General features: G+C 49.6%; 6 protein-coding genes and 3 long non-coding RNA genes across 23 annotated transcripts; 5 read left to right on the top strand and 4 right to left on the bottom strand.

The window, feature by feature from the left end:
* Window positions 1-10,895: 10,895 nt before the first annotated feature.
* On the bottom strand, window positions 10,896-36,321 carry ABRAXAS2 (abraxas 2, BRISC complex subunit). The gene is made up of 9 exons (XM_017647936.3): window positions 36,186-36,321; window positions 32,108-32,198; window positions 28,311-28,347; window positions 25,822-25,888; window positions 19,928-20,118; window positions 18,960-19,079; window positions 17,896-17,980; window positions 15,711-15,825; window positions 10,896-13,076 (listed from the first exon to the last, which is right to left on the bottom strand). The coding sequence occupies exons 1-9, from the start codon at window positions 36,255-36,257 to the stop codon at window positions 12,607-12,609; spliced, it is 1,248 nt and encodes a 415-aa protein (XP_017503425.2). The 5' UTR covers window positions 36,258-36,321; the 3' UTR covers window positions 10,896-12,606.
* Window positions 36,322-42,647: 6,326 nt separating this feature from the next.
* Window positions 42,648-116,150, top strand: EEF1AKMT2 (EEF1A lysine methyltransferase 2). Of its 4 annotated transcripts, none has more exons than XM_037011198.2 (6): window positions 42,648-43,025; window positions 44,094-44,159; window positions 45,134-45,248; window positions 59,592-59,699; window positions 62,041-62,257; window positions 68,003-68,161. In XM_037011198.2, the coding sequence occupies exons 1-6, from the start codon at window positions 42,910-42,912 to the stop codon at window positions 68,029-68,031; spliced, it is 651 nt and encodes a 216-aa protein (XP_036867093.1). In that variant the 5' UTR covers window positions 42,648-42,909; the 3' UTR covers window positions 68,032-68,161. The 4 variants fall into 4 exon arrangements, with proteins under 4 accessions (XP_036867093.1, XP_017503407.1, XP_017503400.1 ...); XM_017647918.3 differs by lacking the exon at window positions 68,003-68,161 and adding an exon at window positions 115,929-116,150 and having other exon boundaries at window positions 42,649-43,025; XM_017647911.3 differs by lacking the exon at window positions 68,003-68,161 and adding an exon at window positions 69,102-69,501 and having other exon boundaries at window positions 42,658-43,025.
* On the top strand, window positions 115,969-225,314 carry FAM53B (family with sequence similarity 53 member B). 4 transcript variants are annotated; one of them, XM_037011195.2, is made up of 5 exons: window positions 115,969-116,194; window positions 124,539-124,593; window positions 138,334-139,112; window positions 198,391-198,476; window positions 225,093-225,314. In XM_037011195.2, exons 1-5 carry the CDS (start codon window positions 116,117-116,119, stop codon window positions 225,133-225,135), a joined length of 1,041 nt encoding a protein of 346 aa, XP_036867090.1. In that variant the 5' UTR covers window positions 115,969-116,116; the 3' UTR covers window positions 225,136-225,314. The 4 variants fall into 4 exon arrangements, with proteins under 4 accessions (XP_036867090.1, XP_017503386.2, XP_017503353.1 ...); XM_017647897.3 differs by lacking the exon at window positions 225,093-225,314 and adding an exon at window positions 201,167-201,508; XM_017647864.3 differs by lacking the exons at window positions 198,391-198,476; window positions 225,093-225,314 and adding exons at window positions 174,463-174,666; window positions 187,963-191,361.
* LOC140850328 (uncharacterized) lies at window positions 121,987-130,001 on the bottom strand. Its single transcript, XR_012132972.1, has 2 exons — window positions 128,142-130,001; window positions 121,987-122,967 (listed from the first exon to the last, which is right to left on the bottom strand). It is a non-coding gene; the product is annotated as an uncharacterized lncRNA (long non-coding RNA).
* LHPP (phospholysine phosphohistidine inorganic pyrophosphate phosphatase) lies at window positions 196,258-313,573 on the bottom strand. The gene is made up of 7 exons (XM_017647901.3): window positions 313,225-313,573; window positions 296,810-296,997; window positions 293,885-294,038; window positions 287,728-287,791; window positions 287,041-287,133; window positions 273,371-273,462; window positions 196,258-197,147 (listed from the first exon to the last, which is right to left on the bottom strand). Exons 1-7 carry the CDS (start codon window positions 313,554-313,556, stop codon window positions 197,051-197,053), a joined length of 1,020 nt encoding a protein of 339 aa, XP_017503390.2. The 5' UTR covers window positions 313,557-313,573; the 3' UTR covers window positions 196,258-197,050.
* A 12,191-nt stretch (window positions 313,574-325,764) lies between these two features.
* Window positions 325,765-328,382, top strand: NKX1-2 (NK1 homeobox 2). The gene is made up of 2 exons (XM_037010959.2): window positions 325,765-325,978; window positions 327,667-328,382. Exons 1-2 carry the CDS (start codon window positions 325,765-325,767, stop codon window positions 328,380-328,382), a joined length of 930 nt encoding a protein of 309 aa, XP_036866854.1.
* Window positions 328,383-344,364: 15,982 nt separating this feature from the next.
* OAT (ornithine aminotransferase) lies at window positions 344,365-360,668 on the top strand. 5 transcript variants are annotated; one of them, XM_017669906.3, is made up of 11 exons: window positions 344,365-344,492; window positions 349,090-349,175; window positions 350,853-351,080; window positions 352,909-353,133; window positions 353,228-353,323; window positions 355,405-355,532; window positions 356,071-356,193; window positions 356,889-357,017; window positions 357,779-357,892; window positions 358,623-358,767; window positions 359,857-360,668. In XM_017669906.3, the coding sequence occupies exons 3-11, from the start codon at window positions 350,882-350,884 to the stop codon at window positions 360,015-360,017; spliced, it is 1,320 nt and encodes a 439-aa protein (XP_017525395.1). In that variant the 5' UTR covers window positions 344,365-344,492; window positions 349,090-349,175; window positions 350,853-350,881; the 3' UTR covers window positions 360,018-360,668. The 5 variants fall into 5 exon arrangements, with proteins under 5 accessions (XP_017525395.1, XP_017525393.1, XP_017525396.1 ...); XM_017669904.3 differs by having other exon boundaries at window positions 344,366-344,492; window positions 349,090-349,168; XM_017669905.3 differs by having other exon boundaries at window positions 344,462-344,523; window positions 349,090-349,168.
* A 39,849-nt stretch (window positions 360,669-400,517) lies between these two features.
* LOC118971063 (uncharacterized) lies at window positions 400,518-485,038 on the top strand. Of its 5 annotated transcripts, XR_012132973.1 has the most exons (5): window positions 407,758-408,083; window positions 411,514-411,862; window positions 482,181-482,432; window positions 484,418-484,594; window positions 484,682-485,038. It is a non-coding gene; the product is annotated as an uncharacterized lncRNA (long non-coding RNA). The 5 variants fall into 5 exon arrangements; XR_012132975.1 differs by lacking the exons at window positions 407,758-408,083; window positions 411,514-411,862 and adding an exon at window positions 400,518-400,655; XR_012132974.1 differs by lacking the exon at window positions 411,514-411,862 and having other exon boundaries at window positions 407,763-408,083.
* Window positions 485,039-495,114: 10,076 nt separating this feature from the next.
* LOC108407099 (uncharacterized) lies at window positions 495,115-528,337 on the bottom strand. Its single transcript, XR_005059317.2, has 5 exons — window positions 528,183-528,337; window positions 506,576-506,802; window positions 505,347-505,506; window positions 501,258-501,390; window positions 495,115-495,381 (listed from the first exon to the last, which is right to left on the bottom strand). It is a non-coding gene; the product is annotated as an uncharacterized lncRNA (long non-coding RNA).
* Window positions 528,338-571,305: the final 42,968 nt, after the last annotated feature.

Consider the following 571,305-nt stretch of genomic DNA (forward strand, 5'->3'; position numbering starts at 1 on the left):
TGAGGGCTTTCCAGGATGTGGGAATTTCAGTGCTGAATCCAGTAAGTCACTGGCAAACCAGGACGAGGTGCCCCCCGCCCCACCTAACTAGCAGCTGCTTCCAAGAAACTCACCTTCACATTCTAAACACCGCTGGTCCCTCGGGACTTGCGCACCTGCGGGCACTTGGAGAGGCATCCAGCTTCAGCTTGGCGGGCAGGCCGCAGTCGCAAATGCCCAGGCCGCCAGTGCCCGCGGAAATGCCCAAGCATGTGGCCAAACCTCTCAGTCAGTAGTGAGCAGCTGCTGACAGGGGAGGAACAGGGTAGATTGCCAGCCACCTTGCTGCCCGCCAATGGAACCCTTACTGCGCTTTCACTCTGAGAGGCTTCAGGAACGGCCTTCGTCCTCGGGTCGGAAAGGGATGAGGAGAAAGCCCTCAGGTGGGCCGTGTCCCCCGTGGAGAGGAAGACGTTCCACCTCTGTCTCCTTGGAGGGGACTCTGCTCTGGGCTTTGACCGGAAGAAACATAAGCTGGCATAGCATTCGTCTAAATAACCAGGGGAGAGCGGAGTTTGCAAAGGGGGAGAATTGTTTCTGGGCACTGTACTGAACAGTTCACAAAGCCCTTTCTTGGCAAACCTATAATGTAGGCAGGGGTTGGGTACTAGCATCAGCCCATTTTAAGGTTGAATCAACTGACATTCAGAAGGTTGCTTTGCGAAGTGATGAGAGCCCACCCTGTAACTTGGTCCGTGTGTGTGGTCTTAGGCCTCCCCTCCTCACACATCAGTCCCCAAGCCGACCAGCCAGACAAGGACCGGCTCCCGTGCACGATGGGAAAGGCCTCCTGTTCTACAGTGGGCCTCGCCCACCACAATATTCTCCCTTGCATGAAACAAGGTCACATTGGATAAATAAACCGTGGCACACACAGACAATGGAATATCACTCAGCGCTAAAAAGAAATGAACTGTCAAGACCATGAAAGACACGGAGAAACCTTAAATGCATGTTACCAAATGGAAGAAACCAATCTGAAATAGCTATGTGCTGTGTGACTCCAAGCACATGACAGTCAGGGAAAGGCAGACTAGAGATGGCAAACAGATCTGTGGTTGCCAGAGCTTGGGGCAAGGGGGAGAGGACTGGTGGAGTACTGAGGATTTTTTAGGGCAGTGGAACTATTCTGTGAGAGACATGTGGTGGGTATGTGTCATTATACCTTTGTCAAAACCCACAGAATGTACACCACCAAGAGTGACCCCTAAGAGAAACTACGGACACCGGGTGCCCATGACGTGTCAATGCAGGTTCATCAATTGTAGGAAATGTATGTACCACCTGGTGGGGCTGTTCACAGCCGGGGAGGGAGGGGGTATATGGGAACTCTGTTTTCCTCAGTTTTGCCATGAGCCTGAAACTGCTCTAAAAAATAAAGTTCATTAGTGAAAGAGCGAAGACTGGTTCCCCGCGGAGCATCCACCCTCTTGCCGCCCTGGCAGTCTCCTCTCCGGTCTGCCATCCTTGCCTGGAGCCCACTTCCTCCCGACAGCCTTCCCTGGCCCTGCTCTGTGCTGTTCCTATTTTTGAAGATGGGTTTTATTACTCCACTCACAGCATCGTATTCTGACTGATTTCCTGGCTATTGTCTCCTCGGTGCTCGCCCTCGGGGCCCACACGCCGGACTCTTCTGAGCCGCGCCACGGCTCCCCAGACTCATGGAAGACCTGAAGCCCCTCTCGGCACGCCACCCCCGCCCCCATCCCCAATTATTCCTGGGTTTTGCCTTTACACCCCTACCAGTAATTACCAAGGGATGGCATTTACTTACCGCTGGGGCTCTGGGGGCCTGTGCAGGAGCTCTCTGGAATCCCAGATTGGAAACTCCTTGAGGGTAGTGTATCAGCAAGGGTTTTACAGCTGCAAGGAACGAAAGTTAACCCTTTCTAGCCTCGGCAAGAAATCACGATTTACCAGGAGGATTCTGAGTGGCACCCACTATCAGAGGACAAGTTGAAGAGCCAGGGCCAGCTGGGCAGGGACGGTGGCATCTCCAGGGACCTCGGGAGGAGTCACACCTGGGCCCTCCCTCCAGGCTATGGCCACCAGCTGGTTCAGCCCCAGCACCTTCCAGCTCCGCACATCTCTGCTCAAGATTCACATTTCTAGAGAGTCTGATTGGCCTTCCTTTGCTCAGGTGCCCGGGGGCTCAGGGTTCCCTGGGAGTCCTTCTAGAACCACAGGGAGGCTGAGGGGCAGGAATCCATGTTCACTGAGGTAGGGGCTATGTCTTATACACTTGGCACTGCCCGACACAGCTGATGCTCAAGTCTGTAGAATGAATGAATGTGCACATGTGTGAACCTGCCTCCAAGGACTCACACCATCTTCCTGATACTTGCCAGGCTTGGCCTAGGACTTGATCCTTTCAAAGATTGTTCAAGACCTCTCTTAGGGCATGGGAATGGCACTGAGAAAGGCATGGGCATAGAACCTGCTGGATTAGCAGGGTCACAGGGCCTGGAGGGACAAGTCAGACACAGACCCCTGATTCTGGCAACAACCAGGATACAAAAGCCAATCTTTAGACACAAGATTAACCCAGAGGAGGAATAAGATCTGTACTGCATCAGATTCTGTGTGTGATGAGATTCCACTCAGTAGTGGGTTCCCCAGGTACAAGCAGATTCATTAACGTTGACTTTGCCTGCAACCTTCCAGGAAGATGGATTCCTTTCAGCTTGGAGGTCATGGGACCTCAGAAATCACCTACTGAATCTCTTACTTTTTCAGAGCAGGAAACTGAGATCCAGGGAGCTGTGGTGTTTTGCTCAAGGTCATAGCATATTCGTGACGGTCTTCCTGTTGTGCAGTGGTGGCCCTCTGCTGGTAACGGGATGCTGGGAACCCTGGCCTTGGGCCTTTCCTTGGTGATCTGGATGTCGACTGGCTTATTCCATTTGGGGACCACTTTATTCCTCCCTACCTGCCTTTTTGATCCACGGATCCAGGATGGTGGCTGTTCTTCTTCAGTGCTAACAGTGTGAGCTGCACCAAGCATCACGCAATTTCTTCATCTTTAATAGATGTTCAACATTAGCACCCAGGCTTGTTCCCACCTGTGTCAGCTAGTTGTCACTGCCTAACAAATCATTCCCAAAGGGTAGTAGCTTATAGCAGTAACCTTTCTTTAGGTCACAGTTCTGTGGATTGGCAGTGTGGGCTGGGCCCAGCTCCCTTGTGTATCTGCAGTCAGCTGTGGGACGGATTGGCTGATTTGCTATCTTGGCTGGGTTCTGTCTCATATTTGGGTGTCATTTGGCTGTAGACCTTGTTTAGGTTGGCTTTGGCTGCGACAACTGTCTTCCCTAGTGTCTCTCCTGGCCCAGGAGACCATCCTGGGTCTGTTCTCATGGTGAAGAAAGGGCTGAAGAGGGGCAGCAGAAGCACTCAGGCCCCTGTTATTTTCTATTGGCCAAAACAATCATAAGGCCAGCTCAGATTCAAGGAGCAGGGAAATAGACTCCACATCTTATGTATTATTGCAAAACTCATTGCAAAGCATTATTAATAACTGCGAAAAAGTGGAAGCAACCCAATGTCAACCGATAAATGGATAAACAAAATATGATATACCAATGTCATATTATTGGCCATAAAAATGAATGAAATATGTATATATGCTACAACATGTATGAATCTTGAAAGCATTGTAAATGAAAGAAGCCAGACACAAAAGATGATGTATTATACAACTCCATTTATATGAAATGTCCAGGACAGGCAAACTCATAGGATCAGAAAGCAGATTAGTGGTTCCCAGAGGCTGGGGTGAAAGGCAGATGAGGCTTCTCTTGAGGGATGATGAAAACGCTCCAAAATTAAATGGTGGTGATGGGTGCATAACTCTGTGAATATACTGTAACCACTGAATTGCACAACTTAAAGGGGTGCATTTTATGGTGGATAAATTATATCTCAATAAAGCTGTTATTTAAAAAGTAAACAAGTGGAAAACTTACTGCAAATCAAATCTATCAAAGTAAGAAAACATCGTTTTGGAAAATGTGTATAAATCAAGGCAATAAAATTTTAATCATTTCTGATGAACTGTTATTTCTTACACAAAGAAAAATCTTGATAATTTACCTACAAGTGAAATTTAAGATTTTTAAAGCTATTTAATGGTTTTGTTGTCCTCATGGAACAGAATTTGAAGTAGCATATTGTGCTTTATTGTTGGGACTCAAGAAATATTATTCCACTGAGAAGATCTTACAAGTAAACATTATGGATTTTGTGCAGATAATATCTGTGTAACACTAGGGAGAAAGTCTACAATTCTGGCCAAAGGTTAGAAGATTTTTTCTGGATGTTTTAATTTGATATTTAGTGGGTATATTCAGTTATCTGTGAATGATGTAATGAAATATGTAAATAAATTAAATCACTTTAATTCTCTTCTTTAAATGGTATTATATTTACTATCAGATCAAGTAAATGTTAGAGAGAATTAAACAATGCATCTTATAAGCTGTGAACCTAAAATTTGAAAAAAAGAGTATTTGGACCTCAGTGAGTCTGAGTAAAGCTACAGACACAGTTTGAAACTGAATTGAGTCTTCAGTACATCTTTAATAGAAAGTATAAAATAGGAATAGCTAACATTTAGAAAATGAAAACAAAGAGATGTGGTTTTAATAAATGATATTCTAATAGAGATGCTGGTATTTTCTTTAATTCTACAAGAAAGAAATATTTTGGTTATTGAAGCTGATAAAATAATAGAAGTGATTGAACATATAAACTGATAAAGGAAACCATGAAAAAGGAGGATATTAGAAAAACAAACAAATATGATATGCTCTTTGAAACAGCCAAGTGGCAAATCCTACAAAAAATGATTTAACTGTAATAAATTACATGAGAACATATTTACTGTTTTATGATAAAAATAATACATCTTGATGTCTTTCAATTTATTTAATCCTGAAATTTGGCTAATTGATGTTTGCAAAGCTCTGTGGACTCTAAGTACATAAAAATTAATAAAACTTAGCAATTTACATGATATTCTCATAGTATTTTCAAGATAGTTGATTCAAGACAGAGGTTGGCTATATAAAAGCCTTACTATGATAAAGGCTAGAAAAACTCCAAATGTAGTTGCTTAGGGTTTAGTAGAAGCTAAGAGAGATGCCAGCATCCAGAGCGAGTTTGCTGATGATAAAAGTATTCTCTGCTTACTGAGACTGAGCGTTGCTCAATGCTATCAGTGTGATGAGAAAACCATTGGAAAAGTTTGATGCAATTCTTAAGACCATGGCCCAGAGAGGGGCGCCATTTAGCTGGTGAGAACAGTAGTAAACAAAAAAATCACATACCAAAAATTATTTGGAAATTATTAGAATAATGTGATGAATAACTTATGTTACAATATATGCCACTTTGTTTTATCTAGCTATATGAATAATTATCTTTATATATTGCAGGTTATTTCAAGAATAAAAGAAAATGCATTAATTTCATTCTCTCTGTATTAGATGATATTCCACATCAGTCACTGAATATTTTTGGTATCATCCTGCCTGTGGAATGGAGAAGTAGGAGTTACCATCAGCCTTGCTTTATTTTTATTTTTCCCCAACTTTTCATTATGTAAGTTTTCAAAGCATACAGAAGAAGAGAAATAATACAATGAATCTCATATACCCAAGACCTAGATTCCCCAATGGTTGCCCTTCACCATGTTGTCTCTCTGCATATGTGGTTGGTAAGCCACTTGAATGTGGGCTGCAGATATCATGAATCTTCACCCCTAACCATTCGGCGTATATTTCCTAAAAATCAGGAATTCTCTCTCATTACCATCATATCGTTGTGCTTAAGAAAATTCCCAATAATTTCCTGATGTCATCCAACCCTGCTGTCCCTATTCAGATTTCCCCAAATGTATGGGTTTTTTCAAAGTTGAAACCAGCGGAGGTTGTTGTGTTCCTATAATTGCTTTTAGTCAGAATGGTCCCCCCAACTTTTTTACCCCATGATGCTGATCTTTTTAAGAAATTGGGCCAGTTTTCTCATTAAATGTCCCATGTTCTGCATTTGTCTGCTTGTTTCCTTGTGAGATGGTTTAACATGTTCCTGTGTATTTCTTATAAATTGGAAGTTAGGCCTAAAGACTTGTTGAGGTTTGGGTCAGAAAGCAGGGGGAAGACCTCATGGGTGAACACACTCATCGCCACGGCAGGAGGCCTGTGATGCCATTTCTGTGTCTCTGCTGATGAAGCTGGAGCTCCACTTGATTAAGGCGGTGACAGTGAGATCTCCACCCTAAACAGATTTTTGAGACAACCAAGGACATTGGAACATGCACATAGTGCTAGGTAATATTAAGGAATAACTTATTTTATAAGGAGGGACAATGGTGTCATGACTGTGTAAGAAAATGTCATTTTTTAGACCTACACACAGAAGTGTCTAAGAGTTGGCAGACAGATGGAATGTTGAGGATACGTCTTAAGAAAACAGAGTAATAACTTTTAAAGGAAAAGCAATACATTAAGCTAGGATGTCAAATAGTTGATAATTTTTGAAACTGTGTGAGGAAACAGTGGTTCTTCATACTATTCTTTCTACTTTTACATATAGTTTTAAAACTTCCATATTTTAAAAAAAGGGGGAAAAAAGGATGGATGAGATGGTGAAGTCAGACGTAGCCAAGCCCTGACTATGTGTTGGTACCTGGCTCAAGCCCAAATCCCAGGGATTACGGACTGGGACCTTGGTCACTGTCGAAAAATTTTCCTGCTCTTGCAGTATAGCAACAAGTGCCAACACAGCCGGCTTCGTAAAACAGATCAGAGTATTCACACAATGTCCTTAAAGGGTGAAATACCTTCCGTCAATCTTAACTTTCTGGGATTCACTCACACTTGTGTGCCTTAGTAAAAGGTCACAGATTCTTTTCTAAAATGTCCAAGGGATGAAGTTTAACACAACAGCTGTTTCTAAAAGATAAATTTTGTTCTCTGTGAGATGGGGCCCTTCTTTTGGCACATTTCCAGTCCTGCCACAGTAGATGGTTCTGGGAGCCACACCAGTCTTTGTGTTGAAATGTGGTTGGTAGAACCCTATCCTGGCGTTGGAGGAAAACTCAATGAAAGAAACGGCACCCATGGGCTGCTTTCCAGGGCCTTCCAGGTTTCTCTAGGGAGACTATATACAACCCTCTTCAGAGCTGGTCTTGGGTAGCTTTAGGCCTTAGGGCACTTTACTTAGGAAAATTAAATGAGGTCTGGACAGCTCAGGTCATTGCTTCTGTGGCATTTTAGTTTACCAGGCATTTTATTTATCTATTTTGGTATCATTAATCTACAATTACATGAGGAACATTATGTTTACTAGATTCCCGCCATCACCAAGTCCCCCCCACCAACCACACTACAATCACTGTCCATCAGTGTAGTAAGATGCTGTAGAATCACTACTTGTCTTCTCTGTGTTGCACAGCCCTCCCCATGCCCCCCCCCACATTATACATGCTAATCATACTGCCCCCTTTCTTTTTCTACCCCCTTATCCCTCCCTTCCCACCCATCCTCCCCAGTCCCTTTCCCTTTGGTAACTGTTCGTCCATTCTTTTACAAGGCATTTTTATGTGTTTCTCAGCAATTCCCTCAGCCACCCTGCAGGACAAGCATCACTCTCAAGCCCATTTTACAGATAATATGATGGAGACCCTGAGAGGCTGAGACCTCTCAAGACCACACAGGAGTGGGTCCTGAAATCTTCTGACTCTCCATCATCTCTCTCACCTCGACCCCATGCTGAATTCGTGCCTACCCTTGCATACTTCATAATGGACCTAACAAGCCTAGGTAGGAAACTGTTCATCAAGAAGGTTTTCAGTACAGGAACAATTTAAAGAAGTCAAAATTTTTACTAGTAGGCTTTCCAGATGATCATCTTTGATTGATTACCCAGATGGTCATTCTTCAGGGACAAGTATATCTACAGGGCAGTTTTATTTGGGTCCCTCTACTTACACTCAACATTTAAACAACAGATATTTATTGACACCACTCTAAGCCAAGCCTGTGCTGGGAATTCTGAGATACCTCAGTCCTTTTCCCCTCGAGGGCTTCACATTCTACTGTGACTCCATATAATGTGCTGAGTGATCTGTCAAGATCTGTGGAAGCTGGACAGAGGTTTGAGCCAAGTACCCAGGTTACACAATCCTCCCAGTGAGTGAGAAAGGTTTCCTAAAGGAGGTGACATTTGAGCCGGGCCTTAAATGAGTAGTTTGTGACAGATTGAAAAGATTGAGTATTCTTTAAGGATTCAAGTTGAATAAACTCTTTCTCTTGACTTTCCATCTCACATATGTCAAGGATCTTCCTCAGACTTATTATTTCTAGAGAGTGGCTACTTACTGTACCCAAATTCCTCCCACATACCCAGCCCCCAACTGTCTGAAAGGTCTTATGGATGATCCGCGTTTAGTACAGCTAAAACAGATCTGTTTCTAATCAGTTAAGATTAATGACTAATGGCCCCGGACCCTATCAAGCAGTGCCCACAATTGGTTGGCCACAGCAAATGTCCCAAGCAAGCATATAATTGCTTTGGAATCAAACACCTCCCAGACTTGTTTGCATGTGGATCAGACTATCAAGGGTCTACACCTCCTACTACTTAACACAATCTAAGGTTCCCTGAGCAGAAAGGGTACCCTCCGAAAGAGCAACAGCAAACAGGACTCATGCATCTTGCAGAGAACTATCTGCTAGGTCAGGAAATCATTTTTACATTTAAATATTCAAAAAATCCACTTTGTAGTAAACCTTCTAGCCTTTGAGAAAGATCATAAATAATTGCCCCAGACTTGAGTCACTTTTCTAACTTAGAAGGCATTTCTCAAGTTCTTCTTGGAAATTTAGGAAATGGATTCCAAACTAAAAAAAGTGGAATTAACTCTAGATTTATCAGGAAAAAAATCTGTGTAAAGGCAAAATAAAAAGTAAGTGCATGCATGATTTCATCTGGAAATGAGATAAAAATTGAATACAGGGAAGTTAGCATCAACAAGGCTGGTCTTAATCTTGGCCACAAATCTGAAAGATTGAAGTGTGGTGGTAGAGCCCCCGAGAATCAAGAATGTTTCCAGAATCACCTCTAGAGTAGTCTGCGTGAAATAATTCATGTAGTCAGTGACCCATCATTTAAGGAGTCTTATATTACACAAACACTTACTGCAGAAATATTAGGAAATGCAAATAAGCGAAGGATGGGGAAAAAACCATCCATAATGCTGTGACCTAGCAGTAACACTATTAACACTTTGGTGAATATCCTTGCAGATTGTCTTCTATCAACAGCAATATTATATAAATTTATTCCACCACAAAAATCACATCATACCTCAGATACTATTTGGAAACCTGGCTCTCTTCATTTGATATCTAGAAGCTATCTTTCCATGTCAAGAAACCTTTTTGACTTATACCTCAACATTCCTAATGGCTGCTGACTTCTGTAGGTGTACCAAAATTCACCCATTCAACTATCATTAGCATTAATTTCCAGTTTTTTGCTATTAGAAAAATGCTGCAATGAACTCCCCTTTTGGCTAAATCTTTGTACCAACAGGCCGCTTCTACGGACTCTATTTTGGACCATGCATAGCATCTGGCCTTCAAAGAGGCCTCACTGCTAGAGGGGCCCCTCCTGCAACCACCAGGGATCAGAGTAACCGCAGTATAACCCCATTTGGAAGTATCCTATGTCCTGACTGTACTGTCTTATTTAGGACATCACAAAAATTGTTGTAAAAAGGAAGACAGTTTAGGTAAATCCTAGAACTCTTCCCAAATCTGTTTGTCATAAAGCTGAAAAGTAAACATTTTCCATTATTCATTAGCACCAAATTTGCAGAACCCACTGCCTTCAGGCTCCCTGTCTGGCAGAAGGAAGGTTTACTGTGGGAAAGGAAGCAGCGGACCTTGTAAAATAGAGGCTCTTTCAGTAATTGACACAAAACCTACAGCCAAGGCAAAGCAGACCCAGAGCAGTTAACAAATAACGTTCACTTCTTCCTATTTTATTTTTATTTTACATTCCCCCAGACTTTTTTCTTGTAACCTCCTTAAAATTTGGATTCACAGGACAGTCAATTTCAATCTTTTCATTAACGCAGTTATTGCCACTGCCCCACTGTGTATGGAACTGTGTGTCCTTAGGGTCTGAATATTTGGGAATGAGATTTCCATTTTCATGTTTTGATCCTTCTCCAGAGAAGCTGATTACAACATGTAATTAAGCATTTCCAGACTTCTAGGTAAGTTACAAGAATTCAGTCTTCTTTTCTCTAAATAGTTGTAGGAGATACTAGAGTGGAATCCTAAAAGGAGAATCCACATTCAAAAATCCTGCTTTAAAAGGACTATTACTTTGGATTTTGGAAGAGACCATCACTCAACTGGAATGGCTCCCATGGAATCCAGAGGTCCTCATTCTAAGGCGATTCTGTAATTCCTGAGACACTCTGAGCACCAAGTCCTATAAAACATCTCGATTGCTAGGTGATTGCGGCTGCAGAGTGCCTTCAAACAAGATCAGTTCTTAATGTGAAAGGCGCCTTTTGGAGACTTTCTAAGATTCAGGTTTACACTCAATTGATACTCAGTTCTGTTGGTGACTCAACACTTAACACATTCTCCTTGAAATCAACAGAAACATCTTAGTAAATTGTGTTCTTGGATTTCCCCTGAAGCCAGTCTGACAAAAATCTGTGTGGAGATTAGTTCTCATGCCCTTTAAAAAATTGTATTAAGTCTACTAAGAACTGTCAGAATGAGTCAACTGAGGTAAGACCTTGTTGGGTGCTGAGACAGACATTAAAACAGTGGTACCATGATTAAATAAGTCTTTATTGTCACATTTAACTGCTTTGTCAGATATACATTGTAGGCTTCAGTATGGCATAAAAATAAAAGTATTTTCCTGAACGTCAGAATCTGAACAGAGGAGGTGGCAATGGCACTTAAAAGAACAAACAAACAAATTCACACTGGTGCTGAAGCTGCTAGAGGGTAACTGATAGGAACTGGAAAACATTTGCAGATAAAGTGGTCTGCAACATTTCAAATCAAATGGCAGTGGTGTAAGGCCAACAAAATCAGGAGAATATTAAAATACAGAGCCCATGGAGTAGATATCTGAAGAATGGCAGTTTCAGCATTTCATTTTTCAGTCCACATTGTTGTTTAATTTAGAGTGCATCTGGAGCTCAGTGAGTTAACTTCTCGCCTACACAATGAATCTACTTTTCAGAACCTGGGTTTTAAGTCTCTTTAACAACTTGCTTATTCTTACAGATATTAACTAGTCCAAAGGAAAGGCAGTTATATTCCAAAGCATTATCATCATGGGCTGACCTCATCACAAATGCTGGGTCTTGTCGTTTTCACACCAGGAACCTAACATGCTAGCAACATCTTCAGTGGTTTCAAATTCTGGGCAAAACTAGAAAACAAGCAGTAATTAAATAACAATGTAAGTGCATCTCAACAGACAGTCTACACACATCCCACAACTATTCTCCAGATGGCAACTTAAAAAAAAAAAGTATGGTTATTGAGATTCAAAATGAAACTTTATTCACCATGATACCTGAACAGCTTATTAAATGTCTTTCCTCCACAAATAAAACTAACACTAGGATTTGTCAGAAGATCTAAATGAGTTTTATCCTTTACGTACGCAATTAGCTAAATCCACTGTGTCTGGAATCTGTTCATTATTAAACTCATGTCTGGAACAGAATTCCTTTCGGCTGTGTGTCCTTCACTTAAGACTCCAGAACAGAGACCATACATGTGGCCACTGCAACAGAGAAGTCACTGTAATTCCCGGGAAGAAAAATCAGTACTTTATTTTATGATATACTTATTTGGATGATTATTTACTGGTAATTAGTATTTCTACATTTTTTTTTAAAGGCAACCATTTTAAGTGACAATACATATCAGGCTAGTAGAAAAAAGTTGAAAGAAAGCCCTCTCTTTTGATCTCACAAAGTCATGCAGACAAGAGAAGGTACATCCAATTTGTTCCAATCAGGCTTCTTGAAATTATCAAAATTTCTTTTCTGGCAAAGATGAATTTGGCTCACCATAGAAAGAAGGTTCTTTGAAAGCTGCTGCTAAACTCATTTCCCTTTGAAAAAGTAAATTTCAAGGCATGATAGTGCAAGAGGTAAGGTTTTGATTTACAGAACATTTATAGACTAATTGTGCTTAGTCTCTAATTTTCAATTTATTTTAAATAACAGAAACTATAATAAGTTTCACTTTGCCTAAATTTACCAGTACATCCATGAATCGCACCAGAATTAGGACAATTTGATTATCTTAATGATTCTGTCCTGAAACCTGCACGCTGGGTCCACAGGTGAGGACCTGCGGATTTGAGGCTCCTATAAGTTCTGGGCCCAAGGACTCCCCTCTTGGGAGTCCATGGGTCTGAGAAAGCAGTTCTTCCCCCAGATTAAGTCCTCAAAAAACTCTCTCAATAAGCGATTAAGAAAAACAGTGCTAAGTGGAGAGTTTCTTTGTTTAGCTAAATCTGGGAGGTCTGAGTGTTCCTGGAGCCCCCGTCAGGATGTGGCATGAGTCGAGAATTCCTTGAATGTGAGTACTGGCTATTAGAGGGCTCTGTAGGGTCAATCAAGTTTTCATAATCACTGTCGTCTGATTCCTCAACACTGTCTCCAGCTGCTCTTTGGGAAGGAGGAAGGTCTGTTCCACTTCCAGGATACTTCAGTCCGGCACTGGTGGAAGCAAAACTGGAAGAACCCACGGCTTGAGGTCGAGGCATAAAGACGCTCGTGTCCATGCGAGAATGGCTCAAGGCACTCTCTTGATTGTTTGGGTGAAAATCAGAATAAGGGGGAGGAGGATCAGAGGCCTCTACATCTCCAAGTGTACTTCTACCTTCCACTGCAAACTCAGAGCAGGGCCCCCGAGGGGTGCATACTGGTTCCACACTTTCAGAGGGCGTCTGTCTGCTTATCAACGCCTGCTGCAACCCTGGGTGAAAATAGGAAGAAAACCAGTTACACATTCTGTATTTTCATTTTCTATCTTTGCATCTCAATGCATAAAACAGTCAAGCTGAATGTCTGGAAAATAGCAACAAAGCAGTGAAATTGATTATTACTATAAATTGCATTAGCATAGTACTTTATAATCTATAAAATATTTTGTTATTCATTAAGTTCATATAAGTCTCAGAACAACCTTCGAAAGTATTATTGTCATCATTATCTGTATTACTCTTTCCACTATATAGGCAAAGAAACCAGAGTTCAGAAAGATTAAGTAAACTAATCAGGAAAATGCAAACCAAGACAATGCGGTATTACCTCACACCAGTCAGAATGGCTAGTAGCAACAAGACAAGAAATACCAAGTGTTGGTGAGGATGTGGAGAAAATGGAACCCTACAGCACTGCTGGTGAGGTTGCAAATGGGTGCAGCTATGGTGGAAAGCAGTATAGAGGTTTCTATTTCTCAAAAAACTAAAAATATAAATACCATATGACCCAGAAATTCCACTCCTGGGAATCTACCAAAGAAAACAAAATCATTAATTCAGAAAGATATATGCAACCCTATGTTTACTGCAACATTATTTACAGTAGCCAAGATACGGAAGCAACCAAATGTCTCTTGATAGAAGAACGGATGAAGAAGATGTGGTACATATATACAATAATTCAGCCATAAAAAAGAAAGAAATCTTGTCATTTGCAACAACATGGATGGACCTAGGGGGTATTATGCTAAATAAAGTAAGTTAGAGAAAGATGAATACCATATGGTTTCACTTCTATGCGGGATCTGAGAAACAAAAACAAATGAACAGACAAAACAGAAACGGAATCATAAACAGAGAGAATGGATGGCTGGTTACCATGGCAGGGGAAACAGTGAAATGGGTGGAGGAGATAGAGGTGCAAATTTCAAATTATAAAATAATGTATCACAGAGATGGAAATACAGCATAGGGAATATAGCTCATAATACTCTATGGTGACAGATGGTAACTACACTAATCATGGTAAGCCTTTAGAACTGATAAATCCTAAGTTGTTCACCTGAATCCAATATAATATTGTATATAAACAATATTCCAATTTTAGAAAAAGGAAAAAAGAAAAAGAAAGGCCAAATGGCTTTACTAAAGGAACAGCAAGAAGTGAGGGCCCCGTTTCTCAAAAACCTGGGCCTGAACCCTCTGCTATTTCCCTCATCTACTGCTCACTGCGCTCCAAGACTAGAGTGAGAGCAGAAGCTAACGTTCTTTGTCACTGTGTGCAGTGATCTGAATTCGAGTTTTTTCTTCGACAGGCTTCACGTATCAAAAAGCATTTTTCTTCACATGTCTGGTCAAAATACACTTACACACCTCTTTCCTCTTAAAAGTTTAAATGCCCTATGTTAGGTGGCCAGTTTGTCAGGTACTGGCCATAAATCACCACATCTGTATGAATGCTCGGGAACAGCCCCGTATTTATGAGCCTACAACCTTTATAACACTTTAAGTACTTCATTTATATTATAAAAATGACACATATGGATATGAAACTTAGAAAACTAAGGAAATGAAAATCACATGCAATTCTGTCACGCAGATAACACTTAGAACATTAGTGAAAAGAGCACAAGATTTGGGGTTAAAGATGCAAATTTTAGGGGTCAGGCCCCCTACTTTTCTGAACTCCGGTTTTATTACCGAGTTTTGTGTATGTGTGGTATGTATCTTAAATAAAGCTGAGATCATATGTTTACATTTTATATCCTAGTGTTTTCACTTAAGATATGTATTGGGCACAATCCTATGTCATCAAAAATTCACTTCAGTGGCTGTACACTTCTGTGCATGCATCTCTGTCTGCATTTCTGATTATTTCTAATAAAACATGACAGTAGAAATGAGTCAAACATAGACATCATTTACCTGGAAATATAAATTACCTTTTAATTGGTTTGCAGGTATTCTTATTAAATTAGAAAAGGTTAGCCATACTGTTTTATACTTGATATTGTTTGTCATATATTTTATTCACAAATGTTAAATCTGGTGACATTATAGCAAACCTGTATGTTACGATGCTGGCATTAGTAATTATTAGGCCTAATTCTCTTTCAACCAGCTGGTTCCTTAGCTCAATGGTATCCATTCATCCACAACTACTAAAAAATAGACATTTAAAGCCTTTGTTGTGACCCTGGCTATGAATCAAACATAAAGTTAAAAGGATTTTAGGTAACTCTTTTACTTGCTACAATGAACACAGGACAGAGTCTCTACTTGCTAGGCATGCTAGGGTTAACTTACTAACAAACATCACATCCCCTGTAAACATATCCCATTAGTCAATATATACACAAGTGTCAATGACTTGCTGGGATTTATTCTAACTTGCTTCAGCCTTTCTGCCTTTGTCTTCTTTCTTCTCCAGTTTTGGAGATGTGAGAAAGATACCATGAAATACAGTCCCTCTCTTCTGGAAAGCTTGAAGACAAGGTGACTGCCCCCTCCCAGGAGCCTGACTTGGAGCTCAATGAGTGTAATTTATTGTATAATCTGATGTTGGGAACCAGGCATCTCCCTGTTAGTGAATGGGTAGTGAATTACAAAATTAATAGGAAACTCACTTCTTTCTTGTTCCTTTTCATTTTTCCTCTGAGTGATCTGTCTTCTTAATTTGTTCACTTCTGCCTGACAGGATTCAACAACTCGCTCACTCTTTTCTACATCTGCACACACTGCCTGAGGGAAAAATGACAACAAGAACAATTAGTTTCAAACTAAGCACCAGGTATTCCATAAAGTCAGCACTGATTACAACCTTAGGAAGAGCCCAGATGCATTATCAAGTTAAAAACTGGGCACCTCAGGTAGAATAAAATCATGAAGGTCAAAGAGAACAGCATTTGTTGTTATTCACTGACTTGCTTTCTTCATTTAGAGTTATGCTATTGAGCTCATAAATTCCTGAGATATAACGGTAGGATGGGATGAGTAAGAAGAAAGAACTGAAAACAGAACTTCTGATAACAGCCTAGCATACAAAGGATGAACAAAAGACAAGAATGAGATACTTTTAACTTTTATTTATAACCAACAATCAAAAATTAGAAAACACAGACTTATTTAATAGAAAATATTTATAATTAGGAAGGGTTGAAAAGAAACTAGGCTTCAATGTGAGGCTTTAATAAAAGAAATGACCATTTGTGAGACTACATCTCTGCAGCTGCACCAGTCGTGTCAGAGTGGCACGTGACACTGGGGTTTGCAGCAGGCCATATTCAGTCAGCAATGAAATGCAGAACAGTCCCTTTGAAGTCTGCGGGACAGTGCGGCTGGTCTTGAAAGAGCACGATCATGAATTCAGGACAAAAAGCTGTTTTTTCCCTGCACGTTCCTTCCATAGCAGACATACCAGAAACCTCCGAAAAGTGGGCCAGTCCCCAGTGCGCCTGTCTAAGGTCCCTGCACTGCTAGGTGCACTGTGACCCCAATTCGGAATACTAACGCTGGAAATTGCCCGTTGCATGCTCTCCTCTTTTGCGGCAGGCGGAACTCAGTCTGTCCTTTGTTTCGGTAGCTGCCTTCATTCCTTTCTCTCTTCCTTGGAGTCTTCTTCCTCAAAGCGAGGCTTTCTCCAGGCCTGCAAGAGCCTCTTCAGCTATACCACTTTCCTTTTTGTGCTCAAAGCCTCTTTTGTTCTGAGGATTTTAGAGCAAATTGCTCCTAAGAACACATGGGGCATGATGAAAAGGACGTGGGAAAGTACTGTTAGCACCTAGCTCAGTATCTGGCTTGCAGGACATGTTTCCACAAACATTTGTTGCATGAATGACTAGCAATGAACAGGCTCCACTGCAAATCTCCCACTCAATGCGGGCAGCTGGGGGCAAAGGGGGTGAACTACAAGGAAGGAAGCAGAGCTGAACTGTGTTACAGGTGCCTTTAGATGCAGTCTCTACTTAGAGTGACTAAGAGAGACAGCTGCGTTCTTATCATCCTTTAAACTAAGACCTTTCCCTAGGAAAAACATTGTTACAAATGGGATCACAAGTACTTAAAATAGTAACGTAATAGTGTAGTTCACAGTCTCTACTGCAGGCACAAAATGCGAGGCTTCTTAGGCTGGCATGCCACATCTGGTATTATTTTGGGAAAGCACATTCTGACTTTTGGACCACAATTATTTGTCAGTTGGGAGATTGTTAAAAATTAAAGTGGAATTTGAAAAGATACATGTACTCCTATGTTTATCGCTGCATTATTTACAACAGCTGAGTTATGAAGCAACCAAAGTGCCTATCAGTAGATGAATGGATAAAGAAGATGTGGTACAGATACACAATGGGATTATTATTCAGCCATAAAAAAACCATCTGTGACAACATGGATGGACCTACAGGGTATTATGCTAAGTGAAATAAGCTAGGCGAAGAAAGACAAAAAAATCCGTATTTCATTTATATGCAGAATCTAAAAATACATTAACAAATGAACAAAATAGATACAGACTCACAGACACCGAGAAGGGACTGATGGTTGCCATGGAGAAGGGTGGGAATGGGCAGGTAAAACAGGTGAAGGTGATAAAGAGGCACAAAAATCTCAGTCATAATATAAATTAGTCATGAGAATGAAAGTACAGCATGGAGAATATAGTCAATAATTCTATAACATCATTCTATATTGATAGACAGTAATTTCATTAGTTGGGGGTGAACATTTAATAATGCAGTTAACTGTCAAATGACTATAAAAAGAAGCACGTGAGCAATATAAGTAAGATGAAAACTAGTAAGTAAATGTTACCTGTACTTTCTCCTGAAGTGCATTATAAACCTGATAAATTGCCCTGATGTCTTTCATTACTCCATCCTTGTCAAAAAAGTCAGTACTAGAAGAAAGACAGACAAAAGATTCACAAAGTTATTATAACTGCTATGAACCTAAAAGGCATTTTCCTATCTATCACTTCTACCTAAATCTACTACTTAAATGCTGCAACTCTAGGGTGACAATGTCTCAGGATTATGCCCACACCAGAAGAACTAACACAAGAGAAACCCATGTTACTAAGACATTTTAAAAAATAATAAAAAGCTATTACCTTTTTCAGTGACCACAGTTAGCTTTTACAACCTCAGAAATACACATATTCTATCCCAACTTTTATAACAATAGCAAAAACAAAAAAACCAACAAAACCCCGTGGCAAGTGTTTAAAAAAATAAGCATTAGTAAAAGCAAACTATCTTTTTTTTTAATGTTCTACATTCTTTTAATTTGTAATACATATAGCAATGGCACCCTGCTGATAAACAGAATGCTCAAAGTCATGTCCTCCAGAAATTTGGTTTACCCCTAGATTTAAGTTAAGTGAAACTGTTCAGTTTCTATATCCCCTTAGAATTAAAAATCATAATGGCAGGGCGCCTTGATTCCTTTTATCAGGATAGTGTAACTATATTGTACAAAATAAGTATGTCAAGGTTGGCATACAATGTTGTCATGTTCAGTATTATTTATTTATTTATTTATTTATTATTTTTATTTTGGTATCATTAATCTACAGTTACATGAAGAACATTATGTTTACTAGGCTCCCCCCTTCACCAAGTCCCCCCTACGTACCCCTTCACAGTCACTGTCCATCTGCATAGTAAGATGCTGTAAAATCACTACTTGTCTTCTCTGTGGCAAACTATCTTTTCCCTAAGCATGACGCTTTGATGTACAGCAGTAGTGGTCTGGGGAATTACCTGACTGCATTTTTCAATTTCAGTGATATTAAACTTGATTTCACATTTCTCCATAAACCTTTAAATACTGTTAACAAAAGAAAGGAAAAAGTGTTCATTTTAGTTGCAACTTACCCATGTTCTTTAATAACTTTGGCATAACTCTGAGAAGTATTTGGCACTGAAGACACTTTATACTCTTGCTGGCTAGTATTGCCTAGATTGGGAATAGCAAGGGATATCCTCTGATTGTACCTGTGGGGAGGATTGGGAGAGATCATGTTAAAAGCACTGCTCTACTTGGAGAATAGGTCTTGCCAGTAGGAATCTGTGTCTGTACTGGTGAACTAATAAGAGGCCTCCTAGAACACCTACTCCCACAAACAACCTACTTCACAGATGCATGAATTAGCAATTTTTCCCCTTCCCTTAAAGTAGAAACTCAACTGTAAACTACTTAAGGGCAGAGGTCATGCCATACATCTTTTGCATCCCCAAAGAAACTGACTGAGTGCTGAGGAGGTTGCCAGCAAAAAATACCTGATTAATTAATGAAATCTTACACATGGCTCTTTAACAATTAATAATAATTTTCATTGATGTTGATCTAATTTATTCTACAAGTGAATTTCCAGAGAGAAACTTTCTGTTTACAAAAAGACACCAGGATCATGTGATCTTTTTTTTTTTCTCGCTTCAACAAGTTCACAATGCAAAACCCTCATTACCCAGTAGGTGGATCAATTTTTTAATTTTGTTTTTGAAATCTGTTTTAAAATTATAATCAGATTTTCAGAGCAATTAAAACTATATTTCTACAGAAGAGATTACAGAGAAGCAAATGATGAATTCCAGCTGTTTATTCCTGTAAGAATTTATGCATAATTAACATGTCTTGCTAATGCTTCTTGGTTCAATAATAATTTTAATTTATACAGCTAACTGATGGGAAAACACCTCTAACTACAAAGAAAACTAGTTAAAATTATAAAAGCTTTTCTTTAAAGATGCTATAAAATGCACATTTTCAAAATCATAAATCTCAATTCCTTGTACCAACGTCTTTCCTGTTTTTGTGAGGCTGGTGGGAATGCTTTCTTTACCTTCGGTTTGGTCTAAAGAGGACGTATTCTAGAGCATGAGTGGAACTGTTGGCAGTGGAGATGAAGCTGAAGAGAAGGAAGACAAGGTCGGGCACTCCAAGGATGCGGGTGAGCTGCTTGTGGATGACCTGCTCCCTGTACGACATTTGCTGCTGCGTGTTTCGCCGGAATCTGTACCACCCAATAACTTTCTGTAACAAGAACGGAGGAAAAAAATATTGAAAGTTGCATGAAATCTTATAAACTTAATTCTGAATTTATCCACACAAATACTTCTACACAAAAGTTCATAGTAGTTTTATGTGCAATCACTCAAAACTGAAAACAATCCAATTGTCCATCAACAGGTGAATGGGTAAACAAACTGTGGTCTATCCACACACAGAAATCCTACTCAATAAAGAAAAAAGGAACAGACTACTTATATATACAACACCACAGCTTAATTCCAAATTAATTATGCTAAGTGAAAGAAGCCAGCCAGAAAAAAAAAAGAGTGTATGTGAGAGGATTCTATTCATATAAAATTCCAGAAAATGAAAACTAATCTATAGTGGCATAAAGTAGATCACTGGTTGACTAGGGAGAGGGGTGAGAAGAAGAGATTAGAAAAGGGCACGAGGAGCCCTTTGCCGTGATCGCTGTTTGCTGTCTTACTGTGATGATGGTTTTGTGTTTGTATACATACATCAAAACTTTGATCAAAGTGTGCACTCCAAGTATGTGCAGTTCACTGTATGTCAACTATACCTCAATACAACAATTTAAAAAGTTTAGCTCTGTCAGCTCTAACTACAGGATAACTAAACTGGCTAAGTGAATAAACTGAATGCTCTCTGGAAGAATATTTCTCATAAGGGGACCTGCTGGACATCTGGGAGCTGGATGACCTAAGGGACATCTGGGAGCTTGCTAAAATACTCCTGGGCCCATCCAAACCCACAGAATCAGAACCTCTAAGGGTAGAGCCAGGAATCTGAATTTAGGATAAATTGAGTTTTTTCTTGTGCATGCTAGAGTTTGAAAACTTCTGTTGAGATTATTTATTTAGAAGAATAATCTTCATATAAATAGCCTCTTTTTTGAAACAAACTCTTTGAGTGAAAATCCTGTTTGAAGAAACAAAGGTCATTAAAAATTGTTAGTGTGATATTAAAATTAACAGTAAATTTAGATTATGTTTTGGCGCTTTCACATAGGAAGGAAGTGAACCAACCTTCGCTGATGCCCTGTGGTGGGTGCCCAATGAGCTATGTTACAAATATTTTCAACCCTGAGAGGTGAGTAATACTTTCTCCATTGAGTTCATATCACATGCAGGCACTACAGGGACAAAGAAATAGTTCTTGCCCTCAAGGAGTACTACTGAACATAACGCATAACTTCCAATTACATTAATTAACTCTGATAGTCTTTAAGTAAAAAGAAAACCCAAACACTTCTTAGAGTTTAAATCTTATGAAAGAAATGTTTTTGTCCAAAGTCACAGAACTAATGAGTAACGGCCAAGACCCAGAACCTACTGGTCCATCTTTTTCCACTGTGCAACATTAACTTTAAAATTCCACATTAGTTATACTATGGTTTTCATAAAAATGTGAAAATAGTTTTCCTTTAAAAAAAAAATAGTGGGTAAGAAAAACTATCAAATGGCTATAGGTATCAATGTCTAAGAACAGGGATATTTCACTATAAATCTCAGTACTGTGTAGACCTGGGGTGCATCTCATGCTCCCTTTGTATCCCTGGCAAAGATCTGAGCAGCCCTCAGCATGTTGGCAGGTCTCATGAAATACTCACTGATTAACAGAATCTTGCAAGTGGCTACTAGATAAGTAATAATACTTTTTCATTTGTGCAGATTCCAGTTGTTTTACTCTATTTGTATTTTCTGAGAAGCAGGGAGCCTTATAAATTTATTTTGGGTATTAATTGGTAGTAATCAACTTTTCACTGGATATTTGCTAAAAAGATGCCCCCATCATGCTGACCAATGAAATATGAGGTGACAAATTAATTCACACTGTTGACCTCTACGATTCTACCTTTCAGAGCTAGCAAGCTAGTTGCAAAGCTACTGAGAAATTAGGTCACTGTTGCTGAAAAGCACACTTCTGATAGCTATGTTTTGGCCATGATGAAAAATTATGGATATCTTTCCCTAAAACCTTATCTCTGCTGAAGTTTCACAATTTTTCATGAAGACTTTCCTATCTCTATGCTCAACATTCACTTGCATTTTCTGGCACCAAAGCAATTATCCCCAACAATGGGCACGTTTGTCATCTTTAGGTTGTGTTCTTTTCCGTCTTATTATGATATTAAGATGGCAGTTGTGTTTATCATTATCTATTTCAGAGCAGATGCTTCCAGAAGGCAGAAATCCTCCTCTCACTTGCTTTTTTGGCCTTAACCCAAAACCTGAGGCTGTGGAAACTTTGTAAGCACAATATGGATTCTGCCGGAGCAGTAATTCAGCATGTGACCACATTCCACATACTGGGGAATTTTCATATCAAAAACATTAGCCTCTATCTTAAGCCTAACTTTTTTTAAAAAAATGTTTTAGCAATGTTATAGAGTTTCTATATTTTGAGAACCACACATTTTTTTAGTAAGCAAATTTCTAATATATTTGTTGCTATTGTGACAAAAATCTTGATTAGTTTGTTTTCAAATGGGTAATTCTAGGACTCAGAAAACTTTAAAAATCACTGTGTGTCAGAGAAGACAAGTAGTGATTCTATAGCATCTTACTATGTTGATGGACAGTGACTGTAATGGGGTATGTGGTGGGGATCTGATAATGGAGGAAGTCTAGTAACCATAATGTTGCTCATGTAATTGTACATTAATGATACCAAAAAAAATCACTGTATATTATTTTTTATGAGTTGGACTTACTAACTTTTGTTCAATTCTTAGAACTTTTCAACAAAATATTAGATTTGAAGCCAAGCAAAGAGTCAATTTTTAAGAAGTTTCCATCAGCACTTTATCTTAAAGAGTTGACATTAATTAAAATTATTTTCTATATTAGGTACTGTTTAAAGTACGTATGTATTTTTAAGTCTCACATTTTAAATGTACCTTTGCTACTAGTATAAAAACCATTTGAGGTGAAGATACAAATTTTGTACCTTTCGTAGGGAAAAAAACTCAAACTTGAATGAACTACAAACCTTTTAAGTAGTCTAGATTTTATATGTCATCTTTGTTTTTGTGCTGAAAATTCGGATTTTTCAAAGAATCCTTAAAAGAGTTTATATTATGTATAAGGTGCCAAAGGACATACAATAAAATATAAAATATAGTTTTTGTCCTTAACAAATACAATGATGAATACAACATAATTTCCAAGTAAACTGAAGCAACAAACATCTTTAATTATAAAGGGAAACATATTTTGATCTAGCAATAAGTTCTGTAATACCCAAACTGCAGATCAACTTTTGACTTTTTCGAGAATCTTGGTTCCAGGAAAAGCAAAGTTAACTCCAGAATAGCAAACTATGATTTGTCGGCTGCAGCTCAGAACAGCAAATTCAACCTTAAAATCCCCAAATTAATTTGGAAATGTGTCCCTATCAACTATTGAGAAAACTACATAGTAGAATCCTTTTCTTTTTTTCAATTGATTTGCAATTATAAAATACAGGTTAGAAAAAAAAAAAAACCTATCACACCGCCTCTCCAGCAGCAGCATTCTCCCGCTGCCTTTCCCAGAGGAAACAATGTTAAGTTTGGTTGGTCTCCTTCCAGATCTTTTTCTGTACATTTAAACAGTCAGATTTGTATTTTTACATAAGAGAGGCTCAAATTATGAACCCACTGTCTTCGCTTAACATGACCTTGAGCTCTTCCATTTCCTTACCTGAACTTTTCCCTCATTCTTTCTAACAGCTGCTTTACACCCACCACACAGATCCCCAACAAAATACCTTCACCATCCCCGGCTGCTGGACATGCAGATTGCCTTCCCAATTCTCACTGCTAAGCAAAGATACAACAAACGTCTCTGTGACTGGACTGAGGGGTCAGACTGCTGTGTCTTAGCTCCACTATTAGTCACTGGCGACCTTAAGCAAGTTTCTTATTATCAGTTACCTCAACTGTAAAATGGAGGTAACCCAACAGTAATTTACTTCCCAGGGCTGTTGCAAGGATGAAATGTGTGAAATACCTGGAAAGTGCTTAGAACACATCCTGGCACATTCAATAATGCTGGCTTTTCATATCTTTGTATCTAGATGCAATTATTTACTTGGGACAGATTGCTAAAGGTGGAACCACATACTTAAAAGTTCTGGTATTGCAAAACTCTCCTCCTAAATGTCTGTATCACCCACCAACTAGCTCCCCAATTTCCTGCAGTCTTGCCAACATTGTTATTAGCAATCCTACTACGCTTTTGTCAATCTGATGGGCAAAAGAATAGTACCACGCTGTTACGGTTTGCATTTCCTGATTGAAGATAAACATCTTCTCACTTACTTCTTGGTCATTTGTGGATTTCTTTTGTGAATTTTTTGTTTATATTCATTACTCATTTTTCTCGCCTTAAAATTCTTCTTCTCATGTATTTTTAAGAAATACTTCCTGGTGCTTTTAATATGTAGTTAGAGTGCTAGAAAACTGCTTCAGTAAGAATTTTCATGGAACGAATTTTAGTTTTAGAAAGTATAATAAAAGCTCATTATCTAAAACATGAAAATAAATGAAATGAGGAGTTCAGGTGGTGGCTGGGAGAGGAAGGATGGACTCCTAGGATCGCAGAATGTGCATTCTGGAGCAAGTCACTGAAAATGAGGGAGCTGGGCCACAGCGCCTGGGGCTGCTCTCCCTCCCTTTCCCAGACGGGCAAGCAAGCAACTGGGCTAGATTCTGCCGATACTCAGCACCCTGAACTTGCTGTCATCCACAAAGTCATGTGTCCTTTCTTCCACCTTACCTCCACACTTCCCATTCTTCTTTTTATCTTACTGCTTTTCTTTCTGCCTTACACCTGACATTGGTACTGAGGCACCCATACATGGGAAAGGCCGTACATCTACCCTAACTGCACTCTACTGATGGCCATCTTCAGACAAGGTGCGCACTGCCATGATTACTGTTAGCCAAAGGTAATCTTTTAGAAGCTTTTTTATAATACATGCTTCGAAATGAAGGCATTTTGTGGTCTCTTTGACAAGTCAAAAACTTGTGCTGGTCCTTTTTTCCTCAAGTGATGGTTTAATAACAATTTATTTTTCTGGAATTAATCATTGAAGGTAAAAAGTAAAACCCACACATGGTACGACAAAGAAAGTTATAAATGAGACCATCGGACAATACCGCAGGTAAAAACCTTGGTTCATTTCAATTCTATTCAGACTTGCTTACCATACATATTCAGAACATCACATGCATACACTGACAGAAATAATAAACACATGATCTTTTGGGAAAGCATCCATGTTCAATGTTAACTGAATTTGAAAGAGTAACATATCAAAAGGTATTTTATTGTAATTTACTTTTAGAAATATTTTTCTTGATTATAAAATTAATGCATGTATATAAAATATTTGCAGAATAATTTTTTAAATTACAAAACTGAAAGACAGAACCACCCCAAATCAACTCAACTATTGTTAACTTCCTGAATTTTAGTTCATTTTTTTCTTCTGATTTTTACATAATGGAATCATACTATATCTAAATTTTTTTCTATTGATATTTTGTGAACATTGTCTCACAGCTGCAATTTAGCTTAAAATCTACTTGAGTAAACAGAAGTGTCATACATTAACATCAAATCACATTGTTTCATTTTACATTCTTTTCTGGTTTTAAGTTTGGGTGAAAGATGAGGAGCAATTTCCAAATCAAACTTGGCAGCAATTAGAACATACCTTTCTCCGATCTTTAAGAATCCTGTCCAAACTCTCTTCGTTAACTTTGCTTGCATAGTCATAAAAACTGTTTTTTGTTTTAAAGAGAAATAAATTTTATTAAAATTACATGGTATTGTGACATGAATTTGCTTAGCTACATATGTCTATGGGTCATCTAATCCTAAAAGATATAATTGCTTGCCTTCAATAGGATTATATAAGGAAAAATCAATCTAAATGCTTTATTGATGGAAGGTATCCTTTGTATCAGAGAATACTCAAGAGACTGCTACATTCAAACGATATTATTTCCACATGCGGGAGGTGCTGATAGCAAGTAATTACAAAACGTGTGGTGTCAAATGGCTGTGACATCTTTTCCTTGTTTCTAAGTATCAATTACTTATCAAAAAAAGAACACAGGAGCTCATTTTCTAAGAAATGAAGATTTGTTGAATGCTTAAAAGATACTCAGCTGCATGCACTCTCATGTTATGTCACCCCATTCTTGCCTTAATGCTAGAAGGTAAGTAGTAATTCAACCCAACAAGTCAATAAGTTTTATTCCCATTTTTGTAGATAAAGATACTGAGGTTAAGTGACGTGCCCCATATCAAATGCACTCACCACTAAAACAGACCAATGTGATGAGGATCCTGCAGCGAACAGGCCAGGCATAATACTGTGTGGGCTTTTCTACCACTGGTCATGATTTTATGAATGCCACCCTTTCCCCCCTCCTCCTAAGACCATAAGCCCAGGCCTTAAAAAGGTAGGAAGGAGTTCAAGATAGAGAAAAAAACATGGAATCGGGAGTCAGGAGATAGCAGCTCCAGCTGTTTTGCTTCTCACTGTGTGACCTAAGGCAAGTTCTTTAGCCTACATGGTCTCCAATTTCTCTTTTTTTGCAAAATATAGTTTGGAGTAGACAGATGATTTCTAAGGTTTCTTTCAGCTCTAAGAATTCCAAGTCTATGATTAAAACTTTAGCTAAATTCTTGTAAGGAATTCCTCAAAAGGGCAAGGCCGGGCACCTAGCAAAACTTTGGACAGTCAGAGCCAAACTGGACATTTCCATGGACCAGACAGAAGCACTGTGTGGCCCCGGGCATGCATCATTTCATTTGTTCTAAGATCCCTCTCAAATGAACTGCTGGTTATTCACCTTGCTTCCCACTCCTCTTTCAGTTTTGTGTAAATCTAAATGAGAGAAGGTTCTCAGCTGCTGTGAGGCTTCGTTCAGAGGTAGCCATCTTGCATGACAATCCTTTGAAACAATCAAAGGGTAGGTGGGGGGCGCCAGAACCCAGAGATGCAGAAGGGACTCCAACAAGTTTTACCCCATCAAGATGCAGACTGCCTGCCCCCTCCACATGGGTTTGGGTTTGGGCACTGAGCATGATACAAGTTCCCAGGAGTTCTTGGATGCCAGGGGGTTGGGTGTTTGGGCGAGCCAAGAATGGAGAGGGGTCAGGGTGAAAGCTGCAGAGAACACACAGCAGGAGCAGCCAGGCACAGAGGGTTGGCAGGTGTTACAGGAAGAAGTGAAGACCAGTGAATTGTACTAGTACAGGCAGCCCTGGAAGGAAAGTATTGGCTTGGCTTCTGGGAAAGTAGAAGAATAGGGCCTCAGGGAGTTTTAAGAAACAGAGTTGAAATCATCGTAACAGCCATCAGAGAGAAGAGTTTGGGGCTGAGAAAGAAGACAAAGGCTTGGGTGGTACTTAGGGAGCAGAAATTTGGTGTGTGGGAGATCCTGGCCTTTTTCTCCCTCACCCTTCTGCCTCCACATGTCTCTTTGTCATTTCCTTTCTCCCTCCCTTTTTTGTTGTTGAAGTATAGCTGATATGCAATACTATATTGGTTTTGGGTGTTCAACATAGTGATTTGGGAATTACATACATTACAAAATGCTTACCACAATAAGTATAGTTACCATCTGTCACCATACAAAGATACTAGAAAATTATTGACTATATCCCCTGTACATTTCATGACTTCCTCATGACTTAATTTATTTTATAATTGGAAGTTTGCTTTTTCTCTTTGAAGTCTCTCTTTCCATTTCTTTTATTGGTCATAACAAGCAATTGGTGTATATTAACTTAGATACAAAAAGAAAGTCTTACATTCCTTTTCTTTATATCTTAAAGTTGAACACTGAACATTTTTTATTTTTCTTAAAAACACCCATTAAATTATTTTATCTAGATGTGATCTTTAATTAACTTCCTTCTCGAAAGCTGAAAGGAAGGCTAGGGAGGCTGGCAGGGAAGCCTTCCATTCTAAACCACCGAAGCCAAGATTCACGCTGACTCCCTGCCCTTCTCCTAACCTAACACAGCGCCACACACACATTTGGCACTCAGCAAAACACGTTCATTTGGATGCCCTCAGTGATGTTCATGACTTCACAGCCACAATCAGCTACAGGCCTAAATTCACTAGTTTTTAATCAATTTATCTTTTAATAAGGACTAAAAGCTACACAGAAGGAAGTGGCTTACCTAAAAAGTTTTGAACAAGGCTGATGGTTATGGATTTCTGTAATCAGAAGGAGGAAATACATTTTAGTTAATCATGGAAGATACAAGCAACCATAAAATAGCCCAGCATCTTTTTTTTTTTTTTAATTGAAGTCTGAGACAATAAAAACCTGGTTTTCCGCCCCTAAATAAATGCTGTGTGTACACTACTGAAGGCAGTACATATTCTTAATGTTTAACCTCAGGGACACGTTCTCAGAACAAAGTAAACTGGAAAGTGAAAGTTCTGTTTCTATTTGTCCAAATTTGATGAGCACACATCTGAAAGCTTTTATTCAGGAACACATGGCTATTGTGTAGCCTTATTCAATCTTACCTATTTAAACAAAGCATAAGAAGAAAAAGTAACTGACTGGAAGCATTTAATCACAGTGGATAAAAGCTGTGAGGACAGCTTCGGGATCGGAGGGCCTTAACCATCCTACCATCAATGACCTACTAAGAACTAACTCATGACAGCTTGAGCCAGGTGTTTTGAAGGGGAAGAGAGGAAACTGCAAGTCTATTAATTAACCCTTTCAACGATCATGAGCACTAACATAAGGCGGATCCTAAGAGTTCCTGAAAAGATTGCTGTGATTGACCACAGTAAACAGTTTCTTCAGGTTCATCATGGGGCTTAGGGTCTGGTTTGCTTTATAAGCCCACGAGACTAAGTAACCATTAAATTCTATTAACATTCTCCTGGACAGCAACTCATCACTCATCACCTGTTGTTTAAGAAGCCATGGCCACAGAGTTCCAGGCTGCAATTTTAACTCAATTAAAATGAAAGCATGGCTCTAAAGAACCTGGGGCTGTGCCCATTAGCTTCTGTAAATGTCAATGCTACCAAAGCACAAGCATAAATGCAAAACTTCCACAGGAAAAAAAATCCCATTTGCCTAGATACAGGGCTGTTGACATAGTGATGCAAATTAGAAAATCTCACATAGAAAAATTTTGTTTTTTTAATCACCAAAATTGATAGTTACACCAGCCCAATGAACTTCAGAGACACTATTAGTAAAATGATTAGAATGTGGAGTATTTGTATTGTAGCAAAGACATTACTGAGAATTCTGGGAAAAGAAAAATTCATCTTTTACTTTAAAGGAAAGAGTATTTTGCTTAAGCAAATCCCTAGAGTAAATTCTTAACTCTGAACACACACTCCTGTCATCAACCCACCCCAGCAGACTTCTTTCTCATTTACAATCGGGATTAGAAGCACACAAAGATATGCTCTAGACATGCGGCATTTTCAGAAGGAAGTTGCAGCTTTCCGTCGTAAGACGTTCTGCAATACCTAAGCACTCCACAGAGAAAGCAGGGTGATGGTCTCAAACGGGATAAAGCTCCAGTTCGGAACGGAGCCGGCAGGCGCACTGGCTGACCGGCAGCGTGGGGAAGCAGGTAGAAGCACGGCAGCCTGGCCTGGGGGTCTAGGGTTTCCCGGGCCTCAGGAACTCATCCAAACAGTGGACCACCCCCCACCCTTACTGTAAGGCGTCTCTGCGCTCACAGTTCCCCGCTGGGGCTTACTGCTCCTCCTCGCAGTGGGGAGCTGAACGGCTCCTCTCCGTCCCCCTCCGTTCTTCCCAATGGCTGCGACTGAGTCATCGCATCAACCAAGGAAGCTATAGCTCTTTTGCTGTCTCCTCCCTACCACACCCAGAACTAAGGGTGGACAGCTCTGCTGAAGGGAGCTAGCACAGCATGTAAATTAATATGTATTCCAAACAAGACACAGATACTTCATGTTCAAGTGTGATGATCTATATGAGATCTCCATATTATATTGAGTAAGGTGAAGTGTCTGTGCATGGATTCAGACATTCCGACAAACAGTAAGTGTGGTAAATTTCTTTTATTCAAAACATCTTAATTCTAGAGGTTAAGCTATGCCAGAAAATTTCCCCATGATACCACTCATGGCACTTTACCTAATGTTTGGCCTTGCAGTCAATCCAGGTTTTCCACAATCCCTGGTTTACATTTTCTAATATGTATATATTTTTAAAAGACAGCTAGTACAGTGATAAAAAAGCACTTCGGTTAACACCAGCAAACACTTTGTCCATGAGATCCATAATCATTTCAGACAATGAATTGAATATAGCTAATAAATTAAACATTGTACAGCAAAAGATGGCTGTCATGGCACTGTACTAATGGGACTCTCTATTGACTGGCACTTCCCCAGATCTACAATACCATGGAAACTGGTATTTACTGCAAGAAACAGAAAGTTTATGAATCAAAGATACAGTACATTATACTGTAGAATTTTAATTACTTACCATGCTATTTCTTTACAAATGAATAAAAGCCAGTATAGCCATCAGAAATACTATTTCTGTGATTATGCCAAGTTAAGAGAGCTCTTTCTTGCATGGCTTGCATGGTCAGTTAATTATATCTGGCATTTTAACCTGCACATACCAAATTAGTTCTGAAAACTCAAGTGCAAACAATAAATTGCAGAGATGTCCAATGAAACCAAATTCTCTACTTCAGGATTTTAAAAAGTTGAGCAAAACAAAAACCAAAAACAAAACCCCAGAATAGCTTTATCCAGTCTAAGTCTTTATTTAATAAGGCACTATTGCGGGGAGTGGATTTTGTAGTTTGGGTCCTTTATGAAACAGTTCAGTTTCTTGGGTTCCCCCAGTCCTAACTCCACCTCACTCCTCACCCTAGCCTTCCAGCCTGTGCACTAGAAGGCTCTCAGAACAGGCCTGAAATCGATTTGGGCCCCACATAACTTAACCTTCCAGCAGTATTTCAAACCACAAATCACCCACCTTCCCACAGTCTGTAGTTTAGTCACATCGAAACAGGCCAGGTTCTTTATGTGTTTTAGGCACTCCTTGCTCTGTATTTCCTTGAATGTACTGCCCACTGGCCCTAAGTTCACCCCCTTCATGACATCTGTACTGATCTGAAGCACTAGCGGTTTTTTCTTCAACTTATGCGACGTCCTTTGCTCCTTTCTTACAGCACTGGCCCCCGACTGCCTGGTGGTCCCGTGCACTTGTCTCATCCTTCCCACACTCCTGGGAAGCACAGCTCCGTCTGGAAAGTCCTCTCACTACCCAGCAATGCCTCACACATGGAAATTCTTCATTAAATATTAGTTGCATAAATGAAGAAATGTCCCTTACTTTGTTCTGAGTATCAGGATATGCTGTTTGGTGAATATGCCTGAGGTGCAGCTGAGAGGACTATGGCCCCTATCTAGCAAGAGGAGACTGATCCAAAGAGAGTGGGTGCACCTACATACTCCATCTTTCTCAGCAACCTTCCCCATATTGACTGTTTGGCTTATTCCTCAGTAGGCCGTGTAGGTTTAGCAACTATCTCATGTAAATGAGCATGAACATTTTTGCCAGATCCCTCCAGCATGGACCAGCACACCCATGCTTTCACTGTAGTTGGAGGTGATGCTGACAATGGGGACAGCCCAAAATGCAAACTTGAGGTGCATTGTGGTTGTGAAGAAACCACCAGGCACGGCAGCACACAGCAGTCCAATGGAAGTCGGACCACTTAGTAGGTGAACGGTGGCTTTATCGAATACCTAAACTTATAGCTATGTGCTGTAAGGTTACACTGACTCATAAAAACCTTCAGTACAAATAATTTGCTTTGTGATTTTACTGGTTTTTCATGTATTCTTTTAATCTCTTAAGATTAAAATCAATTAAGGATCAAAGAACAAAACAAACAGCATAGATACAAAAAGCATTTCTAAGCTCAGGGATAAACTCACTTACCAATTACTTGCAGAAATTCTGTGTTGCTGATTTGTGAGTCACTGATGCTAAAGGTTTCCTCTTGTCTTACCTCTCCCAGCAAAAATCCTTCCTAAAAGTAATAAAAGAAAATCGTTGCAGACTAAAAACAAGAAAGAGCTTTGCTGGAATTAAGTTGGATTGATGATACTAAAGTTTTATAATAACTTTAGTAATAATCCCAATAAGCTTGTCATGTAAATTATTCTATAAATCAACAAGCCATCTGCGATGTATCTATTAGATGGATTGTTCAAAAAAAGGATTCCATAACAAAATGAAATATTTTCATCTCTCCCCCTGAAAAAATATGTATTTTTGAAGTAAAAACGAATAGAATGAATTCACCACCTAAATCCTACTAGGTGTAATAAGCAACATCAAAACAGCTCAGGAAGCATAAATAGTCCAAGGTTGTTTTCCTGAAACAGCATACAATTTATTTCATTGTTTTTAAAGAACTGTTTATGATAAAAGGATAAAGAAGTTAACATTGCACAAGTAATTGCTCTTGTATAGGCTGGCATGGGAAATAAGGATTTCAGCAAATAAATTTATCACTTTAACTTTTTCTTTAATAAAATGTTGATGGAATTTACACCTTTAGAGAACATATACCACCATCATCATTTCTGGATTTCTCAGCATATAACCTACTGTTTAAGTACTTGTGGCCATGCTCAGCAAGAGCACAGGTGGAGAATATATACTCCAAATGTCAACATAATTTCCCTGCAGAGAGTGAATGACAGGCTGTCCTGGAATCTCCCTCCCCACATACTCACGTGGTTTACTCCTTCCCTCTATTCTACTCGTTTACTCAAATGGCACCTTATCAGAGAGGGCTTCTCAGGCCAGGATATCAGAAACCGGGTCTGCGAGACACTGGCCTTTTACCCCGCATTCTCTTTCTTCGTATTCTTCTCACTATCCACCATATTCATATTTATATAAATAAATAAATGCCTACTCCTACACGAAAATGTAAGCTTTACGAGAGCAGGAACTCTGTGCTTGTTTCATTGCTCCATCTTACCACCTAACACAGTGCCCAACAGAGGAGGTACTCAATAAATACTGGTTGTACAAATTTATTGAATTTGTGCAATATATAGTCCAAGGGCAATTTGTACAATAATCCAAATAAGCTTGCCATGTAAATTAAAAAAGGGGGGGGTGTTGTGGTTGCCAGTACATTGTGGTGAATTCATTCTACTTATTTTTACTTCAAAAAAACATGTTTTTGGAGGGGGAAGAGACGAAAATATTTCATTTTGTTATGGAATCCTTTTTTTGAACAATCCAGCTAATAGAAACATCTCAGATGGCTTGGTGATTTATAGAATAGTAGTTTACATGGCAAGCTTATCTGGATTATTGCACAAATTGCCCTTGTACTATATACCTTTCTACTTTAGGTTGAACCTACAAATCAATTAAAGAAGTTTCCTAGTTTAAAAACATTCCCAGTTGGAATCTGTGGGGAAGAGGAGGGCAAGAAAGATGCTTTACAGCATAGCTTCGGTATTGGATTAAAGGAGTGGAGTGCCCTAAAATCTCAATCACAACATACAGGGCATTTTACAAACTTAATATATAGACCCCATCTAAAAAATTTTTTTCTTTCAGAACTGAAGGACTGTCCATGACTACTAGATTGAGAAACATTGACTGAAGAAGCCTGTTTTATCCTTTGGATGTCTTTCTGTTATGAGTTCTCAGTACAAAAGAGAAGCTGTGTCTTTGTAACAGGTTAAAAAAACATTTGTTTTAATAAAAGTGAAAAAAATATTTTAATTCCTACAAAACTTTAGACCTTAACAATATATCTATAGATGCGTGGTATCCCATAATCCAGGGTTGCCAGATTTAGCAAATAAAGATACAGGATACTCAGTTAAAACTAAATCAGGTAAGAAATAATTTTTATGCAATATTTGGAATATACTTACACTAAAATATCAGTTACTATTTTTTGAAATACAGGTGCCTTTTATTTTATCTGGCAATCTTACTGCAGTCCTCAGTTTGAAAAAGTCAACAGTGACATCAAGACATTCTGAAACCAAGTACAAAATGAATGCTTATTTATCTACTGGTCTGGATTATCTGAGCCACTGTTACTTTTAGGAGTAGCCAACCTATAGTGCATGGGCTAAACCCAGCCTAAGGCCCGTTACTTATGACCCATAAGCTAAGAATAGTTTCTATACTTTTAAATGGTAGAAAAAATATTAAAAATAGGAATAAGACTTCATGACATGTGAAAATTCTATGAAATTCATATTTCAGTATCCATGAAGTTTTCTTGGAAACAGTCCCCCAGATTTATGTATCGTCTTTGGGGGCTTTCTCCCTACAGCAGCAGAGAGGCTGCTACAGAGACCACATGGATCACAAAGCCTAAAATGCTTACTATCCGGCCCTTTACAGCAAAAAATTTGCTAACCCTAGTTCTACAGAATAATGAGTGGCTTTAAACTAATTCTTTGCCCGGACAAAACAAGATGTACTGCAAAAGCAAACTGTTGGTTCTTCAACTTTAAAATATATAAAACTGAAATTGAAGTATTCCACATATATAATTGTGACAAGGTTAATATAAACAGGTATGGACAAAGTAGACTGCAAACTGTTGCCATTGGTGAAAATTTCCATGAAGTCTATCACCATGCCTGGCACAGCATGGATATTAAAGAGTCATCTCTTGAACTAAATTAATAACAATCTAAGTAACATAGTCATCTCACTGAAGTTTGTAGAAAAATGATTCAGTTTTCAACAGGTAGCTGCTTATTCTTACAATGATCTTGCCTTATACATATACTGTGGTATTACCACGTGCTCCAGGAACTAGAGAGGTTTAACAAGCATTATTTAAATACTCCCATGGACAGTAGCAGTATCACAAACCACCTATATATGGAACTGCATTCCACTATTAAAAAGTTGGCTGCAGTATCAGCCTTAGGTCCAGAGGCATAAGCTGCCTCTGGAAGAACACATGTATATTTATATCATTAATGTCTCTACGATCAAGTTTGTGACGATATGAAAGGTAAAATAATTTAGTGCCATCCAATTTACTAATGGAATCTATGAAATCAGTTTTTATTAATGGAAGCTAAGATTAGACATCAAACCAAATCCATGTTTGTTCTGCTGTGTATCATTTTGCTTTGTAACAACAACACCCCCCCCCCCACACACACTTATTTAATGAATTTGAATAATTTACTGTTACATCATTTAAAATTACCCCCTCAATTTGGTGGGCAAATTGAATATGTGCCTAAAGATTAAATTATCTAGTTTCACGGAGAATTTCCATCCAGACGCCAGTGCCGTTAAAAAACAATTGGTAAAATAAAGACATTGAAGCAGACAAGCTCTGCTCCCTCTCTGGGCTCCAATGCCCATGCATTTCCAGTCACTCATACCTACGCGTGTCGCTTCCCTATTTCACTGCGACTAAGTTCCGTGGTTAGAATATTTGCCTAAGAACTAAACATGCAACTTAAGGCAAGTCGATCCTACATCTAACACTACTGTTTACACTCCCCATTTTCCACCGAGGCGAAGAAAACACACGATCACATCTAACAGTATGATAGTGACAGCCAAGCTTTCCCTCGTCGCATCCCACGACAACCTGTCAGCGCGCCAGGCGGGACCGGGTGCCTCGGCTCCTTTCCGACCCCGGGCGCCCCTCACAAGTCTAAAAGCCTTTCGGTTGGGGGGTGGGGGCAGGCGCTCAGTTTCCACTAAGCGACTCCGGCCACGGCCGGTGGCTGACCGTGACAGCTTTGTTAACGTTAGACGGCTGTCCTGGGACGGTCAGGCGGCGGAGGGCACCGAGGGAGGGGGCCCATCCCGGGGCAAAGGAACTCCGGGCAGCAGCAGCTCTCCGGGGGCGGGAGCCGCCCGGGTCCACTAGCTCCTCCAGCCAGCCCGGGAGCCCGGGGTGCGAGCCGCGAATGGGCCCGGTATGGCCGCAGGCGCCGGCCCGAGACGCAGGCTTGGAGGCCCCAGAGGCCGCGGCTTGGGGCCCGGCACCTACGTGGTCTGCGTTGCTGTTGGCGCTGTGGAAACACACAGCGCTGAAGGTGTAGCCCGAGATGGAAGCCGCCATGATGGATATCTCCTACTCTCCCATCATATCCTGCGAGGGCACACAGCCTTCCGGCCCGCCCCGCCCCTTGGCATCCTGGGAAGTGAAGTCCTCTGCGAGTGAAGCCACGGGACCTGGGCGCCGCCGAGCGCCGGCTAAGGGGTGCGGGTGACGCGATCGAGACGCGCCGCGAGTGGATTCTCCGTTCGGGCCTTGCGCCTGGCACACCCCGACGCTACTGCTTCTAAGTGGCCTTTGGTAATTTCTCAAACCGTTTTTTCTTTTGTAAATTAAAATATTAGTAGTAAAAGCCAAACTTTGCAGTGCTCGGGGATGAAGAGGGAGATGATTCAGGCAATTGTAGGGCTTCGGGTTTCACCAGTGAGTAACCTGATGTGATTTCAGTTTTCACACCACCACTCTGGCTGCAATGTCGACAATAGTGCTGGGGGAGGGACAGGGAGAAAGAGTACGGTATTACAGTAATCCAGACGCGGGGTGAGAGTGCTTGGGGGTGGTTAGAAGTGAAATAATGGTGGGGACAGTGAAAGTGGTAGGAGTGGTAAGAAGTGATTGAATTCTGGGTACAAAAGAACGCAAATTTAATGAAAAAGCATAGAAGGAAAATAAAAACAACGTCATGAAAATATCAGTGAAAATAAACCATAACAAAACAAGGGAAAAAAACTCAGGGAAGGAGATAATCTCTTAAATTAATCATTATTCTCCACTTTGTTCAGTTTGTCAGGTTCAAAACTCGGCTCCTGATCTCCCACAGAGCGCCTCTACCACGCTTCCCAAGCTCAGCAAATAACTGTTTTCTGACAGATGCGCGGGCCAAAACTTTGAAATTTTTCTTGACACTCTTTTTTAATCAGTCAACAGTCTTCAAAATATATCCAGAGTCCTACAACTCACCACAAATCACAGTGGTTGAAGCCATCATTCTCTCCTGGATCACCCTAACAGCCTCTAACTCAAGGGGCCTGAATGGGGGCATTTGTCCCCCTTAGGGGACACTTGGCGATGTCTGGAGACATTTTGCCGGGGCAGGGAGGTGGTACTGGTGCTCAGTGGTTAGAGTCCAAGGATGCTGCCCGACATCCTACAAGGCATAGGACAGCCCCCGCAATATAGAATTATCCCAAATGTCAGTGGGGTGAGGTTGAAGAACTGCGTTCCACTTGCCTTCAACTCCTTCCTTGCCAAATCTGTTCTCAACATAGCAGCCAAACTAAATTAAATTTAAAATTTAAATCATGTTGCTTCTTGGCCAAACCCCAAACCTTATAATGACTTGGCTCTTGCTTCTGGCCTGACTTCATTTCCTGCAACTGCCCCCTTTGTTCATTCTGCTTTAATTATGTTCGTCTTTCTGCTTTCTGGGAATCCCTATCTCATTTACCTCAGGGCCTTTGCACTTGCAGTTCCCTTTGCCTAGAGTGCTCTTCTCCAAGATAGCTGCAAGGTTTACTCCTCTATCTCTCCTCCAGATGCTGTGATGTGTGACCTAGAGACCCCCTCCCAGGACTGACTGACTTATTAACCCAGCTGTTGGAGGGGTTGTTTGATGTCTGCTCTCAGCTGTCGGCTCTCTCCTGGAATTAGCCCCACTGGAAGAGAGTCCCATAAGGTCAATCCTCCTTTTCTGGGCAACAAGCATTCAGTGCCTGGTTAATGTAGATGAATAAAGGTCTACCTCTTTCATTCCAACTTGGGGCAATCCAAGTGTCATCCTAGCTTCAGAGTGCCGTGTGGGGGAAGGGTGTTAGCTGAGGTGCTGTCATAATGGTTCCCCAGGCCAACTACTTCCTTCATCCAATCCTGTTTCCTTCCCCTCCCTAAAAGGTAGAGATCCTGTGAGCATTCCCTAATAAACTTCCTCCATTTCATCTCAGTCTTAGACTCTGCTTCCCTTGGTATACAACCTGTGACAACTTCGTTTAGGTTTTCACTCAGTATGACTCTCTCAGAGAATCCTTCCTATACTACCCTAACCAGATTTCAACCTTCACCTGATATTTGCAGTTTTCCTTCCCTGTTTTCATTTTCCTTTTATCACTCATCACCATCTAACCTCATCCCTATTTTACTCTTTTTTTCCAGTATATTGTTTTTCTCCTTCTACCAGCATGTTCTGAGCTGCATGAAGACAGGGATTCATCTTTGATTAGCTTCTTGTTTTATCTCCTTCATCTGGAACAATGCCTGGCATGTAGAGGTTGCCCAATACATGTTTGTTGAGTAAATGTTGCATGAGAAAGTGGGAGAGTCCCACAGAAAGTGGTTGTTTTTAATCAGTAGGGTGCCAGAGCGGTTAGAGACAGAAGAAGCTAATAAATGGAGTAGGCTCATTAATAAGAGATACCTTGGGTTGCCCCCTTAAGAAATACTTTGAGATGCAGGAGGAGAGAGGGAAGAGCCAGATGAACCCACAGAATTTGTGGGGAGAAAGAAGGGGAGATGAGTGGCTGCAGTGAGATTCTGGACTTTGGGAAGAGAGAGAGAAATGAAACTAAGGAATTTTTAGGATCTAGTATTGTGTATTGTGTGATGTACTTCCTATTGGGTGCTGTCTTCATGAAAATCTTCAGCAAAACATTTTTAGTGACGGAGCACAGCCATGTAGTAGTTAAGCCTGCAGGCTTTCGAGTATATTGCGTAGGTTCCAGTCTCAGCTCTAGCACTCACTGTGTGACCTTGAGCAGCTTCTCTGTGTCCTGGTTTGTTCATCTGTAAAATGAGGATACTAGTATCTGCTTCACGTGGCTTTCTTCAGGAGTAAAACAGATAATATACAGGATGTACCTAACACAGCCCCTGGCACACAATGACAGACTGGTGAAGTGATAGCCATCATTTCTATTATCATGAAGTAGTTTGAAAGATCTTTAAGTGTTGACGACAAGAGACCTTCAAGTACATTACTACAATATTGTTAAGAGAAAATGCAAGTTGCAAACGATACAAATCATAAGATTCCATTTATATTTATTTATCAAAGCAAACCAGTGTATTTCTGCAGGTTCACATACATATGCAAATGCCACATGCTGCTATGATGAGTCTGAAAGTGGAAACAAGAAAGCCCAGTTTCATTTGGATTATGCCCGTTTTATAATTGTGGAAACTGAAGAGGTGTAGCTTGAGGAGGGGATTAAAAGGTACCAACTTCCAGTTTTAAAATATGTAAGTCATGAGATACAACATACAACAGAGGGAGTAGAGTTAATACTATGGTAACAATTTTATATGGTGACAGATGGTAGCTAGCTGCATCTCAGTAATCACTTCTACCACTTCATAATGTATGTAAATGTTGAATCACTCTGTTGTACATGTGAAACTAATATAGTATTGTATATCAACCGCACTTCAATTTAAAAAAAGAGCTTTAAATTAAGTGATTTGCCCAAGGTGATACTTGGTATGGACTAAGTTATGATTGAAGTTCAAGTCAGCTTGACCCCATAGTCCATGATCAGGCAAGAAAATGAAAAGTAAAGGGGCAGGTGGTAACAGGATCTGAAGGAGAGAAAGCCTGGCTGAGTCTTGGAGGCCTCTCTGGAGGAAGAGAGGGGAGCAGGGAATATCTGGGATGTGAGAAGGGGCCTAGGGCTGAATGGCTCGTGGGAGGTGTATTTGGAAGCTTCTGCTTCCAGTGAGCTGTTAACTTGAGTGGCCCAAAGGAAGGCCAAACAGTGGTGACAGGCAGGAAGAATACTCCAGAGACCAAGAGGAGGCAGGAGGAGCTGTGCAGGGGGTAAGGGACGGACGAGGTTTTGGGTGACAGGAGAATGATCAGGGGCCAACTGAATGGAGAACACAGGGAAGGTAGAGTTTGAGTTCATGGGGCCTGGGGAAGAAGGCACTGCAAGAAAGTTCAGTCTTAAACAGCTTAATATAACAAGGGACATCTGGGCAACTGCATACAATCTGGAACTGGGGGTCACTAGTAGTAAGAACAATAGCAAACATTTACTGAACACTAACTGTTTGTCAGGCTCTGTTCTAAGCTTTTTACATGTACATTCTATTAACTTACTGCATCTTTCTAACAACACTTTTAAGTAGACCCATTTTAAACTCCATTTTATAATCAAACTGAGTGAGCATTTGCCACGTGTCAAGCATATAGCATTTTACAGGGCTTATATAATTTAATCTCTACAGCTGCCCTGTGCCATGGGTGCTGTTATTATCCTTGCAGAAGGTTGGGCAGACCGAGACTTGAGAAGCTCAGGAACTTGCCCACAGTCACACAGGAGAAGGCCAGGGCTCAAAACCTAGCAGTCAAACTCAGAGCTGGGTGCCTTGCTCCCCTATTTAATGTCTCACTTAAGAGCAGGTGGTATCGGGCAAACAAGGGGGTTTTCAAGAAGGGTGCACTAAGCCATGTTCACTAGTACAGAGGATCAAGGACAGTAAGGCTCCTGGCTTGCCGACTGGGAAATGTTTGAGAACTCTTGAAAGCACAGCTTCAGAGAAGTTGCAGATGATCAAGGTTCCAGGCTGCAGGAATTGGCAGAATGACAAGGAGACAGGCAACCCAGAGGACTCACAGACTCTCCCTCCTACCTCCCTCATGTAACTGGCACCCAGTGTGAGGGACTGTTCCTTGGCACACTCCACCTTCTCCTTGGTGACAGGCAGCTCTGCTGGGATGGAGCTTCTCCACCCCCCACCAAGGATCCTGTTGCCCTGGGTGATCAGAGGTGGTGCCCCACACAGCCTTCAGGACTAAACAGCCAGAATGAGTCTGGAGCCAGAGAAGGAACTCTATATAAACCCTGGGTTTTTCCAGGGCTCCATACCAACAACTGTTTATAGCATTCATCATACACAGCAAAAACATCTTAAGTGTTGGCAAGACACCAGATTGAAGGTGGCCTTATCTTTCATGGGTGCTTCTTAATTAGAACCTAATGCTTTTTAAGACCCATTCAGTCACATTCAAGTTTGCTTTCTGAAGCATCTAGTCTAGAAAAGATCAAAACCATTTGCGCAGGGCAGAACTGATTGGCTGTGGCATTTGGTGGTTTTAATACTCTGTAATGAGGTTACTTAGGCTCTTGGGTTTTTGAATCACTCTGCACATGGATTCCCATCTGTCTTTTACCATATACAATCACCAGTGGTTGCTTAAAGATCTTGGAACATCTTGTATAGGAGGAGATGCACATTCAGTCCTAATCGGGATTTATGTGAGCTGGAGAGGCAACTGTTGATGCTGTTTACCTCTAGGGACTTGTTACTGGGCTTCTGCCTGCTGAGTCAACAGAAACGTGGCCTAGAAAACATTCCTTTTGGTTGGAAGGTGACCTTGCTAGGGGCCTTTGAGATCCTTGCCTAGAACACGGGACTACCAGTATTTCATTGCGGCTATAACACCCCTTCCCTGCCCAGACCTTTGGCCCATAAAATCTCTCCCATTATCCTGCAGAATTACCAACAGCAGTCAGACCCAGAGGCAGATGAATCTTCAGGTTCACCAGTTGGGAGCAATCTCCTAGAACAAGTCACCATCTACTTAGGACTTGGTACAGGTGAGAAAACTGGAGCACAGAGAGGTTAGATGTCTTGGACAGGCCCGGTGCTGGTTAGGGGCAGAGCTAGCTTGATTCCAGGTGGCTTGACTTAGTACTCTTCCACAACAGTCTGATCCCATGATTGTCATATTTTGGGAGTGTGATAGGGCATTCATATCTCTGGGTAAAAATTCCCATGTCCACCCATGACATCAAGTCCAAAGAAGCTATTTTCAAGACAAGCCTAGCCATACATGGAATTAGCCTTCTGATTGGGAAGCTAAATAATGTGACAGGCTGTCCTACCCACTTCCCAGATCTGCCCGTGACATGGAGAGATGGAGTGATTTGTGTATTTGCAATGAGCCGTGTCAGCTTTCGGTGTCTAGTTTGGTTTCCCTTCCACCAGCCTTTTTCCAAAGTGCAGTACCTTGAATAGCTTTGTCGGGAAACAGAATCAACTGAGTAAATTTAAAGATAACTGGCTTTATTCATGGATTCACGAAGTGGGCAGCATCCCATGAAGCAAATAGAAGGAGCTCCAAGGAACTGTACGAAACGGAAGACTTTTATTGGCAAAAGGAGGGTGAGAGGAAAAAGTTAAAAGGGTGAGTTATTTCAAGCAAGGTGGCCTTACTTTAAGGGGAAGGCAGGTGGTCTTATCAGTCACATGACCTGACGAGCATTGATCAGCACATTCCAGACTGATTGGTTTAATTATTCCGCTCATGGGAAAGGCCGAAACTGCAATTAGGTTAGGGATTAAGTGTCTATGAGGCTTGGGAAAAGTAATGCCCTTTGGGGTTTGTTGTTACTATTTAACAGCCCTTAAAGAGCAGTCCCCAAATGTACTGGCACTTAGGTGGGCATCACGTGGAAGAGGATGCGACTGACCCGGGCTGGAGGAGCAGGAAGGACGCAAGGCCCCGCGGGCCCACACCTGGGCTTGGGCCTGAGGACCCAAGAAGGCCCAGCCTGGAGAAGCGGTCCCACCCCGACCTCGGGACCGACGGACGGCAGGGTTGGGGGAGGCGGGAGCAGTAGAAGTGGCCGCCTCCGCTGGCTAGAGGCGCCAGCCCGGAGTCCGCTCTGGCCGTGTTACGTCTCTATGGTGGCCGCGACGGCCTACCCCGGCGCGGAGCAGCATGAGTGCGGGAGCCGAGGGCGCGGAGGGTAGTTGTGCTGTGCCTGCCGCGCGGTCCCCAGGGGGCAGTCCCGGAGGGGATGGCTTCTCCCCGTCGGTGCTGGGGACCCGAGAACAGTGAGTATGAGGTAGTGCCGGGAAGTGTGAGCATCGCTGTCCGGACTGGGCCCCCGGGAGAGGATGGAGGGATGGGCCCTGGAAGATGAGGGGAAGCTTGGTGGGCGTGCCGGCAGGAGCCAGAAGGGCAGCCTTGGGCCCGGGTAGGGGGATTGAATGGATGGAATCTCGGGGGGCCACCCTGGGGGCGGTGAAGAGGCCCCTTAGCGGCTGACGTATGAGGGGCTCGTGGTGTGCGCGGGACGGGCTCTGAAGCCCTTGGGGAGGCCTTTAGGGGCAGGCTTGGCGGAAGGGACAGAGGGCGGGACTGACGCACGGGGGTGGTAGGCGCTGGAAAGAGGCCTGGGAGAGCCGCTCTTACGTGGCGGAGCTGGGAGCGGGGGATGGAAGGTGGCCTGAGCAGGGAGCGAGGAGAGAGCGCATCTTGGAGCAGGAGGAAGCGATCTGACCCAGAACAGAAGCTCAGCAATTATTTAATGACTTAGGAGATGAATGAATGAATGACTGCGGGGAAAAGTAAGGACGAGAGGTAACCTGGAGGGATGAGAAGGCACTGGGAGTCTAAAGAGATGAAGTAAAGATAAGTGATGGGGGAGGAGGAACTAATAACGAATAAAAGTAAATCTCAAAACTTTACCTTGAGGCAGTGCTTATCTTTGGTGAGTTCTCTTGTGAGTAACCACTGTATTAGAAAATTTTGCGTCTGCACATTTTAGACTGAAGTGTACTGTAATGACACTGTGCCTGCACGGTCAAGTTTTGGACTTGTGCTTGGGGTTTAGGGACCCCCTGGACAAATGCTTTGTCTTTTTTTAACGCTATTAACATTAACATTTTTAATGTGTCAGATACTGTTCTAAGTGCATTGCATGTGTAAACTTATAATGCTTGTCTATGTCTTACATTCTTTTAGCTCAGGATTTGATGAGATTGAGCTATGTGCACTTACTGATAACACTAATCATGTTTTAAAGTTCTGTTCTAAGTATTTCTGGAATGTATTAGAAACATTAATTCATAATACAGTTTGATTCAAGAATCTTGCTTTGCATTTGATTATCTATATAGCTGGGATGCTGTCTATGAGAGAGAACTGCAAACTTTCCAACAATATGGAGATACAGGAGAAATCTGGTGAGTTAGGAAAAATAATGGAATATGATCCAAAGATTGTGTGTGTGTTTGTATGTATGTGTGTATCCTTTAAGTCCTTACTCCAAAGAAAGCCTGAAAATCTTGGAAACCCTGGATTGATTTTGGCTTTACTGGGTAGATATAAAGAATCTTTCTCTCCTCTTTATTAATGGCCCAGGTGTAAATTTGATTAGAGTACAGTATCCCCGTGTTTAAAGTGTGCATTCTTCCACTTAACTTTTACAAAAGACCTACCGGTGTTTGCTCACCAAAAGAGATCCAAAGAGGATTTTGCTTTTATGGAACAAGGGAAAATAGTGTTCTGCCAGCCATTAGAGAGGCAGCATGCAGCCAGAGCCGTGAGCGTGGCCCTGCCAGGCTCCTTCCCCAGGAACTAACTGCACTCAGCATCTCAGCATTAAGCTGCCGTAGCTTTGAAATGTATCTGTGAGCATCTGTGCTTTACCTTGATTTATTTTGTTTATCTTTGAGCAAGATATGTCCTAAGACATCAGAAAAGTCTTAGGTTATTTTTTGGGATCTGGTAACACCAAGACATTTTCTCGTGTAAATTAGTCATAATTGCTTCTTTGCTTTATGCTATTTTGGTTTAGAAAAGATTTCATGGGAATGTTCTGCTTTTCCATAGCAGGGGACACCTGTATTAGGAAACTATTCGCATCCTAAAATTGTCCTTTTTCAATAAATAAAAAACTTTAGAGCCCCCAACATGTACTCCTGTTACTACTGATGTAGAGTAACATTAGTAAGTAAATTACCAATTTTATTCTATTCTATTCTTGAGGATATTTTGTCCTAAATAATGGTAGAGGTAAGCCTTAAGCAGTCACACATACTACTTTCAAAAAAGACTTAACTGAGCATGTTGAACAAGCTGTTTAAATGAGATATAATTGTGACCTTTTCTCTGTATCCCTCTATTACTTGATTAACTGAATATCTGTTTCTAATAGGTTTGGAGAAGAGAGTATGAATCGACTAATAAGGTGGATGCAAAAGCACAAGATTCCATTGGATGCTTCAGTGCTTGATATTGGAACTGGAAATGGTGTTTTCTTGGTTGAACTTGTTGGTACTTTTAGTATTCATGTATTAGAGCCAAATTTTAAAATGAAATTTAAAAAAAGTCTTGCAATTGAGGGTACTACCAATCTAAATCTAAAGTAGTAAAACAACTATACTATTTACTTTGAGAAGTTATGCGGTACAGATGGGAGGCTGCATGGATTGTGAGAAAGCACTCAAGGAGAAGCCAGGGAAGCTGATTCCCAGTCTTTGCCCTTCCATAACCTTGACCTTGAGCAAGCCACTTAATTTTTCTAGGCTTCAGTTCTTTCCTAAAGATTTTGACCAGGTTATCTCAGTTTCTAGCTCAAAACTCTGAATATCTGTCTGTATAAAAGGAAGATGCCATTTTGCATTTCCAATAGGACATATATACCTTATCTTAGGCGAGCATATGGTTTGAAAAGAGCATTTTGTCCATGGAACTGAGTTTTGGTACAGATTCTATGTCTAGTACCACCATCACAGTTGTGTACCTATAGTGTGTTCATTTCTGTGCCACGTCCTGTGGAGGAAGTACAAGAGTTAGGCTTCATCCTTGATGGTTTTACTGTCTTAATTTGTGAGGATTTATCCATAATTATTGAGTGAACTGCCATGTTCCAAGCCTTGTGCTTGAGAAGGTAGACCTTGTGCTTGAGGTGTTCACAGGATAATAGAGAATGGACTGACATGTAGATAAAAAGTTAACACTGTAGCTTAATGTGTGCTCTAATAGATATACTCTGCAAAGAAAAGGGGTGATTAACTTTGACCAAGAGGGATAGAAAGGGTCTTGGAGGAGCTAATATCCAAGTTGGGTAGTAATTGCAAGGGCAGGATGTGGGGAATGTGGGTAGCTTGCAAAGAGGGGGAGAATTTCAAGCAGTGGAAACAGTATTTTAAGACATGAAGGTCTGAAGCAGAGTAGCATGTCCTGGGCCTATAAATAATTCAGTAAATTAGAATAAAGTGTATGTATGAGATGGACTGAGATGAGGATTAAGTTGAAGGTAGGAGCTGTATCATATGCCATACCTAAGACCTTAGATTTTCCTTCAGCAGTATTGTTCATTTTTGTATCAATGAAATATGATTAGAAAAATTTGTAGTGAACTTTTCTGAAATATTGAGGTATAGTATATGTACATAAAAGTGCACAAATCAGGAGTATGGCTCAATGAATTATCACAAAGTGAACACACCTATGTAACTATCACCCTGGTGAAGTAGAATATTACAGACTCCAGAAACTGCCCTTGACTCCCTACCAATCCTCTCTAAGTTACTCCCTCTTTCCTCTTGAAAGGTAACCACTGCCCACTAATCACTAAACAGAAATTTTATCTCAGATGAATTTGCCTAATTTTGAATCTATAAGTGGAAGTCTTCAGTATGTGTTTATTTCTAGTGTCTTTCACTCAGCCTGTGAGATTCACTCAGTTATTGCCCGTAGTTGTTCCTTTTCAGTGCTGTATAAGATTCCTTTGTGTGATTGTACCACAGATTTATTTATTCATTCTATTTACCTGTAGATTCTTTTGGACTTTAATAGTTTACTTGTAGAGGCTAATGATTTATCTTTTGAGACTAATAGTTAACTATAGGTTCTTTTAGATTTTCTACATACGTATTATACAAACTGTGAATAATGACAGTCTTGTTTATTTCTTTTTGACCAGTCCTTTATAACTTTTCCTCCCTTATACTGTCTAGGATCTCCAGTTGAATGCTGAAAAAAAATCATGGCAGAAAGCATCCTTGTCTTTTTTCCCTTTTTCATATTTCACTCTTAGGTATGATGTCAGATTGTAAGTTTGTGTTTGTTTTATAGATAACTCTGTATCAGATTAAGGAAGTTTCTTCCTGTTCCTCCTCAGCTTTGTGTGTGTGTGTGTGTGTGTGTGTGTGTCTTACAAATCTTGTTTATCCTGTATCTTTTGAGATAATCATATGAATTTTCTCCTTTAGTCTATTCATGTTGTTGAATTTATAATTTTCAAGTGTTAAGTGCATTCCTGGAATGAACCCAGCTTAACATTTCTTGGAATCAGTTTGTTAATATTTCATTTAGGATTTTTGCAACTTTGTCCATGAGAAAGATTGTTCTATAATTTTTCTTATAGTATCCTTGTCAAGTTTTGGTATTAGGTTCTGCTGACATTAAATGAGAATGTATTTTTTGAAAGAGTTTGTTGATGATTGGTGTTTTTTTTCTTCCTTGAATGTTTGGTAAAATTCACTGGTGAAGCCACCTAGATATGTCTCTCTTGGAAAGCTATTTGCTCTTTTAATGTGAACTTATTAAATGAAGTAGAAATACACATGTAGAAAAGTGAGTAGGTCATAAGTTTACAGCTTTTACAAAATAACACCTTTGTGTAACTCACTAACCTGATCAAGGAAGAAAACATTGTTAGTTCCATAGAGGAAGCCCCCTTGTGCCCCCTTCTACTCATCCCTTTCTAAAGGTAATTACTATTTTGACATCTATTGTATATGTTAGGCTGTTTTTGATATTAGCTGTACTGATTTCTCATGGTTTTAATTAGCATTTCCCTAATGACTATTGATGTTGCACACCTTTTCGTGTGCTTGTTTGCTGTGTTTGTCTTTGGTGAAATGTGTGTTCAATTTTTTTGTTTTAAATTAATTGTGTTGTTTGTTTACTTATTGGTACGATTTGAGGATTCTGTTCTGGATATAATTTGTCAGGTATGTGATGTACAAATGTTTTCCCCATTCATTGGCTTGTTTTTTTCATTCTCTTACCAGTATCTTCCAAAGAGCAGAAGTTCCTGATTTTGATGAAGTCCAGTTAAATTAATTTTTTCTCATATACATTGTTCTTTTGCTACAGTAATGAAGAACTGTGCTTAACACGTAGTCATATAGGTTTTTTCCTAAAAGTTTAGAGTTTTGCCCTTTACATGTGGATGTATGATTGATTTTGAGTTAGTTTGTGTATAAGGGTTGAGATACTTTTCTTTTTTGCATATGAATATTGAGTTGTTCCATCCAACATTTGTTGAAAAGATTATCGTTCCTCCATTACACTGAGTTTGGTTTGTTTTTGGCTCAGTATAAATTGTATTATGGTCTTATTAGGTATGCACTTAATTTTTTTGATTTGGCTTGTTTTGCTGAATATGAATTTGTGAGGTTATCCATGTTCACTCATGTTGCGTGTAGCACTAGATTCCTTGTTTTGTTTCATTGCAGGATAGTATTCTACTATATGAGAATGACACTATTTAGTCATTCATTATGCATTCATTCTCCTGTTGAACATTTGGACTGTTTCCAGTGCTGCATTATTATGAATACTGCCAAACAGTTCTCCAAAATGGTTGTACTAGTTTACCCTCCTTCAGACAGTGAGTGAGAATTCCATTTGCTCTACATCCTTGCCAACTCCTGATCTTGTCAGTTTATAGAATTTTAGTGATTCAAATAGGTGTGTAGTGATATCTCATGGTTTTATATTCGTGAAGACTGAAAATGTTGAGAATGTTTCCATATGCTTTTTGGCTATTTGGGTATTCTTTTTTGTGAAATGCCTGTTCAGGGTTTTTTTGCCCTTTTCAAAGTGGGTTGTCTGTCTTTTTCTTAGTGATTTGTAGTTCTTTACATATTCTGTGTATGTGAGCTTTCTGTTTCAAACACCTTCATCTAGTCTGTGGCTTGCCTTTTACTTTTTAATAGGATTTTTTGATCAACAGAAGTTATTGAATTTTACTGAAATTTATTTAACATATCATTAAAAAAAATGATTAGTGCTTTTGAATAGGGATATTAAATCTTTGCCTACCCTGTTATAAAGATATTTTTCTGTGTGTTCTTTTAGAGAAGCACTATTGTTTTTCTTTTTACATTCACTTCCCAGTGAACTGTTTTATATGTTTGAGGTAGAAGTCGAGCAACTTGTGACTATCTAACTTACTCAGCACCATTTATTGAAATGCCCATCCTTCCCCCCATTGTACAGGATGGCACCTCAGTCATAAGCCAGGTAATGGTAGATAAGGGTGTGTTTCTGGACACACTTTCCTTTGGGTCTGTTTGTTCTTACGCCAGTTCTATACTGTCCTAATGGCTGCAACTTTATATGTCTTCCTCTTTGGTTAATATAAAGCGGGAAAAAAAAGTGATCAGGAATTTTGATTAATATTACATTGAATTTAAAGATCAGTTTGGGAAGGATTTACATCTTTGTGGCATTATGTCTCTAAGTCTGTGAACATGGTCTGTTCCTCCATTATTTAGTTAACTTCTTTCAATAATATTTTATATTTTTCTCTGTAAAGATCTTACAGGTTTTCTTTGATTGTTTTCTGTTTATTGTTGCAGATGTTGTGCTTAAGAAATTGCATTTTTAATAGTTTGTTGCTAGTACATAGAAGTACAACAGATTTTTGTATTTAGCTTATATCCAGTATTTCACATGTTAATTCTAGTAGTTTATAGATTCTTTTGGATTTTATATATATATATATATATATATATATATATATATATATACACACAGTAATATATGTGTAAATAATAATTTTATTTCAATTCCAATCTTAATATTTTGTTTATTAAAATGCTATGTCCTCTCTAGTGTAATATTAAATAGAAATCATGAAGGTAAAATAGTCTTGAAACACTGCCTGTTGTAAGAGGGATGCTTCTAATATTTCACCATTAAATGTAATATCAGCTCTAGGGGTTCTTAGAGTCTTTATCAGATTGAGGTTACTTTATATTTCTAGCTTGTTAAGTTTTCATCATGAATGGGTGTTGAATTTGAACAGTTGCCCTCTTTGATAGCTGTTGAAATGATCAGATGATTTTTCTTCTTTATTCTCTTAATGTTGAATTGATTGATTTTTGGTGGGTCCTCAATTTTTTTTAAATTGATATTTTTATTTAGATAATTTTAGTGATTGTTCAGTGTTAAAATATTTAGATAATTTTAGTGATTGTTCAGTGTTAAAACAAATTTCCATTCCTTAAGTAAACCAAGTTTGACTATGGTGTATTATCCTTTTCATATATATATACTGTTGAATTTGATGTGGTAGTGTTTATTTTGCGTAGGATTTATATAGCTTCATGAGAGAGATTAGCCAGTAATCAGTAATTTTCCTTACTTGCAATTCTCATGTAAGGTTTTTGTACCAAGGTTATGCTGGCCTCTTAAAATGAGATAGAAATGTCTCTCTTTATTCTTTGAGAGAATTTGTGTAAGACTGGCTTTGTTTCTGTCTTAAATGTTTGGAAAAATTCATGGTGGTATCTTCTGGATATGGAGGGTTTTTTTGTAGGTTTTGAGTCAGTTTTGTGATTTTCAAGAAATTTATCCATTTACCTAATTTAAAATTTTTTATTGGCTTGATTTAAAAATCATCCTGTTGTAAAATGGGCTTTTGTGCATTACAGTTCTATGAATTTTAGCACATGTAGAGATTCATGTAATCTCCATCACAGTCAGGATGCAGAAAAGTTCTGTCCAAAAAACTCTCTCATGCTATCCTATATAAGCCATACCCTTTACCCCTGGTAGCCATTAATGTATTTTCCATTACTAGGTTTATGTTTTTAAGAGTGGCTTATAAAATGGAAATGTAGTATTAATAACCTTTTGAGACTACCTTTATCTACTCAATAATGTTTTGAGATGCATCCACATTTTTGTGAATAGTCATTACCTTTTATTGCTGAGAAGCATTCTGATTTATGGATATATCACAGCTTGTGTATCCATTTATCTGTTGAAGGACATTTGAGTTGCTAGCTTTTGGAAGTCACGAAAAAAGCTATAAAGATTTGTGTACAGAATTTTTTTTTGTGTGAACATGTTTAATTTCTTTAGTGTAAATATATAATTAACTTTATTTAGAAACTGCCAAGCCATTTTCTGAGGTGTTGTATCATGTTGCATTTGCATTTTACATACATGAGCCATGTGTGATAGTTCCAGTTGGTCTGTATCCTTGCTAGCATTTGGAATTGTCAGTATATTTCTATTTTAGCCATTCTAATATGTATGTAGTGACATCATTATTTTAGTTTGTATTTTCCTGATGGTTAATGATACCAAGCATGTTTTCATGTACTTACTTGCTATCTGTATATCTTATTTGGTGAGGTTTCTATTCAAGTCTTTTGCTCATTTTTAGATTGAATTGTTTGGATTGAATTTTTTCTTACTGTTGAATTTTGTGAGTTCTTTGTATATTTGGATAGAAGCCTTTCCTCTGATATGTGATTACAAATATTTTCTCCCAGTCAGAAAGTTGCTCTTTTCATCCTCTTAAACAGATTTTTCAAAAAGCAGAATTTAGAGTAAAAATTTATAATTTTGAATAAGTCCAGTTCATTGAGTTTTTCTTTGATGTATTGTACTTTTGGTGTCATGTCAAGTAACTCTTTACCTAATACCTTTTCTCCTTTTTTTCCCCTAAAAGTTTTATTTTTTTACATTTGGATTTAGGATCCTTTCTGAATTAATGTTTGTATAAGATATGAGGCTTAAGTTGAGATTCTTTTTTGGTTGAGAAAAATTCTTAAGTTGAGATTCCGTTGGTTCTAATAGCATTTGTTGAAAAGACTATCCTTTCTTCATTGAATTGCCTTTTCACCTTTGTCAAAAATCAGTTGGCCATGTTTATGTGGGTCTATTTCTGGGCTCTGTTTTGTCTCATTAATATGTGTCTGTCCCTTTGTTAACACCATACTGTCTTGATTAATGTAGTTTTTTTTAATAACTCTTAAAGTTGGGTAGTGTGATTCTTCCAACTTTATTCTTTTCCAAACTTTCAAACTTTTTTTTTGGCTTTTCCAGTTCCTTTGCCTTTCCAAATAAATTATAGAGTCAATTTATTTATTTATCTACAAAAGAATCTATGCTGAAAATTTTATTGGAATTGAGCTAAATCTGTAATTTGAGGACAGTTGACATCTTTACAATTCTGAGTCTTCCATTCCATGACATATCTCTTCATTTACTTAGGTCTTCCTTCATTTCTTTCATCAACATTTTTTAGTTTTCAGATACAGATTCTGTACATGTTTTATAGACTAATACTTATACATTTCTCTCTTTTTGGAGTATTTTAAAGGGTATTGCTTTTTAGAATTCAGTTTCCAATTGTTTACTGCTATAAATTTGGTGTTTGTATGTTGGTCTAGTATTCTATAACCTTGCATTTATTAGTTCTAGAAGTTTTTTGGTGGATTTCCTGGGATTGTCTATGTAGACAATCATATTATTTGTGAATAGGCGCAGTTTTATTTCTTCCTTTCCAATTTGCATGCCTTTTATTTCTTTTTCTTGCCTAATTACACTAGGTAGGGCTTCCAATACAATGCTGACTAGGAGTAGTGACGATGGAACATTCCTTCCTGTTCCTGCGTTAGGAAAGCGTTCAGTTTTTCACCACTAAGTATGATGTTAGCTATAGGAAGCTTTTAGATGCCCTTTATCAGGTTGAGGAAGTTCCTTTCAATTTCTAGAATGGGTGTTGAATTTTGTAGAAAAAAAATTTTTTTGCACCACTGAGTATGATCGTGAGGTTTTTCTTCTTTAGACTGTTAATGTGATGCATTTTATGATTTTTAGATAATGAATCAGCATTGTATTCCCAGAATAAAGCCCCATTTGGTCATAGAGTTTAATTTTGTTTATATGTTGCTGAATTCATTTTGTTAATATTATGTTGAGAATTTTTATGTCAGCGTTTTGAGAGATACTGGTCTGCAGTTTTCCTTTCTTGAACTATGTTTGGCTTTGGCCTCCAGGCATTGCTGACCTCAAAATAAATTGGGAAAAATTCCCTTTATTTTTTGAAGATTTTATTTTTGAGTATTTGGTAGAATTTACAATGAAACTATTTAACCTGGAGATTTTTGAAATTTTAAGATGTGAATTTAATAGTTACAGTCTTTTTTAGGTTATTTCATTTGAGTGAGTTTGCATGGTTTGTGGTTTTTGAGGAATCTGTTTGATTTTGAAACGGTGTGAGTAGAGTTATGCAAAGTTTTCTCTTAGTATCCTTTTAATGTCTGTGGGGTCTGCAGTGATAATCTCGTCTTTTATTCCTAATATTGGTAACTTGTATCTTTTCTCTTTTTTCTCTTGGACATTGATACTAGAGATTTAAAAAAAAATCTTTCTAAAAATCAGCTCGTTTTCATCGAATTTCTCAACTGTTTTTGTTTTCATTTTCATAGAATTATGCTCTGTTTTCATCATCTTGTTTTTAATTTATTTTTGCTCTTTTTTCCTAGCTTCTTAAGGTAGAAGCCTAGATTATTGATTTGAGGCTTTTCTTCTTTTCTAATATAAACATTTAATGCTATAAATACTATGAATTTTCCCATTAGGAAAATTTCACAGTGGCTGCTGCACCCCAAGATTTTGGTATGTTGTATTTTTATTTTCATTCATCATAAAATATTTTTTAGCTTTTTCTCTTTGATCCATGAATTATTTAGAATTCTGTTATTTAATTTCCAATTGCTGAGGTTATTTCTCTTACCTTTCTGTTTCTGACTTATAGGCTAATTTACTTATGGTCAGAAAACATACTTGGATTTCAATTCTTTCAAATTTGTTTAAGTTTGTTTTATGACCCAGGATATAGTCCATCTTGGTAAATGTTTTATGTACACTTAAAAAATGTATCTGCTATAATTGGGTGAAGTGTTCTAAGAATCTTTCTTGGTCCATTTTTGTGCTGGTGGTGTTTAATTCTCTATATTTGCTGAATTCCTATTAATTCTATTAATTGTGGAGATAGTGTTGAAGTATCTGACTGTAATTGTGTATTTGTCTATTCCTTTCATTTCTGTCAGTTTTTGCTATATGTATTTTGAAGCTCTGTTGTGAGGAGCATACACATTAAGGATTTTGTGTGTGTGTGTGTAAGAGTGTGTATGTATTGACAAATTCGACCCCTTTGTTATTATATAATGTTCCTCTTTAACATTGGTAGTTTTCTTTGAGTTTTACTTTGACTGGTGCTCATATGTAAGCCACTTCAGCTTTCTTTTTTAATTGAGATATAATTCGCATACTGTGAAATTCACCCTTTTAAAGTGATATGTTCACAAATTCATACAACCATCACCACTATCTTAATTCTGGAAAATTTCATCACCCCAAGAAGAAACCCTGTACCTGTTATCATTCAGTCACCATTCCTTCCTCCTGTCAGCTCCTGGCAACCTCTGTACTACCTTCTATCTCCAGATTTGTCTACTTGGGACATTTCATGTAACTGGAATCATAGACTGTATGTAGTATTTTGTGTCTGGCTTCTTTCATTTAACATAATGTTTTCAAACTTCATATATCAATACTTCATTCCCTTTTTTTTGCTAAATAATATTCCATTGTGTGGATATACCACATTTTTTTAATCCATTCATTGACTGAAAGATATTTAGGTAATTTATTTTGGCTATTATGAAAAATGCTGGTGTGAATATTTTATGTAAAGGTTCTAGGTGGACGTATGTTTTCATTTCTCTTGGGTATATACCTAGGGTCATATGATTATCCCAGATGATCTTTGAGGAATTGCTAGACTGTTTTTCATAGTAGCTGCACTCTTGCACATTTCCACCAGCAATATATGAGAGTTCTAATTTCTCTGTTTCCTCACTAGCACTTTTTACTGTCTTTTGATTATAGCTATCCTAGTGAGTGTGAAGTTCAACTTTTTTAAGTTAGTTTTTGCACGGTACATCTTTTTCCATTCTTTCACTTTAACCCTGCCTGTATCATTATGTTTGAAATGGATTTCTTATAGCCAGCGTGTGGTTGGATTATGTTTTTTATCCATTCTAACAATCTCTATCCTTTATTTGGTGTATTTATATTTAGAACATTGACATTTAAGGCAATTATTGATATATTTGGATTTAGGTTACCTATTATTTGTTTTCTCTGTTAAGTTTTTCTTCCTTCTCCTCTTCCACTTGTTTTGGTTTATTTGAGCATTTCTTAGTATTCTATTTTAATTAAAATAAATGTGTTTGTGTATATATCTTTGCATAGCATTTCCAGTGGTTGCTATAAGGATTTGACTCTATCTCTTTGTGTGGTTTTCTTTATTGGTTGGTGTACTGACTATAATATACATACTTTTCACAGTTTACTTAGAATCAGTGTTTTAAGGGGAATGTGGAAATGTGAAAAACTTTACTACATATTATTTTTTTACTTTTCCTCTTTATATTGTAATTGTCTTAAATATTACCTTTATGCACATTGAAAATCCTATCACAAAATGCTGTAATTTTTCCTTTCAAACATTAAATATATTTTAAAGCACTCGATAGAATAACAGCTAATTTTGTTTACTCAGATATTTACTTTTGCTGCTCTTCCTTCATTCCTGGTCTTCCAAGGTGTTTTGTTTTGTTTTGTTTGGTGGTGGGATGCGTTTGGGGGAAGGTTTTCTGGCAACACATTTTCTTAGTGTTCCTTCAACTGAGAATGTCGTATTTCATCTTCATTCCTGAGGGATATTTTTGCTGAATATAGAATTATTTTCATACAGAACTTTAAAAATATCGTATCACTTCTTTCTGACCTCCATGGTTTCTGATAAGAAATCTGCAGTTACTTGAATTGTTGTGTTCCTGAAAGTAGTGCATCATTTTTCACTGTTTTTAGTCAGTAATTTTTAGTTGTTTGTTCATGTTGTGCTGCTGCTTGGACTTCTGTGTGCTTATTTGGGGTTTGCTGAGCTCTTTCAATCCAAGGGCTTAAGTGTTTTGCCAGAGTTGGGAACTTTTCAGCTTTTATTTCTTCAGATGTTTTTTTTTTCTGTGTCACACTCTTCTGTTCGACTGTAAATATCAGTGTTAGACCTTTTTATATCATCCGTCCCACAGATCCTTAAGGCTCTGTTCATTTTTTTACAATTATTTTCCTCTTGATGAATTTGGTAATTTTTGTTGATGTGTCTTCAGATTCACTGACTTTCCTTCCTTCATTTCTATTCTGCTTTTGAGTCCACATATTGCAGTTGATGGATAATTTCTTAAGGCTCTTTCAGGTTCTCCCTACACCTTTTCTTTATTTAACTTTTTGATTTGTTGCAGAAGATAGTAGATTAATTCCAAATGTTTTTCCACTGTGTGGCTTTTCTAACTGCATCTCTGTTGTAACATTTAACTTGTTATTGGTCCCCTATATTTTCTGTAGGTTGGAAGTCAGATCTAGAATAAGTGTCCGTAAACTACAGTTTGAGGATTAAATCTGGGCTTCCCCTGTTTTTATAAATAAAGTTGAACAATGTAAGGGTTGGAGTGCCGACCCCCAACACAGTTGAAAATTCATGTATAAATTCTGACTCCCCAAAAGCTTAACCACTAATAGCCTACTGTTGATCAGAAGCCTTACTAATAGCATAGTCAATTAACCCATATTTTGTATGTTATATTTATTATATACTATATTCTTACAATAAGTAGAGAGAAGAAAATGTTTTCTCAGATTGTCACAAGTTTCCCCCAAATTTCCAGTACATTTATTTTAAAAAATCCATGTATAAGTGGACCTGTGCAGTTCAAACCCATGTTGTTGAAGGGCCAACTGTATTTATTGAACCACAGCCATGCTTATTCATTTACATATTGACCGTGGCTGTCTATGTGCTGCATGGTGGAGCTGAGTGTTTATGACAGAGATTGTATGACTGGCAAAGCCTAAAATATTTATGCTCTGTTCTTTTAAAGAGGAAGTTTCCTGACCTCTGATCCAGAGATTTTTATTAAATTTAGTTTTTTCTTTAACAAGTAAACTTAATAGTTTGTGGCGTATACTTGTCTTTGTGGCACAAAATGTTTTGTTATGTGATGCTAACAGCCATGTTGACATTCACTACTTTTTCGCCTATGAAAAAGATCACCTATGTTTTTGATGGGCTCTTACTATATTTTTGGCTGTGCATATAATTTTAGATTGGCATTTTTCTTCCATTGTCTTTTGTCTTCCATACCTTACTACTCATTGTCAGGCGTCAATCTTATTGTTGGTCTTTGAGGGTAATCTGTTCCCCTGTATTACCCTACCTCCACTCCCTGGATGCTTTTGAGATTTTTCTGTTTTTTGTTTTTATCAGATATATTATACTGTTCTGATTTTCTTTGTTTTTATCATGCCTTGGGTTTATAGAGCTTCTTGAATCTGTGGCTGGGGTCTTTTGTTGGTATTAGAAAATTCTCAGGCATATGCCATTTTCTTTTTTGCTCTGTTACCATTTCCTGTCCAATATTTTGATTATATATATATTTTAGATCATATAATCTGTGCAATACTATGTCTTTTATGTTCTTTCTTGTTTTTAATTTTCCATCCTTTTGTCATTCTGTGCTTAACAGGGGTGTTTTTTCTGACCTTTCTTCCAATTCCCTATTTTTGTGTGTATGTGTTTACTCTGCTGTCAAGTCCTCCTTGAATTTAGTAATTGCTGCATTCTTCTGTTATTTGCTTGGTTATTGTAGTTTTCAATTCTCTGTCAAAATTCTCCAAATCATCATTTATTTCAGTTGTTTTAAAATTTGTTTCTGATCATTATTTTATTTGGGTCTCCTGTGGGTCTTTTTCTTCTGCCAGTTCCCCCACCTTGGTTTTTGGTCATTTATTGTTCCCTTGACTGCTTATTTTTCACTGAGTGCCACAAATTAAGTGTGAAAAATATTGGTGATAGTTTGAGACTTTGGATGATTGTTCTAGAAACCTAAAACATCTACATATGACTTTCATAAATTCTGCTGGAAGAGTAAACAGACATGGGAAAAGAGGGAGCTGGTGAGTCAATTAATAGAATCACCCTGGGTTCTAAGTCTGCTAGAGAAGGAATTGAGGGAAACTGAGAAAAAAGGCAGATCTCAAAGAGCATGGAGTGACTGAGGCACCTAAAAAAATTAGAGGTTGGGGTCAGAGAAGGGATAGCAGAGCTAAAGACTAAAAATAAAAATCAAAGGGAGCAAAATGCTCTGTGGAAAATGATTGGTGTGTTTACTTGAGCATAGATTAGGGGTCTGTCACTTAGGGTCTTGCCAGTGGGTTTCAGCCCCAGGTAAGTTCACTATGGATTCAATGAGACCGAAAAATGACATTGGGACGTTGTTGGGGTGAAAGGTTTATACCCAACTTACTCCCACAGTGGCAGGTCAATCACTAGAATCCCATCCACTCAGCAAGTCTGCGTGCAGCAAGCTTGTCTCTGCCTTTGGGCTCCTCTGCACCCACAGCCGTCTCAGTCTCTGTCCTCAGCACTGCCTCCACTCCAGTCTCTGCTCTCCTGCAGCCCTGTAGCCTTGCAGCCGTGCCACTGTATCTCCCAGAGCACTGGGGGGACCTCTTTATATAGCGTCAGTAAGAATGTATTGCCCACATGTGTGTAGTGAGCTAACCGATCAGGGCCAGGTGAGAATCCTGGCCATAGGAACCTTCACTTTATCCACAGGTTGAAAAGTCTAGGTAATTCTTGGTGGTGTCAGAGTAGGTTGTTTTGAAGGAAATAACCATTCAGTAAATAGTGAAAAGCAGGAAGAGAATTTCAGGCGATGCTGTACTTTGCAACTTCTTTTCTTTTTCAGATTTCCTTTGAAATTACCTTTAGCCTGATTAGTCTAAAAATGTTCAGCATAGTTGGTGGGTAGCGGGTGAGAACCAGAAGCCATCCTGCTCTTTGCTCCGGGCTCACACACCCTAGATGGGTTTGTGTGGCCAGTAAGAACAGCTGGGACCACAGCTCTGTTCTCAAAACTCTTTTAAGTCCAGTGAACTTTCCCTGTCACTTTGGGGATACTAATACCTGCTGAACCTGTTTCACAGGTCTTTTTGAAAAGATCTATTGGAATGTATGAAATATTTCAAAACCAAAAAATGCTATACAGCTGTAAGGTGGTTAATAATCACATGACTAGTAGAAAATTGTATAATTTATTATTAAACTGAAGGAAAATTTTTAAATAAAAAACTTACTATATATGCAATTAATTTATTCTTGTAACTTAATTGTGTCAAGTAAAATTTATGACAGATTTATGTGTGAATTAATAGCATATCAGCACTAGAAGTTAATATACGTTTTTCTGCTTGAGGGCAGAAATATACATGTATTTCTCATTATCTTTGAGAAAATGAAATTCTTTTGAAAGAAATAATATGAAAGTAAATGAATTGTCACAAGTTCTACAATGAAACAAACATTATAGATTATTGGGCAGTATATGTAACTTGATCTGTTAGAGAAAAAAACAGTCACAGTCCTAAAGGAATATTAAAATTCGTAGGCAAAACAGTATGTTAAAACTTTTAAAAACTAAAGTATAAAACTATTTCTCTGTCTTTAGGCAAAATTTGGTTTCTCTAATATTACTGGAATTGATTACTCATCTTCTGCAATACAGCTTTCTGGAAGTGTCATAGAGAAAGAAGGTTTATCTAACATTAAGTTGAAGGTAACTATATATTTCTGTAACCTATTTTTATTTATGATAAAAGCTATGAAGTTTAAATATTTCTAGAATATATTAATTTTCTGAGATATTTGAACACATATGAATTAAAGATCAATCATAAATAATCCAAACAAACATTTTCAAGTAACTGTATTAAAGCTTTTGACCTAGTCAGCTTGGGGAAGTTATTTTCTCTTCCCTGTGTACAAGTTCACTTCCTTCTCCCTTCCCCACCCTTTTTCTTGTGCTTGTAAACCCGAATAATAGTTAACCTTGGATTAGCTAGATCAAAAAGTTGTAAATGTATAAAGTGATATAATGCCACCAAAGATTACTTAGTTTATTTTTGTGTCCTGTGGTCTTGTTAGATGGTGAGTCTTGCATTATATGTCTAGCCCAAGATTCTTTTCTTAGCTCTAGGATTATATAAAAACTGCATATTCTACAGTTCACTAGGAAGGCTAAGTTCTCTTGTGTAGTCTAAAATGAAACTCTTGGTTTCCTCCTGAAGCCTGCTTTTCCCTAGTTGTTCCCATTTCTATTAATGATACTGCACTAACCCCAAACTCAAGGAGTCATCATTGATTCTTCTCTTTCCTGTACATCCTCTACCCAGTACGTTGGTTTTATCTTCAAAGTATATCAGGAATGTGGTCATTCCTTGATATTTCCACTGCTTCCTCCCAAGTCCAAGCCACCTTCTGAGTTCTTGCCTGGACAACCGCAGTAGCTTCTTACTTGGCCTCCCCATTTCCACTCTTGCCACACCACAGTCCATTTCTACAGGTCAGCCAGAGTGATCTTTTAAATGTAAATCAGGTCGTCACTTGCTCACAAGCCTCCAGGGGCTTCCCCATAGTATTCAGCATAGAATCTGGACCCCCATCTAACCCTTACAAAGTCCCTTATTTTTTACCCCTTACTCCTGGATCACCAGTACTCTGGTCACACTGGCTTTCTTTCTGCTCCTGAAACATGTCTAGCCTGTTCTTCTCCAGTCTTTACTCCTGTTACCCTCTGTCTACAATATTCCTGCCCCAGATCTTAGCTTGTTAGGCTCATTTCTTATCATTCAGATCTCTGCTCAAGTATTACCTTCTTAAAAGAGCCTTTCCTGACTACCTTTTCCAAAATACTACTGTTCCCACTCAGTGTCTTCATTATTCTGTTTTTATTTTCTTTATAGCATGTTATCTGAAATTATTTGGTTAGCTTATTTATTGTCTGTCTCTTGCTTGAGAGCATATATGTTCTCATACAGGGACCTTTTCTGTTTTGTTTACTGTTATATATATTCCCAGGGTCTGAAAAGTCCTTGCATGTAATAGGTGTCCATGATATATTTGTTGAATAAATGAGTATTTTTAAACAGGCATTTAGGATCAGAATGTCTCCAAACTTACTGTCCTGTGGTCTTATAGGATGATGAGTCTTGCATTATATGTCTAGCCTGTTACTTTACTTCAGGTATAATGAATACAATGGTGTGAGGAAAAGGAAAAAAAACCATGTTCAAATGTATTAAACATAAAATGCACATTTTTAAGTCAAACAGTAAGAGTTTTAGATAATACACTATGATACTTTATTGAGCTGTATTAATAATCATGAGCTAATTGCTTAATTACTTTTTCAAAGTAGCTTTTCAGAATTAAGTTCATTATTAGCAAATTATTGTGACTAGTTTATGAAATTGCAGCAGATCACTATTTCATATGCTTATAATGTATCAGTAGGTTATTGAAAATGAATGAGATGCTGATGTCTGACTTCCAGATCTAAAGTGCAGAATATTGTAAAGTTAAGTCATCGCATTTTTAACAGTCATTTAATTTGAGCTTTGTACCATTCATTATAGCCTTTATTTGCTTTGTGAGCTGCTGAATCAAGGGAAAAGAACTTTTGATTTGCTTTATTTACTTTAGGTCACACAACTAGTACTATCAGCTAATAATTGTCTTATTTCCAGTGACCTCTTTGAGTTCCAAATAATTGTTGTCATTTTAAAGACTATGTCAGATATTCTGCTTTTTGACAGAAATAAGTTTTTCATAAACCAGGCTTATGAGCTGTATCATGTGCTAGTATTACTAGGCACTACATGTGGCTTTGATTTGTTTCCAAATTTGTAGAGATTTGGACTGTCTAGGTAACACTTATCAGTCTTGCTCACTAATCTTAGCTTTAATGTTCTAGGAATGAATCAGCACATAAATGTTAGCTATACAGTTGAAAATGTTTATTATATGTAAAATGCCATCATAATTAATTGGTCCTTTTTACAGATTGTCACTTAATTCAATAAAGATTGTTTTCATATAGACATTGATTTTTAATATAGGTAGAAGACTTTTTGAATCCTTCTACAAAGCTGTCTGGATTTCACATTTGTATTGACAAAGGGACTTTCGATGCTGTAAGCCTTAATCCTGACAATGCAGTTGAGAAGAGGAAGCAGTATGTGAAATCTCTCTCCAGGGTGTTGAAAGTGAAAGGCTTTTTTCTAATAACCTCATGTAATTGGACCAAGGAAGAGTTGCTAAATGAATTCAGTGAAGGTAAATGGCTATATGTTGTTTAAATGTGTGCTTGCCTTAGGTTTAATGCACTTAAATAGGTTTTTTTATTTCTTGGTGTTACAGGGTTTTACTTTTCATTTGTGGGAATTTTCTGCCTTTATCCATTAATAACCTTGGTAATACTTTTTTTTTCATCATAATTTTTTTTGTGTCATTAATATACAATTACGTGAGCAACACTGTGGTTACTAGATTCCCCCCATTATCAAGTCCCCCCACATACCCCATTACAGTCACTGTCCATCAGCGTAGTAAGATGCTATAGAGTCATTACTTGTCTTCTCTGTGCTGTAGTGCGTTCCCTGTGCCCCCCCCCACACACATTATGTGTGCTAATGGTAATGCCCCTTATTCCCCTTCTCCCTCTCTTCCCTCCCCCCTAATTCCAGTCCCTTTCCCTTTGGCAACTATTAGTCCATTCTTGGGTTCTGTGATTCTGCTGCTGTTTTTTTGTTCCTTCAGTTTTTGCTTTGTTCTTAAGCTCCACATATGAGTGAAATCATTTGGTACTTGTCTCTCTCTTCCTGGCTTATTTCACTGAGCATAATACCCTCCAGCTCCATCCATGTTGTTGCAAATGGTAGGATTTGTTTTCTTCTTATGGCTGATTAATATTTCATTGTGTATATGTACCACATCTTCTTTATCCATTCATCTATTGATGGACTCTTAGGTTGCTTCCATTTCTTAGCTATTGTAAATATTGCTGCAATAAACATGGTGCATATGTCTTTTTGAAACTGGGATCCTGCATTCTTAGGGTAAATTCCTAGGAGTGGAATTCCTGGGTCAAATGGTATTTCTATTTTGAGTTTTTTGAGGAACCTCCATACTGCTTTCCACAATGGTTGAACTAGTTAACAGTCCCATCAGCAGTGTAGGGGGGTTCCCCTTTCTTCGCATCCTTGCCAGCATTTGTTGTTTCTAGTCTTTTCTATGTTGGCCATCCTAACTGGTGTGAGGTGATAATCTCATTGTTGTTTTTATTTGCATTTCCCTGATCATTAGTGATGTGGAGCATCTTTTCATGTGTTTGTTGGCCATCTGAATTTCTTCTTTGGAGAAGTGTCTGTTCATATCTTCTGCCCATTTTTCAATAGGGTTATTTGCTTTTTAGGTGTTGAGGTGTATGGGTTCTTTATATATTTTGGATGTTAACCCCTTGTCGGATATGTCGTTTAAAAACATATTCTCCCATACTGTAGGATGCCTTTTTGTTCTGCTGATGGGGTCCTTTGCTATACAGAAGCTTTTTAGCATGATGTAGTCCCATTTGTTCATTTTTTATTTTGTTTCCCTTGCCCAAGGAGATGCGTTTAGGAAAAAGTTGCTCATGTTTATATTTAAGGGATTTTTGCCTATGTTTTTCGTCTAAGAGTTTTATGGTTTCATGACTTACATTCAGGTCTTCAATTCATTTTGAGTTTACTTTTGTGTATGGGGTTAGACAATAATCCAGTTTCAGTCTTTCGCATGTAGCTGTCTAGTTTTGCCAACACCAGTTGTTGAAGAATCTGTCTTTTCCCCATTGTATATTCATGGCTCCTTTATCATATATTAACTGACCATATATGCTTGGGTTTATATCTGGGCTCTCTAGTCTGTTCCATTGGGTCTGTTCTTGTGCCAGTACCAAATTGTCTTGATTACTGTGGCTTTGTAGTAGAGCTTGAAGTCAGGGAGCATAATGCCCCTAACTTTATTCTTCCTTCTCAGGATTGCTTTGGCTATTCGCAGTCTTTTGTGGTTCCATATGAATTTTAGAACTATTTGCTCTAGTTCGTTGAAGAATGCTGTTGGTATTTTGATAGGGATTGCATTGAATCTGTAGATTGCTTTAGGCAGAATGGCCATTTTGACAATATTCTTCCTATCCATGAGCATAGGATGTGTTTCCATTTATTAGTATCTTCTTTAATTTCTCTCATGAGTGTCTTGTAGTTTTCAGAGTATAGGTCTTTCACCTCCTTGGTTAGGTTTATTTCTAGGTATTTTATTCTTTTTGATGCAATTGTGATAGGAATTGTTTTCCTGATTTCTCTTTCTGCTAGTTCATCATTAGTGTATAGGAATGCAACAAATTTCTGTGTATTAATTTTGTATCTCACAATTTTGCTGAATTAAGATATTAGATCTAGTAGTTTTGGCGTGGATTCTTTAAGGTTTTTTATGTACAATATCATGTCATCTGCATACAGGGACAGTTTGACTTCTTCCTTGCCAATCTGGTTGCCTTTTATTTCTTTGTGTTGTGTGATTGTCCTGGCTAGGACCTCCAGTACTATGTTGAATAAAAGTGGGGAGAGTGGGCATCCTTGTCTTTTCCTGATCTTAAAGGAAAAGCTTTCAGCTTCTCACTGTTAAGTATAAAGTTGGCTGTGGGTTTGTCATATATGGCCTTTATTATGTTGAGGTACTTGCCCTCTATACCCATTTTGTTGAGAGTTTTTATCATGAATGGATGTTGAATTTTGTCAAATGCTTTTTCAGCATCTATGGAGATGATCATGTGGTTTTTGTCCTTTTTGTTGATGTGGATGGTGATGATGATGGATTTTCGAATGTTGTGTCATACTTGCATCCCTGGGATGAACCCCACTTGGTCATGATGGATGATCTTTTTGATGTATTCTTGAGTTCGGTTTGCTAATATTTTGTTAAGTATTTTTGCATCTATGTTCATCAGGGATATTGGTCTGTAATTTTCTTTTTTTGCGGTATCTGCCTGGTTTTGGTGTTAGAGTGATGCTGGCCTCATAGAATGAGTTTGGGAGTATTCCCTCCTCTTTTACTTTTTGGAAAACTTTAAGGAGGATGGGTATTAGGTCTTCACTAAATGTTTGATAAAATTCAGCAGTGAAACTATCTGGTCCAGGAGTTTTGTTCTTAGGTAGTTTTTTGATTACTGATTCCATTTCCTTGCTGGTAATTGGTCTATTCAGATTTTGTTTCTTCCTTGGTCAGCCTTGGAAGGTTGTATTTTTCTAGAAAGTTGTCCATTTCTTCTAGGTTATCCAGTCTGTTAGCATATAATTTTTCATAATATTCTCTAATAATTCTTTGTATTTCTTTGGTGTCCGTAGTGATTTTTCCTTTCTCATTTCTGATTCTGTTTGTGTGTAGACTTCTTTTCTTGATAAGTCTGGCTAGATGTCTATTTTGTTTATTTTCTCGAAGAACCAGCTGATGCTTTCATCGACTCTTTCTCTTGTTTTATTCTTCTTGATTTTATTTATTTCTGCTCTAATATTTATTATGTCCCTCCTTCTGCTGACTTTGGGCCTCATTTGTTCTTCTGTTTTTAGTTTCGTTAATTGTTAGTTTAGACTGTTCATTTGGGATTGTTCTTCTTTCCTGAGGTAGGCCTGTATTTCAATATACTTCCATCTTAGCACAGCCTTTGTGGCATCCCACAGATTTTGTGGTGTTGAATTACTGTTGTCATTTGTCTCTGTATTTTGCTTGATCTCTTTTTATTTGGTCTTTGATCCATTGATTATTTAGGAGCATGTTATTAAGCCTCCATATGTTTGGGCTTTTTCTTGGTAATACTTTTAATTGTATATGCAAAAAATAAAGACATAATATTGGTTGAGATACAGGTTCTTTTTAGTATTTTCCAAGAAATCCTGGCAGTTAAGTACTAAAAATTTGAGCCTATAAAAATTAAGTTCTTTACTTAAGCTCTATAATCTGCTATTTAGAGAATCAAAGAAAACACATATATTATGCTTGTGACTTTAGTGCACGATCTATTGGTGATTGGTAATAATAGTATTGAGTAATAATACAAATGGAATTCTTACATGATGAGAATTTTAATTTTATACATACATTGCATGTCTTGCTAGTGGTCATTTAGTACTTAGGATTTGTTTTGTTTTTTAGCATATGTAGAACAATTATTTTTAACATTGCCCAGAAACAAAATATAGGAACTTTAGTCTGTTGAGGAAATTTTTACCATTTTCTGAGTTTTGATGTAAGGACAGGATCCTCTTTTGCCCTATTAGTAATGTAGTATTAGTGTTGTGTCTACTAAGATCTTGTGCGAATTGAGAATCTGTAGTTTTTTAAAGGAATGGGAGGAATTTTTAAGGATAGAATATTAATAAATGCTATGATACTAAATTTTTGTTAAATTTTGAGCCTCAGTTGTCACAAGCAAATAGGAAATGCATTTGTGACCAAATTGCATGCACATTATCTTAGCATTTGTTTCTTTTTGGTACTAAAGGCATAGACATTAGTAGGGAGAAGACTTATCATGTGTCTTTTTATTGCAGTCAGTGGCTTAGGCAGGTTATGTATTGTAAATCTGAAGTGTTTGAGGCTTGAAATGTGAACCTGAGGCTTCATTACTGTTTTGTCTGGGAAGCAAGAATTGTATGTGATTTTATTGTCTTTTATTTTATGTCATTAATTTTATTATCTTCCATGTTAAATTTGTTTCCTTTAGAAATGTTGTGGGCCTGTATCAGTAGTCTTTCCCTCTTCCTGAAGCTTGACAGTTTTAATAAATGCTCAAAGTTACACTGTGTAGGGCAAGTTCCTTTCCTGGTTTTTAAATACAGGTGTTCTCTTTTACCCCTGGAACCACCAGACAATAACATATTTGTCTGTCCTTGATAATGAGGAACAGACGTTGGGCCTGGTAAAGAGTGCTTAAAAGTGTGTCTGTGTCTGAGAACTACTGAGTTCTCATAAGTTAAAAGTTAAGTTCTTTAACTTATGATCAATTTTAAGCTTAATACAGAATTTAAGTAAAATGTGACAACAGGAAATGTTAAGTAATGACATATCACTGAAGATGTTTTTTAGGCATATGTCTCTTAGGAAGTGGTTTTTGGAGTTAGATACAGGATACTAACAGAATATGCAGCCACACATCACTGCTGAACTGCTGAGGGTGTTGTCACTGGCTTCTCAAGATTGACCTCCATAGTCCCTTTCACATAGAATAAAGGTTCTTTTTATTCTTTTAAGGTTCTTTGCTTCTTTACTTATTTGAAGCATAAATGTTGATAAAACTGTTGAAAGGATTCTTGCAGTTTTCCTATATATTTATATAAACATTTTGTGTTTTTATTTGTTTTGGTGAGGATTACATGGATTACTTGTCAGATATTTGATGTTCTAATTTGATGTCCAGAAAATTTGACTTTTTTACAACTACCAAATTAAAAAAAAACAAAAAAATTTATCTTACTGTAAAAGTAATACAGATTAATTAGAAAAAATCAACCCCAACATCTAAGCATGTAGATTATACTATTCAAAATCATTTATTATCTATCACTGGAATATAATCACTTAATATTTTGAATATTTTCCATTAAAAAATAACTTCAATTCTGTAGGGTTATCCAAGGAGTTAAAAATATTAGTTTTGGAAAATTCACAGAGATTATTTTTCTTGAAAATTTTTATTGTGACGTATTGTAGCCATATGTAAAATTTCAAAAAAAAGATAAGGGCGTGTACCCATGTACCTACCATAGTGGTTCCATTTTCTAGTGTTAAGGTATATCATGTTATTTAAAACGTCTGTCCTCCTTTGGAAAAGTTTTCCTATTATCAGCTTTTAACAAAACTTTAATATTTAGTTATCTAAGATTTGGTGAAGTTTGATTAGGAATAGGAACTAGAATTTATAATGAAACAAAGTATAAAAGGTCAATTGATGCAATAATATATATCCTTTCTAACCTTTCTTTCTGTTAGAGTTATTTGAGCTGAAGCTGAAGGTTTGAAAACAGAAAATACACACCACCTCCCTGCCCAAAAGATAAAAAAAATACCTCCCAAGCAAATAGTCCCATTACTGAGGCAAAACCATGGTCAACTAAAAGTGACGTTGCAGCCTTGTCTTATTTTTTTTTTTAACAAAATAATAAAACATTAAATTTCCATTTTGTTTTATATTTAAGAAAATGCCACGTTATCTTATTTGATCCTCACTAAATCACTAGGACTTAGATAGGGGCATTGGTATCTGTAACCTTCTTGCATAGAAACTAAGGATCTTTGTTAAAGTAACTTGACCAGCGTATCTTTCACCTAGTAAGTGGTAGAGCTGGGATTTGAACCCAAGACTTCTGGATCCATGTTTTGTTTTGAATCACACAATGCTACTTTGAAAGCTACTACTCCCTTGTCTTCCCACACCTTTCATTAATTCAGTTTGGGTCTTGATCTTCGGTTACAAACTTTTTTTTTTTTAATTGCGGTAAAAATATATATAACAAAAGATTTAGCCATTTTTAAGTGTATAGTTCTATGGCATGAAGTACATTCACATTGTTGTACAAGTACCACCATCCATTTCCAGGAGCTTTTCATCTAATACAAATTCATTTTTATTTCCATGTAATTTAACCTTTCTGTATTAACAGCTTTTGTATGTGTTATGTGATTTGAGTTTCTACACATAAGGCATTCAGAACAGTGCCTGATACATGGTAGGACCTCAGTCCATGGTAGCTGCTTCCTACAAACTAGGCGGTGAAGTAGGCTGAAGGAGGTGTGGAGCTGAAGAGGTGATAACAGGAAGTGGAGGAAATGAGAGATGGATGGAAAGCCTCTTTTCTGCAAGTTGTTTTTGGTCTTGTCTGTTCCTTGTTCAGTGCAAAGTATTCTTGCTATATATACACAAATATACTACACATACAGTACAATTGATAAGCCATAAAGTGAAATCCAGTCATAATTCAGAGTTTGGAATCATGGTTTCATAAAGGATTTGCAAGTACTTTGTTAATACAAATTTCCCTTAACTGCAGGATTCAATCCCTAATAATAGTATTTGAATTTTGTCTGGCAGGATTTGAACTTTTCGAAGAGCTGCCTACACCCAAGTTCAACTTTGGAGGCAGATCTGGAAACAGTGTAGCAGCATTGGTTTTCCAAAAACGTGAGACTTCTCATTGGACAAATTCAGTTAGCTTTTAAAGAGGAAGCTCCATATCAAAGTAAACATGACACAGAAAACTCAAGTACAAAAAAATGCTTAGTAAGTCCACAGGATGCACATGTTGGAAAGATTTAATGGGTTGGTAAAAATATGAACATGTAAGTGGTTGGGAATTAGAGATCAACCAAGAATAATTTCAAGTTTTCTTTTGTATTTGAAATGTAAATATTTTTCCTTTTGATTAAAAAACTTCCCTGTACTTGCTGAACACTTAAAAACTTTAAAGCAGTAAATGCATTTACAGAAGGCATGTATTCTTGATTTTTGTGCCTTGATAAAAGTTGAGTTGAATATAGCTACTTATTAAAATTTGTCCAAACCATAGCAAGGCCATAATAGGAAACAAAACAAACTTTCTTAATGTTTTATCAGACTATTTATGAAACATAATAAGTATACTATTTTGGGTTGAATGGTGGTTATTTTTTTAAAATTACTTAATACCTGAGAAATTCCCCTAGTTTTCACTTACAGAACTTAACAAAATCAGATAGATGTATTAGTTGCTCAAGAAATATTTATTGAGCTTGTATTTTGTGGTTGATGGTGTTTTATGTACTGGGAGGGATGAATAGGTAGTAGGAAAGGCCACTAAGAGATTCTGTTATTTGCTAGCACTGTGTTAAGTTTTATTATCTTACTAAGTTATGGAATCCTTCCAGTGTCTTCTTTAGATGGGTATTACTTATTCATATTTTTACATATCGAAGGGCCAATACAGGATGGAGACAGAATTCTTCTCTAGGTCTGACCCTAAAGCCCATTCTTTTTTACAGTTCAACTGGGACACTAGGACTTGTACTAATAAATACTGTTAGAGAAGTTGGAAGTTTATTTTAAAAGCTCTGCAGATCCTGGCTAGTGACGGTGTTGATCTGTGGACCGTGAGAATAGTGAGTCATCCTTCATTACTTTTCACCATTTCCCTACTTGTCTTAAAAGGCTTGCCTAGTCAAGAACTGAATTGTGTCATTATGTGAAAGGGTGGTGTAATGTGTGTGTGTGTAAGCCTGTGGAGACATAGGGACAAAGATGTTCTAATTAGGTCTAATTGGTAAGAGAAACAGTTTGTTGATGTTTTTGAAAAGATGAGGTATATTAATATTGGATGCCATTTTGTATTTGGGCAAATTTAATTTTGGAGTGATAGTACGAGTTTTTAAGAAAGTGATACCATTTTTGATGGTTTTTAGCTTTTTGGGCCTGTTAGGTTATAAAAAAATAGTTTTTGTTAGTTTGGCAAATATTACTCAGGTAATGAGTAAGTCCAGCATTTTGCTGTTTTTGTTTTTTTTTTGTTCTGGAGTTGTGGGTGGAGGTGGAAGGTAGTGGTTTGATTTAGATCAACTTCAGTCAACTGTTATTAGGATTACTACCTGACTTGCACAAGATAGCTCAAGACATTTACATAAAATTTCAGACGCAGAAAATGTTTTTTGAAAAGTTTTGGTTTTTAACATGTAAAAAGTGAGAAATTGCTTCAAAATACATGTGATTTAAACTTGTAAAGAAATTGTGTTGGTTTTTTCAAACTAGACTTGGGGTCTTAAATCATAGAAACATAAGGAGTTCTATAATTTATTGAGGAGATCTGGTCTTTTGTTCTTTCACATTATTATTTCTTGATTTCAAATATGATAATAGTATATAAGTACTTTTTGAAAATTTTGGGTTCTTAAGTACATATAATTTGAAAGCACCAAGCCAGCAAAATTGCCCTTCTGTGGGGTCAGACTTAAACATTTGGTCTGAGTGACTGATAGCATGGAGTGGGCCTTTGTTGAAAAGTTCCTTGAGTCACACTGTCCTGGGGGGTATGTATGTTTCATTTGCAAAGATGAATTCTTTTCACAATCCTGGAGCTGTTGATAAGGCTAGGAGAAGAGTTGCCGCCTCTTCTTACCAGTTTAATCCTGCTGGAAACCAGCTTCTCGGAGGTTGAAATCAGAACAAATAGAAGGTCCAAAAATGCTAGCAACAAATCAGTATTTTCAAGTAATACTGTGCTTTAAAAAGCAAGCTAGTGAATGTCCCCAAGTTACTGAAACAAGTCATAAATACATGATTATTAAATTTAGTTTGTTAAATCATATGAGTATGTGGGTAACTGAAAGAAATTGCACAGTTATGATTATGAAAGGAGGCAGTAAGTTATGTAGTGAAAGCTGTTCTCTCTGGAGAAGTTGGAATTGTAATTTATCTAATCAAAAGACTCTCTTACTTTGAGGAAACTTGTTTGAAATGCAAACACAATTTCTGTATGGAGCCTGCGCAGCACTGTTGCTTCTCATTATGATGTCACTGCCATGTGACAGGCCACTTCAGGGTGTGGGAAGTGTGTGTGCAAGTCCAAAGGCATTTGTGGCCTGAATGGGTGGTTACACCAGTTAAGAAATAGGAAGTTTTCAGAGCATTTTGTTTTAAGCCAGGTGCACAAGTTAAGAGTTGCTTTTGGAACTGGCAGTTATGCATATGAGAATCAGACCTGACACTACTCTTTGCAGCTCGACTACAGCCATTTAAAAATAAGTACAAACTGTCCTTGAATGATTTTTTCCCCATTGTCGTAGTGCTAGTTTGCCTTTCTTCTTTGTCTGTGATACGCATGCAATCTTTCCACTCCTTTTGGGGGAAGAAGGGAGGTAAACATACACAAAAGACTGTAAGAATAATGTTTTTCATTTATTTATTTTTATAATATTATGGTACTGTAGTATGCTATATATTGACCTTAATTCACATTCATCCAGAGTATAATAGAAATCTTAATTTTAAAGGAACCTATAATAGTAATTAAGTTTTATATGGCTTTTAAATAATTTTCCTTAAATTGATATGCAAAGAAAAGGAGTATCCCTGCCTATGTTACTAGACTTTATATTTTCTTAAATAATTTATTTTTATATATTTATGTGTGCCTGTGTGTGTCTGGTAGACTACAATGAGAATATATACCAGTGTGGAAAATTAGTTGCTCTCCAGGCCAGTATTCTAAGGCTGTGGGGAGAACTGGGTTTGATTTCCTGTCTTTGGCACTGTGAGCTAGAGCGTGTGTGCTCCAGAGATAGCCTTCTGCTCTGAGAGCAAGAGACCAAGTGTCTTGTGTTCCACAGTAGTAACTGGGGGGCGGGGTGGGGGAGCATTGATGGACTCTGAACAGAGTCTTGTCTCGGACATGTGCCTGGAAGGAGGCTGCCCATGACCTAGAGCTTGATTGTGGGAGCTGAGGAGCGTGGTAGGTTGGAGGACAATTGCATAGTGGGAAAAATTAGGAAACCCTTGTCATTTCTCTTGGTTAGGCAGGAAACAGAGATGTCCTTAGACAAAGGGAGAGCACATGAGATGTTTTATTAACAGTTAATGGAAGAGAATTAATGCTAATTTATTCTTCATACACACCATGCAATTTGTTAGAAAAGTAAAAGAATAGTTTGAAATTCTTTGGTCAATTGATGGATTCCTATGTTAGGGGCATAGAAATGAAACTCAGCATTAAGCAGACAAATACTCAAGCCCACAGGCCACATAAATGCTGAATAAAACCAGCTCTACAATGGACCTCTGAAAAGCGAGGGGTAAGAAGCCTAATGAATGATTGAATCTGACCTTCGCAAAATCCCTGGAGTGTTGTTGAAAGATCATTCATTTCCAGCTTAGATGTCAAGATGGGCTCCAGTAACCAGGAAAAAAAGAGAGCTTGAGTCAGTACTTACTGAGTTTTAAAAATCTTTACAACACAGTGCATTAGACTAATCATTAAAAGGGCTTCTCTAACTGAATTTTGAGCTGTCACTGAGTGGACCTGTAGTTTTCGCCCAGGGAAACCAAATTTAAAAAATAGGAATAATTCTGAAGACATGAATGTATCAATATCCCGCTTTTATGGAGTAGAACTTCAAAAACTGGGATGTGGAGGCTGGCAGAATATACTTTTGTCATGCTGATACCATTGTAAGAAAGACTTAAAACCAAGAGATCAATCATGTCTTGAAGTATTTGCAAATTACTTGCCTAGTTTATGAAAGGAAGATATAAAGAAACACATCTACTTTTTTCATTTTTAAGTGGCCGTCCTGAATATCTGTTATGTTTCTAAATTCTGTTATGTTTCTAAGTATGTAGTATTACTGCATCAGGAAATTGTCCTTGTATACTGAGTGATCTTTATTATGCATGCTATCCAGAAGCTTTTAAGAAGAGAATCTAGCACATTTATTTCCCCAAATACCTAAAAATTTACACTTGAACCAGCAATTAGCGTATCCTAAATATTATCTGAGGGGCTTAGAAAGAAATATGAAAATACTCTCTTTGAATAAGGGGACCAAGGACTGTATTTTTCACTCTTCGTTAGTGTACTTCCAGTTGAAGCAGTTTATCATTATTCAGTGATTGTAGCAGAAGAGAAGCACGGTTGAGATGGTTGTAGTTTCTCTGCTGTTGACTTCCTTACTACTTCAGAGACAGGGAATAGTCAGAAGGAGTGGGTGCTGCCAGTTCATATTTTCCTCCTAACACATCTTCTGATATGAAAATGGCAGTCCTTTGTTCCCATCTAATTTTAGTACATCCTGGCTTAAAAAAAAAATGTTAGGATGAAAAATGTTAGGATGATTTCCAACCATGGGACTTGAGGGGGAAGAGTACAGGAAGAGCAGTTTACATTCCATATGCGTCTGCCTTTCTGTGACAGCATATAGTTCCTACATTGTTGATTTTGGTAATGAAATAAATTTAGAAGCACTGAAGCAGCAATAATTAGGTTTTCCTTCCATGTCCTCAATAAGGAGCCTTGTTAGAGTCTGAATGGGGAAAATCATAATATGGTATTTTATAATAAAACATGCTGGGCTGAATTAAAGAACTGTATGCAAGTTTTGGAAGAAAGGCCTGAAATTGTGAGTGAAAACTACATGTTGTGTTGTTATAAATAGAGCCTTTGAGGTCCATTTGTGATTCACTGAAACTGCTTTTATACCATTGTTTTGAATGAGAATAATATTTGTTGATTTTTGAGAAGCAGTCAGAAGCAAGGCACACAAGTCACAGCTGTTTATTCCCTCTTGGAAATCCTAACAGGTCTAGATGGAAAGCTCTGATTTCATGAAAGAATCAGTTGGTCACATCATTGATCATATATTTATTAAGAGCTAGGACGGAATTCCATATGGTTTTTAGTTGGAAGTGCCAATTGTGCTTATTGTTTAATTAAAGAGTCAATTAACTGGATTGAACTGTGAGGGGAATTCCTCTGGACCTCACTATGAAATAAGCCTGTCTTTTCCAAAGGTTTGTTCAATTTAGTGAGGTGAAGTTTCCTCTTGGAATCTCTGTATGATAAAGATGTTATATAGCCAGAAGTAAGGGAGATCATTTTGTTATTAAACCCATTTGATTAGTGATTTAACTTGGAACAAATGCAGTATTACTTTCTGAACTTGAAATTTATTTTGTTTCCTCTCATTTTATAGTAACAGAAAATTTGTGTTTAAAATCTGTTAAGTAATAGACTAAATATCAAAGAAAAATGATTCTCTCTTTTCTAATACTAGATTTTGGAAGAAAAAAAATTATTGGAATTTAGGCAAGTTACTTTCCTTTTCTGGGTTTTAGTTTTTCTTCCTGCAAAACAAGGGTGTTCAGCAGTGGTGATATTGAAAGTTCTTCTCTACCCTGTGTTAGTTGCTTGGGCTGCCATAGACTGAGGAGCTTAAATAACATAGGTTGGTTTTTCCCAGTTCTGGAGACTGAGAAGTCCAAGATCAAGGGGCTGGCAAGGTAGGTTTCATTCTGAGGCCTCTTATTTTGGCTTGTAAACAGCCGCCATCTCCTCGTCTGTTCACGTGACCTCTTTTTGCACGCTTGGGGTGAGAAAAGTGAGTGCCCACAGGCAAGCTCTCCGATGTCTCTTCTTATAAGGGCACTAATCCCATCACAGGGGCCCCATCCTCATGATGTCATCTCACCCTAATATACCTCCCCAAACCCCCAAATACCATCACATTGAGGGTGAGGGCTTCAAAGTAGGAATTTGGGAGGATAAGAAACATTCAGTCCATAATTGCTGAAATTGATCTAAGGTTTAGAGAAAGGCCTACAAAATAAGTTTCTACTACATATGGGGAGTTTAAACAGTCCATTAGCTAAATGTTAGTTGTTAGGTCACTATGGTTCTTTTAAGCCAAGGTATTTATTCATGTATATGCAAAAAATGTATTTACATATAATAAAGCATTTGAAATAATCACAGGAGTATTTTTCAATATAAAAATGTCTTCACATTCATTGGTAAACTTTAGATTTGAGTTGTCTGTGATTTATATTTGATAATTCAGTTTATATTCATGTGACCATAGAGATGTTTTATCCAAGAAACGAAAAATTTACATTTAGTTGTTTAGCTCACTTTGATCTGACATATATAGAAAGATTGAGATCCACATTGGACCTAAACAGAATTGTGATCATCTGAAGGATCTCCTTAATTGTTTCTTCCCTACCCCAAATACACACAGACTACACACTCACAGATGACATAAAATCCCAGGGCTTCGAGGCCTCTTCCTCCAGCGTGTAGTACATTGGTCTGCCCTTTTTAGGCCTTGTGCTTCACTGGGGTGTTCTCAGTCTGTCCTAGAGTTGCTTATCCCTTGAATGGAATTGAAGTATGTCAAAAGTGGTAGCAAAGTACCTATAGTAGATGCTTATTTAAAGTTGGTTTCTCTTCAGTACATTTCTCTGAAGCAGTTTGATACAGTGGGGAGAGAGGCAGTTACGTAGACTTTGCGTAATAGAGTTGTGAATATTCAGTGAAAAAATAAATGTAAAGCAGTTTAGCATGATTCCTAGCACGCACCAATGCCAAATAACTGTTTTTTTTCTCTGAGGACGTTTTTTCCCTTTGAAGCTAATATATTGAATTCTCAGGATTTTAACCCTCAGTGCCACCAAGTTAATGTATGCAGTCCCCTGTAAGGCATTTGTATTCCAGGCACGATCAGATGAGTGAAGAGGAGGAGGGATAGTAGATTCGTAGGAGAGAAGGTTTAGAATAGGTGTGCCTTTTGGGACTTCTTTAAAAAGTCGTTACTGTCTAGCTCCTTCTTCCTGGTCTCTGCATGGGGCTGGTGTTGAAGCACCTTTTTATTTAGTTAAGAAGTAAGGAAACAAGATACGATGCCAGATTTTCATGAAATGTCCTTAATGATGTGTTTCACAGACTAATAACACCCCTCAGATTTAAGATGATTTTCTGTTTAAGTGATAATCATTTAGTAATAATTGTAGGTATGATGGGGAAAATGTTAATGTGGATGCATTTGAATTAAAGACAAATGGTCAAGGATAACCTTCCATTAGGTCTGAATGCCAAGGCATCATTTCCAGTGACTTCAAACAAGGGAACCCAGAGAAGGTCCACCAAATGACCATGCATTGGTGTAATGAAAGTTGTTGAGTTGGATTTGGGTCTTTTACTGTGCATTTAGTAAGCAGTTGGCTAAGATTTTATCATTGATTTCCACCTTGAATCATCCAGATTTGATCAGTGGTTCATGTTCCCTTGCTTTATGTTGAATTCACAGCACCATTCACAGTGGCATTTTAATGATATTGGGTAAAACTTTAAGTAGTAGTTTATTTGATTTTACTTTAGTTTATACTGGAACTGACAGTATAGTAGGTAAAGTGCAATGAATCAATTGTTTATGCTAGTCTAGGAAACATTTGATTTTCAGATTTGTTTATTTAACTTTTTTATTGGTGGTTAAGTGACTATCTTATTATCTAAAGTATTTTGTATGACTAGAAATACTGGCCTCAGCAGTGTCACTTTCTCTAGTTAACCTCAAAGAGCTTACATAAGTCTTTGGACCATTTAAAAAACTTATACAAAGATGAGGTCAGTACAATATTATGTACATATGCCATTAGGACAGAACAAAATCAAAGCTTCACTACTTTTAAGTTAGGTAATTTTAACAGTACAATGGTTGAATAAACTACTTTTGATCAAGATTTTTTGTTTTTTTTTGGGGGGTTTCTTTGTGAAAATTAACAAGAGCTGTAAAGTAGTATTTAAAATAGCAAGCCAGCTTCTTCATACCAGTTCTTTTCTGTTTCAGGTCAGGTGTAGGGTATGTGTGTACAAATAGGCTATTCCCTTTTATAAACAGTTATGGATATGATAAAACATCTTTGCTTTTGGTTAAAATAGAAGATTGACAAACTGCTGAGGAGAGTTCAGAAATTCAGAGGCTAATACAATACGTGGGACAAATTTTCTTTTCATACTGCTCCAAGTAATGTTCTTCTATTCATTGGAACCGGAGACTAACTTTTTTTCCTTGATATTTTAAATCCAAGGGATTTGGTCTTTAGCTGAGGTATTTAAATTCTGTGAAATCACAAACTGTATCTAGTTTCACAGTTTCCTCTAATGAAAATGAAATGCACTCAGTTTCATTATTATAAGGGCCAGGCAGGATAGCAGTAGCTTGGAGCGTATCACCAGGGATGAGTTAAAAATAGATTTTTCTTGAGGCAGTGACTTATATGGTAGATAGTTGACAGAAGAGAAAAATTAAGTTAAATTTTGAGCTGGTATCTCAAATACTAAATCTGAATTCTGAAGGATATTTAAAAAAGAAAATTGAAATGGTTTTCATTTGTAAATAAACATTTTAGTCTGGATTTACTGTTGAAATATTTTCTAGATTAAATTCATTGTATAGCAATATGAAAATACTGTAACTTGTTTTTAGTTATGTTTTTGGTGGAGTAACTGAGGCAAACTAGGTTATAGGTGATTTACTTAAGCTAAGATCATAAATAGGTCAGGGAAAGGCCAGGAATTAATTATGCATTTGAATTTTAATATTAAAACGGTAAAATAGATTTGATAAGTTTTACATATGCCGGTAACTTTGAATGTACACAGTGAAAAGCCTTGATTATACTTATTTTTGCTTATTTACCATGCACAAACTTTTCGGTGGCTGGGTTTTTTCATGCGTGTGTTTTCTTAATATAGCACGTAACACCAATAGTCACTGTTACCTTTGGGGAAAAAAAGGATAATACCAAATTGGAGTGAGTTTAACTCTTGCTCTGTTCTTCTTAGCTTACTTTACTCAGAGCTCTTCCATCCAGTGAGTTGCAAGTGTGACATTTGCTATGTTTTTAGCACCTGCCAACTTGGAAACCAGGGTTTGTGCTCAGGATTTAGGCTTACAACCCGCACTTTATGGTGCACAATGCCGTCCCAGCTGGCATGCTTCATACCTCAATGGTGCTAGACGTTTGGTTACAAAGCTGTGCAGATTCACATGTGTTGATTTCAATAGGCATTCCTCTTCAAGCTGCTTTCAACTCTCATTTTATATCAAAGGAGTTAGATTGGTATCATTAAACTCACTGCTGTGGTGGTTTTTCAATGAAAATAAACTTGGTTTATATAGTGCTTGAATCAAAAAGTAACTTTGTCTCCAAGAACCAGAATACCCCTTAAACGGGGAGTGTGCATATAGATGTGGGGGAGATGTACCCACAGACACACATTCATACATAATGAGAGATTCCAGCCCGAGCTGTAACTCACTTTCATCAGTGGAAAGGTTTTAGAACACAAGGTAAAAAGACCAGAAAGGACGTAACAGAAGGAGTAGTGTGTTACAACGTGCAGATATAGGCAGGGCTGTCAGTTGTAGCTGGCTCATATAGATGGTGGAACAACTATAGAACTTACTTTTCTGAATAAGATCCACATAAGAAAATTGCCCCCATAGTTGATGTAGATTTTTGACTTTCATCTGTAACCAAAAACTTTCCATATTTTCCAAAGAATTGTATTTTGCTGACTTGTTTTAGTAGCCAATCTCTTTGAAAGTGCTTCAGGTGGACTCGGTGATGTCTGACTTCCAGTCATCTATTATAAGAAATCTTAAAAGGTTCTGCTTTAAAAGGGTCTTTTCAGATGTAGAAAGGACAGTGTGAAATTTGAGTGACTGGCTTTTAATACAACAGTTGTGACAAAGAGGCAGTGGCTTTTTGAAGCTGAATAAAGGGGTTGTTAATACATACACACATCTGCATACTGCTGTTGGGTCAGATGTGTAACAAGTTTTTTTCACTCACTTCCTTAGTTTAAAAGAATAATATGTTGTTCTTAGAGACAAACTAGTTAGTTCTATAATTTTTTTAGTGAAGAACTCTTTTTACAAATGTAGGTACAGATAAATTCGGGAAAAATTGAGTAACATTGACTGATACTTGCTCATACTTCAAAGATTAGCTCCTTGTTGTTTGAATATGGCATTTATCTGGTTCTAAATGAAAATAAAACACCCACTAACTACCTAGGGCACTCCTTAATGCATATCAAAACCTAACCTTTATTCTCCTGTGCACAAATGTGCTTAGGTGAATACTTTTATTAGCTTGTTGATACAAGTTATAGTTGGATACACCCTTATTGTCTCCTGTTGCTTAAGAGCTTTAAACTTGGAATGGGGGAGCCCTCTAGTCTGGAATGATGCTGTTAAAGTCTCCCCAGCGGTTTTGAGTGGATAGAAGATGCATACACATAAGCATTCCTCCTTTTGGTCGCCCTGCTTTGAGGGAGCCAGAGAGCTGGTGTTACTGTGTTTTATCCCTGAGTTTCATAGATTAGTCTTGGAGTGAGACTACATTTTATATTTTCCCAGAGTTTTCCGTGGCTTCTTAGTGTTGGTCGATTGATAATGGAAAAGTTATAAATGATCATTTTTGGATTATTTATGGATTTATTCCAAAATTGGCCTGTGAATTTGTGTTCAGGCGTCTGGTTGTGCTCTAAATCTGGTTTTGATTTGGTTCTGACCTTTAAGGATTGAACAAAGGTAGACAGCTTAGCTCCCCTTCCCCCAGTTGCAGGTTACCTTGTTTTAAAGCCAGGGTTCAACTAAGTTTATATTACTCTTCTGAATTGAGCAAAATTCTAATATACAATCTTTTAGATAGATTTTTTTATATAATGAAGAATTATGTGGAATAGCTTTAAAAAATGGGGATGTTTTACATCTTATAGGACTTACTATATAATAATGTGGGAAAGGCTATACTATAGAAGGTTGACTGTATCCATACTATAGAAGCCTTAATGTATGTATTTTTAGCCTTTTGGAGATTTAAATTAAGTAAATGTGAAACAGCTATTTACTGGTGAGTAGTACAGCTCCTTAAGTGGGTATTTTAATTCTGTATACTCTCAAGAAGGCCTCAGAACCAGAAAAACAGGCTGCTTTAGGTTGGAAAGGAGGCGTTGCGGCAAAGGAGCTTGCCATAACCACAGTCCTTGGAATTTTGTGAGACTAAAATCATCCTGAGAGCAACAAGAATAATGGTTGCAATAATTGTTTCCAGGCTCAGGACCCCTACATTTTGTTTTTTAAGTTGACCTGATGAACTAGTAATTGCAGAAGTAAGCTGAATGTTTGCCAGCAGGAGTCACTCTTGGCCTCCTAATAAAAAAGGAAATTAAACTATATCCTTAAAGCTCTCTAAGGTGACACGGTGATAAGATGGCGTTAGGAAAGTGTGGCAGGATTCTCAAATTATCCCTTGTGCCTTTCTTCATTCACCCTAGGGATACTTGGTTCTTACTCTTTTCAAAGTTGGCCTTTGATCAATTTTAAGGCAAGTGTTTATGGATATCAGTATTTTAGTATTCTGCATATTAATTCATTTTGGCTTTGTTAGGATTAATTGATTATATCCCACATCATCTGCTTGAATGAATAGGCTCACATCCTCCTGATTGTTGTCCATCCTAATCTTGCAGCAGAAATCACTGGAGTGAGCTGCAGTTAGTGTGAAAGATGTTAGCTCATGGTTTCTGAAAAAGAATTGAGTCCAGTGTGGGGAGAAACTGAAATATTTCAGCAATAGCCATGAAATATAACAGTTTCCCAAGTGCACACAAGCTCAAGAAGTTAATTGTTCATTTATGTTTGATACTGGGATTGAAACATTGGATTAAAACCAATTAAATGTTCCTAGAAGCAACAGAAAAAGTTTCCTGATTTATGAATAGAACCATTCAAATGGCGCAGACACAATCCATGTAAAGTAATGAGGTGTTTTGTTATTTTGGCAAAGGAGAACACAAAACAGCACAGTTCTTTTTAAAAACCTTTTTCTTAAAATTTCTTTTTGGATACAAGGTCAATAAAATAACATACACCAGTAGGAAGGAGTAATGGGAAATCTAGGGCTTTATTTCACAAAACAATCCCCCTCCCCCAGGTGAGCAGCACAATGAAAATACTTTGCTTATACTGTCAGGGTTACATTCCTGAACCTAAGTCAACATCCTAAGTTACAGAACTAAACATGCTCTGCCTCTGCTTAGCAACCACAAATCCTTCCTTCAACAGTTGCATATATTTTGGATGTGGCTTCTGAAGTACATATTCGTTTATTTCGATCGGCGCCGAGTTATGAAACTAGCGCTTTATTTTCCCAAAGCGTGACAACACCTACACGGACCCCCTCCACTATCGCCCAGCACGCCACCGAAATGAGCGTTTCTTTAAACCTCAAAAACCCAACAACCCGGAAGCTGGACGTCTGAATTCCACGCGGCCCGGGGTTTTCGTCCCGGCTTGTACGGGGGTCGAGGGGCGGGGAGAGACGCCTGCCGGGCCTTTGGCCCCGGGCCCGGGCGCCCGCGATGACGGCTGCACGGCTGCCCGGGCCTGGGGCCACTTCCCGCGTCCCGGGGCCTCGCAGGCGCGAGCTCGGCGAGCTGGACGCCCTCTAGCCCCGCCGGCGGCGCGCCGCGAACCCCCCACTCTCCGCCCACCGGCGGTTGCGCGCACTGCACACTCGCCCGCTGCTGCCGCCGCCGCGCCAAGCGCCCGGGCCCGCGACACCGCCCGCACAGCTCCGGACCCAGCGACACGCAGCCGCGGTCGGGCGGCGGCGGCGGGTGCGGCGGGCGCGGGCGGCCTGGCCCGGGCCGGTTAAAGGGACGAGTTGCAAACAGTTCAGGAAGTGACAAGTCGATTTCCTCCTCCCTGGGAGCCGCTCGGTACAAAGCGCTCGGCGCCGGCAGGAGAGCGTGCGCGCGGCGGACGCGCAGCGGGCAGCCCGGACGACTTGGCGAGCGCCGGCGGCGACGGCGAGGGGCCCGTGCCCGGAGCGCCCCGCCGCGCATAGTAAGCGACCCCGGGCCGGGCGGCGGCTGCCGGGGAGCCGGTCCCGAGCGGAGATCCCTTCGTACGCGCCCCAGCCGCCGGCTGGAGGGAGCCCAATCGCGTGCGTGCTGGGCTTGCCCTTTAAATTTAAAAAAAAAAATTTTTTTTTATGTTGCTGGCTTTTTTCCGCGTTTTTTTCGCATTGGGTCGGGTGGCTTCTTGGGGTGCTGAGTGTCGCCCCTGTGGCAGGCATGAGACTTGTCAGAACGCAGCCAGGGGAACGAGCCAGCTGGGCCCCTGCGGAAAAGTCTGCACTTCCCGGGGCGGGCGCGGGGATGGCTGCGCCCGGTGGGTGTGCTGCTCTCCGAGTTTCAACTTGCTGCAACGGCGAAGCAGCCGAACGCCGGGACCCGGGCTCCCCGTTCTCTCCGAAGTTCCCGCATCGTTTGCAGACAACTCTTTTGTTCGCGGAAGTTTGCGTCCGCCACCCCTGGGATGCGGGCGCGCGGCAGACCCCGCGGTCGCTGGTGCTGCCGGGGCGGGCACGTTGTGGGTGAGGGGGCATTCTGTTTCGTGCGGGGGATGCCCGCGTGGTGGCCTTGGTGGGGCTTGCTGGGGGGAGGCCTCCGCGCTGGCATGGGTTTTGCACATGGCGAGAAGGGCCGTCTGGTGCGGGCACGCTGGTCGAGTCACATTTTTGCCAGCCCTTGATTTGCAATCCCGTGGGAGTCGGCTCCCCGCTTGGGGTTTCTCTTAGTGGGGTGGGGACGAGGGAGAAGACACCTAGGGTCTGGGGAGGGACATCGGTTTGCGGTGCCCCAAGTGGCTTCTCGGGCAACCCCCAGCTCCCCACCTCCGTCTGCAGACTTGGGAAACAATGCTCATGGCGCGGGACAGGGCGGCGGAACACGGGAGTCGCGCGAGCTGTCTTGCTGGAATCCCTCGCCCCGGGACGCCCCCTGAAGCCGGACTCCCTCCATCTGACCGCCCGGGTTCATTAACACGTACTGTACTTAGTACGATGGTGAACAAAGAACAGCTCTTTGCAGCATTTGATGAATGGGATTCTGCCTCCTATAGGCCACACTCCGAGTCTTCCATACGTTCCAGTCTCCGGACTCGGTGGTGTTGAGCAAGTGGTCCCTGCGGTTGGCCGCATTCTGGCCGGGAACCTGGGCAGGGCATTCGTGCTGCTGCCGCCGCGGTGCTCGCCTTGCCTGAGCGGGTGCAGATGGAGCCAGGCTGACGGTTGTTCAACAGGAACAAATGTTTGTTGAATTGTTGGCTGGTGGAGACAAGGGACTGTTTTCTATTGACTGCTGCAGGAGTTGGAATGGTACTGTTTATTGGCCTGGGAAGCCAGGCAAGCGACTTGTGCTGCTTGCAACGTATTAGCAGACTTCCAAATGACATACTAGCATATGTGTTCCCAGCAGTTCCCACCGGCTGGAAGGGGATCCCTCTTGCTCCAGATCCTGGACTCTGGGTTAAAAGATACCACCCAGTTGGAGGATTTGGGAAGGAATGAAGTTGGATGAAACTCACTGTTCCTGAATTGGCCAGGTTTTGGTTTCATTCTAATTTACCACTTAACAGTAACTTACTTCAGTTACACTTTTGATTACTGACTTGGAGATCTGTTAGGGTGTTTTTTTCTTCTTCTTCTTTTCCTGTGGACAGCTAAACAGAAAATAGCTACTTGTCCCAGTTGATAGGTCCATGTTAGTGGGAAAAGTCCCGGATTGGGAGCCCTTGCCTCTGTGTCTGCACTTGGCTAGGGTCTCGATGCTGCCAGCCGTCCTGCAGACCCGGAGTGTGTCCCAGGGCACTGTTCTGTCTAGAGGGCAAAGGAGAGGCTTGGGGCCAGTTTGTGTTTTTAGCCCGAATGTCCCTCCAGAGAAGAAGGTGGTTTTAAAACTACTTCATGTAATTTTGCCCAAGGTATTTTCCCCTGAGAACGTGATATTGATGTGTAGTCATTTTAACACTGAGACAAGTTTTAAATAAAAGCTACTGGTATTTTTGCTGCAGGGAGGACTTGAATTTCTAAGGCTTGCAGGACAAGCTGGCATTCCACTGTTTCCACTGATAATGTTTTTAGTCAGTTTCTCTCTTCTGTTTTCAATTTAGGGTATGTCACTCCTAGTAGCATTTTGTAAGTTCATAGTGTTTTGGGGAAGAGCTTTAAGATACCTTATTGCCATGATGGTGATTACACTTAATGACGTTTTTGGGGAAGCCACCTTGTTATTTCTTAGGCTTTTTCTTTCCACACTTTTTAGTCTTAATTCCCCTTTTGATTCCTTCACCCCCAGCCTCTCCATCTCCCCAGTTCTGTAGAAGCCTAGTGGGCTACTTGTCCTTTAAGTGGGTTCAGGGAGCAGGCACCTGACCTGTGATGGAAGCTTAGGAGAGGCCAGCCAGCTTTCCTTCCCTGCAGGAGGCTGGGGATGTCATGGAGCCTTGTGTAAAATCAGGAAGCTGGCAGCAGAGGACGCCTCGGAGCAATTTGGTGTATCTTTGCATACTGTATAAAAGAGCACACCCGTGTCGCCCACTGCTTGATGCAGTGGGCCCTGAAGACTGAGCAGTGGCCCCGCTGTCGGGTTGTTCAGTGTGTTATCTGGGCAGTGTGACTTTTTTGAAATGCAGACTGTATGGAAAACTTTTTGTTCTTGTCCTTAAAAAAAAAAAAAGATTGAAATAAGCAAATACTCAGATCAGCACAACCCCCATCGTTACCACCACCACCACCACCACGCACACCTCTCTGATGTGTAATAAAAGAAACCTGCAGGCATAATTTGTTATGTAATATGCTGATAATACAAGTTTCGGTTTTAGATGGAAACCAGATGTGGAGGGGTTCTCTTTAATTGATCCAGCAAGGGGGACGCTTTACTAGATTGACCAGCCCCTGCAAAGCCCAAAGGTGATTTTTGTTTTGTTTTGTTTTGTTTTTTGACTTCAGGGGAGAATCCCAAACTTGGGGCTTTTTTGAGGTTTCTGCCTCTTGCTTTTTCGCCTCTGGCTTCTTGCTTCGCTGCAGCTGTCCTTTTTGTCAGACTCTTCCTCTCTTGAAAGAACCAGTTTGTTGCCAACACGAAGCACATGGCTGTGTCTGGCAGGGCGCAGTGCAGCTCAACTCTGCTGGGCTCCACACTCCTCGCCTAGTCAGGCTGCTGCCCTGTCTTCCAGCCTGCAGAACAGGGGCCAGCCGAGGGACTTGGGTGCTGTGAGGAATGTTGACTGGTCTCCCTCAACACATTTCTGAAACATCTGATCATCCAGGGAGAGTTGCTGTTTAAACTTGCCCCAGTGAATACACTTCTCTAAAATCATTGACTCTCCTTCTCTGATTAATTTCTGTGTTTGTTTCCTGCCTAACTTTATGAGGGTTCTTTTCTACACGGCTGAGTCACCTTTATTATGGCCCAAGGTCGGGGACTGCACTGTAATAGCTGACCCCATTAACAGCAGTTTCATTCCGTGCAGGGATGTGAACTTTGGAAACAAACCCCAGACGCTTAGATATGCTGATGTGCCCGGAGACTTGCTTAGAAAATTTTTGTTTTAGCGCAGTTTACATTAACATGATTAATGACCACGCCACTGAAAAGTCCATATTCAAAAGCAATTTACTGTTCCCGAGGGTTCTTATGGCGAAGTAATTTTCTGTGCCAAACAACTTTGTTTTAAGGTAACTTCTTTGATGTTTAATCCAAACCTCCTGTGCACACAGTTTTGGATCAAGGTTTGGGCTTCAAGAACTGAGGGCTGTGGGTTTGGTGGTGCCTGTTGTAACCTTCCCTAACTGGGGTCAGAGGGTACCCGGATTCCTGTCTTAAGAAAGTTCCAGGAGATCCTGAGCAGCAGCAGAGTTAGTGTCGTGCTGGTTAGGATGGGAGGAAATCTTCCAGAGGAAACTTGGCTTCAGGCTGTCTTGGAAGAGGGATGCAAGGAGGCTGGAGCTGAGGACAAGTTTTTTTTCTCTTGCAGCAACGGGAGATACTTGAGCTTTTTCAAAAAACAGAGACGTCTTTGCTGCAGCCTCCTCCTCCTCCTCCTTTTTTTTTGTTAAATGTGGGTTGATTGAGAGGGGCAATGCTGATGGGTGGGTCTGAAAGCAGCCTTAGGAACCGGAGAAAATAAAAACACATTTGAAGGACTCTGGAAGATTTTGCATTTCAAAGGGTCTACCTTGTAGAATTTCACATCACGTCAGGGGTTACGGAGAAGTGTGACAGGCACCCCCGCTTCTTCAACGGCTCTCCTGCTCTCCTGCTGTGGGGGGCTGCACGGGAAGCTGCCTTTTGCTGGGGGGTGGGGGCAGCGTGGCCAGCCTGTTAAGGAATATCATGGAAACAGCAGGATCCCTTAGGAGGCATCTGTAGTCCCTAGAGGGGCTCTTTCTGGGGCCACTCTCAGGAGCTAGAAGTCTGTTTGTAAACAGCCCATTTGACCCCAGAATGCTGGGGCAGCCCAACTCCTGACTGCTCTCCTTCTACTTGATCTCCTGTGAAACAAAGAAACAGATTCTCCTATACTGGTATAATGCGGTTCCCAAGTTCCCAAGATGCAGGACCATGAGAAGTTGGGTGCAGCAGGGTTCAGCCCAAATGGGTGCAGATTATTAAAATAATAGATGTCCTCATTGGTGGTTGAAGACCCACCCTGAGCCATGGGATTTGCATACCCTCTCTAATTCTCAGAACAGTCCTGCTGTAATGTGGAAGAAACTAAGGCTCAGAGAGGTCAAGTAACTGGCCCAAGGCCACACAGCTGCAAGGCTGAAAAGCTAGTAGCTCTATCTGGGTCTGTCTGTCTTCAGAGCCTGCTGTTCCCATGCAGCCTGCTCTTGGTCGGTGTGTTCAGAAGATAGAGGCACTGGGTTCTGTTTTATCTCAAGGCATAAATTTTGTTTAGTCTTGTTAACACCACAGGGAAACTCAAAAATTTTAACTGCCTCTTTCCCTTTCCCCTCCCTTTCCTACAGCTTTTACATTTTTTAAAAAGGGTGATTGGATTCTAGATCTGCCATAAGACCAAAGGCAGTGCCTCATTTGGGAAGACTGAAATGTTTTGCCTCTTCTTTAGACAAGACAGATTCTCAAGAAAATATAATTATTCCCTTTGACCTTCTGGGGAAAACGGAATAAATCTGGCAGCTCACTGGAAGCATCACCGTTGATTCAGAGTCCATTCTCCGTTCAAAGGGGTTGTTAAAAGACTTTTTTTTTTTGACATTTGTCATTCAGATGTCTCAAAAGTAAATCATTTTGTGGTGCTTGCCACCCCAGATTTGTACAGTATCACCTTTGTTTGCATATCTAAAATAAATAACTAAGCACAATTGTACGTCCTCCAGCATTTGGGAACTTGGTACTCCCTGGCCAGGGCTGGGCAGAGGCCCTGCATTCTGTTTCAGACAGATGGCTCTTCACAGGTTGATCCCGGTTTGTGTGTGGGGGTGGGCCCTGGGGGTGGGGTAAGGATGCCCATCTCCAGCAGGGACCGCCTGGCTGAGTCAGCTGCCTCTTCTGTTCCTAAAGAGTTTGTGGAAAGGGCGGGGTCCTTTTGCATGGGGTTTCTAGAATTTAGAGCAGTGGTTCTTAACTTTGACTGCACATTAGAATCACCTGGGGAGGTTTTAAAAAATTAATCTGGCTGCCCAGGCTGCATCCAGGACCAATTATACCAGAGTCCTTGAGAGAAGGGGTAGGAGTCAGCACTGGTATTGTTAAAGCTTCTCGGTTGATTCTGTTGTGTGTCCAGGACTGAGGGACGAGGTCTGGAATAGACCTCATGCATACCTTGCTTCCCTCAGCAGGGGATTAGGGACCTTCCTGTTCAGGAGTGGAATAAACCTATCGGAATTTTCCGCTGCTGCCCTGTCTCAGTGAAGGAGAATCTGAAAGGTGCCCGCCCCTGGGCGAAGTGCCTGCTGGAGACATCGTGCAGGTATTTCTGCTGGGCCAGGTCTTGGGTGTGCCTCCCAGCCCAGGACTCGGTACAGCCCCTCTGAGCCACCTTCTTTCCGGAATGAAGGAGGGCAGGCTTCATTCAGCCCTGGCCTCCCTCAAGCAGGCCCTGCATCCCTGCCATCCTCCTGGTCTTTGCAGCTTCTTTCCCCTCGGAGGTTTGTGACACATCCTGTCCCTCTGCGGTTCAAGGGAGGGAAGATGTAGTTTGGGTCCAGGGCTCATCTTGGGGATTCTCAGCAGGCAACTGGTACTTTTCACTCAGTTTGCAGTGACTGTCAGCTACCTGACTGTTCAGACCTGTCCTATGGGCATCCTGGGGATTACATTTTATAGAATTCTGTTTAGAATGACCAGGGGCTGAGGAGAGCATGAGCTTCTGTGGCCTGAGACCCCCAAGAGGTGCTGTGACCTTCCCAAGGTCACATAGCCAGTGTGGAGAGGAGCCAGACTGTCATCTCCTGAGTCCCCTGCTCACATCTGTGTTCTCTGCTGAGACTGAAGCACAGCCCTGCGTGCAAGAGAGTGTGCTTCAGCGCAGACACGTGGGCAGCGTAGCCACTGTTGAGAGTTCTTCGGCCTGGTGAAACATGCCGTCCCATCTGTCACCTCCTCCTGCAATGCCTGCTCAGCAGGGATTTCCAAGGTTGCTGACTGTGTAAGCTCACTAAATCCCCAGCAGGGGAAACTGAGTCCCTTGGAAAGTGCTGAAACCTTGAGCTTGTTGAAAAGGGTTTTGGTTGCTTTGGTAAAGGTTTGTCCACCTGCTCATCTGTGCGTTGTAGTGGTGGTAAGGAAGGGTTCTTTCTCCTCTGCTGGAGTTGGGTTTGGGCCTGATGAGGTGGGGAGGAGGCTTTTCCTTCAGCCCATAATTCCTGCATTCGTTTAGCAGACATTGATTGGGCACCTGCTGAGTGTCCTGAATGGAGCTGGGTCCTTTCCTTCATTAGTTTATTTAATCCTCAGCACAGTCTGGCTGCGGGACTAGCTCCATGGATTGTTGGGAACACTGCCACTCAGAGAAGCTTGCTCATCCCGGGTGAGAGGGACAGTGGCATTTCAGCTCATTCTGGCTGGCTTGTCCTCTATTTTTTCCCCCACACCACGCTTGCTCTCCGTCCAGTGCTTGCCCCAGTAAAAGGAGGTGCAGTTCCTCTGTGAGCAGGGAGTGTCATCTGGAGGCGTCCCTGGTCAGTACCGACTGGTCACCACACTGCTGCTTCCAGGAGGGGCTTGGGCTGTGCAGCAAAGCCTGCTGGGAGGCTCCTGGGCCACTCTCTGTTTGAGCAGTGCATGGAGGAAGTATCTCATGCGGCTGCTAGTGCTGCTGCCTGCCCATCCTCCAACCCCGGGAGGCCACCCTCCGCCCGGCTGCCCTCTGGCTGAAGTGCCCTGACGGACAAGGCCCAGCTGGGAGAGGCCTCTGCCGCGCCTGGAATTCCCCTTGTTCTGGCATTCACATTGGCCAGGGGCCTGGGAGTGGAGGGAGGTTCCATCTGCTGGCTGGGAGCAGCTCCTCTGCATGTTTGGAAGTAGAAAGACGTCCTCTGCAGCCGGCCACCTCCATGCTCTGGGTGAGGAGAGGGAGTCATCTCCTGGGGTTCAGAGGGTATGGGGATGTCTCTGCTTCTGAAACGCCAGAGGATGTGGGAGCCCTCTGTGGCATGGCCTGGGGCCGGGCCCTGCGAGCCACCCTCCTGTAAAGACCCTCTAGCAATCAAATGATTGGATTCCTCAGATGGAAGGTAGTAGGCACACTAATGCCCACTCGCTGGACCTAATTTGCTGCATGGCCCCCTCAGGCTCAGTCTCCCTTTTTGCTGGCCCTGCCTTCTGTTGTTTTAGGGATTAGTTACAGCCTGTCCGAGAAACCCCTTGTGAAGGGCACAGTGCTGTGGGAGGGGCGCAAGGTAGGAAATGTGAATCTGACCCGAGGGCAGGAAGAACTCTGCCCTGGAACATTTCTAACAAGGAAAGAACTGGCAGCGTGTAGGTGAAACCCAGATCTCATCGTTCAGGGAAGGCAGCTCTGCGCTTTGGATTCAGTGCTGGGTTCAGATCCCAGGTCTGCCCTTTGCTGACCGTTCACCCTTGGACTGGTGGCTGTGTCCCAGTCTGGGTTCCCTCATCTGGACAACGCCGTGCTGATAGCATCCAATTCATGGGTTTGGAACAATGAGTGAGACCATGGTGGGGACACGGAACCAGCAAATGTCAGTGAGCATCTCATGCAGCCTGTGGCGGGCACATGCTGTTGGGAGGACAGATGGAGGACTGGGAGGCCAAGGGGAAGGACAAGGGCGATTGTCCTCATGGCCCAGGTGGCAGATAGGATGAAGGACAGAGCTAGGCTAGGCTTCGTGGGTCAGATTGGGGCAGGTAGAGCCTATCATGTCCCAGTATTCTCCGTTCTCAGATGTTATGTGATTTTTTAGGGAGGAAGGTTTGAAAGCATGTGTTATAATTTAGTTTGCAGTGTTTCTCTTAATAAGAGTTAAGACTGGTGAAATCTTTTAAGCTTTCTCTTTAGGAAACAAAATCTCTGTTTACCAAACGTGATTCGATTTGGTTCTAAACATAGAAAATGAAATGCATGTAAGTGTCACGATGCAGCCTCAAAATCTTGGTTCTGTTCTTTGAGTGAATTCTTTGGAACCTTTACAGGCTTACACCTGACTGGACCTACATTGGAGGCCCAAGAACCTAAAAAGGTTCTTTGTAGCCGATGTCCTCATTTAGTTTTGCCCTTTTTCCAAGTTGGAGAACTGCCTTTCACAGCTGCAGTCAGCATCTTCTTGGTACAGGTTGTGTGGTCACAGCTGGGGTTTTTCACCCCCTGCCTGGCCACGTCTCACCGACCCCTAGGGAATGATTCTGGCTGCCTCTGGACCCCTCTGCCATCTGAACATGACTGGCAGTCTCTCCAGGAGCAAGAGCTCCTCTAAGCTCATCAAAGCTTTTGAACCCAGCACTTGACTTGGATAACTAAAGGAAGGACCGTACCTGCGCCAGGGGTTACTAGGTTTCTCTTGGTGCTGGCGGTGACTCCTAATGGTCTCCAGCTACCTCAGCAGCCCCAGCCTGGCATCTAGTGGTGTGAACAGGGCAGATAGTCTTGGCATGTGAGATTTCCTACTGGACTTTGGCCAGCTTTGGGGGAGGCCCATTGGTACAGTGGGTGTGGAGACTCAGGATTGTTTATTGGGCTCTAGATGGGCCCAGACTGCAGACTGCAGACTGCAGCAGACCCCTCTCCTCGGAGGCTGGCACAGGTGGTAAGGACTGGCCCTGGAGTGCCCCTGCAGAGAACCCACCAAGGTGGCTGGGCTTGGATGGCCTTGGCGCACACCCTCTTCTTGGACATCATGGGCTTTGTGGCCAAGGGGCTGAAGGAGGGTGGTAACCCAGGCCTTTGAGCTGCCTCTGGTCTCGGTGGGTGTGACAGATCATCTTTTCCACCCCCTGTGCCTTGCAGGTGTGTCACTGTTCCTGTGGTGACCACAGAACTGCCATCCTGGTGGGGCCCCAGGCGCAATCCAGTTCAGTCAGTGTCTAGTCACCGCCTACTACCTGTGTTGGGCCCTGAAGGATTCCGAGATGAGAACAGTGAAGCCCTGTTTTTGAGGAGCTTGTAGGCATATCATGGACCGTCTGCAGTTGTTCTGAGTCACTGCTGTGCGCCAGGCAATGTGTGAGAAGCATAAGGGAGGTGTGTGTGCACACCATGCTGGTGAGCCCACGGTCCTGCGGGAGCCACAGGAAGGTCATTTAAACCGAGCCAAAGGGAGGAGGGCAGAGAAGGCTTCCTGAGTCTTGAATAATGAGCAGGAGTTTAGACAGAGGAAGGATGGGGAGGGCAGAGATGTCCCAGACAAGCGAGTAGTGTGTGCAGAGGCCCAGCAGCGCACGATTGCCTCTGGGGGCACTGGGGAAGCAGCGTGTGTTTGTGAGTGACCCTCCTGGGTGCCTGGTGAGAAGAGCCCGATGGGCCAGGAGCTAAGCTGGTCTGGGTCAGGTGGGCAGTCAGTGCAAGGTGAGGAGTCTGGACTTGAACTCTGAACAGCGGGGAGTAGGGGGTCCTGTGTGGATGTTTCCATTTCAAAGGCAGACAGCCGGGAGGCCACTGCATAGCCCAGGAGAAAGGGTATGAACCAGGAGGCGGAGGACGGAAGGGGGTCACAGCCGGTTGGTCACCCCCTGGACGCTGGTGAGGAAGCCCGGGAGGTAGCAGGACGACGGCTGTCCTTCCGGGGGCACCTTCCCAGGCCTTTTGACCTTGGAGTGACCTCCTTGGAGGGTGCAAGACTAGCTCCTTACACACGGAATTTTCCTCCAATGCTTCTCCTCCGCAGGTGGGGTGTGGTCTTTGCCGCTGAAGCTCTGTTTTCAGCAGGGCACTTGGGCTTCCCAGAACCTCCTGTCTCTTGCCCATGCCTGCACTGGAAGTAAAGAAATCAGAATGAACAGAACCTTCTGGCGTTGCCTGAGTCGAAAAAATCTGATTCAGTGTAAAACTACCTTTTTTTCCTTAAAGGAGAAAAGAACTGCATTGATGTGACTGAAAAAGGAGGCTGGGTGCCCTTAGGGCGCCGTCATCTGCTCTCTCTCTGGTGTTCTCCAAGGGCGGGGGAGTTGCTGACACAAACACGAGCCTCCACACCCTCAGATGCCAGGCCAGATTCCAGGCCCGCAGACTGGGTGGCATGTGACTCCTGCCCTGAGGAGGAGAGGTAAGGAAAACAATGAGCAGACAAGGATGGCCGGTTCAGCAGCCCCTGCTGGCTTTGGGGTGTCCTCTCTGAGCCTGGTAGGGCCTTGCTCGTAGCGTTAGTCCTGAGGAGAGAAGCACGTCAGCTGCAAATGGCCTTACCTTGGCAGTAGCCCTCCCTGTTCATCTAATTCCCAGAGAGGTTAGCAAGTGCCCTCACCTGTTAGGAAGGAAAGTAACAGAGAGATCGGGCCTGGCTGAGACTAAGCAGGCGGGAAGGTGAGCTGCAGCCCGGAGCAGAGAGGCAGCCACAGCCGTGCGGGCCGGACTCTCGGGCCAGCAGGGCTATGGTCTGAGGGGAGTGGGTTCTGACTTGCCCTAAAAAAAAAAATCAGTTTCTAAAACATTGTGTGAGGTTCAGGCATGTCCTTGAGTGTTACAGCAGAGACTCTAGGGCGACTGCTCTGGGATGCACGGCCCGGAGCTCCACCTGGCTTTACGTCGATAAGCAGGGCCAGCGCAGTACCTGCTCTGGGTGCCTGAGGGGTTCCCCTGGTCTGCTTGGCTTTGAACCTGTGTGAAAATGGCTGGCCCAGCCCTTCTCCTGCGCTTGTGAGAGGACAGCTGAGCAGGCTTTCCGGTGGGTCTGGGAGGCCTGGAGGAGACTCGGCAGTGTACCTTGCGGAAGGCAGTGAGCAGCATGGCACACTTGAGGTTCTCCTGGGGACACAGGACCTGATTTTCAGCCCCTCCTGAGGCAGAAGCTGAGAGCTGGGGTCCAGGGGCTTGATCCCTGTCAGACTGGCTGCCCACCTCTGGTTTAGCCTCAGTTTGGGCCCAAAGGCCTCATTGCTGTGGTCAGCCAGCATATGGGCACAGCGGGTAGTGTCTTAGGGCCCTGGAGGAGAAGGCAGTAATACTGCACCCCGTGCTCTGCTGGGGAGGTATCCTGGCACACTGCACCAGGGCAGTGGGGGAGAGGAGTTGGCGGCGCTTTCTGCCTGTGGGGAACCAGGCCCTCACCCTTGGCGGAGGAGGGGAAAAGCTATTGCTCAGGTCGTATTTGAGCAGGGCCTGGGCATACGAAGATGGTGCCTCGTGTACAGACTGCAGAGGGCATCTCTGTGGCCCCCATCACCAGAGTGGGGGTGGCGCTTTTCAATTTCAGAGGATTTGTGGGGAGGCGGTGTCGTGAAGGATGACAGCTAGAGCTTCACATGGATCTGCAGCTCCCCAAACCTCATTCTGACCCTGCCTGGAAAAGGGGAGCCGTGTCGTGCGGGCATTGCTGTGGCACACTGGGGATTGAGCTGCAGGGGAGGGATCTCTGGTCACCAGTGGTGAGAGAGGGTCCAGAGTGACAGACAGAATGGAACCAGGAGAGCACACCATCTTAAAGCCCTCAAGGAATCATCTACTTTATTTTTCTTAATTTTTTTTTTTTTTTACAGAGGAGCAGGCCTCTTAGAGCAAAAGCTAGTACCTGGAGCCCAGACAGTTAGACAGAATTTTGCATAGGGCCGATGTCAGTTAGAAAAGCCTGAGTGGGTATGGAACCAGGAATTGGGAGCCCTGGGTTCTGGTCCTGCCATTTCAGTGCACTTGACTTTGAACGAGTCACTTCACTTCTCTGTAGACTGGACCAATAGTGCCTGCTTCACAGGCTAGGGAGGAACCAATAGGATGTTGTAGTCAGAGCACCTGGTACGTATACAGTTTCCATTCATCTTGTAAGTATTTTTTGAATGCCCACTCTCTGTGGGCACTGTGCTGTGATCCAGGCCTCTCATTCATTTCCTTTAACCATATTGAGAAGTGGGTACCATGATTTTTACCTTTTTATGGATGAAGAAATTGAGGTTTAGTAAGAAAGATGCCCAAGGTCATGCATCTGGTGTTCCTGACATTTGAACTGTCAGTACTCACTGTCAGGGGTTGGCAAACTAAGCCCACAGGCCAAATCTGGCCCACTGCCTGTTTTTGTAGATAAAGTTTTATTGGCACACAGCCATGCCCATCTGTGTATGTGGTGTCTGTGGCTGCCTTCATGCCACAACAGCAGAGCTGAGTAGTGGCGACAAAGACCATATGGTGTACAGAGTCTAAAATATTCACTACTTGGCCCTTTATAGAAACAAGGTGCTGTATGGATATTTGACATGGATGCTCTGTATTCCAGATCTGAGCTGTCGTACATGGTAGCCACTAGTTAGACATGGCCACTTATATTGCTTTTACAGCTTTAAGGAGGTATAATTGACAGAATTATAAGATTACTTAAATTTAAGTTAATTGAAACTAAATGGAATTAAACTTTCCATTCTTCAGACATAGCTAGTCACCTGCCAGGTGCTCCGTAGTTATGTGCGGCTCTTCACTCTTCCATTGGGTGGTGCACGTATGGAACATTGCTTTCAGCACCGAAGGTTGCATTGGGCACAAGTGCACTAGACTGTCTCCCAGTATGTAGAAAATCCAAATCTAGAGAACCCAAGGTGTAGAGCCATGCCAGTGAGAGAAAGGGCACTCGGCCCTATCCAAAATTCTGTCTAACTGTCTGGGCTCCATGTACTAGCTTTTGCTCTAAGAGGCCTGCTCCTCTGTAAAAAAAAAAAATTAAACACAGAATTGAAAATCATTGACTCAGAGATGATGGAGAAGTGTTTGCTGTGATAGAGGCAGTGTGGGCCTGGAGTGAGGAAGCACCCCCAGACCTTCCGTACAACCATGGACAAGTCACCCGAACTGCCCAAGCCACACCCCCAATTGTAAGTGGCCAGTTGATATCTGGGGACCCCCTCAGTCCTGCCACTCTTCAGCCTCTGACCCCAGTGACCCTTCCCCAAGCTCCTGGTTCACCTGGGCTGGTGACCGCAACAGCTCTGCTGTGCCCAGCAGGCACCACACCCTGTGTGTGTTTGCACCCTGGGCCCTGTGGCTATTCCAGACTTGCCTGTATTCAGATCATTCTCTGTTCTGGACATCTGGACCCAATGGGTTATACCATAGTTCCTACTGTGCTGGGATGGGAGCATTTTTGTTGTGATGAAATGGCCATGTTTTCCCTTGGTGACAGATAAGGAACTACTTTATTCATTTAGAATGTGGCTACTATGTAGCAGAAGGAACGAGGACAAGCTTCAGGGCCCCTCAGCTAGCATCACGTGACTGTGTTCTTACAGAGCTGTCAGCTGCAACACTGAGGCAGTCAGCCCCGAGCTTGGCTGACTATAGCTCTGGTCTTGCTTGGTTCCGACTCCTCTGAATAGGAATCTCTTTAGACACTAATTAGGAAGGGAGTCATTTTGAAGTGTGAAGGCAAACAGGGAGAACATAGGTTTTCAGTTCACTGGGCCCAGCCATAAATGTGTCAGTGCCAGAACCATCTCCCCTCGCTTTGTGCACCCAGACGGACGCTGAGTGTGGGAAAAAGCTGTGTGGTTGTTGACTGCTGGTCTGTTCCTGGTCCAACGCCGGCTGCTCTGGGGTTTCTAATGAAATGCTGTGTTGTCAGGAGTCCGGTCCGCTCCTGCTCTTGGCAGCAGCTGGGCCTGTCTGTTCTGTTTACGTGGGTACAGCCTGTGTGAATCTCCCAGTGCCCTCTCCCTTTATAATCAGGAGGAGAACATTTATAAGAGGCAAGAGTAAGATACCAAGAAGACTTTTAGAACCTTGGGCGCAAGTGAGCAAAGGAAGAAGGCGGACAAGCCTGGTGGGTGCCGCCATGGAGCCGTTCTGTGGGGGAAGCCTTGGCAAGGGGCAGCTGGGGTTAAGAGGTACATACACAGAGAGGCTTTTCTCCCTCTTGCTTTAAAAAGGAAAAGAACAGCCTGGGAAGGCCGGATTTGAATGCACGCCCGGCTCAGACACTCTGCTTGCCTCCAGCCAGCCACTCCCTAAATGGTCTCCTGTGTCTTCCTTCTGTAGCCAGTGTAGGGCTGAGATCACCGCCGACTGGGCCTTGCCCAGCATTGCTCACTGCTGTCCCAACACCCAGAAAGGGGGAGAAATTACATGTGTCCAGAAAGAACTGTGGCACAAATAAGTTTACAGTGGAAAGTGTCCTTCTGAAAGAGTCAGCCTTTCCTGAGCACCTACTATGTTCCAAGTGCTGTGCATAGATTCTCATCTGATTGTCACACAGTCGGCTGTTGGGTCGTTAGCCCCACTTCATAGGGAAGGAACTGAGCTCCAGCCATGGCACGATGGTGTGGGTCCTGACGGCCAGAGCCTGGCTGGGACCCCAGTCGGTCTGTTCCGAAGCCTGTCTTTCTTCAACACCTGGTGTCGCCCCCAGTCATGGACCGTGCTGCTGTTTGAAAGAGAGATCTTGCTTCTCTGGATGGGCTCCCGGGTCACATTTTATCATGGCCTACAGGTAGAGAAGTAGGTTGCTGTGTGGGTTGACATTTAAGAAAACCCGCTTTATCAAGCCTTCCATTTGAATGTGTTGTTATGGTACAAGAAGTCTTCGTTTGTCCTGGGCTATTTTGAAATAAAAGGCAGGAAACCCCCTCATTTTTATATCTTGTGTAGAAGTCATCAAAACAGAATCCTGTGTTCTGTGCAGTTGTGATTGAGGAAGCAGCTGCTCCGTTCACGGTGACCCGACCACAGCCAGCCATCTGTGGGCGTCAGGGACCGAGAATCGTTGCTTCCATCTGCTGGGTTTACTTGCATTTGTTTAAAGAATTTGGCATGGAAACTCTTTGCTTCCCCACCCTGTGTTGTGGGAGAGGCCAGAAGGGAGCTCTCCTGGTAAGGGCAGGGCAGACCCCAGGCCCTGGGCTCCCAGTCATGCCACAGCTCGCCACGTGGAGGGTGCCAGGCACAGAAACGATCCAGGACAGTCGCCTCTCCAAGGACATGCTTGGGAAGGCAGGCCCCACTGGGATTGGGAATGGCATGGCGCTACTTTGTGCTCGGGATTTTAGGCAGTTTGTGCTTTCTGGTCATTTGTAGGGCTTCGGCTAGCTCAGAATGAGCCAGGAGAGATGCCGATCCATCCAAATGGCCGTGGAGCACTGGGGCCAAGTGGGTTCACGGGGCCCTGCAGACCAAGACGAAAACGACGTCGTCCCGGCCACTTCAGAGTTTTGAATAGTCAGCATCTAATAGACCAGAGGTTGCACACTCATGGTCTGGAGGCCAGATGTGGATGCGTCCCTTAACTCTCAGAAGACAGCGTCAGCCCAGTGTCCCTCCCACCTGCGCTCACGCCAAGTTGCCCTCAATGCTCTGACCCGGGGATGCTCTTTGTTTCCACTCCACCGTCCCCACCTCTCCACAACATCACTCAGATGCTTCCTCGTACAAAAGTGCCTCCATGATTTTAACAGAGGCTGCAGGATATTTTTTTAAACAAAGATTTGATCTGTAAATTATCTTGACAGGCAGTCTAGCTGCCATTTATCAAGTAGATAACTTCTGTTGGTAACAAAACTGTCTTAAGGTAAACGACACATGCTTCTCAGGGTCTTCTAGCTTATTCTTTTCAACAGATTCAGTGAAGCAAGTAGAAGTAAAGATTTTACAAGTGGCAATTCTTATTTTTCTAAGAATTGTGTTTTTCTGCTCATATTACCCCACATATTTAATGTCAATCACCCCTTTCATTTGCCTTTTCTGTTCAACCCCAAGTTTGCCTCTTGTGCAGATACCTCTGGAGACATTTTTCTTTCCTTCTGATTTTAACACATTGCACTATATGGTCCACCTTTAGGCGTCTTGGTGTCATTCTGGATTGTTTGCTGAATTTGAGAAATGTGGGCCATAAATCCCATTGCCTGAAAACCCTTTCTCCCTTCCCAGATCTGCACAGAAATGTGGCATCCTCATCTGCTTCCTCCTCCCCTGCCCCTCAGTCCATTCGTGCCTCGGGGGGTTGTCCAGCCCCTGATCCTGCTCGGCCGAGGCTCTTGGGAAGGAGCGTGAAGGCCTTGTCCACGCCAGTGTTCTTGAGTGCATCCTGGGGACTGCTGGCAACTCCTTAAGTACAAGCACTAGGTCATCTTTATCTAATTCCCCAAGTCCTGGCCCAGATGAAGTGCTGGGGGTGGGACCTGCCCCCCCCCCCCACTTAATTGACCTCATGGCCTTTTGCAATAGATTCAACCTTGATGAACCACAGTGTTTTCATCTGCAAAATCGTCTTCCCAGTTACCAGGGTTCTAGGTACGGAATCCACTAAAACATTGGTTTTCAAACTTTCAGGAGCACCAGAACCACTTGGAGGGCTTGTTAAAACAGTGATGCTAGACCCCACTTGGAGAGTTTCTGATTCATTTGGTCTGGGGTGGGAGCTGAAACTTTGCATTTCTAACAGAGTTCCCAGGAGAGGCTGCTTAGCGCTGCTGATTTGGGGACCATACACTGTGCTAAGACCACGTTGCTGAAGCAGGCACCAGACGCTCTTACGTACCCCAACAAGGGCTGAGCCAGCCTGTGCAGGTCCCAGCAAGCAGCCTGAACGTCTGCCCTTGTTGACTGTGAGCCTGGTCTTTTTACTTTCCTACTGTGCAGAAGAGGTACATACTTTTTATCATAATTTCTGGGAAACTTGACCCTAGCTGCCCAAATATGTTTCATTTTCTAGTTGCTATGGACTGACTGTGTTCTCCCCAAACTTTGTGTGTTGAAACCTAATGCCCAAGGTGATGGTATAAGGAGGTGGGGCCTTTGGGAGGTGTTTAGGTCATGAGCAGGAAGCCCTCATGATAGGATTAGGGGCCGAATCAAAGGGCCCCAGAGAGAGCCCTTGCCCCTTCTGCCGTGTGAGGACACCGTGAGAAGGTGGCCGTCAGTGAGGAAGCGGGCTCTCATCTGACGCTGAATCTGCTGGCGCCCTGATCTTGGACTTCCTAGTCTCCAGAACTGTGAGAAGTAAATGTTTGTAAGCCACCCAGTCTGTGATATTTTGTTACAGCATCTGGAGCAGACTAAGATACCGGCCATTTTTAAGGAAGGTGTTTATTTTCAGGCTCTCATTGTAATAGTGGGAGAAACATTTATTTCCTATCTTTAGGTAATTCTTTTACAGCATGTCACACATGGTCCAACCTCCACCTGTCCCCTTATCTGGACTCTGGATACCAAAAGAGGCAACATTATTTTGAGTTTTCAGCTTTGGTTTCTCAAAAAAGGCTTATGTTACCCTTTCTCACCAAAGAAAGGCCCCAGGTAGGTTGAGCTAACAGCTGGCATGAAGGTGCTGGGGAGCCCTGCCTCAGGTGCAGTACCCCCCTCGGGTAGCCCGTATCCCCTCATGATGCGTGTGCTCTCCGGATGCTTCCCGAGACTTCTCAGGAGTCGGTCCTCACGCCAAGGTGCCCCTTGTCTCAGGTTCCCTGAAATTAGTGACTCCGGGTAGTAGTGGTGACTGGAGCACCAAGAACGCCCAGACAATTGCCCTGTCCCTTCTTCTTCTTACCTGGCAACAGATGAGCCCAGCCTGGGCGTCTCGAGTGAAAGAGATCTTGTTACAACGGGGGAAACTGAGGCCCAGAGCCAGAAAGTGATGTGTGTGCATCCGTCCAGAGTCAGCCAGTGCTTGGACCGTTCTGACTTGTCAGTGGGTGCTAACTGCCTGCAAAAATTGCTTTCATCTCATTTTTGGTTTTCAGTGGTCCAGAGTGAATCTGAAGTCACCGCTTATGTCATATATCTTGAGCTGGAGCAGGAATAGCTGGGCGGCGACGGGCAGTCACCAATTTTGCCTAGCTTTGCAGTTTTCCTTGTGGTTTTGTGTTGTAGAGGAGTGTTCCCCCTTCTACTCCCGCTCCTCAAAAACGAGGGGACAATAACACAGTCATGGTTTTGAATGAGGCACTTCTGTGGTGTTTTTCTGGCTCCTTGCTGATTGCTCTGGTCCTCTGCCGCCCCCAGGCCCCCTTCCCTGGCAGCTGAAGCACACTGGCCCTTGTACTTTTGTGCTTTCATGGCCACGCAAACACGTGGGGAGCGCGTGCTCTCACATATTTGCAACTCGGGAGTCCGAGACGATCGTGACATTCTCATATGGGGCTGTATGTGCCACTCCTTCCCGAGAGAGCACAGTTGCTGTATTGTCTGTTGGCATTCTGGGTAGCTGTGTGGGTCAGAGCAGTGGCTGCTGGGATCTTTTGCACCTTTGTACCTTTATATTGACATGATGGAAGGCAGAGGCTTAGGATACCCTGTCAAGATCCCCTGGGTCACCTGACTTTATTCTGCTTTGTAAACCACCATCCTTTGGCCCTCATGGCTCACTTGTTTGCCCTGTGTTCTTGCTGGCAAAAAGGGAGAGCAAGGCCAGGTGTGACAGGGCAGACCCCTGAGAGCCGCAGAGGCCGGGCAGGACTGGAAAGGTGAGCAGCAGCCTGAGGCTGCCTGGGCGGCAGAGTCCCCACCCTCCTGGGCTTTGTGAGGGGCGCCGGCATCAGCTGGACATGTGTCCTTCTGTGCAGCATGGGGCTCCTTCCACCAGGAGCTGGGAAGGGCTCCGTAGCCCCCTGCCTCCTGGCTTTCTTATTGGCCTGCTCTTGGGATTCCCTCACCCTGTCTCTCTCTGTTGAAGCCCTACCCATCTGTTAGAGCCTGATTCTCATGCTGCCTCCTCTGGGACAGCGCCCCGCGTGGGATTGCAGCTCACCGCTCTGTCCTGTGGCAGTCACCATATCCTGTCTCTTGTTCTGCCTGTGCTATACCTATTGGGACCTGAGGGAGTTTGTGTGAACTGAGCTGGGGACATCCGTCCTCCTCTGCCACTCCCTGGCACAGCTAGCCCAGCCCAGGGAGTTTCGGACTTGAGACAGGACTGATACCAGGAGGGAATATGTCAAGAGAGAAGGCACAGGGCACGATGGGATTTGCCTGTTAACCTGAAGTCCCCTGGCAAGTTCCCTTTGTTCAGAAGCACAGCGTTGTATACACAGTCGGCTCCTCTCAGCCGATACCGCCTCTTGACCCTCGTGGCTCACTGCGCAGGCTCCCAGGACCTTGGGCCTCCTTGTTTGTAGGCACCCCTGGCCCAGGCTGCCCTGGAAGTGCTGCCTCCCAGCAGGTCCTGAGTGCGGCCAGGCTCCCTCCAGAAAGCCCTATGTAGAGATTAAGGCCTTAGGAAGGGCGCTCGGCCGAGGTTTCTGAGGGTTGTGTGAGAAGGACCAGCGGCAGCGCTGAGGCTGATGAGTATTCACAGGTTTCCAAGGAGGTGTGAGAGTCATCAGACACGGGGATTCATGCCGGCCACAGATTCTGCTCGCTCTCTGCCTCTGCCTCCGCCGCTGCGGAACCCAGACAGCTTTGAGCCCAGCCCCTCCACGGACTGGGAGGTGCCATGCTTTGAATTAGTGTTAACAACACAATTTTGATAGCTGTGGGAAACCCCACAAGCAAGAGAGGTTTCAAGAGCTTTTGGCACCAAGAAAGTCGAGACTTGACTTAACATGGCAAATGTGTTTTTGGTTCAGCAAACATTTCCTGAGCAGTTCTTTGTGCCAGGTACTAGGGACCAGGGGACTAAGATTGGGTTCATGCCCTCCAAAAGGAAGCTCACAGTCTGTGGGGGAGACAGACATGTGAGGACTCCTTCATGCTCCTGTGATTCAAGCTCAGCAGAGTGGGTGAGGTCTGCCTGGAGGAGGAGACACCTGAGCTGAGTCTAAGAGATGAGGGTCCTTAGCCTGCCTAGAGGCTGAGGAGGCTGAGAGAGGAGCAGGGGGAAGTGGGAAGCAAGTTCTAGCAAGAGGGGCCGTCATGAAGGGGTATTTGGGGAATTACAAGCAGTGTGTGTGTGTTTGTTTAATTTTTTAAGTCTAGGCAGTATATGCATGTGGTACAAACTCAACAGTGAAAAGTAACTCTCCCCCCATCCCTCTCCCCCAGCTACATATCTCCTTCCTCCATGGCTGGACTGCTGGTGCATTTTCTTCTTTATCCTCCCAGAGATATTCCATGCATATGTAAATATATACAGAGAGATATAATCTAGGCTTTTAAAAAATTTATATATTTTTGTGTAGGCTATCCTGCATGTGGTTCAAAACTCAAAGTGTACAAAAAAAATGGTATTCCCTGAGGCTCCATCTTACTGCTGTCCCAGCCACCTATTTTCCCTCCCTGAAGACCCCTGATGTTTCCTTTGTATCCTTCCAGAGATTTCTGTATTATTACCACTATTTATTTAGTTTTACCCAAATGGGAGCTTGTTAGGTCCACTGTTCTGGTCTTTGCTTTTTCACCTAACACTAGACTGGAAGATGGTTTCTGGGGGGTACATGGAGCTTTCTCTTCCTTTTTGAAAGGCGGCATTTTGTTGTCTGCACAATGTCTCGGCATTTATTATCCTGTCCCTACTGTTAGGCAGTTAGGTTGCTTCCCATCTTGGCTGTGCCAAAGGTCCATATTTTTCTGCATACAGGCAGGACTACGTGGAGGGCAGATTAGCTTGCTATTTGAGGCTCCTGCAGTCCAAGGGGAGAGAGGTAGGATGATAGGAGACATCTGCCCAAATTATGTATTGGGTTCCTCTCCCTAGAGGTTGATTTATTCCTCTTTGTAGAAAGCAGGTGACTTTTAAATTGGGTTCTACTGAGAGTTTAGGGGAGGAAACTGCTTTATTCCTTTGCTGCCTCCCATCAGTAACCCCTCTGCAAAAGGGGACCTTCCCTGGGCTCACGAAGTGTGGCTCGCTCGGGGTATGGCCAGCTTTGCTCAGGGGGACTGCTTCATAGGCACCTGTGCCACACTCTAGTCCTCCTGCCACTCACAGTGGCCAGGCCGGGCAGGGGTAGAGAGTGGGCGAGCAGAATGGCTCTGCCAGCCCTGTCTGCTGGGGCTTCGTGGACGTGGACACCACTTCTGGGCACTCACCAGGCACTGTGCTTCGTGAACCTCATGGCTCTGATAAATATTTTGATTTATTAATAACTGAAGTGGGCAAGAGCCTGCCCAGGCAGAGAACACCCCAGTGCTTAAGAGGGAGAGACCCCAGCACGGCTCTGCACTCACCCCATAAAGGCTGTGATGCCAGTTTCTCGTCTGTAGAAGGCCCATTTTATATTCTCATGTTATTTGTTTTCTCAAATGTGCTCTGCCTCTTAGTGCATTTGATTTCGCTTTTTATTTCAATCATGCATCAGTCATTAATAATTTTCACTTCCTTGGGAGGAGGGCCTGTGGCTTACATGTGTTATGTCTTCACCCCTGTGGGATGGAAGCACTCAGGTGAGGCTTGTTGAATGGATGGATACAACTCCGATCCCCCTGGGCTTTTCAGGAATGCCAGCCTGCTGTTAGCTATTCACTCAGAGCACCCAATCCTGCCCCCTTATTTAGTCTGATAACTCTACCTTTTTTTTACTTGATTATTATTATTTTTAACTCTGAGAATGTTCATGCCCACTTTCTAGTCCTGCTGGTTCCATGTGTACCTTCTTGCCCTTGTGTGTTGATAACTCCTCCAGACAAGGCTCCTGTCCCTTCCTTGCCAGGCAGAGGCCAGCCTGTTGCTGGGCAGGATGTGCTCCAAGGCCTGGCTGCAGTTTTGGTGCTGACTCAGTGAGATAAACTTCCTGAGAGCAAGGCAGGCCTGCACCAAGCCCGTCTTGGACAGTGCTAGAGGGACGATGACAGTAACAACCACAGCAGCCGCTGGCACGTTTGGCAGTTTCCCAGGCACTTCGGGGTACATTATGGAGTCACAGTGGAGTGAACCTCTGTTTCCTTTGGGCTGGGCTCTTTCTAATGAGGAATCTGCTCCTCTTTGGAAATCACGTTAACTCTCTCAGGGTCCTTTGAGTCTCATTTAGGGCCAACAAGGTACATACGGAAGGTTCTGGAATAGTTCAGCGGGGCTTCCAAGGTCACTTCCCTTTAAGCAGGTGAATCTGGTTGGCCTTGTCATTTCCTCTCTAACCACCTCCAGCCCCTGCCTCCCCTACACCGAGGTCTCTGCGCTAAGCACTGGGTGGCTGGGTGTCACATCCAGTGTGCTGGGAAGGAAGTGGAGACGGTTTGCAAATGCGGGCCCCTCCCTTCTCCTGCACCCACACCCTGAAAATAAGAAAGGACCTCAAGACTCAGTAAGCTCCTGCAGGCATCCCATGGCCAGTTCTAAGTGGTTCTGAGCAGAAGGCCTGGGCTCTGCTTTGAGTTGGGAACCTCAGGGAGCCAGTCTTACAGGAGCCTCCTTCTCTGGCCAAAGAAGATTGTCAGGTGCAGCTTTGGTCCTTCTGCAGACAGATGCCTGTTATTACACATATGGTGGCCCCCCTGCCACAGTGCTGCAGCTGATGGCCAGAGCAATCTTAGTAGAGTTTGTCCTGCCCTTTGGAAGCCCCTGGGGAGGTACCAGAGGGATGGCTGTGGTGATTTGACCTGAGAGGTGCCATGGGGCTCAGGTGTCCCTGTCACTGTGACAGCCTTGCCAGGCAGCTGAGTCAGAGAGCTCGGTTTGTAGGTGACACTGCTCTTGAACATGTGGTAGTGCTTTCAGTGGGAGGGGGAAGAGGGGAGGTGGAAGCTTAATATAGACTGGTTAGCCTGTCTGATTAATTTCTGCCCCTGACCCTGTAAAATCGGTTGGCAGGTGTGAGTCAGTTGGATCCGGAGGGTGAAATCTAGGTGTGTGAGATGGACAGGCTGTGGCCTCTGAGTCAGGGGCGGATGGAAACCGGTGGTCCTCCTGTCCCGAACAGTTCTAGAGCCCCTCGGGCCTCTCCTGCGTCAGCCCCAGTATTTCAGTGTGATCCTCGCGATCCTGTTTTGGGCCACCAGCCTGCGGGCCCCTGAGATAAAGAGATCGCTGCCCTTCCAGCTGTGTCCCAAGTGCCAGCTGCTGAGAGATTACCTTCCCTCGGGGGGGCCCCGGGCTTCTGGGAGAGCAGCCCTGGTGTGGCAGGGCCTGCAGAGGAATGCCTCTCCCTGCCCTCGGAGCTCCTGGAGCCACACTGGTACAACAGCTGGGCAGGCAGCCTGGGCTGGGGGTGGATCATCTTGCAGAAGAGAGACAGTGTAGTTGTCTGTGGGCCCTGAAAGACGAAACATTTTGAAAAGGAAGAGAATATTTTTGCAGGAGGTGGGAGATGAAGGTATGAAAACTAGTGAATGGGTTACTTGCTGGTCCTCCAAGAAACTCCTCAGTTCAGGATGATGTTAGTGTCACTGAAAGACACTGAGGTGCCCCTTTGTACTTAAGGACTGGGCTTGGAAAATGCACCTGCGCAAATATCCCCATCCTCACATTAGGATATGTAGGAGAAGTGGGCTGGTTCAGCAACCCCACCTCCCCGCACTGAGGCATTTCCCGCCCTGGAAAGATTGCGGGCAGATCAGATTGTCCAGGTGGCTTCCTGCCTGCTGCCGGCTTTGTGGAAGGCTGTCGTTGAGGCTCTTGATGGCAGCAGGTACAGATCTGGCCTTTGCTGTTGTGTCTGGAGACCTTGAATCCTGCAGGCCGGGTTTGAGCAGGACTGGGAGGGCCAGCCTGCACACAGCCCCCCAGAGCAGCTGCTGCAGGGCAGGCTGCATCAACTCTTACCCTTCTTTTTCATGACCCACACACCTCAAACCTGTTTCTGAGTCTCAACACTCATTTGGGGCTTCCATTTGCATGTCACAGGCAAGGAAACTGAGGCTCAACGAGGCAGAATGACCTGCTGGAACCACGCAGCTGGTGTGTGGCTGCATTTGATGCTCACTAGTCAGAAACAGCAGTCGCCTGGCACAGCCCCCCATCTGACAGGTGAGGGAGTTGAGGTCCTGAGGGGTGAAGGACTTGGCCGATGGGACAGAGCTGTTCGGTGGTGGGGGCAGGGCCAGGAGCCATGATTCGGAGTCCTGTTGTCCTTACACAGGCCGTGCTGCCTCTTGTTTGGGCTTTTCCATTTTTATTTTTTTGTTTTTTACCATTTTGTTTCTTTACCCCCTCTCTTTTGTTTTTTAATCATGGTTTGATTAAATTCGCTGGACTTGTAAGTAGGTCTGCCTGAAGATCAGGTCATGGTCGTCTTAGGCTAAGTGGCTTAACATTTCAGTAGATTAAGGGCCCTCGTGTGTCTTGCGTGCTCTGCTGTCAGCCCTTCTCTCCTTCGCCCTGGGTCGGAGGAGGAGGCCGTGTCCGCTCTGTGCTCGCTCAGTGAGTACGGGTTCTCCCATCCTTACCCCCGTCTTTCCTTTCCTCCCCGTCGAGTTTGCTCAGCAAATTCAAATCTGCAGGCAGCGTGCTCCTCTCTTGTAGTGCCTGGTGGGTTAAAATGACAGGAATAGTGGCGAGAATTGCAGGAGTTCTTATAGGCAATTCGTCCGTCAGTTCTTGCTCATTGATCGACGAGCTCTGGACAAGTCATGCGTGCAGTTGGCTCCAGTTCCAAGGAGCGGCACGGGCTGTCTCTTCCCCTTGTTCCAATGTCTTTGGCTCTGGGTCTCAACACTTTCATGTCCCTGAGTGATGTCATTCCTTCCCCTCCTCTCAAAATGTTATTTGCTTAAAAAACCAGAATATCCCCACAACGCTGTAAGAGTCACTGTGTAAAGTCCCAGGGAACAGCCCCAGTTTGATCCAGCAGTTCATTTTACTTTTCTTTTTTCTTTTCCCTTCATTAAGTGTCATGAGGTACCCTGTGCCACTTTGTTCAGTCAAGGGCACAGGCGGGTCCCTTTCTAGCTAGGTCAGGTGACTGCTAGTCCTCCAGATGTGGGTCTTCAGTGGCCTTTAATTACCTGAAGGACTAGGCCAGGGAACGTATGTTCATCCCAGTTACTGAAGAAACCATCTCTGAGGACACACCGTACTCTGGAGTGAGGGATGCGGGGTGGGGTGAACAATGAGGGATGGGGTGCGCATGCCCTCTTTAAGGATAGCAGAGGCTTTATTCCTACAGCAATTAAGTGTTGCTCACCCCCTGAGAGCCTGGGACAGCCACATGCCAGCTGTGTGGTGGTTTTGCCAGGTCCTTCTGCCTCTCTGAGCTTAGGTTCCTCACCTGTCACATGCCAATGGGCACCCCAAGTGAGCATGAGACTCAGTAATGGACTCCAGTGTCCAGCAGCCCCATCTCAGGAGTGAGGGGCTTGGAGGATTCGAAAGTGTGTTACCCTGTTCGCAACAGCTCATGCAGTAGCTGTGATGTTGTCCTTGTTAGCCAAGTGCTTAGTAAGGGCCACTCTTCTCGGACTTGTGCTTGCTAAGGACTTCAGTACCTCTAGCGAGACTCTTTAAGGTGCCCTGCCTTACAGAGCCTCACATCCTTAACCTTCCCCCTGAGTGGGCAGAATAAGTGTTAACTTCTCACGTATTTTGAAGAAAGAAAGTGAGCTCAGCGGAGTTGTGTAGCTTGCCCAGAGTTCCATAGCTCATGGAGCCGGGCCTGGGAGCATGGCGTCTGTACTCAGAGTCCTGTGCACTTCCCAGCTTTGTTGTTGACTCAGCCAGCAGATAGTGATGAGGTTCCTGCTGCGGGAGGCTCTGGGCTGAGACCTGAGGTGACTGAGGCAGGTCACACCCAGACTACACGGGTGGAGGGGAGGGCTCCCCACAAACACCCTGCAATGGGCTTGGGGAGAAGGTTGGGTGTGGTGGTGGGGCAGCAGAAGACAGAAGCCCCGGGAGAAGGGACGGAGGACACACATTCTGGCTGGTGTAGTAGGAGGACTGCACAGCTCCTCCAGACCTGGGGGTGCCCCGGCTCTCCTGGGAGGGACTTCACCTAGTGCATGGCACTGGCTCAGCTGCCCATCCGCATGGTAAAGGATGGAAGGCAGCAACTTCATGTTCTGCCCCACCCTCCCCACTCCTTGCCTGCAGGGGAACCCCCGTGCTGTGTTTCACCATTATGTTCCATTAGTGTTTGGCCTGGGGTACCTCAGGTTGAGCCATACCAAGAAGGGGTGTATTGCAAACCTAGTGTCTCTGCTTCAGTGTTTGGTTGATTTAACTGAGAAGTCAAATACTTGCAGGATAATGATGAATTTTATCATCAGATCCTGGAGTAGAAGGGTCAGTGCTTAAGACGAAGACTTTGGAGTTAAGCAGATGGGGCTCAGGGCCTTGTTTTACCCTTTACAGCCATGTGACTTCGGGCCTGGCCTGAGTCTGTCCCTCTGTAAAGTGTAATAACAGTAGTGTCCACTAGTAGGGATATTCCGAGGCTGCAGTAAGCATAGGGCATGGCACTGTTGCTCTGGCTATTCTGATTTTATTCGTGCTCTGTTAAAAGGTAGACTCTGTGTCACTTGTTATTTCTGCGAATACGGATCAAGAAGATACTAGGAAAGTGACAAAAATGCATTTTTGTCTGGATACTGCCTCTGTTGGGGAGTTTCCTTACATCAGTACTGTTTGGTATTGAGCATGTCCTTGGTGTTAAAGCATTGACTAAAGAGGTTTTATTTGTTTTTCGGTCTGTGTATTGAAGGTGGTAAAGGCATAGCTGTCTTTTGTCAATTATCTTTCAGTAGGACCAGAAAACCTGGGAACCTGCGCTGAGGGAGTTAGTTTAAATGTTTCAATGCCATCTGGGAAGCGTATGTTCTCCAAACACGTCCTCTTATTGAAACTCCAGACTCTCTCCAATATTAGCTTGGGTCTGGGAAAGTATGGGCTCTTGAAGTTCCTAACCAGCTTTTAACTTTTATCCTTTAAAGTTGGATGACTGACTTAAAAAAACAGCAAGCAAAACCCATCCCTACATGAATTAAATCCCCTTGTTACATGAGATACTAACCTTGCTTGTTGACTACAGGATTCAGCTCCCTTCTCGACCCTTCTCTTGACTTTTCAAAGGACCTGGCAGAAGGCAGCATGACCCACTGAAAAATGCACCTCCCCAGATGGGCGTGCATACTATTGCTTCTAATGCCTGTCTACAGATTGCTTTTGTTGCACCAACAACTGAAGTTACGAAAGTTTAAAAATGCATGCAGCCTTCCTGAAGACCTTGTAGAATTGCTGTTTTCCTCCCATTTCCTTTGCTTAGTGGGAGGGGGAATGGAAGCTCTGGGAGGAATGACTTGCTCGAGCCATCGGGAAAAGCACTGTCAGCGGCCAAGGTCATGTTTAAGTTTTGCTCTGAATCTTGTGTATTGGGTGGTGAATTATTCTTCTGCTGCATATGAAACTCACTTGTGCAAATAGTAAACACAGGATAAAGATACTCTTTAAAAAAAGGAAAATGGGTGATTTCCAGTGTGGCCAGTTTCTTTTTAAGGGATCCCTTCAAAATACAGGAGCATTTGGTAAACTCTTTAATCTCCTTAAAAGTTAGGTAGAATTTTAGAGTTTACAAAACTTTTTTGCATATGTAAATTCATTTAGTATGCAGCAGGCAGGGTTCTCATTTACCAAAAGCAGAGAGTCTGACCACAGTGATACCAGACAGCTGGATTCAAGGGTTGCAAAGGAACCAAGGCACATTGAAGACTGTGGAATGAAAGCAAGGAAGTTTCATGTTAGGAAGGAGTGGTGTGAGAGGGCAAAGCTGTCCCGTCACATGTGGTGTCAGAGAGAGTGTCCTTGGGGGGGCAAACCCACACTTATATCTCGCCCTCACCAGCTGTAGGATCTTGGGCAAATGCTTGGTTTAGTTCCTTGGACCCTCAGTTTTCTCATCTGGAAAATGGGACTACAACTAAGAGCATGCCTACTCACAGGTGTGTGAGAGGTTGAATGAGAAGAGCCCGACCATGTCGGGCTCAGGGAGGTGGGAGGTGGAGGCTGGGGTTGTAGCTGTGTGGGGGGCAGTGGGGATGGAGGTTGCCCTTTGGCGGGGTCGTTTGGCTCACATGTGTATGTTCCCTTCCATCCCACAGGCCTGGCTTTGGCCAGGTGCTGGGAACTTAGCACTGTCCTTGGGCAGAGGCACCCTTCGGGGTGGCACATCTTTGTCAGCACATCTGCATGTGGGGAACAGGAAGCTGGGTGCTGACATGGGGTCACGGGTCAGGGGAGAGTCTGACCTTGCCTCTTGCTCTCCAGTGAAAATCCTGGGGGTGAGTCATCAGGTAGAGGCTCCTGGGGTGGGAGCCAGAGTCTGTCCCCTGGGTAGGTGGGGCACCAGCTCCGGGGACCAGGTGTGTGTGCAGGTGGAACGGGAGGCCTCTGTCTGCCAGAGCACTGCACAGAGAGTCCCCGTGGCGAGGCAGGAAGTAAGTATGGGGCAGAAGGGTGACAGTACAGATGTAAACACGGGCCAAGGAGACCACAGAAGCTGTGCTGGGAGGATGCTGACAGCAGTGCCGACCACAGGGGCTGCTCACACGGAGTGTGGGCGCCCATGCCCGGGGCCCTCCCGTGCACACTCTTCTACATGTTCCTTATTTAAACCTGCCAGCAGCTCCCGGAGCAAAAGGATTATCACTTTCATTTTAAAGACGAAGAAACTGAAGTGAAGCGACTTGCTCAAGGGCTGCCAGCATGTGGCCGCACCCTGCCTTGGTCACGGTTTCCTGGGTACAGGCAGTGGCGGTCATGTGCTTCTTTGAAAAAAAATTGTCGTTTGCATACAGTACAATTCGCTCATTTGGTGTTTGGTGCTGTGAGTTTTGATAAATGCATAGATTGAATGGGCTTTTAAAATTTTTATTTGAAAATTTGAGATCATTTAAAATTCACCTGCAACTGTAAGAAAGAGAGAAGTCCTATGTACCATTTAGCCTGTCTCCCCCTCTAGCAACAGCTCACAGAACTGTGATTCAGTGCCACAGGCAGGAGAGTGACACTGGTGACTCAAGAAACAGTCTACTGTGCTTCTCTGCCACCCAAGCCCCCTCCTGTTGGCTTTTCAGTGTCACACCCACTTCCCTCCTACTCAGCACCTGCTCCCAAGCCCCTGGCAGCCCCCAATCTATCCTTCATGTCTGTATTTTGTCATTTCAAGAATGTAATGTGAATGCAATCACGGAATAAATAACCTTTGGGGATTGGGTTTTTCATTCAGCATAATACTCTGGAGAGTCACCGTGTAGGTATCAATAGTTCATTCCTTCATAGTGCCAAGTGGGATCCCACGGCATGCCTGTACTAGTGTGTGAAACCATCCCCCGGAAGGACATCTGGGTTGTTTCCTGGTTGGGTTGTTAGGAACACAGCTATTAGAAAATTCATGTGCAGGTTTTTGTGTGAATGTAAGTTTGCCCTTCTCCAGGATGGATGCCAAGGGGTGCGCTTGCTGGGTGCTGGAGTGAGCTTTTGAAGCGTGCATTTAGGATGGAAAGGCAGGTGTGGGTGGGGAAAACAGTTCAGGTAGACATCAGTGGGAAGTTTATGCCTGGGAGCTGCTCCACTTGGTGTAACACAAGCTCACTCCTTATGCCCTGGATGAGTTGCTTCATCTGTCTGTAAAATGGGGAAAACAACCTGTCATGTAGTCAGTGTGTATAAAGCACCTGGCACGCAGTAGATGCTCAATAGTTAGAAGCTCTTAATGTGGGTTAAAAAAAACAACCAGGCCAGAACATGGTCTGTGCCCCAGAGGTGGCTTCTGGGAGGCCTTCATCTTGCCATTTGTGGGCTCTGGGGCACCCCTTTTTAATCTTGCACAAAGCCATGTACCCAGTTGTCTTATAAAGGCCAAGCCCTTGGCTTCTGCCTGAGAAGTCCCTGGCCCCATTCTCAGACTGGGTTCTGAGTCTCTGGACTGGCACTGACATTCCCCAGTGAACTTGGCCAGGCCCATGTCACAGATCAAAGGAATCCCAGGGAATTCCAGGTTGTGCCAGGCTCTGCTGGTCTGGATTTGCCTCCCAAGGTTTGAGAATGTGCCTGGATCATTCCAAGTGTTGCTGTGATTTAGCCCAACTCCAGAAATGTGCATTAAGCTCTTACTGTATTCAAGGCACTGTGCTAGTGTTGCAGAGGGTTCAGGAAAAATCCCTTTCTTTCAACAGATCAGAGTCGCCAAATTCAGCCCCTCGAGGGCCTTCTGTATCTGTCAGTGTAGAATGAAAAGTGCACATTTGGTGTGGCATTCAGAGCCTTTGGTCTGGTTTGAATCTGCCTCTCCAGCTCCTTGTCCTCCAGCCGCCCCCTCTCTCTGCATACCCTGTGCTCACCGTCCCCTTACCCCATGTGTGGGGACAGGCCAGCATGCTTTGCTCACTCTCCTCCCACTGTCTAGGTTCCTCTTTCCTTCCTGTTAAAATCTAGCCTATTTCCTCTTGAATCAAAAAAGTAGCAGAGGCACTAGATGAAATATTCAAACAGCATATAATGTTGTGCAATCAAAGCATCTTTTCCTCCAGAACCACAGGCCCTTCCTTGAGGCAGCCATGGTCATGGGACCGTGCTGGCCCCCTCTCCTTGCTCTTTTCACTTTGCAGCATATCTTGGAGCATTCTGTGTCTGCGCCATTAGAGTTGCCTTGTTAAAATAGTGCTGAAAGCGCATGGTATTCCTTTTTATAGCTACACCGTGATTGTAAACAGTTCCCTCTGATGGCATCTAGGTGTCCCCACTCCTGAGCTCTTACAGGCAGTGCTATGTGTTGTTGGCCCCTGTGCAGAAGGGTCTGTTTGCAACTCAGCTCCAGCACTCATCCTGTCTGCCTTGGGGAGATGGGCCTGGTTCATAGCCGTCTTTCCTTGACCCCTGAGGACAGAGATTGTGTTGACCTTGTTTCTCCATTCGCACCTGCAGACTTGCTGACCACCAAGTTCCCAGGAGCTTACAGTGCGCCACTCCTACACCAAGTACTGCCTCTGAGCTTGGTCTCCTCTGGGGGTTCCAACCGGGATGGAACCCAGATGCCCGCACCACTGCCTCAGTCTGGGCTGTGCTTGGCACCCATTGGCTGCATCCCGATGGGCTAGCATGGTTCCACTGCAATGGACTTCAGCATCGTTCTCATAGGCCACCTCATGTTTCAACAGAATCCCCTCCTGATGGAATTTCCCTTGAAAAACATTCGAGTACTTGAGGGTCATTGCTGAGAAAGGACCTGGTACACAGGCCCCCCGCCCCCCATGAAAATAGTGGTAGTGGTTGTTGAGCATGTCCCTTTCATGAGGTCGGGCTTCCTGTTGGGCCAAGGGCACAAGCTGTTCTCAGATGAGGCAGTCATCCTCAGAGGCACGCACTGTTGTCCCTATTTCATGAGGAGGGAAATTGAGGCTTAGAGAGTAAGGAACTTAGGCTGAGGTCCATCAGACAATACATTTCAAGAGCTCAGATTCCAACCCACGTGTCTTAGGACCTGAGCATGTAACCACCATACCTTCCTGCCTTGTTAGGGAAAGGACAAGGGGTGAGGGCTGGTCACCCCTGGCCTTTGGCCAGTGGCTGGCTACCCCAGAACTGAACATGGTCATGCCCAGAAAGGAGATGGCTGCCATCACGCCTCGCTCCACCACTGATGCAGCACAAAGGGTCCCTTTGAAGGGAGAGTCCACGAGCACCGCCCCCCCACCCCGACCCGTCCCTGGAGCCACTCCGAGCCCCACTCTGAGCCAAGCATCCAGGGGGCTGGCGGGCATCTCTGGCTCAGCCCTCGGGCCAGAACGCAGAGGAGTGGTCTGAAATTCTTTCCTTGAGCAGTGTTGGTCAGAACGTGCCACTTCTGGATTGATGTGGTATTGCAGCCATGCATCAGGTCTCCCAGTGTGACCTGGGAGCCTGCAGACCCCACCGGCCTCCATTCCACAACAGTCAATCCTTTGAAAATGTATTGATTTCCCTCCTCCCCTTCCCTGCCTTTGCACTTTGGATGAACCTTGTTTTCGAAGAACAGTAGAAGGTAATTTTCCTATGCTTGCCAGCTGGCCCATAATTGAGCAATTTCAATAACACCCACTATAAAGTCTAATCGAAGTAAACAGGAAAATATGATTTACAATCTGGACAGCAAGTAAATGCCAGGGTGCAATTAATTTCTACACAGATTCTAAAACAGAGCAGCAGATTCTAAAACAGTTTCCTGCACTGAGCAGTTGGGTTCTGATTAGGAACTGCCTTTCCATTTTTTTTTTTTATTACTATCCTCATCATTTTTACTTTTGAGGGTGATCTTCAGGTTCCTTGTATCCATGTGACTTTCTTTGAAGGTGTAACCATGGAGGGATGTGATGGAAAAATAGGTTCAGAGAAATTAGTAAGGTGTGACTTGTCAGACCCGGACTAAAAGCTGTACTTTTTCAGCCTTTGCCTGGTGGGAGACGGCTGTGGGCAGGAGGTGCTGCTGGGCTGTGCAGAATACAAGGGAGCCCTGTCACTGCTGGGAGCTTGGAGTGTGTAGGCAGGCCCTTGCTGTGGCTCATTCTGTGGAAGGCGACAAAGCTGCAGAGTCCCCCAGGCTTGCAAGCGTGTTGTTACTGAAACGGGATGCTTCCAAGAATGGGACGTATGTGCCTTTAAATGAAGCCTCCTGATCCTTCCAGTAGCTTCTGTTCATAACTGGGTGGGGGGCAGTAGCCACCTTGGTCATCTTGGGTCCCCTGCTGCCCGTTTGCTGCCCAAGCGACAACCTCTTCAGTTTTCCCTGGCGTGTATCTAACCCTCAGCCTACCTTGGGTATTCAGTGAAGCTGTCTGTAAAGCCTGCTCAGTGTAAAATGTCACGTGACACTTTGAAACAGCAGCTTGTAAGCAACCGAGACCCTGAGATACGGCTTCGAAGTGCCATGTGGCTGAACTGAGATTCATTGTTGTACTCACCAGGGTGTTGATTTTAGGGGTGCCCCAAGGCTGGCATGGGGAGTGGGGGCTTTGAGAAGGTGATTCTGGCCTTTGTGGCCCCTCTAGAATGTCTCTCTTGCAGTAGGGGTTCCATGCAGGGTCCCAGCGTGGGCAGCTCTCAAGGCTTGTCTTCCTTATCCTGAATCCCTTTGCCTTTCTTTTGTCTTCCCAGGGAGTTGAGCACACTTGGCCATTTCCTGGAAGAGCCCAGCCCTGAAGGTGTGGGGGGCCGATGGGGAGCTGTTTCTGCTGACATCATGCACCTGGGAGATACCCAGGAGGCCGCCTCTGCCCTAGTCTGCCCACTGAAGATGGCTCGTGCCCACCCTGGGACAGAGCCTAGCACCTGAGGACCTTACCATGGTGATGATCCTAAGGAAAAGCCTCAACGACCAGGGAGCTGACTCCATAGCAGGCAGGACCTTCAACCCTGAGCTGGTAAGGACTTAGGGGGCCTCATTTCTCTGATGACCATTTTTGAGGCCTGATGTGCAGGTGGGGCTGTGGACTGAGCACACAGGCTTAGCAGACTGAGCCCAAAGTGCCCGGCCAGGGCAGTGGGCCACAGTATCCCAAAGCCTGGCTAAGTGCTTGCAAGAAGTAGCCGGAGGAGCTCCTCTTGTGAGTGAGGAGAGAAGGCCAGCACCCTGGTAAATAATACCAAGCATGGTTCTGCTACCCCTGCCAGGCTGAGACCAACATTCCTTCTGTTCTCCACCCTGTGAGGGGAGGTGGTTTCCGAAAGGGGGTGGTGCCCAATGTGGAGGCCAAGATAAGGCTGTACGTCCAGTGCCTCAGGAATGTCAAGGGTGGGAGATGGTGGAGAAAGAGGGTACAGTTTGGTGGCCAAGGTGGTGGGCTGTTGTGACAGCCGCCCCCAGCTGCCGTTTGCCCGAGTTGTTCTCTGACCAAGTGGCCTGATGGGCTGGGCTAGAGGCTGACAACCCGACCTTCTCAGACTGAAAACAAAACAGCCCCCTAACCCCCCACTTGCAGCCCTAATTCCTCTGTGGTTAGTGGGCCTGCCCCCTGCAGAGGGAGCAGGAAGAAGCCCCTCTCGGGTGGAAGCACTCCCGTGGAGGAGTTCTGCTGGGCGAGTCTCCAGGCCTCTCTGCAGCAGTCTGTGCTCAGGAGGAGGCCCACTGTCGCCCTGGCACCCCCTGGAGCCCCTATGGGACCCACACTAGCACCTTCACGGGTGGTCTTCCCCGGGCCCACCACACCGATAACCAAGCTAAGAGCAGACAGGCGGGGTCTCAGTCCTCGTGGGAGCGTAAAAGCCACCAAGCAGTGGGTGTGCTGGGCCCTGGGCTGAAGGAGTTGCACAGACAGAGGTGAGTCAGGCCTGTGCCCATCGTGCTTCCCCCAAGTCTGCATCAGTACATACTGTGATTAGGTTCCCTGTCACCATGCCCACTGCTGCCACTCTGCTGCCACTCTGCTCCTGCCTGCTGCCCCCTCACACTGGAGTTCTTGTGATAGCTGGTCTCCTGCTCCCGCCTCCTTTGGCCTCTTCTCCATGTGGCAGCCAGAGGGCATACAGTGAGATCTGTCCCTCCTCTGCTCGAACCTTGGACGGGCTGCCCATCTCAGGCCCAGCAAGTGCCAAAGCCCTTGCCAGGAGGGGGAAGCCCCATGGCCTCTGGCTGCCATGATCACTCTGCTCTCTGCAACTCCCCCATTTGCTCTGCTTGGGCCACACCAACCTCCAAGCACCAGCCGGCCTCAGGACCTTTGTACCTCTGTGGCCTGGAACACCGCCCCTTAGCAGGACTTTCTCCCTCCTTCCCTTTCTTCTCTGGTCTCCCAACTGAAATTTAATTACCCCACCATTCCTGTGTGCACCACTGCCCCCCAACTTTCTGCCCCCTTTCCATGTCTCTTTTCCCTCTTAGGTACTTTCTAATCTAATAAAATTTTTCTAGTATTTTAATCTTGTACTTTGAGTGCTCTTGCACTAGAATGGGGGCTTCATGAAGCATGGGGTTTGGCCTGTTTTGCTTGTTGCTGAATACCCAGTACCTGAAGCCAGGGCCTAGAACGTGGCAGGTGCTCAGGGAGCATTTGTAGAGTAAATGAGTGTGGGTGCTTGTAGCCCGGCTGCCGCATTGCTTTAGACGCTCTCTGGCTGCTGCTCAGGCTCAGGGCCGAGGGGACGCAGGCCCGCGCTTGGTGGTGTTTTCCTGCTGAAAGCCGAAGAACAGTCCAGAGCAGCTTCGACCAGAACAGAATAACCTGCCCAGTGAGGGCCATGTGGGGGTCCCAAGGGAGGGGCCAGCTGTGCCCGTAGCCTCAGTAGCCGCCAGTGAACTTGGCCCCATCTCAGGGGGCACTTGGCTGGGCCTGGCTGTGGTGCCTGGTCCTGGGTATGTGGGCCGGAGGTCAGCTGGGCTGCCCTTCCAAGAGACGTAGCCTGAGCAGCCTCCCAGTCCCGGCCAGGGAAGGGTGCGCCTCCTCAGAAGGTGCCAGTCACGGGGATTCAGCGGTCAAGGGCGCGCTCTGCTGCGCCCCTGCCGCCTCACAGTCATGCGCCTCCCTCTCTCCCCGCACTCGCCTCCTGGTCTTGGCACACCGTCGCTTCGCCCAGAGCCCCCAGCACAGTGCTCCTTCCCCCTCGCCCCTCCTGGGTGGGCAGGTCCGCTGTGAGGAGCGGCCCCCTTTGGAGCAAGGGGTTCTCGTATGTCAGCTTGGTGCTGCATCACAGGGTGGGCCACACTTCTGGCCTGTGTGCATGGCGAGAGTGGAGAACGAGAGTGGAGGCCCAGGGCAGGCAAGCAGGAAGGCGGGAGCCCCCGGCCTGGGAGGAGAAACATGGCTGTCACCCTCGCCTCCTGGGGCATCCTCACCCCCGCCCGTTCTGAGGGGCAGGAGTGGTCTGTCTCTACCCTGTTACACAGGAAGCTGACTCAGAGGGCCCAGGGGATGGGGCCCTGGGTCACAGCTGGCCAGCAGGGTGGCAGGACGCAGGCCTCGAGTCCAGGCCCTTGTCTGCACGTCCCACCGAGGCCTTCATGCGGGCCCTACTGGGCTCCTGCAGCTGCGCCCCTCTTGGGACTGTAGGCCTCGGGGAGAGGCACAGACTGAAGAAGCCAAGACCAGCATCATCTGCGTGTGATGACATCCGCCAGGCAGAATGTGAAACAGACTGATGTGAGCCTTTGTTCTGAACAGCCAGCGGGGTGGGGAGGAAGTGCTGGGGGTTCGCCTCAGCTTCCTCGGCTGGTAACATCATCCTATGGGAAATACCATCAAGATAACAACAGGAAAGATGGAAGAGCATTTCTCTTTTGTTTTCTAATCAGACTAAGAAGATAAGAGAAGTGGGGGTTTAAGGTAAAAAAGAAAACAAGAAATCCCCACAGGCCACTCTGGAATTGTGGGAGGAGGCCCCTGAGGCACAGCGTGAGGAGAGAAAGTCTCCAACTGTGGGCGAAGGTCACCTGGGGCCGGGTGGAGGTGGGGGCCTCAGAAACCCCGGCGGCTCCTCCCTGCCCACCCCGGGGTCTGTGTCATGGTCTCTTGTTCTCCGTTTTCCAAAAGCTAACGCTGGTGACAGGTGACTGTCCTGCCTCCCGGAGAGGTGTAGGAAAGCAGCGAAAGGGCCGACCAGCGCTCAGTGATCTGCCTTCCCGGGGAGGGGGCCTCCCCGGCCCAGGGAGAGACGCCTGAGGCCCCGTGCCCTGGCCCTGGCTTGGCGTGCGCGACGGGCAGCCATGCTCCCGGTTCCCCTTTCCCCTCTGCCAAGTGGGCTCTTCCTCCTCCTGTTCTAACATTAGCTGCTGCTGGAAGGCAGCCCAGACGTTTGACCTCCGGGGCAGTGTTCCCCAGCTCCTTCCCGCACGCCCACGCTCACCCGGGCCTCTGCTCGCGCGCCGGAGTAGCCATCTCCCTCCCTGCTCGCCAGCAAGTCCCCCACCCTCTCAAGGGGGCTGGGGGCGCACTGCTCCAGGGTGGAGGGCCGGGTATGGCTCCAAGCTGTATCTTTCCTCGGCCTCAAACCAAGCTGACACTGGTTTTTGGAGCCAGGACTTCCTTCTGCGCCTGTCAGATTAGGATGCCCAGGCTGCGACTTGCCCAGTCAGAAGAGTTAGTAGCCACGGCAGGCCTTGGGCCCGGCTGCCCAGGCCCCGAGGGTCTTCATACTCCCGGTCGCCCCAAGTTGGCATGGGGACCAACAGCCTCAGCCAAGATCCCTGGCAGGCCACAAGCTGGCCTGAAGTAGAATTCAGAAGTGCCCAGCCTGGTGCCTTCCCTCCAGGCAGGCAGAGACACCAAGGGCCGCCTGCACCTTGACTAACCCTGAAGCCTGGGGCGCCAAGGCTGTGCTGGGTCTCCATCAGCATCTTTGGGAGCCTCCACCAAAGGGCCCTTGTCCCTTCTCAGCTTCTCTTTTTCTCCTTGGGCCTGGCTCTCCCTTCTGCTTTCCACCACCGCAGTCTGTGTTCCTTCGCAGAGGCTGGGGCGCCCCCAGCTTGTTCCCCTCCAGTGTGTGGGTGTAAGAGGCCGTGGGGTGTTGTGGCTCCTTTAACACTGTCAGCAGGAGGGTGAAGGTGCGAGTGCCTTCGTCAGGATTCTGCAGGAGAAGATTAGGAACAAGCACCCCCATGGCCAGAGACGAGCTCGGCCCTCTCTGTCTGAGCAGGTTCCCCATTAAATAAAGACCTGAATTGTGTCTTTATTGAAGTCAGGGCTTCATTCCTTCATCAGACAGATGGTCTCTGAAGCCTCAATTTGATTTGCAGCATTTGGAGGGTCTGATTCCAAAACTTTCTCTCATGACCTAAGGAATCTCACAGAGACCAGGCCCTGCCCTGGGGTAGGCTCAGAACAGGCATTACAGTGGGAGAAACACAAGGGGAACCGCTCATTGTCCTGTTTTCCTGCAGACACCGGCCAGGGCCTGGGCGCCCGCTTCTGCCCACACACTGAGTGTCTTGTGAAACCGGAGGGTGAGAGTCTCCCCAGGCCTGTGGGCCTCGTGACAGAGTGATTGACTCATCCTTCCCGCCATGGGCGCAGAGGGTCTGAAGGGTCAGGAAGACTGGCTGCAGATTGGTACAAACCAGCGGTAGTTTTATCACAGATGAGGTATACTGGGAGCAGACTGGCCACCCTGGAGCTCAGTGGGAAACTTGGTGTTGGACCCAGGGAAACCTGCCAGCAGTCAGGGTCCAGGCCTGGGAAGCTGCTGAGCACATGTTCTGGTCTGCCCACCACCAGGCCAGCCACACAGACAGGGCTCAGAAAGCAAGACGGGGACCCTGATCCGATCTTGAAGACTGCCATGAAATTAGCCAGGTTTCCTCAGTTGTAAGCAAGGGAGACCATCTCTGGTAATTTATACCAAAAGAGAATTCACTGGAGCAGTGGGAGAGGGCTGTGGGACTGGAGAGGGGTTAGGGAATGAGAACTCAGGAAAGGCAGGCAGAGAACAGCTGAGAGGATTTGGAAGCAGCTACTTAGGGCAGGCTCAGGGCCCCTCCACGGAGTGAACCAGCCTCACAGCCCTTGGTCCAGGAGTCAGGTCCTTGCCTGCATCTTGTGCCCACCCCATGCCAGGGGAAATTGAGGGACAGTCTCACCAAGACACCATCCAGTGTGGGAGGGGAGAAGTTCCAGTGCAAAACTGGGGTGTTTTTAGCAGAAGAAGGTGGGCTGCACCACCAGGCCATGCATTTCCAGATGCTCAGTGAGGGAGCATTAGTGGGGTGCCCCTAGAATGGGACACAGAGAAGGTGTTCCTTCAAGTTGTAAAATCTTGGTGTTAAGCAATTGCTGGTCCACCTGTGCCCTTACGTGCAGAATCAGAGGCATGTGAGTAGCTGGGGCTGGCCTGGTGTTCGACCCCAACTCTTTTTGGCTAGTGTTGTGCCCCTTCTGAAACTTGGCATGAACCCAGTGATCTTGGGAGGCAGCAGGTTCTGCCCAGGAGAGATCCTTTCCCACTGCTGCATCTGCTGGGCGTGTGGCAGCAGGAGCAGGACAGACTTGGGCTGACAGGTGGCCATAGCAGGCGGTCAGCGGTCACGTGGCGCCTGCCTGTGTTGGGGACATCGTGGACATGACAGCAGCCTCAAGAAGCCTGATTCTCACAGGGAGCAGAGAATAAGCCCAGAGGCAGATACTCTGATGCAGGCTGTGCAAAGGCTCCACTAGGCCCCCGGGAGAGAAGCGCGGTGGGGAGGGCGCCGAGGAGGCCCCAGCCCAGGAATGAGATTCAGAACCCGCCCTGCAAAGGCCACTCTGCAAAGCTTTACTCTGGTTGCTGTGGGAAGTTGCCAGAGGGTGCTGTAAGCAGAGCTCTGGGGGTCCTGGGAGGAGAATGGGGAGTGGGCCCAGGGCTTGGGTGGGGACCAGTCAGCTTGGCCTGGTCTTTCAGGTAGGGCGCCGGTGGCTCGGAGAGGGGCAGTGTGGGAGTGAGGAGCGCTCACATTGCAAGTACACGGATGGCTTCAGCCTGGGAAATGGGTCTGCGGCAAATGCAGATAAATCCTTGCTGAGAGAGTGAGTGGTGAGTGAGAGCCAGGGGCCCCTGTGTGCTGCCCAGGGCTGCCCTCTAGGGGTGTGGCATATCCACATTCCCTGGGTGGGCTGGGGCCCCTCTGTGTGGAGCGTGCCAGCTTAGGAGAAAGAGGCTGTGAGCAGAGCTGCACTGAGAGCCAGGGGTTGGTTCCCTGGTTTGCTTCTGGCTGATGCCTGAACCCCAAGCCCTGCTCAGTGGCACCCACATGCTGGCGCAGCCAACAGGCCGCTCTGGATTCTCCACCTCTTCTGCTTTCCCCAGCCCCGTCCTGGTTTGTGTTTTCTGGGCTCCCAGCCTGGGTAGCTTTGCATCCCTACCCAAGCACGAGGGTGGCATGGGGCTGTGGTCCCCCAGTGGGTGTGTGCTGTATGCCAGGCACTCCTGTGGCATTGGAGCGGTCGTCCTCAGCAGGTGAGGCCCTGGGCATCAGCCAAGCTGACTTCCTTCTCTGGATTCTCCCCCCTGGGAGCGGGTCCTGCCTGGCTTTCACGGCTGCGTGCTTAGCTGCGGGGGCTCTTGAGTGTTTGCCATGCAGTGACTTTGTGGGCTTTCAGTGCGAATCCTGCTGCACTGACTTCGTCATCTGGGAGGGAGGCTGACAGCCATCTTGAACTCTTGGCAGACACTTCCATGGTTGGCTGCAGATTGGATGGTTAAGTCAGTGTGGAATCCAGGAGGGTGGCCTGTCCTGAAAATGAAAGGACTATTCTGAGCTGAGGAAGGGGACGGCCTCGCCCCCTCCATTCCATGTGAGCTCCTTCTGGTCCTCTGGCACCAGCTACAGTGTTTCCCCAGAGAGCCAGCCTGCCCTCCAGCACCCATAGCCTGGCCACCACCCCTGCAGTCCCACCCTTTGTAGCATAAAGGTTTGTCTCAGTCACAGTGTCCTCCATGAAGTGTGAGCTATCTGAGGGCCAAGGTAGGTGTCCTCTGTGTCCCAGGCTGGTCAGATCGGACCCTTAATAATCTGATTGGATGAACACATAGCTGACTGAGTGTAAAGATCCCTGAGTTGAGCAGCTGGGGACAACGGTAGGGGAGCTGGTGCCAGGTGCTTGCCAACCTCTTAACTGGGTGGGCCAGGTGTTCTGGTCTGCCTCACCCTCATCCTTCCAGGCCTTACAGAGCCAGTGCCTGGGTTCCTACCCACTTCTAGAGAACCCTTGTGTGTCTCTGTCATTTGGGGTTCCTCTCAGAAGTTAGAGTTGTCTGTGACAAACTGATTCTTGAGGGGCTGACAGCTTCGTCACCTTGGTGTGATCGGCCCGGGCATAGCCTGCATATGAATAACGACCAGTACTTGTGAGTGGATGAGCAATTGAGTAAATGAACAAGTCTTTGGCATACTTGAAGCAGACCCTTGTTCTTGGGGCCCCAGTGGGCACAGTCCCTTCCTCACCAGAGGTCAGAGCAGGCCTCTTGACCTAGGCCTCAACTAGCACAGGGAAGGCCAGAATGTTCCACGCTCAGGTTACTCTGTCGCTGTGGAGCAGTGCCTGGGCTCAGGAAATTCCAGGCCTCACTGGCCTGCTTCTCCTGCGATGGCCGTGGCATTCCACTGAGGCTGGGTGTGGGGCTGCAAGGGAGATGCGGATGCTTATAGTGGAAAGGGAGACCGTTGTGGAAATATGTGCTGGGGGTTCAAAAGCCATAGCCCTGTGTTGAACCCAAATAGAACATTGAGTTTCTGTTTCAGTTCAGAGAGAGTGCCTTGGGGAGCCTCCTTGTAGCTCAGAGCAGGGGCCCCGCTTAAGCTTTACCTGCTGCTGCTGTGTAGAGAAGGAAGAGCTGCCCTTGTATTTGTAGGGAGGGGAGGACCTGGGATGGTGGTTGGGCCTCTGCTCTTCACTTAGGTCCTTCTTGTTACCTGAGGTCTCCTCCTCTCCCAGCGCAGCCTGTGGGGAAGCCTCTGTTCCGCCCGGCTCAGTGAACTGTTTACATCACACCTCCTGCACCCCTCTCCACACCACTCACACGGAAAAATCCCCTAATATCAGAAGTCCTGGGGCTTCTTGTGTATTTTTGAAGCCCATTAACTTGACAGACTCTTAACTCACTGGAGACGTCGGACAAGGAGTCCAGGTCTCATTATGGGCACATGTTGTCTCTTTTAGTGCTTTCTTATCCTTTCCCTAATCTGACATTGCCAAAAGGCAGTTACCCCTTTAAGTGTGACTTTAGCAAGGGATCAGTGCAGGGTCATGTGCAAACGTGCTTCTTATGACTTGAAGAGTGAATAGCTTTTCTGGTTGTTTTCAGCACACGCCAAAGAAGATGAGTCAAGGACCGACACTTCTCTCTTGTGGAATTATGGGTGAGTAACCGAGGTGGCTGTGAGCAGTCCTCTAGTCCTTCCCCAGGGCCTGAGTCCTCCAGGTGAGACGCTGGAAGCACTTCGTGGACACAGGCACCAAGAGCAGCCGTGGGGACGCTTCTCTGTGTGCTTTAACTGTTTCTGTCCACCGGTGCTGGGGAGATGTGCAGGTGTGTGGTTCACAGATGTCATTTCCAGCCATATCATGGAGGATTTCTGTCTGTAATTAAAGTAATCGTGTTCATTTTTTAAATTTGGAGAATGTATTATAGCATAAAGTGCATAAAAATCTCTCAGAGCCCTAATACCTAGTGATAATACCGTTAATGTTTTGGTGTACTTTTATGTCCTTCGCATTTCTTACGTAGCCAAGTCCATGATGAACATATGATGATATAAAATTATATACAGACTGTTTTTCGCTTTTGTCACTTAGTAGTTACCGTCCTTTCCCCACAGTGTTAAAATCGTCCCTTCCATGTGTTTGAAATGAGTCTTTAGTACTGCGCTGTGTGGATGCGTCAAAATGTATTTAACGGTTCAACTATTGCTTGGTTGTCAGGCAGAAGGGCCGTTTCATTTGCTGTCATGATTGACAGTGACTAAGTGTCCAAGTCCTTGTCTGCCTTTGGTTTATTTGTAGGCTAGTTCTGGAGTAGAACAGAGAGGCTGGAGGGAAGGAACATGTTTAAGGCCCTCGCTTCACGTTGCTGAGATGCTTCCCGGAAAGGTCGCCTTGGCCCCTGTCCCCACGCAAGCGTGCATTACCGTTTTCTGTAAGGGGGCCAAGAAGATGACTGTGGATAACATTGATTTCTCTGTGCTCCAGCTGATCGGGAGCAGTGCCCCTTCCACCGTCTCTCCCTGATGCTGGCCCCCAAACCCTGCCAGAAGAGTTTCGGTAACGTCTGCACTGAGGCAGAAACCGGGCTCCATGGTGGGTGACCCCTGCAGGCTTCCCAGTTTCATGTTTGTCTTCACAGGACTGTACCAAGTCTCCCCTGCCTTTTTCTCAGCTGCTTCCCTCTGTGCACGGGCCTTTCGTTTCCTCCTTTAGACCCCGTTCCTGTGGGCGGGATGATGAGGGTGGAGGGGTGCTGGGTATGTCACAGTGAGCACGGTGTGTGCCAGGCTCCTTCCGTGCAGGATCTGCTTGACTCTGCAGCAGCTTCGGGGACGGGCGGGAGCACCAAAGTCACATAGGGGACACCAAAGCCTGGCGGGGTCACCCCCCATGAGGTCCCCTGGCAAGCAGAGTTGGACCCATGTCAGGGTAGAAGGAAAATGGTTTTCTTCTCAGTCACAAGCCACGGCGCTGTGGGGCCCTGACCCGTGTTCTTCCTGCTGCCCCCAGAGGAAATGGAAGCAGGGAGGTCACCTGGCTTTGGTTTACCCATGTGACACACTTCTGAGCCCTGTCCCCATGTGGGCTTGATTGATTACCTCGCTGGTGGTTAACGGCTTTCAACAAACCCTCATACTGAGCTCCAGCTGGGCTGCCTGCCTTTGTCATGCCTGAGAAGGAGACAGGCTTCAGCTCTAAACTGGGCCAGACCAGGACACTGGTCTGTGGAGATGCTGGTCTTGACCTCAAGGCTGTCTGGGCACCAGGCTCCGGTGGCCTTTGCTCTGAGTGTGTTGGAAAAGGTGGAGCTCTGGTGGGTTTGTGCTGGGCCGTGTTGGGGTTCATATGATCACTCTGAACTACTTATTTTCCTAAGCTTCAGTTTCCACATCTGTAAAATGGCTGTTATGACAGCACCCTCCTCGGGGGCTTGCTGTGAGGACTGTGTGGGGTATGTTTGTGAGGAGGCCGGCACAGCGTGAGCGCTCTGTAGTAAGGGGGAGTCCTGTTCCCTGCAAAGGGACCCCCGTGGCTTCCTTGGGGAGCAGGGGAAGGTGAGCGTCACCTCGTGAGGAAAGATGCTCAGGCCCTGGGGGCCAGGGGCAGAGGCCTGTGGGGAGAGGCTGTCCTTCCTTCTGATTGTCCAGCAGCGTCTCTGCGGCCCCGGAGCCCTGGCAGCCTGCTTTCTACCCGGGAAGCTCCTGTGTGGCCCAGGCTCCCGGCAGGGCCTGCGCCGCTTCTCCAGGCTCTTGCCTGCATGGCGGCTCTTCAGGAAGCACTCTGTCTCTCACGGGCCAGTCTCCCTCCTGCTCTGCGGCCGGTGCCAGGCACTGTGGGCAGTGGAGGAGCAGCCTCGGGGGGCGTCTGTGGGGTCCCCTCGTCCTGCTTGGCTTCTCTGCCTCCCACACGCTCAGCTTTCTGCTGGCAGTACCTCCGTGGTTCAGGAAGACCCTGGCCCATCTGGCAGTGTGCATTAGGAAGGCTTTTTGTTCACCACGGCTCATTTCTGTGGCTCATTGTTGAGTACCTACTGTGTGTCAGGCAGGGATAGAGTGAATTAGCCCCTGCCCTCAAGGGGGCTCCTGTTGTGTGGAGGGGAGAGATAAGGAGCAGTGAATTTCCTGTGGAATGGGTCACCTTCCATGATGAGTGCCAAAAGCGGGCCCTCAGAGCTGTGGGCAAACAGCCCACTTCCTGAGCCTTGCTGGGCTCCTTATCCTGCGGGTGGCAGGTGTTTGTGGGATTTAAAGAGGTAGCAGCCTCAGCACCACCACCCCCTCGCCCCCATCCTTTCCTGCACATGCTGAGGTGGGAATGTCAGCAGTCCAAGGCCTTCCCAAACCTCTGTGCCAGTGGAAGCTTGGCTGACCATTCCTGCCCATTTAACCAGGGAGTCAAGGCGTGGCCTCGCCCTGTGCTGTAAGCTGGGAGAACAGCCCAGGCAGCAAGATGCATCTTCGGTGTTTTTAAAAGCAGGGAAGAGAACACCCCATGGGTCCAGCCGGACTTTTCAGGAGGATTTGGGTTCTTCCTGGGCTGGACAATGTTCAGCAAAGATAAAGTGTCATGTTATTATAACCATTGAACCCCTTGCCTGTCTCCTGGAGGTAAAGAACTAATGTTCTGGCCCCCATCAGTGGAATTGTCCCCCTGATTGCTGGGGAGAGCCTGGCCCGTGACTCAGGGCATTACGCTCCTAAGCCCCCATGCCAGGGTCCTAGCTGGAAGCCAGTAAGAGTTCATGTTTCATAAATGTTCTTAAGAAAATCCAGGTGAGCACCTTAGGTTGAGGGGCACAGCAGCCTGTTTGCTTCCTCTTAAAAAGGCACCCTTTCAAGTAGCTCAGCCTCCTCTGCACCCACTTAGATGAAATAAATGCCTTACTGATAGATCCAAGTGCTCACAACAGGTTTTGAACTACTTCGTGTATTGTTATTGTGAGCTGGATTACAGGCCCCCCCAACCTGTGTCCTCCCCCTGCCCATCCCCCGTTTGGGAAGTTGATAAAAAGAAATGGTTTTATTCTTTTCTGATGTAGGGGCGTGAACAAAGCCAGAGTGAGGTGTGGATGGGGCGAGCAGGGCAGAGTGGAGCCCAGCCTCTGGGTGCCTGGCAGCCCAGTCGCCGAGGGGCTCCTTCTGGCAGAGACGATGCTTTGCCTCTTTGGTTTCCTTTGTCCCCTCCCAGACCATCCCCAGCATACCTTCTGTGCTGATCCAGAACTTCCTCGGCAAGCAGCTTCTCTGGGGAAGAGCTCCACACATGACTGGTTATTGTGTTCTTGACACAGGAAACCTTGGTGAGCTGGCCGCTTCATGGGTGTGGCCCACCCACCGGTCAGCTGGTCTGCTAGGCTAGCCAGCCCTGTTGTGGCCATGATTTCTAGCGGGTGCTGCAGGGGGCTTGGCTGTGCCTGAGAGAGTCATTCTGCGATGGACAGGCGGGGCTGCATGTAAATCCTTGGTATGTGGGCTCCCTCCAAGTCCTCCATCATTTGCTGGGGGAAACACTCTTCATGCCAGCCCAGGGTCACACTGGTGCTAGCTTAGTCTTTTTTGGGGACACAGGGCAAGTGGGGTGAGAGCAGGCTCCATTCACCACCCTTGGCTGATGGCTCCCATTAAATGCATACCATAGCGCAGGGGCAATGGACATTACACATTCCATTTTCCTCGCCACTCAGGTGAGAGAACGTCTAGGAGTCATGTGTGAGAAAGCTAACACAATACCAATTATTGCAAAAAGGCCACTAGGAGAAGTCATAGAAATAAATACAAATAGAAATGGACAGAGAACAAAACAATTCATATGCTAAAAAAAAAAAATGCTTGGAAACCCATAATTACTTTAGGAGTTATGGTAATAAATTATTTATTAATGTAAATTATTTCACAGGCAAAGAGCATAGAGGAAACTTGAGCAGACGGATCATACATTATGTATAAAAAGGAATTGTAAAAATATTATAGCAGCCCTGCTTGTGCCACTTGGTTCAGGTTTGCCAGCATTTTAATTATAAGCCCTTACTTTCTGTGTTTAATTACTTGGCTGTTAAAGTCTACTCTGTACATAAAAGGGTTGTTCCCGAGGGCACTCTCTGTATTAAGTTCTACGGGGTAAACCAGTTGGCTATGTTGAGCCATGCAGGACTGAAAGATTTCGTTTTGAGATTTGGTAGCTTTGAGGCTTTTAACTCCTCCACTATTTGTTGTTGAAAGTGGAACGTGATTGTACCTTGTCTGAAGAAGCTGGTATTCGGAGGTTGGGCATTTTCAATTTCTTAGAACAAACAAATGGCTAAAACAAAATGAACACCAGCAATGACAACAAGAGAGCCTCTCAGGCCCAAGTTCTGGTCTCTGTGCCTTTTTCCACCTCTCAAATAGCCATTTTGAATATGAACACTGGCCTCCTGTGTTGGTTTCCTATAAGAAACTGATTATTAAACGAAGTAGGCTTGAGTGAGACTCATTTTCATTTTAAGAAGTATGCATATGTATGCTTTTTTAAAATATACTTTTCATTTTTTATTTTTTCTTACTTATTATGGCATATGTGTGATTTTTTTAATCTCTAAAATCTCTTAAGGTTTAGCTTAAGGCTTGTCCATACAGAGGGCTTTAAACTTTTCCTGGCACCATTTATTGGTTTCAGACAGTGTTTCTAGAATAAAGTACAGAATAGAATAGGCACATAGTGAGCACATGTTAACTGTTCATGCTGACAAGTGAAGGGATCCCCCTGGGTTGCCTTTTCTCCCAGGATGGCCTGCTTTGGGGCTGGGAGAGGGCCACAGTGGGGCCAGAGGACAGGGAATGACAACTGCCGGAGTGGCATTGGGTGCCGCCTGCCATGATGCATTTTCCAAGTTGCCTTTCATGTGGAAAGATGGTCAAGTTGGGAGACAGCCTGGCCCAACCGCAAGAGCATGGCCTTGCCATTGCTGACTCTGCTGTTTGTGAGCTGTGTGTCTGTAGGTGAGATGGTGACATTCTTCTGAAGCTTGGTTTCCCACCAGGGAGATGGGGAGTGCTGTGACTCCCCACAGGACAAGTCACGTGATTGGGACACAGTGCTCATGCTCTTTGCTAGCTTCCGGAAGGACCCCAATGGGTTTTTAGCTAGTTAACAGTTAATATGCATTTATTGACAGTTTCCTGAATTGCAGTCCCAGCTGCCAGTTTTCTCGTCTGTATAATGGCACCCAGCTTTGCTGTGGGCTTTGGTGTAGGGGGGAATCTCAAGCACCTGCCGATTCCCATGCTTTGTGTGTGTACCCACAGCCGAGGGGAGAGTCGGAAGGAGATGGATAAAACTGCCCTTTCTGACCCCCCAGAGCACTTGTTGCCATTGCAAATGCCAGCTTTTTCTACCTATTTCTCAATGCCCCTGAAGGTTGAGGGATAGAATGCATCTGTGTCAAAGCAGGAAGGGCTATCACAGGCCCCCAGGCTACCCCGACTCATACAGGTAGGGACACAGAGGCCCATGCACCCAGCACCCGATCTGATGTGTTTTCTTCTACCTCCATATTGTGTGGGGATCCCCCAGGCCTCTTTTCCTGAGAGACTTTCCTAAGCAGTGGCAGCTGCGGTGGGCCACCCCGCCCAACCAATGAGGATAAACACCGAGCCCACCAGCCTCTCGGGCTTCTCCCAGCGCCCCCAGAGCACTTCCTGCTTCCCTCCGTGGGGCTCGCTGAGTTTTCTCTCCAGCCGTACTAATTCCTTGTCCTCATGCCATGGCCGAGGAGCTGTGCTGCTGTCCTGGAACCCAAGGTGCAAGCTGACGTCTATCACCCATCATGGAGGAGAGAGCAGGGGCCGGGGCCCAGGCAGGGAATGCAGAGAACCTCGTTTTCCTGACACAGGTGCTCCAGTGGGCCAGGGGCTAGAAGGTTCTTTAAAAATGAATGACCCCAAAATATATAAAGAGCTCATGTACCTCAACCAACAAAAAGCAAATAATCCAATTAAAAAATGGACAGGGGATCTGAACAGACACTTCTCCAAAGAAGAAATTCAGATGGCCAACAGGCACATGAAAATGTGCTCCACATCGCTAATCATCAGAGAAATGCAAATTAAAACCACAGTGAGATATCACTTCACACCAGTCAGGTTGGCCACCATCCAAAAGACAAACAACAACAAATGCTGGTGAGGATGTGGAGAAAGGGGAACCCTCCTACACTGCTGGTGGGAATGTAAATTAGTTTAGCCATTGTGGAAAGCAGTATGGAGGTTCCTCAAAAAGCTCAAAATAGAAATACCATTTGACCCAGGAATTCCACTTCTAGGAATTTACCCTGAGAATGCAGCACTCCAGTTTGAAAAAGACAGATGCACCCCTATGTTTATCGCAGCACTATTTACAATAGCCAAGAAATGGAAGCAACCTAAGTGTCCATCAGTAGATGAATGGATGAAGAGGTGGTACATATACACAATGGAATATTATTCAGCCATAAGAAGAAAACAAATCCTACCATTTGCAACAACATGGATGGAGCTAGAGGGTATTATGCTCAGTGAAATAAGCCAGGTGGAGAAAGACAAATACCAAATGATTTCACTCATCTGTGGAGTATAAGAACAAAGGAAAACTGAAGGAACAAAACAGCAGCAGACTCACAGAACCTAAGGATGGACTGACAGTTACCAAAGGGAAAGGGACTGGGGAGGATGGGTGGAAAGGGACAGATAAGGGGGAAAAAGGGGCATTATGATTAGCACACATAATATAGGGGGGTCACGGGGAAGGAGGTACAACGCAGAGAAGACAAGTAGTGACTCTATAGCATCTTACTATGCTGATGGACAGTGACTGTAATGGGGTATGTCAGGGGGCTTGGTGATGGGGGGAGTCTAGTAACCATAATGTTCATGTAATTGTATATTAATGATACCAAAATAAAAATAATAAAAAATAATAATAAATAAATGAATGACCCCATTGTGGGATAGCTTATGTCCTTGCCCTGCATGTTTCCCTGTTTTCTTTTCATAAGATCAGTTTAGTAAAGCTGCCTTCAGAGAGAAACCTCTTGAGTTTCCACTGAAAGGGTTGGTGAGCTTTTACCCCCAAATCAAGCATAGACTCCTTGCAGCCCCAAAGCCAAGTTAGCAAAAGCCAGCCCACAGGGCAGGGGAGAGAGACTCATCGTCAGCACAAGTAGACAGGTGTGAAATCCAAGAATGAGTCAGCCGGTCTTGCCTTGGCTGGAGGCCCGCTCCCCAGGCCTGGGAGGCTGCAAGAATCTCACATCAAGGGTCTGTGCTTCAGGTGCTTAACCTTTTCTTGAAACCACATTCTGCTGTGGTTATGTCACCATAATGCAGCCTCTGAAACAGCACAGAGATGTCCAGGGCTATAAATCTCTATCTTTCGAGCACAAGCCTGTAGTCCCTGAAGAATCTGGGTCCGTGGGAATTTCCCTTTAAGTTTAAGGGTAGAAATGGAAACAAGAACATTTGAAGTCAAATGCTATTTGTGTTCCTCTGAGTGTAGATCTGTATATCTAGCAGCCTTCTGCCTCCTTGGTCAAGGGGTCACAGGACCTTGTGAGCGTGTCTCGGGGATCTGGGCTCTGGGCTTCTGTGCCCCCATGGGGGCATCAGCCTCTCCTGTGCCTTTCCAGAAGCTTTAAGCTCAGATATCAAACCTCAGCTTTAAAAGATACCTTGGTTCTGTGAGAGGACCAGGTGGTGTATGTGATTTTTCTGTTTGTATGGTTTACCTTCCTATCTGTAGGCAAAGCCCCGTGTGTTTGCCTGAGCACGTGTGCACACACACATACATCCAGTCACATCACACCTGCTTCTATGTATAATCTCAAACTTGTGAAAATAGGTTCTGCATGGAGATGAAGGAACTTCAGATGTTTGGGAAGGTTAAAGCAGTGAGGGCAGCATAGGACTTTCAGGGCTGGTGCTGGTGCTCCAGGGCTGTGTTCCATCGTGCGTGCTGCGCCCACATGTGCCTGAGGCTTGGTGTTCGGAACCTCCCTGAGAAGCTTCAGGCCACAGCATGTCTCAGGGAGAAGGTGGAAGGCCTCAGACTCTTCCCTTCATGGGAGCTGCTGTCATAGCCTTTATAGTGGTTTCCATCTGGAACATGCTACTCACCACAGAGTCCCTGCCCCTTCTGTGCAAAAGGGACTTCTTGGTACTTGAACGGTCAAGTTTTCCTTCTCTAGAGCTCTACTTTCTGTTACTGACCGACAAATAAAACAAACAGCAAGCTCCAACTTCGCAGTGGTGTTCTAAATCTTACTTTGTAGGCTGAAAGCTTCCTGGGTGTGGCTGGATGGTCTGGCTGGGCTGCCCATCTTCAGAGGTGTTTGAGAACCTAGGCCTCTGTGTGGCCTATCACCTGGAGGGTGGTTCTCAACACTTTTGCATTAAAATAACCTGGGGACCTTATTAAAATTCAGAATCCTACCTCTAGAGATTCTGTTCACCCAGTCAGGGACTGAGCCTAGGAATCTGCATTTTAATACCCCAAAAGGTGTTCCTTTCTGGTGGTCCCAAAACCACACTGAGAGATCCTCGGGGAGCACCCAGATTCCCACTCCAGCCAGATCCCACAGAGCTGGGGACCCAGCTGCAGGAGAGCTGAGCCTCAACCACGTTCTCCACTGTTGTCATCAGAACCATGGTGGCTGCCTACAGGACAGCCTGCTTTGTGTCCTTGAGGGACCTACACTAGGCAATTGTTTAGTTGTCATAACTGCAAGTTGAATGCTGTCTATCTTCCTCATTTTATGTATCAGGAGCGATTAAGTAATTTGCAGAGCTGAGGTTCGGACCCAAGTCCACACCCTTCCCACCACACTGAGTGACCCCTGCTCCGGGGACTCCCTGCATCCATGACCATTGTCATTTTTGAAAGAGTTATAGTTGTTTGTGCAGAAGTAATATTGAATGGAGGGGCGGGGTGTCCGTTATCCTCTCTGCCCTACCGAGAGGCCCTTTGTACGGTGTGATGACGTCGATGCCTAAGGCTTAGGGCGGTTTGCCATAAAAAATCAGCTTCTATTCTTGTTTCTTTTGTCTGGTGACCTGACCCAACAAATTGCTCTCTGTTCCCTGAGCAAAGAGGGAAAACGCAAGAGCTAAACATAGCCTCAATTGTTTTTACTTTTCTTATATTGTACGTCTTGAAGCGATAAATATAGTAACAATTAAAATATTATCAGCCCCTCAGACAGAACAGGTGCCCACCTGGCTGATGTTGACACACAGTGGCAGCACTCAGCATTGGGCACTCACTGACTTTGTGTTTCCAAAGTATCTTTAACATTACTCAGCAGCCATTCTCCTGCTGCTTCACATGCAGCCACTCCGTGGCCCCTGGTGTGGGGCGAGGAGTTCAAGGTAGAGCTCATGTTGGACCTGCCCGGCCAAGGTAAGGTTGGCTGTGCCAGGGACAAAAGAGAAGTGAGGCCAGCAGACACCCAGGGCCCACTCTGCTGCTTTGGTCTGCACACCGTCCACTCCTTCCTACACCCACCACTGGCAAGGGTCTGCTGCGTGCCATGCTCTGTGCGGGCCCTGGGGGGCCATCATGGGTCTGTGGCTCCATAGAAGTAGACATGTAAACCGTTCAGTAAGGCGCAGCTAAAGTGAGCCATGTGATTAAGGTCTTGTTAAAGAGCTGTGGGTGCCTGAGGGTCCATTCAGGGAAAGCACACCCACAGAGAGGGTGATGTTTGAGTTGCCTCTAAATGATGAGTAAGAGACTTGGTGGAGGGATAAAGGCAGGAGAAACTTAGTCTAGGCCTTTGCGCAGGTCTGAAGGCATGAGAGAGCTGATGTCTGGGGGAAAGCTGAGTCACTGCAGTCCCACTGTGCTTGTATTTAACCAGTGACCTGAGTTGAGAACTGACTCTTTTTATTTTCCCTACAACAAATATTACGTATTTGTTCTATATATTAAAGTCAGAGAGGCTTACTTTTTAAAACAGAGTAGAGTAGTTCCTTCAGATGAGCAGGAACATGTTAGAATTAGCCATCTGGCCCAGGTCCCCACTGGGGATCTGATAGTTAAAAAACCTAAAAACAAATGGAACATCCGTCTCTCTGCATATAAATATTACCTGGGCTCATTCCTGCCATTGCTTTACTAAACTTCATTTTTATAAAGAATAGCTGGGACATGAGAGTCACTCTTCAGGGTCGTGTACACAAAGCCAGGAAGGGTGTTCTTTGTGGGCTTTGACTCTTACCGATTCTTGTCTGACTTCCGACGTCACAGCAAGTGTGATGTGCCTGGAACAGAGGGTGTACTGGGGAGCCCAGGGCTGGATGGGGGCTGGGATGACAGCTGCTGAGGGCCATAACAGGTGTGGGCCTCAGAAAGTTCTTAGGTAGTGGTGAGAAGTGGGCCGGAGGAGGGAGGCCCAAAGGGTCCAGTCAAGAAGCACAAGATCACGAGGTGGCCCCAGGACAGGAATGGCTGCCAGATGAGAGCGGCAGAACGTTCACATTTAACTGGCTCCTGATTCCCCTCTCTTCTCATTTCCCTGGAGATGGGGAAAATTCCACGGCAGCAAAATAAAAATGGAAAGCGGTGTCCACGGAGGACAGGGTCAGTCCCTTCTAATTTCCTGGGAGAGAGATGTTCTGCAGTGAAGCCACAGGCTCCCTAAATAGGACCCCTGTGATGCCACCGCAGGGCCCTCGTTGCTGGTGGCCGGGCCCATGGGTTCTCCCCTCAGCTGGCCACATCTAGCACCTCAGCGCCTTGTCCTAGGAGAAGCTGATGGCCCGTGCTCCTCTCTGGGAATTCCCTGGAAGCCAAGACGCACCTGGAGGAGGATGAGATTGTAGGCCCTGGCGCTGACGCTGGCACACCACCAGGCATTTGGTGGTCACGTCCCCCACATATTTGGAAATGATAGCTGCCCTTATGGAAAATGTAGAAACTGCAGAAAACAAAAAGGAGAAATTATAAATCAGCCAGCTACCTGCAAACTGACTATGAACATTTTGGGTTATTTTCTTTTCATCTTCACATAGAACATGCATATTTTACTAAATAAGAATCATGCTGTCTGTACAGTTTTATATTCTGTTTCTTTGTGCTTAACATTCCATCATTAACATTTTCCTCACATCATTAATATTCTCTGAAACTCTGCTTTTTTCATGCTCCGTGTCACCCCTTGCTAATTTATGTAACCGGCCCCTGCTGTAGGACGTTCTGTTGTCTTACCAACCATTCTGCTCTGGCTTGGAGTGTGAGGAGCGTCATCATACATAAATATCCCCTTTTTTCTGAGGATGACTTTTCTTCATCTAAATCAGATCACAGACAGTTGTGACTTGGGCAATGTTAGTTTCTTTTCATTCTACTTTATTATTCATGAACTTTCAACTGCTGACAAGTGTCAGATTGAGATTGTTTTAAAACAGTGGTGCATACTTTAGGGGTTGTGGATAGCGAAGACATATTTTGGGCACCATAAATGCTTGCCAAAAGGTAATCTTGGGTAATGAATTATCAAATTCAATTAAGGAACGTGTGTTCAGACTTGCTGTGTGTCATGGTCTGGGAAGATTTTGGGACAAGATGAAGTGGACATTTAGAGACAGTCCTGCATTGTTCCAACGGGCCTAGCTGGGCGTACAGAAATCTCTCCTGCATCTCCAGCTGCTGATTCTCTCTCGTGGGGGCAGCCTCTCCCCTGCCCCCTGCTGTGGTCCCAGCCCCTCAGGCTTTGTCTCATGACTGGGGCAGGGTACCCTAGATGAAGGAGTGCCACATTTAGCCCTGATTTGGCTTCTCTTTGGCTCCTGAAGCTCCTTTTGGGCCTCACTGGTCACGCCCTTTGAGCCTGTCAAGTAGCTGCTGATAGTGACACTCCGCACAGGGTCAGCCCCTCAGGGTGTCTCTCAGTGCCATGGAGAAGTGGTCACCAGTAGAGGAGATAGATGTATGGTCCCTGCTGCCTGGAGCAGTCACAGAGGACACAGCACAGGTTTCTGAGCATGTGGCCCATCTGGCATGACTTGTAAACTCCATGAGGGCGGGGCCACTGCCAGGTTCCCCATGGACCCCTCAGTGCCGTAGTGTAATGAGAAGAGCACGGCTCTGGGTTGGGCCAGTCTGGGTTTGTGTCCTGTCAGTTGTTAGCTGTGTGGCCCTGGGCTACTTAATCAACCTCTAGGTCTCGGCCTCCCCATCTGGCAAGGATGGAGGCCTATCGGGACGCTGAGGGCCTTCACCAGCCATGGTGGATGCCCAGTGGTTGGCCACAGTGCTGTGAGAATCATTGAGCACAAAATACCTCCTGAATATCATTTCAGCCTTTGCTTCTGTCCATCTACTGGCCGACTGACTCAAGTTTTCTCTGTAACCCTGTCTGCACAGCATATAAATGTATGTAGGTTAGAAAGAAATTGAAACGTGCTAACATGTGGATCACTGGCAGCGCAGCTTCCTTCCTAACTTTGCTCTTGGGTCACAAATTTGGTAGAGGAACTATGTCACATTTATCTTTGCTCTCCTAAAATTCTCAGCACAATGCCTGATTTTATAGTAGAAAAACAACAAATAGTTCTTGAATATTCCCTAAAATAAAGGTTCAAGTATCAAGTCAGCATTTCATCGCAAGGGTAGCTTCTTTACTCATGTGTTCAAGAAGAGGCCTGAATATGTACATTTAAATTGTGCCCTTACCACTGTATAGCCCAAGACTTGTTCCTATAGACTTAACTGCTTATGAATAGCCTCAATTTCAGTGAGAAATTGAGTGAGCCTTAGGCACACACTCAGTGATTGGCCACTGTTGATTATGTCGTGGAGCTTTTTGGTGGATGGAATATAAATCAATAAAATACCTGGTTTGTATTATAAGCAAGTGTTTTAAAGATGGAATTCAGGTGAACCAACCTGGCAGCACCCCCAGCCCCATCTGACCCTGACCCTCTGAAGTGCTGAGACTCATCGTGGGCTGTGGTCCTCGGCCAGTGCATCAAGGCCTAGGCCAGGACCGGCAGAGTGCCCTGGCCACCTTGGGCCTAGGTGGGGAGGGGCAAGGCAGTTTCTTACCTATAAAATGAGAAAGCATTTTGAGTGAAAAGTTCTGCTTTGGACTTTCCTGGGAGGCGTACAGTATGTTGGAAAGAAAACTGTATCTCAGTGCCCGGGGATGCATGGATCGATCCTAGGTCTCACTCTGCTTCTAATTCAATTATTTCAAAACCTTGGGACTCATGTCCCCTCTCTGAGCCTCAGTTTTTCTTCTATAAAGTAAGGTTGGAGTGGATGGTTTCTAAGGGCCTTTTGGCTCTAAAATCCTATTTAAAAGAGGCTCTTGGTGAGAAGATAGAGGGCTTGCGTGATAGGCCTTCTCAAATCCTGTTTTCTCTTTGTCATTTATGAACCAGAAAATGACAGATGGCGAGACCTGGACAGGAAATGCCCTCTTCAGATTGACCAGCCGAGTGCCAGCATCTGGGAGTGCCTGCCTGAGAAGTGTCCGGATGGCACTCTGTGGCACCGGGAGGCAGCCGCCGCCTGTGCGGTGACCAACCTGATCAAAGACCTGAGCCTCAGCGACCACAGCGGGAGCCCCTCAGCACCCCCCAGCAAGCGCCAGTGCCGGTCACTGTCCTTCTCCGATGAAATGTCCAGCTGCCGGACGTCGTGGCGGCCCTTGGGGTCCAGAGTCTGGACTCCTGTAGAAAAGAGACGGTGTTACAGTGGGGGCAGTGTCCAGCGCTACTCCAACGGCTTCAGCCCCATGCAGAGAAGCTCCAGCTTCAGCCTCCCTTCCCGGGCCAACGCGCTCTCCTCACACTATGACCAGGCAGCATTTCACCACCAGTTTGGAGGCCAGCCCTACCAGGGGGTGCCAGGCTCGGCCGCCTGTGGACGGGCAGGTGACATCTGGAGCCCTGACCCCACCCCCGTGGGAGGGGGCCGGCTCGACATGCAGCGGTCCCTCTCCTGCTCCCATGAGCAGTTTTCCTTTGTGGAATACTGCCCACCCTCAGCCAGCAGCACACCTGCCTCAACGCCAGAGCTGGCCAGGCGCTCCAGTGGCCTCTCCCGAAGCCGCTCCCAGCCATGTGTCCTTAATGACAAGAAGGTTGGCATTAAACGGCGGCGCCCCGAGGAGGCGCAGGAGCAGAGGCCTTCCCTGGACCTTGCCAAGATGGCTCAGGTAAGACGAGCCCAGCCATGTGGAAGGTGCTGCCCTAGCATCGTGGTGCTTATGGAGCCTCCTCCGGTCCTGCCATCCTGGCAAGTGCAGGGTGCCAGTTCTAGATGCCCAAGAATGGGTTAATTTCCTTGTTTTTAAAATCCTATTCAGAGAAAGATGAAAGCAAGTTTTTTTTTTAATGTCTATTTCTCTTCATTTAAAATCAGAAATGCTCTCTGTGAATACAGTGCTCATGGCACAAGAGCAGATGGTGAGAGGCAGGGTGTCGGCGGGCAGATCAGCATCGCCAAGTGCTGGCCACCCCCTCAGGCACTTCGCTGGAGCCTCTCTCCCAGGGACCCGTCCCTGCAGCCCAGGCCACAGCTCAGTGTCACCCGGATCATGCTGATACCGAAATTAGGGCTGTGGTTATTAGTAGCTTCACAGGGCGAGGGATGGGGGGAGGCACTTACTCTTCTGATCCAGCTGCTGAGAATGTGCGGCCATCAGGAAATCCTGGTCCTTTCCTCTGTGTCCCCCTAGCCATCCCCTCTGTTGCTGACAGATGGGGCTCCGGCCCTGTCACTTGCACTTTGTGCTCTGTGTCTTGGAGCCTTGTGCTGACCCTGATCTTGGGTGCTGATTTGAATGAGGTGACTTGGGGTTGTACACTGTCGCCACAGCAGTCTCTGAGCCTGAGCACGGCCTGCGTCTGGTTCTTACTGGGGAGGCCCGAGGAGAGCATGACAGTGAGGTCCAGGGCGCAGGTTGGCCCTTGGGACACGTCCACTCCAGGACCAGGCGATGTAAGTAGGAAATGGCACCCTGGGCCCTAAGTCCAGGATGCCCTCTGGTGCTTAGTACCAGGATGATGCATCTTGTCTGGTCTTGTTATGTAAGGGTCAGTGGTCACTGGGTGCGAGGGGGATGGAGACCAGCGTGGTGGCGAGGGGTTGGCCTCACTCATGCAGCACGTGGCCACGTTTGGGCACCAGGCGCCTCAGGGCCTTGCCTTCCACAGGCTGGAGTGCCTGCCTTCAGGGCTCACTGCTGCTTTTTGTGCTGGACTTCCCTGCATTTTGCATGGCAGTGCAGTTTCTCTTGAAGGCATCTCCTTCTCTCCCCTCCAGTGCCCCCTTCTAACCTGGGGACCCCAGAAGAAGAGGTTCAGGCATCTCAAGTCCAGAGCGCACACCTGGCCGGAGTCCAGGCCTTCTGGCCACCTTGGCTCACGACAGGCTCCTGATGTGCCCCCTCCAGGCCTGGGTGGGCTTCCCCCTCTGCCTCTGAGCCGTTGTGCCCATCTCCGCTCCAGAACTTTCCTTTTCCCAAGTTGTGAACTGTTTTACTTTGTTCGCTAGAGAAATAGCAAACACTTTCATTTATGTTGGACATGCGAGTGGAATTTTCCTTCTCTGGAGAAATTTAAATAGGTAAAAAGGCTGGAAAGCTGACAGATTTGGGTGACTTCTGAAGGAAACCCAGAGCCCTGAATTCTGGTTGTGATCAGTGGCTTCAGTTAAATTTTTAATGCTGAACTTATTTTATTAGCTAATAAGGTAGATCGGTAATAAAAACAACTCACACGTGTTATTATATTTTTACTAGCCACAAGCTGGAATGACACCATGGCATCATAGGAGACATTGCCCGTCCTCACATCGGTAGAAACCTTTAAAAATGCACTGCTTGGTGGGCTGTGCCCAGATGTATAGATTGCTTCATCGGCTTCAGGCAGGCCTCCAAGATCCTGAGGAGGCTGCCCTGGTTCTGTCTGCCTTCCCTGGGCCAAGGCTAGGGAGGGCAGAGTCCAGGGAAGTAGTGAAGAGGCCCCTGGGAAGTGTGCGTGCCAAACGACTGTGGCCAGAGCAGGGGGAATGGGCCCTGAGCTACCCCCGACGGAGACTGCCGCACCCCAGCCAGCCTTCCCGCCGTGGGGCTTCGCCTGCTTTGGCTTCCCCACTGCGTGATTTATGGCCTCAGGAGGTGGGCCTTGCTTTTCCAGGAGCCCTGGAAGCCAGGCCCAGGACAACCCCAGTGCATTTTTTTTTATTAAGGTATCATTGATATACACTCTTATGAAGGTTTCACAAGAAAAACAATGTGGTTACTACAGTCACCCTTATTATCGAGTCCCTCCCCATACCCCATTGCAGTCACTGTCCATCAGTGTAGTAAGATGCCACAGAGTCCCTGTTTGTCTTCTCTGAACTACACTGTCTTCCCCGTGACCCCATGCACACCATGTGCACCAATCATGATACCCCACAATCCCCTTCTCCCTCCCTCCCCACCTGCCCTCCCCCCCCCTCCCCTTTGGTAACCACTAGTCCCCCAGTGCATTTGAAAATAGCACTGGACTCAGTTTGGAACATGTAGGGCTCTGTGCCCAGGAGCCCTGTGAGCTGGGCGTGTCACTGGTGTAAGGGACCTGCACATGGCCAGACAGCAGCCGAGGTGGGATTTGCTGCCCATAGACCCTAGTTTCTGTGGGCCTTGGCTTCACTCAGCATTGGTAACTACAGGGGAATAAGCTCAGGTCTGCACACCTCTGGAAAGGCAGGCCTGTGGCTGAGGGTTGGCGCTGCTCTGCATTTCCTGCCGGGTTTTGGACTCTTTCGTGGGTCATTGGTTGTGGTTTATATATTTGCTTATTTGGTGGGGGTGAGGGGCAACTGATGATTCTTGCAAAGGAGCCCCTTTGTGCGTGGGTTCTGGGACTAGGGGCACGAGATCTGCAGAGTGAAAGCACGAAGTGTGTTTTCAATTAGATCTTGAGCCATTGGGAGTTCTGACAAACCCCAGCTTCCTACAAGTGCTGATTGGGGCTGGGACCTTAGGGCCCACAGCAGACCTCCCGAGGTATGGGTGAGTGTGCAGGGGCTTTCCACTGGCCGCTAGTCAGGGTGCCCAGAGCAAGGATGGGGGCCAGAGTACCCCCAGATTGCCAGCAGAAAAGGGACCAGGGAGTGAATCCAGGAGAGTCAGACCAGCAGGGAGGACAAAAAGCTCTGAGGTCCAAGGCCCTGTCCTGTGCACAGCCACAGAGTTGGCAGGACAAGTGCTGGGGGTGGGGCGCTGCTCGCAGGCGTGGGCCCTGAGCCAGCAGCGGTGGGCATCAGCAGGATTTGGGCCCTTGACTTGTGCATTCCATCTGGCCACTCCTGAGGAAAGGGAAGCCCTTCTGGAACTGGGGTTCACTTTTGGATCTGCATTGGAGGGTGGGGAGAGTGGACACCAACAATCAGAAGGCCCACCAGACAAGGGACTGAAGGCCAGCAGCCCCGGGCAAATGGCTTAACATCTCTGTGCAGCAAATAATACTTCCACCACCAATAATGATGTACAACTGTGCAGAGGAATAAGGGAAGTGTGTACACATGTGTGTATATAATGTATTCACATATATGTGCATCTGTGTACATGTATTCTGATGTGTGCGCACACACATGTGCATATCTGTGTAGGTATATGTGTGCACTTCTGTTGACATACATGTGTATCTTTCTCTGCACACACACACATCACCTAGTACACTGGCTGGCGTGGTGAGTGCTGACAAATAGTTGCTATCCTTGGAGTTACAGAGCTTGGGGGGTGGAAGGCATGGGCTTGTTCTGGGCAACCCCAGTGACAGAACTGGGACAAGTGGGTGACGTTCCTGGGAGGCACACTCAATCCATTGTAAGGGCTCCCTTTTTTCTTTATTTGCCATCTTTCCTTCTGGTTTTACCGTCCCTTTGCTGTCCTTGCCATTTACTTCTTCGTCCCTCTTTTTGCTTCATCCTTTCCTTTTGAAAACGGGAAGGAGGCCCGCTGTGCAGCTCAGCCCAGGCTGCGGAGAAGGCCACGCTCAGAGCTGAGGGTGATGACGTGGCTACAGACTCAGAATCGCCACTGTCGGGAGGCTGGCCGCGTGTGGGCATTGTCATCTCACGTGTGCTGCCTGTGGAATCAGGTGGAAATGATCCCGGGAGCCCACCAGGTGCCCCTGCAGGTACCCTGCCCCTTCCCAGCCACAGCAACAGTGGCTCCTGTTTGTCATGGCAGTGTGGCTGGGATGCAGTGGGTAGGGTGTTAGAAGTTGCTTTCACACTGTCTTCTTAGACCTTCTTTGCCCAGCCCGTGGGTAGGGGTGCTGAACGAGGTGGCTGGTGTCCCGGCCACCTGGATCCTGAGTGCGGGAGGGTGGCTGTAGAGAAGTTGACTCCAGCTGGCGGAAGTGATGCACGCACCTAGCCAGAAGGCCTGCCTCTCCCTGGGACTGTAATTGCAACCACTGGGTTCACAGCAAGGCAGCCCAGAGGGTCAGTCATGCTCCATCTCTGCCTAGGTCTGATTCTGCTGGCCTCCCCCACAGTTTCCCTCACTTGGTCTCCTGAGGCCCCTTCTGCCTGGTGTGTTCTTTGAAGCCACAGCCTCCCTTTTGCAAAGTGACAGTGTGTGCTATTGAGGGCATGGCCCAGCGCAAAAGCCTATGACGTGATGATTAGCAGGACTTCTGCTGACATAACTAGTTACTGCTTTTTTGAGACGTGGTTTGACCACCAAGCATTGGTAGACTCCCAGTGAGACCTGAGCTATGCGTGGCCATTTAGACACAGATCACATATGTGTGAGCAAAGGTTTCAGAAAAAGCAACAGTTGAAAAGATTGCCCACTGAATGCCTGTGCCCCCCGGGTGTCATAGTTCTTGCTGTATTTTGAACTCCAAGCTGGTCAGCTTGAAAGAGCAACAAATTGTATTTCTCAATAGTGTTTCAAACAGAAGCGAGACATTTGTGAGGAGGGGTCGGGATGCTGAAACAGAGGTCTGATTGATTGCAGCTGCCCACACACTGAGTCCCCAAACCTCCCAGAGCCAGCCCCAGAACAGGCAGCAACTGTTGTGTTAGCAGATGTTTGAGGGGCCCATGAAAGGTGGTCGGGGGCAGCTCGGGGTAGGAAAGAAGCACGAAGTAGAAACCACACCAAGAGCTGTGGTCCAGGATGAGTCCTGGAGATGAGTCCGGAGAGTGGGGTGGGCCACGGCTGCGGGGCCTCCAATGGGTAGGGGTTGCTGCAGGAAGTCATCAGGGGGGTTATCATAGATGCTCAGTAATAACTTGTGGCTCTTTGCTGGTAGGGCGTCCCTGGGGGAGGCTCCCTCTGGCCAGCCTTCCACCCACCCTGGGTGCCAGCGGAGGCTGCCTTTAATGAGGGAGTTGTCCTCTTCAGCAGCCATATGGGGTGGCTCTTCATATCACTGGCTGCACCACCTTCTTGCTCAGGCAGGCCTGGCAGCTGCAGGCCAGCTGTGCTTTTCCTTGGCAAAGTCCCTGAGCTCAGGCCAGGCTTGTGCAAGCCTTGACGGCCTTCTGTGTACTCTGCCAGCAGCTGGCCACTCTGCTGTCTCAGTTTCCGGCTGCCCTGTACCCTTAGCATCCTTCCTGCTGGCATGGGGAGCTGTGCTGATAGCAGGCTGGGGACTTCAGAGCTGGATCACTGTTTGCAACACAGGGTGCAGACAGGTATGAAGATCCTGGGGAGGGGTGAATAGTTACGGAAAGCCTGGAATTCCAACTGGAGTGAAATAAGGCTAAATACAAATTAAGGCAAATACTACTGTAGGCACATGGGAGTAGCTGCTTCTTATGAGGAAACAATCGGGGTAGGCTCGAACAAAAGAAGAGAGCCTTTAAGATCTGGACCGCCAGAGCCTGTGGATGGCAAGGGGTGGCGACCTGGTCCAGCCTTCCTCGCTCTTGACAGACACTGCCAGTCAACTGCGGCAGTCTTTCAGGTTGAACTCAGAGGAAGTCTGAATCTGCCCTGCTCGTGATCTTGGTGGCCACTGCTCATCAGTCTGCCCTCTTTTCTCTTGTCTAGCCCCTCATTTGAGGGTGAGGTGTCCAGAGTCCAGGGAGAGTCAGGGACTTGCCCAGAGCCACACGGTTGCTTAGGAGGCTGGGAGGGCTGGAATTCAGGCCTCTGGACTCTGGTTGGTTGCGCCTCCTGCCAGCTGCCCAGTGGCCATTCCAGGTGGCCGACCCATGCAGGACAGAGGGCGTGGAGGTGAAGCATGATGTCTACAGTCAGATAGGGTTTAGTTTCCCCTTCCACCGCTTTGGAGCTGTGTGCCCTTGGGCAGGTCACCCTCTGTAAGCCTCCGTTTGTCTGGGAATGACAGCTCCTGTTTCTCAGAGGTATGGGCAGGAGTCATGTAGCGCGGACCTGGCCAGGGCTGAACCTTTGATTAACAACAAGCCACATCCCGTGGCCTGTCTCCTGCAGCTCCCGTCTGGGCAGTCAGCTGGGCTTGCCACTCCTGGCACAAGCCGTACCAGCACGAGGCTGCGCTCCTGCCAGCTGTGGAGCAGGTGCGGCTGGAGCTGGGAGACCAGGTCAGCTCTCTTTAGTTTTTCTTTTCTCACAGAAATAGTAACACAGTTACTGTCGGTGACACAGTAGCACCCCTGATGGGGTTCCCATAATGCAAGGAAATCTGTTCAGACACCTGGGTCATGCCTTGCTGTTCCCAGTTGCAGCCACCAGGTTGCATAACAATCTGCTTAGGTCACTGGGCTTGGGGCTGAGTGTTGACACATAGCTTTGATCTCCCAGGTTAAAGGAGAATAGAAGGGGTACAGCTGGGGACATGCCAGGAAGGCTCTTAGTGCCACTTGGTGATTTTCCCTGCTTTCATTGCAAACCTTCCTGTGCTGAAAGGTGTCTGAAAAGATGTGTGGCCATGATGTTTCAGGGTGCCCAGTAGTGGAGTGGGGTCTCTGCTTCAGAAGCAGTTGCCCAGAGGGGACCTCGCCCAGCTCTCCAGACGCGCTTGGAGCACCCTCAGCTCCAGACCCTGCTTTGGGCTGGGCCTGGAGGCCTGGGAGATGCAGCCCCGCCCTCAGGAGGCCACAGCCTGTGGGCGGGAGGGAGGCACACGGGGTGACATGTCTGGTCCTGCTTTGTGGAAGCCAGAGTGGAAAGGGCCTGTGGACCACTGCTCAACTCCAAGGGCCCACAGGGGGGTTTAGAGAACCCCTCCTGTCACTCCCAGCCTGCTGAGGTAAGAAAAGAGTATGAGCCAGGAGGGGACAGACACAGAGCTTCAGGCTGGAGCCCTACCCATGGGGCAGCTCCGTCTTCATCCTGGGCAACTTACGTGACTTCTGTGCACCTCAGTTGCCCCATCCACGAGGCAGGGGAGCAACGCCCTCTCGCGCTGTATGTGTGGCCGGCAGCATTAAATGAGTTCATTAGTATGAAACAATTGAGCTCAGGTCCATGTCTGCCCAGTGAGTGCACAGTTAGGTCAGCTGCCCTCATCGTGTTGGGGGGCCCATTGTAGGAGTAAGGAGAGAAACTTCTCAAAAGGAAGGAACTGCTGTCCCCTGAGTGTGAGCGATCTCACTGTGGCAATTCTTCCTCTCTGTAACTCTGAGGTTCCCAGCCCCGACATCTCTGCCCCTGCTCCTGAGAAGGCAGCCTAGAAGCCCGCAGCTTATGTGGCTTCTCCATGGGCCCGGTTGAGTTGTTGAGTTTTCATGGTTGGCATTTGGATGCAGGGTGCTGTGACTATGGCCAGGGTTTTGCCCTGTTGCCACACGGTGGGCGTGTCTTGTACCTCAAGGGAGATAAAGTGCGACTGTCATTGGCACAGAGCCTACGTTTAGAGTCAGACCTAAGACCTGGGCTGACATCTGGGTCTGCACCCAGCTGTGTGGTGACTGTCAGCCACTTGTCCCACTTCTCTGAGCCCCAAGTTTCTGACTGTGCACCTGGGCCCAGGTGTGGCCGAGACGCAGCTCCCTGGGCCTCTTCCCAGAGAGTCTTGAGTCAGTGGGTCTGGCCAGGGTCTTGGTACGTGTGTGTTTGGGGAGCTCCCCAAGTGAGTGGGGCTTTGGGAGCAGCAGAGGGCACAGGCCCAGCCAGTGGCTCTGCAGAGGCCGGGGACAGGCTTTTCTCACACGGAGGAGGCATCAGGAGTCAGAGATGCTAGGTCAGCCTGGGTTGGGAAAGGCCTGAGCAGGAGAAGGGATTCAAGAGTTCAGTTTTCCAAATTCCAAGTCCCAGGATGGGCATCTGCTGAGCCTCTGTGACCGGCAGAGTAGCGAACCTTCCCGAGCACCGAAGAGGGCTTGGGGCTGACCTATGCCGTGTTAGGGCACAGCAGCTTCAGGACTGTCTTGGAAAACATCTTGAATACTGCTAGACATTTCCCGGGCCAGTCCTCATGCGCCGGTTGTTAAAGGGAAGTTCCGCATCCGTGCTCAATATCCCAAGACTTGTGTTTGGTGGCAGAGTGAAGGATGGAGAGCCCAGAGTGACTGGTCCTGTCCTGTCCAGTCCAGATGTGGTGCGTGCTGGGCATCTCTGGTCCGTGGGAACATTTGAAAGAGGCCAGGTTTCTAGAGTGTTGTCACAGCGCTCTGCAGTCAGTGTGATGAGGGAGGGAAACCATGAGGCAGCCCCAGAAGAGTGCCTGGGAGGGTGGCCTGCAGCAGGAGCGCATGTGCAGGGGTCCCCAGGAAGGGGGGCCCCGGTGCACCTGGAGCAGAGTGGATGAGGTGGGCAGGGACCCAGGCACAGTGAGTCTCCTTAGTAGGTTTCATGAACACGGTTAGCTTTTATTCTGCGTGTGGGGAGGTGGGGGGGAAGTAGGAGCGTTTTAAGCATGGGAGTGGTGGCACCCCCAAAAGTCTCCTTTCAGCTGGGGTGAACAACATGGATGGACGGCTGTGCGGAGGTGGGAGGCTGTTGGCAGACGTGATGTGGGCTAGACTGGGGTGGGGGCAGTGGACACTTGGTTTGTGTTAAGGGCTCAAACGTTCTAAAAGAGGGGCCAACAGGCCTGGCCGACAGTTATCTTGTCATTCACTCCCAAGTCACCCTGTCACGGACCTCACTGGGCTGCAAATCAATGACCTGAAGCCCCAAAGACAGCTTCTGTAGGCTTCGCTGCTCAGCGTTTGCCATCAGTCCCTCCTGTTGCTGTCACTCTGCTAGGGCTTCTTGACCTTCCCTCAGTGGGTGCAGTCTTGTCCATCACTGACATTTATTTTGTTTCCACAAACACCCTTGAAACATCCACCCCAACCCCTTGTGCACCCGTGCTTGGCCAGCCCAGGCTACCGTTCCCACCCTGTGGACTCTCCATTTCTGTCCGTTCCTATCTCCCAGTCTCCAGGCCTTTGGCTCCTGTGCTGAAGCTTCCGCACCCTCGTCCACTTGAAGCTGGTGCCCATTCTGGACTCAGGCTGAAGAGGGCCGCAGGGCGGCTTGGGGCCTCAGCGGGGCTCTCAGGCTGCTGAACACTTGCCGTGCCGCTCTCCCCTCAGCTGCGCTGCATCTGGGCTGAGGACAGCAGCCAAGGCAGCATCTCTGGAAAATGAGGCCCCCCTGGGCTCTATGAATCTAGAAGAGCCAAGCCATCCCAGCTCCACCTGGGTGGGTGCCGGGGCCAGGGAGGCTGGACAGACCCGGAAGGATTCAGCATTTCCTGTCTTGTTCCTGCTTCCTTATCGGGGTGTCGGGATGCCACCTCGTAGAAAGGAGCTCCAAGCCCTTGGGGGGCCTGTGGGGCTGTGCGAGTCCCCAGGAGGGCCGGGGACAGGGAAGCAGAAGTGTCACTGAGATGGACGTTGATTAATTATGAGCCAGGCGCAGAGCCACACACTTGACACCTCTCTGCCTTGTACCCAGGACAGGCTGCTGGCTTTCGTGGGGACCTGCACTGTGTGAAACCTTAGTCAGCCCATTTTGCCTTCTGCAGCACAGCCCTCTGTTGTCCTGAGCGTGGCACCAACACAGACTCTGCCCGTAGGCATGGGCTGTGTATCTCCCATTGTGCTCTCCGCCGTCCTACATCATTGCTCTTTCCTGCAGCTCCAGGCCACAGTTGAGGACCAAACAAAGACTGCGCCACGCAGGAGGGCAGACCCTTTGCTGCAGTCTCCAGGCCGGCAGGGACTCGGTCCGACTGGATGCGGAGTGGGTGTGAATTGCCTATTTATGGCCAAAAGATTAACAATGCCTCCTTTGAAAGTTAGACATACTAGAACTCTTGGATAATTCCTTTTTGGGATGGAAAGGGGTGGCTTTTTTCTCTGTCTTGGGAAACAAAAGAAATGGTTTGTTCCAAAATATAACACAACCACCAAAAGCTTCATTTGTGAGCAGTAGCAGTGAGCTCACATCAGTAATATGTCACCAGAGTCCATGAGGCGCCCAGTCCCTTCCCTGAGATACTATAGGGTCCTATAATGCATTTAATCTTCATGGAGAGGGTGGTAGTAGTGGAGGCGTGGGGGAAAGGGGGTGGACTGCAGCTGTTTGGTTGCTAGAGCTCTGTGTGTGGAGAGTGTGGCAGGCTGCCTGGACCAGCCAGGGCCCTGTCGGGACAGAAACCACTCCAAATGGCCACAGAGGATTCTTCACAGTTATTATCTAGGTTTCTGAAGAACTGGGAAGCCAAGACATGAACACCAGGTATCAGGGGGAAGCAGCTGCAGGAAGCTGCTCCCCCCACCCCTGCACTAGGGCGGCAAAGGGAAGAGGCTGTCATTCTGAAAACTTGGAAGCTTGGAGTCCACAGGCCCTGTGCTGGGACCTGGCCCCTGGAGGAGGGCTGCTGGCCCGCTAGGGCTGAGGGTGGGGAGGGCAGTGGTGCTGGCTGTGTGCATATACTGGTAGCACTGCACACTGGAAGTAACTCTGTGCTCAAGAAGTGTGGCTGGTGACAGTGACAGCCACGGGAAGCAGACAGGAAGATGGCAGGCCTCCTCCCTCTGCAGCCTTGAGGTCCCCTCTGGTGCTCCTGTTGTCAGAGCCTTGAGGGGAGCCGGCGGCAGCCTGGAATGCGTCTGCAGAGCCCCAGCCCCAGCACAGAGTGCAGAGGCTGGTGGGCCTGGAGCTGAGCCCTGGGCGTTTCAGGGAACACCCACCCTTTTCCCTTCACTGAGCAGCTCCTGCCTCCCAGGCACTGGCCAGAGGGCAGATCCTGGCCGAGCCTGCCTTTCTCAATGTGATCTGCGTCCTAGCAGGTGAAGCTAGGGGTCTGTTCTCATATCCGTCTCACCCCTTACCACTTCATCTCATTCAGCACGTACTCACTTGGTGTCTGTTAAGTGCTCAGCACTCAGCTAGGCCCTGAGGATATTTCTGTGAGACACACATGAGTGCCACTCTCATAGAAGCTGCCTGCTAGAAAGGGGGCTAGAAAATAAGCATGCACAGTAATCTCAAGTGGGGATGTATGCTATAGAGAAAATAGAAGAGGCTGGCATGGTTTAGAATGCCAGGTGGGGGCAGAGGAGAAGGAAGAAGCTGGCTTCACATTGGAGGGAAAGCGGGGGGCCTGTCTGAGGAGGTGACCGAAGGATGGGCTGTGTTCAGCCACAGAAAGGCCGTGAGGTCAAGCTCCCTGGGTGGAGGGAAGAGCGAGTATGGACACTGGGAGCCGTGGTGGGATTGGCAGGTTCTGGGCAAAGGAAGCCAGTGTGACTCAGGGTCCCGGGCAAGGGGGTGTGCAGGAGGGGCTGCAAGGAGTGGCAGGGTCAGCTTGGCGGGGCTTGCAGGCTGGGGTGAGGAGTGGGGCTTCCCCTTTCCAAGTGCAGGGCCACCTGGGACTGACGTGACCCACTGGGCCTGGGACCCTCTGAATCAACTGCCTGGGGCACTTGACTTCAGACCACACCAGCAGGTGACCATGGTACAAAGAGGTCCTGGCAAAAGGCATATGAGGGAGAAACCGCACCTGGGGAGGCCGGTCCTCAGCAGTGTGGGGGCCAGGAGGCTGGAGGGAGCAGGTCGGGCACCTGCTGCGTGCCTCTCTTGGCTGGGGAGTGCTCGCTGATTCTGGGGCCCCCTCTCAGGAGTGTGGTGCCCTCAGTGGTCCTGGTGGGGCCCGTCCCCTCCCTCCTCAAGGAAGAGAGCGTGAGTGTCGGCCTCTGCTCACTTGCCGAATGGTGGAGCAGTGACTGGGACCCCGGTCCCTCTTTGTCCCCTGGCCATGTGCCATGACCTCTCTGCAGGGCGTAAGCTCTGCCACCATTTGTGAGCCGTGGTCCCAGGTGAGGCTGCACGTTCCCTGCTAGTAAGGTGGGAGGGTAACATCCTCACCACGGGGCTGCTTGCAGCCCTTGGCCCAAGGCCTGAGGCACAGGACATTCTCAGGAAGTGTGGCTGTTATTTATCGTATCCGCTGGGCCCTCACACTGATGACGTGGCTTCGGAGTTCTGAACTGGAAGGCCCAGACCCCGTTGCCAGGCTTGTCCTCCCAGCCTGTAGGCAGCCTTTGCACTTCTTGAGCTGTGGGTTTTGTTGGTAAACCAAGGCACTGGGGGCTTTGGCCCTATGGTGTGGCACCAGGCCCCCCTGAGAGAGTGTTTCAGCTCTGCTGGAGCAGTGCAGCCCAGCTGTTCTGTTCCAGGTCGTTTCATTGTACAAGGCTGGGAACAGGGGAGACCAGCCCAGCAGTCAGGCTGTCATGCGGGGGGCGTATCTGCAAAGTGCTGGTTATGTGCCTGAGGTGGGCCTAGCCACAGTCTGGATTAATCCTCTTAGTGCCCAAAGCAGAGCTTTTGTTACCCATTTTTGTGACTTGCTAGATCTCTGAGCCCTCAGCCACCTCCCTGCCCCATCCCCAAAGTGGCCTGTCCTGACAGGTTGGGGACGGGTCCCAGCATTATGCACTTGCCCAAGCTCAGGGCCTAGCCAGCCTCCCCTGTGACCCCCAGGCTCCTCTGGACACAGTGCCTGGGCACCCCTCTCCCTTCCCTCCTGGGCCCCGAGAGGTGCCTGTGGAGGGACCAGCATGCAGGGACACAGGGAGAACAAGAGTGAGAAATGGGCTCTGTGTGTCCCTCGAGGACAATTCCTAACACACCCCTTACTGAGCTGACTTGGTGAGCAAAGTAAAAGGTGGCTTGGATGGTCTGCTGTGTGGCAGTTCTGCCAGGCGCAGCTGTGCCCGCAGAGTGGGAGGCCCGAAGCCCTACCTTCCTGCAGGGCCCTCCTCTTGCCCTGTTGCCAGTTTCTCATCTGCCTCTTTCTCATGTGGGTGCCTGGGGGGGACAATGAGACCAGGGGAGGCCTTCTGATCTCATGCCATTCTGTCTTGGAGCATCAGATCCCTGGGTGGACAGGTCCTGCCCAGGACTTAGTGCCATGGTCTGATTGTCCAGACAGTCATAACCATACCCGCTCCGGGCAGCGCATATGCTCCAAAGCCCTTTGATAGTTGGCACCAGCTTTAAATAGGCTGAATCCACCTAGAGAAAATTCCATCTCATTTTAATCTAGAACAGTCTTGGACAATGGGATTTTCCAAGGATTGATAGCAAATAATGGGAACAAGTATGCAGGCCAGGGAGCAGCGGAAGGAAAGCCCCTTTTGTGTGGGGTCCGGGCCTGCTCTGAAATAGCCCAGGCCAGAGAGGCATGGTTCAATCTGTTCGGGGAGTGCATTGTAGCAGATGGGGGCGGGCTGTGGGGCATTGACTATTTGGCAAGAGAAAGGAGATGGCATCTGAGATGGTGTGAAGTTAATTGTCACTCGGCAGAGACACCAGAACTTGGGTGTGGTACACACGGGGAAGAGCAAGTATGTGCCCCAGCATCTGTCTGAAACCTAGGACTGCAGGAAATGAAGGCGGGGTCTGGGCTCCAGGGTTGGATGGGCCTGGCAAAGAGTTTTGGTGGGCCACTCTGCAGGCGGCTGACCCTGGGTAAGTCAGTGTCCCTCTCGGAGCCTCAGTGCCCTCGGAGATGTATGGGTTGGACATCCCAGAGCAGGCCTGGTGCACAGACGCCCTGGGGTCTCACCAGCTTTATTTCTTTGGCCTATCGTTGTGTGTGACCTTGAAGTGGGATTGCTGTTTCTTCAAGTTTTTCCCCTGGAGGCAGCCCAGAGAAGGGAGCAGCCTTCTGGCCACAGCCCTGGGAACTGGCGCTCAGAGGGCAGCCATGTCTGTCCACATGGGTGGAGGGCGAGGCAGCAGGTGGGCCAGCTGACCATCGACAAGGGAGGTGGGAGCCCGTTTGCAGAAGACATGTGCCCACTGCGTCCTCTCCTCAGAACAGCCCTTGAGGTAGATGCATCTTACCCGTATTTCAGAGGTGGTGAGTGAGTCAGAGGCTTGGTATCAGCTCCAGCCAGTGAAAACAGAACGTGAGTCACAGAGATCATCTTATATTTTCTAGTGGACATAGTTAAAAAGAAAGAAGTAATAAGTGAAATTAATTAATATTTTTATCCAAAATACTGTCACTTTGACATATAATCAATAGAAATAAATCATTGATGAGATACTTTATATATTTTTTCTGGTACCAAGTTTCTGAGATTTGGGACATGTATTAACTTACAACACATTGACGTTTGGACTGGCCACACGTGGCGGGTGGCCCCCTAGGTGAACAGGGCAGTGTCAGGTCATTTGTCCGTAGTCATCCTGCATTACGTGGCCGTTGCTTCTGGCATAAGCAGATAGGGAAGCTTTACGGTGTAGACAGCCTTGGCTTAAGCCCTCGGCCCCGCCACTCAGACTCTTCCCTTTGGTGACCCCGTGTGCCGGGTGGTAAAGGAGGGGGCTGGGGAGGGGCTCTGGGGTTTCTGGCTGGGTTCTCTCGGGCTGCCCTCTCTCGACCAGGGGCCAGTGTCAGGAGAGAGCAAGCCCCGGGAGACCTGGGCAGTGGTGCACTCGGGTGCTCGTAGGCTGCTCCATCACAGGACACTGTGGGCTCGCCCCCTCTGCCGCACCTGGGATGGGGCGGGGGGTCCGGGGATGCGGACGGGTTGCCGCTCCTCAGAGACCTGCCCTCATCTCTGGGGTGCTCGTGTCCACTGAGGTCACTAGCCGTGTAGCTGTGCTCGGGCCAGCATTCCTGCCGGGCAGGGCTGGGGAAGCAGGAGGCGGCAGCAGACCTGGTGGGATGGGGCCGCGCTCTTCTCCTGGGGTCTGGGTGGGGGTGCTCAGGCTGAGCAGCATGGCAGCCCTGGGCCACTTCTCTGTGCTGTGGTCTTGCTTTCTGAGGACAGGGCTGTGTGTTATCCCCACACATCCCCTGAACACACCACCTGGGGCAAGCTCTTCACCGCTGACCAGCTGCAGGTTAGGGGCCCACACCCAGCAGCACTCGGGCAGTGAGCATGCCCCAAAGGGCACAGGTGTGGAAAGGGGAGGAGAGGCCACAGATGAGCAGACACGTCCACAGCAGCCCAGGCCATGGGGCGGAATGGCAGGCCTGCAGCTTCAAACACACCCCACCCACCATGGGAACCTACCAGGCCCTTGGACTCCAGGCCGAGACAACCCTGTGAGCTGATTCAAACCAACATGCATTGATTGAGTGCCAGCTGTGTACAAATGCCTGGGCCAGGGCCTCAGGGGAGTTCAGCATGTATAAGAAGACCCTGTCCTTACCTTCAGCAAATTTGCAGGCTAGAGGGGTGGGGATGGAACAGCTGTGTCTGTACAGCCAACTGCAAGCTTATGGGAGCAAGATGACGTAGCGTGTCCTCTGAGGATTGGGATCTGCATTCTGGGCTCATCCCTTCTCTCGGCCACCATTTACCAAGCACTGGCTGTGTGTCAGGCCCCTATAGGCTCCAGGGATGCAGCAATAAACAGACCCATCAGCCCTACCTCCTGGGAGTTGCAGCACAGACACACGGTCACTTAGAACTGTGGAGAGTGTGACCTGCACTCACAGTTCTGCCCTCCAAGCCCCGGTCTCCTCACCTATTAGGCAGGATTCCTAGCAGCCATTGCCGCAGGATTAGATGAGGGGATGAGCGCAGGGCACTCACGGTGCACTTAGTGCCCTTGCAGGAGCGGCCCAGGAACCCAGCAGTAGGGACTGGGGTTTGCGGGGCTCTGCTTCTTTGCAGCAGAGCACAGAGGCTTGCTGGTGGCCCAGGCATGGTGCCCCATCTGCAGTGCAGCCTGGACCTTGGGTTGAGTGAAGGGGAGGGACAGGGTACAGAGCTGCTCCCAAATCAGGAAAGAACCTCCCCAGCTGGAGCTGGTCGTGGGGGGCGTGGAGCCTGTGAGAGCGAGTTGGGTGTGTGTTCTGTGTGTGTTAGGGAACCAAGGGCAGTTTGGGGAAACCATGGACTTGGACCTCGGTCTGGCTGTGGGTAGGTTTGGGGGAGCATCCCAGGGCAAAGAGAAGGCTCTGCCAGTGTACTCAGTGTCCCTCTCTGGAGTCCTGCCCCTGTGGAATGAACTGCATGGGCCCAGGGCCGTTAGGGAATCCCCTGCTTGGTTCCTTCATGCCCGAGGGTCCAGAACCTGCTGCAGACCAGACAGGGTAGTGCATCAAGGAGGCTGACCAGGTTGGTCCTTGGGGAGGCCTCTGAATTAGAAAAGGCCCTTTGCTTTCAGGAGCCGAAAAGCCAGAGCAGTGAGCAAATGGGCGTCTGCCTTGGCTTGGCTCAGCTGCCTGGTCAGCCTGCTGCCCACTCTGTCCCTTCTCCCTGGAATGAGGACAGCACAGGTCCTGTCGGGAACCTTTAGCTGGAGTCCTGTGTGACCTGGACCCCACCCCTTGAACCTTTGGTCAACACGCAGATGATGACGGATGGCTCTTGGCATGTATGGCAGTGTGCTTGCACCGTGCCGTGTGTCCCCGTGCTCCACGGCTTCTGCGAGCCATGACGAGACTGTGTTTGTGTAGTTACATGCTGTCTTCCTTTCGGTCCTGGACGTGGGATCGTTGCCTTCTGGAGACTGAGGTTCAGAGTGCACCAGGCTCCCAGGGCTGAGTGTGGCAGGACCAGGTATGCCTGTGAGGTTTGTGCTCGTTCCACACTCCACCCCAGGGCCAGTGGGGACTGGAGTCATGGAGCTGAGGGTTGGCCGGGAGTGGGTCTTCCCTCCTCCACTGTCCTTGGAGAAGACTGGCCGTGGACACGTGGGGAACTGTGGTTTGCGGACAGTGAAGTGACTGGGCTCGGGTCAGTGCCCGTTCTGGGATGGCAGCTGAGATCTCACATGACATTGTCAGGGGAGCCCAATCTGGCCCCTGCCTCACCAGCTGTCCGAACCGTCTAGACAGTCTGAGGGGACAGTTGTCACCGTTCTGGATGAAGTATGCTAAAATTGGATTATTACCGAAATCTGAAACTCCAGTTTGAAGCAGTGTCACTGAGCAGTGCTCAAACCAGGGGCACTAACAGTGGCTTTGACGAAGCCACGGGACAGCACCAGGGGTCCTGTGTTTCTGAGTCACACCCGAGGCTCAGCATGAGGCGGCAGGGTGGAGAAAAGGAAGGGCTCCCCTCCATGAAGCTTCCCACCTGACCCAGCCCCAGGCCCTAGAGGGACCCTGCACTGCAGCGTAGTGGCTGTGAGGCCGGTCCCAGAACCCAGCCGCTGGGGGAGGAAAGGTGAGGCAGAGTGCAGCCCTGATCCCAGGTCTCTGAACTCACGCTGGGCCTCTTGGGGGGCTGCGCATCCAGGGTGCCAGGGCTTCCATCTGCTGGGGCTTGAGCTGGGACAGAGGGGAGCCATGCGCCCCACGCCCCACTCTGCCTGGACTGCCCCTGGCTCCCAGCCCTCAAGCCTGAGGGGGCTCAGGGGCCATCCTCGTCACAGAGCAGCCCTTCTGAGGACCAAGGCCCAGTGTCTGTTGTGTACAGGATGTCACTTAATAGTTTATAATAACAGATTTGACATTCTAGCTAGAGCTCTGCCAAGCAGACCCCTGTGGCCTCCCCGGTGGGGACTCAATGTTGCTCCACAGTTATGGCCAGTGTCTTCCAGGAGAGGTGACCGTCATCCCCTCAGATCCTCTACATCAGGGATCTGTAAACTACAGCTCAGAGGCTATTGCCTGTTTTGCAAATAAAGTTTTTATTAGCACACAGCCGTGTGTGCTTGGTTGCTATTGCCAATGGCTTCTTTGGTGTTACAGCACAGAGCAGATGGCCCACAAAGCCTAGACTATTTACTGTCTGGCTCTTCAAGAAAATTTTACCAGCCCCTGATCTAGATGGCCCCATGCCTCAGTTTCCCCATTTGGGGAGCAACTGGAGTTTGTTGGGTAATTTCTCACTGAAAGCTAGACCTAAAAAGGGTCTGGCGCTATTACCCTGGTGGTTAAGAATGTGGGGTGATATAGTGCAGCCCACCTGATTGTCTAAGGCTCTGCTGAGCCAAAAGTTGGCCCCAGTGTGGCCTTTTCCTGTGCTCCTCAGGTGGCAAATAAGAACATGGTGCTGGCAAGGGGGGCTGCAGAAATGCAGCAGCTGGAGCCTGTGAGTTTGGCTCCTGTGATACAGGCCCTGGCATCAGAGCAAGTTTTCAGCACGTTTCAGTGCCCAGAGCACAGAAACTTCTCACAGTGGCATCACTCTGGAAGCCTTTGCTGAGTTGCCTGTCCAGTCCCCGTGCTGCCCCCTTTCTAGGCTGCTGTTCTGTGGCTCCGTGCTTCCAGAGCGTGGGCAGAGTGGGGATTGTTCCTCTCCTTTCACCCACTGCCTGTTTTCTCTGGTGCCTCGAAGGACTTTGGTGAGGCTGTTCTGCTCAGTGCGTAGAACAAAACTCAGAGGCAAGCAGCAGGGTGGCCCTGGGGTTCTCGCCATTCAAGACAAACCCCTAGAAAGTTCACCGTGGCTGGGGATCCAGAAATCTCTCTGTAGGCCAGATGTGTTCTGGCCCCCGAAGCAGACACCAGCTCGGAAGTTGCTAGAGGATATTAACTTTGTGGTCATAGAACTTGGCCCAGCGCAGTGGTTTGGCACAGCATTGTGAAAATAAGGGTGGGTTGCTTGGCTCTTACATTTAAAAGCCTCAGATGGCCGTGGTTTTATCCTGCACTCCACCTCAAACTCAGTCAACAGAGGCCAGCCTGTTCCAGGCGCCCTGTGCCTGAGAAATCCGCAGCAGCCAGCCCAGAGCCAGGAGGCAGTGGCCTGGGCCGGAGCCTCTTTGGGGTCCCAGGAATGTTGTTGGAAAGTTCTTAGTACAACCAAGAACCACTTCCACCATTCTCCTTGGTGCAGGCCGTGCTGTGAAGCTGAAGCGGAGATAGGACATGAGGAGGAAAGGCTGATGATGCCTGGGGTGCGTATGGTGCTTTAAGCAGAGCTGCTTCCCTGGGGGTCCTCTTAGTCCCCCCTTGGCAGCTGTGCTGAGGGCAGTTCTGCTTGGACTTTAAGGATGTATACAAGTGGGGAAGCTGGGAGACTTTGGGCTGGGAAGTCACGATCTTCCAAGGGAGGGTTGAGCTTCACAGGCTGAATGCATTCCCCAGTCCTGCCAGCTGGGGCTCAGCTCCTACTGTGTACAGAATGCGGGGTGAGGGTGCGTCAGCTGCAGTCTCTGCCTAGGAGGCACAGACACATGAGCAGGTAGCCGGAGTGACTGCAAATGAGGCATGTGCTTAACTGAGGTCTCAGGAGCATTCTGGGGTCCCTGCCAAAGCCTGGGTGGTGACAGTGAGACTGTAGGCACTTCTCTAATGCTCTCTGTGTGCTGGACATGCTGAAAATGCCATTTGGTACGAGCTGTCTTAATGCTCATATTAACCCCGGGAGCAGACACTGTTATTGTCACACCAGTTATCACTGAAGACACGGAAACAGAAACTTGATGAATAACTGGCCCAAGGCCACAGAGCTCGTCCCAGGTGGGTGTGGGATTCAAACCCCAGGTGGTGTGGCTAGGAATGCACAGCATGGACTCGGGAGACACAGGGAACAGGGTCCGAGGACCAGAAGGCTGGAAAAGATTTCACAGGCAGAGATGGGGAGCCCGGGTGGAGGTGAAGAGTGTGGCCCTGGAGTGCTGCCCCCGGTGGCCCAGGCCCTTCACCTCCCTGTCTCTGGGTCACTGGGTGGAGTGTCGGAGTGCCCGGCCCACTCCTAGGAACTCATGTGCACCTCATGCCTATCTCCTGAGGTGGCTTTGCGGACTCTTGCTCTGCCAGACTGGTACAGAAGGGTCTCAGAGGTCCAGCATCCTTAAACCAGTCTCAGTAAGGTGATGACTCTCTGAGGCAGAACATGCTGCATATCTCCAAGAGAGGGTGGAGAATGCAGAGCCTGTTGCAGCATTTGGGGGACTGCCCCCATGGCAGAACAGCCTTTGAGAAACGCTATTAACGTGTTACAGTGGTAGGGCCATGTGGCAGTGGGTGAGAGAGGACCTGCTTGACATCTGTTCTGGGGCCCCTGCAGAGGTGGCTCCAGGCTCTGGTCCTGAGCCCTCCATGGTGGCACAGTGTAGGGCAGCGCAGAAGGGGGCCAGGCCTCCAGATTTGCCCAGTGGGATCCCCATTCCCAAACAAACCAGTGTTCTTTTCAGTTTAACATCTAGCAAAGCCCACTCCTTGGGCTCCTGCTGGCTTGCCCTTTTCCCCTGCACTTGACCGTCTGCTGGGTGCGGCCGGGAACTGACCTGGCTCTTACTGTGGAAGAGGAGTCTCCAGTCACCACCCGGATGCCTCCGGAGGGTCCACCCGGTACCATGGTCCCTGTGGTTTTTGATTAGTATGACAGCTGCTTTCAGTGGCCAGGTACTGAGGAGGCCACACATCCGCTGAGAGCCTCTGAAGCAGGCTGGCTAAGAGCAGAGCCTTGCAAGCAGACAGAGCTGAGTGCGAATGCAGCTGTGGGACCGTGAGCCTGTTTCCTCAACTGTGAAGTGGCTGTGATACTGAGTTAAGTGAGATGATGTCTCCCTCCCATTGAGGACATCCTAGCACATAATACTTAATTCAAGGTAAACAGTATTACAGTTGGATATGTAAAAGCACACAATGAAATTCCCCCAAAATCTACCCCTAGGGATAATCCTTGTTGAATGTTGGATGTAGATCCCGACAATCCTTTTGCTAAATGGCTGTGACACTGAAAGGAGTCTCCTCTGGCCCCAGGAGTTCAATCTGCAGGTTCAAATATACTGTCAGTGGAGTCATGACAAGAAATAAGAATTTGTTCCTTTAAAAGAGAGAGATGAAAGAAGCGCTGCTTATTGAAACAGAAAATATTTGAGTTTAGCACTGGTTCTCACCCTATCCAATAAGAAAAGCAGGTATAGTTTTAAGAAGTTACCACAAAATAGAATTGAATAGGTTATTAGATGAATATGTCAGTTTTCTCGAATCACAAGTTTGTAATGATGCCGTTTTCCCTTTAACATCACAGAGCACCTCCATCAGCCTGGGTAGCATGCCTTGTGTGATTTAACCAGTCCCGTTGTCCCCGCGGGCCCGCTGGCTGACTGCTCTGAGCAGGTCACCAGATGTTTGCGGCCTGTCCAAACCGAGGAGCCGTTTCCACTACCAGCTTGGCGGCACCTGGCATTGGAGCAGGGGTGCCAACTGGGCGGGGGTCGCTGTTGTTTTGGCTTTGTTCTCATGAATAGTTTGCTTGCAGAGCGGCTTGTGTCATCTCTCTAAGCAGACTCTGCTTTAGGGCCGCGGTGCCAGGGAGCACCCGCACACCCACATGGCAGCACCCCGGAGCCTCAGGCCCTGTGCTCTTACAGCTCGCACATCTCCATGGGGCCTGCTGTGCTCCCACACTGCCCTGTGCAGCAGCAGTGGGCATCTTAGGTGAGAAAATCCACAACACGCCCAAGTAGTATCTGCTTTTCCCCAGATTCTCAGGCCTTGCCCCACCCAGGGGCAGAATCTGGGCGTCCTCCTGAATTCCTCCGTACCCATGCTCAGGTCTCTGTCCCCTTGGCTCTGGGGCCGATGCTGTTCTGGTACGTGCCTGCTGTGTACAGGCACTGCGCTCGGCACTGATGATGCAGTGTGGGCAGGGTAGTTACAGGCCCTGCACTCTGAAAGTGTCCCCCGTGTGCAGACAGACAAGCAGGAGCAATAGGTTATTAGATGAATATGTCAGTTTTCTCGACGGGGGTGACGGGGGGTAGGGGCAGTGAGGATGATGGGCAGAGGGACAGAAGGGCCTTCCCCAGGGAGGGTGGCATGTGCGACCCTGAGGCTGGTGGTGGTGGCAGCAGCTGGCTGGGCCTGGGGCAGGGGTGCACAGGCAGGGGATGGGGTCAGGGACTCATACCTGGCCCAGCCCCACTGCCACCAAACAGTGCCCCCAATGGTGATGGTCCATCCCCTAGAGTGGCAAAGCCCCACCCAAGGAGGGGCCATCTCCCAGAATCCCAGCCCTGAGTGGCACTTCCCATTCCCCTTTCCTCAGCATCTAGTGTTTCCTGCAGTATTGGCCTGAGAAAGTGCACAGGAAGGAATGTCTTGGTGAGAAAAGGCGAGGAAGTGTTGAGGTCACGAAGCCCCTCATTTTCCTGTTGGCATCCAAGAGGGCTCTGGCTTTTGGGCCCCTCACCAGCCCAGTGGGTCTTGACGCAAACTATGAATTCGTGTAGAAACCCAGAGCCTCAGAATGGGTTTCCTGTCATGCAATAGGGGGTATAATAATGGGTGTGGTCCTGGGGCATGGGCAGTAGGTGTCCTTGAACTTCTTAGCAGCCTTGTCATCCAAATGTGGCCACCCTGTCCTGCTCAGAATGTCCAGTGTGGTGGTGAAGTTATGAATGGGGCCTGGGGAGGCAGCCCTGGGCGCTGGAGCTCATGTGCCATGTCACTGTGAGCTAGAACAGGATTTCCCAGAAGCCTGTGATCTGGGTTGCCTTGGGCTCAAGTAAGCACTGTTTTGGGACCTGTGGCTCATGTCAGCCCTAAACATTGGCAAAGAGATCGCTGTGCCCTTCCTGACTGTCTTGCTTTTCCAAGCAGCTGGGGTGACCTGGTGTGCACCTAACCTCTGGGCTCCTGGAGCCACCATGGCTGGGGGGACAGTCTCATGAAGGCTCCTTTTGGAAAGTGGCTAGCTTTGAGACCCAGGCACTCTAGAGCGGGCGAGGGTGAGGTCAGTGGCCTCAGGAACGCTGAGCCCCCTGCAGCCTGACCCGAACACAGCACCTCTGCAGCCCTGGCCATTCCACAAGGGAAGAGAGCAGGTTCCTGCTCCTCCCCTTTGTGGGGCTGGCGAGGAGAGCACCCCTGCCCATGACAGGACTCGGGCTTTCTTCCCCGGCTGCCCTCTGGGGGCCACGCTGCCCTGGCCCTGGGAAGGGAGGGCCGCGGGTGAGATGAATCAGAGGCGGATTCTGCCTTCCAGTAACTCCTTTCTGTTTGTTCTACTCTAAGTGGAAAATAAGCCCTCACCACCCAGCCGCCCCCACCGCCATCCCCACACCTGCAGGCCTCTGGGGGCCACAAGTCCCGCCCCTGGGAGCGCCTCTTCCTTCCCAGCACGGCAGACGGCAGACGGTCAGAAAGCCCCTTTCCCAGAGCCCGTGTTCAGCATGGTCCTGTTTCAGTCCCAGGGTGGAGAAACCAGGGGTGGGGCGGGCCAGCCAGGAGCAGGGCTTTCTAGTACTTTGTTTTAAGATCTTTTTCTGAGCACCTTAGTGTTGAGTGAAGACGACAGTCGTGCTTAGTATGTGCCAGGCACAGCATTTATCTCATGATGTATTTTTCTCTTTTAATGCTTCGTAATTATTTCTTTCAGTAATGATAAGAGCCTTTTTCTTTAGGATTACATCCAAGAGTTTCCAGAGCCACATTCTTTCCTAGCTAGTGGCTAGTGGCCCATGGATTCCTTACTGGTTCTGAGTGTCCACCCTTCCTGCATCCATAGAGTGACCTGCAGGCTTTGGCCTGGGACGGGGGCTGATCGGAACCTGCCAGAAGCCTGCCAGGTGGGACCTGTCCCTGCAGTTTGCCAGCTGAGCCTCTGTCAGGTGCTGGTCACTGAAAACATAAGCCAGAGCATCCAACCAGCACTAGCCCTGAACCGGACAACAGGTGTTCCAGACCTGGCGCGGGTGGGCCCTTCCCATCCGTCCGGTGAGGTAGAGGCGCCTGTTCATGCACCTTGTTTCTTTTCTTCCTCAGGGGATCCGAGATGCACTCTGCTTACCCAACTTACAGATGAGGAAAGTGAGGCTCAGGGGTGGAGGGGTCTCTCCGAGGCCACACTGAGGAGGTGGTGGCAGAGGGCTTTGAGCCCGGGTCAGTCTGGCTCCTGGCCTCATGCTACCATTCTGGTGGCACCCTGTGGCGCCCTAGCAACAGACCTACAATCCATCCTTCCATGGCTACTGGCAGAGCCGCTTGAAGGTAGGGGAGAGTGAGGTCTGGCTGCCCAGGCCTCTGGCGGTGGCTGGCTGTTGCCGGCTTGATGGATGCCTTTGTTGAATTAGCCTGTCCTCGCAAGCCGCGCCCTTCTCGCCAGCTCCTGCCACCCCAGTCTTGTCGTAGAGGAAGCCATTTGCCCCGGTCTCAGGCATAGCTCTTCACAAAATCTGGAAGGCATCACCTCCTAGCTGGCCTTGAGCTTGGGGCTTCATCAGAGAAACTCATTAAAGCTTGCAGGCTGCTTGCCAGGGAGGTGAAATGCGTACTCCACTCCCCAAGACGGGATGGAAACCATCAGTCTAAATAGTGTTGAAGAGCAAGATGCTGCCCATGTGTCTGGGGCACTTGAGATGCAGGCTGGTGGCCCTTGAAGCTCCTTCTGGCAGTTTCCTGGGGGGCCCTAAGGGTTGTCCTGGCCTCACGGGCCACCAGGAAGGTCCTCTGTCCTCGGTCTGGCAGCCACAGGGGAGGTGGGCCTTCCGGAGGGGGCGGTCCCCGTGGAGGGCGTTGGTTGGCCAGGCTCACGCCAGCGCAGGCCTCCCATGCCTGTGCATAGCTGTGGGCAGGAGGGGTCCTGCCAGAGAGTTTCAGGTGGGAAGAGCATGTCTCCTCTCGGGGGCAGAGCACCCCTGGGGCTCCTGCCGCTCTGCACATTGAAGAAATTGGGTCCTGAGCTGGAACTGGCTAGGCAGGGGACACTCCACTGTAGTGCTTCTCTGTGGGCGTGCAGGTGCACGTCCTTCCCACCAGTCGGGGCTCCTGCTGTTGACACTGGAGTGTCAGCTCCCAGAGACACAGAACATCACTCACCTCCTTCAACCCCTTGACTCCACAGGTGAAGCCACAGGCCTGGGGTAGGGAGGGAACTGTGCTGTGGTCACCCAGCCCCTTGTCACTGGTGTGATAGGCTGGAACCAGATCTGAGGGCAGCGTCAGGCCAGGCTCCTCCTCAGAGCTCTCCAAAGCCCGTGGCAGAGAGGCCAGGGTCACAGCCCCTCTGCCACTCAGCAGCGGCCTGCACTGGGCACTTCCTGGTGCTGCCCAGGGTCTGGTTTCCTGCTTGTGCACCGGGTGCGAGTTGCTTGTTCTGCTCACGCCCAGGACTGGACACGGACATGCTCTGTGTGCGCTACCCCAGGGGCCTAAGCGCCGTATGCTTCAGCCCTACTAAGTAGAAACATTTGGGAACAGACGACTCCTCTCTGCTGCTGCCTGGCACACAGTGGCTGCTTCACAGGTGGGGACAAACGCAGGGTCCAGTGGGTGGAGGCTCTCTGGGTTGAGAATGGCCCTATCTCAGGTCATGCTGATGCTGGCTGGGGCTGGGGCTGGTATGAATGTCCTGAACGTGGTCAGCAGGGGCCACATAAGAGACTGTGGCTGTCCCAGATGTGTGTCGGTGCTCAGGAAGCCCGGCTTCTGCCTCACCTGGGGCAGGAGCCAAGCGTGGGCAGGGTTGCCAGCCGGCTCTGTGGCCTTGCCCCTCCAGAGTGGTCAGATCCCAGGGCAGGAAGTCGGCTGGCTTCTGCCTAGCCCTGCCCTGAGGATGAAGCACGGAGGCCCTGGGCTGGGGTGACCTGGCTGCAGCAGGAGAGTGGGGGTCTCAGCTGGGCCCCAGGGGGCCTGCTTGCTGGTTCCTGCTCTTGTCCGGCAGCCTGGCTTCCAGTCCTGGTGCCTGTGAGTCCAGAGCGAGCCTGGACCATAGCCGTGCCCTTGCAGTTCTCCCCCAGAGGCCCTCCTCAGCTCCATCCCTGCCTGTGCCATGCAGCTTGGAGGCCATGCAAGCTCAGGAGGATGCCAGGGCATGCCCTGCACTCAGCTCTGCCTTCCCGGCCTCCTGCTGCCTGACGGAAATAGAACACAGGAGCTGAGCGGGCACTCGGGGCTTCCGTCCTGGTAGCAGGCTGGCAGCAGGGCCATCAGAGCCTCTGAGGGAAGGGTTGAGGGTTGGCCTCGCCCCCTCTCCCCATAATGCAGAGGTAGAACCCAGGGCTGCAGGGACAAACGATTTGTTTTGCCTTTGCTCCAGGGTGCAGCTGGTGTGCTCTGCCGCTCTGACCTTTGCTGCTGCGGCCTCAGTTCCAGGTTTGGGCCGGAAGTGGCCTTTGAAGGGAGGTTGGGAGCCCAGCAGTGACCCTCAGTGTCCTACCAGCACCCATCAGTCCCCACCGTGTGCCTTCCTTGCTGTGGGAAGAGGTTTGCTGTCACTCTTGGTGAGGGTGGGAGGGTCAGTCTGGGGCACACAGGCCCTCGTTCGGACGAGCTCTTTGCTTTCCGAGAAGCTTCTAACTCAAATGCCAGTGGCTGAGGGAGACCAGCTTGATAAGGGGATTGGGGACATCTGTACTGGGGAAAGAGAGCCTGGAAACTGATCGTTATCTGGGGTGGTTTCTCATCTGGCGTGGTTTTCTCATCAGTAGGGGAAACATGAGATAAAGGAGAAACAGTGCCCTCAGAATCCAGGGTACCAGGGTTTGAATCTCAGCCTCACCACTCTAACCAGGTGCCCTGAGCCTCAGTTTCCTCATTTGAAAATGGGGATGATAATAATATACCTCAGGGTTGGTGTACAGCTGACTTACGCAAAGGGTGTGAAGCACCTATCGCATTTAGCCACACTGTTAGTGCTTGGCAAATGGTAGCTGTTACTGTCACAGTCACTACTGTCACCACCACCTTCACATTCATCGCTGCCACCACCACCATCACCTTCCATACCATTGCTGTCACCATCACTGTCATCACCTTGCATGGAGAGGCCAGCCAGAACACTCCGAAGACTGAGCTTCATGCCTGGCTCTTTGAGTCATAGTGGGAGGTAGCTGTCATCTCATGCGTCCTGCAGTGACCTGGGCTTGTGCCACCTGGAGAAGGCTCTTCTACCTTTGGCCTTCTCCAGCTGGTAGGCAGTTCTTCCTTGTAGGGAGGGTTCCCAGTGTTAGCTGCTGTCTCCTTAGTGCTTACTCTGGGAACAAGGCAGAGCCGACAGTATCTTAAAATTATCCTGTACTTAATTATATTACTAAGAATAAAATATCCTAGCTCCGTTAGGGAGAAAAGTCGTCTGGTAGATAATTATGTCGTCTATGCATGTCGCCAAATCATCTTAAGGCTTATAAAAGCCTTAAGGCTATAAATACCACAGTAGGTGGTGGAGAGCTGGGTACACAGGGGATGGGAGCCAGCCTCGGGGGAGAGGCCTTGGGGTCCTTCCCACCTATGCTCACTACCTGTGGGACGCTGGACAAGATATTCTGGGCCTCAGTTTATTTTCTGTTTCTTTGAAACACGTGGCTCATGAGACCTGCCTCGTAGAGGCATCATGAGGACTAAAGATACCCAGCGTGGCTCCTGAGACAGTTGCATGCAGAGGTGTTAGTTGCTTTTGGAGCCTGAAGGAACAGAAAGAATGAAGTGATGCTGCCCAGTGCGTGTCGGGGGACCACGACGCTGTCAGAGCAAGTTCTGGGGAGGGAGCTTTCGGTCAGGGTTCCTGCCGCCTTCCAGTCAGGCTCCGTTCATGGCAGGCGTCCTTCATACAGGTGCATCAGTGAGGACTCAGACTTCATCTGCAAGTTCACCCAGAACTGGGATTGTCCCGGTCCTTGCGGTTGTTGGGATGTTGGCAATACCCTGCCGTGTGCGGTGGAGGAAAACTGTTTTGGGGGAAGCAGCTGCTGACTCACGTGGGGGTGGGGCTGCCAGGACTGTCCTGCTTCCCACCACCGCCTTTGATGCCTGGGCCAACGTGCCAGACAGAACCCTCTCCACCCATGCCCCCATCCTGATCGGTCAGGTGGGTGGTCAGAGGGTGCCAAGCTGGTCCATGAACAATGCAGGGGCCTCTGCCAAGGTTGGCCTGCTGGTGTCTACTGAGACATTATTTTCCTCTAGGAAAACAACATGAAAACTTCCAATAATCAGGGCTGGTTAACAGGCTCCCAGTTTTGAGGACAAAAAGGTACAGAAGGTTCTAGCTGGAAGGGATCTTAGTCCAATCCTGTCATTGTACATCTGGGGAGACTGAGGCCCAGGGAGGCAAGGCCCTCTGGCCAGGATCACACAGCGAGGCAGGGCATTTTGACTAGCCCCGTCCTTCCTTCGCTCCTGCCACCTGCCCTTCCCACCATGGACCCTCTCCGGCAGGCCTGTAGCCGGTCCTGCGAGTGGGCAGGACATGCCTCTCGTCTCCCCTGTCCCACCCTGTCTCCTTGGCCCTTGCCCTGAGCCCCCAGGTGCCTCTCCTGTTGTGGCAAGCGCTTTCCACAGCTTTCTCCAATGACACTGCACATTCCTTAAGGGCGAGGATGGTGCGTTCTCTTCCCAGGGCAGCTTCCCACGGTTGCTAATCCCAGCCAGGCCTCTCTGCGGCAAAGGAGCCCCGGGCAGCTGGGGATGTGGCCGCGTCCCAGTTCTGGTGGCGGGACTTCTGACTGTGGGAGCTTGGGCGAGTCACCTAGCCTCTCTGAGCCTGTTTGCTCAGCTGCAAAGTGACGGGAAGATCACAGCTTGGCCCTTCCTGGCTGCACAGTTGAGGGATCAGCTGTTTCAGCGGCTTCTCCCATCTGAAGTCTCACGATTATTCTTGAGGTCTCTTGGCAGTACTGCAAGGAGGGGTGGCCAGAGACCATTATTGCCTTTTTCCAGACAGGAGGATGGGGGCTTAAGGGGGCTGGAGATGAGTGACACCTTTTCGGCAGGTGGCATGGAGCCAGGCGAGGGCACAGCAGGCTGACGCTCATCCCCCGCTGCCTCGCAGAGACCATGGGCTCATGCGCACCAGGCACGGCCGTCTGGTACGCAACGGGAAGCTGCCCATCCGCCCCTGCATTTTGGAGGTTTCCTGCTCCAGGCTTGGCCCTCTGTGTGTTCTGGCCTGTGGCCTCAAACTTGGGGTTTTTCCATAAACATTCTCAGAGCCTTGGAATCTTTGTTTCCTCCCAAAAGCTTGGGTACCCCCACTGCCCCCAGAAAGAGGGCACTTGAGGAGGAGCATGCTGTTTTCCCTGCAGGGGCAAGCAAATTTCAACCTCTGATGGAGAACCGAGATGCAGAAATCTAGGGTGGCAGCGGGGCCTCCTCGCACTCACAGGCATTCCAGGTGCATTTCCTGTTGACTCTCCCCTTACCCACACCCACTTCCTCTCCCAACCCTCACCCCACCCTGACTGCCCCGCCCTGGCTAAGAACTCAGCGCAGCTACTAACGGCCTCTGTCTTTGCCTCCCTGGCTGTCCTGGGCCTAGGGAACCACAGCCCCAGGACAGTGCCGTCCCAGGAGTCCTGAAGCCCCTGCTGTGTGTCTCTCGGGAAGCTGAGACTTCCTTCCCTCGGCTCATCTTCGGTCTGTCTTCAGCACTTCAGCAAGGTGCTGGCGGGCTACCCCAAGGGACACACGGGCTCTGCCATGGGTCCGTGTGCAAACAACATAGGTCTTCATGCTCTGCGACTCCGCTTGTCCTGGGCGCGCCTCCTGCAGTGGGGAGAACACACCAGCACTCTCCCCCCAGTCCCTGGGCATCCGTCCTGCCTGCTCCCAGCCTCCCAGGAGGTGATCATATGAATCACCCCTGCATCATAGGCTGCACTGAGTTAAGAAGGCAAGTCGGGGCTCACGTGAGCGGGTGCAGGTCCGCCTGCCAGAAGCAGCAGGAGACTGGGGGGAACCCCAGGGAGCAAGCATTGTCACCTGCACTGAGGGCAGGGCCCAGGGTGGCCACAAACCCTTGCATCCCCGGGGGACCTGATCTTGTGTCTCCAGCCCTTGGCCTAGTGTCCCCAAGGCCCAGGGTGGGGCAGAGGGACGAAGGGAGGAAGAGCAGGGTTGGGGGGAGGTACGACAGTGGGAGAGCCCCATTTGAGGGAGCTGTCTAAAGGCGGCTCCGCTTGTTCTAGGGTCCCTTCTGTGCTACGCTGTAGAGTTGTGTGTTTCCCCTCCCCTCTCCTGTCAGGCACTAAAGGCCTGGGAAAGGTGTTGAGCCCACCGGGGGGCTAGAGCAAACTTAGCTGGTCTGCACAAATCATCTAGCAAATGGCTCAGAGGCATAACGCTGCAGCCAGATCCCAGGGAGAAACACCGTCACGACAGGGCCAGAACAGGTCCTCAGCCTCGGCGTCACGTGCCGCCTGGGTAGTTCTTTGTGGAGGTCGGGGAGCTGCCCTGGTTGTAGGGTCCCTGCCCCTCCCCACCATCCCTGTGCCCAGGGGCAACATTGTGTTGTTGAGAAGCACTGGCTGGAGTGAGAGATCCTGACCTCCTGGTGGCTGCAGTCTGTGGGGCTCTGTTACGTGTCTGGCCTCAGACAAGAAATCTGATCCTTGTGAACTGGGTGGTGGCAAAGGAGGGGTACCTTCTCAGTGCCCACTCTGCTCGGGTGCCAGGCAGGGTGGGTGGGGCTGGGCGGCAAAGCGTCCTGTTACCTGAAGACACTGGGCAGGATGGGGCCTGCTGCCCCCCAGATTGGCCCCGTGCTTTCTGTTCTCTCCATCCCTGAGTCCATGTCCCAGGAGCTGCGAAGAATAGTGACACCGTGGGACGATTTCTCAGTGCACTTCTTCTGCCAGTTCCCAGGCAGTGCCAGAGTCTCCCCTGAGCCCCTCCAGAGAGGCGGAGCCGGCAGGCGTTCTGCCAGGCAGCTGCCAGCAGTGTGCGGTGCTACTTTTCTTGAGAAAAGGCGCCTGGGTCCTACTGCCAAAGCAGAGCCATCTTGCCCATTAATCAGGATTTCAGGATTCTTGGATTGATCTTAGCAACTGCCTGGCACAAGCCCTACTCGATTTACCATCACCTGTCTGCCCTCAGAGCTCGCCTCATTGATTGTCCATCCTTGGAGGCCAGAGTTGAGGTGGGGCACTGCCGCCACCGCAGCCCATCCCCAGCCTGGAGCCTGTTTCAGGGGCAAGGACTGAATCTCTCAGCCTGAGGAAGCACTTGGCTAGAATTAGTATCATTTTTATTATGAGTCTCAATTGTGGATTTTAAAAAACCTGAAAGAGAAAAAGGAAGCTGATCCCGGGTCCCAGATCTGCTAAGGAAGAGGTAGGGCAGGAGCAGGTGTGCCCACAGAGGGTGGTGGCACAGTCTGCCCTGCGTGCAGGCCTCCCGGAGCACCTGAGCTGGCCCAGGCTACCCCTTTTTGCATGAAGGGCTTAGCCTGGGTCCCTTCATGCCTGAGCTTAGCCTGGGACCCCCGTGCCTCCAGCACTTAAGGCGAAGCCTGGTGGTTGTGCACTGATAACCCGAGGGAGGTGACCAGTGCTGCTTCGTTGCCATGCGAGCCTGGCTTCTGCTCAGCAGGTAGGCATTCACACCTGTGAGTCCTCTTCCTTTCATTCAGGGGAGAATGTGAGAGGCAGGCCCTGCAGGATTCTGGGTGTGGTGTGGACCACCCATACCCACTCGGGGGCAGATGCCCTGGACAGTGCTGGGTCCCACAGCCGAGGGACTTGATACACCATCCCCTCTGTCTCCTGGCCTTCCAACCAGAGGAGGCTGTGGCTGGAAAACCACCAAGGCTGCCCTCCTCTACCCCTCCCCCATTTCCATTGCTGGCCCTGCCATCACCCACCCCTTGGGTCAAGCTCTCACCTTGGCTGATCTCTCCAGATCCCCTCTCCTGATGCCATCTGGGAAACTGATACCACAAGCCTCTTTGAGCAACCCAGGGAGGTTGTCTGTGGCCTCCCTCTGTGGCAGAAACCCCTGAGCAGTGTGCATTTCTGAGATGTTCCTGGGGGAGGGCCTCACCCAACAGCTCCCCTACCCTGGCAGTTCGGGGGAGGGTTGCCGAGAGTGCACAGGTCAGCTGGAATTAACGCGCGTTTTGCGAAAGAACAGAGCTGCCACCCACATCTGCATACATTGCTGGGCTAGGAACTGTCCTGGAATTCTGAAGGGCACTGGGAAGGGGCAGTGAGGGCCCCTGTCCTTTTCTGGGGTTCCAATTTGCCCTTGTAGAACCAAAGCTCCCTGGTCTGCTTCTGAAGGGGCAGTGGCCACTGGGGAGCGCTATGGTCGGTGGTCACAGCGTTGGCTGTCCCTGGGGGAGATTATGTGTGAGCCATGCACTGTGCTAGTCCAGCAGCTCTGCAAGGGAACTTTCATGATTGCTGCTTTCCAGCTCAGATAGGCCCAGAGGGGTGAGGACTGGGCCTTGGATAAACAATTGGGAAGTGACCTGGGTCCCGTCATCCCCAGCTGTGACTGTCTCAGTAGCCAGTGAACCCCAGCAGGCTGCTTGCTGTCTGCTGGGGATCCTGAGAGCACGGGGTGGTGATCCACCTAGAGGCATGTCAGCCCTGGAGCAGGGCTATGTAAGCTGCAGACCAGCCCATTCCCATCTATACCACATTCACCTGTCTTCCTGAGCAGGTTTGGAGGCCTCTGGCACACGTAGGGAGCACTAGAATGTTCCAGAAACCTGAGGGGCCAGTTTTTCCCAGGGGCAGATGCCCAGGTGGACCCTACTCCTTCCAGAGACCTTGTGCCCCTGAGGATGGGATGACGTCTGAAGGAGATCCATCCTCCCAGTCTGCCCGCCACCCCTGGAAGAGTACAGCCTCTGTAGAGGTCCTTCACATTCTGAGTCTTCTGTCTTCGCTCCTTCCCAAGAGCTGCCTGGGAGGGACCATGGTTTAATTAGCCTAGTGTGGGGATGGCGGCTGTAAAGCCCGGGGGAGTGAATGTGTCTGCCTTGCTTTTGGAAGTGCTGCCAGTGGACACAATGTAGCTGTAGGAATGAAAATGAGGAAGAGAAAGGCCCACAGGCTTGGGTTTTTAATTGGCCCCGTCCTCCCGGCCCTGAGCCCGCCTGCTGGCCCTCCCAGGGCTCTGTTTGGGCGGCCCGGCTCGGGCTGCGAGTGATGGCGCCTTTCACAGCTTCTGACTGATTTGAGCGGACCCGTATAGATTGCTGCAGCCCCTGCTGAAAGAGTGCGGCGCAGTCTCCACGCTGATAAAGCCCGGGAAGTTTTATCAGCCACCTACGAGTGGTGAATAGCGGTAGCTGCTCAGGGCCCCGAAAAGCAGCCTGGCTTCAATGGTCCCAAGGCCCTGCCACAGAGAAAAGATTTTTCTAAAGCTGCAATTAATTTTTCCCCCAATCAATTGGAAGTTGCTTTCTTGTGTTCAGCCGGGTGAGCGGGGTGCTTCATTCTGTGCTTCCCCGTTAACCTGAGCGCTCTGGCAGTTGATGTTTTTCTCAGGAGACAGAGAGAGTGGCTGTATTTCTCATCGGCCATCGAGGAAGGGATGCTTTTGTTTGGGTTTTGTGTGTATCACTCTTTCTCTAAGATCATCTCAAGCTAATAGTGAGAAAAAAAGGCATATGTGAGTGATTCTGCCTCGACAGGTCCCACAATACCTTCAGGAATGCCAATTTTTCTTGCTTTCACAAAAACACTGTGAGGTCTCACTTAGAGGGGACAATGGCGGAGATTAAACAGGGAGGGAGCACAAGCGAAAGCAGAACGCGAAAGGCGGCTTGGCCTGGCCGCCGGAGAGCTTTGTGCGGCAGCTTAAAGGGGAATATTTTGGCCTCGCCCTCACCCTGCTGGAACAATTAGAGGGAAAATTCTTGGCTTATATTAGTTTTGCAGTGAGAACCAATTTCAAGGGCAAGAAAGAGAGAAGGCCACCCTTTCTCTCAGGAGTCGGTCTTGCATTTCTGTGACTGTAAATAGTGAATATACATGTGTCGGGAGGGGGTTCCTGACCCACAGGACTTGGGGTCCCTTGTTTGGGACATTGCTACCACAGGACGTCAGCCTGGCTGCTGCTGTGTGGCTGCTCGGGTCATCTGCAAGCACCTGAATACCCATCTACCTGTCAGGCCACAGGGGGGGCCCAGACCAGACCTCCTGCAGTGGGAGGTGCCAGGCCTGAGGAGGTGGCATCTGGGGCCCTGTGGGCTCTTCTGACACCCCGTCTGTTGTAGCACAGTCACTCTGCCCCTCGATGCTGGCCTGCTTTTTCCATAACTTCCAGGAGAGACGTTGGTGCGAGAGGAGGACCCGTCACTGAGTTGGTGCACGCGTGTGGCTCCAGCTTGCCTCCCTTTTTTTTCTGGAGCCCCAGCCTCATTGGGATCCCGACCTGCTTTGTGGCAGTTGCCAGAAAGCCACAGCAGGGTCCGAGCGGCCCTGAGGAAGAGAGTAATGATGGCTCTGTGCCCTGAGCCTGCCCAGCACTGCCACTGGCTGCAGTTGCAGTGGCCTGCCAGGGAGGGTCCCCATGGCTCATTCTCCCTCGAGGTTTGCAGGGTGGGGAAGGGGGGACATGTAGGGGTGTGTGTGCATATGAGCATGTTGCACATGCATGTCATTTTCAGGTAGAGAATGGCCTTAGGCTCCCACCAATGTTCAGTAACCTTGGCTGGCTCCTCAACTCCCTAGGCCTCAGTTTCCTTGTCTATAAAGTAGAAACACAGACACGTGCCTCCTAGAAGCCCTGGGGGAATGAATGAGGCTGTAGTGCTAATTCCGTAGGGTAGAGGCTGGACTAGTGGGTGCCCAGGTAAGGGTGGGGTCAAGTTACTATTATCAGCTTCTGTTTTCTTAAGACCCACCTACTTGCTTGGAAGACAGGGTAGAGAAGGAGCCCTCTTCTGTGGTCTAGGGGCTTCTGCTAAGGTCATGGCTCCCACAGGGATTTTAGACCCTTATCTCCTGAGGCCCCTGTGGCTCTGGGCTCAGCTTTCTGGTGAACCCGGGCTTCTGCCAACCACATGTGATGCCTGGCAGCTCCTTTCTGTGGCGGCCGCTTACAGATGGAAGGGGGGCACTTCCCCATGGGTTCTGTGCTTTTTCCAAATCAACAGACATTTCTGCAAGAGAGAAGTAGGCCCATTTTCTGACCTGGGCTCAGCCAGTGACAGTCTTAGCCAGAGGCTGGGGCCTAGAAGCAGAGGCCGGTCTTCTGGATGAAGGCGTGTCCTCTGCTCCGCCACACGGCCTCACCCATCTGGACCTGCGTGCCGCTGGGAGCAGGGGCCAGAGTCAGGCTCCCCGAGTCATCATCATCAGGCATTGCAGGGGCTGTGGGGTGGCGGAGCTGTGGGACCCTCAGGAGGCAGTCTGGGGGTCGATGCGTGCTGAGGGTGCTGTCCGTGGCGCTGTGCTGGTCTCTTTTGTCTTGTGGCCTTGCCTTCTCCTCTGGGCTTCCATCCTTTCCCCCAACCCATCATTCATCACCTGGGGGTGGGCCGCAGGGAAGAGTAACGTCCTCATGGCCTTTGCCCCTTTCTCCCACCAGGCTGGGGGCCTGGTCCCACCTGGATCAGCCCGGCACCCCCTCTCCGCCTCCTGCCCGGCTGTGGTCTTGCCGGCGTTCTGCAGGCCTGTCCTTCGCCTCTTTCTCTCCTTTCTGTGCTTGGATACGCACACCCCACAGCAGACCGCCGGGTCCAGATCCTCCCGCCGATGCCATGCATGGCCGTGGCAAGCTTCTGAGCCTCCAGTGAGTACAGCGTCGCCTACCCTGTTGTTGGGAGGGTCCGGGGGGACGATGCCCCCGAGCTCAGGGTAAGTGTTTGGTAGATGTTTGCTCCCCTACCATCAGAGGCCCCACAGCTGCTAGGACACGAGAATGAACCCCTAGAAATGCCCTTTGTTCCCGGGACAGGTGTCCAGGGGGTGACGGGTAGAATTTACGGTAGCTTACTTCGTGGGTCTGTTTTCTGTTCGTGAAGAACTGTCTGCATTTAAGAGTGATTTGGGGCCTCTCCAAGCCCTGCACACCCCTCCGGGCCATCTTGGGGCCCTTGTCCCAAGGGCCTTTGGCTGTTGTTCTGGGATTTTTTTTTTTTTTTACCAAGAAGCATGTGAGGATGGCTGGGAGCTGCGGAGTGGAAACTAGGTCGGGTTTCCATTCTGAATTCTGTTTCCGGCAGCAGCACAGGGTAGTGCAGGGGTTCAGGGCACGGGCTTGACCAGCCGGAGCCGGGGTGGAGCCTGCCCTGCCCCACCCCTCTGTGGGAGCTGGCGGAGGCAACCCCGGGCTGTCTGCAAGTACCCTGGATGCTGGGAGAGCCTGTCTTGGGATCAGATGCTGAGATAATGGAAGCGAGAGGTCCACCCAGTGCAGCCCCGGGGCCTCCACCGCGGGTGCATCAACTTGGACTGTCTGGGCTTCCTGATGCCTTGAGATGCGGTACTGTGCTTGCATGTCTGGCCAAGCATTTAAACAGGCATGAACCAAAGAGAAAAAATGGGAAGGGAAAATATAAGCCTGTCAGGAAATTCACAGGTATGTTGAGGCGCGTCCCTGGGAAAGTCAACGAAGCAGGGGCCCGCCCTGACCAAGCCTTCCTGAACCACGGTCGGGCCTCTGAGTGGGAAGCATGTTCTGCCGGCACACTGAGGCCTTGAACCGAGGCTCCACGCTTTCCCTTGGGAGGTCCATGTCTGGATCCCATTGTGGTGCTAAGTGACTTGTGCAGAGTCACTCAGCTAGAGCGGCAGACCCTTCACTTCTGTCTCTCTGGTTGCAAAGAACATGCCCAGGGCTCCCCACCACCACCACCACTCTGTTGAGGACAGGGTCCCTTTAAGGAAATATCCCCAGGGAGTCTGCTCCTGACCCAGGATCTGTACCTCCTGCCGGGATGGGTTTGGCCTGGTCCTGGTGGAGAACACAGACCCCCCTCCTCCCTGCCTCCCTGGGGGTTCCCTTCCAGGATGCTCCTGGGCAGCAAAGGCTGAGGCGTGCTTTGGGCTGGTGGCCGCGAACATCCAGAAGGCTGGTGAGCACAGTGCAGCCGCCCAGATCTTTATTGCCTCTCTGTTCCCACGGGCACCTCCTGGTGTCCCTCATGGCAGCTCGGAGGAGAGGGGATGGGACATGGTGAGGTGACTCCTGGGGTATTGGGCAGAGCTGGGACTCCCAGCCCTCTGCTTCCCTGCTGCCCCAAGATGCAGGCCCTGTCCTGCCAGTGTTGGATTTGGCCAGAGAGATGGGGCAAGAGAACAGGCCAGCTCAGGAAGGGTGCCTGATGGGCAGGAGTCCGGGGCAAGTCCCCCCACCCTACCCTGCAGCTAAGTGAGTGTCTCCAGGAGAGGCAGTCTTGTAACAGGGCTTCCAGCACTCAGGAGCCCACACACTGTCCCCACCACTCACCCGTGGCTCTGAGGGTGGGGACAGCTGAGCCCACAGAGGCAGATTGTGCCCAGGAATGTCTAGCCACACCCGCTGCCAGCGGGCATGTCCACAGCCACCCTCCCTGCCCGGGCAAGCTGGGACATGCCGGCTGAGCCCGGATGCACGACTGCCTCCCCTCACTCCCGCAGGACTCTGGGGACCGACACAGGCCAGTGCAGCCTCCCTTCCCCAGCATGCCTGGGATTTCTGCTCTCACAGACCACTGCCAGCTGGGGTGCCAACCAGTAAATGCCCCCCCCCCTATGCTGCCTCTACCTGGGGCTGCTCTCGGCAGCATGGGCCCCTCTGCCTCCACCTTGGTGCAGCTGGGCCTGTAAAGCAGTGTTGAAATCCTGTTAAGCCAGGCCCTGTTAATGATCTCATCTCATCCCGTTACTTCCCCATGAAGTCAGTTTTATTTCCCCATTTTACAGATGGGGAAAGAGAAACTCAAGTTGCATAAGGAGCCTAGGGAAACACCAGTCGTAGTGGCAAGAGGTAGGATTCCACCCCAAATGGAGCATCATTTCAACCCTTCATTCAGCACCCAGCCCTGTTCCTCCAGACATCAGGGGTACCGTGAGCAGAAGACTTACTCCCTGGCCAAGCCCCACAGGGCCCTGCCAGCCAGCCTGTGGGTGTGGATGGGGGGCTGCAGGATGGAGGCTCTAGGCAGAGAGGTCCTAGGAGGGTTTTGTGGGGGCTGTGGAGGAGCAGGAGGTGTGTTAAGGGGTGATTCTGGCTGAGGGCGGGCCTCCCAGCAGAGAGCTGAGTGGGCAGGAGGTACAGGCAAACCCGGCGGGCAGACAGACAGGGAGCAGCAGGCCAGGCCCGAGGCCCTGCAGCAAGGCCTTGGTCCTCCTGAAGGGCTTAGGGAAAGAGGTTCCAGGTCAGGTTCAAGCCACACTGAGCTGGAGGTCCTGCAGATGTTGGGCCAGAGCTCAGGACGTGGTCTGTGGGCACTTTGGAGCTTTGGACCACTGGGGCAGAGGTACAGTTCAGATTTGAATTTGGTGCCAGGCCACAAGTCACGTCAAAGCTGGCTGGGCACAGCAGCCTCTCAGGGCAGGGTGGGGACACCCTGGGCTCATGCAGGACGACTCTCATTGTGTAGATGGGCCCGGAGCCGGCAGGACTTTCCCAGGACACGCCCGGTGCATAACAGGCTGGAGCCAGAAGCCAGGTGCCCACGTCCCCGTGAGGCACCTTCTGCAGACTGCTGTGAGACTTGGTGCCAGCGAGGGTGGTACTTGGGGACCACCCCTTCTCAGAACAGAGGTCCGATGGAAGCCCAGAGGGGAGCAGGGTTTACTCCCTGCCAGGACTCACTCCCTCATCCAAAGGGCCTTCCTGGGGGAGCCGTGGCCATTGGACCCCGTTCTTGAGCCAAATCACAGAACAGGGAAGGAGCAGATAGTACGGGCCATTTTAGCCAGTGGGGAGCCCCACCTGACCTGGCAGAAGTGAGGATAGCCAGCCATCTTGTACCGGCCCTCTGGGGCGTCTTCTCAGGGGACTCGGGCAGACCAGGGTACCCCTGGGAGTGGTTGGGGCTGGTCTAGTCTTTGGGTAGAGCCCTTCTTTGAGGCCCCAACACAGCCCTCCTCCCCAAGTTTGCACCCCCACCCCTTTCCACCCCCAGCGACTATGTCCACAGCTGCCAAGTGTGCAGAGCGCCAGGCCCTCCGGGGCCAGCCAGGATGCTGCTCCCAGGAGTCACAGGGGTGCGTGTGTGCGCTGCGGAGCTCTGCCAGCTGAAAGGGACAACCGGTGAGGGGCTTCTGGAGTTTGCTTCTGGAGTTTTCCATGCCAAAGACTGTTTGAGCCCAAGTCAGTCAGTTGTGTTTCCACAATGTCTGCTTGCCTTTCTTTATGATTATATTTTATTGTTGGGTAAGAAAGATCTACCCGACACCCCCCCCACACACACAAACTACTACCACTGAACTGAAAGGAAATCTAGCTGAATCTGACACTTTGAACTTAATCTCTGCTTCTCATCTGTTTACCAGGTGTAGAAATGTGATGACAGGTGGAAATGGGGGTTCCCTGTCCTCATGCACGGGACAGGGGACACCTGGCCCAGTGTCCCATCCTCAGTGTGGGTGGCACTGTTGCCTCAGCACCGAGGCCTTGCAGGCACGAGGAACCATTCCCCCAGGTGGATTCTGACGAACAGCCTCCTTTTCCACTGGTGGGCAGGGCTGGCCTTACGGATGGAGCTGGTGCAGTCCGAGATGGGCCTTGTTTTGGGAAGCTGAGGTTCGGGCACAAAGCAGCCCCCAGCCTCACCCTGGGTTGCCCACAAGGCCTGGCAGTGTTCTGTGGAGCAGGAAGCCCAGTCCAGTCCCACCAGGCAGGCCGAGAGCATGCAAGCCTCTACACAGAGCCATGTTTCCAGGGACTTCTTTGCTGCGCTGTGGAAAGCGCCCAGTAGCCGCGGGGCAGGGCCCGCTCGGCCCACACCCACATGCAGGACTGGGGCACAAGTGGTGTGTCCCCTTTGCCTTTCTGGGTTGGCCTTTCCTGAAGTTTTCACATCCTGTGCTTATAGGAAACTCAGATTTAATTTAGTGATTAAGTGCAGGAACTAGGGGCTGGTAGGGTTTTTTTTGTCTGCACAGTATTTCAAAGTGCCATTTTTCTTTAAAACGCAGAAATCTTGTTCCTGCCAGTAAGGAAAGTCAACAAGAACTTTGGTGGAGAAACATCAAAATGATTTCATATGGAGATGGGGTTGGGGGATTTCTTTTTTAGAAAATATGAGTGACCGTTTAAGTAAAATTTTGGCCTGTAGGTCATCCTTTTCTTCTTTTCTAATTTAGTGTTTCTTCTCCTTGTGAAACACACACACACACATACACACACGCAAGCCATTGACGGTACATTCACATGTTAAAAAACTGAAACAGTGCCCAGTGGGAAGTCAGGCCCCCAGGCCCTCAGGTTAGCTGCTTATTTGTTTTTGTGGTCCTTCCGGAATTGCTTTTTGCACATACAAGCAACTAAAATTTTTTATTCTTATTTTATTCTCCTTTCTTATACAAAAGGTAACATGCTATATTACCTTAAATAATAGACCCTGGAGGTGTTCCCGCTTTGGAACCGAGTGGCCCCCTCCTTCTTTTAGTTGCAGGATGTTCCCTTTTTCTCCCAGGCCCTGGCGGACAGTCTTCTCCGGCTGGGAATTGAGGCACTCAGGCGTCCTTTCAGAGCCGGCAGGTGTATCCTCGGTGGGTGCCTTCCACCAGCAGGGTTGTGGGCTCCCACCTGTGTGCACCTGTCGGCTTAAGGATCCCGCCCAGGCGGCGGATGCTAGAGATGGTCTGTTTCACCCCCGCAGCAGACACGGGTCGCACATGGATTGTGCCAGCCAGACAGGTGAAAATGGTTTCCCTCTGTCAGTTCAGTTTGCATTTTTCTAACTAGTTGAGTATCTTGTGCATTTAAAGACCATTCATATGTCCTTTGCTGTGCTCATTTGTCCTTTAGGAAAACCGAGTTGTTGGTCTTCTTCTTCTCAGTTGTGGATCAGGGAGACTAGATTTTGCCTGTGGTGTGAGTTGCAAATATTTATTTCTCATTGTTCTCTGTCTTTTGACTTTGCTTTCGGCATTCTTTAACAGCTTCACTGAGGTATGATCCCCACACTATACAGCTCACACATTATATCCTTTCAGTAGTGTATTCACAGCTGTGCAACCATCACAATGAACTTTAGAACATTTCATCACCCCAGAAAGAAACCCCATACCCATGAGCAGTCACTGCCCATCGCCCTCAGCCACCCCCAGACCTACATTCTGTCGCTATGAATTTGCCTATTCTGGACATTTCATTTAACTGGCACCATACAGTATGTGGTCTGCTGAGCCTGGCTTCCCTAACTCAGTGTAATGCCTTCAAGTTTCATGCATGTTGTAGCATACGTCAGTACTTCTTACATACTTTTTGTGGCTGAATAATACTCTATCACACAGATATATCCTAGTTGATGGACAATTGAGTTGTTTCCACTTTTTGGATATTACAAATAATTTCGCTATTGAACATTTATGTATATCTTTTTTGTAGTACGGCATGTTCCCATTTCTCTCAGGTATAAACCCAGGGGTGGAATGGCTGGCTCATATGGTATCTCTGTGTTTAACATTTTGAGAAACTGCCAGACTGTTTGCCCAAGTGGCTGCACACCAGGACCCTTTGGTGATTTTTGACATGTCTGTGTTTTCGTCAAATCAGTTAATTATCTTATGGCTCTGGACCTTCAGTGTTAGAAGGCCTTTCTATCCCAAGATTATAAAGGAATTCTCCTGCGTTGGCTTCTAGTACTTTAGTGGTTTATTTTGCAATCTTTGATCTATGTGGAGTTAATTCTGTATGGTATAGATACAGAGCCAACCTTTTTTTTTTTTTTTTAAATACAGCTACCCATTTCCTCAGTACCAGCTCTCGAAAATTCCATCTTTTCTTCCCTGCTTCGAGATTCCACGTTTATCATATACTACTCAGGGTCTGTTTGAGGACATTCTCTTCTATGTCATTAGTCTCCTCATATAGTGGTTTACTCTTCATTCCTAAGGCTTTGCAGTATGTGTTAGTATTTGTAGGGCTGGTGTCTCCTCACTGTTCTTTACAGAGGTTGATTTTTTTTCTGATAAATCTACCTGTTCATTTTTCCATGAAAAACTCAATCAGTTTGTTTTAATGTGGCAGGGGCAGGTGTTGATATTTTAGATCAGGATCGTATTAGACTTACAAATTAACTTGGGGGGAATCTACACCTTTTTGAGTGTGGGTCTTCCTGTTCGTAACACAGGATGTCTTTCTCTATGTTCAAGCTGTTTGTGTTCTTTAAGTGTTTTCTTCATATCACTTTTGCCAGTTCTTGTATCTTTATCCCTACAGATAGTTACCTTTTGTGCAGCTTTGTCTTTTTGCTCCTGCAAGCAAGTTTGGGTTGAAAAAGACAGTTGGGTTTGACCATCGACCATACGGATTCTGTTCCAAAAGCCAAGCCCCTTGACCCCTTTGCTGTGCAGTGCTGTGTCCCCATTGGGGCAGAGGGTGGGAATGGGGGCTCAGGCTTGTCAAGCACCGTCCTTGGCCTCCTAGGTGGTCTCCATGCCATTAATCTTCCAAACAATGCTGGGCCTTTGGAGCTCTTACTAGCCTCATGGTACAGATGAGAAACTGAGGCTCAGAAGTGTAATGACCTGCCAAGGTCCCGCAGAGGTCCCACGGGAGCTGGGAGTCCAGCCCAGGCTTGTCCAGCCTTTTCTAGGCCACCATCCTGCCCCGAGGATGGAGTGTTCTCCCAACCACAGCCCAGAAGTCAAGAGGTCAGTCTGCACGTGAATGGGCTGTGCTGTTCGGGACAGGTGTCTTCCCTCTCTTGGGCTCAGTCTGCTCATCTGTAAAATGAGGTTCTTATGAAAAAAAAAAACTTGTTCATTTTTCCAGAAAGAATCCCCTCTCTCTGGAAGCCAGTATCTGGAACGGGGTGGACCTGGGGGCACGCCAGTGCTCCGCAGTCCTGCCTCCCTGTACCCTGCTGTGGCCTTTGGGGCTCCCAGCTCCAGGTAGCTGTCTCCCCTGGGGCCCTCGCACCCACCTTCCATGTCCCCAGTCCTGCTGCCGTAGAAGCCTCCCTGACACAGCGTATGTCCTGGCAGTGCGTTAGCCCTGGGCCCCTGCCAGATCCCTGTATGCTTTGGAAAGGTCCCTTGACTTTTGTTAGGCAAAGAATTCTCTTCACGCCAAGCTGAGAGCAAGGTGGTTTCACAAGTCCCGTCCTGAGTGTGTGCTGGCCGGAATGTACACCGCAGAAACAAAATGTTTGTTTTCCAATTGTGAGCGTGCTGGGAGGCCCTTTGGCATTGGCTTCCACACCTTCTGTGCCCAGGCAGGCCATCTGCCACCTGGGGGCCTGGTGCAGAAACAGCATCTGCTGCAGTGTGGCCTGTGGGGCATGAGAAAGAGGGGCCTCTGGACCACTGGGTTGGCCACCATTCAGAGGACATTTGGCTCTCTGGGCCACCGAGGCCTGTTCTTGCCCACAGCACCCTTGGGGACCTCAGGGCTGCACAGACACACGAGCCAAGCCGGGTGGCATTGACCGAGTGGGCCTTTCTTCCCACCCGCCCAGGCGGCGCTGAGCACCTGCAGTGAGCTGGCCCCCCAAGCCACGCAGTGGGGTGTCGGATCTGGGCTATGTGGGGCCAGGCAGAGCACACACAAGTTTGGGGCTGGCTCCCAGAGGGTGAGAGCGAGGCCGCCAAGTGACTGGTACTCAGTAAACATCTGTGGCCCCTGCAGAGGTAAGCTAAGGCAGTGGCCCAGGAAGGCAGGGACTCCCGAGTAACTGCCAGGGCCATCCTTGCACCCCACAGATCTGCCCTGGTCCCCTGGGCCATCTGATTCTAGAAACTGACCTAAAGAGCCTTGAGCATCCGGTGCTGATCAGCATAAGCCCTGGGCCACCAAGGCTCCCTCAAGGCAACTTATTTCCTATTTTCAGGCCTCAGCTATCCAACTTCCCTGTCTGGGTTGTGCGGCCAGCAATTCCCTGACTCCTGAGTGTAGGGAAGCAGTTCAGGCTCAGAAGGCTGCCTCTTGTGGGCTCCGAGGGTAAGCATTTCACAGAAATAGGCTGGGCCTCCACACAGGCCTGGGTGAGCAGCGGCCCTGCCCCTCCAGGAAGTGGAGCTGGGCTGTCTAGGAGCGCGATGTCTATTCCCAGAGTGAAGGGCTGGCCTTTGCAGGACCTGTGCAGCCGCCCCAGTGAGGGCCTGGCCTGCACCCACTGCACTTGGCATCTCCAGCAGCTACCTGACACCAGGCCGGCCCACAGCTCTGACCCAGGGCCTCTGTGAGGAAGCAGCCCCACCACCTGACCCCAGGCCCCAGGGCTTCCTGTGAGAGAGTCTGGACCTCATGCAAAGTTCAGATTGACCAAAGATGCATTAAAGATAGGCCCAAAGTATGCTGCTGCTTTTTTTTCTCTTTTCTGTGATAGTTAAAAAAAAAAACCACCCCAGGAAACCCCATGCTCTGCGCCCTGGTTGTTTCCATGCCAGCTTCCAGTATAAACGAGACTTAGAAAATTTCCAGGCCGCCAGCCCTTCTCATGGCCGGGTGTTTTCTCGATACTTGGAGAATTCTGTTCCTGTGAAAGTACGTGTTTGGGGAGGAAATGCCTCTGCTTAGCCAGATCCCTAGTCCCAGCAGCTTCCAACAGAGTAGCTGGAGTCTCTGGGGAAGTCGGGCCAGGCTGGATGCCTGGTGTGGTCATCCTAATTTGCTGGCTGGGCTTATTTATGCCCCTCTTTCTGGAGGGATTTGAGGTGGCTCCCTAAAAATCTGTAACACAAAGAGATCTGTAAAATCGGATTGGGAAGAGGCAGATAGCATTAAAAAGAGGAAAAGGAAAAGTTCCTGCCTTGAAGAGGAGTGCCAGAAAAGGGAAGTATAAGGGTGGAGGGGACTGCGTCACGCTTCTTGTCTGAAAAGGGGAAGCACACACGTGCCTTGGGGAGACGTGTTTTTTCCCAGTATGATGCTGAGAGGAAGTTTCACGTGGGCACTACACTTAGGACACGGACTAACCCAGGAGAGGTGTCCCGGCCACCACCACTCCCCAGCAAACGTGAGGCAGCCTGGTGCTGATAGCGGGGATCCTCACGGGACAGACGGTCAGCCTCTGGCCAGAACCAGCTAACTGCCCTGGAAGGACAGCAGTTGGAGGAGCCAGACGTAGGCCCAATTCCTCCAACTCTGGGATCCACCTCCCTGAGCACCTCCACTGGGCCACATGGCACTCCTGTGGTCTTCTGGGTTCGGGCATGTCAGGGCCCAGGAAGACGGGAGTGAGGGAGACAGCCTGTCCTCCTGTGGGTGAGGGGGCGGGAGGAGGGGATGGCTGCCTGCTCTCCAACAGGGCCCTGCCGCGGCCTGTTCTTGCCCTTGTTCCCAGGATGCCCCCGAGCCCTTCATGTGGGGCCTCCTGCCCCACCAGGCCGCACTCTCTGGGTCATTCCTGATAAAGTGTGTGGTGCAGTTGGGCTGGGGAGATCATTCTGGAGCCCCGCACCCAGGCTGGCATGGGGCACGGTAGCTCTTGGGGAGGAGTGAGCTCGTGGGCCACAGGCTTACAGGGTATGTGGCAGTTGATGCACACAGCAAGATGGGGCTGAGGGTCTGCTGAGTGAATGTGTTTCCCAAGGGGGCCTGGTTTTCAGCTCACAGCTCCTGGCAGAGGTGCCCTCAGCTCTGCCCTCTGGATTCCTCCCAGCATGGGCACGTGGGGCCAGGCGTGGAGATGGGGGCTGGGCCTGGCTCTCAGGATGCTGTTACCGCCCGGGTCTCATGGGTCTCTGTCTGCAAGGAGGGCCATGTGGAGTTCTGCAGGGGTGAGCCCTGGAAGGTGGGGACCTCACCTCGGTCTCCAGGGCTCGGCCAGGGGCCTCCTACCCAGAGTGAGTGAGGGCGTAGAAGCAGATGTCTGCCCAGAAAAGCTGAGCCAGAGAGGGGACATTGCTCCTGGTGGGAAGCCCTGGGGAGACTGGCTGGGGTAGGCTGAGATGTGGCTGCCCAGAGCTGAGGTCTGGCAGGTCTGATGGAAGCAACTTGACTTTGAGGGGCTCCCTTGTCAAGTTGCCCCAGACACCCCTGATTAGGACTAGGTACTGACTGATGTCTCCAGCCACTAGCCTGAGACTATAGGGATGGTCCTTTTGAGCTATGTGTTACTGGGCAGGCCTGTGCCCAAGCAGGCAGTTGATCCCTGGGCCAGGGCTGGGCTCAAGAGAACAGAGTTTGGGGTGGAGACCGTTTGTCCCAGAGCAACTACTCTACCCTGGAATGATGTGTTCACGTGGTGCTTTGAACTTGTTAGCAGCTTTGCAACTTTCCCCAGACATTTTTGAGGGCACACTGCCTCCGGGCCTCCAACAGGCCCATGCAGTGTTCTTGTGGGAGCTGGGTTTCTGCAGAGCATGAGCTGCCAGGAGAAGCTGGGCTGGACCCTGCCCCAGGGCATGGTGGGCACAAGGCAACCACAGGGTCTGGGCGTGGGTGCACCAGTGGATGTTGGCACAGGGTGGGCTCACCTGGGGATGGAGTCTGGGCAGGACACACACTGCCCCATTGTGGCAGACACATTCCTGCCCTGCAGGTAGGGCGTGCCATCAGCTGGGCCATTCATTGGGCGGGGCTTGGGTTTCTCTGTGGCTGAAATGGTGAGTTTTGAGTCAACAAAGTTTTCAAGGTGACACTCGCCTTGCTGCCAATGAGCAGGTGTCTCTGAGGACTATTGGAAGGTGGAGTCAGGGCTTCCAGGGGTGCGCTGGTGATGACATTCACCCCCGAATTGGGCAGTTTCTCGCCCTGCGGCAGAGCAGAGAGGGGGCTGTTGTTCTGACCAGCCGAGCCCGGAGCCCGGCTCCCTAACCTGTCTCAGCCCTGCTGGGGAACACCTGAGGCATCTCTGAAAGGCCCCAGCGAACGGGTTCCCAGCCCCTGCTGCTGGCGAGCCAATGTTTAATGTGGGTAGTACTTAAAACACACATGAACACGTGCCATGAAGTCGAGCACAAGAGTTCCCCACCCACCTGCCCGTGCCCCTCAGGGAGTTTAGCCCACGAGCTCAGGCAGGATAATCGGGGCACAGAAGGACAAATGCAGACTTGGGAAGTGTTTTGCTCAAGTTTGCAGCAACGCTTTCCACCATTTTCATGTTGCAGCTCACTGGAGACAGTGCCACCTGCTCTGGTGTTCAGTATACTAGGCCAAATGGACGTGCTGCTCCCTGGGGGCTTGAGGGCACCAGTGTCTGGGCACAACCTGGACCCGTCTGCAGCGCATCCGGCTTACACCAGCCGCTACTTATGACAGGGGTCCCCTTGCCATCCCAGAGCATTCTTACGTACTGTGACTTCTGTGGCAAAGACTGCTCAGCCAGGACGGGGCAGGATCTGGTGCCCCGGGCTCCTGAGCCCCGCAGTGCTCACTGGCCTCACTCCTGGGCCTGCTCTGCCAGGGACATAGGCTGAGGTGGGTAAGGGAAAGTGCACCATGCAGACTGGGGCCCAGGCAGGGGCCGAGGGGTCCCCAGGCTAATGAGGCTGTGGCCTGCGCATCCGCATGTCAGGTCTCACTGTGGTGGGCCCTTCTCTCCTCAGGCCCAGCGTGCCTTCCCAGAGCCCCCAGCGCTGCAGCCTTCACCTTCCTCGGTTAATCAAAAGATTCCAAGAAAAGCAAACCCATCAGAACAGGTTCCTCTGGGGCTTCAGGAACAATGAGCGTGTGCACGGCAGGCACAGCCACCTCCGTCCAGAGAGAGTGCCTTTTATTTTCCGTTTGCTGAACCTGTTTCAGCAGCTTGTTCATGGTGACAGCCGGTGGTCATGTTTATTTCAAGGTGATATATAAACGCTGTAGCCTGTGAAGGGACCAGGGCCCTCGGGTCAGGCCTGTGATCTTGGCATCAGCCTGCATGTGGTCTTCCCATCCCTGCCTCTGCTCTCCTGACCCCAGTGTGCAGGGAAGAGACCAAAGCCTAAGTCCTCTCCCTGCACATCTCTTCTGTTGTGTCCCCTCTGGAAGGGACTGCTGGGTACTTTTGGGGGTCTTGAGCTGGCATGGGCACCCCAGCTGTCACAGCCCTCTGTCCTGATTCCCTGGGGCTCTACATGAAGCAGGTGTTTTAACTGCATCCTTGGGTCATGTTCACGCTGCACTTGCCACTCGGGCAGGCTCCCCAGAGGCAGCGCTTGGCGGATAGAGAGCTCTTGACAGCCACGCTCTTTAACTGGGAACGCAGGGACCATGGCTCGCCTCTTACAGATGAGACATCTGAGGCCTAGGGGCGCTGAGGGGTCTGCGTGGGGCCTCTGGTGGGTGTGCCTGGCCTTTCCTTCAGCAGAACTGTGGCATCCACCTCCCGAGTGCCTGTTGAGGTCCCGGGGGCCCAGCTCCGTCCCGAGCATCAGCATCTCCAGGCAGGGCTTAGAGCTCTTGTGGAAACCAGCTCTCTGGACGGTTGTGATGTGCACCAGGTTGGGACATCAGCTCAACCCTCCTGGCCCCATCTCCCACTCTGGTGAGTGGGGAGAGGGCATCACGCCCCCTTTGTGCAGCAGTTTCCATCCGCGTCGGTAGGTTCACCCCTGCAGAGGTCTCTTGTAACAGCTGCAGGGGCTTCCCTCCTGAGCAGACATTCTCCCTGGGACCATTATCAGGGGAATAGGTTACTCTCTTCAGCTTAACAGTGTGTTGAGGAATATTCATGTCACTGAATGTTTGCATGCATCCTAAGTTGTTTTCTGAATCCAGAGATCCTAGAAGTGACGTTGCCCGATGAAGGCTGTGCTGAAGGGGTCTGAGCCAACCCTTCTCACTGCAGCCTCCCAGCATTGGGTATTATCAAGTGCGAGCAAACAGCCCCTCTTCCTTGCCCTGATGGGGGAGGAATCCAGGATTTGATGGTCTTCCACCATCTGGGGGACCCGTCGCCAGACACCCTGGGGGCTTCGGCCTCGCTTTGTGGGTGTGCAGTCTTTGGGTTCTGGGAAGGAAGCGTGACCCCTAGTGACCTGTGTGTCCGTCTCCCCACAGAATTGTCAGACCTTCAGCAGTCTCAGCTGCCTGAGCACGGGGATGGAGGACTGCGGCCCCCACAGCCCCTTCGCCCTCCACGTCAGCAGCACCAGGTCCTGGACTGCCTTGCTCTCGGCCTCTGGCACTGGGGGCAGGACCCCTGCCGGAACCCCTGTCCCCGAGCCGCTCCCCCCGTCCTTCGATGACCGCCCGCCCTGCACAGAGGAGCCGTGCTGTGAGGAGTCTGACAGCTGTGCCCCAGAGGAGAGCTGTGGCTGGAGAGGGGAGCCAGCCCCGGCCTGGCGGGACCGCAGGGCTGCCAGGAACAGCCCCTGCTCCCTGGATGGCGAGCTGGACATTGAACAGATAGAGAACAACTGAGGGGCTGTGGGCCCTCGGTCAGGGTGGGGTACATTAGAGTCAGTGGCCTCTGTCTGGGCACCAGGTGGGCCCTTGGAGAGGGAGCCCCACTCCTGGGCCTGATAAAAGCTTCCTGAGGGCACTGAGTCCCAGGGAGCGAGCCCAGCCACCTCCCGGAGAGGCTGTCCAACCTTGGGGGGATCCTGGCCGCACCACCCAGTGGGACGCCTCAGCCTTTCACCAGCACGGCGGCCACAGTCCACAGAACTGCTGGAGCCCATCGAGCAGCTTTTGGTCTGGCTGTCTTCCCCCTTTCCCTCGTGGGGCATCGGCTGCAGGCATCCCAGCCACCCCCGGGCAGCCTCCTGGCACTCCCGGTGGGGTCCGCTCTGCACGCCGACTCCCAGCTGAGGTTTCCGACCCAGCGGGCTTGTCGGGGGCCTGGGCTCGGGTCCGTCTGGTGGTGTCAGGGCCCTTCCCGGCCTCCTGCTCAGGTTCAGTTCTGGAGAGCTGGCCCCCCAGCTTCTGTCCCTCACTTTTATTCCGTGCCTTCTCTCCCAGGTCTCCCTGCTTCAGGCTTGGGAAGGTTCGGGAGATGCTTCCTTCTGTACTAACACCAGAACCATTTGGCCTTAATTCCAAGTGTGGGAGACAGAGGCCCTGGGGTGCTGGGTGGCCCTCCACATCTGAACTTTCGGGGCCCAGGGAACAGCTTGGGGTGCTCGTTAGAGTCTGTCTGCATTGGGTAGACATTTGGTAGCCCTACTGGCCAAAAAGACAGAGCCACTTGCCACTCCTGTGGTGTGGAGGTCTGAGCCCATGGCTCTCTGCCACTCTGGAGGCCACCTCAGCATGGGTGGCATGTGGCAGCCATTCTCCATGGCTAACCTGTCACTGAGTGCTTAGCGTAGTTGATTCAGGTGAGTAGAAAGATGTCAACATGAAAGGGCGCCTTCTGTAAAATGTCCTCAGGAGGCAGGAGCTGTGAGCAGGTGCACAAACCCAGGCCCTGTGCACATTTTGGGGTGGAAGATGTCTGCTGGCCACTCTGGGGGGCCTCCAAGGCCCTCTGCAGTATTCTAAGCATGCTATCTTGGTTACTGGGGGCTGCTGGCTTTAATCAAGGTGCATCGTCCCCCTCGGGTCAAGCCCACCCGCTGGTCAGCTGCAGGAAGCAGAGCATTCTAAGTGCTGTTCCCCTGCTGCAGGCCCCCCCAGGCCCAGAGCTCGCTGCACACATGCGCTCTCCCAGGATCCTCACACCCCAGCAGATCCCCGACACCGAGGAGCGCCTGGCGCCTGAGGTCTTGCCCTCAGGCAGCTCCCGTCTAGCCGGCTTGCAGACACACCACGTGGGCGCGCTCTCGTGGAATCTGGCTTTTAGCAAACTTGCCATCTTCTGCAGACAAGAGCAATTGGGCTGTTTTGAAAGCAAGTGGCTGCTTTTCCCATAAAGCTAAAAGTAACTGGGGTGTTCTGGGTTCGCTGACTCGTGCTAAGAGCACCTGGGTAGTCGCTTTGCTCTTGTGCATCCGCTCTGGATGGAGGTTGAACACAAATGGTTCTCACCTTTCTCCTTAGGAAAGACCCTATTTGGGAAACTTGACTTAAATCTCCGCTTTTTTTACTAGCTCAAAAGTGTGGTGGCTTAAGTTCTGATTTATAGGTTGCTTTTCTTAAAAATCAGCCATCAGATGCTTGCAGAAAATCCAACGTGGTGGCCCTTGGAGGCTGTGTTCACAGCCCAAGCTAGAGTATCATGGTTGTTGTACAGGGCCCTGGGCAGCTCTGGGGTGGGGGCCGGCTAGCCTCAGTGGCTCCCACCAAAGGCACGTCCCCCAGGACCCCAGAGAGCCGAATCAGAGAGCTGGCTGCTCTGGGTAGATGATGACCTCTTCGCCCGATCTCCACTCAGTAGGTTGTGGAGGCCACATTTCCTTAGAGTAGATCTGAGACGGCTGGGGTGGGTATTGCTGACATATGAATTCAGAGAGCACGTGGGTGCCTCACGTCCCCAGCCTGGGATGGAAGGCACGGGCCCCTGTTACCGGTCAAGCTGACCACAGAGGGAGCATGGCCTCCAAAGCAGTCCTTCCTGTGGAAGGCGAGGCAGTGCCCCACCTCCTGGTGTACGTTGCAGGGAGGGATGGAGGGTTGAGTGCTATGGTGCAGGTGACCTGTCCTTGGACCCTGCCTGCTACCTCCCTTCTCAGGCCAGGTGGCAGGGAAGGACAAGCCGTGGAGCTCGCGAGATGGCCTGTCCACCACCCGCACCCAAGCTGGTGCTATCACCAGCAAGCCCACCCCCAGGCCCTTTCCGGCTTCCCCAGAACCCTCCTGGCTGTCCCCACCCCCACCAAAGCGCCTAGCCCAAGCCCACAATAGCAGCAGTGAGGGGAGAGAATGGCCAGTGTCCCTTCTGGTCAGAGAAAGAAGTGGCCTTCGGTTGGCTTCATGTTTGTCTTGTTAATGCAGCGAGCAGACCCCATTTAAAAGGAACTGCCGTTCTGCCCGAAGAGGGCACGCTCCACCATGGCACCAGGACCAACGGTCTTGCTGGGAGATTCGCCCAGGGGGTCCCTCTGACCCTGTGTGGCTGTCCCCCGGGCGGCAGTGCACTGGGAGCTCGCCCTCCAGGAGCCGCCCTTTTGCCCCGGCCCCATTTCTTGCAGCCAGTGCCCATGAACTCCTGCCTCCGAGGGGAGAGTGAGGGAGTTAAGAGCCAGGAGCGAGGGCTGTGCCAGGCCACCCGGGGGCCCCGAGGGGCGAGGGCAGTCACGGCTCCCGGAGGGCCGGGTGGGGAGGGGAGGCCGGCTGTCATGTGCACCCCCACCCGCTCCCGAAGGAGCGCGTGCGAAGCCGCAGGACCAGCAGGGGCGGCTGTGCGCCTGGTGGGCCGCGCGGGGCCATGGCAGCGGCCGCTCCTGCCTCACCCGTGGTGGGGGCCGGGGCCCAGAGGCGGCATGACATCGAGCCCACCGGAGCTGTTCTGGTCATACACGCAGATTTTCATTCTCAGAAAGCCTTACTTTTCAATAAAATCTTTGTAGCAGGAAAGTTTTGTGTATTTCTATGCTGAAAGAAAATTTAAATAAAGGTAAAGTCCACGTTAAAAAGAAAAACTCCAACCTCCAAATGGGTCCCCCAGGACAGGGGCGGGTGTGGCTTCCGGCTCTGGCCGACACTGCCAAGGGGGCGTGCTGGGTGCCGCCCGAGCAGGTTTGCGTGGAGTTTTAGGCACCCGTCTGCTCTGCCACCGGCACGGGCGGGCGTCGGTGTGCGCTGTGCCCGTGTCCGCTGGCAAGGTCAAAGTCATGCGCTCTGTGGCCTTGGGGCCAGTCACCTAAAAGGTATCGCTTTGGGCAGCCGCCTGGGCATGGGCAGAAGCGCCAGGGTGCAGCACGGCTGGAGCAGTGCAGGGGCACTGCAGCCTGTGTGGGCACTGGTACCGCATCTCACCACAGCCGCGGTCGGTCAAACCCCTCCTCTCAGCACCAGAGAAAATCATGCCTCGGAAGAGAAAACGATTAGGGCAGAAACCCCAGAGCACAGCAGAGACCTCATAGCCTAGGTAGGATGTAGTCGGACCTTCTAGCGTAGCCTCCATGGCAAGTAAATGGTGTCTCAAGTGCGCGGGGTGGGGGTGGGGTGTCCTGGGGGCTCGGGGACCGCGCGCAGGCGGCCGTGGGCTGTCATGTGCTTTCCCAAGCCGTCCGTTGTGGCGTGGCGGAGCTTCGGGAAGCGAGGCGGCCAGGGCGCGTGGTGGGGGCCCAGCCCCTGTGGGGAGCACCATGTGCCTGCAAGAGGCTGGGCCCTCCGGCCCCCATCGTGGCCCGGCCCCGTGAAGCCCCCACCGTCTTGCACTAGAACCGCTCTAGTCTCAGGAATTTGCTTGTTACTTTTACTGTGTAAATAAAGCTTCCTGGTTCAACACCCAGCCACTGGGAGCCGCCTGCGTGGTTTCTGTTGGGTCCGGCGCATCAGCAGGCTTCCCGCTCTGCGGCACAGAAGCATTAGCCTGGGCCCTTCCGTCCCCTCCGAGCTTCCAGGTCAGGTCCATAAAACGGGGAAGGCAGACACCTCAGTGTTGTCGAGAGGCTCAAATGCAGGGGGCTGCATGAGCAACTGGGGGGAGGGCTGGCCAGGGCTGTGGTCACAGGGGAGCCCCTCCAGAGGTGCCATCTGGGCAACCCAGCGCCCAGGTCAGTGTGTATGTGCATGTGTGTGCCAGGAGCCAGGGACCCCAGGACAGCAGATCAGAGACACCCCTCGTGCCAGGAAGGAACCCGCCTTTCATGGAGCCCTCGAGCGCATCAGCTCAGGCCTCAGCAACACCAAGAGGCAAGGGCACATGGCAGTTTGCCCCAGGTCATGCCGCTATGGAGTGCCCACCGTGGCCCGGAGACTGGAGCGCCACCTGCCCAGGGTAAGTTAGGGGGCGGTACAGGCTGGGCCTCCATGTGCACAGAGGGTAGCTCAGCTCAGACCTGTGCTGCTTGGGCCATGGGGATGCAGCTCGGCCCCGAGTGGGCTCTGGAGCACACGTCCCCTGTGCTTGGCCCTCCAGATCGGGGACCCCTGGCTAACCAAGGTCAGGGGAGGCAGGACGTTTGCAGCCTGTCTCAGGACAGGCTTGTTTAATTTCTGTGACCCACCATTTGCCCACAAAATCTGACCCCAGAACTTCTGCCTGGAACATCCCCTGGGTCCTGAGGTTGCCCCGGGAATGAGGCCCCAGGACACTTGGTTTGGACTTGTTTTTCTCTTTAGCAGCAGATCCTCTGTCAAATGGTCTGTGAACACCTGATTCATGAGAGGGTGATGCGTGGAACAGGCTGAAGCACATGTCCTCTATGCCTGGCCCTCCAGATCAGGGACCCCTGGCTAACCCCTGGCTAAGCTGTGGGGAGGGGAGCCCGCTTCTCCCCAGGTCGCCTGGCAGCGCCAAGGCCCAGGACCCCGTTCATGACCCCCATGCCTGGAAGGGCAGAGGCCAGGAGAAGCTCTGCCAAGCACAGTGGCCCCCATGTGTCCTCCCCAGAGGAGGGCACAGAGTGGCCCTGGATGGGCCCTCTAGCCCTGGGCAGCCCCTCACCTGCCCCCTCAGACAAGGCCCCTAACGGGGCACCCGCCCCAAGCTGGCTCTGCTGTCAGGGCATCTGCTGTCTGACTCAGCTCACCCAGTGCCGGCCACCTGCTCCCTGCACCACCAGGCCCCATGGCGGGGGATGGACACTCGCCACACCCTCCTGCACCCTGAGATGCACTGAAACAGGACTCTGCCCTTGGCACAGGCTTGTGCCCTGCCACTGGGTCTGCCCCCAGCCAGGCCATCTCCCCCCTGCATCTGCCATGGGCACTGTCTGTGGGACACAGACAACGTGCTAATTCTGAGCAGTTTCCTCATGTGTAGCTAGGTTGTAATGCAAAAAGGCCCTCAGGACCACACTAGACTTGCAGTGTGGCTCAGACTGTTTAAAACAGTCTCATAGAAAGAGGGCAAAAAGGAAATGCCCTCAAGTAGGAACAGGGGTCAGACCTTGTGAGAGGAAAGAGGAGGAAGAGGATGGTCACACCAGCTGACTGCCTGGGGCAGGAGGTGACACCAGGAACACCCAGTGTCCCCGTGCATCCCCACCTCTGTGCCCCTTTCCGGCTGCCTACGGCTGCCCTGCAAGGGGCAGGAATGGCCCAGCTGGAAGACCTGGGCCTGTGGAGGGGCCCAGCTCAGCTCGTAACCAGATTTGAAGGAAGGGCAGGGTGCTGAAGCCACCAGGCCCGGTGGCGGGCACACAGCAGATGTTGAGGACTTGGGCCCGTCGACCCCTCCCCCAGCCTCACATTAGTGAGCTGTGTGGCCATCCCGTGTTCATGTCCACCTGGTGCCACACCCCCTCTGCTCTCCCATGAGAGTGGGGGGGGCGCAGTCATTGTCCTGCTCCCAGGTTGGCCTGGGACCTCGTGGCACCTGGATCCAGCAGGCCTGGGCTTGGGAGTCAGGTGAGATGATGAGCTCTCTCACTGGACTGACCCAGTTTGAGTGGGTTCTCAGTGGGCAGTCACTTGGCACAGGGCTGGTAATGTGTGGATCCTCATGCTGGAAGGTCCGGGTAGGTGAAGCCCCTGCATCCCCAAAGAGGTGACACTGATTGGTCCGTCCTCCCCAGCCACCCCTTCCCCTCCTGAGAGCAGCTCTGCAGGGCAACCCCAGAGCCAGGAATGGTTTGTGGGGCAGCGGGGCTGGGGGCAGGCTGCCACGTCACCTCAGGGCTCCGCTGGAGGGACCATGGAGTCAGCTGGCTTGTCCCCTGGGCTCTGAGGGTCCATTTCTGTAGTGTCTCCCGAGTTCCTACCAGCCACAAACTCCAGCCCCCCCAAGGCCAGTTGGCTCCTTGCATCTCTGGCCTGGAACTGCCCATCCTGCTCGGGGGCTGTGGAAGGAGGGTCTGGGGCAGGCCAAGGCTGGGCCTCCTGAAGGACCCAGGGATGAGGCAGGTCCTTATGGCTTCTGGGCAGAACCATCGCCCTGAGTGGCAGCTGACATGGTCACGCCCAGCCAGGTGACAGGGCGCCCTGGGTCGGCCAGGTCCCGGTAGGGTTCAGTGAATGCCTGGTAAGAAAGGAGGCCGCCCTTTTACAGAGGTAGCTGAGGCTCTGACATGGCGCCCCCAAGGGAGGCGGGAGGGACCTCAGCCCTGAAGAACATTCTGCCTCCAAAGGGAGGATGCCAGTGCGCTGGCTCACCTGGGGGGTCAGGCCACCGCCATGGGAAGGTTGTGGAAGGGACTAGGAAGCATGGGGTGCAGCGTCAGACCTTCATTTGAGTCTCAGCTCTGCCCTCACCATCAGCCCACAGGCAAGTCACTTTCTCCGCACCTGTTTCCTTATCTGTAAAATGGAGAGAGTGACGGCCACTGAGCCCACCGCTCGGGGACTGTGCGCTCTCTGCCCAAAGCAGGGGTCTGCATCCTCAGGAGCTGTCCTCTGACCTCCTCCCCACCCCCACTCCTGGGCAGCAGCTTGCAAGAGGGGGCACTGCTTGTCCATGGAGAGAAGACACCAGCCCCCTTCCTCCAGAGGGATGCTGCAAGCTCCTGCCCAGAAGCCTGAAAAGGAAAGGAAAAGACCTGCAAAACTGAACAGAATGCAGCAGGCCTGCCCCTTGGGGTCTCCCCGTGAGCCCCAGTGAGCTGCAGCCCCCTCGTGCCTGCCCACCAGCCACAGTGCTGTCTCCTGACAAGCTATAAGCAGGGGACCCCGTCGAGGGGCAGGCAATCTGCGTATTTTCCAGCTAATAAGCCAATGCTCCTCCTCCCTTGCATGCCAATGACACCAGTCTGGTGGCCTCTCATCTTCATGAAGACTCAGCCACTGTTTCTTCCTAACCCCGACTTAGTGGTGGCCAGCCTGCTGGGCAAGGCCTGGGGGCTGCACAGCCCCTGCTGCCTGGCTCCTGTGCCGGGAGCTTAGGTCCCAGGGCCCAGCGTTTTATCATCGTCTGCCTCCATTCGGTGGAAATCCTATTTTGGAGGACCCAGGACTTCTTTAATGAGAAGTTGGCTCCAAGATTTATCAGTGGCTTTTGCATTGATTTGAGGAGAGACAGCAATCAAGTTATCTGCTCAGCTGATGATGGACTTTGAAACCTAAAAGAGGCTGTGCGGGAATTCAGGAAACCCTCACCTCCCCATACTCGGCCATGGGGCTACTCCGTGTGGGAAGGCTGACGTTTGCCCTGGTCCATCTTGTCCCTGGTAAGGCCTAGGACAGCTCACTGTCCCCTTGAGGCCTCAGTTTCCCCATCTGTTAAACAAAGGGGTTGGTGCAGGTGAAGTTTCTTGGGGTCCTGGCCCTCTGATATTCAGTGGTTCAAGCACGCAGTGGGACCAGGGATAGTGCCAGGCCCCTGCCCACTGCCTCTCACCCCACGGCCCTCAGTCAAAGCTCCAGTCAACCAGGTCATGGCAGAGTTTATTTAACTATTAGCTTCCTCCTGTATCCACTGGGCAGGGTACATTCAAAGTTATTGAGTTATGGCTCCAGAAAGTACCCTTAGGCCTGCAGCCAGAATTCCGGAGGCTTGACTTCTTGCTCTGCGGGACAGTGGCCCAAGTGCCCCTGGGGCTGCCCTAGCCTCTGGCTCCAGAGGTGACCGGCGGGGATGGGAAAGATGGTGGGCTGGCAGTTTGGTGTGCGGGGAGGGCTAAGTACCACTCTGGCGCCTGGTGGGAACCCGGGGGGGTGGGGGTCAGAGGCCAGTAGTCCTAGGAGGCTGGCTCAGCTCTGGGCTACGTGGGCTGCGCAGGCCCTGCCTTCTCTGGGTTTCTCGCTAAAACAGGAATGTTCAATGAAGAGGCAGAGGGCAAATGCCTCCGAGGCCATTAGGTGGAGCATTTAGAGGACCGGGCGGGAACGCAGAGCAAATGGGTCTTGACCGGGCCCTCCCAGAGCCCCTCCAGCCCCTGCCCGGAGGGCTGTCTGTCCCAACCCCTCACCATCCAGGAAGGGGATGCTCAGCCCATGACTGGGGACAGGGAGGGCGGAAGGGGTTGACAGAGGCAGACAGAGGCCAGGGCTGGCTGGCTCAAGACCAGGGGCAGGGCAGCCCAGAACCACCTGGCACTGCAGAGAGGTGGCGGGAGGCTGGGGGGCAGAACTGCCCATTCAGGGCAGAGGACAGGGCCTTGGGTGGTCCGGGCACTGCAGAGGGGTGGCAGGGGGCTGGGAGTCCCTCCCACAAGGCCCGTCACTTGTCCGAATGCAGCAGCAGCAGGTCCACAGCCTCTGCAAGGTTGTCCACATACCCATCAGCCTTCACTTCCGGGTGGTGCTCGTCGCTGGGCCTGGAGGGCAGGGCCACGGGACAGTTAGTGGACTAGGCAACTGCTCTGAGCCTGCTTTCTCCCAGCCTTGTCCTCAGGAAACCTCCAGACCCTTCTGTGCCTGGTCAGGCAGCCTCGCTGCCCCCCTCTGCCCCATCCCCCCATCCCAGGCACACCTGCTTGGGAAACACACACCCCTCCTGCCTGTTCCCTTCACCTGGACACCTCCCCAAACCCCTTCTGTGGGAAGCGTGCTCAGAGCCCCGCGGTGCGTGCCCACTGGGCCCTGCTGCGTCTGTGCTGCCAGCAGAAGCATCGTGCCCTTGAGAGCAGGGCCATGAGCTCGACCCTGCTCTGGGCGCCTTCCTGCCCACCAGAGAAGGCCTCCTGGGAAAGCCATTCTCTGGCTGGGATTTTGGGGGCTAGAACCTCCCAAAGCCTTCATGCACTCACTGGACATTTTCTGAGGTCCAGCTGGATAGTGAGGAAAGGGCGGGTGAGGCCGTGCGTTAAGCACAGGCACCCACGGGGTCTGTGTGGCACCAAGGGGACCATGTGGGGGCTTCGAGGATGAGGAGCTGGGGGCTGAGTCCTGAAGCAGAGCCGGGCTCAGGGTGGACACGCGGAACTGCAGTGGGCTGGAGCCCCAGCCACAGGACAGGCTCGGGGTGGGCTTCTGGGACGTCCTCAGAGTCTTGACAGTAGAGGGATGAGTTGGGGACCAGGGGCCGCCAGGGGTCTGTGGGCTGGAGTCGGGTCCTGGTGACGGGAAGGCCTCCCCCCACCGCTCATGGCCTGGAGCTTGGAAGGGGTGGGGGCTGTCCCCCTGCGGCCTCACATCAGGGCCTGCTGCTCAGATCACCTGAAGGTCTGACCCAAGCTCCCTGGGAAAGCACAAAGTTGCGCCTTCCTCCCACCTTGGAAGCTCCCACCCCAGAAGCTTCTGCCTTGGTCTGGAAGGAAGTAGTTGAAGTGGGTTCTGACAACACCCTAAAAGCCAAGATGTCCTTTTTGAAGGGTTTGGTTTCTATGAAGCACTTTATCTGAAATGGCTTTTTATCCTAAGCAACCTACCTTTTCTCTTAATGGGCTTTCAGCCCAGTGGCCTGAGACCCTGGACCTGGGTGGGCGCCACAGGGGTAGCCCAGGGAGCAGGGTGGGCAGTGAGGACACCCCTTATCACTGGGTGGGCACACCTATGGCTCTGCCCCATGCCAAGCTCCTGTGCAAGGACCCTGACTTGCTGTCCTGCCCTCTCACACAGGCTGAGGCCACGTTCCCTCCTGCTGGGGTCCCAGGCACAGACCCACACATCTCATATCAATTTCTCCTTACATCCTTGGGAAGGAGGTAGGTACCACATCTTACAGGTAAGGAAGTGGGGACTCAGAGAGGTTCAGAGACTTGCTCAAGGTCACACAGCAGGGAAGACCAGAACTGAGATCTGACCTCATTCTTCTGATTCCTGGCTTTAAACTGGTGCCAGAGCCTCCAACAACATGCATGGCTGCTGGCTGTTCCCATACTCTCCAGAAAGTGCTGGGTTGGCAGTGCCTACTCCAAGCACAGAGGCCACCTACAGATGCCAGGGCCAGCAGGCATCGCTCCTCCGGCCTTCCCGAAGTGGCCACCCTGTGGCTTATGGATCAACATGCTTGTAAGTGCCTGGAGGTCACATGATTCCCTCATAGGTGAGGCCCCAAACCATGAGCCTTGGGGACAAGAAAAGGGGACAAGTGCATAGGGACCCTCATGACCACCCACCAGATCAGCAACTCAAGTGAGAGGAACTCTCGTTTCAGTGTCAGTATTTCAAGGCATTATTTCGTTCTTGCTGTCACAGACACGATCTAGTGCACATGGAAATTTAGGGTTCTCATTCTCCCACATCAGTACTGAACTGCATACTGGTCACTATCAAAGGTCGTCTCTAGCACAGCCACCTTGGAAAACTGTGTGTCGGTACCTACTTGTGACCCACCAATTCCACTCCTAGGCATGCACACAACAAAAATGCACCAACATGCTCACCAAAAGACAATATAGAATGTTCTGAGCAGCTTTACTTGTTCATAGCTAGAAGGCCAAACCCGCACAAACATCCTCAGGGGTGATGGAGAAACGGACCGGCCTGTGCACCTGCTGGACAGCATGTGACACCACTGCCCGCAGTGAGTCCCTGTCCTCGCTGAACAGGCACGAGGCCCACAGACATGCTGCCAGATGGAAGACACCGGGCTCAAGAAACCCAAACCGGACGGCCCATTGATACCAAGTTCAAGAACATACATGACCCATCCCTCCCATGCAGAGGCCAGAGGATGCCAACTTCCTGGGGGAAATGTGACCAGCACGCTGGCAATGTTCCACATAGTGACCTGCGTGGTGGTTACAGGGATGGCACATAGGGGAAATGGGTTATTTTTAGTGCACCTTAAATGCTCATATAACATAGTTGGGAGGCATATGTTACACCTCAAACCAAGGTATCTATTTCCCATCACTGCTACAATTCTCCATCCCTGGGCCAAATCCCTCCTGCAGCCTGTTTCTGCACAGCCCTCAGGCTGAGAATTGTTTTGTATTTTCTAGCACTGTAAAGGCAAAGGAGTAGGGAACAGACGACACGTGCCTGCCAGACCCAGGCCACTAGTCCTTGAGCCCCCACAGCAGAGGCCTGTAGACCCCTGGTTCTGGCCATGCACCAGCCCCTGGGCACCTCTGTTTCGCTCGCCTGTGGATGGCACCCACAGCCCCCAGGGTCTCTGGGGACAGCCCTTCCTGCGGGAGGTTCTTCTTGGGCAGTGCTCCCCACTCAGCCCTCCCAGTGGCCAGAAGCGTCCAGTGAGGGTACCACATGTCCCCCCGTGGCTGCTGATATGTGCCCTCACTCAGGTCCTTCCAGAGCAGGTGGGGGCAGGGAGCCTTCTCTGGGCAGCTCCATTTCTGAGACGGGGTGGGCCTGGCCCAGGGCACAGAAGGGTAGGCAGGAAGAGCCTTCTGAGACAGAGACGTGAACAGGCAATAACTTCACCCCACCCCCCTGCCTCAGTTTCCTCATCTGTGCCCTGAGGATAAGCATGGCTCCATCCTCTACCTGCCAGGTGACCTTGGGCAAGCACCTTACCCTCTGGGCCTTGGGGCCCTTGTCTCTAGGTGAAGATAATATTAGGACACACGTGATGAGGAGGGTTTTTTGTTTGTTTGTTTGTTTGTTTGAAGAATTCTTAACTAGTCTATTGATCGGACCAAAACCCAAGACATTAGGATTAACACAGATCTTCAGAAAAATAAAAAAGACAATTCTAGTTGAGTTATAGGACACAAAGGGTAACAAGAGCCACCACCAAACAGGACTAGGAGGCTTTCCAGAAACAGGCAACTTTCTGAAATGCTGGCCAAAAATTCCTCATTAGACACAGCCAAGATTATCGGATTGATGAGGGACACGTATAATAATGAGATAATAATAATAAGGTGGAAGGACCAGGCACAGGTGTTCGATGCTGCCACTCGACGTGGAAGCTGTTGGGGATGCGCTGTGTGCTAGGCTGGGGCTGGCAGGGAGATGGAGCAGCGGCCCGGCCTTGGGCCCTGCCCTGCGCACACGGGCTGGTGGAAGGCAGATAGACAGATGGGCAGACATCAGTCCAGGAGGTGCAGGGAAGACAAAGAGGGCGAGTGTGTGTGGTGGGGGCACGTGTGTAACATGAGCATCGGAGGACGGGAGAGCAGGCTGGGACCAGGCCCCGGCGGACGGCCCGACAGCCCAGAGCCCACAGTCCCCACACAGTGAGGGCAGGTGCCTGCAGGAGGTGGCCGGCAGGAGGCCAGGCACGGTGCTCCACTGCCACTGGGCCCCTGGTCTCAGCTCTTGGGCAGCCTGTGTGCAGGAGGCCTGAGCCCTGCACGGTCCGGGATGTGCCCATCTGAGCGCCCCTCAGCTCCCCCTGGGGCCCAAGGGCAGCTGAGCCCCTTGCCCACACTGCATGGCCCCTCCCACCAATTCTCAGATTTCCCAATTTTTCTCTCCATAACAGCAAGGTCAGTGTGGCAGCTCAAAGAGCAACAAAAACTCAGCAAACATCCCAGTCCTGATTGGTCGCCCAAGTCCCCGGGCCACTGACCCAGGACCCCCACCCTGGACACCTTCACCAGACCCTCGGGCCAGGTTTATTGTCCAGTCAAGTGAACCAGACTCCAAAAGGGAACAAGAAATCTGCCCATAAAGGAAGACGCTTCGTAATGAGGTTCTAGCCAGGCCCACTCGGCATACAGGACCTGCGTGCCTGGCTAATTATGTTTAATAACATATCATTTAAATTCAAGAATCCATTAAAAGAAAGAATTGCATTAGCAGCCGGTCGGTGTTTGCCAACAAACAGAGGAAATCATGGACTTTAATGTCTTAATTATGCGAGAGCTGCGGTAGAGGGAGGGGACTCAGCCTAGGCCTGCCTGCCCCGAGCTGCTGAAGCCCCGGGGCAGCTGCGCTTGGTCCAGTGGGCCGGGCATGAGGGCGCCCCACCCCAGCTGGCCAGACTCGGGACCTCCAGGGCCTCAGAGGCCTCACGCTACGGAGGCTGAACCACGAAGCCCAGCAAAGACATGCCCCTTGGCAGTGGGAACAGAGCAGAGAAGGTGATGGAAGAAGGAGCAAGACACCCCCCCAACCTTGAGCAGCCTGCCAGGACAGAGCAGGACATGGGTGTGTGTGTCAGGGGGTGCGTGGGGGAAGAGACAGACAGAGACCTCCTCCATCCTGCCCTCTGTCCTACCAGAGCTCCCACGGCAGGGCACGAGGATGTTTCTGGAGGGACGTGAAGGACCAGGGAAGCTTTCAGAAAAGCAGACATTCAGTCTGGACCCCCTCATGCATCACTGTCACTACCCTCAGGAGGCCGATGTGCAAACGTGGGTCACTGAGGACACTGCCCTCACTAGGAGGGAGGGTGTACCCTCAGGTCCTGGCCCAAGGGTGGAAGCAGAGGCAGATTCCCAGCAGGGTCCCCTCTGCTCTCCAGGGCTCCTGGGGTGGCATTTGGTGTCTCCAGCGGTGCCTGTGGGTGGGCCCTCCATGCCCGGTTCAGGAGCTGGGAGGCACAGGCTGGGATTCGAAGCGGCAACGGCAGGAGGTTGGCCTGAAGCCAGCCTCGCTCCCACCCCCACTGCCAAGCCGGGCCCCCATCCTAGGGTAGGGTGGGGTCTTCTGCTCGAGCCTGCCTGTGTCCCACTCCCCTCCCCTTCCACTGGCTCCTCCCTCCCTCTTCCCAGAGTAGTTTCCCTAAATGCCCACCTGCTCCCACCTCCCCTCGTGTAAGTCCTGGTGGCTCCCTATTGCCCATGTCACAGCCCAGCTCCTCAGCAGAGTGACAAGTCCATCCTAACGCAAGTCCACCTAATGTGTGCCCTCCTTCCCCATGCCAGCTGCCCAGCGTCTGGGGCCCCCTGCTCTTTAGGCAGTCGCTGCCCTCCCACACCTTTGTCCATTCTGTGTCCTGGAATGCTCTTCAAAGCTGCTCCCCTGTAAATTCCTACTCACCCTGCAAGACCTCACCCACTTGTTCCCATCGGAAACCCTATGCCCTATCCCCCAGGTGTGACACTGTCTTTTCTGAGCACACAGAACTTGCCCCTCACACTCCCTGTGCAATTCTGTCTAGGCACCTGCAGGTGGCCAGCTGACCTGGGCTATGTGGAGGAGGGGCAGGCTTCCTGCCCTGGTCACCCACACAGCCTGACCCAAAGCAGGCACCCAGGAAGTGTCTGCCATCAAGTGAATGAACAAAGACCCCCATCCAGGCAGGGCACCGCCTGTCATTAGCTATTCCTCCCCCTTGAGCCCTGTGAGCAGAGGAGGAATGACAGAGGCAGAGAACAAGGCCGATCTGTGCCATGGCCTGGACCGCTCACAGGGACGGGCTTTGTACCCGCCAAAAGAACATGGTGTCACCCTTGCCCGCCCCTTCCCCAAGCCCAAAAGGAGCCAGCGGCTCTGCTGACTGAAGGGACACAGGTGCACCTCTTCTGCGGAGTCCTGAGGGGTCAGCCCCCCTGGGAAGGCCTCCCCACTCCCCCACACCAAGGCAGCCTAAGTCAGAGGCTCCCGCACGGGGAGGGGCGCGCACCCTTTTCCCTGATTGTTCTGGAAAGGCCAGCCGCACCCCCGCTGGCTGAGGACAGGCTCTGGGAGCAGGCCAGCCGAGTGAGCACAGGGAAGTGGGCATTGGCACCAGGACCTCCAAGCTGTGCTGACGAAGCTGGAGGGAAAGGACAGAGGGTGTCGGTCCATGAGGCCGGAGGTGACACAGCTGGTCAGAGGGCACCTTTCCATCTAAGCCCTGGGAGTCCAGGACCCAGGTGCCTGAGCAGTCCTTCCTAAGCGGGTTGGGCCAGCGAGTGGGCTCCAGAGAAAGCTAGGAGGAACATGCCAGATCTGCCTCCACCTCGTCCACGCTTTGCCCAAGGCCGATTAGAGGACCCCTGCCACTGGCCCTGGCCCAAGCATGAGGTCTGTCCACCTGCTGGCCCGGGATGCTGGGGCCCATTGGGGCAGCCAGAGACCCGCTGACCCGGGCTGGCTGCTGGCAGGCGCCCTCAGGTCAGTGGCCTTGTAAGTGGGTAGCCGGGAGGATGGAGTTGGCCACAGATCTCAGATGGGTTGCTGCTACCTTTCTGTCCCCTGGGCCAACCCTTCTGTCCCCAGGACCTGGGTTCTGGTGTTGGGATGGGTGGGGCAGGCCCAGAGGTAGGCCCACTCCCAGGTAACCTGCAGGCAAATGCTGGGACCTACTGCTTGAGAAGAACCCACTCAGGACCCCTGCTCATGAGCCCTGCTCCAGGCAAGGTCTGCGAGTGCCTCCTTCACAAGGGGACTCTCCCCTGCCTCCTGCCTGCAAGGAGGTCACCATGAAGTAAGAGCCCAGGCCTGCAAGAGGCTTCCAGGGAAGGGAAGGGGGACACACTCTTCCGCTGGCTGGGACCGTGGGCAGAGTCAGGGCTCCACCAGGGGGGAGCGGCCAAGCCCCCGAGCTCCCACCTGGGCCTCCCCAGTCTGGTCCTCTGCTCATCTGTATGGGGAGGGTGGGGGGGATGTGGGAGGACAAAGACCCCCCATGGAGTCTTTGTCCACAGAGAAAGCAGAGGTGCACCCTGAGTGACATGCCAGCCTGAACCACCGCACATGGCCCTCACACGGTCATCCCTGTGTGTTGGTGGTAAGCCAGGCCCCTCAGGGGAAGAAGCGCGAAGCCAGGGCCTGACATCAAAGTGGGTGGAGGGGGAGGTGTGGCAGGTTGCCTGCCTCCCGATCCCTCCTACCCCTGCCTGTCAGAGGAGCTCAAGGTGTGATAGGGGCCTGTGTCCACCAACCGGAAGACACCCCCACCCTGGGCTGGGGGGCAGCCAGGGAGAGAGGAGGGTCAGATCTGAGGCCTCGGCGGTCCCTATAATCTCCTGGTGGACCCTTATCTGGACATGGGGTGAGCTGGGGTGAGGGGCAGGGCTGGCCTTCAGGGCGTCTCTTTCCTCTAGGCAGGTGGTGCCACAGGACCCAGGACGGCACCCTGGCTGACCTGTCCTCCAGCTGGGAAGGACCAGGAGTCCCTCACTGCAGAAGGAGGGCTTGTTGGATGATTCCCGGGGGCTCTAAGCCCTGGTGGGTAAACTGAGGCAGGGGAAGGGACTCACCAGAGACTAGAGCTTCTGCCCAGCCAGGCAAGGTCTGCGAGTGCCTCCTTCACAAGGGGACTCTCCCCTGCCTCCTGCCTGCAAGGAGGTCACCATGAAGTAAGAGCCCAGGCCTGCAAGAGGCTTCCAGGGAAGGGAAGGGGGACACACTCTTCCGCTGGCTGGGACCGTGGGCAGTCCCCAGCAGGCAGTCCCCAGATGCAGGCAAAGCTCACCTGGCTTGGGGGATGGGAACAATGGACACTGCACAGGACAAGGGACAGCAGGCACCGGCCGCCACCTCTGTTGCATGGGCTTTGAGGAGCATTTTCCATGGATCCTGCACAGCAGCCTCTTGGGGGTGCGCCATGACCCACCCATTCTAAAGGTGACGACACACACACAAGAGGGGAAGGGTCTGTCCAAAGTTGTGAGCAGTAAATGGCAGAGTGGGGGTGTAAATCCACAAATTTAAATCAAGGCTCACTTCAGTGATACATCCCTTGGCTCAGGGGACACAGTAAGAACCACTCATGTGCTGGTCAGCCTCCGGCCAGACTGGAAGGCCTGTGGGGAGGGATGCACTGCACCTCCAGACCTGCTCCAGGCAGAGGCGGCCCTGGAAGTGTCTGCCAGCTTCCACACGTGCAGTGAGGACAGCAGCGATGGTTGAAAACCAATGAGAAAAATGACAGTAAACGCCTGATTCATGCAGGGTCCTGAGAGCTGCACACAGCCCCTCCACAGCTGGGCACGCCCAGAGGTGCTGGACCTTCCTGTCATCTGGTCCTCGCAGCCACCAGCACCCGGGGCCAAGCCGGAGCAAGGGAGCCATCCAGGCGGGCACGAGAGTCAGGACCCGAGCCCAGCCATGGAGGGATCTCACTGTGGACCACGACACCCACCCTCGAGGCCACTCTGTCCACAGAGAGGAAGCAGGCCTATTTACGGCACGTTTCAGCCCGGTGGCACCTTGTCGACCAGAACCGACCCCAAGGCGCCAGCTGTTTCCTGCGGGTTCTCACTGCCCGTCAGCTGCAGGCACCCAGGGTTGCTGAGAACAGAGGTGGCATGTGCTGAGGACGTGTAGGAGAGCTGCATGGCTGCCCACTGGTATGGTGGTGGTCTCAAGAGATGCCCCACATGAACAAATGAGGTCTCTTGAACCCCCAACCCTGGCTGGAGCCCCTGCCCCAGCCTTTGCCAAATTCACATGCAGGGTGAGGCCAGAGCCACAAACTGGTGGCCTCCAGTGGGGCCCACATAACTAAAAACAAAATCTAGCTTCTTTTGAAAATCTGGAAGACCCAGTACCAGTGAGATGGCATTCCACAGACAGAAACGAGCTGTTGCAGTGTGGTAGCTAATCCCTGAATGTGGCAAGTAGCTTCTAGTTTGCCACACTACCCACTATTCTCTATTGCCTCCCTCTCCTTGACTAGGTCTATTTTACTCAGAACCCTGCATGTATCTGAATTTGCTGCCCTGCCTTAAAGCATTGGCTAGCTGGGACTCATTTCCCAAGTCACTAGTCACCTCCTCTGGGAAGCCTTCCCAAAAGCCCCTTCCCCAACCCTCACCTCGGTTAGGTGTCTGGTCTGTGCTCCACGGCACCTGTGTTCACCCCAGCTGAGCACCCATCACTCTACTGAAGTGAGGGAATGAGAGGTCTGAGCAGGCACCCCATTACCCTGCAGTTTCCCCAACCACCAAGACCCAATCCCTAAATAGCCCAGGAGGTGGCCCCAGTGCCCACCGGCCACTCCTCCTCTCTCCCTCTATGACTTCCCGTGTCTGGTGCTCCTGTCACATTCCCCAAACTGTCCAGGCCATGGCCTAGAGCGTCGTCTCACACCCACTCCCCTCATCCTGTGGTCTCCAGGACCTGTCCTACCCCGAATGAATGAACACCTGTAAGGCCTCCGGGACTCAGGCCCAGGGAATCCAGTTGGGACCTTCCAGAACGGGGGCCCAACAATCTCATGGGAAGAGGGGCAGCACTGCCCACGGGGCAGACGCAGCTCCTGGGAGACAGATCACCCCCAGGGAGCCCCAAGTCAGGCCTGAGCAGCCGGCCATCAGACGTCCCTCCAGGACTCCCCCGCATCACCCAAATAGCAGCGGCAGTTTCTCTTTCTTCCCCTGCTTTAGTTTCCAGAAGGTGTTTCAGGCCTGAGCCTAGAGGTCCGTGAGAGACAGGAATGCAAGTCAGGCGGGCAGGGGGCTGCCCGGCAGAGGCGCGCAGCCCGGCCACTCTTCTGGCCCGCTGGACCTGGCAGAGGGGCCTGAGGCGTGGGCTGGGGGCTGGGCTGGACCGGCCCCGGCTGCCCTGTGGCCTCTCATCTCTAAGAGGGGCTGCCCCTTCCAGGGCTGCAGTGGGGAGTCGGTGAGGTGATGCGGGTGGCGCAGGTGGGGCACACGGCAGACGGGTATTCTCGGGGGGTGAAGGGGTGACAGGCCTGGACTGCGGTGGGTGAAGAACCCCTGAGGATCCGCTCTGGCCAGAGGTGAGGGGCAAGGTCCAGGGCTGCTCTGGGGAAGCGCACCTCAGCTGCATGTCTGGGGAGGAGGTGCCACCTCAGAGAAGGTGCGGGTCTTGAGGGCCAAATATCAGGGGGCCTCTCCCCAAGGGACTCTTACCAGCCCAGTGGTCCCAGGGCCGAGGAGGGTCCCTGGGGATGAGCGAGCCGGGCGGGGCCAACAGCAGACCTGCAGGCATGTCTGTGACTGTGTAGGGAGTGGGGGTGGGGCCGCTCTGAGCTCCTCTGAGAGACAGGGATGGCCGCTGGGGGGTCCCGACCTCCCCTATGCCCCAGGCCTCCCCTTGGGACCCACTTCTCCAAGCCAACGGGATGCTCTCTTCACAATATTATTCATAACAGTAACGGTCACTGAGAGCCCTCTCTCCTGGGGCCCGGCAAGAGGGCTTGCGTGCTTCAGCTCCTCTGGCTTCCACAGCAGCTCGGGAGGTGGGCGTCACTGCCGCCACCTTACAGCTGGCAGTTACGGGCTCAGAGCAGGGGGCATGCTTGGGGCCGCAGAGCCGGTGCCAGGAGCCCACCTGCCCTCCGACTTGGCCGGGAGCACCCGCAGCGTGGCCCGGGCCCCAGCGGGAGCCGGGGGCTGGGTGCGCAGGTGGTGGGCAGGGGCTCACCCGGAAGGTTCACTTTGGCAGAGGGACGGGCCTGCCGAGGGCTGGACGTCCGGCCTCCCAGCAGAGGAGCCCCTGACAGCTGTTCATGATATTTTGATGAAAACATGTTGAACACCTGGTGTGTGTTTAGATGGAAACAAGCTGGCCCAGCCCCTGGCAATGTGCTCTCCAACAGCCAAATACCCGAGAGGTCAGCACGGGCCCCCACCCAGGCCCAGGGACAAAGGGTGGACGTTCACTACTGGCCTCCCCAGAAATACCGCCCACCCCCGTTCTCCTTTGCAGCCAGACCACATGAGGTCAGAGCCCGCCCAGCTGACCCAGGAGCTGCACACCCAGGCTCTGGGCTCTCCTGGGGTGGCCCAGCAGAGAGAGGGTGAGGGGGGCGGTGGGGGGCTCCCTCAGCCTCACTTACTGAAGGCCTGATGTTGTCGCCACCACCACGCTCAAAGCTGAGTGGCTGGACTGGGGGATCTTGTCAACAGGGGTGTGCAGGGCACCATGCTGTCACCTCCTCAAGCTGTCCTGGGAGGGGGTGCCAATATTCTCCTGACAGGTTAGGAACCTGAGGTTCAGGACAGGCGAGGAACTTGCCCGGAGCTCCAAGGGCAGAACAGAGCCCATCCCCAGACCTCTGTCCTGGCCTGTGAGCTCGGGAGGAAGGCCTCCTGCATCACAGTGCCTCCCTGCCAGTGAGCCGGCTGCTCCTCCCCGGCCGCTGTCAGGGGTGCAGCCTGTGGGCTCTCACTCCATGACAGGAGCTGCCTGAGCTCAGACACGCAGTTTCATTGACTCTGTGGCCTTCCCGGGACTCACACGGGACGTCTGATGCACCAGCCTCTACCTACTTTGCACATGTTTCACTTAAAAAGGGTTAAAAACTGCACTTCATAAACTAGGAGGTCTAAGTGGCCACTGCACCCGTGGAAAGGTGCTCAGCATCACAAGCCATCAGGGACGTGCAAATTAAGAGCAGTGCACATGGCAGACCCACCAGAGAGGCTGGAGTGAAAGATACCGAGTGTGGGCAGGATGTGAGCGATGGGAATGCTCACACACGGCTGGCAGGAGTGCAAAATGGTGCAGCATTCTGGAGAAACATTTAGCAAGTATCTCCTGACCCAGAGCACATGAATACCGTGTGCCCCAGCAATTCCATCCTGGGTATAATATGCCCTAGAAAAATGAGGCTGTGTTCACCAGGAGGCATGGACAGGAACGTTTTATCAGCTCTGTTCATCATGACCCTGAACTGGAAACAACCTAAGTGTTCATCAACAGCAGAATGAATAAACCGTGGTCTAGTCATATGATAACACAGCATACAACAATGAAAGAACGGGCCCCTGCTCCACGTAACATAGATGAAATAGAGAGTTGTACTTTTTTAAGTGTCCCAGGTAGCCTAGGAATCCTAGGCCCACAGAGATGTGTATGCTAGACTGAGCCAGAGGAGGTTAGACAGATGGTTCAGAAACCACAGTGAGGAAGAGGGGAAATACCTATACCTCAGGCCTAGGAATCTTAGCAAAACAACTAGCCTTGAGTTCCCTGGCAGCCAAAGCAAAAAGGGAAACCTTTTGGATTATACAGAAGCAGATGACTGTTCAGGAGGGTCAACCTTCTTAGCAGCACAGACCAGGAGGGTCTTGTCCCCATCCTGTGTGAGCGCACAGTGAGGCTCCAGTGAGAGTTCTGCAGAAGTTCGTAAGTTGTTATTCCCAAATGAGCAGACCCCTGCTCGTCTCACTCCAAGGATCCTCTTCTGTGGCTCCAAGGGGAATAGCCAGGCTCTGGGCCCAGACTAGCTCAGCTGGCTCCCCTGACTTCCCAACGCCTGGCCCAGCAGGTCACTGGATTGTTCCACCCAAGTTTTTACAAACTATCTTCCCCTTGGTCCTGAGCTCCCACCCTACCACCCCTTGTTCAGAGAAGTCCCTTCTCTTCTCTGGACTTCGGGGTCTCCACTCATAAAACCAGGTGCGCACCAGGTGCTCTACCTGCCCCTCCAGGCTCCTCTGCTCCTCTCTCCCATTTGTGGGTAGGCATCCCACCTCAGAGGCCAACAGGAGACAGGTAGATGCAGTCCCAGGCAGGTGGTTCAGGGATGGTGGGCTTGGGGCAGGCAGGTGCAGTACACGTGGAGCCCCAAGCCTCTGTTTAATGAGCCCTGTGCTGGGATTTTATTGTTCAGCTCTAATCTTTCAGATCAGGTCTCTGAGGATGCCTCTGGGCTGGGGTGACAGGCGCGCCCCACCCTGGCGGCCTGCAGTGTGTCCTCGCTGGTCCAAGCCCGGCCCAGGGCCTGCCCCGAGGAGGGGGCTGAGCACTGGCGCTGGGCCCCAGTGACTCGGGAAGCTCCTCCACCGGCAACAGGATGGGAGGGAGGGGCCGGAGGCCGCCACATGGAGAGGACGCATTCCGCCATGAAGCGGCAGCCTGGCCTCTCAAATGAGACAGTGAATGAGACACTTTAACGTTAGGTGCTGAGCGCTAATACGCTTTGTCGTGAGTTCCCAAGTTACTCGCCTGTCAACACTAACCATAATTAGGAGCCTCCAGCACTAATGAGGGAGGAGAAACAGTTCCCAGCTCACTCCCAGGTCAGCTTCCTCCTCGGAGCAAGGACCTGCCGGGCAGGGAGCAGAGCACGACTGGCTGGCTCCCACCCGCCGCCAAATGCAAGCAGGAGCACCCCGCACCCAGAGGGAGATAACAGAACAGCGCGCTGCCTGGCCTCCCAGGGGCGGGCGGCCTCTGATCTGCCTGAGCAGGTGACTCCCCTCCTGAGGCACATGGACATGAGGACTGACAGGTCGGCAGGCATGAGGCTCCAGGTGAACGCAGGCTGGCGGCCAGCAGCGGTGGGCTGACCAGCAGTAGCCGGCACGAGTTCTCAGGACCTGGTGAGGCAGCGATGCTGAGGCCAGGCAGTGGGGAAAAGACCGAATCTTCCCAAGTGGGCCTCAAGAAGCCCTCCGATGGTCAAAGAGGGGCTGCGCAGTTTGCCCTGGTCCCTCTGCCCAGCTGCTAGCCAGGGGGTGTCAGAGGGGCTCAAACCCACCATCCTGGGGATGGAGAGTCCCAGGGGTCCCCTCAGTATGTCCATGGTGACACGTCATTCACACCCACCTGGGGAAGAGTTCGTATCTCACCTCCAGAGAGCACACAGGAGTGGGGGGTTTGCTTCAGGTCCCATGGCCAGCACAGAGCAGGCCTGGGACTTGGATCCGATCTGACTCTAACACCAGGACTTTCCCTGTTCCCTGCTGGAGGAAACACTACCAGAGGGAACGGCAAATGAGCCCCAAAAGAGCGGGAGAGAATTTAGGGCACAACCTCTCTTTCTTAGCTGAGGAAACCGAGACCCAGAGAGGGGCAGGCACTGGCTCAAGGCAGCCCAGCAAGGCTGCACCTGAGATGGAAAGAGTCTACATCCTTCTCGAGAGCTGAGCCTGGCTCTGGGCACACAGGCTGGCTGCCTGCCACCCACGGGGCAGAGGCCCAAGCAGGAGGGGCGGTCCCTGGGCTCTCCTTCCCAGGATTCTCTCTCCTGCTTGTACTTACAACATGGGGGCTGGGGTTAGGGGATGGGCTCCTCATCGGTTCCTCCATACAGATGGGGAAACTGAGGCACAGAAACGCGGGCCTGGAGTGAACCGGCAGGGAGGCCAGTGCCTCTCCTATATTTACTTAGCCCTTTCCACCCAGGTGCGTTCCCCAAAAACCTGACGGACGCCACCTCATTCATCACAGTCCAGACGGCAGCTCGTAAAATGGCCAGAGCTGCCCCGTGAGCGGGCCATTCATTCCAGCCCTCAGGGCGCCAGCCTGCAGGGGCGGACGCCCCACACTGGGCTGACTGTGTGTGCAGGGCCGCATCCAAGCTGCTGGGGCTCCTGGCAGGCCGCCATGCCCTGGACGGCTCCCAGACAGAATATGGTTTTCTGGTTTCGTCCCTAGCCCAAGCAGGCAAGCTGCTCCTCCAGAGCCCCTGCCCCACACTGCTGCGCATCCCTCGGCCCTCGGTCCCAGGGTTTACTGGGAAGCCATAAACCAGCGCACACAAGCCTGCCCCACAGCCTCTGAGAAGCCCTGGAAGCAGTCCCAGCCGGCCCCCGCCCTGCCCACCGCGGGCTGTGGTGGGGAGAGGGGCAGCCCTCAGCTGCATTTATGCGGTGATCCTCAGGGGACACCGAGGGCTGGGAAGCAGAATGTGGCAGCAGTTTAGGCTCAGGATCTGGGGCTAGGGTTCCCCCAACTTTGGGGAACACCCCAATAACTCACTTTCCTCCAACCCTCTCAGCCTCAGTTCCCTACCAGTGACCTTTGAGGCTGAGCCTTAGGTTCAATGTGCTTTAGATGTTTAGACACACCAGGATTCAAGAACCGGCAGGGCCCATCTGGTAACAGGTTGGACGAGGGTAACAGGACCAGCCTCTTTGGGGCACTATGTGGGTTGAAGACCCAGTGGGAAGCAGAACCCCAGATGCCATTCCTTCCTGGGCACCAGACACCAGGCACAGGGTTGGGCACATGGCAGAATGCCATCCCTCACTGGTCCCTTGGCTCAGGGGCATGCTGGGACCCGACTGCTGCACAATCCTGGCGATCAAGGCTTCACACTGTGCTCAGCATCCTGCAGGGCCTGCCTCCTCCTCATTCCCTGTTGCCCTCTGCCCCAGAGATTTCCTACTCACTTGCTTATCTTCCATATACATTTGAGAATTAATTTGTCCAGTGTGTGTTGTGAGGTGGAAGAAGGGGGGAGCAGGGCAGATAGCCCTGCTGGTGTCTTAAATTCTCCCTAAACAAAATTCTTCAGCAGAATCACCCGGGGAACTTAGAACAGCCACTCAGCCCCAGTGCCAAAGCTGTGAGGTGCAGCTAAAGCAGGGCCCAGAGGGAAATGTGTAGCATTAAATGCTTATGTTATAGAGAGTAAATGTCTTGAATCCAGCATCTTAGCTCCCACCTTAAGAAACTAGAAAAAGAAGAGCAAAATAAGCCCAAGGCAAGCACAGGAAGGAAATAATAAATGATCAGCGCAGGAAACAAGAAACCAAAACAAGAAAAAATAATAGAGAAAATGAGTGACACAAATTGCTGGGTTCTTTGCAGAGATCAATTGGAAGTGCTAATGCTTGAACCCTGCCCCAGAGATTTTTTCCTCATAGTTGCTCTGGCCTGGGGGCTGGGTGGTCTACTCTCGGCAGGTGATTCTACGGGCAGCCTGGGCTGAGAACCACCTCACTCCCACCTGCGCACCTCTTAGGGCTCTCCTGCCAGAAGAGAGCGGCCTACCACAGCCTTGGCCTCGGTGTCCGCTGTAGAATGAGGGAGGCAGCACAGTGCCAGCCCCTGGCTGTGTAGTCTTTGGCAAGTCCCTCCCCTTCTCTGGGCCTCAGTTTCCACACCAGACTTTGTCCTAATCTGGATGGTCTCCACCTGTGCTTCGTGGAGCCTGACTTCCTGGACGAACTTGGGGTGACAGGGGTGGGAGACGGACTGCCAGCCCAGGAGCCCCACCTTCCCCCTCTTCCCCTGGCTGGGGGCATAGACTCCTCCTTCCAGGGGACAGGGTTTTGTCGTTTCTCCTGGTCCTGGTAAGGCCCCACCCACAGCTGGGTGCTCAGGACACACTTGCACGTTAGGACAAAAACAGGATGCTCACTGACACGCAGGGGGTCATCCCCCCTGTCCACCTCCCATTTAATTAATAGGCCTGGACCCTGAAAAGCACTGAACACACAGCACTACCTTCTCCTTGGCTCATGTCCTGCAAACTCCACACCCTCCCTTCACACCCTGGGGGCTGCTCTGTGCTCCCCACACAGAGAGCTGTGGAGATAAGAATGCGTCACGCTTGGGTCTGGTGGAAATGTCACAGAAGAATGATGGGCGAGATCTTTCCTGCTGGGACAGGGACCCTGCTTCCTGCCAGGAGGCAGGCCACCTGTGTGCTGGAAACCACCGCCCGCTCCCTGACGGCACGGGGCACAGCCAGTGGAACCCGTTCTGCCCCTCAGTCTGGGTAGTACTGTGATCTGACCTTTGTTTAATGGATGAGGAAGCAGGCTCAGAAGAGGCTACAGCCCCCTTGGTCCCAGAGCAGGTACGGGACAGTGCTGGGCCTTGGACCAACTCTGTCTTCTGGGCCAGGGCTCCCCTCAGCTAAGCGCCACTGGGTGCCTCTCCTGGGACAGGCCCTCCCCATGGTTGTGGGGTAGCCCCCGGCAGACAGAAAGGATGCCACCCTGGCCTCCTGCAGCCTGGCCTGGGGTGGGGCTGGAGGTGGAGGCAGGGGCAGAGAAGGAAGCTGCTGGTGACGTGACTGGCAGGAAGGACATCTTTGTGTGCGACTCCAGAGAGGCTGGCCAGTGCCGATGCCCACGCCATACCCTGACTCACAATTCTGAGCCAGGAAAAGTTCTCTTGGCTCTGCTGGGGCCTTCAGACCACAAGAAAGACCCCCTGCCTGTGTGCCCTCCATGCCCTTGCCACCAGGAAAAGCAAGGCCCAGTCCAGAGCCTGCACAGCACAACCATGGGGAAGAGGTGGGCGTATGAATACAGAGATGGATTATTAATGAAGCCAGGCCTTTTAAGACATCACTGGCATAAAGAGGACACCCTGCTGCAGCAAACCCCATGCAGAAGGTTCCAGCATTTCCCATGGCCACCCATGGGCACTGCCACTCCTTGGCAGCCCGTGGCACTTTCCTTTGCACAGACCTCCTCCAGGGCTTGTTCTGCATCCCACCCCTGAAACGCTCTCATCCCAGGCCCACTGTTCCATTCTGTGTGTGTTTGAGTTATGTGAACGGACCAATGAGCTGTCCACGCTGCTCTTTGGAAAGAATGATGGATTAAAACCTGCACAGCCTGTCAACTGCACATCTATTTTTCTAAGGGGGCAGTTGAGGGTGGAGAGAACTTTCCTGAAAGGACTTGGCCTTGAAATATTAAGTCAAACAACTGCATTTGGCAGCAGCCAGCTTCCGAGCACCACCGCCTGGCCCAGCAGCTGCGTCAGGGGTGGGAATAATGAACTCATTCAGCACCGTGCCCGGGGCTGGAGAGTTAGCGCATGCCAGGGGCCTGCAGATCAGAGGGGAGCGACACCAGGGGCCCCGTCTGAACTGAGAGCCCAACCTTAGCTCTGCAGCTGTGGCCCAGGCTGCCCAAAGGAAGTCACGGGAGTAGCCACATAAGTGGGAGCGCCACGGGGCCTGTCCATGAAGGATGGGAAAGGGCCTCCCTATCACAGCAAGGAAGTGCCAGCGGGTGGGAATCACGGGCCAGTCCGACGGGTGGCTGCAGTTGCGGAGGTGAGCCCTGCTCTTTGGGGCGCGGTTCCCACATAAACCAGCCATCCAGCTCCGTCCTGCTTGTGGGGCCCTGGATGGAGCGGTCATGCTGAGCTTCCGTAGCTGCAGCCCACGTGCTCATCTGCATCCTGCCATGGGCCCACGGGCTGTGAACCGTGGCTGGGCCACTCTGGAGCTAAGCCCACACCGCCTTTTGGAAGCCAAGTTTTTCATTTTTACTTATTGGCTCTTTTCTTTGGAGGCAGTTTAGAAACCAAAATGGTGGGCTCAGCTCAGGCCAGCTGTTGGAGCTTTTGGGAATAGAACAGATGAAGAATTAGGATCCATGACGCGTGCTCTCAGCATGGCCACCACCGCGGAAGTGCCTGCCTTGAGCTCTGAGCTGCTTTGTTCAGGAAAAGGTACCTGACATGTCCACCCCAAACTCCACTCACCCGTCAGCCTGCGTAGAGGCCCCTCGAGCACCTGGGGACACCACTGCTCCTCAGAGGCTGGCCACGGGGCGTGCAGCGCGGGAGCAGGGCTCTGCCAGTCCTTGCAGGTGCCAGGCCTCGGTTTCCCTCAAATGCAGGGGGCACCATGAGATCATTTCAGCCTCCTCATTAGCTGCACTGCTGGGGGAAAGCCTTGATTTATGGGCGCTCAAGGATGGTTATAAATAACTGCACTTTGCCGGCAGCAGAGCTGCTCCAGAAAACACACGTCTGGTTTTCCTACCCTTTGCTCTTCCAGCACACAGGGCCAGGCCCTGTGGGGGTGGGCTGGTGCCTCCTGTGCCCTCACCGGCTGCCTCCCAGGGTCTCCGGGCCCTCCCTGTGCCCCCAGGTGTCCTCCCCTGCCCCCACCCCCAGTGACAGATGAGACTTGGGCAGCAGAGGGAGGAGACAAAGTGGGCCTTGGGGCATGGTATGTCCCTCCTTCGAAGGCAGACTTGTCCCTTGCAAGCTGCTGTCCCAGCAGACCCCGAGGAGCTTGAACCCACCAATATGGATATTCTTGTACAGCCATTTGTAAAAACGCTTGTAAATTAAAAGGCATAAATGCTGCCCTAGGAAGGAATGCTCCATGTTGGCTGGGTCCCATGGCCACCTTAGAGGGGGGGCGCAGGCTGATACACTTGGGCCCACGGCACCCTCAGGGCTGGGGACATGTGGAGCCCCCAAACCTCAACAAAGTCCTGTTTAGTGGGTCGTGTTTCCTGAGCCTTTTGCATTCTGAACACAGGGCACGGGTGAGCATGAGTTTCTGGGGAGGGGTGGAGGGCAGTGGGACTTTCCCTGGTGGCTGGCAGGCAGGGGGCTGGCACTGCTGGTACGGGCCCTCCTGGACTGAGAGACCGTCACTACAGAGGCCAGCAGCCCTGTTCCCAGCCTGCATCTGTGCTCGGCCGGGGCTTTGCTGCCCTTACTCCGTGGGACCCCTGTGTGAGGTCAGTGCCAGCCCCTGAGGCACCTCAGCAAATGTTTCCTGGCTTTTTTTTAATTTAAACTCAGAGTGGGTTCCCACCACCCTGAGACTAAACAGCTAGAGCAAAGGCCAAGGAGGCAGAGCAGAGAGACAGCAGCGACAGGGGAGGGAGCAGGGCAGAGCGGGCCCAGGGACCGGAGCACGCCTCCCGCGTGGGGCACAGGCCAGGGCCATGGCTGCTATGCTGCCAAGAGCGCCCTGGCCTCAGAGTTGATGGAAGGGATGGAGGAGAAGGGTTGAACCAGGCAGGGAGAGAGAAATATTCCAACTGAGTCAAGGAGCAGAAGGTGAAGTTACAGGGGCCAGTGGGAGAGAGATGGGGACACTGGCCCAAATGACAGGGCAGGGCTGCTCACTGAGCCCCCTGGGCAAAATCTCCCCCTGCCATGACATGTGTGGGGGAGAGGGCCTCACTCTTCCATGGGGGACCCTCCCCTGCCGCCTGGGCCCACGCCCCAGCCCAGGTGCCCTGTGGACCTACCTCCCCACTCTGTCCTGAGTGGCAGGACGAGGGAGGACTGAGGTAAAGGCTTCTGGGAGCCCTCAGAAAGCTGCCAAGGCTCTGACAGGGGGTCGCTCCAGGGCCCCCCATTCCTGGCTCCAGGAATGACAGCCGGAGCGAGCGGGCACTCAGTGTGCCAGCTCTGATGCAGGCTTCTGCTGGGGCTGTGTCTTAGGGGCACCGCTGGCTGGGGCCCAGGTCCAGAGGTCGGCACAAGGGGTGTCTGGCTTAGGGTAAGTCTCCTGAGCCCGGAACACTCAGAAGGCCTTGGGCTGGTCTCCAGACACCTGTGCTGCTGAGGGGAGTGGAGCCCCCTGCTCCCTCTCAGCATCCTGGGAGTATCAGACTTGGGCGATGCTGGGGTCAGAGCTTAGCTTTTCTGCCGGATGGCATTTCTTAGGGGCCTGGGAATTCTTTGCTCCTTCCACCTTCTCCTCGTCCCTTCTCTACAGCCCACCCAGAGACCCCCTGGCTGCATTCCCTGCTGCCTGCAGTGTGCTCTGCGAGGATGAGACACACAGAGCACTCCGAGTGAGTCACGCACACCCATGCCAACACCACACAAAGGAACATGTTTGGGGGTGACACCAGCGGATGGCCATGCTGCCGACGCAGGCCAGGCTCACCCCACAAGTGTGGTGGGACATTTTCCTCTTAGGACACAAAGTGGGTGGCACCCAGCAGAGGACTGGAGCCCGTGTGTACTGACTGCGACCCTCCCAACTCTGCTTTCAATGGCATCATCTTGGGGGGGCTCCAAATCTGCCAGGGGAAGCGGCAAGTGCTGCCACTCAGGGCTTCTCCCCCTCCGGAGAGCCAGTTGCTGCACGTAAGGTGAGCCTCTTGAACCTGATAGTCCTCCAAGTTCCTCTTAGGTGAAAACAATTCTATGAGATGATGATTTATATACTCACGTATAAAGAAGCCTGTGTTCACAGACACATGGCAGGGCAATTTCTAAGATAATGACAATAAAACCTAATTACTATTAATCCAGGGAAGGTTGTTGAAATGAGCAAAGCTTTAATTTATAAAAATTCTGAGTCATTAAAATTAATATTAGCAAGGCAAGAGGACCATAGGTAAGCTGTGGCCTCTTTCTGGCCTGGAGGCCTCCGCGCAGGCAGTCTTCCCTGCGGAAAGCCCTCCCCGGGCTGCCTGCCAGAGAATCTGCCTTTCCTTCAGCACTCAGTTCAAACCTCACCTCCTCCGGGATGCCTCCTTGGACTTTCCTTCACAGACATCACTGGCTCTGCCCTTCATTAGGCAAACCCAGTCCTTGGCGTGCAGCAGGGTCCCCGGGCCAGGCTCACCATTCTGTGTTGGGTTTATGTCTTCCTTCCCCCCACACCTGGGTGATCCTCTGGGCAAGGGCCTGTCTCATGTTTGTAACTGACACAGGCCACACTAGGTCAGGTTTGGAGGGTGGGGGCAATTTCCCCTGATCTTCTGCTCCCCTCCAGGAGGAGGAATACTGGGGGAACATTTCATGCCTTCCCCTCAGTGGCCTCACTTCTGAAGGGGACTGACGAACCTCATTGGTCCTCCCTGTCCCGCTGCCTCCCACCTGGACAGCAGGGAAAGGACACATCTGGAACAGCCATTGGCGAGAAGGAGTAGGGGTGAGGTCCTCAGGACTCACCTGCCTCACTCCCTGGGACCTTCAGCATGTCCGCCTTGGGGTTCAAGAAAAACTTAACTCTAAAATGCTGTTCTAAATACACATCTAACAGGAATAATTCCAACTCCAGTGACATCAAGAAGAATAAAATACTTAGGAGTAAATGTAACAACAGAAATGCAAAACATATACTCTGAAAACTACAAAATCCTGTTGACAGAACTTAAAGAAGATCTAAATACATGGGAAAACATCCCATGTTCATGGCATGAAGTCTGAACCCCAGTAAGATGGCAATGCTCCCCAAATGAAGCAAGAGATTCAACATAATCCCTGTCAGATTCCAGGTGACTTCTGGGTTGAAATTGACAAATTGATGCTAAAGTTTATATGGAATTGCAGAAGACCCAGAACAGCCAAAACAACCTTGAAACAGAACAAAACAGGAGGATTCACACGTCCCTACTTCACAACTTACCACCCAGCAGCAGCCACCAAGGCAGGGGGAGGCCCAAGAACGGGCACGAGGATCAGTGGAACAGAACTGAGAGCCCAGAAATAAAACTATGCACGGGTGTAGGTTAACTGACTTCCAAGGGTGCCAAGACCTTTCAGAGGAGAAAGAACAGTCTTTTTGACAAATGGTGCTAGGACGAGGTAACCACAGGCAAAAGAGTAAAGTTGTGCCCTTACCTCGCACCATACGCAAAAAGAAACTCAAAAAAACTCAAAATGGCTCAAAGAGCTACATGTAAGAGCTCAACATATGAGGTTCTTAGAAGAAAACAGAGGGATAAATCTTCATGATTTACCAAAGGATTTGATAAATTTGTCAAAGGATTTGTCAAAGGATTCTTAGATACGATATCAAAAGCATGAGCATTGAAATAAAAAATAGTTTAGGCTTCATCAAAATGAAAAACATTTGCACTTCAAAGGATACCACCAAGAAAATGCAAAGACAGCTCACAGAATGAGACAAACTATTTGCAGATCATGTCTCTGATAAGGGCCTTATATCCAGAATATAAAAAGAAGTCTTCCAACTCAATGATTAAAAAACCAAATAACCCAATTTAAAAATAGGCAAGAGATCTGAATAGACATTTCTTTAAGGAAGATACACAAATGGCTAATAAGTACATGAGAAGAGAATCACCCAGGTTTTGTGGGGAAGAGGTGGCATCATCGGTCATCAGGGAACCGCGAATCAAAACTGCAGAGGTGCCACTTCATCCCCCGCTAAGAGGGCTGGAATCAAAAAGTCAGATAATAGCTAGTGCAGACAAGGATGTGGGGAAATCAGACCCCTCGTCCACTGCTGGTGGGAATACAATCTGGGGCAGCTGCTTTGGAAAACAGTCTGGCAGGCCCTCAAAGGATTAAAATTAGCGACCATATGACCCAGCCAATCCGTTCCTAGGAATATACCCAAGTGAAAGAAGCCTGCCACAAAAGACCACATATTGGTCCCATCCATATGAAATGTCCAGGGCAGGGAAATCTGTAGAGACAGACAGTGGGTTAGTGGTTACTTAGAGCTGAGGAGCTGGGGGTTAGCCAGATTGGGTGGGTGGGTGGGTCTATGGTTTCTCTTAGAGGTAATCCAAATGTTCTAAGAGTGACTGTGGTGATGTGTGTGAGAAGCCATCAGATTGTGCACTTTAAACGGGTGGACTGTACGGCTGTGGGTTCTCTCAATAAAGCTGTTAAAAAAAAACATGTAAAGGGACTGATAAAAGCAAATATGGAAAGATGACATATAACAAAGGTGGCATTACAAGTTAGTGGGGAAATAGTATTGGGACAACTGCTTATCTATATAGAAAATAAAATCAATTACCTACTCATGCCATGCACAGAAGCCAATTCAAGTAGATTTAGAACCTCAATGTGTAAAGCAAAACTAAAAATTCTGGAGGAGAATGTGGAAGAACATCTTTCAAACTATGGGTAGGTGAGGATGTCACAGACGGGAGACCAAATGCACAAGCCATAACAAAATGATTAATAAATCTGATTACATTAAATTTAAAACTTGTGTTCAGGAAGACACCATAAACAAAGCAAAAAGACAAACGCAGACTGGAAGTAAATACCTGCAACACAAATGACTGATGAAAGAGCAGGAATAGAATGTAAAAAGGATTCTTACAAACAAAGTTTTACAATAACAAGCATCCCATTGCAAAACGTACAGAAGATATGAATAGAGAAGTCAGAAAAAGGAAACCTGAATGGGCGCTAAATATTGGAAAAAGTGCTCAACCACACCGAAAGTGTGGGGAATGCAGATTATATTACAAAATTATTACTACAGTCTTCATATTTGCAAAAGTTTTTTAAAACCTCACAGTACCAAGAACTGGCAAGGATGTGGGAAAATGGGATTCTTTTCCACTGCCAGAGGGGAGAGAAACCGGCACATCTACTTTGGAGTGATCAGCAATACCCAACTAGCAGACTGTGAATGCCCCGTTCACTCGGAGCCAGCTTCCTGCTTCTGACTCGAGGCTGGCTCAACTTCCCTGTTAGCAGAAATGGCTGAGGCACTGCTGAGAGAAAGATTCCTGGGTCCAAAACTCAGACCTGCCAGGGACATACCTGGTAATACATACATTTAACAAGCTCTCCAAGGTGGCACTTATTACCTGGCAAGTGTGGGGAAAATTGTTCTGTAGAAAACCTAGCCTGTTTGCACAAAAGTGTGCCAACATGTTCACCACGGCATGATTTATCATCGTGAAAAAACTGGAAGCCATCTACGTACACATCCGTCAACAGGAGGCAGGAATACAAACTGTGGAACAGCCATACACTGAAATGCTACAAGGTAACTGGCGTCCTTCCTGGCCAACCCCGAACTGCTCACTTCCAGAGGCTGGCCAGACCTCTAAATCAACAGGTCCCATGTGCGATTTTCCCTGCTGGTGCCACGCCCCGTGCACGGTGGAAGGAACTGCAGGGTGTTCACTGCTGGGATTCTTCTACCCCTCTAGTAGCTGACAATTCCCATTAGGAGGCAGGAGCAGTGACTCACACGGGCCAGCTCCCTGGTGGTGGCAGGGCTGCCGAGAGCAGGAGCACCGTTGGCAGAGAGCATGCCAACCCCTGGTGCCAGGAGAAGGGTTCTGCGGTCAAGCTCGGCTGGGAATGTGGGACACCCCCACCCTTCTCAGGCAGTTACAAAGTGAGTTCACTTAGTACAAGCACTGGAAAATCTGTCTTACAGACACTCAGAGACCCCATGACAGCATCGGAACACCTTTCAGGGCTGGGACCACCACTGCATTAGCCAGCTCTCCCCAGACTCCGCCTCAGAACCCCTTTTCCTTGTAATTCCCTTTACTTGAAACCGCTCTGGCTCTTGACGGGACCTCTGTGTAGCCTGACATGGGTGCAGCCACAGATAAATGCTGCAAAGAGCCCTCCTGCCAAAGCCGAAACCAAAGTGGGAGGCCCAGGTGACTGCACGCTGGAGGCCAGGCTGCCCAGGTGGTGGGGGCGCCGCAGCACAGGGCAGGGCACCTGTCCCCCAGGTGCTCACAGGCACCGCTCAGACCGCAGTTGCAGACACACGGCAGTGTGCGCTTCTCACGGCTGGTGGCCATGCCTGGGTGCCCTGGGGTGTGCGCCCCTTGGCACCTGGCGCAAGGCACATGGGTACCAGGACACGGGTCACAGGTAGGACATAGGAGTGTCCTTCCCAAATGCCTTCCCTTCCCACTCCTGCCAACGCAGTGTGCAGCGGTGTCCTGCCAGCTCCCACAGCCCCCTGGGCCCTGAGCCACGCCCGCATGCTGCAGCTCACCCATCGGGTGGGGCTCAGAGCTGCCCAAGGTGGTCAGGGGAGGGCATGGCGAGATGTGGGTGAGGCCCCCAGACCCAGGCTCAGGCCCAGCCAGCAGCCCCTGTGTGGTTATGCCAGGAATCAGGGTTAGGAAGATGAGGAGGGGTCTGTGAAGGGAGGGCCATGGGAACTGGACAGATGGCTGCGGGAGAAAGAGCAACCTGGTGTGTGTGCCGGCTCCTGTCCCCAGGCCTAGGGAGCCAGGCTCTGGGCAGGGCTGCTCTGGCAAGGCCCCCCCTACAGCTGGCCACTGAGGAGGGCTCGGCCCAGCCCGCAGGAGGAACGGCCGGGGCAGAAGACAAGCGGCCTAACCCAGCAAACCCTGAGCCAGCCCAGGGACCTTGGCGATCACAGCACGTGTGGCCTTGCCTCGGGGTGGAGGCGGCTCACCGCGGGGGGCCGTGGGGTGGAGACACCCATGCGGATTGCCACACAGGGGTTAGAGCGGCCAATCACAGTGCGGAAAGGGTTTGAGAGAGGACATGCCATCTGCTGAGAAGGGGATCAGGAGTGAAGGTGTGCGCGGGCGTGTGTGCGCGTGCGCGGAAGCCCGTCACTGCCTCTGTGAGCGGCAGCCACAGTGCGGAGCTGCCCGTGGAGAAGGTGGCAAGGCCACCCGGCGCGGCCTGGAGAGGAAGAGACGAGGGTCAGGCCGAGGCAAGCCCGCCTGCCTCAGAGCCTCGGGCTCCCCTGGGGCCTGGAAACCAGAGGCCGCCCCTCCGGAGAGGGTCAAGAGTGACAGTTTATGAACCTAATTAAGTTTTTCCTTTGGATCAATAAAACCTCAGGGTGGGCTCATTCCAGGGCACATGTTGGGTGGGGAACAAGGCCTCGTGGGTGGGCTGGGGTGGGTGGGCCCTCCTACCCAGGAGGTTGGGGGCGTTCAGTGTGCATGGATCATCTCTGGCCGGCTGCAGGTTGGGAGAACCACCTGGCCTTGGCCCTCAGGGCACAGAACCTGGGGGCCGGGAGCACGTGCTTGGGGGCAGCCAGCCCACCTGGTTCATCTCTCGACCAGACTGGCTGGGCTGACTCTGCTCTGGGCCCCAGTGCCCCAGCTGTAAAGTGGATGAAAATGGCACCTGCTTCCTAGGAGTGAATAAATGAGGCAGCGCCAGGCCTAAGGACAGAAAGGGCTCAAATGGGCATTATTATTATTATTAAATTTCCCTTCCCTTAGAATGCAAATAATAGTACAGGCTTTGTCCTCTTTCGAGGTTGTCAGGTGGGCAGACAGCCTGAGAGCTCAAGACGATAAACAGCCAAGTGGCCGTGACACTGACAGGTGGAGACTCGGCCGTGGTCTGGCCTTCAGGAGCCCACTCCAGGCAAGGGCCAGATGTGGCAGGTGGGGGCAGACCCTGGGGCACTGCGGGTGGTGGGAGGAGACGGGATGGCAGAGACACTAACTGTGGGTGCCCCACCTGGGACTGGCCTTGCACTGGTGCCCCGCCCCTGGAGAAGCTCTCCCGTCCATTGCTCTTGGGGAAGGGGATTTGTGTGTGCATGTGCAGGGGGATCCAGGAGACCCCTGCATCCTACGGTCCTGGCTGGCCTTGGGGCAGGACATGGAGGGAGGCCTGGGGGAGGCTGGGTAAGGGGTCTGGGGGGTCATGGAGGGGGTTTGCGGAAGGCTGTGGAGGGGGTTCTAGGGAAGGCTATGAAGAGGGTTGGGGAAGGCCACGGGGGGTGTCCAGGGAAGGCCATGGAGGGGGTCTGGCCCCACCGCTGTGACCCAAGCACCCCACCCACATCTCCTTGCTGCTTGACACTTCACACTAGCACTTTATGATCTGCTGGTTTTTACAGATTTTTTCTTTAAATATATTTCTGGGAAGCCTGTATTTTTACTCTTTTCCTGCCAGGTTCTTTTTTTTTCTTTTAATATGTGTACACTCCATTAGGCAGTAAAATCTCCACATGAAGTCATCCTCGGCAGCTAATAATCAAAACCCCGGGTGTTTAGAGAACAAAGTGATTAAGAAAAACAGGCACGAGTGCTCGGACAAGGCAGAGGCGGCCCGCGGGGTCAGGGTCCACGTTCTCTTCCAGTGTGGGCCTCAGTTTTATGAACTGCTGACGGCTGAACATCACAGCAGACACCCAGGGGATGTGAGCCCTTGCGCCGCCCCAGCCTTGCCCTCAGACGCTCACCACGGGGCGTACAGCCCCACTGCGCCCATGGCAGGAGCCGCTTACTGCTGGGGGAGCCCGTTCATCCACACACGGCAGCCTCGCAGGCCGGGGTGTGGGAAACAAGCGCCGGCCCCACCCCCAGAGCAGGGCCCGGGGTGGGGGAAGGACAGGACAAGGGGCTGGGGACACAGGCGAAGCACGGAGCTGAGAGCAACCTGTCTTCATCCTTCACCCACAGGCACCGACACTGTGGTCTGGGGAGTCCAGCCTCCCAGCTCTGAGAAGTCAGCATCTGTTGTTCAGGTCGCTCTCTCGGCGGCACTGTCACAGCAACCTGATGGCTCGGGGCAGAGCGGAGGGGCAGCAGATGCTACGTTGTCCTGGGAGAGCAGCGACCATTTCCTAGGAGTCCTTCAATCTGGCTCTTTGCATTTTTAAACAGACTTACTGAGACATAATTCACTTACTATATACTTCACCTATTTAAAGTGTACCAATCAATGGTTTTTGGTATATTACATTGTTACTTTTTATAAACTGTAGTAATATATATAAACATAAAATATGTTATTTTAATCATGTTGAAGTGTATGGTTCAGTGGCATTAATGACATTCACCAGGTTGTACAGCCACCACCCTCTAGTTCAAGACCTTTCCTGCCACCTCAGACAGAAGCCGCCCCCATTACGTGCTGACTCCCCATTCCTCCTCCCCCAGCCCCTGGCAACCTCCCCTCTACTGTTGTCTCTCTGAATTTGCCTGTTCTGGGTATTTCATGTAAGTGGAATACTACAATATTTGCCTTTTTGTGTCTGCTTATTTCACTTAGCATAATGTCCTCAAGAGTCATACTCAAGTGGGCATCAGAACCTCACCCCCTCTCATGGCTGAGTAATATACCATCATATGGCCAGGCCCCGTTTCGCATCTCCATTCACCAGCTGATGGGCGTTGGGGCTGCTTCCACCTTGGGGCCCCTGTGAAGAATGGCGCTGTGACCATTCATGTGCAAGGTTCTGTTCAAGTCCCTGCTTTTGATTCCATTCTCAATACAGCGTGCCTGCAGCTTTCCCACGATTTATACGGAAGGACGCACAGGCTGAGGTGCCTTCTACAGTGAATCATCATGAGAACATGACGTCTTACTGCAGGTCACACCGACGTTGACTGCGTGGCTGAGTCCACCAGGACGCTCTGCTGTGCTTTCCCTACTTTTCTCTTTATAATTGCAAAATATTAGGAGGCGGGCTACTTTAAGGCTATACAAATATTCTGTTTCTGCTTTAACTTCCAAAGGGCTCTGTTTTGAACCTGCCAGGCTGGAGATATCTACTGGTGGGCAAGGGCAGAGGTCACAAGGCTAGTGACGTCAGCATCCGGAACTCGGGGGGGCCAGCTGGAGGCAGAGGCCGGGGAAGCAGCCCATGGCTGGGCAGGCTGCAGGCCTGGGTGAGTCACCCAGGGGACAATGGGGAGCAGAGCAGTAGGCCTAGGTCAAGCAGCCCTGAAGCCTGCAGCATCTGAAGACCAGGAGGCCAGGAGGCCAGCGGGAGGCCAAGAAGAAGCCCCGTGAGAGACCTTATACCGCGAGGCCGTGAGAAGACGCAGAGCCTCAGCAGAAGAAACACTGGGATCCCCCTTAGCCCTCCAAGATGACAGGCCCCATCTCCCACTTGGGCACCTCTGCCCCCGCCTGCCTTCTACTCCGTCCCTGCTGCCATCCCTGGACCTCCTCCCTCTCACTTCATAGGGCCTGCCTCAGCCGCTGCTCCCCTGGGGCCCCTGCCTTGGCCCGGATCCCTTAGACTCTGGTTATGCCCTTCCAGCAGCACAGCTGCTGGACTCCGTCCCCATGGACTGGGAGCAGCACCCCGAGCCTGATTTTCCAGACCCAACACACCCACCACTTCTGCACACGGGACACCTCGTGAAGTTTAAAGCTGCCGCTGAGCCCGCACAGTCCCGAGCCAGGCTCTCTGTGTGAGGTTCTGGGGGTCCAAGGTGACTGTGACGAGGTCCTCCCTCGGACCTGCTCCAGGAGAGCAGACGGATCCCGGGCGCACCCTCCTATGGGCCATGCGCCTGACCCCCCCTTTCCAGCAAGCCGGCAGCCCTCAGCACTGCTCTGCTTGCTTGGTGGGGCTGTGTGCCAAGAGCCACATGTCAGCGTGAGCCGCTATTCTGCGCAACAACAAATAATTCGGCAGGCAGGCCTCCTCCGCTTGTCTTACAGGTTTCACACGTGTGCACGGACAACACACACTGTCCGATGGAAGCTGCAACTCAGAGAGGCATCAGGAGGAGTCAGCCCTGGGGTCCCCTGTCCCCTGCACCATGCCAGGTGTGGCCCCCGACTCAGGGTCCCCCAGCCCTGGGCACTGGGGTCAGGTTGCCCGGCCCGGTGTGACCGTAGCTGTGCTCACCATGAGAACTGCAGGGTCAGTGGGGCTGTGATTGGTGTCCTGGGCTTCTGTGCCTGGAAGCTGTGAGGGTGACTTTTTTCCCAGGTCTCAGACACAAACCTGGACCTGTCCAAGCCTCAGGTACATGAAAGCATAGCTTGGGAAAGCAGAATTTTCCCTGTTTCAGGCGTGGACAGGGGAAGCTCCATCATGCCAATGTGACTAACTGGGAATGGGAACCCTCCCTCTTTGGGCCTCTGTACATTACTTCTGACCCAGTGATTCTACTTTGGGGAATTTATTCTAAAGAAATAATCAAGCTAGTATACAGAAATATGTTTGTGGTGAAATTCAAGTGAAGTCTGGACTTGAGTTAATTAATATATGTACAATGTCAGTTCCTTGTTTGTGCTAAGTGGACTGCGGAGAAGTAAGACACTGTAACGACAGAAGCTGGGTGACGAGCAGACAGAGCTCTCTGCTATCTTGGTAACTTTTCTGTAACTATGAAATTATTCCAAAATCAAAGGTTATTTTAAAAAATACACACACATATGTCTGCATGGGAATTTTCACTGCAACACTGTTTAAAATAGTGAAAACTGGAAACAGCAATGTCTACCAGTCTAAATCGTCTATCGGTCTGGGAACCGTTAACTGCATACTGGGACAAATGTATTATACAAGCTGTGCAGCAGCGAAAAAGGGGAAGGAGCCCCATATACACTGATACGGACACTCGGGTATATTAAGGGGGATAAAAAGACTATTGAACTTTATGGGCTGATCCCATAAATGTAAGAAAGTATGTGTTTATATACACATAAAAGAGTCCACAAGGACCGATGTGAAACGGTAACAGTGATGATTACCCCGGGAATGCAACAACGAGGTGATGACCACTTTCTAGCGCATGTATTCCTGCATTATTAGAACAGAGTATCTTCTGGGCAATGTGCTTATACTACTCCGTGTAAGTGGCCACCACCTCCCCGTGGATTACTGCAGAAGCCCCCTTGCTCTGCCCTCGACCCCTATAATCTTATCTCAACACAGAAGCCAAAGGGACTTCTCTAAAACCTGAAGTCAGATCACATCTGTCCTCTGTGCAAAAGCCCCAAATGGGCCTTCTCAGCAGAATAAAAGTGGCCGAGTAAGAGCAAAAGCCTTCGGAGGGGTGCAAGTCTCCACCCCTCTCCCTCCGGCTCACGTTCCTTCCCTTTGCTCCAGCCGCCAGGCATCTGTGCTGTTTTCTCCTGCAGGCTGTTCCCTGCCCAAGGGAAGGTCCACCCCCAGAAATCTGCGTTTCCTCCTTCCCAACCTGTTCCTCCAAGTCTTGGTTCCGATCTCATAGGAACCCATGTTAACACAGCTCTACACCGACAGTGCCAGCGCCCGGCCCGCTGCTCATTGTCTAGAGCCTCCTTCTCACGTACAGCAGAATCTGCTTATTTTTACCATCTGTGTCATCTGTCTTCCTGTGTGAGCATGTGGTCCACGAGGCAGGACTTCTGTCTCTCTGGAACACTTACGCCTCCCAAACACCCAGCACGGTGCTGGCACCAAGTGGCCAGCCCTGACTGCTGGGAAAGGAGTCAGTGACTCAACAGGAAGACCACAAAAGCACTTCCCCTAATGAGTTCTTTGCTCTCCCTGATGAGCTGGACTATATTACCACAGACAAGTCACTTGACCTTCCCAGGAAGGGCCCCTCTGAAATATGGGGTAATTCTCTCTTCCGTGGTCTTCCTCTGGCACACGGGTACCCGGCTCCCATGTATCCTGGGCACCTCATGAAGGGTGGCATGGCTCAAGGCTCTAAACGTTCACATTCAGCATGTTATTTGCTAAGTTTCTTCAACAGAAGTGAATACGTTTAGTCTTTTCCTTACATATTCCTCTCGTTTTTAAAAAATGGCTGCTTGTTTCTCAAAAAGTTATACACAGAGTATATCACACAACCCAGAAATGCCATAACCAGTGGTTCACCCAAGATAAGTGACAATATATGTCCACCAAAATCCTGTTCACAAATGCTCATAGCGGGGTTATTCACAGTAGCCAGGAAGTGAAAGCAACTCAAGTGCCCGTCAGCTGACTGGCACTAAGTAGGATGCGGTCTGCAGATGTGATGGGACATGCTGTGGCCATAAACAGGAATAAAGTACTGATACGCGGTACAACAGGGATGACCCTTGATGACTATGCTCAGTAACAGACAGACAGACACAAAATGACATACACTGAAAATCCGTTTATAGGAAATGTCCATAGCAGGCAAATCTACAGAGATTGAAAGTAGGTTGGAGGTTCCCAAGGGTTGGAGGTAAGGGGAGTTGGGGATGACTGCTTGTGGGTACAAGGTTTCTTTTTAGAGTAATGAGAAGGTTCTAGAGTTAGACAGTGGTGACAGTTGCATAACTTTAAAGGAAATTTGATGGGAATTTAAAGGACATTGCATTCTTTTTTTTTAAATTTTATTTTGGTATCATTAATCTACAATTACATGAAGGACATTATGTTTACTAGGCTCCCCCCTTCACCAAGTGACACTGCATTCTTTAAAGGGAATTTGACGGCAAGTGAATTATATCCAATTAAAAGTGTTTAAACCTGCTGCTTACATGGTAAAACCTCTGATTCAGACCAATCCCAGGTTGGCTGTCCCCTTCAGCCCCACAGGCCTTGGGCCAGCTCCGTGCCTGACGCACAGTCTATCCTAATGACTGCCGCTTGCATGGAGCTGACTCGCATGGAACCCGATTTGAGCTGTGCCCTGGTGGGGCAGGGGGCACCATCCTCGCAGTGAGGACATGGGACTGCTTTTACCCCAGTCCCGGGGAGCAGGCTGTGGGGGTGGAAGGCACCCCCTGGGGGAAGAAGCAATGGCTAACCTGACATTTGTAAGGCACATGTGGTCGGCTCAGGGCAGGTTGTGCTGGAATTCAGAAAATCTGGAGAGTAACCCTGGGAGTCCCTACAGATATTTAAGCCAGGGGACTTGGCCAGGTTTGACTGTTCGAAATAAATCTTACAGCTCAGCTAATAGAGTCAAGTCAAAGGCCTCCCTCTCCCACTGTGAGGAATAGATAAGAGTGTATAGTGAGCCTATAGGCTGGAGATCAGAACAGTGGTTACCAGTGGGGAACACTGACCGGAAGGCGGCACATGAGAACCTCTGGGCTGGAATGTTCCATATATTGATCTGGGTGGTGGTTTACAGAGGTACACATATGTGAAAACTCACCAAGCTGTACATTTCTGAATAATGCACATTACCATATGTTATAACCATATATACCGTATGTTTGAAAGAATGAACAAATCAAATTTAAGGCAATAGTCGTTCACCTGCCAGTATCTAGCTCCTGGTCCTTCCCTTCACGGCCCTTGTGGCATCTGAGGCTGCTGTGGGAGCCTGTCTCCCCTTCCAGACTGTGCTCTGTGGGGGCAGTGATACCTGGTGGTGCTTGCCAGCGGATGAGTCACGTGTGACACTGTGTTTTTGAGCTACGTTGCCCTCCACATTCCTGTTTCCCTTGGGAACCCCGGCTCTGTCGCAGCTCTGCCTTCAGACAGGACATGAGGGTGCTCAGTGCTGGCCTGGCTAGCACAGCAGAGCAGGTGGTCTGGCTGCAGAGAAGCAGTGTGCCAGCTGCCCCTGGGGGCCTCGGTGCAATGTGGCCGGCAAAGACAGACTGGGCAGAGAGGCCACATACCCACCCCTGGATGCCCTCAAACACTCCATGCAAAACTAGCAAGAGGAAAAATATCCCGGTCTTCACGAGGGCCTGGGCCTCCCCGCTGCCCAGCCCCCACCGCCTCACCGCCAAAGCCCGCGGAGAGTCGGTGGGTGACAGTGGTAAGAGGCAGACCCACACTGCTGGCTGGGGCCCCGAGTGGGGCTGAAATGAGCCTGGCCAGGCGGTATGTGTGGCAGGGGGACTCAGAGCCCCAGAACAGACTGGGAGCCCCCATAACCACTGACCCACCCTGGGCCTGTTTCTCACGAAGCAGAGATGAGACCCCCATTCTAACCTCAGGTTACAGGAGGGTGCCGGGAGGTGGGTAACGCATGGTGGTTCCCAACACAAGCTCATTACAGAAAACCAGGTGTGCATCCACTGTCCCCAGATGCTTGCTGTCACTTCATTTTTCTGTGCCTCAGTCTCTCCCTCTGCAAAATATGGAAAAGTCACCACCAGCAGGACTACTGTGAAAATTTAAGTGAGCCGATGGCCTACAGCAAAGAACACCAGGCCCAGGACTCCCACTGCCAGGCACACACCACAGGTTGTGGGAATGTTCTGGTGCAAATGGCCCCAAAGGCCTGCATCAGTATCCCAGAGAAATGACAGAAATGCACAGCAAGGGGAGCGGCCAATCCACGCAAGCCTACACAAAGCACATGGGAGAATCTCCAAAGCCAGTGTTGAGCAAAAGACACCAGACACAAAAGAGAGCTCACTGCATGGTGGGCACAAAGTAGAGAAACAGACAAGCCTGACCCACAGAGTGGTCACCCCGGGGATGGGGGTGTGACAGGAAGGGGCCCCTGTGGTAGGGGTGGTCCCAAGGGGCTAAACACAGCATTTCCTGATCTGGGACTGATGACAGGAGTGTATTTCACCTGTGAAAATATATCAAGCTGTATACTTCTGATATGTGCACTTATGTTATTCTTTAATAAAATTAATTTACAGAAATTTTAAAAAGAACCATGAAGCATTATACAGCCACTAAAATCATGCATTAGAGCAGATTGCAGGGAGCAGCCGCATACAGGTGCATGAGCTTGCAGGTACCTGTGCAAGAGAGTGTATGCATGCTGCACACACGTGTGCACTGACATGTGTGAGTGTGCACATGTGGGCCTACATGCATGCTTGTACATGGTGGGCAAGTACAAGGAGAATAATGCTCCATCTACCACAGGGAATCCCACGTCACAGCTGGCAAGGCAAGTGGCCACCTGAGGCCAACTCGGGGTGTTAACTGTGTTGTCCCCTATGGTCATCTGGGGATGCTAAAGACTCAGACTACAAAGGAGAAAACAGAGGACATTTCCATTCATAACAGTAACACTTGTTACTACTTACTGAGCATTGCACTGTGCCCAACGGAGGGCCAAGAGCTTTACTGGTATTTCCTGCTTAAGCCCATTTACAAGTGCAGACAGGGGCTAAGGGGCAGCAAAAGATACACCAAGAACAGTAAGTGGCTCAGCTGGGACTGGAACCCACCCACGCTCACTGGCAGGACTAACTCCCGGGCTCCTGCCCCCGCTCTTATTTGACAAACATTTACCACACCCTGCTCTGCCTAGGCTGGGGGCCCAGAGCTGACCAGGACAGGACTTGGCCTACAGGGAGCCTGCAGTCCACTGTGGGCACAAATCCAAACACACGTTGAATCAACAGAGGTTGGGGAAAGGGGCTGGGGCGCCTAGAGGATAGCAGTGCATGTTCCACACTCTCTGGTGTCTGAGCCCCATCTCTGAGCTCCAGGAGTCCCAGGCACCCCCTCCCCTTCACTCCTCCTGGGAGCCCCTTCTCACTAAACTGGGAGCCTTGCAGGGCACCCAAGGGTGTGTAGCCCGGGGAATGGGGCCTGACCTGGGAAGTAGGACACCTCTCCTGGGCAAAGTGTGGTTGCCCAGGGAAGTCCAATGGAAAGGTCTGGGGGGCGGAGGTGAACCTGCAGCCTCAGAGCCTTAGCCCTCCGTGGTCTAGGTGAACAGCTTGGCTGCCCACCCCCTTCTCAGACCAACAGCCTCATGGTGACCTGGCCAAGTTTCTGTTGGGCTTCCATTAACTCTGCACAAAAGACCCCCCAAAATAAAGGTGCACTGGTAAACTGGCTTCCTGAGGGGGTGGGAGTAAACTCTGGTTTGCAAACATCTGCTGGTTGCCATGGCGTAAATACTTCCACCATGGCTGACTGCAAGCTACCAGTGTGGTATGTCTGCACGGATTTGGAAAGAAATGTGGACACCTGACTCTTGCAAGCTGATCTAGCTGGCTCCAGCACACCAAAGACCCACATACCTGTGACACACATCACCTTGGCTTAGTGTCAACACTGAGAAAACCAGAGGAAGGTGGACAGAGCCTGCAGTGCTGGCCAGCATCCGCAAACTCCTAGCTTAGTAGTACGCCCCAGGGGTGCCAGGATAAGCCCTTCAGAGAGCACGTGTTCCTGGGGACCCAGTGATGCTGACCAGACTCCTGGTACCAGGAGGTTGCCCAAGGGGGTATGAAACCATGCCCAGGCTCCAGATCTGCCCCTAAGAGTAACTGGAGAAGGTGCTTCCCCCCAGGCCAGGCTGGGAATGGCTGGGCTCTGCGCACCAGTCCCTGGGCCTCTCCTGCTGAAATGCCTGAGTGTGGCATGGCAACTGCCCACAATAAACATTGCCCAGCAGCCACCCGTCCAGGGGCCGCATCGAGCCCACCTCCCTGGAGGCCCTCTGAGGATAGCAGGGGCACTCTCTGCCGGGCACCTTTATTTTGTTGGGTTTCTGAAGGTGTAAAGTCCAATTTTCTCAACACCCTCTCTCAGAGCAGCAGTGGTGCCCCACCCCAGCTCAACCCGCTGTGACCTGACCCTGCGCTGGCGCAGGGAGCCGGCGGCATATTCAGACTCTGTTTGCCAACCTCTTCAGCTGCTTCCCGGTGACCTTGAGCAAGGCCAAACGTTCTCAGGTCTCTGGCACATGCTGGGACCAGGGGAGCTGTGCTTCCTCCCACCTGACAGAAGGGGGTGTGCTGAGAACAGACACCTGAAAAGACCTTGAAATGCTGGGGTGAAGGTGGCCACCCAGGAAGCGCAGCCCAGGGCTGCTACTTCCTCCAGGCTTCCAGCACTGGGCCCCTTCCCGACACTGGCTCCAAAGGACACAGGCTCAGACTCAGGCTCTGGGCTGGTGGCGATCAGTTTATAAATAGTACCCTTTCTAAACATAGGTGTGAAATCTGGGCACCCAGCTCCACAGGTCCAGCTCCCCTCAAACCAAACCATAACCCTAAATACAAGGGCATGTCGGCAGAGAAAGGCCAGTGAGTGGTTCTCAGGGACTCTGGTCTGCACAGGGAGCCAGCAGGCAAGTGTGTTCTTTATCAACTTCCAGTAAGGGCTCCAGGGGACCAGTCCTGACTTCTACAAGTGGCTGAAGAGCAAGCTAGCTGGCAAACAAGGCCCTTTACCTCAACCAAAAACTACTCCCAAGGGAGGAAGCAGGCTCTTCTCACACTGCTGCTTGGCTTGCCACAGGTGCTGTGGGAGGGAGGGTGGCCCAGCAAGGGCCCTCGAGTGTCTGAGTGGGCCCCCCTTGCTGCCTGGTGTTACATTTGCAAACATCCAAGCGGAGTGTGTGTTAAAAATGCAAGGAGCTTCCCATGTGTCTTTTCAACACCACCAAGCAATTCTCCCGACACAAGTGGAGCGTCTGTGGTCCAACTCCATTCTGACACTACTTGGAGACAGCATATCCCACGGTTATGACGGCCCCCGAACACGAGTTCAGATGCCAGTCAAAGTCCAGGTTGTTCCTGTGCTTCTGACCTACCCAGCTATAAATCAGAGGTTCCCACGAGCCCCTCTCGTGGGGTCCACTTCGTCTGCTAGAGCAGCTCACAGAACTCAGAGAAACTTCACTTATGGTTACCAGTGCATCATAAAGGATATTAGAAAGGACACAGGGCAAGGGATAGGGAAGGGGGCAGCGCTTCCACGCCCTCTCAGAGCACGCTGCTCTCTCAGCACCGCACGTGTTCACCAACTCACTCACCCACTTGGAGGCGCCCGGAAGCCTGTTCTTCTGGGTTTCTCTGGAGTTCTCATTATGTAGCACAATTGATTACATCACTGGCCACTGGTGACTGATCTCATTTTCCAGCCCCTTCCCCTGCCCAGGGAACCGGGGAGGCAGGGAGCTGAAAATACCAACCCTCTAATCACATGCTTGGTCCCCCTGGCAACCAGCCACCACCCTCAGGCGCCTTCTGAAAGTCACCTCATTAATACAAACTCAGGTGTGGCTGGAAGGGGTTTGTTATGTGTATGAGACCCCTTTCTCGAGCTTACTACTTACAAAATCCCAAAGGTTTAGCCCTATGCCAGAAACAAAGATGGAGACCAAATATATATTGCTTATTATAAGTCACAGTCATCACGGAGCCTAACACAGGACGTATACAGGTGAGGGCAGCACCGAACAGAGAGAACAGAGATGTGGGCTCCTGCCTGGAGTTGCCTTCTGCTTTATTGCCTGGGGGGAGAACAGGTTGGAACAGGTGTGTCTGGCTCAGGTGAGGCCGAGCAGCCACCCCGTCCTACGATGCATTTGTCAGGAAGTGCAGAGCAAAGCCCCAGCAGCAAAGGGGTCAGAGCAAATCACCCCTAGACCCGCAGCCCTGCAAGTCCCTAGAGCCCAGAGCTGTTGTCAGATGACTGTCTAGAAACTTCCTGCACTCTCTGAGTTCCCTGAGAATGGCTAGCAGAAGAGCTTCCCTTTGCTCATGTGGTTTCCTTTTTTAATATATAACTTCTTCCATCATAAACCGAAATAACATAATCGTATCACATTTGGAACTTAGAGATAAGAAGAAAATGTTACCCACAATTCCACAGCACAGTGCACTCCCTGACCCCAAACTCAGCTCCCTACGCTGCTGCCACCCCTTCCTCCTCTGCCTCCCCCTAGGAACCAGGTTGGCAGGAGATGGACCTTCAGACAGAGGACAGGTGGATTCCCGTCTTCTAAGTCACCTGCCTGAGCAACTGCAGTGCTGCCCCTACAAGCCCATTCCCCTACCAACCTGTTTCCAGTTCGTCACCACTCTTCACCAAGAAATCTGGTTATCAGTTCCTGTCACTTCTGGTTACATCATGGGCATTTTTCTGGATTGCTACATATGAAGGGCTTTTTTTGACCCTTTTCCTTGCCGACTTTTTATTTTGAGATAATTGTAGACTCACACATAGCTGTAATAAATCTACTAACTGTGGATTTACTGTTTCCGCAAAGGTATCATCCTACAAAACTACAGAATAATATCTGAACCAAAATACCGATATTCTGAGTCAAAATAGGTAAGCTTTTAACCACCAGGATCCCTCATGTCGTGCTTTCCAGCTACACCCACCTCCCTCCCGCCCTGACACCCTCCTTAATCCCTGCCAACCACAACTGGTTTTCCCGTCACTATAATTTCATCATTTTGGAACTGTTACATACATGGGATTGGATAGAACATAACCTTTTGGGATAGGCTTTTTCCACTGGCGATTTATCCTGTGAATCAAGTTTGTTTCTTTTCCTTGCTGAGTATTATTCTGTGGAATGGACATAGAGTTAAACTATTCACCCACTGAACATCTGAACTGCTTCCACTTTGGGGCTCGGAGAAAAACTGCTATCAACATGTACAGGTTTTCATGTGAATCATAAATTTTCATTTCTCTGTGATATATACCAGAAGTACCACTGCTGAGTCATACCACAGTTGCATGTTTTTATTTTTAAGGCACGGCCAAACTACTTTCCCGATGGGTCATACCATTTTACATTCTCACCAGCAATGCCTGAGGGACCCAGATTCCCAGCATCCCTACCAGCACTTGCGGCTGTGACTGTTTTTTTATTTTAGCCATTTTACTAGGTGTGTAGTGCTATCTCAGTATGATTTTGAATTACATTTCCCTAATGACTAATGATGTTGAATGTCTTTTTATGTGCTTATTTGCTAACTGTGTATCATCTTTGGTGAAATGTCTGTCTGTTTATATTTTCAGTCTGTTTTTTCTCTTCTGAGTAACTTGTATTTTTCTATCTTCAGATTCACAGAGGGTTTCCTCTGTCCCCTCAATTCTGCTATTGAGCCCATCCATTGAGCTCTTTACTTTGGCTATTATATTTTTCAGTTCTAAAATTTTCATTTGCTTTTTTTTTCTTATCTTTGCTGAGATCTACTTTGGTGTTGAGATTTTCTTTTGTCATTCGTTTCAAGCATATTTGCAATTGTTCGCTGAAGCATCTTTATAATAGCTGCTTTAAAATTTTTGTCCTAACATCTGTGTCATCTCAGTGCTGGTATCTATTGCTTTTTCTCATTTAAGTTGAGATGTTCTTAGTTCTTGGTGTGGCAAGTGATTATGTATTGAAACCTGGACATTTTGGGTATTATGTTATGAGGCTCTGGATTTTACTTAAACCTGCTCTTTTAGTTGACTTTTTTAGACACAACTCCAGCAGGGGAAGGGCAGGTGGTAGATCTGCCAAGCCCAAGTTCTCCACTTGGACTCTGTTGACACTGGGGTGGAAAAAGCGATCTTACTACTGCTGGTTGGGGACAGAGCAGAGACTCTCCATGTGGGCTCCACTGACACCCCAGTTGAGGGGCCCTCATCACTGCCCAGTTCCTGGGTGGTGGGGGGTTCATTACAGCCTCAGGAGGGTGGGAGCCTAGGCTCTCCACTTGGCCCTTGCTGGCATTGATGGGGATGCATCACAGTTTTCAGTGGTATTTGGCTGGCATCAAGTGGTTATTGTCTGCAAGTTTTCTGTCTTAGCTCCTGTTTCTGGTCCTTTGCCTGGGAAGAGCAGGCATCTGTGGGGCTTTCTGCCTGTGCCTGTTGGTGTTTTGGGGCTGCTGGCTTCTTCAGGCACAAGTCTGGGGTCTCTAAGGTAACAAGAAACGCAGGGAACTCACCACTGTGTCATTGCTTGGGTCCCAAGGGCCCTAGCTGGCCTGCCTCCCTCTAACCGCCTTTTAGATGCTTCTTATGTTTGCTTTATAAATAATGTTCAAGGTTTTTAGTTGCACTGAGTGGGAGGCACAGGGTAAGGTACTTCTGCTCCATCGTATGGAAGGAGAAGTCTCAACAAACGCTCTTCCTGGGTTAGATCTCTCTCTTTTGCAATCAGGGTGGATCTTGGGTGAAGACGCCGCGGGTGTCTGACAGAAGACCCCACCAACCCTCTGTACAGTGTTTGCTTTGCAGAAGGCCCTGGAGAGCTCTTCAGAGGCTCCTTAGGAAGGAGCTGAGCTCCAGGCCCCCTCCACAGCTGGCCAGGCCTTGCTCCAGTGCCCCTTCCTGCAACAGCCCCTTCCCTGTCTCAGGGCTTGAGAGAGAGCGTGGACACCAGGCACCCATCACAAGGTTCACGCTCAGCAATCTTGGCTAATTCTGCCTTTATTTTACTGGGAGGAAAACGTGAGGCCACAGTGTTCCTCATGCAAGGCCAGTGAGAAGGATATTTTTAGATTTCCTTCTCTCACAGCTAAGCCTCAGCAAGTGGGCCTTCTCACTGCAGCCCATAAAGAAAAGGCAGAGGAGTCTAGTTCAAAGCTGACAATACACGCTGTAAGACTACATAAAACACAATCTCAATTATGTCTAAAAAGTGCTAAACAAAAGTGGAGGGGGGACTGGAAGAAAATATGCCAAAATTTTAATTGATGTTATGACCAAAGGATTTCTTTTAGCTGCTTCTTTCAGATTGTTTATAATTTCCAAACTTTTATGTATATAAAATTAAAAGCAACATTTTAAGCCAAAAAGCAATTCTTTCCCCACCCAAAACAAACCGGTGCCTGTGCGGTGCCATCACAGGCTGCTGTCTCGGCTGGACCTGGGCTTATCCCTTTGGACTACGAGCTGTGGTCCGGACAGGACGCTGATGACGTTGCGCATGATGCAAACCAGATCCTGGGAAGCAGAAGTTCAACCTCTTGCCCTGAGTACCTGAAGTTGCCATCTTGCCCAGCCCCAAGGCTTTCTAGTTTCAGGGGCACCTGAGGGGGCAACACCACTACAGGGAGGTGTTTTGCAGCTCTGACTGAAGATGGACCCCACGGAGCCTCCTCTCTGAGGGCTTTGGAGCCAGTGGCACGCATGCACCTGGGGCAAGTGTCCTCAGGCCCTGAAACAGTCAGAGCCACCAAAGGACCAAAGGGCAGTAAAATCCAGCACTTCCAAGAATCAGCCTCCCTGCACCACGGCCTACTGCAGAAAGCCCTCCAGGACTGCTCATTACCTTGCATGAAATAACTCCACAGCAAGGTGGCCTTCTGCCCAGGAAGACCAGGGCCCACGTGTGGCATCATCTGCAGCAGGAACATCCTTGGCTCCACCAACACACCCGTTGTGGCCTTGCTGGGTGGCCTGTTTCGGCAGGTAACTTGGGTTGTGGCCTCTCTGGCAGGGTGTGGGCCCTGGGGAAGCCAGCCAGGCCCCTGACTGGAAGCCTGGGACCCACAGCCGGGTGAGTGCAGGAAAGTGAATGCAGCTAAGAGCCAGCTGGTGTGCACCACGGGCAGGTGCCCTCAGCCCCACCCAGTTCCTCCAGCACACAGTCAGCGCTGCCAGGGAGCTGAGGGGTGGGAAAGAACCGACACTTCCAAAACCCAGGACAGACTCAGCAGATACTCTCAGAGGTCACACATCTTCGGAGTCCCCGCTTGCCAGAAGCCATGCTTGCCAGACCCTGGGCAGTGTCCTCTGCCGCTCCGCTGCCTTCAGGTCTCTCCTTCCTTTGCTGCTGTAGGTGTGGACACCCTGCTCTTGGTCCCTCTGCTACCTGGAAGTGGTCACTAACTTCCAATCACAGAGGTGGGGCCACAGAGGGTCCCTGGTGCTGACATCTGTGGGAAAGCACTGATGGCCAGTTGGGAGAGCAGGCCTCGGCCTGGCCACTGGCCACATCTTTATTTATAACTTCTTTTACTCCCAGTGTTAAGGCCCCGCGATTCCAGCTGAAAAGGCCGGGGGAAAAACGAACGCCTTGACATTTTTTCCAAACATCCTCTCAAAGAGCGCTTGGCAAGGGAACTTGGTTTCGCTGAGAGCATGAGAATGTCTGTGGCCGCAGAGCCCTCCTTGGATTGGATCTATTTTTGTTTGGTGAGACATCTGGGCTTTGCTAGGCTTGACACTTGGGACCATAAAAGAAAAACAAAACACGTTCATGGGGACTAGAAGCTCTACCAAAAAAAGTGGGTCTTGAGCGTTTTGTTAGATGTTGGGTGGACTGGGGAGTCGCGGCAGCGTGGTGAGTGCCCCCCGCCTGCTGCCTGCCGCCCGCCTCCACTGGCAGGGCCAGCAAGACGCCAGCTCCGGGTTCTGCCCCAGTCTCTTCCTGCAAGCCCCTCCAGGAGGTTCTGTGTCTGAGCCACACAAACACAAGCCAAGTGCATACACCTACAGGAGAGGCTGGGACTCCCACCACCCAGAGGGAGGCAGACAGAGCAGCTCAGAGCACGGCTTCCAGAGGCCCGCTGCTGAGGGCTAAACCCCACCTGCCTCCCACCCCTCTGTCACCTCACCTGGAGGTGGCAGTACAGTCAGGTGCTGGGCGGAGCTGTGCACGGCACCAAGGCCCGCTGGGAGTTCCGGGTGGATGGTGGCTCCTTGGGGACAAGGAGGCCCAACGTCCACAGGCAGACATTGGCTCAGGACATGGGAAGCTGTTCCAATTGCTCCCCAGCAAGGGGCTCAGATTCCAGAAAAATCACTGTGGCTCCTTCGCCACAGGAAGGCCGAGAGGACTGCTGGGCAGCCGCTGGGCCCACTCCCCAGGGGTGGCTGGTGCAGCTGCCCAGTCAGCACGAGAATGCGGGGCCATGCGGCTGCTTCTCTCTCACAGCCTCCCCCAGAGCTGTCATGGCGCCTCTCTCCTGTGACCCAGAAGCACCAGGTAGTCAGGACGGGAAGGACAGAGGAGAAAGCAGGTGCAAGAAGACAGTCTCTGCATGGCTGTCTGAGGTGTCAGGACACACGGCTAGAAGGGGCAGAGGCCACACCCCGTGGCCACCTCTGTGTTCCCCCTCATCCACCCCTGCACCCGCCTGAGGCCCCCCAGCCTCCCCAGGGCCTCTCATGTTGCCCCCATGTGTTCTACCACTAAGCCCAAGACCACCTGTGGGAGTCCTACACCTGCATCATCCACAGTCCACTCCTGTGTGGCTTCCTCGCCTCTGTGTGCTCTGTGCCCTCCCCCTGCCCCTGTGGCCAGCCTTGCCTAGCATCACTGCAGGGTAACGAAGGCAGCTGGCCCCACCAACCACCACCCTAGGTGTGAGCCCATGAGCTAGGTAATGACAAAGTTGCCTGGGGCTTCAGCCCTCAGCCCCACCCCAAGACCAGCACCCCGAACCCTCCTCTAGGAAATGGGTTTTCCAAATGGACTGTGATTTACTCCAAGACAGAAAATCATTTATTTATGTACTCGTCTCCCCAGTTCCTGGAAATCAGGGGGCTGGGTGCAAAGTAAACATGCAAAGCTATGTGTTGACCTGCATTCTAACCACAAACAAAGGGCCCTGGTATGCACGAGTTCTGAAGGCACACCCAGCGTGCTTCCAGGACCACAGCATCCACAGGCCACCTGGGCACCACCACTCACTCAACGAGCATTTGCTGAGCACTGCTGAGCACCATGCCTTGAGGGGCCCAGATCTGCCAGCCATTCACTTGTGCTTCATTCATTCATTCATCAGCTCAAAACCAGGTCAGAAACACATTCTAGGCCAACCCCTGGCCTAGATGCTGGGGATGGAAAAATGAAGAAGCCCTGGTCTAACTAGTGCAAAGATGGACCTGTCATGAGAGCTGTGACTAAGGCACAAATGGAGGTATCTTGGGGGACAGACAAGAAAAAGCCCCAGTTTCCACAGTGGCATCAGGGAAGACTTCCTGGAGGAGGTTACACACACAAGAAGAGTCAGTGTGTAGAATCAGGAAGAAGAGAGCATTCCAGGCAGGGGTGGCCTGACACAGAACTGCTACGGTTTGCCTGCCTGGAATTCAGGGTATGAGGGAGGAGCGTGGACAATGAAACCAGAATGCTCAGTGGGGAAGTTCTAGAAGGATCTCAAACATCAGGCACAAACATTTGTCCTCTGAAAATGGTGCCACAGATCCAGGACAAGTGCCTGCAAAGGTGGTTTCAAACCTGCTCCAAGATCCTTGCTGTGCCCTTACCTTATAATGGAACCAAAGGCCACGTGCGCAGAGGCCACAGTCCAAGAGCATGCCCCCCATCAGGCTCCACACAACACCTTATGCAGCCCAGTGCCCCTCAGCACCTTCTTTCCTCTCCAGTTTGATGGGTCCCAGGACTAGGAGGCCACGGTGCCTGACCCCCACTGCACACATTTAGAGCACAAAGCAGTCAGGGAAGGCGGTTGGTGGACACAGAAATCAAAGACCCTCCACCAGGACCACAGCAAGAACGAGCTACAGTCCTGGCTCTCCATTGCCTGGCATGCTTTCCTGGGCAAGTCATTTTCCTCCATGTGCCTCAGTTTCCTTGTCTGCAAAACTAGGCTAAGACAGCATCAACCTTAACACTCAGTAGATAGGAGCGATTACGCTGAGACCAGTGGCAGCAAACTTGAATGCCGCTGCGCCCATCACTGCCCATCGTGCAGCTGCAGGAGCTCTCCGGCTCTCCTGCCACGGCGCCTGGGGCATCCGGGCCCTGCTGGCCTTATCACTCCCAGCAGCGAGGGGGCCCCAGCTGGTTCAGGCCAAGTTATTCAAGCGCGTCATCCTTCCTTTGACTTGCCTGGTTGCTCATGGCGTCGGCAGGGGCCTGACCCAGAACAGCAACATCTGGAAAACGGCCTCTCCCACAACCTCCTGTGGGTTTCAGCCTGCGACAACTAAGATTTTTCTTTACAAATAACTAGAACTAAACTACACCCCCTTCCGAGCTAATGTTTTTTTTCTGCTGATTTATTCTGGTGTCCCAAGCTCCTAGGTATGAGATGGGAGGCTGCTGATGACACTGGTGAAGGTCCACAGAGTGCTTACTATGTGTCAGGCTCAGTTCGAGGCACATCGCATCCACCCAGACCCCATTTAAACTGCATGGCGACCACGGGGCACCCACATTCTACAGCTCAGAAAGGGAAGCATTTGAATGGCTAGGGCATTCCAAGGTCCTGCTACTTGGAAGTGGCCGAGTGGGGATATGAACCCTGGTCATTGTTACCCCAGGCGGCCTCACAATTTTTGAGTACCTGGGATTACATTGTAGTTTTCTCAGCTAGAATCCTTACACACACTGACTGCCCGTCCCACATACCGGAAATTAATTTGCTAAAATCTTCAGCCTTCGTACCTGATTGGATTAGAGAACAAAAAAGAAGCATCTTCTCCAGAGAATAAATGAGCCACAGACTCTACGTTCCAATTTTGATGAAATGCAGATTTCTCATTAAAAGAAAAGCCTTGGTTTTAAAAACATAAAGAATGAGAAAGGCTATAAATATGCAATTTCCAGAAGGAAAAAAATTAGTGACCAAGGAAGATGAAAAAACCTTTAGCCTCATTAGTAATCAAAGACAGTATCATTTTTTTTCTCTCAATGGAGACATTTTTAAGCAATGACGATAGTGCTTACTGGCATTAATTGTTGACGAGAATGTAAAGTAACAGAGTTCTGTCTATACTGCAGATGGGAGAATGACTGATGTTGGGAGAGAGCTTTCTGCAGAAGGACCACAAACCTTAGAATCCTCTGACCCGGCAATTCTATACTCGAGAATTTATCTTAACACAACAGTCACAAGTAAGTTCAAGGCTACTGACGACACTGGTGAAGGTCCACAGAGTGCTTACTATGCGTCAGGCACAGTTCGAGGCACATCGCATCCACCCAGACCCATTTAACCTGCATGCTCCAAGAACATTCAGCACGGCCTGTTTATACCAATGAAGCGCTGGAAACAAATGGAGTATCTAGGGATACGGTGCATCCACATGGCGCGGGAGGACGCAGTCACTGGGATGACGGCCTGGGAGAAGAGCACGGGTACAGAACAGTGTTCTAGAACCAGCCGCTGGAAAGAAGTTTAAAAAAAACCCCAGCACGTGTTCCTGCTCATCTTTTAATGGACTATGTAACCCATAACGTGTAGTCTGTGCAGAAGGTCTGGAAGGTGAGCCCCAGACGTTTGCAGGTCAGCTCTGGATGGAGGGTGGTCTGAGCTTCACTTACTGTGCTTCTCCAGTTTTTCTGAATTTTCAGTAGTGAGCATGGCTGGGTTAGGGAGCCGAGTGGCCCGAGTTTGAATGCTGCTGTTGTCACCTCAGAGCTGCGGCCTTTGGAGGAGCCTGTGTAAGTGAGCGCTGGGGTCAGCAGGCCAGGACCCAGCCTGGTCCTGGATGTGTGACCCTGGACAGCTACTGCAAGGTGGGCAATGGCAGTACCCACGTTGTGGGCTCAGCTGCAGGCTCAGCAGGTAACACAAGATCAATGGCTGAGGGCAGAGCTGGCCCAGAACAGGAGCTCAGGAATGTTCATGGTTTTATTATCGGTAAGAAAAGATACTGAATTTTTGGAAAAAAAAAACACTAACAGACTAAGAGTAGGTGTTCAATAAATGCTGGCTGTTATTGGGCAATGTCATTTTCTCCTCTGACGTGTGTGCCACCCTGACCAACCACCTGGTTCCCACGGAGAAATCACCTGCACTGCTTGCCTCCTTCCTGTACCGGAGAACCTGTCCTGTCTGGAAATTTCTGCCACTGTTGCAAAGCCTCCGGGGCCCAGAGATGGGAAGGTGTGCAGCAACGAGGAGGGGAAAAGCCAGCCCCCCGGGAACCCACTGGGCACAGCAGCCCTAGAGCCAGTGTGGTGGGGGAGGGTGACACTGGCCCCAGTAACAGCCCACATGGCCCTGCCCCAACTGCCTGTGCCCTTCTCTGCCCCCAGGGCTCCAGTCAATGACAGTAATGACAACAGTAGTGGCAGCATTAGCTGAGAGCTTATTGCACACCAGCAAGAGTGTAAGCACTTAACGCACATGATCTGATTCACTCATCACGTCTCATTCTATTAACTACTCTTAAAAGTGGTTAAATACCTTCTACCTGGCCAAGGTCATACCAGCTCAAGGGGCTGAGGCCAGACCTCTGAGTACAAGCAGCTCCTGCTAACAGCCCTGCCACACCCACACCCCCTCCCAGTACAGGCGGGGTGGCTCCTCACTTCACTGGAACCCCTCGCAGAGATCCCTAGGGTGCCGCCTAAAGGGGACCCTGGTTTCCAAGGATGGCACTGCGAGGACAACAGAAAGTCCCCATCCCTCCCAGAGCACCGCTGTGTCCCTGAGCAGGAAAAGGACAGATTCCAAGCAGATTAGCCTACAGAAATCCCTCTGTGAACACTGCCTGCTGGGGCTGCTGCTTATCTCCTGTTCCAGACACCGTGGGGGCGGCTGGGGGCCTCGGTGCAGCTCACGAGGCTGGTGATATTACCAGGAACCAGGCAACGCACAGCAACAGGAGCAATCCTGGCCCTAGCGCGCAGCTGCTGGCCTTCTCCTGGGGTTGGTTAGGGTGGAGAGGAGAGGGCTGAGGTGGAGCTTTCTGTGTTAGAGAAGGTTCCTTTGCCTGGAAATACAGATTTGGAGGCTGTGTAAAAGCCATAGAGACCCAGGGCCCCTGGGTTTCCTGGCTGGCTCCCCTCAGCACCAGACCAAGATTTGGACCCTGGGTGTTGCTGGGCCCCCCTGTTCTCGGCATGGCCTCTCTGCCTGCCACCTGCAGCCCTCACACCCACAGGCCCAACTCTCCCTAGTTGGCTGCACCCGGGGAGCACCCATGGGGACAGAATGCAGGCACAGCTAGGTCAGCACTTCAGGGCTGGCTTGTTCCCAGCCCGCTTCCGCCCCTGGGGCAGAGAGGAGAGCGCAGGTGTAGCCTGGCAGCAGGTGCAGGGGTGGGGAAGGAGGAAAGCCGGAGGTTTACCCTCTGAACCTTCCAAGGCTTGGGATGGAGGCTCCACAGTCCCCCAGGTTCGGTTTTGCCTCTAGTTCAACACGCGGCTTTCTTGCTCTCTTTCTCCAAGATCTGCTTCGTCAGGCTGACTGTGTTGAGCCAGAACACAAGCGGAGCCCTGGGACAGCCCAGTCACAAGGATCTGACTCCCCTGGCACTCCTGTCAGGGATCAGCCGGGTGCCTGTCACAGAGTCCCCGGGTGGCAATGGGGCGGGGGGTTGGGGAGGGTGAGAGGTGCTGAGCCCACCCCAGTGAGGCAGGGCCTGAGCACTTGGGGCCCAGAGGCACAATGTGCAGAATCAAAGAGCTCTAGGAGGCCGTGCAGCGCTGAGCTGGGCCTCATTATGAGCTGGAAGGCCAGCTTAAAGGATATCCCAGTAATTGCAAGGCTTTTTGTAAATGTTAATTACAGTTGCATTAATTAGCTCTCAACCCATTGATCTATGGATTATATTGGGTTTATAAGTATAATTACTTTAACAGGCATATGGATCACAATTATGCTCCAATTAAACCCCCAGTGTATACCATATAAATCAGCAAAGGGGGTCCTCCTAATTCTTCAGGGTCTGGTTATTAAAACGCTGGTGCTTTAAGGGCCTTCCTTACACTGGGGCTGGCCCTTCACAGGCTCAAGGGGCATTTGGGATTGGGAGGGAGGGAGGCCCACATGGTCTCTGCATTTCCCAAAGAATGGCAGCCACACATCCAGTCCCTCTAGGCCTGATCTAGAATGACTGCTCGGCAGGCTGTGGGATGGTGGGGCTCCCACCTCTGAGGGGGTGTCTACAGGATGAAGGGCCAGGCCCAGCTTGGCCACTCCTCCATGAGGACGGCCCAGGAGCCCCTCTTTCTTCCCTCAAGGAGATCGGGACACTCATCAGCCCCGTTAATTATGACTCCCCAGCTCCAGGCAGAGCTGGTTTACCTTCCTTATCTCCAGAGAGGCTGGTGAATACATTAACCCTCTTTCCAGGGTTGGGGGTGGGGAGGCCACAGGGCCAGAAGATAGGGTCACTCTCCGACAGTGGCCACGGAGCACCGGGATCCCCCACCCGACAGCCCGGAGGACAGAGGGGGGGGGACAAGGGGACAGCAAGGAATTGCTTGGGGACAACTCACAAGAGCAGGGTGAGGACAGGAAGTACCTGGGGGTGGCAGAGCCAGTATGAGGGTGTTGGGGCTTCAGGGACATCCTTGTGAGTCCCCACTGTAAGCCTGGGCTCTGAGGGGAGACCAGCAACTGAGCGGGGTTCAGGGTTGGAGCCCCAATCTGGGCCAAGCCCGTCAGAGATCCCCACGCGGGGGTGAAGGGTGCAGGCCTCTCATGGCTGTGGACATTCCTTCCAAGGACGCTGGGCCAACCTCCAGGGCCGCGGCACTCCCGCCATACTGGCACAGGCGGCCCTCCAGCCGGGGCACCAGGCCCCCTCCCACCTGTGCTCTGTGGTTCTGAACCTTCCCTCGGGATTGCACCCCACCACCTCCCTTACCTCCCAGGACATGAGGAAGGAAGGGCACCACCCGGAACCTGCAGTGTGAGAAACAGCCGCCGAAGGCTGGGGGCCTGGGGGCCCTGGGTCGATAAGCTTCTACGAGGGCACAGGGGTGGGGACAGTGTCTGGGAGGCTAGGATGTGGAATGCGGCAGGGTGTGGGCACCAGGCTGGCAGTGGGAGGGCTCACTCAGTGGGGCGAACAGCCCAGGGCCCAAGGGGGGCAGGCCTGGACCCTGGGAGCGCCAAGGCAGAGAGGACGGGGCTCCAGGGCTAGCTGGTCATCAGTCCCACCTGCTTACCCTTGGCTTGGTCTCTGAGGCAGGTGGGTCCTGGTGCTGGCGGGCACAGTGATGATGCCAACAGACACCATTTCTGGTAACACACAAGTTCATGGGAGCTGGTGGCTCCTGTGGCCCATTTTACAGATGGCTTTATGTAGAAACGGAGGCACAGCAAGGCTCACACAGAGAACTGAAGACAGCACGGTTACTCAGGGGTGGGCCAGGGATTCACACCCAGGGACCCCACCTAGACTGGCCCCCACTGCAGGAAACAAAGCGGGTCCCTGCCAGCATGACATTAGCCCGGGGCACAGAGGAGCTGCCAGGGTTGCAGACTGGAGGGCTCAGCAGATCAGGCCTCCGTGGGCCAGCTGGGCCCTCCCTGCTGCCCTGGCTTCCTGAGCCCTTTTCCTGAATGACAGCCCCAAGACGGGAAGCCTGTCTGTCTTCTCCACAATCAGTCTGTGTGGAGAAAACAAGCCCCGCCACCGTGCTGGAGGTGTTCAAGCCCAGCCTGCAAAAGAAAGCTTTCTGACAAGCAGCTCGGCTGATGTCAGCCCCGGCCTGTCACACAGAGCTCCAGACTGGAAGACTCCACCACTGGCCACAGGTCTCCACTTGGGTGTCTGCCAGGCCTTTCCACCAAAACGAGGCCAAAGCAGAACTAGCCATGGACCCAGCCACCCGATGGCCCATCTCTCACCCGCACCCCAGCCCTGGCTGCTCAGGCCCCAAACCAGTGGTCCCCCTGACTCCCCCTCCTCGCCCCCTCCCCAGTCTGCCAGTCGATGTTTTCAGTCTAAGTGATATGATGTCTGATATTTGTTTCAATTAGTACCAGGCAGGCCTGGCTAATACTAATTGTAACAAAGTACCACAAACTTTGGGAGCTGAAGACAATAGGACCTTTATTCTCTCCTAGTTCTGGAGGCCAGAAGTCCAAAATCAAGGTGTGACCAGGCCGTGCTCCCTCCGAAGCCTCTAGAGGAGGTACTTCCTTGTCTCTTACGACTTCTGGGGGCCCCAGGAGTTCCTTGGCTGTGGCCACATCCCTCCCGCCTCTGCCTCCACCTTCACGTGGCTGACCTCTCTCTGCATCTTTCTGTTTCCTCTCCTCTCTTGTAAGGACCCCAGTCACACTGCATCCAAGGCCCGCCCTATCCAGTGCGGCCTCAACTCACGTGTGCAAGTACCCTTCTTCCAAATGCAGTCAGTCACAGGCTGTGTGCACACTGCCCCGGCCAGGGCCACCCCTCCCCAGAACTTTCTTCTGGGGTGTAGCTGCCAGCCTGGACTCTCCCCTTGCAGCCTCTGCCCGGAGGCGGTGCTGACACGGGGCATGCAGCCAGGCCAGGGCCTCAGGGGCCAGGGGGGCTTTTCACGCACTCAGCACTGGTCCCTGGGGAGAACCAGAGCTGGAGACCTCACCCGAGAGCCTGGGGCACAGAGGCCGACCCCCTGGGCCTGTGCAGACCCCCACTCGGCAGACACTGGGGAGGACAGGCTGCAGACCTCTCCGAAGTTTTCTTTCCTCCACAAAGACTTACATCAATTGAATGAATAGAATCATTAACAGATTCTAAAGTCCAAACCGTTTAAGTGACTGTTAACAGCTCTAAAACATGAAAATAAGCTTAAGAAAGCATTTGTTATTATTGTTTATAATGGAATTTTAAAAAAGGTAATAGCCCAATCACCCATGAACAGGGGACTGGAGGAATACGCTGGAAGGACATGTGTGCAGCTACTAAAAAACATGAGTTAGCGCTTCCATCCTGGACTTGGCAGGTTGTCCAGGACGTGAAGTGAGAAAATCAAGGTGCAGAGAAAACCATGGGGTGCTGTTCTGTAAAAGACAAGCAAGAAACCCCCCATATGTGGGGTGCGTGCATGCGCACACAAGCCAAGAATGGCACAGCAAGTTGTTAACACAGATTATTCTAGGCTGGAGGAGTGGACAGAAGAGAGGAGAGGGTGGGAGGACATGAAAACCGCAGTGAAACAGGACAGTGTATGCTGTAACATCCGGAAACATGTGGAAGACAAAACTCTAATATTACTGTAAGCTCCTGAAAATTGATGTGAAGAAAACCTAAGTATGCATGTGGACAAACAAGGAGAAGGACTGTGAGTAGGGCAGGGATGTTTGGGGAACGTGAGGCTCCGCAGGCCACAGGGACCCACATGGCTGGGCAAGCTGAGCAGCTCATGCAGTTGTGCTTCACCCCCTCTGGCTCCCAGGGAAGATGGATTAGGGTGGGGGCAGGAGGGAGACAGGGAACCAGCCAGCAGCTGTTGCTGACATCGGTGTGACTGAGCTGGGGACACGGGAGGTGAGGTAAGGGAGGGAGGGACTAGTGACTGAGGAGGGTGACCACAGGACATGGTCTGGGTAAGCAGTGGCACCACCAAAGGAGGCATGGGAGGGGTGAGGCAGGGGGGACCATGGGCTCAGTGTGGGCCCGGCTAGTGTGAGGAGCCCTGGGTGGAAGGCCTGGGGTCTGCAGCAGGCACAGCCATCTCACCAGTGTGGGTACCCACAGGGCCGCCACTGGGCCAGGGTCCTTCTGTGCTGCAAACCCTAGCGCCCAGTTTCTCTTAGCATGTAGGACAGCAGGTTTGCAGGGAGAACATGGCCAGAGAGCCTGGGTCTGAATCCTGCCCCACTGAAGCTCTGAGACCCTGGGCAACACACTCCCCCACTCAGACTGCAGTGTGATTGGCTGAAACAGCACAGGCCATGCCAGCCCACAAGCCCAGCCGGGACCAAGGACCTAGAAATGGAGCTGCACCTGTCCTCATCACCATCAGCACCTGCCCTGCTGTCCTGCTAGCCATGTGACTTTCAACAAGTCACTCAGCGGCTCCGTGCTCCATGCAACGGGGATGAAAGCATTGCCTGATTACAAGTGAGGTAACACATGAAAAAGTGCACAGAACAGCACCTCGCCTCGTAGACGTGCTGCCTCCACGCCAGCCACTGTTGCTGTCGTCATCATCACAGCACTGCAGGTGCCCACAGCCATAGAATGGGCTATTGGGAACTCCAAATTCAGTGTTTCTGGAAGGCAAAGTGTTGAGAGGGGACTGGCAGGAGCTAAAGCTAGACTGGCAGAGGCCAGCCAAGAAAGTCCTCTAATGGATATGGCCTTGTTTGGAAGGCAGCAGGGAGCCACGGAATAGTTCTGGGTTGGGGAGTGGCAGGGTGGATCCTACTGTCTGAACCGCTAGTCTGGCTGCCTTGGGAAGGCTGGAGTCAGGGCATCGCAGAGCCATTAAGGCTCGCTTCCTGGCTACTATACTCCCAATTCAGAGGTAGTGATGGGCCTGTTCTGAGGCTAGGCCAACTCCACTTCTGCCAGGCGCTCCTTTCCCAAGAGGCTGTGTAGTCAGGCATGGTCATGTGACCCAGCTCCAGCAATATAGCTGGGGAGGGGGCAGAACATTTGTGTCTATTTAAAAGAGACCCTTGTGGACAGCAAAAAGCAAAGCTGTCACTGCCTTGATGACGACCATGACATCTGGCACCATGGCAGCCATCTTAGGACCATGAGGTGACAAATGAGAGAATGAAAAGTCCACATGCTAAGCGGGAGTAGATTTATCATCAAGTTAATGATGCTTCAGCTTTAGGCCTCTCAGTGGCTTAGGAACCTTCCAAGACTCCAGCAATGTGTTCACATAAAAAGTCATTTTTTTAATTGAGGTAAGCTTTACATAACAAAATTCACCATTTTAAAGTGCACAGTGCAGTAGCTTTCAGTGCACCCACAGTGTTATGCAACCATCACTTCTAATTTCAGAACACTTCGTCACCCCAAACAGAAACCCTATACCCATGAAGCCATCACTCCCATTCCGGCTACCCTGCAGCCCCTGGCAACCGCTAATCTACCTTCCATCTCTCTAGGTTGTTTGTCTATTCGGGACAGTTCGCATAAACGGAACCACACAATATGTGGCTTTTGGTGCTGGCTTCTTCCAGTCAAATGTTTTCTAGGTTCATCCACGCTGCAGCATGTGTCAGAGCCTCGGTCTCTTTTATGGCTGAGCAACAGTCCATCATATGGATGGGCCACACTGCCCATCGGCTCATCAGTTGATGGACATCTGGGTTGTTTCCACTTTGGGGATACTATGAATGCTGCTGCTCTGAATATTCGTGTGCAAGTTTTTGTTTGAACTGTAAGTTTTCAGTGCTTTCACACCTAACTTTGTATTTATTAAACCTAATGTTGTATTTTTCTCTTAGAATGTCCCTCCCACATTGTGTAAACTTCAGGCCTCGAAAAACCTGGATTTACCCTGACACTACGGCTGGTGGACTAAAAAGTCAACGGTAGCCTTTGTTAAGCTGTAGCACCAACCCCGAGTCTGAGGGTCCCCTGCCGTCTTCTGAGGTAAATAACTACCCTGATGGGGAAGCCCCTGCTGGCTGAGTGTTCTGCCAGCCCCAGCCAGAGCATCCTAACCGGTGTGTGAGGTCCCCACAGGGAGTGGATGAGTGACTGCACACCGACAAGCTTTCCGAGGGAGCTAGTAGCCGGCGAGCTAGTGACTGCGGGACATGAGGGAGGAAGCTAGGATGGCTCTGCGCTTCCCGGGTACAAGTGCAATGAAGTAATCATCTAATGACATGAGCAAATGTTTGGCAGGTGTATCCCACTGCCTGGCAGGGGCCTAGTGCAGAGCACACCTTCAGTATATGACATGGGAGTGGGGGACCAACACTGAATGGCACAATGTGCCCAGCACCCAGCAAGGCCAGGGCATAGCGGGCACTAAGTGACCCTGTCCATTAGCGGCCACCCCAGGTCAGGAGTGGGGGCAGTCCAGTGGCACCTCGTTTCCACACCACCTAGCTCCTGCAGAGGTGCCCCCTGCAGACCCCGTGCCGTTGCTGAGTTATGAACCCCTGGGACCCCCCCATCAGCTTGGCGGAGGGGAGGGCAGTGACCCGGCCACCCCCAGTCCCAACAACATGCCCCTCTGATGGATGCCACATCAGTGCCCCACCTCCTGCCTCCTCCGGAAGCCCAGTCGGAGCCGTGAGTACCACTGTTCCTTGAGGAACTCACTGAGTGACAGTGAAGGCAAAGGCAGCTGCATTTTCTCCCCGACTAACTTCTGGCCTCATTCGCGGCAGAACGACAATGTCAGCCTTTACAGACCCGAATCACACTGACGATTTGAATTTATTTTCAGAAAAAAATTTTTTTTAAAACATGTCTCCTGTGGTTTTCAATTTTCTTATGTTTCCGAAAATCAATTCAAATCCTCAGGAGGAGGGAAGATGGCGGCTGACAATGGAACTGAGTGCTGGCCCCAAACAGGTGAGCTGAAGTCACGCTTTGTTTGAATGCTGCAGTGATCGCGGTGGCGCCCTCCCCAGGGGCCAGGTGCAATGCTTAACTACACACACCATCTCCTTCGGTCCTGTGACCACCGGGGAAGTCCGCGTGATCACATGTTCTCATTTCCAGACGTGAAGGTGGATGCCCAGGTGGAGGGCTCAGTCGAGGGCCCAGGTTCGATCTGGCTCATGCATTTGCTGGGAAAGGGCTGTCTCCCACCCGAGCTTCCTGCGGGTACAGGGCCTCTTCCTCGAAGGTCTGTGGGGCAGGGCAGGCCTGAGGGCTTCTCTCTGCCCTGTGGGAGGGGACTTCTGGGGGAGAAGCTCTGTCTTTAATTTGGCACATCCCTGGGAGCCACATTCCTCCCGGGGAGCCGGCCCTCTGCGCAGCACAGCAGAGCACACAGGTGGCACCTCCAGGGTCAGATGCCATCGGCTCCCAAGTGGTGGTATCTGTGCCAAGAGGATGGCCACACCCTGACAGCAGGCCCGCTGGACACCAGGTACATCGCACCTGCGATCTCATTTACCTGGGAGGTCCTGGGAGATAGGCATCCTCCTCCCCTCCTCAGAGATGAGACCACTGAGGCCCAGCCCGGCCAGCTATGGCACCAAGGCTGGTGCTCAAAGCTCTGCCCACGCTGTTCTCCTTGCCCCACACAACCTCCTGGTGATAAGATATAAAAACAGGTGCTAGGTCGCAGGGAGGGGCTGCCAGCCCAGAGGCAGTATCAGGCCAGTCAGTACGATGAGACAGTCACGGCTTGAGCAGACCAGGCCTGCCTGACCTTAGCGACCCTAAGGGGGCCCTGGCCCACCCAGTTCCTGAAGAGACCCTGACAGTGGAATGAAGAGGGAGTTTCTCTCTCAGACAATGGCAAGCCCGGTGGCCCCTCACAGGAGGTAAGCCTGACCTGACTTGGGGGCGCTTCTTGGATGCATTCTGGCCTCTGCCCAAGTCACGGCACATCAAGGGCAAAGGTGCAAATGGGCCACTGGCCCCTCCTGCCCCGGTACCAGGCAGAGTGGTGCCTGTGCTTCCAGGTACATGGGGATGCCACTGACACCCTCCCCACCGCAGGACAGTGCCCCACTTACACCCTCTCTGCACACAGTCACTGACCAGCCGTACCCCAGGGGAGAATGGTGTGCCCCATCTGCAGCATGGCCCCCCAGTCCTGTCACTTGGTGTGCCCACTCCTCTGGCCCACCCACAACTCGGCCCCAAAGGCCTTCTGGCGGGATGCTGCCCTCTGTCCCAAGTGCTCGCTGTGGGTGATGGACCCTGAGTCACTCATGTCACTCATCTAACCGGGAGGCGGTCAGGGCTGGAAGGGACCTTCGGAGACCTCTCTACCCAAGTCCCGCCACCTCCAGAGGCTCACTTGGGAAGGCACTTGGCCAGGCCAAGTCACAGCTGGGCCACAGCACCTTGTCCCCTGCCCTGTCCTGCACGGGGCTTGCTCCCTCCCCACAGGCATCTGCCTTAGGCCTTAGGTCTCAAGCGGAAGAAAGAAGATGAGGAGACATCTTTGATCAGCAGTTTCTTTCTGGTGCCTCCGGAAATAACAGCTTATCTTCTGTTTGCGGTTGGCTTCAAGTCCAGGGCACACAGTGGCTGAAGGATGGGCCCCCGCGAGGGCTGGTGGGCAGTGAGCACCACTCCAGCTCCTAACTTGACTTGAGACATGGTGCCTGGTCCCAGACTCAACAGGGTCAGGGCTGAGGGGTGCGGCTGCGGCTGCCAGAACCGAGCCCCACTGGGGAAACAAAGGCTTAGCCCCGTCCTTTCTCCTGGCCTGCTCTTCCCCAGCTCGTCCTCTGGCCAGCTCTTCTTCATCCTTCAGAGCCGCACTCAGGCCCCACATCTCCAGGAGACGGCATCGCCCTCCGGGCTAGCTCTGCATCCGGGGGGCTCGGCCCCCATGCCAGCCAGTCCCCCAAAGGAGAACTGTCTGCTTATACACGGGCTCCCCACCCATGCACTGAGAGTTTCAGCAAAGCCAGGCCTTATGTTCCTTGCACCAAGCCTGCATCTGGCAGGAACATCACTTAGGCAGTGTTTGCAGAGTGACTGAACAACCCTGCCGTCCAGAGCAGCCCTGCAGCCCACCACAGATGCCAGAATGAGCCATATGGCCCAGCCACCTGCCCAGCCAAGCCCCCTTAAAAGTCTGACCATGAGGAACAAGAGCATCTGTGGTGTGACTCCACTTAAAGAAAGTTCCAGAACAGGAAAACTAACCTCTACTGTTAGAGGTGCTCGGGGTCGTGATTATCTCAGGGGACAGAGTGACTGGAAGAAACCCATGGGGACTTCTGGGGCACTGGGCATGGGCTGCTTCCAGGTGTGCGTTCACTTACAGAAAATCTGTTAAACTATACATGTAAGCTCTATATGCTATTCTGTGTTATATAATAAATGACAATAATAAGTTTTAAAAAATAAAAAGAATCCTGACCACAGTTAAGTGGAACCCCAGCCCAGGAGCTCACAGCAGCCAGGAGTGGGCACAGGGTGCCCACCACCCTGCCAGCCTGGCTGACACAGCAACTCAGGCGCACTGATTCTCTACCCTCTGCCACTGGTGTCCACAGGGGTGCAGGCACAGGTCACCCTATGAAGAGGGTAAGTCCAGGGCTGACTGTGTACCAGCATGCCAGGCAGGGCACGGAACAGAGGTGCATGCAGACCCTCCCTAGGAGCTCCACGCCCACCTCCCACATACTTGTTGAAGGATGTCAGTAGACGCTGGCGTCTGCCCGTTACCATCTGCCACATGTCCTTCCCACTGTGCCTCCAGCAGGTCTGCTCCTGCCGCCTGGGGGCCCTGGGCCAGCAGGCTTACCCAGAGCCATGGAACATTCATTTCAAGGGGCACAGGTCCTCCTACCCAAAGGTTCCAGGGCAAGAAGAGTGACTCAGCATGACCGCACCCCAGGAGACGGGGGGGCTGGGGTCGCCTCCAGCCTGCCCCCCTGCTCTGCAGGGCCGGCGGCTTTCTCGGCAGGCTCCGCCCTGAGGGGCTTGTCTGGGAGGCCGGCGGGCTACAGTTCTGTGGGGGCACAACCATGTCCCAGAGATGGGAACATACATGCTCAGATCTAAGTGACAACTTAGATATGATCTTAAACCCAAAACAATGCTTTATAAATGCCTGCATCTAGTGCACCTTTTTAAAAGAAAGACGCAGAACAAAATGCTAACCGTGGTTCCCATGGGGAGGTGGGATTTTGGATTATTTTCTTCTTTGTGTTCTTCTTCATTTTCCAAAGAGGGCGTGCATTTCTTATATAATTAGAAAAATCACATCAATTTTTAAGAAGAAAAAACCCATTTGAGGCATTGTCAAAAACGTAAAAAACAGGAGGATTAGTGGAGGTCTTTGGGGGTAAAAATGGCTTTTCTGTGGGCTGCTGTGTGCCAACCCAGGCAGGCCCCACTACACCCCCTGCACAGCACATGAGAAAAGCCAGGCAAACAGGATTGTCCACCTGGACAGAAAGGCCCTGAACCCAGGACTCCCCGTCCCTGGCCCCCAAGTCGTGGTCCTTGTGGGGCTCTGAGACCTCACCTTCCTGGGGCATGTCTGCAGACAAAGTCCCCTGGCATCTGCTTTGCCCCACTGGCGTGACTATGCCAGGATGGTGGCGGGTGCACTGTTGAGCATAGGGCGATGGGGTTTCAGGCTGGCCTGGGCCCACGGGGGCACCAGGGGCCGGGGGGCACGCTGCGTCTCCTGAGGTTGGCGATGTCCCGCTGGGGCATTCCTCAGACAGGGAGGCAGCTGGGCTGTGGTGAGATGGAGGTGGGATGCGGCTAGACAAATGCCCCCAGAGCCAGGTGATGCCCAACAGGAGCCGGGCGGCAGGCGAACGAGGACGGAAGCATGGAGGGAGGCCTCTGGGAATGACGGGCCTCCAGCATGGCTGAGCCCCAGGAGTGCAGGGGGCCTGTGGGGTGGGCAGAGGAAGACCCTGCCTGGCCCCGCTCTCTGGTCCCTGATGGGTGAGGCCAGAGGAGGCCGGCCACGGGGAGGCAGGTCCACTCTCCCAGCGCCTACTCTCCAGGTCCCCCGAGAGCCCCTGAGCCCCCTTAGCACCCCTGCCATGGAAAGCCCTGACCTGAGCACATGATTGGAGACAGAATGCCAGGGTTCAAATCCCACTAGCTGCTGTGTCCCCCTGGGTAGGTAACACAACCTCTCAGTGCCTCAGTTTCCTCACCTGCAAAATGAAGGCATACTGATACTACCCTCTGGGCTGTTGTGAACACATCTGTAAACATGTAAGTCAGTAAGTGGGTGGCAGTCACCCTGCAGCTGAGCCCCACACACAGCCTTTTTGGGTCACAGTCTGGTGCTGTGGAAGCACGGCACATCTGGGCCAGGCCCGGGCCCTGACTGCCTTGGGTGCCTGTTAGGTCTAAATGCAGGTCACAAGGTACCACGAGAGGGCGGGGAGGGCAGACGCACGGCGCCAGCCTTCAGCGGTTCAGTGCCTGGGGCTCCGGGGCTTCCGCTCCAGGAATGTCAGCCGGACGTGTGTCTCGGGAAAGCCCCTCCATGCCAGGGTGGCTCAGGACCCACGGCACTCTGGGACTCAGGCCTGCTGAGTGGGTCCGGCAGGCTCTCACAGGCCAAGGGCACACCTTGGGGGCTGCTTTATGATTTTCTGGGACCCCCTCCCTCCATAAAAACTAGGTAAATAATTTACTAGATTTCTATAAGACTTAGAAATATCATGCTTCTGATGTGAGAGACAAAACATGAAAATGTTTTCTTTGACCTTAAACATTTCGGTGGGGTTTTTTTTTGCTTCTAATTTTAGAAGAAATCACATCATCTTCATGAGCCCCTAAAGATACCATGGGCCCCAGGCATTGTGCCCCAGAGCCCATGAGTAAGTGGGCCTTGGGTTCCCTGGCTCCAACTCCCGGGAGGGTCTGGAGCGCAAACCTGGGACCTAGGAGTGGGCTCAGAGGCACAGGACAGGGGACAAGTATCCTCTACAAGCCACCAAGCACTGCCCCTGGTCTTGGTACCCAAACCTGTGCAGGCCCTCAGGCCCAGAGGGCCTGTTGGAGATGCCCGTGCTTCCTGCAGCCCCTGGGCCCCTGCCCTGGCCCTGACTGGAGAGCTCTGTGCTGAGCTGGGAGGGAGCCCTGGGAAACAAGTGGTTTTCCGGGCAGCCAAAGCGGGTAGGTGGGTGTGAGAGGTCAGCCCACAGCAGCCCAAGGGGCCCAGCAAAAAAATCCACTCAGACTGCACATGGCAGCATGGAATAAGTGGTGCAGGCTAGAAGTGGGGGCCAGGGGCTTGGGGTGCCCGGTGGCAGGGACCAGCTCTCCAAGGCACTGACTGTCCTCTGTGTGGTGACCTCCCGAGGAGTACTTGGCGGGCATCTCCAGAGGTCAGTGAGCTCCGGGCTAGGGGAAGGCCCTCCTTGTGTGGCTCCCCCAGTCCCCACGTGCAGGGACCCACAGCTACGGGGACCTGGACGGACAGGGTGGGGCCATGTACCAGGGCTGCAAGCCCCTGCTTGGGTGGGAGACCCCTGGACTCTGGGGGCGCGACAGCACAGGCCTGCCTGCCAGCCATCGGGGCACATCTCTGAAACGGGGGCTCACAGAGTCACAGAAGGACACCAGTGCTTTGGGGACGGTCGTAGGGGCCCAAGAAGAAAGTCCCTCCCCTCCAGTTATCCTGGGGATAAGCTCACTGACAGGAAACCAATACAGACAGCAGCTAGTGCCTGCTGAGCGCTCACTGTGCACCGGGCGTGCTGAACGCTCCTGTGAAACATGCTGTTCTCTTCTCCCCCCTTCCAGGCCGGTACTCTTATTCCCATTTTCAAGATAAGGAAAGGGAGGCCCGAGGTGACAGGAGCAGGACGTGATCTCAGGCAAGAGGCTGTGACTGAACATGCTTAGCTGCGCCCTTAGGCATCACCAAAACTCGGGGGACGGGGCTCTGGTTTAGAGATGGCCTGTGAGGCACAGGGAATACTTGGGGTGCTCTAGTATACCTCAGGGGCACCCCGCATTTCCTCAAACCACAAATTCCCCCAGAAAGAGGCCCTGAATAACCACTGTGCACTTGAAGTCTGTCTCTTGTGGCGGCAGCAACTGATCCCATGAGGCTGGGCTAAAAAATCATTTAATCCCTACCGTATTTTTTGACATGAAGTGCCTGGAAACGCCCAGGGAGGGGGCACTAACCTCTCAGGAAGGGCTTCCCCGCCTTGCCACGCCTCTGCCACAGGAACTGAGAGTCAGTAGGAGCCGTGCTGGGCCGGCGTGAGTCAGGTTCCACACAGCTGTGTGACCTGGCAGGTCAGAGGCCACCTTGGGGCCTACTCTTCTGTGAGTTGGGGTGAGAGGGAAGGACCTGGAGGATTTCCACAGGTTCTCCCAGATGTGTGACTCTGAACAAATGGAGAACCTGGCCACCTATGTCTCATCACGGGTCTCTTCCAGGTCGAGCAGCAAATGCTTTGTGGGCAACAGCCCGGCTCAGGGCAGGCGTGCACGGCCCCCACCCAGGGAGCGAGGCCGCCCACGGGTCTCCCTTCCGCCAGCCCGGGAAGAGTGGCTTCAAGCAGCGGGCTGCTCTCCTGAGGCTGTGGCTGTGCCTTCCCAGATCCTCGTGGCCTTGGGCCTCCCTCCTGGTCACACAAACATCCTATGGCGCGAGAAGAGAAGGCAACCAGATGTGCACGTTGTGGGATGGCGGGAAGGCGGCAGGGGGCTGTGAGCTGGCCAGGCCCACGGAAAGCAATGGTGAGTGGCAGGGCACTGAGCAAACATGTGTGCCCTCGGTGGGCCCAGCCCTCAGCCCCAGGGTGGGAGCCTCTGGCTGGGTTGCTGGGAAGGGCGAACTGGAAGAGGGGCACCCAGAAGGCTTGGCCAGAGCAGAGGGTCACCAACCCTACCAAGCCTAGAGAGGGACTTTTAGTTCAGCATGGCCACTGAGCCGCACCCTCATGTCTGAGCCCTGTCCATACCTCGTGTCTCTGCTCCGCGGCTGCACACATTTGGGGGCACAAACGCACACGGTTTGTAAGAGGGCAGAATAAGCCCAGCAGCTTTTGCTTAGGACACAGCCTAAACACCAGGCCAGCATCTCCAAAGTCCTGGGGAGTATCAGCCTCCTCCCCCAGGGCAGTGGGCACAGCCCTCAAGCCGGCCAGTTGGCTCGCTGGCCTCAGTTTCCTCATCTGTGAAGTGGAGGCAGTGTAATGGGTAGGTAGGTCCCAGCCATCATCTCGAGTGGGCACAGCCTTTGGATGGCACCCCTGGACGGAAGAGTGGATGGGCTTGGGAAGCCCTGGGCTCATGGCATCTGCTTTGGGCCTCGGGCTGTGCAGGGAGGCAGAAGAGGGTCCACCAGGGCCAAGAGCCTTCTGCGGGGACCGGCTTTCCATCTCACCCAATTGCACAACTCCTGCTCCAGGCGGGGCATGCCTGCCACCCACTCTCTGCAGATCCGAATCTCGTTGCCTGGAGCCTCCCGCCCGGGCCCCCACTTCCAGCAACATGGGCAGAGCTGCAATGCCCCCAGCACCTCCCTAAGCCCCCATGATACCCCCTGTACTGTATTACCAGGACCTCTCATGGCAGGAGGGAGGCAGAGAGGGCAGGTGGGCAGACTGAATATGGGTGAGCTGAGCGGGTCTGCAAGCATGATCTCTGGAGTCAGACACACCTGGTGCAATTCTCAGGTCCACCACATGGTTACTAAGTGTCTCTGATGCTCAAATTCTTAATCTGAAACCCAGAGGCATTGTATTCACCTCACAGACTGCTGCACAGAGGGGGAGAAGTGCTTATGCGTGCACCTGGTAAATGCTGGCTTATTCTAACAAGATGGCTACTTTCTTATTAGCAGAAAGGCCAGGAGGCCTGAGCCATACCTGGTGGCGTGTAGCAGAGCCAGGACCATAGCCCAGGTACCCGACCTCATGGCTCGGTCCATCCACCTCTCAGCAGCAAGAGAACCACGGATAGCTTCCAACATGACCCATCAAGGGCCATAGTCCAAACCAATCCAGTGGGATCCACCCTGATTCTCCCATGCTCAGACCGGTGGCACAGGATCTGCGTTCAGACATCTCAGATTCCCAGCGGTCTTCTGCCAAATGGGAGACTATCGTGCTTCCTGCCTTCAAAGGGTCCCGTCCCAAGTGGCACCGAGGGTCTCCCTGCCCTCCCCTGGGCCTCCAGCCCCAGCCCTGCCTCATCAGCCCTCCACTCACTCACAGAACTCTCCTGGAGACTTGTACTTTGGCTCTGGGACACACCAGCTGGTCCCCTGGAGTCCCATGGTCCCTTGGCCCATCCACAACCCACAGGGCTGGGGGGCTCTCTCAGGCTTGCAGAGAGAAGCTAGGACACTAGGAGGCGCTCATGAGCCTCTGTCCAGTCCCAGCAAGATTGGTCTGGGCTGGCTTCAGAGGGGCTGGACAGGAGTTTATTTCAAACTATTTCATGTGGAAACCCTGATGCTTCCTCTTTACTGGGGGCGTGGGGGGGGGGGTTCCAAACAGGTTAAGGCCTTCTCCCTGCTGGCTGACTTTGGCCAGAGCAAACCAAGGAATGGCTTCCACACACCACCAGATCCCACCAGCCCCCTGACACAGCTTCTGGGAGACCCGCAAGGCCTCTGGAGCACTCAGAACAGCCCGAGGAAGGGCCAAACCCATTTGGTTGCGAGGTGGGGCTGCTCACATGGGCGGTGGGGGAGGTCAAGGGTGGCGCCCTGGTGCCAGAGCCAGAGCCAGCCCCCAACTTGCAGGCCTTCCCGGCTCAGCCTCCTCACCTGTACAAGGGCGGCAGAGGGGGTCTGGAGAAGATAAGTGCTCCTCAAAGCTTTTAAATGCTTCTGAGGTGGTAGAACCTTCCACCTCTGCCCAGTGGAATTTGCAAGGAACCGATACAGACAAGACAGTTGCTCCCGTTCAGTGAGGGGCAGAGTCTGGAAGCCCCATCTCCATCCTCCTAATTCCCCTAATGAACCAGAGCAGAACTGGGGCTGAGCACCCTGAGCCAGCTGCAATCTGTTCTGGGGCTCTAAGCACCTTTGGCAGCTATGAGCAGCTCCTGGTGCCCCCTGTCCCCAGCCCAACACAATTAAAAACCCACTGGATTAACTTAAAACGGGGCAGAAGCAGATGGAGAGAGAGCAGTCAGTTAACACCGCACCACGCACGTGGTGGACTGGTTCAGAGCTCGCGCTACAATATCAGACGCCTGTGGTTCAAGGCCGGCTCTCCCCAGCTGTGACCCTGGCCAAGTCACTCGGCCTCTCTGAGAGAGTATCAGCTGACCACCCTCATGGTTGTTTGGAGGGTAAATGACCTAACGGAACAAACTCTGGTGAAGTAGGTCCTGTGTCTGTTGCTGTCACAATTAGTGACAGGAAGGAGACACATCACTACAGTGAGGAAGCTGAGACACCGAGAGGCTAAGTAACCCGGCCAGGGGCACAGAGCTAAGCGGGGATTCACCCCTAGGCAGTGGGCCCCCAGGCCTATGTGTTTAACCACTAGGCTCTAAGGACCAGGCCACAGAAAATACCCAGATCCCGGGAAAGTCTCTGCAACTGTTGGGAAGGCCTAACTGATACTTTGTACAGCCGGGTCACTGAGCTCCTCCCAGCCCTGCATAAGCCAGAGCCAGGCTACCCACAGCACCAGAAACTATGACAGATGCCCGGTTGGGCACCAGAGAGGGAGGGCACAGGGACAACCCTGGGCTCCACCTGCACCGCACAGCACCCTGCAAGGTCCGCAGCAGCGTCTGTCTCTTACAGATGGGAATGGAGCACAGAGGGCAAAGCAGCCTAGGCAGGGCATGCTGGCTCGGTGCTTGACCAGAGATTTCATCCCCCGCCCGCCACAAAGCCCACAGCCCAGGCCCTTCCTCACCCTCCTGTTCCTGGGCCAGCATCGGACAGGCTGAGAGCCACCTGCCCGGGTCTCCCACCCACGCTGCTGCCGCTTCTGATGAGCCAATGCTGCCCCCTCCCTGCCATCGGCTCTCTTTACAATCTCACAGGCAGAAGACGCACATGTCAGAGGAAGATCCAGGCAGATCCAGCTCCTGTCCCCAGGTGCCGAGCTCCCCAACACCAGGGGAAAGACAGCTGTGCACGTCCCGGCAGCGGTTATCCAGTCCACCCCACGGGGGCATCTGTTCCTGAATCACAGCTGATCAGGCCAAGGGGCTGTCTCCTACAGCTCACCCACCTCCCAGTCACGCTCTGGGATTCCTGCTGCAGCCTAAGGGCTCTGCTCCAGCCAGCACACTGTCTCTGGGTTCCCCCCCCCCCAGGACCCCGGCTCCTCAGCCCAATGTCCACACTCTGTCCTTCAGAGCCTTTGGTGTGGCCAGCCCTGTGCCCGTGCAGCATAGGGCATTAACGAGGGCAGACACAGCCCCTGCTGACCAGGTGACCCTTGCATTCTGCATGTCACAGGGTCCTCCTGCTGCACCCCCCAAATCCCCCACACTCCATGTCTAGCACTGAGCTGGGGACCCTCTAGGCTACCTGGTCTTGTTTATGTCATTTCCCTACACAGTGCTGGACACACAGTAGGTGCTTGGAAGGCTGAGCTGCCTTTTGGATGTGCACCGAGGTACCCGACCTCATGGCTCCGTCCATCCACCTCTCAGCATCAAGAGAACCACCGATAGCTTCCAACATGACCCATCGAGGGCCATAGTCCAGACCAATCCTGCGGGACCCACCCCGATTCTCCCCTGCTCAGACCTGCGGCACAGGATCTGTGTTCAGACATCTCAGGCTCCCGGTGGTAGGCGGCCTGCGGAAGGCTGGGGCTGAGGGAGGCCAGGAGGAGCTGCCTGCTCCTCCTCTTGTGGTGGCCTGGAGATAACCAACTGCACCCTATTTTCAGAAAACAACTTTCCGACCGAGCATCTCTTCTCCCGGGAGGGGCTGGCCCTGTGGCATGCCATGCTCTGCCCATGAGCAGCAAGAGAGAGTTTGCACAGTGACATCTGTACTCTTCCCAGCCCCGGCCCAGGCACGCAGCCTCTGAGCACTGCTGACCAGTCTCCCACAAAGGGAAGACGGGGAGCTGGTCTATGAGAAAGTTTTGGAAATCTGAGGACGTGGTCTCTAGGAGAGAATTTTCAAAGTGGTGCCCTGATGGTGCCAGTTTATGACCCCTGTGATTCCCCTCAGGAGAGGCCCAGGTGTCTGGAGGGTGGGCCTGCAGCTCAGCCCGGCTGGGCTGTGCACATGTGGTTTCACTGACCCGCTGCTACAGCCATATAGTTATCGAGCCCCTCCTGTGCCAGTGAAGGTGCTGAGATACCATGGGAATACTTTAAAAAAATCTCCACTTAATAGATGAGGACATGGAGGCTCAGCAGTCTCCCAGCTGGCAGGTGGCAGAATGAGGATTTGAGCCTGGGGTTCTCTCGTCGGGAGTGCCCACTTTTCACAGCAGCACCAGCCCAGGTGAGCACCTGGCTGCCAGCAACAAACAGCTCCTTTCCCCATGACACTCATACCACGTGGCTGGCTTTCATCGGCACATAGGGACACATGACAGACAGGCTGGCAATTGCCCTGGGACACCCCTGCCAGTTGGTGAACCTGGTGAGTCAGCCTCTTCTCAGAAAAACAGAAGGCTTCTCTCCCCATGAGGCTTAGAAGTAAACCACACACATGAAAATGGCCTGGGAAGCTGAAAGGCCTCTCTGAATGGGGACAACGACTGTTACTCAGTTTAATAAATGCAGTGTCCACGTCACTACAATAGCTGATTGTACTGTGCAGCTGTTGTATCAAGAAGGGCAGCCATGGACAGCCTGCACCCAGACACTCCAACTACCAAGAACCCGAGACTATGGCCTTATTTGGAAATAGGGTCTCAAGGATCAAGGTGAGATCATACTGGATTAGAGCAGGCCCTAAATCCAACCAGAGTGTCCTTACGAAGACAGAAGAGGACATACAGAGACACAAAGAAGAAGGCCATGTGAAGATGGAGGCAGAGATTAGAGTGATGTGTCTACAAGCCAAGAAATGGCAAGGATGGCCGGCAGCCAAGAGGAGAGAGGCATGGAGTCTCCCTTCAAGCTTCCAAAAGGAACCAACTCTGCCAACACCTTGATCTTGGACTTCTGGCCTCCAGAACTGTGAGACAATAAATTCCTGTTGTTTGAAAAATAAATAAATAAATAAATAAATAAATGCAGTGTCCAAAGTACAAGGCATTGTGGGGACAACAAAATTAGCAAAGACCCAGCCTGTTCACTCTAGCAGCAGGGTAGGGAGAGGGGGTAGCTGAGCCAGTAGAGGTCTAGAGTCTTCCTTCTTCCCTGTGGGAGGCCAGCCCATGCACCTGTGCACAGGAGGGGGCCCACGTACGGAAGGCTTCAGGGCAGTGGGTGGGTGGCAGTCCAGCAGAGGCAGGCACCTGGCAGCAAGGGGAGGTCAGGGGTCAGCTGTACTCAGGAGGGCTGAGCGAACAAGTAAATGGAGAGAGAATAATGTAAACCGGGTTTCTCCCCATTGGAGAAGGCACAAATTTGCAAAGGCATAAGGCTGGGCTGAATCCTGTGGTGTTGGACTGAAATCAGGTACTGGTGTGAACCCATGGTTTTTGATAAATAGACAGGCACAGAGATATGCATGGATGGGTGTGCAAATGACACGTGTACACGCAAGCAAGCTTCCTACCTGTCCACAGGGAAGGTCTGAAAGCAGTGACACCCAGAGGCAATATAAGGGCATCTAGTTCCTGGTGTTCCATCCTAAGTATCATTTCCCACTAAAAGGAACTAGAGCTCCCTGGAGAAAAGGCTGATCCCAGGGCTGAGGCAAAGACAGAACATGAGCCCAAAACATCTTTTTGTGCCAGGAAGTAAGGAAGGGCTCACAGAATAATGGGGATGTGGCACAAAGAGGACACAAAGCCAGTTTGCAGGGGCTGCACCAGGGACCATGTCAGCATTGAAATAAATGATGATGGTAACAGATTGGAACCCACTGAATTAAACAGGATTCCATGAGTCCACACTGGTGTAAATAAACAAATGGGGAGAAGAAAATATTCTACTTTACAGAGAATGCTAATAACAAATGTAAGAAGAAATGATGCAATTAGTTGGTGACCATGATAGAATTCAAGCAGCAGCAACATTAAGACTATTGGATGACAGGAGGGTGCGGATGGGATTTAGTCTCAGAGCATGCCCCCCACATAGTTATCAATCACAAAGAGAAGAAACCCACGACTTTACATGGTTTTATAGCAGTCGCCACCTTAAACATGCAGCGTTAGCATCACGGGTACTGCGGCGAGTTGACATGGCGGGCCTCCTGGTATGACACAGAGGAGCACACAGCTGCACTTCTGTGATATTCTGGCCCGAAATGCATGACCTGGGTCATATTATGGGGAAACAGCAGAAAGACAGAATGTCCTGTGATCTCCAAAACTATCAGTGTCATGAAGGAGGCAAGCTGGTGAGGTGCCCTGTAGAGGCGGGGCCATGAGCTGCTTGCCCCCAGGCTGGATATTTCCCCTCTAAGGGAGTTCATGCGATACCTGGACGGGGTCTGGCTCTGGGCAAAGGGTACATGGAATTTTTTCCTGTTCCGGTAATCTCAAAAAAACGGTTTGGAAATAAGAAGGCTCTGGGAAGTCAAGGGATGCCAGATAATTCTCCCAGAGGTGAGGTATTTGGGATAAAACAGAAATGGCCCTGGCATGGGAGGCAGCACAGACCCCAGCTTGCCATGCACTTACCCTTGACCTCAAGGTGGTCCTCTGCCACTCTGGGCTCTCCCGTACCCTCAAGGCCCCTTCCAGGTGGGAGGACTGGGAATTCCATCTTCAGGAAGGCCTTGAAGACAGCAAGACTCAGGCAAGCCGAGGAAGCGGCGCAGAACAGGAGGCAGGAATGGCCTGAACAAAGGCTTGGAGGTGGGACAGGCTCAGAAGGGGCCGCAAGGGCTGGAGGGCTGCTCCTCAAGTGGACCCCGGCCCCTCGGGCTGCAGGAGTGCCAGAAGCCCCATGCCCAGCACTGGCAGTTCTCAGACTCTCCCTGAGGAGGTGCCAGCTGGCAAAGGAAAAAAGGGACAGGCGAGGCTGCCGCGGGGCCTGCTTTAACACCCGAACCCCAGCTGCCAGGGGCCTCTCGCACAGCTGGCAATGAGGTCCCTGCCCCCAGCACCTCCACGCTCCCCACACCTCACGACTGTGCCCATGAGGGTAGCTGTGGAGGGTGAGAGCCTGGAGGCAGGCAGGCTCGGGGCAGGTGTGGGGTGGTGGGGACTGGCTCTGCGGCAGGACCTGTGGGTCAGTTTGCCCCATCTTGGCAGAGACACAGCCACTGTGTGGAACAGAGGGCATGCAAAGGCATGGGGGCCCCAGGCAGGAATGTGTGGACATGCGGGCAGGCCCACGTGCACACACGTGTGGAGGGAAGCCTGGATAGGCCTGTGTATGAATGTGTGGGAGTGTATGTGCCGGAAGCTTGGTTGTGAGTGTGGAGACCTCGTGTGACTGTGCATGGGTGTGCGTGTGGGACCTGGTGTGAGCTCGCGCACACCCCTGGCCCCAGCAGCTCTGACAGGCCTGTGCAGCAAGGGGCCCTCTAGCGGCCCAGCAGAAAGCAGTCTGAGGAAGAGGGGAAAATGAGGCTGACCCTAAAGATCTGGAGAGAGGTGGCCAAGCCAAGGAACAGGAGGGAAGACGGGGGGGAAACCTGGAGGAGACGAGAAGGCCAGCCTGCGGGAGCCTCCTCGGGGCAGCAGGTCTGTGTGGCTGACGTGGCCCTCTCAGCTGACACAGGCAGGCTGGCTTGCACTGGCCTCATGTGAGACATCTGGGCATCCTGGCTGGCCTGGCCCTTCAGCTAGGGAGCCTCAAGCCCACCTCCTGGCCCCCTCTCTCCAGCCGGGGCTGACTCAGGCTCCCCGGCCTGCAACGCGCCCTGGCGGCCCCCTCCTGGGGTCTGCAGTCTACAAGCCTAGAGACAATGGCCCCAGGCACTCATTCTGTGCCAGGGCAGCTGGGACCCCACCCCAGGTGGCCTCCCTCTCACAGGTCAAAGGGTGTGTGTGAGTGCACACACAAGTGTACCAGCAGGTGTGTGGGACCTGGGTGTGAGTGTGAGGCAAAATGAGGCCCTCCCGTGTGGGCGTGGGGGAGAGGGGGTGCTGGGGGGGCCACAGGTGCCGTGTGTGGGTGGCAGCCTGGAGATTTCAGTTACAGGGGACCAGAGCCCCTTGCCCGACCCTTCCTGGATGGAACAGCCCAGAGGGTGCAGAGCGCCGGGAGGCCCATTTTCGGAGATCTATAGTCTGTGAGCAGGGAGGGGCCCTGGCTGGGTGCCGAGGGGTCAGCTGAGAGCCGCACGCAGGCTCAGGAGTGTTGGTTACTTGGGCTGATTCCTGTTTGTAAACTAAGCAACAAAGCTGCACTTTCGGGAGGGTTTTCTTTTTAAGAATCCCCCAACTTCACAAACCCGTGGAGGAGGTGCACAGCTGTACCTGAAAAAGTGACTCTTGTTCTGAGATTCACCATCAAATACTCAGAAGACACCCACGGATGCAAAGACATGACCAAACCGTGCGTGACGAGCAGACGTCCCTCCTGCCACTGTGTTTGCCGCCTGTGCACCGTGTGCCCGCATCTCTACCTGCGGCTTTAACGGCCGGGCTTGAGCTCGGATGCAAACAGCCCGCGAGGCAGAGGAGGCGGTCATGGGCTGGGTGGAATCTGAGGCTTGAGTGATGGTACCGATGCCGCTGCCCTGTCTGGGCCTCAGTTTCCACACCTGAAAATAGGACGTGGTGACACTGAAATCTCAGTATCTGTCTGTGGGGCAACAGGACCAGCCTCGCAGGACTGTCCCTGGGTCCACAGATACAGAAATGGCCTGGCACCCACGGGTGCCCGTCAGGGGTCAGCGGACGCGGATGGGTTTGGCGCTTTATTCAGCCCCAGCCTCTGGCTGCCACGGTCCCTACTGCAGCCTGTCTGGCAGGAGGCCCACCAGCCTCTGTGGGCCGTCTCTAGTGAGGAGGACAAGCCCCTGTCCAGGCAGCCTGCTTTATTTTGAGGTAGCACCGGCACACCTCCGTGGGCAGCATCCTCCAGGGTTAGACGAGGCCCCTTCCATCACTTTCCAGAGCGCAGAGAAGGCCTCCAGTGGTATGAGCTGAAGGCTGTTGAAGAGGTCTCTGTCTGCCCCTTGGGAAGGGCAGCGTGGGGACCCAGCCCTGAACACTACATCATCTGCATGTACAAGGAAAGGGGGACCCTGGGGCAGGCTCCCCGACCGGCATGTGTCAGAAAGGGTGTACAGAGCTATTTGGCTGACGGGCCAGAGGGACCTCAGAGACTATGCAGACCAATCCTGAGGAACCACAGTGCTCCTTGTCGCACTACTCACTAAAAAGGTCAGAGGCAGGACCAGCTTCAGGCACAGCCAGATCCAGGTGTTACAACACTATAACTGGGGTAAGATGTGTGCAAGTACCTGGGCAGGCCCTGCTTCATCAATTGGGTGCCAGGAGGCACCACCCTACTTAGACACCTCCTTGCTGTTTCACTGCAGAACAGGTCCAAGACCCCAGACCCCGTCGTGGGATGTCATGCAGGTAAGAAGAGCAAATGTGGGCTGCGGGCCCACAGCACAGCCCTTTAGAAATTGGTTGAAGGACCCCTGGAAGGTACCGGTCAGGTCCAGTGGGCTTGGAAGGCCCTGCTGAGCCCTCCTCCCTCCCGGTCCCACCTCTCCAGAGCCTTCCGGGGGGCCCTGATACACGCAGGTTCCTAGGAGGAAAGTTCCAGGGGCTGGGAGGCTGCCAGCAGGGGGTTTCACTTCTGGGCCACACTCCAGGCCCCGTGGCCTTCCTCTGCAGCTGCCCCCTGGCCTCACCTGGGGCTCCCTTCCTCACGCGGAGCCCACCAGCCTCAGCTGGTGTCTCCGTGGCAGACACAGAGCCCAGGAGGGCTGTTCACAGTTGGAAAACCTTTTCCCTCGTGCTTTGGGCAAGAAGCAGCCTTGGTCAGAGACCAAGAAGGATCAGGGTCAGGTACCAGAAGGTGCCACCATTCCTAGTTCTGTCCCCTGCCCACCAGCCAATCAGAGAGCTGGGAAATCGAGCAGGTATGGAGGAAAGGTGGGGCAAGGCGGGAGGGGATGAGGCCAAGACGGGTGTGTCTGCCCCTGCCAATCCCACCCTCACCTGCCACTGAGCCCCTCTGACGCCCTCTCCCCCGAGGGCCCTGGGGCTCCCTGCCCAGTCTCCCATGGGGCCGTGTCCGGGTGGACTGGGCTGCCGAGTGCTGACCCTGCCCCCGGGACCCCCAGGACTTTGAGGAGCACAGGCCCCTCACCCAGAACAGCCAAGTGGTGATGAGGATGGGAGCAAGCGGGACCCAGCCCACCGTGCAGGGGATGCCAACCTGTACAACTCATTTGGCAAAGTCTGGTGTCATCTGGTGAAGTTGACCATGTGTGTCCCCCACGACCCAGCAGTTCCACCTCCAGCATATCTACACTAGAAGGACTCAGGCCATGATCCCAGGACACAGGCCAGACGCTCCCAGAGAGCCTACCCAAGCGTCCCCTCCGTGGGAGGGCAGCGAGCGGTGTGTTCATGCCACAGGGGACAGGGGACAGAGGACACACGGCCTCCAGGATGAACCAGCCAGTTAGGCGGCACATGCGGGGATTCCAGTTTGACAAAGGTCAGCTCAGCAAGACCTGCCCCCGTTGAGGGGAGCAGACGCACACGGGGGAACCACAAGGAATACCAAGCAGTGGCACCCACGCAGGTTGCCATGGAGGCCTTTGCGGATTTCCAGCCCACGGGCTCCGCGATGTATCAGGCCTCACCCCCGCGGGGGCATCCGTGTGCCCAGAGCGCCATCTGCAGGGAGAAGGGGGAGGTGCAAGGGCCCCACCTTCCAACAGAAAGACACTGAGCCCTGATGGAGCCACAGAGGCAAGCTGGATCTTTCTAGAAGCCACATTAAGAAAAGTAAAAATTAGCGGATGAAATTAACACAAAACATCAGCATTTCAACATATAATCAGTATGTAAAACTAAGAATGAGTATTTGCACGTTCTTTCCCCCCCACTTGGTCTTTGACATCCGTGTGTATTTTGCACTTGTTACGCATCTCAAGGTGGACCAGCACCCACCACTCATGGGACTGCTACATGTCACCTCCCCCCACCAGGTCCTTGGATGAGCTCAGGGCCTGGCCTGGGTCAGAAGACCCCGCCAGCCCCTGTTCAAGTCACAGGTCATCTCCATGCGGCCCCTTTCCTCTGGCAGGGCCAAGTCCAGGGTAGTGTGGGCTGTGGGTCAAGGAGGGAAGGGACGTCCTCGGGCCTGTAAGTCCCCTGGTGGCCATTCTCAGGATGGACCAGCCACCCGCAGCTCATGGCTACTATATTCAACAGTGAGGCCATGGAGAGGGGCCAGCACCAGAAGGCCCTTCGTCCCACATGCTTTAGGCGCCCCCGGCCTCCTGATGTAGGTGGGACACAGCCTCCCACGTGTTCACCTGCTCATTCGTGGACCTGCGTCTTCCTCCTGAAGAAGTGTGTGGACCTTCTCCAGGGACCCAGAGACCCAGAGGCAAGCTTGGGCCTGGGGCAAGATCAGCGCCTTCTCAGGTCACAGGAGCATGGCTTAGGCTGGCCAGAGAGACCCCAAGTGAGGCCACATTTAATCCAGATAGACGTGATTTTCCTCCAAGAGACCAAAGGCAGCAGCCCTGTGAAAAAACTTCATGGCTCCCTCCTCGCTGCCTTCTACGCCAAACCACTGTGTTTTCCATTAGGAAGCATGCACTGTGCTCCTTGGCCAAAGGTGCTGGGTGAGCGGCCGGTGGTTGTTGGGCTGGCTCCCAGTGGGTGGCTGACACTGGGGTGGCACCATGGGCCAGGCAGCACCAGGCAGCAAGCAAAAGGCGCGAAATCCTGCTGTTCACAACAGGCCCAGGCCCTGCACCTTTGGTGAACAGTGGGATTAGGGACTTGGGGCCCCAGGCTGGCCTCTTGGACAGAATGTTTCCAGGGTTTGTGAGTGGGGTCTCCCTTACTCTTAGGCCAGACATAGCAGAGGGGACCCAGGAAAACCTCCTTTGAGGGCCTGGGGAAGAAAGAAGGTTCACATTCCAGGTGTGCCAGGGGCTTTAAGAGGGCCTCTGGTGCTTGGGAGGTCCAGGAAGTAGTAGGAGGGACTTTCCGGCCCCAGACCCTAAGTACACTGAGGCTTCCTCACTCGGCTTGTGTCCACTTATGGCTCCCAAACGCACAGGCCTCTTGGGTCTCTCATGCAGGAGAAGGGCCTCAGAGTGAGGGGCAAACCCGCTAATCTATTTCTCTGACCGTGTCTATGCAGATACCTCAGGACAGATGCGATACATCGCCCCCAAATCTAAGTATCCCTGAGTAACCATGTTTTAAACTAAGATCGCCAACATCCACAAAATTGTACTTTCCTCTGAATGGCCACAATCAAAATGATCTAGAATAAGGCAAGACAACACTCTGACATCTAAGACGTGTCAATGGCGAGGTGAACCAGACCTGGGCACCACAGGGCACCTCCACATGCCCACAAGGACCTGACCCCCCTACCGGTACCCTCAGGAGCCTGCCAGGGACCAGGCTGCCTTCTGATCCAGCAAAAGAAACACAAGCTCCCCTGGAGATGGAGGTTCGGTTCCTGAGCTCCCCTGACCTGTCCCTGACCAAGCACGTCATCCCTTGTTGAGTGGCAGATGCACAGCAAAGGAGAGGGAAGGTGACCAGGAGGGGCCAAGCACCAGCCCGGGTAACCTCTGCTCACAGTGAAGGACCCCACAATGCCGGAGGGGTGCAGCCCAGATGCAGTCGACTTGCTGTGGGCAGGAGCCTAGGACAGCGGGGCCCTGGCTTTGTCCTCTTCACACTACACCTTATTCAAATCCCAGTGTGAAACTCGGACCCTCTATCAAAGGCTACTTCGCCTTGCCATTCTCTGCTACGAAAAGCCAGCCAGGCCCACTTACTACTCTCCCATTTGGAAAGAATAACCCCCTTTATTTTGGCGAAGAAAACAAAACAAAGACATGGGCATCCCAGGAGTCCACAGAGGAAGGCAGGCGGACAAGCCTGTCCACACGTGGGCACTCACCTGAACTTTCCGGTCCGCACCTGCAGAGCCCTCATGCCACACCGCTGGGCGCCACCAACATCACCCACGATATCATCTCCAATCATGACGGCCTGTCACACAGTGAAATGCACTCAGAAGCGATGTCAGGGGAGCTTTATTCCTGTTCCTCTTCATCTTTTTGACATAAAGCAACTGCTTGATTTTCATGTTTAAGACCATCACACAAATTAAACAAGATAATGTTGACTTGGATTAAAAATCAGCCCACCTTGACTATATCTCCCACTGCCCCCCATGGGCCAAGTGACGCTGAGCATCACACATTTGGGCCATCTGAAGTCAGTCAGCAGGTGTCCCAGGGTTACGGAGACACGAAGGTGTGAGGCGAGGCTGACACTGTCTTGCCTCTACTTGAACTTGGGCTGAATTTTACCTGTGGTTAAATACTCTATAGCCAGGTTCAGTACTCTATAAATAGGTTATTTTGCCAACTGTTCGTTCTGTGAAGACTAAGTACGTTTCTGGCAAATCTTTGTAGCCCACAGTTTAGATGGTTCTGCTCTCAACAGTGAAAGATAAAAACCAAAATAGTAGTCAAACAACAATACACACACAGGAAATGCCCACAGCCTGGAATCCATTTCAAACAGCAGCCCCTAGGAAGTACTCTCCCACCTGAAACAACTAGAAAACCAGACCATATGAAACAATAGTTTTCAAGACATTGACTTTTTTTTTTTTGGTATCATTAATCTACAATTACATGAGCAACACTGTGGTTACTAGACTCCCCCATCATCAAGTCCCCACCACACACCCCGTTACAGTCACAGTCCATCAGCGTAGTAAGATGCTATAGAATCACTACTTGTCTTCTCAGAAGACACTGACGATTAAGCAGTGAAAACAACGATCTCTAAAACACAGGAAACAAATGAAGTGAGCCCTGCCCGTGCCCCAGCTTGCTGCCTGGACCTGTGTGTACAGTAGAGAGGATCACCTGGGGGCTGGCACCCTGAATTGAAGAGACAGAGGTGAGAGCTGAGGGCCCAAGGCAGCAGGGGTACCCGGAGTATGAGAGAAGCACTTCCCCAGAGGGTAGTGGGGGATCTGCAGAGGGTAGGGCCCCTCTGGATGAGGCAGTCTTCTGCAGACTGCTGGAGAGCACAGGCACATGAGAAAATCAGCCAATGCCAGGGAAAGAATCACACCGAAAAATTAAAGAAAACAATGCCTGGACCTCACACAGGGTTGGGAATAGTGCCTGTTCCCACCAATCAGACTGGAAAATCTCATAATTCACAGGGTACTGGGTGGTGTTCTCAGAAATGTCTTGCCTCAGGAGTGTGGTATAATTAGCCTTAGATTAAACCCTGCCCCGTCGCTGCCTCCCAAATCTTAAAAGCAGTATCTGGAAAGATCAAACTGTCTCCAAGAAATTTAACTGCATCCCAGAGCAAAAATATTTATGGGCACATGAAAATATCCAGCACCCATAAAAACGTAAAATTCACATTGCCTGGCATCCAAAGAAAAAAAATCAGACATGCGAAGATAAATATCACAGATAATGAGGAGAAAAAAATCAATCAACCAAAACTGACCCAGAACTTACACAGAATGAGCATACAAGGACATTAAATCAGTTAATGCAATTGTCTTCTGTATGTACCAAAAGTTGAGAGACATGGAAGATAAAAGACCCAAAACAAAGTCCTACAGTTGAAAACTACAATGCCTGGGATGGAAAATATACTGGATGTGATTGATAGATTAGAATATACAGAAGAAAAGATGAACAAACTTGAAGATGTAAAATGTCTTCAAATGAAACAGAGAGAGAAAAAGTAAAGCATCAATGAGCCATGACAAGACTTCAAAGGGCCTGACATACGTGTAACTGGAGTCTTTGGCTGTGAGGTGAGAGGGGAGACAGAAACAATATTTGAAGAATAATGGCTGAAAACTTTCCAAACACAAGAGAAACAATAAATCCACAGATCCAAGATCCCAATCCAAGATCCAACACCAAACACAAGGATCATGAAGAAAACTACATCAAGGCACCATCAAACTGCCTAAAACCAGACACAAGAAGAAAAAATCTTAAAAACAGCCAGAGGAAAAAATGCAAGTTACTTCTGAGAAACAAAGACAAGACATCAGATATTTCATTGGAAACAAATGCAAGTGAGAAGACAGTGGAGCACATCTTTCAAGTACTAAACTGGCAGTAAGGGGTAACCCAGAATTCTATACCCAGCAAAATTACCTTTCAGAAACAAAGGTGAAATAAAGACATTTTCAGATACTAATTTAAAGACTTCATCACCAACAGTCCCACATGCAAGAAATGTAAAAGGAAGCCCTTTAGGCAAAAGAAAAATGGAAACATGGTTTTGCACAAAAGAATGGAAAACATGGGAAGGGTGGCCCACAGCATGTGTTGACCTTCCTGCCTGCTGACGTCCCTTCCTCTATTGACCAGTCCTTTAGGACTCAGCTCAGGGGACTATACCTTTCAAGCCCAGCTGAGTGAGGCCCTCCCAAAGCATTCTGGGATTACCCCGCTGCATTATACTGGTTCACCTATCTCCCTCTCCCAGAAACGTGAGCTCCTGGAGAGAACTGTGTGCTGATCCTAGCACTTAACTGATAATCAACAAAGGCCTGGTGAGTGGATCGATGTTTGAATGAAGGCATGGCTGTCTGCCTGGGGACACTTAGGAGACCCAGCCTATAGGACTTCCTACCAATGAAGAGTTTGCTGGTGGGGAGGACAGCCTCTGTCAGTGTTGCTGAAACATTACCATCAGCTCTGCTCTGCCATATCAATGTGCATTATTAATATTATTGTCTAAATTGATTCATATTTTTTCATAAACATATTTTTAAAGAAAAAAGAGCAGCCTCTTTTACTCAACTGCCATAAAAATTTGATTAAAAGCTTCAAAATATTTTCAGAAGATTCCGTTAATGAAAGAAGAGTCTGACACCTTAAGACATCAAAACGTATTCCAGATCTACCTGCTCTCAAGTCCATCACAGAAGCCACAGGGGGAAAAAGCTTGAAGGAGATGGCCACTGACCACCAGTGCTGAGAATTCTGCCAGTTGTTAGTACCTACAGCCCACAGCAAGACACAACACACTTGAGATAAACTGCATTTCTTCCAGTGACTATTTTGAACTTTATGTTTCACTATTTTCTCTGATCTTTTCTCCATCTAATCCCATGTTTCCCAAAGTGAGTTGCACATACTGGTGACATGCAATTTGATTTCAGACAAGGACATACACTTTTAATATAATTGTTTTGTGTTTATTTAAAAAAATAGTCTATTTATGGTAAGTAAGTGATTCTGGCTTTCCATTTGTAGTAGTTATCAAAAGTTCCTATTTAAATACATTTATTTAAGTTTAAAAAAATGAATCAATTTAAAGAAACATTTAGTAAATAACAGTGCCAGTGGCAAGTACCAAGACATGGTAAAAATTGGAATTTTTTTCTCTAGAATGACTCATGCAGGGAAAAACACTGCCAAATCCAAATGGGTTTAATTCTTGGGTTTAATCAAGCTCCCTCACAGCTATGTGGGATTCATCAGTCACCAGGAAGACACAGCCAGCAGCAATGTGTGCATCCCGAGGGGGCACACCAGAGCCTGCTGCACACACCGGAGGTCACCTGGGCAAGCACACAGCTCACCTGGGAGCAGAGACCTGAGCAAGGAGTTGCTTGGTCCAAGCCAGCCGCAAGCCCCAGTATGAGATTAGACTTTGTCCTTCTCACAGCTTGTCCTGAAACCATTAGGCCAGCCTCTGAACATTCACAGTGTTCCAACTTGGGACCCTATCTCCTGCTGGCAGAGGTTGGGGGCCTTAGCAATGAAAAGAGCCTTCCAATTATTACATGTCATGCCTGGCACTTTCTGTGCTTCTGGGGAAAACAGAATTTTACACACACACATGTGCACGCACACACCTGGCCCCCTCCACCTGGAAAGTTGCAGAAATTCTCCAGAATACAGCCTCCCAGGGCTTCTTGGGTGAGGGCATTTGTTGATGTGGCCCAAAGAGATACAACCAGGGAGATCTGGGCCCTGGAGAAAGAACTCTCAGGGAGGAACAGCAGCTGTGTGGTTCCAGGCAATGAACCGATGCCCACATCCAGGCAGAGCCCCGCAGCCATGCGTGTGGCTGGAGGAGCACACGGGGGTGCAGCTGCCTGGAGCAGTGAAGCCTATCTGGGCCAGGTTGTGGGCTCCGCATACCAAAATGTGCTCGGGCCCTGGGGATTTCACAGATTTACTATCGGTGAAGGGCAATAATCACACAAGGAGGAGCAATTATTGCCAAATCATTTAGGATTTAAAAAATCATTGGCAAGAAGATAGAGGTCAAGAGGTGCACTGTCGGGGGAAATAAAAAAAGCCCACCTGTCAGGCCTGGGTTGCACTTCCTCTCTGCCTGCAATATGGTAAAGGGAAGACAGAGACACACACCAAGAGGTCGGACTCCCACAGAAATCCAGAGAGCTGGAGGCAGCGGCACAGTCCTTTAGGCAGGTTTTCTGGTTTGGGTTCAAAGGCAGCTTCTTTCATCCTTCCGAAGTATTTTCCACCTGCCACGGTCTCCCCTTCACTGTCCTAGCTGCCAGGGGAAGAACCGATTCTAAGGGGTAATGATGTTTGGAAGCGCAGGCTTCCAGGGCCAGAGGGCTTTCCCAAGAAAGCCCACATTTCACAGATGCGCTGGTCGTCCCAGGGCTCTGCTGGGGTGGGGGCGGGTGGTGCTGCTTCCTCTCTTGGGGCAACGGACAGCAAGGCTGCTGGTGAAGGGGCAGCGGGCTCAGTGGGTGTTTCAGCCCCGAGGGGCACGCCACCCACAACAGGCCTCAGGGTGGGCCCTAGACCTTCAACCTTTGGTTTCAGAAGAACCCAGGTCCCCCAGACACCAGAGATGGCTCATCGCTAAGTAATTTTCCCTGGTCTGACACATTCCTAAGAAACAGCATCAACACAGCAAAACTCTTTTATAAGAAGTAAGACAAGTGTTTTGGTGAGGATGTGGGGAAATGAGCACCAGCATATACAGCTGGTAAGGAAGGTGAACTGATACCACCTTTCTGATAAAGAAATGAGCAACGTGCATCATGGCCCAACACCACCACCACTGGGATTATTAAGCAAACAGTTAGAAATGTGTAAAAGGATGTGCTTACGAGGGTATTCACCAAAGTTATGCACAAAAGGGAAATTAGAAGTAATCTAAATGTGCAATAGATAGGGGATTGGTAAAGAACATTCCTTTTGAAGGACATTTGTTGTTGTGGCCCAAAGAGATGGAACCAGGGAGATCTGGGTCCTTTTGTAGGAATGTAGCCACAAAAATTACTTTGTGCGAGTGCTTAAGTAAGCACAGAGGAAGCTGTCTGCCCCGTAATATTGTGGAGGGAAATCATGTTTCAAATAGCACATCCAGGATCACCCCCCAAAATGTACATATAGACACAAAAACTTTGGACAGGTTAAGAATGCTTTGTGTTATTCCAGTTAGTGGAATGATGAACAGGGTTTATTTTCTTGTACTTTCAGAATTTTTCCTATCTCCTTTAAGGAGCATTTATCTTCATTAACAGATAAAATACAAGTATTTTGAGAAGAAAAAAAATCTAACAAAAAGGTTCTCAGGGAGAAAACGTCCTAGGAAAAACTAAGACATAAGGTTTTAAAGATACTTCATGGCAGAGATGGATCACAGAGGCAAAGCAACACAGGACTGGAATTTCCTGAAACTTCTGTCCATCTCAGACCTACTGCTGCGATGCTAGGCTGTCTGACGCAGAGTTCATACCAGGGCTACAGGAGCGGGTGAGCAACAAGGTCACACTCTCCCAGCAAGTCCCTGAACTGACACACCCAAACACCGTGCACACAGCTGCGAGGCGGGTTCTGGGCCTCGGAAGGGCTCAGCCAACAAAAGGGATGGAACTTCCGTGGAGATCTCTGAAGGAAAGATGTCACAGGAAAGATGTCACAGGAGCACTGAGTGGCCCCAAGGGGGACACTCACTCCCCACACTGGCCTCCCCCTCACAGGAACAGACTGTCCTGAGCCCCCCACAGAAAGAATGAACCACTGAGAACCAGGAAGTGAGATGCCCAGCTCTCTTAGGCTAAACCTACACGCTTCACCAGTATATGACAGGTTACCTGGACCACCTAAGATCTTGTCTAACTTTATCTCCTATAGTTTGTAGCAAGCCCAAACTATATATTTAACATTTTTAGAAATAGAAAGTGATAATGGACCACTTTATGCCTACAAATATACCTACAAACTTCATTTACCAAACCTCAAAATCCTGTCACACTGCTGGCCCCTCCTTGAGAGCTGGGGTACAGCAGAGACCTGGAGGACTGGGTATCGGCCTCACTCCTCATCAGCCCAGTGATCCTGCGGCCAATACTAGTCTTTTCTGTGACTGCTCCCTAACACTGTGGTTCTCAGCTGGGGCTGGTCTTGCTCCCTGGGACCATTTGGCAAAGTCTGGAAACATGTGGTTTCATAACTGGGAGATAGGGTGCTGCTAACATCGCACAGTGCACAGGACAGCTCCACCCCAAAGATTGAACTGTCCCCAAAATGTCACTAGTGCCGAGGTCAAGAAACCCTTCCCTAACCTTAAGGTGGAAGTGCAAGTACCCATGCCAAGGGACTGGATGGAGTAGAGACTTCATGAAATAAATGTATAAGTGACACGCACCTCAGGCTCCTCATCTGTGGAATGAGGGCCCCCAGCCCCCGGCACTCGGCTGCTGCATGCTGGCTCCTGTGCTAACCAAGCACTCTGATTTGGGCAGTCCCAATTTCCATTGAACTTGCAGAATTTATAACTGATGGAATGTATGATTATGGAAAACTGCCCAAACATTCACATCATTTGAGCTTTAGTATGAAGCTATGAAGCCACCCACTGATTGAGAAGCCTCAAACCATGAGAATCAGGGATTTCTAGAAGTAACCTTTAAGGTGTGTTATTCTTTGCCTGATTACTGAAGCCTAGCAAGGGCCTGGTTACCTCTAAGAAGTTTGAATTTCCAATCTGTTAGAGTAATACCAGCAATCTGTTATTTCTAGGCTACCGAGGAAAGGTTAAAATGAAAATTGGATTTGGGCAGTTACATCCATTCCAAGCGCAGGCTGAAAAGTCCTCAGCAGCAAGAAGCAAGCCTGGGTCTTGGAAGAAGCAGTTATCAAGGGAAATGACTGGTGATAACTTTATTGATTAAAACCGCTTGAAAAATTTAAGGTTTGCCACAGCCTGGCACTTTGGCAGCAAGACAGCTCCACACAGCCATTTTTCATTAAAAATAAAGAAGCAAGAACAGAGAATTATTACCTTGTGCTTAACACACAGTTCATTTGAACTGCCCTTATTTTGAAATACTGCTTTAAGATGTCTACACATCCTGAGGCTCAAATAACATTAATGAACATTATAGAAAAATGGTGGAGTGGGGGGTTAAGAACATGCAACTGCCACTCAACTGTCTGTCAAGGGGACAGACAGACGTGACATCCAAGGGTGAAGGACAGAATGATAATGTGGGAGGTAAATAAGATTCTGCTTTGCCATATGTGCTCAGAGCCACCAGAGAAAAACAATTCCTTAGTTACCCAGGGCCACAGATGCTCGTGATGGACAGGACAGCGAGGGGCCCCCACCTCAGCAGACACAGACCCACCAGGCATCCGCACCCAACTCCATGGCCCCAGCACCTGCCAGATTAACTCAGGTTAACCTGACTCTTTAGGGGCCCTGCTCCTCCTGGGGTGCGGGTGACAGAGGGCAGCTTCTCCGTGAGAACCTAAGAGATGCTGACTGTGAAAATAACTGAAAAAAAAAAACTAAAAGGAAGAAGGAGGGTGCATCACTCCAGGTCGCACTGCCCACAGATGACCAACAGCAGCGTCTTAATGTTCAGTTCCTGTGCGCTGTGTTCTGGGTGGCGGTAGCTTGGCTTTGGCTGAGGGAGGCTGTGTGAGATCATGGTCATGCTGCTCACATAATTCCACAGACTGGCTTTTATACTCACAGTACATTAGCCTGTTTCCCAGTCCACAGCAAAGTATCTTTAAGAATTTATTCTCTTAAATTCATCCTGAGTTGGATGTAAATATATACATAGTCATTTATACTGCAGAAATGGAAAGATAAGCATATTTATTAAAATGGCTATCAATGAGAGAGGAGTAAATAGATTTAAAAGGACAGAAGCTACACTTCCTTGAACACATTTTGTTTTGTGAATTTGATATGGAACCACAGAAATATTTTATGTACTTATGAAACAGATTTGAATGTTGAAAAACCAATTCCCTAAAAATCAGAAGTGATTCAAAGAGTGTCTTATTGGTGGTCTACCACCCACCTTTCCTAGTGGTTTTGCAATGCAGTATTGGGCCATCAATCTCTAGAGGGCTCTGCTCTAGCAAAAGCAGAGCCCTTGCGAGCCCGGCGCGCAGGCTCATCAGACTCGGTCGTCAGTAATCACAGTGCTGTGGCCCAGAACACTGGCCCAGCAGCCACCAGGCTGTCCTGGTCTTGGTGGCACTGGCAGAATGGCTGACGGCACCCACTCTTTTGTGTCTGGCTGCTTTCACATGGCATAATGTGTTTGAGATTCAAGACTCGTGTGTGCATTAGGGGCTAAAACAAATGATTATGTTGGTATTCTTGAGATCCAGGACTTTTGACATGGAAAAAAGGAATTACAGATATAAGACCCATGAGGTCAAGTAAAAAACCCACTAGCCTGAATCTGAATGAGAAATTTCAGTGTGAGCTCATGGTATATTTCATGTTTAAAGATACATATTTCTCTGAACCTTGTCAACTCAGCAAGGCTTAAGAGATGATGACCAACCCAGTAGCAATGAGAAGTGTTGATGTTCTGATTATAGTTTCTGAACACTATTTTCCACTAAAGGGAAGCATGGCTCCTTGGAGGGATAGTGGATTCCAGGCATCAGGCAGGAAATAATTCCGTCATAACAGGGAATAAAGATCCTCAGAGACCACTGGGACCAGGTCATAAGACTCAGAGACCAATTGGAAGAGGTTCCCAGTGGTCAAAGGTGAAATACTTTGAATATGAGTAAGATAATAAGACAATAACTACAATGGATTGAAATACATCAAATATGCTTAAATCTATTTATAGTAATGTATGTAGTTTTAAGTCTTGGGAGGATGCTAGAGAATCAACTCGTTATTCTGAAACCTAATAATGGGAAAGAAACAAGTATTAATCTGGAGTTTCCTATATAACTGTATTGCAGGGTAACAAACAGTTGGTGAGGAGAAGTTTCCTATATAGAAATAATCCAGAGAAAAAAAATGAAGAATGACAGAATTCAAATATCCCTATCTTGCAGCCCTTAATAAATGAATGGGGCTCGGCACTGATCGTCAATAGCTGATACCACCACAGAAGGGGACAACTGGACATTCTGAGCCTCCTGAGGGAGGACACACCACCACCTACAAGGTAATCATCAAAAAATTGAACCAGCCTCTGAGCAAGATTCTAGACGGAACTATGCACACACAGGAAACAGAGAGGACAGAGGAGCATGTCAAACAACACCACCAAGGCTCAACCAGCCAAACACAGCCTTGCCTGTGGGAAAGGCTACAGGACAAACAACAGTTTCTTCTTTATAATGTTGCAAAGAAAAACAAAAGGGAGATGAGGGGATCGAAAGATTAAAAAACACAAGAATCCCACTGATCGATCATGGTGCAAGAACTTCTTTGGATCCTGATTCACACAATGGTAAGCAACATAAGACAATTATAGGACAATGAGGGAAATGTGAACAATGACTGAGAATTGGATGATATTAAGGAGTTATTGTCAGCGTTATTTAGATGTGATAACGGCATTAGCAATGTTTTTATAAAGAACTCCTATCTTTTAGAAACACATAGAAATATTTACATTCATAGGAGATACGATTTCTGAGATTTCATCCAAAATAATCTGGGGGAGAGGAGTGGATGGGGCTATAGATTAGACAAGTGTCTATTCATCTTGAAAGAGTTCCTAATGACCAAATACGGGACAATTTGAGCAACAAAATAAATAACAATAGGAATGGATTGTAACTCATGGAATAAAGCAAATATTCTTGAGTCCATGTTGGAATGAATAAACAAAGAAATGGGAGAAAAAGGAAAGCTCTTCCTTACAGTAAATTCCAGTGAATAAATATAGACGGAATAATGGAAACAGAAATATCACCATTTGGCCAACACCACAGTAGCAAGTGTTTCAAGTAAGAATTATCAATGGATGCCATAATTAGGAGGGGAAAAGAATGACAGGAAAGGGGATGTTTACATAGTGTGAAAGTATTTTGTTAGGTACAAAAGGATGAGTAGTTATGTGCAGTGGATGACACTGGCGGACACCACCTCCAACAGGGATCAAAGTGAGCCTCACCATGGCCAAGTGCCATCATGGCCGCCCACTGGGGTCCACCCAGAGGGCGCAGCGATGTTGCTGTGAGAGTGCTGCCCAAAATGCGTAACCTAAAATTAAATCATGAGGACCGAGAGGGTATTATGCTAAATGAAATAACTCAAAGAAAGACAAATACCATATGATTTCACTTACATGGGAATCTAAAAAAACAAATGAACCATCAACCAAAATCCAGAAGCAGACCCATAAATACAGAGAACATACTGGTGGTTGCCAGAGGGGAGGTGGGTGGAGAGATGGACAAAATAGGTGAAGGAGATCAAGAGGTACAAACTTCCAGTTATAAAAAAAAATGAAGTCATGGAGATGAAAGGTACAACATAGGGAACACAGTCAACGATATTGTAATAATTCTGTGGCCGATGGCAACTACACTTAATGTGCTGAGCATTTTATAATGTATATTCATGTCGAAACCACTACATTGTATACCTGAAACTATTATAATATTTCATCAACCATACTTTATTAAAAAAATTAAAATGAAACTTTGAGAAAACAGGAAAAAAACAAACTGAGAGACATGGTACAAAATAACTGGCCAGAACTCTTCCAGAACGGCAGGGGCAGGGTCCTGGGAAACGAGGAAGACGGAGGAACCAGCCCAGAGGGAATGGCAGGTGGGGATGTGACCGCCAAATGCAAGAGCCGTGCAGGGATGGCTGACGACACCTGCAGAGCTCTGGAGGCTAGCGGGGAGTCTCCATCAATGCTCATTTCCTGATTTTGTAATTGTTCTGATTGTTACATAAGATGTTAACATTCGGGGAAGCTGGTTTAAAGGGCATATGGGGATTCTTTGTACTAACTTTGCAGCTGTTCTGTAAATGAAATTACTTCAAAATGAGCAGTTAACGATATTTAAAAGTGGTTATTAGTTGATAATCATGGAAGCTCAGTGATGGATATCTGGGGGTTCATTGTGCTACTTTCTCTACTTGCGCAGATGTTCGAAATGTGGAAATATGGGCTGCAAAGTTAAAGAGGAGGTTTTAAGAGACAAAACAACTGCATGCAAAGTATGGATCCAGTCTGGATTTGATTCAAACAAACCTACATAGAGGGACACTTCCAAGACAGCCAGGGAAACTTAAATACGGACTGGTATTAGGTAATACTAAGAGATTGCTGTTGACTTCGTTAGGGAGTTTTTTTTCAATGTGATAAAATACACATAAAATCTACCAGTGTAAACGTTTTACCACGTACAAACCAGTGGCATGAAGTACATTCACAATGTTGTGTGACCGTCACCACCATGGAGCTCCGGATGTTTCGATCGCCCCAAAAGGAGACCTCACCCCACGTCCCGCACCCCAGCCCCCTGGCAACCACCGATCTATCTGATAGGTTTATAGATTTGCCTGTTCTGGACACTTTATATAAATGTCCTGTAATACATAAAATGTGGCCTTTTGTGACTGGCTTCTTGAGCTTACCATAATGTTTTCAAGGTTTATCCCTGTTGCAGCCTGTATTAGCATCTCATACTTTTCTAGCTGAAATATTCCACTGTGTGAAATGCCACGTTTTGCTTATGAATTCACTTCTTGAAGACTGACTGCACCGTTTCCACATTTTGGCTATTGTGAACAATGCTATGAATATTCCTACATACATTTTTGTTGGAACACCTGTCTTCAAGTCTTTTGGATTGGAAGGGGAGCTGCTGGGTCCTATGGAAATTCTATGTTTAACTTATTGAGGCCCTCTTTGCATAGTGGCTGCTCCACTGACGTTCCTACTCATGTTCCTATACAAGGCATCTGATTTCTCCACATCCTCGCCAACGCTGTTATATTCCAGTTTTCTGTTTGCTTGTTTTTAAATGATTATGGCCATCCAAATGTGTGTGAGGCCAATCTCTGGTTTCGATTTGCATGTTCCTAATGACTGACAATGCTGAGCATCTTTTTGTATGTTTACTGGCCATTGCTCGGTGTTTTCATGCATTGTAGTTAAGCCTGAAATAACTACCTTTTTTTGAAAGGTGTCCTATACTATGAAAGGATACAGTAAGTCTGGGATTTGTTTTAAAACACAACAGCAAAAAAACAGGTAAATTTGTAAAAAGAAAGAAAAGGGATAGAAGAAGGAACTTACTGAATCTGACTGACGGATGTATGGGGGAATCACTATCGTTCTCTCTGCTTTTGTGTAGGTTTGACATGTGTCACAATAAAAAAGAAATTCTCCCCTAGGATATAAAGTTGTGAAAACCCAGCTGGGTCTTTATTCCTGCTGTCTGCGTTCTTTCAGACACCAAGCCTCATTGTCCACCAGCCTCACAGGGCATTTTTCTGAGTGTTCCCTGGGGATCCCCAAGATCCACGCCTTCTGATATCTGTGAGGTGGTGTGGGTGCGGAGGATCCAGACTTCTGTGGCTGTGGGCTGGCTTCCTTTAGCCTCCTGAGAGGCCAGTGCTCCAGAGCGGAGCACGTGGGAAATCAAGCAGCGCCACGGTGATCCAGGGGCACCAGCCTCACCACAGGATGCTGACAAGTGCCCCTAGTGCCATGTGCAAATAGGACAGGGCTGGCTTTTCTTCAACACCTTTTCTTCAACAATGCTCCCAAGAAACCAGCAGCTGGAGGGGTCTAATGCCACACTATCTGGGAAGTCATGGGTGGGCATGTGGACACTAAAATCATAACTGCTTTTTTTTTTTCTCTTTAGGATGTATGTTTGGAAGGCAAACTGTCTCAAAACAGTCACAATGTAAAAGTGGCAAGGCGCGTGATGTTATTTCACATGTTGCTTTCATCCTGCTATATATCGTCTTTGCAATGAAGTATTTTTAATACACTGATAGGACTTGTCGATTCTTTTCTTTCCAGAGAAGCAGCAAAGGTCGCTTAGAAAAAGCCACAGGCATTTCTGTTTCTCACTCTTAGACTGAAACGAATCTAACAGGTGAAGACATTCAGTGGCCTTCTTTGCTTTTTCCTCCTTTGCTTTCTTTTCCCCCATTCCCAATGAAATCAGCTTTCATGGGGCGCAGTCCGCACCCGGCCACCCTGCCAACCTCTGCAGGCTGCCTGAACCCTCAGACCCACCTCGGGCCCCAAGGCTGCCCCTGCATGAGCCTCCCGGATACAGCTGCTCCACACACACTTCACGAGGGACAACCTACCTGGTGGGCGTCCACCCCCATCTCTTTCAGGGCCGACTTGAAAAATTCAGGAGACGGTTTCCCCACCACTTCGGCTTTGATGCCACAGGCATACTGGGAATGAAGAAGACGCAGCATGTGTTTGGGAAGAAGCACCCAGTGAAGACCCAAGCTCAAGTGAAGGCCTCCCTCTGGGGATGCGCCCATGGCCACAAGTCTCCAAGGGGCACGACGTGGGCTGAGGGGCGGGTCTCACAGGCGAGAGCATCACTATGGTGCCCCGGGCCTCCTGGGATGCTCAGGGAACCCTTTACCAGGCGCCCTGCCATCTGCTCAAATGCCTGACAGCGGGAGGCAGTCCACAGCTGGCAAAGCCACAGGCGCCATGCGAGCCACCTGCCCTGGGCCCTCATTCGCACTCTCCTTCTCCTCCCCTCCCTTCTCCCCACCCACCCTGGCAGCTCTGTCACGGGCCCTCCAGGAGAAGTGGAAGGGCAGGGGGACAGAAGAGCAGAGCTGTGACCAGGCGGCTGAGGGGCCGAGCTCCAGGGGAGGGAGAGTTCGGCTTGAAGCCCCACAGAGGAGGACCTACTTGGAAAACATAAAAGGCAGCACGGACACTGAGCACACCCCCTTGCCCAGAAAGACCAGAAACCTCCCGGCAGCCCTGAGATGTGAAGAGGGCTTGGGCAGACCCCGGGCAGGTACCTCGAGTGCCCTCATGTAGGCACCAACGTCCAGTTTCAGGCCAGAGGTCTCCTTGTAGTAGCGTCTAGAAAAGAGCAGGAGAGAATAAGGTGAGCTGAGCCCAGGGGCCTCGGAAGTCATGGTTCTGCGGGCTCAAGAGAGCCCAGCCACAGGTGAGGGCCAGTCCACATGCTACACAGAGTGGCCGATGGACATCAGCATGAGACCCAGCAGCAGGCCACCATGCCCGGCAGGAGAGACCGGCCAGCAGCCCTCAGTCAGAATGGTGCCCTGCCGCCAACCTCGTGGGGACCCTGCTGCAGCGACTCACAGGGACGCCTGGGCAGATGGATCCAGTTGCTCACACACAGGAAGACGTGTGACCCGTGTTCTGGGAAAGGACAGCAGGTCCACAGAACCCCTAATTGTTAATAATTAACCCCTAGCTGCTGCCTGAAGAAGAAACTGCATTAGTTCCACAGCACCCTGCCACATCTCCTTTTAGCCAGAGGTCAAGAGAGGTGCCAGGTTTCCTGGCTGCCAGATGCTTTTATGAGAAATCAACTATTTCTCCCCTGTCTCCCTGGAGACCGACACAGCTCAGCATGCCTTTCTGAAGACGGTCTCAGGACTCTTGTGAGTGCTGTGCCGAGCCCCGGCCACCACGGTCTGGCCCATCCCAGGCCACACGAAGACCTCTGGGGACACAGGGTGGCCCAAGCTCAGCTCTCTCTGAGCGAAGCCATCTGACTATAAAGGAGGGAGAAGCCAGGGCTCTGTGTTGCTCTACGACAGGGTACGTGCAGGCCCAGGACACTGTGAGCGCAGCTCTTCAGCCATCCTTCTTTCCCCATGCCCTTGGGATGTGGGCGACATCAACGAACACATGTGCAGAGACCCCAAGAGAAGACTAGTGAAGCATGCTGACTCAGGGTTCAAGTCTTCCCACCTCTTCTTTTTTAACTGTGGGATTTGGGTTTCTTCAGCTCTCTGGGCCTCAGTTTCCTAACCTGTGGAATGGGGAAAAAAATAACCAGTATCTACCTTATGGATTGCTGTGGGGCTTGAACAAAGTAATACATGCAAATGTCTTAATGTGGTGCTGAGCATGTGCACGCTCCTCTTTGTGGGGCTGAGGCCTGTTTTGTGCCTGTTTGCAAAGCTAGAACCAAGGGTCCCAGGAACTGCCCCAGGGCTGTGCCCTTCTCAGCTCTGCGAGGCCCAGGAACCCTGCCTGCCCCTTGGCCCACCTGAGGCCTTGGAGGCTGTAGAGGCTTGCCTGCTGCCGGCGTTCACCCAAAGCCCAGGAGGGACAAACCCTCTGGCCCACTGCACTCCCTGCTGCCTGCCTCAGGAGCTTCTGCCTCGACGGCGCTGGGCTGCAGGCCTTTGGCCAAACCCCTGACCCTGGCTGGGGCTGATCCCCTGCCTCTCATTTGTCTCAGGGTGGATTTGGAGCCTGGAGCCCATTTGTTGAAGCTGTGGGGGGTCTCCTGTTGCAACAGGACCAAGTGAGCCCCAGGCCTCTCTGTCAGGGTCTGAGGCTCTGTGCTCTAGGGGCCACCCTGCAAAGACGGGGACCAGATGGGACACATCTGGGACACATAAAATTAAAAAAAATTTTTCAGTGACACTGCACGCATTCAGGAATGTGAATTCAGGTAGCCAAAGAGGCCTGCAAATGCTCCCGCTTTTGAAAGGTGACCCCAAAACAGAAGCTTAGAGGTCCCTAATTGCATTTGTCTTAAATCCAGAATCTGCATTTATACAGCCTCAAAAAAGTGTGTCTCCTTTTATTTTTCCCATCTCTACAATAACCTACTATGACACGCCTCCGACGGATCCAGGTTTCGGGCAGGGTGAAGCAAGGCAGCTTCAGGAGAGGAAGAGGGGAACTCTGGGCCCTGGGGCCTGGGCTCAGCAGGGGCCCACGGCGTTACCTCAGTGCCCCACCCGCCTCTGCAGGACTCAGGGACACGCCCAGACCCAGGCTGCCCCAGGGACTCCCGGTCTGGAGGGGAAGCAGGCAAGTCCATACATGAATCTAAGAGGCCAGGACATGGTGACAGGGGAGCCCCATGCTCTGCCCCCTGCTTGAGTAGGGCCACACATGCTGGGGGACAGGGAGACAGGCAGGCGTCCCAGAGAAGGAAATACCAAGGCCGAGACCTGAAGCTACAAGGAGGGGAATGGGGGCGTCCAGGCCGGGGAGGCGGGAGCCTCTCAGTCAACCAGCAGCGCTCTGCTGAGGACCCAGCGGGGCCCTTGCCCTCTGCCTCTGCGTGATGGCCACTGCAGGTGGGGAGGGAGGGGCAGGGAGCCAGACTGGGAGGCATGGGAACTAGGGAGGGCCTCCCTGAGGACGGAACATGGTGAAGTTACTAGACAGGGACAGGGGACAGAGGTGAGGAAAGAATGTGTTAGCATAGGAAGCTAACCTAGAAACCAAAGAAAAAATCTGAAGACATGCCACTCTGTCACCACAAGCATGGCTCTGCTGGAGAGGAGGATTCTGGGGCCTCTGGCCGCACGCGTCCCAGTCCCCTGGGCCAACTGCAGGGGGCGGGAGTGGGTGCACCTCCCCTTAGGAAAACCTCCCGAGGACACCCACACCGCACGGCTTCTGCCCATCCCACACACACCCCGAGTCTGTCTTCCAAAGTGACAGAAACCTGGACTTCTGCTTAAATTCAATCCTGATGGGAAGGAAAAACTGAAAGTGTAGTTTAAGATACAGGATCAAGATACTGTCTTTGTTACACTAGTTTTTAGAGTGTCTAACAAAAAGACTGACTTCCAAAAATCCAGATTAGAAACCTTAGAATTTCTTTTTTAACTGAATCTAGGCTCGTTTTAATAGTGCCTAGAATTTTTCTTTATTTTTTATTCATTCAGGAAAACAATAATTTTGAAAGCAATCTGTTAACTGAAAACACCTTTAGAGACACTAAATACCAGCACTTAAGTTTATTTTTTAACACATAAAGGCCCAGGTTATTCCAGAAACATAAGAGATTTAATATATTTATATTTTATTACAGGCATAATAAAAGCTACCAGAGACTTGGCTAGAATCTGGGTGTTACAGCCACAAAGAAGAAACCGTGGACACGGGAAAGATAGGAAAAAGCTGGGGAGAAGCAGTCAGATAGATTTTATGCTTTATTCTTCTGCCCTTCCGATCATTCAGCACAGCCTATCTTCCAAATGACCACTTGACCTTTCGCACAAGAGCCATTAACCTTCCATAGTCTGTCGCGTAAACAGCTTAATTTTCTGAAGGCGGCATGACAGAAGAAATTACAAAGGCAATTCCCACTCTCCGTCCAAACAGATGCCAAATGTAAATCACTCCATTTCCAGGAGGAGGACATTCTGCCCCAGTGCCTTCCCCAGCCCTGCTCCAGTGGAAGCCACCCCCTCCCCATCAGCGACCCCCACTCGGGTGCGACGGCAGCTCTTCAGGGTCCGTGGGCTGTTCAGGGAAGCCGTGGCCAAGGCCTGAGGGCTGTCACATCCTTTCCCTCAGATTTGAGCCCAAGTCAGAACCTTCCTCGGCCAGAGACCCACTAATTGCTTATCTATAAAACAAACCCTTGCCTACCCTTAAATTTGTTGCAGAATTACAAAGCTAAAAGGAACCAGTTCTACATTTTTTTCTTGCTTATCAACATATCTATTTGACTACTACACATAATGTAGAAAAATAACCTTAGTAAGTTAAAGACAATGTGAAAGAAAAAAGTTTTCACGTAAATGAATTATAACAGAGCTTCTCAATGATGTTGTCCTCCTCTACTGAGGGGTTGGCAACCTTAGGGATGCCTAAAGGACCAAGCCTGGAGAGTAAATGAGTTAAGCAGGCCCAGTTCTGTGGTCTGCAGCGAGCTAAACTGCACCAGGCTGTAAGGTTAGGAAGAGATGGTGATGGTTAACTTTATGTGTCAACCTGGCCGGGCCAGGGAGCCTGCACATTTTTTCAAACATTATTCTGGATGTTTCTGTGAAGGGTTTCTCAGATGAAATTAACATTGAAGTTGGTGGAGTCTGAGCACAGCAGACTGCGTACACAGTGGGCCTCACCCAGTCAGGTGAAGGCTTGACCAGAACAAAGTCTGACCTCCTGAGCAAGAAGGACTCCGCCAGCTGACAACCTTTGGACTCAGAAGGCTGCAACACTTCCCTGAGTACCTTCCCAGCCTGCCTGCAGACTTTGCGCATACTTACTTCCCCACAACTTTCCTCTCTAGAGAGAGAATATATGTACCCATCTCTCCATGTAGAGATCTCCATATCCTGTCAGTTGTTTCTCTGGAGAACCTTCACTAATATAGGACACATTTTATCGAATAGGATATTTTTATATCCTAAAAGAAATATATCCTCTCTTTTCTTTCATAAAATCTCTTCATTTGCCTACTTTGATAAAAACGTGAAGACCATGAAGAAACAGCTCTCTACTGAAATAAAAATAACCAGTAGAACAAGACGAATGGCAGCTACTCTGGGGCTTGGTGAAGCGGGTGATAGGATGTGGTGGGTCTATGGTGAACTGGAACTAACAGAGGCCGTGGCTTCAGCTAGGCTGCTGTGAGCCCGGCAATGTGGGGCCATGTACTGTTGGGCTTTCTGATTTTTCACAAGAATCCAGAAACTTGAATTTGTTATTTAAAATCTGTTTTTAAATACTGACTCTAAAAAATTTAAGATCTTGTGAGGGCCAAACATCTGTTCTCGAACATAACCTAGAGGTGACAAGCACTGGCTTGGGTGGCACCCCAGACCCCGCTAGCCTTACGGGCTGGGGAGTGCAGCTTACTTTCCCTCCCTCTGCCTCAATATGCCCACCTGTAAAATGGCAAAGGCACTGCTTACATCTCACAGGGTTCTATTCAGAACTAAAATGGAGCATATAAGGTGCTCAGCAATGGCTTGTGGCCAGATCAAAATTCCCTGACTCACCTATTCCAGGAGCTGGTCCTGTTCAGCAAGAGAGGTAAGGAGTTCCCGACGACCAAAAGGCACCCAAGCTGGGAAAGGCTCCCCAACGATGGCCCCAGAGTTCTTACACCGCAGGAAAACCAGCACAGAGCTCCATGGTGGCCTGGCGACTTTAAGAGCCTATGATTCTAAAATTCTAGTGCCGCTTCTTTTGAGGACAGAATAAATCTGCACAGCTTTCTGGAAAGCAACTTGGCAAATGCATCAAGAACTTTAAAAATGCACAAATGTGTTTATTAGAGACTGACCTGGGTAGCAAATCAGGAACCTAAAGGTCCATCAGCAGGCATCAGTTACAAAAACTACAGGATACCATGCAAAAAAAAAAAAATTACAGGAATAACCATGCTGCTGAGATATCTACTTATTGCATGAAAAATCATACACAAAATACTGTTTTGTGAACAATAAAAAATGGGTGCCAAAACCAGGTCAAGCTCAAACCAATGCAGTGAGTCCACCCATTGGCAATGATCGCTTTGTCCATGAAACTGCTTGGAAGGATAGACACCAAAATGCTGACAGCTGTTTTACTGTGGAACTGAAGTACTTTTTTTTCCCTTCTTTTTGTTCATCTGTATTCTCTAAATTTTCTCAAAGAACATGTGCAGTCTTGACGGGAAAAGATGCTAAGAAAAATGACCAATGTGGTTTTTTGACAGATAGAGGCAGTGAGGCAGTGCTACAGGCTCAGACGGAAGCATCGGTCACAAAAATCACAACTTCACAGAGACCATGCTCTGTGGGCCAGAGATGGCGAGCTCGGGCCCGAACATCCCATGGGCCCACGAGTCTGTTTTCCACCACTTAGGTGTCCCCTTGGCAAAATCCTTCAATGCCTTGGGCTGAGCCCTGGGCAGATGGACCTGGACTTGGGCCGGTTAACACTTGCCTCTCCCGTCTCCAAGGGCGCTCAGTCGGCAGGGGCCTCCTCGCCCAGGGCCCACACAGAAGCTTGGCCAGACAGCTCCTGGAGATAGCGTATTCAAATTTCCTCACAGATCATTAAAAGAAAGGAAGGAAGAAATGAAGGAAAAAAGCAAGACTAAGGGAGGGAGGGAAAAGGAAGTCACCCGCATCCACTTTTTCATATTCTTCTCTACTGGGTCTGTAGGTCAGACACACACGGGGGCATCGCCCAAGGCAGCCAGACATGCTGTCCCTTGGGCCAACTTACCCTTTGCCCAGTGATATGAGCACTGGATTTTCCAGCCCCATGAGCACCTGGAAGGCTTTATTCATGTTTTGATAAGAAAAGTCTTCTCCTGCATCAGCAATGACGACACAGTTTGGGTTGGACATGTCAATCTGATCAAATTCTGAGCGGATTCCTGGAAAGAAGGGAAGAGAGAAAGAGGGATAAAGCCCAGGGTGATGTGGCCCCCCTCCCACCTACTCAGGGACACTTCTGAATGCCACATCTGCCCTGGCCCTTTCCCAGATGCCCTCTTTCTGATCCTCACAGCTTGCTCTGGGAGATGGGCAAGGAAGGGGTGCTATTCCCATTTTACAGACAAAGGTATTCCAACTCCCCACTTAGAGAGTTTCTTAGAAGAAAGATGGACCCTCCCCTGGGACCCCCAGCCCAACACCAGCATTCCTTAGCTAAATACCACAGGGAGGAAACCCCGTAGCTTTGCAACTAAGAAGGGAACTCTGGCTGGAAGACAAAGACTTCTAGATGTAGGGTCAAAAGAGACTGCTTGCAACCTTTATAAAGTTGATACTGCTGGACCCAAACCATCAGAATCATTGACACATTTCAGCCAAACCCACCGGAGACACGGCAGCAGGACACACATACTTCCTGGAAAGAAGGAGCAGCATCTCACCCCGGCTGGCTTGGTCCATCAGCTCCCGTGGGAAAGCCTCTTCACCCATCTCCTTCCCTGCCCTCCACTATTTTAAACTGACATAGGAAGAGTTGCAAGGGTAAAGTGAGTCATGGGCCTTATGTCTCCAGTTACCAGGAAGAAACATACCCTTATCTATCTTGGTGTTAGATATTGACTTTTCTAGATTAAAATGATTGAAGTTATGATGATGAGATGCCACTTCATTCCCATCAGGATGGTGGGTATTAGAAAGGCTCCCTACACCAAGTGCCGGTGAGAATGTGGAAAACCCGCAAACGCTGGTTGGAATGTAAAATGGTACAGCCTCTCTGGAAAAGAGCTAGCAGTTTCTTATAAAACTGAATACACACCTACGTCGGGACCCAGAAATGCCACTCCTAGGTATTTACCCAAAAGAACTATAAAGGAATGTATGTAGCAGACTTATTCCTAATAGCCTAAAGCTGGAAACAACTCAGGTATCCATCAACAGGGGAATGACAAAGCAAGCGTCTGTTTCTGTTCACTCAGTGGAATACGACTCTGCAAATCAAAAGGAAAATGCCTACTGATAACACTACCATATGGAAGAGCCTGAAAAACTGTATGTTGGGTGAAAAAAATCCTTACACACAAGACTATTGTGTAAGATAGGGTTAACTCAGCAGGCCTGGGCTGTTCCAAAGAAAGGCTGTCCTCTGATGCACCGTCCACCAGATCCTGGGAGATCACCTCTGAGCCCCTGGAATATCCTGCCTGGAATGGTGTTTTGCATACCAGGGGCCCTTCTGGGGTGATGGTAAAGTTGCAGGTCTTGATGGGGGTTTGGGTGACAAAGATGTGTACATCTGTCAAAACTCAGAAAAGCACACTTGAGATTTCTACATTCCATTGTACATACATTTAGTATCAAAAGAAAAAACTATAAACAGATATTGAACTCTAGTTAATGATGCGCACAAGTGTATTGGGGAAGTGTATCAATGTCTGCAATTTACTTTGAAATGCATCAAAAAGATCAGATGGACAGATGGACGGATGGGGAGCATAAATGAAGAAACTATCGTAAAACGTCGTTGGTAAAATTGAGGTGATGGGCATACAATCTCCCAAGGAAAAATGTTTCAGCTTTGCTACATGTTTGAAAATGTTCGTAATAAAATGTTGGGGGAAGGGAACTCTTTAACAATAAACCTGGAGAAAAGATTCCAAATCTGAAAACAGGCACATTTATGGAAAAGAGAGGGGGTGGATTACAGCTGAGCAAGGGCATCCCGCTCCCCCCAAGCCCTTTCTGCTGGTTCGGCTCAATTAACGCCCCTGTCGCGCAAGCGGACGCCTCCTCCTCTTCCTCTGCTTGTTTCGCCCCCCCACCCTCTGCCCAAGTCTTTCTCTCTCTTTGAGGACCTGTTTTAAAGACTGGCAGGGACCCTAGATCACAGAGGAAGGAGTTTGAGGAACATGATTTCTGCAGGCTGGGCATGTGGCCCTGGACTGGCACGAGAGCTACGGCCTTGCCACTCAGGCCTTTCAGGGAGCCCCCTTTCCTGTGGGGAGGCAGAAAGGCATGCTTGCTTCGGCCAGGCAGTTTGTAAATAAAAACATCAGGTGCAGAGGAAGGAAGGAAGGAGGCCCCGCGCAAGGACAGACAGCATCCTGAATCCTGAAGCAGTGCTGTCTGTGGTTCTTTTTAAATAGTCAGAAGGCACCAGATAATACTGTTCCTTCCATTTCATTCAGAACAACTCCCCACTGAAGGTCACAGAGGCTCTTTTCTTGCATTGGGACTAATATCAGGATGTAAACTTTGTGCCATTTGCCAGAGAGCTGGGCTGGTTTTCAAAAATATAGTTCAGGCTATGGGTGTGGAAGCCTACAGACTTCATTCCAGCTCTTCACCTTCTTCCTTCTCTGGGGCCGTTCATGCACATTCACACACACACACACATGCACATCCCCGAAGCTAGAATCTTGCCACCTTGTCAATTCCTTGCCCCCTGGTCCATCCTAGATCAAAGAAAGCCAGTTCAGGGTTCTCCTCTATGGAGCCCTCTGGGACCTTCCTCTAACGAGCCTCTGGTGTGAGGCTGGGGATGGCCAGACCCGGTCCCCTGCAGGAAACCCATGAGGTTCCCACCCCCAGGTCCGTGAGCACCAGCACAGGAGCCAGTGTGGCCTGTGCCCTCCCCAGTGATGTGGCCCAGGTAGAAGGGGCAACGCCCACCCGCAGCTCCCACCTGGAAGGGTCCCAAGCCCAGCAGGCCCACCTTCATGGACCAGCAGGTGTGGCCGCAGGCCTCGCTCTCTCAGGATCAGGCAGGCAGCTGGGGCCGGGGCTGTCACCTCGCCCTCGGAGATCGTGAAGCCCATCTGCCGGAGCAGCCCCACCAGGGCTCCCCGGGCCTTCTGCGACTCGTTGGTGCAGAACCTCACCTTCAGCCCGGACCGCTTCAGCCTGGAAGGGGGACAACAGGCAGAGAGTGCTATGAGCATGCACGGGGTGCAGCCTCCTGGGAGAAAGCCAAGAGCAACTGGTACAGCCCCTGCACAGGCCAGGTCCCTGCAGGTCCAGAGGTGGGCCTTGGCTGACCCTAGGGTGATCAGGCTGGGACTTCCGAGACCTTTTCCAGGGGACCCCAACCATGCCCCACAGCCCTCCATTCCATCCTCACAAAACCACGGCACAACTCGCTCCCCAAGGTTCCCACCTGACTTCCACCCACGCCTCTCCTACCTGGAACACGCCCCCACTCCTTTTCCTGGGACCCATCCCCACCCTCTTCTGGGACAAGTCCCCACTCCCTCAACTGGGACACATGCCCACTCCCCCACCCAGGATGGGTCCCCACTCCTGGAACATAGCTCACCCTCCCACCTGGGACGCGTCTCCACTCACTCTCTTGGACGCAGTGCCTCTCCACATGCGCCAATTCTCCCACCTTCCCCACTCAACACCTCCCCTCCACCAGCCCATCCCCCTCGGCCTGGATGTCTGCCGGCAGTTTCTCTGTGCCTTTCCACAATAATTAGCACTTCCACTTTGCATTTGAGCTACATAAGCCTCATGAACTCTGGATCCGTATTTCCCCAGAAGTGCAAAGGCCAAGGGGTCAGGCTGAGGGGTGTCTTCTCATCACTGACATTGAAGAACAGTTGCCAGACAGAGTCAACAAGTACCTGGACGATCCCGGAAGGACGGATGGGAGGCAGGATCGATCCCACACAAACTCAGAGTTAACACACTATGAACCTGAGACGCTGTGGACGGTCAGAGGCACCCACATCCCTCCCTTCTAAGCCCACGGGAGACCCGCTGCAGGCTGACTGCACTGAGGAAGGTTCTTGGAACGCAAAGCCCCACCTAAAGAGGCACCAAAGCGGTAACATTCAACCCTTCTACGACAGCCACCGGGCACCGACTCCGTGCCTGGCTGCGCTGGTGTGTGGAACTGCAGCCTTGACCACAGCAGATATGCTGCTCCCCTGCAGCCCACAGTCTAGTAGGTGGGGTGGGAATCTGTGCAAAGGGAGGGGAATTGGTGAGTGAACAAAGAGCTGCTCTAAAGGACATAAACGGGATGAAGAGACAGAGGTGGCAAGGGTGGGTGGGAAGGTCCAGGAGGACTCCCTGGGCAGACAGCTCTCGCGAGTTCAGAAGCACAGTGAGGGAAGGAACGGCAACCGGCAGAGGGAAGGGTGGACGTGGTGACAGTTAGTGCTGTAGCGCAGCAAGGGCCAGCAGGAAGGGAGAAGTCGCAGAGGAGGCCCAGGCGCACATAGCCTGCCAGGGCCAAACCCAGTGCGGCCCAGTAGTTGTGTTTGGCATCTGCAGAGAGCTGCAGTGGGGGTGGGGAGGGGCTGGGGGTCCTAGGAAAGATAGCAGGCTGCAAGCCTGGGGGCCCGGGGAACCCCGGTAGAACTAACCGAGAACACGGACTGTAACCCAGCGCAGTTCACAAACAGGTCCCTAAGCACGTCCCTGGCAGCGATCTACAAAGATGTAGGAAGACATGCATACTCCTCACCCATCCTTTCAAGTTTTCTAATAGACGTAGCACATTAATTGTGGTAAATGTATAACTAATCACTTATTATTTATAAGTAAATATGCATATACAGGAGACAAGTGCTCCAACTTTACGGAAGTCCCCACGTGCAGAAGCAACACACAGATCAGGCCCAGTTACTAGGAACTATGGGCTTGCCATCAACCTCCCTCGGGGCCAACGAGACCCAACCACCGGTGCAGCTCTACCTCAGCCCTACCGGCGACACACTCTCCATCCGGCTCTTTGGGTGACGACATCGAGTCTCAGGAAGGCCGAGTGCCTCCCGTTCCTCCTCCTGGATCTGAGACTCGGGGGCGCAGGTTAATTCCCATGTGACCTGACCCAGATCCTGGAAGGGACGTGGAGTCAGGGATAGGAAGCGCATCCTACAGAGCTGCCCTTGAAAGCTGCAGGGACTCTGGAGGAGACAGGTCTCTCGGGCGGGGTCTGGAGAAGGCTTCCGGAGGAGCAGGGTCCAGCTGGAAGCTTGCAGAGCAGACAAGGTGGTGTCAAGGGCAGGCGGGCAGAGCAGCGGGACGGGCTGTGTGGTGGTCCTGCAGTCCCAGGACCTGGGCAGGTACAGAGCGGCACAGCTTCGGGTATGTGCAAGGCCCAGCCCGCCATGAGGCTGGAGAGGAGGCTCATGGAGAGTGTGGGGGTGCCTCGGGCACTCGGCTCCATCCTGGGGGAAAGGGGCTCACATGCGAGGCCCCTTAGTGAGGACAGAACTGGGAAAAGCAGGTCTGTCCCACCTTCCCTTCTCCCACTACCCTGTGTGGTGCTGTCTCCTCCCTGTCTCTTTTGTTTTTCTTTCTTTGTAACACTATCCAGTATCTCCAATTATCCAATTTATATGTTTATTGTCCCTCTCTAGAACCTATGTGCTCCCTGAGGTCAGGAACAGGGTCTGTTGGGTACTCAGCATCCCCAGTGTTTCGCACAGGGCTTGGCACAAAGCAGGCCCTTGGTCAGTGTTTGCTGAAGGACTGAGTGATGGGAAGTCCAAATGAAAGTGAGAAAGACGCCTCCTTAGGACCACACAGACCATGCCTACTGCTTCCCTCACCCCTGAGTGTGTCCCGGGCCTGCAGCCAGCCCCCTCACAAGCCCGGAAGGAAACAGACAGGAGCCAGTGACGAAACATGCATTCCCACTTGACAATAAGCCGACAGATGTGACTTGGGAAGAAATCTGTGGACCTACAGACAACACAGTAAGCACAGACTGGGAGACTGATGGCATCTTCATCAACAGCCAGGTGATTCAGTCCTTTCTTAGTATTTGTCTTTCCTAATCAGAGGGTTATAAATTATCAATTATGCTTGATAGTGGTTAATTGCCCTTCATAAAGACAGCTTTTGTATTTTTAAATTAGGCAGCTAATATATTGTAACTAATAGCATCACCTTGTACATTATGGGCAGATCTTCATTGATTGGCGCCTGGAATGTATGATTCGCACCCAAGTTAATGGAGCAGTTGAGTGAAGAAGTGCAGGGGGTGCCTGGGGACTAATTATTGCTAATGAATTATGATGTGACCTTCTCAGAACAGTGAACAATTGGTGTGACAGTGAGATGACAGTGCCTCACATCTGCTATTCCAAACACAACCTCAGATGCTCATGAAAAATGAGTAAATAGCAGAACTCACTTTGGGACATTTCTGCCTCTGGTCTCCTTAGAAATACTAAAATGTGCTTTAAAATCAAAGTACCAGTTCCATGATTAAATCAGGCCCTGAAAAATCTAGTTGAAATGTTTGGGACATCCCCTCCCTGTGGGTCTGTCCATTTGTGCCCCCCGACCACATCCTCTGTGTCACCACATACCTTTCCTGACCACTTAGGACGAGTCCCAGGTCCTTTCTCCATTGTTCTTAAATACTGAAAATAATAGAAGTTTTCACTATTCTTATTAAAGTACTAAGGCATGAACACGACATTACCCTTGTCTTGGGACTCGGTACCTGGGACCTGATTCTGTCCTCACTCCCTCGTGGCAGAGACACGTGGTTTGCATCCCCTACATCCACCCCCAAGGCCAGATGCCTGGCGTGCAGGTGGTACTCACTAAGTAGGTGCTGACTGGTCAGTGAAGCAATGAGACAAGAACCATTATCCCCATTCTAGAGGTGAAAAAAAACGGAGGCTCCAGGAGGCAGAGACCTACAAGTCACGCAGCTTGTAAGCGGCAAAGACCATGAACCCTCAAGTGGCTACATGGCAGCATGTGCAGGCAGGCCCTCGCTTTCCCGGTAAGGACACTGTGCCCGACCAGGCCCAGCAGCCCCAGGATGATGGGGCAGGGTCTTCCCCCACCCCCGAGGGAAATGGATGCTACAGGTGGGGAGGGGTGTGCAGGGCACACCTGTGTGTGCCCAGAGGACAGAAAGTGTGAGAATTTTGGGTCAACACTGAAGGTGAGGCCTGAATGGCAACACTCTGGACTGAACTGTGTTCCCAGCATGTCCCTGTGTTGCAGCCCTAAGGAGATAATGAGGTTCAATGGGGCCAAGAGGGCAGGGCTGATATGCTACGATGATAAGAAGGGGCTCCAGAGATGTCTTTGCACCAAGAGGCCGTGAGGACACAGCCGGCAGCCCCCTATAAGCCAGGAAGAGAATTCTCATCAGAAACCAACCCTTCTGGCACCTTGATCTTGGACATCCAGACTTCAGAACTATGAGAAAAGAACGGTCCGTTGCTAAGCCCCCAGTCTGTGTGTTCTAATTTTTTTTGTTATGGCAGCCCAAACAGACTACGAGAGCTGAGACTGCAAATCCCTAGAATCTCTCGGTGGGGGCTGCTGCCTGATGTCACAGATTTGGCCTTGGGATGCCTGGAACGCAAGAATTCAGAATGGCAGGGGAGCCTGAGCCAGGCACGGGTTCAAGGCCATGGCACAGCGTGCAAGGGCTCCCACGGGAACAAATCCAAAGGACGTCAGCTTGGGACAGCCCGCGTTATCCCCACTCACCGAAACCCACGGGGCTCGGGGACAGGGGGCCTACTGCAGGGCCCTGGCAGCCCAGACTGGGGCTCTGGCCAGGCGACCCTCTGGGACCGCACAGCACCACCAGCTCAGCCTGCCACCCCCGCCCCAGGAGCCCCAGGGGTGGGATGTGCTACCACTTCCTGCAGCTGCCTTGGATGTCTGAACTGACCTTTACCTCATCCCGGCAGGCCAGGACAAGCCTCCGAGTGACAACGTCGCCTGGTGCAATTACTGCGCATCACATGAACCGGTTCCTTGCAAATCACCTCGGACCTCACACATCTGCTGGCTGTCGGCATCTGCCAGGGGCGCTCACCCGAAAATAATGGAAACCCTCTCATTATCGTTCAGGAGCAGGTAGAGTGCTAGGACGATTCCTGGACACCCTGACTGACCTTGGCACGACTCCTTGGCAGACTCACCGAGGAGGGGCTGGAGGGCACGATGTGCAGGGTGAGGGGGCAGTCTGACAAGGCCCCTCCCTCCAAGCTGGGCTGTCCCCCACTCCTCACCCCAACTTCATCCCTTGGGGAGCTGTCACCCTTCCAAAAGGTCTTCATATCAGCCTGAGTCTGCCTTCACCCTCCCCCACAGCCAAAGGTTACTCATCCTTCAAGGCCTCGTGCCTATGTCCCTTCCTCCAGGAAGACCCCAGGCCCTGCCCTGGCCCAGGGAGACCCCCTCCTCCTCTCACTGGGTTTCCACGCTCTTGAAGCACACAGTGCCTTTTTGTGAGAAGCCCCTGATCAATCCAAATTCCAGATCTGATGGGCCCACCTGGTAATGGAACCAAATCGTTCTGGTGCCAAGAGCAGAAGAAACCCCAGGCTCACTGCCAATCCTGCCAGGGGGCAACACCGCTTCACCACTGCTGCAGCATCTGACTAACCCTTTCTGGTGCACGGTTTCTAGAGGGTTCCAGAGGAGGAAGCACAGAGGACCCAGATGACCAGAAGGCAGATGGGAAGGGGGCCTGTGCACAGGGAGGCTGCAGCGAGGCACTCCTTTCTCCTGGCTGAGGCTAAGCAGAGGCCAGAGGGCCAAGTGGCCGCAGGGAGGTGCCCGAGTCTTGTTCCTGCCTGTTCTACCCACCCTCACCCCTCACAGCAGGTGGGGCATTGCCCACCTGGCCCCAGCCACCCTGTCACCAAGCAGTGCAGCAGAGAGGCCACACCAGCTGCCCCCCATCCCTGCTTCACCACCTCCCCACCAGGAGCCTCTGAGGGTGTGTGTGTGTGGAGGGTCTGGGAGACGGGCCCACCTGTCACTCCAAATCCCCCACCTCCCACCCAGAAGGAGAGACCCCTACTGGAATGGCGGTGGGGAGGAGGCCCCAGGCCGAGTGGGTTGCTGGGTGGGAAGGTGAGGCTGCATGCTAGCAGGTCAAATTTGAAGTGACAAATGAGACTAGTGTGACAGGAGACCGGTGACTTTTCTGGCATCACAGAGAAAGCTGGGTTTTACTTCCTTTGAGTCACTCATAGAGCTGCAGGAGGCTGGAATTCTTGTCCCACCAGGGCCACGGCCACCTCTACTTCAGCGGCCAGGACCCCCTTCCTGATGAGGCAGCACAAACTCACACCAGAGGGCAAGAAGGCTGCAGGTCCCCTCCCACTGCCTCTCTGACCACCAGTCAGCTCTGCCCCCGGGCCACAGGCTAGAAGCTGCCTGGGGGAGTGGAGGGTCCCTACTAAAACGGGAACAGCTGCAGACAGAACTCTAGGCCTCAGTTCCCTCCGAGAGGAAAAGGACAGTCACCACACTCCAGGGAGCTGCTATGAACCAAAACGCGGGGCAGCAGCCCCCAGCAGGCCCTCAGGGAATGTGTGCCTCCAGCACCCCAGCGGCACCAGGGCCCTGTTACAGAGCGGCGCTGGCTACTGGTTTTGGGATCTCTGGGCTGCTCTCCTTTTAGAAAGCCACCAAGACTGAAAGGACACGTTTGCAGAATTGAAACCAGCAAAGTGCTTATTTGTTTTAAGAACTCAATTTTAAAAAACTGAAGGTCAAATAGGAGCCCATGAACAGAGCGGGGATGGTTCTGCAGTAGAAAAATACAGTTGTTTGCACACACCAAGGGGTGCCCGTGTTAATTCAGAGAGGGACCTGGCCCAGTTCAAGCTGGGCATCAGCTTGGGGTCAGGGAGCCACCTTCTGGCAGAATGGCTTTTGCCCCCTGTGCTTCCAAGCTGGTCCTGCACCTGCTTCTTGCACACACCCTTGGTGGGAATCCATGGGCCAGACTCTTGGGGTCCTTGAGTCCCAGCCGTGAAATGGGGCAATGGCAGCACCTGGCTCCCCAGCTCTCTGCAGCTGGGCATGGCAGCTGCCCTGTGAGCCCTCCCATGTGCTGGCATCACCACAGGACTGTGAATGCTCGGGAACACCAGTAACAGCCTTTAACAGGCGCCCCAGCAGGGCCTGCCGCAACTCCCCTGCTGCCCCCCAACCAACCAGGGTGGCCCTCTCAGTCAGCTGCCAGCCAGCTGCTAGTGCCCCCTGCAGGCCCCTCCCCATCCACCATCTGACTGACACCGTGGGCAGCAATTCGCGTCCTCGTGTTGTCAGAGCCCAAAGTCCTGACCGAGAAAAGAGAAAGAACAAGAGAGGTGGTGACCCATATGGCTGGGCCTCTCACGACCTCTCACTCCAGGCCAGTGACCTCAAGGGGACAGAGATGAGGTCAAACGACTTGGGGCAGGCCCCAAAGCCAGGGCCCTTGGGCAATGTGTGGCCCACCTTCCTCTGCTGGTGGCCTCACCTGCCATCAGTGTATTTTTTCTCTGCCCGGCCCAAGACTCTGGGCTCAGATCAAAGGGACATGCTGAGCCCACATGCATGGATTCACTATTTATTAATAAACGTAATTCAGAATCAAGAACAGGGCATCTAGAAGACAGAGGAGACCTCGGCAAACGTCCAGCTAGTGGCTCATTTCAGAGGGGGAGACTGAGGCCCAGAGGGATGGAAGCTGCCCAAGGGAGTGTTTCAGGGAGTCAGGGCTCTCAGCCTTGGGAAGTGCACCACCAGCCAGTCCTCCCAGAGCGCCATCCCCAGCTGGTCCAGCACTGGGCGCTGCGGGGGATGAAGGCCGGGCATTCAGGGGCTGAGGTGGGAGCCTGGCTCGGGAAGCACCCTGGCCGCCTCTCACTGTGTGACTGAAGCTTGTCACCCAACCCAACCCTCACCCTCTCCAACCTCAGTTTCCACATCTGTAAAATGGAGCACTAGCAGTAGCTGCTTGAGGCTGTCGTGAAGACCATATTGAAAACCTTCTGAGAAGCATCTGGCACACTGCAAATCTCAATGAATGGCAGCAAAGACAGTGGTGGTGACAGTGACAACCACTCCTTTGGCGAGCCCGGTGCTGGGGACATCTGGGCCCTCACAGCAGGTAGTATGACAGGAAACCAGATGCCCAGTGAACGGGGACAGCAGGAGGACCCAGGGGAAGACGAGGCTGTGGGCGGGAGCCCAGGGAGCATAGCCAGGGGCACTGTTAAGAAAGAGGGCAAAGTTCGGCCCAGCAAAGGGAGCCTGGGGTGCCAAGGCAGGACTGACTGGTCCCAGGGCACATCCCTGGGCACACGGTACAGAGGGAACCCCAACCGTAGATACGGCAGCTCCCGGGGACTGGCCACTAACCCCTGCCCCAGATATTACCCACACGCTCACAGTGAATCCTCAAGACAATCAGAGAGACGGGCCAACATGCCATTTACAGGTGAGGACTGGCGTTCGGAAGGCCGGGGGCTCCGCCCAGGGCAGAGCTTGGACGAGAACCTTTTGTTACTGGCCTCATGAAAAAACATATAAATATCAAAAATAGAGCTCCCTGGGCAGAGCTCAGTGATTCCGGGTTGGGTCTGCACCAGGTTCAACAACCGAAAGACTCTTCTTATTTGCAAAAATAACTGTCTCTACACTATCTGACCCTGCAAGCAATAAAATGCTCCTTTGGCCCCTTGATGTGAGCAAGTAAAATGATGGCTTGAAAGAAGACATCTCACTTAATTCCTATACCCATGACACAGGTGTTGCAAGTGGGAAACTGAGACACAAACCGGCCAAGAAGCTTGCCTGAGACCACATCGCAACGACAGGGCAGAGCTGAGACTCGAAACCCAGGCCTTCCCACACAGGAGCTGACACAGCTGCCATTTTTTAGGTGATAGGTTACCTGAGGCAGCACCTGCCCTGGCGAGGGCGGCGTTCCCACCCTCCTTCCTCAGGAGGTGTCTGAGCAAGTCCCTTCACCTCTCTGAGCCTCACAGCTGTCTCTCCAAACAGGTGGCACCCTGCCGGCCCCAGGATCTTGGAAACTAGCCCTGCACCACCAACGGCAGGGCCCAGACAGGGCTTTGCTAGTATGGCTTCTCTATACATTCTTGGGGTGCTGGGGGGCTCATGACTCCATCTGTGAGCTTCTGAGTGACCTGTGCCATACTTGCCTCCTAATCGGCAGGGGATTCCTACCACAGGGAGGTACTTTCTTTGTCCAGGTGAACCCTTTTCTCTGTCCCAGAACCCCAAGCCTGGGCCCTTGATTTCCACAGGGTGACCCTGCTTACAAAGGTCAGAACCCTAGAAAGAGCTCGTACGTGGTGCGGCCTCACACACCCCTGACGTCCCTCCATTTCCCTCCACAGGAGTCAGATTCACGATTCTATTACAGATGTGTACAGGGTGCTGTGTTCCCTTTCTTTCTCTTTTTGAACAGAAATGGTATTCCCTACACATTATGCTATAACTTCTTCCCTGACTACATGCAACATCCATGTTACTTAAACTAATGCTGACATCAAACAAAGCTACTTTACCCCTTTGAAGAGCAACAGAATGTTTTGCAGTCTGGATAAACCATAATTTATTCCCTTCCTGATAGACATAAGGGTTGTTTCCAGACATACATATAAAATTATAAACATATAAACGGTTGAGCTGTCCACTGCCCCAGACTGCATACGGTTATTCATCAAAACACTTCCCATCATTTTCACTGACTGACCACATAACCAATATTACAGATGTGAACACAGAAAATATACACTAGTCAAATATTGTTCTTTCAGCTGTTTTTTAATTTTGGGTGTTTTACCCCAGATTTCATTTGAGGGATGAATACTCTGAGGCCACGGAAGACTTTGAAACCCCGACAGAAGACCTTCCTTGCACATCGGTCTGCCCCAGGGTGGGGGTGGCAGACCACCTGGGCTCTGCACCCCTCCTTCCCTGCGCTAGTGGGCCTGTTTACAAGGCAGGCATCGGTGAAGCCTTAACTGCAGATGCTACAAAACTGGAACCCAACCTGGAGGAGGGCACTGTGCTATGGTCACCCCTGTCTCTGAAGACAGCAGAGTTTACCCCTGGCAGTAAAGGGCAGCACGAGTTAAAGGACATTCTCAACAAAAGGACCTTGGCCCAGGCCCCCGCAGGTCCTAACAAACTCGGACAAGAGGCCCGGCCACTCATATCCCTAAGGGACCTGGGGCAGGTGCTGGGCCACGTGGTGGCAGGGGATGAGCACCAAGGTGAGGCTCCTGGCTGGCCCACGGTCCTGGCAGTATGGTGATGGCTCCTGGGGAGCCGAGTCCCTGGGGCCAGATGGTGCCAGGGCGGCCAAGCATTCAGGAGGTGGGTCCTAGAGTCTGTGGGCTGGGCGACTTCCGACAAGGTTCCCTTGGCCCTATTCCTCACTGCTTCAAGACCTGCCCAGGGCAGGGGTTGGGCGGGGGAGAAAAGGGGGGGTGTCCTGAGTTTTAACAGGGTCTCAGGGCTTCCGGTGGGTTGAGGCATTGAAAGGCCCCACTTGGAAGGATGGGCTGCGGGTCTGCAGTCCTGGGTGACAATTGCTTTATGAAGCTGCCCTGGGCCGAGGCTGGGCCAGTTTCCTTCCGCCACGGCCCCACAGCTGTGCTTTAGTGGCCAGAGACAGGATGCAGTAAATACCCACCTGCCTTTCACATGCAGATGCCTCCGGGACTCTCCTTTGTGCTGGACAGCCCCAGGGACAGCCCCTGCAGCCCCCGCTGGGCCCGGCCCTGCCTCTGAATGGCTCCCCTCTGGGAGCCCAACTGCCCAGGAATGGGCTCCAATAAAGGACCTGTTGGGGGGGAACCCAGGCTGGTTACAGATGTCTCCTGACCACTCCCGCCCACAAGTCCTAGACCAGTAAGAGGGCCCCGCCTGGCCAGCAGCTCTGGGAGGGAGTCAGTGCGGCCTCGGAAGCCTGGGCCTCCTGTTCTCCCATCTGGGATGCCCAGATGACATCTTCAGATCCCAGGTCACACGTCACCAGATCGCTGAGGCCACACTCCTCCACGCCTGGCTCCCCAGCTGCCTGCCAGCTGTCTGTCCGTCAGACACAGCCTTTCTGTGTGCTGTTCATGCTCATCTCCCCGCAGCAGACAGCCAGCTTCCCAATGGCAGGGACATCCATCTGCCCCCGGTGCCTACAGCAGTGTTTTTATGGTAGTGAAGCACTCAATAAATGCATCCTTACTGAAAGGCAATGTGACACTGGGGGAACCTGGAGCTCAGGAGTCAGGGGCACCCAGGGGGATCCTGGCTCTGCCACTTTTTCTACTTAACGCAATTCCTGAGTCTCTGAGCCTCAGTTCCACCTCAGGGCTGGTTGTGAAAGTAGCAAGTGTGGTCAAGTACCCACCTGGGGCATCATGGGCCTCCCTCAATCACAACTGCTCTTGTTGTGGTCGAGGTTGTTTTAAAAAGTGGAGTTTATATTCTCCATGTGCTCAAAGAGGGAAAACTTTCAGAACATCTAAGGACCCCTGTCACCATGCTAAGTCTAGGAATCAGAGTGGTGAGTGGTTGCCTCCTCTGGGGTTCTCCACAAGGAAGGTGCTGTTTGGGAAGCCACAGTGCTGGGGATGCTCCCCAAAACCCAGGTGCCCATCTGGCCTGTATCCCTGCGGGGTTGCATTCATCCTAGGAAGGTCCTTTGAGCCCCTGTGATTGCAAGCAAGCTGCACACACCAAGGAGGCCCCGAGCACAGGGCACAAAGTAACTCACTCCTGTGGCTGCAGAAACTACGGAAAGTGGCTGAAGGCCCAGATGGTTTCACCTTGGCAAGCAGGGCCTGTTCTGCAGAAGATGCCTGAGAGAGTCAATTTTTGGATCAGCCACCACAGGAGGGAAACAGGGGCATCCCACATGTCTGAAACATCCCCATAGAGAACCCCAAAGGCAGGCAGATTGTCCTGGGAGGGTTTCCCACACTACACACGCTGCCACTGAGTGTCTGGGCCCTAGACTTCATGCAGGCCTGGGACCATCCACGAGGAGGGTACGTGGGGCTTCCTGGAGCCCAAGTGTGACCAGGTGGTCATGGGAAGCCAGGCTTGGTGGAGGCACCTAGTCCTAAAGGACTGGCAGAAGAGCCAAAGAGACAAAAGGAACTTCGGGGGAGCCAGGGGTCGGCAGCGCGAGCAGACCCCCACTCCGTGGGGAGTGGGGCTACTAAGGGCTCGTCAGTGAAAACCCCACCTGGAAGTCTGTGTGACTGGGAGCAGTGGGATGAGATGGGCAGAGGGGGGAAGAAGGGCCCACAAGGCCCCCTTGGGAAGGCCCCAGGGGACTGGGCAGAGGTGTGGGGCCTTGTTCCAGAGGCATGGGAGCTGCTGGGGGGCAGAGGGACCAGGCCATCAGCTCTCCAGGCCCTTGGGCAGCACAATGATAAAATTTCCCAGGAAAAAGGGTACATGTCCCCTCACCAAAAACAATCCTGCATGCTCTGGGGGAGCTCCCCCTCTCTCAGCTATGTAACTGGCTGCAATGTATTTTAGGACTGTTACCCTATCACTGTTAGACTCACACGGAATAGCTGCTACCAGACACCCCGGGTAGGTAAATCGGCCCAAGAGCAAATTCCAACAAAGCCCTCTGGGAAAGAGTCAGAAGACACCAGCACAGAGCCTACATCGGTTAATGGAGCAGGATGACCCTCTGCGCTGCCATGCCCTGGAATCTGGGCAGGTGGGAGCATTAGTCAGGAGCGGCTGCTGGAAGCCCCCGACCTTTCTCAACATCAGCTTCTTCCTCGAAGGACTCAGTGCAGGCCTGGCACAGGGTAAGTTAGGGGTCAGGCAGACCTGGGTTCCCACAGTCCCTGGGCCATCCCACTGGAGACCCTGAGCCGCAGTTGCTTCAGCTGATAAAGGGGATCACGGCAGCCCTCAGGTCTGCTGGGGGAACTGAATGAGATAGCAAGGGAAAGCACGAATGCTGGCACGGGGTAAGCGCTCTCTGAGAGCAGCCTCGCCTGCTCGGGAGGGGTGCACATCAGACGCCCTGTTACTGACTGACTGCAAGACAGGCTGGCAGGCAGCCCCACGTTTTCCACGGCTGCTGTGGGATCCATTCTGGGCTCCTCAGCAGAAAGTGGATGGGGAGGGATGGAGGCTCTGTCAATGTCCTTCATCTATGTTGCTTCTCAGCTTTTTCAGGGGCAAAAGTGAGCACCAAAACGCAAAGGACTAACAAACCCACGTGCCAGTGAGGACCCAGAGCTGCTGGGCCCCATGCTCATCACTCTGGGAAATGATGTGACAGTGTCTATTAATACCAAACATCCGTCTCGTGAACCAGCAATTCCACTCCTAGGTCTGTACCCAACAGAAACACATCCCTGCACTCACCAAAAGACATGTTCTAGAATGTGTGCTCAGAGATATAATTGAGAACTAACTGAAAATGGGAAACTAACACCCATTGATGGGATAACATGTGCATATTCTACTTTAATGAAAAGTTGTTTCTAAGTGGCCCTGACTTTAAGGTAATTAAGAGCATTATAATGGGAATTCATGTAATAATAACGAGATTTACACTATCATGAGGCCTATCATGTGCCAAGCACTGGGCCAAGAACTTGACATACATCACCAGCCAGCACAGTACCTGCCCTGCACCCCTCCTCCAGCCCCATCTTCTCCCTCTCAGGTGCTCCAGTCCAACCCTGGGCGACGTTCTTTATTTCACCTTCTTCCTGGCCCCATAATACCCAATGTATCAGCAGTGCCCATCAATCCTGCTTCCTAAACACCTCTTTAATTCACGGCTTCTCTCCATCTCCACTGCCACCCCCTCGTCCAAGCCCCAGTGCCTCTCTCTGGACCCTACAACAGTCTCCCAGCTGGTTGCAATGCTGTTTCCTCTCCTGAGCCCTGTCTGCCCCACTGCAGGCATTCCCTACTCTGCAACCAGAGAGACCTTAAAATATTTGTAATGTATTTTTTTTACAGCTTTATTGAGATGTAACAACAAAATACTTGTAATGTAACACTTTGAATGAGAAATACATTCACAAAAAACTTCTAAAAAACATTTATATACAAAGTTATGTAGTAAAAAGTCTTGCCTCCAACCCACCCAGTTCTCCCCAATGGCCTGCCTGGCAGCTCTTCACACAGGGAAGCGCTTCTCTCCAGCTTTCTTATGGAAACACAGCAGCCAGAATACATGCTTGCATTTCTCCCATTTCTACCTCCCCACACACCACATATCCCATTCTGCGCTTGCTTTCTTCATTGACATGCTCTCTTCAGGTCTACATGGCAGGTGTGCACGTTCCTTTTTCTGCATCTGTATAGACAGATGGACCAAACTCCTCCCCATCAAGGGATATTTGAGCCATTTCCAGCCCTTTGCTACTTCAGCAGGCGCTGCTATGATCGACCTCGCATTTACGTCATTTGCTTGTTAGGTGTGAAGCAGGGCAAATTCCCAGAGGTGGGACTGCTGATAGACGATACATGTACCTTCCTCAAGCAATGGATGTCTGTTTCTGCACTTTTGCCAAGAGAACGTGTTCCTAAAGTTTTGAGTTTTGCCAATTTCCTCAAATTGATGAAAAATGGCATCTTGGCATAGTCCTAATGTACATTTCTCCTATTTGAGTAAGGCTTAGCATCTTTCATATGGTTGGGGGTCATTTGTTTTTCTTTTCTGGTGGAGGAATTGTTTATATCCTTGCGCATTTTTCTACAGGGCTGCTAATTTTTTGCTGTCAATTTCTAGATTTTGAAGCATAGTTATAAAGGTCTTCTACTCCTAGATTTCGAAGGACATCTCCCCTATTTTCATTTGCTATTTATATCGTTTCACTTTTTGCATTTAGATGTCCTTAAAACTTAAATCAAATCACATGACACTCCTGCCTAAAATCTTCCGTGACTTCCCACTGCATTCAGGATACAATCCATGACCTCTCCATGGCCTGAGAGTCGAGTCCGCTACAGCCACGCTTCCCCTCACTATCCCCACTCCTCAGTCCAGGAACACCAACGTGCCAAGCTCTCTTCCGCCTCAGGCTTTTGCAGGGCTGTTCCTCTAGCTGGAATGCACTCCCTCCTCCCCTTCACCCAGATGGCCCTTCTACCCTGTGGGTCGGTTCAATGCTCTCTCTGCAGAGCTGTCCCTTGGTCCCCTCTAGCACAGGCCAGCCTCACCCATCACATTTTCTGTATCTACTCTCTTCACATCACTTATACTAACCTCAGTTTACCCATCTGTATCCAGGTTTCTGCTCCCCTGTACTGTGCCCACTGCACCCCAAAACACAGCTCAGTGCTAGTCTGCTCGATTCCTATAGGCACCACCCCACATAATGCTCTTGTCTGTGACAGAGCCAGTCTGAAGCCTTGGGGTGCAAGGACACTAAGGCAGAGGCCAGGGAAGCACTCACACCTGGACTTCAGGGACCAGGTGCCCAGGGCCACGGGTAGTCTGTTAGGTCTGGGCTGCCCTTCATGAACTCCCCCGAGGCCACATCTCACTTTTCCAGGTTCCTGGCTTCTCAAACACCTCCTGCTCTATTATGCAATACAGTTGGGCTCCTGTACAGACAGGTGGGGTTGGCTCTCTGAAAAGGACAGAGAGGCCTACTTAACTGCCACCTCCGGGTAGGTAAACTGAGTCCTAAAAGGTCAGGTCAGTAAGCCGGAGTCCCCCAGCCAGTGACTCTGGGAGACCAAGTCAATTAACCCTTTCTGCAGCCTATCCACATCACGGCAGCACTGGCCTAAAGCCCAGGGTCCCGTGGTGCCAACCGTGGTCCTGGCAGCATCCTCCATGCACAAGACTTAGAAGGCAAGACACTCCCTTCCTCCTACTGCCTAAACAGACAATCAAACCCATCCAATAGATTTACAATGGCAGCCACAAATGGAATTTAATGTTTCCTGGTAACCACATCAACAAAAGTGAAAAGCAACTGACAGAATTACTTTAATATATTTTTCTTAACCTAATATATTCAAATTATCGTCACTTCAGTATGTAATCAATATAAAACATAATTAGGTCTTTCCATTTTTCTAAGTCTTCGAAATATGGTGCGGATGGCACACCTACTGCCCCTCTCAACTCAGACTAGACACGTTCCATGTGCGTAGCTGCCAGAAGGAGCAACGGCCGCCCCGTTGGCCAGCGGCGCAGCCCAGACGCGCAGATCCCTTGCACACCCCTGGGCGGTAGCTGGGTCGGCCCGGGGTCCGGTCTCAGGGGAAGTGGCATGGGCGTGGCCACAGAAGTAGCCCCGCCCCTCACAGCCCCGGGCAGCGGCCGGATGCGGCCGGCGGAACCCGGCGTTCGCACTGCCGACGAGGGCCGCTCACCTCGCCACCGCCTCCACGGAGCCGGCGATCGCCGCGCCGCCGTCCTCGCCGCCGTCGTACAGCACGCCCGAGATGTCGAGCAGCACCCCGTGCACGCCCGCCAGCCGCTCGCCCCACTCGGCCATTGCGCCCGGCCGCGCGCCTGTCCCGGCGCGTACCAGCTGGCGATAGAAGCCGCGACCGCGCTGGCCGTGCAGGGACGCCTGGGAAATGTAGTGCGGAAGGGCGGGGCCGCCGGGGACTCGGGCGCGAACCCGGGACCGCCAGGCACTAACTCGGAACCTCCGGGCGCGAAGGCGAAGTGGCACGGCGCCTATCGACTCGCGGATCATGCACCCCCCGATATGGGAACCTTGTACCCAGGAGATCAGTGGACAAAGGGCAGGAAAAACAGAAAACAAGCTCCTGGGAAATTGTCAACCTCCCTAAAATTGAGAGCAATTAATTTGAGACAAGGAGGCACCTGTAAAACGAAAGATTAAAGAGGACAGATAAGATCAGTGCTTCATTGGTGTTTTCGTCCTGGTCACAGAGTGTGACAGCGCTAAAAGCAGTGGAGATAGTTGGACCCATTGACCCAACAATCCCACGCCTGGTGAGCAATGCTAAGGAAATGATTGTAAAGACCACCACCGCAGTGTCAGCTGTAAAGCCAAAACAAGCTGGAAGAAAAGTAAGTGTTCAAGAACAAGAAGTGTTCCAAAAATTATAACACGGCTACTGAAAGAACTATTATGCCATCAAAAATGAAGACTAGGTAATATCCTGGAAAGTGCTCCCAACATGATATGAAAAGGCAGAATACAAAATTATATATAGACCTCAGCTCTGCAGAAATAAGGATGCATAGGAATAGGGCTGGGAAGAAAATGGAAATGTTGCAGTTGTTCTAGGCCAGTAAGATTTGGGATGAATTTTTACATTCCATGTAATGTTATATTGTTTTTGCAATAAACAAAAATTGATACAAAAAGGGAAGAATTTCCTTGTTTGCTCCTCTGAACGTTCCAAGTATTTACATTGAAACTTGAAAAAAAATTGACGTCTGGCCTGACTTAGCTTTGAGGTTTCAAAAGAAGACCATATTAGGATGGCCACTTCATTTCATATTCTTGATTCACAGATAGGATGAAGTATTCATCAGAATTTTAGAACTTAAACACAGTTCAGTGAAATTGTGTATATCTTGTTGAGAAGTTTACTGGGGGCACTGTGTACTTTGTTGATAATACAGGAAAAATATAAAATGTAGTTCCTGTCCTTTGGGGAGTTACAGCCTGACTGGGGAGGAAAGAATATTAGACCTTATATTGGCCAGGGTTCTTAATTGCAGACCATAGAAACTACTCCCGTTAACAGAAGGCATTAGGGAATGTACAGATTTCTAAGGGGGTCTGGGGAGCTATGGGCCACACCGTTATGAGAAACACACAACTGCATTGTTCCAGCAGGACTTCTGCCCTATCATTTGGCATTTGGCTCCTAAGATGCCAGGGATCTGAAAATACAGCCCTCAAAGAACCAGCTCTGCCCACTACTGTGCTCTCTAAGATTCTCCCTATGTGCAGCTAACCACGTCTAGCTCAGTGGAACCTAGCCAACCTGCAAAGGAGTCTGGGAAATGTTTTTAGCCTTCTAGATTCTGTAGTACAGGAGCTGAGTGAGTCCATCTGGAGAGTCCACCACAAACATCATGGTCCATACACATGTACTGAACCACTCTGTGGGCTCAGTGGGCTTCAGGGCACAGAGGACTTCAGCGTGATCTTTGCCTTTGAGTGAAGACTGGGCAGAGAATACACCTTTAAGGCTGTGGAACAAGTGCCAATGAATGACACAGACACAGCCAAGAGCTGTGAGCCATGGAGGTCAGCAGTGGTTTCTAAGCAGAGGGACAGCCCAAATGGACTCTGAAGAATGGCTGGGCTTGAGCTTCATGCCAAGGAAGGGGAGGACAAAGGGAGCCTGCACATAGCTCCCCCTCTCCCACTAGCTGTGCATGACCTTGGGCAAATCACTTTCTGTGTCTAGGATTATGGTAGACGAATAGCGGTCCCTTAAAGATGTCCACATCCTACTCCACAGAACCTGTGAATGTGTTACCTTGCATGGCAAAAGGGACTTTGTAGATGTGATTAGTTAAGGATCTTGAAATGGAGGGATTATCCTGGATTGTCCAAGTGGGCTCAGTATAATCACAAGAGTCGTTACAAGGGAAAGAGGGAAGCAGGCGAGTCAGAGTCAAAGAAGGAGACGTGGCAATACAAGCAGAAGGGAGAGAGAGAGACGTGAAAATGCTACGCTGCTAACTTAGAAACAAAGGGGCCATGAGCCAAGAAATGCAGGCCCTTCTTAGAAACTGGAAAAGGCAAAGAAATGGGTTCTCTGCTAGAGCTCCAGAAGGAACACAGCCCTGCTGAAGTCTTGATTTTAGGGCATCTTATCTCTTGTTTTAAGCCACAAAATTTGAGGTGATTTGTTACAGCAGCCATAGGACATGAGTTCAGGGAACCAGGTCTGTCACCCCAAGAATGACATGTTGGTCCAGGGCAACAAGCCTCTGAGTGTGGGCCACTCATGGGCTCAGACCTCACCCAAATGTCCACAATCTTCCTTTGGATGTAATGGGTGAAGGGCATGGTATAAATTAGAGTTGCATCTGCCTTCATGTGACAGACCCACCTGTAGTCGCACAACCAAACCGAGTTACTTTTTCTCATATATTAGGAAGCCAAAAGGAAGGCAGTCCTGGGCAGGCACCACAGCTCCCAGGACCATCAGGACACAGGCTCCTGCCATCTTTCGACTCCATCATCCTTAGCGTGAGGCTCTCACCCTCATGCTCTCCAGGTGCCTGCGGCATTTCAGGCAAGAAGGCGAAGGAAAAGGGGAAAGGGGCTGTGACAGCTGAGTCTTGCCCTTTATACCAGGAGAACAAAGGTTTTGGGGAATTTTGAAGTAATAGACTCTTATCTTTTGGGCCAGAGGTCATCAAGTGGCACATTCACACTGAGTCTGTGGGGGTGGGGGCGCATATTTCAACAGAGCTTTAGGTCTGTTACATTTCCGATGACAAATCTATGAATCATATCTTGAATTTCAGCTCAAATATGAATCCATCCAGTCCTCTATTGCTATGGTGGCTGAATGTATAATCCTCCCAGATTTGTGTGTATTAGCTAGGACTCTGGTTGCCACTGACAGAAACCCAATTTTAAATGGCTTAAATTTAAAAGGAATTTATTGGCTTCTATAACCAGATAGCCTAGCAATTGATGGCTGGTTGTAAGGCCAGAAGGGTGGCATTCTGGGCTCCCTGACTCCGTTTCTTGGCTGCGCTCCTTCTGTGGGTTGACTTCCTTCTCTCCCGGCGTAGCGTGGTTTTCTCCAGGCAGCCTGGAGAGGGCTGCGGCAGTTCCAAGCCACGAGTCCCTGGTAAACCACGTGGTGAAGAACACTTCCTCGGCTTGGTCTGACGGTTCCAGAAAGAAATCTGACTGGCCCTCTGGTGTCAGAGCCCTCAGTTCCTGGTCTGTGTTCATAGGGAAGTGGTACTGTGATGATCCAGGCTGGCTCAGGCGCCCTACCAGGGCTGGGGAGGGGCACTTGTACATACTCTGCATGGCCACATGAATGAAGAGAAGCCCCCCAGCATAAAGCAAGGCACTGTTACAGGAGTGCTATGGTCGCATAGTTGTCCCCACAAAATTCCTATGTTAGAATCTTACCCCTTAAGGTAATGGCATTAGGAGGTGGGGCCTGGAAGCAATTAAGTTATGAGGGTGGAGCTTTCATGTATGGTATTAGCATCCTTATAAGAGACCCCAGAGAGTCCCCTCATCCCTTCCACCATGTACAACACAGAAGTCAGCCATCTGCAACCCAGAAGAGGGCCCTCATCAGAACCCAACCCTGCTGGGACCCTGATCTTGGACTTTCAGACCCCACAACTGTGAGAAATAAATATCCTTGTTTTATGAGCCACCTGGTCTGTGATATTTTGTCATAGCAGCCTATACAGAGAAAGAAGAGACCCTGTGCAGGCAGAATAGCAGGTGCTCACTACCCACAGGGACCTTTGCTCTTATTAAAGGCTGTCTCCCCTGGAAGGAGAGACCAGACCAAGTGAGGCCTAGGTGGGCCAAGAGGTCTGTCTTACTGAGATGGGCCACAGTGGCAAAAACCGGGAGCCATTGGTCTAGAAGCAATGTGTGCATTAGAATCACCCGCAGGGCTTATTAAAACAGGTTTGGATTCAGGGGGGCATGGACCTTAGAACCTGCATTTCTTATAGGCTCCCAGGCAATGCTGATGCTGCTGGTCTCTGGAGCTAGATGGGTATTTCTCAGGTTTTAGGGTACATGTCAGTTATCCGGGGTACCTTATTAAAATACATATTCTAATTCACTAGGTTTCGGGCAAACTTGAGGCTTTTGCATTTCTATCAAGCTCTTAGGTAGGCCAATGCCGCTTGTCCACAGGCCATACTTTAAGCATGAGGATCTAAATTTTAAACTCTAGAATGACCTGTCTTGTCTCTAGCAGCTCTGATATTCTATGATCCTGTGATAAGTTTTGTTTTTCCTAAAAAGAGACCCCTGTGCTGAGGAACAGCAGGTTCAAGACATTGTCCAGATGTCTGCATTTTGCTGATAAAGGTGCCGATCGTCCAGCTTGTGAATGGTCCTCCTTGTTTGCTTCCTCCCTCCTGCCTGCTGCTGCTTGGCCTGGTCTCCTAGCAGACGATGAGGGGAGGCGCAGGTAACAACTGGGGCAAAGGTTTGTGGGAGAGGACACAGTAGGTGATGCTTACCCGGGATTTTCATATTTCTTTGGGCTCTCTGGCCATGGACTGGGGAGTTAGCAATTTTGAATAAATGTGTTGAATTATTAGGATCTGGCTTTAGTCCATCAGCACACTCACATGAGGTACTTTTTATTGAAGAGACTATTTATAAAGTTGTGGGAAGGGGTAAGGGAAAGCAGCGAGGACTTTGTACTCAGAGACTAGCAACAGTGGGACCTTAACCATTCCTGACCTGAGGATACTGCCCACAGATGCCCAAGCCCCGAAGCTGCAGGACCTTTGGCCTTCAGTAGAGGACTGTGGCCATTGCTAACCTATAGCTGGGTGGAGCGGGAGTACAGGGTCTCTCCTCCCATCTCTTCTACCCTGAGGTTTTCTTTTGCAAAGAGCATGACTTCCCAGCATGGATGGCCCACTTAAAAGCTTAAGTTTGTTTCACAAATGCATGAGATTTCCCCTAAGGAGATCAGATCCATTATGAACCCAAATCCTTAGCTAAATAGTCCTGGGCCCTATTGTTATTTTCCACCTAGCCTGTACCACCTATTAAGGTGCAACATTTCCAACCCATCTTCATGAGATTATGGAGCTTTGGGTTTATGCTGTTGGGCGACCATTTACTCCTTTCAAATGCCAGGGTGTTGCTGGGCACAAAGACAAATGGTATGTGAGCCCTGACTTTAGGTCTTTATCCCATACTTGGTGATAAAGGCTGTGCCATGTGGCATTCCTTGACTCTGGCTAACTGAATTCCAAAATGGGAGGGGGTAAGGATGGAGTTGGGAAGTTTCCAAAACAATCTGCAGAATCCAAGTAAATTCTGGAAAACCAGACCTTAGACAACCAGAACCATCAACAAGCAGGGTAGGAAAGAGCAGATGATTTCTTCCAGGCATTGCTGCCAGGATCACAGCCCCAAACCAGGGTCACTCTGCTCGGATTCCCAGGGGAGAGAGACCCTGACTCTTCCTCCAGGAGCCCACTCCTGCCCTGTGGCCAAGAGAGGGCAGGGCCCTTGCTTGGTGGACCCACCACCACCACATATAAGGGAGAAGTGAGGTGGGGAGATCTGAGCAACGGCAAGCCATCGAACCAGAAAGGGGTGAGGATGCCGATCAGCCAAAAGTAAGAGATGTCCACCCAGGCTGGATGTGAGCTTGGGGGCCTGTGGGAAGGAGCGCCAGGTCAGCCTGGGCAAATCAGGGGTGGCTTCACAGAAGAAGCAACACTGGAACAGAGGAGACAGGAAGATAAAAGGAGGTCCCCAGGTAGGCTCAGGATAGTGAGGGCATTGCTGGAATGACACACACAGATGCCAGAGCACCTCTGCCCAGGGCTCCTCTATTATTAGCATTAGAGCCCCTCTCAGGGTGTGATGATTAACTTTACACATCAACTTGTCTGGGCCCCAGGGTGCCCAGATATTTGATCAAACATTATTCTGGGTGTGTATATGATGGTATTTTGGGATGAGATTAACATTTTGATTGGCACACTCAGTAAAGCAGATTGCCCTCCCGGGGGGGTGGACCTCCTCCAATCAGTTGAAGATCCAAATAGAACAAAAGGGCTCACCCTCCTCCAAGTCAGAAAGAGTTCTTCCTGCCTGACCACCTTTGAACTGGGACAAGAGCTTTCTTTCCTGCCTTCAAACTCAAACTGAAACATCAGCTCTTCCTGGAGGCTTGGGCCTGCCAGCATGCAGACTAGAACGACACCATTGGCTCTCCTGGGTCTCTGACTTACAGACTCACTCAGCAAATTCTGTAACTTACCAGCCTGGATAATTACAAGAGCCAATTCCTTACAAACAAACAAACGATTTTTATCTCTAGCTCTATCTCCACACATCCTATTGGTCTTGTTGTTCCCTTGGAAAACCCTGACTAATAGGGGTGGTGCACATCAGAGTGAGAAGAATTGTAAGGACGCAGAGGGGCTCCCAGGGAACCCAGGATAAACTCAGGAAGGGAACTCAGGCAGCAGCTGGTGCCCACCCAGCTGTCGGTGTCTCTTGCGGATTCTCCGCTCTGTTCTGCATGCCTGTTCTGCTCTCCCAGCTCTTGCTGAGTATCTACTTCCTCATAACTTCCATGCTCATGTGGCCCCTCAAGAGCCACCTCCATTTTTATTGCCCATTGAGCTCAAGCACCCACCACTGGCAAGAAATGCCCCTGGGTCTTAATCCAACCCCTGGGCTACAGACCTGACTGGTCCTGCTCACCTGGTTTTGCTGACTGCTTGACGCAGCCCGGGAATAGGCCAGTCCATGGATCAGGTGTCCCTCCACCTGGCCCACTGCCCACTCACTGGGACCCAGGGGTCAGACAGAGTGTCTGAGAAGGTGATATGCATGGGCAGGGGACGCACACACATCTCACATGGAACATCACCTGTCTGGGGACCGGGACTGCACAGGCAGTGGGCTGGGTTCTGAAGAATCTTGCATTTGGGGCTAAGGCATTCAGTCTTCACCCCAGGGACCACAGCGGCCATGGAAACAGCATGAACAGTGAATAAGTGAGCTCACTTGGCACGTGTAGAGCTGAGTTTGGCAAACTCATGACCCATGGTTGTGTTACTGATGGCCTATTTCTCAATATTTTGAATTGGTTGCCAGCATTTAAAACTTTGGAGATGGCACATGAGAATCCAGATTTCCAACGTGGAGATCTGGCTGTGCTGATCAGTCTCGCCGCAAGGTCCCCAGCCACCACGCGGAGTAGCAAGCAGCATCCCTTGACACGGAACTCCAGCCAGCACTCCGGCCCACCAGGCTTCACTCCTTTAGGCCACAGGCTGGCCTTCAGAAGGCTGGGGAGTTTACACACCCATGTGAAGTGAAAAGCCTGCAGAGGCGGCAAGGCCAGAGGCATGGAAATCAGGGAAAAGAAGACAAGGCATGAAATTTGGGCACAGATGTGGGGACAAAGGGTGTTGACACCCACCTCACAGGAGACACCCTAGGAATGATGGATCATACTCATCACACATACACCAATGTGCTCGGTGTACATGCAAAGTCTCCTTGCTTCCTTGTCTTTATTCTGCACATCTTTGGTATAGTATTAACATGACATTTGATGCTCACGGTTATAAAGAGACCAGACTGCATTTGTGTACCTGCTCTTTCTGGCCCTGTCCTTCCCCAATTCTCTCCTTATATGTCCTCAGCTTGTCACTTGGCATTTTTACCCCATTCCCTTTCTTCCAATGACATGTCTCTACTTTTCCAGCCTAGCACAGTTTGGCCTGCCTGGCAATTCCCTTCTCTTGGGTTTCTCCTGGGAATATCCTAAAATGTTAGAAAACACAATGTTAAGAGCTTCCAAAACAGGATCCCCAGACCTGCACCACAGCATCCTCCCAGGCAGTGCTGGGCTCTGGTATTTTCTGGGAGATCCTCTTACACACCCCAGCCACATGTGTAACTTTGAAGGAAAGCCATTTAATAAATGTCTGCAATTAGATTTCACCCTGGGGCAGGAATGTGATTACTTTGGTAAGAACCTTACCGAATGGGGGCTCCGAAATATCACTACTGGGGTTCAGATCTCAGTTTTACCACTTCCTAGTTCTGGAGTCATGGGTAACAAGATACTCAAGCTCTCTAAGCATAGTTTTCTCAAGTACAAATTGAGGAGAATTATTTTGACTATGTCGTGGAGTCATGGAGAGGGTTAAATGCAATGACCCAAAGTAATAAAAAGCTGGACTAAGTGCCTGGTCCAGAGCTAGTGCCCAAAAAGGAACAGCTATTATTGTTAATACCAATTATCAGAAGCAATTAACGTGTATTCTACTTACCAACCCCTGTTGCTTTATCACCTTCTTTGATGCTTCCTCAACAATTCTAAGACACGGAAGTTGATTGCTTTTTAACCAGCTGATTTCCAAGAAGAGAGACTAATGTCTTAATGCAAAATATGTCGAGTAAGCATTTTTATTTTGGTTGCCTTTGGGGAAGGGTGGGAAGGCTACACTTTGAGCTTTTGCAAATCAAAGTCGCAGAGGTGGGTTTTTTTAAAAGGAGTACTTGCCTTGCTTGGCAGCCAGAGTTCAAAGCCCTGGTGGGGAAAGGTAAATGCTAGGCTTTAATTGTAAATGAACTCTCCAGCAGCAAGGGGTATAGAGTCAAGTAAACATCTAACAACTGATTCTGCTGCTATCAGTAATCTTTTAAAATCCAGAGCCTTCCCCCTCCCATTCTGTAGACAGATTTGAATTGAAGTAGTACATCTTAAGGAAAGCTGACTGAGGTCATGAGTAAAGGGGTTACTCACAGGGCTATCCCCACAATTGACTTCTCCCTCTTTGTCACCAAGCTGGGCCTTATGAAGCTGTCTCTTTGGCAGTATGTCCTATTCCATGGGCTGGCCCAAACTGCAGGGTCTTACCTAAAGAATTTAAGTTTATTTCACTTCAGGAACGTAAGATGTTTATCACAGGTGCTTTGACATGGCTCTTCATATTGTCTCCCTATGCATAAACAGCAAATTCTTTCCATATTAACACTGCTCAAGGCTTGGGCAGCAGCCCGAAATTGTGCTGGAATTATAGGCCACTTTGTTTGTGGAATGGCTTGGGGAAGCTTGGCACCATTGATTTGCATCAGTGCCTCCGAAATAGCCTTTGCCTTCTCCTTAAAGATACTATCTAAACTGTGAAATTCATTAAATAGCCCCAGAAATGGATCAGGTTATTTAACACAACATCCCTAATGGCGCAATATCTCAGCTGTCTGCACTGATAGTGAACATTGTCTTGGATAGTGTTATCAGCCCAGGACACCCGCTATGAATATTGATCCCAAGCTTGTTACAGCCATCACTTGCCATCAGGACAGGTCAGGGTTGGAACCCACCTAGCATCAAAGCAATTTAAAGACAGCACTCAGGCAGAATTTTAATGCCCACGCTGAAGAAACAAATCAACTGCATGCACAGAGGGAAGGTGGCTTGCTGGTTATGGATATATTTTTACATAGAAATACCTCGGAGATAAATACGTGTATGAGGCCAAACTGCACCTACAGGAGGTCTCACTGCTTCCTGGTCATTTACAAAGCAGGTGGCCTGAAAAACAATTCCTTAAGGCCCCCCTTCCCTCACCAAATTGAAGAATTTACCCTGTTATTTGGGTGGGGGATTTCTCTTTAAGTTGAATGATAAGAGGGAGCATTTTCTATTCCTTCAATGTTGATGGGAGACTGTTTCTTTTGTATCATCCATTTCCTGAGGCCAAATCTATAACCGTTGCACTGAACACACACACACGAGAAATGTAGAAAAAAAATAAAGGGCACGAAAAATAAAAAATAACTAAAAGAAGTTCTTAAGATTCAGTCTTAAAGAAGATAACCTTTATGTGTTCTTGACTTTCTTTCCAATTTATTGCTTCTTTTCTGTGTTTAACACCTGTGGACCTTAAAGAAAAGATGATTTCTATCACTGAAACAAAAATTTTGAAGGCAGTTTATAAAGTGAAATGAAAACGACCCTGTTCGGGGCCGCTCTTGGCTGTCTGCAGCCTTCCCTGTCCCTCTGGTTTGGGATATGGGGTGCCCTCTGGAATTCCAGCCCACCTTCCTGTGATAACGGCTTCAAGGTTTCTTACGGGAGAGTAGGTGGAGGGCCCATGGAAGCCACAGTATGTCCACTTGGGAGCTACCTTAGGGAGATCTATTTCTACCCTGAAGAATGGAAACATGAAAAAATGTGAACATGGGTGGAAAGAAATAAAAGGGGCCTAGGAGGAGGGCGAAAGAAAAGGAAGATTTAAAAACAAGTGAGGACGAGGTGGGAAAGTTGTTGAAACTGAAAGCTAAGTAGTCTGTGCAGTTAGGTTCTCTCATTGGCAATCCAGGTTCCTGGGTGCCGCTGTTGAGTGATAGGGCTGCCGCCTTTTCTTTGGTCTCCACAGGGCAGGCCTTCCCTCGGGTGGGAGTGGTCCAGTGGGCTTGGGCAGGGCACTCACTTTGAAGGCACAATCCATCTTCACTGTAAGACTGCAGCAGGCTTGAATTTCGGCAGCGCTTTCAAGTCCACTGGGGAATACGGGGGCCGCCTCTGGGCGGGGCCCAGGGTTTGAATGAGAAAAGCTACAAGGAGCTGCTGGCTCTTGAGGCCTTCTCTTCAATAGCAGACAGGATTAGCTGCCCCCGCCCCACTTTAATGAGAAGGTTTCTCCTCTTTCTACTCTTACCTTCTTGGACAATATTAATTGCCAAGTCATTGTTTGGAAACCCCATGGGGTCAGAGAAGAAAGGAACAGCTGAGTTAGAAGTGGTTCTGGCAGAGCGGTAGGAGAAGCCTCAGAATCTGCTGCCAGGATAAGATGCTTAGTGCTCACAGACTGCTCCCCAAGGGACAAAGGAAAAAGAAGATTAAGAAGGTCCTAGATAGGGGAAGCTTCCCCAGGGACTGAGGCTCACTATTCCTTGGGTCTTGGTGGGGCAGAGAGGGCCATTTAAATCATCTGTTCCATGACCTTAAATTCAAACCAGACAAGCATCTTTTAACCTTCCTCATCTTGGGGCGGGAAGGGCATGGGGGGTGGGGGTGGTCAATGATGCAGTCTGATTCCCACAGACCAAATTCCTGTTGCAAGTGATTGAACCTGTGACTGTAAAGAAGGTCTGAAGGGCATTAAGGGTTGTGCTTGGCATCTCAGCAAGTCAGGGCAGCTCCACCCCCATCTGGCTCACCTGCCTTCACCAGGGCATCTCACCTGGCTCTGTGCCTGGGACCCGCCAAGATGTCCAAAGCGAGGCAGCACCTTGACATCTCTGCCAACCCCTGCTGCACTCTGACCCAGCTCACTCCAGGGTGGAAGGGGAAGCCTCAGACACGGCAGGATTTTCTTCCTCCATGTCTGAGGGAACAGGATGAACCGAAAAGGGTACGAGTCCGAGAGAAAAAGCCCTGGGTTCGAATCGAGCCTGCCACCAATCAACAGTGGCCCCAGCAATCCACTTCCTAGCTTTGAACCCCAATTTCCTCATCTTTAAAAAGGGGATAATAGTCTTACTAGGAAACGTCCACCCCACAGGGATGTTCAGAGAATCAAATGAGATCGTGCAAACCCAAAGGCTTTGTAGCTGCAAATTTTGAAAAGGAGAGATTTTAAATTCGAGATGACCGGGTCTGAGGCCATCACTGTGATTCACGGGCGGGAAAGGAGATATGCTGAATGTTGCCTTGAAGTAATCAACGCTGGCCTCAATTGCATCCCCAATTCAGGGGCGCGTGCACTGGGGAAAAAGCGCAAGCCCAAGCTCAAATCACGCTTTGTGTGTCTGTGTGTCTGTGTTTGCGGGGTCCCCCGGACGAGAGCGTCCCGCCCTCCCTCGCTCGCTCACACCCGGAGTCCCAGTGGGTTGTGCGGGGGCGCGCGGAACAAGCGGCGCTGTCCGGGCGGGCGCGCGCACCGGCCGCGTAGAGGCTCCCCCGTGGCGAGGCGAGGAGCCTCGGCGCGGGGCCGGGCAGTCTCTGGGCTGCTGCGAGCGCGCCCAGTACGTGGCGGGGGCCTGGGTCGTGCGAGTGCCAATCCGTGCGCAGCCCCCCGGAGGCTCTCTCCCGGCCCCGCCTCCGCATCACCCTCCCCAGCCTCTCTTGGCCGCCCGGGTCCTCCCACCGGCTGGAGAGCTGCGGCCCAGGCACTGCCCCAGGCAAGCCCCCAGCGCGGCCATCCCGGAGCTCGCGCCGCCGGCCTCCGGCCCGCAGCCGGCGGGCATGCTGGCATGGCAGGACGGCGGGGCCAAGGCGGCTCCCTCCCACCACAAGATCTCCTTCTCTGTCCTGGACATCCTGGACCCGCAGAAATTCACCCGCGCTGCGCTCCCGGCCGTGCGCCCTGCTCCCCGGGAAGCCAAGAAAAGTTTGGCAGAGGGCGAGGCGGAGAAGGACGCCAGTCCGGGGGATCCGGCCCAGCAGCGAGAGACTCCTGGTAAGGATGCCAGGCGGCCTCCGGCCCCGGGAAGCCCCAGCCCAGATGACGCGAAGGGGAGGTGGGGGCAGTCAGGGGCCGGGTTTAGGGCCTTTAGTGGCGCCTTCCCCAGAGGGAGAAGGCGCACAAGACGAAGTGCGAAGTGTTGCCCCCGTCACGGAATTGAATTGAGGCAGAAAAGAGGCCCTCAGCTCCCTGGATCAGAGGTTTGCCTACCAAAGCCCTTCCTCGCTCACCGCCAAGTGAGTAAAGCACCACCGCTCAGATTTGCTCGCAGTGGAAACTAACACCCAGCGCCTACCTGATCCAGGCTCATTCACTTATCCGTCATTTTTGCGCCCGCCACGTGCCATGACCTAAGCTAGAGACTGGCAAAAAAAGCCATGAAAAACTTAGGGACCTGTGAGGTAGACAGCGTCATGAATATCGCCCCCATTTTACGGATGAGGCTACTGAGGCAAAATCATGTGCCGGAGACTTAGGAGCGAGGTCAGGTTTAGGCTCCCAGGTGCCCACTTGCAGCCATTCAGAGACACCTGCATAGACTCCACTGTCCCACCTGCCTCCTCTCCCCAGATCCAGCTGTTGACCGGGGCTGGGGACAGGAATGGGGTGGGGGTGACGGGACGCTTTGGTCCTTTCCAAAATCTTTTGACTTACTCCTAACTCTGGCGGACACCTGATGAGGGGTCCAGGAGAGTTTGTGTCTGGAAGAAAGGACAAAAGACGGCCAACACGTACCGGGTGGGACCCGGGCACGAGGTTCCCAGGAGGGACGCTGGGGGTCAGGGGCACAGGTCCTGGAGAGGCTGGAGGCTGCGCAGGCCCTCCAACCCGTGCCTCCCCTCCCCAATTTTGGCGGCGATTGTCTCAGGCTGGGGCGCCTCTGGCGGCTGCGCTCGGGCCCGGGCTGTCCGCCTGGTGATTGTTTGGATCTCCCCTCGGAGGGGCCGTGCTCCCCTCCCCCCACGCCCATGATCGATATTCTATTACTGGAGCCTGCATATCTCCTGCCCGCAGCTTGCAGGTACCGACTTCAAACCCCCTTTCCCTGACTGATCCTAATATTGTTCGATTAAAACTTACCTTTAATAGATGACATCTATCGATCTGGCCCCGCACAAATCTGAAACTCTATTAACACGGCAGGATAGAGAAGATGGGAAAGGGAATTTTACTTTAAAAGGGGAGGGAGAGAGAGCGAAGCTTAATAACTTCTTTTTTAATTGCTAGGAGTTCCAGCCCAAAATAGGCTTCTCGGGACTGGGGAGACACAGCCCCAAAGGCATTTGACATCTGAATGTCTTAATGTACAGTGATCCTACCCTGCCCCCCCTACCCATAAGGTTGTCCAATAAGGTCATTATTTTTTTTCTTAACGTGGGTGTCATTCATTCATTCATTCATTCATTCATTCATTCATTCATTCATTCATTCATAATACATTTCTTGGACTCCTGCCAAGTGGCAGATGAGTTTAGGGCAAGGAGACCCTGCACCCCTAAACCCCAACTCCAGGGAAGGGCTTGCAGGGATGGGGAGTGTGGGAAACGCGAGGCCAGAGAGCCGCAGGGGTTGGGGGCCGCGTTGGGGGGCTGAGCTGCGTGCTGGGGGAAGACGAGGACGTCTGGGGACTGGGACAGGCCGGGTCATTCCAGGCTTCTGGTCACCGCGCCCTTCTCCCCTAGATGTTGTGGACCGAGGCGTGGGCGCGGCGTCCCCCCTGGAAGGCTTGGAGGCAGAGATGGCAGAAGAGGAGGAGGAGGAAGCGGAGGATGCCGGGCGGCGGCGGCGACAGCAGGAACGGGCAGCGGGCCTACTGGCGGACCCGGCGCGCTCCCCCGGGTCGCAGGCGGCGGCGTTGGCGGCCAGGGAGCGCGGCGCGGGCGGCCCCGCGGGGTCCCCAGGCTCCCCGCGGCCCCGGCGCCAGCGCGCCGAGCCCCGCTGCGCCAAGCCCCGGCGCGCGCGCACCGCCTTCACCTACGAGCAGCTGGTGGCCCTGGAGAACAAGTTCCGAGCCACGCGCTACCTGTCGGTGTGCGAGCGCTTGAACCTCGCGCTGTCGCTCAGCCTCACTGAGACGCAGGTCAAAATCTGGTTCCAGAACCGCAGGACCAAGTGGAAGAAGCAGAACCCCGGAGCCGACGGCGCGGCCCAAGCGGCGGGCGGCGCGCCCCCACCGGGGGCAGCGGCAGGGGCCGGGGGCGGGGGCGGCACGGGGGGCAGTCCCGGCCCGCCAGGCCCTGGCGCGCTGCCCTTCCAGAGTTTCCCCTCGTACTCGACGGCTAACGTTCTCTTCCCGGCCGCCGCCTCCTTCCCGCCGACGGCCGCTGCCGCGGGGGCGCCTTTTGCACCCTTCCTGGGACCCTCCTACCTGACCCCTTTCTATGCCCCGCACCTCTGAACCCGGAGCCCCTCCGGGCCTCACTTGTTGACTCACGGACTCACGCGAGATCGGTGGCGTCGTGTGGTCCCCACCCCACCAAGGGGCGCCGACGCGCAGGGGCCGCCCCCTCCCGGTGCGCGGCTGTCTGCGCGCCTCCTGGCCTCCAGCTGCGGGGAGGCGCCGCCAGAGGGCGGGGAGAGGCCGCCTGCTGCCTCCCGCCGCGCCGACTCGCTGCGTCCACGCGGGCCGAGAGGGTCAAGGATCTGCCATCTGTGAAGGTGTCCGGAGACTGAGGCTGTCCTCAGGTCTTCCCGCTTCTGGACCTGGCTCTTCACTTTGGGTCAGGCTTAGCTCAGTTCAAGGGCTCCTTTTAAGAGTCTGGGTGTTCCGCGCGGGGTTAACAAAGCTGCGGGGATGGACACGCGAGGGCGCCAGGATCTCCTACCCGCCATCCGCGCACACCTGGGACGGAATCTTCAAAGATTTTAGCTCACTCAGAGGGTAAGGAGATTTTCCTTTTCATAGCTGATTGTTTACCTTTTCATACTCGACCACTGGCCCAAACCCAGCGATTCCTCCGTATACTGAACAGAGCTGGGGAGGGCTGGGTCCAGGAGCACACACTGCCGCTGTGAAAGGGACTATTTTTTAAATCCGTAAAACTACATTTTTAGATCTTTACTTAAGATTCCGACTTGAACACAGTTTTTGTTCCCAACAGACTCCCCCACAGGTTATTCCTGAGAGAATGGGTACCTTATTTTCCTGAGAAGACCAGAGGTTTGTACTAGGAAGTGTTAAGAGCTGTGCAGCGAAACTTACTTGCTAAAGTGGACACGGTTCTACTACACCCCAAGTTTTGAGAGCAGCTTTGAGAAACCAGGCAATGGCCCCAAGTGCATAAAAATGAAACTGAAGTGACCATTGGCTCAACAAAAACCTTGAAGTCTATGCATGAGACTGCTTATTTGTATTTGTAGTATTTGATACTCTGAAACCTGAGTCCTGGCTTCTACTGTATCTGTCCCAGCAATTCCTGGGCTCCTAAAGAGAGAACAAAGGAGACAGAGTTAGCTCCTCCAGCACATGCTACAGTCAGGAATTGGACTATTTTTTAAAAACACAAACTCAACATTTTTAGAGCTGCATTAAGATTCTGACGAAAGCAATTCTTGTTCTAAACAGACTCACCATGATGGTGAACAAGCATCAGGTTGTAAGGAGCTATGAAAGAAATGATTCTTGGGGTGTAAAACCCTATTGTGGAAGCAAAAAACCACATTCACAGTGGATTCAACGGACTGAATTTAATGTAAGGACATTCTTTCAAACTGCTGCTTTTACTGTCTCCCTTTAAAAATTAGCTCTTCTGTAGAATTCTTGCTAGCTGTGTTGGGAATACTCTTCTTTAGTTTTCTGTGTGATATGGGTTGTAGCCACTAACTCAGAAACCCAGATGTTCCTAACAAGGTCATGTGTATTTCATTCTCACAGAGAAATGATCTGGTTACTTGAGGCCTGCTGATGTCTATATGGCTACCATAATATTTCTTGCTGTTTCTTGAAAGCCTGTGCCATTAGTTGTTACATTTAATGATCAATGGCGTCTTAGAAAGTAAAAGCACACCATTCGGTATTATGAACACATGATATTATTATAATCTTGAAAATCTAGTTCTGTTATTTTAAGGAATGACAGAAAATATTTCCCCCCTCTCCGAAATTAAAGGAAGACTTCATATTCATTTGATTCTCATAAGATTTGGGAATATGTATTATTTAACTATGTATTTACTAATTAGACTCTTTCCCTTCTAAAGAAGAAATGTGTCCTGAAACGAATTGTAACTTTCTAAAAGGTAATTGGTGCCAGATGAGATTAAGTGCAGTTTCTGTAATAGAGAACATTTTATTCACTTCACATGTTGATAAACATTCCCTTGATAACTAGTCCTTGGTTTCTCAAAAGCAACTTTTCAAGTGTCAGGAATAGGGAATTCAAGCACACCGAGGCAAGATCAGCAACCAAGAAACCGAATTTCTGTAAGATGTGGGAAACATTTCATTGCTCTCAGGTACCAGAATGTCAGAAGACTCCAGATGGAGAGAGGAACTAGGGAGGGAGGCAGGAAGCTTGTCTGTAGACTCGCAAGGAGTGCTCTAATTCCTGCCCTGGTTTCTACACATTGTAGCAAAGTAATGCTCCAAGTGGGGGACTTTGGACTTCAGCTGCTTTAAGGGCCCCGGGGCCTTCCAACCAAATCCTTGGACTCAACTTACTGATGTGTTTGCCTAATAAAATTCTTTTTGTAATGATTTCTCATTTAATTATTTTTTGCTCTCTATTAGCAAAGCTTTTAACTTATTTCATAATTATCCAAGGTTGTATATATGTATCCCTTTCACCCCACCAGCTAGCACTCACATATAGAGGATATTTCTACGCTAATATCACTTTCTTATGCTATCCTTTTCAGACCCATGTTAGGTAACATACAGTGTCTACACTTGCAGGCAGTATAGACAAAGATACATGTAGGGCCATTTCCATAGCAAAAGGAAAAGCATACTTACAGAATTTTTATTAGGGGCTACAAATTAAATCAGCACATACCTGCCAGATTTAGAACAATAACTGCTTAGCCTTACTTAACAAATTCTTAATACCCCATAAAAAGCCTGGTAGATAACTTTTCAGACATGGGCCATCCACTAATGATAGGTTTCTGATGTTAAAAATGACCGTATTAGATCCCATGTACTACTTGAAACCATGTATCCAAGGAGCTTTATATTTAAGAGAGTGAGTGGACAGCATTTCTTATATTGTGAGACCCACTTCCATTTTATGGACACAGATCAGTTTGTACTATGTTTGTATTTTTAGAAATAACTCTTGAGAACCTACTTAACCAGCTTTTAAATTATGAGTAGGCTAACCTGAGAAATTCTTCAAAAAAAACTAAGTATACTTTAAAACATAATTCCACCTTAAGGTCAGTTGAAGAGAAGCATCTAAGAGTTTAAGAAGTGGAAAGACACAGTCAGGGAAAGGGAAACAGGAAGTGCCCCTGTCCGCCTCTAGCTGGAGGAAAGATCTGGAGGAGCCCGTCTTGGAGACACAGGGAGGGGCACTGCTGGGTGTCAGCCAAAGAAAGCCTGGTTACCCCACCTAACCTTTCCTGGTTCCCTTGGGTTGTGATTGTCTAGGAATATAGGTGAGACCCCTGGCTTTTTCAGTGGCTAGGTTCAAAGCCACTCCCATCCCTTAGCTGTGGATATGTGAGCCTGGCAATTTCCCCAGGGCTTTGGGCCTCGGCTTCCTCACCATAGTGCCTAGCTCAGAAGATGAGAGGGAGGACTCTAGAGAGTATATGGGGAAGTGCCTAGCTTTGCATCTGGCACAAGGAAGGTAGTTATTTTTTCCAGTTGCAGCTGGTAAGGATATAAAAGATGTACCTAGCCCCACCACCTCACCTCATTCACGACATTTTTATTGCAATATAATGAACAGAAAACAGAATATATCAGAAATACACAACTTGGTGCATTTTTATAGATGGAATATACCTTCAGCATCAGCACCCAGATCAAGAAACAGAACATTAGAGACCCCAGGGCCCCCTGTGTCCCTTCCAATAACCATCTTCCCAAGGGTAACTACTATCCTGACTTCTAACAGTACAGATTGGTTGTGCCTAGTTCTTTTTTTTTTTAATTACAGAAATGGAATCCTGCAGTGTGTACTCCTTTATGCATTTTCATCCTTGTTGCCGTGTATAGTCCTAGATTATTCATTCCTCTTACCTCTTACTGTTGGCATATTACTGTGTATACATGCCACAACTTATGTATCTATTCTACTGTTGATGGGTAACCAAATACTCTGGATATCTTGATTAAACAGTCTTATACACATCTTTTGGTAAGTATGTCTTCCTATTTCCATTGGTATTCTATCCAGGACTGGGGCCCCTGGGTATGTGCATGTCTAACTTTAGCAGATATAGCCAGTTTTCCAGCATGGTTGTATCAGTTTATATTCCCACCCACAAGGAATGAGAGTTTCAGGTGTTGCACATCCTCCCAGCCTTAGCATTGATCACCTCTTCACTCCTTGGTTCTGGAGGGTCTGTAGTAAGTATCATGTAGTGGTTTTAACTTTTGTTTCCTGCTGAGTAATGATGTTGGCTACCTCTCCATATGCCTGTTGGCCGTTTGGGGATCTGTTTTGGTGAAGTGCCTGGTTGAATCTTCTGCCCACTGGTTAACCCCCTCGTTTACTGGTAAAATAAACCGAATCTTAGAGAGGAGGTGACCCAAGGTCACCCACACTACCTAAGAAACTGAGGCTCAGTGAGTTTATGTGACTTGCCTAAGGTCACACAGCTAGTAGGAACAGAGCAGTGCCTGAAGCCTGGGCCTAATAACTCCAGGGTGATTTAAATTGTACATGGGACTACTAATCATGTAAAATATTTGGTAAAAAAAAATTTTTTTTTTAATGATTTGAGAGCTGTGGGCATTTTGTAGTCGCAAGCGTGAGCATGGGACAGAAAGGATAGTCCATTACCCGCCCTTCCCCCTCCTCCCTTTCTGCTGCAATTATGTATTGAGTATTGAGTGCCTATTCTATGCCAACAGCTATTTTGGATGATGGGAATTTATTAAGGCAAATGGGGTCCTAGGCACAGGGAAGATTGCAGATTGTGCATTCCCTTCCTTTGCTGTGTTCATGGTGGTTTGTGGAACAAAAAAGAGGACCACCCTTTATTTCCTCTCTACCACTTACTAGCTCTGCAATCCGAGGCTAGTTTCTTAACATTTCTAAGCCTCTGCGAGGCACAGAGTATGCTCTTGATAAATGGTAAAGCTCTTCCTGCCAATGTATAAACTGGCTTATTTAGGTACCCACGAGGTTTGGAACTGGGCCTCAAAGGGGGCACTGCATTGTAAATAAACTGCTCTCCCAGGCAGCTGCTAATCACACAATGGTCCTCCTTTGCAAGATTTCCCCAGGAACATTGGGAGCAGGAGATGACCGCCCACACAGAAGACTGAGTGGACAATCTTGTAAAATTACTTCTTTTACAAAATCGATATCCTTTTTGTCACCCGTTTTCTTTTGCATGTAGTTAATACATTTACCAAAGGGGCTGATGCTCTCTTTGTTTCTCAATATGCAGATCCTAAGGTGGAAGGGGCTGGATGTGGGAGAAATTTAGAGTGCTTTCAGAAGTCTAAACTCAGGAGGTCTCAAATTACCACAAATGTGCAGGAAGGTTTTCAAGTAACTGTTAAAAAGCTGGTTTATTCCCTTTTTGAAAGTTCCATTCTTTCAATAATGCCCTTTTTTCTAATGGGTTCTAGTTTTGCATAAGAAGGCTCTTTTTGGCATATCTTCATGGCTGACCAAATTACTTTAAGTTCTCAGGAATTCAGGATAGTTAATTCCTATAAATATCTCTATAGGGAGAATAAAACTAACCAACTCGTTGATCCTAAAAAGCCCCACTTACACTTGATAATGTGGATGAATGTAGTAACTACAATGTCGCTCATATGAAACCTTCATAATATTGCATATCAACGATACCTTAATGAAAAAAAAAAAGCCCCACTTACTAAGCAAGATTTTGATGGAATCTTTGTCAGGACTTCAAAATTCAAGTAGATCTCTCATTTAAAATGAGCATCCTTCCATATAAGTCAATTCAGGGATATTGGTAAACAAATAGTAGCAAATAGCCAGTATTGTGGAAATACCACAAAGACACCATGTCTTGTGTGGTAAGTTCACAAGCTGGCTTAATAAAAATACCTTACATGTGAATCACACTTATAAATCTTTCAACACACTTTAAGTCTAAGTTTTTTTTTTAAATTATGGAAAACATACATAAAATTTACTATTTTAAACATTTGAAAGTGCTCGATTTAGTGGCCTTAAGTACCTTCACAGTGTTGTACAGCCACCCCCCTCTCTCGTTACAGGTCTTTTTCAAGCAAAAACCCTGAGCCCATTATGGTTACTATCCTGCTTCCCTCCTGTCTCACTCCCAGAAGCCCCTCATCTGCTTTCTTTGTGGGTTTGGCTACTTCGGATATTTCTTCTAAATGGGATCGCACAGTATGTGGCCTTTCGAGCCTGGCTTCTTTCACATGTGATGTTTTCAAGGTTCATCCATATTGTAACATGTGTTAGAATTTCATTGCTTTTTAATGGCTATCTAGTAGCCCATTTCATGGATAGACCACATTTTGTTTATCCATTCATCTGATGATGGACGTTTAGGTTGTTTTGGGGCTACTGGGAGTAGTACTGCTATGAGCATTCGTGTACAAGGTTTTGTTTGGATGCCTGTCTTTAATTCATTTGGACACATAACTAGGAGTGGAGTTGCTGGGTCATATGATAATTCTATATTTAATTTGTTGAACACCTGACAAACTGTTTTCTCCAGCTGCTGCACCCCCTTATGTCTCTACCCACAAAGTATGAGGGTTCCAGTTTCTCCACATGCTTACCAAAACTTTTGTTATTGTTATTATTGTTGTAAAATGAAAACCAATATAGTAGGTGTGAAGTAGCATCTCACTGTGGTTTTGATTTGACTAATGATATTGACACACACATCTTTTCATGTGTTTGTTGGCCATTTGCATACTATCTTCTTTGGAGAAGTGCCCATTCAAATCCTTTGTTCATTTTTCATTTGGGTTATATGTCTTTTTGTTGTTGAATTTTAATTATTCTTTATATATTCAAAACACTTATATCCCCTCTCCCCCATTTCTTTTGTACATTAGAATAAATATATACTCCAGACTCCATCCTCTCTTTGCACAAATACTGGGCACAGCAGTGTGCCAGGTGCCACCCTAAGGCACTGGAAATGCAACACAAAGACCCTGGCTGGACATGAGGAGCAGCTCAGGTGAGTGAAAGTCACAGACAGGAGTGCAGTTGTAGAAACTGCAACAGAGTGTAGAAAATGCCATGGCCTTCTCGTCTGCTCTTTCTGTATGAAGAAACACTCTCCTTAGTGCTTACGGAATTTGGAATTCAGTCTGCAAATAAATATTCTACCAATCTCACCTCTGCCTTTCTATACAGTTCTGGTTTGTTCTAGAAAGGTCTTGCTAGGCATTTATACCTCCCAGGGTGTGGCGAAACATTATTAGCATAGAAGTTAATGGTATTACCAAGAGGCTCAAAAGACAGAGTTGCTTGTTTTCCTGAGCTGAACCATCATTGCTTCTTCCCCTTTATAAAGTCGTTAGCTCCATCACGGCTTTCTGAAATAGGTAGAACCACCGTCAGTGGTTTAGGGAAATCTATTCCTTCCCAGTAGCAAGGTTTATGGAGTATAAACCCATGTGATTGGATCTGCCAGCTGCTTTCCAAATTTTCTTTCCACTCTAGAAGCAAAACTACTATGTTTGAATTACAACTTCATGGCAGGACAGATATAGGATGATTTCTCCTGTCTCTCTCTTTGGAAGTGTAAATATTTAGCAAACACACCTGCCGAATCGAATCAGAGCCCACATAATCCCTCTTGGCTTGATGTATGTCAAGCCCTGTGTCCCTGGGGTGCGCTGGAGAGAAGACAGACCGCACCCCTGCCTTCTAGTCTGTCCACATGTCTCGGGCAGCGTCTTCAGCTCTTTTGATCTCATACCTTTCAGAATAAAAAAGTAGTGAGCCTGCATCCTAGATGATACGTATTTCTTTAAATTACGTATGTATACTACAACACTGGTAGATCATTTACATTGCAAAATAAAAAAATACACTTAAAAGGATAAGATTATAAAAGATGAGTAGAATTTCTAGCATTTTCTTCCTGCACATCCCTATTTCATCTTAAGCCTTCTTGCCACTTTTCTGGAAATTTGTGTCCTGGCGGGGTGAATGCTGACACACTGCTTTTCTCAGCCCAGGAGGCCAGATCCTCTCGCAGATGAGGCTTCACCGTACCACCTACCACATTTTGTATGGTGTATTCTTTTTTCACCTGGGAGAGTCTCTCCCGCCAATTCATCCATATGTCTTGTGGATCTTTTATCTCTCACACTGGAATATGTTGGTATTCAACCAATTGCTGTTACTTGACTGAAATATGTTTTCACTTTTGGGTCAGTCTAATTTTGCTTTATTCTTTGGTGTTCAGGGGTAGTTGTGTTTTTCCACAATTTTTTCAGAAATTTCAATGACAATGTGACAAAATTCCATTTTAATGAAGAAGCTGTTTATAACTTTTGCATGGCCATAGAAGTAATTCTTTTCCTTCCAGTTGTCACAGATGGATAAGATCATCATGCATGTGGATGTCCCAGCAATGGAACACTGCTCTTAGGTTTTCTAAGTACCTCAATTTCTGTACTATCTCCTTGCAGAGAGGGACCCCAGTCTATGGACCAACCACACAGCAAGCAGCCTGCTTTCTTCTCCCCTGAGCCTCAGATTTAGATGTCTAGGCCTTGAAATTGGAAATGGAGGCCAGTCTTGTGACCCAGTGAGACAGGGACGGTGGGTGTAGTCAGAGTAGGGTGAGGGCCTCCGGGAAAAGCAGGGTGGAATAGTTACAGTCAGGGCAATGTAACAATGGGCAAAGAAGTCCCCATTGAAACTCTGTTAAGCCTTATGCAAAGTCAAGGTCACACTAATTCTCTAGGGAAAGATACCTAAGAATATAGACATCTTCAGTGAGATCAGTTAAAGGTCAAAAGGCCAGGAGCAACTTGGCCTGGAATGTTTGAGTGTTCTGCAAGGGTATCAGCATAACCCGTGACCCTGCTGTCAGCCCTGGCAATCAGACTATGACCCAGCCCACCTTGAGGACAGGGCAGGTGATGCAAGTCCACACCCCTAAGTTTTTTTCATGTTCTTGAAAAATCCTCAACTGCCTATAAAACCCCCTAGACAGCGCACCGCCCCGGCCTCTCTTGTCCCCCTCCTGGTGTGAGCCAGGAGCTCTATTCTCTCATTTTATCTCTAAATAAAAGCCCGTACCTTGCTCTCCTACCTTGAGTGTTTGTGAAGCTCATTCTTCAGCTTCGTGAACAAGAACCCCGGCATCACCAGCAATCCCACGTCTAGGACTTTATCCTTCAGATAGACCTATATGAAATGTCAGAGATGAGGTCATCTGTTATGACACTGTTTGTAATAGCATAAGATTGGAAATAGTCTAAGTGGGGCCATTAGTGCAGCTTTGAACAAAAGAACAATCTCTCCACCTAGACACCGAGGGAGCTCCTGGGCATGTTAAGGGGCAAGGTACAAAGAGCACGTGACCCTGTTCTGTCTGGTGTTATAAAGTGGAGAAAATAATGACATGTGTTTGTATTTGCTCCTTTTTGCATGAAGAATCAACCGAGCGTAAACAAGAAGCTGATGCAAAGGGGTGCCCTGGTGGGGGGTGCCAAGTGCCCTTGGCTGGATGGGGTTGGGGCAGGAGGAAGATTCTCCGCGTGTGCCTGTCCATTTGCCTTGATTTGTAAATGAAGCAAATGTACAGACTGTTTGCAAAACAAGAAGTTGCTTGAGTGAGAAAGGGTCAGGGAGGAAAGTAGTTCTACAGGGTTACAAAAAAAAGGAAGGCAGGGAGGGAGGAGGGACGGAGGGCGAGCAAACTAGATACTTCATGTAATGGAAGTTTTTAAGCTGAGTGACACTTCTGTCAGCAATTAAAACAACAAAAAAGTTGCCTTTTCTAAGTAAAATGGACTCCAGTAGATCCCAGCGATAAAACATTGTTGCCTTTTTAATCAACACTTTTCCAGTTAAGTATCTGATTTAGGTTTTAGTAGAAAACTGTAGAAGTGGGAAGATTCAGGTCCAGATGATAATCATGAAGACTTGCAAAGGCGCCTCTACTCATCATTGTAAATAAAAGTAAGTATGCCACCATGTTTTGAGCAGCTGGTGGCTTAGAAATAGCTGGATGTTTTATAGTATATCACCTATGTCAGCCATCCTCAGGACACCCCATTTTACAGATGGGTCAGCGAGCTCTTGGATTACCCAGCTAACAAGGGGTGGCGTCAGGACTATTTGTGGATTGTCTGACTTCAAAGCCTGCATCTTACCATGTTGGGGAGGAAGAAATTTCCTCTACCCCTCAAGGAGTTTCTAGATGGTTCAAGAATAAATTGACATGGGACCGATTAACAGGAGGAAAAAAAACCCCAAAGTTTAATTACATATAGGGAGTCCATAGACATGAGATTCTCAAGACAGTCAGGGACATTGAGTTGAGGTATATAGTCATTCTGAACTAAGGAGAAGGGGGTAGGGGTCTGACAAAGGAAAAGGAGGAATAGAAATATTTGTTAAACAAATGTTTTTTGGGCCACACAGAAATAATGGGGCACCAGAGAGGAATTTTAGCAGGCTTAGCCCATTCATCCCAGTCTCCCACACCCAGTTCACCTTATAATGTAGTGATCTATGGTGATAGCTTGCCTCTTGGGGCAGGTCCTCCATCTAGGTTCTTTCTATGCATTTCAAAGGGGGGAAGGTTTCATGGAATCAGATTTTTAAAAAGTTTCTCAATCTTTTGGGCCTTGATTGTTTTCAACTCTGACAAAACTATCACAGTGGCACACCTTGGGGAAGCCTGCCCTTGGGGCCCTGCAGCCACTGTCTGTACAGCCCGGATGTGAGGTGCTCTGGTGCCCTGTGAACACATTTCTTAGAGCATTGATCAATCAGACTCACATCTCGGAAGGCAGAAGCTACAATTCATTTAGTCCCTTCATTCTCTTGAGCTCTGCACAGCGCTTTGTGAATAACGGGCACTGATGAATAGTTCAAAATTGAATTAAAAATGGGGAGACCAGTGTAGCAGAGATCTTCTGGTGCTTTAATCTCTATTTAAACTAATAGAGACATCAGAAAACAAAGTAAATTAGTTTCATGAATGGAATAAATCAAACTTAAGGTGGCAGGGAAGAATATAACTTCTTACCCCTAATTTAAGGATGTAATTAATCTTTATCACTAAAATCCTTTTGGGGGAGAATCTAGGTCAAAAACAAAGGCCCATATGCCACTATTAAGGATGTGACAGCTACAAATGCAGTGCACACTGGTGACTTGGATGCCAGCATAGGCACTGCTGTGTGTGTGACTCGCCTTTACAAAATAGTGAACAACTCGTGGCAAAATTCTGAGCAAAACAAACATTAAGTGTCTTCAACAAAGATGAAATGATTTATCATACCATATATTTATTTAATAGCTTTAATCTTTGAAATTAAAAAAAATCCTAAAACCAAATTATTTATGATATTAGAAAAGTTTGAATTTTTTTCAGTGAATACATTAAGGTAGTTTTTTTTTTTTTTTTTTTTACTGTAGTCCAACTAAAGAGTCAGAATTATTAAAGTTCTCCAAAGAAAAATAATTAAAGTTATCTAAGTTTTGGCACTCAGAGCTTTCATGGAAATTAAAAAAAAATCATTGCAAAATGATTGTGAGCTTGTTAGTAGACCTGATAGATAAGGATGTAAATATTTAACTCGTACTTGAGGTTTCTCTTATTTTATTTTTTATTAATGAGCAAGATAAATATTTTCCAAATAAATGCTGCAGCTAACTTAGTACTTACATTTTTGTCAAAAAATTTTACTTTAATCTTTTCTTTTCTGAGTTGAAATTCTTATGCGTCTCAAGCATGGAATCTGATGGGGTGGAATGCTTGGCATCTTGGTGTTATTTTGTAACACTGGCAGGGCCCTCTACCTTTGAATCTTGAATGTCTCTGTCTTTAAAAGTATTAGATTAGGTCTGTAAAATTCTTTGGCCCTGAAATCTATTATGTGCTTATATCTCTAATTCTCATATGTTCAAAATAGCATTTTTATTATATTTCAATATTGCAAATGGCTGACTTTTCAGCTCTGTGAGGTGAGTCTTATCTAAACATTTGCTATTGATTTAAATAGCCTTCACTTCTAGCTTGGTGAGCTCAATTGGCCTGGTTCGCCTCCATCATATAACAGAGTGAAAAAGTGGCTTCTCTGCCTCCATACTGTATTTATCTCCTTTGCTGCCTTAACCTTTGGGCCAAAAGGAAAAGGGCTTCAGCTCTGCTCTACAGCCCTGCACATAGGCTTGTTAATCATCAAAAAGAATTTTTCTGACAGCTTGAGATTTCTGCAAATAGCTCCTTACCCGAAGCTTGTCTCCTCTAGGAGACAGGGAAATATGTATGAAAATAATAAGCGCCTTGTCAAAGAGTTTTAGGAACACAGTGACCACACGTAGGTAGGTCAGTCAGCTAACCAAGAACACAGAGTTTCTCAGCTCTCCTCACATGCTCACTAGCACCCAGATGTCTGCAGCCTCCAGTCACCCCCTCACCTGCTTCCACTTGTGCTCTTCCTTTCTTTAGCACAAAAGAAGCTTGCATTCAGCCCTGAGTTAAGATGAGGCTCTAGGAATTTATCCGCCATCTTCTCAGTCTGCTGGCTTTCTGAATAAAGTTGCTTTCCTTGTCCCAACACTTTATCTCTGAACTTATTGGCATGTCATGTGGCAAGCGGCATTAGCTTGGACTCTGTAACAATCCCTCTTCTGGTATTTTCTGTTCCCTCTGCCTACTCATAGGCTGTCCATGTATAGTCACCAACCCCCAAGACCCTCTCAGAGTCTCCCCTTCTGGACCCAGTCTGCCATCATGAGATCCAGCAAGCAGACCCCCACTAAAGAATTGGTTCATGCCCTTCTCTCTAGCACAGTTTTATAAACTTTTCACACCCGCTGTCCTTCCTTCAGTACACCTCGAGAAGTAACATGGTGTTAGTGGACAATAATGGTTTGAAGTGCCTCCTTCCTTCATCTGAACAGCTATTATTATTCTAGGAATGGGAAGGGCTTTGGGCCTCTTGGGCTTCTGGGTCACACTCCCATAACGGCCACTTGCTCTGCTGCTAATTCCTGCCCCTGCGAATAAAGAGGAGCAGTGACATGTTCAGAAACAATTCCTACTAAAAGCAACATGGACATAGGTTCTGGGAGGGTGTAAAAATCCTGCAAGACAGGCTCTACCTTCAAGAAGTCTGGTTGGGAAGATAAGACATAGATAGAGCTAGAGATACATAGTAGGTTAAACAAGGACTCTAAGAAGTGGAGGGGCAGTGCTTAGTAGGGGGACCTCTGCGGCCTCGGTAGTGAGGGTGGGTGTCACTTGGGGAGACAGGAGCTGCAGCTGGGGTTTTGGGTGTAGTTCAGCTACAAGGGAGGAAAATTCAGTACTCCTGACAGGCATATTCTCATATCAGAACCTGAAAAACTTCTGAATCTCTGCTGATCATCCCCAGTTCAGACTCGAGTTTAGAATTTTTACCAGATCTCCCTCCCCAGTTCTTGCCACTATTTTGCTGAGCTTGTTCTTGCCGTATCTCTGCCATTCTGGATTTGAAGTTTACTCTCCTCTAGATACAAATGCTTGCCGCAGCAGTACAGTAGCAGCATGAGGGACTGTTAAGTCTGTTGCTGAGTCTTTTGTTGGAAGAGATCTTAGGGTAAGTAGGCCTGGGCAAAAGAAAAATCTCTGCAGTGGGGTAAAAACCCCCAAACACTTACATTTTCTGAGTATCTTTACCAGACTTTCTCCTTGGCTGTCAGCTTGGAATTTTCCTTCTTAATCATTTCAAGCCCAAGTGTATATGTAGGCTAGGTTAGTAACAAGAAATGACAAGTTGGACAATGAAGGAAGTAATGAAAAGCAAGACACACACATAATCCACAACTTGTTTTTCTGGTCACTAAATAATGGAGAGTTGCTTGTATGAGAAAATGAAGAATCCTTTCCTTTATAAGGAGACCTGAAGGCTCTTGCCTGATGTGAAACCCCTTGCAGTGTGAAGCATGTAGGCACTCAAGGGATATTTGTTGAGGTAAGAAATAAAATAAATTTAGGTGTTGGATATGTGCTAGGGGGCAGTCTTTATATCTTACAGGTTTATGGCTCCTGTGTAGTTAATTATTGAATCTGTGAGTAGTTTTAGAGGCTCAAAAATCTTTGTAAAATACCCTCTTGTCCATATGTTTCTAGACTGAACAAATAAAAAAGCACACAAATAGAGCAGCTCTGTTTCTCGGTTGAACATGAGCTGCTTTCAAGTCAAGGTCTCCAAGGCCACGTTATGCTAAAAAACAACTGCTAGTAGAGAGACCATAAAATATTATCAGACTCTCTGTACCTATTGCATTTTTTTTTCTGATAAGAGAGACAGACATTCTCAGCAGTTTCTTGCCTGAAAAGTTTTTGTTAAAGAGTATCTTATCTGTGAGTCCCGAAGTATTGCAACATTTTTGATGTTACACTGAGATCTTGGATGTCATGCTTTTCCCCTCATGAACCCAGGAACACCTGCACCTGTTCCTATGTGCCAAGGCATAACTGGGGATTCCTGGGCTCTACGAGAGTTCCAAGAGCTGGGCTGGCCTGCACACACCTGCCCAGGTTTTTAGAGCAGTAGTGTGAGGAACGATTCCTCTCTGACCTCTTGGGCAGAAAAACCTTGCTTCCAAATAATTAATCACACTGTATTTGCACTGATGGAGGGACATCAAAGAAACAAAAAGTCTTGCCCTTAGTGAGGTCCACAGAGGGCATGGCTGTACCAGTCTGAGCAAGCGACCTTGGTTTAGTGCAGATGGAGCAAAGGAGGACTGAATCCCTTCTGTGTCTTGCTCTAGACATCTGCAGACACAGGCTCTGCTTACAGCTCTGTGCCCACACCATTTTCCAGCCCTCACCATATAGCTTTGACTTTACTTTCTACTCAGCTAAGGCTCATCTTTGTTATGTGTGTTGAATATTTTCCATTTGCCCTCCTGCCCCATCTACTCTTCCACCCCCCACCACCCTTTTGTGTCTCAGGAGGCTGACCTGCAGACACTGCCTTAAAGGGCTCCCTGGGTCTATGGCTCCTTAATGGGTTCAGCCTACAGACAACCCTGGCAGGAGATGAGAGGTGGGGATGCTTATCACCCCAGCTCCCTCCTCCTGGGGTCACTGATGACCAGCTCAGGCAGGTGGCCTAACCTCTGTTACTCTCTTTGGGTCTGGGAACCTCTACTTTAGGCCTAGGTTGACAACGGCCTTCCCTGGTGCACTGGCCGCAGGTTACTCCACTCCCTGTCGTCTGCCTGTCCACACTTGAATTCCTTTAGCAAACTCTCCTTACATTTCCATTTGGAGTGTGCCATCTGTTTCCTGCTGGGCCCCTGACTGATCAAGGTGGTGTAACAGAACATGGTGTGGATATACAGTCCTTTGTCCCTGCAGCAATCTGCTGGGGCTGGGCAGCCTCTCACCTGTGGATGATAACCAGGCATAAATTGCTTCCCTTCTCCCAGTCTGTTTTCCAATATTTACCAGAAATGGCGTTGCCTAATTGATGTGCAGGTCCATCCAGTTCTAACTTGACATCATCCTAGACTGTCCATTTTGAGTTCTGAGTTTTGTAATAGTTGTGGAGGGTGCTGCAATCTTACACCGAGTATGTTATGGTCATTTAATTATCTAGCAGCAGCCACGAAGGTGGGCAGTGTTTTACAGATGCAGAGGTAACTGGTACTGGTGGGCTCAGAAGCGCCGCAGCTCCAGGGCTCACGGGCATGGGGCCCGCGCTGAGTCGGGGCGGAGCTGCTGTGGCCGCCACACAGAAGGCTCTGCGGGTCTGGAGCGAGGCTAGGGGGTGCCGGGGTGCAGGTCGAGCCCACCGTGCAGCCCTAAGGGCAGGGACCCGGGAAACGCCGGAAGCCCGAGGAGGCCCAGGTGACGTTTCGTCCCTTGGGGTCCTGTCTTGCAGTCAGCACGGGGCGGGCACCGAGCAACCGCGGAACCAAGGACCCAGGAGCCGCCCAGAGCAGCTCCGCCCGTAGCGCTCAGAACGAGATGGGATCCCGCGGTCCAGGTCCCGGCTGCACCCTGGGGCGGGCCCGCGGCGATTGGTGCCCAGCCCTCCGCCGCCAGCCAATGGGCGGCGAGGGCTTCCCGGGGAGGGGCTGCAGGCGCGTCTTAAGCTCTGTGACGCGTCGCCGTTGCCGCAGCCGCGCAGTGGGCGCCGTGGGTATCTAGCGGGTTCGCGAAGCGCCGCCAGGTACTCCCCGGGTGCGGCGGGCCGGGGCCGGGTAGGGATCCCCTGATGGCGGCCGGCCACGATCCGGGGCTCAGGGGAGCGGGCTGAGGGGACGCGCTGGGCCTTGCCCGGCTGGCGGGCTCCGCCTCCGCGGCCGGTTCATGCGGCCTACCAGCCGGCGGCGAGCACCGTGGGGCGGTGGGCACCGGGGCGGCGAACTCGCGGACGGCAGGCGCGGGGGCCGGGGAGGCGCGGGCCGGTAGGGGCGCAGCCTGGGCCCGGGTAGGGGCGCGGCGCATCCCGCCGGAAGCGGCGGGCAGGCGGGCAGGCGAGGGAGGCTCCAACCCAGAGAGCTGAGGATGTGGCGCCTCCAGCAGGGGCGGGCGCGGCCGGGCCGGCCCTGGGTCCCGCAGCCCCCGAGGCTGCCGCGGGCCCCTGGCGCCCCGCATTTCCGGGAAGGCGGCGTTTGCGCCTCCTGGGCCCCTGAGGTCGGCGGCGGATGGTGATCCTGGATACGGGAACTGCTCTGTAAACGGTGGCTTGCCTTCTGGGGCGGGGGCGCCGATGGAGACCACTGGAAGGGGCCTGAGTCCTCCCGGGCAGCGTCTGGGCCTTGCAGCCAACCTGTCCATCTCTTCGCCAGCCTCTATTTTCCTCCAGCCTTTGTACAATTAAAGAATTACCGAAGCAGAGCCTTTAGAGTAACGTGCACGTTCTCTAATAGTGCCGAGAGATTGGGGCCAGCAGGGCTTTCGGCACGAAGACTTCCTCCGCAGTTGCTTTGCCAACAGGGCTGAGCATCAGTAAATTCTGGTTGAATTCAGCGGGACGCTTGTCCTTGGTGACCGACGGTCTCCTCCCTTTGTCACTGTATCTCTGGCTTTCTTTGTGTTCGATTTTACCTCTTTGATCAGTTAATCAAAAGGAAGGAGTGATTTTGAAATGAGGTGGCTTTTCAAGAAATTACTATCCCCAGTTTCCCAGTTCTCTTTTATTCGGGTGTGTAAGCTTAAGAGTTTCTGTGGGAGAACCAGCGCTCTAATTTGAACCTGGAACTGTTCTTTAGGTATGTAACCCAATTTTTTTTTTTGTCTTCCCCATTTGAAATAAACAACAGACTTCTTTAGAATACCGTTGTTTCCTCTTCACAGAATTTAGTTTCCGACTATGAAAAAGATCCAAGTATGAAAGGATCTTTTAATAAAAACAAGATTTAAATAAAACGGTGTTTTGGGTTTACAGTTTTTCATGGTGTAGAAGATTAATTTTGCATCTCCTCCCCAAAAAGCCCAGTATGACTTTAAATAGTAACCATTCTTGGAAAGGAGTTTTTTTCCTTCAAGATGCCATCTTACTTGTAATGCCCCCATACTCTGCCTTTGTTACAGTTACTTGGGGGCATATTTTATGCCCCTTCGTGAGTTCTTGAGGATGGGCTAAATCGCATACATTTTAGAATTGTGATGAATGGACTAAATTTTGGAGGTGTGTGGAGGGTGTGGTCTGACTGAGCCAGTCCTTTTTCAATAGTAGTGATTAAGGTGTTTGCCAGTGACGCACTTGAGTTGAATTTTAACCTGGTCATGTAAACAACCCCCCCCCCGACAAAGTTTGTTGGCAGAACTTAAAAAAAATTTAAAGAAAACATTAGTTTTGAATGATTACCTCAAGATAAGTATTTGGTAAATATAGTAAAACCAAATTTACTTCACAGGTGGGCATTTTAAGTGGCTTTCTGATGAAATTGCACTGGTTTTTCTTCTAGTGTGATTAAAAAAATAATATTTCATAGGGTACGCTGGGTTAATAACTCTTCAAAATGCAGCCTTTTAGGGAAATTCTATTTTAGATATGTTCTAGATAGGATAGATTAGATAGGAGGGAGTAATAATAGTTGGAAGAAGGACTTTGTTAAGTGGATTACTGAAAGCATTCTGTTGTTAAGTTTTTTGCTGTCAATAGCAATTAGTTGTTTTCCCCAGGACCTGAGTGTGGGCTTTGGTTAAATTTATGACAACCACCTGGAATGGCCGCACTGGTACATGGTATTTTGACTGTAGAAATCCATTAAGTCTAATGAAGTGAACTCTTGCTGGAAAGGTTAGTTACCCCTCGTGACATGTTAGAGAATGCTAGTCTCCTCTCAGAGATAGACTCAATTCATCTGGGTCAACTCGCTTGACTCCTTCAGGAGTCCATATAAGTATATTTAGGAATGACCTTGTTCATTTGACAAAGAATGTCAGTGTTATGCTAGACCTGGCTAGGTTCCGGGGATACAAAGTGAATTTAAAGACTTGGGTGCTGTCCTTTTATGGAGCCTCATAGGATTCTAGTGGGGGAAAGGCATGAAGACAAGTGTCCTGAGGTGTTAGGACCTGTGACAAAAGTCTGCAAGATTCCTGGGAGTCTTTAGGAGGGCCTTCAGTAGTAAATTTCATGGGGTAGTATAGAAAAAAGGTGAATGCATATAGTATTCCTTATTTCCAAATGCGTGGAATTGCAGTAAATTTTCTTGTCCATGTTTCTGATGTTTTTTTTTTTTTATCACTAGAAACATTTTATTTCTTTTTAAAGGAAAAAGCTTCCAGTTTCAAGAAGAAACCGTGGTCCTGTTGATTCTTCCAGTGCAGAAATGGGCTAATTCCCTTATGTGTTTAGAGGAGGAAGGGAACTAACAGTGGCCATTTGTGTTCAGTTTGACACTTTTAATATGATATCATTTAATCCTCTAGTGACCTTGAATGGCTTCAACCTTAATTTTACAAATAGGAAAATTGAAAGTCAAAAAGATTGACAAAACCATCCAAAGATATTCTTCAGAGCCCCGCTAGAATTTAAATCCTGGTCTCCAGACTCTGGACTTCCCATTGTATCTTCCTGGCACTCCTTTTTGGCAGAGCATGTTGTCGATACTGGCTATATTTAAGCCCATCTTAATTCTGTTCTAGTATGTCTTGTGTGGTGCCAAGCACAGTAACTTGAACACAGAAAGTTCTTTAATAGAAATGTGCTTACAGGATTCTGGTACATCATCTGTATCCAACTGTAGGACTTCCTAGTTGAATTAAGTATCCAGAGTTCATCTTTAAAAAGCTTGATCAGTATTAGGAATGTTTTGGATATTACTGTTTGTCATTAAGTTGTATTCCTCAATAAGACTGCCTGAACACTGTAGATAAATGGGTATTTTTTCCCACTTGTGTTGCGAATTTACAGAGAAAATAACTTCTTGTACAAAATGAGAATGTTGAATTTAGAAAATTTCAAAAATTCCTTTCACTTGCCCTAATAATATTGCATTATTCTATCAGTTAATTAACTTAAAAGATGATTGTCACAGAATTTTAAATATTTTTTAATACCTCTCTCTCTCTTTTTTTTGGTGCTTCTTTGGTAGGTTCTTGTGAAGTCACAGAGCTGCAGACCGTGATGGCAAAATTATCATGGACGATAATTCTTACTTTAGAATCGGACCTTGTTCCCTAGAAGTAGATGAACTTTTATACTTAATTGTTGTGCTCCAGGCTGTGCTTCCTAGGGGATAGTGACTTCTGTCTTTTAACCACAATCCATTTTCTCCAAGCCTCTGAAACGTTTTGTTTTTCTATTAGTTTTATTTTTGTGTCGCCTAAGCTTTTTCTTTGCCTAATCAGGCAGACACTGATTCATTTTTAATAATCTGATTATAAATATATTTCACGATTGTTAGAAAATGTGGAAGGAACAGAATTGTAGGAAGGTAACCATAGTGAACTTTTTGTGTCTTGCCCTGTAATTTGTCCTTACATTTTTTGCAGAGTTGAATATTTAGTATATATGATCTTATTGTCTTCACTTAAACATACCCTAAAACATCTCTCTGTGTCATTAAAAACTAATTATTTTTATTTTTTGTTAATTTATATTTTTATATTGAGGTACATAGTAAATCTTAGTGTACAGCTTGATGAATTTTGATACGTGTATACACTCATGTAACCATCACCCAGAGAAAGAGATCAAATATCCTCACTTTTTTTTTATCCCCTTCACCTTTTTCACCCATCTGTCTCCCCTCTGGCAACCACAAGTCTAAAAACTAATTATTTTAAATGGCAACATGTTATATGTCTGTGATATGTTAAACTGTTCTCGTATTGTTGAACATCTTTTGTGCATATTCCTGAGTATTTCTTTATGATAGTTTTTATGAGTGAAACTACTGGTGTGAGAGGACAAACATGTCTAAGGATTTTATTATGGCTACAACTCTTCAGAAAATGTTTCAGTTGGGGTACCACTAAGGAGCACTTTTTTATTGCTAATTTGATCAAGGCAACAATTAATGTGTTAATTTTTTTAGTTGGTCAAATAGAGCCTTCATTCTTACTGAGCAGAGCATAAAGAGCCCAGGAAATAAAATCAATGTTTTAGGCTTAGCAGTAGAATTTTGGGGGAAGTTCTGTCTAGTATAGCTAGACATTTTTGCCTTTTTGTTAGCAGTTATCCCTAGTCTAATATTTCTAATATTTTTTTGTTGTTGATACACACCTCTTTGAGAGAAAGTCTTGTGAAAGTTAGGGACCTTCTCTGTAGGAAAATGCACTTACACGTACAATTCTGCATTTTATTTCAGGAGTTGCTGGGCTCTCTGAAGAAGTTCCTGGATTTCAAGTTAAAAATCTGCATTCTAATCTGAACCGTGTGGAGAAAGGGTGGGTGGTGAGTCTTGGCAAACCAACTGCTGGATTTTGCTTAGTAATTGCAAATTCCTGAACATACAGGATTCACTGGGTAGTGCCAAGTTAGAAGAGAAGCAAGCCAAGCTATAAGCATCAAGTTTCGCTAATTTGGCAGCTCAAATTGAGTGCTCAGAGATTATGCAAGGCTTGATTTGTCATTGATGGAGTTCTGTTGAAACATGAGTTAAGTAGTCTTTTTAAAAAATAAGCATGAACATTCTAAGTATGCCTAGTGTTGGCCAATAATTTTGAATTTATCTTTAAAAAACATTACTCCACCCAGACATGACTGTTGCATTTTCTTTAATTTCCTTTTTTCTTTTTGCTGCTTCCATTGCCCACTCTTTACCTCATGGTTTATCAGACTATTAATGGTATGATGGGATACAAAGCCGTATGGGAAGCACACAGTAGCGCTGGTGTTAGGGCTGGTGGTAGTGGGATGAGGAGCAAAGACTGAAATATGTAAGGAGATTGCTAGGAACTGCTGGGTTGCTTAGTGATGTGTAGGGTTTATTACTGAAATTCTTAGCTTATTGTAGTTGGATGTTCTCTACTTTGTTATTACCTTTTCCCCTTTAAACAGTTGCTTTTGTAATGCAGTTTTTTTGGGATAATTTTTATAGAAACAACCATCTTAGAGTAGCCAGTTTCTTTTGGGAATCACCTGTTTTGTCTCATCTGTTGTGTGTGTATGTAAATAAGTGTTCTATGTAATTTATAAAATGATAATATGTGTAATATGTATATTTTATTTGACTTACTGTAAAAGCTCTTCAAAGACTATTACGAATTGAGAGACAGAATTTTTTCCTAGTCTTTTTTTTTTTTTTTTTTGCCTTTCACCTTTATTTATGATGATTTTGACCTATGGAAGTTTTAGATATTTATGGCTAAATAACAGATTTTACCTTTTATAGTTTCTGTCTTTAAAAGTCCTTCCCATCCTCCAGTAAATCACTTGATTTCCATACCTGGTCTTTTTTTTTTTCCGGAGGATCGCCATTATCTTTTTTAAATCAAATTCTTCTTTAATTTCTTCACTCTTCATATACTAGGGCAGAGTCAGTTCTCATGGTAGTTCTCAGTCACTCTTTCCCCTCCAGCCTGCCTGTTCCCGGGCAGGCTGCTTCTCTGATTTGGTCTACTTGCCTCAGTCTCTGCCCTCCTACCTGTGACGGTCTGATAGTATGACACCTTGCAGAAGTGCCTTTTGAGTGGTTGCTCTTTCTACAAGGTCAGGTACCAACTCTTGAGCCCTCTGTCAGTCCGCTTTGCTGACGGCCTCCGGAGCGAGTTCCTGGTCCTTGATTTAGCTTGGAGCACCGATGACTTAAAGTGTGTGTTTATAAGTGGTACAAGGGAGTAAGTGAACAGGAGAGCCCCCTGGCCTCCTGTCTGTCCATCCATCACTCTTCCCCGTTCTGGGTTCTCTCCACATCCTGCTGCAGTAAGTGCCTGTCCAGCTTTACCATGAATATCTGTATACTTGTCCTCTGTGGCCCTCAACTTCCCAAGGCTAGGGCCACGTCATGGTTTGCTCATTTTTTTGATTTTCTATGGACTGTGGGAGAAGCTCGGTGTATATTTAATGAGATGACACACATCAGCTCTGGGAAGATTCTTACTTTCCATGCTTTCTCTTGTCTATGGACAGGTGGGTGCTATTCCTACTTGGAGGACAGGATGTTTTTCAAACTAGTACATTTGCAGACCATTGCCGTGCTTCGTCGTGGAATTCATTCTTCAGTGGCTTCTGCTACATCTGTTGCAACTAAAAAAACAGTCCAAGGCCCTCCATCCTCTGATTACATTTTTGAACGAGAATCTAAATATGGTGCACACAACTACCATCCTTTGCCTGTAGCCCTGGAGAGAGGAAAAGGTATGTTTCGAATTAATCCAATTCTACACCCTCCCGTACCTCTTCCTTTGTCACCTTTTTTAAAAATGCTTTTATATTTTCTCAATGTCCACTTTTCCAGATGCATTGAATTGTGATATTACAGATACAGTTAATTAATTCAACATGCTATTGGGTGCCGAGTGCTTGCTGTATTATATGCTATGGGGAATACAAAGGTGAAGTCATTCAGTTTTTGTCATGATGGTTCTTGCCAGGAGGGGGAATGTAAGATACATAAGTAAAGTTCTATAATGTTGTTATTTTTTTCCTTTAACTTTTATTTTGGCAGAATTTTAGGCCTGAAGGGAGAAAAGTTGCAATAGTAGCAGGAAAAGTTTTCTTTCACTCTTCATCCAGATTTCCCAAGTGCTAACATGTTACCACATTTGCTTCATGTCTCCACACACACACATTTGTTCCCTGAACTGTTAGAGAGGAAGTTGCAGACAAGCAGCTGTGTGTGTCTTTTATGAAACACGAGGCCTTTTCTTGTGTACAAAAGACTTTAAGGCGTTAAACCCCCCAATACATTTTAATATCTATAGTCAACTTTTAAAAAATTGTAAAATGTATATAATTTAAAATTTACCATTTTACCCATTCAGTTTAGTGGCATTAGGTGCATTTACAAGGTTTATAGCTATCACCTCTAGCTGGTTCCTGAACTTTATTACATAAAAAGGAAAGCCCGTGCATACTAAATAGTCATTCCCTCCTTGCAGTAGGACCTGGCAGTCACTAACCTGCTTTCTATCTCTGGATTTAGACTGTTCTGGATATTTCATATAAATGGAATCAGACAATATGTGACCTTTTGTGTTTGGCTTCTTTCATTTAGCATGTTTTCATCCATGTGGTAACATGTTAGTACTTCACTGCTTTTTATGGTTGAATAATATTTTATTGTATGAATAGACTACATTTTGTGTATCCACTGATCAGTTGTTGGACATTTGGGTTCTTTCCACCTTTTGGTTATTGTGAATAGTGCTGTTGTGAGCATTCGTGTACAAATTTTTTGTTTGAAATACCCATCCTCTGCTTTGTGGGATTTATACCTAGGAGTGGGACTGTTAGGTCCTATGGTAATGTTGTTTAACTTGTTGAGCTGAAAAACCATTTTCCACAAACTGCAGCACCATTTTACAATATATGAGTTCTAATTTCTAGCAGTACCTGAGCTCCATTTCTTCCACGTCCGTGCAAACACTGGTTTTCCTTTTTTAAAAAGTCGTAACTATCTTAGTGGGTATGAAGTGCCTTCACTGTGGTTTCGATTGGCATTTCTCTACTGACTGAGATCTGGGCATCCTTTTATGTGCCTGCTGGTCATTCTCTGGAGAAGTGTTCATCTGAGTTTGCTGCCCATTTTTTAAGTGGGTTGTGTGTCTTCTTGAGTTGTAAGAGTTCTGGATACTAGATCCTTATCACGTAGATACATGATTGAAAATACTTTTTCCCATTCTGTTTGCTACAGTCAACTGGTCATTATTTCTCATAATATTATGTATTCTGCCTTTAAATTCCTAACTCCAGTTTTCTAGGAGTAAAGGTTTCACTCTGGAGTTTATAAAACCTTTTCATGTAATGCTGTTCTTGTTAAATGTGTAATTTGAAGCTGGACAGATAAAATAAAATTCATTCTAAACCAGAGTTTATTCTGCTTGAGCTAAAACATGCCTTAACCATAATTCTATTAATAGAGGTTCATATGCAGATACCCAAAGGGCTTGCTAGCATTCTTAATCTTTGAGTTTTATGTAATTTAGTGATTTTTTTCTAAAATTATTTTTCTTATATATTTTAGGTATTTACCTATGGGATGTAGAAGGCAGAAAATATTTTGACTTCCTGAGTGCTTACAGTGCTGTCAACCAAGGGCATTGTCATCCAAAGATTGTAGACGCTCTGAGAAGTCAAGCAGACAAATTGACCTTAACATCTCGGGCCTTCTATAACACCGTGCTCGGTGAATATGAAGAGTATGTCGCCAAACTTTTCAACTACCATAAAGTCCTTCCGATGAATACAGGTAAAGTATTTCCTATTTTTGTTATTGTTAAATAGCCAATTGTTTTCCGATAATTTAAAATCTTTCTTAAAACTGAAAACTTCTCTCTTGATAGGAGTGGAAGCTGGAGAGACTGCTTGCAAACTTGCTCGCAGATGGGGATATGCTGTTAAGGGTGTTCCGAAATACAAAGCAAAGATTATTTTTGCAGGTGTGTGAAATTCACATTAACCTCTGTGACTTAGACATGCAATATCATTTACCTTTCTAATTTACCGATGAAATATTTCTAATGTGTTTTCCTCTTACATGATATATTATTTGCTGAATATTTCATAAAAATTGAGAGATTTCCTTTTCTTGGATTTATTTCCAACTATTTCTTTGTATATGCGATTTTTCTCTGCTAAATAACCCCCTACTCTTCCCTCTCTAAAATGAGTGACTGTGTAATTTATTTCTCATCTGCTTACCTGATTTTTTTCATAGTAGTTTTCTGGTTGTCAGATGGTCTTGGTAGAGGATTTTGTTAGATTGTTCAAGTTGACATATTAACATTAACAAGTGGGGTCATGTCCTAGTATGATGTGAAGTTTGAGTCTTACTGTTTGATGTATTGTCATGTCTTGTTCTTAGAAGCTGTTGGAAGAGGGCTGGAGTTGCCCTAGATATATTTCTAAGAATGGTTGAGGGTTGAGAGGAATGACGTGAATACTAATTAAGAAGACCACTAGTTAATTCAGATGATATAATCTAACTTCTGGAATCTTTATAATGATGTTGAATTGCTTGGTTCTGACTTTTTTTTAAAGCTTTGATTTTAATTTTTAAAAACCAAGTACAGGTAAATTTGTTACTGCACATGATCAACATTCATTCTTGTGATAGTTGAAATTAAATATTCTGCCTTGTGAACCAAGCAGTTAAATTATAACCCTCCATAATAGAATCCAGAGTTCAGCTGATGGCCAAGCCATAGCTGGTATTTGGGGTGACAGATCACTATTCCTGAAGAAGTCTTTGCACAGCTCTGGAAGTGACCTGCCATTGTGGGATCTTGTGCCTTAGTCGTGGGAAAACATAACTGTCTTCTAAACAAAAAATGGCCTTCTTAGTGATTTTCATTTTTGCAGTCTGTGCCTATACTCTATCATATTAGCAAAGGGTACAAAGGTGTTTTTACCCAAGTATGGAGAGAAGCTGGTAGTCAGTGGGGTGGAGAGACAGGTCTGAGGCTGGTTGGAAGAGAGCATGTAGGCCCACGGTCTAGTTGGGGCATTTCCCCTTAAGCAAGCCTGGTCAACCTCAATGTGCTGTTGCTTGTGGATAAGTAAAGTGGGGATTACTCATAGGTGAGAGGCTTGGCAAGAGTAGTGTTTAGAGACGCTGTGAAGCCAAAATACAATAATTCAGTATGTAGTTGAGTTGGTGCTTACAGAGGTGGTAGGAAGATATTTATTAAAAAAAAAAAAGGAAATTCTACAACCCCCACAACCCCCCATCGCAACCAAGTTTCTCTATTATTCTACACTGTTTCTTTCTTCCCTTGAATTTAACCTGCTTGAAATTATCTCATGCATTTGCTTTGCTCTGGTTTAGGTTGTGGAATTTCTTCCCTGTTAGTATTACAAGCTCCTTGAGGGCAGGAAGCTTGCCAATCATCGCATTCTATCTCCAACACCTAGAACAGGGCCTGCCATTCAGTAGGTCCTCAAATATATTAGAGCAGTAAATTAATGGGTAAAAATGTTCCTGAGCAAAGGCAGGCATCTGTCATTTGGCATAGACAATACCAAGGAGGCAAAATTGAAAATACTTGGGTCGCCTGAGGATATTTTCTCCAAATGATATTTAAAATTCATGTGGTCGAATAGTTGGCGTGTATTATTGGATTTTTTAAAAGTAAAACTGCCAATTCTCTAAGAAAAATATTCTTTCTCATCACTGTCATAAATGTACCGTCTCCAGAAAAATACGTATTGAATGCCTCAGTTTTTAGGGTTTGGGATTATTGAAAGAAGAGTCAAGTATTATCTTCTGGGGTGATATATAACTGTTAGGAGATTGAGTAGAGAAGTGGCCTAAAATAGTAAGTGCAAGGTCAGACCTTAGTGGTCTTGTGAACCAGGGGTTTAATACAAGGTTTGCTCTTAACAAATGGAAGCTCATGGAGGTTCTGTAAAGCAAACCCTTGGTTTTTTTAAAAACCAAACATCCTAAGGTATTTTGGGAGATAGTGTATAAAATTTGGGAGTTTGTTTGAAATAACCACTGTTTATTTCTCCTTTCTAGCTGGAAACTTCTGGGGTAGAACATTGTCTGCTATCTCTAGTTCCACAGACCCAAGCAGTTATGATGGTTTTGGACCATTTATGCCAGGTTTTGAAGTCATTCCATATAACGACCTGCCTGCTCTTGAGGTACTCACTAGCATCACTGTGCTTTAGCTCTTAGTAAATAGGAATTAAATTAGTTTTATGGCTGAGTCAAAAATAGATATGTGACTGTAATGAAAATCCGCCTTAAGTTAGGCCAAGATTTCAGTCAGTTTCCAATATGGGAAATCAGGTTCCATGGTCTAATCCTGACAACCAACTGACCACTTTTGGTTTGTATCCTGCGTAAGTAATTTGGAGACTTGCGGAATTATTTTACTAGATAAAACTACTCAGTTTTCAGCTAGCTTTTTAAAATTATGAGTGAAGAACTTATAAAATAAAGATTCACTTAAAATGGCTTTTTAAAAGGCCATTTAGTTTTTATTAATACTACATTTAACTATATATATTTTGGTAATTGTCAGTGAGAAATGTTATAGTTTGAAGTCAGAATATAAGGTAGTGTGAATACTTGCTTTATATACTTACTCTTAACAGAAAATATGTGTAGTATATAATCTCATATTTTCTAATAAGTTACGAAGGAAGTCATTAAAATGTATTCATATTTTTTTTGTAGCGTGCTCTTCAGGATCCAAATGTTGCTGCATTCATGGTAGAGCCAATTCAGGGTGAAGCAGGTGTTGTTGTTCCTGATCCAGGCTACCTGATGGGTGTGCGAGAGCTCTGTACCCGGCACCAGGTCGCCCCCCTTGCCGCCTGTTTGCGTTGCTTAGGGGTCCACTCATAGGGTGTAATGCCAAGATTACGTCAGTTCTCCACTAGAGGGAGCCATCATTCCAAGACATCAGAGCTTTTCTTGCTCTCCCAGCAGCCTGCGCAGAAGCTGATTTTTTACTGGCTCTGGAAACTGGCCAGACCCTGGGCCCTGCTGGAGCTTCAGGCTCCCTGGCCCTGACCGGGTTCCTTGCCCTCTGCTCCAGCAGCTTGGACTGTGATACTTCCCAAACCATTGGTTGTATCTCTCTACTCCAACATTTAGGTGTTCTCTTCCTCTTCCTACCAAGCTAATAAATTACTTAATAAGAAGCAAATATTTAATTAATATTTGTGGAATATACAAGTGAATTAATTTGTTTGCAGACAGTAATTAGATCTGAAAGAACCCCACAAAGCCCTCACTTTGCCTAAGTGCCTTTCCATTCTGTGGGACAGTTCAGAAGGGGCCTTTTGGGGAGAGAGTGACTGACACGGGAGATGACTGGCGTGTGTGCAAGGTTTCTGTAGGATGCTACTGAAGTTGTGTGAGTAACTAAAATAGTTTCACAGATCTGAGGGATGTTAGAACAGTGGGTTCGTGTGGGGAAAAGTAAAGATCACTGTTTTCCCTATAGCATCAGAATTGACCATTAATATAGTTATACTGTTTTCCAATAGGTTCTGTTTATTGCTGATGAAATACAGACAGGATTGGCCAGAACTGGTAGATGGCTGGCTGCTGATCATGAAGATGTCAGACCTGATATAGTTCTTCTTGGAAAGGCACTTTCTGGTGGCTTATACCCCGTAAGTTCAATGCTTAGCTTTTCTTTTTGTTCACTACTCTCATGAAATAATATCCTTAAGATATTTTTACATCAACTGATTGTGACAATAATGGCTTTTCCCACAGTTAGTTTTACTTAGTGTGCTCTGGTGCCACCTGGATTATGTGTACGAAAAAACGCTTCACACTTCTGTGGGATGACATACTTAGTTTTAACTGAAGACTTGAGTGTGCCTTAGAATTTGCTGTGGCATTTATTTTGGGTGGAAACATTTTACCCCAGAAGTACTCCATAGACCCCTATATGCTTTTTTCCATTGTTCAGAAATAGTTGTTTATAACCTTGACCTGTTAAATGTAGAGATTAGGAAAAATTAATGTTTTGTTTTAGTTCTGTTCTTGGGTTGCTATTCACAGCCCATAATTGATACTGGATTAATGGGCTTTGAAGTACAGTGCAGAACATTGTTTTCTAAGCAGCTAAAGCATTTCACCTTCAAAGTGGAATGAATTATAAATTATATCATTGCAGAAACAGCTTTCCTCCTAGTTACCAAATGCTCTTGTTCTGTGTCACTGAAGTGTGCTTGATGTGCTTGTAATGCGTTAGGGGCTTTATTACTGATTCACTGTTAGTTATGATAGCTCTTAGATGTTCAAGCTTTATGTCGGATTTAATATCAGCTTCATAAATATTTGTGTTCCTGGTATGCTAAGTATGGGAATAGTTAGTCTGAGTCTGAGAGAGGACTTGGTTAGCACCCAGCGCTCTGTCTTCCAGGTGTCTGCAGTGCTGTGTGATGATGACGTAATGCTGACCATTAAACCAGGGGAGCATGGGTCCACCTACGGTGGCAATCCGCTAGGCTGCCGAGTGGCCATTGCAGCCCTTGAGGTAAAACTGATACAACCCCATGGTATCCATTCCTTTAGCTAGAGTTGAAGTGACTTAAATTTGAGCCCATTGGTGTAATGAGAAATGTAGTAAGATTGCCAAGTATTTTGAACATGAAGTATGGAGGAAAGATTTTAGGGGCAAGGCATTCTCAGAACAGTTTAACTAGTAGACAGGAATCCTCCGTGGCTTTCTGAGTTTGTGGTCACCTGGGGCTTTGGGCCCGTAGGCCCTGGGTGGCCCTCAGAGGGCCGGGCTCTCACTCTGACTAGCCTTGTCTGTCGGACCTCTGGCTTAGCACGCATGGTTTTCTTTTAAAGTGTAGATTTGAATGCTTTTAGATTTATTCCTTAAGTGCCTATCAAAGACATAAAATTATAAAATCTCTAAGGGTGGACTTTTTTAGGAAAAAAAGTAAAAGGAAATTCTGTTGCAGTTTAAAAATTAAAGTATGTTTAGCCTATTGATTTATTAAACTACAAAAGTATCACTTAAACAAATTTTAATCCTTATTTTGCTGTGAAATCAGATTGATGATGGATGGATCTGTGGCTAAAGCAAGGTTCTGTCTGATGAAGTCTGTTTGATTAGGAATTAGATTGGCATAGGCTTTGAACACATAAGTCTTTATCTGATGTGTTTGTCCTTTGCTTAGAGTCCATATTCCTTTCCAAAGAACAACATAAAAGAAGGCAGTCTTAATATTTGTGTAATTTCTCTTTAAATACAGGTTTTGGAAGAAGAAAACCTTGCTGAAAATGCAGACAAAATGGGTACTGTGTTGAGAAATGAACTCATGAAGTTACCTTCTGATATCGTAACTGCTGTAAGAGGAAAAGGATTATTAAATGCTATTGTAATTAGAGAAACCAAAGGTATGGAGATGTCATTTTTACCGGGAGAGCTAGAATATGTTTGGTATTTTGTCTGGTGGTTGGGTTCCTCCCTTTGAAATTGTTGACCTCCTGTTGACCAAGTCTTTAGCAGAGTGTCATCTAATTTATATTAATGGACATAAAAACAGCTCTTTTCTACACAAAGACACTTTCATTTGACCTTTTGACCTATTTTTGTTCTTTTAAGTCATTTGTGATTTTGTGTGGGTTAGGTGTGCGGTACTTGGAGATCTGTCTGGCTTTAGTAGGTCTGCACAGAGCACTGCCCTTGAGTCTCCTTCGCTGTCCTTTTCTCCCTCACTTTCACACTGCGTGTCAGGAGGGGTAGTAGGTGCAGTAGCAATAGGGACGTGAATGATGAATACCACAATGCGGAGGATAAAAATAACCCCAGGGCCACTTAACTGACTGCTTGGTGTTTAGTACATCATTTGTAACACCTAGGGGTGCCTTGCTGGATTTTCTTGTGATAACTTCCTTTTAAAGCAATGATTCAGGTGTCTGTACTTTAGAATCATCCTGGGGAGCTTTTTAAAAAATTAACCCAAGCCTAGCCTTGGCCAGGAGATTCTGATTGGATGGCTCTGGTGGGGCCCAGGCATTGGCCCTTTGGTGATTCTGATGTGCAGCCGGGGTTGAGAATCATGCTGTGAAATAATGAGAGCCTAGTTCTACAAGCCCAGGAAGCAAATCCATTTTAGGGATGTCTAGGGTTCACTAGGGATGTCTAGGGTTCACTAGTTCATTCTGTGCTAATTTATCTGTACCATACCCAAATTCTTTTTACATTGGTTCCTCATGTAATTAATACAGCAGCCTCGTTGCTTGGTCTTTTTCATTTTTGAAAAGCTAACAAAAACCTCGTGTCTGATGACATCATTCGTTCCTAGCTGTGTACTTGTTGAAAAGTAACTTCATCTTTGAGTAAGAGCCAAGCAAGCTTGCAACTCCAAGCTGCCTCTCCTGTGGAGGGGCTGGGAGTGCTGTTGGTCAGGCTGCCCTTGCCCATGCTGCTGCAGGGGAGGTTTTAGTGTACACGTTTGGACATTTTCTTTTCTTTTTTTTCAGATTATGATGCTTGGAAGGTGTGCCTGCGACTTAGAGATAATGGACTTCTGGCCAAGCCAACCCATGGTGACATCATCAGGTTTGCCCCTCCTCTTGTGATCAAGGAGGATGAGATTCAGGAGTCCGTGGAAATTATTAACAAGACCATCCTGTCTTTCTGAGGGCGGTGACTGTTTTCAGTGGCACCTGGGAGCTGGCCGGAGATGGCAGTTCGTTGATGTCCTATGAACCCTTTGTGTCTGTGCTTAACGTGGGCGCACTTCACTCCCCTGTGTCTTCAAGGACTTTTTTAAAACAAAAGATTTTTTTTTCAGTGCATACATAACAATGACATTTATAAACAAAACATGTGTTTTGTTGTGTAATGTAACTAGGAGAATGTAATGGCATCTGTACTTGATTATTTGTGCTCATGTGCTTTCTCAGGTGAAAGGCACCTCTGTATGTAGTCAGCCTTTTTTCACTCAAGCCCTTCAGGATAATTTATATGTGTTCCATAATATCCTTGCTGGTATAAATGTTTTGCATTTGAAAAAGTTACATGGGTTATTACACATATGACTCGCTTAACCTAGTAAAGTTGAACCATAATCATTGAATTTTAGGAAGGGTTAATGGTTAAGCTTATATAAAATACTAGACTTAAGTAACTTCATAGTCCCAGCATCAGGATGTATTACCATTTTGAATTGAGAATTAATGTTTAACATTCCCAAATTATGTTTTAAGTGTTTGATATAATTTGTAAAAAAAAAAAGTTTATTTTGTTTTTCTTTAAATTTAAAATAAAGCTTATGTGTATTTTATTGTCAGTGTGCTATTACTGCAGTATTTTTTTTGAAATTAAAGCATTGTTGATATATAATCTTATGTTGGTTTCAAATATAACACACAGTGGTTCAACAGTTATGCATATTGTTAAGTCCTCACCCCCTCTAGTGTGGTTACTGTTTCTTAATGTAGTAAGATGTCACAGAATCAATTATATTCTCCATGCTGTACTACTGTCCCTGTCACCAACTTATATTGTGATTGCGAATTATTCCCCTTTATCCCTGTCAACCACCCCCTACCCCTGCCCGGCCAACCCCTTCCCCTTGGTAACTACTAGTCCCTTCTTGGTGTCTTGAGTCTACTGCTGTTTTGTTCCTTCTGTTTTGCCTTGTTTTTATACTCCACAAATAAGTGAAATCATATGGTACTTGTCTTTCTCCACCTGGCTTATTTCACTGAGCATAATACCATCTATCTATATACATCCATGTTGTTGGAAATGGATTGATTTTTTATGGCTGAATAATATTCCATTGTGTATGTATATGTACCATATCTTCTTTATCCATTCACCTACTGATGGACACTTAGGTTGCTTCTGTATCTCGGCTATTGCAAATAGTGCTGCAACAAACAGGTGCATAGAATCTCTTTAAATCAGGGATTTTGTTTTCTTTGGGTAAATTCCTAGTAGTGGAATTACTGCGTCAAATGGAGTTTCTATTTTTAGTTTTTTGAGGAACCTCCATATTGCTTTCCACAACAGTTACTGCAGTATTATTGATTTACATTGCTTTATTTTCATGTGCTTTCAAGAGCATTCCAGCTTCTTTGGTAATCTCTAGAAAAATAGAAAGTATAAAAAGGAAGTTTCATAATACTCCCATCTCCCTGTTCAAAATAATTGCATTTTCTCCATGTGTATATTGGTGTTTACCATTTTTATTAAAATATCCTTATTATTCATAGTATTGTGCAACTTTTTTTTTTTTTTTTCCTGAACAGAGTATTTTGGATGCTTTTCTATATCACTAAGTGTTTTTCATTCTCGAATGACTGTCATATTTCCTATGTGGATGTTTAAAAATATCAGGGAACATTTGGATTTCACTCTTTAAACAAAGCCTGTTGTGACTACGTTTATATCTGTACAGTCGTGTGTTTGTGGAGTAGGTTCCTAGAGGAGGATTGCTAGGTCAAAGAGGATGACCTTTTGAATTTAACAGTGTCACCTTACTTCCTGCCTCCCCTAGTTAGTTGTACCGAGTTGCCTCTTATTAGTATGGGAGTTAGTAAATGTGTGAGCAGTTACAGGCGAGGGCTCATTCCTTCATGGTGACGCCTGTTGGTCTGGGTGGGGCTTCTGACCTAAATGTGTGCGAGAGCCGGTGGGTCTGTCTGTATAAGAAACGGCAAACTGGAGTTAGTCCCTCCGCCTGGTTTGGACTGTAGGACGCCGATACACCTGGGGCTGGGCCCAGTGTCTCATCCTAACCAACAAAACCTTCCAGAGCCCCCAGATTGGAACTCCCAGATGGCCTTGTAGCTGTTCCTTCCAGTCACCAGGGCTGCTCCTTAGGTGATTCAGCTGTGCAGTCACGGTTGAGAACGATCTTAGGAATCCTACTAAAATGAAAATTCTGATTTGGGATATGTGTGTGGAAGCACCTGACATCCTGTGCCTTCAGGCAGCTGATCATTATCTGGAGTTATTTAATGTGCATTCAGCAATTCTCCATCAGAGAAGCTCAGAAAGCTAGGTGAATTTAATAAATCAATAAACCTCGTGCTAAATTCTTCCAAGGCCTTAATAGTTTGAGGAAGGATCGGGTGGGAAGGTATGGGCCCCTGTTTGCTTCACTATAGCCTATGGACAGGGCATCTGGTAAGCGGGGCGTGGGGAGGTGGGAAGGAGGCAGGAAGGAGGGAAAGCTTAGCTTTGGGCCTGGCGTGGAGTGTCAGAGCTGCTGCCAGACCTTAGACCCTCACTTCTCTCACCTGAGGAAGTGGGATAAAGACCTGCCTTTCCTGGGAGGCCTGACAACTAAAAGCCATGGCACAGTGAGTGAATTGCTAATCTAAGGGTGCAGATGGCTGCTTAGGGCCCAAGATCATGGTCAGGAGCTCCAGACACCCACATTAGGGGGTGTGGGGGCATCTCTAGACGGGCTAGCCAGAGGAGGAGAGATGGGGTAGGGCTGCTGGGGCGGGCTGTGCCCTGAGGGGAGTGGCCTGTAAAGGTCAGGCACAAACCTGTATGAGTTTGCTGGGGCTGCCATAACCAAGTAGCATAGACTGGGTGTCTTAACTGACTGAAATTTGTTTCACAGTTCTGGAGGTGAGAAGTCTTGAGACCCGTGGGTCTGCAGGGCTGGTTTCTTCTGAAGCCTCTCCCGTGGTCCTCTGTGTCCTAATCTCCTCTTACAGAGACGCCAGGCAGACCGGATTAGGGCCCATCCTGATAACCTTATTTTAATTACCTCTTTAAAGCCCGATCTCCAAATAGTCATATTCTGAAGTACTGGAGGTTAGCCACGTATGAATTTGGCTGGGGGTGGGGGTGGGGGCGGGGAGGAGAGACACTCCAACCAAAGAAACCCCAAGGATGACTCGTTCTCTGGGTTTTGACCTAGGACATCCCGTATAAACTGATCACTGCACACATAAGAAAACAGGTTGGGCCAAGATATCTGACTTACCGAGGATAATACTAGAGGTGAAATTACAGTGCATTTCAGGCGCTAGAGACTTAGAGCCCCCAGCATCCTCCCTACACACATGGCGACACAACCACATGGGGGTCCCTTGTGGGTTGAGATCTGGACTTCTCGATGGGCTGCATGTCACTGTGACCTGGTGTGCTTAAGGATTCAATGTCTATATCCAGACTCTGTCTCAAATCCCATTGGAATCTCTGGGGGGTAAGGCCTTGGCATCTGTGTATTAAATGCTCCCCAGAGGGTGCCAGTGGGCAGCCTTTGCAGAGTGGGTATTGAATGTGGTTGCGTGAGTGGAGATTGAGTCCACCTAGGGTCCAGCGGTGAAAGAGACAGACATGGTCCCGCACCTTGTGGGGATTTTTGGTCTGGGCATTTATTTGAAAAGTACTTAAGGAATACCACTTGGCTAGTCCCAGAGAAGAGGCAGTGGTTCGAACAAATGACCATTTATTAAACAGCATGTGCCAGGCACTATTCCAAATACGTTGTTTCGCCACAGGTATGATGGTCCTCACTTTACAGAAGAGGAAACCAAGGCTTAGAGAGGACAGACTTGCCTTATGTCATCAAAATAGTGATGGAGCCCTGGGTGGCTAGGCCTCTGGGGGAGTCAGGAGGTGGTCTACAGGGGCTGGGAATCCAGGGGGACAGCTCCTCCCTTTGTCCCATGAGCTTGGTTGAGAGGCTGTATAGGGGTATGTAAGGGCTTTCAATTTGTTTCTAATGTGGGAGGTGGATTCTTAAAAATCCAGGAGGAGTCATTCAAATGAATAATATATACACAAAAAAGTTGCTTAGTCCATTTAGGAAAAACTCAAAATATATTTCAGGACTTACTCTGCTGCTCCATGCATTTATAATGGATCAAAGGAGTTTTACAGCTCCCCAGACTTTATTTGGACTATTTTGCAAATGAGATTTTCTCCCCTATGCAATTGGTCAGTCCTTCAAATCGTTAATGAAATATCTAAGTTAATATGGCTTTTATAACTTGCATCACAATTCTTAAGCACAAAGCAGATGGTAGCTAAAGATAAGGGTGTAGGGCAGAACAAGGCTGAGGCAGCTTGTTCAGCAGGCCTATTTATGGCTCTAGATCCTGTGTGAATCCACCGGGGAGGGCCTGGGTGCGTTCTGATCTTGGCGGGCTTCCCCTAGGCCAGTGGGGTGGATTTCTCTCAAAGATGAAAGTGGAGGATGCTAGTAAGGTATCCACCAGCCCCCATCTCTTCTACCTTCTTTTTGATCACAAAAGCTCTTAGATTTAGTGGCTCCTAAGTGCCATGCTATGTGCTTTTTAAAAATTTGTTATTAAAGTATGATTGATATACACTCTTATGAAGGTTTCACATGAAAAAACACTATGGTTACTACATTTACTCATATTATCAAGTCCCCACCCACACCCCAATGCAGTCACTGTCCATCAGTGCAGCAAGATGCCACAGATCCACTATGTGCCTTCTCTGTGCTACACTGCTCTCCCCGTGATCCCCCACACCATGTGCACTAAACATAATACCCCTCAATCCCCTTCTCCCTCCCTCCCCACCCGCCTCCCACACCCCTCCCCTTTGGTAACCACTAGTTCATTCTTGGAGTCTGTGAGTCTGCTGCCATTTTGTTCCTCCAGTTTTGCTTCATTGTTATACTCCACAAATGAGGGAAATCATTTGGTACTTGTCTTTCTCCGCCTGGCTTATTTCACTGAGCATAATGTCCTCCAACTCCATCCACGTTGTTGCAAATGGTAGGATTGGTCTCTTTCTTATGGCTGAATAGTATTCCATTGTGTATATGTACCACATTCTCTTTATCCATTCATCTACTGATGGACACTTGGGTTGCTTCCATATCTTGGCTACTGTAAATAGTGCTGCAATAAACATAGGGGTGCATCTGTCTTTTGGAAACTGAGAAGTTGTATTCTTTGGGTAAATTCCATGGAGTGGGATTCCAGGGTCAAATGGTATTTCTATTTTTAGTTTTTTGAGTAACCTCCATACTGCTTTCCACAATGGTTGAACCAGCTTACATTCCCACCAGCAGTGTAGGAGGGTCCTCCTTTCTCCACATCCTCACCAGCATTTGTTGTTCTTAGTCTTTTCGATGCTGGCCATCCTTACTGGTGTGAGGTGATATCTCATTGTGGTTTTAACTTGCATTTCCCTGATGATTAGTGATGTGGAGCATCTTTTAATGTGTCTGTTGACCATCTGAATTTCTTCTTTGGAGAACTGTCTCTTCATATCCTCTGCCCATTTTTTAATCAGGTTATTTGCTTTTTGGGTGTTGAGGCATGTAAGTTCTTTATATATTTTGGATGTTAACCCCTTGTCAGATATGTCATTTACAAATATATTCTCCCATACTGTAGGATGCCTTTTTGTTCTGTTGATGGTGTCCTTTGCCATACAGAAGCTTTTTAGTTTGATATAGTCCCATGAGTTCATTTTTGCTTTTGTTTTTCCCTTTCTCGAGGAGGTGTGTTCAGGAAGAAGTTGCTCATGCTTATATTGAGGACATGCTATGTGCTTTTTAATGACCTGTAAGTAATTACAACTGGGAGTAATTTAAAAATATGCAAACAGCCCATAAAGCTGCGAGCCACCAAGGGTGACCTGGTTGCTGGAACATGAGTGAGGGTCTGCATCTGCCCGAGGAATTCTAGAACTATGGAGGGTCTACTGGCAATCATTTCATGTTAGAACTCAGACCAGGGAGACTGGGAGAGGGGGAAGGACTTGCCTATTGGCACACAGCAAGTGTGGCAGAGCTGGGATGGCAACATGGTGACAGCCTCCTGGTTCCTCTAACTGATGGGGGTTGTGGGTAAAGTGATGGTCGCTGTGGCCAGGATTCTCATCTGGCCCTGGTTGGCTTGCTCACTACACATGTGCAGGCAGTACGTTGTTATTGACTCTATATAAAGATCTCTGCCCAGTGCTCTGGGTAACAAGGTGGCATGGCTGCAAGGCTGCAGGAGAGCAGAGCAGAGGCTGGAGTGGTGGCAGTGCCGAGGAGGGAGACTGAGACGGCTGCGGAGCAGAGAGGCCCAGAAGCAGAGACCTGCCTGCTGCATGCAGACTCGCTCTGAGTGGATGGATTCTAGTGATTGACCTGCCACCGTGGGAATAAAGCTGGGTATAAACCCTTTCACCCCAATAACGTTCCATTGTCAGTTTCCAGTCTCACTGAATCCATAGTGAGCTTGTCCAGGGCTGGAACCCACCGCAAGGTGGGTGGAGTGGCAGCTAGCTGTGCTGTTGGAGCTTCAGTTTTGCTGTTCCTTCTGGGGCCTTACGCCTGTCACCGCCTGTCTGTCCTTCCTGAAAGGAGGGGTTGATGAAGCTACCATTTCTTAAAGCCTGTCCTGGATGAACTGGCCTCTGGAGTTGGGGCTGGAGCCTGCGCCCCCACTCAGGGAGCACCCGGTTCGAGCGGTCTTGGTGGTCTCTCAGCACCCCTTGTGAGCCCATAGAGGTGCCAGGGTCTGAGACCCCAGGCAGAAGGTTCAAAGAGGGGCAGCCAGAAAACAGCCACTGTGTTTTTTGAGGTACCCATGCCCCATCTTGTGATCCTGTCATGATTTAGTTCCCTCCGAAGTCAGTTCCTTGGAGATGGAAGTTCCTATTTCTGCGGAAAAGGGGCTTCAGGCTCTGGGTAGAGGTCAGGGCTTGGCTGGTTGCCCTCTCATCTCCAATATCCAGCACCCGGGATGCAAGTCAACAAAGCCAGTTTGGATTTAGCTAGAGCCACTAGCAGGCCAAGGGCCCAGGAAAATGAGGAACGGCAGGGGGCGCTGTCCACAAAGCTTTGCTCCGGGGCACGATCCCAGAGCCCCGCGGTGCTCGTGCACTGGGGGCCGGGGTCCTGCCGGGGTGGGCGGGGTGGGGTCTGCGTCGGGAGAGGGAGGAGCGGAGGAGGGGCGGGGCTTACACTCGGGAGGGACCGCGGTCCCGTGGTTCCCGTGGTGCAGAGCCGGGTGGTGCTGGAGGTCCCGTGGAAGCAGTGGCCGGTCCGAGTCTCGTGCGCGGAATGCAGTATACTTTTGCAAGAGTTGTTTTATCATTGTTAAATGTGTTCTTTGAAATTCGAAAATGTAGAAAGAAATCCCCCACGGCAGTAGAGACGGACGCTGTTGACTGGAGGCCCCGGTGCTGCCTCCGGGGCTAGACTTGCTGGCTTGCTGGTCTCTTTAAATTGCATGCCCGTTCTCAGAGCCCTGGCGCCTTGCGCTGCACCCTTCTGGACCCGCTTTGTTCCCCGTGCAGAGGGGAGGGCTCCCGAGAGCTGTGCAAACCCACTGCACAGGGATGGTGGTTTTTAAAGAGCCCTGTGGGCAACTTGACAAATTGTGGTCGCCTGTGCTTCCACCGGGCGGGCTCAGGGGGCGCTCTGATCCTGTGTGAAGGGCCTCCCCGGACTCCTTGCGAGCCCCTTAGACCGACTGCGGTGGGAGGGATTTGCAGCCTGAGGTTTTTGGGGAGGTCTTTTGGCTTCTCCGAGCCTCAGATTTTGCCACCGTACAGTGTGGTTGCTAATACTTGTGGTTGGGGGTGGGGGTGGGGGGCAGAGGAGTTGGCCAATGAGTGGGAGGATGTGGGGCCTGGGGCTCGCCTGGCTGTGGCAGGCTGAAGACCCCGACTTCAGGTACAGTGACAGCCTTGTGCCAGGGAGGTGTGTCAGGCCTTGACTGTGTGGGTGCCAGGGGCAAGGCCGGTGTCTTGTTTTCCTGCATGGGAGGGGTGAGCAGAGGAGGGGTGACACCTCTTCCCCTCCAGCCGGGAGCCAGGTGCTCCCCCCACCCAAAAGGAAAAGTTTGCTTCTGAGTCCTTGGAGGTCAGTCACCAGCTCCGGGGCCTTGGGTGAGTCCCGAAACCTCTGTAGTGTCAGTTTCCTCATCTAGAAAATGGGAGCAGGGTGCCTGGGGGCTGGGCAGTGCTGTCCTTGGTCCCACCTGCTCCCCCCCTGCCCCAGACTCTGGGAAGTCTCAAACTCCAGAAGGCCCTGGGACCACCTGAGGCTTGATAAACTCGCAGGTGCCCCAGGTTCTGCCTGGACAGGTGGGTTCTGTAGGTCTGTGTGGCACCGGGAATCACCCTAGGAACAGCCTGCTTCTGGGGTCTCGTTGTGGTCCCATCAGCCCTTGCACTGACCCTGGGGTAGTGGGGTGGGAGGAAGTTAAACACCCATTAACCTACGAGGCTATGTCAGGAGTGAAAGATTTCAGCTGGTCCTCTGGGCCAGACGCGGAGCTGATGTTTCACTTAGGAAGGTTCATGGCTCCTAAGAAGTGACGACACCCTGGGCTTGGACGGCCCCAGGTCCAGGTCCTAAACTTGGACTCACATGCTCAAAGGCTGAATTCTAATCTTGGGTTCCCTTGCTTGAAGTCTGGGTTCTAATCCTGAGTTTTCTTGCCCAGGGCCTGCCTCTCTCCCCGTGGGTCTCAACTTGAGTGAATAGCGATAATGATCCTATTCTCCCTTTCTGATTGAGGGGCAGTTCACGCTTTACAGCAGCCCTGCAAAGTTGGCAGTTCCCAGACCCAGTCCCAGGGAGGTCAGACAGCTCTTCTGTGCTGGGAGTGACCTGCAACTCCACACCCCACACTCCAAACCCCTGTCTTGCCTGAAGGTTTCAGTCCTGGACAAGTTAACTACAGATTTGGTGAGACTGAGAAATAACAACAGAATGTTTTTGGGGTAAAGGGTTTATAACTGGCTTTATTCTCCCCGTAGGTTGAGCACTAGAATCACATCTGCATCCAACTGGCTGCATGTCTGTGATCCACCTCTATCTTTGCCTCCACCCAGAGCACAGGGCAGAGCTCTTTACATAGTGACTCGGTCAATAACAGCTTGTTGCCTGCGGGTGCGGGAGCAGTAGCCTAGCAGCAGGCCAGTTATATCAAGGAGTTTAGGGTCAGGTGAGGATCCTGGCCACAGGAACTTCCATTTTCCCAACCCCCTCAAATTCTCTAAGAGGTGTTGGGGCTGGGTCCAGACTGTTCTAGAGGCCAGGGGTGGGGGAGGCAGCCTCCACCCAGGGCTCCTGCACCCTCACCTGTTCCTGCCGCGTGGGGCCTAGCCCCAGCCCCAGGGCGGGTTGTGCTCTCTGGCGAGGATCTGCCAGTTTGCCCCTCAGTGGCCTTGCTCCGCTATCTGGAGGAATGTCTGCCTCAGTGTCGCCTTCTTTGGGCTGCTTTACCTCAAGGTGGGGGCGTGTCCCTAGGTGTGGGGTTACTGGGCTTCAGGAGCCATGCCTGGCCCCATTTGCTAGAACCTCTTGCCTGGTCCAGGCTGTCTGTGCTTCTCCCCCACAGAGCATGTTTGTTTGGGTCAACACGCCCCCTGCAAACAGCCAGCCCAAGGCTGGTCTGTGGCAGCCAGACCAGGCCCCACCTGCGGCCACCCACTTTTCCAGAGGAAAACATGGCTCCACAGGAGCCCACACAAGGCCCTGATGGCAGCTCTGATGGTAGAAGCCAGGAGGCAAAGTCCAGTTGCATGGAGAGAAAACAGCTGAGGACACTGTTTGGCCTAGTTGGGATGTGACTGGCTACAAAGGGGCAGTGTCAGGGGGTCCTTGGAGCAGAAGGAACCATTCAGTTCTCCTGCAACAAGACTGTCTGCTAGTCAGGTGAGGAGGACCCTGGTGGAGGATGGGCTACAGGAAAGGGTGGGGTGGGTGGGAGGAGCCTGCTGGATCTGACCAGCTGGAAAAGTCCAAACCTGGCCCTGCAGACCAGCTGCTCCAGAACCATGCAGGGAGTTTGTTAAAATATGGTGACGTGTCAACTCTGTCCCAGGCCTGCCTGATGAGACGACAAAACCCAGTGCAGGGCGGGGGTGTGGGGTGGGTGGGAGGCTGAGCACATCCCCGCCTGGTGCTCAGTGGGGTTCAGGCCTTCAACACTGCTGCCTTCCCGCATCCTGCTCTCTGTGAATGGAGACGGGCTGAGATGGGGAGCCCACCAGCTCTGGGCTGGCTGGGTGGGGCTCGGGCAGGAGGACCCACAGGCAGCCTTGTTCCTCCACCCAGGGCACTGTGCAAATACTGTCCAGTTCACTGCTTGCCCTGTGAAGCATCAGAGCTTCATCTCATCTCACAGCAGGGTTGGGGGGCACATAATTCCCATTCCATGGTGGGAAAACAGGCCCCGCAAGGGTAACTGACTTGCCCAAGGTCACACCAGGCTGGGGCTGGGCCTGTCCCCATGATTCTGCCTTCTGGGTGGATGGGGCCTGGACACTGATGTTGTGAAAAGCCCCCCATTGATTTGATTGTGCAGCCCTGTGGGAGCCTCTGTCCACACGACTCTTGCTGCTACTCCATGTGGCCTCACTGTACATGGGTCTCAATTCAGGGCCACCCAGAGCTCTGGGTGGGGAGGCATGGGGGAGCCCCTAAATGTCCTATGGCTGGCATGAAGACATGCCCCAGGGAGAGTCCTGGACTTCCTGGGAAAGGGACCCACTTCTGTGCAGGGACACTCACCTATGCAGTGGTACTGTGTTGGCCATGTGGGAGTGGTGGCAGCTGAGAGTATTTCTAGACCCTTCTGGAAATGCTGCTATTCCTGGAATAGCACCAGCTTGTTTGCTTAAAAATGGTCTTAATGAATCTTGATGGGCATCTGGTGGGCTCATTTGAGGCCACCTGATTTTGTGCCCAGCCTCTGTGCCAAGCCAGTGAGCACTCGTTCAGGGCTTGTTTGGAATTCACCAAATGGATCCCAAGGGTGGGGCCAAGTGGGGCAGATGGCTGCCTGCTGCTGGAGTCAGGGCTGCGCCCTGAGCAGGGCTTGGTTTTCCCACCAGAGGCAGAGAGAGGGTGAGTGGGACCGAGGAGGGCTGAAGGGTCCTGAGCAAGGGGGTCCTGGGTGGCTCCCTGGAACATACCCAGGGGTCTGAGCACTGTGTGTCAGTGGCCAGGTGCTAGCAGTGATGGGCTGACCATAGGCACAGGCCTGAGGCTCCCTGGCTTGATGGCTGGGGGAGCCCTGGGGTGGCACCAGGTCACCAGTGCTTCCTGACTGCATGGCTGCACATCAAAATCCCCGCCTCCCCCTGTGGTATTGCTGTGGATCAGCCAGGGAAGCCTGGGGACATCCCTGCAGCAGACCTCTCATCCTCCTGGGAAGACCCACACACAGAAGCCACACACCCAGTCAATTTCTGTGCGAATTACTCTGAGATCCAAGTGCTGGGTGTCTGTGGTTCCCATTGTTCTCTCTCAAGGACTCAGAAGAATGCACCTGGACAGGTAGACAATGGCAGAGCTTTGCTTAGCTAGCAGATTGTTCTCAAAGCAATTCACAGTTTGGATTGAAAAGTGGGTTGCAGTTTCTTAGGCCCTCCCTTGAAGCCTGGTAAGTTTTTCATTGCAGCTCAAAGCAGGAGAGGGAACTTGGCTGGGATGCTGTGAGGCTGGATCCTGGAGCCCAGGAAGGCCCCTTGTCTGAGTCCCCAGGGAAACTGACATCTGCGTTGGTTCCCTGTGTTCTGGGTTTGAATGAAGGATCTGTGGGTGGATGGCATTGAAGATGAGAGAATCTGGAAATAAATGTGTCTCATCCCTGTAGGATCTTACTGTTAAAACTAGAGACAGATTTCAGAGCTAGAAGACTGTACAGAGCTCCAGGCCCCTGAAATTCATTCAAGGACACAAAGCAGGTTAGCAGCAGGGGCTAAACTTGAACCCAACACTCTCTCTGGAGTTAGAAACCAGAGGGAAGGGGCCCGATGTGTGTCTGCTTTCTTGTAGACCCAAATCCTCATGGGTTAATGATATATTCACTCAATGTGGTGGAATAGGAAAGAAATTGTATTCATTTGCTATTGCTGTGTGACAAATTGCTACAAACTTGGCTGATGAGAACACATACCGTCATCATCTCCCACTGTCTGTGGGCCGACATTCTGGGTGTGTCTCAGCTGGGTCCTCTGCTCAGGGTGTCCCGGGCAGCAGGGTAGGTGCTGGCTGGGCTGGGCCCCCTTCAAGAGTGTGGGGCCTCTTCTCGGCTCACGGGGCTGTTGGTGGACTTCACCTCCTTCTGGTTGAAGGACTGAGGTCCTCGCTTTTTTGCTGGCTGTCAGCTGGGGTTGCTTTCAGCTCCTGAAGGCCGGCGGTACCTCGCCCACCATGCAGTCACTTGACACAGGCCGGTGGCTCCCTTCTTCAAGGCCAGTGGAGAGTCTCTTGCTCTAGTCTGGTTCGGCGAAGTCTCCTGTGGTGTAACGTGGCAAGTGAATCGCTGAGTGACTAGCCCGTGCCTTTCCCATATTCTGTTGGCCATAAGTAAGCCATGTTCCCATCTGTACTCGGGAGGGGAGTGGATAAGGAGACAACTCAGTGAGTCCTCCGTAGAATGGGGTCTGCACAAAGTGAACATGTGACAGTGCCAGCAGAGTGTGGATTTTTTAAGGTGCATTGACCCAAGGCATACGGCCTCCTTGAACTGACTGTGTGTAAGATAAGACTAACCTTGGCTTAGGTCTGCCTTATCCTGCTAATGGGGGTGCATGTGGCCAGCAGCTCTGCTGAGACACGAGCCTAGACTTGATCTTGCTGCGGCAGGAGCCTAGGAATACTGAACAGGCCGATTTCTGCTCTGTTGGCTGCTTGGCTTGGAAGAACAGCCAGGGCTCTGTGTTCTGACCCCTTGGACCAGGTGGTAGGTTACCGGTTTCTTTCTTTTTAAAAAAAATCTATTTTATATTTATTATATAATGACCATTTACATCATTATTACTCTAAAACCGTTCTAAAGTTGATATTTTTATACATTAAAGTAATATTTATGATACAAAGATATATTAACAATGGAGAACTGCAAAAATTGGCAATGTGAAAGCTTCTGATATTCTTACCTATAAGCACGGATCCTAACATAATCCAAACTAAATGTTTTATTTAACTAGTAGCAATTTTCGAAAAGACAAATGTTTATGATTTGTTCTCACTGTATTTCTACTGTCCTGCAGCTCTGTGTTTTGCCCTCAAAAGAATGTGGCTGTCTCCTTATTTATACTGAAGTTCGAGTTTATTCTTTTCTTTTTTATTAAGGTATCGTTGGTATACACTCTTATGAAGGTTTCATATCAGCAACATTGTGATTTCAACATTCACCCATATTATCAAGTCTACCCCCCACCCCACTGTAGTGACTGTCAGTGTTGGAAGATGTTATAGAGTCGCTGCTTGTTTTCTCTGTGCTACACTGCCTTCCCCATACCCCCCTACATTATGTGTGCTAATCATAATGCCCCTTAATCCCCTTCTCCCTCCCTCTCCACCCACCCACTGTCCCAACCCCTTCCCTTTGGTAACCACTAGTCCCTTCTTGGAGTCTGAGTCTGTGAATCTGCTGCTGTTTTGTTCCTTCAGTTTTGCTGCTTTGTTACACTCCACAAATGAGGAAAGTCATTTGGTACTTGTCTTTCTCTGCCTGGCTTATTTCGCTGAGCAGAATACCCTCTAGCTCCATCCATGTTGTTGCAAATGGTAGGATCTCTTTTCTTTTTGTGGCTGAATAATATTCTATTGTGTATATATACCACATCTTTTTTTTTTGTAGTTGTATTTTTTTTTGTTTTGGTATCATTAATCTATAATTACATGAAGAACATTATGTTTACTAGGCTCCCCCCTTCACCAAGTCCCCCACCCCCTTCACAGTCACTGTCCATCAGCATAGTAAGATGCTATAGAATCACTACTTGTCTTCTCTGTGTTGCACAGCCCTCCCCATGCCCCCCACCACACTATACATGCTAATCGTAATGCCCCCTTTCTTTTTCCCCGCCCTTATCCCTCCCTTCCCACCCATCCTCCCCAGTGCCTTTCCCTTTGGTAACTGTTAGTCCATTCTTGGTTTCTGTGATTCTGCTGCTGTTTTGTTCCTTCAGTTTTCCTTTGTTCTTATACTCCACATATGAGTGAAATCATTTGGTACTTGTCTTTCTCTGCCTGGCTTATTTCACTGAGCATAATACCCTCTAGCTCCATCCATGTTGTTGCAAATGGTAGGATCTGTTTTTTTCTTATGGCTGAATAGTATTCCATTGTGTATATGTACCACATCTTTATCCATTCATCTACTGATGGACATTTAGGTTGCTTCCATATCTTGGCTATTGTAAATAGTGCAGCAATAAACATAGGGGTGCATCTGTCTTTTTCAAACTGGAGTGCTGCATTCTTAGGGTAAATTCCTAGAAGTAGAATTCCTGGGTCAAATGGTAGGTCTGTTTTGAGCATTTTGAGGAACCTCCATACTGCTTTCCACAATGGTTGAACTAATTCACATTCCCACCAGCAGTGTAGGAGGGGTCCCCTTTCTCCACACCCTCTCCAGCATTTGTTGTTGCTTGTCTTTTGGATGGTGGCCATCCTAACTGGTGTGAGGTGATACCTCATTGTGGTTTTAATTTGCATTTCTCTGATGATTAGCCATGTGGAGCATCTTTTCATATGTCTGTTTGCCATCTGAATTTTTTCTTTAATCACCAGTTTCTTTGTATTTCTAGGGGCATCCTAAAGACAGGCCCACTCAGCCTTCTTTGGGTCTGCAGAAGGGAGGAATTGTAGGTGTCGAGGAAGGAGGCCCTGTGAGCTCTGAGGGAGAGAAAGGGGCTGGGGTGTGGTTTCTGTGATTGGCAGAGACCCAGCTGACCGAGGACCGTGCTCGTCTGCCATGGGCCCTGGGTTCATGTGCAACTGAGTCTTTGCAGGGGGCAGGGGGTTACTAGATCAGTGTTACTAGTTCTGGATGTCTGGCCAACCCTGATGAGTGGGGTTTTGGGAAAAAAAAATGCCTATGCAACCAAGTTTGAGTGCTAAGTGGAAATATCTTACTGTCAAGTGGGGAGTCCAGTCTAGCCTGGTCTTGGTGGGTGAGGTTTGGGAGAGGAAAAATAAGGCAGGTCTCCCAAAGCCTAAAGACCTTGAACCAAGTCTGTCCTTCATCAGGGTTGGAGGGTCCTTGGAGTGATGGCTGGCTAGAGAGGGTTTGCTGCGTCAGTGAGGTGCTCTCCTGGGAATATGGTGTCCAGCTAACTCAGCTGTGCATGCAACGTGCCTGAGTCCAGACTGTGGTGCTCAGCCAGGTCTGCCCTGGCATCAGCATGCCCGGTGGCCAGGTCGGGGTTTGTCAGTGGCCTCAGCTAGCTTTAATTTTATTTAGAAAAATGATCAAGTATGGTGTTCCTTGAATCTGGCTGTCATGGAACAAAGTCATGCTTGTTGCATAAATAATGCTCGTGGCCAGCAGCTGCTCTGTAAGGTCTGCAGAGTGGGCCCTTGTGTGTCGTTATGTGCACCTCTGTGGTCAGAGGCACACCGCGTTTAATCGCATCTGTTTTAGAGACAAGCCAAGCTCCTGAAGAGTAAGGTGAGTGGCACCAACACTTCACAGGGCACCTGTGGTGGAGCTGGGGCAGTGCCGCCCCGCTCTGTCCCCCTTGAATCTAGGGGTCCTGCTTCTATAGCACCCACACTGGTCTGGAGTGGGTCCCCCATGTGCATCTTCCCAGGTGCTTCTGATGCACAGCCAGGGTGAACCCTTGAAACAAACTTCTGATGATCAAAACCAGAAGCCTTGGTCAGTGGTGAGGTGAATCTCACTTTGCGCGAGTGTTGGCAGATTTGTTTTTTTGGGACCGATTAAGATCACGCATTTGTGGTGATGTGTTTGATGCTGACCCACGGCCAGCACTGGGAGTTCAGGATCCATAATTTAGCAAATGTATTGAGTGCCTACTGTGTGCAAGGCAGGGGTGCTGAGCTGGCTACTACAAAGCGCATCCCTTAGCTTTATGCCATCTCTCTGTGCTGCCAGCCAGCATCCATGGGGCAGAGAGCAGAACAGACTTCAGAGCTTTGAGGGACATAGAGCGAGTGCCGTTTGTGGTGGGTGGTTAGGGTGGGAGAGGATCCTGCACGTCTCCTCATAGGTGGGTGCCTCTTAGGACCTGTCCTGTTCTGCCGTCAATGGTCCTGTGGCCTGGGCCACCACCTGACCTTCCCATTCACAGTGTCCCTAAGTCTGTGCAGTCTGTACTCATCACAGCCTGAATCCCACGAATGGGGCACATCCGCTGACTGGGACCCTCTGTGGGGAGGGCTTTGCGGTCCTCCCTCGGCACTGACAGCCTTATTGAAGTCGCTGCCCTGCCAATACTGCTCGGAAAGCAGTTCTCTCCTCCGCTGTGAGAGGTGCCTCTTGTTGCTAATGATTTATTGCGGTTACAGCCCTGATGTTTGTAAGGAACTGCATGTTCATCCAAGCACAGAAATCTGCTCTTCCAAATACACACGTGAAGGAAAACAGAGGAGTCAGAGTCCGGAATTTTTCCGAGGAGGTAGGAGAGGCTGGTTTCCTCCACTTCCTCCTGCACCTGCCCCCCTGCCCAGCCGGGCATCTTGAATCAATTCCCAGAGAACTGCCAAGAAAAGCTTGAGGTGGGTTAATTTCAGGAAGGACCTGAATTCCAATTTCATCCAGAGTTTGCAGGGCACTTACAGTGCTGGGAACGGCACCAGGGGCCAGAAGGAGAGAGTGAAGAGAAGACAGATGACCCCAGGTCAGGGGGAGGGGGAGCCCCAAACAGTAAAACTCAGGCAGGTCAGGATGCAGAGGGGCTGGTTGTCAGGGAGGAGCATGGAGAGGCTGGGCATCAGGGCAGGTGCGTGGAGGAAGTGACATTTCAGGGGGGCCTTGCTGCCCCGCAGCAGTGTGACAGGCAAAGGAAAGGGGGAGTCGAGGCCCTGTGGTTCGGTGTTGCCAAAGAACGGGCAGAGATGGTTGAAGGGAGGGCCAGCCAGGCAACTACCCAGGACACCTGTCTAAGGGGCACAATAACATCACAGAAATTAAGCCTATTTGGCAAAATGTAAGCTTGGGCTCAGGAGATGGAGAGAAATGACCAGCCCCCCAGGCGGGCCTGGGCTGGGATATCATGTGCCGTGAAATCTTTACCTTGCACATGGTGTAGAAGGTTTCGTCACTTCCCTGCACTCAGCAAATAAACAGTGAAAACATATCAAGAATACCAGTCAGGAGGCACAAGGTCATCAGCCTGCTTGGGCGCCTGCTGCCTCGCTGGGCCTTAGAGTCAGGTATGTGCCCCGAGCTACTGGACATGCATGTTTGGTGTGGGGCGTGGGGGCCCGATGCCCAGGCACATATTCGCTCCATGTCCACCAAGTGAGGAGGGTGTGCCAGGCTCTCAGGTGGCCCTGTGGGATTGAGTGGCCTGGGAGAGGGGCAGGTTCAAACCTGTTCTCTTGGCTGGTATCTGGCTTCCTAGACAAGCCTGTCTCTGCAAGTCTTTTTCATCATCCTTCATTTGTTGGAAATGGTCTTTGTGTCAGGCTAGGACTCCTGCCACCGTCACAAAGGCCCGGGAGGTGACTATACACCCATCACTCAGGAGGTTTGCTACTCAGGGGCCAGCCTTGCTCCCCTCACCCCCCGTCCTGCATCAGGATGCGTGCTGCAGCTCCCTACCTGAGATCAGGGGAGGCCAGAGATGGATGGCCCGACATTTTGGGAGTTCCAGGCCACAGATACACCCTCAGTGTCTGGAAGGCTGAGAAGTGGCCTCCTGTGTTGTGCAGCTGGGGCAGGGTTTGGCAATGCCAGCAGGCAGCATGTGCCTGAGCTCTGTGCCAACTCCCTCTGGCTGCTGCTCCACCTGCTAAGTATGAGGATCTGTGCTTGGTGGCCTAGGGAGTGAGGGAAAACTTGGCTATGTTATAAATATATATATATATATATTATTTTGGTATCATTAATCTACAATTACATGAAGGACATTATGTTTACTAGGCTCCCCCCTTCACCAAGTCCCCCCCACATACTCCTTCACAGTCACTGTCCATCAACATAGTAAGACGCTGTAAAATCACTACTTGTCTTCTCTGTGTTGCGCAGCCCTCCCCGTGTCCCCCACGCACTATACATGCTAATCGTAATGCCCCCTTTCTTTTTTCCCGCCCTTATCCCTCCCTTCCCACCCATCCTCCCCAGTCCCTTTCCCTTTGGTAACTGTTAGTCCATTCTTGGATTCTGTGATTCTGCTGCTATTTTGTTCCTTCAGTTTTCCTTTGTTCTTATACTCCACATATGAGTGAAATCATTTGGTACTTGTCTTTCTCTGCCTGGTTTATTTCACTGAGCATAATACCCTCTAGCTCCATCCATGTTGTTGCAAATGGTAGGATCTGTTTTTTTCTTATGGCTGAGTAATATTCCATTGTGTATATGTACCACATCTTTATCCATTCATCTACTGATGGACATTTAGGTTGCTTCCATATCTTGGCTATTGTAAACAGTGCAGCGATAAACATAGGGGTGCGTCTGTCTTTTTCAAACTGGAGTGCTGCATTCTTAGGGTAAATTCCTAGAAGTGGAATTCCTGGGTCAAATGGTATTTCTATTTTGAGCATTCTGAGGAACCTCCATACTGCTTTCCACAATGGTTGAACTAATTTACATTCCCACCAGCAGTGTAGGAGGATTCCCTTTTCTCCACAACCTTGCCAACATTTGTTGTTGTTTGTCTTTTGGGTGGTAGCCATCCTTACTGGTGTGAGGTGATATCTCATTGTGGTTTTAATTTGCATTTCTCTGATGACAAGTGATGTGGAGCATCTTTTCATGTGCCTGTTGGCCATCTGAATTTCTTCTTTGGAGAAGTGTCTGTTCAGCTCCTCTGCCCATTGTTTAATTGGATTATTTGCTATTTGTTTGTTGAGGTGTGTGAGCTCTTTATATATTTTGGTGTGGGGCGTGGGGATCTGTCATTTATGAATATATTCTCCCATACTGTAGGATACCTTTTTGTTCTATTCATGGTGTCCTTTGCTGTACAGAAGCTTTTCAGCTTGATGTAGTCCCACTTGTTCATTTTTGCTTTTGTTTCCCTTGCCCGGGGAGATATGTTCAAGAAGAGGTCACTCATGTTTATGTCTAAGAGATTTTTGCCTATGTTTTTTTCTAAGAGTTTTATGGTTTCATGACTTACGTTCAAGTCTTTGATCCATTTCAAATTTACTTTTGTGTATGAGGTTAGACAGTGATCCAGTTTCATTCTCTTACATGTAGCTGTCCAGTTTTGCCAGCACCATCTGTTGAAGAGACTGTCATTTCCCCATTGTATGTCCATGGCCCCTTTACTGAATATTAGTTGACCATATATGTTTGGGTTAATGTTTGGAGTCTCTATTCTGTTCCATTGGTCTTTGTCTCTGTTCTTGTGCCAGTACCAAATTGTCTTGATTACTGTGGCTTTGTAGTAGAGCTTGAAGTTGGGGAGTGAGATCCCCCCCACTTTATTCTTCCTTCTCAGGATTGCTTTAGCTATTCGGGATCTTTGGTGTTTCCATATGAATTTTTGAACTATTTGTTCCAGTTCATTGAAGAATGCTGTTGGTAATTTGATAGGGATTGCATTGAATCTGTATATTGTTTTGGGCTCTATTTTTAAATTATTAAAGTAATATATGCTTATGGAGAAAAAATAATATAGGATATACAGGAGGGCAGAAAAATCCATAATCCCATCTTGCACAGAGAACTCCTATTGCGTTGTGAGCACCTCTCCTCCTGGGCTTTCTGTTGATACCCTCCCAGTCCTATTCCTTCCCAAACTGGAGCACCATGGGTAACACACTGCCTGCTCAGGCAGAAGTTAATTTGCCAACTGTGTTTACCTGAGAAGTCCCAGCTGTGGGCCAAGTTCTGCTGATGGAGAGCAGGCAGGCAGCCAGCTCTGGGGGGCAAGTCGTGAGTCCTGAGCCTCCCAGAGAGGAGGCAGGCAAGGAGCCAGGGCCTTTTGGGAGGAGGCTGGGCACCAAGTCCCCAGTGCCAGCTGCCCAAGGTTATAGGCTGGGGAGAGCGGGTGGGGGCAGCTCATGTGGCCCCGTCTGGTTGGGGGTCAGAATAGGCTCACAGTATCTCTTGAAGGAGGGGGCCATCTAGACTGGAGAAGTGGGCTCTACCCCACAGCAGAATGGCCTGCCTCCGGTCATTCCTGTCTACCAGGTAGCCAAGGTCTCTAAGGGTAATGCCTACAGACATCTGTGTGGTGGATATATGTTCCAGTATTCCCTTTCCTGCATAGTTCCAGTTTGGTGTGGGCCGTGAGAAATTTCTGCATGAGATTTTGAAGGCAGAGTGAAGCCGCAGCCATATTCCCTTATACTCGGGCGACTGGAACAGGGCACAGGATCGCGGCAGCTCGTGCACAGGGTCATGCATGGCAGGCCCCCTGGCGGGCGTGGGCTGCTGCTGCTCCAGTTGCTGCCAGCTTCCCTCCTTCAGCCTCTGAAACTCCTGGGCCAGGGGCATGTTCAGCTCCTGATGAAGGGCGCCACAGTCGGACACCGCTGTCATCCAAGCTGATTCCAGTCCATACTGTGGTCCTGCTCATCGTTTTCCCTGATCTCTTCCATGTCATGTCCACCCTCCCTTCTTGACTGTTGACGTCAGGCTGTGGCACCAGATAGAAAAGGGACAGCCCCCTAGAGATGGTATAGCCAGCTTCCACAACTAAGCAACACCAAATCCCTGTGATAAATTCTATATGTATATGTATTTATTTATATATATGTATTTATATAATAACTGTATAATTTTATTATAAAGTCATATGTATTTGTTACATGATTCTTATGCCCATTTTATTGGGAGGGAGGGAGGTCCCAAAGACTAAAGGGCCCCCATGTGGTCTTCACCCCAGAAGAGGGTGGAGTATTAGGACACTATTTGGCCAACAACTGGCCCTCTGAGAAAGCCCAGCAACCTGGCAGGGAAACCCCTCTCCCATCCCCTGAAGACCCCAGCCGCGTCCCAAAGTGAGGAGCTGAGCTACAGTCGTCCAAGACTTTTCTGTAGGGGATTCTCACCCTTGACAGAACACACAGGCCCAACTTCTGTGAGCAGTCCTTGGGGGGTTTGGGAACTGAGAAAGGTGCCACCTCCCATCCATCAAGAGCGGGTGCCCAGAGCGGGCGCTGGGACACACCAACTCTGCAGTGGAGTAGTGAGGAAAGAGTTCCTTTATACCCAGGTTCACAGGATGGAACATCACGTGGGTCGGTGGCGTGGGGGGAAGGGGGTTCCCGTCCTTGAACCTCAGTGGGGCTTTACCACCTACTAGCAGGTGCACTGGAGGGGTTATAATGGGTAAGGGGATGGAGACAGAATGGAACTTGGCTCTGCCCACCTTCTCGCGGGAGTCACCTGACAGCTGTTAAAAGCCAAACAGGCATATTTACCATTTTAAGAGTTTGAGCTAAAGTTGATTTGAATTGCGCAGCAGACAGAAAGGAGCTCCGAGGAGCTGTACAAAATGAGAGACTTCTCTAGGCAGAAGGGAGTGGGAACAAGAAGTTACCCTGGCAAAATCCAGGAGGGTTTGTAGTTGCTTTCCATTAGCGGACGGCAGGGTCATCAGGCCTGACCAGTGCTGGTCAGGCGGTTCTTAATCGACTGGTTTAAGATTCCATTTCTGGGAGAGCTGAGACTGTAATTAAGTCTTGGTTTGGTGACACTGGGCTTAGCGTAAGTGACTTTGTTTTGGTGTCTTTCTTTTTTTTTAAGCACAGCTCTTCCTTAGCAAGTCCTTCTGTCTATAACCCTGTAGAAATGACTGCAGGAAAATGACAGCATTTCCCCTAGACCTTTATCTGGCTGTCAGGCTTGCATGCTGTAATTTGGGAGGAAATTATACAACATGATGTCTTTATTAATGGTGCCTTCTGGGAGAAGCCGCAGGCAAGCCGAGGCGGCTGGGATGAGCTACCTTCACCTTCATGATGCTTGTGCAGGGGCTCTGAATGGACCAGAAGGAAAGGGGCCTTAGGTCACAGTGGAAGAGCCTGGGTGGGGGACACACAGTGGAGGGTGGGGTATTGGACACTATTTGGCCAACAACCAGTCTGTGGGGAAGAAATCTGTTTGCTCACTGCTGAAGAGGGCCCGGGTGTGGCATTCAACCCCTTGTTCCTTCGCTACTAAGTCTCTGTCCCAGACACCGGCTCCAGCTCCCTGGAATCAGCTGGCACTGGCCCCACCACACATTGATGCCAGGGTTCTTGTTCATGTAGTTGAAGAATAAACTTAGCAAACACTCAAGGTAGGAAAGCAAGGGAGAGGCTTTTATTTAGAGATTAAGTAAGAGGACAGAGCTCCTGGCTCACACCAGGAGGGGCCAAGAGAGCCGGTAGTTATGCCTTGTCTAGGGGTTTTATGGGCATTTGAGGATTTTTAGGAATGTGATAAAGGGCTAGGGGTGCAGACCTACCAAATGGTCTTAGAATGTTTATTTTTGGTGACACACTTAAGTCTCTTTTCTTCATATCAGTTCTTTAGGTAGCAGAAGAAATTTATTGCTCTGATTCCTTCCCAGGATAGCAGCTTCTTGGTCTGGGAGCATATCAATCAAAACCACCTGCCCTGCCCCCATAGTGGGCCGAGTTATTGTCTGTTTGCTAAAGAGTATGTTAAGAACCTTACTTCTTAATGTCCTGGGTTTTAACAAGCAATCTTATCTTTAAGATGGAATCTTTCTTGTTTTTACTATGTTTATGGCTGACTTGCTTGCTAAATCAATTGCCCAGGTTGCAAATTGCTTGATTAGTGTCTGGAGGAGGAAAAGCAGCATATGGGTAAAGTTAAAAAAAAAAAGCTGGGCCTTTTAGCAGGCTAAAGTAAATATTACAATGGCATGATTTAATTGACACAATGAAGATATGGGCTATGCTGAGATATTTTCTTATCTGGGGAGTATTCAAACATTTCAGGCCAAGTTACTCGTGGCTTTTTGAGCTTTAACTGATTAGCTCATTAATTTTGAGTCTTTTCTGGCTTTTCTAGTTTTAACTAATCTCACTGAAGAATACCTACATTCCTAGTTTGATATTTTTACCTTAGAGAATTAATGTGACTCTGACCTCGCTTAATGTTTAACATGGAGATTCGGCAGGGGTTTCTTTGCATATTGTTACATTGCTTTGACTGTAATTATCTTGCTTTGCTTTTTCTCTAGAGGCCCTCACCCTACTCTGTCTAAACCATGGTCCCTGTCTAAACATGGCCCCAGTGTCCTGGTATTTAGTGTTGACCATGGAACCCATCCCTGTCCGGCTCGTGATGTGTGGTATGTGACCCCCTGAGATGGCTGGGGGTAGACAAGCACCCTGCCCCACAGCACCTGATTTTCAGGCCCTGCTGTGCCCCTGGCCACGCTGCCCAGGGTGCTCCTTCTTCACCAGGGTCTTTAATGTCTCAGCATACTGGCCTGCCCCTTTCAGGGCCCTCTTCTGCCAGGTCAGCGGCAACATGTGGCACAGACCCCACTTTCCCACAGACCCTCCATTTCAGAGTTTCATGCTGGGCATTCCAAGAGCAGAAATACCAAATCTGAGTACAGAGCAAGATTCCCAGAACCCTCTGGATCCTTGCAGCCACCACTCTCTTCTGGGGTTTCTGTATCCTGCCCCTGCAAATAATTGCCAAAACTCTCAAAGGCTCTTTGCTGTCTCCCTCATTCCCGAGGGGGGTGCTCGGTGAACTTGGCCTACTTAGCACCTGCTCTGCCTTTTTTCACCCTGACCTTGCCCCAGGAAGGCACCCCACAGTGCATCAGAGGGAACAGTGAACCAGTGCCAAGGCTGCTGCCCTGCTGACCAAGGTAGTGACTTACATCTCAAAGACCCCAGGCTGGGAGATGCTCCGTTCATGGGGCTTCTTGTCCCACACAGGACCTTTCTTCACAGGTTCATGTGACTGTGCTTTGCTTAGAACTAATCCTCAAGGCAACCAAGCCTGATGATCTTAAGGGGTAACCTGCGGGACATAGGACCTGAATAAGTTAGAATGTGCTTCTAGTGGCATATCTCATGGTGTTACACAGGAAGTGTCCAGGCACCAGTAGGGGGATTTAGTTTCAGGTAGGACTCTCAGGAGGAAGTGACCCCTCCTTCCCAAGAAGGTTACATGGCAGAAGAACAGGCTTTAGAGTCAGACCAACTTGGAGCACATCCTGCCCCCATCTTTTCTTGGTGTGTGGCCTCTGGCAAGTTGCAAACCTTTAAGCCTCAGTTTCTTCATCTTTAAGACTGGGCAATAAACTTATCTATGCGATATAGTTGTTATGAATAAGAAAAGACCCATGGAGTGCTTCCTGCAGCTCTTAGCCCTTTGCACTATGTTAGCAGAAGAATTTTGGACAATGAAGATGGTTTAAGAGTGGAATGGGGTGTTAAAAAAGGGTGCAGATGCTGTTTCAAAACCGAGCACCTCAATAGCTAGAAAGAGCTCTAAAAATGTCCACAACCTGTCCCAGACCCAACATTGCTCCTGCCAGCTCATGCAGACCCGCCCCGACTCCACCTCCGCACAGCAACCGAGCGTGGATGCTGGCCCCAAATGCAGCCCAGGTGTCAGGCCAGCTCCACCACTGGCCCGAGGTCACACAGAAAGCAGTTTCTTCAGCTCCCTGCATCTCAGTCTTCAGGGGAAAAGAATCATCTCTGAGAGGGTATTTGTGAGGATAAACTGTGACTCTATAAAGCACACAGTATGTGTTGGCTAGGTGGCAGCTGCTCCTATTATTGCTAGGACAGAGCCTCCAGGGTGTGTGTGGGGCTCCAGGATGCCTCTGCTTCCTGCCTGCCATGCTCTGGCCACTACACATGCTCCACTTTATTTTTGCTTCTCTCTTTTAGCCATTCTAGGCCCGACTCAGACATCACCACCTCCAGGAAGCCCTCTTTGGGCCAGGTGGAGTTGGCTGCTCCCTCTCTGTGCTGGTACCTCCCTTGCCTCTCAGGAGGGTTAGACATGGACATGGGGGTGGAAGAAGCCCCTTGTCACCCTCCGCTGCTCTGGGTTGGAATCCTGGGCCATCACCTATCAGTATATGTCCCTGGGCTGTTTCTGAATCTGACTCCTTACCTGTGACATGGGGTTGAGGGTGACAAGCTTACTTCCCCGGGTGCCATGAGGCCTGCATGAAACCATTCATTCAAAGACCCATCCCTGGGGTCTAGCATTTAGGTTCTCAGTAAGTGATAGCTTCATCCAAGTAACACATGGAAGTCTCATGGTGACTTGAGGCGGAGGGACAAAGCCCTGAGCGCCTCTGCTTTTAGCTGGAATCACGTCAGCGTCAGGGCCTAGCTCCCGCGCATCGGGCCCTGGCATGGCCATCTTCGATCAGCAGGAATGGGCCGACACAGTAATCGCTCTGAAGCATGTGGGCTTTGGAACGATGGGACGGTCCGTGGGAGCAGGAGGTGTTCCCAGTGTCCTTATGTGGCCTGGGGACGGTGACTTGGAGGCTTTGTGCCTGCTGGGGCTGTGTTTAAACATTAGTGGTGGCTGGGGTGGGCTGCCCAGGCCCAGGCATCTGTGTGCTCCACCCCACCCCGCCACCAACACCCTTCCTGTGGAGGTGAAGGGCCCTGTCAGGGCTGCCCCCTGGCTGCACAGTGACCAGCTGGGGGCGGGCCCAGCCCCTGCACGGCAGACGAGTGGTCTGCAGTGCTCCCTGCCTCTGTGCCCTGCCTGCCTCACAGGGCCCTTGTACTGACCTACCTCTATGCCCCCATTGTCTTGGGAGCTGGTCCCATAAGCCTAGTGTGGGCCCAAGGCTGTCAAGGGTCCATAAATGCCTTGTAAAAAATCACTGGAAAACAAGAATACCTTATGTTGGAGGTGACTCCAGCCCAGGTCATTAAGTCTGTCCCGACGCGGGGGTGGGGCCCGGGTTGGCCTGGCTCTCGGGCTTTGTGCAGTCTCCTTGTTAGGGCCCCCGTTCCGCTGCCAGGCACTGTGGTCCCCGTGGCCCCACCCTGCTGGCTCTGCTCTGGGTCCTGGCAGGACTCTCAGGCTCCTGGGGCTGGGGGGCCAGAGGCTCTCATTAATATTGTTTAATACCTTCTCTCCCTTTGCTGTGCATTTTCCCTCCTTGAAAGTGACATCCCCCCACTGAGTTCTGATTCTCTCTTTCCTCTTTTTCTGCCCTAGTCCCATCTTGAAGCTCTAATTCCTAATTCCTTGAGGAGGGGCTTTGACTGTGACATGGGGGGCTTGGGGGGCCGGGCAGATGGGGCTGAATCTGATGCTTCCAGACAGGACAGGTGTTTGCCAGGTGGGAGCGTCCGTGGGGGCTGGAGAGGACAGGAAGCAGCCTGGGCAGGTGTGGGGGTGCCCAGGGAGGGGGGCCTCACAGTCTTTCTTCTCTCAGGGCTGGACCCAGACATGGAGGGGTGAGCAGCGGGTGCAGAAGACAGAGCCAGATTCTGTTGCTAAGGTCTGGAGTTCTGAGTTGGCTGCCTGCTTCCCAGCTGTGTGACCCTGGCCGCGTGCCCACCCAGCCTGAGCCTGTTTCCATATCTCAAATTGAGGGAAATAACACATCTCTATGCTGCTTGCCCCCGCGGGCTGTTCTGAGGGCCAGATGTACTGGGAATACGGGCAGGTCCGGCCTCACGGCATTTGACCGGTGAGAGCGGGCAGGGCCCCAGGCCTGGAGAACCTTGCACTTAATGCTCCTCTGCTGCCATCTTGAAATTCTTAGTCATTTGTAACAAGGCCTGCATTCTTATTTTGCACTGGGCCTTGCAAATTATGTAGCTGCTTCTGGCTAAGAGAAAATGCTTTATGGACTGAAGGATGCTCTCCAGGGCGGTTAGCGTGGAAGAGCAAGGTGGGCGGCAGCCAGAATCCTGGTCTGGCAGTAATGCCACAGTGCGTCCTGGGGGTGGTGGTGCAGACAGTGAAGGGCCCTGGGGGCCACTGTAGGAGCTTTGGTTCTCCTCTGAGAGGAAAACAGAAGGCCCAGGAAGGTTTGAACAGGAGGGTGATATTATGTTGCTGAAAGGACAGAAAGATCACCTTGGCTGTTTTGGGAAGAGGCCCCAAGCGTAGCCCCAGGGAGGTCAGTGTGCGGCTGTCCGGGAGAGGGATGCTAGTGACGCGGACTTGGCCGAGAGCCTGGCAGAGGGGAGGCGGGGGCCTCCGGCTGGCTTCCAGGTGGGGCCGCCAGGCCTTGTGATAGACGAGCTGCTCTGGCCTGAGGATTGGAAGGGTTGCGTCAGCACCTGCGGGCTGGGAAAGGCTGCTGGGGCATGTCTGGGGGGCATGATGTGACTGGGTGTGGGGGGTCCTGCGAAAACGTCTCCAATGACAGCTGCCAACAGTTCTTCCCCTTCGGTACCCCAGGCCCCTCGGCCACTGTGGCCTTCCTCCCTCCCCATCCTCAAACTGGGGCTGGTCTGGCAACTTCCTTGGGCCACTGGAGTGTAGGGAAATGGTGCTGCGTCAGTTCCTGGCTCACCTTGACCAGGCCTGGCAGCTTCTGCTTTTACTGTCTTGGAACCTGGCAGCCGTGCGGTCAGGAAGCTGAGAGAAACCCGGAGGGGAAGGCCCACGGAGGACACCCGAGGCTGCGACACACAGCACCAAAGGCCAGGTGCACGGGGAGGCCTTCTGTGCTCAGCTCCGGCGGAGTTCCAGGCGTGGCAGTGATTCCAGGGGCGCGCGTGAAGCAGAGGAGCCGTCCCCATGAGTCTGGCCCCAATTCTGACCCACAGAATCATGACAAATAATAAATGGTTTTTTGGGGCCACTGAGTCTTGGGGTGTTGGTGACACATAGATAATTGACACAGAACAGACCTCTATTAGACACCAATCAGAAATCCCACTAGAAATGTGTTGAGTAGACAGCTGTGTACCTGAGCATATAGTTGAGGAGACAGACCCAGTCTGGAAATGTCAATTTGGGGATTTTCAATGTATGGATGACATTAAAGTTGTGAGCCTGCACGAGATCGATAAGGCTGGACAGAGAAGAGAAGCGGTAAGTACTGAGTCCCAGGGCCCTGGGAGACGTGGAAGGGCTGGCAAGGGGCAGGCAGGTGGTTCAGAGGGCCAGGTTCTGCTGGGCACGCACCTGCTGGCCTCTCCAGGCCAAGCTGACCAGCCCTCCTGCCCACTCTGTGAGTGCTGTTCTTTCTAACACAGTTCCCCTGGCTTCTGACTCCTGTGAATGCAGGCTCGTGAGGGTGAGACTGACCTTGCGTTCTCACGGGCCGCATTCATTTCCATCTCCTCTGAACTGGCGGCCCAGCGAGCACCCAACTCCTCCTCACCCCACCTCAGCCCAGGACACGGAGAGTTCTGCGTCCTGAGCTTGAGGCAGAGGTCTTGGTCCTCTGTTGGCCCCACCGTTGGGGGACAGGGAAGTCAGGTCCCTCCAGGCAGTTGCCTGCTCAGCCGTGCCCCGGCTGGGACACTGGGCCTCCCTTCACCCAGCGGAGAGAGACGTACCTGCCACACCCCCAGAGCGGGTAGGAACCAGCTTCCCTTATGGAAACATGACCTCCTGCAGCAGGTTGAGGGGACAGACCTGGGCATGGGGATAGACCCCAGAATTTTGGCCTATTGTATGTGGAAGCAGGTAATGGACCTGTTACACAGCCATGGGGAGCGGGGTCCTGGCGGTGGGAGCCCCCTGTGAGAAGCCCCAAGAGCAGGGAGGGGAGAATGAGATTGGAAATTGAAAGGGGGTGGGAGTAGGTAAAGGGGGGCTGGGTGGATCTGGCTGGTGCGACACTCAAGGTCTCGTCAGCCCTGAGGGCCTCACGGCATTACACGTATCCCAGTGAGGACCCTTAGCTTGCTCTCCTGTGGGTAATTAAAGCAGGGAGCATTCGTATATTTTGCAACAGATGTTTAAATGGTTAAAATGAAAAGATTGGTGCTTATGGGGATAAGTTTTATTTGTCTGGAAGATTCCAAAATGGGCTCATCTCACTCCATGTTTCAATGAAGTGGATTTATACCCTGGCCAGAAATGTGCCTAGAACACTAGGTTGTTAAAGGGCCTTCGTGTCCCTTTGCTCAGCGGGTTATCTGTGACACTGGAAGGTTTGTGCTTTTATGTGGTCCCTCCCCGGCCTTCCATCCTTCTTCCTCCCATCCCATCCTTCTTCCAGAGGTTCTTTAAGCAGTTCCCCAGCACCTGTGCTGTGGGAGGCTCACCAGCCCTGTCCTAAGTCCCTTACTACTCAGACTGTCCCCCTAAAAATGTTCCTAACTGCAGGGAAGGTGGATCAGTGCCACCCACTGACAGTGCCTCCTATGACAAGGTCCCTGTGTTCTGCTACTGCAGGGGTTATATCCCTCCCGATCCAAGCACCCCAGGAATCCCTGAAATGCAAGACTGTCATTCCTCACTCTCTGAGAAGGAGTAACACTCAGAAGCTATTCACACAGCTACTGGGACTGTGGCTATCACAGGACGTTATCTTGGTCAGTTTTCCGACTCCATGGCTGGGCCCCCTGGGGCTCCCTGACAGAGTGCCTGGCCAGGCGTGGAGCCCCAAGTTCAGTCCAGGCACCATCAATGCAATCCTGGAAGGTGGATACACCTTCCAGCCTCTGTCTCCTCATGTGAGCTGGTGTGTTTGGCTGCAGGGTGCAGGGTTGGGTGAGCTGTGCTGGATGCAGAGGCCTTGGAGGCAGTGCGAGAATGCGGGTGCTCTTGGGTGAAATAGGGCCCTGGGGTCTGGGTCTGAGCTGTGGCTTCTGAGGACAGCTGGCTTCAGACAGGTGAGCCTGTGGGCGCCAGCCTGGGGCTGCTGCAGGGGCTGGCGCAAGGGGGGCTGGGAAGGCCCTGCAGCACTTGCCTGGGTGCAGGCAAGATCCAGACTCCCACCCCTGTACAGACCCCAGTCCCCCGGGGGGGAAAAGGCCCTGGCACTGTCCTCTCCGTTGTGGGCAGTGCTGGCCCGTCCCAGAGCCGGGCTGCCCTCGGCCGAGGCCCTTGCTCACTCCGGCCGCACTTTGGTTTGTCTTCTCTGCCCTTTGCCCCTCACCCTCCCTCCTTCTCCCAGTTTCCTCCTCCCGGTAATACCTGCTTTGATGAATTTAATTTACTGAATTTAGTCCTTCCAATCCACTTTCAACACATGATACATTTCCTTATGTACCTGACCCGTTGGAAGAGATACAGGGCCATTTTGTGTGGCCTTTAAAATCTACATAACTGTTATTGACCCCTCAATCTCTTCTGTTCCTTATTTTTTTTAACCAGACATTAAGTTTTTGAGCTTGGTCCCTGTTTTATGAGAATCTGGTTTAAAGTATCTGAGGGCTGCATGGAGTTTTCATTGTGTGTGTATACTTAACTTTAGACTGAACGTGTGTGTCCCTACAAAGCTCTTCCTTGGAGATCCTGCCTCCCAAGGTGATGGTATTAGAAGGTGGGGCCTTTGGGAGCTGATCAGGTCATGAGCAGGGAGCCCTCGTGATGGGGTCAGTGCTCTAGGAAAGGGGCCCCTCGGAGCTCCCCAGCCCCTCCCAGCATCAGAGGTCACAGCAAGAAGACGGTTATGAACTGAAACAGTCCCTCACAGGACACTGAATTTGCTGGCACCTTGATCTTGGACTTCCAGCCCCCAGAACTGTGAGACATAAATGTCTATTACTTATAAGCCACTCAGTCTGTGGTATTTGTTATAGCAGCCCAAATAGACTGATTTAACACACATTAACTTAACAGACCACACACACACACACACACACACATGCACGCATGCATACTTCCCATTTCTGAGCCTTGGCCCCCTACAACTCTTTGTACTTTGGTGACGCTGTGCTGAGCTCCTTTCTGCATGTGCCTGTGGCCATCAAGCATGTCTGTGGGAGCCGTAGCCCTGTGCTGGCAGGTGGTGCACGCACTGAGTGGGTACCCTGGCCTGTGTCTGCCCTCCTGCAGCAGTCTGTCCTCCCCACCGGGAGGGGTGGAACCCCATTTCTGCCAGCCCACAGCTGCTGTTGCTGTGGTCTGACCTTGTATTTTTGGGGCATCAGATGGTTGCGAGGTGGCATCTTGTTCCAGTTTCCTGTCCCAGTTATTAGTGGGGTAAAGAGCTCCTCACTTCCTCCTTAGCAGGCTCCCCAAGGGTTAATCTCTGCTCATTTTCCTGAGGGGTGCACCCTCTTTCCTTCGCTGGTTGTAGCTTTTGCTTGTATCATTTGCACACTAATTCCTTATCAGTTTCAGATTTTGAAGGAAAATTTCTCCCAGTCTGTCACTCATCTGTTCAGTTTGTCTGTGATATTCTTTAATTGAAAAGAAATCTTTAACTTGATGAAGCTGAATCTGTCATTTTTCTTTTGGCATCTTGTTTAAGAAAATATCCTGACTTGGAGAGCATAAAGCCTTTTATCTTTTCTTCTGTTAACTTTTTAATTTAACTTACATAGTTTAGTCCTTATATTTTTGGAATATGTGTGTGTGTATTATATATAGTATCATGTGATATTATATACATATGTATAATATTTTCATTTTTATATGCTTATCTTTATGTGCAATACGAAGACTTTCCAAATGCCATTGAGAGTTGCATCAAAAGAGCTTCAGTGTTTTTTAATTTTTTCCTTCGCAATCTGTACCAAGAATCTAAAAGCCTCTATTTCTAAATGAAGTCAGTACCCAGAGCAAATACTTTCTTTTGCATTTCCTTTTGCTTCTGACCCTCCTGATGCCAGTTAGTTGGGATCAGAGGGCAGTTGTTCAGCTTGGGGGGTTTGCCCCCGACTTTGGAGGAGCTGAATGCTCCAGGAGCTTATCTTCCCCTGGAAGCAGGCTGATTATTTGCTCTTCTGACTCAGTGTAAGGATTTCAAGAATCTGTTTTCCATTTAGAACTTGTTTCTTTCAGCTGCTCTTCCACACAGGAGAAGTTTGGATCACATAAGCTCTTAATAAGCATGAAACATTGAAAAATATCTTGAATGTATGTCGAAATTATAAGACACACTGCAGTACCCAAACTAATGATTGTCCAATAGGTGAGCAGTATTTAGGTGGAGAAGGAGATGGGCCAGGGTGTGATGGGAGGCTGGGCCGGGGCTGTCCATCTGGAGTGTGGGCCATACCTGGTAGGAGCCCAAATCTGCTCCAGCATCATTTCCTAAATAATTCATGTTTTTCTTTCCTTTCTTTTGTTTTTTTTAATGCTACTGCCATCATTTTGATATGCTTTGGGAATTCCTATTCTGTGACTTTGAGCATCACATCTGTTCCCTTGTCTATATCACTTCTTTGATCTTTTAGCCATTCATGAATCTTTAGTTTTTGGTAAGAATTTTCAAGTCAATGTGTAAAGTTCCTGAAAATGTGTTGCTGTGACTTTGTTTTTAATGTACAGATGAACTTGAGGAAAACTGGCCCTGGCAAAGGTAAGCTGTGCCGTCCAGGAATGAGGCATACCTCTCTCTGTTTTCTCACATATTCTGGGTCCTTACTAGAGTGAAAATTTTCTCCATAAAGATCTTATGTCTTCTCGAATAGGCTAATTCCTAGATGCTTTATATTTTTGTTGCAAAAAAAAAGATGGTATTATGTTTTTGACTAGATTTTTCCAGTGAGATTTTGCTGAGACAGATGAACCCTGTTGCTTTTTATGTGTTGATTATGTATCTGGCAACCCTACTGAATTTTCTGATTAGTTCAAATAGTCTATCTGTTGGTTCTCTTGAGTTTTTACTTTCTTTCATGGATATTGATCTATCCAACTTTTCTTTTCTTCTTGAAGCCAATTGTGAACACTTCATGTTTTTTTCCAGAAATGGATCGATTTAATCCTTTTTAAGTATTGGCTTGGAGTTGTGAATAATATCCCTTAAATATTTAATCTAAAGCTATTTTTTTGCTATATCTGAGTTCTTCTCTGTTTTTATTTTGTATCTTCTATATTTGTATTTTGATTGTCTTCATTATTTATGTTTGGTTCTCCATTTTATTGAGTTTCTTCCTTATCTATTCATTTAGGTCTTTCTTGCTGCCCTGAGTTGACCGTTGTTCTTTTTCCAGACCCTTGAACTAAACTCATTTGTTTCCTAATTAATATATTAAAGGCTTGACTTTTCCTCTAAGAATGACCTTAGCCATGATTCATGAATTTTGACAACTAGTATGTTCATTATTATTTGGCCTTTGTAATTCAATATTCTGAATAATTATTATTTCTCTTATTCTTATTAACTTTAATTTTTAAAGTGATGGGTCTTTTACACTTTTGGACTTTTAAAAAAGTTATCCTGACTCCACTGACCTGCCACGGGTGTAACCAACCCCCGAGGGGGCGTGGCCAGGCGTGGCACAAGGCTGAGTGACGATGGCGTTACGGGAGCCCCTGCATCCTAACAGCAGAGCCACCTGCCACAGTGATCCAGTTTGCGGAGGGATTTCTGTCACTACGACAGAAGAACTTCACAGTCTGGGGTTGGGGAAAGGCTGTAGAGCACAGAGTCTGTGGGGGCCTGGACCATCGGGTAGGGCCAGGGCAGCCCACCAGCGCAGGTTCAGGGTCCGGCTGGGTGTAGGGAAGAGTAAAGGACAGAGGGCTCCTTCCAGGGTGAAAAAACTCAGGCAAGGAGGGTGTACGGGTTCATGACAATAACCATAGCAGCTGAAATCTCTTAATGAGGCTAGTTCTGTGCCCACCTCTGTTCTGGGACTTTACAGGCATTGTTTGCTTTAGTCTTCACAACGGTCCCTGGTGGAGGGGCTGCAATTATCCTCAAGTGCAGAGATTGAGGGCCAGAGAGGTTAAGAAAGATGCCCAAGATAATCAGCTAGCAAGGAATAGAGCTGGGATCAAGTCCATTGGCTCTGGGTCCCTGCTTATAACCACTGTCCTGTCCTGCTTCTCCCAAAGGGGCTGAGCAAAGACTCAACACTTGGGGAGAGTAGGGGGCTCCCTCTGCTGCCCTACACTGACTCCAGGTCTCTGGTCTCGCCCTTCGCCTGTTAGCAGAGGCTGACACTTTGATTCTCAGTTGGATGGAGCTGAGGAAGCTGGCTGTTCTCTATGTGTTTGGCCTTGAAAGAAGGTCCCTAATACACTGTATGCTCTTTAGGGATCCAGCTCGAATCTGAAAGCCCAAACTGGCTTCAGCAAAACATGAAATTTTATTGGTGCCTGTAAATCAAGTGGTGAGGGGTGGTTTGATCCAGGGGTCAGATGATGTAACCAGGACGTAGTTTCTCTCTTCTCCTTTCTTGCCTTTGCTTCCTTGGTGCTGGTATGTTTTCAGGCATATTCTGTCCTCATGGGCACAGAATGGCTGCCTGGGGCCACATCCTTCCTCATTCATATCCAGTGGGAAAAGTTAAGTCTCTTCTAATTGCTTTTTTATGGAAGGAGAGGCCTCATTAATTTTGATTAGCTTGGGTACCCATTCCTGAACCAGTTATTGAGGCCAAGACAAATGGAATTTGCCAACTGGCATTGAAATTAAGCCCCGCCCCTCTCTGTATCAAGAAAAGAACAGGAAGGCATCCTGTATGGAGCAGGTCTGTCTCGGCCTGGCTAATCAATGTCCATGCTAAGAACATGTCATGAGTGGTGCTTGGCTCACACACACGTTTCCCAGTGTCCGGGTTTTAGTTTTGTGTTGGTGCATTTGTTTGGTTTGCTTATAGCCCTGGATTTTGCCTCTTTATTCTTTAAGCTGCAAAACCATTGTGAACCAGGATTCGGGTGGGAGACAATACAAAGCAGACGGGGTCCAGGTCAACGAGATACAAAGTGGTGCTTCCTTGTCTTGCATCCACTCTCCTCCTTGTTCCAAGACGGCCTCAGGCTGCTTGTTTCCTGAAGACCGTGCTTGTCCCTGGCCTTTGGCTTCGCTCATTGTGGGGGCTGAGAGGGGCCCTTCTAGAGGGAGGTTGGGGACGGGGCAGTGACGTGAGAGGAGGGGCTGGATGGAGAGTCTTCTCCGCTGAGGGGCTACCAGGCTATGTGTCCTCCATGTGCCCTGCCCACCCTTCCCACCCCTGAAATGCCTCAGTCGGCGCCCTGGCCCTTGGCTTCCTCTCTCTTTGGGGTCTCGGAGGGTCTCAGCCTATGTTCAGCAGCCCTGTGACTGTCCCGTCCCCAGGCTCTGGGAGGCACACTCCCTCCCCTTTGGTAGCCCTGTGCACTGGACTGGCTTCGCTACCGCTGGGCCATGCCTCTGTAAATGGTCTCTTTATTAACTTTGCCCAAATCACCCAGTGTGATGGGCCAGGGTCTCCCGCCAGGCCCTTGGCTGTTACTGGGGTGGTGCCTTGGGGTCCTAATAGCCATGGTACCCAGACCCTATGTCAGCAGTGTCCTGAGAGATGGCAGGACCTTGGGGGGTGACCAACTGGTACCCCTGATCACCAGGTGCCCAATCTTAGCAAAGATCCCCCTCCCTCCCACTCAGCCTGTGGGGACATGAGTCCCTGCCCCTGAGGGAGTCATGGTTGACTTGGGCTCACTGTGGGTACCTGTGGCCTGGGGCCTCCCTAACTCTTCTGCTCTGCAAAGCCTCCCTGGACCTTTGCAGGACCCTTAGGGGACAGAGACAGGGCTGGCCGATAAGATGGAGGGCATCCAGTTAAATTTGAATTTCAGATAAACAGTGAATAATATTTTAGTAGAGGTATATTCCAAATATTGCATGGGATATTCTTATACAAAAATATATATACGTTATTTATCTGGGTGTCCTGTAATTTTATTTGCTAACTCTAGCAACCCTAGTCCAAGAGGGAGCCCTAGGACAGAGTGAATTTGCTGTCAGCCCAGAAGTGAGGGAGCACAAGGTCAGATTTAATTTGTTTTGGAAAAACACAAGGTGCCATTTCTTGGTGACTCTATCTATAGAGTGAAGTCCGTTCTGCACATTCTGAGGGCCTGCCTGGTAGAACCAGGATGTGGGGAAGACACCTGACTGCCCAGGTCTCCTATCTCCTCCCTCCTGAGGTCCTGAGAAATCCCAGGGATTGGATCCTGGGGCCCCATTGAGAGGGGCCTCAACAAGTTATGCCAGTTTTCTCTTGAGGAAGTCAAGCTGTCAAATCACGTCATGCTACTTTGTCTGAGTGTCACTAGAACATCTTTTCTCCCTGATTTCTGTAATAACACATACTCATTATTGAAAACTGGAAAATACAGGGCAACATAAAGAAGAAATTACAAACCGTTCAGTTCCCCACCATTCAGAAATAACTGCCACCAGCATTTGTGCATGTCCTTACATTTACACCGTCTGTCCATATATTTCTATATGTCTGTGTTGCATTTTGAGATAAAGCTTGCATCTACTCTACACCTGGTTTTATCATTTGCTTTTCACTTAATAGGAGGGAATACTCTGGCATACGGTCACACACTCTCCCAGTCTTTAAGTTTATGGCTCTGTCGGATTCCACCTTATTAATGGGCCATGATAGGTCAATGATTTTAATTTCCTCGGTCACACTAAAGGCTTTGGTACAATTGGTTGATTCATTCATTCATTCATTCATTCATTCATTCATTCATTCATTCATTCATTCATTCATTCATCCACTCATCCCACACACTAACAACGTGCAGATGAAGCCCTGAGTCCACAGTGCTGACTGTCTTTGTCATTGCCTCGCACCTTGGACACATGTTTCACTGGCCCTGAGCTGGACATTGTGCTTGGCTGTCACCAGGCTCCTCGACCCCTGGAGATTGTTTCAGCAACACCACAGCCTTTTAAACCACGCCCCAAGAGGTCGCTGCCAATCATGAGAGAGATGAGTCTTATTCTTCTATGTGTTTTTAGGAATCCACGAAAACTTGGCCATAAAAACTTTAATAAAAAATAATGTGCTGATTCATCCCCCACCAGAGTTCACCCTGCCAGCTTTGATGGCTCACAACTGCCTCCCCTGGGAAAACAGAGTATGCTTCCAATTAGCTGAGCTTTGAAAGAGGAAGCAGAGTGCTGGGCTCTCTGAGTCTGTTCAGTGTGGGGAGCAAGCCAGGTTGTCCATGTTCCTGGGTGGCGGAGGCACACAGGGGCTCGTTCCAGGAGGGGCAGGGACACAGAACGCCATCCTGCTCACCAGCCACCTTCTCATCAATCTCCTGGACCTGACAGGATCTTATTTTATTGCCTTCATGAAATGGGTGGAAATGCGCCACCTCCAGGGAGCATGCTATTCCTTCCAGCTCTGCCTCTTTGCCTGGAAGCACCATGGTCTGGGGCCTGGCACCTGGGCTCTGGAGCCAGAGACCTGCGTTTGAATTCTCAGCAACACCTATCCTTGGGTGGGGACCTGGGGCATGTCTGAGCCTCAGTTCTTGCATCTGAGAAACGGGCATAGCTATCCCAAGGGACCATAGTGGTATGAAATGACACGCAGGCACCCTGAGATCTTGATTCCTTTCCACCCCCTTCTCAATCACCTACTGTAGAACAGTGCTGCTCAGAATGGCTCCTCCCTCTCCACCTCTGACGCTGTGCCCTCTGTCTCGGTTTGAGCCCCCCACCCCCGTCCTGCCCCACCTCCCAGAAGTAGGTCCTGAGACCAGGAGTGGAGGGAAGTCATGTATTCAGGAAGCCATCCCAGAAGCACCTGGAGGGGAGACCTGAGCCAGGGAAGAAGCTAATTCTGGGGAGCTCTAGGATGCACAAGCCTGGGGCACCCCACCCGAGAGACCCCAGCTGAGAGGCAAGGCTGCTGGGGGTTTGCATGGCAGCCCCTGCCAGTGATGAAGACCACCCAGCAAGAGGGCAGACTCAGAAGGGGTCAAGGACAAAGCATGAGAGAAACCCACCACTGAAGGGGCAGGTGCTGGGGAGGCTGCAAAAGGGGCTGGGAAGGAGCAGCCGGAGCGGAAGGGGGCGTCAGAGAGCTTGGAGCCCTAGAGACCATGGAGCAAGAATTTCCAGAACTCAGGGCAGTGAGCCATCCATGAGCTGTGAGCTGAAGTTATTTCGGGAACTTCGCAGAGTTGCTGGGCACCAATGACACACCCGTCCTGGGTCTCTGCGGCAGCCCAGAGCCCCTGAGGGTCTGCCTGGCCCAGATCCATGAAAGGACCATACTTTTCAGTTTGCACTGGCAGGGTCTTCCCTGCCCTTCCTTCCTGCACTCCGGGCAGGCCTACCGCCCAGGGGTCAGGAGCCACCTGTAGAAGGGGCTGTAAGATGCATTTGTCTCGCATAACATGCATCACCAACAGGGAGCCTGGATCGGCCAGGCTTTCTACGCATTTTGTGGTGGACAATCAAGGTTGGGAGGAGTGTAGGAGACTGGCTGTTCTCAGAGCCCAGAGGCAGGCAAAGCCAGGACAGGGTGGGGGCTGTGGTCCACCTTGAGCGCAGCTGGAGCGGGTGGGAGGAGCTGTTGGAGGCAGCCCGAGCTGGCCACAGCTGCTGACAACTGTTTTGGCACCACGTTGGCTGTAGGCTGACAAGCACAGGAACCCAGATCCAGCTGTGCATTCCGCCTGGCCAATTTTTTTGCTGAGGCTGGCGATCCACGAAGCTTCCCATGAAGGCAATCCCTGTCATTACCCGGAACCTCGTCCCTGCTCCGGCTCTCAGGAGCTTTGAAGTCAAGGGCATCTCATCAAGGCCTGGTTACATAGCCAGCCTGGAGCCTGTGAATGTGTGTGTGTGTGTAGGAGACAGAGGGAACCCAGCCTGGCTGTCAGGGCAGGGAGGTGGCCCCCTGCAGAAGAGAGACATGGGAAGCAGAGCTGATGACTCAGTTCCTGAGGCCACCCCACCAAGCCTCACGCCTGGCTGGGGCCCAGCTCATGGCCGTTCCTCTGGTGCGCCCTAATATGAATATGTAAAGTGTGTCCCAGTCAGGGACAGGTAGCAGGTCATGCCCAACGAGGACTGAAATGACATGAATGTCCTTTGGTCCCCTGGAACAGGTTTCCCCTTTCCTTGCTAATGACAAAGAGCACGTGACAAAAATTTCTTGGCACATACAGCCAACATTTGGGAAGCCCTTCCCTTTATAGAGCAATGCTATAGCTATTACTAAATTCACCTTCATTTATCATTCACATTTTTACAGATGAGGGAACTGAGGCAGAGAGAGGTTAAGTAACTTACCCTGGGTCACATAGCCAGGAAGAGTCTGAGCTGGGGATTGAACCTGAGGCAAGCTGGAAGGCATCTTGCCTGCCTAGAATAGATGTGGCCCCATCCCTAGCAAGGTGGCTGCTCCCCACCATAGCGAGGGTACAATGTCTAGCTTTGTCCCCATCTGATGCTCTCATCTCAGGAGCAGTCTTCAGGAGTGATTGAACTCTGTCCTCGGACCCCAGAGCTTGGGCTCTGCCCTGGGCTGCCCAGGCTGGCTTTAGCGCCGAGATAGCCACCAGGGCCATTCCTGGGTCCAGAGCACCAGACCTGGGTGATCAGACCTGGGCACAGCTTGGGGAGCCAGGCCACTGGGGTTTGAATCCTTGCTCTACCACTTCTAGTTGCAGGATCCTGGGCAAGTCCCTTAACTGGCCCGCACCTCAGTTTCCCCATCTGTAAACTGTAATTGTATGGCTGGCTCCCTCCTAGGGTGGCAGAGAGAAATCCATCCATGTGAAGGGCTGGGACTGAGCCTGGTGTAGGTAAGAGCTCAGTCCTAGCTGTCATCCTGCCTTGAGCCTGGCACCCCTGGTGGCACCCCGCCTTAGCCAGCGTCCTTCTCCTTAGGCCCTTGCACAGCATGTTTTCAGGGAGGTCTCCCCAGGGAGAGCCTGCTCTGTTATTGTCCTTCCTGGCACACTGTCTGTTTCTTCCAGAGCATTTATCACAGCCCTGATTACTTCACCTGGTTTTTGTCTGAGTAGAGACTGTGCTGGTGTCTATCACAGCAAATCTTCCCACTTTTGGACAAAATAGACCTTTGCTGAGTGAGTGAGTCTGGCCAGCATCTGGGGAGGCCTTGCCCTGTGCCTATGTCAGCAAGCCGCCTGGAAGCTCTGGACATGCTCCATTAGGACTGTCCTGTCCCAGAAACGCCGGAGGCCAGGCCTCACAGCCTAGCTGCAGCCATGTGTCCTGCTCAAGTGTCCTGGGAGTCTCCCCACCCTGGGCACAGAGCATGGAGGGGCTGGCCTTGTTAGTGTTCCTAGAAGGTTGATGGCCTGGGAGGCCCCCTGCCTGCAGACCCAAGACCACACCCAGGCTGACACTGTTTGCACAACTCTGGGGAGGGACGCTGTGAGCACAGGCCTTTCCCAGGCACCTTGAGCTCCCTGGGCTGGAGCCACCTCCTGGCAGATTCTGGCCCTTTCGGGTCTGAGTGTCAGCGAAGAAGGGTTCCTGGGGCTGGTCCTTGTGCAGTGAAGATGAAAGTCCCTCTGCAGAGCAAAAGTGAAGGTGCTGTTTTCTCCGGCATTCTCTACTTTTCTCTGGCATTCTCCAGTATTAGCTGCATCTGGTATGGAGCCAGGGGGTAAGACCCGGCTTTCATTGTGTGCCTGTGTGGCCAAGCCACATCTCTAACCTGGTGGCTGGGCTGAACTTGCTGGGTGGGGTGGTTGTTATCTTTCTGTTTTGCAAGTGGGATGCTGAGCCTCAGGGGTCACAGAGCAAGATGTGGGGGCAAAATCGTGATACCAAGACCCATTCTTCTTGTATTTCCCAGACCCCAGGGCACCTGGAAACTCAGGTGGGAAAGCTGTCTCCTGCCTCTTCAGGCCTTGGGAGCCCTGGAGCAGACGGCGTGGGTAAAGGACTCAGAACGTGCTCTTCCAGCCAGTGCCTCTGCTGGAAGCCTGCTGGTGGGTGACAGAGTTGGGGTTCGTGCAAAGGAGCGAGCTCTGCAGGTGTCCTTGGGGGCACAGGCCAGCTTTGTCACATGGACACGGCCCGTGAGAAGCCAAGAGCTTCACTGGTAATGGCCCGGGGAGATGGGGCCTCCTCCTTCCCAGCAGGTGCTTCTCACCAAACTAGAGGCGTGGTGACTCAATGAAGCCAGGTCTGCTCTTCCTGTTACTCTGGGCAAGTGTCTCTCCTTTCTAGGCCTCAGTTTCCCCACTTGTAAAAGCCAGGTAATATGAAATTGATTCCCTGGTGCCACCAAAGGGATCGGAGCTGAGTCAGAAAGGGGTACTAGAGCTGCAGCAGCAGATGGAGAAAGCACGGACTTGGAAGCTAAAAGATTTGTGTTTACATTCTGCCCTCAATTGTCACTAATTGTAGATCCTGAGCAATTTACCCCTCAGTTTCCTTCCCTGTAAAATGGGGTTTACATTAGTCCCGCTTTGCAGGCCTGCATGGAATGAATGACATAATGGCTGCAGGTGCCTAACATGGGGCCTGGCACGCAGTAAGTGCTCACGCATGTCCCCTCTTGTTCTTGATTTTTCTCTTGCACCAGAATCTTGAGCATGATGACTGGGAGAGAGAAGGGCAATGCCAGGAGATGGGAGGACAGGGTGGGCCAAGGGGCGGCAGTGCTCTGAGCCGGCTGCGCTGGTGGGCGGTATCTCTGGGCGCTGTTTGGAGTGTGTGGGTTCTGCCCTGCTTCTCCGCCAAAGGAAATTTCAGAGCAGGCGTCTTTGCAGCAGTCACCCTGGGTTAAGGGCAACCAAAGGAAGCAGGTTTCATCCACTTTTGTGGGGCAGCGTCCTGGGGCCTGCGTGCCCTGGACGGGGAGAGGGAAGGGGAGAGGGAAGGGGGAGGCAAGAGCACCAAGGGGAGCTAGAGATACACGTGATAGACGTGCGCAATGCACACGACCCCAGCAAGGATGCCGAGTCAGATTTGGTTCTCAGCCCTACTCAGCAGGTGGCTGAAAAGTTTGACTCAGTTGTTATGGAGATCTTTCCACACACCATTGGGGTCTTCAACAAAACAGGCTTATATGATCTTGAAAAATGGGGTAAGCCCCTGTCAGTTTTCACGGGTGGCCCTCTGTCCAGGGTTGAGTGGGTCCCGGGCTGGCCCTAGGTCTCGTGTGGGCAGGGCCATGGCTCAGGGGCAAGGGACTCAGTGGTCTTGTTGGAGAGAAATGACCCCATGAGTAGGGGGACACTGGTTCTGCCCAATGGGGCAGTCCGGGGAGGTGGGGTGGGAGGCCCTGCAGGGGGCCTGGCCCTTGGCTGTGCTTACTTCCAAGTGGATGGGGAATGTCTTCCAGAAAGGATGCTAAAAATCTGTGGAAATTTTGGGCACCTGTGGAAGTGGAACCCTGAAGGGCATCACACAGAGCTTTCACGCTGACAGCCTGCGGGGCTGGTAGCCCGCCTCGGGGCCTGCGGGTGTTTCTCCCTGCGGGCAGCCTGTCACTGGGCATGGACGGCGGCTTTCTTGGAAATATTTTCTCGGCAGCCGTTACTACCCCGAGCAAACTCTCAGGAGGCAGCCCATCTGATGTGACAGTGTGACCTTTGAGGCCGTGACTCCCCTGAGTGAGACCTGCAAGACTTGGCAGGCTGGTGGCCTTAATCCACAAGGAAATCCTTGCTGAAGGCCCTTCCTGCTTTTTGTCATGTTCCCCATCCACTGCCAACCCTGAAGCCCTGGGTGAGGAGCCTCCGGTGAGCCCACAGGCGGGGCTCCTGCCCTGAACTCCTGACTTTTAAGTCCAGGCTTTGTAGCTGGAGGAAATTTTAGAGGCTACATCATCTCTGCTCCAGGAGTAGTTTCCCCACCTTCCTTAGGCCACACTTTGGAGGTCTCTGATTACCCTCAGGGATGTGACAGAGGCTGCCTCAGTTTCCCTATGCACCACCTGGGCTTTACAAGAGTTCTCACCTCTTGGTGCCCGTGGGAGGCAAGATGAGGCAGAGTGTGCTCAGCGTGGTGGAAGTGCTGATGTTGGCAGCTGCCGCAGGGCATTTGCCCACACTGCGAGTTTATGCTAGTGCACTCAGTTGTGGGCCTGTAATGTGAGATCAGCTGGAAGCTGGGGGAGACACCAGTCCAGAGTGGTGTGGGCGTCTCTGGTGGCCGGCCAGCCTTGTCTCTGGGAGCATGTACCACACAGAGCTGGGGGACTCCTGCTCCAACTCCAGGTCCACGTGCAGATGCCTAATGAACATCATGTCATATTGAGCTACATTAAATCAACAGTGGTACAGGAGGTGGATGAACCCTGCTCGACCTTCCTATTTTTTATTTCAGTGGTGGCAACAGCTAGCATTCAAGGGGCACTGGCCACTTGGTCATGCACTATGCAAAGCATTTACACTCATTATAACACTGAATCCTCATGGCAGTGCTGTGAGTTATAATAATAATAATGGAGTCCAGTTATTATTATCCTAATTCTACATGGGAGGACACGGAGGTGCAGAGACCATGTGACTCACTGAGGCCTCCCAGCACGTGCCCCCTGCTGGCCCTCTGGCTGCCTCCTTGGCAGGGCTTGTCCCCCGGGGTGTGGAGCTTGGAGACCAGGAGAGTCCCTCCTGAAACCTGGCTGTGCATGGAGCCTTCCTGAGTGTCCCAAGCCCACCCAGGGCTGCAGGCAGGGGATTTCCTTCCTGTTGCTGTGGGTATGCGCTTGGCTACAGTGGCCTCAGTGGGGAGCTGGACCATCCGCCCTGGGGAAGGAGGCAGTGGTCATTCTGAGGCAGCCCCAGGCCAGAACCCAGCACGGTTGCTCATGGGACCTGCACAGATACCGTTATGAGGGTTTCAAGCAGCCTGGAGGCCCTGGCAGCTGTGGGGGGCACCAGAGCGTTTCTGCTCTTGGCTGGCTGCTGTGGCCTAGGTTGCAGGCTGCTCAGTAGAGCAGCCGTGGCCTGCAGAGCGTGCTGCTCTCTGGAAGCCTGCCAACCTCAGGAGGGTCTTTGTACGAGCGTGCCTACAGAAACATATATCTTTTCAAAGCAAAGAATTTGATGGGGAAAACATATTGGTCAAGTCATGGGAAAGTGGCAGGTCATGGCAGAAAAATGTCAGAATTTGGAGGCTTTACAAGGATGGGGCAAGATGCAAACACAGCTCAGCAGACCCAGTTTGGACCCTGAGATCCCACAAAAACCATCTGGCATGTGGTCACAGAGGAACAAAGATTCATGACGGGAAATGGGAAATGACATTTGTAGACCATGTATTTCGTGCAGGTCGCAGGCCTGGGGGAATTTCCTTAGGGTCTGGGCTCAAACTTGAGGTCAGATCTCAGTATAGTCAAGGGACAAGTTACCCCCATCCCTGAGCCTCAGTTTCCTGAACTGAAGAATGGGGTGACAGTTGTACCATACAGGGTTGGCCCAAGGCTAGAAGAGAACGTGCATGTGAAGTGTGTGCACAGTGACAGCCCCGAGTGCCCCTGAATGGTGCGGTCCCTGTCACTGTTTACACCAGTCATGAGTTTGCTGCCACCTGGCATCCAGAGGAGCTGTGTGTGTTGAGGGACCCCCGGGGGCCTGTGGTTCCTCTGGGAGGCCGCCCCTGAGTTGTGTGCTGGGAGGTCTTGGTGTGCGCCATGGTGTCCGTGACCCGCTGTGGCACCTGCTTACGGGTGGGGAGGTCTTGGCGGCAGGAAGGGCCTGTTTGGCTCTCCTCTTGGTGCCTGCAGCAGCCTGCCCGGTGCCCAGAGAAAGTGCTCCAGGGCTGCAGGCTGGGGATGGCTGAATGCAGGGATGAGTGCGGGCACATCAAGCCCTCCCACTGCCCTGCCTTGTGATGCCATTTCTTCCCCCTCTTCAGGCTGTGCTGATGACTCCTGCCAGCTTGTGTTCAGCAGCTCAGGAGTAGGCAGGCTGTTGGCACCCAGCTTGACCAGCTCCCTGTTTTCCGCTCACCTTGCATGACTGTGAGACTTGGAGGCTCTGATCCTCTTTATTGTGGAAGGAGTGTGTGGGCTTGTCTGAGTTATAATAAGCGGGTTGCCCACATAAGCCAGTCCCACTGATGGAGGTACTCACTTATGCCCCCAAACTGGGGCTGTTGGCTCACACTTGGTGTGCTATGGGGAGGCGTGGTGGCTTCTGGGCAGAGGGTGACATGCTCACAGTGATGGCTGTTGACTGCATTGTGTCCCCCACCCCGGGTTCATATGGTGAGTCCCTAACCTCCAGTGTGATGGTATTTGGAGACATCTTTGGGGGTCCTTTAGGTCATGAGGGTGGTAGAGACCTCATGAATGGCGTTAGTGCACTAATAGGAAAAGACACAAGCAGGATGACCTTTCTCTGCACGTCACAGTGAGAAGATGGATGTCTGCAAGCTGAGAAGCTGTTCTCACTAGACACCAACTACACTGGAGTCTTGATCTTAGAGGTCTAGCCTCCAGAATGGTGAGAAATAAATTTCTGTTGTTTAAGCCACGTGGTCTGTGGTATAATGTATGGCAGTCAGAGCAGACCCAGAGAGTGACCCTCTAGGACAGAAAGGGAATGACTTCTGCTCAGGCACTGAGGGCAGGCGAAGCTGCTCTGCCTGAGGGTCTGAGTCATCGCCATCTCTCAGAGGGCCAGAGGGCAGTGCGCTTGGCCAGGCACAGGCCTGCCCCTCCTGCCGGCTGTCAGACTAGCCTGTAGCGGGCTCCGGGTGACCCTGCCCCCGAGCAGGAAGTCCTCAGTTAGGGCCAGGCTGGGCAGAGATGCTGTGAGGCGTGCCCTGATGGAACATCTGAGATGGAGGCTTCTCCAAGTCCCAGCTGCTGGATGGCAGTGGCATCAAGAAGGGAGTGTCCAGGGAGAGGGGGAAGGACATGGGTAGGGCTCAGAGGCAAGACCCCTGGAAGTGTGGTGGTAAGTACAGAGCTAGGAGAAAGCTGCCTTCCTGTCTGTTAGGGAGTTTTAGAGTTGGAGAAATAACAAAGGTTATATAAAACTTTTGCTTTTTAAATTAGTATTTTACTGTATGTAGAGATGAAACAGTTGCTGGAGAGGGAACGTGGGAAGAGGGCACGTTAAATACCACCATGCACACTGCTGTTACCCACCTCCATCCACTTTTCCTGAATAAAGGCTCCCTAGGTTGCTGTGAGCCTTTGGTTAATTTCCAGCATTCTGAAAAGGTGCATCTGACCTTTTCTGCCTGGGTCTCATTGCTGTTATGCGGAAGATGCTTTTTGTACACCCTTGTTCTCCTGTTTTCGCTGATGTCACCTCCTCATTTTTGTCTCTGCGTGAAGAACTTCCTTTAATATTTCTTGTAGGGCAGCTCTGCTGGCAATGAATTATCTCAGGTTTTTCAAATCAGAAACAGTCTTCATTTTGTCTTCACTTTTGAGAGATTTTTTTTTCCCCCTACTGGGCATGGAATTCTGTGTTGAATCTATAGATCTCTCTGGGGAGAATTAGCATCTTAACTTTGTGAGTCCTCCAGTTCGTAGCCATAGGATGTCTTGATTTATTTAGGGCTTCTTTGGTTTCTTATGTCAGCATTTGCAGTTTCTAGCATACAGATTCTATCCACATTTTGTTATATTTATGCCCAAGTATTTTTTCAAGATTGTGTAAATAGTATTTTTAAATAAAAATTTGGCTTCTATTTCATTTTTAAATGAAATTTGTTCATGACCAGTATACAAATGTGACTGGTTTCTGTGTTGACTTTTTGTCCTGCAACTTTGCTGGACTCACTAGCTAGTTCTGAGATCTTTTTTGGGGGCCGTTTCCTTGGGCGGGTGTGACAGACAGCCATATTATCTGTAGTGGGCAGGTTAATTTCTTCCTTTCCAGTCTGTATGCCTTTGTTCTCTTCCTTTCCTCCTCACACTGGCGAGGACCCCTCTTAGGCTGTTGAATATGAGTGGTGAGATCGGACACTGTTGGTTTTGATTTGGGGGGAAGCACCCAGGATTCAGAGCATAAGCACAGAACTCTACCTAGAGATGACAGGGATCAGCTTGCAAAGAGCTGGTGGGCTCACCTCTCCCTAGAAACCCCTCTACTTGCCAAGGAATGTGTGTTTGTTACCCATCCAATGGCACGTGACTCTCCATCCCTGGCCACTGGGGCTTTCGTGCAAGCTCTAACACGGGTGGGACTTTTCTGCTTCCCTTTCACTTCCAGAACTATGCAGCACTGGCCTTTTGTAGGTCAGGCTGACAGGTGGAGCGTTGGGAGGGCAGAGCAGAGGTGAATGTCGTGCCACCATGCCAGAGTCAAAGGCAGTCAGTCGGAGCTGGGCGTGGACAGGGAGAAGGACCTGAGACTGGGGCTGGACTCTGACCCCTGCTCCTTCATCCTAGCCTGAAAGATTGGCTGGGGTCAGGGGTGAGGAAGAAGTGAGCTTCGAGGGGGCGGGAGGGTTTAAGTGGAGGAAGGGATGATGTCCTGGAGGCTGCCACGGCCACAGCATCCACAGCTTCTGGACAGAGCCTGGCCTTCTGAGCCTGGAAAAAACACAGCACATCTAGAAGGATGAAGGCAGCTGGAACCCCCAACAGAGGCTGCTGGGATTTACAACTATGAGCCCAGAGATGACAAGTGTCCTACCTAATTCCAGGACGGTGGGGGTGCCCAGGGAGATGCGAGCCTCCGCACGTGGGCACGGCCCGGGGGCCTCCTTCTCGGCCAGCCTCATCTGCCAAGGGGACGGATGGAGAGCAATGGGGTTTATTTCCCCCCTGACACTCGGCCAGGGCTCTGGCAATTTAACTCGCTTCCGTTCCGCTGAGCGCCTCGGCGCGGATGAAGGAGCACCATGCATCAAACGTCAACAAGCCGCAGGGCCCAGAAGGTGGTATGTGGGCTGCAGGCGCGGGATCGGCCTGGCCTCCTGCCCGCCCTTCCTGCCAGCCTTGTAGCCTCGCTGGCGGAGGATCAAACAGTGCAGACGCGGCACAGGAAGCGGAGCCGCGGGCAGGGGCTTCCTCCGTCCTCACAGCTCTACAGCAGGAAAGCCGGCTCCGGGACGGCCAGGAACTGACCGTGAATCAATCTTTCTCCGTGATAAGCGGCCTCATGCCAGTGAGGTAAGAATGTTCTGATGAGCGCAGGTCCTTTTCCAAGCAGGAAGGAGCAGGTTTTGCATTTTCTCCCTCCTCTGCATCTCTCTGAAGCGTGAGGCCTTAAGGTGCGCCAGGCAGAGGGGAGGGGGCGTAGGTATCTATTTGATCATCCACCCCATTTAGGGAGCTGACAGCAGGAAGGCCTGAGCTTGGTGATGTCTCTGAACCCCACTGCTGGGTTTGGTGCTGGCTCCATTCTGAGGGTCCTGCCCCCCATCAGCCGAGCAGCCCACGCCTCTTCCCCGGGCACTTCTGAAGCTGGGGTTGAAGCTGGCCTTCGGGACGAGAGCTCAGATTGTCTCAGAGGCCAGGGTGTCTCTGACTGCTCCTCCATGAGCTTGTCTGCTGCACCCATCCAAGGACGGAGGATGTGAAGGGCAGGAGGGAGGCCTGTGTCTGCAGGCTAGGCTCTGGGAGGCAGCACGGGTGCAGGGCCAGTGACTGAAGAGTCTTGGACAGGGTCAACAGCGGGAAGCAGGGACTCACTTGAGCAGAGGCGCGAGAGCTGAAGTCCTGGCGGTAGGCCTGAGGACCTGCGGTAATAGCCGGGCCAGCTTGCGTAAGGATGGAGGATGTGGGCTTGATTCAGTAGGTGACAGGGGCCGCAGGATGTTAATGAGGGAGAGCGTGGCAGGTACGCTGTGCTTCAGGCGGCCTCCAGGGGCCATGCAGAAGCTGCCTGGGGCAGGAGATGTTAGAGGCGGGAGTCTGGAAGGGTGGTGGGGGCCAGAGGAGGAAGGCCCAACAGGGTGGACTCCTAGGTCCCAGGGACAAAAGAGGGGCAGAGAGGGAGGGAAGGCAGCAGTGCGAAAGGGCTCCCTCTCCCTGTCCAGGCTGCACCCCGGATGTGGTGGGCAGCTCTTTTCAAGGAGGTGGGGAGCCCAGGGAAGGAACAGCAGGGTGCTGGGGGAGACAGTGCCTGAGTTTGTTGAGCCGGAGGAGAATGGCTGGCATCTTCCTATGGCCTGAGGCTGAGTGCGGAGAATCAGTCCCTGGGCCCTGCCCTTCTCTTTGTTGGGGTCTGGAGTGTGTTCCTGCCAGGGCAGGTGCCTTGGGGAATACTAGGTACCAGAGGGCCTCCCAGAATGCCTGTGGTAGCCCTGCCGCCATGGCCCCTGCCCCATGAGGGCCCGGCGGATGCATTGCCGAGCTGATGATGGTTTGGGGCGGGAGTGATTGTAGCGTCTGAACACCAGGACCACAAGGTAAAGAAAAGCACTGTTGCAAACACATGCACTCAGAGAACTTACAGGGATTTTCGTGCTGCCTTCAAAAGATAGAGAATTGGCTCTGTTGCCCTGCGTTCGTGAGAAGTGTACCTGTGAATAGGCTTCAAAAATAGTGCCTCTCTGAGCTCTGCATTGTGCTCACTGTCTTCAGGGACAGGGACAGGTGTGTGTGGGTGGCCTATGGATCCAAGCCCAGGACACACTTAGATCATGGTGGGGAGACGAGGCATGCCATGGAGGGTGTCCCAGTCAGCTGGCTGTGCCCCACGCCTCAGGACTGCACGGTCAAATGCAGGAAAGACAGACATCTTTAGGGAATGGAGGAGTTGACATGTGCACCCTGATGCCCTGAGAACCTTAGGGCTCCCTTGGCAGAGTGAACCCCCAGAGACAGGCCTGTCCCCAGATAGGGCTCCACTGAAGGCACCTGACCTTATCCAGGTCTCCTTGCTCATCAGCAACCTATGGGGACTTCCTTCCCCGTTTCCCCCTGACCACTCCCCACAGCCTTAGCTGTAGAGATAGGAAGTGAGTCTGTCTGTCCTCTGCAGGGAGGAGAAGTTTCTTAAGTGGTTGCAGCCCAAGGGTGAAAAAAGGATGAATGCCAGGTGCTGAGCAAGCCCCTCAGACTGAACAAATGGCTCAGACTGTGCCCAGCTTCTCCCCAAACCCAGTCCCTCTGTTCCCTCACCCCACCTGGCTGCACATGCCTGGAGTCAGCCCGTCTGCTCTGCCCTCCCCACACCTTCATCCTATCGGTCACCATGGCCGATGCCAACCTGGAGACGTTCTCTGAGTCCGTCCTGTGCTCTCCTCCCCAGCAGTCTCCTCTGGGCTTGGGAGGTCTCTGAACTGGTCACCACGTCCAGTCTCTCCTCCACACTGTCTCCAGGGGGGTGGTCCCGAAACCTGTCTGCACGAATGGCCATCACATTGATACTTCTGTACCTCCCCTTGACCCCTTAATGTCTGCAAGATGAATTTTAATGTTGGGGCAGGTGGTCTGGATCCTGCTGTTCCTGTGTTATACACAGAACTTTGTGTCACCAAGGCCCATGGGCAATTCCACATGTTTTCATATTTGCTCTTTCTGCCAGGAATGTCTTCACCTCTCCCCTGTCAGCAAGGCCTGGTGGTGATCAGAGTAGCCATCCCAGAGTAGATGGCATCTTTGCATGTGAGTGACACCATGGTGTGCCATTCATTTGCTAAGGTGGTTGGTAGTGTGTGCATGAGCATGTGTGTGTATGTGTGTGATGTGTGCACCTTTGTACTCATAGCCTGGTTCCTGGGAACATCCTGCAGCAGGAAAAATTTCTTCCCAAGGCAGCCCTGGGCTGCAGGCCCTGCCAAGTGCACCATGTCTACAAGCTTTGCCCCTCTGCTGGACATCCGGTCTTATCAGCCAGCACCACCCGGCATGGGCATGAGCCTTTGGGAAGTACGTTCATAAGCGCAGCCCATGGACCTGCCAGACTGGCCAGGTGTGGGAATCTGAACAATTGACATTTGCACCAGTCGACCCTCAGATGAGCACGGCACCAATTATTTCTCCATCATCAGCTGTGCCAGTCTTTGGCAGCATAATAACCAGGAGTTTGGGGAGCAAGCATCCATGAAGGCTCTGGCTGGGGAGCTTTTTCAGCTGTCTCTGTCTTTCCCAGCCACTGTCACTCAGCAGGCACAGAAAAGACCTCAGCCAATCTCCTGGGGCCTGCTTATGGCTACCCTGCCGCTCTCCCTGCAAGGTGGCTCCAGGCCTGGCACTTGGCTTCAACCATTTTCACCACAGTCCTAAGAGGTAGATGCTGTGATCCCCTCTGAAAGAAAGGGACAGTCAACATTAGCAGGGGGCTCTCGGGGGCTCATGGAGGAGCTGGAGTTAAGCCTGGGTGACTCAGACTCTGTCCCCTTCTGCTGTGCTTTCTGTCCTCAAGGAGTCGGGAATGAAAGCCTTTCATACCTAGCCCCTTACCTATCTCTTCACCCTCATCCCCAGCGGCTCCTCTCAGACACCCCCTGCTCTAGGCGCATAGAACTTAGGTCTGGGGAGAGCAGAGTAATACATGCTGTGTGTCCCTCAGCCATGTGGTAGCCAACATGCATTGGAGGCTTACTCTGCAAGTAAGACTACAACAAATGGCCATGGCTTCTTCCCTTCCCAGGTTCACACCTCCTTGCCGTGTTACTTTGGGGACCCTCTCACTCCAGCTCTGGGCTTGGCCACGTGATTTGCTTTGGCTGATGGACTGTAAGCATGTGTCGTAAGTAAAGGGGCTTGAGAAGCTTGCACAGGGCAGCTGGTCCTCTCTTGCTGCTCATGGAACTCTGCTTCTGTGTGAAGAAGCCTGGGCTAGACTCCTGCATAATGAGAGAACCATGGCCCAGTTGCATCTGTTGCTCGGTTGCTAACCTGCCAATTGCCAGACATGTGAATGAGGCATTCTAGAACATCCAGGCACTAGCCAACCCACCACTGACCAAAGGCTCACAAGAAAGCCCAGGAGAGATCAGGTGAGTCAGCCCAAAGCACACGAACTGCCCAACTGACCCACAGAATCATGAGTTACGTAAATCAGGTTGTTTTAGGCACTGAATTTTGGGGTGGTTTGTTATGCAGCGAAAGCTAACTGTTGACATTGTGTTGTCAGGTTATCGTATTTCAGTTACTATTGCTGTGTAACAAACCACCCCTGAAGTGAATTGCTTAAAACAACCATTTCATCATGCTTGTGGACTGAGCTAAGGATTTGGACAGGGCAGTGCAGGAATGACACGTCTCTGCTCCGTGATATCTGGAGCTTGGAAGCCTCAGGAGCTGAAGGTTTGGGATGCTGACGTCTGGGGCCCAGAATTATCCGGAGGTGTCTTCGCTGCCTTCCTGTGTTTGAGATTGTCTGTCAGCGGCGTCTCAGCAGGGGCTGTTGTGGGAGCCTCTCCATGTGGCCTGAGTTTCCCTATAGCATATGGCTTCCAGGTAATTGGAATTTAATGGAAGCCCAAGACTCCAAAGGTGAGCATGCCAGCTAATGGGGGAAGGTGACTGCCTTTCGTGACCTTGCCTTGGAAGTCACACGGCATCACCTCTGCTACCTTCTACTGCTCACAGGCCAGTCACAGGCTCTCTGCTACCCCCAGATTCAAGGGAGGGGAGTAAGACTCCACCTAGATGAACTCCCGGGGCAGGGAATGCACTATGGTTACTTTTGGACAATACGATCTGCCACTCATTATTTCACCCAATAACTGCAACAGTCCAGTGAGATAGGGACTATTGTTGTCTCCTCTTTTCAGATGAGAAAACCGAGGCTCAGGTGGCTGGTAATGTGCTCAAGGGCACAGAGTCAGTGCATGTTGTTGCTGAGTCCAGCCAGCCCTCCGCTGCCTGTCATAGGTTGCCTTTTGGTACCTCCAGGTGTCAGTCACCCTTGCATCCCTCTCTGTCAGCTTTTTGTTTTGTCTCAACTTCCATCAGACACCATCTAATAAGCAGCTGCTCTTCTCAGTGTTCTTGGCCTCTGCTGGGCATCCCTGCCCGTTTCCCTAATCCCTGTCCAGGGCCTAGGGGACTGTTAGTGGGGGGTTGGGCAGAGGGATGAAATCTATATACCTGATTGATCACCATCCCCCCTTTTTCTGCCAAAACAGATCAAATTTGAAGGTACCTAGTAGGCAACTTGGAGCAAATCCTAAGAGGATGGACCAGGGGTTATGTCTCTGGATTTTGAAAGATTTGTTTATGTGTTACAAAGTTATTACTACATGAGTTTTTGCAGTTCACTTTCCTACTTTGACCCTTCTTCCAGCTCACTAAAAATTCCAACTTTGCCCACTGACATTCGCCCCCTCCTTTCCTGGGGAAAGATGGGAGGGCCCATATTGACAGCAGTGTCCTAGTAGGGGCTTTTATTTTTATAACTTTATTGATATATAAAACACACTTGTGATACGGGTCGATGGACACAATGCCCATTAACAGAAGAGTGGAGTAGGATTGCCAGATAAAACACAGGGTAGTCTGTGGCATCCGAACCTCAGATAAGCAACGAGTGCTTTAGCTGTAAGCATGTTTCATACTTATAAAAGGGCACATGTCATAAGTGTACAGTTTGGTAAATTTTCACAGAGGAACACATCTCTGGAACCAACAGCCATATTAAGAAACCAACATTCTAGGCGACTCAGATGTTGCTTGTGTCCCCATCTGGGAAGTACCCACCCCTCCATCCCAACCTTGAAGAGCTTGGGGAAGTTTTGCCCAGTTTAGATATCATATAAATGGAAGCATCTGGTTTGTATTCTCTTGTGTCCGATTTCTTTTGTTCATCACCATGTCTGTGAGATGCATCCATGTTATGTATAGCAGAGTATCGCTCATTTTGGATAATATTACTGTAAAAGATATATTTATACTAAAAAATTATTTGTGGTTTATCTGAAATCTGAAAAAATGCACTGGGTGTCCTGTATTTTATCTGGCAACCCTATTCTATTCTGTTAATGGACATTTTATAGTTTTTCCATTTGGGCTATTATGAATAAAGCTAGTGTTCTAGTATGTGTCTTTTAGTGAACATATGGACTCTTTTCTTTTGGGTATTTACCTAGGAGTTAAATTTCTGGGTCGTAGGGAATGCGTATGTTCAGCTTAGTATATACCCAAAAGATGTTCCAAATGGTACCAATTTACACTCCACCCAGTAGTGTGTGAATGTTCCAGTTGCTCTGCATCCTCGCCAGTACTTGGCATTTCCACCTTTTTCATCGGATCCTTCTAGTGCTGTATCCTGTGTCAGTCTCACTGTGGCTTTAATTTGTGTCTCCCCGAGGACTCGTGAAGCTGCCTCCTTTTTGTGGGCTTCGTGGCCATTCGGGTCCCTCCTTTGTGAATTTTCTGTTCTAGCGGGTTGCCCAGTGTTCTGCTGCGATACCTGCCATTTTCTCTGAAGGCATTTCTTATATAGTTGGGATTCAAATTATTTGTCAGATACATGCCATCTATCTTCTTTTGGGGTGTTTTGGGGAACAGTTGAGAGAGGATTTCTGGCTAACTGTCAGTCTGTGGGTGACTTAGAAGAAGTGGGTGGAAAGAGGAGTTTAGTAAGCATTGGTATGGATGGTGAAATGGATCTTCACCAATGGCCTTTGAGAGGCACAAGTGAAGACCAGACTGTGTTTCATTGACTGCCTTACACATTCTGAGACTTGGCCATGTGGAACCCTTAAATATATTCAGATCTTGAAAGGAGGGGGCAGTTAGATTTCCACTGCATTGAGTTTATAATGTGTCTTGAGAAATTTAACCTGGAGAGATTGAAAGCACTTCCAAGAAATTTGTCTCTGTCCCAGCATAGACTCCATTGAATGTTTCCATATCTTGAGGGAAAAGAGGTCATCTGTAAGGGAACAGAGATCCTCATTTTTCACAGAGGGATAATCACCTACCCTGAATACCCACTTGATAAGAATAAAATGTGTCGTATTTGAACACTAGTGGCATCTAAAGGGTACACTTAATTCCTAAATCAAGGCTGCTCAGCAGATGATATTTATGGCAATTCTTGCTAGAGGAAATACTAAAATTTGTTAGAATTGTAAATGCTGCAGCACAAAACACCACATCACCAGTCATAATTGATGATTTCCTCTTGGATGTATTGAATAAATTAATTTCATTGCTATACAGATGACATTAATATACTTTTATAATTAATTTAGTTCTGTGAGCTGCTTTGGGTGCCAAGATTTCATTGGAGAGAGCAAATGGCTCAAGGAAAAAGGCAACCCATGAAGAATAATTTGAAATCAAATAAAGAATAAATAACACTCTGAAAGGCAACAGCAGGCTTGGTGGGACACGGTCATAAAAAAGGGGGAGTGGGGAATTGAGGGAGGTGGAGAAGGTCAGGACAATGAGAGCGTTTCCGATGTTGCTGCATTTTCATGGGGCTCCCTTGTGGGCGGAGTCTGTGGCTTAAGAACCGTGTATGTGGGAAAGCCTCCCTCTTCAGTGGGGATCATGGAGCTCTCCTGAGCTTGGGGCCCTCCATCTCCAACGCTGCTCTCAGAAGCAGGATTCTGAGGGCCTCCAGGAAGGGTCATCAAATGATCCAGGGTGCCGATTTCTTGGAAAGCAGGCTCCCTCCCAGTGGATTCTTTACAACTGAACAACTGAAAAATGACATTTATGGGCCCTTTCTTCTTGCCAGGCACTGTGCTGAATTCTTGACATTCATTGTGTCAACAGGATCGTTTCTTTCTTAAAAACGAACCTTTAACTTTAACATGTTACAAAATAATGCCTGTTTTTTGGGATATTCTTTAGGAAATACAGTTCAGTACACTGAGCCATGCTTCCTCTGGGAGTGTGCTGTTCCCCGTGCTCCGTTCAGGGGGTTGGTAGCAGGAGCCCTGTGCACTGGGGGAGGGTAGGCCACCGAATGTTTTCCCTTAAATTTTCTTTTCCTTAAAAGGACCCCCAAAATGTAGGGAGAGAATCTTTTATGCTTATCGTTGCCCAAGTGTTTGAGTAAAGTATAAGACTTAGGCATGGCCTGATTTAAAGAGTCATATTTCATTAAAAAATCCTCTCAAATACGGCCAGTTCAGATGCACTGTGGGAAAGAGAAATGATCTTTCTCTAATCTTGAGAAGTGCAAGGTTAGGCCTCTGCACAGGCATGGTGAATGACCTGGAGCTGATGTTCAACAACTAGGAAGTTTAATTGAAGAAAATGATCCCTAAACACAATTTCCCCTGATTTAATATTTCATCAATGCAGTCAGCTCTGACTGAGCACTAGCCACACGCCAAGCGCTTGAGAAGATGTTGGTGGAGGCTGTGTGTTATGTATGTGTACAACCACATGTGAGAATGCATGTGACTGTGTACATGTATGCACATATGTGGTTGATGGTGTACATGTTCAAATACATATGCATTGTGTTCACATGTGTGAACACATGTGCATGAGACTGTGGCTGTATATGAGTGTGTGTGCATGCATGTGAATGTATGGGTTGTGTCTGTGTGATTGTGCTTGGGAATGTGTATGTGTGATGTGTTGTATATGTTTTTTGTGTATATGTATCCGTTGTGTATAGCTGTGTGCATGTGTGTGTTGTATGTATACATGTGTGTTTATATGTGAATGCATGTCTGTTGTGTATATGTGCGTGTGTTTGTGTGTTGTATACGTGTTGAGCATGCATGTGTGGTATGTGCCTGCATGTATGTGGTGTGTGTGTGTGTGTGCATGCGTGTGCATGTGTGAGGTGGGAGAGGAGGGCATGAAGAGGGAACGGGACGCTGTCCTGCCCCAGGAGCCCGTGGCTTTGCCTCGGAGTGAATACAAGGCCTATGCGCAGCATCCTCATCCTTTGGTGTGCAAAACCCACTCGGCCTCCCTCCCACCTCTCCGCTCCTCTCCTGCTGCCCTGGCTGCCTGGCTTCCTCGCCCTGTTCCCAGCTCCCCATCCATGATGCTTTTGCTTTGCAGGCCCTTTGCCCAGAACACCTTTGCCTCCCTTTCCTGCAGCTCAGCCCTGCCTTCCTGCGGTGAGGGGATGGTCCCGAAATCATCGCTGGCCCACGTTTTCCACCCCCATCACCTTATAGTGACTTTGAAATGACTCCAGCTGGGAGGCAGCCGGGTGCCGTGAGTGTGCGTGCTGTGTGAACGCCGTGGAGAAGCAGGTTGTGTGTTAGTGTCCAAGATGATAACGGAGTGTGTTTCCTACAATTGTTCAGCATCCATCTAGAGGCTGAGATAGTGGAGGGAAAACTGCTCTAGAGAACAAATGAAAACTATCGGCTGAGCTGGGATCCAGAGTACTGGGAGGGTGGGTGGGGTGGGGTGCCCTTGGAGGGGGGTCCCCACTCTTGGGGTTGGTTTGCACAGCTGGTGACCATGGTTAGGCTCCTGATCGTGGCTTCACACTGAGGCTGCGAGCGTCTGCAGGAGGAAAGCCGCGAGCTCACCACTGAGATGAGTTGGTCTGCCGGGAGCTTCCACCTCAGAATATGGTGAGAAGACGCCCTGCCACCTGCTCTGAGGAGCCCAGAGAGCTTGCGGATCATCATGCCGGGCAGCCAAAGAGGTCAATGCATCCTCTGGCCTTACTGCTGTCTCCTTGGAGATGAGGAGGAGGAACCGCTTTTCCGAAGCCAGCGTTGCCACTCTCGGTCTAGGTCCCTCAAGTGGACTTGGAGCAGAGTGGTCACAGGTGTGGCAGGCAGCCTCCACGGGGCGCCTTCTGATGTTCAAGCTCCACGTCATCCTCTGGACTTAACTGCTTCTCTTCTAGTAATAGAGGATTGCCAAATAGATGTCAGTGACTTCCAGGATTCAATTATAAAGACTGTAGCTTCTGTTCTGATGTCTTGATCTCTCTTGCTCTCAATCTTGAATCACAAGCTGCCATGCTGGGAGGACACTCAGGTGGAGGGGCCCTGTTATGGGCTGCATTGTGTCTCCCCAGAATTCATGTGTTGAGGTCCTAACCCCCAATACTTCAGAATGGGACTGTAGTTGGAAATAGAATATTTAAAGAGGCAATTAAGTTAAAATGAGGCCATTAGGGTGGGCCCTAACCCCATGAAGACCGCTGTCCTTGTAAGAAGAGGAGGTCAGGACACAGACGCACGCAGGGAGGACCATGTGAGTTCACAGGGAGGAGATGGCTGTCTGCAAGCCACAGAACAAGGACTCAGGAGAAATAGCCTGCTGACCCCTTCATCTCAGACTTTCAGCCTCCAGAATTGTGGGGAAGTAAATGTCTGTTGTTTAAGCCCCCAGTCTGTGCTGCTTGTTACGGAAGCCCAAGCTGACTGATGCAAGCCCATTACCAACAGCGAGCCTGGAGGCACATGTTCTGAAGTTTGTCAACAGCCATCTGAGTGGGCTTGGAAGTGGACTCCCCAGCCCCAGTGGAGCCTTGATGTCTGGCTGACAGAGGTCTCATGGGAGACCCTGACCCAGAGGCATCCATATCTGGATTCTTGAGTCACATGTTATCTCACTTATACTGTGAGATAATAACTATTGGCTGTTTTAAGCTGTTAAGGTTTGGGGTAATTTGTTATATAGCAATAGAGAACTTATATGCTTCCTCATTTTTCATGGCTAGGATGATCAAAAATTCTAGACAACAGCAAGACACTTTTGAGAGTGAAAGGAGATTCTCAAGAAATTAAGATTTCATATATTTTGAAAATACTTCTCGACAGATTGGTTTTATATTGGTGCTATAAGTGGTTCTATTAAAAACTGTTTTCAATAATAAAATTCTTTCTAAAACAAAAATTAACATATATTCGTGTACAATAAAGTAAAATTTAAAAGAACTTCTTTATATGGATTATCTGAATATAAAAAAATAACAAAAGTAGAATAGTGAACTTTAATCAGTTTCTTAAGTCATGTCTGTCTCTAATGTGATGTCAGTGGTATTATGTTTTTTACTGCAATATGCTCTTATCATTTATATTGTATTTTTTTCCTGAAATTTCCCTTGTCTTCAAAGAAACATTTATGGGTTAGTAAGTTTGAAATTATTGACACCTTCAATCTAATCTTCATTTGGAGACCATACTAGGGAGAAACATTCTCTTTATAGGTGTTGAGGTACCTAGTCAGCTCATGGCAAATGAGGGGGATACTTTCTCAATACTCATTTTTTGGCATTAAAATGTGAGAACTTTTCAGCCCAAATACTTCACCAGGTGCTGTCTTTTTGCCTCCTTTCAGAGTAGCTTTCTTCAACAAATATTTTTAAAAGACAAAATTCATCAAATAAATTGTCTTTATGATTCTTTTGAGTGCTTCATTAAATTTAGATGCTGCAAAATTATAGGTCTTTTCAGCTTCAATATTTCATTGAGACAGAATGTAATTTTTTTCTAATTAAAAATAGAAGCTACATCAAAAGAGTCTTCTTACAAGTCAAGATATTCTGAAGGACTATTTTAGAATTTCAATATTGAGCTCTCATCAATTAATGTGTTCCAATTTCTTCCCTGTTTTTAGGGATAAGTTTCAATGTCTTCATTTGCAAGCTTTGTTTCCAGTTAATGCAATTCTTTGAAAGCCTCAACAATGGAAAGTTCATGTGTTGAATAATTTGATCAAGGATCTCCAATTTTTTGAAAAACATGTATCCAAAATTGAAGGGACTCATTTATAAAAAGGTTCGATGTCATTGTAGATTGAATTCACACTCAGGTTGACTTCGACAGCTCCAGCTATTCTAACATCTGATAGATGACAGCAGAGAAAGAAAGCACATTAAGCCATGCTGGCATGTTATTTTTTTTTCATTTTTCATTAGCCTTGTCACAAAACGTTGGCAACTACAATTTTTACTTCAATTGGTAGAATGTCACAGCCTGTGGATTTGATTATGAATTGCATGTGTACCCTGACCAATGCCAAGTAAATTTCTGCCTCATAGGTTTCTTAATAAGGGTGTTGTTTTTACCATGACATTGAGCTCCACCAAAAATTGTGTATTTGTATTGTCACTGCAAAAACAAGTACTGTTTAGCTTCAATGTCAACTTCACATTAGTATTCCTCATAGTCTCAGATGATTCACAATAAAGAAACCTCCAAAAGCTTTACTCTGAGTCCATGACTTGGGTGAAAAAATGGAAACATTATAATTAACTGATTTTCTATTTGAAGGATTTCATGACAGCAAAAACAATCCCCTTGCAGCATTTTACCATGTATATAATTTTTCTGATGAAGCCAACCTATAAACAGATAGCTTCACTTTTTGCACATGAACATGAATGAGTCTCATTTTTTATTATGATGCAGAAAGTGGTAAAAGACTGTGTCTCCTTAAGAAACACTGGATAAAAATGTTTTAATATACATATTAATATTACATATTTTTTCTTTTTTATTGAAGTATCATTGATATATAATTTATACTGGTTTCAAATATACAACACAGTGGTTAAACAGTTACCCACATTATTAAATCCTCACTCCAAGTAGTGCAGTTACTATATGTCAACATAGGAAGATGTCACAGAATCATTGGCTATATTCTCCATGTTGTACTACCATCCCCGTAACCAACTTATATTGTGATTGGGAATTATTGTGCCCCTTTATTCCCTCTCCCCCACCTACCCACCTATCCCAGCCCCTCTCCCATGGTAACCACTAGTCACTTCCCAGTGTCTGTATGTCTACTGCTCATTCTGTTTGTGTTCATTCTGTTTTGCTTTGTTTTTATATTTCACAAATAAGTGAAATCATACAGTATTTGTCTTTCTCCACCTGGCTTATTTCATTGAGCATAATACCCTCTTGATCCATCCATGTTGTTGCAAATTGCAGGATTTCTTTTTTATAGCTGAATAATATTCCACTGTGCATATGTACCACCTTTTCTTTATCCACTCATCTACTGATGGACACTTAGGTTGCTTCCATGTCTTGGCTATTGTATATAATGCAGTGATAAACATAGGGGTGCACATAATCTTTTCAAATCAAGGATCTTATTTCCTTTGGGTAAATTCCTAGAGGTGGAATTACTGGGTTGAATAGTATTTCTATTTTTTAGTTTTTTGAAGAACCTCCATACTGCTTTCCACAGTAGCTATACCAATTTACATTCCCAACAAAAAAGAGGGTTCCCTTTCTCCACATACTTGTCAACACTTATTATTTCTTGTCTTTTGGATAGTGGCCATTCTAACTGGTATGAGGTTAGAATTGGGGTTTTGATTTGCATTTCCCTGATGATTAGCTATGTGGAACATCTTTTCATGTGCTTGTTGGCCATCTGAATTTCTTTGGAGGAATGTCTGTTCAGGTCTTCCACTCATTTTTTAATTCGGTTGTTTTTTCTTTTTTTTTGGTGTTGAGGCATATGAGCTTTTTATATATTTTGGATGTTAACCCCCTATCAGATAGATCATTTATGAATATATTCTCCCATACTGTAGGTTGCCTTTTTGTTCTGCTGATGGTGTCCTTTGCTGTGCAGAAGCTTTTTAGTTTGATGTAGTCCCACTTGTTCATTTTTTATTTTGTTTACCTTGCTCAAGGAGATGTGTCCAGGAAAAGACTTCCCATGCTTATGTTCAAGAGATTTTTGCCCATGTTTTCTTCTAAGAGTTTTATGATATATATTTTTTCAAAAAGTCGTTGAAGAGCTGCATGGGTGCAGAGAAGTTATATATCAGGGAGAAGGGCCAAGCCTTTCTAGATGAGCAAAGACTGGTGACTGATTTTATACTTGGGAGATGTTACCTAGACAGGATATGGGTGGGCAGAGGAATGAGTTTGTCATAGATAAAGATATTTTACTGGAATGAAGTAAGCCAAACTTTTAAGTACTCTGTGGGCTGGTATGAGGGATTGGAATTTTGAAGAGGCCCAAATATAGAACTAATCTTCTTTGTCTGTAGTAAGCTAAGTAAACTATGGCTGTGGGTGTGGCTAGAAAGCAGAGATCTAATAATCTCATAATGCCTTTGCTGGAAGGCAAGGTCTGATTTTAATCTCTAGCACTTAGAGACCAGAGGTAAACAGAAATTAATTTAACTTTCAACCCTGCTCTAACCAAGCTTAGGTCCTAATTGGATTAAAGTGATGAACCCTTTAGCCAAGTCCGTGACAGAGGAAAGTGCATGAGTTACCTCTACTCTTCTCTACTCTTTTTTACCCTCATCTCTACTCTTTTTTTAATATGTAATGTCCAGGATTCATTTAAAAAATATAAGCCATGTAAGGAAGCAGGAAAATGGGACTCATAATTAAGAGAAAAATGAGCAAATAGAAGCAGACCACAAATAACACAGATGGAATTAACAGATAAGATCTTTAAAATACCTAATATAAATATGTTTTAAAAATTAGAGGAAAAAATGGGCAATATGGTTGAATAGATGGAGAATTTTAGTAGAGAAGTAGAAACTTTAAAATGAAACTAAATGGAAATTTTAGAGCTGACAAATTTAAATTTTAGCTCATGATCTTCCCTCTGTATATGTCTATATCCAAATTGCCTCTTTTTATCAAGAGACTAGTCATATTAGATTAAGGATTACTCTTACAATCTCATTTTTTCTTAATTATTTCTTTAAAGGTTCTATTGCCAAATACAGTCACATTCTGAAGTACTGGGCGTTAGGACTTAAACATAGGAATTTGAGGGGACTCACTTTAGCCCGTAATACTCTATAGTGAAATAACCTCTCTTTTTTTCTGTATCTTTATCTATACCTTCCTTATGATACCACCATTCTATTTCATCTTCTGGACATTTCTGGAGGTGGCTAATTCTTTTTATTTCCTGAGGGCAAGGTAAGTGCCTGGTTCACCTTGCATGTACACATCATCTCACACACTGTTCTGGTTTTATATTTCTTTTAGAGAGAGGCATTGAGAAGGCAAAGATGTAAATGTGACCTAAGATCCTCTTGAGTATGTGTCAGACGAAGACAGACAATGAGGCTGAGAATCAAGAAACGTGGGAGAAACTTTCTGGCTTTTTTGAACTCCTTAGTGTGAGGGACTCTGTTTGGATTCATTGTATCATCCCAGGGTGAGGGAAAACTTCAGGGCACCTGAAGCTGGTCTACAGGGAACGACGTGGTCAGAAGAATGCATTTATGTTTTTACTATGAAAGACATGTATACGCACCTAACAGCTCAGAATGGTACAAGAGAAGAGAAAACTCTTCTAGAACTTTTCCTACAATCTCCACCCTAAGTGTTAATTTATAGAAATAAATTTAATTGTTTTTAGTACTTGAGGGCTCATGCCCATGTCTATATGCTTTACATTCACTAGTCTCTCTTAGGCAGGCAACCCCCACCTGTGTTGAGTGAATCCCTAATATGAAAACAGTTTCAGCTCGCTTATTCTATCCCACCTCTCTTCACATCTACCCCTTCAAAACCTTCATTTGTTGCATTAAAATTTCAGTTCTGCTGAATTACCATCATAACGTTAAATACTATCCTTATACCTCTATTTTTTTGTTATGCAAATTTTCAGTTGTCGCCCATGTAAGGGATAGAATTAATGTTCTTAGTTTCTTTACATCTTCTCTTTATCCCACCCCTTTTCAAGTTTCTGCCAACCACTGTGATTTCTGCATTGTTAATGTTTATACCATGTTAAAAGAAAAATTGAGCTTTTGATGCTTTATTTATGGATTAGTTATTAAATTAGAAAAAGGATAAATATGAAAAGAGAATATTTTAAGAGCCTGAGTGAAAAGCATTTTCTTTTCTTATATTCTGTTGATTGCTCACACTTTGGTACATTTTAGTTTCTTTGTAATTGGAACATGACTCTTTCTTGTTTTTTTTTCTTTCCTGCAGTTTCTAATTGCCTTGTTTTTTCATTTTAATAAAGAACTATATACCTCCATTATATCTTTAAGGCTATCCATCACTCAAACAAACATACTCTGTGTTTAAGAAATGTTTTATTCTTGATTTTTTTTCTTCTCAGAGGTCTTTCAATTACACAGATTGTTTCTAGTAGTGCTGCCGAGCTGTGATCCTGGAATTCTTTTCCTCAGCCTCCTGGGATGCCTACTCTTTTTTAGAATGTCCATGTTTTTTTTCTTGCTTGGATTTATTTTTAATTTTGCTGAAGAAAATCTTGAGAGAATGTTTTTCAAAAAGAATATTTGGAAAGTAAATTTTCTAAGTATTTTTACACCTGAGCATATATTGTCCTTACACCAATTTAATAGTTTTCTTTTAAAAAAGGTTGAATTGTAAGTTTAGGATTTCATGTATTTCATGAGAACCTTGGAGCATTGGTCTATCTTGTTCTAGTTTCCAAGGTTGCTGAAGAGAAGGTCCATCTCAATGTGACTGTAATTCCTTTGCAGATAATCTGTTATTTGTGTCTGGAAGTTTTGAGTATCTTCTGCGTACCCTTGGAGTTCCAGTTTTCAGGAGAATGTGTCTGGGACTGAATCTTTTTTCATTCATTCTTCTTGGTACCTGGTGGGTCCTATCAACCTGAACATTTATGCATTCCTTCAGTACTTGGGGATGTTATTCTATCATTTGTATAATTCATATATTTTATATATTTTTTCCCAGAATTCTTAGTAAATGGACACATAATGTAGATTGATCTGATATGCCTCATATTTTCTCTCTTATTTTCCTTTGTCTTTTTGCTATACATTGTGAGGGATTTCCTGAGCTTTAAGTTTTTTTTCCTATGAAATTTTTATTTTTGCAATCACACTTCTGAGAAGTCACTTTCATTCTCTAATTGTTCCATTTAAAACATAGCCTGTTCCCGTTTAAGGAACACAACACATATCTTCTTGAATTTCACTGAGGGCACTAATATTTTAATAAGGAACACAACACATATCTTCTTGAATTTCACTAAGGGCACTAATATTTTAAAAGCTCTTTTCTGTTCTTTGAATTTTATTAGTTTGTTCACTCTGGTTCTTACCTTTTGTGCTATTTGTCTTCTTCAACACCGTGTTCGGTTGTCCGTATTCATGAAGAGAGAAGTAGGGGGATGGGCATTTGTGGTTGGTGAGGGTTTGTCTCTAGAGAAGATTCATTTGGCTTGGATTCCTGCCTGGACAGTGAAGATTCATCTATTCCTTTAGCACTTGGGAATCTTATTCCATTATTCATATACATTAAAACAATTTTTAAAATTAAAGTATTATTGATATATCCTATTATGAAGGTTTCACATGAAAGAACAACTTGGTTACTACATTTACTCATATTATCAAGTCCCTACCCAGACCCCAATGCAGTCACTGTCCATTAGTGCAACAAGATGCCACAGATGCACTATTTGCCTTCTCTGTGCTACAGTGTTTTTCCCGTGGCCCCTCACACCATGTGTACTAAACATAATACCCCTCAGTACCCTTCTCCCTCCCTCCCCACCTGCCCTCCCCCACCCCTCCCCTTTGGTAACCACTAGTCCCTTATTGGAGTCTGTGAGTCTGCTGCTTTGTTCCTTCAGTTTTGCTTCATTGTTACACTCCACAAATGAGGGAAATCATTTGGCATTTGTCTTTCTCTGCCAGGCTTATTTCACTGAGCATAATACCCTCTAGCTCCATCCATGTTGTTGCAAATGGTAGGATCTGTTTTTTTCTTATGGCTGAATAGTATTCCATTGCGTATATGTACCACATCTTCTTTATCCATTCATCTACTGATGGACACTTAGGTTGCTTCCACATCTTGGCTATTGAAAATAGTGCTGCAATAAACATAGGGATGTATATGTCCTTTTGAATCTGAGAACTTGTATTTTATGGGTAAATTCCAAGGAGTGGGATTCCTGGGTCAAATGGTATTTCTATTTTTAGTTTTTTGAGGAGCCTCCATATTGCTTTCCACAATGGTTGAACTAATTTACATTCCCACCAGCAGTGTAGGAGGGTTCCCCTTTCTCCACATCCTCGCCAGCATTTGTTGTTCTTAGTCTTTTTGATGCTGGCCATCCTTACTGGTGTGAGGTGATATCTCATTGTGGTTTTAATTTGCATTTCCCTGATGATTAGTGATGAGGAGCATCTTTTCATGTGTCTGTTGGCCATCTGAATTTCTTCTTTGGAGAATTGTCTCTTCATATCCTCTGCACATTTTTTAAAAAGGTTATTTGCTTTTGGTTGTTGAAGCGTGTGAGTTTTTTATATATTTTGGATGTTAACCCCTTGTGGGATATGTCATTTACAAATATATCCTCCCATACTGTAGAATGCCTTTTTGTTCTGCTCATGGTGTCCTTTGCTGTACAGAAGCTTTTTAGTTTGATGCAGTCCCATGTCTTCATTTTTGCTTTTATTTCCCTTGCTCGAGGAGATGTGTTCAGGAAAAAGTTGCTCATGCTTATATTCAGTAGATTTTTGCCTTTGTTTTCTTCTAAGAGTTTTATGGTTTCATGACTTACATTCAGGTCTTTGATCCATTTTGAGTTTACTTTTGTCTGTGGGGTTAGACAATAATCCAGTTTCATTCTCTTGCATGTAGCTGTCCAGTTTTGCCAATATCAGTTGTTGAAGAGGCTGTCATTTCCCCATTGTATGTCCATGGCTCCTTTATCTTATATTAATTGACCATATATGGTTGGGTTTATATCAGGGCTCTCTAGTCTGTTCCACTGGTCTGTGGCTCTGTTCTTGTGCCAGTACCAAATTGTCTTGATTACTGTGGCTTTGTAGTAGAGCTTGAAGTTGGGGAGCATAATCCCCTTCATATACATTTTATACATTCCCTCCACTTTATTTTTTTTCTAGAACTCCTAATAAATGCTAACCTTTGCCCCAGAGTAAGCATGCTCCTGAGAGCTCTGGCCATGTTGCCTGCATGGTTTTCCATCAGTGTGAACAGGTCAGGAGCAGTCAAGCCAGGGGGGCCCAACCGGCCAAGCACTCCGCACCTACCCTTGCTGCCCTCTGATGTAGGGAGGAGTGCCATCATCAGCTGGGGAAATGAGGCCCAGGTGGGAATTAAGACCCTTGGATTCCGAAGCCCAGGCTATGGCCTCATGTGACAGAAGGACATGGAGGCTTAGATTCCGGGTTGGAAGAATGGAGAAGACTTGTGGGCTGAAGGGAGAGGAAGGTGTAAAATTAGCAGAGGGGCCATCACAGACACAGAGATGGGTGTGGTGGGTGTGGGGGCAGCTGGGCAGAGGGGAGACTGCCGCCTGGACTGTGGGGAGAGGTGAAGCATGGCTGTGGGGCCCTGTCGAGCTGGAGTGCAGAAATGCAGGTCTGGGTACCAGCATGACCACCAGGGAGGCTGGGGGCATGGGGTAGCCGGTAGCAGGGACAAGCAGAGTCCAAGCACTGTCCCTCTTCGGGGGACAGAGAGCGGGGTGTGTGTAGTTTCTACTCCTTCCTTCCTTCCCTCCTGCCTTGACTCATCTATTCAGCACACTGACTGAATGTCTCTGATGTCTCAGTCTGGCCAGACCCTGAGGGACACAGGGTGGACAGGCTGCACCCCCTCACTAATGCTGCTTCTATCTTCATGACAGTGGCGCATGAGACACACTCCATGTTTAAAGTCAGCGGCAGCCACACACCTGCTGTCCTGCAGCAAAAGCTGCAATGCCCTGCCACACGTGTGAGCTCGTTTGTTCCCGGCACTCGTGTCCAGGTTGGAGTGTGGATTTCGGTGTCACCTGGTCTTGGGTGTGACCTCAGCTCTGCTGGGTGACCTCAAGCAAGTTGCTTTATCTCTGGAAGCCTCAGTTTCCTTATCTGCAAAGCCAGGACAGTAGCATTTCTCTCTCTTAACTTTTCTAAGCCTCAGGTGTGCCCACACTATGTGAGGTCAGGACACCCACCCCTCATGGTAGCCGCGAGGGTTTGTGCAGGTGGCTGCTGGTGCCCCCAGTTTACAGAGAGGGAAACGGACCCGGGGCTTGGTGGTTTCCCTCCTCATTGCTGGTGGATCCAGGTTCGCCGCTGTGGGTGGAGAGCCCAGGGGCCTCTGGATCTCGGCCCGTCCCTTCCGTCTTGCCTGTTGAGCTGGACAGAGCCGCAGAACAGCATGGACTCCTTGTGCTATGCCACGCGAATCCCTGCTCCAGCACCACAGAGCCGGCAGAGAGGGGACACGACCTTGCCTTCCAAGTGGGACTGTGTGAGGGTTCCAGGACTTTCAACAGACACAGGGACAGGCTTCCTGCTGTGTTCTCACAGCCGGCCTGAGCCCTGATGAGTGAGGATGGGCTTGTTCCCAGGAAATGGGCAACTAAGGAAACACAGCTGGCAGAGAAGCTGTCACCAGAGATGTCCATTGCCCACTGTGGGCTCCAGGCCCAGTGGCTGATGGTTCCAGCACACGCGGTGAAACCTACCTTCTGTAGGCACGGCTCTGAGCAGCGAGCTGGGTTTGCCCTGCTGAGCACCACAGAGCGGCTACACACTGTGAAGTCTGTCTTACAGACTGATAGTGGCTCCGAGGAACAGGTGACACTGAGCTGGGTTACTGAGCACAGTTCTGATGTGAAGGGAAATGGATTTTGTGTTATTCAGGCTCATCCGGAATGAAATCAACCTCCCGCTGTTGAATCTTGCAGGTCCACCCAGATGCTTGCTGGGCTCGGGGTGCTGCTGGCTCTCTTGTGGGGAACACAGTGGCCCCACATGTCTCACGAGTTGCGGCTTACAAAGCATTGCCAGTGCCTGGCTTGCACAGGGTTCTCCTCCAAGGTAGGCAAGCCGGCTGCACACTTGCCCATTGAACAACCCAGGCAGAGCTCAGAAGGGCTGTGCTTGGTTTAAGGCTCTCCTCCTGCCATCCTGGAATTTTAAGTTCTATCTTTGAACTTGTGTTTTGTAAGCGAAGTCTGATGGGACCACGGAGCACGCACATGGGCCAAGGAGATGGTGCAGTGTAACAGTCGGTGGTTCCTTGCTGCCCAACTTGAGCACAGAATGTGTGGATCCCCGATGCACAGGGACCCCCGATGCACAGGAACTCAGTGAGACTCAATGTGAGTGCCAGGCTCGCATGTTGTGTCAACAACTGGGTGAGCAAGGACACTGACATTCCCAGAGGCCACGCTGACCATTCAACCAGAACTTGCTGTGAACACAGGAAGAAGGCAGTGATGTCTAAGAAACATGAAGGACCGAGGAACCCCATCCTGTCCTTAGTCATGTCATGTCCCATGTTAGCGACGATGCTGGCGTGGAAGGACAGGGAGAGACAGGTGGCTATGGTTTCCTTTCCTCCCAGCCCTTTCTTACTCAGCAGTGAGACAAGGCACAGCATGTGGGTAGAATGTCAAGGGGCACAGTAGAAAACGTGGGCTTTGGGCAGTGTTTCCATTGTCCTGATGAGGACGAGCTACATCTCCACGTGTAAGCTACAAAATATGAAGCATGTAATTTAAATGATTCCATATGGGAGTTAAATGCTCTTATATTTGCATGTCAAACAGGCATTGAACAATATATGCACAGGAATGGTGTTCACAGAATGGCATTAAACAGCACATAAAAGCACCATGACAAGTCGAGACAGAAAGAGAGGGAGGGGGAGATTTTAGGGAAGAGAGGAAAAAGCTTGGTATTTCTGTAACTTTTAATGGCACATTTCCCTCATTTTTGAATAAGGGTCCCAAAATTATGAAGACAACCCTGGGAGGGAGAATGGAGACTGAGAGGATAGAGACCCAACAAGATCCCAGAGTTATTCTGGGGCGATCTGGGAGTAGATGCGGGTCTCTGATGGAGTCTGAGGGCAGGAGCCCCGGTGAGGATGCTGAAGATGGTAGCAAGAAACCCCCATATGTGCTGAGCACCATACATTTGCCCGAGCATTTGGGCCTGGGGCCTGGAGGGAGGCCACAGGGCTGGGGAGCCCTCCTCACAGCTAGAGGCCAGCCCCCATTTCCTGTGACCTTGAGTAAGGCCAGCCCTCCAAGGGCTTCAGCCAGGCTGTGGTTCAGATCTGATGGGATCACCAAGGGGTGGCAGAAAGGGCTCAGTCTTGGCTGACCTCAGTTCCCGTTTCTGGAGAATGGGAGCTGGACTTGATTGTCTCCTAGATGCCGTGTCCAGGGGACTCTCTCAAAGCCTTTTCCCACAGGCTGGCCTGAGAGGCTGGGTTTCCTGGTTAATTTGGGTGAGAAACTGTTCAGGGAGTTTGACCAGCACTCAGCCCAGGTCCATTGAAGGTGGGGCTGTGTGGATCACCAGTCAGAGGTGGCCCCTGGCCCCTCAGGGGACTGACGTGGGTGGCAGGGGACGCCCGAATACGCCTGGGGGAGCATGCTAGGTTTTCACCCTCTGTGCCCAGGAGAAGCCTCTGTTGGCAGCACAGAGGGCCTCACAATCTTGGTCCCAGCTTTCAGGGCATTGATTTACCAGATGTGCTAGTCTACCACTGGTAACTAATTTAAAACAACATTTTATTAAAACAAACAAAGATATTACGAATTAAACATAACATCTTCATGAACTCTGAAGATCAAATAAGAGATACTGCAGACATTACGCATTCTCAGAGTTACTGCTCCCAGGAGTCCAGATTCAAGTTTACTTTGCTTTGCTTTGGGCTTCCCTGGGGCCAGAGGGTGGGCAATGATCCCTAACCCTGCCCAGCACTCTAGAGTTCGCAGAGTGGTGGTGGTTTTATCTCAGGACACCCGAAGGACCAGGTGAGGGAAGCAGTGTTAACTCCCTTTCCCCCATTTCACATGCAAAAATGCTAGCTGGGCTCAGTCCAGATGGAACCCGTGTCTTCAGACATGCTAGCAACCTTTCTCCTCCATGTGCCCCCTGCTGGGTCTTGTGCTCAGGGTGCCACACGGCCCCCTGGGGGTTAGGGAACGATGGCCTTGGCTTCTTTAGGAAGGCGGTGATTTTCTGGACAGCTGTACTGCCCCCTGTCCCCATCAGGGATGGAGGCTGATCTCGTCAGTACAGTAGCCTCGGAGAAGGTGGCCCTCTGACCGTGGTTCAGGGACATCTGATTACACATGGCTGGTGGATGGCACCACAGTGCTTCTCTTCCCTGAAGGAATGTTCTGTCTTCCTTTCTCTTATCTGTACCAGGACTTGTGTGTGCATTTGGGAAGGAGCTGTGGTTCCATCCGGGGCTGGAGTGTGCCTGGCTGTGTCCCCGTGCCCGGCACCTTGTTCCCGGCACAGTTCTACCAGGCCCACAGATTGCTGCAGAGGAATGAGGGGAGGGCGGTGGCAGGGATGGTCCCAGAGGAAGGCCCCTGGGGACGCCTGCCTTCCCTTTGGGGCAATGAGGTGTTTGGTTGTGGAGTTGCCTCAGGTTTAAGTGGGGAAAGGGCTGTCATCCTGCATGGGGACCTGCGTTTGTCTTTCCCACCATGCTTGGTTGCGGCAAATCGCATGAGTGCAGGTGCAGGCCTGTGATGTGTGCCTCCCCTCTCTGCCCAGTGGCCTTGGACCACGTGCCTCTCTGCTGACAGGAAAACACTTGCGCAGAGTTTCGGTGGAGCCTGTGCCGCCTGGGGGAGAGCTGTTCCCAAGCGTCCGGATGTTGTCGGCACACAAATCATGGGCACGCCTTGCTGGGAGAACAGTCAGCTCATTATTATTATAATAAATAGCAGCTCTTAATAACCATAATCCTAAAATGGTGAATAATGCTGGCAGCTAATACCCAGGGCTCAGTGTAAGCCGGTGATTGGTCCTTCACAGCATTGGCACATTGTAATGATCTTATAGTGGGTTCTGTTATTGGTCCCATTTTGCAGATTCAAAAAATGAGGCTTACCAAGTCCAGCGAGTTGCTCTGAGAGGAGGCATGGTGACTAAGCAGCAGCCCTGGGGTCTGAAGGCTTGAACTCTGCACTTTCACCTGCCAAACCCTGAGCCTTTTTCCATGCCAGCCTGGCCTTCAGGCTCTGCAGCATTATTCCATGTTCATCTCCTAGTGACCTTCGGGGCAGGTACTGCACAGACGTCTTACAGGCGGGGACCTTGGGGTGAGAGACCCAGTGATTTGCTCTGGTCACACTACTACTAAGCGGTGGCCCAAGCTCTCGTGCCCTGGTCTGTCAGTCCCTGAGCCCTTGCTCTTTACCCCTGGCCTGCAGCTCCATGGCTGTTGGGGGCTCTGGGGAAGGAATATTCTTGTAATCAAAGTGCCAGCTCAGCTGAGATCTCAAGACAGGGAGGCGTGCAGCCCACCGTCCCCTCCTCCACCCTCCCTGGCCCTAGAGTGGAGGCCATGTCCCCAGTGAGGCCTGCTTAGGAAAGGCTGGGCTACCGCCTCACGGTGGGCAGTGCACCACCCAGTGCCAGACTCCTGACCACTCAGTCCACGCGTGGCTGGGGGCTGGCTGCGAGCCTGTGGCTTCCTGTTGAGTTGAAAAGCCACATTTGTGCTTCTCTCCAGGCCTCCAAAAAATTGCAGTATCCTAGGCAGGCTGATTTTTCTGTAATTAAATGGTAACATTGTCATCCTTTCAACAAAAATTACATATCCACATTTCCCTATTCACTTAGGAATTCATGGCACACCTCGGCAGAGCTAGCCACAGGCACTCAGGGTCCTGCTGTTCTGAGTGTTGATTTAGTCCTTTGCTGGGGGGCTGGGGTCCCTACCTGCCATCAGGGAACTCACAGTCCGCTGGGGAAGGTGCAGAGTATTTGGGGTGGCGCTAGAACTAGGACTGTATTGATTGATTGACTGATTAATTTCCTCAGTGAATATTTATTGAGGAGTTATGTGCATGAAATTGATATTTAAATTATTCATATTTTGCTTTCATTTTTTGGTTTTACAATTGGAAAGGGCCTTGTGATGTGTTCTGTAGAAAGCTAACAGATGTGTGTCCTTGTTCACTTCTAGGATGATTATCATCTTCTACAAATCAAAGGTTACACTGAGGTTTTGAGCATATGCCCCATAATGCCATGTTTCTGCTGACAGCTAGCATCGATCCCAGTGCTTCTCCACCCTGGTTACAAATTGGCATCATGTGGGGAGGTTTTGTCAAGGATCTGTGCTGTTTGGGCCTCACACCTATAGATTCTGATTTGATAGGTCTGAGGTGGGTGGGGCCTTGGGAGAAAGGGTTCGCATTTAAAAATCCCCAGGTGATTCTAGGGTGAAGCCGAGATTGAGAAACACTGGCTGCACCTATGTTATAACCACAAATGGGCTGGGGAGGCCATCACGGGGGATGTGAGTTTGTTGTTGGGATTTGAAGGGTGAATGGGGTTTGCTAGAATCCTATAGAGGAGGAAGGGGCAATTCCAGGAAGAGAAGCCAGTGTGTGCAAGGGCAGCAGAGCGAGTGGAGAGTGGCAGGCCGGGCATGCAGTGCGGCCAGAGCAGAGGCAGGGAGGCCATCCACGCCAGGGGAAAGGGGAGCCGCAGTCAGACAGTCGGCTCTGTGGCTCTCTGCCAGACGAGTCCAAGTAGGAAGTGACCGGCCCTGTCCTATGACCATCCCTATTGGTGATGGGTGGCCGGCAGGGCAGGGCTGGAGGTGGGGGGACCACCAAGGACGTTGTTTCAAAATCCCAGATGGGAGGTAGGGAGGCCTCGGAACAAGGTAGAGGCCAGGGGACGAAGGGGAGCATATACATTGGAGACAATTTTGAGAAGGTGGGTTTGAAACATGTCTACGAATTCTTCCCATGGACAGGTGGCATAGATGTCCCTTCCCTTTGAATTTGAGCCAGTCTTCTAAGTGCCAGAATGCAGTGGAAGTGACAGTGCATTGCTCCTGAGGTCACATCTGGTTCTCTTGGGACACTCACCTTTGGAACCTTGGATATCCATTTAGAAAAACCTGATAACTCTGAGGCTGCCATGCTGGGAGGAAGCCCAGGCCGTGGAAGAGGCCACGAGTGCACATCATGTTCCGTCCAGTAGATGCAGCTGTGGTCCCAGCTGACCTTAGCAGCAGATGCCAGATGTATGAGTGGAGATGCCCCCAGATGATTCTAGACTCCCAGTCTTGAGGCCTCACAGCTGAAGCCTCAGACACTGTGGAGCAGAGACATGCTGTCCCGTCTGGACTCCTGGCCTGCAGAACCCAATCCATGAGTAAAATAAAATGGTTGCTTTATGCCACCTTTATGGAAAGGTTCCTGGAAGGGATGGAGCCTGGGACTTGGTGAGCAGTCAGGTGCAGGGATGAGGAAGGGAGTCGTGAGACCTGTCACCATGCTTCTTGCTCACTGGGGACCCGTCCTATCAGGGGGACCTGTAGGACACTGCCCCGAGTTGTCCAGAGGGTGGAGGAGCTCCAGGTGGCCAGTTATCTGTGTCCCACCCCAAACCATTAAATCATATGGTGTACCTCTGACCTCTTTTCAAAGATGTGTCACTTGATAGCTTGGAGCAACTCCCCATTAAAGCGTGGCCCACTCAGCAGCCTAGGCATCACCAGGGCCTTGTTAGAAATGCAGACACTGGGGCCCTCGGTGGGGCATAATAAGTTTCCAGGTGTTTCTGACGCTGCTCAGGGATGGGAAGGTCTGGTTTCCTTAGTGTGGTGCTTTGCCTTCTCTGTGATTAGAATCAGCTGGGGTGTTTATTAACTCCCACATGCCAAGGTCTCACCCAGGACCCTGTGAATTAGGGCCCCAGGGAGGGCCCTGGAAACCCTGCGTCTGACTGAGGGATGATTTCCTAAGGAGGACTTGGGAGCCGCTGGGACAACAGGCCCACTGCAGTGGCCAGCTTAGTGCCACCGTGCTGTCCTGCGTTGTCCTCCCAAGTGCTCTGGGCCAGGGTCACTGTACGGGGTGGGGCCCAGGAAGGGGGCTGTGCTTGTCACCCCAATGGAGTCGAAGGGCAGCCGGGCCCAGGTGCTGTGCAGCAGCGGCTCCTCCTATAGCCCGTGCCCCTGGTCCTCTGGTCCCCTGGAACCCCCCTGGTTCCCATGGGCCCCTGATGGAGGCCTGACCATTACCAGGGCTGGAGGGGCCTCGGGATGCTGGTTGTGTTTAGAGGCCAGCCACGGAGCTTTGAGAAACCTTCCAGGTGGAAAGGTAGCCAGGAGCCGGGAGAGGCCAGGACCAGCTGTTCAACCTCTCCACCAGCCTTTTGACCCTGGGGCATTTTGAAAATGCCTAAAATCAAGCCATTAAATTGTTTATCTTTCTTTTTATTATTAAGTATTGTGAAAGGTGAAATCCTCACTTGATCCCTGGGGAATGGCCTTTAAGGGTGGTGACTGGGGGGCAAGAAGAGGGCGGGGTCCATGTGGCCCCGTGACCACACTGCTGGATGCAGCTGCTCCCTGGCCACAGCCAGCCAGCCGTGTCCAAGGTTTCCCTTGCCTGTCAAGGGCCTGTGTGTGTGTACACATGTATGCGTGTAGGGGTGTGTGTGTGGTGTGTCTGCGTCTCCATCTATGGGTGTCAGTGTAACTGTGCGTGTGTGCACGTGTGCAGCTTCTGTGAGCTCCCCAGAATGTCTGACCGCTGGGGAGAGGCGGTGCCCTCTGTTGCTGAGCTGCCAGCTGCCAGGCTCTGTGCCAAGTGGTTTGTGTGATGCTGGATGACAGGTGCTGGGAGACCAGCCTCATGATGGCTTAGGGGTGCGTACCTCTATCACCCCCCTGCTTAGTGAGCAAATGGGGGTCTCACCACCTTCTGCTGAGTAGTCAGGGGCTGATGGGGCTGTTTGACTCTGGAACCCAATGCTCAGCCATGTCCCTGGGCCCAGAAATGCCCCTGGGCAACTGTTCCAGGCCAAAGAGCAGGACCCTTGGCCCACATTCCAGTCCTGGGATCCTGCCTGGCTGGCATCTCCTCCCAGAGCCTCCCTGTTGCTCAGGAACTCCCCACAGGACCCTCCACGTAGATCCACAGACTCAGAGCTGTGCAAGCCTCCTTCAGGGGCACATAGCCAGAGGAACTACGCGAGGCAAAGCGCCAGCAGGTCCCGCCCAGGTGAGGCCGCCTGCCCTGCTGAGCCGGGGATTTAAGGGCTGGCAAGAGACAGTCTTTGTACTTGTAGAATTCAGTGGGCTGGCATTGGGCCAGGCCTCCGTGTCCCTTCCGTGTGGACACATCTGGGCTAACAGAGCGAGATGGAGAGACTGCTGATTCCAAGATGTCACTTTGCCGCTGAAATGTGCTGATTTAAAAGAATCAGAGAGCAGTTTATTTATTGCTGAAGTCATTTCAAATGAAATTAGGCACCTAAATCAAATTGGCTACGGCTTCTTTTTTAACCACTTCCTGAATATAGACTTTGCATGAACTCTTTGTACATGCAGAAAATTAGGCTTGTAGAGAACGCTAGGTCTGGGAGGGCCTCTGAGTCCTGCAGTGCATTCAACCTGTTTGTTTATTATTATTAAGATTACATGAATAAATTAGAGTAGAGTAGCATCAGAGGCACGTCTCCTTTACCGGAGCACTTGTGCGTGTGATGTGGTCAGTCCTCCTGCAGTTCTGGGAGCTGGAGGGGTGGGCTTGCACAGTACAGGACTTGGCCTGTCACAAAGCCAGGGATGGGGGCTGCCATCTACCCGGCTCAGTCTGCTCCAAGTCCAGGGCCTGTTCTCCCATTTGACGACAGCATTCATAAAGCCAAGCCAAGACTTTCACTGCTGCTGATCATTCTGTGGGACTGTATTCGGTTACCAGGGCCTGGAGTGGGAAGGGGCATGAGTTTGTGCCCCAGAGCCCACCTGAACTTCCATCAGTCTTGGGAGTAGTGATGGATGCGTAGTAGGGCTGCCAGGGAAGATAGAGGGCATCAGGTTAGGTCTGCATTCCCAGATAAACTGGGAATACTTTTTTAGCATAAGTATATCCCAAATATGGCATGAGGATAAATTAAAAATGAAATAAAATTAAATAAATTTAAAATGTACCTGTTGTTTATCTGAAATGCAAATTTCACTAGGCATCCTGTATTTGTGTTTGCTAACTCCGGCACCCTGAGGTGGGAGGTGGCGGTGTCTTCTTCTGCTACTTGTTCCCTCTTCATCCCTGGGACCTCTTGGGGTTCAGGAAACAGGGCCCCATTTTCCAGGCCAGCCCTTGACCCTGCATGTACCAAGCAGGACAGACTGGATCTCAGACGGGGGCTAGAGAGCCAGATGCCCTTTCCTGAGGGGTTCCACAGATGAACTCGCACTTCTGTTAGGGGGATGTTGTTTATTTTCCTTGGTTCTTCTCCCCGCCGTCTCCGCCATAATAAAGAATTGAAGGGCAGAGACACAGTACTGAAGCAGAGTAGAAGTTTTATTTAAATAGAAAGTGTGGGTGTCCTCAGAGAAGAGGAGCTCTGAAAGGTTGGGGTTCCCCTTTTAAGGAATTTTCAAGAATGTAACAAAGGGCTGGGGGTGTAGACTTGTTAAGTGGTCTCAAGATGTTTATCTTTGTTGAGAGACATTACCTGTCTTCTCTTCTATTATCAGTCTTTCAGGTAATTCTGCAAAATTAACACAAGATTGATCCGTTTCCTTCCCAGGATAGCAGCTTCCCTCTGGGAACATATCAATCAAGACCGCCTGCCCTGCCCCCAAGGTGGGCTGAGTTATTGTCTGTTTGCCAAAGAATATGTTAAGAATCTTACTTCTTAACTTCTTGGGTTTTAAAATGAAATCTTAGCTTTAAGATGGAATCTTTCTTGTTTTCACTATGCTTTTTATATCTGGGCTTGTTTGGAAAATCAATCATGATGCTTGTCTCCTGCCCAGGTTGCAGATTACTTGATTAGGAGCCAGAGGAGGAAAAAACAGCATATAGGTTAAGTTGAAGAATAGGCTGGGCCTTTCAGCAGGCTGCGGTAAATCTTACAATGGCATGACCTAATTGACACAATGAAGACGTGGGCTATGCTGGGGTACTTTTCTTTTTCTGGGGGAATACTTTTCTTTATTTGGACATTTCAAGTTACTCCTGGCCTTTTGAGCTTCAATTGATTAACTCCTTACCTCTGTGAGTCTCTTCTGGCTCTCTAGTTTTATCTGGTTAACTCTTTGAGTCCCTTTTAGTGGGCTTTACTGGCCTTATTGTCTCTCCACCCCGCTCACGTCTATTTTCCTGCCGAACACCTCTGGCCAGCGCTTGGCCGACCTTCTCTTTGCCACGGTCATCAGTCTGGCCCCTTTGGGGAGAAGGGTCAGGGTAGGGCGAGTCAGTGCCCTTCTCCCGGCCTCAGGCCCCTCCCCTGTGAGGGGAGGGTGGCCATGGCACTGGCTGGCCCAGGGTGGTTGTGGGGAGCAGAGGTGTCAATGTTGGAAACGCCCTTGGAGCAGTGCCTGGCCCACGGGATGCACTGCTGGGGAGTGTGTCACCAGGATGACCCACCCGGGAGCAGCCTGGATGCCCAGCCCATGGAGCTGGGAGAGAAGCAAACCCCAGAGAACTGAACTCAGAGCCCAGCCTGCCCAGGGCAAGGGGTGAGATGACACCAGGTTAATGGGGACACGTAAGTGTCTCTACTCAGGAAACATTACTTACACGCATTTGAAAAGAAACATGATACTGTTTATCTTCGTGTTAGAATCCTGGGCTTGGAGGAATTCGATTAGGGCGGGGGAGCTGTCTCTGTGTGGAGGAAGCGTCACAGTTGGGTAAGAACAGTTTTAAGTGAAAGCCCTCCAGGATCCTGGATGTCACTCCAGCCCCGGGACTGTCCCAGTGTCCGCAGCCCAGCAGGCTGGGAGCCCCAGTCACCAGGCCAGGAGCAGAGTCATCTCTGTGTCCCAGCAGAGGGCCTGGCCACTGTGAGCTCACCCGCCTTTGTTGACAGAATGGAAGGCCGAATGGCTGGTCTGAACGGAATGAACTCCAGGGCAGAGGCCTCTCTGGAAGGGCAGAGGCCTCCCCGTGGCATGGCCGTTCCCACCAGCACCATTTAACCTTCTCTGATAGCCTGAGATGCGGTACAGCCCCGCCCAGGTGTCACTGGGCCCTCAGCTACTTGTACACGTTCTCTCTTTAGGCAGAGGGGGGAGGCGGCAGAGATGACACAAGGTCAGACGGGACAGTGGTCTTTCTGATAACAAATTAGGCACAAGAAGTGTCACTTTCTGACCATTTTATATATAATGACTCACTGAAGCCTCACAACTGCATTGAGAGTGGGATTTTATTATTCCCATTTTACATATGAGGAAGCTAAGGCTCAGAGTGGTTAAATGACTTCCTTAAGGCCACACAGCCTGCAAGTGATGAAACTAGAACTTGAAGCCAGGCCTTCTTGCTCTGAAATGTCTGCTAAATGCCTCATGGTAAAACTCACCCTGAAGCCCTCCCAAATATCCGTTTTCTGGCTTTGCACAAGGGGCCTTCTGAGGGCAGATCCTTCCATTCCCAAACCAATGATTATCCCACTTAACAGCCTTCTCTGAGCACCTCCTTCCTGGCAGGTTCTGGGATGGGCATAGGAGAAAGAAAGAGAATCTAGACCTGGAGGTACCTGTGGGCGAGGAGGGAGACAGGCATGACAAGAGCAGTGAGGGGTGGGCACAGGTGGGCACCAGGGGGAGGGGACAGCCAGGGGACACCTCCCACTGCTTCCTGCCCCTGGCCTAGTATGCGCCCCCACCCCCAGGCCCCTCCCGTGCCCGAAGACCAGGGCCTCAGCTGACTGAATGTTCCCACCCAGCTGCCCAGCGGCAGGTCCCTGGCGACACATGACCTTTTGCTTTCTGAAACCAAGATCATGCAGGAGCCGATCCTCCGCGGATCATGACCTTAGGTTTGTGGTCAGAGCCCTCCATTCTTCCTCTGTCTCTGTCATCTCTCAACAGATCATCCTGACTAAGGTGTTTAATACCTGGCTAATAAGCCCACACCTGGAGTAGGGGAACCGTCAGTAATCAGGAGATGGGCTGTATCAGTTCCTGGGTTGGTGGAAACATTGATCAGCTCGTGGGGAAGCCGAGCAGCTGGTGCCCCACCATAAGCTCCACCAGCCAGGTGAAGACCCCACTTCTCCCTTCCTGGCCTTTTCCTGGGGGCTGGGAAGGCTGCCAGGGCTTGGCCGCTGTCTCGTTGAACATCTCAGGAGCTCCTCTTGTTCTTAGTGTCAGAATTTGACATGTTCCGTCTTGAAGCTGAAGCCTACAAGAATATGAGTTCTTTGAGACCAGACCCGGAGGGGAATTTGGGGAAACATATTTCATTTTTGAGATGGATTGTGATCATACACAGATTGGAGAGCTTTATCTTGTCTTTTAATATGGATTAAAGAGGAAAGCTGGTTACCATGGAATGTATTTCAGTCACTTACAAACAGCTATTCAGCATCTGTGCATTTGGCAGTTATTTTCTGAGTGCCTACTATGTGCTCGGCTCTGTGCTAGGCCACAGGGACTGAGGCTGAAACTGGTTCCTCCCTGGAGGGCCCAACCCTGCTAAGTAAGGAGCATCGCTGGGAAAACCCCACAGCCAGGGCCAGCTGGGTCCTTCCAGATGTTCTAATGCAGCACACAGTGGGGCCAAGTGGAGGATGTGATTCAGCAACATTGCTGGAGAACAATCCCAGCCTGCATGTGGGTATCTTCTTTCTCCCCCAGGAAGAGGTTAAGAGCCATCACAGCTATTTCCTGGCTTGGCAGCCTTGGGCAAGTTACTTAAACTCTCCGAACCTCAGCTTCTTTGGCAAAGCAGAGACAATAAACCCTGGAAGTTGTGAGAATAAAATGCAATAGTGCACGTGGCAGTTCTGCCCATAAGTGGCGGCTGACGCCATCACAGTCGTTACCGTTACTTACATCCTCCACGTCTGTGGGTTGAATGGTACAGTTTCATGTGAGCAACCAGTTCTGATTGTGCTGCTGCCCATTGTGGAGGTTCCAACAGCCCTCACTGCCAGCAGATTACCTCTTGCCTGCCAGTCAAGACTGCCACTGCCTGGCTCCAGGGCTCAGCTCAGTGTGTGTGAGGCTGCTTGTAAGCAGAAGTGGAAGGAAATGTCCTTGAATATTCTCTGTGCTTTTCTGGTCTCTGCCCCTGGGCAGTGTATTCCTGCTCTCTGATGTGCCTTTCTGCTCTTGGAGTCTCCCTGGCAGGCCAACTCAGGAGCCACAGCATCCAGGAAGCCTTCCTGGATTTCTCCTCTTTCATAGCACTTAGGCTGTCCTTCCACAGTTCTCTCAGCTTGGCTGATGAGCCCTCTGGGGCAGAGATTGGGTTTTCCCGTCCCTGGTCTGATGCATGTGGGTTCTCCTGTCACACTGCCTCAGCCTGGAGCTGAAACATGGACACTCCTGGGGGCGATAGCAGGGTGTGGCATGCATGACAGTGAGGGGCCGGACATGCCTGAGGTCTGAGGTCAGAGGAAAGAGCAGCCACTTCCGCTTTGCCAGCTCAGTGCCCAGGGCTGGGAGAGGCAGGGTTGAGGCCTGGGTGGGCAACCAGTGATGAAGGGGCAGAGCTAGTGTCTGCGTCTGCTGCCTTGTTTGTTCCTTTAAAGGAGCAATGACTCACGTTTCCAGTTTTGCAAACACCCCTGAGTAGTAGGGCTGATCGTGAGGGCTGCGCTTAGGGCTATAGGGCACTGATCGCGGCCGTTTTCCAGGTGGGTGGCCTGCACCCTCCTGCTTGGGTCTGTGTGCTCCTGCTGACTATAGTGAGCAGGGCGAATGTCTGTGGGGACAGACTGGGGTGTCCTAGAGCCCAAGGCTGGGGGAAGCAGGATGGATGGATATGCAGCTCAGGATCTCAGAACCTTCCTCCTCGGGACCAGGACTGGGTAGATTCATTGGGGACGCACCCCTACTCCTACCCTCAGCCTCAGGACACCCTGCTCAGACTGCAGCAGGGCCATGTGGCCAGTTCTCCGTGGACACCAGGCCTGCAAGGTGCCCCAGGGAAGAGAGGGGTCTCCATCTAATGCTCTCATTGTCCAATAAATAACACTTCAAAGGCACCTGAGAAGTCCCACAGGAAAGGAACTTGTTTGACTTTATTTAAACCAGGGGTTAACAAGTTTTTCTGCAAAGGACCAGAGAGTCAATACATGAGGCTTTGCAGTCCATAATGCTGCTATAGCAACTGCGTGGCGTGGCCGCCATGGTATCAAAGCAGCCACAGTCAATACCTAAATCAATGTGCCCAACATGCTTCGTTACATCCGGGAGGCGGCCGGCCAGCCCCTGGGGAGCTATAGTTTGTTGATTCCTGAGTTAAACCGTCCTCTGCCTTCTTCCTTCCCTCCCCATACTGTTCTATGTTTTCAAGTCAGGGCGGTTGGGTTTCATGCAGAGGATCCATTTTTTAAGCTACTGTGATAGCCACAACGTGAATAATTCAAGGCCTATGTCCCATGGCGTGGACAGGGGGCAGCGCACGATCATTCCGCATCGGAGGGGCTGCTGACCCAGGCAGTACAGAAAGCCCTGTTTTTAACCCATTTAGCCAGTGGGTTTGAAATTATGCACTTCTTGACACAGTTTGAATATTTGAAAAGGGACATCTACATAATTTTAAATTTTGCACACAGGGAGGCTTTCTGTACATTTTGATGCCACATTTTCTCCAGAATTCAAATCACCCGAATGCACCACACACTTGTTAGCTCCCCAAGGGCTGTGGAGCCCACTCTGGGAACCGCTGGCATGGCATTTCACAGTATAAGGTGCTTTGGCTGTCACTGCAGAGTAGGACCCTAGGGCCCCTGCTCCTGGGAGCCCCCAGCCGAGTAAGGCCAGAGCCCCGAGCCCCGTGCTGGACCGGCCCCTGCACCGCTGTGCCGTGGTGGACAGCCTCCTTTTCCCTGCTCCTCTCCTGACTGTAGCCCTGACAGCTCAGAGCAGCTCAGGGGGACCCTGGGGCAGGACCTTGGGGCCCTCGAGCCCATCGTTTCCATCAATGATGGGCTTGGTGGCACTGACCCCTCTCTCCTTTCACCACTGCTGAGTCAAGTGGCTTGTAAAAGATCCCAGAAAGTCCCAGTATTGGCTTTTATTTAGTTTCTTTTTGTTAAAGTCTGCTAACAGCTAAAGCAAGGAGGAGCTGCTTCCTTGAAAGTCCTCTGGGTCTACACTTCGGATGCCCAAAGGGTATTCCAGGAGCACAGGCACCAGCTGGCAGGTGATCTCTTAAAGATCATGAACTGAGCCCAGGATGAGTGCCAAGGACAGGGCTGGGCACCAGATCCTCTTGTCTTTCAATCCCTACTTCAATCCTACGATCCAGGTTTTGTTGTTCCCATTTTCCAGATGAGGAAGGTAAGGCTGAGCAGGTAGGTCACTTTCCCAAGGCCACACAATCAGGGAGTCCCAGAGTCTGGGAGGAAATGCAGACCCCACAGCTGCAGACACTTGCTTCTCCCTGGTTCCCTCTGAGACTGGTGAGTGTGTGTGCTGATGTTGGGCTGGACAGTGACGGCCTCCCAGCCTCCCTTGGACAGGGTCTCTATGGCTAGGTTTGTAGCTGACGCCATGCACGCTGTGGTCTCCTACAGTAATAATAATTCTGCTGTCTGACCCTGCCTGCAGGAGCTCTAAGCATGTCCACATGAGGGGGCTGCTGATGTTTCTGCCTGTCCAGCAGCTATTGTCTATTCTTCAGGAATAGCCCCTTAACTTTTCTCTGGCCCCCCCTCCCCTACTACTCCAAGACTTCCTTCAAATCACTGGGGTTGTTCAGGAATGGGGATGAGACCCAGTCTTGGATGTTTTGCAGGAAGGAGTCACTTTGTCTGTGAAGGTTGCCAGACTGGTAAAACCTAAGTCTAAAATCCTGAGGTCACCTTTGCCACCTGTAGGGTAGAGTCTGCTTGAGAATAGAGCTCACCTAGGAGAAAGCAGAGTGAGAGATGGAGGGAGGCGGATTCCACACATCACTTGAACACCTGGATCTAGCTGTGCCTGAAGCCTGCAGGACCTTGGGCTTTTCCATTTCATGAGCCAGTATATTTCCTTTTTGCTTTAGCTTAGTTATTTGAGTTTCTGTCACTTCTGTCCAGTGGAGTCCTGAGTCATGGAACCTCCACTGAGAGACACCACATGGTCAGGGCAGTTTCCAAGCCCGGAGTTAACTCTGCTACTTACTAGCTGTGTCACTTTGGGCAAGTTATTCAGTCTCTCTCTGTGCCTCAGTTTCCTCATCTGTATAATGGGGATTATGATGGTACGCCCTCCTCATAGGGCTGTTGTGAGGGTAAAATGAATTGATTCAAATAAAACTCTTAATGCAGTGCTTGGTGCACAGTATGAGCACAAATATTAGTTGTTATTAGCCATTACCTTTTAAAAAGTTAATCTTGCTACCCTGCGAGCAGGTATGAGCCCTTACATTTTATAAATTAAATGCCCCAGGGCTGGGCAGTGTGGAGCTCGGCCTGACCCATGGGCTTTGGGCTGGGCCCAGGGCTGTGTCACATCACCCCCCATCTGCCCTGATGCTCTGGTGGGGCTGCCCCAGGGGCTCTCCCATCCCTGTGTCCATGCTCCTGTCCCATGACCCAGAGCCCTTGCCGCACATGTCATCAGGCACTGATGAGGCCTTGAGCGCCTTCCTGCTCAGACCCAGCTCCATCATAGCCCCCACCCCTCCCTCTCGAGCTTCCCAAATACAGAGCCTCCTTCCAGGGCCAGGGGCCGGGGGAAAATGCACCCCACAGTCATTGCTAACATGTCAGGGCTGGGGATGGCTTCCTGTCCCAGGGACTAAAGTTGTAGTAAAACAAAAAATCAAACTTACTTTATACTAAAGTATTGTAGATACACAGTTTTTTGTTTTAAAAGCTCAAACAGCATAAAAGCATATAAAATAAAAAAGACAGGTTTCCTGCTTCCCAGCTTCTGCAGTCTCATTCCCCAGAGGGTGTGTCCTTGCAGAATGTTTTTCTAGGCATCCATCGAGCTATGTGGGTTTGCATTCGCTTCTTCCCACGGCGAACAGCCTTTGGAGAACAGTTCATTTTTATTTGTGTGGGTGGGTGTGGGTGTTTAAAACTCTTAATTGTGGTAAAACACACATATTAAGTACATTCACATTGTTGTGCAACCATGGCCACCATCCATCTCCAGAACTTTTCCATCTGCTCAAACTGAAACTCTGTCCCCATGAAACTCCCTCCCCCTGCCCCTTCCCTGAGCTCCTGGCCGCCACCATTCTTCACTTCTCATAGAGATTTTGCATTCTCTATGAATCTGACTACTCTAGGGACCTCATATCACTGGAATAATATATTTGTCTTGTCTTTTGGTACCTGGCTAATATCACTGAGCATAATGTCCTCAAGGTTCATCCATGTTTACATGTGTCAGAATTTCCTTCCTTTTAAGGCTGAATAACATTCCACTGTATTGCTAGACCTCATGTTGTTTATCCATTCAGCCAAGGACGCTTGGTTGCTTCCACATTTTACCTATGGCGAGCAATGCTGCTGTGAGCACGGGCATTCAAATCTCTCTTTGGGAACTTGCTTTCAGATATTTGGGCTCTATACTCAGAGGTGGGATTGCTGGATCCTATGGCAATTCCACTGTGAGGGATTTTTGAGGACCTGCCGTTCTGTTTTCCACAGTGGCTGTACCATTTTACATCCCTACCAGCAGCCTACAAGGGTTTAAATTTTTCCACATTCTTACCAACTCTTGTTGTTTTCATTTTTGTTGTTGTGTTTGATAGTAGCTATCCTGACGTCTGTGAGGTGTTATCTCATTGGGGGTTTGATTTGCGTTTCCCTAATGACTGACAGTGTTTTATTGTTTATGTATACTTCCAGATATTTTCAAACATACTCAAAAATGGGGAGAATAATACAATGAGCCACATATACCCATCACTCAGATTCAACAATTAGTAAGGTTTTTGCCCCTCTGGCTCTCTCTCTTCTGAAGGAGTTCATAGCAAATCCTGGACACCATGTCTCAGCATTGCTACATAATCCAGTGGGCATTTCTAAAAACCTGAGTATCTCCTTAAAGAACTGTGTCATTATCATCCTAAACTTTTCCTGTGTGTCACCTAATACCCAATTCACAATCAGATGTCCCTGGTTGTTTAAAAAAATACACTGGTCCATTTTTCACAGAGGCCTTCTAGAGGCTCTGTGTTTGAGCCCAGAGACTCTTACTGTGGGCCTCTCCTGAAGGGCAGGTGGCACTGGGTCAGGAGCACATGTATCAGAGTCAGACAGACCAGGTTTAAAGCCTGGTCGGCTCCCGGCTGTCTCTGTGGTCTCGGCAATTCCTTATCCTCACTGGACCTTGGTTTGCTCGTCTGTACAATGGAATGACTAGAGTGCCCACCTTGCAGTGCATTAAAAGAGATACTGTGTGTGAAACACTGAACACTGACTGCATCCAGCACACAGAGAGAGTTCAAGAAATGAGGACCACTGTTGTTGATATTTTTTAATGTAATTTCCAAAAAGACTCTGATGGTTGGATGTTCAGGCATCGTGGAGGAACAGAGCGGGGGTGGGGTTTGGGCTGGGGGTAGGCTCCCTACTTGTGTTGGAGAGGCACTCCATCATCCTGGGGGCACCCTGGGTCAGGGCCCCCATTATTTTTTCTCTCTCTCTGGCAAAAGTGAGCTCCTGTCCACAGGCTGGGCTGCACTGCTCTTAAATAAAAAATGATGAAATCTGCCTGTGAGAAGGAGATGGAATTTGGTAAAGGCTGGTTTTTGCCATCTCTGCTCCCCCCTCACCCTGCCCCTTGATTGGGTGGCCTTCCCTTGGTGATTCAGTCAGTGCTGACTGGATGATGACAGGCGAATGGAAGGCAGAGGTGGGAGGACGGAGCCCGGGGTGGGGGGATGAGCTGTGTCCGAAAGTGCTTTGTCCTAACTGAGTCCAGGGCCAACGACCTTTTAGACTGAAAGGGAATCACGGCGTGCCGAGGCCAAAGGCCGCACAATCCTACGGATGGGGAAATGGAGGCAGCGAGAAAGAGAGAGAGGCTAGCCTGAGTCTGGTAGCCACTGGCTGGTTGAGCAGGGACCAGAGTCCCGGGGAGTCAGACCGTCCCTGTGCCCTGCCTTGGGCATCTCTGTTACAGGACAGGAGGGCCACGTCCTGACTGCTGTGTGACACTGGGCACTCTGGGACTCACCTCCCCAGTGGGTGGAGTGAGGAGATGGGACAAGAAGGCATCCAGGGGGCCTAGAACATCCCCTGCCTCCCTGCAGGGAAGCTCACTGCCGGTAGAGCCATTCGCGGGCAAACTGCCCCTCATACACGGAGCCACGGTGTGCCAGCTAGGAGCTTACCAGTCTGGCATCCTCTGCCAGGATGTGACGTGTGTCTGTGTACGGGATGTCCTGCTCTTTCCCAGGTCTGTGCTGCAGGTGCCCTGGGGTGGCTCATTTTCCCTTCCCTTTCCATCCCCCCCAGACCTTCATCCAGAGGGAATGCGGGTCCTGGGGGATGGTGGGCAAGCCGGTGGCTTTCTCCGTCTCTGTTTGCTCAGCTTTAGGGGCATAGGAGGCACCACAGTGCGGGGGTTACAGTCACCGGCTCTGACTGCCAGGGGCCAGTCCTGGCTAGCTGAGGTACTTGGGCAAGTTACTCAACCCCTCTCTGTGCCTCAGTTTCCTTATTTGTAAAGCAGGGATAATAATAGTACCTACTTCATGGGTTTGTTGTGAGATTTACTGGTGAGCCCCATTCAGGGAATTACTGCTTTTCTTGGAGAGCAGAGAACTGGGCTTCACTGTGACTCTAAGGGTGGAGGTCATGGAGCGCCGGCCAAGAGCAGCCAAGCAAGTGTGAATCACGTGGAAGGATTTGGCATTCCTTTAGCACATCAGATTTCATCAAACAAGGCTCTTCAGAGGGGCTGTTATCAAGTCCTCAGAGATACACAGTTGTTGCAATTTGTGGCCGACAACCTCCTAAAAAATAGACTTTAACTTGCCTTTTGAAGTCTTGAAGGCATGAGAGCGTCCAGGGCTTGGAGGGAATGGCCAGGGTATGTTCAGAAGGGCTGGTTGCTGTAGGCTGAGAGCACAGGACACTGCAGGGAATGGTCCCGCATTGGGAGCATCACAGCATGGCTGACGTCCTCAGTGGTAAGATGGGCTTATTCATGCTTGGTTCGAAGCAGTTGCCTTTCTCATGCGCCTGGCACCCTGTAAGCTGAGTCCCTGAGGGGCTGCTGCTGGGGATCTCTTTGGGGACAGTTACCCTGGTGGAGGACCTGGTGGGCCCCTGGGTGGGAAATGGGAGCCTAGAAGTGGGAGGATGCTTGGATGGGCAGGCCAGGGGAGGACAGGGCAGCATTCATTAAGGACGAGGTCAGCTCATCTTATCCGAGGACCATTCATGAGGGAATTTGCAAACCTCCCTTGGGACCTCAGTGGAGGCTACAAGTTTGCAAGGAAAAGAGCAAGCCCCCCAGAGACCTGTGTTTAAACCCACTTCTCACTGGCCATGTGACCTCCCACAGGCCATTTCCTGTCTCAGAGTTGCAGTATCTTCTAGAAAATGGGAAAAACACTAACACTTACTAGCCAGGGGGAAATGCGCAGGATAATGTAAACCCAAACATCTCACATGGTATGCATGTAAAACATCTGCTTCTTTCTCCGGATCCCCACCTTCTGTGCCCTCTCTGAAAAGCCAGGCTGCAGCAGCTGGCACGTCCTGGGCCCAGTGCACAAGGTGGTGGCACTGTTTGGTATTTAAACCCTAAGCCTGGTATGGGTGGTCATGGACCCGTTTCTCTCCAGGCCGGCCTGTCAGGCATTGGACGCTGCCCTGAAATGGACTCTCCCTTCTGCATGGAGCCCCTGCCAGTGCCCACTGCCTGTGGCTGCTCGTGACAGTGATGAGGCCCTGTGCTTTAGCTGGGCCATGGGCACCTCACTGGCCTGGTCTGTGCCCTACAAGGTGGAAGCTCCTCCTGTGACCTGGGCAAGGCTGAGCACCAGGTGGGTGGCCCATCATACCCAGGCTGCTCTGCGTCCCAGAAGCACACCCTTTGTGGAGGTGACCTTTCCTGTCTCTGCTCCCCGAGTGTCTAGGTCGATGGGCCTGGCGCCCAGAGAGTGGTGGGGTCAGTCTCAGGGCTCTGTGTCCTGCTGGCCACGTTTGTCCCTCGATGTTCCCATTCTCTGGAAACTCAGCCAGTGGGGAACTTCCCGTCCCCCAGGCTTGCTTTTGAATTATTACGCATCACTAACAAATACGATGTTGGGTTTGTTTGTCTTTATCTTTTTCCTGTGGAACAGACATAAGAGGCATTGTGGACTAAGAGAGAGGAGGATCGAGTCCCAGCCCTGTCCCTCCCTTAAGGGCTGGGTGGCTTCTTCCCTGAGCCTCGGGCATCTCATTGGCAAATCAGGGGTATTAGCGCCTGTTGAGGATGAACCTGAGGCAGGTGTGGGAGCTTCATGTTGCTTCTGGCGCACAGTAAGTACATGGCTGGGGGAGGCGAGGCTTCAGCGCTGACTGGCTGAGCGGCCTGCCCGGTTGTGCCTGTGTTCTAGATGGAGGAGGTGAGAGGCAGGGGAAGCAGCGGGGGCCAGGGGCGGGGTCGGGAAAGCCCTGTAGGGAAAGATGCAGCTGTGGGCATGAGGCCTGAGCGGGCAGGCGGGCGGCTGAGGGGGAGCAGGACGTGGGCAGTCAGGAGGGCCTCAGGAGGAGTCCAGATTGGAGGGAGACGAGGCGGTCCTTGGAGTGCTCGCGCCCTTCCTCCTTGCTCTGTGGCCTCAGGCAGGCACTGAGCTGGTGCCCCCTTGTCTATAAAGTGGGGGCATCTCTTCAGTCCTCAAACAGCCTTCTTCCAGGGAGTCATCTCGGGGCTGGGCCCTGCCACCTTAACAGAGATTTCCACAGGCTCGTTAAGGGCCAGGTGGTCAAGGTGGGTGCCTTTTCACTCTAATGGACTCCAGGGTGTCTCAGCACATCCCAGGAAGCCATTTATCCATCTCCCAGGTCCTTATCTTTTATTTTAATTGCAAGGAAAACACAATTTGGTGCTTCAGATTGAACTGATGTGTCCACGTGTTGAATTACTTTCAGGGCCAGTGTATTTGGGGCAGTCGCAATAATTTAGGAATTTAATGGAAACCAGGGAAATTCCACGGCTGTCTAGAAATAAACTGTCCCCTTTGGTGATGAACAGAGCTGATGGAAGGCCTAGCCATGCGCCTCTCTCCCTTCCTCACTCCCCTTCCTCTGCTGGGACCTCCTAGAGGGCCACATGCAGTGACCCCACCCCCACCCCACACTGTGGGGGAGAACCCTGAACCCTCCCACTGGCCGGACCGTGGGAAGGATTAATGGCCCTCGGCAAGGCCCTAATGGATCCATAATCGTTCGCTTCATTAGGGTCTGCTGCCTGGAGAAGCTCATTGTGCACTTGGAGATTCGACAAATGAAGCTCTGTTGTGGGGCTGGGAGATTGGGGGATCTCCTGCCTACACGTCAAGGCTGTCCTGAGAGTCTGACCCATCCTTCTGAGCCAGAAACTTGGCCATGGGAAGGAGTTTAATATTGTTTACGTTCTTCATTCATCAGCATGTTTGCAGGCCTAAGGAAATGGTTCTTATCTTTTCTGGGTCATGGACCCCAGTGAGAATTTAAAAACTGCACATAGTCTTTTCAATGAATGCTGAGAGTTTAATTGGATATCCATGTACAAAAGAAAAGAAAACAAAAGGAACATGATTCATCCCATATACTACATAGAACAGTGAAAAAGATCATGGACCTTAAGTGTAAAACCTACAATTTATGAGATGTCTAGAAGAAACATAAGATGGAAGTTTTGTGATCTCAGGTTAGGTAAAGATTTCTTAGATGTAACACCCAACGCACAATCCATAAAATTAAAAAGTTGATAAACTGGACTTCATCAAAATTAAGAACTTTTTGTTCTTCAAAAGACTGTGAAGAGGATGAAAAAGCAAGCCACAGACTGGAAAAATGTATTTTTAAATCATATATTTGGTATGTGGCTTGTATCCAGAATGTATAAATAATTCTCAAACTTAAACATAAGAAAATAAATCATGTAACTGAAAAACAGGCCAAGATTTGGATGGTTACATTACCAAAGATATAGGGGTAGCAAATAAGCACGTGACAAGATACTCAATGTCATTAGTTGTTAGTGAAGTACAAATGAGGACACGTGAGAAGCTACTACACTTGAATTAGAAAGTCTAAAATTAAAACAACTTATTGGATCCACTGTTGGCAAGGATATGAAAGAACTAGAACTCTCCTACACTGCTGGTGGAATGTAAAATGGCTCAGCTACTTTGGAAAACAGTGTGGCAGTTTCTTCAAAAGTTAAACACAGCCACCATCTGACTCAGCTATTTCATTCTGGGATATTTATCCAAGATGAATGAAAGCATATGTCCATAAAGGACTTAAATGAAATATTTATAGCAGCTTTACTTTTAATAGTCAATGACTGGATATACCCCAACTTCCCATCAACAGGTGAATGGATAAACAAATGGTGGTATATCCATTCAATCAGAATAGTACTTAACTATAAAGATGAATGAATTATTGAAATATTCAACAATGTGGTTAAACTCAAAGTAATTATGCTGAGTGGAAGGAGGCAGACAAAAAGAGTGTATTTCCATTTATACAAAATTCTAGAAAGTGTGCATTAATCTATAGTGACAGAGTTGTTCTGATTCTTGATCCTGTGTATGCTATCTTCCCCAGCCTGCCCTCAGAGCTTTCAGCATCTTCAGTATTCCAAAATTTGACGATGATGCGCTCAGGTGTGTGTCAGCTTTACTCTTTGTGCTGCAATCTCCACGAGCCCTTTCAGTCTGGAGACTCATACGCCTCTGCTCTGGGAAATGTTCTTCATTCACTGTGTTAGAAGATTTCCTCCATAGTTTCCTCTGTTCTCTCTGAAACTTCCATTCTTTCTGGAACTTTCTGTTTTGATGATGGACCTTCTGGGGCTGGGGGTCCTAACAGCCCTTTAAATGGCCTTTTGAGGAATCCTCCAGTTTTTAGCTCCATCTTCCTTTTGACTTTCAGAGGTTGTTGCCACCAATTCAGGAGCCTTTCGAGAACTCGGGGGTGTAAATTTGGGTCTTCTTGCCTTTGTCCCTGGTGGGCTTCGGATGCAAACCTTTCAGATCTGCTAAGTTACTTATATTCATCCATCTGCTCCCCAGCTTCTGTAAGTTTATGGTTATTTTCTCTCTCTTGCTCTCTGTCCTCAAGGGTTTATGCCTTTAAGAAGTGAGAAAAAGTAAGTACGTGTATTTACTTTGCTGCCTAATCTCTAATATGTCTCTTCTCCCTTCTGAGCGATTCTTCCTCAAGTGTTTGGCGGTAGCTCTTGACTATGACTCATCAGAGGACAGGACAGGAAGGAGAGGGGAGGTGAGGCTCAGGGTGGGGTGGTGATGGGGGTCTTGAGAAACTGGGGAGAGAGGCAGGCAGTGAATGAACTGGGCAGGCCGTGGGGCTGCGGCAGGACGGGGTCCGGAGAGCTGAGTGCGCCCCGGGGTTCTGACGTGGCTCTGAAGGGCTCTCTCGGATCCTCTTGGGCCTGCAGGTCGCTCTGGGTCCTCAGCTCCATAGGGTGGGGCTGGAGTTCTCCCGCTCCTCCCACAGTGGAGTCTTCTCTGGAGGGGCTGCTCCGGGGCCTCAAGCCACCTGTCACCCGACTTGGAGGGTCCCCTTGCCATCCTGTTACTCTCCGGACCCAAGTACAATCCAAGAGGCCTTTCCAGGCCTGCCTCCAGCTTCTCTCACTGCTTGTGTGGGCGCAGGAGGGCGCCTGACGCAGCTTCCTCCTCCCACCAACGCACCCCAGGCTCCGCTGGAAAGCCTCTCAGGGCTCTGGGAGCCTCCTGTCATGGGAGTGGCTGATCTGACACCAGTCTCAGCCCCCTTATGCTTGCCTGCCTCCGACAGAGAGGATGGGCGGTCTCGATGCCCACGTTCCCAGCTTCCCTTGCAGTGGGGCTGGCGTGATGCACCCTTGGCCACGGGTGAGCTGTTGGCCCCCGCCTTTGCAGCCAGCTTATAACTGTGAGCGGGACTGAGAAGTCATGGTGGCTAAGCCACTGAGGCAGGTAAGCCACCTCCCTTCAGGTTTCTTGTGAGAAGATGAACCCCTGTTTCTTTAAGCCACAGTTACTCGTATTTTCTGTTACTTGCAGCTAAACTAAAGCATTCCTACCAGGTACACTGCCTCTAGACGTGGGTCCCCACTAGCAATCCCTGGGGGATTCCCCACCCCGCGGACCTGACCTGTTCTTTCCTGGGGTATGCTCAGATCAGAGAGGTTGCTATGTCAGCCTACTCACCCCACCCGGGGCCCTGGGGCCTGTCCCAGTGGGACCTCTGTTAGTTGTATTTGATCCTTGTTCCCAGGGAGTGACTTGGCAGGGGCAGGTTAGCCAGCCAGTCACTCAAGGACAAGGCAGGAGGTGCCTAGAGTTGCACTTACTCACTGTCACCCATGGTCACAGTCTGTGATTCCAGAAAAGAAAATAGAAGGATCTCGTAGGCCACAAAGGAGTCACCCAGCCAGGATGTTGACAGAGGCCGCAGTGGGTCAGAGACAGGGGGTCTGCATGATTGAGCAGGCCCAGGTGTTTGGCATTCTGGCTTGTAGCTCAGAGACAGGCTGGGCCTCCTCACAGGGTCTGAGATGGAAGGTGCCAGAGCACAAGCCCACACCACCATTTCCTGGAAACCAGACTTTTCCAGGGGTGACCTAGTGTTGGCCTTGGACAGGCCCTGGAGGTCAGAGGGGCTCAGGTCCTGCCTTGGCGACCCCTCCCTGCCAAGGGGTCTCCTGGGTGAGGCTGCCCAGCCGGGCCTTTGGGCAGTGGGAAGCTCGGCCCTTAGCATTCCATCGTGGAGCCTGCCCCGGAACCTGTCCCTCTGGGGTTGGGTGGAGTACAGCCCTCTGTGGGGAAGACCCCAGCCCTGGGGGCTCCTTGTGGCTCACCAGGGGAGGCGTGCTGAGGAGGGGACCTGGGGAGAACCGGCAGTGAACCCGGGGCACAAGCCTTCCGTCTTCCTTCAGTGAAGAGTCTCGATGGCTGAGCTCCTCCTGTCGGGGTCTGGCCTCTGCCGGAGTAGGAGCTCGGCGGACCCCTCGGGCTCAGGGCAGTCACCATCTTCATCTCTGGGCAGCCCCTGGGGTGGCCGGGACTGGGGTCTCTCCCAACGGGGGGGCACATCAGGGAGGGGAGACAGGAGGGAGTGATAACCCAGTAACCTTTGGCCAGGACCGGCACTGTCGGTTCATTATTGCATTTAATTCTTACAGCAAGCCTTGGACTCAGGTACGGATAATTATTTCTACTTTACAGATGGGAAAACTGGGGCTCAGAGATGTTAGCTGCTCAGAGATGGACTGGCTCCTGAGAGTGAACATTCACTGGGCACCAAACATGTGCCGGGCTGGGGTTTGTGTATGTGATCTCAGCCAGTCCCCGCGAGGGCCCCTGGCAGCCAGAGCCATCCTCAAGTGTTCCAGCGCTGAGGAAAGTGAGTGGTGGGGAGGCAGGACAGGCAGGCAGCTGCGGCCAGGCCGTGTGAAGCCACGTGCACCCTCTGAGGAGTCTGGACAAGACCCTAAAGGCAGCAGACCCACTGAGATCTGCACGTGGGGAAAGGCTGTGATGGCAGCACGGACGGGGACAGGCAGCTGGTGGGGTCACCTGGAGGCTTTGTCATGCTCTGTGCAGGAGGCAACCAGCCAGAATTAAGGCAGTGGCCCCACACTTAGAAGGCACCTCATAAATATTTGCTGTTGAACAACAGAGAGGTTGGGGCAGAGGAGAAGGATTTGAGGGCAGGTGGAACCAGTAGGCTTTGGCAACTGGACACAGCAGTTGGGGGAAGAGGTGACATTTTTGTTTCCATCTGCAGCAGCTGGGGGATGAAGGTGGCTTTCACTGGGATGGGGACACCTGAGAGGGAGCAGGTTTGGGCCCGGAAAGATAAGATTCATTCAGACTTGTTGGCTTCCACATGTCCATCTCTGTCCCCTGGGGTCATGGTTTGGGAAACAGTTGTCAGAGCTGGGCTGGCCTCTGGTGGTCTTCCCCAGGCCCTTGATTTCCTCTTTGGACAAACCGAGGCTGGGATGGAGAAGGGACTTGCTGGCAGAGGGCCAGCTCGGTGGAGATGCCTGCTCCTTCCGCCTCTGGCCACTGTCCGGTAAATCACAAATGCAAACACGTAGCTTCGCAAGGTTTCAGGGGTGTCCTTGCTCTGCTCCTCAGAGCATTGTTCTGAACACAATATCGGGAGATACCTGTCTTTCTATGCCAGAGCCTTTGTTATCAGAGTAGATTGTCTGATCCTGCCTCGCAAAGACAGAATCCTCAGAAGAACCTTGATAACAGCCAATCAAATCCCTGGATTAGCAGCTCTTAGTACATGTTTTAGAAGTAATAGATGTCCTTGGAAAATTGGTTTTCTGTGGTCATGTAAATCAGGAAATCTCTGGGCTCCACATATCACATGTGGCTCTGCCATGCAGGACTTCTCAGGACCTTAACTGGTACCAAGGCAGTCTCCAGGAGCCTGTGGGCAGGGCTTCCTCCAGGTACCAGGCCAATGAACACCTTTCCCATGGCACATCCATCCCCATCTCCCAGGCCTGGGGCTCTGGGGTCCTGGTTCAGGAAACTATGGTCAGAGCTGGGCTGGCCTGTGGGGATCTTCCCAAGCTCGTCATTTCTTCATTGAACAAAGTGAGGCCTGGAGAGAGAAGGGAATTGCCCGGTAAAGTCAGCAGGGGGACTCGGGCCAGGATCCCTCCTGTGCAGGCTCCGTTTCCTGCCTGGTGACTCATGTGTGCCCAATTTCCTGGGTCCCCAGAGGCCTGACTTTACTTTCCAATGGACCCTTCTGGAAGGAGTTTGGGAGGGTGACTGGGGGTTGGGCTTTGCCCCTGTCTGTGTCCAGGCCTCTGATGTGGCCCTGGTTAACACTCCCTTCCCTACCCCAGCCGCAGAAAGAGCAGAGTCTGAGCACCGAGTCAACACTGGGCAAAGAGCACTTATGGCCCTGACATCCTCAGTGGAGCCACTTGCAGCCGGCGAAGCAGGAATACGCCTGTGTGGGTGGTGAGGGCAGTAGTGGGTGCCCTGTGGGCCCACAGACTAGGGCCAGTGTTGGTCTCTCTGAGCCTCCCAGCGGGGCCTGTGGACAGCACCACTGATGCCGGCTCTGTGGGTGCCACCAGGACTACTGTGCTTGACTGAGATGTGCTCGAGGCTGGCAGGGAGGGACCAGAGTGCCAGGAAACCCAGTTTGTATCTATTTCTCCGTGTGACTACCCTGGAAGGGCCTTCATGTCCCGATGCACAGACTGGCGCCCCTTAGTTCATCCTGCAGATATTTAGGGAGGGCTCTCCTCCCCACCAGGCCTTGTGTGGGGCCCCAGGTGTACCTGCCACATGCCGCCTGTCTGCAGGGCCTGGTGAGGTTGGATGATTTCAGGCTGCAGGGGGAGAGAGCAGAGTAACCCCGTCCCATGGTCCCGCTCCCATGTGACTGCCTCCACAGGCCATTCACTTTCTCCTGCTGCCCAGGATGCTCTGTCTACCTTGGAAGAAAGAGTCGCAAAGAGTGTAAAGGGGCTGCTTTTGGAAAAGAGAGTCAGGGGGCCCAGATCCTGTCACCCCTGCTTCCTGGGCCGGAAGCCTGCTGTACCACCAGAACATTCCTAAGAAGGGCCTGAGTAATGATTTACTCACTGCCTTCAAATTCAGGAAATCTTATTTGGCTTCTTGAAAAACCATAAGTTAGAAAATCTGGCTGGATTTTTTTTTCTATAGAAACTGAATTAGTGATGCAGATTAAAAAATTTCTTCATGAAAATGTCAAACGAAACCCTGCAAACGAGCCCTGCCAAGCTGCCCAGATAGCTTTTAAAATCTGGGGGCTGCCCAGGTCAGTGGGAAGATATTTCTCCCGATTTGGGGTACTGGGAATGTGCGTTCTTGAGCTGCGCCCCACCTTCGGGGAGCTGTGTGGCAGAGAATGCGTGAATGCAGTGTATTCCCTGTGTCTCCCTGGACAGAGGCACATCCTCGACGAGGGGTTCCTGTCGGAGCAGCGCTGATCTGCAGCCTGTCACTCAGGGCTGCTTCCTGGTTGGAGTTGCCTGGGCAGCCTCCTCAGTGTTTGTGTCAGAATGATTCAGGTGGAAATGTGTGCCCCTTCTGCTGTCTAGGGAAGTTCCGCAGACAGGCTCCTAGGCATGCTGTGTCTCCAGGTCTTTGGGAGGAGCCGAGCAGGGGCCTGGAGCAGCTGCCTGGGGAGCCCTGATGTGCTGGGGCTGGGAGTCAGGCAGGGGTGTGGGGCATGCGGCCAGGGAGGGCAGGGCTGTGGCAGGAAGGGCCAGCCTGGGGTCGGGGCAGCAGAGGCAGGAACCATGCCTGTAATCCAGAAATACTAACGCGGGACTTTAAAGAAGATTTGCATTGAGCTGTGCAGGATAATCTCCTTCTTCACAAGTTTCAGTGAAATCTGAAAGACTGGACAGTGCTTCCGGGCCTGACTCCTGTTTGAGGTTGGGGTGTTTGGAGGTTGGGGGGCACAGGGTGGGTGATGTATTGACCTTTTGGGGTGAGAGCAGGAGAGGCCCCAGGAGACCCACTTGCTCTATGGGTTTCACACCTCATTCCTCTCCTTGGGTCTAGGGCCAACTTTTTGGTCAGGTGACCAGTATTCCCTAAAGGCCACTCCCTGCCAACCTCAGCATGTCCTCCACCTTCCCAGACTGCCATCAGAGCTTGTCTCAGAACTGTGCCTGTCTAGTGAATGTCCCCCTGCTGCACCTGCTAACTGGAGATAAAGAAGGGAATGGGCTTTTCGAGAAGCCAGGTTAAAATCATGTGGCGTATCTTTGGGGAGACAGGTTACAACCTGGGGCAGCTTTCCTGTGATGGCAGGGGCAGATGTTGGCCAGGGAAGGAGCGAGAAAGGAGAGCTGTGGGCGTCCCTGCCTAGAATCCTTCCCAGAAAGTGGCCTGTGTGGAATTTTTCTGTGGAATCAACCCATTTACTTAGCTTGGCAAAGCAGACTGGGGCTGTGGCCATTCCTGGGGTGGCTGCAATCGGCAGCTTTTTGTGATTATCTGTTAGTCATTATCTGCTAAGACTTTGGTAAACAGCAGCCTGTTTAGCCATCCTTGAAGGATTAAATCATTACATTTATTGCTCTATCCACTTGCTATTAACCTCCTAAGAGGCTTTTCCACTTCAGAACCAGGGTTTTCATTTGATGAGCCCTAAGGAGAACATTGAAGCCAGGAGGCATTGGGGGAGGGGGGAGCCCGCAGCCTGGCTGTGGCTGGGGGTGAATCTTAATGGCAGCTTTCCATCAGCAAATCTGTCAGGTGCCCCTGGTGACTGGCATCCTTCGAAGTGGTGCATGCTTTCCAGCAAAGTAGAAGCTTCTTATAGGAACTGTATCCCAAGTAGCCAAGAGTCTAGCTTGGAAAGGCCTGAAGAATTCTGGGGAGAGACACAGGCAGCTAGGCAGGCAGGCTGGGCCTTCCCTGGGATGGGGTGGATTGGGTGCAGCTGGGACTGCTGGGATCATGGCCTGCAGGGCCAGGAGTGTCGATCAAGGTCTTTGTCTCTTGGGGTGTGCAGTGAGCTGCTTGCATGAATGAAGGTCAGGTGAAGCTTAAGGAGGGGTCTGCCCTGGCTTCCCTTTGGGCTACAGCTGTCCTTTCCCTTCTGGACATTTCAGGGACAGCCCAAGCCGTGGCTGTGAAGATGGGCCCACTGCCAAACTGATCGGTGCGGGGCCTCTAGGCCAGAGGAACTTGGCTGGGATGGAGAGCCCCTCCTGGGGGGCAGACCTGAGAGGGATGTCGTGTAGCTGGTCACGACGTCTTTGGCAACCTGGTATTTGCTGGCCGTTGTCCCTCTGGGAGGCATGTCCCAGCTGCGAGGACTTGGAGGGAATGGTAGTGGGGGCGTTCTGTGCTCTGAGCCACCTCAAGGGGCATAGTGGACATGGCAGGGCAGGGGGCCCTGCACAGATGGGACCCAGGCCTGGGGAGGGCTGAGGCTGGCTCTTTCCTCTGAGGGCTTCACGTGTTGGCAGGTGTGAGGCATTGTCCTGTTTCATGGGAGGCAGGCAGCAGGTGTACAGCGAGACCCAGGCAGGGGTCACAAAGGGACTTATTTGTATGTGCCTCCTGTGTGCCAGGCACTGTGCTCAGCAGGAGATGCAGTGATAGGACCTCGCTCTCATGCAGGGGCTGGTCTAGAGGAGGGGAGTGCAAGAGATCTTGAAACATGACCAGGACCAGCACGGCTGTCACATCAGGCCTCTGGGTCTAATAGGAGAATCAAATATTCAGGCCTAATTCTCTAGCTTGTTCCTTAGACTCTGAGGTCTTAATACATGAGGAAAAATTGGAAGAAATGAATGACTAGGATCGATGTAAACTTACTGTGGAAGAGGCCATTACAATGGTTTATGTTGGGAATCCTTTGAAGGTGACCTCTCCATGTTCTTTTTAACCATGAAGAAACCCTTGGTGTAGAGAGATGGAGATAAACTCCAAACTGGATCACAAGTTTGGTCAACAGATCTTTCAATAGTAAATGAATGTACATCAAAGACTTAGGTAGAAAAATAGAATGATTGCCATTTTAGTATAAATCACACTTATTGGATTCTATGAAATGGACAGTGTATCAGAAAACTGGGGTCAGATAGCTGCTTTGGCCTTTGAATAGGGGTTGTGCAACCTGGTTTGTGCCAAAGGGACTGGTGGGAGATCAAAACAAAACTGCCATCCCCGCAGAGCTCCTGAATCCCAAATCCCTGGGGTCTGGAGGCCCCAAATCACATAGGCCTTCCAGGATGTCTGCGGAGAACTGGAGGGGCGTGCAGAAAGACACTGACACCACGGAGGAGCCACTGACAGAAAATAGCAAGTTTTAGTGCTGCGGGCTGACTCTAGCGAGGCCTCTGGGGGGCCCTGCCCTCTCTTTCTCTCCCCCAGCCCCCCTGCTCCACCCTGTTCCGGCTCCATCTTGCCTGCCCCATGGGCTACCCTGTGCTCCAGGCTGGGCACCATTTGTTCTCTGGGGGAAGCGTCCCCAGACAAGTATGTGTGGATGGGCCCCTCTGGCCTAATTTGCTGTGTCATTGGCCTGAAGGCCTCATTTCCATCAGGTGAAGAAGTGGAAAGGGAGCGCTGAAGGGCACCTGGCCTCCTGGCCTGTCCCAGGTACAAGGCTGCTCAGGAATGGCACACACCGGGTGGAGTGCACCGTTCGGAGCCCCTGTGCATCCAGTTGGCCACGACCTCCCTGGAGCAGCAAGGTGGTTCCGTCCCCTGGGCCGTGGGAGCGCCTCCCTTTGCAACATGCCCATCATTCCCATTCAGCCCCGTGGTGAATCCCTCACCTGCTCTCTACCCTCCGCCGCTCATGAGGACCTTCCACTAGGTCAGAGCCTGCTAAGCTCTGGTAGAGCGGTGGAGTCAGGCTTACAACGGACCGGCAGCAGTGAGGGGTTCTGTGCATGAAGAGCTGGGTGGAGGAGTCGCTTCCCTGAGCTGGATGGCTGCTGAGGGCTCTGCCCAGCAAGTGCTGAGGGATCTTCCCAGGTGCTCTGTGTGAGGCCCCACAGGCCAGGGCCTGAGAGAGACAGCTCATCTCGGAGCATGTGCGTGCCCCAGGATATACGCGCTTGCCGCCTGGGAGCGGTCCTGAGCCAGAGGACTCCAGTAAGCTGCCCCTGGATTCCTGATGCCCAGAGACCATTGGGTAGTAAATGTTTTAGAGCTGCTGAGAGTGGGGGTCATTTGTTATGCAGCAGTAGATGACTAACACCTTTCTGAATAATGATTCCAGCCTCACCTATCCTGTCCTCAGGGGAGTGGTTGGCTGGGGTGTAGACTTGGGTGTCACACCCAAGTGGATAAAGTGAAGGTTCCTATGGCCAGAATTCTCACCTGGGCCTGGTCGGCTAGCTCACTACTCATGTGTGGGCAATACGTTGCTATTGACCCTATATAAAGAGCTCCACTGAGTGCTCTGGGTGACACGGTGGCAGGGCTACAAAGCTGCTGCACGGCTGTGAGACTGCACGAGAACAGAGGCTGGAGTGGTGGCAGCGCCGAGGACAGACACTGAGATGTGGGCAGAGAGGCCCAAAGGCAGAGACAGGCTTGCTGCAGGCAGACTCACTCTGAGTGGATGGGATTCCCGTGACTGACCTGCCACTGTGGGAATAAAGGATATAAACCCTTTCACCCCAAGAACATTCCGTTGTCATTTCTCGGTCTCAGTGAATCCATAGTGAGCTTGTCCGGGGCTGAAACCCACTGGCAAGACAGCCTACCTCTAGCCTTTTGAGCCAGGGGCTGCTGAGGGGATGAGAATATAAGGGGAGCACATCCTTATACCTGCCACCTTTTGGAAAACCACGTCAGCCTCCATATGTTGGTGGGAGGTGAATAAACACGTGGGTGAGACATAGGTTCAAGGCCAGATTCTGTCACCTGGTACCTAGGTGGCCCTCAGCAGAGTTATAAGACCACCCCAAGCTCCAGTTCCAAAGTGGCCCTCCTGGAGCCAGGAAGGAAGCTGCACGTGATCAAACTGCCCAGCCAGCACCAGCCAGGGAGCCCACGTGCAGACTGAGCCAGGGGGCCTTTGGAAGGGGCTTGGCACTGGAACGTGGGATTCTCAGCCTCATTGTCTTCATCCCAACCCCTGTTGGGATGCAGGCGCGAACTCCTCCCAGCACCCTCCTGGTGCCCGGACCTGGGAGGACCTCGGGAGGATGCTCACTCTTCAAGGACAGGAAGCTCAGCTGTACAGCCCCCGCGGCTGTGCTTGGGCCTTTCCCGAGGAACGGTAACCAGGGCCAAGTCACCCCCTTGCTCCGTGAGTCTGGGCCTGAGCTTTGCCAACATCCTGCTTGGAGCACCAACTCCCCAGAAGCCTCTGCTCTCCTCCCCTGCGCACTCCGAGGGTCCCTGCCTCGCCTGGGTGTTTATTTCTTGCTGTGTGAAGCGATGATTTAATTCTTGACTGGGACATCATTCAGCTTCAGTTTGTGCTGAAGTGAAACATATTTCAGCGCCAACCTATTTCCATATAGATAAAAAAAGAAGAAAAAAAAAGGAAAGGAAGAAAACCACCTCAGCTAGCTTCTTCACGAACTATGCATTTGCAGCCTGTTTCTTGAAGATGGATGGCTCCGGTAGGCTGCTAAGAGGTTTTTCTAGACTTGTCAACAGTTTTATCCCCCCACAAACATTCTTGGCTATAAATTATTCATTGCCCAGTTAGTGGTTAAAAAAAAAAAGATGCCCAGGGCTGAGGTACTTTCTTAATTCTCCCTCAGCTTTTCAGACCCAAGTTGTTTTTCCTTCCTGCTGCTGGCAAAGTACAAGTAACTGGAAGCCTCTTGACTAAGAGCTTCATGGCTGGTGCCTAAGGACAAAGTCCTGTTGATCCCAGTATGAGCTTGACTGGGGGTGGCCGGGGTGCCCCTTAGAGTTTCGGGTATGGCAGGACACTGGGGTTACAAGTATACGTTGAAGTAGGCAATAGGTGTGTTTGGGGCTTTCTTTTTTGCTGTTGGCAAGAACTCCAAGGTTTTCCAAAAAGCAGAGAGGAGACTTGATTCTATTCTAGCAGCCATGTCAGAGTCCACAGCTGGAAAGGGTCCGAGACGTCCTCTGCTCACCTGATTCCACCTTCCCTGGGCCCCTTCCCAGGCGTGGGCCTTGCCAGGAGACAGCGTCCCCTTGTCTTTCTGGCTCGTGCCCTCCCTCTCTCGTCCTGCGTGACCCCAGACCACGCCCGATCCCCCAGCGGGCCTCCGTCTCCACTGTGGGTTCTTGGGCCCACCATCTCTCTGCCCCTGTGGACATGGATGGCATGGTGGGCGGGGTTAGGCTCCAGAGTTTGGGGCGGTATTTGCAATACAAAATCCCACAAACTGGGTGGCTTAAAACAGCAGAAATCCCGGCTCTTCCAGTCTGGAGGCCGAGACTCAGAAATGAAGGTGTCAGCAGGGCTGTGGTCCCTGGAGACTTTGGGCGGGACCCCTCCGTGCTCTCTTGAGCTGCTGGTGGCGGCCAACGATGCCTGGCCTGCAGCTGCAGCCCCGTCACGCCGTGCTCTCTGTGTGTGGCTGTGTCCAGTCTGCTCTTCTTACAAGGACCTGAATCGTGCTGGATGAAGGGTTCCCTCTATTTCTCTTCTTAACTTCTTTAGTTGCATCTGCAAAGACCCTATTTCTCAATAAGGTCACAGTCACAGGTGCCCAGAGTTGGAACTTCAACCTATTTTTTGGGGGGACACAGTGCAACCCATGACAGGGCTAGAGGAGGTTGGAGCCCGGGCGGTCAGGCCATGGCACAGCATTGGAAGCATCACAAGGCCACAGAGTTGGTGTCCTGCTGAGACCTCGCCTTCCCCACCAAGTGCCCTGGCATTTATTGTCCTGAACCAGTGTCTTGTCCCCGGTTTTGAGGCCTAGAACCAAGGTGCCTTCACTGACCCTGGCAGTGAAGATGCCAGGCTTTGGTGTGGGCCTGAAAACCTGTCCTTTCACACCTGAGTAGAGAGAAAATCGAACCGGACCTCCCTGCAGAGCAGCTGCCGTGGGCTCTGTCCAGTGGCCCGATCTGAGGGCAGTGTCCACCCGCCTGGGCGGTAGGAGGGGTGGCCTCTCGCGTGTCCCCCCACTCTGTGACTCCATCTGGGCTCCCAGTTCCTCCTCCCTCCCCATGTTCTCCCCAGGCACTGAGGCTTCTGGGTGGGCTCTGCTGCTCAGTGTAGAGACAAGAGGCCAGTGGCAGCTCAGCAGCCCACTGTGTTAGTGCCCTGCTGAAGGAAGCCATTTCCCAAGGGGCCAGGGGACTGCGGCTGGGCCTTAGGTTGGACACTGGATTATTTTCTCTCCACTGTATCCCCTAACATGGGAAAAAGGAATAATGATATTATTTCCAAATATTTTACATTTGGAATTAATGCTGAGGAAGAGAAATGGCCAAGAGTTTTGGCTTTCAGAGAAGATTTCCAATGCTGGGTTTATAAACATGGGTGGATGCTGGGTTTTGTCGGGGCCACTTCACCTCTCACCAGCCCAGCTATGGCAACGGGGCATGAGCTTCCGTTACCCAGACAGCAGACCAGACAGGCAGGGGCCCTGGGGCCCGGTCCATCTCACTGGGTGTGGTTGTTACCTTTGGTTTAGTTTAAGATTATTGTAAGTCAGATTACGCAGCCTTTAACTGGAGACCCTGGGGTTCCTCTGAGCCCAGACCACCTCAAAGTGTGGGAGTGAGTCACTTTTGAGCACAGGTGGCTAAGAGAATGGACAGGAAATGGGTGCGAGCCCCTGGCTTATGAGAGTTGAGGAAGAAAGGAAATAAGGGCCAAGCGCTCCCATATATAATATTGTACTTAATTCTTATAGTAGTGTGTCCATTGCACAGAGGAGGGGATCTTGGCTCAGAAAGACCCAGTGGCCTGCTTAGGTCATGGGCAGTAACTGGCAGAGCCTAACAGACCCATGGTTCCTGAGTGAGAGTATTTCTTCTTTAGGCAGGTAGCTTCCACATCTCTAATCACAGAGTGGTGGGTGGTGGCCTAGAGCAAATCTCTGGGAAAATGAGGTTTCTTCCCAGAGCTGGGGACCCTTAGAAGCCTCTGGAAGAGCTCAGTGCTGTCTTCTCCCAGCTGGGGGAGCACCCCTACCTCATGGAGGGACTGCAAAGCCCAGATGGGCAGCCCCGCCCCGGGGGCACTTGATAGGGAATGACTCAGAGGAAGAGATGTGGCAGGCATCCCCCGAGGGAATAGGTGGACTCCTGGGAGCATCTGGTAGAAATTCCTTTTCCATTTAAAGGCCACAGAGTTGAATGATGGAAAGTTCTTTGAAAAGAGGGCTTTTCAGGGAGCACTTGGAAGCATTTTGCAGAAATCTGGACTGTTGTGAAGAGAAATGAAGAGAAACAGGAGTAGCAAGATGTCCAAAAATCAATTTATTAATTAATTCCATCATCTTTTCTATTGTCCAAGTCATTTAGTTCTGTTTTTATTGCATTATTTCCTCTCAAGACTGGACTCTTGGAAGTAACATTGAGATGAATACATGGGGTATTTATTTTCTGTATTTTTTATTGATATAACTCACCTATCAGTTCATCCATTTAAAGTGTACAAGTCATTAGTTTTTAGTACATTCACCGAGCTGTGTGTCTGCCACCACAGTCAACTTTAGCATATTTATTTTCCCCAGTGGCTGCACTGTGGGCATGAGCCCAGCCACCCCGGGATGACAGTGGTCTTAGCAGGTCTCTTGGTGTCTTTTCCTGGTCTCTCTGTTAAGCTGTCTGCCTCCTTGGATAATAGGCCCGGCCCATTAGACTCCACTAATCACCTGCTGATTCGCTTTTGTTTTGAAAAATGACCTGGCGCATAAATTGCTCCACAGTCTGATCCAATTAGGTGCAGACCGGGACACAGCTTGGCCAGTCTTTGAGGGGTGTTTGGAGCCTGCCCGGCTCTTCTTGGATGTCTCCTTCCTTGGTTCTCTCTGGAGAACTAGCTGGCTTTTAGTTCAGTCCGTTGCTCTTAATTAAGAGGAGCTGTTGTTTTCACGAGCGCCCTTAAGCTTGAACTTCCCCGCATTATGTTTCAATAGAGTCAGTTCCTTTGGGAATGTTCCAGAGGTCCCTTTTCTCATGCAATGCCTTCTCCCTGGGCAAACTTTCTGAGCTTGAACTTGAGGTGCCTCTGGTCTTCTCAGCTTGTCTCTCTCAGGGGACGTGTGTCCTGTGAGCAAGCTAGGGTGAGGGTGGTTGGGGTCCAGTCTTCTTGGCCTTTGCTGCATGGGGTTGAGCCTCCCTCCTATGGGAAGTGGCTGGGAAGGATAGCCCTGACCTCTCAGCCATACTCACCAGGAATTTAGCCCTTCACCTTGGAGTTGGAGGGCATGAGAAACAGCAGTGACCTGTCCTTGCTGGTGACATCTGGTAGGCCTTGGGACAGGAGGGGAAAGGGAGCCCTGACTTCTTGGCCATACCCACCCCAAGTGAAGCTTTTGTCCAGTTGAGCCAGAGTCGGGGAGGGAGTGGGCAGGGTTATGGCTGAAATGCCATGATTCTCGCTATTCTTATTGAGTTTAGTAGATTTTCTTGAACAAATATTTCTTCATTTGTCATAAGCCCTTAGGACAGTTCCCAGAGAATTTAAATGGTTATTTGTTTTCTTAAAAATAGTTTTTGCCAATTTTGCTTGTTTTACTAGGGCGTGGTCCACGGAGCTACCCACGCTGCCACCTCGGAAGTAGAAACTATATTGTTTTGTTGTAATGATGAAGGCATCCTTATATTATGATTTACCTCCAAATATCACTTTGATGGTACTTGGTAAGTTTTGACAAGTCATATTCTAATTTTCTGAACTCAACAGGAGGAATATTTTAGTTTTAAAACAGGTTATCTATTTATCTATCTACCTGCTTTGGTTTTCAGACTTTTATCAGTTCAGTCCAGCTTTTGTTAGATTGTGTGGTTTAGAGAATAGGTTGTTCAGTTTCTGCTCTTTGTAATTTAGAGAAATTATTTTTTTGGACAAGTAAGTATGTGATAAGTTTTTGCAAATGCTTCATCACTAACTTGAGAAAAATATATATTTCCTGCTTGTGGGGCCCAACTTCAGCATCCACTTGTTAATTTAGCTTTATTCATTATATTGTGTGATTCCCCAGTAGACTCCAACAGACAGAGATGTGGTAGAAGGAGCAAGGAACTTGCAGAGCATGTGTGTGAAGCAGTTTTCAAGAGCTCAGGGTGATTTCGTGGGAAATGGTGCTTTGATGTGTTTTCCCCAGAAGTGTATCCAGGTGGCACAGAGTGCAGATTCGGGCACTTTGGGCTTAGAGGGGACCTTAGAGAACTTCTGGTTCCACTTCCTTGTCTTACAGTCAAGGAAAATGACTTGCCTGAGGTCACCCAGCTGGTGAGCTCTGAGGCTGGGAACTGAATTTACGTCCTGGGATTTGGGAAGGGCATAAAGTCTCTGCTTTTGCCCTGCTTCCAGTGTACTGTCTTTTGTCTGAGTCTTCATTTTGTTTCTGAGACAGTGGTGCCTTAAGAATGGGTAGAGCTACATTTCTTATGGGAAAAAATGGCCTTTTATATTAATTTGTAGGGACTTTACAGTTTGCAAAGCACACTTTCCTATGTCTCACCTAAGTAATCTTCAGTCAGGAGATGTTTCAGGCAGTACTGATACTCTAATCCCGGGGGTGAAGAAATCCAGGCTAAGACACTGGCAGTCCTTCTGCCGCCTGAGACCCCCGATCCCCCCAAGGCCACGCTCTCATTCTCAGGGCCTGGAGAGCTTGACCCACAGCCAGTGTTCAGACTCTTTGACTTCCTGAGTGACTCTTTTGGGGTAAATTGTAACATCTTGCAGGACTTTTCTGTCCTCCGTTGGAACAGTGCCCTGGACAGCTGGCTGGGTTTTGTGAGCACAGTGATAAGTCTGGGAAATCATTATTTAAAAAATATCACTCTACCCTCTGCACCTGCTATCAGTAGGATATAATCGGCTGGGTGTGTGCTGGAAGCCTCCCTCTGCTTATCTCCTGGGACCATCTTAGTTCACTTCTGCGTTTGCTCTCCTTCCTGTGTGGGAGCGTTCAAGCAGCCACGTCTCAGCTACACCCAGTGCCGCTGCTCAGCCAGCCTCCCGTGTCCTCATCTGGGGGTTTCAGACCCACCTAGATTGGCTCTGCCATGATCAGAGGCTCCTAGCTGCCTTCCTCCAGTCAATGGTCTCAAGTAATAGTTGCTATGTAGGGTTGCATTGGTTTCTATTACCGTGTACCAAATCTCCCAAAATTCAGTGGTTTCAGTGGGTCAGGACTCCAGAATTGGCTTAGCTGAGTGATTCTGGCCTGACGCCTCTCATCAGGGTACAGTCAGATGTCACACAGGGCTGCTTTGCCTGGAGATGGGGCTGACTTTCAAGGTGGCTCCACACATGTGGCTGACAGGGTAGTGCCAGCTCTTGGCAGAGGGCCTGGGCTCCTTCCATGTGGACCTCTCCACAGGGCTGCTGAGCTTTCTTGAGACATGGTGGCCTGCTTCCTTCAGAGCACGTGATCTAGGAGACAGAAGTCAGGAGCTCAGTATATCTGCGACCTGGCCTGGAAGTCATGCCAGTCACTTCTGCTATACCCTAGTGGGTACCTTGCTGCAATTTCTATTCAGTGGGGAAGGCAGGAGGATGGCATAAGGCTGCGGAGGCCAGGAGGTGAGAGTCACTTGGGGCCTCTGGAGGCTTCCTACCACAGGATGCACCGACACCAGAAACGGAGCCAGCTGCTTCGCTGACATTTCTCCTCTCATCAGCTCCCTGTGGCAAGCCTCGTTTGTCCCCATTCACAGAAGGGGGAACAGAGAGATGATGTCACTTAACCCTCCAAGTAGATTTGAATGCTGTTTGTACATTTGAGCCCTAAGGCTTGCGCATTAGTTCTTGCCCTGTGCTGACCCGGTGTCGTCTATGCCTTCTGCCTTCCAGCAAGCAGATGCTCTGCCCAGCTGTTCTGCCAGAGACTCAGTGGCTCCATGTGCAAACAGCTGGGCTCTTGGACTGGAACACAGGGCTAGACAGCAGTGTAGAGTCACCTTCATGTGAGCTCAGGCTGGATTAATAGAAATATGATGTTTAGAATCTAGAAGGCAGGAGTCTGGTCTGGGCAGACTGTGGGATTGGGGATATCTCACTGTGAGATGCTGAAAGCTATTTAGGGAGGTCATCCCAGGGCTAGGAGAGGGCTGAGGAACTGGGAATGTTTTACTCAGAAAAAAGCAACCTACAGACCCCTGAGAGAAAAATTGGAGGCTGTGAAAACGTTTATCCACATGTTCTGTGTGAAGGCCTGAGGCGTGGAGGAGGTACTAGCCAGATGGTCGCAAGACTGAAACTGGTTTCTCCAAGAGCCTGAGATTGCCCCTTACAGAGTATGCCCCAGAAAGTGCCAGGAGCAGCTCATTTTAAAGTGCAGATCTCACTGTCACCCACCTGCTCGGACACCTTGTGGCTTTGCCTCAGGGATTGTGACCTCGGCCATCGGGGCCAGCTGGGGCTTCTTCTTTCTTCTGCAAACAATCCCTGCTCACAGGAACACACCAGCACCCACCCACATACACACTCATACACACACACACACAACATACATACTACACACACAGAAACATGTCCACACTTCCCTACGTGTACATGCATAGAGTACACTCATGAACAAACATGCTCTTACACACATACACACAAACTCCTATTCACACACAAACACATTCATGCACAAACACATTTTCCATGTTCACACTCACATGCACATATGGACACACACTCACATGTATAGACACAGGCTCACACCTTTACATGTACTCACACACTCATGTGCACATCTACGTTCAAATGAACACACTGCATGCCCACTCATGCTGTTCACATACACACATTCACCCACATAGGCTTCCATCCACTCTTGTGTATACATACCTATTCACGCTTGCACACACGCACACTCACGTGTACATGCTCACCCCCATATGCTTTCACGTCCCCTGCCCCCACTTACACACCTACGTTTGTTTAAGTAACTCCCATTCATTCTTCAGCTTGAGCCACGTTCTCAGGAAACCTTCCCTGACTCTCCAGATGAAGTCAGACCCTCCTATCTGGAAGCTGTCAGAGATCTTGTCATTTGCACTGAGGTGTCTGATGGCTGTCACCCCCACTCATCTGTGGGCTCCACAGGGGTGGGTGCTGGCTGGATCTGCTGTCCCCAGGCCTGAGGGCAGTGGGCACTGATGAATGGTGGGAAGAGGTAGTGTGCTCATTCCACAGGTGGCACCTTGTTAGGGTGACATGGCGAGAACTGGGGGCAGGTGACCGTTCAGGTCTCTCCAAGTCCCAAGGGTCTCTGCGTTTACCATGAACTCCCTGTTTCCCGAGATGCTCGGGTCCTATTTTAGGAATTCACTTAGGAATGCGTCTTAGTTGTGTGCTCCTTTCAGAGTTACTCCACTGACATTCTCAGCACCCAGCCCTGCTCGTGTGGAGACATAATGCTTTCTTTTCCACTGTGTAGCATATTTCTCACCAATACCACTTTTTTGCTACCATGTGCTGGGCACCGTCCCTCCCTCCTCAGGTCTGCGTAGGGGGCCCTGAGAGTCCCCCAGTGTCTCAAGTCGGCTCGACCTCTCAGAAGCTCAGAATCTCTCATGGTGTCCACAGGAAGCGGTACTTGCTTAAATCTCAAAGAAACGAGGCTGGTGTCTACTTGGCCTGTGGATTCCAACGGGAACTTCCAAGAATACCAGTTTCTCCTCTATGGGCCGTGTGAGCGCCTGTGTATGCTTTCATATTTACATTTTAAATTAGAGGAGATGCTCTCCAGGAGAAAGAGATCTCTGAGAAAGCAACATGCTTTGTGTGTGGTAGGCAGCACCATTCCGAGGTAGAAATGGTTTTCTAGGGCTTTAAAGAGCTAGAACTCAGTCCCAGCTCTGACTTCTGTGTCACCTATTGCCTAGTCTCTATGGACCTGTTTCCTGATCTTTAATATGTGCTAATAAGCTCAACCTTTAGGGAGAATTACATGAAGTGGCACATCTGAAGAGGCTCTGCCCGGGTGTGCTCGGCCACCCCTGCCCCGTGTCCTGGCCTGGGCTTTACCCGCTTCCCTCGAATGGTTGAGGACCTGAGAGGCCTTTTGGACCCCTGGATTGTTTCCCAACAGAGCTCCACCCGGCATCTTCTTACCTAGGACCCATCCTACTAGACTTGAGGAATCAGGAGGGGCTGGCCAGGCAGCAGAGTGTGCAGGCTTGGGTCTGGCAGTCCAGTCCCAGCAAAGGGGCTGAGTTCTCACTGTCTCAGCCCACGTACTACATGATGACTCATGTGATTTTCTCAAGATATGAACTGCCTTTCGCAAGGCAGAGCTGCGTGTACGCCTGGAGGGATGGCTGCCCCAGCCCCTGGAGCTCACAGGGAGGATTCCCCACTGCCATCCCTGCCCCTGCCCCCATTCCTGGCTTGGGTCCCTGGAGATGGGCCCTTGCTGCTGTCCTCTCCTCGGAGTGCTCACTCTTTGGGGCCAACTCTGGGACTGCAGCATGTCCTTCTCGATATTTCTCTGTGAGTAGGTAGCCGGCTGCCCTGCTGGAGGATGGCTTCTCAAAGGTCGCTGCCCCACCAGGAAGTTTTAAATGGGTAGTGTGGGTTTTTAAGGGGATTTCACACTCTTGTGTTTAGGAAACAAGCCAGACAGGGCTGAAGAGGGTGGAGGGATCCGTGGGGGGGGACTGTGGAGAGAGGCCTGTTGCTCGTCTGTCCCTCAGCCTCAGGACCTGCCACTCCCCTGCAGCGGGCTGGCCTTCATCCTTCCTCTCTTCCCATCCCCACCTCTTGTCCCTGGCCCGGCACGCATTGTCCTGCACTGGACTTTGCAGTATCCAGCTGCCCCGTCTCCTGCTCCGTCTCTCCCTGCTTCACACACGGCTGCAGGCACAGTACTAGTTACACCCCATCGCTTGCGCGGGAACCTTTTGTAGCCCCCTTCTGGCTTCCAGGGAAGCCTGAGTGTCACGCTCTCGCCCTTGGCCCCGTCCGCCTTTCTCATCTTGTCTTGTGCTCCTTTCCTTCAAGCTGGGGCAGGCCCGCTGAAGGGAAAGCCTCGGTCCATAGGCTGACGCCCAGGGAGCAGGGCGGGGGTGGCCAGCACCTCCGTGGCACAGAGGCCACCAGGAGGACCAGGCCTGGCCACGGAGGCTCTCTCAGGAAGGGCCCACCTGGGGAGGCCCGCGCTGTCTTTCCCGCCTGGGTCTTCCCGTGGCTGCCCTGCACAGTTCTGCTCTGCGGGGAGACTGGACACAGGGAGTGGGAACCGGGGTGGGATTCCAGCTCCTTCCGGGCACTCACGGCTCTGAGTCTTCAGGCAGATCACTTAGTCCCGGGAGTCTCATTTCCTCATCTGTGTAATGGGTGTGATAAGACCCACCTCACCACTGGGAGGATTAAATTGGATCATTACTAGAAGCATTTAGCCCATTGCCTGTCACCTCGGTGTTCCTTAGATTTTGTGCCCCAGGCTTGTGTCCTGACTAGAAGCCAGAGGCTCTGGGGTCACCCAGCTGGAAGGCCCTGTGCCTGAGGCGACTTGGCAGCCCCAGCAAGCCAGTGAGGACTTCAGAGGCTCGCCAAGAGCTGTTTCTCGGGACCAGGGGGCTTATTATTATGTGTGTGTGGGCAGCCCAGGCAGTTCGGAGAGGAAGTCAGATAACCAAAAGGCTGTGGCTGAAGGTTAATGTTCCCTTACGTCCGCCTATGGGTGCGTGTTCTGAGAAGCCTGCAGTAGCTGATAAAATCCTAAGAACTGACTGAGTTTTCTGAGAAATGAGTCAGATATGCTGATGATAGAATATTCCAGCAATTCACCTGCCCTAACGGTCCTCCACATTCTCCTGGCTTTGTGGGAGAGGCACCTGCTGTGTTCACACACGAAGAAAGGGTGCCCCCCACAACACAGATTAGAGATTCCGGAAAGTTCTCGTCAGGAGCAGGAGAGGTGTTCACCCATTGATGATTTTCTACCTGATGTGGTTCCTTGAAGGCCCGGTCATAAGGTGACCTCACAGACGGCAGTCCTTTTTAGAAAGGAAAATATAAAATACCTCAGTAATGTGTTCCCATTCTCAGTGTCAGTTTGTCCCAGCTCAGGCCACCCTGACAAAGTACCACAGACAGAGGCAGGGGGTGGGGGTGCTTAAACGGCAGACATTTATTCCTCACAGTTGCGGAGGCTGGGAGTCCACAATCAGGGTGGCAGCCTGGTGACACGTGCTCTCACGGATGAAGAGGGCTCTGGTTCTCTTCTCGACACCAGTCATGCCACGGGCCCCCCCTCCTGAGCCTCATCTCCCATGGGCCCTGTTCCAAGTGGCACCCCACTGCCGGTCAGGGCTTCAGCATAGGGGGGAGGACACACCACGGCCCATTGCGATCAGCAGTCCTGCGCTTAGGATCGGAGGGTTTCTCCCCATAGCTTTTTGTTTTCTGTTTAGCTTGCGAGGCTGGAGCTCGAGTGGTGGCCACGGTCATTTCAGGACAGCGCCGTAGTGGTCCCTGCGGCCCCCTTCAGGCAGTGTTTTGGTTTTGGGGCAAACGGGCTCAAACAGTGAAGCCCAGCAGGGGCTCAGGGCCAGATTGCTCGGCTCACCCCGGCTCCTTCAGCAAACCCGCACCCCAGTTCTTGGCAGGTGGTTGTGACTCACGGCAGAGTGAGTCCAAAAGGGGAGCCAGAGCCTCCCTGCCCCCATCTCTTACCTCTGTAAGGTGAACTGTCATCAATGGGTGAACACCTCTCCTGCTCCTGGAGAGAACTTTCCGGAATCTCTAATCTGTGTTGTGGGGAGCACCCTTTCTTCGTGTGTGAACACAGCAGGTGCCTCTCCCACAAAGCCAGGAGAAAGCGAAGAAGGGGGAGGACGGTTAGGGCAGGTGAATTGCTGGAATATTCTATCATCGGCATATCTGACTCATTTCTCAGAAAACCCAGTCAGTTCTTAGGCTTTTATGTGGCTCGTGTTGCTATTTTCTGAGCCGAGTGGGAAGGGACCTTGGCGCTCATCTGGAAGCTGCGGTGGGGCCTGCGGGGTGAGTGGGACTCATGGTGTCTGATGATCTGAGGTCACCCACGGGGTCATCTTTCTGGAGAACTTTGAACAGGGGCCTAGGGCTGCAGGATGAACTAAAGGGGGATTTTCACATCCAGAAATGACAGGCAGAGGTCCCTTTCTTTGCTAAGGACTCTGATGCCCAGCAGGTGTTGTCCCATCTGGGGCGGGAGGCTCAAAAGAAAGCCCAGCCTGTCAAGGAGAGCTGAATCTGGGGCAATGGGGTATTTACGTTAGGCCAGCTCAGTGTCAGGGTGCAGTCCACCCATCACAGCCCTGGGCCTGGGCCAGGGGCTGCAGGGAGCACCCTGCCTAACTCAAGGAGTGAAAGATGAGGACTGAGCCAGGTGATGGAGGTGGGTTGGGCAGGGGAGGAGGCGTGGGGCAGAGTCCAAGGTTCATGCTCACTGGGAGGTGAGGGGCACCGTGAGCAGAATGCTGAGAGCGTGAGGGGAGGCAGAGGGGCAGGTGGGCCCCACTGCTGGTTCGGGGCCTTGTGAGGGGGCTCTGCAGGGGGGTCCTGGGCCTGTGTTGATTTGGGCAGGTTGCCGCCCTCTGGCACAGGTGCAAGTCTGGCGCTCGGTTCCCCTCGGACCTGCCCAGCACTGACATTCCCACGCCGTGGCCATGACCGTGCACCTTGGGTTTGAAAGATGTGAGTTTGGCCAAGCCGGGCCTGGCAGGGCAGTGTTCATGTCCTGGCTGCCTGCCTCCTGCCATGTGTCCTGGAAGGTCGCAGTCCCTCTGGGCATCAGCCTGCCAGTCTGCAGAGAGGATGATGACAGGGATGCTGATGACAGTGATGTGCAGGGCGCAGCCTTGGAGGGGGGCTGTGGTGACCGAATGAGCAGCAGAGGTCGGGAGCACCAGAGAGCTGATCTCATGGGAATGAAAATGTCCAAATTCTGAGCCCTGGATGGTTATCATTCTGAAATTGGGGAACAATAATAACAATGCCAATAAGCTCACAGCCCAGGGGGTGGGCTCCCAGCACCCCTGGGGTGGCCCTGTGTCTTTGTATCTGGGAGCTGTAAGAAGGTTGGCCCGGCTGCCACAGAGGATGCCTGGCTCTGACAGACACCAGCATCCAGGCTTGGTGTGCATCGCCCAGGCTGGAGACATGGGGGTGCTGTTCCCTGTGACCTCCCCTCCCTGATGGGAATGGCCTTGGCCTCCCTTCCTGGCCTCGCCTCTGAGCTTTGGCCTCAGAAGAGCTTCCTGGTATCACTTGCAGGCTGGTGACATAGCTACCACCTTACCTTGCCCCAAGGTAAACTAAGTTCAGATACATACACATATCACACTAAGACTTTTCAGCTCCTTCTCTCTTTCTCTTCTTTTTTATTAAGGTATTATTGATACACACTCTTATGAAGGTTTCACATGAAAAACATGGTGGTTACTACATTCACCCATATTATCAAGTCTCCCCCACACCCCATTGAAGTCACTGTCCATCAGTGTAGTAAGATGCCACAGAGTCACTACTTGTCTTGTCTGTGGTACACTGTCTTCCCCGTGACCCCCCCCATACACCATGTGCACTAATCATAATGCCCCTCAATCCCCTTCTCCCTCCCTCCCCACCCGCCCTCCTTCACCCCTCCCCTTTGGTAACCATTAGTTCCTTCTTGGAGTCTGTGATTCTGCTGCTGTTTTGTTCCTTCAGTTTTGCTTCATTGTTATACTCCACAAATGAGGGAAATCATTTGGTACTTGTCTTTCTCTGCCTGGTTTATTTCACTGAGCATAATACCCTCTGGCTCCATCCATGTTGTTGCTAATGGTAGTATTTGTTTTCTTCTTATGACTGAATAATATTCCATTGTGTATATGTACCACATCTTTATCCATTCATCTACTGATGGACACATAGATTGATTCCATATCTTGGCTATTGAAAATAGTGCTGCAGTAAACATAGGGGTGCATATATCTTTTTGAATCTGAGAAGTTGTCTTTGGGTAAATTCCTAGGAGTGGAATTCCCGAGTCAAATGGTATTTCTATTTTTAGTTTTTTGAGGAATCTCCATATTGCTTTCCACAATGGTTGAACTAATTTACATTCCCACCAGCAGTGTAGGAGGGTTCCCCTTTCTCTACATCCTTGCCAACATTTGTTTTTCCTAGTCTTTTTGACATTGGCCTTCCTAACTGGTGGGAGGTGATATCTCATTGTGGTTTTAATTTGCATTTTCCTAATAATTAGTGATGTGGAGCATCTTTTCATGTGCCTGTTGGCCATCTGAATTTCTTCTTTGGAGAATTGTCTCTTCATATCCTCTGCCCATTTTTTAATATGGTTATTTGTTTATTGGGTGTTGAGGCTTGTGAGTTCTTTATATATTTTGGATGTTAACCCCTTGTCAGATAACGTTGTTTACAAAAATATTCTCCCATAATGTGGAATGCCTTTTTGTTCTACTGATGGTGTCCTTTTCTGTACAGAAGCTTTTTAGCTTGATGTAGTCCTATTTGTTCATTTTTGCTTTTGTTTCCCTTGCCCAAGGAGATACATTCAGGAAAAAGTTGCTCATGTTTATATTCAAGAGATTTTTGCCTATGTTTTCTTCTAAGAGTTTTAGGGTTTCATGACTTGCATTCAGGTCTTTGATCCATTTCGAGTTTACTTTTGTGTATGGGGTTAGACAATAATCCAGTTTCATTCTCTTACATGTAGCTGTCCAGTTTTGCCAACACCAGTTGTTGAAGAGGCTGTCATTTCCCCATTGTATGTCCATGGCTCCTTTATCGTATATTAATTGACCATATATGGTTGGGTTTATATCTGGGCTCTCTAGTCTGTTCCATTGGTTTATGGGTCTGTTTTTGTGCCAGTACCAAATTGTCTTGATTACTGTGGTTTTGTACTAGAGCTTGAAGTTGGGGAGCGTAATCCTCCCTGCTTTATTCTTCCTTCTCAGGATTGCTTTGGCTATTCGGGGTCTTTCGTTGTTCCATATGAATTTTAGAATGATTTGTTCTTGTTTGTTGAAGAATGCCATTGGTATTTTGATAAGGATTGCATTGAATCTGTAGATTACTTTAGGTAGGGTGGCTATTTTGACAGTATTAATTCTTCCTATCCATGAGCAGGAGATGTATTTCCATTTATTGGAAATTTCTTTAATTTCTTTCATGAGTGTCTTGTAGTTTTCAGGGTATAGGTCTTTCACTTCCTTGGTTAGGTTTATTCCTAGGTATTTTATTCTTTTTGATGCAATTGTGAATGGAATTGTTTTCTGGATTTCGTTTTCTGATAGTTCATCGTTAGTATATAGAAATGCAACAGATTGCTGTGTATTAATTTTGTATCCTACAACTTTGCTGAATTAGTTATTAGTTCTAGTAGTTTTGGGGTGGATTCTTTAGGGTTTTCTATGTCTGATATCCTGTCATCAGCAAACAGTGACAGTTTAACTTCTTCCTTACCAATCTGGATGCCTTTTATTTCTTTGTGCTGTCTCATTGCCGTGGCTAGGACCCCTAGAACTATGTTGAATAAAAGTGGGGAGAGTGTCCTTTTCTCTTTAAAATGGAAGAAAGCAACACTCAACTGGCTGAAAAAAAAAAAAAACAAGATAAAGCAAAACACCAGCCAGCCCTTCGAAGTGCATGGGAAGCAGAATGGAACAATTTCAGGGTTTGAAGTTTGGAGTTTTCAAGTTCTCAGGAACTTGGGGTTCTTAAGGTCAGCCCAGTTGTTAACGCTTCAGGGTAATGTCAGGGACAAATGGAAATATCTGTCCACATGAGGCTCATGGGGACAGGTCCTTCTGCAGATGCCTTGTGTCCGCCAGGTGCCCTGTCTCTACCATGCTGGCTGGGTGAGCACTTTCCTTCCCGTATCCAAGCAGAGTCCCTTCCTGGCTATTCATGCTCACTGTACCCACTGCAGGTCCACTGTATGGAGCCCCCCTGCCTCCCTGTCTTCTGCTTCTCCTAACTGTCTCCCAGCCTGTCATTGTCCCAGCCACTCCCTGCTCAGGGCTTTGACAGTTCCCCATCTACTGCTGGCCTGTGCAGGGCTCCCCACAGCTCTCCCACTTTCTGGGTCTGCACTCAGCAGGAAATGGCTGAGGCTGGGGGCAGCTGAGTGAAGCCCTGGCCTGGGATTCCATCCCAGGGGCCCAGGGGACCCAACATCTCTGCACCCCTGTCACCCATTCACACACTGCTGGGAAAGTTCTGCAGAGCCACAGAGCACACCCAGCTGTCCTCTCTGGCTGGGGAGGGGGCATGGTTGCCATTTCCTCCAGACATTACTTTGTTTATTTTTTATGCTGTTTCTTCTTTACTGTTTGTTCGAATATAAATGGTATCACCAATTCTTTGGCAGTATTTTCCAAAAGAAAGTATAAACCTTGGCAGAAACTCAAATTTACCTTCTCACCTACAATTCACTAAATTAATATGATTCATACAATATTATTTCAATATAAATCAGTTACACTGTTATTCAATTTCTGATCATTTTTCCTAGTTATAAACAACTTGGGAGTTATGTCCCACAATTGAGTATATGGCATTCAATTTGGGAAATAAAATACATATTTCATTTTTTAAATTCTTTTTTTAAAATATTGAGGGGCATAACATATACACAATGAATATTATTCGGCCATAAAAAGGAGAGAAATCTTACATTTGCAACAACACAGATGGAGCTAGAGGGTATTATGCTCAGTGAAATAAGCCAGGCAGAGAAAGACAAGTATCAAATGATTTCCTTCATTTGTGGAGTGTAACAATTAAGCAAAACTGAAGGAACAAAACAGCAGGAGAATGACAGACTCCAAGAAGGAACTAGCATTTACTAAAGGGAAGGGGTTAGGGAGGGTGAATGGGGAGGGAGGGAGAACGGGATTAAGGGGCATTATAATTAGCACTCACAATATAGGTAGGTCATGGGGAAGGCAGCACAGCACGGAGAAGACAAGTAATGACTCTATAGCATCTTATTACGCTGATGGACAGTGATTGCAATGGGGTTGGGGGGACTTAATAATATGGGTGAATGTTGAAATCACAATGTTTCCCATGTGAAACCATCATAAGATTGTATATCTATGACACCTTAATTAAGAAAATTGAGGTACATACAATAAAGTGCACAAATGTTAGTGTACAGCTTGGTGAACTTTGATATGTATATGAACTCATATAACCATTGCCCAGATCAAGATATATAACATTCTAATTTTTTCCCTTCACCTATTTCACCCATTGCCCCTGGGTAGCTTTCAGATGAGGGTGCAGAGGCAGCAAAGCCCCCAGACCAGTCTAGCCATAAGCAGCCTGGTTAACTCTGGAATGCAGCAGATGTACCCTTTCTTATCTAAGCTGGTGGATGTGTCCTAAGACCACTGTAACAAAGTCCCACAAATTCAATGACATAACAGAGTTTCCTCTCTCACCATGTAGAGGCCAGAAGCCCAGAATCTAGGTGTCTGTTGGGCTGGGCTCCATCTGGAGGCTCCAGAGGAGGACGCTTCCTTGCCCCTTCTGGCTTCTGGTGGCTGCTGGCGTTCCTGGGCTTGTGGCACACAGCTCCCATCTCTGCTTCTGTCTTCACACAGCCTCTTCCTGTGTGTCTCCTCCTCTGTCTCTTATAAGGACACTTGTCACTGGATTTAGGGCTGCGCTAATGGAGGATGAGCTCATCTCCAAATCCTTAAATTAAATCTTCAAAGACCCTTTTCCCAAATAAGGTCACATCCACAGGTTCTTGGATGTGGACTATTTTTGGGGGTTACCACTCAACTCACTACAGCTGGGTTGTAAAAGCCCATGGATTTTGGCAGCCTAGAGTGCTGCCTCTGGGCACTGACAACCTGGGGGAAGTGCAAGGGGCTGGATGTGTGTGTCCCCCGACTCATGAGTTGAAATTATAACCCCCAAGATGATGGTATGAGGAGGTGGGGCCTTTGAGAGGTGGTGAGGTCATGAGGGTGGGGCCCCCATGAATGGGATTAGTGTCCTTATAAGACACCCCACAGAGCTCCCTCACCCCTGCCACCATGTGAGGACACAGCGAGGGTCTGGGACCCTCACTCAACCATGCTGGCACCCTGACCTCAGGCTTCCAACATGCAGACCCATGAGAAGTGAATTTCTGCTGCTTATAAGCCACCCAGTTTGTGGTGTTTGCTGGAGCCGCCTGAGCAGACTAAGACAAGAAACCTTTCCAACGAGGGCTCTACCACCTTGTGGGCCTTGAATAAGCTGCTCAGTCCTGTTTCAGCTCCCGAGAGCTTCTGGTTGTGAACACATGGAGGTGCTGGGAGGGTGGCGTGCTTGGAGAGAGCCGACTATACACTTAGAAGCTCTGTGTTGCTACCCCATACAATGCCCTATGCATTGCTTCATCAGCTGTTCACCTGTATCCTTTATCATATAACAAACTGCTACATGTGTTTCCCTGAGTTCTGTCAGCTATTCTAGCAAATGACGGGAGTGATGGGAACCCTGATTTACAGCTGGTGCATCAGAAGTACAGGTGACACCTGGGTTATGGGACTGACGTCTGTACTGGGGGCGGTCTTGTGAGACTGAGCCCAGCACCTGCAGGGTTTGCACTAACTCAGTGTCAGACTTGAATCAAATTATAGGGACACCCAGCTGGTGTCGCAGAGAACTATGTGATGTCAGTGCACATCTGGCATCGGAAGTATTGTGACTGTGGGAGCGAAGAAGAAACACAGGGTGTTTTTTCCACCGTGGCTCCTCCGAGGTCACCAGTATGAGGGGTACACATCCTGTTGACAAACTTCGGAAGCCATCACACTCAGCCCGAGGATGTCCGGCTGGCCTGGAGACCTCTCTTCAGCTGAGGGGGCTTCCTCAGCAATCACCTTCAGGTGCACATCCCGGAGGGCCAAGAGGAGGAGTTGTATCTAGGAAGCTGTGGGGGAGCACCCAGGACTGACCCCTGAGCTCAGTAAGGCTCAGGGACCCAGGCAGTGACCGGCCAGCTCTGTCTCCTGGGGCTGTGGTCTGGTGGGGTCAGCTGGTCAGCCGGCCAGGACAGCCTTGAGTGAGGAGTGCTGGTCCAGGGCCCTGCTCAATTAGGGTCAAATGGACGATGACCCAGCGGCATAGACTCAGGCTTAGACCTCTAGGCTCCACGTCTCCTTCCTGGTTGCCTCTCTCTCAGTAAGGGAACCCAGGACAGGTCCTGCTTTATGTAAGCTCTTCTAAGTGTGTAGTTGTGCACCGACTGCAATATTGCCCCCAGCTTCCCTTACTGACGGGGCAACAGGGACTCTCCGACAGGGATCTTTGCTCCATCTCTTGGAAAGATGGAAAAGTACGAAATGTCCTTTAGAGAAGGATATCCAAGCAAACTGGACCAGCTCTTCTGGCCAGAGAAGGCTGGGGCTTGCAGACCCCTGGTCCTCCAGAACTGCATCTGCTAGGCTGCTCTGGGGGGCCCCAGCGTGCAGCTGTCTCCATTTGTCTATCTGCTATGGCTGTACGTTTTCTTTTGAAGCTCAGCCTTCACGGTAAACAGGAGGCACCAGATTTCTTTCCATCCTCTGTCTCTGCCCGTGTCAAACCACCAGACAGATGTTTTCCACTTGTCCTTCCTCCACCCAGGCCAGGCAAAGTTTTGAATCAGGGAAAGGAAAATATAATTGCAGTGGGGAGTCAAAGATCCTTACCCTTTAAATGGAACAAGTTGTTTGTTTATTTAATAAGTACTTTCTGAGTGTGGCCCTGGGTGTGATGGGCGCCCTGCCCTCACGGTCTCCCACTGGGTGGAAAGGGACTGTGGAGACAGAGCTACCTGCCAGGGAGCAGGGGTGGCTCTGCGCCGAGGGAGCCGGGACGGAGGAGGAAGGGAGCCGAGGGCTGCAGGGAACAGCGTCCACCAGACCACTTGGACTAAGGCAGCGGGTGTGGTGGGGAAATAGTGGGCCTGGACTTCGGGTGCAGCGAGCAGGGTGAAGTCGATGGAAGGGGGGCCCGCTGAAGGCCGTGAATGCTGGCTAAGGCCGAAGGGCTGTGTTGCAGAGACAGCAGGAGCCCGTGAGGGACCCAAGCAGGGCATGATGGGGTCAAGACTCAGAAAGAGGGCAGGCTGGAGACAGCAGATGGAGGTGATGGTCCAAGTGAGAGGTGATGTGGGCCAGATGAGGGCCAGGCCAAGGAGTGGGCGGGGCTTCAGATCAGTATACCCTGAGGAGTTGAGAGGAATGAGGTGGGGGCTGGCTGTGTGCCAGGAAGTGGGGGTGGGGATGGTGCCCGTGCATCAGGGCCAGGGCTCCAGGCGCGTCATCAGGCCAGGCAGGTTATGTCCTGGCCTGGAGGAGTAGGGTCCTGGGCATCTGCCAGGCAATGACTCGGGGGTATGAGCACACACATGTACGTGTACACACACATACACACAGGGGGATGGGAGGTGTTATATAATAACAGACATTTATTGGGAGCCTACTTTGTGTGAGTAAGCATGTTACGCGTAGCATCTTCTTTATTTCTCCCCAAGATGAGTACGCTGAGCTTTGGCAAGAACACAGAGGTCACCACGGTAGGCATGGCTGGTGATGGCAGAGCTGGCTCCTGAGTGGGTGGGCTGAATGCAGAACGGCTCCTCCCCCTGAGGCTCAGGGTACAGACACCGGCCTGGGATGATACGATGTGCCTGGGCCAGGGGCTCTTCCGGCTCTCTAGCACAGGACAATTGGCCCATCTGACAAGCTGTTCCTTTTTCTCTGACCGCCCTTCAGATCCGTTCTCTCCTGTTGCTGAAGGCGCCCCAGGTGTATGGCCCTGGACACACATAATCCTTGTTTATGGCACTCAGCACACACCATGCAAGACCCTGTCCTCCTGTCCCCCTCCCGCCTTCCTTCCTTCCTATATTTGAATCGAGCAAACACCACTTAATCAACATCCAAGAAAAAAGCTGGAGCACTGACAGCACTTGCCAAGCTGTTCTGCCCGTCGGTTCCTGCGGCAACCCCAGGGAACAGACTTCCGTAAGTCTTGTGTTTACCATTTCTCTGCTTTTCATTCCATCCCTTCTAAATAGAGCCTCAGAAGTATTTTTAATTTTAATCATCTTTAACTTTAAAAAGGTTATTATGCTATATAATTTTAAAAACACTTAAGTTTTAGAACAGTTTTAGAGCTACAGAAAAATTGAAAAGATAATACAGAGAGCTTGTATAATCTTCTTGGGCTTTCTTCTCTCAAAGTTGTATTGCTGTTTTACAAAGCATTTTGCCTTGTCTCATAAAAATTTTTAGGCATGTCTTCATAAACGTTGCATACCAGCAATTCTTCTCCTAGGTATGTACCAGAACATTCACAGGAGCACCATTCCTAGTATTATTAAAGCATTGGAAACAGCCCAAATCCTGTCGACAGAAATAGATACGTAAATTGTGGTATCTTTACACACTGCGATATTATAGAGCAATAATCCTGAATAACAGTAGGTCACACAAATATGGATGAGTTTAAATAGAAAGAAAAGTCAGAGTTTTTTCCTACTCAGTATATGGGGGACTTCCAAAGTTGTCCCTGTATTGAGGCGCACGCTTGGCCAAAGGCTCCCACTTCGTGAGAACAGGAGGGTGAGTGAAAGTTAATGGAAAGGGTGAGTCTCTGTCTGCAGAGGGACCACCCTAAGGGTTGGTTTGGAGCCCGGGGCCTGGCCTAGTTGAGAGTTGAGTCAAGGTGACCAGAACTGAAGGTGCTTGTGCTGCCAGGCAGGGGGGAAGGTGGAGGGAGAAGGGGGACAGGAGCTGGTTCCCAAGGGAGGGAAAGACCCTGGACCTGGCTGAACAGGACTGCGGTCACCAGAGGGAGGTGTGGGCCGGGGAAGTCCTCCAACTGCTGCCCCAGCTGAACAAAGTGTCCCTCAACCCCATCCAATTTCCATGCTCACCTAGCAACGCTAGTGTTTTTCTAAAATAATTTTTATTATCAAACAGGACCTACTCATAAAAGAAAAAAAATTAAAAAATGCATAAAATAGAGAGAAGGAAAACACCCATGCTTTCATCACTCCTGGTTACATTTTGGAGTATTTCATTTCAGCCTTTTTCATATAATTATCATGTTTCCATAATGATCATATTGTTCCCATTATTTTAACTCATGTCTTTTATCCAAACACATTTTCCCATTATAAGCCCTCTGCAGTCATCATTTTCAATGAGCATATATGGTCTGCTGAGTGGAATCTATTATCTGTCTGTCATCTATCCATCCATCTGTTTATCTGTTGTACCTCCACTGCACAGGCTATATTCTATATAGAATTTACATATGCATTCAGTGATTGTTATGCAATGGCTGGTTATTTGGGCTGTTTCTCAGTGTTCACCATTATAATTAATCCTGCCAGGAATATCTTGGTGCAGAAAGCTTCTTCAGTATTCAAATTATTTCCTTAAGGGAGATTCCCAGAAGTGGAATTATTAGATCAAAGGGTTTGAGTATCTTGAAGGCTCATGACACTTGCTGCCAGAGTGCCTTCCAATAATTCACTCTCCAGCTGGTAGCCTATGATTAAGCCCTTTCCCTGCACCGTCGCAACCATTGAGCAGGCTAATTTTTAATAGCTCTGCTAATTTCTGATGACCAGTTTATGGCAATCAGTGGTATCCTAGAAAAGACGGGAGCTGCCCTAGAGTATCTCATCTGGGAAAGCTCTGACCTGCAGTGGGAATCAGGCCCTCTGGCTGGCCACCAGCCTGTTACCATTTCACTCCATGTGAGCCAGTGCCCTGGGCAAGATGATAAAATGGGGTTCTGGGGTCAGCTGAGCAAGGCCCAGAGCCATGGATTCAAAGGCCAAAGGATCCAGTTGGGCATCTTTATGGTCTCTCTTAACTGCAACCTTTTCTGGAGAAAGGTGGTAGAAGGGAGGAAGAACATGAGGGTGCCAGCCCCCAGGGAGGGCCATTGCTGACTGCCCCACATCTAGTTCACTCCTGCCTCCTTCTGCCACCAGAGTGGCAGTTTGTTCAGGCAGTCACATCGATTGGCTGATCTCAGGGAGGGTGAGTCCCACCCCAAGTCCTGGAGATGAATCATGCATGATTGGACTACAGCAAGCTTCATGATCTCATTCCCACTGGTCAGTCATTGGTCTGGGACAAGCATGTGATGCACTTTTGGTCAATCAGAGGTAAGTAAACATTGGGTAGGCGGGACAGATGTGATGAGCATGGCCCTTTGGCCCTTTGCCCTATTCTATTGTGTTCTTCCTGCCTAGGATACAAATGGAATGGCAGAGGAACAGCAGCCATCTTGTGACTATGAGGTGATAAGCAGGAGCACAAAAGCCAACACACCAAGGCTGGTTGAACAGAAGGAGGGACAGAGCCTGTGTACTTGGGCAGCTAATCCACTCTCAGATCGCCTGTTCCAAGACTGCTTGTTATGCAGAAGAACAACCTAACATTTGGTTATGAAGCTTTGGTTGATTTCTCAGTTACTGGCATCTGCATGTATTCCTACTAAGAGATAGGCTGGCATTCATCTGTATTGTGATAAATAACGCTAGCTGCTGTAACAAACAGAGCCCAAATCTCAGTGGCTAAACACAATAAAGTTTTATCTTTTGTCTACATTATAGTTTGGTAACAGGTGGGATTATGCTCCTCCAAGCCACAACTCAGGGATCTATCTGAGCCCCTTCCGTCTGTGACATTACGTTTTTCAACACATGGTCTCTGGGGTTGCCACAGAAGAGGAGGAGAGCGTGGACGACCATGCCCACAATTGTATGGCGAGCCCTGTAAGGGGCATCTTCCTGGCCAGGACCCAGTTACAGGGCCTCAACCTGGCTGCAAGGGAGGCTGGGGAATCCTGGGAAAACCTCAGGAGGAAGAAACGTGGTTAGTGAGCAACCAGCTGCAATTTGCTCCACGCTCACTGAAAGGGGGGCATCCCAAAGATGAACATATTTGCATCAGTTTGCCAAAGACCCATCTGGGCACAGGTGTTTTGGATCTGGACAGCAAGCCTGCGCTAATGTCCAGTGTGTGAGCTGTGCCTGGAGCAGGGCATTCTGTCATTGGCATCCAAGGGTGACCTTGCCAAATGCCAACCTCGGCTGTCCTTGTTTCAGTCCTGTGAAAAATGATACTGATGTTTCCTAAAAGTACATTTTAGAGAATAGTAGGATTTTTTTTTCATTGTCTTTTTTAAAAAAGTTGTTACATTCTGAAGAGATATGTGACCTGTGGCTTGTTTGGAATGGATTCAGGGTCTAAGTCACCTTGGTCAGATAGTCTTCTCCTGAATGCTTTGTCATAAATTCACTCATTAACAGTCATGGGTACTGACTCTGTGCAAAACTCTGGGCTGGCACTGAGGCCCAGACACAGAGAAACTGGGGTTCTAGCCCTCAAAGAAATTGCCATATAATCAGCACATATGTCTGCACATGAGTCGGGAAGGACAGAAGAGGAACCCCTCTGAGCATCGGGCCAGATACATGGTAAGTGTATCTTGGAAGGCGAGCGGTGTGCACAGCAATGTTACACACCCATGACATGGTGGTGGCAGGGGCGGACGTTCTTTCCGTGCATATCCCCTCCTCTGCTCACATGCATGCTCCCTTGTCCCATCTGACATCACTTACAAAATACAAGAATTCAAAGGTAAAATTTTTAAGAATTTCACAATGGTGACAAGAGGGCATCAGATGAAGTGCCCTGCCCTTGTGATCACGGGCCCTTCTGAGTGTGGCATCCTTGTCACTGCTTGGGTCACAGCTCATGAAGCTGGCCCTGGGGCCAGGGGAGGGGAGGCTGGGCAGAGGACAGCTTCCAGATCCAGGGAGGCTGTGGGAAGGCCCCAGTGCCACCTAGGCTGTGTTTCCTTTCTGCGATTCATGATGGTGGGGCTCCCCACACCCCAGCGCCTGCTCACTCCCCATCCTCTGGCCCCACCCACTCGCCACCATCAGTATCATTGTTCCACAGCTCCAGGGACTCCCAGAGCTAGATGCTTGCCTTCAGCCTGCTGGGCCTCTGGGAGAGCTGTGGTCGCTCCACAGTAGGTGTGGCCTCCTGCCTTGTGGCTGCTGCTTACTAGGGTCTCGGGAAGGCCTGGCAGACAGAGGGCTTACGGAGGCCTAACTGGAATGGGGTCTCTTCCACTGACTGCCAGAGTTGGGGAGCCCAGCACGGCCTTAACACACCAATACTCCACAGGCCTCTTCTCCATGTCCCCCAACCCCACCTCCACCCTGCAGCCAGGGCAGCATTTTGAAAGCACCCTTTGGCCTGCATCCAAACCTTGACCTACCAGGTTGGCCCTTGACTAGTGTGCTCTGGGGTTAGTGCCCTGCCTACCTCACCAGCCTCATCTCCACCTGGGCCCATTCTTTCTGACTGCACGGCCGGGGCAAGTCGCTACAGAAGGAGCATCGTGACGTCTGCTGCCAGGGCGGGCAGGCCCTGTAGGGCGAGAAGGGGCGCAGACACTGTGGCGAAGCATAGCTACTCACGTACGTGACTGCCTGACCCTGATCTCCAGTTCTGCTAAATCAGTTGGAAGCTGGCAGGACGCCACCGAATCTGCTAAAGGAGATGCAGAACAACAGGAAGTCTGGTGGTAAAACGGGATGGGGAGGAAGGGGAAGACAGAAACTCCCTTCTGGCCAGGCGCCTCCCTTGCCTTTGGTCTGAGCTGCCCATAATTAGCCGCCTTTAGATCCCCGTGGGGTGAGCCAGGCTGCGCTGCGATTCCAGCAGGCCCAGAGCATTTCTTGCCACTTCTGGTCCAAGCACATCTATTTCTGGCAGTTTAATTTTGGATGCTATGCTCCCGGCGTGGGAAGGAAGGCAGGAAGGGCATTTAGGTAGCTGGACCAGAAGGAAACCATGGCCAGATGACTTTTCAAACCGTGTTCCCTTAGGAACAGGCTGGTTTTGGCAGCTAAACTGTTCTTCCCGCACCTACTTACAGGTGGGTGAGCAGAGGCTGGGAGGCTGGGAGGCTCACTTATACTGAGGCAGCCCAGGTGCATTTGCAGAAGAACCATCACACTATGAGGAACCCAGGCCTTGTAAAGATGGAGACGGGCTTGGAGTCCACTGGGTCCAGGTCAGTGGTACCCCTGTCCCTCCTGGGGTCATGTGAGGATTTGTGGAAATAATAACATGTCCAGGGCAGCTCAGTGCCGGGCACCTGACAGATGGATCAGTCGGTGATTGTCGGCACCCAGTTTCTCCTGTCCCTAATAAAGTTATCTCAGAAGTGACAAAGGCCAGGTGGGACTGGAGAGTTCATCTTTGGGGACTCCAGCCAGTGTGGAAATCCCCAGGCCTGATGGCGGAGGCCAGCAGGAAAGAATCTGGGTGTGGATGGTCTTTAAAAACTGGTCAGAATAGGAGTGGTGACTGACGAAACTCTGGACTCTTATGAAAGAAAAAGGGTAGGTTTAAAAATCTAAGACTGGTTAGTTGTATTTATGAGGGAGTTCATCCTTGGCATGAATTCTGGGACACATTACAACACAGGAAAGAAAGTGGAGATTGTGAAGAAGTCTGGTTTGTTTATTACTTTGCTTACTTGCTTGTTTGTTTAGTTACAGGGCCAAGCAGAGGGCTGGCACTCAATCCATGCACTTGAGAGTGAACTGTCAGCAACCCAGAGCGATGTCATTTTCCTCCGGCTGGGGGACTACAGTGGGTGTCCCAGGAAAATGCCCTGCATGTAGGCTATTTTAGAATTTGGCAGGGCATTTGAGAGTCCCTCCTGCAATCCTCATGAACCACAGAGATAAATATGCACTGAATATTGGCCTGGTAAGAGGGGACTGAGTTTGTTTGTTCAACCAGCTGTGAATATGGTAAACCTACGAAATTGCTGCTATTTGACTGCTTTGACCTTCCAAAACGGCCATTTCGTATAGTTCACCTACTATTGATTGGACTGGGGAACTGCCTGATTGCCTTCCACACAAGGGCTCGGTATTGCTGTGGGAATCTGCTTGTCCAGAGAAATTGCAACTTCAGTCACTGCATGGCAGAGTGAAAGAGCTCCAATCGTGGGGTCTAAGGTCTCCTGGCTCAAATCCCAGCCTAGAGGCCCCCAGGATTCCTGGAGGATCATGCACGGCATGCCCAGCATGATGTGGGCCCACTGCACGGCTGCCGCCCTCCCTCTGCTGAGGGTCTCTGCCGTCACCTGGTCTCTGCTGTACCTGGTGTGAGGGGCTGCCCAGGAGCGAGGCCAGGTGGAAGGTCAAAGCTGAAGGAGCAGGAAGTGGCAGGGCACTGGGTCTGGGGCCCAGGGGAGGAGCTGGGCTAGGGAAAGTCTGGGACAGCAGATCGAGCTAAAACATGGGGGAGTACCAGGAGCAGACCTGCACTGGAGGCAGAACAGACAGCCACTGGGGCTGAAGACATAGCCCTGGGCAGGGATGGAGGGCCCTGTGCTCCTGCCAGTACTTCTCAAAGGCCCCCGAGTTGGAGCTTTGGGTGTTCTGGCATGCAGGTTACCTTGGAAATGACCTTGGAAAGCCAGGACATTTGTATCTATGAGGAAATTGACATGCCATGTCTTTGGACTAGAAAAGGGCCTTGGAGCAAGGCTAGTACAATTCAGAATACAAGATTCTATGAGGCCCTAAGTGTTGGGAATAAGGTGCTGTTTGCTTCAGGTTTGCCTCCAAAATTAGATAAATTAACGTAATGAATTCTTGCAACTTATTTGCATACATTGCTAATTTGATTTTAGAGAGAAATGCTGGAGAAGGCAGTGTTGTGGATGTCTGAGCCAGGGTTTGACCTATTTTCCGAGCTGTGTCTGCAAAGTTTGCGCATTTCTCTCTAAGCTAAGCTGTGGTGCTGTGCTTTAGCACAAACAAAGTAGCCTCAGCTTGCCCAGGACCGAGCAAGTGCTCCAGGAAGAACATGGGGTGGCTCGTAAACTTCTGGGACACTGTGCTTTTGGTGACATCTGACTCAGCCAGTGACCTTGGCAAGGGGTCTCGGTGCAAGGTGTCTTGACCTCCTGAAAATTCCACCCTGCAGCTCTTCCAAGTACACATCCATGTGCATGAGGCTGGAATGGGGCCTGCCCACAGCCTCCCCCGGTGTGGGCAAGAGGCCATGCCCAGGCTTTGGCCCTCCGTCTGTGCTTACCTACCTTCTTTCTTCTGCGGAGCAGGTACAGGCTCCAGAGTCTGGGGATACAGGAAGGGAGAGGTGCCCCCACACCCCACCTATCTTCATGCAGCATTTAATCCATAACCTGATCCTGCCCACGAGGTGAGGCCCATTAGGCACTTCATCCTGGACATGCAGGGAGTGAGGTGCCCGGAGCACCGTGGAAAGAGCTGGTGCTGAGGCCAATTCCCAGGGCCCTCTGCAGCCATGCTCCCAGTTGGTATGCAACGGCATTTGCCTTCACTGATAGGCTCCTTGTGGAGCTTGTGGTAGAACTTCATTCTTACAAGAGGTGGTTAATTCTGCTCATGTTGGGCCAGCCCGGAGAGATGAGGTTTTCCCATTAAAAGTATTCATTTCATTCCATGTGTGCTGACAGAGCTCTGGAGGTCTGGAGTCTGAGTGTGAGTGGGGTGTGTGTGTGTGTGTGTGTGTGTGTGTGCATGTGCATGTTGGTGGAGAATTTAAAGTAGGGGCTGGAAAACATTGGTAAACAAGGAGGTGAAAGCTATGTAAAGTCAGGACTTTTCAACCAAGAAAGAAAGAAATTGAAATTGTAAAACTTCGTTAGAAGTTTTGACAACATCCCCGGCCACCTCCCAGTGGGTCACGTGTGTCCTTGCTGACATTAGGCCCACAGACATCTCACTGCTCCTTGGGCCTGGCCTGCATGCTCCACCTCCAAGCCTCTGCTCACCAGGGAGCTCAGGAAGGCCTGGGGGTGCCTCGCCCACACCTGACCCTGAAGCCTGGCTCTGAACAACCTCTTGTGGCTGAGTTGTGGCATTGTCAACAGTGCCGTCTCCATCTGCCCCTCACCTGTCCTCATAGCATGCTTACATTCTGGAACATTCTGGGAAGGAGATTTAGCCAAACCCTGGAATTAACTCCAAGAGCAATAGTGGCACTGAACAATGGAAATGTGCAGAAGTGTGTCATCTGTTTTGCTAAGTGCAAAACCCCCAAGTCAAATGTCCCCAGTGCAGGAAAGGCAGAAAGTCCTGGCAAAGTCTAGGCATCTTTACGAAAGGGGGCCTGGCCAGGGGGTGCAGGGCCTGGCTTTGCTAGCTCAGTGCCTCCCCCTGCCCTCCAGCACCTTCACCTGGGGAGGGGGGCTGCGTGGTTGGGACCGCACCTGGACTTAGGGTGGGAGTCTGGGCTCCGCCTTGACCACCTGTGACTCCAGGCAAGAAACCTGAGCTCTCTCAGTTTGTTCTCTCAGCTGTGAGATGGGGATAAACGGTTCTCACCTCGCAGGCTGGAGGAATAAATGTGCTAAAGGCAGTTACAGTGTTTAGCACAAGGCCTGGCACATAATTAGCATTTACCATAAGTCAGGTGCCAGGGACGTCATTGCTGTGGTGTCGCCAGTCTCCCCAGACCATTGCCCCGGGGGTTTGCTCCTCGTTGCTGGGATGGGACAGACAAGGTGGGCTCTGGCCAGCCTCCCAAAGGCTGCCCTCCACTCCTCACTCTGGGCAAGGGAGGGAAGACAAGAGGAGCAGCGTCCTGTGGGTGGCAGAGGCCAGCCTGCTGGGTGGGATAGCCCCCACACCTGGGGCTCTCACGGTGCCTGGGTTTCCACAGGTAACCCCACCTGTGGACTAGGTCCCTCTGTCCCAAAGTCCAGCCCTGCCCCAGGCACAGGATGTAGGGCTTCAGCTTTCACGCCTTTGTTCTGCTGCTCAGTCCTTGAGCAAATGACTCCCTGCCATTGAGACTCAGTTTCCTCCTCTGTAAAATGGATATAATACTGCCTCTTTCACTAGGTTGTGGAAGGAGCAAAGGAGATACATACAAGGGACAGGGCTTTGTAAACAATGCCAGTTTGTGACAGTGTCACAGTCCCATTGGTGACAACGCATCTGGGCTTTTGGGGGCAAATACATGATTTTCTAAACATTCTAACTTGATTTTTTACAAGATTGCTGAGAATCAGTGAGGCACATATTAGCACCTCCATTTTGCAAATGACAAACTTTTGATGCATCCCAAGGAACAGGAGAAGCAAGAGCCAAAGATGAGGGTGCTTCTGGGTGAGCAATGTCAGCTCCCATCATTTTTCAAATTAGAGGTGCTCACAGCTGGACTGGGCTGTAGTGGGGGTGAGTTCCCCAGCCCTGCAGGAGTGTGGCCCTGTGGGGTCCTGCCAGAAGGGTCACAAGGACAGGCTGGGGAGGTGGGAGGTGGGGGGTGGATTTCAAGGTGGTACTGGTTTTGGGAAAGGCAACTTTTGTGGCCCAGTCCTGCCTCCTATCAGGTGCCAGGTTCAAGACGGAGGAAGGTAGAGGGGGCAAAGGGGTGAGGGGGCCCAGGGGGCCTGTCTCTACCTGACCAGACCCTGTTCTTGCCATTTGCCAGAGTCCTTCAGGGGCTGACATCTGCCCCAGGGGACACCTTCATCAGCGTGTTGGGGCAGGACACTGCATCCGCTGCTCTCCTGGGATTATGACCTAAAGCACAGGATGAGCCCCAACCGCTTACCAGAGTCTCAACAGGGCGCTTCCCCCACCGCACCTGGGCAAGGGGCCCAGGGCGGCCGATGCCAAATGTCTTAGCGCAGGTCCAGCCTCTGGCCTGAAAGCAGAGATTGGATGGGGAGAGCAGCTCTGGCAGGGGGCCAGCAGGGAGGTGGCATGTCCACCTGTTCTGAAATGGGAGCATGCTCAGTGCCAGCCACGGAAGAACCCAGGCCTGTGCAATTGCGTGTGAAACCTCCCAAGTTTTAAATGACAGACCAATTTCAGATTTCTGTAAAGTGCTATGAAGAGCTAAGCAAGGTGCAGTGCTGGACCAGGTGGGGGCCCAGTGGATGGGGACAGGCGATTCCTCAGGTCACTGTCCTGCTTCTTTCCTGGCATGTGACATGCAGGGACAGCCTTTTGGGCTTCTTCCCAGCTGTACCTCCCCCAGGACACCCCACATTGTCCCTGTCTGTCCTTTTGTTCCTTCCCTGAGTGTCACTCTGCTGTCCCTCTGGCCCCTCGGCAGGCCTGGCTCTGGGTCTTGCCTGGTCCTCCTCTCTGACCACCCTCCCTCTTGCTCGTGGGGTGCCCTGTTACTTGGCAACAGTGAGCAGATATACAGGCTTGCTTTCTGCCTCTCCTGCCCTGCTCCCAGGTGACATTGCAGGGTAAAGGTGAGAAGGGGAGGGAGGGGACATGAGCAGGGACTTCCTCAGGCCAGCAAGGTATAGCCAGTGTGAGGAGTGATGCACCCAGTGCTTCTAGGACGAGGCTGTGAGGTGCGGGGCAGCTGGGGGCAGGAGTACTGTCCCTCCTGCACACATTCTCCTAATCATGCAGCTTTCAGCGTCTGCAGGTTTTGGTGGCTGCTGAGACCGAGAGGGAGCCACTGGAGTCAGCAGAAAGGTGGGCAGGCTGGGAGGCAGGAAGTGGTGGGCGCCTTTCGTCCTGCTTGTTTCCACCACCCTGGCCTGCTCCTCTGGGTTAGAACCAGGCTCAGCCTTAGTCCAGGAGGCCACAGGACTCTGGGGCAGCAGTAAGGCCATGGCCAGTTCAAGGAAGATGTTTTGAAGTTACTCTGTCATTGCCCAGTCTGAAGAGCTGGAGGGGACTTTTGTGCCCAGGAAGGCTCCAGCCCTGGGTGTGCAGGCGCATGCACACACACACACATGCACGCACCCACCTGTGTGTACACACATACACACAGACCCATCCACTTGCTCCGTCACATGGCTCTGGGCATCAGAGCATTTGCATCTGGTTTAGTCTGATGATGTACAAACCAGGCCTCAGATAGCAACAGGGGGTCAGGAGAGGTCAGCTGGGGATGCCTAGAGGGTGACAGGCACAGCCGTGTGCCTACATGTGTGCCAGTGAGTATGTGTGCATGCTCCTCTGCTTGTGTACCAGTGTGGGTTAGTGTAGAAAGGGCTTTCCCCTTACCCCCCACTGCGACCCCACAGACTGGCCAGGGTATTCAGAACTCCATGCCCACGTGTATCCTGTGTGTGAGGTCTGCAGCGTGAATGATGCCCACTCCGATAAAGCACCCATGTGCAGTGCCCAACTTGAAGACCCATATGAGGCCATCCTGGCTGTTGTCTCAGTACAGGCTTGGATAATATACTCCCTGGACTTGGCTCTGGGCTCTGCTACTTGTTAGCTTGCAACAGTGATTGGCATAAATTAGCCACTCAACATATTTGGCTATTACTACTAAGAAGCTATGGAAATGGGCAAATCCAGGCTGCCGTGGGCACTGATTATAGTCAGTGTTATAGCTCTTGGCTGACAAGATGGGCCTGAGGTTCCCTGAATGTGGAGCTCAGGGCTGGCAGGGAGTGTCCTTGGTGATCCCAGCAAACACTGACGGGGTCCTCTGCCCCCAGAGCTCTCCAGATCCCTAGCTCTTTCATGTCTTCTGTTCTGCTCTCCCCTTCTGGACAATTCCCACCTGGTTAACCTGACTTATCCCTTCAGACTCCATGTGAGTGCCCTGACCCCGCATGGCTATGTTTATCCTCCCTTCTCTGAGGCCCCCGTTCCTGTGCTCAGGTCTCCCTCCTGGACCGCGAGCAGCCTGAGGGCCCTGGGGCTTGGCAGACTCACCCTCAGACCTCAGCATGGCACCAGGCACCCAGGCCACCAGCAAACATGGGAAAAGGAGGCATGAAGTCCATCAAAGCTGGGGGTGCCACAGTGTCGGTCACGTGTCCCCTGGACTGTGAGCTCCTAACAGCAGATCCTGGCCTCTTCGTGTCCCAGAGTCCCCAGATCTCCTGCCAGGAGACAGAGGCTAAGAGAGGCTGGTGGAAATGGGCTCAAACAGATGATTTGGGGGTCTGAGAAGTTGTTGGAGGGGAGGAAGTAAACATGCCCCTAGGATGTGCGTTAACTCCCAGAAACCACATCACCTGGGTCTTTGGGGCTGAATTCCTGAAGCACACCAGAGAGTGTTCTATAAAAATCCCCTTTCAAACACAGCAGCTGTTTTTGTTTTGCTTCCTACAGGCAGTGGAGCAGGGCTTCCTGATTTGAGAAGACAAGTGTCTGAGGGACACCGGGAAGCTGAGGGGTTGGGTACTGGTGGGTCTGGCCAGGAGCCCAGGGTGCCTCACGGAAGCCCTGGCAGTGTGTGCATGCACTGGGCGCCTGCCTCTCCTCACGGCCCTGCCAGTGGGCACTAACCAGTGACCCATGGAGCCTTTGTATTTTCATCCTTTCTCTTCCCCTCCTCTCCCCTCCCTCTCCCCTCCCCTCCCACTGTCTCTCAGTATATAACCATGTGGTTAAAAGAGCTCCACGGTCTTCTCTTCCCAAGGATGCCCCCACTGCTCAGGGTTGACAAACGGGTGTGAGTCCCCGTTCTGTTACTTCCCAGCTATGACATTTTGGTCAAGTAACTTAACTTCTCTGGCCTTATTTCCTTCATCCCTAAAACGGGAATAACAAGAGTCCTTACTGAATATAGTGCTTGTTGGGGTGACAGTTGCAAAGGCCTGAAAATCACCTATTTACCTCAGAGCCACCCCATGAGACTCATCAGTGGCGACGGAGAAGAGTTAGGAGGCGACCTCAGCTGTTTGCACAGCTCTGCTCTCAGCGGCTCTAGGGCCACGTGGCACGGCAGGGACCCAGGGCACTGGCAGGGAGCCCCTCCCGCGGGGCAGGCTGACCTGGCACGGCCTGGCCCTCAGGCTCGCTCGGCTGGCCCCTCTCAGCGCGGGTGCCTCATCCCGACAGCACCTGGTGTCCTTGGTGGTGGAGGTGGGGCTGCAGTTTTCCCCTTACTTTTCTGTGTTTTCCAGAAGTTCTGCCTTTTGCTGCACTGGATTTGTGGTCAGAAAGACAAAACAAACAAACAAACATAAATGCCATTTAGAAGTACAGCATTTGATGAGACTTTTGCTTTCTGATTCTGTTTGGATGCACAGAGGCCCTGGAGGCTGGCAGAGCTTCTGTGGGGGCCTCTGGCCCCACACGGTGGGTGGAGCGCAGACCCAGCCTGTAACCCCGCAGGGACCTGAGCCTGCACGCCTGGCTGGGCAGCCTACGGAACCAGCAGACGTGCAGCCTCAGCAGGGGCGTGGGGGAAGTCTGTGTTTGCTGTGTCTGCCCTGCCTCCCTCCGCCCACGGTGTTTTTCTAGAACCATTACCCCTGTCCCTCCACCCCAGCCATTCTGCCTTCAGGGACTCTGCTTTTTCCTTTTCCATATTTCTGTTGGGGCTGCTGACAAAACCTGACCCCTTGGTCGGGCGTTGGGACATTTTGACCCTAAAGGCATTTTGAATGCTAGTGTTTTAATCAGAATTAGTCAACAGTGAAGAGTTTCATCTAGAAAGTACCAGAATTCCACAGGGAACCCCGTTAAACCAATTTCATCCCTGTATCAATTTTCTATGCAGCACAGTTAAACCATTTCCGATGTTTCCGTTTTGCTGAAATTATTTTCCTAGAGATCAATTCTTTTGCATTTAGGATGGACATTTGTTTCATAAATCAGGTTTTTAGTCATCTCAAACTTTGCTAATTGCAGCTTCTGCTATCACAAGCAGCCATGGTTTCCGTCAAGGACGGCTTTCCTGGGTGATGTCAGAGTGGGTTTTTTTCTGAGTGGATCCATGAGGAACAAGTGGGCAATTTTATGAGATGGGGAGGTGGTGAGGCCGGAAGCATGGGGACAGGGTGAGAGAGAGAGACAGAGACAGAGGGGCCCCTGGGGAGAAGTGGTTGCAGCTGGCCTAGGGGATGGAGTGGGAGGGGCAAAGGTCAGTGTCTACTTAGTTCGAGGGTCATTGCATGGCACAGTGCTGACCAAACACCATCAGCCTCCCTCTGTGCCAGTCAGAAGGCTTCTCCTGGAGCATTCTAGGTGGCACTGATGGGACAGGTGTGCCACCACCAGGCACTGGGGCTGGAAGGTGAGATGGAGGGGCTGTCAGCCACTACGTTCTGCTGCAGGAATAGAGCCTAAGTAGGACAGTCAAGGAGCAGAGAACAGTGGACCAAGGGACAGAAGGAGCCCCAAGAGCCTCAGTCATTTCGGACCGTGGATCTAGCCATGCGTGAGATCAGCTCCCCAAGCAGCCCTGTTCTATCAGCCAAATAGATTTTCCCATTTTATTTTTGGCCTAAGGTAGTTGATTTTGGGTTCTGTCTTGTGTGACCAGTACATTTTTCCAAACACCCTCCAGCTCTATGCTCATAAGACTATGGTGTCTGCCCCCTTTACATGTTGTTTTTTTAATTTATTTAATTTATTTTTAATTATTAATTATTTATTTTTATTTTGGTATCATTAACCTACAATTACATGAAGAACATTATGTTTACTAGGCACCCCCCTTCACCAAGTCCCTGCCACACACCCCTTCACAATCACTGTCCATCAGTGTAACAAGATGCTGTAAAATCACTACTTGTCTTCTCTGTGTTGCGCAGCCCTCCCCGTACCCCCCACGCACTATACATGCTAATCGCAATGCCCTCTTTCTTCTTCCCCACCCTTATCCCTCCCTTCCCTCCCGTCCTCCCCAGTCCCTTTCCCTTTGGTAACTGTTAGTCCATTCTTGGGTTCTGTGATTCTGCTGCTGTTTTGTTCCTTCAGTTTTCCTTTGTTCTTATACTCCACATATGAGTGAAATCATTTGGTACTTGTCTTTCTCCGCTTGGCTTATTTCACTGAGCATAATACCCTCCAGCTCCATCCATGTTGTTGCGAATGGTAGGATCTGTTTTTTTCTTATGGCTGCGTAATATTCCATTGTGTATATGTACCACATCTTCTTTATCCATTCATCTACTGATGGACACTTAGGTTGCTTCCATTTCTTGGCTATTGCAAATAGTACAGCGATAAACATAGGGGTGCATCTGTCTTTTTCAAACTGGAGTACTGCATTCTTAGGGTAAATTCCTAGAAGTGGAATTCCTGGGTCAAATGGTATTTCTATTTTGGGCATTCTGAGGAGCCTCCATACTGCTTTCCATGTTGTTTTGATGTTCCCGAATATCTTGCAGGAAACCTCTCTTCTTCTTACTGTGCCCTCTGCTCAGGGTTGACATTCCAGCACTCCAGGTACTATTCCTTCTTCAGATGTCTACTGAGTGCCCAGCATGTTCCACACAGTGTGCGCATGGGGAATGGGGCATGGAGCATTCAGGACAAACTTTTTACTCAATCTTGCAGAGCCTCAATTTCCTTCTCTGTAAAATGGGTACAATCACAGTTATAGCATAGAGCTCTGTGAATAGCAGAGCTCACGTTTGCACAATGCAGAGTATCTAGATGTAGTAAACACTGGTAGTTACTTAGGCCTTGAACATTGACAGAAAGGACACCCCTGGGCCTGCAGAAGGAGCTTCAGGATGGCTTCAAGGACCTCACTGCTCTTAGAGGGGAGGGAGGTAGGGATGTGAGACCCGCCCCTATGAGGAGATGCCTCTGAGCCAAGAAGCCAAGAGGGGCTGGAGTTCTGAGAGGGACAGGCTAAGCACCCAGCCCATGCCCAAACAGTGAGGGCATAGCAGGTGGGTGAACTGGCCGATGGCACTCCTGGCTCCCTAGAGACTGGGTTCAGTGCATAGACATCAGTCCACATGCTGTGCCTATGGGTCTGGTTGCAAGGCAGAACCCAAATAGTGGCACTGAGACACTTGCACGTCGAGTCAACGGCATGTGATTATGAAACTAGTAAATGGTGGTGCAGGGACTTCAACCCATCTCTCTCTCCTCGGCCCTCTTTCCCCTCCTTACCACTTGCTGACTGTATTCTAGCCACATTCGCTGAATAACTGCTCCCTGAAGACCACAAGTATCCTTCCTCTGGGCTTTTTCAGTCATTTATCCCATTGTACAGAATGCTATTCCCTCAGATACCTGGTTCTGTCACCTCCTTCTAGACTGTTCAAATCTCACCTCCCTGGTGAGGCTTACCCTGTCCACTGTGTATATTGAAAGCCCTGCTTTTCTCTGCCTATAATCTCAGTCCTCCTTATACTGCCTTTTATTCTTCATAGTGTTTGTTACCGGCTAAGCTACCGGAAAACTTACAGATGTTCATTGTCTCTTTCCTCCCCTCCAACTGGAATGTGGTCTCCACAAGTTAGGAATTCTGCATGTATTAAGTCTGGTGGAGAGCCTGCAGACTCTAGGGTCAGTGAGAAGTGGGCACAGTTGTAACTCAACGTGGTTTGACATTTTAGTAGTTTAGGTTAGAGTCAGGCCAGCCAGTCATTAAAGAGGGCCTTTTCTGATACTTCTAAGCTACGTGATAAATTCTGAGTAAGCTTAAATTTTCAATAATCATACAGCAGGCAGAAGCGCTTCCTTCTGTCATTCCTCCAGCTTCGAGGCCCTGGACGCCAAATCTGTTCTCTCATGGGGAAGTGGGAATGTGAGGATGATTGGCCAAAGTCTAAGTTACACAAGACAAACACATACAGAATTAAACATGTTTAAAAACCGAAATGATAGGAGTGGTTTCCTGCGTCACAGCAGGGATTCCCTTGCCTCCAGTGAGCTCAGGGCAGTGGGAGAGGAGAGGGAAGGGGCCACGTAAGCCGACCCAGTCTCCTTCCTCTGGGCTTGCCTCCCCTGGGTTGTCATCCATTAAATGCTCAGCACGCAGACCTCGCGGTGAGCACGCACAGTCATAAAACGCGGCTACTTCCACATCCCAGTCACTGGGGCGTGGAACATGTTGCATAGTTAAGTGTGGCTCAGAACATTATCACTCATGTATGTGTGTTCTTCCTCTGTCACCGAGTCAAAGAGTAAACAGAGCAGAGGCATATTAGCAAGAACAGGGTTTAGTGTGAATATATAATATACACACATATACCGAGAAAGATTGTGTTAAATGGATAGGAGGATGTGAAGCCCCTATAAATGGACATAGGCCTTGTCTGGAGCTGGGAGAGACCTGTAGGTGCCGTTGGTGAGGGTGGTGGCATGTACATCAGGTCGGAGTCTGAGTTAGGGGTAGGGCCGAGGCCATTGTCTGTGCCTCCCACGGCATCGTGTGGGGCCAGGGGAGACTGGATAATGACTGCCCATGCGGTGGGAGTCTGAGGTGGGTGGGAGGCTGGCGGTTGTGCTGCCCACAGTATCATGTGGGGTTGGAGGGGACCGGGAGATGACGGCCACCGAGGGTGGTGTTGTGTCCATTGGTTCGGAGTCGGAGTCAGCCTTCAGGCCAGCGGTTGTACTGCCCACGGCTTTGTCTGGGGCCTGGGGGTGGGGGACCAGGAGATGGCGGCCAGAGAGGGGGGCATTGTGTCCATTGGATCGGAGTCGGAGTCAGCCTTCAGGTTGGCGGTTGTGCTGCCCACAGCCTTGTCTGTGGCCAGGGGAGAATTGTAGGTGCTGTCCGCGAGGGCGGTGGCATGTCCATTCGGTTGTAGTCCGAGTTGGGGGTGGGGCCGAGGCCATTGTGCCTCCCATGGCATCGTGTGGTTCGTCTTCGGAGTCAGAGTCAGCCTTCAGGCCAGCGGTTGTGCTGCCCATGGCCTCGTGTGGGACTGGTGGGATGAGGGGCCTGTTAGACAGGCCATCCACGTTGGCGTTGGGAGCAGGGATCTGTAAGTTGTGACTGGTCGAGGTCAGGGAGCCTGCAGCCTCCGGGGCATGTGGAGAGAAGGAAGGGGCTGGTTGAGGGCCCCTGCCGTTGGCCATGACCTTCTGGGTGGTGTTTCTCCGACAGTCAGAGTCAGTGCTGTCCTCCCCGGTGCCCAGGTCTTCAGCAGTGGCTAGGCGGGCACATTTTGGAGGCAGGGGCAGCTCGCTGTGATCCTACAGTGCTCGTAGTGGCCATGGCGATGGCAGCGCCAGAGGCATGGGTGTTTTCCTTTTGCGGGGCCTCCCGTGGGTGGGAGCCAGTGAGGGGCTCCTTGGGGTGTCAGAAGTCTCCGTGCCCTGCATCCTCTTCCCAGGCCCTGGTGGGTCTGCAGTGCTCCGCCGATGACCTTCACCCAGCCCGTACTCTGCTGACCTCGACCTCCCTGGCAGCTGGGGGCAGCACGGGGTTGGGTCAGAGGGCACTGCTGCCTCTGGATGGCGGTTTTGCAGAGGCAGGACACCTCGAGGCGGGCTGGTAGTGGTGCCCGTGTGTTTTGCAGAGGAGGAGCTCATCTGGGTGGTCTCTCTCCAGCTGTCTGCTGCCAGCCTAGGTGGTCCAGAGGCCCAGGACCGCTCCCCGGGGAAGTGGGAACTCTGCTGGGAAAGGTGGGAAAAGCCAGCTGCACAGGATCCCGGTGGAACAGCCTGTTACCAGGGCAGTGGGCAGGTGCAGGGTGCTCCCTGGCAGGAGGGGAGGGGGCAGCGTCCCGGGGATGGGAAAGACCGGCGGGCAAAGAAGGTGGGGCACGGACCTTAGGAAGGAGGAGACTGTCCACATGGAAAAATGGGTTGTGGTGTGCGCCAAACGATCCGAGGAAAGGGTCTGAAGCTAGGGAGAGGGTCTCCTTTGCCACTAACTCCTTCTCAGGCCAAGCACGCACTGAGCTGCCCAGCTAGGGCAAGCATGATATATATATGTTATCCAGGGGCCGCATCACCAAGCCCCCACTGCCTTGAGCAGACCGGCCCCGCCCAGAGGAGACCCTGGGCCAAGGCCACAGGGCGTGGCCCCAACGCCAACCCCAGTAGAGTCCCTAGCCCCCAGGGCCATGCAGGTGGAGAGTGGTGGCAGACATACAGCTGGGGCAGGGACAAGCTGCTGTCCAAGGCTGTCACTCCATACTGTTCCAATCTGCCTCTCCTGGATCAGCCCCGACTTGATGCAGGATCAGCTCAGGCAGCAGGGTTGGAATGTTGTGTCAGAAATGTCCCTATGAACCAAAAAGGACAGGTATGACATTATAGAGAATAGGCTGTGGGGATAGTAAGGGTTGTGTAACCCACATGTATTTCCTAGGTCACCAAAAAATACCAGGGAGTTGGGGGGTTTGCTCCTCTGCAGTGAAGCAGCACAGAGGCCAGTGAAGGGCAGAGGAATAATGTGTGGGTGTCCTGGGAATGTCCATCCTCCTTCCTTGAGTCCTGAGCTAAGCCCCTGGGACCCGGGAGCCCTCTCACAGAAGACTGGGAGCCCTGGGCCCTGATCCTCAGCTCTGTCCATGGAGACCATGAAGGACAGGACACCCAAGTCACGTGACCTGTCTGAGTTGCAGTAGTATTATTTATCAGCTGGTGACTTTGGGCAACTCACTTAACCCCAGTTTCCATCTTTTCAATCCAGGGTGGCAATTTCTCCCTTCTCCCTCTTGTCAGCATCAAGAGCACCCTGATTTTCTCTCCCCGTAAGGTTGTGCCAGTGTCTGTGCCTCAAAGATCCTCAACAAAATGAGCAGAAATAATGACCAACATCTGAGGAAAGTGCCCGGTCCCTGCACCTCTCATGTGCATTTCCTGTACTTACTTGATACACATGGTGTGGGGCTCATTGTCCTTTTTTCCCAGATGGGGCAACAGAGGCAGAGAGCACGACAGCGGGCACCAGTGTGTGGGCCTGGGCAGCCTGGGCCCTGGCGCTGCACGTCCCCGCCTCGGACTGAAGTCACACCCATCAGTGGGAAGTGGGTGGTGATGCCCGTGGGCTCTGGCCGCCTCCCCCTGGACAAGTGACACTGACCCCACCTGTCCTTCTGAAACCCAGGAGCCTCTGTGGGCACAGAACCTCAGTGTCTTTCTCCACCTGCTTTTCCTCTTTGGCTTTCTTCAAACTTCTCTATGTTGGCTTTTCGACGGATTCATTTTTTGTTTCACAGAGAGAAGCTTCCAGTTGAGGAAAGTGACAGAGGGAGTGACTTGTTCAGGTCACTGCCACCTGCTGAGGAGGAGCTGGTCTCCATGGTGGTATCCTCCTGGCTGTACACCGCATGGCTTTATTTGTCCTATGCATTTATTTTTAAGCTATAATATATTAAGAACATAATGGGGGAGGGAGAGGGAGACAGAGGGAGAAAGAAAAGGAGTTGCTTGCTTCTCTGTGTCAGACTGAGATTCCCAGCTTGTGGAGATCAGCCTTGCGGGCAGGCTGACTCTTAAGCTGGATACCAGATTAAGGGCAAGCAGGAAGCCAGTCCCCTGGCCACAGGAAAAGAGCTTAGCCAGGGCCCAAGGAAGCACCTTCAAGCCCCCTGCTCCCTTCCCTGTGACAGGGTGACAGACGTGGTACCTGGCAGAACTCCGTCATCCTGTGGATGGAGGTGTTTCTGATCAGGACGGTCAAAAGGGCTTCGTTACTGAGGCATGGGGCCGCCCCTCCTGCACCCACACCTGCAGGGCCCAGGCCTGGAAACCCAGCTCAGCCATTCCCTGGCCGTGAGATCCTGGGCAGTTCACTTGCCCACTCGATTTCCTTATGTGAAAATAATGATTTTAACAGTAGCCAGTAGCCACCTCTGGGGGCTGTCACCAGGTTAAATGAGATAAGTGGGTACAATGTGTGAGCATTCAATAAATGTTAGCTAATTATCAGGATAAATAGTATCATGATCTGAATTGTAGCTGTCCATTACACACCTGGATTATTTTGAGCCTTGTTACTGAAGTAATGCATTCAAGAAGTGTGACAATGAAAAATGCTTGCAGAAATTTGTGCAAGTGACTCCTTGCTGAGGCAGTAGGCTGTGGTGGGGATGACTGAGGGACAAGAATCATTGAATCGCAGTGAGTCCAAGCTCCACTGCTTATTCTTATTGGGACTTCAGTGGGTTGCCTCATCTCTCTGAGCCTCAGTTTCCTCACTTGGAGAATGGGGATCTGTTGGCTAGAAATGCTTTTCACTGGGGTAACAGAAAACTCATATAACACTAGCATAGATGAAGAAGGATTTAAAAAAGAATCCCGCGCACCAGGAGCCTGGAGTAGACGGCCCAGGGATACTGCAGTGACTCCCAGCAGTGGCCCACGCTCTTTTTGTTCTTTTCCCGTTCTTAGTGTATTGGCTCCATCCTTGGGAGTGTTGCCTCATGGTCTCAAAATGACTGCTTAACCTCCAGCCTCTGGTTTGTGTTCTAGGTAGAAAGAAGAATACGGGGTTCTGTGTTCTGAAGGGGGGGTCTGCCCTGTGGCCTTTGGTCTACACCATGTTGGCTAGAATCGTGGTGAATGATCACCCCTACCTTTCAAAGCATCTGGGAATGGACTATTTTAGTTCTCTAGACTTGCCAGCAGAGGATGGCCCGGAGGAAGGCAGCTGTGGATGTCTTTTAGGGAGCAAATCCGCAGGGTCTGCCGGGGGTCTTAATGTGTGTCAGATGCTCACCCAAGTGCCTGACGCAGATTAAGCCCCCAAGGGGGGGAACCCTTTATCCTTATTAGCTATGTGTGCTAAGGGATGAATTTGAAAAAGGGAAGGATTAATATCTTGTAGTGTAAACTGGGACTTAATAAATAAGTTTCCTTCCAGCTGTCTTGACTTCTATGGGCCTGACTGCGGTTGCCCTTGTCTTCCCCATCTCAGTCAAAGCTTCCACTGAAGCCACCAGGGTGGGGGCCATTCGGAGCCCCTCATCTCCTTCGTGGGCTTCCTTCAGGTGGGCGGTTTTGTGCTGCCTGGAGAAACTTGGCTATGCCCACCAGGTACCGAAGAACCGGAGAGTGTGTTTGGTCAGAGTAAGGCTGCATTGCCCTCAGTCCTAAAGTCAAAGCTCTGGGTCAGTCTTTATGTTCGTGCGTGGCCTGCTTTGATGGATGGTTTCACTGCTGAGGCCCTGAGAGCTTCAGCTCAGCCTCCTGACTTCAACGGAGAGATACAGTCCTTTTCTGCCTGCCTGGTTTTGTTTTTAAGTGTATTTTTCAAAACATTTCATTCAGACAGAATGTGGAATTCATGATAACACCCTGGGTATTTACTGCAATAAGCATTTCCTTTGGGCTCCTGATTGTTTACCAGCCAGGGTAGATTATGCACACAGGAGGTCGAGGAAGGAAATTCATTAATTTCACAGTCAAAACAGGCTTTATGGCATAGCCCCAGCTCACCTCCAACTGGTCTCAGCAGCAAGTGAACATGAACCTCAAACTGGGGGTCATCCTCCCGAATATCGAATATCAGAGGCAGATCTCAAGATGTTTGGGAGCCAGGGGTGAGGGCCGAACTGTTACCAGGAACAACCTCCAAGGCTCATCAAACTGCTAGTCCCCAGGTGTGGGTGCCCTCGGGACAGAGCTGGGGCTGGGCTGGGGTGGGCTGGGGAGCAGCCGCTTATCTGTGTGTCTCCCATGAACTGAAGTTCATTACGGCAGCTTGTGATTTACTCTTGGACTGAAGGGGGTTGAGTTGAATAACAATCCCTTGGAAAGTGGGAATTAAATAGATCTTTCTGCTCAGCTTCCCCGGCTTTATGGGTCTTGCTAACAAATCACATGAACAGGCGCCAGGCCATTAACACAGGTGAAAGAGATGGAATGACTGGGTTTTGACGGCTGACTTGCCTGATGCTTTGACCGAGGGTTATTGTCAATCTTGAAACTTTCAGAAAATTGTATGGCTTTTGTTGGGGGAGGAGACTGGCTATGTTTGTGGGTTACAAAGCCTTATAAATTGAAAGCATAGTTCCTGGTCGTATTTTCGAAGTTCTCTGTGGCATTGTATAGCAATCCTTAAATACCACCTGATATTTATTTGCGTGTCCTCCATGTGTCAGGCATTGTGCTGACGTCTTTCCATGGATGAGTCTCATGTATTAATCCTTGCTACAACTCCACAAGAACAACCGATTTTCATCCTCACACCGAAGATGAGGAAGTTCAGGCATCAAGCAGGTAAGTCACTTACCTAGGGCCACATCATAAGTGTTGGACCAGGGACCACAACTCCTGTCATTCTGAGTTCACTCTGGAATAAATGGCCAGGCAGGTGAGACGAACTGGTGCTGGCCAGAGAGGCAGGACTGCTGGGTTCTGTTATCTCCCTCTCCAGATGTCAGTTTCTCCTCCTGTAAAATGAGGGCTTGTCTTAGGGTCTCCAGAGAAACAGAACCGGTAGTGTGTATGTGCACCTAATGAATGGTAAACTGAGACCAGTTAGGACCAGTGACTTGGCCAGGACTCTATAGCAGGTTTGAAAATAGCTGGGCTTGGATTCTGGCCATCTGACATGGGTGTCTGCTCCCTCCTCCTTCAAGTGTTTTCTACTAAAAAAAAAGTCAAGAGGAAAGACAATGAAGAAAATGATCCAAGCTCTGTAAAGAGAGAAGGGGGCTGAGCCTGTGAGTTTTATGGTCTTCTGGGCTGGGGTTCTCAACTTGGGGCCCTCCGTAGGTGTCCTGAGACGTAGCGGCTGCTGATGCCAGCTGTCTGAGGAGGCATGGTAAGTGCCTGTGCTTGGTGTGTTCGAGCATGCAACCTGATGCACTGGGAAGGACATGGGCCAAGCTTTAAAAACTGTACGCCTTATGATGTAGCGATTCCATTTCTAGGAATCTCATTGAAAGTCTTGTGCACATGCACGAAGAATCACGGGTGAAAGAACTCATCACAGTTGTGTTGGAAACAAGCGTCCATCTCCCTCAAGGTCCTGAAGTTACTGAAGAGAATGGGGAGAGCTCTTCCTATGTGTCAACATGGAGAGAAGTCTAGGATGTACTATAAGTTGAAAAAGCCAGTCACAGGAGTGTATGTATAGGGAGGAGCCCCTGTTTATGATTTAATAAAATTATGTGTATGTATATAAATCAATACAAAAGCTCAGAAGGGATACAGAACGCTATAAACAGTGGTTCCTCTTGGGAGGAAGTAGATAATGAAGGTGGGAGGAAGAGGGAAGAGGAGCTTTTGGTTTTAATTTTATATGTTTTTTGATTTGATTCAAAGAACAAAGAATTAACTAATACAGAAGAGTGTATTAATATTAACATAATGTTACTTCTGTGATTAAAAACACACACACCCAGAAGCAAACAATCAAGGGCTTTGGTATTATTCCAATCTATGTTTGATCCTTGTATTCATTATCTATTGCTGCATCTCCAAACCCTGAGGCATAAAATCACACACATTTATTACCTCTTAAGTTTCTGTGGATTGGAAATCTGGGCACGGCTTTCCAGACAGCCTGGAAACCCAGGGCTGGTCTCATCTGAAGGCTCCCCTGTGGGCGGGTGTTCTTCCAAGGTCACTTCCAAGGTCATTGGCAGGATTCAGTTCCTCAAGGTAGTCGGCCAGGGGCCACCCTCAGTGCCTCGCCATGTGGTGCTCTCCACAGGGCAGCTCACAGCATGGCAGTTGGCTTCCTTCAGAGTGAGAAAGGGGAAGCCACAGTCTTTTGGTACCTGAATCTCTGAAATGACCTCCCCTTGAGTTTGTCGTATTCTATTCATGGCAAAGTGTCCCTAGGTCCCACTCACACTCACGGGCAGGAGTCACAACAGGAGGTGGGGGTTTCTGAGAGGTAATGTTGAGGTTGCCTACCACAATTCCAAAGTCTTCTATCTGCTATTCACCAGCTGTGTGACATTGGGCAGTTCACTTAAAATCACTAGCCTCCAGTTCTTTCATCTGTAAAATGGGTTTATAGCAGCTATCTCACAGGGGTGCTGAGAGGATGACTTACAATACTGTGTATAAAACAGCCCAGCACTGTGATGGCATATATCAAGCCTAAATCTCCCTCTCTCCCCCTTGCCATAGAAAAGCCATGGCTTAAACATTTTTCATGATTGTCTCTACAAGTTAGAAACCTATCCATGCAGACTCTGCTCCTCCAGAAACTTACTTTCAGGGAACTCTCTAGATAAAATTATGTTTATGCCAAGGAGCCCGGAATAAAGAGTTCTCTATTTAAAGGCTGCCAACCCAGTGAGGAGGCAGGATCGAGTGCAATGTTAATAACTGCAGTGTGGGCATGAAGGTGCCATAGATTATGGAACGCTTGGAGAAAATGGGGCCTTTTACTGTGGGTCTCAGTCATTAGCAAAATTTCGCATTCAAAATTAGTCAAAAAAGGTAATTAGTGTCAAGGAGTGATTGCAGCCGCATCGTTAACGTGACGGATGTTGGTGTGGGCTCACGCTAATGACTTATGGAAGTTTCACTAGGGAAGCAATCGGAGCAATTTAGTGGTGAGCAGACAGTCCGAGAATCAATCACTGTGATAGTCAATAATTTATCATTTCTATTTAAAGTCTGGAATCTGCATCAGCTTAAACAGAAGTAAACCCTGGTAGAGGAAATTTGGCATCCAGCAAAATCCTGAGTCCTGCCTCTGTTTAAGAAGTATCCATTTTCTTCCCAGTGCAGACCAAACAGGGAAGTTTGAAAGATCTGATTCCAATTGCATCCTGGGGTGGACATGCTCACATATTCGGGCTACAGGGAAATCAGGCTTTAGATGTCAAACTAGATTTATCTTCATGACTTCATCTCCAGTGATTAAAAATATAGCCCCTACTATTCAGTGATCCCTGAATTATATCATCATAACTATGAGGTGGGGTGGGATTAACTCAGAGACCAAGTACTTCTGAAGGACACGTCATTAATAAGTGACAGAGCCCAAATTCTGACCTTGGCCGTGTCCTGTCCTTTCAGCATGAATAATATTGATACTGACAATAATAGTAACAACAACAGCTAATAGGTCTGGATGCTTGCTGTGTACCTGGTGCTTGCTGAGTGTTTGCACATTTTATTTCAATGTGATCTTTATAGGTGGAGGCTTAGAGAGGTTGAGTATGCTGCTCAAGGTCACACAGCAAGCACTTGCAAGTCTGATCTTCACACCCAGATCCTGGTCTCCTAGGTACCGTATTATAATGAGCTGCTGGATGCAGGAAATTGATGCTAAATTCTTATTACTGCAGCCATCTCTTCTATAAAATATGAGTAATAATGTGTTCCATGTGCAATTTCAGAAATAGGTTGCTCAGTAAGCTGTTGTGTGTGGGGCCTAAAGCCCAAAGGTAGCTGTGATCTGGTAATTCCAATACATGGTCCCATGACAGGCACCTGTGTGCTGTCAGTTTGGACTGAACCATGCATCTCCAGCCCCTCAAATCACTGAGGTACCAAGTCCTGCTTAGTTGTTCTCCACAGTCTTATGTTCTATGTCCATTTTACACTCGTATTGCACTTGGACTATATGGTGCTGCCAAATTAACTATCTACTGCTTTATGTCTGTGAGTCTGCTCTTCAAACATTTCTCGTGGAAGACCATTTCTTCAGGATTAAATGTAACTTTCTCAGAGCAACATTTAAGGCCCCCTGCATAATCTGGCTCCAGAATATTCTCATCCACACATGTCCACTGCCTGCTCAGGTCCCTGCTCTTCCTCCATTACCTTCACCTCCTTCCTCTCCATTTTCTTTATGGTGGTTATTGTCCTCCTCGTGACAATGACAACAGGCCCCCAGCAACCCATGACCACCACCAGTGTCCTCAAGCAGTGTTCTCAGGAAAGTTTCCCTATTTTTGGCCGGTCCCTGTCCTCAAGCAGGGGTCCATGTTCTTCTTCCCTCTCTCAGGACTGGCACTGCTCAAATACACACCGGCACTACCTGTGTGACTAGGAAGTCCCCAAGAGATGGCTGAGGTTGGAGGCAGAGTCTGGACTGGACAGAGAGTGAGCTTTCTGTCCATGCATCTACCTTCCCAGCTCGATGCAGTGACCACGTGGCCCAGATCTAAGGCATACCCTTCTTCTCTGTTTCTCGTATAATCTATCAGACTACAAATTTGCACTTTTGGTTCAAAAGTGATGGTCACCAAACTTCCATTTGATGATGGAAGAGCTTTCAGGGAAAGAGGACCCCCTGAAATTATAGACACAAATTTAAGAAGAGGGCACCTAAGTTTTGTAACTACTCATAGAAGGCCCGTGACCCAACATAGTGTCCCCTCGCAGACTTGAACTGCTAGGGGGGTGAGACCCATGTGATTCCCATAGTTGTTTTTCCCCAGAGCTCTGAGATGGGAGACCAGACAACCACACAGCAGATGGTAAGCATGCTTTGCCTGAAGTATAAAGGAGAATTGACAGGTCTACAATCACAGCAGACTTTAACATGTTTCTCTCAGCAACTGATAGATGAAGCAAGCAAAAGAGTATCAGGTTAGAGGAAGTTGAACCACACAATGAATCAGACTGAGCTAACAGCAAACACAGAATCCGTACCTACCATTTAGAGAATACTTATTTTTCCAAGGATGTGATTACTATTTACCAAAACTGATCAGATTAAGTCATAGAATGAATGGCAGCATGTGCCAAATCATCCAGTAATAGGCAAATTATATCTTCTGGCCATATGTAAACAATGAGAGACCGAAAGCTTTCATATGCTTGGAAATAAAGAATATTAGTAGATAACTCATACATCAAAGAAGAAATTATGATGGAAGTTATAAAACACTTAAAACTGAACAATAACAAAAACACCGAATGTAGCAACTAGGAGATGCTAGTTTATGCTGAGATAACAAACATCCCCCAAGTCTTAGTGGCTCACACACCGAAGGTTTGAGTCTCCCTTCTGTGACCTGTCTGTCTTCGGCCAGGAGGACATTCTGCTTTACATCCTCTTCGCTCAGAGACAGAGGATGATGGAGCCTCACGCATCTGGGTTGTCACCACACCATGGCTTGAGGAGGACCAGGGGAGGAAGAGCCCTGGAGAATCTTGAATCAACAATTAATGCTTCTACCTGAGAGTAACACCCATCACTCACACTCACATTTCTACCTAGCCAGGCCTGACTTGAAGGGAGTGAAGAAATGCAATTCCCCCTTGGGCAAGAGGGTGTCAACTACCAGTGAGCGGCGGTGATGGCCACAATCCAGCAACACGTGCAGTGGTTTGTATAGCAGCTCAAGCAATGGTTTGAGAGTTACATACGGTCTTAAATGCAAACATGAGAAGAGAAAGACTGACAATAAATGATTTGGAGTCCAATTTAAGAGAGGAGAAGAATAAAGCAGAGAAACCCCAAAGAAAGTAGAAGAAAATGATGAAATGATGGACAGAAATGAAACAGAAAAAAAAAATACTTGAGTCTACAAAACCCACAAATGACTCATTAAGAAAAAAAAACCTAACAAAATAGAGAAACATGTGGCAAGATGGAATAATTGAAAAGAGAAAGAAAACACCAATATACAATGGCAAGAATTGCCTGTCAAAATGTCAGAAAGGTCCAGCTCTGATGGCAGAGGCAGCCAAGAGTTTGTTTCCCGAGGGTCAATAAGGAACACAGAAGGTCTTTGTGACATGGGGGCTTGGGACCAGACTGGGGGATGGGGTGGGCTTCTCAGCTTGCAAGGGAAGTCTGGGGAGAGCCCTGCAGCCAGCTCTGCTGCCTGGGCTTTGGCTTTGTAAGAAGCTGTGGGCCTCAGGAAGTGAGAGGTTAATATTGATTGAGGTTCTAGAATGTTCTAGCCATACTAAGTATTTCATACACTGAAACTCATTTATTCCTCCTCATGACCCCTGGACTGGGTACCAGTATTACCCCTTTATTATAGACAAGAAAACTGAGGGTCCAGAGATTTTAAACAATTTGCCCAAGGTCACATAGCTAAGTGGTGGAGTCAGATTCAAATAGAGGTAATTGGACCCCAGGGCCCATGTGCTCATCTATTCCACTTCTGTGGCTTCCTGTCTAGAAGGTGAATCCAACTGTCCAGTGACCCAGAGATGATACAGGCTCAGCCTGAGACAGGAGCCCCAGTTTCCACCAGTGTCATTTGTCTTTTTATTTTACTTAGGGTGATTTTGTCATGCAAAAGGGTTTATTTTAATATGCTCAAATATGATAGTCTTTGCCCTTATTGCTTCTGGTTAAGAAAGCTTTTTCCATACTGACATTATATAGCTTTCACCCATATTCCCTCTAGTACTTACAGAGTTCCAGTTTTTATATTTAAATGTCTGATCCATTTTGGATTTTACCCCAGTGTGTGGGGTGAGCTCCAGGCTTGACTTTTTCCATATGGCTATCCAATTATCCTAACACCACTTATTAAAAGAAAAAAAAAATCTCTCCACACAGATTTTTGAAGCCGCCTGTCTCATATAATAACTTTCCAGATGCAGTTGGACCTATTTCTGGATATTCTTTGGGTCTCATTGGTCTATCTGTTTATTCACGTGCCAACACCAGACTCCTAATCACAGGCTTTGCAGTACATGTTAACGGTGGGAAGCCCCGTGCCCCATATGGCCCTTCTTTTTCTGAGTTCTCCTGGTTAGCTTCGCATTTTTGTTCTTAAGCATAAACTTTTTAGTTAGCTTGCCTAGCTCCAAAAAAAAGCCTGGTGGTATTTTTTAAATTGGAAGTGCACTCAATCTATAAATAACTTAGGCAGAACTGACAACTTTATGATAATGCATCTCTTTAGTGAAGAACATGGTATGTCTCTACATCCCAAATAAAATTTTGAGGGAGAAAATGTTTCAAGGGGATACATAAAGAATGATTATTATTTAAATGAACTTTTAAAAACACACAAAACAATAGTCTATACAGTTTATGGGTTCATACATTTGTAGTAACAGACTAAAATGAGGATGTGAATGGTTCACACCATTTCAGGGCAGGGGTTACTTCTGGGAAAGAAAGGAAATATGTGGCTCAAACTAGTTTTAAATGATTTCAGATAGAGAAGAGGAAGGGGGAGAGAGGGAAAAGGGGAGATTCCTGAAGCAATTAGGGCAAATTTGAACTTGGAGGGTAAGTAGTCTATTATACTATTTCTCTATACTCTTCTACATCTTTGAAATGTCTCATAGTTAAAAACAAAAGATAAAGGAAAAAGCTGTTTCCCCTGTTTAAGGGTACTCCCCTGAAAACAGCACATTTCAATTTCCTTTTATGTGGTTCTGGAGTCCTATCTGCTGGCTAGGCCTCTGTCGGGGGAAGCGTGTAGTTCTTTCTGTAGAAAGGAATTCTATTAAAGACTCGGTAGCTATCTCGGCAGCTGGAGTGGGAAGATTTCCTTTCTTTAAATGGGCATCCTTAGCAGTTCTGAAGCAGACATGAGATGGTGTGGAATTGGAGTTAAATGGAATCTTCCCGCAGTCATCCACATTCATGATAGGAAGGGTTTAGCAGTATTAAAAACCTGCTTCTCATAATGTTGTAAACAGCTCATTTTTTTACTCTATATCCATCCACAAGATTTAAAATCACCAGGAAAAAAAAAAACAAAAAAACTTCTAAATGGAAGAGAGGATCATTTCTCCTCCCGACTATACAATGGTCTTAAAAGAGCCTTATTTAGAACAGCTGACAGGAAATTGTATTTTCATAAACTGATTTATTGTGCAGCGCTCCCGTTTCAATGGGACTTAAGAAAACAGTTTCAAAATTGAGTTATTGAGTTGGTTCATTCAGAACAATTTTCCTCTATGAGGAAAAGTTGTCGTGGCTGAAAGTGGCCCAAATCAAGGCAGTCTTGTTTTTCAGAATTCATCACCTCTGCAGCGAACGCATGTCAGGAGGCCTGTTTGTTTTCTGAAGCGTGCGTAATGGGGAGCCCAGCCACTGGACAAAATTCCCTCATTTCTATTCTCAGCAGTGGGCTTGCATATATTACAATTGCCTCCTCGGGCCCACGCAAGATTTCCAGAGAAATGAGCATTGCATTAAGCAGCCCATCTTGCGTGAGGAGAAACACTGACAGGCAATTAGGCCTGGCAGCCGCCCTTCATCTCCGCAGATGCCAGAAGGAACAGGAAGGCCTCCGGGGGCCACTCCTGCCTCCAGGAATCCTCCTCCTGGTTTCATTCTTCCTGGAGGCAAGTCCCCCACCAGCATCCTTTAAAGAAGGACTTAAATTGCTGGCAAGATAGTTGCTTCTGAGGGAGACCAGCTCACCAATGGGGGGCACCCCTTCACGAAAAATGCTAAGTCAAGCTGGGGTTCCCAAGCAAGGGCCTGAGAGGACCTATAATGTCTCAAGGAAAAGAAACTATGGATGTAAATCTGTAAGAGTTGCTTTCCTTGAATTGGAAATGGAGACTAGGGGAGGACTGCCAACGTGAACATTTACCAGAAAGTATTTCCTGAGGAAAATATTTGACCTTGATGAAGTTTTTCATCGAAATCATGAACATCAAGAAATGGGTGGAAAAGGAAAGAAAGCTGGTTTCCCATTTTATTCTTGCTCTTTCCACTGGATTGCACCTTGAAATGCTTGGTTTTGCCCCAGGTGAGCGAGTCGAAGGAGGGCGAAGCCCCCCAGGAGCCTGGAGAGTGACGGGGAATGGTCCCTAAAAGGAAGACGGGAACTGTGATCCAAGAGTCCAGATCGTGGTCCCTCATCTTTCTCCTCAAACCCTCTCATCCTGCTGTTTCCTTCTGCTGTTCATTGACCCACGCTTCTCCCAGGCCCCCAGGCTGCAAATGTGGTATCTCCAGCTCTTGCCATTTCTTGGCCTCCAGGAGCCATCAGTGGCCTAATCATGTGATTCTACCTCAGAATGCCTCTTCCGTCCTAGACCCCCGGCCGTGGATGGCGCTGGCCATGCTGTGAAATGTCCTGACTCTCAGTCCGGTCTTCTTTGCCTCTTTGATCTTACAAAGTGCTTAGACTGAGCTTCCAGGAGTGCAGCCATGACTCCTGTTACCCCTCAGCTGCTCCCCCCAGTCTGCGGCATGAAGTCCAGGTGGCATGTGGGCCCCCCTTCCCAGCTCTGACTCCCCTCCAGCGGACTCCTGGAGGGCTGCCAAGCTGCAACCATCCTGGCCTCCCTTTTGTTCCTTGAGTCCTGTAAGATCTCTCCAAACGCAGGACATTTACATACACGGTTTCTTTCCCTGGAACCCTAATACCCCTTTTCTCATGGGTGGCTCTTCGTCCTTCAGATCTTGGCTTAAATATCAACCTCAGAGAAAACTTGTGTGAGCTTCTAGTCAGTAATTCTGTTGTTGGACCACATTAACACAACGTCCTTCTTAGCAATGATGATTCATACTTATTTACTTACTGGTTTGTTTACTTGTTTATGAGCTGTTTCCTCATTAAATTGTAAACTCCATGAGGCAGGAAATGAATCTGTTTTATTCTCCTACTAATATTTAGTATCTAGCACAGTAAATGGCAGATAGCAGGCAATAAAAAATGGTTTCTTCAATAAATGAACAACTAGTTTTAGGATAAATTATTAGAAGTAGAGTTATTGTGTCAAATGGACTGTGCACATTTTTTAGGTTTCTGATGATGTTTCTAAACTGCTTTCCAGAAAAGTGTACAAATTCATGCTCTACCAACTCAATATATGCTATTGGCCATCTCACCACACATTTGCCAGCACTGAGCATTATTTAAAAAATATTTGCCAGTTTCAAGGTGAAAATAGTTTATTTGGTTACTAGCGGGGTTGAGTGATTTTTTTGTATTTTCTGTTTTCCATGAATTTTATGTATTTCCTTTATTTATCTTCCTTTGGAGTTTTTTTTAGAGTTATTCATTTGTGTTTCCCATTCATTTACTATTGGTGATGCCGGAGGACCCAGCTTTTGATTACTCCACAAATAGGCACTTTGCACAGACTCTTAGCAGGGGTTCTTTTTCTCTGTTTTAAAATGTGGTTTGTATTTGCAATTCTTTAGACATCATTTATTGTCGATGTCTTCATAACCTCTAAGTCAGTTTGGCAAAAACAAAATCCTTCAGACCAGTTGTTTGACATGATTGATTGTGTTTTGCGTGTCTCCTCCGGGACTCTGGCTGTTGTGTACATAGACTCTGACTCCCTGGGGGAAGCCAGAGAGCTCTAAAAACAGTTGCTTTTTCTGTGTTTGTTTCATTTTCCTCATAAGAATGTCTGGCATTTTTTTTATTTTAATGTGGTCGACAGGATTGAGCGAGTCCTTAGGAGTCAGGAAATGTGTTTGTGCCAAAGCAGATATTAAGTGGGCACTGCATTTTTGCACACAGCTCTGGGCAAAGGGTTGCAGGCAGATATGGTCTTGTTTTAGGCCAAAGGCAAGCACATTTCCTAATGGTGGTTTCCTAATCAGGGACACCTGTGTGAACTTGTAACTGACAATATTGAAGTGTCAAAGCGTCCACACTTGGTTCATTCATTCATTCAGCAAATATTCAGGAGCTAAGAATTCAAAGCCAAACCAGAAAGGCAAGGCCTCTGTCCTCATGGACTCTACCTCTCAGTGGGAGAGACAGACAATTAAGAGATAAGCAAATAAACAGGGTGTGAAGCTAGAGAATAACAGTGGGATATGCTTTAGATGAAGTGTTTGGAAAGATAACACCAGCAAAGGGACCCACTAGGTAGGTGTGTCCATTGACTGAAGAGTTGTGAGGCCCTGGGAAAGGAATTGTTCATTTCCCACTAATACTCAGTGTCTCCTTTCTTAATACTAGAACCCTGAGTTTTATCTGGGCACAAGACTTCCACAAATAAAAATTGGCCCTATGACTTAGTTCTGGACAATGGGATAAAAGCAAAAGGGCTGTGTGTGCAACATTGCTAACTGTCTTTAATGGAAGAGGGCATACTCTTCTTTATTCCTTCCTTCTTCCTTCTGGATAAAAGGAGACATAATGGTTGGAGCTCAAGCAGCCATCTTGGACCAAGAGGTAGAAATCTCATGCCGATAATGGCCTCTGGAGTCTGGGTCACTGACCTGGTGGAGGCCCATAAAGGATCTAGATTGTCCACGTCTGACATTTTTCTTCCAGAGACATAAAGTATATCTTGTTTAAGCTATTGTTACTATGTAACCGATAGCAGTGCTGTGCACACAGCAAAGTGCCTCCAAGTGACATGAGCCCTGGGGAGACATCATCTTGAGGGCAGGGATCATTCTTTGACATATTTTTTTATCCACCCTTCCAGCTTCATGGGCTGTGGAGCACCAAGTAGATGCTGCTGGGGGACCCACTTGCACTGCTGGTGAGTTAGTGCCAGCTGTTGGCAGGAGGCCTTTGCTCTCCAGCATGCAGAATCTCCACGGGCTGCTTGAATGTCCTGGTGGTTGGCTTCTCCTGGAAAGAGGGATCTGGGAGACAGCAGGGCGGAAACACGATGTCTCTCATGGTCTAATCTCAGAAGCCCTCCTCTACCATTTTCATGAGATCCTCTTCCACTCTGGGGGGACTTCACCGGGTGTCAACACCAGGAGGCTGGACTCACGGGAGACCATCCAGGATCCTGTCCCAGTCCATCCTTAACCTATCCTGGTCCTGAGGAAGGGCACCTTTGGTTCTCCTTTCACCCCCAAGCAAAGAGAGTCTTAGCTGGAGGTGCCGTCTAGAAGCCTCATGTGCTCTTCAATCAGTGGGATGCAGCCATTATTTGACAAAGGACCAGCTTGGAGACTAGCAGATGGAATGAGTGGTTAGTGCTCAAAGCTCCCTGCCTGCAGGCAGTTGGACATAGCATTCAGGGATTCAAACTCACTTGGGGAGGGAGCAAAGTATATGATAGCATTTGAGCTGAGCAATTGCTTAGGCTAATTAATGAGCAAAGAAAGTATCTGCCTGCCAATGGGCCGCAGAAAGTGGCTCTTCCTTGGAAGACCAGTGTCTGTAGCTGAGCTTAGCAGAGGCTAGTGGGCAGCCAGACAATGGATCTTTCCCAGGTGTCCAGACTAATAAAAGTGACATATATAGTCCGTGATGTTCAGCTGTGAGAGCTCTGGTGTGCTAGAGCCACCCCTGCTACCTCCTGAAAGCTGACTGTCAAATTCTCAGGAATTTTAAGAACTGGTTAAACAGCCATTATTATGAATTAAATTATATAAACTCATATTTAAGTAAATTATATTAAAAACAAAGATAATACATACTCAAAACTCATCACTTGCTAATTAATTATGATGCGTGCTTTGAGGTTATTTATGTCTGTTGTGTCTGTAGGGTGATGATACTCTGCAGTGGTGAGCTACTGAGCTTCTCTTCCCAGCCTCGCTCCAGCGACCTCACGTTGGTATTGAAATTGGCCATGGTGGGATTATTTAGACCACAGAAGTTGGCAAATGCTGCAAGTCAATGACACCCCCACCCCTAGAGTTTATTGCTAAACGTCTGCCAGCACAACACTGTGAGGGATGTGACATGGAAGCATCGACTGGCTCAACGGCTGTCGTTGCCCAAGGAAGAGTAGGGCGGGCTGGCAGTCACCTATCCCGGGCTCCTGCCCTGCTATACACTGACTTGTGGGTGACTGAACAAGCATCTTTCCCCCTCTGGACCTTAGGAGGAGCCAGGAGTCTCTGGGTTCCCTTTTGGCCCTACAGTGAATGCAAGCACTATTAATTTTAAGAGACTTAATGGTACCAATTTGCAATACTCCGGATATCAGCCATCAGAGAGTTCCTGTCTCAGGGGGAGTTATTAATTCTGGGCCCGGGTGGTGCTGAGGATGTGAAGGTGATCTGCTGGTAAACTTTAAAGGAGTCCAGGGATCTGATCAAGAGGCTGCATCATTCCTGAATATTGACGGATACAAGCAGAAAAAGGAAAATTCCAGAAGCTTTCATGTAAACCAAGCACAAACTTCAGAACTGTGCTGTTTTGATGAGCACTTTGGTGTCCCAAGTGTGTGTGGCCACCCCCCGCTTCATTTAACCGGAAGGCTGGAAGGGACCAGAGAGCAAGGAGTTAAGCCGTCGCCTCCACAGGGATGATCCTTCATTCAGCCTCTGATGCTACAGACCATTAAAATGTAATATTATGTGTATCATGGTCCATTTCCTGTACATGCAGAGCGTGGCCGCGGGGCTAAGACTGCAGCATTTTGCGTGGTTCACTCTGATTCCCCGGAGCCGTGGGTCACGCTGGGCGGGGAGAAGGCTGGGCGTGAGGGTCAGCTCACTGGAGGTGGGAGCAATGTGGCCTTCCCTCGGAGCTCTGCTTGCCCTGGAAACCCTGGAAACCAGCCAGGGCACGGGGAGGGGGAATCCAGGAGCCATTTTGTTTTTCCTTAGGTGGGAACTGTGGGGTCATCCTCTCTGGACAGGACCCTGGAGATCTCATTTACAGACAGGAAAACTGAGGTTCAAAGAGGGCAGTGGACTCACGCCAGAACCCTGGGTGCAACCAAGGCCCAGTTCTGTGGACTCCTGGTCCAGGAAGAGAGGCATCTGGTCTACTCTGCAGGCAACAGGACCGAAAATCTGCTGGTTCCTAAGCCTGGATCTACCTAGCTCCTTTCCCTAAGGTTCCAGAATGCAAAGCCAGCAGGGCCCAGACCTGCTTGTGCATCACGGCTCCATGGGCAATCCATAGTCCTTTGAGTTAAAATTGCCAGCTCCGGCCCGGAGTGTCTGGGAGGCAACGCTGGAGTTGCGGAATGGGGAGAGAGACCTGCCGCTGTCCCTGAAGGCAGCTCCAGGCTGTGTCTGGGCGGGGCCGTGCAGTCCCCCCTGGGAAGAGCTGGTGGGGAGCCGAGGGCCGTCTGTGAAGCAGCAATGCGCCTTGCTCCGCCTGGCAGTGACTGGCAAGTTGGAGTCGATCGCCTCTGTGGCCGAGCGTAGCCAGCACCACTTCCTGGGTGTAAGTCCATCCTCTGCCTGGACCTGATGGAGGCCCACCATCCACCTCTGTTCTAGCTGCCACTGTGGCTCCCCATGCCCCTCATCCCGAGTTCCTCCTCAACACAGGCAGATGGACCAGGCCAGTGGACTGCCAACAGTCCCCACAGATCTTACCAGGCTCGCTGGGCAGGGAAGGTGGGGCCTGGCCCCCTGGTCCACTCGGTCAAGGATTCTTGGCTTTCCTCAGAAAATCAGGATCCCTCCTTCTGCACCTTTTTCTCTGCTGTTCCCTCTGCTTAGAATTTTCTCCCTTCTCTTTATTTAACTGATGAATTAACTCATCCACCAAGACCCATGGCCTCAGGACTCCCCTGTTCTCACCTCTCATCACAGTCTGCAGCAGTGCGGTTTGCTTTAGGCTGCCTCCTGCTCTAGGCTGTGAGCAACACGGGAGCAGGGGCCACATCTGTCCCGTCACTCCTGTGAATAAGTGCTCAGCACAGGGTTTGGCACAGAGCACCCACTTGGCTGAACCAATGGGTAAAAGCTACAGAGGACAGAACTTCCTAGAACTTCCCAGAGACCCAAATCCTGCCCTGTTTTCTGACACTGGGGATATACTAATAGAAGTTAGGCACTTGCTGGCAAGTGTGTGCATTATAGTGGGGATAGAACTGGGTGGTTAGTTAAAATGGAAGATTCTAGAATTTCCTTCATGGAGGCTGAAGATTGGGGAATGTGTGGCAGCATAGGTAAAGTTGGATGAGAACCAGGTACAGTGAGTGCCGAACTAGCCCAGGAAGGGCTTCCAGGAGGGAGGTTGGCATCAGAGATGAGAGAAACTTTGAGTGGTGGCTCTCCTCCAGATGTGCCCGATGGCTCCATTTACTGTGTGCCTGGCGCTGTGCTCAGCACTTTGCATGTATGTGTTCAGGAAGTCCTGACTGTGGCCTGGTGAGAAAGGTCTGTTATTATACTCCTTCTACAGAGAAAGAACAGAGACCCAAACTGGTTCCCCACGCTGTCCAGCCAGCAGGTGGTAGGCCGAGATGCTGTCTGCGTCCAGGACCTGGGCTCTTAGCTGAGACACTCCACCACCTCCCTGCAGGTGGGAAATGCCTCCATTGCTTTGCCTTCTCCAGGCTGTACCCGCTCTGCTGGGACCTCCCTTCTTGCAGGCCCCTGCCCTCGCTTGGCTACGCTGTTTCATGAACCTTACTGTCCCTGCACCTCACCTTCAGGTGCAGGTGGTCATTCCCTCTTATCAGCACCTGCCCCAGGTTACATGAACTTCACAAGTGTTTGTGTTCCGGGGCTTCCCCAGAAATGGCTGTTGTCAGCCTGCCTCCAATGCCCTCTGCTTGGTGCCACTGCCAGGCAACATGCTGTCTTTTCTGTGTGAGCCCTACCCGGTAGTGTTGAGGGGCAGGAGGGTAGGGGTGGGTTTTGGGGGCTGATTCCCTTTGGCCCAAGGAGTAACTCCCTAGTTGGAGTCCAAGAAGGGAAAGAATGCTATCCCCCAAGCTTGCTCAAAAAATACTGTTAGTAAGAGTATTAACAATTAAAATGAAAACCTACTGATGCAATCTCTGTGGCAGGCCCCACGCTAAGCTCTGTGTATGCATTATTCCATCTATCCCTCGGGTTGTTCCAAGAGGTAGGTTCCCACCTCTTTACTTTATAATCCTCATTTTGCAGAGGATGAAACTGAGGCTGGAGAGGTAAGGGGTCTTCACAGAGCTATCCCCGTGTCAGAGCCGGGCCTCACGCCTAAGGCCATTTGATTCCCAAACTCATATGTTCAACTCCCTTGGTCAACTGCCTTCCAGAAGAGGCTATTAACAACTAAAGTGGACCTCGCTGTGAAGGACAGGAATTGGACGATGACAGTCCTCGGGGCTGAACAGGCTCCCGCTTGGATGCCCTCGTGCAGCTACCATCCTCTGTAACGCAGCGTGCCAGAGGCAGCCACTTGGAAAGTTGGGAAATGATGAAGGCCCAAGTGAGGTGGCCATTTTGGTATCAGTCGCTGGTTTTATGTTGTGAGAGAGCCTGGGCAGGAGCAGAAAGGCCCTTCATCTAAGCTGTCGGTGGGGAGATGGAAACAAGCCATGAGACAGAGCTAGAGCCGAGAAAACGGGGCTGAAGCATCGCCATTTAGCCCGTGCGGGAACCCACTTAGTGGCACAGCCTCCCCAACCCCCTCGTGGGGCTCCCTGCCGGACCCAGGGGCTTTGATGGGGGCTGCCAGCCTGCTCTCTGCCCCAGATGGCAGACCAAGCTAGGAAAGGAGGAATTTGCCCCCTAACCCTGAGCTCCCCTTTCTCAGGGATCCAGCCACAGGGCTTTTATTTTTAGCAAGAGTACAGATCATTGAATTGACAATATGGGCTTTATTTAAAGAGCAGTGAGAGGAGTGGTGGGAGGATTGGGAGGCTTCTCAGAGGACAGGCAGACCGGGGAAGTGGGCGGGCAGGCTCTGTGCACTTACGGACATCTGCTCACAGACTTTGGGCCTGCCTGTCTCAGGGCCATGCTAAGCCTAGGATCCCAGAATCCCAGCTGGCAGGAGGCCTGAGGGAGCCTGGGGGCCTGGCCTTGACCCGCCCAGCCCATGCCCACCACCCCCACTACTCCAACCATGTCTGCCCCACCCCCATTGCCCCAAACAAAAACTCAAATGAAGGATGAGGCAGTGGGCACTCCCTCAGAGGAGAAGCGCTGTTGAGTGTCTGCTGGTGCCAGGAACTGTGCTAGGTACCTGATAATTTCATTCAATCCTCTTTGCACTCCTTAAAGACACGGATTAAAGGAACAGGAATTTGAAGAGCTGGGTCCCTGCCCTGAACCAAAGCACTGTCCCACTTATTATTTCATTTCTACATCACCACAACCCCCTGTGGTTAGGAACACAAAGGCAGACTCAGAGAGGCCAAGCCACCCGCCAAGTCCCCAAGGCTAACACCTGACAGTGAGGCCAACCTCTGCCCTGCAGTGTTACCCCCAACCCCCACCCCATTGGGACAGGCCCTAGATGTGGAAAGTGAAGCCACTGGGGCCCAGGGAAGGAGAAGGAGTGAATCCAGTACCATAGGAAAAAACGGGGATCACACAAAACAGCAGGCTTCTGGGGGTAGAGGAGGGGTCCCTGGACTCCAGGGGGCCTCAGAGCTGCTTGCTGTCTCACCTGCTGGGCTCGTGGGCAGGAGGCCTGCTTGTGTAGCTGCAGCATGGTTGGCTGCTGGCCTGAGTCCTGACCCAGGCTGGAGGAGGCATGGAAGGCATGGAGGGTCCAGAACACAGGGCCCCGGAGGCCAAGCTGCGTGAGCATTGTGTGCTTGAAGATTCCACCACCCATGTTGTTTACTGTGCTGTCGTCAGTGTCAGCAAAGGGCCCCAAAAGAGATGGGTTTCACTTGGCCCAGGAGGGAGTCTGGTTAGATGCAAGGACAGTATTGTCAGTCCTTAGAGCAAGTGACTGACTTCTAGAAACCGGCAATACTTTGTCTACGATCAATGCAACCTGAAGATCACGTACCACGTAGGGAAGCCAAGTACATCTAAACAAGGCTCGGATTCCAGGTACAACAGTGAGCAGCTGTGTGATCTTGGGTAATTTGGGTAACCGCTCAGTTTTGGTTACTAAGCCTCAGTTTCCTCGAGTGCACGAAAGACAAGCTGGCACACCTTTCAGAGTGCTCACGAGGTTCCCTTAGCATCCAGGGTGTGGCAGCCATTGGCACTGCGGTCATGGCAGAAAGTGAGGACTTGGTGCCAAGTCAGAGGCGAGGAGAAGGCCCTGGAAGGGAGCTTGGACAAAGTCTTCCTCACCTGTAAGTTGGGGCAGGTTGGGGGGCTTGACTGTATCCCACAGAGTTTTATACTCCTCCCAGCTACTCTAGTCTCGGCCTGTGAGACTTACGTAAATCAGTGGTCATGGGAAGATAATCTCTGTACACGTTGGAGAAGTAGGGAGTCTCAAGTCGGCCAGCTGGCTAGCTGCTCAGAGTGCCCCCAGGGCTGCAGCTTTGGGCGGGGTATGCGTCTCTCCTCTTGCAAAGCCCTGACGCTGGTGTCCTTCTGCTCCCCACCCCTGGGTGGTAAGGGAGCGCTCTGACAGCGCACCCACTTCCCCTCATCAGAGAGCTTTTAAGTTGTCTTTAGCAACAGGGCAGTCACAAATGAAAAATGTGGTGATTCTGATGCAGTGGGGTCTGATTTTCTCCTGTCTGCAGCCACCAGCCCCTGTCAGCGCTCTGTGTGGCCCCTCATTTCTTCCTCCGGCCCAAGGGCTTTGGGATTTTACAGTTTGGAACCAGCCCCTGCTTCAATACAGCCAATACTGCTGTTCTGTTGGAACAGGAAATCTTTGTGAGCCCCAGAGTAGCCTTAGAGTTTGGGGTAAAGGGCATAGGCCCCCAGGGAGGTCTTTTCCTAGCTGTTTTCAAACAAAATATGTTTAAAAACAACAGTCTCCAGAAAAACCTTCAACCAAAATAGTCTTAGCCTAGGCTTGGTCATGGTTTATTACCAGTCCTCATGAACTATAGAAAAAGATGGAATATTGTCACTTTTTCTGGAGTACTTTTAGAGGGCTCTTATGTAAATGTGGAATTCTACCATTTATATTGCTTAGATTTTGCAAAAATATCCCATCTTGGATTGAGAGAAAATTTCTTTACATCTCTCCTGTCCTCAAAAGTCATCACTGGCCCCACTCAGGTGCCCCTCCGCCCACAGAGAAAGTCTAGGCTCCCTGGTGCCCAGTCCACGGACGGCAGTGGCTTCTGCGGCTCCCGCGGTTCCTGTGTTCTCAGCATCTTCTGTGGGTGGAGGTGGAGTGCTGGTGCCTCTTTCCACCTGACAAACGCCATCCATTCTTCAGGGCCTGCCTCAAATGCTCCCCCTGCCCCACATGCTCCCCCCACCACGATATCCCCCGGTCCTTGCATCCCGCCCCCACCGATACCGCCCCCACCATAGTGCTTAGGACCAGCATCTCCCCCTCTCCCCAGCCCCAGCCCCTGGCGACCACCACTCTACTCTGTTTCACTGAGTGTGGCCTTTTTGGATTCCACACATAAGTGAGATCATACAGTATTTGTCTTTCTCTGTCTGACTTAATTCACTTAGCATAACGCCCTCAAGGTCCATCCATGTTGTCACAAATGGCAGGATTTCCTTCTTTCTCATGGCTGAATAGTATTGCATTTTATGTATGTACCACATCTTCTTTACGCATTCATTTGTTGATGGACACTTAGGTTGTTTCCGTATCTTGGCTATTGTGAGTAATGCTGTGGTGAACATGCGAATACAGACAGTTCTTTGAGATCCTGATTTCATTTCCTTTGGATATATACCCAGAAGTTGGATTGCTGGATCATACGGTAGTTCAATTTTTATATTTTTGACAAGCCTCCATGATGTTTTCTGTAGCAGCTGCACCAATTTACAACAGCATACAAGGGCACCCTTTTCTCTGCATCCTCACCAGCATTTATTTCTTGTCTTTTTTTTTTTTCTTGTCTTTTTGATGATGGTCCTTCTAACAAGTGTGAGGTGATGATAGCTCATTGTGGTTTTGATTTGCATTTCTGGTTGGTATTTATTTTTTTCAGGATTATGTGAGATTGGGTTACTGATTTTGGGTGACTCAAATAGTTTATATATATATATAGAAGCCTGAAAACAGTATTTGCCCAGGGCCCGACGCCCTAGGGACAGCCCTGTGTGTCATCTCTAGGTGCCCCTTACTGGGGTTTTGGGTTAGACCTCTTTGTTCCTAGGCAGGCCCAGCCAGTCAGTGGGTCATTGCAGGGCTGGAACAGGCCTCTGCTAATTGGGTCCACAAATGTGACCAACACTGTAGAAACCTGGGAGATCCCCAGCAGGGTCCCCAAACTGGCATGGTCCCCAAACCCAATAATAATCTCTCAAGTGTGGCCAGGTTTGTGGGAAAAACATTAGACCTCTTACACCTGATTTCACCTGCCCATTGTTTACTGGGACCCTGACACAATTCTGAGATGTTATAATGTTTCTAGGGATGTTTGATTGCACAAATGATTTATCCACAAGAAATTAATACATTCATTAACCTTCTAGGGCTCCTGGAGGGAGTTTTTTTTTTTAAGATAGAGCCAAGAACATGGCAAATATTTAAATAGATGTTCTCACTCTCAGAGCTGGTTGGAGGACAAGCTGTTCTAGTCTTTCTGGAGGGCAATTTGGCCACCCTTACTGAAGCCTTTAAAATGTCCTTACCCTCTGACCCAATCATTCTTCTAGGAATTTACCCAAAAGAAAGAATTCAGTATGTGTTTAGAGATGGATCTATAAGGACACTTGCTCAACATTGTTTACAGTAGTGAGACTTTATAAAAAATACATTGAAAGCCAACAATTGGAGCAGGTTATATCAATTAAAGAGCACGTCTACAGTGGAGCCCTATCCAGTCACTGACAATGTTGCAAGAAAAAAAATCACTGTTTCTGGAAAGTAACAAAACAGAAGGGCAGGAGAATCTCAGTCTTTCTTTAAAATATCTGTGCCTGGGTAGGTATAAAAAATTGACTGGAAGCTATGTATCAAAAAATAAAAATAACAGTAGGATTATGTTCTTTTCCTTAATTTCAGTATTTCAATAATTATCATATATCATACATGCAATCCTTCAGAGTGATGAAAACTTATGCTTTCACAAGAACTTCAGTGCCTCCCCATCGGCAAGCCCACCGGAGCTGTCTCTTTGGTGAGATTGCTTTAAAAATCAGCACTTCCTGGACAGGCTGCCGTGCGCAAATGGCCCTGTGAACAGACCCACTTCCCCGCCACCCACAGCAGACCTGGGACGGAATGACAGCCCCACGCAGCCGGGGACTAAGGGCCTAGAGACTCTCTCCCCATTTTGCCTTGGACATTTAATGAGCCAAGGGCATGTATTTTTGGAAACAGTAATGAAAGCTTTTCAGGAAATGAGGGGCAGGATGAAATATATTGCTGCTGCCACATACTTGTGGTTGGTTTGTTTTTATTTTTAAAATAACTATGCTGTGGAATTCAATCATTTCTAACTATGAAAGTGACCAGACTCTAATGGATCTGGGGCTTGTGGTCTGGAGGCAGAAGAGGCATTTCAGGTGAGGTCTGGGGGAGTGAGATGCCAGGGCCCAGACTACGAGGAGGGGCAAACGGGGAAGAGGCAGGCGGGTCAGAAGAGAGATACCATGCCACAGGCCTGGCAGACGTCAGTGTGCCCATTTCACAGATGGAGAAACTGAGCCCGGAGGCATTCTTGACTTGTCCCACTGAGGCCTCCAGACTGCCTGGCTCTCCTGGATGCCTGCCTGATGGGATCAGGACACCGGGCAGGCCGCTGAGATTTCCTGGCTGTGGGACCTGCACAGAGGCTGGCAGTGCTTGCACATGTTCCACTCATCCCCTTGTGTGCACCACCACTGTGGTTCAAAATCTGATGACTGTAGGAGTTTCCTGTGGTTTCTGTAACCAGTTTTCACAACCAGGGAGCTTCAAACAACAGAACTTTACTCTTTCCTAGTTCCGGAGCCCAGAAGTCCCAGATGGAGGTGTGGGCAGGGCTGCACCCTTTCTGAAGGGGAGGATCCTCCCTCACCTCTTCCACCTTCCGGTGGCTCCTGGCGTCCCTCTGGTCTCTGCCTCCATCCTCGTGGCCCTCTCCATGTGTCTCTGTGTCTCCTTTTCTGTCTCTCGTAAGGACACCCATCCCTGGATGCGGGGCCACCCTAATCCAGGCTGATCTCATCTCGAGATCCTTATGTGAACTACATCTGCAAAGACCCTTATTGCAAATATGCTCACATTCCGAGGTTCTGGGTGGACATAACTTTGGAGGCCACAATTCGACCCACTACAGTGCATTTTTCTTGCTTTTTGGGAGAACCTGGTACTTCACATGCCTCAGACAACCCCCACACCCTGCGCCTGCTGTCTCCCACCAGTCTGGTTTTGCACTGTGGCTGTCCTTCTCCACTCCTTCCCATCACAAGCTGCCTGTGCTCTGCATGGCTCCCAGGCAGCCTCTGAGCCTCAGCTGGAACATTCTTTGCTCAGGGCCAGCTTCCTGCAGGTGCTGCTCCGGCACACGGGTCTCCGTCGCCCCTCCCTCCAGGTAGGTGCATTGCTGATTGTGCAGCAGTTTGCTTTACACCTGCCTTCCTTGGGGGGAAGATTCCATCCAAGAGGCCAGAGACCCCCTCTGTGCTGTCTGGTACTTATAGCCCCAACACCCATGGCTCTGGGGTGCTGTGCTGCTCAAAAAATACTTGCTGGCAGCCCGAGGAGGAGGCAGGTACCAAAGGGAGATGGGCACCAGGGCCTGCGGCCAGTCCCCCCAGACAGGGGCCTCTTGAGCTGTAAGGCCCTGGGTGAAGGTGCTGGTCAAGGAGGGGTGGGGGGCAAGTCCCCGTAGGCATTGAAGTCTCCACTCTCAGCATGTGATGTTCATGATGCCAAGGGTCAGGCAGAGGGAGAAGCAGTGAAGAGGGCGAAGGTGTTCGCTGGCTCACCAGTAGGCCCTCTGCCTCTCCCTCCCGGAAAGCTTTCTGCTTCTATTTTCATTTCCACTGCCAACTGGACACATTGAAACCTATTAGTGTGGCTCCGGAGGGGGCGTAACGGTGCTCCCGCGGTCTCTCCCTCGTCACCCTGGGTTCACCCTGCTCTGAGCTCCTTTCAGTCCCTCAGACACGTCAGACCCGCATCCCTCGTGCTGTGCACACGTGCCACCCCCTCTCCCTGGAATGCCCTTCCCCTCGATTCACCTGGAGATCGTTACTCACCCCTTAAGATTCAAGTTGAAAATCATCTTGCCGAGTGGCCCTCCCTGAACTTCCTGGGTTGGGTGGGAAGAGTGTGCCCACCTGCCCTTACCACACAGATTGTCATGGCTTGTTTCCACAGGTGTGCCCCACCTGGGCCCGGCACAAAGTCAAATCAACAAATTCTTCCCAAGTGAAGTAGGATGCAGCTCCCTGTATAGACAGCATCCAATCCTCCTTAGCAGGGTGGGGCCTGAGAAGGGGTCTCTGTGAGGCCGATGGGCTTTCTCAGGCCCCCCCCAAGGCTTGCCCAACATGACCCTGCTCCCGTGTGCTTGAGCTGGGGCATCAGGAGTGTGGGAGGCCTACCTGTCCCCAGCCAGCCTGCAGAGGAGATGAGGGAGGGGCCAGGCCTTTTCCAGCCCTGACTTTCTTCTTCCGCTGGCTGTGACCAGGAGCAGGGGCACCTGTTCCCCTCTGATGAAAGGATGGATCGGTTTACAGCTCAATGCTGGAGCAGCTGTGGTGGCAGTCGGAAAAGCAGACTCGACAGAGGGGCCGCCAACAGCAAGGACATGAAAGACACACATTCCGAGAATTCATTTGCATACATCCCCGCTGTAATTTTTCCCTTGGGAGAATAGGATGTCACAAGTCTGACAGGCGTTCAACAACTGGGGTAAGAAAGGAAAAAAAATAGTAAGCTGCCAGGGCTTCAAAAGCAACACTCTTCTGGCAGAAAGGACTTGAGAACAACTTGGCAAGATAAAGAGTAGAGTTCTGAGCTGCAAGGTGATGGATGCTAAAGGCAAAATTGACCCCTGAAAGACCCAGGGGTGCCTGGACGGTGGCTCTGGAAGCATCAGAGAAAGAGGACCACACGCCAGCAGGGGGACCACCTAGCTCCTGAGACAGTGGCCTTGTATGTTCACTGCAAAGGGGAGTGCATGTGTGTGTTTTGTATGTGAGTATTTCACACAAGTGCCTGTGTGTGATCTGAGTGTCTGTGTAAACTCTGTAGGAGTTTGGATAATGTATCAGTCAGTTATTGCCACAATAATGCTGCAAAACAAACCATCCCAAAATTCAGTAGCCTGAAATGACAATCAGTTAGTGTCATTCCTGTTGGTCTTCAGGTCATCTGCTACTCAGCTGGGCTGGCTTGGACTTCTGGCTCCTGGCTCTGGGCTTCAGGGTCCAGGCTACAGTTCAGGATTAGGGAAGCCACATGTCCAGCATCCTACTTGGACTAATGGCTACCCGGGTATGTGGTCTGCTCCACATGGCTCCCTCTGGGACCCAGGCTGACAGGGAAGCGTGTTCTTCTCAGGACGGATCGCCAGAATGAGAGTTGACCACATTCCCGGATCTGTGTTTATTCGGTCTGATAACAATACCCAGGTAGCCAGAGCAAGTCTCAGGTTCAAGCCCAAAGTCAAGGGCTAGGGAAGTATAAGCTGCTCAGCATGAAGCCATTACACAGTGCAAAAGTAGACCTCAAATCTCTAGTTACGTGAGGTTCCAGTGACCTGAGTGTTCTCAGGGTTTGGGCATACGTAGTCACGTGTTGCCGTTGTGTGTGGACCCGCTCAGTGTACACATTTATGTGTTTTGTTCAACGATCAACTCCAACTCCCAGTTGAGCTTCATGAAATTATTTTAGTGAGATGATTGATGGGGGTCACAGAACTATGGGCTCTGCATGAATTTTAGTGCAAGTTACACAATCTGCCCCTGGCGTGGAGTGTCAACAGCACGTGCTGCCCTGCGTATCCATCGCCTTTAGGGTATGTGATTTTTGGTGCTGTCACCAGCTCCTAAGAAGGAGGTAGGCTCGGTCAAGGAGACCTAACTTTGTGACCTAAGCAAGAGAGCCCAGCAATCTATTCTTTGGAGGCCACAGAGCTGAAGCTGGAATGCAAATTAAGCTTGTGAGACAGCCCCATGCAAAGCACCCCACAAGGTAGGGCAAAGAGCCAGGGCTCAGCTGGGGCCCGTCCCCAGTATATGGGGACAGGAAGAAGTGTACTGACTGGGGGTGTCCAGGTAAGGGGCCCAGGTGCAGCCCCTGCACAGGGGGGCAGCAGGAAGGCCCTCCTGTGGAGCCCCAAGTCCTTCCTCATCCACTTCAGGCTCCGGAGCCAACCTTCCTGTTAGTTACACTTGCCTTTTATTTTTCATGAGATGAATTTTTAATTTTTATGATAGTATTGGGAAAATTTCAAAGAATCTCTACACAGCAAGTTCCAAGTGTGCTGTGTATTTGGTCAGACAGCCAGAGTTTCCAGAAAGGTTAATACAGCCCCACAAAAAGAAACGAAAGCTGGCTCCTCTAGCCCCCCGAAGCAGCTGGGAGCACCGGGTGTTGCCGGTGGCCCTTGCAGAGGACCCTTGGCAGGGATTTCCTGAACATGGACTGGTTGCCAGGAGCCTGGCTGGGCTTTGGGGCCAGACCACCAAACAAGGCAGGCAGATGTGAGATTTGCTCTCATGGAGCTTACGTTCCAGTGGGCAGCAGACCCCAAAAAGAAGCTGACAGCTTGATCGCTGGGCCATGAGTGAACCCCCAAGGAGCTGAGGTGGCAGACAACAGCAGAGGCCTCTTCAGACCTCATCTAGGCTAAGGGTGATGGACAGGGGAAGTTGCCTGGCTGTGCCTGACCACAGCAGGTGGGCACCTCTAGCTTTGTGGACTGATGCACCCCAGCTTCAGGGTGCCAGGAGGGGCAGCTGAGTTAGCCCAGCCTGGCCCAGAACGAATGCTCATCACAGGTTTAGTCCCTTGCCTATTGATGCTGGGGACCTGCCCCAGATAGCGAGGTCCTGCTTCCATCTCCTGCCCCCAGCAACAGATGGCACCCTGGCCCTGGTTGTTTCAGCCCCTCTGGAGCGAGGTACCCAGAATTCCCATCAGCCCCTGTGCACTGTACCCCTTTCTCTTCCGTCCTTCCTGTGAACCTGAAGGCTGAGAACACAGAGGAGCTTGAGAAAGCTGGGACTCAGGAACCACTGCCTTCTCTTCCTACACCCTCCTCCTCTCTGCACCCTTCTTGCTGTCTGCAGATTCTGGGGCTGTCCCAGGACCCTCAGAGTACAGTCTCTCTTGAGGGCCTGCAGTGAGACATTTTATAGCAAGGTCAGGAAAATGACCCCCTGTGAAATGAAAGCCTGCTAAGATCACAGGGGCATGGACGGCCTGGGCAGAAGTGGATTTCCTTACTCACTCGGTGGCCTGCACAGTGGTATGGACGGAGCATGGGCCATGTCCCGACTGTGTCAGACAGATGTGGGGTGCTGGCAGGCTGTTTGTCTCTGGGGCATTCATAGTAAAGAACCTGCAGAAGGCTACAGAGTGGGCCCACATTCTGGGGGAGAGTTAGACAGGGTCCTGCTGAGGGCCAGGCTGCGTTAAGGAGGTGGGTGATGCTTGCCTGAAATGCTCTTTTATCCCTCCTTCCTGCCGCGGTTTAGACGGGGGCCTCAGGGAGAGGAGGAATCTGGCTTGGAGGTTTTATCTGCTGAGGTCATGGCCTAATGATAGATTCTGATAATTGCTGGTTGAGCTGGTTTTACCTTTGGGGGAGATGACAGTTCTCCAGGCTGGGGGAGAGGGGAGAGAGTAACAGCTAGACATGGGTCTGAGTCTGAGATGCATCCTTCCCTGACCTAGATCTTGGGGAGAGAGGACAATGGGTTTGGAAACCTAAGAACACAGGCGACCCACACTCCCTTCCCGCAACGCCTACCACATTCACGGCGCATCACCTGCAATTTCTAGTTTCATTTGACTTTTAAGTGGAAAGAGATCCTAAATATTCTGAAACAGTGTGGCTCTGACGCCTTCTAGATTTTTGCCATTTTCTCCAACCTCTTACAGATGGTAACCCCCCTCTCATTTGACTGATAGCCTTTTTAGCAACTTGTCTACTTAGTCTTAGCCACATAGTCAACTAGTTTTCACAGAAACAGCAATTTTTTCTTTTTACATTTATATTTCTTTGGCTTAAACTATATTTAATAAAACACCACCATTATAATAAAAAATAAAACTTGAGCCTACAGATTTGGGACTACCACACCCAACTTCTGGTAAGCACACAGTCCATCCTCTGGGAGCAGAGATGCGAGCAGAGGTAGTCAGGGTCCCGGAAAGCAGCCCGCACCCCGATCCAAGAGCATGCAGGTGTTGACAACATCCGGTGGTCCCATTCAGAGCAGGAAAGCAGATTGGCTACTCCAGGCACTTTTTGTTCAGTGGAAGCTGGTTAGGAGAGTTTTCTAGAGCAAACTGTGTTTGCTAGAGAATGGTTGTATTTGAGATTGGGTGCCCCCTAAGCAGACCCTCAGACAAGGATTTGAGAAAAGTAACATGAGTATTTATTTGGGAGGTGACACCACGAAGCACAAGTAGGGAAGTGGGGAAGCGAACTAGGAAGGGAAGAAAGCCAGCCCAAGGTGTGCCCATAGCAGGTGTCCACTGCGGGCAGCTGGGCTCCCATCCGCTGCAGGCCTCCGGGAGCTCTCACGGAATGGAACATGCCTCAGATGGGCCCTGCCTGCACTCTCCACCTACAGCCCCCCATTATTAGTTGGGGCTGCTCTTTGGAGCATTAGCTGCCTGCAGCCAAGGTCCCTGCTGTGGTCCGAGAAAACCCCCAGCTGGGCGCTGGTGACAGCACCAATTTATCCATCCGGCTTGACAGGAAGACTACTCAGGACCCAAGAACTTTAGGGCTCATGAAAATGTTTCTTTTTTTCAATTAGGAGGAAAAATGAACCTTAAGGCTGAAGAAGAAAATGTTTTAATATACAATATCAGTATATCTTTACACCAATGCAGTCATAAAATATCATTATTAATATGTTTTCTAATGGAGTGTCTGAGGCTGGGTGGGCTGCCACCAGATAATAGCACAGACCAGGTGGCTTTGGCAAGTTTCTCACGGTTCTGGAGGCTGGAGAGTCTGAGGTGGAGATGTGACCGATCTGCGTCTGGGGAGAGCCTGCTTCCTGGCTTACAGAGGCCTGCCTTCTCTCTGTGGCCTCACATGGCCTTTCCTCAGTGCAGAGAGCGCTCTTGTTCCTCTTATAAGGCCACCATCCTATCAGATAGGAGTCCATCCCATGACCGTAATTAACCATGATTACCCCTCTAAAGCCCTGTCTCCGAATATACTCGCGCTGGGGGTTGGAGCTCCAACACAGGAAATTTGGGAGGGCACAGTTCAGTCCATAGCGTGCAAGAGGTACCAACAACGGTCAGTGCGGCTCTGGCTGGAGGTGCTTGCAATAAGAAGCAATGGGTGTGTGCAGGCACGGGAGGGCAAGGGGTACAGGGTGACACTGCACTTCTAGCAGATCGTCACGACAGTACACGCCACTTAACTAGAGTAAGGACAGTGAATGTGGGGGACCACTTGGGTAGTGAGACAATGAAGGGGTCAGTGGATTGGGGGTCTCAACAAGGTCAGAGAGTGGTGGGAGTGGGGACATGTAAGCCAGTGGGTGGCAAAGATGGAAGGTGGTGAATCTGTGGTTTTGGAGACCAGGCAGTTTCCGGGCTGGGCACTAAGATTCCAATCATAGCAGGCCAGAGCACTGGGGCATCATGAGCAGGCTGTCCCCATGGATCACCCAGGTAGACACTAAACAGCCTAGGATGATGCCAGCGTCCAGGTGTGGGGCAGACCGTGGAAGGTGCCCTTCAGATGGAATTATCCAAGCTAATTTTAAAAAGGAGTTTGAGACAGACCAGCTATGCTCTAGCCAGCAAGATAAAATATTGAGTAGGTGTCTATCCTCCCTCAAGCTAATGGATGGAATCAACACAATTCCAATCAAAATCCCAAAAAGCCGTTTTGAAATCAATATGCTTTGAAATCCCATGTGGAAAATAGGAATAGGCAAGAATTTCAGAAAATGTTCTTGAAATTGAGAGCAATAAAGTGAGGGGTAGAGAGGGAGGGGGCGTGAGCTGAGGTTGCTATACCCAAAAGCATATTATTAATCAGTTACGTGACACCTCAGAGTCGGCTTTGGCCGAAGGAGAGACAGACAGTGGGACAGCCCAGAGAACCAGGCCTGAGTAGGAAAAATGTTAACACACAATAAAGTCCACTTCCCTAAACAAGCACTAAACAAAGGGTGTTTCTAAATAGTGTTTGACAGCAGGCTAGTTATTTGGAATAAAAGGTTAGTTCAGATCCACAGAATGCCATACACCCAACAGAGCCCAGGCAGATTCAAGTATTAAATATGGAAAAGTGCACTTTAGATAAACTAGCAGAACAGAATACAGCATATTCATCAGGTCTGTGGATGCACTGCTCCTCTCCCAAGCAATAGAAACAACCACAATGACAAAGATCAGCTGAGTGAATAGGGAAGGTCTGCAAACTTCCAAATAATGACAATAACAGAAAACAATTTTAAGGGATAGAGTACTGGGAGAGCATGTACACCAAAAATGAAAGCAACATGGTTTTTGGAATAGGACTGACAAAGAATTAAAATAATACAATAAAATAATATCTAAAGAACTCACTCACATTTTAAAAACAGCAAGACTCCCAAAGATATCCAAGTAAAAACAATCCCTCAAGGGAGAAGTTGCTAGAATGGAGAAGATGAAGCTGGAGACACCATTTTGGGCTTTGTAAAAGCCTGTGTTTGAACAGTTTGGTTTAACGCTGAGCTGAGGTGCCATGAGCACGTTCATGAGGCCTGTAGGTTCCCCGATGGGTCCCTCAGGTGCAGAAAGCAAAACGGCGAGAAGAAGCAAGAACCGCCAAGACTTACACAATCTGCATTCTTCTTCCGGCACCTGAGAGTCTGGGCTAAGGAAGGGATCGAATGGAAGCATCAAAAATGTTCATTATCATTTATAATAATATGCTTAATAGTGAAGCCAAACAGAAATCACCGAAATGTCCCCAAATAAGAAAAGAGCTTAGTTATATTGTAGCATAGCTACTCAATGGAAAATATTCAGCATTCTATCTGTATGGGGAAATGTTAAGAAAATGTTAAGTTAAAAAACACACAACCTCATGTGTGGAAAGAATGTAACTCTTTGGCTATAGATGCAAAATTAGCATGTGGGTAGAAAAGGACCAAAAGGGAAACTAGAAAAATCAAAATAGGCACTCTAGGAGAGCCATGGGTTTAAGGATAAAGCTTTAAATAATTCTGGGGGGAAAATCTTGTATTTATGTCTTTCCTCCCTCCCTCCTCTCTTCTCTTCCTCCCCGGCTCCCTCCCTCCCAAGCAGAGTGGACCCTGTACTGGCTGAGACACCAGAGCTCAGACCCGGCCCCCCTGACAGTCTCCCAGTGAGGAAGGTCACTACCACTGTCAGGACTAGAATAGGGCAGGACTGGGCGGAGGTGGAGACCTTTATCCGCCAAACGTGCACACACTCATCAGGTGTGAACCCAAAGAATGAACCATTAGAAATACAACCCATATAGTTAGAAAAATTCTGCATACTAGTCATACTAGATATATTGCTACATGAACCTGAAATACTATTTTGAGTATGTCTGCAAAAAATTTACACCTCCTGGTGAACATGAGTCACATTTGCAGCAGAACCAAAAAACTGTGGATTTCTACATCCTGGATTAACAGGAGAGCGTGTCTTTCCTGGGATCCTTCTATCCATTCATTCCTTCTGGGAGTTGCCATCATGGGGGTGGGGCCCCCAGGTGTAACTGGAGCTGTGAGGTCCCCCTGCAGCCCACTGGCCGCTGCCTGCCTTCTCAGCCTTCCACCGCCCTCCCCCAATCCCTGCCCTCCAGCCAGGCTGCTGGCTCCTAGGGAAGAGTTTCATTCCCTCTCTGAGCTGGGGCGGTGGACGGGGGTGGAGAAGGGCGCGCTGGGTCAGGACTGTCAGGGCCGGCCTCACTCTGGGTCCTTCTCCTGGGCCACTGGTCAGCGCCTTCACTTCCCGCAGATTTTTCTCAGGGCACCACCACTGCTCCTCATCATCAGAGCCCCTGCAAAGGCCTCCCCCAACAAGTCCTTCAGAGGGGGCCTCAGAGGGGTCCTTCAATTGTTGATTCAGCTCAAGTTCTCACTCCTAGGCTCCTGGGCCCCACAGCTGGGTGGTTGTTTCCATGTTCCAGGGCATTCTGTGAGACCCGGAGGTCCGGTCTGTCTAGGGTGCACAGGGGCCCTGAGCACAGTGGGGCCTTTGTCTCACAGCAGCCTGATGAACCCTTTCAGTAAGCAAGTCCTGACCCCCAGCACCTAACTACTGGGGAGAGGGCAACACCTGCAGTGGGGAGAGGGGGAGACAGGCAGACAGCCCTTGAACGAATCTTGGGCACAGTCAGGCCGGAAGCCAGCTCTGCCCCTGGTCTTATGCAAGACACTTATGTCATACAGCTGAAGGGGAGCACAACTTGTCACCCCAAAATATGTCTCATGGGCATAAGGATTATTTTAGGCTGATTATTTTTAAGAAACGGTTTTTTTGAGAAGCTCTGAAAATTGAATAGAAGTTACCTTTTTGTAAGAGAAATGCACATTTATAAGGGAAATCTCCATTCCTAAGGGTGTCCCCCCTCTCTGCTCCTAGAAGAGGGGATGACAAAACCTAGAAATTCATCAATGGAGAAAGCATGGGCTTAAATCTGCATAACAACCTGACCCTTGTTCGCTGTGTTTTGCCTGATAACCTCCCATAACTGGCTCCCCCCACCAACGTCTTCTGTCTTTAGCTGGAGATGTTAGCTGGAGATGGTATTTAAGGTGATGTCTTGGGCCATTTGGGGGAGTTACTCAGTTTTTCTGGGTCTCTCCCAGGTACACAGGAAGCACATATGTTACTGAATTTGTTTTCCCCCTGTTCATCTGTCTTTAAAGACAGGAGGGTCTCATCCAGGATTGTAGAAGGGTGGAGGGAAGATTATTTTTCTACACGCACAGAGCTTGTCCAAGTAGGGTTTCTGACATGCGACAGTAAGAGTTGTGAAGGCTAAAATATTCATCGCTATTTCTTAATTATTCCAAGTCACTGGACAGCGCATGTTCAGGCAGTGAGGGAGTGGTTGCAGCAGTCCTGGGAAGGAGTAACACGGTGGCCAGGTGGCGCCCAGGGGCCACCGTGCATCTCAGTGACAGCGGTTGACGGAAACAGCAGTCGTCTGTGGCCACGCGGGCTCAATAGCTTGCCAGAGGGACATGAAGCCCTTCTCTGGTCCGGTGTGTGGTGGCAGCGTCTGGGTTCCCAGGGATGTCTGTGCCCCATCCAGGGTGTTCATGAGCACACAGCCAGCGGCCCCCGGGGCAGCCGACCCAGCGCCGTCTCACAGGTTGTGATGAATTTCCGACAGCACAGACCTGGCTGATAAACTCATCTCAGATCCTGAGGAGGCCCCAGCATATCTCTTCCAGAAACATGAACCTTAATTTATTTACATTTAATGGAAAAGCATATGGAGGGGAACGGAAAGCTAATTTAAAATAGTGCTCAAGGCAATCAATATGTTAACAGATATCTTCAACTTTTTACGCTTGGCTGCAGGGAAAAAAAACACACAAAAAAATACAACAAACCTTTAAAATGTAAGTGGATCCCTTCCCCCTACTGCCCCTCTCCTTCTATTTTGTAAAAACACAGTTTTTGATGTCTGGTGCTGAATCCTTTGGAGTGAAAAATCAGTCAGTCTTGTAAACATTAAAATATGCTTTTTGGGAACGTAAATCATCTGATGAAGCCAGAAATTGTACTGGAGATAACTTTAGTCAAAAAATATTTTTTTAGATGTCGGGAGCCTGCAAGCAATATGAAGTCTTTCAGATCAAACTAGTATTTTTCTTCTGTTCTTGAACTTTCTCATCTACCAAACGGGCATGACATTGTCCTCGATGTCCTGGACTCTTCAGTGGATGAGGTGTGTGAGCCTGTTTTGCAAATCGCAAAGCTGTGCTGTTGTTCATTTAGATGCCTCGCCTCACTAGGGCCCCTCGGAGGAGACAGCTAGGGCCCAGCACCACCGGCCTTTCTGGGACATGTTGGGCTCACCTGAGCTGGTGTGAGAGGCCCAAGGCTGACCTTCCTGTAAAGGAGGGCAGAGGGCATCAAGAGTCAGGAAAAAGGACTAATAACATTTAACCTAACTGCCTAAAGCATGGGCCACCCAGTTTTGAATTAACAACCCGAGGCTAAGCTTAGAAATGCGCGGGCTTTAAGTTAGATAACTAGAAGTGGGCAACAGCCTGGGGGTGTGATCCGTGATAAGTCACATAGACATGCTTGGGTAAGCAAGAGATAACAATTGAAGCGGTCAGGCAACTGGAGTGTTCCCTGAAAGGTTACAATATAGAATGTGTTTTAAAATTATTGGTTATAGAAATGCGCGGGCTTCGGTGTAACGGCTGTGAAAATCCTATATAAGCAATACCTAAAGTTGTCTGGGGGTCGGCAGCTCGGACTCGGCCTGCGTGTCAGGGGAGGTGCTGTCGACCCCAGCTTGCTGGCTGAATAAAGACTTTGCCTGTACTTACATCTCCATGCCTGTGTGCTTTGTTCTCTTGGGAAAACCCTGAGTTCCTGGACCCTAACACTTCCTACCTTCTAGCCTGTTTGTACACAAGAGCCACAGAGTCAAAAGTTCCACCATTAGGGAGTCATTTCTTTGTTGCAATCCTCCCTTTTAGTCTCTTTTGGTGAGGCTGCATGGTGTGGAGGAGAGAACAGAGGCATTGCAGCAAAAGAACTGAATTTGAATTGTGCCTCTAGAGGCTTCCTGGCTGTGTGGACTCCCCTTTGGGTCACTGCCTTCATGCTCCGGTTGTTTTGACTGACGATAATGTGTTAAGGGTGGTTTTAAGGAAGGAATCAGACAAAGAGTAAAGTCCCAGTGAGTGCTTTTTCTTTCTTCCCTGAGAATGGTGCATTGAGAAAACACACTCTGGGGTAGAAACAGTGGACTAATTGGGGGCAGGGAGAATGGACAGCTGTCTGGAGGTGGGGAAGGGATTCTGCAAGTCCTTGCAGAGGCCTGCAGTGAAGAAAAGTAGGCAGGTTTGGAGGTCCTAGTGGTAAATCACCACCCTGTCTTCCCATTCTGATGCAAAAAGCAGTGTTTGTAATGCCAGCAGAGCCCTTTCTCTGTTTTGGTGTTTCCTTATTCCTGAAAGCACCTCAAGGTCAACTGTTTCCAGATTGAAATTTGGATACCGACTAGCAGATGCCATCAGAATTTCAATTCTCCCACCCATCCCTTGGCACTGACCATCATGGGCCTGGACTGAGTTAAGATTCTGGGGCTTCTCCCTGTTCTGATGCCAGGTGTGAGGAGCCCTCATTTGCTTATCTATTTTAACAAAGAAGGAAAAAAGGACTGAGGGACCATTTAAGAATATCACATGTAATCAAAATCTGCCTAATTGCATTTTCTCCTGGTGAAAGGAGAATTTCAGGGCTATTGAGTTACCTCCCAGCCTCATGTAAAGGTGGGCTTCATTTCCATAATATGTTCCCACCAGGGTTTCCCTGTCTGAGAAGTCATGATTGAGACACTTGCTGGCACTCTTCTTCCAGGAGGGGCATCTTAGCTTGCCGGTAATTGGCTGGCTTAAATGCCATTGGGTTGACTGCAAATAGCTTTCACCAAGTGTCCGGAGGTGGCTTCTAGAAGGTTAAACGGTTGCAAGACTGCTCCTCGGACAGAAGGTATAATCCTGGAGAGACAAGCTGGGTCCTTCCTCCCACATAGACATAGAACCCTCCTAGAGGGAGAGGAATGTGGAGGGTCCCAGCCACTGGGATCAGGGTCTGGGGTCCAGAAGGGACATCTCAGGAAGCCGTGGAGTCTCTGCAAAGGAGGCTGGTAAGGAAATTCTTTACAAACTGTCAAAAACCAGAACTAAAGCCCCAGGAGAGATGCAGAGAACACCACCTTCAGTAATAAGGAAGGAGCAGGGACCTCTGCTCAGCCTGACATGGTTCTGTGCAGCAGCAAGAATAGGACCAGCTGACTCTGAGTGACAGAAACGCTGAGAACCAAGGCCCTGGAGGAAGTGCTACACTGTCCTTGAATCCTCCCCATTCATGTAAAAACCCTGATGCTGGCAAAGTACTGCTCTGACATTAGGAATGTGAAATCTAGAAGATAATCCATAAAGGGACACAAAACAAGCATCTGTACCAGCTTGTGGTTGAGAGGTTCCTTGAGGCCAAGCCTCGGGCGACGGGGCTGAGGGTTGCCATGTGTTCCTGTGCGCTGGGCTTCTCAGGAGACACGATGTCATGTTCCAAGTTCTGATGTGGAGTCAGCAGCCGGGCTTGGGAGCCCAGACTTGTTTGAGCACTGGCTCCTCCATACAAACCACAGGACGGCCGCCTCATCCTCTGCGTCCCACCTGAGAAATGGGGATCGTGGGTGTGCCCACCAGTTGTTAAGCTAAACTAATTGACACGTGTTACGTAAGGAGTGACTGTACGGCGCCTAATCACGTCTAAGAAACGCTCCCTTGCTTCCTTGCTAGCAGTTATCATCAATGTTATTTTTTGACTAATCGTTTTGTTGGCTTTATACGGGTCTGGTTATAGAACTCCTTTGGGTGTTATTAAGGAGAAGGACTTTGCCCATGTACCCCCAGGCAAGTCAGCCTGGGCCACGCAGGTGCCCCTGCCCCATGGAGCAGAGCTTGCTGCTGGTCCCTGTGGGGCTTGGCTGGTCCGGCCTCAGGGCCACCGCACTCCACAAGTGTGTGCTCCTGGCCCCTCCACTCTAGCCTCCCCCTTCCCTCTGGGCACAGCGACACCCCACACGGCCCCCTCAAGGCTCTCCTGTGAAACAGCACAGAGTGCCACGCGACATATAATATGGGAGCTCTAAACAGGAGCCTAGCGCTATTTTTAGAAACGGCATTCACACCCATGCAACGTCCTGAAGGTCTGTAATTTCTCCTGGGTTGAGAAGAGAATGTGGTTGGCATCCGCAGAGGAGGAAAATGCATCAAAAGTGAAGAATCCGAGGTGACACGGTTTCCAGCTCCTCTGTTCTGTTGCCAGGCTTCCTGGGCAGTGGGTGCAGGTCAGCTGGGGTGGAGAATTGGACTCTGCTCACCCCTGAGGGTTAGTTAGCATGGGTGGTCTGTGCCTTGGCAGAGCCACGGATACCACCAGGGAGCCTTCTCGAGGGCTGGTGGGAGGGAGTAAATGCTCCCCAAGGGCTTGGAGCAGTTGGGTCCCAGGGGGGTGCTCAGGAAATGTCATCTCTTAGTATGATAAGGAGGTTTGAGTCCCTCCCCGTTTCATCCCTGTTCCCCAAGCTGGACATCCCCCTGGTTGTCACTGTTCCTCTGACAGCTCAGAGCTGATCAGAACGCGACAGGGTAGACACCACACCCGGGCTGTCTTCACAGCCTGGACCCCAGGTAAGTATGGCTGCCTGCGTGGGGCTGGGTGGAAATGTGAGCCTTTGGCCTTTGGGGATAGAGGACCTGAGCCTGCAATGACCAGGAACCCTGGGCTATAAGGCCAGCCCTCCTTCTCTGGAGGGAAACCTGGTGGGGGGCCGAGTGAGGGTCCCAGGCTGGCCGTGCATCTGAGCTTGTCTCCCACCCTGTATTATTTGAACTGTCCCTTCATCACTCGTGGCCTCGGTTTCCTCTGCTGTAAAGTGGGTGACTCTTATTTCTGATAGAGCGTGGATGGGTGGCCCCCTATGGGCTGTGCTTTTTAGCAAAGGGGCTCTAATCTAAGCACCTGGCAGTGGAGAGACACATGTAACCCTGCAGGCATCTGGGAATCAGTCCTACGGAACAGACATCTGGGACGGAGGGATTTAAGTGCAGGCCTGGATTTTCACCCCACATGGAAATAAAGTGTTGACCAAATGCCTCTTCCAGCTGTCAAGGTTTCCAGACTGCTGAGTCAGATGCCAGGTTCTTAACCCGTATCCAAAGTCCCATAGGAAACACGCTAGCCTGTGCCAAGGAAGTAGGCTGTCGGGGACACGCTCTGCTCTGGAAAGCCGAAGTTTGAGGCAAGGAACTGGGGCAAAGGTGATGGGGCTGTGGGTGAGCATTACCCCGGTGAGGCCGCTGACCGGGGGGTTCCAGAGGCACCCCCGCCCTGAGACCTTCCTGGGCAGGGTCCGAGGGTGCCATCTGTGCACTCCGTGGAGAGCGGCATCCCCCACGTCTCCCTTCTGATCCACCTCTTGCCCTCCTAGGCCCCGCGGGAGCAGGGGTGTGACTGGCTCTTTTGGCCTCCCTCTTGAAAATTAAACCTTAGGAGGGAAAAAAAAGAGAGAGGAAAGAACAAACACTGGTCAGAGCTGAGTGACCACATGAATTTGAATGCTTTGCATTCCTCGGGCATTGTGGGCTGGGGCCGCCCTTCCGGGCAGTGGGCTGGCCTGGTGCTCCTGTGCCCATGCCCTGTGGGTGTCCTGGCTGGAGGGGTGGTGTTAGCCCAGGCCCTCGCTCAGGGGGTCTCCCTCTGTCACTCTGGGAAAAGGACCCCCTGCCACTGTTGTGGGTGTGAGCGCGCATGGGTGTGTGTGAGTGTATGGCCATGTGCACATGGGAATATGTGTGTCAGTGTGTGCGTGTGGGTATATGTGTGTGTGAGTGCATGTCCGTGTGTGTGAAGACTTCCCACAGCACAGCGCCAGCTCTCTCCACCCACAAACTCCCTTCAGTGGCTCCCCTGCTGGACTGCGTTCCAGCTCAGCTGCTTCCAGGCCCTTCTCAGAACTCCCACCTCCCCGTGCTTCCTCGTTTCCATGACCTGCCTGGGTGCTCTGTGCCGCACTTCTGGTTCCCCCATACCTGGGGTTGGCCAGCCGCTTTACCCAGCTCTTCCCTGCGCATGTAATTCCCACTCCCTGCTTGTATGCAGCTGTTGAGATGTTCCCCCATCCATCAAGAACACCTCCTCCAGGAAGCTGTCCCTGCTAGCTGAATTGCACCTCCTCTGAACCACTAGTGCCCCTAGCACATGCCTGCACTGGGCACACCAGGGGTATGTGTTCTGTACTGGGAAGGAGGCCGTGGCAAAAAGCTGCCTTTGGAGTTAATCCCAGTGGAGCCATCTCCCAGTGGGTTATGCTGGTGCTCTGAGCCTTGAGTGGAGATAGTAATTCTGCCTTTCTGGAATCGGGAGAATTAGGTGAGGGAATTACCATAGCACAAGCGGCAGGTAGTTGACAGGACACTTGCTCTGACTCACCACAGGCGCATGGGGAACATGTAGAGAGCTGTGCTGTCCGAGCTGGGTTAACTTGTGGCCCTGGGGGTCCCTTGGAGATAAGGGGTCAGGGCAGTGGGCAGAGCAGGGGCTGGACTGGGTTTGAATGTGGCTGCTCGTCTGGGGAGGACCTTGACACCCCTCTCTGGGGTCAACAAGCCCGACCACAGTGCCGGGGAATGTGTGCTGGGCCTGGCCTCACAGGAGGTGGGCATGGGATGGATTCCCACCCACCCTTCATGTTCTGCCTTCACCTGCTCTCTCTTTGGGCACCCTGGGTGCCTCTGGGTTTCCTCTGCTCTGGGCAGAGACTGAGAGGCCTTGTGAGGGGACGTGAGAGCCCAGCAGTAGGAAGAGCGGAACGGGCAGCTTGGCGGTGGGGGCATCATCATTTATAGTTCTGCTGCTGAGGCCTTTGGGTGCCTCGCGAGGCCAGGCTGGCATCCTCTACTGAAAGCAACAGAAACTCCGATGGGCAGAAGCGGGAAAGGAATGTGCTGGAAGGATATCAGTCAGCCTGCGGCCTCAAAGCGGAGGCCCAGGGAGCAGCAGGAACCTGCCTGGGCTCCCGCACCCAGGAAAACTCCCAGGGCCTGGCTTAGGCCACCTGGCCTCCTTTGGCTGACAGCCGCACCCAGTGGGAGCTCTCTGGAGGGCTGTTTCCCCAGTTGGGGTCTGTCAGTCAGCCACAGAGGGACGGGGAGCTGCCAGGCAGGGGAGTCTCAGTGCCTGGTGCCGGGTGCCCGTGAGCCCAGGGGAGCTGCAGTCCGGGCCAACATGCCTTCTCCCTGGCAGCTGGGTTCTCAGATCAGGGACCAGTCACAGGAGAAAAGCTCCAATGGGCACCACAAAGCTGGCTTCAGTTTCACAAAATGGCAGTTGCATTGTCCCCTGGGGCCACCGACCTGTCAGGGGATGGCAGCTCCCAAAGTTGGCTGCTGAGGGCAGCTCTGAACATCTGGCTTCTGGAGATGATCTGTCTGCAGGGTTGCAAGGCCTCCTCCAGGGGCCCAGGCTCTCGCAGGGGCCAGGCCTGCAGCCATTTATCCTGCTCCCCCCAGTTTGCCCTCTCCTGTCTGGGCCACAGGCAGGGGGCTCATTCTGCAGTCCCCAGGCTTTAACTCCGGCTGGGAAGGCTGGGAAGGGGAGAGGGCTGTCTGCAATGGCGTCCCCCTTTCCACAGCTGCTCACATGGGGCTTATTTACGGACGGCAGCGTTGTTCTTCCTGGTCCATGAGCTCTGCCTGCTTCAGCTCCAGCTGCTCGGGGTCCACTGAGTTCCCTCTGGGCAACGGCAGCCAGTCTCCCAACCTCTCTGAGCTGTGGGATGGGCAACACTCATCTTACAGGCTTATTGCGAGGATTAAATCAGACAATGTCCACGTAACTCCAGCATCTGACCCCTGTGAGCCCACCGCCTACCCACTGGCTCACGGAAAACACACAAAACTGCAAGTTAGACTCTCCGAGCGTTAGGAGAATGTTTACAAGGGTTTCCTGGGATTGCACAAGATCACACAAGAGCGAGTAAGCCTGCAGGATAGGGCAGAATCTCCCTTGACTTGCATGTGGGCAGTTCTTTCTGCAAAAGCCCCTCTGGGGCTGTGGGAGCCCCTGTTCTCTGCATGCCCCCAGCTGGGGCTGGCTCCTCCTATGGCCACTGCCACTAAATTAAGCAATCTTGCCTTTTCTTTTGCTCCCCCATTTGCATTTTCCCCAAAGTTTGATGTCTGAGCCACACAAACAAAGGATTTCTTTTCCTTGTTGGATGAGGAAGGGTGCTTGGAAGGATTCATTTTATTTCATGTCTCCGCTTGCACTTACTGAAGGTCCATGGCCCGTCCAGCTGTTTAATCAAGAGCACTTCCTGGTTCCCAGGCCAGGTGGCCTCTTCCACCCTGGGGAGAGGGAGCCTCCGGAGACGGTGCTGCTGGGCTGGCTTTCAGAGCCCGGCTACCCTCTGTGTGGGAGCGCCCCTCCTGGTGTGGAGCCTGTGCCCCGACCTATAACCTCATTATGGGGCCAGATCTTCCCTGCGCCCAAATAGCCCAGCAGGAATCAGGGCTCTGCGTGCTTATGGGTCTCCATTCAAGTTCAGTTTGGACAGCACATTGATATCAGGGGGACTACTACCTGGTCACGCCCCTGCCCAGAGCCTTCGCTGGTGCCCCAGCACTGGCCGGCACTTGAGGACAGCACCCCGTGCCTCAGTAGTCTGGCCCATGTTCCCTGCTCAGCCTCCCCGTGACTGTCACCTCAGGTCACTTGCACGTGCTGCTCTCTTTCTGCAGCAATCTCACCATGCCTCCTTTCTTTCCCCGGCCTACCTCTGATCTACCCCTCACCGCTCAGCTTATTCTTCCTCAGCCTCATGCCACTCTGCCTGGGAACAGGTGGCCCCTCCCAGTGTCACAGACATCTGTCCTCCCCCATCAGAACACATTGGCCTGGCTCGGAATCACTTGCTTTCTTTCCCAGAGTTCCCCCACCAGACCCTGAGCTCCGTGAGGGCAGGCACTGCACCTGTCTTGCCTCTGATATGCCCCCTGCACCTGCCATGTGGCGGGAACTCATACAAGGCTCAACTGAGAGAAACGATGAAGGTTCTTGTTTTGTCCAAATGCCACGCTTTCAGCAAAGAAAGACTTGATTCTGGTCCAAGAGGATTCAGTAGATAGTCATCTTTTAAATGATCTTACCACCAGCTTAAAAAAATTAAAAATAATAAACACTTTGCTTTTGTTTCTTGGCTCAACATAAAATATGGTTTGTCGAGTTTCTGAAATCCAGGTTGGATCTAGTTACTACAGAAAGTAAAACTTCTCAGTCATATCAGTTATTTGTTCATAGAAAAAAACCCACATGCAGCGGTTTGGTTAAATTAAGTCCCCCCATTGCATCCCTTGCCCCCTGCCCTGGCCCCAGATCTGGGGATCCCCGCAGGAGATTCCTGCCGGGTCTGACATCAGCCCAGCCCAGGAGCAAGTGCAGGGAATGGCCTTGTGCCACTACATGTTCTGTTTCCATTTTCAGATGATTTAATACTCTGGGGAAAATTCTTTGAAAAGAACCTCTCCAATGCCCCGCCCTCCCCAAGCCCTTCAGCGGGTTAGTTTAGCTTAGTAATTAGCAATCACAATATGAGCGGGGATAATTATCCCCAAAAGTCAAAGGAAAAACACAGATGTTTTTAAAGCTGCACAGTCGAGAATTTTGCCTTTCAATTGTAATAATTTAGCATGCAAAATGAATCAGATGCTGGCTTTTCCTGGGACTTAATTTCCAAGGTAGGTTAAGGAAAGCCCTGCTGCCTTAGACATCAACAGCCTTGGATGGGCAGCAGCTGGGTGGGGGGGTACCCGTACACATGACAACTTTCAGAACCTAGCAGGAAGCAGGAGAGGCCGGATTGAATACATTAATGATTTTCTCCTCCTGGGATTTGGTTAAAGCTTTCTCATAATTGAAAACTTGTGGGATGCTGCTCTGTGCTGCGGTACAAAACTGCAGGTGTGCGTTCTCAGCGTGGCATGGCCAAGAGTGAGATGGGCTGCGCCAAGGAATCCGTGCCCCCAGCCTGCTCTGAAAAGGCTTGGAAGCTGTTTCTTCTGGGTTCCAGACCTTTTCCATGGTTGCCTCCTCCCATTTACTTCCCAGATTTTTCCATAGCTGCGGAAAGCTATTTATCAGAGAGGTCCTCAGCAAAACAAGCAAGCCGACCCTGTTTCTGGAAATGAAAGGATCAGATCATTGGGAAAATGATCTTCTGCCCCGGGTCCTTCCTGCTGGCTTTATCCTGTGCTCTTGGCAGGGCCTCAGGAAGTTTCTCTCCTCTGAGGAAACAAAACTAGGCATCAGCCTGGGGTCAGGGGACTTGGGCTGGAGTTTCAGATCTGGACCGACTCACTTGGTTTCAGCGGGTTGACCCTGTCCCTTTCCAAGGCCGCGGTTCCCTCAACTATAAAATGGAATTTGGATTTAATTGATGTTCTCCTAATTGTGTTTTGCAGAACTATGGTTCCAAGAGATGTTAAAAGACAAAACAAAAGGAAACAACAAAATGAGCCAGCGGACAACAACTTTCCTCCAGGGCAGTGGTTTTCAACCCACTTGTTTTGCCCCTCACCCCCCGACCCAGGGGACATTTGACAATGTCTCAACGAGTACTTTGGTTGTCATAAATTGGGGTGTAGGGGAGGTTGCTAAGCATCTAGTAGGTGGAGGCCAGGGATGCTGCAAACACCCTTTCTGCCCAAGTAGCCAAGAGATACTTTTAACTTTTAAGACAGAACTCCTTCAGTTTATATGTACACAGAATCCCTTTTGTTTTCCCACCTAGCAAATGGACAATGTTCCTTAGAACTCTGGGAAATACGGCACTAGATGTCAGCTAAGGCTTCCTTCTGCTCTGACCATCTTGGGCACTTGTGGATAAAGTGAAGGGTCGCGTGGCCAGGATTCTCACCTGGCCCTGGTTGGCTGCCCACAAGTGTGGGCAATATGTCATTACCGACTCTCTCTATATAAAGAGCTCCACCCAGTGCTCTGGGTGACATGGTGGCATGGCTGCAAGGCTGCAGGAGAGCAGAGATGAGAGTGGAGTGGTGGCAGCGCCGAGGACAGACTGACACGGCTGTGGGGGCAGAGAAGCCGAGAGGCAGAGACCGGTTTGCTGCGTGCGGACTCGCTCTGAGTGGATGGGATTCTAGTGACTGACCTGCCACTGTGGGAATAAAGTTGGGTGTAAACCTTTTCACCCAAGAACGTTCCACTGTCATTTCTTTGGTCTCATTGAATCCATAGTGAGCTTATCCAGGGCTGAAACACACTGGCAAGACAGCACTCAACCCCGAGAATGGAGGTGCCAAGGACTGCAGGGCTTCTTACCTGTATCCGGTGCAGTATAGCCATCAGTGGAAGTGTTTGGGAGTCACTGGGGGAGGTCAGTCAAAGCTGGTCTTGGCACGGTTCTCTGAAGCAGAGCCTGAACTAGAGATGCTTGTTTGAGTGGCATATTGAGAAGGAGTGAGGGAAGAGAATGGGGCAGAGGAAGGAGCTAAACATGGATGTGGTCTTTGCCGGAGACTTGCTTCTGTCTGATCCTGGAGCATGAATTGTATCACAGTGTTGCAACGACCTTGAAGCAGGAGACCAGACTATTTTCACTCCATGGAGTCCATCCAACATTGGCCTTAGTCTAGAGGAGGGCATAGCCTTCCAGGCACAGGTCAGTTCTCTGCAGAAGAGCGAGGCTGTGAGCTGTTATCAGCCACTGCTCACAGCTTCTGGAGTCTGACCACATGGGCAGGTGGAGGGGACCTGAGCAGGGCACCAAGAGCATCTACTATGCAGCATACTGTGAAAGTGCTCAGGACTCTCAAGTGGGAGCCCCATGGGCTGGAGGACAAGCCCCATCTGCTTAAAAGACCTGCCTTTGCCAATCTTAAAACTGGGAAGGAATTGGGGCATTAACCACGCTGCCATATACGGAGTCAAAGTTCCCTTCTGAAGCTCACTCAGAGTGACTGAGAGCTATGGACAGTGGGTAAGTGTTTTTCCTCTTCTTTCAGCCGATACTTGTGCTTTCAAAATTCCTCTTCCCCAGCTTTCTGGGATCCTACTGCTGCTGGAAACTGCGGGAGCCCTTGGAAGTGGGATGGCTAGTGGGGAGACTATAGAAGGAAAGCCAGCCACTTACAGCGCAAATGCACAGCCAGGCCGTGAGCTAGGGGTGGTCTCAGAACTAGTGCTCCGAGAGGTCCCAGGCCCCACAGCTGGTAGGTGCCAGCGAATCAGGACTTCTGGCCATCTCTTTGCACTGTTCCTCATACGCACCGTGCCCTGTTCAAAGTGGCAGAGGCAGGGTTGGTAATGGAGTGAACAAGAGTGAAATATGCAACATGCAATTATTTAATTAGCCTCATATTTGAAAACATGTGGCTTTGAATTGGATGCCAGTGGAACATTCTGGCCCACATTCCCTGTCCCTCCAAGCCCTGAAGCCCATGCTATTTTGCATCATTTCATGGGTGGTGGCTGTTGTCGTAGGAAAGGGAAGGCCCCTGCAGGGGCTTGAGAGGCAGCTTCCCCTCCGGGGAGGAACCCAGACCTGGAATCAAAGATTCCAAGGACTTTCTAATAGCAGTATTACATCTCTTCATATGTATTTACTCTAATTTTCATGAGCAGTAATTTGTTGTTGGACCTTTGGGGTGTTTTTTTCCAGGTTTTTCAATAGTGTAAGTAACAACACAGTGAGTATCATTGTATATTTAGCTCTTCCTACAGCTTGACTAATTCCCTTAGGAAAAAGTCTTAAAATAAGTACTGGGTCAAATTTACCCACATCTTAAAGGCCAGACTGTCCTTCAGAAGGATTGTGCCAATTTAACAGCCCAATGTTAGTGTAGAGAGGGCCCATTTCTTTGCTTCCCCACCTGGACTAGGTAGTATCTTTGCCAGTAAATCGGGAGAGAAATAGTAACCTAGTGTTTTAATTTGATTTTATTTGTTTACTGGTGAGACTGAATATTTCTTCCCTCTGGTTTTGACTATTCGAATCTCTTCTTTTGTGAATTGCTGACTTCTAATGTTCACTATTCTCCTGGTTGTCTATCTTGTAAGCACTTCCGCATATCAAGGATATCAACCCTTTGTGACGAACCATCTACTTACTTATCCCAGTTAGTTGTTTGTCTCGTTTTCATTTTGTTGGAATCAGCTTGGGAACCTTGACCTTCCAGATAGAGTTGGTTCCCCAGGAAGTAGCAACGGCCGAATGTTTAGGTTAAGGGGTTCTCTCCCACCCCATGCAAAAAAATAAAAACTCAGCCGTGAACCAGAGTTCAGCTGGGAAGAAGTTCAAGGGGTCAGAGCATATCCTGTTCCTCATTTCACAAATCTTACTGCTAATTGCCCAATTTAGAGAGATTTGGTGGCAACTCTTTGCAGCAGGATGTGCATTGCCTCACACACAAAGACAGCTGAGGATGTTTTTGTTTTGTTGGGTGGTGTGTGAGGAAGTCCCGTGGTGGCCTCTGGGGCCCACTAGTCAGAGCCCTGGTGTTGGAGTTGCACAGACCTGGCTGAGCTCTGGGTGATTTAACTCTCTAACGGTTCTGAACTAAGAGCTGGGCTCTCACGCAGCCTGCAGCGTGGCTGGGGCAATCCGATGGTTAGCTGATACACAAATGGTTCTGCCCAGTGAGGGGTGCTCTGGGGCATTTGAATGGAGGTGCCTTTGACCCCCAGAATTATGAACCACGGTATGAGAAATCTTTATTTATGCCCTCACTCTGTGTTCTGTGCTTCAATTTCCTCTCCCCATCTATAAAATACAATTGTTTTTCACAGTGCTGAGCAGGCTGTGGCCACCACGACCCTGGGCTGTTTGTGTTCCCTCTGAACAGAGAAAGGGGTCATGCACTTCACAGGAATCATGTTGGCTACAAGCGGCAGGAAGGGACTGTCTTTGTCCAGTCAGGTTGTGGTAACAAAATACACCGATGGGGTGGCTTATAAATGACAGAAATTTATTGCTCGCAGTTCTGGAGGCCAGAGGTCTTGCTGGTGCCCGGGTGGTCGGTGAGTGGCGAGGGCCTTCCTTCTGGTACATGGCTTTGCCTACTCGTGTCCTCACACGGTGGAAGGGGTGGGGGAGCGCTAGGGCCTCAGCACCTCCCAAAGGCCCACCTACAGAGAGCTCATGGCAGCGGCCCTCCAGCTCCCCGCTTTGCAGTCTCCCTTCCTACAGGAAATGGGTAATCCAGTGGGGACCTTTGTCACCAAATAACCCCAAGTCACAAGCTGGACTGTGATAACAGTAATAGTAATGCTGGGCACTGCCAGACACTGCCTGGGCTCACTGCTTCTGAGGCAAAGTCTCTACACAAGTGTGACCATCACGTGGAGGCCACACCCAGCTCTCCCTCTCAGAGATGTCTGGGAGGAGACCCAGGGTCCCACACTCAGGCGTGTGTGTACCCAACACACACACACACAGGCACACCCACACAGTGGAATCACAGCCCATTCTGTGCCTGTGGACAACCAGGAGGGCTGAGCTGGCCCCTGACCACCACGCATGAGGGGACAAACACCGAGGGTGGGCGGGTGAGGACCCTCTGCCTGGGGGGAACCCATGAGGAAGCTAGAGGTGTTCATCTGGGAGAAGAGGCACCTCAGATGGCCGGTGAGCACACACTTCAATTAGTCCGTGACCTTTCCTGTGGAAGATGATGGTTCGGTGAGACCCAAAGACCTGGAAAGTGAAGATGGGAGCTGGTGGACGTCTTAGAGGGGTAGATTATGGTTCAGAAAGAAGAATTAATTGTTAATGCAATATCTATGGTGCTCCCACCCTGGGCCAGTTGCTGGAAGTCTGACAGGGCGCATTCGTTGGAGGGTCTGCGGGGCTGACCGAGATGCGCGGGGCCGTGAGGTGCCCCTGGCAGAGCTGCCCTGGCAGGAGTGAACCCCGCTGCCAGCCCTGTCCAGCAGAGGCCGAGCGGCCCGTAGATGGGGTCCGGCTGGGGCTTCAGGCCCGTAGAGGACTGGAGTGATGCCCTGCAAGATCCTGCTCATCATTGACTCAGAAGCTGTGATGTCTTGGGTTTCACACTTGTGGTTCTCACAGAAAAGAGATCAGAGAGAGGAAGTAACGACTGCTTCTCCTTCTCCTCCCCCACTCCCCCACTGATGGCCTTATTTGAGCACATCTCTAGTATCGGTGGGGGGAATAAAGAGTGGTCCAGCACCATAGGTGACCACTCCCATGGCCAAAAAAAGGCACAACATGCTTCAGCAGGAGACCGTTTCAGGTCAGAGGGGCCAAAGACGCAAAGCAGTGAAGGAGAAAGAGCAAGGAGAGTAGACCAGGAAGCATGAAGCCTGGTCCAGGCCTCTGCTCTACAACTTACTTGCTTTGTGCCTCTAGGCAAGCCACTTGCCCTCCCTGGGCCTCTACTTTAATTTGAGGGAGTTGCTGTAGTTGATTTTATGGCCATTCCAGCCCTGAAGGGCTGCGAGGAACCCTGCACTTACTGAGCCCACAGCAGGCACCCACAGAGAGCAGGTGGGTGGGGGGCAGCAGCCTGCCCTGCAGCACCTGCCAGGCCGAGATCAAACGTCCAAACAGGGGTGTTTTTGGAGTGATGCTATTTATTCCTTTCTGGGTTTCAGAACAAAACTCCAGAAGCAGAAACCACTTACTTCTCAGGCCCTAGAGGTTTCTTTCCGAGGATGATATGTGCTAACCAAGGACAGCTGCCTCTGAACGGAGACTGTTCTTTAAACTCTCCTCTGTAAACCTCCACTCCAGACACGCCATTTGTCTGCTGCAAAACTTGGACTGTAACTTTAAATAGATATCCTTAGGGTATCAGATTTCAGCTAAGGCAAAATCCGCAAACAGCCTAAAGTAAATGGGAAAATTAAATGTTTCAGAAACTTACATTTTAAAACTTAAAATGAGCATGTAGCAAGTTTTATGAAACCACTTAGTGGTACTAACTGGTCCCCAGCCCTTCCAATTCTTGAGGACTCGGTCAGAGCCATGCATGGATTTTGTTACTCACAGCCTTGAGTTTTAATTCCTGCTGCATCCTTCATTGCTTGCGTGGCCCTGAGCCCCAGAGCTTACCCATTCTGAGCTTTTCCACTCTTCTCTAAGGTGACATATGTCTTGATGATGAACTGAAAATGACATATGTAAATACCCAGGACAGGGCCTGGCATCCTGAGGGCCCACCTGGGGCTGGCCAAGGGTGCTCTTCGTAAAATCCAAGCACACTTTGAGAGTTCTGAGTCGAGCAGAGCAGAAAGTGATATGGGAGATATGGGATATAACAACAAAAAATCAGGGAAAACAGAAATAGATTTAAATGCTTGTAAATTTTAACTATTTGACTGTAAAAAAACTCCACAACCCTTCTTTTCTGTTTAAAAAATAAGGCAACACTAGAACTTTAATAGACAATAACAAGGTAGAGGGGTTTCTAGGTAACAGTTAAAGCATGTTCATATTTGTGGTGTGTTCCGGGGATGGGTGGAAATTTACATATATTTTTATTTTCTCAGAAAAATGTACAGTTAAGAGTGTTTAAGATGTTAAGATAGGCACTAAAAAACAGTGATAATTTAAAGTTATCAAATAAGTGAACTAAAAAAAGGAACTACAGCATACTTTATCAGATGGCAGAGACTGAAGGAAAAAGAAAAGGAAACATACAAAATTCTAGAAATGAGTCTAAGCATACTAATAATCAGTTTAAGTTAAATGCATGAAATCCACTTATTAAAAGAAATGCTGTTACATTGGATAAAAATACAAAATATGGCTAATTTCTTGTTTGTTTTCAGTTTGCAAGATAACTAAAAACTTAGAAAGACTTAAAGTAAAAAAAAAAAAAAATGGAAAAAGGCAGGCATACATACCCTTAAGTGCCAACCGAGCAAAGCTGGTCAGCAATAGAAATGTCAGATCACAGAGAATAAATGGCAGCAAAGATTATTAGGACTAATGTGAGACTCTCCATAATAAAGAAGAATAATGTATCCAGAAGATGCTATGACATGAAGCATATGGAACCTTAAAGCCAAAAAAGGTCTCAAAATATGTAAGGTAATAATTGAAATACAGGAGAGCTTGAGAGATCCCGATTCACAGTGGGAAATTAACACACCTCTATTAATCAAGCAGACAAAAACGTTAGTATAGATATTGAATTAAGTTAGATTTTATGAAAGAATATATAAATAACACTGTAGCCAATATGTATTTATAACTTAAGTATGTATGGGTGATTATAAGACTTTATCATATAGTAAATCTTGAATAAAGTCTCAGCAAATACCAAAAAGCTAACATTATACTCACTCTATCTCTGAGCAAAGTTAGGTTAGAAAGCAACAGTAAAAATATTTTTAAAAAGGAAAAAGATAAAAAACATAAAAGTTTTAAGTTTTAAAATGTTCTGTCAAATAACTCATGAGTTAAAGAGGAAATCACCATAAGAATTACAAAATATCTAGAACTGAACAAGAATGAAAGAATAATTCATCAGAACTTGTGGGGTAGAGCAAAAGCAGCACTCAGAGGACAATTTATAGCCTTAGTTATAAATGCGATCAGTGTTCAACACAAGTACCTAGAAAAACTTTGAAGTAAACTTAAAAATGTAAAGGAAGAGAAAATGATAATAATAAGAGCAGAAATTAATAGAAAAAAATCAATTGCTATACTTGAGAAATATGTGAGCAGTGTTCTGTACTGTATTATGATTTTTTAATAGCATACATAATTTCTTTGGTAAATGGATCATAAACACAATTACTTGTGTGGTAATTTATTTAATATCTCTCCTCCCTATGACACTGTATATTCTATGCTTGTTTATTTCCACAGTCTGGCCCTTGATAGACATTCATTAAATATTTGCAAATTGAGTGAAAGGAATCCTAGCCTTGTCACAGACTATATGCCTTTGAGCAAGTTATTTAACTAAGCTGACTGTCTCCTTCCTCATTTGTCAGATGAGGATGATAAGGTGCCCTTCACAGGGCTGTTGTAAGAAATAAATGATGTAATGCACTTGAAGTTCTGATGCAGTTCCTGGCACAGGGTGAACAGTCAGAACATGCACAGAGGTGCAGTTATGAGTCATGGAGCTGGCCCAGACGTAGGAGTGTAACCTGCTTGCCTAGCAGCCCCTATCATGTTCCCTCAGCTGGCTGAAGGGCAGCACTTCACTGTTGGAAGGCACCAAACAGGCAAGCTTGAGTGGAAAGGGAGACCCTGGCAAAAGGGAATCATGAGGCAGGTCAACCAGATGACCAGTATCAGTGACAAGACCAGGGCATCCGGCTCTTCCTTTTGCTGGAATTCTCTTCCTCCATATCTTTGCAAGACTCCCTCCTCTTAACATATGCATCTTGACTGGATGTTTCCTCCTGGTCTGCCCTAAGGCCCAGCCCCCTTCTTCCCCTGCCCTGCTATATATCACAGGGCCCTGGGGGAAAGGCATTTTCCAGCCTTGCTTGCCCAGTGGCTTCTGGTTAGTTTCAGCCATTGGGAGGTGCCGGCAACAGGTTGGAGGGCAGGGGGGAGGGAGAGGCCAGGAAGGTTCTAGCCACCGTCCTGCTTGGCTTCAGAGACCATCTCCAGCAGCTGTTCCGCCTCCCTATAGTCTCCCAGATTCTACCTGACGGTCCTTCCTTCCATGGAGCCCTGTCCTGGGCTCTGAGACCCCACTCCTTCCCCTTGTCTCTCCCGTAGGGCTGGGGGTGGCTGCCTATCACTGTTAATCTCTGGGTAGCCTCATCATCTCATTTGTCCTTTCTACCCTTTCAGCACATTCATAAATAATTTTGTATATTAATACCCTTCTGTTGAACTACCTAGTGTGGAATCTACTTTCTCGATGGGCTTAAGGTTAAATATCTAGTGTTAAATATCTGGAATTCTGTGACTTTGCTTTGCAATTGCTATTATAATTCAGCCAACTTGGAAATAACTCAACACTTTGGATTTCCTTGTTCAGAGTCATCCGTCTGGTTAATGAAAGTTAGAAATCAAGAATTCCTTAGAGTGCTTTGTTCTTCCTGATGGGCCATTTGTCCTGGGAAGCCAGCGCTCTCTGTTAAGTCCTCAAGTGTGTGCAGTGGTTAGGAGGAAATAGAACAGAGAGGCCATCACTCAGATTCAGCAACAACCCGACAACGTGGACAGCGCCCACCGTCCATTCCGAGTATCAGTGAACACGTACATCATCATGGCGCTGGAGGCCAGCAGAATTCGGTCAAGTTCATTGGAGCTTGCCATTCAAAGCTGTCTGTAATGACACATGGGGAGGCTGGAGCCTTTGTGTGTTGAACTTTCAGGCAGCCACATACTAAGCAGTCATTTCCATGTGGACACACCACAAGCATTAGAATTGTTTTGAAATATTTTTTGATTGCCTAGTATTTAGGCAGCGTCTCCCCATTGCCACTGCTTCTTCCTCTAGACCACTCCCCAGCTGTCTGTGGGGTCTCCTGCTGCGAGAATGTCCCCTCCTCAACCCCAGCCCCCTCCAATCCATCCTCCACACTGCCATGAGAATGGCCTTTCCAAAATGCTAAGAAGACTGAATCACTCACCCACTTAATATCCTTAAATAACTCTCTGTCGCTTTCAGGATAATTTCTTGGCTCCTTAGCATGGCACTCACGATTATTTCATGGCCTGCCTTCTCCACACCCCCATGTCTCCAGCCTCAACTTGAACCATACCTTTGTTCGTGTGCTGCAAACACCGCATTTCTTGTGGTTTCCGCACACTACTGACTGGAGTGCCCCTCGTGTCTTGTTCATGCTCTTTCTTTCCTAGAACACCCTTTCCTTCCTCCTTCTGCAGCTAACTCATTCTCATTTTCTCAATTTTTAAATACAATAGTTGGCATCCAAGAGATATAAAGAATATCTTACCAAGCTTAAGAAATAAAATACATCCCATTAAGCTCTGTGCACTCCTTCCTAATCCTCTCTCCCTTCCCTTTGCCCAGATAGCCACCATTCTGAATTAGGAGTTCTATCATCATCTCTATAAGAATCTATTAACATTTACAATGAACGTAGGTGTGCATCCCTAAGTAATATTCACTGTTGCTTAGAATGTTTTAAAAATGTATATAAGTAACATCATACTCTGTGCGTTCTCCTACAACTTGTGATTTTTACCCAGTATCATGTTTTTGAGGTGCCCCATGGTGGTGCCTGTAGCCTTAAGCCATTTGGTTTCAGTACCAAATGGTATTTCAGTGTGTGTGGGTGTGTGTCCATATGGGATCTCTTGTTGATGGACATTTAGGTTATTTCCCCCTCCTTCTTTTTGCTATATTACAAAACTGACCACTGTGAACACTGTAGACACATCCATGGCATGCAGAAGTGAAATTAAAAATCACAGGGCAACCACATTTATAAGTTTACTAGGTATTGCCATATAATTTGCAAATAGGGTTGGAGCAGCGTATATGAAATTTTCTTTCTATGGTTGCCAACACTTCCTAAAGAACGTATTTTTAAGATTTTTGACAACAGAAGGTGTGAAATGGAATCCCACCATAGCTTTGATGTGGAAGTCCCTGATTATAGGTGAACTGCCATGTTTCCCCTTCTGTGAAGTGTTTGTTGATAACCTTGGTTCATTATTTTTTTTTCTTCTAATGATTTTTACTGATTTGAAGAAGTTGAAGAGTTCGTTTTGGATAATAATCTTTTTTTGGTTAAATATACTGCAAATATTTTTTCCCTCTTTGTGACTTGCCTTTTTCTATTTATGGCATCTTTTTCTGTTTCTGTCTCTGTGTTTTGATTAACAGAGGTTTTTTAAAAAAATTTTTTCAGATTATCCTATCTTTTTCTTTTAGTGTTCATGCTTGTCTTTTTTTCTTCATATTGTCTGAGGAAGGGTTCCAATTTTTTTCTGTATGGATACCCAGTTTGCCCAGCCCCATTTATCTCAGAGCTGATCCTGTATTCTCAAGGTCAACGTTTTCTGTTGAATAAAAGCAGTGATCTTAGACATTCTTGCCTCATGTACCTTTTTAAAAGCAATGCTTCCAAAGACTTGGAAGTCAAATGTGATGCTTATGTAGATTTTAAATTTATCTTTATCAGGTTAACTACATTACTACCTTTTTCTAGATTGTTAAGAATTTTTATGATCAGTTAAATTTTATCTAATGGCTTTTCCTGCTGTTAATGAGATATAATATAATTTTTTTCTTTAATCTCTTGATATAGTGACATTTCAATCATTTGCCAATAAACTATTTTCACATTCCTAGGATAAATCCAACTTGATGGTTATGCATTATTATTTTATGGACATTAATAGATTTGGATCCCTAATTCTTGTTAGGACTTTCATATGCAAACTTATGAGAAATGTTAGTGATTTCCTTTCTCATGTTGTCATTTGCTGGTTTTATTACCAAAGTTGTACTAGTCTCATAAAATGCTCTCTCCTTTTCTATCCTCTAAAAGAGTTCATGTAAATTTGTAATTAGAAGTTTGGTAGAATCTCCTATAAAACTATCTGGGCTTAGTGGATAGATTTTCAGTGGGTACAGTTTATTTAGTGATCATAGAACTACTTAGGTTTTCTATTTCTTCTTGCGTGAGGTTTACTGAGTTAATTCATTAGGACTTGAGACTAAACTCAGGTGTCGTGTCCTGAATACATCCTTCTGTGGCCACCCATCACCCATATGGACTAAATAATCCTCTTATTAACTCCTACATAGCGTTGACATTCATTCATTCAAAAAATATTTATTGAGTGTATACCATATGTACTTTTCTAGATGCTAGGGAAACAACTGTGAACAAAGAGTCTAAAACCTCTGTTCTTACAGAATGCACATCTTAATACAAGCTGGTAGGCAATTAACAAAATGAATGAATTATATGATATACTGGAAAGGAAAACCCAAAACAGCAAAGAGGTGCCCCAGGAGTGCCAAGACTCTACACTGTAATACAGTAGTCAGAGATGTCAAGGTGTACATTCCTTTATTTAAGAAATGGAGAACTAAATAGATAATATTCTTGCTTTAGTGTTTATATTTTAGTGGGGAGAAAGTAATAAGTAAAAATCAAATAAATAGAAATTATAACTATTGATGAAGGAAATCAATAGGTGCTTTGATAGAGAACAGGGGAAGCCTTCATGGAATGGGATCTTCAGGGAAGACCCTTGGAAGGGGTGGCCTCGAAGCTGGGACCTGAGAAATGAGAAGGAGGCAGTCATGCAGAACACTGTACTGAAATGACCTGCTCGCCTCCTGTCTTCCCCTTTAGACTATGAGCAACTCGAGGGAAGAGATCATGAATTATTCATTTGAGTATCTCCACCCTAGCACAGGGTCTGGCACACTGTAGGTGCCCAAGAAGTGTGTTTGTAATGTCAGGTGCAGGAAATGAAGGGTGGGAGTTGAGAGACATTTGCAAACATGTTAGATGGAAGGGAGAGTCTGTTCATAAAGCAAATAGCTGGCATCTATTCGACAAATACTAACAGTGCCTGCACTGGGATCCAGGGTGTGAGGGAGGCCTCCTCTTGAAGAGTCACAGTTTGGAAGGGGAGACAGACTGGGTGTCTTGCCAATGGGTTTCACCCCTGGCCAAGTTCACTATGGATTCAGTGTGACCCAAGAAATGAGAGTAGAACATTCTTGGGGTGAAAGGGTTATACCCAACTTTATTCCCATGGTGGCAGGTCAATCACTAGAGTCCCATCCACTCAGAGCGCATCTGCATGCAGCAAGCTGGGCTCTGCCTCTGGGCCTCTCTGGCCCCGCAGCCGTCCCAGTCTCTGTCCTCAGCGCTGCCACCACTCCAGCCTCTGCTCTGCTCTCCTGCAGCCTTGCAGCCATGCCACTGTGCTGCCCAGAGCACTGGGCAGAGCTCTTTATATAAAGTCAATAACAACATATTGCCCACACATGTGTAGTGAGCTAGCCGACCAGGGCCAGGTGAGAATCTTGTTCATAGGAACCTTCACTTGATCTACACTGGGGTTTTCTCATTCAAGACAGAGTCTAGCCCTAGGGCAGCCACAGCACGGAGAGGCTGGCGTGCAAGGTGGCAGCAGGCTAGGAGCTGTGCCTGCACATGTCAGTGTTGCCAGTCTGGCTGTAACAATGGGGCAAGAAAGTGGACGGGCTGTTGGAGCTGGCCCAGGGCCTTGGAGACAGACCTGGGCAGTGGCGGGACTCCACAGGAGGGTGAGCCCCCTGGGCCCGTCAGTGGTTCTTTGCACAGGCAGGACACGAACCAGCCCTGTTGAGAAGACAGTCACTGCCGACACCACCCAAGCACCCAAACCCTGCTTCCAACACACTCTGTGTGCTGGGGCTGTCCCATGGCCACCTGGTGGCAGCCGTTTAAGTCACGTGAGCACTTGCTTTCTTTTGTCAGGAAGCTTGATAGAACTCATGGGTTGATTTGCACTCTGCGAGGGAGAAAAATGTCCTCCTCTGAGATACGTCATCAAAACAGTGACAGCATTTGGAATGAACTGGACAGGCCCATGTTTCTTCAGTTTGTAGCAGTGTCCAAGGGACACTTACTGTCTGCTTCATGCAGCCCTCCTCAGACAGGTCAGAAAGTGCTTATGTGCTTGACCACCGGCATCATTTAACTAATGCTTGGTGAGGGAAGCTGACATTTGGGGGAGTCAGAAAAACAAGCCTTTAAAATACATGAAAAATAATGTTTTGTTTCAATATTTACCTACACTTTGTAAGCATGTTTTTCTAAGGCCTAGAACCTGCTAATTTCTTCCAGAAACTATTCAGTAGGTTTTATATATTTTGTAAATAACAGTATTCTGCTCCACTAAAACAAAAATTACAAAGGAATCTCCAACTACTAAAAATGAAGAAAATTGTTGACAGTTTAGGACAGCACCCAAAGAGTACAAATGAATGGGATAAACGGAAACCTTCTAGAATCTCCAGCTATCAACTATCACTGCTCAGTCAAAACTTAATCTTGCACACAGACCAACTCCTGGTTCCTACAGGAATAATTTGGGGCCACGTGAATGGCCTGGAATGCTGAGATAAAAGCCCTTGTCAACAGCATCCACCTTCTTGGATCCTTGCTGCAGGTCATGGTGACCCTCCACACTGGCTCCCAGGAGTTGCTCAGCCCTGGCACCTCCTGGCTTGGCTGGTACAGTAGCGAGCGAACAAGGTCATAAGAGGTGATGTTCATAAAAGCTTCCAATGGCGTCTCTGCTGCTTTTCTTACTTTTTCCAAGCTGTCTCCTTTTTGCCTTGCAATCTCCAACAATTGTTCTCTCTAGTAGGCTTGCAACCTGCCTTTCCTTCTGCCTAGACTTAGTTGGCAAGTGATTTTGTCTTCACTGCTCCCCCGGGGCGTGCTATTGCTCTGCACTCAGTCTTTTGCACATCAGACTTTGATCTTCATGGTCCTTCAGCCAGGAGTCCTGGCCAGGGTGGCCAGACATTGTTACCACATTGCCTGATGGGGAAGCCAAGGCCCTGAGAATGGGCTGCTCATTTGTCTCCGTCCCTCTTTCTCCATCCCACTGCCATTACTGTAGATCAACTACTGTTGCCATTTCCCACCCGGAGTCCACAGTGATCCTATACCTGACATCTGTGCCTCCAGCTTTATCTGTCCCAGTTCCTCTGTGGCTGGGGCAGCTGAGGGGCTGTCCTCAAGGCTACCGCCCAGCCCACACTCCCTCCACGGTAGCAGACAGGACTGTGTTAGCAACACCCCAGGGCTGCAGGAGGGCGGGGACTGGCCTCAGTCAGAGCAGAGGCCTCAGCTGTCTGCATGCACATGAAGTAAGGGGCTCAGTGAATGGCCTTGAACTTACACATAAGCAGATGCAAAAAGAAAAAATCTAAAAATGGAATGAAGTTCTTGATTTTCCTTGGCTAGCTGGGAGCAGAACTGAGAGGCCACATTTCCCACTCCCAGTCTAGGGCCCTGGCGGTCCCATTGCAGCCCCTTTTCAAGTCCCCTGGGAGCTGTCTTCTTCCATCTGCTTTACTTTTTATGACAGTATGTGTCAAATTTGTGCCTTCTTTATTTTGCTTTTAAAATAAAGGGGTAGAATAAAAGTGTTTTTTGCAGCCGTCAGTTTACAAAAGGACATTTGAAAAGTCATCATTGGTGAGATGATGATGTTCAGGGTGAAAAGAAAACTGGTCAAGTGCCTGCCTCAGAACTTGCCTTTACCTGCACCTGGGAGATGCCCGGGTGCAGGGGGGGCCTCTCTCCTCTCGCAGAAAGGCTCCCCACTCAGTTTCCAGCAGGTAACCCCCTCAGCACCCACCTGCCCTGGAAGCTGGAGCTACCCTGGGTACAGTGGTGCCCTGTCCCTGTGCCGGTGTGACTGTGGCAGTCTCTGCAGGCAGGCACTGCTGTGGGGAGCCAGACTGCCCTCCCACCATACCAGGCCCTGCCCCTGGCCCTGGGAGACAGCATTGATAATGGCAGCCCCATCCCCTCCTTTCTTCCCAGGCTGATTCTGGGAATCAGTAATTCATTTTGGAACAGTCTTTTTTTTTCTTTCTTCCGAGATGACAAATTGTGGGATTTAAACTGACTGGTGGTTTGGGAAGTATGCGCATGTTCAAAATACGTAAAAAATATTCAAGAATGTTTAAATGATGCCATTGCCTTCAAAACCAACCCAGGAATGTAGTGGGTGCTCCGCAACATTTGTGCAGAGAATGAATGAAAATTTCAAACCCTTGAAACACATAGGACAGGAAAAATGATCACACGATAGCTGAATTTTAAATTCTCTATTTTAGCTGTTCTAGCTTTAAGAAATGTGCATGTGCCAATGTTAATGTTTAGTGTCTAGGAACCTCCAAGCTTCAGCCCAAGGCTAACTAGAAATATCAGTGACTTTGGAGAGATTTATAGAGGTGACAGCAGAAAAAGGATCGGCAGGGCTTCTGCCGGAGGGTCTGCAGGGGAATCCCAAGGTGCTGAGTGAAATGCAATCAAAGATGTTACTTTTTCAAAAGACTTGTTTTTATTTAATTTTTTGTGCTATTTTATTTCCTTCTTTATCTGCTCTTTCCATTGCTTATGACTTACAGACTCCCATCTCCAGCACCGTTTCCTATTTTCTGGGTTCATTTCAGTCTTCCGGGGACTAAAGTGCGTGTACGTTTTCATCTGTGACCTGAAATCCAGGGAGCACAGGGGAGGCTGAGAGAAGAGGGGCAGAGAGGCTGGGGAGCCAAGGAGGGGAAGGAGGATAGGAAGAGGCGCTTCCTATCTGCTTGTTCCCCTCCTTCGCACACTTTCACCACCTTCAGCCACCCGCTACAGCAGCTTCATCCCATCACAGGCCGGAGCAGCCGTAGAGAGATGCTACTGGCCTGGTCATGAGCCTTGGGTGATCGGGCAGAGAGCTACACAGCCTTTCCACACCCTAAGGCATTGCTTTGCCCTGCGCTCCTGGGAGGCTGCCTCAGTTTCCTTGCTCAATACTCTAGGTCTTCACCAGGTCCTGAAGCCTGTCTTGACGTGCCTTGGCAGGAACGCTGACTTTGGCTGGAACCCTGGCCAGTGACTTGGCATCCCTTAGGTTTTTCCCACTCGTCTTGGCCAGCCCAGCCCCAGCCTGGGCCTACCTCCAGTCTAGACAAAGCAGCCCCCCTCACAAGAGTTCTTTTCCAAAGTCCCTTTAATGTCCCTCTGACCCCAGCAGACAAATCTAGGGCTCTGTAGTCCCTGTGCATCTCAGAGCCAAGCCCATTGTGTGTACTTGTGTGTGTGTGTGTGTGTGTGTGTGCATGAGTGTGAGAAACGGTGCAAGGTCGGTGACCAATCTGGGGCTCAGATGGTCACCTGCAAAAAATATCACAGTACTGCTGGCAACCTGTTCTCAAGCCTGTGTGTGCAGCGGAGAGCAGCAGGTCAGTGTCAGCATTGCTGGGCAGTCTAGTTCCAAATGGGTTCACCTTTGGAGAGCAAGAATAACTGTTTATGAACAGAGAGCAGAGGCCAGGAAGTGGCAGCCTGCTCTCAGAGAGAAGGGAGGCAAGGCCTTCAGTGGGGCCGGCGGCTGGGCCATGGCTGTGTCCCTCACTCTTGTGCTCTGGCACAAGGCCTGCACCCCGGTGATATGAGCTTTTCCTTAACAACAGAAGGAACAGACACAGTGGATGGAACTCCTTCAAGCACACAGATATTAGAGGCCTGGGTGCTTCTAGAAACATCTTGGAAGGATTTGTAGGGGAGTCAAGTTGCAGCAGGAATCATAGTTGGAAACCCCTTTATTCCATTAATTAACCCTCTTGGAGATGAGCGTGGCGGCTTCCCGGAAGCTTTTAACCTCCTGCATTAGGGCCGCAGGAAGGAGGCTCGTCAATTATACATGGCTGCTGGGATTGACCGCTGAGCCTCGGGCCAGGGTCTGAGGGAGAGGGATGGAATGTGGCTCATCTCCAGGCTGCCCCTCCTGGCTGCACCCCCAGGCTGTGTGTCCCCTTGGGAGTGACTTGGGAGTGAAAAAAATCATTTGAGTGGAGAAGGTTAAAAGGAAGGTAATTGCTGGGAGCTGTGTGCGAACTAGCACAGGGCTGGTTACCATTACCTGTGAGCGGAACAGGAGGAGCTTGTCACCACATTTGCTTGGCCTCCGGCTCACACGTGCTGGACTCTAGAGCACGGATGTTTGGAAGGTTCATGCTGCAAAAGTCTTGGAGAGTGTCTAACCCAGGCTCTCACTTTATGGGTGAGGATGCACGGAAGAGGGATGCGACCCACCCAAGGTCACACAGCAGGTGTGGGCAGAGTCAGAAGTGTCTCTCTGTCCACCCCAGGGATTGGCTTCCGTTTTAAATTCACACTGTTTAGAAATCTTCTGGGTGTGTTTTTAACCCTCTCCAAGTGGCAGTAAGAGCTGAGAATCCTACGCTTGGGAAACACCCCAGGGTGGTGGCGATGGTGCAGGACCAAGGCAGGTCTGCCAGGCACAGCCTGCTGGGGCCCCTCAAGCCTTCTTAGCCACCTGTGAGGCTTCCTTTGTCATTTCCTTCCCTGGAAGAGGAAACTGAGGCCCGGAGGTGGCAGCAACTGGCCAAAGGCACAGGGTAGTGGTGGCAGGGCTGGAACTGCAGTGCAGGCTGGGATCTGCAGCCTCTCTTTGTACCTGAGCAACGTGGGACCTGCAGGCCCTGTCAGAGCCTCTGGCTGAAGCGTGCAGACACCATCATTGGTCCTGTCACCACGGTGGACCCTCAGTAGTGCTGGCTGCCTCCTGCTGTTGTAGGGCCAGGGCTTCTGCAGCCTCCGTGGGCTCACGGAGGCTGGCCATCCTGTTGCCTGGCTATGGAGGCCATGTGCTGGGCTGGGTGCTGACCTGGGAGGGGAAGATGGCAGCAGAGGACCACTAGGGCCGCTTCTGGACAAAGGACTCAGGCCCTCCTGAAGAAATATTGCCTCTTGATCCTGGTGGCCATCTGGACAGTGATTGTCTTGCCTAAAACCTCCAGAAGGCTTTCATTTCCCATTGTCCTTGGGGCACAAGACTGAGTCCTGGGCATGGCCTGGGGGCTGCCCTCAGGGCCGCTGTGCTAGGGCTGCACTGGAGCCCACCCCCACCAGGCTCCACTCTGACCTGCTTGCCCAGCCCCTCCCCCTTTCCTGTGCCTCTGCTGACCCCTCCTCTCCTCTCCAGCTGGCCCTCTGCACATTGCCGGGGGAGGGACAAGAGCTGCAAAGGAGCGCCCAGCTCAGAGGAGGGCCTGGGGGCCTCCAGCCCTACCAGCCACCGTGGCTCCGAGGCTGCCTCTGCAGCAGTTTCCCCGCCACCCTTGCTGAAGCCCGTCCAGCCTGGCATCCTGGTGCCAGGGAGCCAGTGAGTGCCCCAACCATATCTGGCCAAGGCCATGGCTGAACCCCCAGATGCCGGAGCCCTCCCAGCTGAAGGGACAGGAATGGCAGACAGAGCCAAGCAAGGAAGAGGACAAGCTGAGGGCCTCGGGTGGGCTGATGGCTGGTTTGGTGTCTGGGAATCCTCTGAGAGTCACCCAAGGGCAGGGAGCATTGGGGCAGGTGATCATTCCAGGGCTGGAGCTGCAGGGGTGAGGGCTGTGGCTCCAAGGAAGGGCCCTCGGTGGTCTGCTGAATATGCACTGTGTGGAGTGGATAAATCACTCAACGGCTTAAAATGTATTTCTGTCTAAGTGGCTCCACTGCTAGACGGGCCTCGGGGGTGAGCGTGGGGGACGGGGAGGCAAGCCCAGCCCAGACTCGCCAGCTCACTCTGAGGGATGGTCACATACCTAAGGGACCCTCTGGCCTGGTCCATCCAAGGAGGCGGAGTTCGCAGGGCCAGAGTGCCTGAGCTTCTCCATTAGGGCCCCAGGGCTTGTTTGGAGGGACATTCGGAAGGGGCCACGGGGATGACAGGCAGGAAGATCTGCCTGGTCACACACAGGCACCCCTGCCATGCTGCCCCGCCTGTGTGATCTCTGAACCTCTCTGAATCTCAGACGACCTATTTTAGAGAGAAAAATCCAGCGTAGATTTATGTTTGGGTCTGCTCAGAACAGAACATCACACCCCTTCGTCTTGGGAATTCTCCACAGTTATGCGGCTCTGGCAGTACAGTTGAACAAAATTCCCGTCCTATGAGAATCGATAGATATAAAAACACTTGGTGCAGTGTTGGCCGTGAGAAGGCCCATGGCGGCCACAGCAACTGCCAGCAGAGCTGTCCCTTTCTATCTGCTGGCCCTCCTCCGCTCCACTGGCGTCTGGGCCAGGAGGGAGCGCTAGTCCTGCCCCCAGTGAGACCAGGGGCCACGGTGCCCGGCAGGCATCGGAGGGATGTACAGATGGTGGAGGGGAAGAGCTTTGAAGTCCAGCTGGGTTTTGCATCCAGTTCACTTTTGAAGGCTGCCGGTTCCTCATCCTTCACGAGAAAGTGAGCAAGAAGTCTCTGAGGCTCCTTGTGGAGCCCTAACTCCCAAGGGTTGGCACCAGCTGGCATCCCAGAGGGCTTGGCTGATGGAGGAGCCACCCTCAGAGCTGTTGGCCAGAGGCTGGGGCACCAGCGTGGCCCGACTAGCTCACTCTGGGGAAGAGCTTTCTGGGCATGTGCTCAGCTCCGAAGCTGGAGGAAGACCAGGGCTCTGCAGCTAGGAGGTCATCCCGCCAAACTTGAAAAACGAACAGATTTGGTGTCTGGCAAGAATGCCATCCTAAGGGGTAATTTTTCTCTTGTTATAAATCCATTAGGAAATTAAAAATCTAGGCTGCGACTTTAAAATATGGAATGGAATTTTCTTCAGAGCCCCCAGGTAAATTTTTTTTCTTCAGCACATGCTGAAATCTAATGAATCTAAATCCTCTCATTGAGGATACTGTTCCCAGAGGGGGCTGTTGCTCCTTAACCGTTCACAGACTTGCAGCTAGGATCATATTTTCAGAAGTTAACATAAAATCTGACAACATTTGCTCTGGGCTGGGACTGAGAGTTGTGCTCATGAGTGTTGGAAACACCTACTATGTGTCAGGCCCCTGGTAGGTGCTGAGCCAGGGACGTGGAGGAGGGGCAAGAGAGCCAGGCCAGCCCAAACATGGTCGAAGCACGTTCAGATCCTGCAGCTCAAAGATGTGAGAGAAACAATACAGAGATAGCTGGACAAAGGTGCATGTGACCAGGGCAAGCTAGGGTTCAACCAGGACTAGTTAGTGTGCAACCAGGTCAAGTTAGTATACAACCAGAGCAAGTTAATGTCCTATGTGTAAACGTTCTCATACTCCATGAATGCAGAACTCAGACTTGCAGCCATTTGGGTCTAGAACAACTTTGAGTCTGGAGCTGGGTGCACAGGCAGAGAGAGAAGCAGGCTCTGCAAGCCAGGCACGGTGCTCTGTGGCACTTTCCTCAACACCTGTGCTTCTGATGAGGCCAGGGCTGGGACCGGAGCACACCCGCCACCACGACTGTGCCGTCAGAGGGCAGCAGGAAGAGCCAGAGGAAAGACCCCCAGAGAGGCCGGTAGCCAGGGAGCTTAGAGCCCGAGACCACCGCAGATGAAGCAGACATTTCTGTATGAACTCATGCTCATAGCCAATTGTCTTAAATAAAGAAAGTTGCAGTTATCTACAGATGTAAAAATCCAAGAAGCACATAAAAATTTTATCAAGGTTTTTGACCAACATCGTTGACATTTTAAAAGCTCGTGTCCTGAGGGTGAATATCATTGACTGAGGATATTTGATTAATTTGAAGCACATTCTTCAACCATGCTGGATGAGTGTGTGTGATGTGTGTGTGTGTGTGTGTGTGTTACGTGCATATGGGTAGTGTGTATGTGCTGCATGACTGCATGTGGTGTGTGTGTGGTGCTAAATATTGAATAAATGCAAAGGACATGCCAATCAGGGATGTCAATGGCCAGGTAAGGTTTTAAAGAGAAGGGGAACTTGGGCTGTCCCCAAAGGTGGGAGAGGGAACTGGACGTGGGAAAGGCAGAGCAAATGAACATACTTCTTTGACCTCCAAAATCAAATACACAACTTGGTTGCATTTAAACCCTATCAACAAAGGGACATCTGGGTAAATATCCCAACTGGAGGTCTAAGAACATTACAGGAACTTGTAGACGTGGTTGCTAAACAGAAAGATTGGTCAGATGATCAATTAGACATTAGGAGACTGGAGGTTCGGTCCCAGCTCTGCCCCTGACTAGCTGTGCGACCTGGTGCAATGACCCCTCTGGGTCTCACTGTCTGTAGAATCCGTAGGATGAGGAATTTGTTGAGATGCCAGAGGTTGTTCCTGACAGAATCGGCCTCACAGTCACCTTGGACGCTCTTTCACACTGTGCACGCCCAGGTTACACACCAGATCTAGTGAATCAGGACATCCAGGGTGGGTCTGGGCACATGGAGGTTGAAAAGCTCCACATGTGATTTTAGCCACAGGACAAAGTTGGAAGCTCATTGTTTTAGATTATGTGAGCTCCTGTAACAAACAACCCCACAAATATCACTGGTTCATCAAGATCACAGTTTGTTCTAGGTCACGTAACGTCCATGCTTGTGCACCAGCAGTGTTCTTCCAGGTGATTTTCACCCACCCGATTCCTTCTATCATGTACCTCTGTCATTTTCAGTGTCACCTTCAACTACACGTGTGGTCTCCTCAGGGGGCCATCTGCATCCCAGTGCGCTGGCAGGGGAAAGAGCAGGGAAGATCCAAGGAGCGTGGGTCCCTCTGATGGGGACGCAGTCACAGCCACCACCCAGCCCCTTTGCTGGGGGCAGCCTGGGAGATGCAGTCAGCAGGTGGCCGGGCACTGGGCTTGGTAAAGAGCCCGAGCACTGCTGGGAGTGATTGCTAAGGCTCATTTCAGCAGCACAGCTCCTGAATGTTCATCCCCTTGGCTGCCAGAGCCCTGGTTAAGAACCTCTCTCCGGACCAGTTCCTTCCTGCCTCTGCTTTCATCTGGGTCAGCACCCACCCCAGTGGGCTGCTTGCTGAGACACAGGCCACGCCTCACTCTTTCTTCTATTCCCCATGGTGCCAGCACACTCTTTTACACAGATTCTGCACTCAAATGTGAACTGGGTGGGTGACTGACATAGATGGTCTCTAAGGAGCTCTGGGAGGAGGGGGCACAGCCCTGGTTCTGCCCTGGCTCTTCTGTCTTTCATTAAACTGTGGCACTCTTCCCAAGCCTTGGTTTCAGGGAAGTTGGACAATAGTATTGACCTCGAAAAACTGTTGGAAAGACTGATGGGATAACAGCTTTAAGGCGCTGAGCACAGCGTCTGGGTGCATAACTGCACCCAGTTTCCTCTTTGCATGTGTCTGTGCCATCCTGAGACAGTCTCAGCAGGGGTCACATCCACAGCTAGCAGAACCTGGACAGGTCAGCTCCACCTTGTATCTGCAAATGGCCTAGGAGTTTGGCACCATGGAAAATAATATCTAGAACATTTGATACATTATTCAGGGGCCCAGCTGAGCCTTGAAGTCCCGGCAGGATGAGGGAAAACATAGTCTCACTACAATTCCTTACATTTATACAGTAGTCTGTGGTCCTCGTGGGTCTTTTACCTCTGTGGTCCTAGTTCAGGGTCCCACTTTCTCTGCGAAGCACCAGATAGTTAATGCCGTAGGTTTTGAGGCCAGATAGTGTGTCACAATCACTCAGCTCGGCTGGCTGGTGTGCAAGCAGCCACAGATAGCATGTAAACAAATGGTTCTGGCCATGTTCTGACAAAACTGTTGACAAAGAGAGGAAGCAGGCTGGACTTGGCCTGCTCACTGCTCCACTGAAGGTTCAAGCTTAGTCATTTTTGTATCACATGGCTCTTCGTGCTGTAGCTGATAGGACTGGGATGACAGGAACCCAAGGCCAGTGACCAATCAAACGATTTCCCTAGAGATTGGAATGACAGTGTAAGCCCATGAGGATCAATCAGCCTCGCTCATCCTGTCCCAGCACATCACAGTGCCCTCCCTGTGGTATGAAATGAAGGGTAGACCCAGCAGCCCAGAGGCTAGTCAGGGCATGGCGGACTGCAGACTATGCCCTCCTGCCGACTGTGTTTCCCAGGCTGCCTGCAGCGGTGGGGCCAGGTGGCTGCTGTGCCCGTGTCCCATCAGAGGGACCCACTCTCCTTGGATCTTCCAAGCTCTTTCCCCTGCGAGTGCACTGGGATGCAGATGGCCCCCGAGGAGACCACACGTGTGGTGAAGGTGACATTGAAGATGACAGAGGCACATGATAGAAGGAATCATCTGCATGAATATCACCTGGAAGAATGTTACTGTGCATGAGCATGAACATTACATGACCGAGAACAAACTGTAAACCGCACGATCATAAATCCTTGTGATAGATCAAAAAAGAGAATGAAGAGAAGAGAGACCATGTGGTCCAGGGAAGAGAGAGACCCAGAAACAGAAAGACAAGAAGGACAGAGATAGGCAGAGATAGACAGACTTTGAGTCCTAACGACCAGCTCCACCTGAATTCCACTGACCCTCAAACGCCCCTTCTGAGATCTCTGGGGGGGGGTTTCTGCTCCTAACCAGGGCAACGGTATGGCAAGGACTGGGATTCGGACCTCCTGAGCTCTGTCCCAGGATTTCCCCTACTAGTCAGTTGTTCTCAACCCTTTTGTCTTTCATTCCATCGGAGACCACATCAAAAACCAGGCTCCTCCATGAGGACATGGACCTGGCTTTCCTGGGAGAGCCGTCTGAAGTGCTGGGCATTGTGCGTCCTCTGCAGTGTTCCTTACACCCTGCATCTTACCTGGATTCCATCATCCCATTCTTGGGGCTGCCCTTTCTGCCCATAGAACTCCTGGGGGTTAGAAAGCACCCCAGGCTGCAATAGCCTTGAGTCTGTCTCCTTACATGAACAGAGCTCGTTCCACAGGCAGTACACACACACACACACACACATGCGTGCACGCACGCGTGCCATTTCCTGTTTTCATTCACTGTCAAGCCCACCTGCTCTTGAGTTTCCTCTTCACGCCGCCAGCATCTTGAACGTGAAGTTGCTGCACAATCCTGCCGTGTTCAGGCAGTGCTCCCAGCTCCCCTCATTTCCTCCTATTGTTTGAAGGGGATGCTTTTGATGCTGTGTGTGTGTGTGTGTGTGTGTGTGTGTGTGTGTGTGTGTGTGTCTGTAACTGAGGAAATGGCTGCAAAATGGTCTGTTTGTCAGGGAAGGAATGGAGATTTTAAATTCTAAT

Source organism: Manis javanica, chromosome 7 (genome assembly GCF_040802235.1).
Source record: "Manis javanica isolate MJ-LG chromosome 7, MJ_LKY, whole genome shotgun sequence".
Taxonomy (NCBI): domain Eukaryota; kingdom Metazoa; phylum Chordata; class Mammalia; order Pholidota; family Manidae; genus Manis; species Manis javanica.

Bases quoted from the DNA above. Each gene is read 5' to 3' on its own strand.
- ABRAXAS2 (XM_017647936.3), bottom strand. From the start codon at position 36,257: ATGGCGGCTTCCATCTCGGGCTACACCTTCAGCGCTGTGTGTTTCCAC. The intron at 19,080-19,927 runs GTAAAGAAAGCA...TCCTCCCCACAG, and splicing joins CTCTTTAGACCAAACCGAAG to GTACAATCAGAGGATATCCC. The intron at 13,077-15,710 runs GTGAGTTTCCTA...ATTTTCACCCAG, and splicing joins TGAAAAGGAACAAGAAAGAA to GGTTGCAGCAGGCGTTGATA.
- EEF1AKMT2 (XM_017647911.3), top strand. From the start codon at position 42,910: ATGAGTGCGGGAGCCGAGGGCGCGGAGGGTAGTTGTGCTGTGCCTGCC. The intron at 43,026-44,093 runs GTGAGTATGAGG...TTATCTATATAG, and splicing joins GTGCTGGGGACCCGAGAACA to CTGGGATGCTGTCTATGAGA. The intron at 62,258-69,101 runs GTAAATGGCTAT...TTTGTCTGGCAG, and splicing joins GCTAAATGAATTCAGTGAAG to GATTTGAACTTTTCGAAGAG.
- NKX1-2 (XM_037010959.2), top strand. From the start codon at position 325,765: ATGCTGGCATGGCAGGACGGCGGGGCCAAGGCGGCTCCCTCCCACCAC. The intron at 325,979-327,666 runs GTAAGGATGCCA...CTTCTCCCCTAG, and splicing joins CCAGCAGCGAGAGACTCCTG to ATGTTGTGGACCGAGGCGTG.
- FAM53B (XM_017647864.3), top strand. From the start codon at position 116,117: ATGGTGATGATCCTAAGGAAAAGCCTCAACGACCAGGGAGCTGACTCC. The intron at 124,594-138,333 runs GTGAGTAACCGA...TTTATGAACCAG, and splicing joins TCTCTCTTGTGGAATTATGG to AAAATGACAGATGGCGAGAC. The intron at 139,113-174,462 runs GTAAGACGAGCC...TTCTCCCACCAG, and splicing joins ACCTTGCCAAGATGGCTCAG to GCTGGGGGCCTGGTCCCACC.
- LHPP (XM_017647901.3), bottom strand. From the start codon at position 313,556: ATGATCCGCGAGTCGATAGGCGCCGTGCCACTTCGCCTTCGCGCCCGG. The intron at 294,039-296,809 runs GTGGGCCTGCTG...CCTTCTTTCCAG, and splicing joins ACACCTGCTGGTCCATGAAG to GAATCCGCTCAGAATTTGAT. The intron at 197,148-273,370 runs GTGAGTGCCCAC...CCTGCCCTCCAG, and splicing joins GTGCGGACCGGAAAGTTCAG to GCCCAGCGACGAGCACCACC.
- OAT (XM_017669906.3), top strand. From the start codon at position 350,882: ATGTTTTTCAAACTAGTACATTTGCAGACCATTGCCGTGCTTCGTCGT. The intron at 353,134-353,227 runs GTAAAGTATTTC...CTCTCTTGATAG, and splicing joins AGTCCTTCCGATGAATACAG to GAGTGGAAGCTGGAGAGACT. The intron at 355,533-356,070 runs GTACTCACTAGC...TTTTTTTTGTAG, and splicing joins ACGACCTGCCTGCTCTTGAG to CGTGCTCTTCAGGATCCAAA.